We start from the raw sequence: 475,564 nt of genomic DNA on the forward strand, positions 1-475,564 counted from the left end.
AATAGAATAAAGTGGAGCTCTAGACAATTTTGTTATAGGATGGGTAAGAGTTGGAACCTGTGTCAGATTTTTATTGCTGTCTTTTTGTCCTATTGGAGAGATTGCTCCCTGATTTCTTGTCTTGATGATACAACAGGACATGGTAGGAAATCTTCCCAGCAAGGACCTAGACAGGTCAGCAGTCTTTCCCATGATTGTGGTTCCTACTGAACCAGACTGAGAGACCATTTAAAGGCTCAGGAACCCTTTGCAGGTGTTATGGTTTAATTAGCTGATTTGAGTGGGACACTTTGAGCCTAGAATATTGCACCTTTTCACAATATTCTCATTTTCTGAGATTGTGGATTTGGGGTTTTCATGAGCTGTAAGCCATAATCATCACAATTATGACAAATCACGGCTTGAACTATCTTGCTTTGCATGTAATGAGTCTATCTCATATATTATTTTCACCTTTTAAGTTGCATTACTGAAATAAATACACTTTTGCACAATATTCTAATTTTTCGAGTTTCACCTGTAAAATAAAATGGTTCCCCTTGAACAAAGGATGGCCTACTAGGCTTTTAAATAGGGTCTGACCATGTCCCTAACCACCCCCTTCTTTATATACCTACCATATTCCTCATTACATGAATTCCCTGCCCCACTTTTTTTCATCTTTTTCCCCCTTTCCATCTTCCCACTTTCTTTCTCCCCTTGATAATTCATTAAGCTGTGCAGCATAGTCAGGGCTGCTGTTAGAAACCATGGGACCCCATACAGTCAAACCCAACGGGCCCCCCAAAAAACACAATTTACTATGCTTCAGATATGAACACAGTAAGTAACTGGTACCAATCACTCATTGTGTTCATTCAGGAAAGAAAGAGGCTGGTAAATGTGACATATTTACTAAATCCTTCCCCCACTTCTCCATCCTGAATGAAAACATATGGTGCACAAGGAGGGTGATCGGTGAGGCGCGCGCGGGGGGAATTACTGGAACTGATCCCCTGTATGGCTCTCTTTCAGCTGCCTGCAGAGAGAGCGACATACAGGGGATTGCTTCCAGTAATTGCCCCTCCCACCAATGCCATTCACCCTCCCCACCCACATCCAATTCATCCTGGACTCCCCTGCTGGCCTGGGCCCTGTACAGGAAGACCGGTGATACCCCCTTATCCACGGCCCTCAGCACAGTGGCTAAGTGGTTTGCACTTCCACCTGACAGCTCTAGGGTTGTCAGTTCATATCCCAACCATGGAACTACCTGCATGGAGTTTGCACAATAAAATACATTACAAAAAAATCTGCGATTTTTACAACTGCCTGTAACTAACAGGGGCTAATAATTTGTCGTGCTGTATTGACTTTTTAAGTGTAAACCAGGCAAATTACTTGTTATGGGTATTGTCAGTGTTTCCATACTATGTTAACCACTTGCCAACCACGCTATAGCCGAAAGATGGACTTTCTCCCAGAATGCGCTCCCTGCGCGCCCGGCGCTGTCAGTGATCACTGTGTTCTATAGACACAGCTGATTACATGACAAGGTAAAAAGCCAATCACAGCGGCCTTTTACCATGTGATCAGCTGTGTCCAATGACACAGAAGATCACAAAGTAAATACAGTTGCCGGTGATCGGCATCACTTTCATCACTTTGCCAATAACTGGCAAATGTGACAGAGGATATCTGCACTAATAATCAGGGCACTGATTACACTGTTCAACAGGTAAAAAGTTTTGGGCATAAAATTAGCTAATCTTACATAATTTTGGGGTGCTGAAAACGAAAATGACCCTAAAAAATGTTGATTGGCTCTAGTTTCCATGATATATTCACCCATCTAATGACGTAAGCCATTCAAAATTATGATGCAACTTCAGCTGCATATTGCGCAATTGATACTGGTGACCAATAGAAAATTGCATGTATACTGAGATGATGCAATATTAGCCTTTAATTGCATCACTTCACTGCATAAAAGCTGCAGTATCTGTAGCTGATTGTAGTTCGACAGCGTCTTTACATTTCGTTTTATGCTTATATAGGCTACTCAGTAATGCCTCGAACTTGTGTGAATAAAGCAGATAATTTCTGCTATATCTGCGGTGAAATAACTTTTATCTCACAAAAAAGGAGGATAACAGGAATGATTAAGAAAGCCTACAACTTGTATTTTGGCTGCAAGATAGGAGACCAGGACAAGAGCTGGGCACCACATATATGCTGCAATTCTTGTGGGACGGCACTGGAGCAATGGTTGAATGGAAAAAAGGCATCTATGCCTTTCGCTGTGCCAATGATTTGGAGAGAGCCAACAGATCATGTTAGTAATTGTTACTTTTGTATGGTGCCTCCAATTGTAAAAGGGCTAAATAAGAAGAAAAAGTTATCTGTGCACTATCCAAATATTCCATCGGCAATACGTCCAGTTCCTCATGGAGAGGGGCTACCAATTCCTAAAGCACCAGAATCCTTCATGGTTGAGTCAAGTGAGGAAGAACCTGAAGCGTGTAGTCACGTGCAGTTGTAAGAGATAGCCCTTTCCTCGAATACAAGAGAAAAGCCAAGAGAAGCAAAACCGACACAAACTGAAGACAAAACTAGTGAGAATCCTAAGTATTAAAATGATTCAATTTAGCTTATGGCTATAATTTTTCTTGGTAATCCTATGCAATATATTATGCCATTTAGGCTTTGTTATGTAGTCAATATCACTTGCTTTATATTTGTGGAAAGACATCTATCTATATAATTATTGTGCATTATATAGTCATTACGCCTATAGTAGAAAACTTTCCGTTTACAGAAAAACTAGAGCCAATTGACAAATTTCATTGTTATATTTGAATTCAGAATGTGAAATTCATTAAGAAATGGATCCTTTTGTTTCCAAAACTGGCAAAAAATAAAAATTTGTTGAACAGTGTTATCAGTGCCCTCATTATCAATGCCGCCCATCAGTGCCATCAGTCATTGTCACTAGTCAGTGCTGTCCGTCAGTGCCACCTATCAGTGCCCATCAGTGCTGCATACCAGTGCAGCATCGTCAGTGCCTCCGCATCAGGGCCCAGCAGTGCCACCTCATCAGTGCAACCTATCAGTGCCGCCTTATTAGTGCTTTTTTGGTTTTGGAAAGAGTGCAGAAGCATTAGGGTCAAATTGCTCCCTGTCCTGGGGACAACCTGTTCATCAGACAGGAAGTGAGGGAAATTGACCAATAATAACACAGACAAAAATAGTGGTTTAGTGGTTAGCACTTCTGCCTTGCAGCATTGGCGGGGTCCTTGGTTCATATCCCTGCCAGAATATTATCTACATGGAGTTTGTATGTTCTCCTTGTGCTTGTGTGGGACTGGAGTGAATAAATAGTATGTAAAGTGTTTCCTGAATTGTTGGCATTATATAAATGCCTGTAATAAGTTAAAATACATTGTTAAGCAAATTAGCAGGTGTTATAACCCATGTCAGCTTTTTATTGTTGGCTGTTTCCATGTTGCAGATTTTTCCTCTCTTCCTCTTTAGTAAACGTTTGTCACAGTACAGCGAGTGAGGGAAGATTCCTCCAACTGTGCCCCAGATAACATTAAAACCTGACAAGGGTTCTAACCCTTAGAGTACTTCCCATGGTACTGATATTTGAACATTAGTATTTTTGTCTAAAATTTCTTGTGTTTATTTTGTGCGTATTTCCTTGGATATATGCACTTACACAAGTAAAATAAATTCTAGCTCCTAGAATGCACCTTTAACATCTTCAAATTAACATTTTATGCATGTAACTTCTGGAAGTAATACTGGGTCAAATAGATAACACACCACTGCAGCAGTACCATAGACAGGGGCATGTCTGTCCTAAAAATAGTGCTATTTACAGAACTTGAGCATTAGCAGCCTGTAGCACTTTTATAGCTACGTAGCAAATGTAGCCAAGTGCTGGTCTGCAGAAACAAAGAGAAGGAGACATTTCCCCCTTTACAATTAGTTTACTTTTACTTTCTACTGAGATACTGCTGTTATGCTGTGCCATTCTCCTCTAGGTAGCTTGGGAAGAGCTAAAGCCAAGCAAACCCATAGACTTATATGCAAAGTACTGAGAATCCTGGGAGATGTAGTTAGGGACAGCAGAATGATGGGGCCCAGAGACTCTTTGGACTACAGATCCCAATACACACTGTGCAGTAGGGGGTGTGGAAGAAGAACTTTTATTAAATTCCCTGAGAAAGTTCTTCCTCTTGGTGCCAAGTAGTGAAAAAGAGAGCACATCTGGCTGAATATTTACCTTCCATCAGGGATGCGAACCTGGGACTGGAAGTGAGGACACCCAGGAGCAGCCCAGGATAGCCTACATCACAGATCCTGCACCACTTACCCAGAGTGTCTGTAGCATCCACTCACCCTTTGCTTCCAACTTCTGATCAATAGAGGCTTTCAGGGAGAGACTGAGGGGGCCCTCCTCTACAGTGAGCATCAACAGTGAAGTCCTGGGCATTGGTGAGAGGACTAACCAACCCATTATTAACCCTGCTAGCAGAGACTGAGCCACTGAGAACAGGACTCCAAGTGTACCCAACCCATACTGAATCTATACCAGCCTCATACCACACTTTGACCAACTATACTGCACCCATACCAAACCAATACTGCAGGTGTACTGAATTGTCACTGCATTTGACCTCCATCTACACTGCACCTGTACCACACCTATACTGCGCCTTCACTGCATCTTTACTGCAACTATACTACTAAAACTGTCATTAAATGCACCACTGCTTCTTAAAGGGCCCCAACAATAGCCAGCAGGAAATCTACACAAAGGACTGCCTCTCCAGCAAAACCATCCTACACTTCCCTTTTGAACCCTTCTCCCCTTTCTTTAGTTTTTATGGGCAATGCACATCCAGTCGGTCTGTACATGTACAAGACAAAAAGGACCTGACAGGGATGTAAAACTGTGCTGCTCAGGGCAGGATTTGCTGAATCAAGTAGGTAAGTATTTCTCCAGGTGGGCTGCAGTCAAGGGGGTGCGATATGCCTTAAAGGACAACTTCCACCAAAGGCACAGATGTCCTTTAAGAAAATGATAAGAGTTTCCAAAATTCAGAGAAGCAGTCTGGTGAAAAGGCAGTGCCAAAGTTATATGTTAATGATTTTTCATTCATTGTCTTTTTTTCTTTAGTGGATAAGGTCCCCCTATCATTGTTAAGCAGCCATAAAATTCCACAGGTAAATCAGTAAAAAAAACGTAGTATTCTTACAGACTCTTATATACTGCAAACATCAAATGGTACTAATATTAATAATATTCTATGGAATTCTAATTAGATTTTTGTAAAATGATCTAATATTCAAACAGGACCTGTCTTGTACATTTTCTGTGTCCAGTTATGGGCCTGGTATATTTGATTTACCCATAGTTCTCATTTTTATTTGGCTGTTGTGCTGAGGAGTGTGTTCCACACACAGGGGCGGACTGACAATTCATGGGGCCCCTGGGCAATAGGGGATCATGGGGCCCCTGTGTCCTTGCCCAAACTCGAAAAAGCCTATGAAAAAAGGTACCAGGGGCATCTCATGGGGCCCCCTACTTACCCCGGGCCCTCGGGCAGTGCCCGAGTTTCCAAATGGTCAGTCCGCCCCTGTCCACACAGACAAAAATTTAGCATGGTGAATTTTCTTTCTTGAAGCTAAAACGTCTAGCCACAGTTTGCAAGTTAAGGCTTGAATGGTATCTGATTCCCTTCTATTGTACAGAAGTGATGAGGTTATAAGATAAAGAACAGCAGGCTTCTGGTTGTGTACTAGATGGGAGAATCAATACACTCCTGTGACATGAAACTGAAAAGGCAACAAATATAAGCTAACCCTCCTGAGCTGTCATCTCTGAGCAGGGAAGTGTTACCTTCCAGCAGTATGCATTCAATGAGATAAAATGAGCTGGTTTCCTTCCTTAGCACAGTCTTGCTGCTGTCAGTGGAATATAACACTTGTGTGATGTGTTGTGATGTGTTCAATTGTGTTGAACCGTCTAATATGTTTTTGACATCATCATCATCCAGCATCATTGTGAGAAATTACTCTGCCAATAGCATAACTATTTCTATGTATCTTTTCAAAATGATTTACAGGTTTTATTTACTTGCTTTATTGTATATTTTATGTTTATAAATTAAGAATATGGGAAAAAAAGCAATATATCATACAAACATGAAAATCAGCAGGGAAAACTTAACAACCCAGACCCACATGCAAAGCTATTACATACAGTACCTTTATCTGCCAAAGGATTTGTTGTTTTGTTCAGAGACTCTTGTGATTTACACACCAATTGAACTGAGTTTCATTCTAAAAATTATTTGAAAGGCAACTAAAAATAGACAGGACTTCTCTAAAAAGTAGCCCCGAGGGGGGTGGGGGGAATATTTTAAAATGCATAAAATAAAAGCCAATATAAAATAAACTGACATGTAAAAAATATTTATTTCATAAACTTCACCTATTTTGTAAAGTCCCCTGAGTAAGAAGTAGAAAGGTATATCTATCTCTATGTGCTTTTTATACTGCGACAAAGAAAATTAATTCGCGTATACTGAAAATGTAATTAGCCAACAGAGGTTCAATGTAGCCAGTTTGCCTAGAAAATAGGTAGACCAACATCTCTGTACTTCTGTCATAATATACTGTCAGGAAGATTACTCCTCTTCTTCCTAATTAAGCTTTCCTTTTCCTTGTTCAGCTCTACTGTTTCCTGCATCATCTTTCAGCTAATTGGATTTACTAAAGGCAAATAGACTGTTCACCTTTGCAAGGGATCTTAGTGAATGTGGTGAAAATTCACCTTGCAAAGAATACCCAATCACAAGCAAAGAAAAATAAAAAAACACTGTATTCTTGTTTGCTGGACTGCATTATGGAAGTCAACAGAGCTTCTGCTCATTTGCCAAGCTAAGAAAAAAATTCCCATGCAAAGTATAAATTACTGTACAAAGTGAACAGCCAATTTGCTCATAGTAAGTCAACCCCAATGATTGGTTATAATGGCATAGACTGTGAGCGCTGATATAGAAAGCTGTATTACCAAACCAGGAAAAAGTGTAATATGCCTGGCTAGGCACTATGACAGGGGTGTGTAAATCACAAGACGTAAACATGGGTAATAAGATTAAAATGCATGTCCAAAGTTAGAGAATTTAAAAATAAGAAGAAATCGGCATTTAAAAAAATATAAAAATGAAAGAACACTATCATTTTTTAAAAATGTATCTCCAGCCCTGCCCCACTGAGAGTGGAACAGAGGGTGCCGAGGGACAGGAGAAACATAAATGCCAGCAGACGTTGATAGGAGAACCAGCAACAGGAGATGTAGTCCAGCCGAGGTTAAAATGGCACTCCAATTCTGCTGTAGGCCCAGGACATGTGGCTTGTCAGAGCTTACAGCAGACTGGTGTCCAGAACACTCAGTGATGTGCAGAGCTGCAACAGCAGACAGCTGGGTAGGCACTCAAACAGGTCAGGAAACCAAGATCAGAGACAGAAGCGAGGTTACAGGATTACCCAGGGTCATCAACAGGCGGGCAGCGAGGTACCAGATCAAAAGTAGAGCCAAAGTCAGGAACAAGCCAGGTCAGGAACTGGTGGCTAGTCAAGAGCAGAATCAAGCCAGGTCAGTAACAAGGGAACACACTGGAAGAATGCAGGATACAGGGAACATCTGAAGACCAGTCAGCACTGACAGTGAGCACAAGCACCCTAAACAGCCCGTCTGGCACTAGAAACTTTGGGCATGCTCCCACGTGTGCACAAATTTCTGGACACATGCACGAGCCTATGCTTATTTAATAGTGATGTGCCTATGCTCATTTCTATGAGCAATGCTATGTGCACCAGTTGCCGTACTGGAATTCCCTTACAATGCCTCACCAGAATTCCTTGACAGACAGGTTGGAAAAGAGTAGAAAAAGTCCCCAAAAATTCTTCAGATATACTATTAGTAAAAAGGTCAGGTCTGAGCATGTAGGTCCATTACAATATAATTTATAGTTGTCATTGGGGAGAAAGAGAAGGCAAATGTATTACTGTAAAGTATTTCTTTGACTCTGTGTATACAAAGGAAAATGGGGGAGTTCAGGTCTATAATGGAGATAGTACTGACATAGCTCAAAAAGAATCCCAATGGCTCAAAATTTGACAATTGACTTTGACCCCTCTGTGTAGAAGAATAGGTTTTGCCAACTGTACATACAATATACCATGGTATCAGGGCCTGTGTTGCCTTTTAGCTTGACTGAGAAAATGTAAATAATAATAGAGAGATGGGATGCCACTGCTTGCCAAGGGAATATGAAGTGTCGCATACCAAGGGGTCAGAGGCAGAAATTCTAATTCGGATTATTCCAATGTGTATATAGCTTTTGCTTTATGTGTGTGTTAAACATTTCCACCACCCCAAAGCATGAACAATTGTATGAATGTCTACAGAACCTAATATAACCATGTATTACCAGAATTTAAGAGTGCACATTAGAGGATCAAAGAAGTCTAGCTGGGAATAGCAGTAGTGCCACCGAATCAGCAGAAATAAACTCAGTGGGGGTGACTTCATACTTCTGATCGAAGAAGAAAATACAGTCATTAAAGGAATAAACAGCCCTTCGAAACTCAGTTTCCCTGGTTGATTTTTTGCTGATTCACAGTGCTTCTTCCTCAGAATCAGACTATAATTAATTGTTTGTCAAACTTTTTCAACCTAGGCAAAGAACTGTGTTTAGTATGTGGTGGTGGCTTAAAGGGAACAGGCAACACAACTCCTTGCTTTTGGCATTTAGTTCATATAAAATTAATCAGCTGTTACAACATAAAGTCGTCCCCAAAATCACCATCAAGCAGTTATGCACTTATAGTAGGTGGCTATGATGCTCCTCCATAACGCCTGGTTCACACTAGCCTGCGGGCTGAATGCGGGTGCAGGAATCGTACCTGTTCCCACACCTACACCCACCCACAATGATGTATAAAGTGTAGTAACCTATCCCAACTAACTGGAGTTCATCCTTCAGTGATTTGACATTGGTAAACATATGTTGTACATCTTTGCATGCTGTTAAATATGCCTCAAGATGAAAAGGCAGACAAGGGTGCAGGATTGGGGTTAAAAACTGAACACATTTAAAAACATTAACTGATTTATTGGAATTAAAGTGGAACTTTACCCACAACAACTTGATAAATAATGATCTTTGGCAAGGAACATACACTCCACATTAATATTTATGTTACCAAAATGAGTATACATAGTTACATAGTTAGTCTGGCTAAAAAAAGACAAAAGTCTATCCAGTTCAACCATTAAAAAAAAAAAGAGTTATAATTCTACACCCACAATTGATTCAGCAAAGAATGATCCAATTTGTTCCTGCAGGGAAAAAAAATTCCTTCCTGATCCCCCAAGAGGCAATCGGATATTCCCTGGATCAACTTTACCTATACATGTTAGTATTATATTCTGTGTATCCAAGAAAGAATCCAGGCCTTTTTTAAAGCAATCCACTGAGCTGGCCAGAACCAACTCTTGAGAGAGTCCATTCCACATTTTCACAGCTCTCACTGTGAAGAAACCTTTCCATCTTTGGAGATTAAATTTATTTTCCTCCAAATGTAAAGAGTGCCCCCTTGTCCTCTGTGATGACCTCAGGGTGAATAACTCTACACTGACTTCACTATATAAACCACTGATGTATTTATACATGTTGATCATATCCCCCCTTAATCTCCTGTTCTCAAGAGAGAATAAATTCAGTTCCTCTAATCTTTCCTCATAACTGAGCTCCTCCATGCCTCGTATCAGTTTGGTTGCCCATCTCTGTACCTTCAGTATGTGCTGTAAATTGCCGCCACTATTGTCCCCGATTTTTCTTGCTGGAGGCTGCCATTTTGCTGAAGCCCAGAGTCTTTAGCAGCATTAAATCGTTAGGCAATCAGCAGATTGGCCTCTACAAATTCAGCACAGTGCCTAAAAATAGAGAGCAACTGAGCATGTGCAGAGAAGGGTAAGACAGTACGTCACTGGATTTTAAACAGCATAGACAGATCTTTTTAATGTATTACATATCTATACCTGCAAAATGGGGCAGCCTAAAGTGATCTAGCAGGGCTTCATTTTCTGACTAAAGTTTCACTTTAAAACAATAGCACACCTACAGTAAAAGTACCCTAAATCCAGCTGGAGTGACATATAGAGTCCTACTGTAAAGGCAGCCAAAGGTTCTGTGTAATACACAGAAAGCAGCTGGAAAGCCCTGGTATAGGCAATTCTGGACCCATTCTGTAAAGTGACAGGGAGCAGCATCAGCTGTGGCTCTGTATTCCCATGGAATGGATGCACATAAAGACAGGGTGGCAACATAACGTGTTTCAAATGAATCACCTTCTTTATCAAGCCTTCCCGTAGCTGGTAAATGGAGATATATATCTCTGTTTACCAGTTATGGGAAGGCTTGATAAAGAAGGTAATTCCTTTGAAACACATTGCCACCCTGTCTTTATGTCTTTATTATACAAGGGTCCTTGAAAACTGTGGAGCACCTCACTAGACTAGGGTTTGATCTCATAATGAGGGATAACAGCCAACAGACTAGACATTGTTGGTGAACTACTTAGCTCAGCACATCCACAACATAAGTTACAAATTCTAATGAAAATAAAGAACATTATTTGGTGAACCACACCTCAGCATATCCAAAGCAGATAAATAATGGGATTTGAAATTAATACAATGTTAACAGGGGCACAAAATGCACAGACACCACACTAATAAACTGAGAATTGATATAATGGATATACAGTATTAGTATGTAGACTGAGCTATAATCTTTATTAGGAGTAATACAGAATAATAAAAGGTAATGAATGACAATATATGGAAACATAAAATGGAAAAAGTAAGTATATTATGTTACATTATGATGCACTTTATGGCTAAGAAGCACGTTGGCGAATAATTGAATATCTAACAATTCTTATTAATAATAATAACCTATAAATAGGTGAGTACTGTATACTCTGTATACCACATGCAGTATACCAGAATCAGAGAGAGATTCAAGGATGTCAATGTTATGAAAAATATTTATATAACTGAAAGAAGAATTGATACATTTTAATACAAAATATTACATATTAACCACTTCAACTCCGAACACTTTTACCCCCTTCCTGTCCAGGCCAGTTTTCAGCTTTCAGTGCTGTCACACTTTGAATGACAATTGTGCGGGTAAGCAACACTCTACCCATATGAATTTGTTAGCATTTTTTTTGAGACAGATGAAACTTTATTTTGGTGGTATTTATTCACCACTGGGATTTTAACTTTTTTTTTGCTATATAAATGAAAAAGTCCAAACATTTTTTTAAAAAAAGTGTTTTTCTCATAAAAATTTGCAAATAAATAATCTTTCTTCATAAATCTTGGCCAAAATGTATTCAGCTATCTTTTTAGTAAAAAAAAAAATAACCCAAATTAGTTTATAACCAAAAATTATAATTTTTCCAAAAAATGTTTTACATTTTTATTTTTGTTTTTATATTATTATTTATGGGGGTTTTTAACATACCGTCACCCTAGCAATACAGTGTCACCATAGTGACACTGTACTACTTGTGGGGGTTGATGAAGATTGTTTTTCTTTTTTTGCACTGATTGCTTTTACACCCATAAAGGCTGTAAAAGCAATCATTTATCTTTCTCTCTGGCTGCATTCTTGCAGCCATTGAGAAATACTGAGAGAGCTGTGATTGGTCATAGCTTGTCACATGGTACAGGGCTGTTGTGAATAGCCTTGTACCATGTGACCTCTGTGATCATTCACAGATTTCACAAGTAGTAAGCAATGATGTCAGGAAGTGACATCTTGCTTACTACTATTTATGTGATCACTGATTGGCCAATCAGGGATCACATGAATTGGGACCTCACACAGAGGTCCCGTACAGCGATCGGTGCTGCGCGCTCCCAGGGAACGCACACAGACAGCGAATGCGGGGGCAGTTTATAAATGGCCACTCGCTACAGCACTGCTCCCGTCTGGCCGTTTATGTACATGGGCTGGACGGGAAGTGCTTAAGACATTGTGCGCTTGAGCAAAGAGTAGTAAAAAATGCCTACAAGATCTAAGTTCACTATTGTAATACCAGGGATCCAGTACCGTCTACAATACAATGTAGTATATGATCATGTAAGTACATGTGTGAGCATAACCTTTTAATCCAGACTATAGGGCTGATTTACTAAAACTGGAGAGTGCAAAATTTAGTGCAACTCTGCATAGAAACCAATCAGCTTCCAGGTTTTTTTAGTCAGAGCTTAAAGTGGTTGTAAAGTCTCAAGGTTTTTTTTTTTTTTCTTCCCATAATAAATTTTTATTTGGTTTTACAAATATAGTTACAAAAAAAAAAAAAATAGGACAGTGAAAAGCTACACAATATCACAGTATAGGTGCTGTGGTAAAGTTTAAAAAAGAGAAAAAAGGAAATATTGAATAATTCCTAACAATCTTACTATTTCCATGAAATAATCATTTTTAGAGTATCCAAGAAAAGGTTAAACACAATAATATCTTAGGTTGGTTACAGTTCTGAACCAGTCGGACCAGGCTTTCCAAGCTTTGTCAAATTTGGGAATTCTATCGTTTAGGTAAGCTAAAGATTTCTCATAGATGAAGTGTGGAGGCTCAAGGTTCTTTACCTTCATGCTTCTATTGGAGCCATTGGCTCCCGCTACTGTCAATCATAGCCAGTGAGCCAATGGAGAAAGGGGGGGTGAGCAGCGGGAGCCCCCATAGCAAGCTACTTGCTGTGGTGGCACCCAACAGGAGGGAGGAGCCAGGAGTGTTAGCAGGGGACCTGAGAAGAGGAGGATCTGGGCTGCTCTGTGCAAAACCACTGCACACAGAACATAAGTATGATGTGTTTGTTATTAAAAAAAATTAAGCCTTTAATATCACTTAATTGAACAAGCTGTGGTTAGAAGCTAATTGGCTACCATGCACTAGATTGTCCACTCTACAGTTAAATCAACCCCCCTTTTCCTCCAAAGATGTGCAATCTCTCCAACTGGGACACAGCTTGGGTGTGTATGTGAGGTTAAATTTAAAACCTCTGCAAGGTTTTCACTGCTATTTGAGCTTTCATGACTGCTATATCCCCTCTTCCTTCCCAATCTCTGAAAACTGGTGGGGAGTAGAGTTTCCTACTGATAATCACAAGGGATCCCTGCCAGGAGCCACTGTCAGTCAGGTTCTGTAGGGTTGGATATGGATCTGTTTTGGTGGTTAACATGGCCAGTAGCCAAGGGAAGTCCTTCACTGGGGAGGGAACTAGAAGGATTACCAGGTATTTAGAGTATACATAAATAAAAGCCTTCATTATTTCAACAATAGATGACAGAGAAAATCAGTGATAAAGTTTGGAATCTTAGATTTACATGCACTTTAATTGGGGGGTGGGGGGTTGTGTGATGTCAATCAAATTCTACCAGCTTAGTACAGCCAGATAGTGTTCAATGCATGTTTTAAAGAAAAATAAATTCACACATTTTTTCTGATGTTCTTGCATGAATAGATTTATACAAATGCAAATCACTGTTTTGGTGTGCCAACTGTTGATAACAAGCAGCAAAGAAGTTCATTTTGAGAATTCCTTCACAGGCCCATAATTACAAGAGCTTCTGATGTTCTAACAGTGTTTTAAACAATGCTAAGGCTTTAGCTGTCAGCCCATAAAATGTTGACAAAGTTATATGATTCAGAGCAGTGTTAAAATGTGCTTTAAATTGTTCCTGTCAAAAGAAAGTGATTGCTGGCAGAAAAATAGGACAGTCTTTCTTTTGTTCACTATTCAATCCCAAATTAACCAAACCTTAGCTAATACAGAAGGGATGAAGAAAAGGTTTTTTACCTCATTACAGCTCCAGAATATTTTACATCATTCATTATTTCATGAAGAGCCGTTATGCATTGTAAGCTTTTCATGCTGAGACTTATGAATGACTGCTTGTCATAACATCAGAAGTTAAAACATATAATAGCTTTTATTGAACATTTTTAAATGAGTCATAAAGTACTGTCAACGTGATACAATTTAATGGCTAACAATAAAAAATATCAGAGGCAAGATTTTGAATTGATCTGTTCTGCGTGTGATTTCTTTAACCTTTGCAATATTCTGACTTGTTCTTAAAGTGTAACTAAAGGCACAAATACTTGCCTTAGTTCCAGTGGTCCGATGACCACAAGGTCCCTGGTCCCAATTTGACAGCCCTGCAGGTGCGTGCCCCCAAATGCAGACAGTGTGCATATAGGGACATTCATCCACATGGTTGTCAAACTGGAACCAGTGGCTGTGTCTGTGCAGTCGCTGTACCCCAATAGATACAAAAGGGACTGCCTGCACCAAGATACACAGAACACCTGTGGATCCTGTGCAGGAGGCTCAGTGAATGAGGTCTAAGGCCCTACAGGTAATGGTCACATGATGACATCATCAAGTAGAAAACAGGCCACAAGCATTTAACCCTTGCAGTCCATGGGACCCAACTGCAAGGATAGTTTTTTTTTTATGGCAAAACTTGGAATTTAAAGCTTTCCCTCTTCTGCTTGCTCTCTGTCCATTATTCTCTGGCCTTGGTCAGCTTCTTCCTAAAAGAACAGAATTTTGGGGGGATGCGCTATTCTACCTACACATTTTACCCACTTAGGCCTAGAACATAACTTTTATTGGTAAAAGTAAATATATCCTTTATTTTTTTAGAAAAAAGAATTAGTTTATAGATTCACACACCAATGTGACTTTTTTACTAACAGGGAGAGCACAGAGTTCCTTCTAGAAAAAAGACTAAGCCTCAAGTAAACACAGTACTCTAACTACTGTATGCAGGGTAATATATCAAGCACACCCTCAAAATCAGGAAAGAATACAACTGTTTTGGTATCAGTGAGGTTAGTCTACCAAACCTGTAGTGGATTAAAAAGGACCACTGCTATTGTCTATTTGCTATGGACACCCTTCACAAATCCAGGTAGAAGTAAAGGTTCTGTCTGGAAATCAGTGACTTTTAGAGAGCTGCTATTGAAGTATTTCTTATCTAAGTCCACCTAACTTGTATTAGGTGTTAGATCTAATCACAATCTGCACTAGCATGAGACCTGAGGATTGTGGGATATATAGTTTCTTCAAAGGAAGTGTCAGTTCTTAGACTACAGACAGTGGTCACACACTGACCTGTGCAGTGCAATGCAGCAGGCAAAGCAACATTCCGGGGGATGCTGAGGTGGGTTGTGCCCCCCAAATTTCAGTGGCACCTCCCTAGGCTGCTTCAGATGCCATGCGAGACAAAGTGCTCCAACTCATCTCCATCCTGTAGATCACTTCACTGCAGACCTCTCCTGAGATTCAGGGGCCGGGGTGTTGCTAATGCTGAATTCCAAGACACTTGCCCCACATCTCTCAACTGTTTCCCCAGGTGCTGACACTGCCCACTAGCCATGCTTTCTTGCACAAGAGAGGCAGAGCAGAGAGTGTGCTGTGTGTTAACAAAAGCCAGTGCTGGTCACTGCCTAACAAAGCCATGTCAGCTGCTCTATTACATACATGATTCATTTTTTTTCATTCAACCAGTGGATGAAATAAAGGAAAATTAATTGATTCTCCATCTACACATTCTGGTACAATAATTTTTATTGGTGCACATGGAAATACAAAGCAACTGGTCACCCACACAGCTGAGATCACGACAAGAGTGCGTATCATAAAAACATGACTAATATCTCGTGCAAATGAACAATTTGTAATAGAAGATGTCAACTGAACAACCTTGCAGTGGGTAAGTCCAAAGACATACCATGGAGAGACGGAAAGGGCAAGGTGGTTAACCAATTTCCAAGGAAGAGAAAAGAAGAAAAATATTGGGAAGGAAAAAAAAGGAGAGTGGCAAGAAGGGAGGGGGGGGGGGGGGGGTAGTGGAGAGGGGGTAGAAGAATGGAGAATGGAAGGACCAGGTGGCAGGTTGGGTTCCTGCAGGCTTGGCTATAGCCAGGGGCACTGATCGACTTGTTGGCAGAATTTTAATCCACTTATGGCTGGTTTAGAAGGGAGAAAAGTTTAGAGCGTGCAGGGATGAGTTGTGGATAGGGGGTGCTGGGAACAGGAGGGAGAGGTGTGGATATGAGGGAAGGGGGACTGCTGAGAACTGTAGATGGGTTGGGGCTGGGTGTAGAGGTGAGAGCTGTGGATTGCAGGTGGTACTAGGTGCAGGGGTGAGATTTATGGATGAATAGGGGCTGGGTTCAGATGTGAGAGCTGTAGATGTTGGGGACAAAGGTGGGGCACACTAGGTTCAGAGGTGAGAGCTGTGGATGGAGGGGGGTGAGAGCTATGGGTGGGAGCTAGTTGCCAATGTAGAAGTGATGGAGTGGGGTGCAAAGGTGAGATCTGTGGACATGGGTATCAAAGATGGGGTAGGGGCAGATATGAGCTGAGGGGAGATGCAGAGTGGAGTTACAACAAGGGGAGCAGAAGTGAGTTGTGGATAGGTGGTGCAGAGGTGAGCTGTGGATGGGGCTGCAGAGTGTGGACAGGAATACAGAGGTGAGGTCTGCATAGAAATGCAAAGGTGAGCTGTGGCAGGGGACACGGAAGTGAGCTGTGGATGGGGAAGCAGATGTGAGGTATGATGGAGACACAGAGGTGCAGTGTGGATGGGGACTCAGAGGTGAGCTGTGGACAGAGACGCAGAGTTGAGGTATGGATAGGGACTCAGCTGTGAGCTGTGGACTGAAGACACAGATAATATCTGTAGATGGGGGGTGCAGAGGAGGGAAAAGGAAGGTTAATGCAAGGCTATATGTTACATAATCCTCACCACTCTGTATGCTCTAAGTTGAACAATATGTGCACAAATTACACTAAGTTATGCAGAGTTCCACAGTCAGAAGTATGTAATGTATGGCACAGTCTACGGAGTGCAATGGTCAGGAGTATATGGAATAGCTACAAAGGTGATTTGTGGACAGAGGGTGCAAAGGTGAACTGTAGACGGGAGATGAATGGGAGGTGCAGAAGTAAGCTGTGGACAGGGGATGTGAAGGTGAGCTATGGATGGGAATGCAGAGGTGAGCTGTGAACAGGGGGTGCAGAGGTAAGCTGGCGAGAGGGGACACGAAGGTGAATTGTGGACAGGATTGCAGATTTGAGCTGTGTGAATGAGGATGCAGAGGTTAGCAGTGCATGAGGACGCAAAGGTGTATTGTATAGTGCAGCATACAGGACAGTGGTTAGGAGAATGCAGCATACAACACAGCATACAGTTTGCAGCAGGATTATGCAATCAACAGCACACATTACAGGATCCTGACCATGTTGTGCTGTGCCGTGTGGTAAATGCTGTACCTTTTATTGTTTTCTTGTATGCTCATGGCCATTGCACTCTGAACCAGGGGTGGACTGACAACTCATGGGGCCCCCGGGCAATAGGGGATTATGGGGCCCCTGTGTCCTTGCCCAAACTCAAAAAAGCCTATGAAAAAGGTACCAGGGGCATCTCATGGGGCCCCCTACTGACCCCAGGCCCTCGGGCAGTGCCCAAGTTTCCAAATGGTCAGTCTGCCCCTGCTCTGAACTCTTGACTATACATTGCATCCCCCTAACCACTGCACTATTCACACTAGGCTGTATATGACTCTTCTGACCACATCTCTCTGTATATTATATACCCCTGACTGCTATAGTCTATTTGCTACATTGTACATACTGCTAGCCAAAGTGTTCATTATAAGGAATGTGTCTGAGAGACTCAAAGTGGCATATAAATTAAAGCATATTTTTATGGGTGTAAGGCATATGTGAGCTGTGCATTGATCGAGTAGGCTTAGGTTTTATTTAGGTATGTCCCTTTAAGTCTCTTCCACTGTCATCGCAGTGATTCCACAACATGCCACAACTACCATATTATTCTTGTGCTTCAAGTGCCCCAGGGTGCCCCAGGTCTTTCATAATCTTAGCAACGTCCCTGCTTGGGGGAACAATGCGGGCATCCATGACAGAATACTCAGAAGGAGGGATGCTTAGCTCCACATTGCACACAGAGTGGATGCTTCTAGAAACACTGACATCCATCAGAAAAGGAACGACAGAAAAATGAGGAGTGGTAACTTACATAGACCTGCTTTATCTGCAGTGTGGTGTGTAGTGCAGCAAAGTCTGTGCACTGCAGTGTGCACGTCTGCCTGAGTACTTCATTTGGCTAGCGTTACCTAGTTCATTGTCAAATTATATTAGCAGCTCATTAGGTTTTCCACTTCGGAAAGCAGGCCCCTTTTTTTTTTTTTTTACTGCACCCCCTGACCTGACAGGATAGATCCAAACCTAGTGGAAGGCCTCATGTAAAGATTTATTTGTACAGGTCAACAAGTGATATAATGAAACGACATGATTAATACACATCTTATGCAGGGAAAAACTACAACGTGCAAGTAGGAAGGTTTATGATGTCTTACTATGTTAACTTCTTGCCAACCGCAGATAGCCGAATGACAACTACACTGTGGCCGGCCAGTTCTGGGAGGGCGTCATATGACGTCCTCCCAGAACGCACGCACACAGCAATCTCCGTGATCGCTGTGTCCTATGGACACAGCTGATCACGTGATGTGGTAAAAGGCCAATCACAGTGGCCTTTTACCACGTGATCAGCCGTGTCCAATGACACGCTGATCACCGGCAAATGATCAGTGCCGATCCCTGCTCTGACAATTGCCGGTTCTCGGCTGCACTTTCCTCACGCTGTCAGAGCGAGAGGAAAGTACTGCTGAGAACCGGCAGTTGTCACAGCAGGGATTGGCACCGATCATCAGGGCACTGATGATCAGTGCCCTGATGACCGGTGCCCAGCAGTGCCATCCACCAGTTCCACCCACCTGTGCCCAGAAGTGCGCCCACCAGTGCCGCCCACCAGTGCCGAGCAGTGCCACCCACCAGTGCACCCAGCTGTGCCCAGCAGTGCCACCTACCTGTGCCCAGAAGTGCCACCTACCTGTGCCCAGCAGTGCCACCCACCTGTGCCCACCAGTGCCACCCACCTGTGCCTACCAGTGCCACCCACCAGTGCCCATCAATGCAGTGCTGCCAATCAGTTCCACCAGTCAGTGCCCAGCGGTTGTGCCAGTCAGTGCTCAGCAGTTGCGCCACCTATCAGTGCCGCCTATCCATGCCATCTCATTAGTGCTGCCTATCAGTGCCCATCAGTGCCGCCTATCAGTGCCCATCAGTGCTGCCTCATCAACGCACATCATTGAAGGAGAAAAATTACCTGTTTAAAAAATGTTATAATAGAAACAATGAAAATTATTTTTTTTTTAAATTTTTTTGCAATTTTTTGTTTATAGCGCAAAAAGTAAAGCACCCAGCAGCCATTAAGTACCACCAAAAGAAAGCTGTATTTGTGAGAAAAAATGATAAAAATTTCATATGGGTACAATCTTGCATGACCGCGCAATTGTCAATCAAAGTGCGACAGTGCTGAAAGCTGAAAATTGGCCTGGTAAAGAAGGGGGTATAAGTGCCCGGTAGGCAAGTAGTTAATAATCTAGGTATTTCCAAAATGTTTACTAAACTAAATATTTTAATTGTGGCATTCCCTCTCTTTTGAGAAATATCAAAATAATGTTTTCTTGAAATACCACAAAAGATTGCATCTATTCCAAAAACATCCAAAAAATTTATTTTCACTTTAACTCCCAATGAAAAAATGCACACACATATCCTCCAAGCTTGCATTGCTGTGGGCTGCTGTGCAAGACCTATCCCTGTTGCCTACTCGCAAACATTTTTTAACTAATAACCCTTTTCAGCAGTGGCAAGGAAATATATGATACTGTCTGAGCGTCAAAAACAGTGTGGCTATTATGCAAGCTCACAGACATTTATTTTCCATGGATACCTTTTCAGCATCTCTTGCCCTCTAACTCCAATTGTGTGGAAGGGTATATAAACCAGGCCCTGTCCTTATCCATAATTATCTTATTACATTTCATTTTAAACTTCCTATGTACGTCTTCCAAAGGAAAAAATAAAAAAATATATGGCAGTGTCTTTATTGTAAATTAGATGAAGGCTCCATGCACTCTAGTGTTTTTGTAAGCTCCATGAAGCTATTGTCAGCATATTTTTTTCTGCTCCTATAAGCAAAATAGTGTTATCCTATCCTATTTGTCAATGCACACTACTTTAGGCTATTAGCATTTTTTGTGGTTCGATGCACACTAGCATTTTTTTAACACTTAAAAAAGCTTGAAAAAAAAATGCTGGGCAAAAAACACTGGTAATAGTAGTGTTTGAATAATGTTTAGGAGTGTTAGCATTTTGTTTAAGTTTTTACAGTAAGCTTGAAAGAGCAGGGCCCTCGAACCCCTTGTGTATTGTTTTGCTACTGTATTGTCTCATGTACTGCCCCCCACTATAATGTACAGCGCTGAGCAAACCTTTTGGCACTATATAAATACTGTATAATAATAATACAGTACATGCAGAAAAAAAAGCTAGAAAAAAGCTATTAGGAGCGTTTTAATAGCATTTAGCAGCATTTAGGAGTGTTTAGCATTTTTTTCTGCTGGACAAACACACCAAAAAAACTCTACAGATCAAATCTTTTTCTACTCCTAGATGCTAATAGCCTAAAATAGAGTGAATGAACACTGAGAACACTATTTAGCTTCTAGGAGAAGAAAAACCGCTAATAACAGCTTCCAGGAGCTGAAAAAAATGCTAGCGTGCATGGAGCCTGTAGTTTTTTGGAGCATTTTTCCAGCAGAAAAAAAAACATAAACGCTCCTAAACACTGCTAAATGCTACTAAAAAGCTCCTAACAGCTTTTTTTCTAGCTTTTATTTCCCCCTCTACATGTACTGTAAAAATGCTAATAAAACGCTAAAGGCTCCTAAATGCTTCTGACTGCTACTAAAAAGCTACTAAGAAACACTATTACCAGTGTTTTTCCCAGCGTTTTTTGAGCTTACAAAAAGTACTAGTGTGCATGGAGCTGAAGAGTTTAGGACTGTTTGGCTACAGATCTGTAGAAAGAGAGTATAATTAGAATACTGACTATCAACACATATGTCAGTCTGGCTCTGCCTACACATATTTTTATTACTTATTTTAAACTCGCTTCTAATTCTGATTCACATCTAATTTAGGTAATTTCACCATCCAGCAATGCTTGTTTGTCAGCTTTCTTTGTCATTGACTGTTTAATTAGTATTTGTGTGTGGATACCTTAGCTTGTTGTACCCCATCAGCCCTTCCTCTTTTTTTATTCACTTTTCAATCAAAACTACCTACCCAACTATGACTGCTGTTGCCAGTGGGTATCAACCATCACATCTTAATTTAATTTACATTGCTACAACTTTGCTTTTTAACATGTATGTATTTATGTATCTGTTGCATTTCCTGAATGTTACTAAAGAGTTGCAGAGATAAATTGAATTCAAATACTTACCGTAATTTTCCTTTCCTGACGAGCTCCATGTCAGCACAGCTGGGTGAAGCCCCCACCTACCCCCTGCCTGATCAGGACGAAACTCAATCAATTTTTGACCCACCTTAGCCTAGACATTCTGTAACTTTTACTACTAAACTGAGTGGGATTTGTGCTGCCATGGAGCTCATCAGGAAAGGAAAATTATGGTAAGTATTTGAATTCAATTTTCTGTTTTCCTGATGGCTCCATGTGAGCACAGCTGGGATTTAACTAGCCACACATGGGAGGGTAATGCAAAAACAGTTTAATTTCACCTGCAAGCAGAGGCCAAGACACCCCTGCCAAAATCAGCAGTAGTCAAAGCTGCAGGTTCTATACAATAACGAGTCATGAAGGTATGAACAGAAGACCATGTAGCCGCTTTGCAGATTGTTTCCGGGAAACTCTGCCCACTGCTGCCCATGAGGCTGAAACCCCTATAGTGGAATGCGCTGTGACCCCCTCAGGCACAGGCAAGCCTCTCCCTCTGTAAGATAAAGAGATGGGTTTGACCAGGCAAGTAGCAATTACTCTACTAGAAGCTCTCGAGCCTTTCCGTACACCGTTAGGGATGGTGAAAGGATGCTCTGACTTCCTGAGCTCGGAAGTAGCGTCCACATAATCTCTGAATGAGCACCCGACATCCAATGGACTTCGGTCCTGGGAATTTTCTGAAAGGAGTATCGGGATTGTAATGTCTTGCAATATGTGAAACCTGGAGGCAACTTTGGGTATGAATCCTAGCATCAGTCTAAGCACAACCCTATCAGGAAAGAATGAAAAGAAAGGGTTTTTTAATCCCTAAGGCTGCCAGTTCCGAGACTCTTCTGTCTGATGTTATCACCACGAGAAGCACTGCTTTCAGAGTAAGATGCCATAGTGAAACAGGATGACTGAAGGTGTCTGATGAGAGGAAGTCCAACACCAGTGGCAAGTCCCATTTTGGGAAAATCATAGGCTTGGGTGGTCTTTGACGTTCAGCCTCAGCGTCCAACCATGAGAGTGATTCTGGACGGAAAGCCAGCCATTAGACCAGCTAGTAGAGGAGACGCCACCTGTCCTGATTGCAGGAGGAAGAAAAAGGAATGCCTAGGCTGAGGTGAGTCAAAAATGTATTGAGTTACAACCTGATCAGGCAGAGGGTGTGTGGGGCCTCACCCAGCTGTGCTGACATGGAGCCGTCAGGAAACAGATATTTTAACTAATGTTTATTTTTGGTTAACTCGAATCTTAAAGTGTATGTACAGCCCAGACTTTTTTTGCCTTAAATTTGCATAGTGTAGGGATATGTTAAACTCTCCTAAGTTTAATATTAATGTCTGTTTCTTTTTGGGGAGACTTCCTTTTATTTCCTGTCTCAGCTACCCCACACAGAGTCAGAAGAAAGCTTTCTAAATTGTAAGAAATTTTCCTTTACACAGTTGTCACTGAAACAAAACATCTCCATTAAGAAATATACCCTCACCTCTTGTTTTGATCTCTTATTACTTTCGATCTCATTTACCATCATAATGGTCACAATGACCAATAGAGACAGTGAATCTACCAAGAGTGGAGCACAGACATCAATAAAAACTTAAACTAAAATAAAAGTTCTGTTCTCACATATACTTTAACTCTCTTAACCTAAAATGCTGCCGCTATCTTCTGCAGTCTGGAGAGAAAGAGTTGGCAGATCATTGAAAAAAGAGTTGGCAAGTATGTCAGTAAATATTTACAAACGTTTCTCCTGCACCTAGTACTGCGATTTTAGGATGCAATACTCAATGAAAAGTCAAAACTTTAAAATATAACATGTAAAATTTAATTCAATTCAAAAAGTTATAAAAAGTACATAAAGGGATTAATGTACTGAATGCTAATGAATGGTTCACTCTGCAAGTGCAGTTACTAGCTCCAGAGCTAAGTAAATGAGGGAAAACTTGGCTGACTTTCATTGTTCAAGCATGTGCTAGGAGATCTTTTTTTTTAATTTTCCTTGCATGTGATTGGGTATTCTTTGCAAAGTGAAGCTTCATCTCATTTTGTAAACTCTGGATTAACTGCACTTACAAAACGTACAGTCTGTTTGTCTTTAGTAAATCCTCCCCATAATTAATGTATGTACAAATAATTTTCCAGCTGAATCCAAAATAACAGGATAAACCACATATATTGCTAATCAACCACCTCTATGTGCCAGTATTCTATGGTAAAGCATATATATTTATTTATATATAATGTGCCAACTCTAATTTGTTCATTGCATCCAGTTGATCCACTTCACAGTAAAATAGTAAACAGGAGGTGGTTGTAATTCTTAACATGTTTCTCTAAACTGACATCATTCTTAACATGTTTCTCTAAACTGACATCATTTGGATTATAAAGATTCATAAAGCCATAATTATTTTTTCAATCCAATATGCAAGACATAAAATAACTAAACCCATCAACACTTACAGTACATATAAGGATAACCAAATGTATCATAAATGTTGCTGCCCATTAGGCATACAGTTGTGCTCAAACATTTGCATACCCTTGGAGAATTGGTAATATACTGTACAGTACAGTACATAAGTGAGAAGGCAAAACACATTCCTTTATTTCTCAGGGGATCCATATTCAACTGTAGGTCATAACAGAATGCCACAATGATAAAACAAAACATGGCAACAAGTAAACAAATAAAATTACCCCTGTTCATAAGTCTGCATACCCTTACTTTTTAAATTGTGGATTGCTCTCTTTAGAAACAATGACAGTGTGCGGTCTTTTGTAATATTTTTCTATGAGGCCCCAAATTCTTGCAGGTTGTATAGTTACCCATTCGTCTTGGCAAAATGCCTCCAAGTTATGCAAAGTCTTTGGTCGTCATCCATGAACCACATGTTTGAAATCTCCCCAGAGTGGCTTGATGATATTAAGGTCAGAAGACTTCACCTATTTCTGGTGTAACCACTGGAGGGTCAGCTTGGCCTTGTCATTGTTCTCCTGGAAAGTCATTGTTCTCCTGGAAAGTCCAAGAGCATCCCATGTGCAGATTCCATGCAGAAGAATGCAATTTATCTGCCAGTATTTTCTGATAACATGCTGCATTCATCTTGTCATCAAGATTCTCCATGCCTTTACAGCTCACACACCGTCAAAACATCAGTGAGCCACCACCATGCTTCACAGTGGTGATGGTATTCTTGTCGCTATAGGCCTTGTTGACCCCCTTCAAAACATAGCACATATGGTTGTGACGATAAAGCTCTATTTTGGTCTCCTCAATCCAAATTAGTGTGCCACAAGCTGTGAGGCATGTCAAGGTATTGTTGGGCATACTATAACAAGGATTTTTTGTGGCATTGGTGCAGTAAAGGCTTCTTTCTGGCCATTCGGTCATACAGCTGATTTTGTTCAAGTATCGCTGTATTGTGCTCCTTGAAACAACCACACAGTCTTTTTTTCCAGCCTGTATTTTTCCTGAGGTTACCTATGAGTTTTTCTTTGTATCCTGAACAATTCTGGCAGTTGTGGCTGCAATCTTTCTTGTTCTACCTGACCTTGGCTTGGTATCAAGAGATCCCCAGATTTTCCACTTCCTAACCACTGATTGAACAGTACTCACCGGCATAGTCAAGGCTTTGGCTATCTTTTTATATCCTTTTCCATATTTATAAAGTTCCATTACCTTGTTACACAGGTCTTTTAACAATTATTTTCTCCTCTCCATGGTTCAGTATCTAGTCTGCTCAGTACATCCACGTGAGAGCTAACAAACTCATTGACTATACACAGACACTAATTTCAATTTAAAAAGCCACAGATGTGGGAAATAAACCTTTACTTGCCATTTGAACCTGCATGTATCTGTACCAAGGCCAAACATTCCAGGGTATGTAAACCTTTGATCAGGGGCATTCGGGTTATTTCTGTTATTATGATTTAAAAAGGAGCCAAACAACTGTGATAATAAATGGCTTCATATGATCACTATCTTTAACCGCTTCCTGTCCACCCTATAGCCGAAGTACTGCTACAGGGTGGTACGGGTGCACAAAATCATGTATATATACGTGATTTTGCAATTCCGGGTAGGGGGTGTGCGTGACCTACCCATGCCGCCATTTGTGGCCTCGGCTGTCAATCACCGGGTCCCTGCCAGTGATTACTCCCCAGCGCCTGGTGTTTGCCGAGCATCTCTGATGGGGGGGGAGAACTGTTTGTAAACAATACAGTTCTCCCCCCTGTCAGCTCCTGCACACTGCTTTGCATGGCTGTGCATAGCACAGCCATGCAAAGCAGTGTGCTTACAGTGAAGCACACACACAGGACACAATGTAAAATGGCACACAGCACACAGTTAACCCTTTGATCACCCCACATGTTAACCCTCCCTGCCCAGTGCCATTAGTACAGTGTCAGTGCTTTTTATTAGTACTGATAACTGTATTGGTCCCACTGGGGATGTCAGTGACACCAAGTCAGTTCCTCTTGCTGATCGCCGCCATTACTAGTAAAAATAAAAAAAATCCCAGTATAGTTAAGTTTGACATTTTTTTTTAATGAGTAGGGGACTATGTACTCCATACTCATTCACATGGGGGGGGGGGGGGGGCTGGGATCTGGGGATTCCTTGTTAAAGTGGGATTCCAGATTCCAATAAGCCCCCACCCACAAATCCCACAAGCACCACCCACGGTTGTGGGGAAGAGGCCCTTATCCCCATCAACATGGGGATAAGGTGCTTTGGTGGGGTGAGCCCCCCTTCCCCAAAGCACCCCTGCCATGCTGAAGGCAGGTGGCCTTGTATGATTCTGGAGGGGGGGGTGCTTGTTCGCCCCCCCCCATGGCTTGCATGCTTGAATGAAGTTCTGGTATGGATTTTGGGGGGGATCCCATGCCTTTTTTTTCTTTACATTTTGGAATAGGGTTCCCCTTAAAATCCATACCAGACCTAAGGGTCAGATATGGATTTTTTCAAGGGGACCATATGCCATTGAAAAAAAAAATTGTGTGGGGTTCCTGAAAGGCCTGATAAGGATTGGGGGGATCCCCATGCCTTTTTAAAAAAAGTCTTTTTTACCGCTTGCCTGCTGCTCTATTGCAGATGTACTACAACAGGGCAGCACGGCTGCGCAAAATCACGTATATGTACAAGATTTGCTATTCCGGGTAGAGGGTGTGTACTGCCCTGCCGACACTGCTATTGGCTGCTGGGGATGTCACACAATGTAAAACACCCACAGCATACTGTTAACCCTTTGATCATCCTAGATGTTAACCCCTCCTGTCCAGTGTCATTAGTACAGTGTCAGTGCTTTTTATTAGCATTGATCACTGTATTAGTGTCACTGGGGATGTCAGTGGCAGTTAGTGTTCCACCCAGTGTCAGAATAATCGCCACAATCCCGCAGTCCTGTTATAAGTCGCTGATCGCCGCCATTACTAGTATAAAAAAAAATCAAAATTCCAATATATATACCGCCATTTGTAAAATCTATAACTTTCACATAAACCAATTAATATACACTTATTGGGGTTTTTTTTTTTTTAGTAAAGACGTGTACCAGAATACATTTTGGCCTAAATTTATGAAGAAATGTCATTTTTTAAATTTTTTTTTATTGGATATGTTTTATAGCAAAAAGTAAAAAATATAGTTTTTTTTTCACAATTGTCTGTATTTTTTTGTTTATAGCGCAAAAAAATTAAAATGCAGAGATGATCAAATACCACAGAAAATAAGCTCTGTTTATGGAGAAAAAAATTACATAAATTTCATTTATGTACAGTGTTGTATGTCAGTTAAAGTAACGCATTGCTGTAGCGCAAAAAATGGCCTGGTCAGGAAAGGGGGGTAAATCCTCTGGAGGTAAAGTGGTTAATGCCGCCTCTTAATGCCGCCTCAGCAGTGTATTTGTGGTTTGGTGAGGATGATAAGGATCTGTGACATGCAGCTAATCCATCCTTGTGAGGGATATTACTATACAGGGATACTACTATACAGGGATACTACGTCTAGATCAGGGGTGGGCAAACTTTTTGACTTGAGGGCCGCAATGGGTTCATATATTGGACCCGGGGGCTGGACCAAGAGTAGATGAATGATGTGTATGTGTCATCCATAGTAAGTAGAGTAATATTCCCCCATAGTAAGCATAGTAATTAATCCCACATATAGTAATTCATCCCCCATAGTAATTCATCCCCCATAGTAATTCATACCCCATATAGTAATTCATCCCCCATATAGTAATTCATCCCCCATAGTAATTCATCCCCCATATAGTAATTCATCCCCCATAGTAATTCATCCCCCATATAGTAATTCATCCCCCATAGGAATTCATCCCCCATATAGTAATTCATCCCCCATAGTAATTCATCCCCCATAGTAATTAATCCCCCATATAGTAATTCATCCCCCATAGTAATTCATCCCCCATATAGTAATTCATTCCCCATATAGTAATTCATCCCCCTATAGTAATTCATCCCCCCTATAGTAATTCATTCCCCATATTAATTCATCCCCCATATTAATTCATCCCTCATATAGTATTTCATCCCCCACAGTACTATTCCCCCCCAAGTAGTAAGCCAAGTCCCCCGTGTCAATTCACTTACCTTTGCTCCGCGCGTTCCTCTCGCCGTGTTCCCGCGCCTTTCTGGTCTCCAGGGCGGACTGTGAGAGGAGCCTAGCTCCCCTCACGTTCGTCACGCTGCCCCGCCTACACACATCCTGACAGCCAATGTTTGCCTGCCCTGGCTGCGGGCCGGATTAAAAGGTCCGCCGGGCCGTATATGGCCCGCGGGCCATAGTTTGCCCATTGCTGGTCTAGATCCTTATCAACAACATCATAAACACAGCCTTGAGGACCCGAAGAGAAAATCTACTTCAGTACAAGGAGAAAAAAACAAACAACCGTGTACCTCTAGTAACCACATACAACCCAGCACTAGAAGGAATAAAAAATAATCAAAGATTTACAACCCATCATAACAGAGGATGGAACTCTGAAAGAAATATTCCAGCAACCTCCAATACTGGCTTTCAGACAACCCCCCAACCTCAGCAATAAACTAATCAGTAGGAAACTTCCTTCTGATTATGATGTCACAAATAATGGAAGCAAACCCTGCAATAAAAAACGTTGCAAACTGTGCAACCAAATCAATCCATCAAAAAGTGTCAGACACTCAAAAATCTTCAATATCTCTGGATCATAGAGCTGCACCTCTAGTAATGTTGTGTACCTTATCCAGTGCAGAAAATGTAGCAAAGGATCTTATGTTGGCGAAACAGGATAGAAGTTGCAAACAAGGATGAATTTGAGACATACCATCAAGGAATATAAAGATTACCATATTTTTCGCTTCATAAGACGCACCTGACCATAAGACGCACCTAGGTTTTAGAGGCAGAAAACAGGAAAAAAAATATTCTAAACCAATGGACTGCAGACATAGTACAGGAGATGACCAGAGACTGCGGACATAGCACAGGAGATGACCAGAGACTGCGGACATAGTACAGGAGATGACCAGAGACTGCGGACATAGTACAAGAGATGACCAGAGACTGCGGACAGCACAGGAGATGACCAGAGACTGCGGACAGTACAGGAGATGACCAGAGACTGAATTTGACAGGTACCCGCTCCTACTTCCGCAGAATTGTTCTTTAGTTAGTGTCCGCTCTGCGGTGGGACCTTACCTGTTCCTCTATCCAGCGCCGCGCTGTCTTCCCAGCTTCTGTAGTGTGGGCGCTCGGCTTGACAGCCGGGTGCCCAGTGCGCATGAGCGAGAAGCGCTGTGCTTTGTGATTGGTCCGGCGGCTTCAGGGACCTGCCATGTGTCCCAGGTGCCGCCTTACCATTCACAAAGCGCACCGCTTCTCACGCATGCGCACTGGGCACCCGGCTGACAAGCCGAGCGCCCACACTACAGAAGCCGGGAAGACAGCGCGGCGCTGGATAGAGGAACAGGTAAGGTCCCACTGCAGAGCTGATTGGCCGGCCCTGTATTCTGACACGGCGGCGGTGGAAATACTGGACCAGCCGCTCCATATTCGCTCCATAAGACGCACTGACATTTTCCCCCCTTTTTTGGGGGGAAAAAAGTGAGTCTTATGGAGCGAAAAATACAGTACTTTTGCACACCTGTGGGACACCATTTCGCACAACCAGACCACACTTTGGGAGACCTCAGTATTTTAGTTCTTAAAGGAAATTTCAAATCCATTCAGGAAAGAAAAACTTTTGAACTAAGAATGATAATTCTATTTGACACAAGAGATAACGGCCTGAATTTGGACATGGGATTCCTCAATCATTATCCAACAGTTTTATGACTATCACCTCAAGCATGACTGCCTCTGTGAGTGTTGTCTCCCCCCCCCCCCAGACTTTGCTTTTGTTGTGTCTTATCTCTGTTCTCCTTTTTTTTTTTTTCCATCCCCTACATCTCTTCTAACATTCTGCTAAACCTTTGTGTTCAGTACTGCTTGGACCTGAAGAAGGGGACATTCCCCGAAAGCTTGTCCTTACAATTGTATGTTAGTGCAAATAAAAAAAGTATCACGGACAGTATTCGTATGTATTGACCAAATTCATAAATCTGAATGAAATGAATTAACCACATCCTGACGCCCTATAGCAGATATACTGCTACAGGGCGACAGGGGTGCACAAAATCACGTATATTTATATTGATTTTTTATATTTGATTTTGCATTTCCAGGTAGAGGGCACGCGCGAGCCCTACCTGCGCCGCCATTCGCAGCCACAGCTGTCAATCACCAGGTCCTGGCCGGTGATTACCCGCCGGCGCCTGGAGATTACCGAGGATCTCCAACGGGGAGGAGGGCTGCTTTGTTTACTAACAGTCCTCCTCCCTGTCAGCTCAGCCACACTTCTCTGGATGGCTGTGCACAGCCCCCCAGTAAAACACTCCCAGCACACAGTTAACCCTTTGATCTCCCCTCATGTTAACCCCTTCCTGCCCAGTGCCATTAGTACAGTGTCAGTGCTTTTTTTTACACTGATCACTGTATTGGTGTCACTGGGGATGTCATTGACATCAAATCAGTTGCCCCCAGTGTCAGAATGCCCGCTGCAGTCCTGCTATAAGTCACTGATCAGCGACATTATTAGTAAGAAAAAAAAATTCAGTATATATTCCGCCAATTGTAAACACTATAACTTTCACATAAACCAATTAATTTACATGTATTGGGATTTTATTTAGCAAAGACATGTAGCAGAATACGCTTTGGCCTAAATTTATGACGAAATTAGAATGTAAAATTTTTTTTACTGGACATGTTTAATAGCAAAAAGTCAAAAATATTGTTTTTTTTCTCAAAATTGTTGGTCTTTTCATAGCGCAAAAAATAAAAACCACACAGGCGATCAAATACCACCGAAATAAAGTTCAATTCATGGAAAAAAAGGATGTAAATTTCAATTGGGTGCAGTGTTGCATGACCGCGCAATTGTCAGTTACAGTAACGCAGCACCGTAACGCAAAAAATAGCCTTGTCAGGAAGGAGGTAAATCCTCAGGAGGGCAAGTGGTTAAACAAATTCATTCTTTTTTTTTTGTTAGAACTTTTTTTCGGATTTGTTGCCATTTTTTTCTATGTCCATTCAGAAATTTTGATGCATTTGAATCTCCGAAAACCAAATTTTTATCTGAAAAACAAATCAAAATTAAATGAATCTCACAAGTCTTCACAATGGTGCCACGTTGAAACAGAGGTGTGTTCTCAGCGAATGCCCTTTCTCTTCTGTCCAAAGGGGCTGCAATTGGAGGGAGGAGAGCACAGAGTCCTTCCTCCAGTAGCTATCAGATCCCTGAGCCTTCTGGCAGGAGTGACATTGCAGTCACTGCTGTCAGTGAGGGACTGAAAAACAGAGCAGACAAAGCTCCTAGCGTGTCCTTCCACATATCAACACTGCCCTGGGACATGTGCCTCTTCTCCTCCCCCCTATCCTTGTCCTGGCTCTGAAAGTCAGTGGACGTAAATAGATAACTGCAGGTTCAATCGTATCAAAATATATTAGTACTGTACATGCTAGTGAGACATCATAGTTTTCTTTCGTGATTTACCATCATGTGTTTTTTCTGAATTGGAATATTATATTGTCTTCATTATTATTACTATTATTATTATTATTATGTAATATGCTTGTATTGTTCAACATCATGTATTTTTTTATGTACAGCTACCTGGTTATTTTCTCCACTGCCACCCTGATCCCTGGTGTGGATAAACTCATAGCAACACACAAGTGCTTAGTGAAATGTTAGTTTTGTTCTGTGTTAAAAAGAATGTTGCTTGCAGCATCTGTGGACATTGACGCAGAAGTGTTGCTCATTTGGGGCCAGTAGAGTGTTCAGTGCTGGAGTGTCCGGTGCTGGATATATAAGCCTGTGTGAAATTAGCCTAAGGTATACTACCTGGCTTCTGGTTCTTCATAATTAAACTATAAATGATGCAGAACTACATAATTCTGCATAATTTTTAGCAGTAGTTTAACATGTTGATTTTAATTGTGCTTGACTTGGGAAAAAAAAAGAAAAAGAAATGCTTTATGACAACAACATCTGGCATTCTGTTAGAACATTTGTTCCCAGGGTGCCATGAGAGAGGGCATAGCAGCTGTGAAATGAAGAGTAGAGGGGCTGTCAAGCATCAACCCCTGAGTCATTTATTTCTACTTCAAATCACATAAGGGCTCCCCTTCCTCCAGAATAGCACTCACAAATTTCTGTACCTGGCTACATTCCAGCTGTCATAAAAGTCTATGACCTACTTTCCCTGTGTATGTATATATATATATATATATAGTTACAACAAACACTGCATACAAATAATGTCTGGTTACAAATTCTGGTTCTATTAATAATGGTTTTGAAATGTTTTTCAGAAAAGTGGTGATGGAAATTATGGTAGTTATAAAAATACAGTGTAAATGCACTTTAAAAAACAAATAGACTTCAAGTTGCGTGTATACATATTCCACTCTAAAACAGCCAAAACATGATATCACATTTTTATAATACAGAACATTTATTAAATATGAACTATGGCTGCATTATGCAGCAGCTCCTGTGACTGTGATCAGTATAGCTCATCAGCACACTCCAAGTAAGCATGGGTTTGTGGCAGAGCCTGCACTACACTGTTTACTGTGCAGATATCAGAATGTAATATGGAGAGTGCACAAAAACTGAGGGCATGTCTGGTATGAGCCGATAATTTTGATGAAACTGATTTCCCACAAAAATTACAGATTTCTTTTTTTTTTTTTAACAAAAATTTCGACTTCGCATCCCTGCTTCATCTTGTAATTATGAATGGTTATACACTGCACTGAAACTGATAAACAACCCCCTCTGCTACTTAAGTGACCAGATCAATATCCCAGGAGTGTAATTAACTTGATGCTATACTCTGATTAAAAAGTATTCCCTTAAATTTTTTTGAGCAGTGTGTATGTAAACAAAAGCTACTAGGGATGAGTGAACTGTGCCTGGTTCAGTTCACAGGCGGTTTGTCAGAACACAACGGATGGTCTGTGAACATTTAGATTAGTCTATGGTAGGCAAAACTAGCTATTTTTCTGTTTTATTTACAAGGCCAGTAGGCAATTCATTGTTGAAAAATGGCATGGGCAACTTAAGGGTACATCCGGCTTTAGATAAAAAAAACACCTTCACTTAACAACCCTATTGGCAACCTTGGACCCAGTGCCAGGCCCATTCTCTAAACTGTTTAAATCTTACACATTGGTGAATGCCTGGCAGTAGACTCACCCAAAGACTCAAGACTATACATACTTCTCTCATCCTCATCAACCATGGTCCAGGATAGAGCATATGTTCTGTCCTTGCAATACTTTTCCATGTGTGTAACATGACTTGCAGCTAAACCCTCCTATTCTGCAATAAGCCAGACTGAATATAATCTTGAAGGTTATTAACAAAACAGGGTGGGGTGAAACTACTGGGAAAAACAAATGAGAAATACATGCAATCAACGTATGAAACATACAAAAATAATTAAATAATTTGGCCACAGAAGGCAATAAGTCAAAGGCATAACTAGAACCTTCAAGGCCCAGTGCAATAAACCATAAAGTGCCCCCCACCTCTGGTCCCAGGGCCTTTCCCTTTGAGTCCGGGGTCCTTCCCACTGATCCCAGGATCCTTTACTTTCATCGCGGTGCCCTTTATTACGGTCCCACAGCAGGACCCTTTCACATGTTCCAGCATCCCCTGGTGACAAGGAGGCCGCAGTGAGCAGTAAACAATGGGGGGGAGCAGTAAGCTATATACCATTGGGGGGAACAGTGAGCAGTATACAATGCAGGGGGGAAAGCAGTGAGCTATATACCATTGGGGGGAACAGTAAGCAGTATACAATGGGGGGGGGTAAAGCAGTGAGCTATATACCATTGGCGGGAACAGTGAGCAATAAACAGTGGGGGTGGAGGTGGGGCAGTAAACAGTATACAGTGGGGGAGCGGCAATAAGCAATACACAGTAGGGGAGAGCAATGAGCAGTATACAGTGGGGAGGGTAGTGAGCAGTAATATACATGGGGGGGGGCAGCAGTGAGCCGTATACAGTGGAGGGGGCAGCAGTGAGCAGTATACAGTGGGGTTGGGGCAACAGTGAGCAGTATACAGTGGAGGAGGGCAACAGTGAGAAGTATACAGTAGGGGAGGGGAGGCAATGAGCAGTATAAATTGGGGGGTCAGCAGTGAGTAGGTATACATGGGGGGGGGGGCAGCAGTGAGCAGTATACAGTGGGTGGGGAAGACCGTAGTGAGCCATATACAGTGGGTGTGGGGGGGCAGAAGTGAGCAGTATACAGTCAGTGTGGGGGCAGCAGTGAGCAGTATATAGTGGGTGTGGGGGGGCAGAAGTGAGCAGTATACAGTGGGTGTGTGGGGGGAGGGCAGCAGTGAGCAGCATGTAGTTTAGTAACCAGAATAGAAGCATTACTGAGAGGGGAATAGCTGCAGAAGTCACTCACCATATGGCTGGAGGTAAAGACTCCCTGGGTCCTCATCTATGTTCCTCCTCCCATCTTCTATCTCTTTTAACCCCATTGGCTACCTGTGCAGTCAGACGCTGGAGAAGCCGATGGCTGGGAGTGAGAGACAATATGGGATGCCTGCTACAAGAGGCTAAACATCGGGCACAGAAAGCTGCAGTGCACCTAGGGGAAAAAGCCAGAAGCAGTCTGAAGCTCCCTATGAGCGGCCCTAATCACTGAAGACAGAGGTGCTAGCAACATTTTTTGGAGGTGCTATAGCACTGTTGTTGACATAAACATAGAATCCTCTAGTCTCATTATAATCATGTAACCTAACACCACTTTGCTATCTGTGTAGAAATCAACATATTCAACCACTTGCCCCCCTTCCTGACCAGGCCTCTTTTTGCTCTTCGGTGCTGCACTAATTCAACTGGTAATTGCACGGTCATACAATGCTGTACCAAAACAAAGTTTATGTCCTTTTTTCACACAAATAGAGCTTTCTTTTGGTGGTAGTTGATCACCTGTGCGCTTTTTATTTTTTGTGCTTTAAACAAAAAAAGTTTGAAAAAAAACCCTGATATTTTTTACTTTTGGCTATAAAAAATATATAGTAAACTCAAAGTTAGTTGTACATTTAGGCCAAAATGTATTCTGCTACATGTTTTTGGTAAAAAAAAAAAACCCAATAAGTGTATATTGACTGCTTTGTGTGAAAGTTATAGCGTCTACAAACTATGATATAGATACTGCAATTTACTCCATTTTTTTCTATACAGAGCTGCACTAGTTTAACTGACAATTGTGCGATCATGCAATGCTGTACATAAATTAAATTTATGTCCATTTTTCACACAAATATAGCTTTCTTTCTGTGGTATTTGGTCACCTCTGCGCTTTTTATTTTTTTTGCTATAAACAAAAAAAGACTGAACATTTTGAAAAAAAACAATATTTTCTCATTTCTATCATAAAAAATATCCAAAAAACTCAAATTTCATCATAAATTTTGGCCAAAATGTATTCTGCTACATGTTTTTGTTAAACAAAATCCCAATAAGTGTATATTGATTGCTTTGTGTGAAAGTTATAGCATCTGTAAACTATGGTAATTGATAATTTAATTTACACAGCTTATACTTTATGACCGCCTAAATTACCCCTTTTCAGAAAGTAGACACCATAAGCTATCTGCTGAGAGGCATATTGAATCCATGGAGGATTTATTTTTATTCACCAAATTTTTGGAAAATGAAAAAAACATATATTTTTTTTTACACACAGTTGTCACTTAAATGATATATTGCTCAAACAAGCCATGGGTATATGTGGAATTACACCCCAAAATACATTCTGCTACTTCTATTGAGTATGGGGATACCACATGTGTGAGATTTTTTGGGAGCCTAGCCACATACAGGAGCCTAAAATCCAATGACCACTTTGAAAGCCTGAAGGTGCGTAACTTCCTCACTACCTATCACAGTTTTGGAGGCCCTGAAATGCCAGGATAGCACCAAACCCCCCAAATGACCCCTTTTTGGAAAGTAGACACCCCAAGAAATTTAAAAAGAGGCATGGTGAGTATTTTGCAGATCTAATTTTTTCTCATAAGGTTTTGAAATATTGTGGGAACTCGCTTCAAGTGGTAGAGCTCTTCTTGTTAAACACACAGCAACTCGCTTTCTTTTCAGGGCTTTTTTACCCACTTTTATTTAAGAAAGTTCAAGAAAACACAAATGCTTCCCACGCAGGGGTATCCACCATCAAACACAACAATATTCAGCCTCCTGGCTTGCACGCAGTTTTAAGTCTGCCTCCTGCAGACTCTTCCCAAAGTATGGCACTAGCACACAGCTAGTCCGGCTTCCACCTGACTCCACGGCAGAGACCTCCTGCCTGCCGGGGTGGAATCCTCCTGACTCCGTTTGCCGGGGTGGAGCCCAGAATCATGGCCTGGCCTCCACTAAAAGGCCTGCACACACCTGTGCAATCAGCACGCTGGCTGCTCCCAAAATATGGGCCCAGGATTGGAGATTTCATCCCTCCCAAATCTCTAAGAAATCTCCAGGCTACAGGTCCCAAAACAGGCTTTACAAACCAAAGAGGAAACTTATAAATCAGTTTCCTCTGCATTGTGAGAACTGCCTGGAGCCCCTCAACCTGTATAGTTGAGAATCCTGGGTCTCCATGATGATTTCCACCGTGGCAGGATACCGCACTGCCACATATCCCCCCCCTTTGTTTTGATCCCGTAGGGGGCAGAACACACAAGCTCAACCTCTTTAATTTGGCACCTCTGTGCCAGCTTTCACCTATATGAGCCCATTCCTGACTAACTTTGCTTTCTAAGGGAAACTTTCCTTCCTGTCTTATGAGACGACTTTCCCTGTGTTCTATTACATGGACTTGGGCCCTATAAAGACTCTGTGCCTTTTTACGGGTACGCTTCCAAAAGCGTTGCCTCTCTATTTTCCTTGGGGCCACCCAAGTCACCTTCCCATTAAGGAACTTCCAAAACTTGGTACATTTCTGAGGATGAGGTTGACGCCTGAGTTTTAGGTGTTGGATAACATTACAGCTACGCTGCACTCTCAACCGCCGGTTTCCCTTTACCTTTGAAGGGGTCACGCTTTTAAATACAAAAAGTGTGGGCTCTTTTATTGGGGTTACCTTAGTCCCTCTCTGCATTCTATGTACATGCATCTTCTTACTGACCAAACTTAACTCTGCTTGTTTCCCCCCGTACACTGCATGCTTCCTTTTGTCACTGACATTCTCAGACGACAGCAATGTCCTACTCTCCTTCTGAAGGACAGCCCAATTGCCTTGGTCTTCAGAGGTTTTTAGGTCAGGGGACCTCTTTAAATTATCCACTTCCTTAAAGTTTTCCCTCTGGGCAGATAAGCTATTTAAAGTTTCTCTTCCCAGAGTACCCTCCTGAACCTGTAGGGGGCCTAATTCAGCCGCAGCTTTTAGCTCAGCTGTGTCTACCACATTACCCACCACATCACATGTTTCAGGGTTATCAGCACGCATGTCCTCATGACCTTCAGGTGCATCATTAGGCTTATGGTCAGAAACATCCACACCTTTGTCAGAAGTCATTTCAATGTTTGGCAGGGCAGTGTCTGGAAACCAAGTGCACAGCGTGGAGTGGTTGTCTCCCATGGCAACGTCACTATCCACCAGCTCCACTGGCACATGAACCTCTTCCAGCAACTGTCCTGACACCCGACAGTCATAACATAATTCTACATTTGGTTTACTGACCCCAATCACTTGACGTGTGCCATCTGACACTTCCACCAACACTGGCTCATTTGGGATCACACTATTCATTCCCACACCATTGGATCCTTTGTGGTTTGTGGGCACGATCTCTGCTATGTGCTCAATCTCACTTGGCCCGTCTATATTGGGAGGGAGACCATCTGCAGCAACAGCAAGTGTGCCCTTGTCTATGAGCTGCTCTGCAGGCCCTCCATTTAGCACAGCAGAAGTCATGTCCACTCCACTGTTGGAAACAGAGGTCCCTTTCAACAAAGCCAACAGGTTTTCAGCCCATCTGTCCCAGTCTACTTTCTCTGCGCTCCAATCAGAGGTACTACGCAGTACCGCACCAACTGCCGGAGGAGACACAGGACAGAGTGGCTCAGCAGACACATCACATATATCACTTTTGTTCAACCAAAACTGTGGCACTAAATTTTTAACCTCAACAGGTTGCAATACCACACCCTCACCACCGTACTCTGATGGCGCTTCATTCACCTCAGGAACACTTCCATACATATTGTCAGCACTGACAGACTCAGTTAACCCATTATCACCATGAGCATTTTCAAAGATTTCAGTATTAGCATTTAAATCATCATTTGTGTCAAGTACTCTCTTGTCCAGAGCAGCAACATAGTTGTCCCAGGCAACCTCTGGCTCCAACACACAGAGCTCCCAGGAAGTTTCCATGGACACCTTTGCAGCCTTGGATACTGTTGCCAAGGGCAACAACATATCTTCAATCATATTCACATCAACACTGTTATCCTTAGTGAGCTGTGCTAGCCCATCACCAACCATAACCTTACATTTACCAACAGTAACACTTTTGTTGGCATGACCATCAGCATTCTCATTACCTATAGACATGACTGCAGCTCCATAGCTGACCTGGGAAATCCTCTGCTCCGTCACTGCGGGCTCCTGGGAGGTTTCCCTGGGCATCTCTGCAGCACCTATCACTAGGGAACACGGTGCCATGGCAGTTTTGGTCACCCCTAGGTTACCATCCCCAGCCTTCTGCTGGATTATAGCAGGCACCTGCAGAGTCCCCATGTCCTTTTCCATATTTAGTCCTGCTAATCGTTGGGCTGTTCCCTGTGCCTCCCCACTACTCAGGGTAGCACACAGCAGCCAGTCCATGTCCATCTGTATTGTGGAACTCCCTGAAGGACACACTCTCACTTCCTTGGACTCAGTCCCACAAACTGAAACAGTCTTACCATTTCCTGAAGCAGGTGTCATAGCCTTCACTTGAGTGCGTTGTCTCTCCTCTGTGGTGTCTCCACAGACTGACTTCCCCATGTGGTCACGGGGCAACACTGCAGCCATTCCGGACCAACTTACACCCCCTGCAGGTAACACCAGATCCCTGTTGCTAGGGGTAGCTGCCAACATTTTTAAAAATGAATCTGGGCTTGCAGATGAAGCCTTTTGCTCAGTAGCACCCTCATCAGTGGTATTCCATAATCTGGGGCAGGTAAAGATACCATGCCCAAACTGACCACATTCCAGGCAGGGTATGGTTCCACCGATAAGCTTCTTTGGATAAGGAACCACATCTCCCTTGTAACCCCTTCTCCTGGTTGGCAGGCTTTCTCCTGTTGCTATGGGAGATGGCACTCTCCCCGCTGAACTTTGTGGATTCCTCCAGATGCGCTGAACTCTCATCTCTGCGTTGCCACAATCCTCTGCAGACGACTCTTCTCTCACAGGGTCAGCAGGCCTGAAGTCACATGTGTTGCTATGGGCAACCACAATCTTCTGAAACTTTTGGGGAGCCGGCTGCTCCTTCCTGGAACTCCAAGCAGGCTTCCCAATTGCATACCCAGACCTTTGTCTGGTTGTGTCACCTTGCACTGGAAGCTGGGATAATGGGCACTTGGAGACAGTGTGCCACCATTCACTGCACCGCAAACAGCGCTCTTGCGGCAGTATCTTGGCCAAACTTCCAACTCTGCAGCCTTTTTCCAGCTTAGGACTCTGCACATTCATAGCTGGTCTCCTTTCACCAGTGTTGCCAGCGGCAACAACATGCACTTCCCACTTTGGCAAACACAGTTCATCCATGTATGGGGCTCGTTCTGGGGATAACAACCCCTCCAGCCACAGGGCTCCGTCTCTCATTTCTGCAAATCTTGCTTCTTTTCTTTGCTTTGACCGCCCCATCTTCACAGTCACTTCACAACACTTTTGCACAGTCCAGCATCAAGAAATGAAGCACTGTCTCTTTAAGGCAGGTTCTCCTCACCTGCACACACACCAAATTGTGCTGTCCATTGCACAGAAACACAGTTCATATAACTGATGAACTTACTTTTGCAGGGATCTCCAATTATGCCCGCATCCTCCACCATATGTGGGAACTCGCTTCAAGTGGTAGAGCTCTTCTTGTTAAACACACAGCAACTCGCTTTCTTTTCAGGGCTTTTTTACCCACTTTTATTTAAGAAAGTTCAAGAAAACACAAATGCTTCCCACGCAGGGGTATCCACCATCAAACACAACAATATTCAGCCTCCTGGCTTGCACGCAGTTTTAAGTCTGCCTCCTGCAGACTCTTCCCAAAGTATGGCACTAGCACACAGCTAGTCCGGCTTCCACCTGACTCCACGGCAGAGACCTCCTGCCTGCCGGGGTGGAATCCTCCTGACTCCGTTTGCCGGGGTGGAGCCCAGAATCATGGCCTGGCCTCCACTAAAAGGCCTGCACACACCTGTGCAATCAGCACGCTGGCTGCTCCCAAAATATGGGCCCAGGATTGGAGATTTCATCCCTCCCAAATCTCTAAGAAATCTCCAGGCTACAGGTCCCAAAACAGGCTTTACAAACCAAAGAGGAAACTTATAAATCAGTTTCCTCTGCATTGTGAGAACTGCCTGGAGCCCCTCAACCTGTATAGTTGAGAATCCTGGGTCTCCATGATGATTTCCACCGTGGCAGGATACCGCACTGCCACATATAAAAAGAGAAAAAATATGTTTTTGTTTTCTTTCTTCACTTTCCAAACACTTGTGGCAACAAACGAGATCTGCAAAACACTCACCATGCTTCTTATCAACTACCTTGGGTTGTCTACTTTCCAAAAAGGGGTAATTTTGGGGGGGGGGGGGGGTTGGCGCTATCCTGGCATGTCAGGGCCTCCGAAACTGTGATAGGTAGTCAGGAAGTGTAATAAGGAAATAAAGCCCTTTAAAAGCCTGAAGGTGCTTATTGGGGTCCTGTACTTGGCTAGACTGTCAAAAAGTCTCTCACATGTGGTACCCCCATACTCTGGAGAAGTAGCAGAATGTATTTTGGGGAGTAATTCCACATATACCCATGGCATGTGTGAGCAATAAATCATTTATGTGGTAATTTTGTGCAAAAAAATTATTTTTGTTTTTTGTCATTTTCCAAAAACTTGTTAAAAAAAAAATTCTTCCATTGACTCAACATGCCTCTCAGAAAATAGTTTAGGGGGTCTGCTTTCCAAAAATGATTTGTTTTGGGGGTTGGGGGCATTTTATGCCCAGCCATAGAAGGTTATGCCATACAACACTCACTCTTCTGACCACCTGAAGATCAAGATGTTTATGACACTTTTTGTTCACATGAAAATAAGTCAGTATTTTTTGCTAGGAAATAACTTTGAACCCCCAAACATTATATATTTATTAAATCAGACACCCTAGTGAATAAAATGGTGGGTGTTACAATTTTTTATCTCACATAGTACTCACGCAGCAATTTTTCAAACGAAACTTTTAAACAAAAAATACACTTTTTTTTACTTTAGATGCACAAAACATAATATATTGCTCAATTATTTGGTAAAATATAAAAGATGATTGTATGCCAAGTAAATAGATACCAAACATGCAAGTGTACAATCCAAACGCACACATTACTGCGTTAAAAATGGCTGTGTATATAAGTGGGTACTGCAGCGACCGTCGGCTGGAACCGAACAGAATCAGCAAGGAAAAATGTCACCAGCACACCGAGGATCACCAATATGGGTCCAAAAGTTTTAATGAACGATCACATAGTTACATCAAGGCAACATTTCGGAGTCTCGCAAGACCCCTTCATCAGGCATGTGACCAAACATGACATGCTTTAAAACTGCTCATGCCCCGTGCAATGGCAACAAACTGCATACATTTTCAATATCCATAGGCAACAATTTAAAAGCCTTTACAAGTTACCATTTTAGATTTACAGAGGAGGTCTAGTGCTAGAATTACTGCCCTAGATCTGCCATTCATGGCGATACCTCACATGCATGGTGCAACCGCTGTTTACATGCTGGCACAGGGTCAACACTCGCTGAGGGTGCTTTTTTTTGTAATAAGTTATTTTGATTTTTTTAATTATTTTTACACTGTCCCTTTCATTTTTGTTTGGGTCACTTTTAATGCTATCACAGGGAATGCAAATATCCCCTATAACTTCAGTGGGCATTGTCATATATTATTTTTGAGAAATCTGGGGTCTATCAGACTCTAGATATCTCCTCTGCCCTTACATTATCTAATGTCACCAAGATCGGTGTGATCAGATGCTTTCCCAATTTACAAATGGCGCTGTTTATATCCTGCAAAACTGAAGTGATGAAATGATTGTAGCTTCTAATTTCTTAGACTATAGAGATGATTGGCACCATTCCAGTATCCAATCAGCTCTATGGTCAGATGGCAGAAACACGGGCTGCATTCTCAGGTTCCCCCGATGGCACGGGACTTCCCGAGAAGGCCGTGGAAGGCAGCGGGGGCATTTTCTCCCGCTGCTTGTAAAAGCAATCCTGCAGCTAATTAGCCACTAGGATTGCTTTTACATGAAAGCCAATTGCGGGCTGAAAAAAAACACACAGGATGATGCCTGCAGCTGCAGGCATCATCCTGGTATAACCACTCAAAGTCCAGTGATGTAGCAGTACGTCGCTGGTCCTTATTGGGTGTATATGCTATGTTCTTTTTTTTTTATGTGGGCTGAATGAAAAAAAGAGAAGAAATCTCTGCCAGAAAAAGTGTGCGGTATACCCACCGTTAGAATATACCACCCTGCATCCACCCACTTTTAATTCTGCCAGTCCAGTGATGCACCAGTACGGCGTTGGTCCTTGTTCGGTGTATATGCTATGTTCTTTTTTTTTATGTGGGCTGAATGAAAAAAAGAGAAGAAATCTCTGCCAGAAAAAGTGTGGCATGCCCACCATTAGAATATACCACACTGCATCCACCCACTTCGAATGTGTAAAAAAAATGATAAAATATATATGCCGAAGCATAGAAGCCATCCACCCACTGACCACCCCAGGTCCCCATGCTTCGACATATATGCTCTTTTTTTAACTGTGGATGAAAAATCTCATCCAACAGCGCTGCCCACACTGACTTATGTATATTCTGAGAGCAAGACCCTGTTGCTGTTAGAATAAACAAGTTGGTGCTCTAGCTGAATGACATCCTCATTTCTCAAGCAGGCTTTTTCCCCCTTTCTAAGATGGGCATTTACAAGCTGCTAGGGGAAGCCCTGGTGATTAGGTCACATGTTGCCACATGTGCCAACTTCAAGAATGTATAAATGTCTAAATAGTGACACGGTTGAATAAAAATGTCCACGTATAAGTGGAAAAAGGATGACACTAAGTCCCAAACTATCTTGCTACTGCTCCCCATGTAGTCTGGGCATCCGGGGGGCTCCAAGTGACTATCTTTTCCCTCGTAAATCCGAAGCTTATATGTATAGCCTGTTGCCCTCTCACAGGTCTTATACATCTTGACCCCATATCTGGCACGCTTGCTGAAGAAATAGTTTGAATGGAAGACGGCCAGAAAAATTAATGAGGGACTCATCAACGCAGATGTTTTGCTGGGGAGTATAGACATCTGCAAATTTTAGGTTAAGGTGATTTATGAGGGGCTGAATTTTGTGGAGCTGATCAAATTCAGGGTCACCCCGAGGACGACAAAGTGTGTTGTCATTGAAATGCATAAAACGCATTATACTCTCATATCTATGCCTGGCCATGGTGGCAGAGAACACGGGCATATGATGAATCAGGTCTGTGGACCAATACAACTGCAATTCATTTTTTTTAGTAATGCCCATGTTGAGGGTTAGGCCTAAAAAAACGTTAAATTCGGAAATCGTAATGGGTTTCCACGTGAATGGTCTGGCAAGGTTTGAATTTGGGTTGGCGATAAACTGTTGTGTATATAAATTGCTTTGATCCACAATCAATACATACAGATCTTCCGTGAAAAACAGCTCCAAAAAATCTAGGGGAGTATTTAAATTTGCTGTTTCCACCTGAATTCCAGGTTGGGCAGTGAATGGGGGAAGTACGGGTGCTGCAGAATTTGTGGGCTGCCAATAGGGATTTGCAAGCACATCTGGAAGGATACTAGGGGCTCTAGGGGCCTGTTTGCGAATTCTTGGTGGCTACGGGACACTACTTGTGCTCACCACCACACCAGCTTGTAGTGCACTTATGAGACTCGCCACGGAGCACCTGGCTGTCAGGGACTGCTTGAACTGCTACAAAAAAATTTACCGGCAAGTGCTAACAGAGATCAGGCCTGATTCTGCGAACACTGCGGTTTTGTGTGCAATGTATCAAGTGACAGTGACGCGAATCACATATATATATATATATATATATATATATATATATACGTGATTTTGCGCACCCATGCTGCCCTGTAGCAGTATTATTACTATAGGGGGGCGCGGAAGCTGTTAAACATGTCCAGTAAAAAAAAAATTAAAAAATCAAATTTCATCATAAAGTTAGGTCAAAATGTATTCTGCGACATGTCTTTGCTAACAAAAATCCCAATACGTGTAAATTAATTGGTTTACATGAAAGTTATAGAGTTTACAAATGGTGGTATAGATACTGGAATTTTTTTTTCTTTATTATTACTAATAATGGCGGCGATCAGCGACTTATAGCAGGACTGCGGTGGACATTCTGACACTAGGGGGAACTGACTTGGTGTCACTGACATCCCCAGTGACACCAATACAGTGATCAATTTAAAAAAAGCACTGACACTGTACTAATGGCACTGGGCAGAAAGGGGTTAACAATGAGGGATGATCAAAGGGTTAACTGTGTGCTCGGAGTGTTTTACTGGGGGGCAGACACCCACACACACCGTGTGCTTCACTGTAAAGCACACTGCTCTTGATGGCTCTACTCAGCCATCCAGGGCAGTGTGCCGAACTGACAGGGAAGATGACTGTTGGTAAACAAAGCAGCCCTCCTCCCTGTCTGTGATCCTCGGCAATCACCAGGCACCGGTGGGTAATCAACGGCCGGGACCCGGTGATTGACACCTGGGGCTGCGATCGATGGTTCGGGTAGGGCACGCGTGTGCCTGGAGATGCAAAATCACGCATTTCTCTGTGAGTGAAAGGTTTTTCCTCTGTGCTTATTTGGAAGGTAAATGAATCCAATTTCAAGTTCCATAACAGACCAAAACTGCATTGTACAGGTAAAGAGTATGTTCCTAAATCTAAGTCTCTTAGATCATTACTGTGATCTTGGGAAGGGAAAGCTTCCATTACTTCCTTACTGTTGAAAGCAATCTTGTGAAGCCTGAGATTGGAGCAGGCTAACATTTGCTGTTCTCTTTTTAGAAGACTAATTGCAGACTCATTGGAAGGTAGAGATTTCAAACAGTCATCTACATAAATGTAATTTTCTAAGAATTGTCTAGCATCTGAGCCATACTCAAGCTCACCCTCCTGGGTGGAACATCTAAGTCCATAGATAGGAACTGCAGGAAAAGAGCTGTTGCCAAAGATGTGTACTTTCATGCGGTACTCAATGATGTCTTTGGAGAGGTCATTATTTCTAAACCTAAAAAATCTCAAGAAGTTTCTGTCTTTCCGTCTTACAAAGAAGCAATGGAACATCTTTTGGTTGTCATCTATGAAAGCAACAGAGTCTCTGTGTAAGCATAAGAGCACCTCCAGATGTTTGTTATTGAGGTCTGGACCTGTCAAAAGGACATAGTTTAGGGAGACATCCTCGCATTTGGCACTAGAGTCAACCACTACTCTGATCTGTTGTGGCTTCTGGGGCGGTATACTCCAAATATCTGCATGACCTTTCTCAAATATTTTCTCCATGAATGTAAAGAAGTGGTCTCTCATTTCTGGCTTTTTGTGGTCTGAAGGGAAGAGGTGCAACCCTCCTGTTTGTGCCATCTTTGACTAGCCCCTGCTCCATTATTTCCAAGAAGTGGTTTTCCTCAATAGACATTGCCATCTGATTGTCCTATTTTGTTCTTACAAAGAGAACCCTAGATGGTTTTGGTCACTGTTACAGGCAAGGTTTTCACTAGAGGGCCTATGAAGGGACAAGGTAAGTGGGCAGTGTATGGAATATCCTTTATGAGGAAATAGCTCTGACATAGCCGGAAAAGGGAGGGACATTCATTCTCTAATGTACTTGTAAGCATGCTGGTAACAAAGGTAGGTTTGTACATACAGTATTTCCTTGACAGGCATCTCCTATAATGACCCATCCTAGGTCTAACATTTGGGCATAGGGAGCATTGTGGGGACCTTTAAGTTAAGCTCTTGCTTTATAAACTCGTAAGATATCTCTCCCAAGGAGTAGGATTATCTGAGCCTGAGGCTCAAGTTCTGGTAAGTGCGCTATGCGTTTCGAGTGTGGGTGATGAACTGCTGCATCTTGTTTAGGAATTTTAGGTTTGTGCATTCAATAAGAGTTGGTAAGGACAGGCATGTTTGTCCATCAATAGACTTGACTAGATAGCCGGCTGCTCTCCTCCCCGCTGGCTCCGTTACCCTTGCACAAGTACTTAAGGAGTAGGGAATGTTGGAACCTTTAATGCTGAATATGTCAAAGAAGGTTGAGCTGGCAAAAGAGTTGTTACTTTGAACATCAAGAATTGCATAAAGCTTAAAGGCTTTGTTCCCCTGGCCTGCAGGTAAACTCTGACTAGACAGATTTTGGAGCAGGACCTTCCACCTATTATTCCTTTGCAGACCTTTTTGCATTGTGAATTGATCTCTGGTGTAGTTGTAGCAGTGTGTCCTTCCTCCTTGCGGTGCCTACTAGTGCTCTGAAGTCCATGGGGATCTGGGATGGTGGTTTTGATACATTTTTATCTTTCGTGTCACACTGTAATTCCAACACATTCGGATTATCATTCACCCGTGTTTTTGACTCACACAGTATCATCTTTTTGGATCCAGTTTTATCAGCTGAGGGGGTTCTGATCCATACTACTAATTATACTAAACCCACTAGTGGTAATTCATACCTTATTTATTCAAGTTGTCACCACCCGGCATGGAAAAACAACTTCCCTAGTGGCCAGTTTCAAAGATTAAGGAGGAATTGCTCCAAACCCTGTGATTATAAAGAACTGGGTATCCATCTGTCTAGCAAGTTCAAGTTCCTTGAAAAAAGTTACCCCTATTAATGATGCGTTTACTAGACATAGTAAAAGCATAGATACCACCAAAACACCAAAAACACGAGCCCATGACAAGCCAAATTGCTCCCAGTGCTCCAGGTCTCGATCCCATTTATGATGCACTGATGAATGTATCCTCCTGAGCCAGCCTGAGTCCCCCCCCCTTTCTCCAGACCTAGAGGACACCAACAGTCTCCTCAGCACTCCATACTCCATCCGACTCCCCTGTCAGCCTGACAGTCCACCACTCTATCAGGCATCCAAACTTGGGATTGGCTAGGTTCCCATAAACATGCAGATTAATTTTCCACCCCTTCCTGCTTCTAGAAGGTTCCATGGTCCTTCAGAGTTAGGAGGAGGCAAAAGAGCTACAACCTGCTAAGTCATCCAGCTGACCTGCAATGACCCGACCTCAATCATAGACTCAGACACAGTTACTTTGAGTCATACACAATGATTGTATCTGCAATACACTACACTATTCTAGTAGCACACTGGAGGGTACTACAGCTGCATTAAGCAGACGGATCAATAGGTATTATCTGAGCCTGGAGAATAGAGTCAAATGTATTAGATACATATCTGGCTTATCAGCTAAAGAGATGTCAGTTTATTTGGATTGGATGGTTTTACTACATCATATTATAAGAAATTTAGTGCTAACCTTACATCACATCTGACCAACTTTTTCAATCCTCTGTTAGAGGGTGGCAAATTCAATCAAAAACCAAATCAATTGTTCTCTATGTGCCCTGTTCACACCACAACACTAGTATCACATGCAGATTTTTTCTGCACAAGAATCTGCAACATGTATAAGGCCTTGTTTACACCATTCCTGCAAGAAAACTGATGTCTCTGCAAGTGAAATCTGAACATCAATTTCCATCAGATTTTCTTCAGATTCACTTACAGAGACATCAGTTTAATATCAGTTTATATTAGATTTCATGCAATGAAAAATGAATTTCAATGAGTTTTATACATGTTGCAGATTCCTGCACAGAAAAAATGTGCACTTGATACTAGTGTTTTGGTGTGAACAGAGCACATATAGAACAATTGATTTCATTGTGTCCTTGCAGAGCACATGCAGAAAAACTGACGTCTCTGCACTATGGTTTGAATGAGCCCTAAAACTCACTGAAGTGTGCATGAAAACTGATGTATCTGCAAGTGAAACCTTCATGTCAGTTTCCATCAGTTTTTCTGTACGTACGATGTGAATGAGGCCTAAGGGCTCGTTCATACCATACGAGCAGAAAAACTGATGGAAACTGATGTACACATTTCACTTGCAGAGACATCAGTTTCCCATCAGTTTATATTAGATTTAATGCAATGAAAAATGAATTTCAATGCTGTGAACAGAAAACATAGAGAACAACTGATTCATTGTGCCCTTGCAGAGTGCATGCAGAAAAAAATGACGTCTCTGCACCATGGTTTGAACAAGCCCTAAAACTCATTGAAGTGTGCTTGAAAACGAATGTCTCTGCAAGTGAAATCTGCGCGTCAGTTTCCATCAGTTTTTCTGTGCGCTTTTTATTTTTCATGCTATAAACAAAAAAAGTCCAAAATTTTTGAAGAAAAACGATATTTTTTACTTTCAGCTATAAAAAATATATTGTAAACTCAAAGTTAGTTATAAATTTAGGCCAAAATGTATTCTGCTACATGTTTTTGGTAAAAAAAATCCCAATAAGTGTATATTGATTTCTTAGTGTGAAAGTTATAGCGTCTACAAACTATGGTATAGATACTGCAATTTACGCCATTTTTTTTATATACAGCGCTGCGCTAGTTTAACGGACAATTGCGCGGTCATGCAAAACGGTACATAAATGAAATTTACATCCTTTTTTTTCACAAAAATTGAGCTTTCTTTCGGTGGTATTTGATCGCCTGTGCTGTTTTTATTTTTTGCGCTATAAAAAAAAAAAAGGCTGACAATTTTGAGAAAAAAAAACAATATTTTGGACTTTTTGCTATAAAACATGTCCAGTAAAAAAAATTTTAAAATCAAATTTCATCATAAATTTCTGCCAAAATGCATTCTGCGACATGTCTTTGCTAAAAAAAAACCCCAATATGTGTAAATTAATTGGTTTACATGAAAGTTATAGCGTTTAGAAATGACGGGAAAGATACTGGGATTTTATTTTTTTTTATACTAATAATGGCGGCAATCAGCGACTTATGACGGCGATCAGTGACTTATGGCGGCGATCAGTGGGACTGCGGCGGACATTCTGACACTGGGGGGGAACTGACTTGGGGTCACTGACATCCCCAGTGACACCAATACAGTGATCAGTGCAAAAAAAAAACCACTGACACTGTACTAATGGCACTGGGAAGGAAGGGGTTAACGTTTTATTTACTGAAAGGGTTAACTGTGAGGGGAGTGTTTTACTAGGGGGTGGGGGTGTGTACTGCAGGAGGACACGCTGATCGGGAGAGATAAACTCTTCTCTCCCAATCATCATTGTGTCAGGCAACTGACAGAAAGCAGGGCTACTGCAGCCCTGCTCTCTGTCAGTGATTGCCGATAATTGGCAATGTCTGTGACCCGGCGACTGACACCCGCGGCCCGGATCGGCGGTGCAGGTAGGGCGGCGGCACGCCTCTCGCGCGCCCCCTACCTGTTTTGCAAATGCACGTTTTAAAACGTGCTTTTGCCCAGCCGTGCCGAACTGCCACCGTATTTCTACTGTGACTGGTTGACAAGTGGTTAAAAGAAAAATAAAGGGCTGAACAAGACGCAAAACACTGTGAAAACGCATCAACAATGCATGTAGAAAACCGAACTTAGAAAAGCACTGCAAAACGGACAAAAAGCAACCTGCCTAGGTGTGAACGGAGCCTTCTGATCCTAGATTGCCGGGATCGCCGGTGCAGGTAGGGCGGCAGCGCGCCCCCTACCTGTTTTGCAAACGCACGTTTTAAAATGTGCTTTTGCCCAGCCGCGCTGACCTGCCACCGTATTTCTACAGTGGCTGGTCGGCAAGTGGTTAAAAGAAAAATAAAGGGCTGAACAAAATACAAAACACTGTGAAAACGCATCAACGCATGTAGAAAAACGAACTTAGAAAAGCACTGCAAAACGGACAAAAAGCAAGGTGCCTAGGTGTGAACGGAGCCTTCTGATCCTAGATTGCTGACTAGGTGATCCCTTCTATTATCACATTATCCCTTCTCTCTTCTATAGTGATCTTGACACCCAGCTGATAGGAGCACTGACAGCAGTACCACTGCTATCCGGCAAGGGGCAGTGTGAGCGCTGCCGGAAGTGTGTCCCACGCTGCGCTCCGTACTCCGGTGTGCACCGGCTTTTGGTCTTCCCCTGTGTGTGGTGTCCGTGTTGTGGTAGCATTGTAGAGCTGTGAGGAGACAGAGCACCGACATGTCTGTGGAAAAGGGAGAGCTGGATCTAAGCGGAGCCAAGCAGAACACAGGCGTGTGGCTGGTGAAGGTGAGGAAGGCCGCATACATCATTGGTGTACGAGGAGTGAAGTCTCATGTAGTGACTGCCACGCTTCCGGTTATCCTTCATTAGAGGGACAGCTCCTCATTAGGACACTTCTCCTCCTTCCTCCACAGCTGTCCTCTTTGTGTATGGGATTACTGTTCATCTAAAGCTTCACCATGAGCACATCTATCCAGTACTTGTTCACATAGCACCACCAGCTGCTGTAGTGCTGTACAGAGCATTAGATATCCATAGCACCATCCTTTGTTGTCTCTAACATTTTCCTAGACAGATGCCTACGTTTTTTTCAGCAAAACAGGACACATTCTGCGGCATAAGGGAACTAGGGATGTAGGTTTTGAGGATATGCTCCAAGTAGAGTGACAGACAAAACTTTTTTTTTTTATCAACCCCTTGGCGCCCGCGGCTCCTGGCCCTTTAAGGGTTTCAGAAGATGGGAGGCAGGGTTTTAGGGTCATGTGACCGCCGTGATTCGCGGTCACATGATCATGAAAGGTCCCGATCGAAAGAGGAGATTGGGACCTTTCTTTGAGTACCGGACGTGTGCTGGGCGCACACTCTCAGACTCTCAGCACATATGTTTTTTTTAATTGCGCACAAATGTGAGGCCACTCGGCGTCTAGGCCCAGACGGCGGGATGCTCCACATTTGTGTGCGGCCGGCGTGAAGAGGTTAAGGAAGGGTTATAAGGCTCATGTACACTGCAGCTGATAAACTCATGTTTAGGAGCTTCTCTGCGGTTTTTTTTTTCCAGCAGCCCCTGAACGCTCCCTAATGTCCAGAGCCCTTTTTCATCATAAAAAATGCATGCAAAGCACTTTGCCGGTACTCAAATGGACCCGGTACACTATACTTTGAGGTTTCGCATGAAAGCAAATATGTTAGACACTGCTGCAATAATTTCTGCACAGAAATGAGCTGGAACACATCCAAACGCCACAAAAAAAAAAAAAAAGCTAGTCTCAACAAATACTGCTCTCTCTGCTTCTGCTCTCTATTTCTCTCAAAATGTCTGAAAGTTAATTTTTTTTACTGTTTTTCAGTGCATTCTGGGCATTTTGGAAGGTCTCCTGAGGTTATCTTTAAAAAACACCTAAACGCAAACGTGGCTAAACTGTCGTTTTTTTAACCTATGTTTTCCAGCAGTTTCCATCCCTTAGAAGTGTTCCGTGTACATGGAGCCTAACCCTGTCAGTTTTTTTTCCAGTCTATGTCCCATTGGGGAGATTTACCTTCACTTCCTTCCCAATGTCCAAAACCAGAAGTGAGTGAAAACAAATGTCCCCGTTGGAAGATATCCCCTCTATTGCTGTGCAAAGATAGGTGGATGAGTCATTCAGCAGAATTACATGTTACTGTACACAGGTTTTGAGGTCAGATTGTAATCTGGTTGAGATTGGTTTGTGTACATTGCTTCATAGTTGCTATTAAGATGCTGCATACAAGTTCCTTTAACCACTTCCTGCCCGGCTGTTGTATATAAACGGCCAGACGGTGGCAGTGCAGGGGCTGGTGGCCATTTATAAATGGCCTCCCTGCCCTCTGCTTGTGCATGCTCCCTGGGAGCATGCAGCAATGAGATCCAGTGCCCGCTGTGTCCTCCGATTGTTGTATGTGACCTCTGTGCGAGGTCCCGATCATGTGATCACTGATTAGCCGATCAGTGATCACATGAATATTAGTAAGCAAGATGTCACTTCTGACAACATTGCTTACTACGTGTGAAATTTGTGAATGAGCACAGAGATCACATGGTACAAGGCTATTCACAACAACATTGTACTATGTGACAAGCCGTGACCAATCACAGCTCACACAGTATTTCTCAATGGCTGCAAGAATGCAGCCAGAGAGAAGGATAAATGATTGTTTTTACAGCCTTTATGGGTGTAAAAGCAATCGGTGTAAAAAAAAAAAAAAAAAAAAAAATTCTTCATAACCCCCACAAGTAGTACAGTGTTAGCATGTTGACACTGTACTGCTATGGTGACACATTTGTAAAATAAATAAATAAAAATGTAAAATATTTTTTAAAAGTTATAATTTTTGGTTATAAACTAATTTGGTTTTTTTTTTTTTTTTTACTAAAAAGAGAACGGAATAATTTTTGGCCAAGATTTATGAAGAAAGATTATTTATTTGCAAAATTTTATAAGACAAACACTTTTTTTCAAAATTTTTGGACTTTTTCATTTATATAGCAAAAAAAAAAAAAAAATCCCAGTGGTGAATAAATACCAGCAAAATAAAGCTTTATCTGTCTCAAAAAAATGCCAAAAAATTCATATGGGTACAGTGTTGCATGACTGCGTATTTGTCATTCAAAGTGTGATAGCGCTGAAAGCTGAAAATTGGCCTGGGCAGGAAGTGGGTAAAAGTGTCCAGACTTTAAGTGGTTAAAAATGCAACACAAATGTCTGTGTACACTTGCTGGGTGGAAGTGCCAGCAGTCTGTTGATACACTAAAGATAAAGTGTTACAATAGTCAAAATAGATGTAAACAGTAACAGGATGATGTTTAGTTTGCTAAAGCACTGTGTATTATTAATAATTGCTATTTTGTCCATAAAATACTGTTTAACCACTTCAATACTGGGCACTTATACCCCCTTCCTGCCCAGGCCAATTTTCAGCTTTCAGTGCTGTCGCACTTTGAATGATAATTGCGCGGTCATGCAACACTGTACCCATATGAAATTATTATTTTTTTCACACAAATAGAGCTTTCCTTTGGTGGTATTTAATCACTACTGAGTTTTTTTTATTTTTTGCTAAATAAAACAAAAAACACCTGAAACTTTTGAAAAAAACGCACTTTTTTTTCCCCACGAATAGATCTTTCTTTTGGTGGTATTTGATCACTTGTGCGTTTTTTATTTTTTGCATTATAAAAAAAAAGACAATTTTGAAAAAAAAAAACTATTTTTAGCTTTTTGCTATTAAACATGTCCAGTAAAAAAAAAAAAAAAATCTAATTTCATCATAAATTTAGGCCAAAATGTATTCTGCTACATGTCTTTGCTAAAAAAAAAACCCAATACATGTAAATTAATTGGTTTATGTGAAAGTTATAACATTTACAAATGGCAGTATATATACTTGGATTTTTTTTTTTTTTTACTAGTAATGGCGACTATCAGCGACTTATAACAGGACTGCGGTGGGCATTCTGATACTGGGGGGGAACTGACTTGGTGTCACTGAGATCCCCAGTGACACCAATACAGTGATCAGTAACAGTAATCAGTAAGGGTTAACTTTGTGCTGTTTTACCGTGTGCTGTGTGTGTGTGCATGCTTCATTGTATACACACTGCTTTGCATGGCTCTGCTATGCAAAGCCATGCATAGCAGTGTGCAGGAGCTGACAGGGGAGAGAACTGTATTATTTACTTACAGTTCTCTCCCTCCGTCGGTTAGGCTCCTTGATCACCAGGTGCCAGCGAGTAATCACCGGCTGGGACCCGGTCATTGACAGCCAAAGCCGTGGATAGCGGTTTAGGTAGGGCACGCGCGCCCCCTACCCGGTAATGCAAAATCACGTATATATACGTGGTTTTGCACACCCGTGTCGCCCTGTACCAGTATTACTTATATTGGACGGGCAGGAAGCGGATAAATTGTTCTTTATTTTTTAACTGCATCAGATGTACTTAATTGCTCTGAGGTAGCTTTCTCTCCTGATGGTGACCAGGGTGGACCATGAAATCACATTAACCAGGGCTTTTTTCAGCAGGAATGTGGGGGAACATAGTTCTGAATGTACGTAACGGCAAGGGATGCTGGGGTGTATTGATGCTGGCTGTCGGGGGATCTATTGTGGTTGTAGGGGATTTATTTCTGCATGGGGGTCTATTGTTGCTGCGGAAGTCTGTTGTGGGGGGGGGTCTATTGTTGCGGGATCTATCTTACTTTTTTTTCTTGTTATTACTAAAAAATAAAAATACTTAGCACCACAAAATGATACATGGTTATGTATTCTCAAAAAGGGGTGGTACTGTTAGATGGGCAGGGGGTAGAACCAAGGGATACTACTCGGAGGTGGGTAGGGGGTGGAGACAAGTGGTGACTCATAAAAGGGGAGTTCCTGCACCTACAATGGGGATCGAAAGTTTGGGCACCCCAGCTAAAAATTTGTATTAATGTGCATATAGAAGCCAAGGAAAGATGGAAAAATCTCCAAAAGGCATCAAATTACTGATTAGACATTCTTATAATATGTCAACAAAAGTTAGATTTTATTTCCATCATTTACACTTTCAAAATAACAGAAAACAAAAAAATGGTGTCTGCAAAAGTTTGGGCACCCTGCAGAATTTATAGCATGCACTGCCCCCTTTGCAAAGCTGAGACCTGCCAGTGTCATGGATTGTTCTCAATCATCGTCTGGGAAGACCAGGTGATGTCAATCTCAAAGGTTTTAACCACTTCCAGACCGGACACTTTTACCCCCTTCCTGACCAGGGCAATTTTCAGCTTTTAGCGCTATCACACTTTGAATGACAATTGCGCAGTCATGCAACACTGTACCCAAATGAATTTTTACCATTTTTTTGAGACAGATAAAGCTTTATTTTGGTGGTATTTATTCACCACTGGGATTTGTATTTTTTTTGCTATGTAAATGAAATGTCCAAAAATTTTGAAAAAAAGTTTTTTTTATAAAATTTTGCAAATAAATAATATTTCATCATAAATCTTAGCCAAAATGTATTCCGTTATCTTTTTAGTAAAAAAAAAAATCCAAATTAGTTTATAAGCAAAAATTATAATTTTTAAACTTTTTTTACATTTTTATTTATTTTTTTATATTATTATTTTTTATTTTTATTTTTTACATACTGTCACCCTAGCAGCACAGTGTCACCATGGTGACACTGTACTACTTGTGGGGGGTGATGAAGATTTTTTTTTTTTTTTTTTTTTTTACACTGATTGCTTTTACACCCATATAGGATGTAAAAGCAATCATTTCTCTTTCTCTCTGTGTGCATTCTTGCACTCATTGAGAAGTACTGAGTGAGCTGTGATTGGTCACAGCTTGTCACATGGTACATGTGACCTCTGTGATCATTCACAGATTTCACACTTAGTAAGCAATGATGTCACAAGTGACATCTTGCTTACTACTTTGCATGTGATCACTGATTGGCCAATCAGTGATCACATGATCGGGACCTCGTACAGAGGTCCCGTCCGACCGGTGTTTCACTGTGTCCGGAGGACACAGCGGGCACCGGATTGCGGTGCTGCGCGCTCCCAGGGAGCGCGCACAAGCAGGGTGCGGGGAGGCCGTTTATAGACGGCCACCCGACCCTGCAGTGCCACCGTCCGGCCGTTTATATACAACGGCCGGACGGGAGGTGGTTAAATGCCCAGACTCATCTGACCTTGTCCCAACAATCAGCACCATGGGTTCTTCTAAGCCAGGGGTGTCCAAACTTTTTTCAAAGAGGGCCAGATTGGATGAAGTGAACATGGTGGAGGGCCGAACATTTTTCCGAACATTCTTTGAACCATTACAATTAAATGCAAATAAATTATTTTATGCCAAGTTAATTGCAAACGACATACTTTTCATTTCATAACATTAAGATCAACTGACAGCTGAGTTTTCACAATGTATTGAAAATAAATTAAAAAAAAACTTACCTGCACTAATGTGAAGGGTGAAAAAGGTAGCTGGAGCTGAAGTCTCTGCTCGGCAGCCGGGAGGGGAAGAGAAACACACTTCACGCTGGAAGCCCGGCCCTGACGTCACCGCCCTCTGTCGCTCCCAGCGCGGCGCAGTCACGCATGCGCACTGCTCTCAAGCAGAAGACTGTCTGCCACAGAAGGGAGGGCCGTGCGACAGCCGCATTTACACAGACCAGGGAGAACACGCCGCAGTCAGGCATGCGCACTGCCCTCTGCTCTCAAGCAGAAGACTGTCTGCCATAGAAGGGAGGGCCATGGGAGGGCCACATTACACAGAGCAGGGAGGGCTGTTGGAGGGCCGTATTAAACCGACCCCCGGGCCGTAAATGGCCCGCGGGCCAGACTTTGGACATGCCTGTTCTAAGCAGTTGTCTAGAAAACTGAAACTGAAAATAGTTGACGCTCACAAAGCTGGAGAAGGCTATAAGAAGATAGCAAAGCATTTTCAGATGTCAATATCCTCTGTTTCGGAATGTAATTAAGAAATGGCAGTCATCAGGAACAGTGTAAGTTAAAGCAAGATCTGGAAGACCAAGAAAAATATCAGACAGAACAGCTCACAGGATTGTGAGAAAAACAATTCAAAACCCACGTTTGACTGCACGATCCCTCCAGAAAGATCTGGCAGACACTGGAGTTGTGGTACACTATTCCACTATAAAGAGATACTTGTACAAATATGGTCTTCATGGAAGAGTCATCAGAAGAAAACCTCTTCTACGTCCTCACCACAAAAATCATTGTTTGAACTTTGCAAATGAACATATAGACAAGCCTGATGCATTTTGGAAACAAGTTCTGTGGACCGATGAGGTTAAAATTGAACTTTTTGGCCGGAATGAGCAAAGGTACGTTTGGAGAAGAAGGGGCACAGAATTTAATGAAAAGAACCTCTGTCCAACTGTTAAGCATGGGGTTGGATCAATCATGCTTTGGGGTTGTGTTGCAGCCAGTGGCACAGGGAACATCTCACGAGTAGAAGGAAAAATGGATTCAATAAAATTTCAGCAAATTTTGGATGGTAACTTGATGCCATCTGTGAAAAAGCTGAAGTTAAAGAGAGGATGGCTTCTACAAATGGATAATGATCCTAAACACACCTCGAAATCCACGGGGGATTACATCAAGAGGCGTAAACTGAAGGTTTTGCCATGGCCTTCACAATCTCCTGACCTCAACATAATTGAAAATCTATGGATAGACCTTAAAAGAGCAGTGCGTGACAGACAGCCCAGAAATCTCAAAGAACTGGAAGACTTTTGTAAGGAAGAATGGGCAAAGATACCTCAAACAAGAATTGAAAGACTCTTGGCTGGCTACAAAAAGCGTTTACAAGCTGTGATACTTGCCAAAGGGGGCAGTACAAGATATTAACTCTGCAGGGTGGCCAAACTTTTGCAGATGCCATTTTTTTGTTTTCTGTTATTTTGAAAGTGTAAATGATGGAAATAAAATCTAACTTTTGTTGACATATTATAAGAATGTCTAATCTGTAACTTGATGCCTTTTGGAGATTTTTCCATCTTTCCTTGGCTTCTTTATGCACATTAATGCAAATTTTTAGCTGGGGTGCCCAAACGTTTGATCCCCACTGTATTTTATGATTAAAAAAAAGCCCTGACATTAACTAGTGATTGGGTCTAGGTCTACTTTGAGTTGTGATATGTTCACAGTGTACACTATTCTTTTAGCTTTATCTTTCGAGTGGAAAGGAAAGATTTGTCTGAACTTTAAACATGCAAGTGCAGTCAAGTATTTTTCACTATGCAATATCAGGAGCTGAGGTAACTGCAGTGTTTTAGTTAAGGGGAGTAGAGATAACAGGAAAATTCTAGAAGGTTATATTTTTTTTTACATATGTTGTTTAATTACTTCCCGCCCAACCTATAGTAAAATGACGGCCGGGAGAACCTCTCTTCCCTTCGGTAGGGCGTCATATGACGTCCTTCCCGGATCGCGCTCTGCACATGCCCACAGAGCCGTGCTGTGGTGAGATCTGTCACTGGCTGTGTACCTCGGACACGGCCGATGACAGATCTGTGTATTGGCCCCGTTGCCAGTACCATGTGACCAATCACAGCAGGTCACATGACAGTTGTAGACAATGGATGACTTCCTTTCATGCTAGCTGTGAATGGTCACAGTGATCGCATGCACAGGCTGGGCCAGTCACAGCCCATCTGTGTCATGTGATTAGCTGTGGTCAATCACAGCTAATCACAGCAAAAAAAGCTGAATGAATCGATTTCATTCGGCTAAATGCTTGCTTATAGTAAAGAAATTCTTTGCTATAAGCAATCAAATTGTGTAAAAAAAAAAAAAAATTGATCGCTTCCCCAAAGTAGTACAATGTTACTATGGTACCATTATACTACTTTGGTCATAGTGTATTATGAAAAAAAACCTTAAAAAAAGAAAAAAAAAGTAATAAAAAAATAAACAAAAATTGAAACTATCTTTTTTTTTTTTTTTTGTACTGTCAACACTCAGTGTCCCTGATCACCACCACACCGGTTATATGATGAAGCTGTACTGCACTGGTGACATTATGTAAAAAAAAAAAAATTATGAAAATCATTTTTTCATTTCTTCATTTTCTGAAAAATTATCACAAAAAAACTACAAATTAAAAAAACTCAGCCTGCCTCTTATGAAATACATTGGACTGTCTACTTTGCAAAAAGTTGTAATTTGGGGGATATCTGTACTGTTCTGACACTTTTGGGCCTTAAGAAATTAGATTGGCCGTCATTACTTCAGGATTGATCAATTTTCAGATATATCCCATAGTTTGTGAACTCTATAACTTTCCTACAGACTAAATAATAAACACTGATTTGGGTTAATTTCACCAAAGAAATGTAGCAGAATACATCTTGGCCTAAATTTATGAAGAACAATTATTTATTTGCAAACTTATATAACAGAAACAAAGAAATGTTTTTTTTTTTTTTTAATTTTCGGTCTTTTTTTTGTTAATTTAGCAAAAAATAAAAACCCCAGTGGTGATTGAATACCACCGAAAGAAAGCTCTAGTTGTGTGAAGAAAATGATAAAATTTTAGTTTGGGTACAATGTTGCGGGACCGTGAAGTGGTTAAAGAAGTTAGAGGGCATTAAAGCACAGATGGATAGACTGATATTTCTGAAGATGACCATAGGGAACTGAAATATAGAGCTAAATTTATTTATTATCCTCATTGGAATATTTTCACAATATCTCCCAGGACAGAAACATGAGAGATTATTGGCTGTTCCTTCTACAGGAAATACAAACTGAATAGTGAATAAAAAATTCCCTTGTCCCTCAATTTTTAATTTGTGTTTCCAACTGTACAGGAGTAGCAAATCATTTGTCACAGTACTTCCTGATCAGATGGGTCAGTGGTCCCCTTCTTGGTGCAGATCTGCCTTGCCTTTCTGCTTAGCCAGAGGGTAGACCCTTCTTGTGTATTCCAATTTCTTGCCTCTATCCTTTCTTGGGGGTCAACTCCAGAAGTCCCAAGGTTGTTTTTACCCTTTTCTTTCTCCCTCTGGGGACATGTGAATGCCCAAGCTATGGTGTTCTGGACAGCGTCTGAGAGTTTCTGTGCTCTTTCCTCTCCTTTGTAGATTACCGCCAGACTGTTGGAATGGAATGGTTCAGGACACAGTGTGAAGGGGGGGGGGGGGGGGGCGGGGGTCTTCGAGGCAGCAGTCTACAATATAGTATTGGTCTCCATCACATGCAGAGCTGGGCAGGAAAGCTGCTGTGACAGGTTCCTGTTCTGGTGCTCTGATCCTTCTCTGGCCCTCCTCTCTTGTCCATCCCACATGATGTCCTATACAAGTGCCTGAGATGGATGGGAAAGGATGGCTGGTGTCGATCAGTGCAGGAATCTTAGAAAGTTGCTTTCCTGAGTCACTCAGGGGGATAAGCATTTCAGACAGAGTGTAGGCTTGGTGGGGAGTGGACCAATTCATCACCTGCCTGTGATCGATGGGTATATCATGGCAGAAACCCTGCTTCAGATGGAGTGGAAGATTTGTTGCAAACAGTTTACACAAATCAACACATCCCACGCCTCCTCAGTTCTTTTCTCTACAAAACAGAATATACAGAAGATTGCAATAACAGCAGAGAAGAGTTTTTCAATTCCTACAATCGTTTAAAGATCATATTCTGTAAGAGCCTGAAATGAAAATCATAAACCTTAGGTTATTGCATGTAAGAAGGAATAGATTAAAGCTGCCTTATCATACGTCTCCAAGAGTCCAGATTTCTTTGTTGAGGATTATGGCAGCATTAAAGGAGAAGTACAGCAGTACGTCTCCTTTGGATCACAGGAGTGCAGTTTGTTCTGCACTCCTGTGACCTGTTTTCAGCTGACAGTGCGCTGATGTCACTTGGCTGGTCCTGGCTGGGGAAAGATCCTGCCTTCAAAGACGGGATCCACCCCAGAGTCTGGAGCGACACCTGGCTCAGCCTCTCGTTACCCCCCTTCACAAGCCTGCGCTCTAGTCAGCGCTGGGGGGCAGAGCAGACCGCTCTCTGCTCAGAGTGGCTGTAAGAACTGAGCAATCACTGGTCATGTGATTGCTGACTTCTCACCCTTAGAGCTGGCGGGGAACAGAAGCCGCATCGCACCGATGCTGCATCCATTTAGGTAAGTATGATGGGCAAAAAAAACATCCCACACTTCTCTTTTAAGGAATAGATGCACTGTGAAACTGACGCTACTTCTGAGAAGAGCTTGGGATGTCAGTGCTTCTGTCATGGCACCTGCCTTAGCAGCAGTCTGTGTAGCTAGAAACATAGATGTCTGGATGGACCATAAATCTCAACATCTTTCTTCAGCAGAGCTTCAGGTGCTTAAGCTGAGCAGGTTTTAAATTTCCTGTTTGTAGTTTTTAAAGCTATTGCTTATTTGGCTGATGCTACTGTAGAATCTTTCGAAGCCACTGCTAGATCAGCTGCACTGTTCTGCTAGAGAAGTTATTTGGCTTAAATCGTGAAATGGAGATATAACCAGTGGCAGCGGCACTTATTAAGTGTGGAAAATCTGACAGGGTGGTTGTACAGAAATTGTTCTACTTGCCCATTCAAGGTCCCTGCTGAACCAGCCAAAATTTCGATCCATGTATGGCTGGCAAAAAAAAAATAGTCAAAAACATGCAAAAATGCAAAAAGCACAGCAAAACAGACAAAATGCAAACTGCTTTGGTGTGAACCATGGCTGAAATGCACTGAAACCGCACACGTGTTGTGTTTTTGATGCATATTGCGCTTTTAATCTGCCCAGCAACAAGTTGGCCAAAAAAAAAACCAGTAAAAGACTGCATGACGCATCACAAAACGTGCATGCAAAAATGCAAACTGCATTGCTGTGAACCAGGCCTGAAATGCTTTGGAAGCGCATCAAAAATGCACACGTGTTTCAGTTTTGATACATTTATTTTTTTAATTACATAAAAAAATGCACCCTAAACATGATAAAATCTTAGCAAAATCTTGCTTTTTCTGCAGCCATTATCGACACGTTTTTTCCTATTGGCAAAATGCTGATAACAGTATTTTTGGACGATACATTTCGGTCACCGATATATCGGTACATCCCTAGTCTGAAGGAGTAAAGTGTAGTCAAACAGTGGCCAAAGGATGGTGATTGGTAAGAATGACAACAGAGTGTTTGTGTTTAGATTTTGCAGAGTATCATTGGCACTCTTAGTAAGGACAGTGTCAAAAGTGGTTGGGGCTGAAGAAAAACTGAGAGTTGTTAGAAACAAGGCCCAGGGATGCGTGTGTAACCAGTGTTCAATGTGGTACACAAAAAGACCCCGTGTGGGAACCTTGAATTACATGTTCAAGTAAAAGCATGATGGATATGTAGATAGATGGGGGCAGGTGCAGCGTAGCCTTTGTGATGGACAGAACTCTATCATAGTTCATAAAATGCAATGGTTATGAGTTATCCCACTTTCCCAAAAGGCACTGAGTGGAAATGGCAAAGCATTCTGCATGTGTCCATGCTGATGTGGTAAGGAAACGAAAGCGGTGCTCACTGTCGCCTGTCTTGACGTGAGTACTACCCAGGTCTGCATAAGTGGGAAGGGGTTCCATTACCTGCCTTACTCAATTCTTCTGTAAATAGCATCTGTGGCTTGTCCACCTGTGTGTGACGCAGAATGCAGGACACAGTATTGTGGAGAGAGATAAGGACTAATGCAGGCCATACATGGATCAAATTCTAAATGCATTTCCTTTAGAAAATTGTAACTAGGAATTTTCATTTGAATTTGTCACCATTAGAGAGACTGCAGCATCGAACAATTTTCGTGCGGCTACCAAATTTGAGTGATTTGGCATGTTGCAATTTTTTTGAAAAACGAACAACTTTCTAATCAGTTGTGTGAGAAACATAGTTAAAAAAGAAATGAGCATGAAAAGATTCCCAGCCACGAATATTCTTTTCTGTAAGAACATGAAACTGTAAGAAACTAGTAATACAAAACACACAAAATCTCCAGTTTTCGAAAGAACATTCGTTCAGAATTTGAACCGTGTATGGCCTGCCTAAGTGTGGTGTGAACATGTGCACATGTAATTAGGTTTAATGCAGAAAGTAAGGGGAGACCCACAAATGAAGCTACTGTGTAAGTACATGGTTAATTAGGTTGAATGAAGACATCAATTCAGCAAAAATACATTAAAATTCCTGCATCCTCAGGACTGTAAACCCACAGATGATTCAGAGTAGCAAGGGAAAAGCTGCTAAATAATGTAGTGTAGACATTGAAATGAGCTTCCAGAGAATGTAGTGTAGTCGGTGAGGAAAGTGCTGCCAGTGTGTATGTTGGAAGGGTGCTTTCTGATACTTTAGAGTAGACACTGGGGGGAGAGCTGATCATGTACTGTCAGCAGCTGGTTAGGGCTAAACACTCAGATCAGCGCTCTGCTCCAAGTAAAACTTTTTCTAGAGCATGGAAGGGTTAGAGCCTCTGTCGGGTTTTATTGTTTGTGTCCCTGTTGGATAGACTTTCACTTATTTCCTTTTGTAGTAACAGTGTCACAATGACAGCTGTTATGTCTCATGGGGCAAGAGCCATCTTTGGACATCTGGCAGGATTTTTGGACATCTGGCAGTCTTCCTGCCCTGTTGACACCTGTACCATTTCAGTTTTTGGCTTGGTGTCACTGGGAAATGAAATTAGGGGAAATGTCCCCAATGACTAGAGACCACAAATAAATGTCATAAGTGCAATTAGGGTTTGGTGTAAGTCCTACTTCATAACGGTGAAATTTACTAATTTTAGCTGGTTTGGATTGAGAAAACATCAATGTGTTCACACAGTTTCTTTGTGTTGTCTGTATACAGAATACCAGGACCACAATTTAAAACTAAACTCTAGGTGGTTAATGAATAAAAGGCACTTATACTTTACAAAGTGTTAAAGCAGGGCATGATATATTTGCTTTGTATCTAAGAGCCAGCTAAAAAAGATAGGAGCCTTTTTTTAACCACTTGCCTACTGGTTATTTTTACCCCTGTTCCTGACCAGGCCAGTTTTCAGATTTCACCGCTGTCACGTTGAATGACAATTGTGTGGTCATGTAACACTGTACCCATATGATTTTTTTTTTCACACAGAGCTTTCTTTTGGTTGTATTCACCACTGGGTTTTGTATTTTATAAATTAGTGATTTTTCTTCACTGATGAGTGGTGATGAGGCTGCACTGATAAGGCAGCATTGATGGGCACTTCTGGACACTGATATGCTACACTGATGGTTGCTGATAGGTGGCCGGACTAGCTGTCCAGGGTATAGAGGGTTCCCATGCTGCCCAGACCCAACTCAGAGCTGCAGTTGGAGCCTGTCTGGGGGGAACCGGGGGGTCCCCTGCAAGGCGGTGTCTCCCTGGACACCTCAGCCTGGACTGCACCCAATGATCCTGTAGGAGGAGCCCAAAGTGGGAGGCTCGAGGGCTGCACAGGGCACACTTTCTTCAAGGGGCTCTGCTTCTCCCCTGACCTGCCTCTACTACTACCCTACAGCCCCTCATCTCCCCTAAACCACCCTTCACAATCCTGACCTCACAGCGCTGCCCCTCCCCACCCCAGTCTCATACACACACATAGCACAGTGACACCTGCCAGTCGTCCAGCAATGACAGGACTGGTGTCTGTTCAGTGACACCTGTCAAAGTGCTGCCTGTGTATGCACTCTGACTAGGAGAGGGAAGGCTGACACTAGGAGGAGCGTTAGAGGGACAACCTCATCCTTGTGCTGCTTCTTTATTGTTCATTATTAGGCTGTGGGTGTATTTCTAACCAAATTGTGCTGACTCTGTCTGATGTGTTGGAACATAAGCTATTCTGCAAATGGATACCATACTGTTGGATAACTACTGGTAAATTACAAAAAACTATTTAGGTACTAGATAAAATACATGGTTAGGGTTGGGTATGTGTAACTATAATCACATATTGGTGCACCGAAATGAAAATTCTTAGACCGAAACTGAAAATTCAGGATGCAGTTGGACAAAAACCGAAATAGACAGTTTAAAAAAAAAAAATATATATATTTTTTATATATAATTGTATTGTATTTTGACTTTTTTATTAATATCATTTATTTAAATGAATATGAATTTATTTTCAGCACATTCTCCGCCAATAGGCTGCTTTCACACTGAGCAGTTTTTGCAGCGCTTTTGCTTTAAAAAAAAAAAAAAGCACAATAAAAATGCATCTCTTTAAATTCAATGTATGTCTTCACACTGGTCCATTGTGATTCCCTTGCGGTGATAACAATCATGCTTGCTGCATTTTTGGTGCATATTTGGCGAGCTGAAAAAAAACAAAAATGCACCTCGCCATTGAGGCCTGGTTCACATCAATGTGTTTTGCAGAAACGCACTACAGTCCATTTAATATGGTTTCCTATGGGACACGTTCACATCTATGATTTTTTGAGCTGCAGCTTTTCTGGAAAGGGGCCAGGGACTTCTTTAAATGCAAAATGTTGCGTTTTGTTTCAATAGATTTAAATGGAGACGCTACAGAAAAAGCATGTAGTGCATTTTGTGCAGTGTTTTCATGCATTTTGCATGTTTTTGATGCATTTTGCAAAATGCATAAAAATGCATCAAAAATGTGTGCAAAAACGCACTGTAAAACGGACAAAATGCAAACTGCATTGGTGTGAACCCGGCCTAAAATGCATTGAAAACGCATCAAAAGCTTGTTGCATTTTTTATGCGTTTTCCATTTTTAATCTGCCTAGCAACAAGTTATCTAAAAAAAAGGAACATTCAAAAATGCATTGAACGCAAAAAGCACTGCAAAACGGAAAAAAATGCAACCTGCATTGGTGTAAACCAGGCTTGAAATGCATTGAAAATGCATCAAAAATGCACACGTTGCGTTTTTGATGCATTTTTAATCTGTCCAGCAACAAGTTGGCAAAATAAAAAATGAAAAAGTGCATAAAAAATGCATCAAAAATGTACATGCAAAAACGCAAAACAGATAAAATGCAAACTGGTAAATTGGTAAACCAGGCTTGAAATGCATTGAAAACCCATAAAACACTAATACATTTCCACTGCCGATATTTCAGTGCATCCCTACTGAAATGCATTGAAAACGCAGCAAAAACACACAAAAATGTACGTGTTGCGTTTTCGATTTGCTGTGCATTTTTATTCTACCCAGCAACAAGTTGGCCAAAAGAAACCCCATTCAAACAACGCATCATAAAATGTATCAAAAACATGCATGCAAAAACGCAAAACTCAAACTGCTTTAGTGTGAGTCAGGCCTGAAATACATTGAAACCCCATAACAAACGCACACGTGTTGCGGTTTTCTTAGTCACATGACCTATGAAAAAAGCACCCTAAGCGTGGTAAAATCGAGATAAAATCATGCACTTTCGGTGGCCATTATCTGCACTTTTTTTTCTGCAAAATGCCAATAACATTATTTCCGGCTGATACATTTTGTCTGCCGATATTTTGGTGCATTGCTAGTATTCGGGAATATTTTTATGAACAAGGGAACCTAAATATGATGTGTTTAGTTCATTAAGGGCTGGTTTTACAAAATAGAAACGCAGTCCAGATGCGTTTCTACTGGCGCATGTTTTATGTGTTTTCGATGCTTTTTTTTTTTTTTGGGTCCAGTGCATTTTTGATGCATTTTACCACGTTTTAGTACAGTTCAGTACAGGAAAAATGCTCTGTTCTGCTCATAAAACATGTTCTGCTTTATTTATTTTTTGCGGAACTGGAACACGCTGTAACTGCAAGCTCTGGTGTGAACCATGCCATTGAAAACCAGGAAACCTACTTTGTGCATTTTGGATGCAGGAAAAAAAACACTGGGATGCATGTAGTGTGAACCAGCCCTAAATGGACATGCATTTATTATATAGTATTATTGTTTTTCCATATAATGATGGACATTTGTTTAATTAAAATGCAGTTTAACCATTTCAATACCGGGCACTTTTACCCCCTTCCTGCCCAGGCCATTTTTTAGGTTTCAGCGCTCTCACACTTTGACAATTGCGCGGTCATACAACACTGTACCCAAACTAATCTTTTATCATTTTCTTCACACAACTAGAGCTTTCTTTTGGTGGTATTTAATCACCACTGGTGTTTTAATTTTTTGCTGAATTAACAAAAAAAGACTGAACATTTTGAAATGTTATAAAACTTTGCAAATAAATATTTGTTCTTCATAAATTTAGGCCGAGATGTATTCTGCTACATGTCTTTGGTGAAAATAACCCAAATTAGGATGTATTATTTAGATTGTAGAAAAGTTATAGAGTTCACAAACTATGGTATAGATCTGAATATTGATCAATCCTGAAGTACTGACAGCCAATCTAATTTCTTGAGGTCCTAGAATGTCAGAACAGTACAGATATCCCCCAAATGACCCCTTTTTGCAATATAGACAGTCCGACGTACTTCATAAGAGGCATGGCGAGTTTTTTGAAGTTGTATTTTTTTTTCATTTTTTGGAAAATGAAAAAATTAAACAATTATTTTCACTATTTTTTTTTAACATACTGTCACCAGTGCAGTACAGCGTCATCATATAACTGGCATGGCGGTGGTCAGGGACACTGACCATAGTAACATTGCACTACTTTGGGGAAGTGATCAGTGGTTTTTTTGTTTTTGTTTACACAATTTGCTTATAGCAAAGAATAACTTTGCTATAAGCAAGCATTTACCTGAATGCATCGATTCATTCAGGGCTTTTTTTTTTTGTGCTTAGCTGTGATTTGGCCACGGCTAATCACATGACGCAGCTGGGCTGTGATTGGCCCAGCTTGTGCATGTGATCGCTGTGACCATTGACAGCTAGGCACACTAGTATACAATGGATGGCATGAATGAAGCCATCCATTGTATACAACTGTCATGTGACCTGCTGTGATTGGTCACAGCAGGTCACATGGTACCGGCAACGGGGCAGTTCTCAGATCTCTCATCAGCCATGTCCGAGGTACACGGCCGGTGACAGATCGCGCTGCTGTGTGGCTCTGCAGGCGTGCAAACTGCGCATGCCCAGGAGGATGCCATATGACGTCCACCCGGAACGCTGAGGGATTTTGCCCGCCACCATCTGGCCATAGGCTGGGCGGCTAATGGTTAAGTAAAACGGCATTTTAGGTAAGCTAGGGAATTGACTATATGATATTCCTTTTGGAGGTGTCAAGTGCTGAAATGTTCTGCTGGCGTCCAGTTTACCATTTGCAGATCTGTGATTGGAAATTGGCACTGAGCAGATAAACACTGAGATGCTTTGATGCTTTTCCCATTTATTCCACAAATGTTTCTTTTGAAATTCAAATAGAACAGACATCTATCAGCTGAAAGAGACAGATATGCAATGTCTAAATATAGAAATTTTAGACATTTACATTTTGAAAGAACAAACATTTGGGTCATCTGCATTTCTAAACACTGTCATCATTTTTTTGTTCACAAAGAAGCATCACAGAAAAGTTTTCTAGGGTATGTGGGTGTTTGTATTTTGGTTTTTTTAACTGCTTATTTAATGATATGGATGTGTTTTTCTTTCTGCAGCTTCCGAAGTACTTGGCACAGCAGTGGGCGAAGGCCTCAGGAAGGGGTGAAGTGGGAAAGCTTAGGATTGTCAAGTAAGCCTTTTTATTGCGCAATTGACGTTTGTTGGTGATGTCAAACCTTAGCTCTAAATATGGTTGAAGAGGAGTTTTGTGTTGCTATGGTGTACCTTTTGAGTGAATAATTCTATATTTATTTACGTTGGCTTTTTTTGAGGTTTAAAGCGGAACTACACTGCATCTGACCTCCACAAGCCAAAAACACTCTTTAATTAATTTATAAAATTAAAAAAACTAAGCCATCCATCTATGTCTCCATGGTTTATTTTACTGGGAAACCAGTTTGAAAAACACCCCCTAGCATTTCTAGCCGTGGCAGTCTCAAGCAAGGGAAGATAATTTGTTTAGAATTTACTTCCTCGAATCCATCTGCCCTTAGCTCAAGCATGTAGGCAGGAGGGTTTATTTAGCTTAGAAAACCCCCCCCTGCAGACTCCTGGAATGTATGGCATCAAACCAGGAAGTAGCTGAAGAAATGTAGAAAAAAAGTTTAAAACAAGTAATTATGATGTACTTTCCTATCTACTTACTAATGCTAGCCGAATAAAGATTAAAAATAGTCAGTGTATGAGAATGATGTTCTGCTTTAAATGACAAGGTCACCCGTTTATATGGAGAAAAACTGTAATTGTAAGATTAAATCGGTTCTTTTAACATTCTTTTACCATTATATCTTCTCCCTTGAAGTTGTTATAAAACAATTTTTGGTTGAAAAAAATGTCCAAGTTTGGCCTAAATGATCACAGTTCTTTTAAAATACCTTAGCCAGATAATATTAGCAACTTTTGTGATAATTTCTTAACCACAGGGACTCAAAATTGAGCTACTAGCCAGAACTTAAGAGTTGCTTGCCATCAGTTGCCCCACCCAACCTTTCCCCTCCCCCACCCCTAATTCCGTCATTAATACGCTCTAATAAATTATCTCATGAAATGGCACTGTTAAATGTTTTATGCAGAATAAAGGAAGGGAAGGAAATGAAGGGAGGGAGGAATGGAGAGAAGGAAAGAAGAAAAGGGAGGGAGGAATGGAGGGGAGATTGGAAGGGAGGGAGGAAAAAAGGGAGTGAAGGGAGGGGAGGAAGGAAAGAAGAGGAAGGTGTCACGATCGCGGCATCAGACCCCAGACCTACTCACCAAACTCGTGACCGAAGGGCTAACCGATCTACAACCGCGATGTGACGTGCGTAACAATGCCACACCCAGCTGCACCCTGCACAATGATTTTCCAGCTAATGGATACCGATCGATGTGCCAGCAGCCTGAATCGATTGTTACTGGATATGGGTAATTATGCAATTAACCCCTTCACACTGCCACCACCTCCTTTTCGATCAGAGAAAGAGGAAACTCGGCGCTCAGCTATAACACTATAATGGTTGTTATAATCGACTGCATAACCTGGTCATAATACAGGCCTGTTATACAGAGGGTTAAAACAAACAGTAGCGTCTCTTTAAAGGCAGGGATTCGTAAATTGCAATTAAGAGCTATAGAAACAGTTCAACACTTTCAGAAAGAGAGATTTATTACTAAAAGGTCAAACAGGTGCAATAAAAATATTTACAGAGAAGATGTAACTAAGATAGAGATGTGTATATATATATATATATATATATATATATATATATATATATATATATATATATATATAGAAAACAGCACAGCAGGGAGATAACAGGGAGAAGTTAAAGGGTTAAGATACTTGCCATTAAGCCTTGGATGGAAGCAGATCACGTTTCAGAGCAAAAGGCACAGGTCTCTCCAGGTGGTATATTGATGTTAATAATGGGAGATGTCTTCAAACTTACCACTCTTAGGCTTGACATCCTGCTTTAAAGTTTCCCAGCAGGGGGTGGTTCTGAAGTTAAAGACCAATCCCCTGTTTAGGGAGGGATCGTCGGCGGACCCCCTAAACTGGAACCCACATCTTTCATAATTCATATTCTGGTCCATAACTTTCCATCTGTACAATCGACAGTTCACAAGCGGGTATATTATTATGCAGACAAGTCTGGGGATTATTTAGATATGAATTATGAAATTATATATTGCACGGTTCACAAGTTCTATGTTTCGGCTTCCCTGATGGTCCGAGATAAGCGAGTGACCCATCAAACTGTTCGCCTGCTCATTGGCCATCTGACGAGGTGTCCAGTTTTTATGTAAGTCTCTCATATTCCAAGATATGAGACATAGGGGAAAAATTGATTTGAGAAGTGTTCATCTAATTCTTTCACCTACGCTGAGGTAGGTTTATTAGCTAAGAGTCCCTCTTCAACTCCTGGGAAGGCTCCGCTATCCCTTCACGAGGCGTGAAATTACGCAGGTACTTTGGCCAGTGAGACTCCAGCTCTCTTGGGAAAGCTGGTCCTATCTCTTCCTAGGTGAGAAAGGATACAGCTTTCACAGACAGCTCGGCACCTAGCTAGAAATGCCTTGGCAGACCAGTGACCCATAAACAGTACACACACACATCTGTCACTGTGCCTCTCAGGAACGGAGGGGGAAGGAGAATGAGAGAATAACATGCTACTCTTAACAAAATGGCAGACTGCGTCAGTCTCTGGCGCGCACGTTTGCGACAGAAGGGAGGAAGGAAGGAATGAAAGGGAGGGGAGGAAAGGAAGGGGAAGGGAGGAAAAGAAGGAAAGAAATGGAGGGAGGGAGAAAGGAAGAATGGAAGGGAGGGAGGAAAAAAAGGAAAGGAGTGAAGGGAGGGAGGGAGGAAAAAAAGGGAAGGAGTAAAGGAAGAGAGGGAAAAGAAGTAAAGGAGGGAGGGAAAGAAAGAAAGAGACTCACATGAATAGCTCCCGGCTCACATGCTCAGTCAGAAGCATCACAGAGCTTCCGGCTTCTTTGTGTACAATTTCCCACCCACACATCCTCTTCTGCGAAGCTGCACGGCACGTACTGGAGTGTGGGCACAGGGGAGGCAGAGCAAATCCTGCCTCCCTCCTATCCTATTGGTGCGGAGGATGGGGGTAGGGACTGGGCACTGAAGAGGACACGGGGGGGCAGAAAGAAACAAAACGATTAGGGATGATTGGTGCATCAGTGGGGACATTTACCAGCACTGATCTCCCTGTATGGCTTTCAATGAAGCAGCTGGAAGCCAATTCTCCTTTCTCTTTGAGGCTCTCAGCTACTTCATTAAAAGCCATACAGGCAGATCGGTGCCTGTAACTGTCCCCCCACTACTGCCCTTCCCACCCACCCCTACTCCCAGTGCTGCTCGACCCCACGTTATATCTGTTCACCCAATGCGGGTGGGCGAGTGGGAATTTTGAGGGCTGCCTTACCACTTTCTATTCTTTGCCAAACTTTGCTGTTACCATTTAGTCAGATCAGTTTACTGTATATGCTGCTTTGTTTACATTCAGCCTGTCTGCAGCATGTACTGTACTTTGTAAGGAACAAGATGTCAATAGAAAATAGGCGTGGCATCAAGGATCCCTCTAAATTATAATATTATGCAAGATTTATAGTTTCCAGGAGTTTGTGCAGTGATTTACAAAATAAGGAGATGGCACAGTTACAATACAATTCAGGACAAAAGTGTTAGGAAGGCTCTGCTCATTAGTGCATACCATCTAAATAGATTGGAAATGATAAAAAATATAACAACCATGTGGGGATGAACTGTTTGAGAAATGAAGATTGTTACTAGCTAGATGTGGGATAGGCTTTCCAGAAGAGATGAGTTTCCACGGATTGACCAAAGGCAGAAAGAATAGGAAGAGGCACTTAGTTTGGGTAGGGAATTCCAGAGTATGAGGGAGGCTCTGAAAAAGTCCTATGCAAGCATGGGAGATGTGGACAATGGTGATAGAATGCAGGAGGTCTTGGAAGGATTGAAGTGGATGGTTTGGCTGATATTTTGAGATGAAGTTTGAGAGTTGTGGATGGTGTAAGTTGTTAATGTTTTGAATTTTATATATTGGGCAATCCGAAGCCAGTGGGAAGACTGGCAGACACTGAGCAGCTAGTAAGGTAAGTCTGTCAGTTGCATTCATAACAGACTGAAGGGAGGATAGCCTGTGTAAAGGTAGGACAGTGACAAGGGAGTTGCATTAGTCAAGGCGAGAGATAACAAGAGAGAGAATTTTTATCTTGATAGTGTCTAAGGTTATAAAGGGATATATTAAAAAAAAAAAAAAAAAAATTTAGGGAGGTGAAGACAGCAAAATTTGAACAGTGGTTGGATGTGGGGCTGAAAGGAGAGAGCAGAGTCTAGGATTAAACATAGCATCCTGATACGAAGGGAACGAATGATAGTTGTGCTATTAATCTCACAGGAAAAGTTTGCGAAGAGCACAGGGTGGGGGTAGGAACTATCATGAACTCAGTTTTTGAAAGATTGGGGTTGTAGGAAGTGGTTTAAAGTGTTACTAAACCAACAACAGTAAAATCAGTCTGTTTTTGCAGTAAATCATGCTTGTTATCCTCACTGTGGAACCTAAGGGGTTAATCTTCTACAGTGTGTAAAAAGTCTGTTTGATCCTTTCTTCTCTGCCCCTCCTCTTGTTGAAATGGCCACCTGTTACAGACTGAATCCCTAGTCCCATACACATGCTCAGTTTGGTGTGTTGCTAGAGAGATTTTTTTTTTTGGGAGAGTGCATGTGATCAGCACAGAGCCAATTAGCACTGTCCAGACAGAGGGTCAGGGGTTTCACATCTTCCTAGAGCAGAAAGAAAACTCCTCCTACAAGCATTGCTGAAGTCACAAGACTGCTCTAACTGCTGATGAGAAAAGGTATTTAGTTTATATTTATTAAAATAATTGCATTTCCATGTTCAGTGTACTGTGGGAGAACAGATATAGTGAATGCAGGGTCCTGGGTTTAGTATAATTTTAATATCCATACTGATATGCCAGTTAGTGGAACATTGACTTAATATGGGTATGTGTCTATATGTGAGAACTGATGTCACTAGCATCCCTGTGTTTACTTTGTGGCACTATTTTCTAGTCCAGTCTGCTGAGGGTGCATCATTCATGGCATGACTTTCATGTTTGAAAATACTGTAGATGAGTTTGGAGAATGCCCAACTTGATCTCTAATATAGACTAGATGTATTCATATATATGTATAATTTTACATAATTGTGGATCTCATTGCTTCCCATTTGTGTTCATCAAGAATACCAGAGAAGAGGGCTTCTCTCTCAAAATATAACATTTATTTATGTCCTCCTGAGACTAGGCAATTAATTGGGGGGGGGGCACACCAGGTATCATCCAGTTTCCTTTGTGAGCAATCCCTACCAGACCTTTGGCTATTGGTAATGATTCACTCTTGGCCAATGTACACTTAGACCAAGCTAGGTTTACTCCACAAAGATAGGTTTCTGATCAGCCACAGAGTTTTATCAACAATGTGCTTCTTTATCTAGATTTATATAGAGTTAATGGATTCCCTATAAAATACCTGTTTATTTGCATAAAATACGAGTTTCATCCCCATCTTCCATAGTTACTCTTCCAAATTTACTTTAAACTTCATACAAATTGATTAGTATTGAGTTTGGTAGACTTATTAAAACAATACTTCTGTGTTAATTCTGTTTACAGACTGCAGCATATACACAAACTGACTACTTTATTAGGTACACCTTGCTAGTATTGGGTCGGACCCCCTTTTGCCTTCAGAACTGCCTTAATTCATCTTGGCATAGATTCAACAAGGTGTTGGAAACATTCCTCAGAGAGTTTGGTCCATATTGAGATGATCGCATCACGCAGTTGCTGCAGATTTGTCGGCTGCACATCCATGATGCAAATCTCCAGTTCTACCACAGCCCAAAGGTGCTCTATTGGATTGAGAACTGATGACTGTGGAGGCCATTGGGGTACAGTGAACTCATTGTCATGTTCAAGAAACCAGAGATGATTTGAGCTTTGTGACATGGTGCATTATCCTGATGGAAGTATCCATCAGAAGATGGGTACACTGTAGTCATAAAGGGATGGGCATGTTCAGCAACAATACTCATGTAGGCCATGGCTTTTAAACAATGCTCAATTGGTACTAAGGGGCCCAAAGTATATCAAGAAAATACCCCCCACACCATTATACCACCATCACCAGCTTGAACCGTTGATACAAGGCAGGATGGATCCATGCTTTCATCTTGTTTAGGTCAAATTCTGACCCTAACATCTTAATGTCGCAGCTGAAATTAAGACTCATCATACCAGGCAACATTTTTCCAATCTGCTATTGTCCAAATTAGCTGACTGGATATTTTTTTTTCGGACTATTCTCTGTAAACCCTAGAGATGGTTGTGCGTGAAAATCCCAATAGATCAGCAGCTTTTGAAATACTAAGACTAGCCCGTCTGGTACCAAAAACCATGGCACATTCAAAGTCACTTAAATCCCTTTTCTTCCTCATTCTGATGCTCAGTTTGAACTTCAGCAAGTCGTCTTCACCAAGTCTTGATTCTTAAATGCATTGAGTTGCTGCTATGTCATTGGCTGATTTGCAATTTGTGTTACCAAGCAATTGAACAGGTATAAAGTGGCCGGTGAGTGTACAGTATATGTCGTTTGTGTCCATTGTTCTACTTTAAAGTGATTTTGCACAGAGCAGCCCTGGTCCTCCTCTTCTTGGGTCCCTCTCCTGCGCTCCTGGCCTTTCCCCTCTGTTGAGTGCCCTCCTAACAAGCCATTTGCAATAGGGGCACCCATGCATGCTTGCTCCCAAGTCAGCTCTGCCCCCACTTTTTTCTCAATGGCTTGTGATTGTCCAATCAGGAAAGGGAGAGCTTAGAGAGCTGCTGCTCTCATGCACATCGATGCATCGAGATCAGGCTCAGGTAACAGTTTAGGAGGGCTGGGAAGGGGGGGAGAGAGGGGGGGAGCTGCATGCAAAAGGTATGCTACCTTAATGCATAGAAAGCATTAAGGTAAAAAAAAAATCTTTCTGCCTTTAGAACCACTTAAACACTTAAAGCTGAACTCTGGGATAAGCAATTATTGTCTAAATATGGGGATGGGTTTTGTAATTTGAATTTGGTGTGCTTGTGTATTTCTTTCAGATCTGTGCATCTTTCCTATGTGAAACTTAGCTTCTGTATAATAGCTTATAACAAAGACCAGTCACCCTGTCTGTCTCTCCTTCTGCAGGGTGACTGCTCTTGTCGTCACCTCATCCTGTAGTTTGTGCAGACAGCCTATAGTGGTGGGGTCTGCTGGGTCACTCTCCCAGTTCTGCACCCTGCACAGACTGCAGCACTGTGATGATGTCACTACTGCTTTTACAAGGTAATAACTGGGTTTGCAAAGGCATTTGGTTCACCCAAAGTAGATATGTATCCTGTGTTGCTAATGAGGAATACATTTAAAGGAAAGCCGTTTTTGTGCCTGGACTTCAGCTTAAAGTCAGCAGTGAAGTATGTCAGGCCCTTTTAGACTTGCAGTTTATAAATGCATACAACATGCCCTCGTGAACTCGGGTAGTTTGGCAATGCCTGACCTCTCAAAGTACTGTACATCTGTTCAGCCCCACTATTAATTTTTTTCTTCAGAATGGCCTTTTTCCATGTGGACTCCAAGAGTCTTGTGCATGCTGCCTGAGACCAGTGGATCTTCATTTGAAGGTTCCTTCTTGCAAGAGACCCCTATTGTGTTTTTTTTCCTTTGGTTTCTTTAGTTTTATGGAGTTGTATGAATACAATACCCTTTTATCAGGGCACATGCTGCTGTTGTTAATATTAAATAACCTAGCTTTTGTCCCAGGCCTTTAGAGGGGCAATTTTCAGTGGTGGAACAAAAGAACTTGGCAAAGATGGTAATCAAATACTCTGCTACCCAACAATCAGTGCATAATCTCTCAGCTGCTGAGATATTTTGTTATAATCAAACCGTGCATTTTTCTTCACTGTTTGGAACAGCAGTATAGCAATATTTCTACAATGACTGCATTGAAATACATCTGATTGAATCCACAGTGTGAGTTAGATGATTTCTCCCCAATACAAACAATTCTTTCTTAACTTTATAGCTATAGACTAAACGTTCTGTCTAAAGGAGTGGCAAAGAAAATCTCAAACACATCAGTCACTGAACCTAGTTGCACAGCACTTATTAGATGGTATGTGGTGCTATCCTTTTAGCATTTACTTTGTCCTTTACTTCAGAATAAGGGGAATGACCAGGTGTACTCCATGCATTGCAGTTGGTGAAGGTCTGAAGGTTTTTAAAATAAACTTTTTTCAGAAACTCAGTCACTCAAATCAGGTTGCCCAAATCCTCCTTAGAAGCATTCATAAATGTTCCTGTTTTTTCCCACATGAATTCATGGCAATCTGTTAAAAAAAATAAAAAATTATATATATATATATATATATATATATATATATATATATATTTTTTTTTTTAAAATACAATTTGTGATCAGCAGAGAAAAACTTCCAATATTAACTTTGCAATTACACAATAACGCCATAGGTTATTTATGGGGATTTATTTGTTCATTTTTGTCTATTTTGCCACTGAAAGTATTACTATTCATTGTTTTTTGTCTTTTATGTTTCAGATTGTATTTTTATAGGGGTTCTATATTTATCATTTGTTACTATTATCATCATTCATTATTACACATTTATATATGTTGTTTTGAGTGTTTTATAACACTGAGCACTTTTCTCACCATTTGTAGTTACTTGTCCCCTAGTGCTGGGATCACGTGTGTGTTTCACTTATTATTGACATATTGCATTTAGTTTTTCACTTTTGAGATCTGGATTATCCAGCACTGTTTTTTGCAGTTTTGGATCACAATAGGTCGGATATAGACCATTTATATATTCACAATTTTTTCACTTATCCCACTAGGGATTGGTTCACTATTTAGTTTTATATCTGTTTAATTTAATAGAGCGCTACACTATATTTGTTTGTATTTTTAGCTTTTCTCACTTTCAGGTAATAAGGTGCAGGTGTTAGCTTACTTTAGGTTACTAGTTCCTAATAGGTTTCCGAGCACAGAAGGTTCTTATTATTTACTGTTTGGAAAGCTACTTGTTGTATTTAGATAATAAAGAGTTAATGCGCTTGTTAGATCTACAGCCCAGTCTGTGGGGCTTTCCAGCAAAAGGCTGTCCTCCAGAATTCCATTCTTTCTTCCTGATCCTATAGTGTCCTATAGAGCCTTTTCTCAAAACTTTTGTTTTGCTGGAGGTGGTGTAAAGGAGTTTTACTAAATGATTGCCTTGATTTACATTATGTTGATATAAATGTCCTGTGCCTCTGCTAAACAATTTTGTTTCCTTTTGTGTGAAGAATGTTTTTTCTAATATCCTTTTTAATCTTCCTCTTTTTTTCAGTTTTTAACCTTTGTCGATCTTCTGTGATAGTTTTTTGCATTATTTGAATGGTTGTCCTTTAATATACTTATTTTAAATTGTACTGCTTTATTCTCAATAATGTACTATTTTCATTTCTTTTCTGCAGGAACCAAGGAAAAACAGAGGTAGGTTTCATTTGTATTGGAAAACCTATGTAATGGGACATACAGATTTGCAATGTGTAATTTTTCCATGATTTTCTAAGGCCTCATTCACACTAACAATGACATACATATAGTTATATGCATTTATATATATTTATATAAATGCATGTAATGATTTGAAATGGTATTAGGCCAGATTCACATCTGCATTTTGGCCCAGCAGCGTGTTCCTGCAAGAACCCCAGCAGGAGCCCCAGGCGAGTAGCTGCAAAAGGCAGCCCTATTGAACATATTGGGAGGCTGTTGGCTCCCGCAGCTAAATGCCGCTCACATGTAATCATTATGTGGCATTTACATGCGATTGGCCCTGCTGGCATTCTCGCAGGTAGGTTTTGTACAAAAACCCAAGTGTGCACGTTGCTTTATTCACACTGTAAGTTTACCTGCATTTAGGAGCCTTTAGTTTAGCTATGTTTAGAGACAATAGAATTCTCTGCACTCAGGTGCAGAATAGATGTTCAGAATGCATGTAAATACAAGTACATTTAAACGCAGAAGCACTTGATCTTGGAAGCATTATTTATATACAGTATCTCACAGAAGTGAGTACACCCCTCACATTTTTGTAAATATTTTATTCTATCTTGTCATGTGACAGCAATGAAGAAATGACATTTTGCTACAATGTAAAGTAGTGAGTGTACAGCATGTATAACAGTGTAAACTTGCTGTCCCCTCAAAATAACTCACCACACAGCCATTAATGTCTAAACTGCTGGCAACAAAAGTGAGTACACCCCTAAGTAAAAATGGCCAAATTGGGCCCAATTAGCCATTTTCCCTCCCCGGGGTCATGTGACTTGTTAGTGTTACAGTGTCTCAGGTGTGAATGGGGAGCAGGTGTGTTAAATTTGGTGTTATCGCTCTCACTCGCTCATACTGGTCATTGAAAGTTCAACATGGCACCTCATAGCAAAGCACTCTCTGAGGATCTGAAAAAAAGAATTGTTGCTCTACATAAAGATGGCCTGGGCTTTAAGAAGATTGCCAAGACCCTGAAACTGAGCTGCAGCACGGTGGCCTAGACCAGGGCTTAAAATTTCGAGTCTAGACCTACTAGCCAGTTACAAACCTTACTCTCCACCAGTTACCACAGCCAACCTTGCCCAGGCCCGCCTCCAACCCCGCCCCCCAGCCCTGTCCCCAACCACGCCCCCTTAAAGCTTATGAAATTAAATTTTTCTTTAAAATAAAAGAGTCCAAAATATAAAAAACTGCAATTATAACATAACTTTATTATGTCAATTTAAACATAACGGCAATAGCTTAATAGCAATATGGTGCAATCAAAATATCAAGTTTTACAGCTTTAAACCTGTAGTAAACATTTTTCATTGATGATAATTTAATGATTACACAGGGAGAGCCACATTCTCATTATATACAGAGCACAGAGCCCAATGATTACACAGGGAGAGCCGTATCCTCCTGATGTACAGGATATATCAGCACTGCAGCACACGTGATTGGCTTCTTGTGCTGCTTCTCCTTCTCCCAGTCTGGACTCTGCTGTACAGGGGCTGATACCAGGTTAAATTATAGGTACATACTGTGCTTGCATGTAAAAAGAAAAATACATTAAATGATGAATTAATCAATACAGAGCTGTATTAATATGTATTTGTTTTTATCTTTCTAATTCAGCTTTTATTTATTTACTGAATACCCCTTTGAAGGGACTGACTCTAATTTGCTGCTTCTTTTTTTTTTTTTTTTTTCAAGGGACATTTGTACCTTTTTATATAAGCTTAATATTACTATTGCCACCGTTAATCTCCTATTCTCATAATGGATCTTCTCAGCAGAGGAGAGCGGACCTCTCCTGCACCTGTCCCCTCAGCGGCGCTGCCAGTGTAATGGCGGTGCCGAAGAAGAAGTCGGAAACCAGAACTCTGCTTCACAATGAGGCTTGGGGCGCAGGTGGAGCCGCTTCATCTGTGCTCTCCACACAAGGATTTCCCCTCGCATTTGGCGAGCGGCTTTTTCAAGCCCTGGCCTAGACCATTCAGTGGTTTATCAGGACAGGTTCCACTCAGAACAGGGATCGCCATGGTCGACCAAAGAAGTTGAGTGCATGTGCTCAGCGTGATATCCAGAGGTTGTCTTTGGGAAATAGACGTATGAGCGCTACCAGCATTTCTGCAGAGGTTGAAGGGGTGGGGGGTCAGCCTGTCAGTGCTCAGACCATACGCCGCACACTGCATCAAATTGGTCTGCATGGCAGTCGTCCCAGAAGAAATCCTCTTCTAAAAATGATGCACAAGAAAGCTCGCAAACAGTTTGCTAAAGACAAGCAGACTAAGGACATGGATTACTGGAACCATGTCCTGTAGTCTGATGAGGCCAGGATAAACTTATTTGGTTCAGATGGTGTCAAGCATGTGTGGCGGCAACCAGGTGAGGAGTATACAGACAAGTGTGTCTTGCCTACAGTCAAGCATGGTGGTGGGAGTGTCATGGTCTGGGTCTGCATGAGTGCTGCTGGCACTAGGGAGCTACAGTTCATTGATGGAGCCATGAATACCAACATGTACTGTGACATACTGAAAGCAGAGCATGATCCCCTCCCTTCGGAGACTGGCCCGCAGGGCAGTATTCCAAAATAACAACCCCAAACACACCTCCAAGACTACCACCGCCTTGCTAAAGAAGCTGAGGGTAAAGGTGATGGACTGACTAAGCATGTCTCCAGACCTAAACCCTATTGAGCATCTGTGGGGCATCCTCAAATGCAAGGTGGAGGAGCACAAGGTCTCTAACATCCACCAGCTCCGTGATGTCATCATGGAGGACTGGAAGAGGACTCCAGTGGCAACCTGTGAAGCTCTGGTGAACTCCATGCCAAAGAGGGTTAAGGCAGTGCTGGAAAATAATGGTTGCCACACAAAATATTGACACTTTGGGCCCAGTTTGGACATTTTCACTTAGGGGTGTACTCACTGTTGTTGCCAGCGATTTAGACATTAATGACTGTGTTGAGTTATTTTGAGGGAACAGCAAATTTACACTGTTATACAAGCTGTACACTCACTACTGTACATTGTAGCAAAGTGTCATTTCTTCAGTGTTGTCACATAAAAAGATATCATAAAATATTTACAAAAATGAGGGGTGTACTCACGTCTGTGAGATACTGTATGTGTATATATATTTATATTATACTTAAATTAGAAGTATATAAAGATTGAAATGATAGTGTGAAATGCAAATATTTTTTGCTCAGTTTATTTTTATGGTATTGCAGGTGTCTTTTACCCTCAATGAAGAGCTTGCCAGCCTTCAGGATATAGGAGGCAAACCAGCACCATCCTTTGTTAGTGCACCAAGGGACCATCCTTTTCAGTTACAGAGCGTAGGGGGGCAGACATTGACAGTATTTACTGAGAGCTTAACAGGTAAAATTACAAATTCCATTCTCTTTAGTACTAGATTGTGTGTTCCTATACCCAAATGTGTTTTTGCTCTGGGTTACATTAGAACATGGCTGAAATTTGTCAATGATAATTGATTATGCCTTTGTCTTGGAGCTAGGTTGTGCGAGTCCTTTCCCAGGAGGCATCACTGTAGCCTCTTAAATGTTGAAAGGTCAAAGTAGAACTATGGTCTCTCATTAGAAAAAAAAAAAAGGCTACAACAGCTAATTATATGTATTTGTGTGTTTAAAGTTTTCTTTCAGTCCTCTTGCAAAGTAAAAAAAATGTATCCTGATGATCCCGCAAGTGAAGTTCATCTAAATCCGCTTTGCACCAATAGAATGAAAACATGTTGCAGATGGCTTGGCTGTCAGCCTTGTCACTGCTGATTGACAAGCCTGTACCTTGTCAACCAGCACCTTTCCTCACATAGTCCAGCCTATTTGTTTGGACTGTCAATGCTGCATGTGTTGCTGAATCCTCCCCACGGTGTCTGGGAGGGGAGCATGTGAAATACTACTTAGTTTTGCTGCTAAGCTTGTTGCTCAAAAGAAGCTCCTGCTTCTTTTTCAGTGACAAGCTTTGCGCAATCAATCGTGTGGCGAAACCATGCGGCACCTGCATCCCTCTTCCAATGCGGCGCCTGGGACACATGCTATTTCCTCTCACCAAATGCGAGCAAGCAAGTGGAAATTTTTAACCCTGGTGTAGTGTATAAACATGTGCAAAATCATGTAACGTGCTTGTGGTGCCATTCCTTGTTAATTGCAACTGTACCAAGCAAGAACTGAGGTTTTACATGCAGCAAATGCTCTGGTAAAAAAAACAAAGAAAAAAAACAAGCTAAGCTTGATGCTAAAAAAAGATAATGTTTTGTTTTTTTTTTGTGCATTTGGCTCATGTAAGACAATTCAGCGAAATAAATAATCTGCCCACCAAGAGTATTAGTGCACATAAGGGACTGTTGCAAATTGTTGACTTTAATATTCAGTTGGAGGTTTGGGCACATATGTTTTTATTTTTTTTTAGGCTTTAATTAGGAATAAAGTGCTTTAAAAAAGTTCATATTTTTTGTTTTTACATAATGAAACTGTAGTATTAAAGCAAGAATCCTTCCAAAAACAAAAGGTTCAAATTGAATAGGCCGTGAAAAGTTAAAATAACAAGCTCGATTTTGCTGCAGTATTCACCTTTTTATTCCAGAGATGTCCTCAGTCTGACCAGCATCATTCAATCCACTTCCTTTAAGCCCAGGTTATCCTGGTCCCAACCCTAACCTGTGACGGGAAAGTGAAAGAGAAAAGCATCTTAGTGATGCTCTTGTCTCTCTGCTCTCTCCTCCTATCAGTATGTTTCTTGTCAGAACATGACCTCATTGGCTCATTGTGTTGCTTCTTTCTACCACAATCCAGCCCTGCTCTACAGAGACTGTAAGAGGTTGATGCCAGGTCCCAGTCAGGTCCCTTCACAGCTTGTATTTAACAAAATACATTTACTGGTGTACTAATGATTACAGACCTACCTCATTTTTTTTTGTCTGCCTGGATTTTAGTTTTAAAGGTAATATATAGTGGTTTAGTATATATTTACTTTTATTATGGTCATGACTAAAAAAAGTAAACCGTCAATAATTTGCTCATGATATCACCTTCAGTAAGTGTGTGTGTTAAGAAAATGTGCATTTACTATTTTTTGTTTTCAAAGCCTGGAAAGCATTGCACCATTAATGCAGATCACTGGTGCCATGCAGGACTCCTGCAGACTGTCACTGAAATCTGTCTGCCCATACCTCAGATGTGCAGGCAGTTTCACACTGACAGAAAGATCCAGTGAACTACCACAGCGCTCAACAGTGCTATGGTAGTTCATTCAGTACTACAAGCCACCAGCTGCAAAGGATGTTGGGACTTGTAGTTTCTTGTTCACAGAACAAATGTCGTAGTCTGGTGGACCCCCGCAGGCCCACATTTTTTTTTTAATTGTGACAGCTAGTGGGAGAAGATGATCTTCGTTAGCTGTCACAATGGGGGAATGGGGGCGGGGGGAGGTCCTACAGTAACATGTTAAATGTTACACCCTGAATATGGATGTAGCATGTAACATTTTATGAAAGGTGAATGTGTCCATTAAACATAAGTTATGTTTTTTTTACCCTTTTTAACCCTTGTTGATTCATACTTCTCCCCTCATATTTTTTGTTTTATTTAATTAACATCATCTTGTAGCACATACATTTTGTGTTATATTTATAAAGCAGTGAATCTGACATTTGCCAAACATGCACTGCAGGTGAATCTGCCTTGTGTATATTCTTTAAATGACAGTGAGGTGACATTCATTGCTTTATAAATATGCTGCTTAGTGTTATAAATTGGATAAATCAATGTTTTTATTTTATTATCACTGTTCGAAACTGGATATTTTTTTTTTAAATTCTGCCTATAGAATATTTAGAGTGTAAAATGATTAATGAAAGACAGTACCACAAAAAGAAGGTATTGTCCCAGAAAATCATGTATATCTTTACTTTTGGTTTAATTCCTTCATGACTAAGGTAAAAACAAACCTTAAAGCTTAAATACAATTTTACATCTTTCACTGGTGTTAGTATAACTGTACAAATCATCACAACTACTTAGTTTATCCAGGTAGATTTTATACTTTGTTTTTTTTTTCCAGGACAGAATGGGCTTTTGTTTGGTAGTAAATGATATTGGCCATTTCCTGAATAGTAAAAAGCTTTTTTTTTTTTTATTTTTATTTTGACCTACCTAAACACATTTACACTAACATTTGCCATGACACTAAATATAAAACCTTAGTTTTTTCTTTTCTCCGCTAAAACTGACCCTAACCTCGCACTAACTGACACTGACACTAATTGACACCAACTGACACTTTAGCAGGATGTACATGGATTTAAATTTTGCCAATTCAGCAGGGACCAGACTAATTTTGATCCATATATGGGCTGGCTGCTTTGTACACAAGTCGATCTATCAATCAACTTGTTTTTTCCCCCGAACGATTGGTACAGCAGGCTATAGCCGGCAACAATGATCATTGTATTCTGATGGTGGGGAAGGCTTCATATATTTCATTCAGAACAGAAAATAGAATACATACAGTTGTGTTCAAAATAATAGCAGTCAGACATCACTAACCTGATCAATCACTGTTTTTGGTAGAAATGATATTTCTACATGGCAAATAATTTACTAGCAGGTGTAGTAGAGTAATAGAAATCCAACAGACCCAACAGTCATGACATGCATGCTGCTGATTCTGTGTAATTGAATCACTAATTGAAAGGGGCATGTTCAAAATAATAGCAGTGTGGCGTTCTATTAGTGAGGTCATTCATTCTTTGAAAAACAGGTGGCAATTATTGCCCTTATTTAAGGAAGGAAGGCAGCAAATGTTGTACATGCTGGTTACAGTGCATTTCTCTCTGAAATTCTGAGGAAAATGGGTCGTTCCAGACATTGTTCAGAAGAACAGCGTACCTTGATTAAAAAGTTAATTGGAGAGGAGAAAACATATAAAGAAGTGCAGAAAATGATAGGCTGCTCAGCTACAATGATCGCAAATGCTTTAAAATAGCAACCAAAACCTTAAAGACGTGGAAGAAAGCGAAAAACTACCATTCGAATGGATAGAAGAATAGCCAAAATGGCAAGGACTCAGCCAACAAACAGCTCCAGGAAGATCAAAGAAGGTCTAAAGTTACCTGTGAGTACTGTTACAATTAGAAGACGCCTATGTGAAGCCAAGCTATCTGCAAGAAGCCCCCGCAAGGTCCCACTGTTGGGAAAAAAAAAAAGAAATGTGCTGAAGAGGTTACAATTTGTCAAAGAGCACATTGACTGGCCTAAAGAGAAATGGCGCAACATTTTGTGGACTGATGAAAGTAAGATTGTTCTTTTTGGGTCTAGTGGCCGGAGACAGTTTGTCAGACGACCCCCAAACACTGAATTCAAGCCACAGTACACTGTGAAGACAGTGAAGCATGGTTGTGCAAGCATCATGATATGGGGATGTTTCTCATACTACAGTGTTGGGCCTATTTATCGCATACCAGGGATCATGGATCAGTTTGAATACATCAGAATACTTGAAGAGGTCATGCTGCCTTATGCTGAAGAGGAAATGCCCTTGAAATGGGTGTTCCAACAAGACAAACGACCCCAAACGCACCAGTAAACGTGCAACATCTTGGTTCCAGACCAACAAGATTGACGTTATGGAGTGGCCCGCCCAATCCCCGGATCTTAATCCAATAGAAAACTTGTGGGGTGACATCAAAAATGCAGTTTCTGAGGCAAAACCAAGAAATAGAGAAGAACTATGGAATGTAGTCCAATCATCCTGGGCTGGAATACCTGTTCACAGGTGCCAGAAGTTGGTTGACTCCATGCAACACAGATGTACAGCAGTTCTCAGAAACAGTGCTTATACAACTAAATATTAAGTGATTCAAAGGAAAGCAAAATCTTCAAACATTTTTCAGTTTATATAGTGAATGTTTGAGTTTGTAAAGAAGAATACAAACACTGCTATTTCTTTGAACAGTCTAATTATCACTTTTCTTCAATTTTTTTAGAGGAACAACACAAATTTGATATATTTTTCTTCATGTTTTGATTTGGAATAGAATGTGTAGTGTTCCCAATGCATGTGTGTGTATGGTAATAAAAGCTATTAGAAGGATTTTGAGCTTTATTCACTTTTTTCAATGCACTGCTATTATTTTGAACACAACTGTATATCAAATGTTTAAACTGATGGCAGCAACACATCTGAAAAATGCTGAGACAGGGCCATGTTTACCTTGGTGTAGCATCCCCTCTTCTTTTAGCAACACTCTGTAAGTGTCTGGGAACTGAGGAGACCAGTTGCTGGAGTTTTTGGAGAGGAATGTTCTCCCATTATTGCCTGTGTATATGCTACTTTAAAACCTGGATATATCCTTCTGCATTGATCCAGATGCGCAAGCTGCCCATTCCATACACACTAATGTCCCCCAATACCATCATAGTTGTAGGTGAGAACAAAGGACGTCCGATCAGCTGCACTCCAAACAATCCACTTTATTGAACCAACATAAAACCAAACCAGACAGTGGAAATAGAATGGGGGACTGGCAGGTAAATGCATTTCACGCTAAAGAGAGCGCTTATTCATTAACTCCATCTTAGTTGTAGGCTTTTGAACTGAGCATTGGTTGGAAACTGGAAGGTCCCACTCTCCTTTAGTCTGGAGTACACCGTACTCAAAAAATTTTTGAAATTTCAATTCTAATTACACTGTTCAACAAATTTTTTATTTTTTGCCAGTTTTGGAAACAAAAGGATCCATTTCTTAATGAATTTCACATTCTGAGTTCAAATATAACAATGAAATTTGTCAATTGGCTCTAGTTTTTCTGTAAACGGAAAGTTTTCTACTATAGGCGTAATGACTACATAATGCACAATAATTATATAGATAGATGTCTTTCCACAAATATAAAGCAAGTGATATTGACTACATAACAAAGCCTAAATGGCATAATATATTGCATAGGATTACCAAGAAAAATTATAGTCATAAGCTAAGTTGAATCATTTTAATACTTAGGATTCTCACTAGTTTTGTCTTCAGTTTGTGTTGGTTTTGCTTCTCTTGGCTTTTCTCTTGTATTCGAGGAAAGGGTTATCTCTTACAACTGCACGTGACTACACGCTTCAGGTTCTTCCTCACTTGACTCAACCACGAAGGATTCTGGTGCTTTAGGAATTGGTAGCCCCTCTCCATGAGGAACTGGACGTATTGCCGATGGAATATTTGGATAGTGCACAGATAACGTTTTCTTCTTATTTAGCCCTTTTACAATTGGAGGCACCATACAAAAGTAACAATTACTAACATGATCTGTTGGCTCTCTCCAAATCATTGGCACAGCGAAAGGCATAGCTGCCTTTTTTCCATTCAACCATTGATCCAGTGCCGTCCCACAAGAATTGCAGCATATATGTGGTGCCCAGCTCATGTCCTGGTCTCCTATCTTGCAGCCAAAATACAAATTGTAGGCTTTCTTAATCATTCCTGTTATCCTCCTTTTTTGTGAGATAAAAGTTATTTCACCACAGATATAGCAGAAATTATCTGCTTTATTCACACAAGTTCGAGGCATTACTGAGTAGCCTATATAAGCATAAAACGAAATGTAAAGACGCTGTCGAACTACAATCAGCTACAGATACTGCAGCTTTTATGCAGTGAAGTGATGCAATTAAAGGCTAATATTGCATCATCTCGGTATACATGCAATTTTCTATTGGTCACCAGTATCAATTGCGCAATATGCAGCTGAAGTTGCATCATAATTTTGAATGGCTTACGTCATTAGATGGGTGAATATATCATGGAAACTAGAGCCAATCAACATTTTTTAGGGTCATTTTCGTTTTCAGCACCCCAAAATTATGTAAGATTAGCTAATTTTATGCCCAAAACTTTTTACCTGTTGAACAGTGTAGCTGCAAAATGTTCTTCCATGTTAGTACCACTTACTTTGCCAGCTTTTTGTTGCCCTGTCCTAGCTTTTTAGAGATGTGTTGCTGCCATCAGTTTAAAAAATTACCTTTTTTTTTTTTTTTTTTTTCTTTAAATGCGTCCATGTGTCAGTTCAAACATTTAATGTTTTCTGTGTTCTATTGTGAATAAAATATGGGTTTATGAGATTTGCCAGTCATTGCATTCTTTTTTTATGTAGATCTTACATAGGATCCCAACTTTTTGGAATTGGGGTTTTATAATGCAGCTTACCAATCGTTGGATGTGGTGGCTGCATCACTTTTCTTTTTTAGGTTTTCTACTGGTGATCTGTAACAACATACCTCCTGTATTACAGTGCCCCCACAGTGGATGAATGAGCATACATATTATTGAGTCAGTAGACCCCCAAGAACTAAAAATTGCATTGATCCACAGGGGTATGGGAACTCAAGTTGTTAAAAATTCTTCATATTTACTAGTGACTCTATACTTAAATGCATTTTACATTTACCTACACATACAGATACTTTTTTCTTCGAAGTAGCAATTTTGTAAAATAATTGTTTGATTGCTTGCTACATAATACATCTGCATTGTAATTTCTGTTCTTTGTTGTTCAATGTAAAATAATTTTTATCAGAAAACAAGCTAAATGGTCTCCTGTGTTTGTGTGTAGAAAATGTTTTCTTTATAATGAGAAACATTCTTTTATGATTTATTTTGTAAAGCTTGGATGCTGTGGGCAATTTTTCTAATATAATAACCCAGCACCCTCATGTTCGTTACAGAATGCTCTCTTTTCATAGCTAACAGTAAGCAACTACTGCCTGGGTGATCTATGTTTTAAATAAGGTTCTTTTTGCCTGAAGGTTGTTATTGAGCCATGTTTTGTCCAAAAACTGTTGCATGCCTTTTATGTGTAGAAAACAAATGTGGAATGTTTTCTGATCCTTATTTTACATGAGATTTCAATGACCACTTTACCACAATGGCTCCTGGCTTTTGTCATTTTATCTGCAGAATTTATCCAAGTTGGCATGCCTTTAGATGTTGTTGTAGATTAGTTTTACCAGCCATTAATATCGATAAAACATCTGTGAGGCTTTGTGGTTTTATATTTGGAGTTATACTCAAATTATACTTTTTGAAAATCTAGTCTGCTGATAATACATAGCAGATAGGCTGTGTGGGTAGTTCACATCATAAATAATAATGGGCTAAATTAAAAAAAAAATATTCCACGTTTTTCAAAAATGTTTTTGCCATTCATCAAAACATGCTTGTAAAAAAGGCATGCGTTATTTCATTGAAATTTGTGGTGTTTATCTCATGAAACCAATTGGTATTTTATCGTATGACGACATATCCAATTGGATGAATACAGTGGAGAGGAATTAGAACACCTGTCAGAGAGGATGAATCTCTCTAACAGGGGCACAGACAGCAATAAAAACTATTTCTACTGTTTCTTCTTATCACTGAAAGTGAAAGGTAAAGAAAATCCCACATTTTGAGATGGGATACTTATGGGGGGAAATCTCTCCAATGGGACACAGATGGTAAAAAAAAAAAAAGAAAAACTAATCTGGGTTCTAACTCTCCATTACTCTATCCAAAATGGGGAAAAAAAATGTTTTCCTGCCCAGACCAATTGTCAGCTTTCAGCGTTCTCATACTTTGAATGAGCTTTGCGCAGACATGCATTACTGTACCCAAACTAAATTTTTATAATTTTTTTTAGACAAATAGAACTTTCTTTTGGTGGTATTTACTCACCACTGGGGTTTTTATTTTTTGCTAAACAAATAAAAAAAAGACCAAACATTTTGAAAAAAAAGTTTTTCTTCGTTTCTGTTACAAAGTTTTGTAAATAAGCAATTTTTCTCCTGCACTGATAAGCTGCACTGATGAGGAGTCACTGATGGGCGGCACTTGAGGGTAGGCACTGATGGGCACTGTTAGGCAGCACTGTTGGGTGACACTGTTGGGCACTGATTCAACTGATGGGCACTGATTGTTAGCACACATGGGCACTGATGGGACTACACTGATCACCAGGACACTGATGATCAGTGTAGATGCCCCCCCTGCCAAATGCAGCTTACTGGATCTCCTCTCCTCACACGCTGTCAGCGTGAGGAGAGGACTGCTGATAACTGGCATTTCCTATTTACCCTGTGGGAACAGTTTGGGATGGCCCCTTTCTGTTCCAACATGACTGCACACCAGTGCACAGAGCAAGGTCCATAAAGTCAAGACATGGATGAGGGAGCTTGGGGTGGAGGAACTTGGCTGGCCTGCACAGAGTCCTGACCTCAACCCGATAAGAACACCTTTGAGATGCATTAGAGCGGAGACTGCGAGCCAGGCCTTCTCGTCCGACATCAGTGCCTGTCCTCGAAATGCGCTTCTGGAAGAATAGTAAAGCATTTCCATAAACACACTCCTAAACCTTGTGGAGAGCCTTCCCAGAAGAGTTGAAGCTGTTATAGCTGCAAAGGGTGGACCAACTCAGTATTGAACACTAGGGACCAAGACTGGGATGCCATTAAAGTTCATGTATGTGTTCATGTATGTGTATGTGTTCATGTATGTATGAGGAAACTTCAAAACTACTCAAGAAAGGAACACTTTTGAACGAAGAATAATAATTCTTTTTGACATAAAAGATAGCAGCCTAATTAAGGATTTCACTTTTGTAGATCAGTTGTACGACCACTCTCTTCTCTGTGACTCTCTCCTCAAGTCCATAGCCCCCCTTCCCTGCCTTATCTCATTAACTATCCAAGTTTAATTACGTGTGTGTTCCATCAGAGATTGTCTTGTAAACATTCTGCTAAAAGTTTGTGTATTAGTTCAGCTTTGACCTTGAAGGGGGCACACCCCAAAAACTTTTCATGAAAATTTGGATGATCATGCAAATCAAAAAAAAAAAAAGTATCAATAGTGACAATACTCAGTTGACTTTGATAATGTTCGCATAACAACCTGTAGGGAGCGTTAAAGTCATCTAGAAACCTCTCACCAGCATTAATTTATCTAGTAACATTGTTTGATTTTTTTTATTACCTTATAAGTTAAAAATATGGTTTACCAAATGGTCTGATCGCCTGTGCTTTTTTTATTTTTTTGCGCTATTAAAAAAAAAAAGACCGATTCTGAGGAAAAAAACAATATTTTTGACTTTTTGCTATTAAACATGTCCAGTATAAAAATTTAAAAAATCAAATTTTGTCATAAATTTAAACCAAAATGTATTCTGCTCCATGTCTTTGTTAAAAAAAAATCCCAATACGTGTAAATTAATTGGTTTACGTGAAAGTTATAGCGTTTACAAATGGCGGTATAGATACTGGAATTTTTTTTTAAATACTAATAATGGCGGTGATCAGCGACTTATAGTGAGACTGCGGCGGGCATTCTGACACTGGGTGGAACTGACTTGATGTCACTGACATCCCCAGTGACACCAATACAGTGCTAAACAAAAGCACTGACACTGTAGTAATGGCGCTCGGAAGGAAGGGGTTAACATGAGGGGCAATCAAAGGGTTAATTGTGTGATGGGAGTGTTTTACTAGGGGTAGGGGGTTGTGTTCTTCACTGTAAGCACACCGCTCTGGATGGCTCCGCTTAGCACACCTAGAGCAGTGTGCCCAAACCGACAGGGAGGAGGACGACTGTTGGTAAACAAAGCAGCCCTCTTCCCTGTCGGTAATCACCGGTAATCACCGGCAGGGACCTGGTGATTGACACCCGCGAATGGCGGCACGTGCACCCCTACTCGGCAATGCTGTTTATATACGTGATTTTGTTCACAGGGACCCCCCTGTAGCAGTATATCTGCTATAGGGCGGTCCTTAAGCGGTTAATTGATAACTTTGTATACAAACAATATCGTTTTTGTTTTCTTTTTTGGTATTTTTTTTCTTATATTGCAAAAAAAAACAAACATCAGTGATAAAATACCACCAAAAGAAAGCTCTAACCATCTAAAAAAAAAATTATAAAATTTTATTTGGGTACAGTGTAGCATGAGTAATTGTCATTCAAAAAGAGACAACAATGAAAGCTGGCCTGGGCAGGAAGGGGGTGAATGTGTCTGGTCTTGAGGTGGTTAAAGTAACACAAAATCTGGAGTTGAGCTTTTACACATTAAGGACAAAAAAAAAAAGATGAAAAATTCCTACTCCCCAGTGCATTCAGTTTACAACGTTAAATGCTGCTTGCTTCTGCTCTCCCAGAGCTGCTTCCCTAAATATCTAGTCTTCAAAGAAATGATTTAACGGTGTTAACACAAAACCTGGAGTTCTACTTAAAGTTTAAAATAAAAAAAATACTGAGGGTTTATAATCATTACTTTAAGTTCGGCTTTAAATTCTTGTCTCCTTTTAATGTATGTATAGGGTATTTTCAATTGAAGAGATCTTGCATATAGAAACAGGCAGCCTTTAGTGAGTTGCTAAGTGATTTGTATAGTTGTAAATTGGACCCAACAGATGCTCTGAGATTTTAATTGTTAATCTAGCGTATTAATAAAGTTATATCTGTGCAATAAAACATTAACTTACATTAGACTAGGTGCGGGAGTATATGAATCAGTGATGCTGGAATAGGTTATTCTGCTAAATTCTATTTCCTTTGGATACTATCTGATTAAAATACTACCCATGCATATTCCTGTCTTTTTTAATCCATTGCATAAGAGCCAACATATTTTTATGCATAGTTGAGTCACTGTTATAAAACATAATTTGTTTATCACCTAAAGCGTGCATGCTATACTGCAAAACTGAGCAAAACTCTGAAGTAAGCAATGAACGTAAAACTGAGTAACTGCTTGTACAAGCAGCAAATCTTGAATGTTGCAAGTCTAGTTGAATGTGACAAACTACAAGTAGCTGAGATGATTTACTGTAAAATGGCAATTTAAGTTTTACATTTTTATTATGTTAAACACATTTGATTTTATTTCTCTTTATGAGAATAAATGGAATAAATTGAACACGTCCTTTTTTAATCTAAAAGGATTTGACATGTTTTCCAGACTATAAAGAACTTGACCAGATTCCTTGTCAGGTTGCAACACTTTTAGGGATCTTTACTGACCACAGGTCTGTATGTGAGGGAGAAAGCTATTTTAAAGAGCACCAGACTTTAGACATTAGAATGTTTACATTCTAATGGGGTGATGGAGGGGGGGGGGGTTGTCGGCACAAATCTACAGAATGAAGCAAGGAAATGCTTTTCTGAATTTCCTTAGGGACAGATTTCCAGCAAGTAAAATTTCCAGCAAGTAAAACCGTGAGCAGCACAGTGGTAACCTTCTTCTTCCTCCTCCTCTTCTTCCTCCTCCTCTTCTTCTTCCTCCTCCTCTTCTTCCTCCTCCTTCTTCCTCCTCTTCTTCTTCCTCCTCTTTTTCCTCTTTTCTAATCTGGCCAATCCGTGATCACATGATCGGGACCTCGCGCAGAGGTCCCGTACGACGATCGGTGTTTCACTGTGTCCCAGGGAGTGTGCACAGTCCAAAATGGCGGACGGCGTTTATGAACGGCAACCCGCCCCTGGACTGCCACCATCCGGCCGTTTATATACGGCGGCCGGACGGCAAGTGGTTAAAGGAGAAGTATGGTCAAAGCTATTTTGACTATACTTCTGTGGATCTCAGCACTTCTTTCTGCACTCCTGTAACCCTTTTTCAGCTGACAGTGGGCAAAAACCTGCTGTTTGCTGACGTTCTCTGTTGGCTGATTTCATTCACGCATTCCAGGCTCAGGAAAGCTCCAGATTTTACCGCTGCGATCTTTTCAGATGCCTGGAACGGCAGCTGACTTAACCTTTCAGCGAGCTGCTGAGATCCTGAACCAGCTGTTCCCGGACCCTCTACAGCCCGGAACGCTAGAGGGGCAGAGCAGAGAGCTGGTGACTGACAGTCACCAGCTCTCTGCCCACTGAAGGCTGATAAGTGAGTGATCAGTGGTCTTTGATCGCTCAGTTCTCAGTCTTAGAAGTGGTTGGGGACAGATAGAGCATCCACCTAGGTGAGTATATTTTTTTGCAACCCTATACTATTAAATTTTCTATAAGGCACAGGAAGTGCTCAGCTGTTTTTTTAGGAGGAAGTTATCATGAAGCATTTTCAACATTTTCCCTATAAGATACCAAATAAATGTTTTGAATTCATATTAAATTTAAGACAGTGTAAATATATGAAGACCATAGTTGACTTACAGGTTCACTTTATCCCTTTGCTGCAAAGCCATTTTTGAAATTTTGCTCACACATGGTAAAATTAGCATTTGGTACATGAAGACGCACACAAAACCCCAAAACATTATTTTCTTTCTGAAACCATGGGGGGGAATTTATTGAAACTAAAGCAGTCAGAATCTGGAACAGTTGTGTATGGCTACCAATCAGCTTCAATCTTCAAATTGAACTTCATCCTAAATGGGAAAATCTGCTTTGTGGAAAATGATAGAAGCTGATGGGCTGTCATTAAGAACTGTTCCAGATTATGACTAATCCAGTTTTGATAAATTTCCCACATAAAATTAAAGTGGTGGTAAACTCCCGACCAAAAATATTATCTATTTCAGCTTACCAGTCATTAGATATGGTGGCTGCATTCATTTTGTTTTTAAGTTTTCTTTTTCCCCTTTGCTTTCACCTGGAGGTCTGCAACATTTTTTTTTCTTTTTGGGATAAAGGTTTTACATAAATAATAATTACAAAAAAGCTGATCATTGTAAGCACCCCTGTCAGTGATAAATGGTTGGTCTCATTCCTGTAACTTCTACACTTGCAATAGAGCTTGTACTTTGGAAAATCAACAGACTTTACTGGCTGTATCACCAGGTGAAAATAAGGGAAAGAGAGACTAAAAAAAGAAAATTAATGCAGCCATCACATCTAAAAATCCGTAAGCTACAATATATAAAATGTTTTTTCTTTTGGGTTTAATATAACGTTCGTGTCAGTTGCTATTGCATGTGTCACATGCGTGGCAAAATCTAATATGTGCTGAGCAAGTGGTGTTGGTGTACAGGTGTCCGCCATAGGTGAGAATTTGGTTTTGTATATTAACTTTTATTAAATTTTAAGTTTTTTCACATAAATTAGATCCCCCAGTGCCTCCTTAGTACTTTGCATCAACAAAAAGTACACACTGTACAGCTTCAGCAGTTGGGATCTTACTGGTATGAACCTGGAAATGCTTAGATATGTATCAAAGTGTTTTAAGAAAAGCGCCACACCCCAAATCTCCAAAGCAGCAAATTCCCAACTCAAAAAATCACAAATTAATTTTTTGCTTAAACAAATAAATAAAAGGAATGCGCTAAATAAATAATACAAAATAAATGTGAAAATTATAAAAAGTAAAAAATTATGAAAAAAAGTGTCCATAAATAATGTTCAAAAAGTCTTCAAATAATGTCCACACTGTGTCGAGACCACCACCAAAACGTTTCTTTGAATCACTCACCAGAGCTCAAAGCTGAACAAATAATTAGACTAACAACACACACTTTTTGCTCTGGGCAATATATAGCAATCCAATTCTTAGATGCAATGCTGTGTGAATAAACGAATCCTCCTCAGATAAAAAGCCACCATTCCAGGATATAGGTAATTTCTAGGAATAAGCCTCATGTTTCTTTCATATAAAGTCAGGTGTATATGTTTCCAGGTTCTTGCTCATTCTCAGTTGGGAGGTTGAGAAGTGGAGGTTCCTTGTCTCCCATCCTTGATCCTAAATGACTGCATGCACATCTTGGGCCGTTATGAGACCGAGGTGAACCCAGGGCATGTGGCAAGAAGGGGGGGGGTGTAGGACATGCTTTCCCCCAGGTAGAATAAGGCTATGTGATAAGGCTGCTCTGTTAGAAAGTCCAAAGTCAGCACCTTGGCTAACATCTTGACATTGCTGAATCTGTACTGTGTTAAAGGACATCTAAACCCAAGAGCACAATGTTACATTGCTAAATGCCAGTCCTTAGATGTCCTTGGATGTGACGGCTACATTAATTTTCCTTTTTAAAGTAGTTTTTTTTTTTTTTGGCAAGTACAGAAGTATTCCAGTGTGTCTGTAATGTCATGTGCACAGAGCTGATATCTCAAGCAATAACCTCTTTCTGAGCCATCTTTAGTAAACCACAAAACTCCTTACTATGTAAAAAAAGAGCGGGCGGTGTTCTGTAGTTTTAACAAACTTCCTGTCCTAAGGTGGCAGTGCTTGCTCCTCCATAGATTTAATACAGTTTATGAGCAGTGTCACCCTAGGACAGTTAGTTTGTTACTGGCCAGGGTCATTAGGTAAAAGCCTGGAAAGAGGAAACTAATGCACTCACTACATCTAAGAACTGATCAGCTGCAATATATTACAATTTTGTTTTTGGGTTTAGAAACATGTATATGTTGAGTTCATTGAGCCTTGTTTGTGGGAAAAGTTCAGTTCTGTCAATGCATTATGCAGACAGTCAAAATAAAAAGAAATTCAGTTGGACTCTTAAGTTTTCAGATTTGTTCATTCAAGTACAATTCACACCACAAAAGCACACTCCAGATGCATTCCGGATGCATTTTTGCTTACAGTTCACACCACACTCTTTTATAGTATGTGTTTGATGTATTTTGCTGTGTTTCAGTACAGTTCTGTACAGAAAAAAAAATGTTGCTTGTTCTAATTTTTTTTTTTCTGCACTGGAAACTGACTGCACTAGTGTGAACTAGGGCCATTTGAATACATGGAAAACACTGCATGCATTTTTAATGCAAAAAAAAAAAAAAATGCACTGGACTGCATCTGGTGTGAACCAGCTGCAAAGCCAAACTTTTTTTTTTTCCTAATTTCTATAGAGTGAGGAAGGAAGTTGTTTTTATTTGAGATCTGTGTCCCCCCTGACTAGATTTCCTCTTGCTTCCCGTCAAGACAAGAAGACAGAAAAGCTGTTGTTAGGCTTTAAGAAGGCTGCATACAAAGGTTCGGTGAGAGCGAGTCTGAATACAAACGGCATTGTGTGCTCTTCTTAGAAACTGTGTGTGTGTATATATATGTATATATATATATATAATTTTTTTTTTTTTTTGCTCATAGGTATAGCAAGAAATTGATTAAATATGTTGTATAAATCTCCTTATTTCCACCATTCTTACCTGTAAAGAAACGTCTGTGACTGCTTTCATAGATTAAATGATTGACAGGTAAATCAGAGTTTGGATTATCAAACCCATTGAACCTAGGTGACTGCTTTGTCTGCCATAAGGTTATTTTTGCACTGGCAAACTATTCCTTACAGATAAAGAAAAAATACAAGAGAGATTATAGTCTCTAAACCATCTTTTTTTTTTTTAAGATGTAATGTGCTTTTTTTCCCAGCTTCTTTTTTGTGCATGTTAAGATGAAATTTGAATATACATGCATTTGTCTTGGCTAATATAATTCTTGTAAGATTGCCTGAACAGACTTGTTAATGTAAATACCTCAATTCTTAACACCTTTCATTTTTTTTCTTTGTGCAATAATTTTGTTAAATCACAAGTTAAAATTGGAATTCAAATGTGGAATGTAAGTTTTATTGCAATGTCTGTCTGCTAACCTTTTTAAAAGCTTTGCTGTTAATTTAAAATAACTTTTCTGTAGATTTTCTATACTCAAATGCTTTTAACTGTAGCCAAAAGGAACGATCTTTTTTTTTCAGTTTTCTAACTTAGAAATTATAGTTGGAATCTGATTGGCTTTTATGAGTAACACTATTTTTTTCTCAAAAACGTCTTCCAGGACAGCCCCTTGAGACGTTGAGCTCTTCCCTCCAGGACAGCAAACATGTAAGCCCAGAACCTTTAAAAGGTGGATCTCCAGGCCTCCCTCTTCAGTATTTGTGTCTCCTCTGGAAGGATAGGTTTCACTTTTAGGAACCTGTATAGGAGCCCTAGGCTCAAGGGTGGTGTTGGTGGCTCCTGTCTAGGTAAGTACCTCCTCCTTGCCTGACGCAAACCCTCCATTTCAGAGAGGAGTGGGGCTGTGCTCCTGTTGCCTTCCAGTCCTCTCAGAAGAGGAGGACCACCGAGGATGTCCAGCACCACCGCCAGTAGGGACTGGCAGAATCCTCATCCTAACCGCCAGGCGGGCGGCCACGACTTCCGCAAGGGGCAGCGGCTGCATTCCAAGCTGGTTACCCGGAAGTGACGTCATCGGTGTGCGCTGGGAGACACATCGTTCTGGTCTCCACGGACGGCGCAGGCAGCATTGCTCGGGCGGCTGGTGCAGGGTGAAGAGACCCAGCAGAGGCTGTGGCTACCACACCATAAGGAACATAATGGACGGTGCCGACTCCTCTCAGGTAGGCTTGGGCACTTGCTGGCTCCTTCTTGCTGACTCCTGGGTGGGGTCTTTTTCTCCCAGTCTCTGAGTATCAGGTGACAGTGGGGCAAACTTCTGGTTTCTCCCCCAGCACAGTGGTGTTTGGAATGGGAAGACCGGGCTGATTGTATTCTGAATTGTGTTTCTGCTTATTGTAGGTTAAAGCCCAGGACAAGACAGTTTCTGTTATGTGTTCCCTCCAGTGAGGCTGATCCCAGCAGTCCTGCAAAAATTTTTGTCGGAAGGGACAAACCTCATTCTGGTGGCCCGTTTTGGCCGAAGAGGCCATTGTTCTCTCTGCTGTGGAGTCTTGCCTCGGTTCCTCCATTCCCTCTCCTAGAGAGGGAGGATTTGGTCTCTCAGGGATAAGTGCTGCACCCTCAGGTAAAAACTTTGAAGTAGATGGCGTGTCTACTGAAGAACAACTCCTGAAAGCTCAGGGGTTTTCGGACAGGGTAGTGATGACTTTGGTGAGCTGCCAGTAACCTATTTATACTAAGCTATTTATACTAAGGTCTGGAAAAAATTAAACTCTTGGTTATCGGATAAGGGTTGGAGCCCTCCGGATATCCTGGGGGTATTAGATTTCTTCCAGGATAGGGCAGATCAGGGCCTTTCAGCTACTTTAACCATTTGCTGCCCGTGCTATGGCCGAATGGCGGCCGGCAAATGTCATCAGCGTTCCGGGTGGACGCTATATGGCGTCCTCCCGCACATGCGCAGATTGCGCTCCTGCAGAGCTGCGCAGCGGCGCGATCTGTCACCGTTACCGGTACCGTTGCCGGTACCATATGACCTGCTGTTACCAATCACAGCAGGTCACATGACCGTTGTATACAATGGATGGCTTCATTCATGCCATCCATTGTATACTAGTGTCTAGCTGTGAATGGTCACAGCTAATCACATGCACATGTCATGTGATTAGCTGTGGCCAAATCACAGTTAAGCACAAAAAAAAAACAAAAAACCCCTGAATGAATCGATGTCATTCAGGTAAATGCTTGCTTATAGCAGAGTAATTCTTTGCTATAAGCAAATTAAGAAAAAAAAAAAAAATACTGATCACTTCCCCAAAGTAGTACAATGTTACTATGGTAACATTGTACTACTTTGGTCATAGTGAAATATGAAAAAAAAAATCTTAAAAAAAGAAAAAATTTAATAAAAAATAATAAAAAAAAATTATATTTTTTTTTCATACTGTCACCAGTCAGTGTCCCTGATCACTGCCATGCCAGTTATATGATGACGCTGTACTGTACTGGTGACAATATGTAAAAAAAAAAAATAGTGAAACTGATTTTTTTCATTTTTTCATTTTCCGAAAAAATATGACCAAAAAAATACAACTTCAAAAAACTCACCATGCCTCTTATGAAGTACGTCGGACTGTCTACTTTGCAAAAAGGGGTCATTTGGGGGATATCTGTACTGTTCTGACATTCTTGGACCTCAAGAAATTAGATTGGCTGTCAGTATTTCAGGATTGATCAATATTCAGATCTATACCATAGTTTGTGAACTCTATAACTTTCCTACAAACTAAAAAATACATCCTAATATGGGTTATTCTCACCAAAGACATGTAGCAGAATACATCTTGGCCTAAATTTATGAAGAACAATTATTTATTTGCAAACTTATATAACAGAAACAAAGAACGTGTGTTTGTTTTCAAAATTTTAGGTCTTTTTTTGTTAATTTAGCAAAAAATTAAAACCCCAGCGGTGATTAAATACCACCAAAACAAAGCTCTAGTTGTGTGAAGAAAATGATAAAATTTTAGTTTGGGTACAATGTTGTATGACAGCGCAATTGTCATTCAAAGTGTCAGAGCGCTGAAAACTGGCCTGGGCAGGAAGGTGTAAAATTGCCCGGTATTGAATTGGTTAAAGGTGCAGGCCTCGGCCCTTAGGGATCCCTTTTGTAGTGCATTTTTTCAGGGCCTTTTACAAGTCCAGGCCGGTGGTGGTGAGGTCCTGTCCAGTTTGGGATTTGTCTTTAGGTCTTAAAGCTTTGGTCCTTTGTCCCTTTGAACCTTGGGAGAAGTCTTCAATAAAGTTTTTAACTCTGTATTTTTGGTAGCAATCACATTAGCTCGTAAGGTTAGTGAATTGCAGGCGCTTTCCATTACGGAGCTGTTTTTGTCAGTTTTTGAGGATAGGTTTCTTCTCAAAATGGATCCTGGGTTTCTTCCCAAAGTTTCCTCCTCCTTTCACAGGTCCCAAGACATAAATTTGCCGACCTTCTGTTCTGCTCCCGCAAGCAAGGAGGAAGAAAGATTAGTTTGTTAGATGTTGGAAGGAGCCTTTTGGCCTATCTTAGTAGGTCCAGAGAACTCAGAAAATCAGGTTCTCTTTTTGTTCTTTTCACGGGAGCGTGTAAGGGTTTCAGTGCATCCAAATCCACCATAGCTAGATGGATTAGAATGGCTATTGCCTTGCCAGAACAGATTTGTAAGGCAGCCACTTGGTCCAGTCTTTCTACCCTCGAGAAACATTATCGCCTGCATTTTTTTTCTAGTGAGGATCAGGCGTTTTGGGTGCAAAGTCCTCCAGGCAGTAGTCTAGCCCTAGTGGGTAAATTTTTGTTGTTTTTTTTTTATAATTCTTTTTATTAATTTTATTTTAACATAACATTAACCAGAACAGCCGGTAAAACAAGATTACAAAAAATTCCCCCCCCTTCCCGACAATAGTTCAGTACCTTCAATTAAACAGAGTCAAAGTGCAGGGAAGGTGCCTCAACCATTCAAAATATAAATTTCTCATCGAACATACCTGGAGAACCGCAAGCAGGGTAACTATAAACAATCAATGTATCTAAGCTAATTTCAAGATACCAAGAACCAACATAGTAGCAAGCCCATCATTAAACCCCTCTTAAATATTCATATATACAAGAGTAGAGGAGGCAGAAACCCAACAATGCCAGACCTTGTTGAACTTTTTTGGTGAACCTCTGCTCAAGAAGGTCGCTTTATATAATGGTAACATCTTAGTAATCAAGGACTTATAATACGAGATAGTGGGAGCTGCAGGTCTCTTCCAATGGAGCAAGAGAGCCTTAGGAGCATAGAACGGGCTCACTGAGAGGAGGGTTCGTTGTGCGTGCATAGGCGCCAACTCCACCAATCTAAGAAGGCACACCAATATAGTTTGCGAAATTTGCAATGTTGTGACATCGACCAGAGACCGAACCACCCCACTCTAAAAATCTTGAATCTTCGGACAGGACCAAAAAATATGATCAAAGTCTGCCAAGGAAGACGTACAACGCCAGAAATCCACTGAAGCTGAGGCATATATACATACCAGCCTAGCAGGCGTGTAGTATATCCTATGGACCAGTTTAAATTGGATGAGTCAATCCCTGGCCAACACCAAGTTGCGGAAGGGACAGTCCCACATGTCAACCCAGTCATCTCCCTGCAAATCTGGGACCACAGCGATCCATTGCGCCCGACATTTTTCTAAAGACTTATTTCTGGTAACAAAAAGCTCTTTATATACTACAGATAAGGTTTTCTTAAGAGTATCAGAGCTAAGCAACTGCTCCAGCTCTGAGGATCTGGCAACTAGAGTCGTACCCCCAAACTGCCCTACGAAAGCATGATGGAGTTGAAGATATCTAGAAAAAAAAAAAATACCAGTTGGATAGGTGAAACCTGATTTTACGTTTGTTAAAGGAAAGAAGCCCATTGTTCTCCAGTATATCTTTCAACTGCCTAATTCCCTTAGTAGCCCAAACTGCAGTATCAAGAATAGTGTTGAAATGCGGCTGGTGGGTATTAAACCATTGCGGGGAGGCAGGGGAGTATCCGATCCCATCTGGTTGAATAAGATGATTAACCCTGTGCCACGCTCACAAGGTGACCTCCATGGAGCCTGTAATGGGGGCAGAAACCTGGGAACCCCTGAAAAGCAAATTGTGTTGCCCCTCATACAAGCCCATTAATGCTGCCTCCAGAACAGTAGCAGCATCTTCCTTGTCTCTCAGAAGCCGACGACGGGCAAATACCATCTGACTAGCCAGAAAATATTTATATAAATCGGGTAATGCAAGGCCACCCTGTCCCAGCAGGTCATGGAGTGCCCGGATCCCCAACCGTGGATGGGAGGAAGATTATAGGAATGTACTAAAAAGACCTTCAATTTTCCTGAAATAGGAGCGGGGGATCCAAACTGGGGTGTTGCGTAGAAGATAAAGAAAAATAGGCAAAATTTTAATTTTAAGCAGATTGACCCTGCCAATCAACAATAGGGGCAGATGTTTTCAAGCCTCTAGCCTCCTCCTCACTGTTGTAACTAAGGGCAGCAGATTAATTTAAAAAAAAAATCAGTCACCTTTGAAGATATACAGTTGCAAGAAAAAGTATGTGAACCCCTTGGGATTATGTGGAGTTTTGCATGAATTGGGCATAAAATGTGCTCTGAACGTCATCTAAGTCACAACAATAGAAGAACACAGTCTGCTGAACATAATACTACACAAACATTAGATGTTGCCATGGTTTAATTGCACATAACATGTAAACATTCACAGTGCAGGGAGGAAAAAGTATGTGAACCTTTGGACTTAATAACTGGTTGACCCTCCTTTGGCAGCAATAACCTCAACCAAACGTTTCCTGTAGTTGCAGATCAGACCTGCACAACGATCTGGAGTCATTTTGGACCACTCCTCTTCACAAAACTGTTTCAGTGTAGCAATATTCTTGGGATGTCTGGTGTGAATCGCTCTCTTAAGGTCATGCCACAGCATTTCAATCGGGTTGAGGTCAGGACTCTGACTGGGCCACTCCAGAAGGCGTATTCTGTGCTGTTGCAGCCATTGTTTTGTTGAATTACTTGTATGCTTTGGGTCATTGTCCTGTTGCATCACCCATCCTCAGCGGAGCTTCAGTTGGCAGACAGATGGTCGTACATTTTCCTGCAAAATGTCTTGATAAACTCTGGAATTCATTTTCCCATCAATGACAACAATCCGTCCAGGCCCTGAGGCAGCAAAGCAGCCCCAAACCATGATGCTCCCTCCGCCATGTTTCACAGTGGGGTTGAGGTTTTGATGTTGGTGTGCTGTGCCTTTTTTTCTCCACACATAGTGTTGTGTGTTCTTCCCAAACACCTCAATCTTGGTTTCATCTGTCCACAGTATATTTTGCCAGTAGTGCTGTGGAACATCCAGGTACTCTTTTGCAAACTTCAAACGTGCTGCAATATTCTTTTTGGACAGCAATGGCTTCCTCCGTGGTGTCCTCCCATGTACTCCATTCTTGTTTAATGTTTTCCTTATTGTAGATGTGTCAACAAAAATGTTAGCATGTGCCAGAGATTTCTGTAGGTGACACTCTGGGATTCTTCTTTACCTCATGCAGCATTGTGCGCTCTGCTGTTGCAGTCATTTTTACAGGAGGACCACGCCTAAGGAGAGTAGCAACAGTGCTAAACTTTCTCCATTTGTAGACAGTCTGTCTTACCGTGGACACATGAACATCAAGGCTTTTGGAGATACTTTTGTAACCCTTTCCAGCTTCATGCAAGTCAACAATTCTTGATGGTAGGTCTTCTGAGAGCTCTTTTCTGCGAGGCATGGTTCACATCAGACAGTGCTTCTTGAAACCAGTAAACCCAAAACAGGTGAGTGTTTTTTAAGGGCAGGACAGCTGTCAGCAACACATCCAATATCATCACACTGATTGGAGTCAAGGTTGGCTCACTCCTGGCTCCAATTAGCTCTGGGAGAAGTCATTAAGCTAGGGCCTCACATACTTTTTCCTCCCTGCACTGTGAATGTTTACATGTTATGTGCAATTAAACCATGGCAACATCTAATGTTTGTGTATTATTATGTTCAGCAGACTGTGTTCTTCTATTGTTGTGACTTAGATGACGTTCAGAGCACATTTTATGCCCAATTCATGCAAAACTCCACATAATCCCAAGGGGTTCACATACTTTTTCTTGCAACTGTAAGTATTCCCAAATAAGTCCTCTTAGACACCCAAGAAATAGGAATCTGAGGATCCATCCAAACACGAGCAGCATCATCTAAGGGCAGCACACTGGACTTTACCCAATTGACTTTAAGACCTGAGTATGTGCTATAAGCATTCAAGATCCAGAATGCAGCTCGCAGAGATGGCCCTGGGTCCTTTAAAAAAGAGTAGGAGATCATCCGCATATAATGCCGTACACTCCCGAATACTCCCCACTTCTAGTGCATTCACCTCAGGAGACGTCCATAGGGCAATAACTATTGGTTCCATAATCAGTGCAAAAAGGGATGGGGACAGCAGACATCCCTGCCTAGTACCCCTATTCACAGGGAAAAAAGGTGAAGTCCCATTACCAATCTTAAGTGCAGGCGTGGAGTGACTGTATAACAGGGAAATCCATGTGAGGAATTTGGTCTCAAAACCCATGCGGCGCAGGACAGAATGCATATAATGCCAATTCACAGAGTTGAAGGCCTTCTCCATATCCAATGACACCACTACCCGTGTACCACCATTAGCATGGTCAATCTGCAAATGTGTAAACAACCTTCTCAGATTAGTGTCTGTGGATTTAGTAGGAATAAATCCAGTTTGATCTACATCCACTAAATCAGTGATGACCCGGAAGAGCCTCTTAGCTAATATCTTAGTCAATATTTTAAGGTCCATATTGAGTAACGCAATCGGTCTATAAGAGTAGCATTCCATAGGGTCCTTACCCAGTTCGGGCAAGAGGACCACATGGGCTTCAGACATGGAAGCAGGTAAAATAGAGTTATCCTGACAGTAGTGCAACCAAGGTTCTATCTGCCCAATAAACTGTCTGTACCATTCAGCCGGGAACCCTTCAGGGCCCTGCAATTAATGAGGTGTGAAGAATTTGATCGCCAATTCAATTTCTTCCACTGTAATGTCCCTATCCAGGAGTTTGGCTGTAGCCACCTCCAAGGTAGGGATAGGCATATCTTTCAGAAAGGCCTCCAGCGCTTCATCATCATAGGCCGAGATGGGGGCATATAACGTACTATAGTAGTTAACAAACGTATCTAAAATTATCGCAGGATCAGTTGTCAATTCACCACTCAGTGTTCTAATACAAGGGATATTTGTCTGGATAATCTGCTCTGCCATCAACATGGCCAAAAGCTTGCATTTTTATCATCCTGCTCAAAAAGTGTTCGCCTTCTTGGACCAGGATGTTTGAGTAAGTTCAGGCAGATGGAGAGCTAATAGGCATCTGACCTCCAGTAATTTCTTAAATGTGACAGGAGAAGGATCCGAAGCGTGCGCTAGTTCACACGCTTGTTCCTCCTCTTGTAGCCATCGCAAAGTGGAATTATAATCCTGTCTAGCTGTCTTAATGGCTGAGATATACTGCCCCCGTACACAAGTCTTAAAAGCATCCCACACCACAGGGAGTGTTGTTGAGGAAAGATTATCCACCCAGCAGTTATCAAGCACAGGAGCTACCTGGGAGGACACCATCTCCACATCCAACCACTCCAGACTCAACCTCCATGCACCTCCCCCGAATCCGCAAGGGAAAGCCCAGGACCACCGAGTAAAATAAAAGGAGAACTGTACATGATGAAATATACATATGGCACTGCAAAGAAAAAAAAAACGTCCCTGTACCATAAAAAAAGAACAAACAACTGGCCCATAGACAACGAGCCCACGCAGCTTATACCCAAGAACCTGGAAAACCACTAGAAGAGGTGTGGCTTCACCTAGTTAAGTTCACGTAGTCTAACTCCGTGTGACAGCCTGAGCTCCAGCCTCAGTATATATGGCATGGTCAGGTATCCAGGGACAAGGAGAGAGAAAACCGGGAAATATCCCCCTCTTCTTCCAACATCTTTCCCTCAGTGCAGGAGCAAGAGTCCAACCAGACAAAGTGCAAGTAATGTAGGCCCATCCCAAATGCAGGGAATGGAACAGGTGTGGGCCACACCGCAGCAAATGCCCCAGCGGAGCGTATGTCAGGAACAAAAGGTTAGTGCTCACTCAGATGGTATCAAGCCACACACTGGCCTTCAGGGCAGTATCAGAATTTCACCCCTCCACGATGTGATACTCGGAGCCTGCTAGGATAAAGCATACTGTAGGAAATATTTTTTTCTCTTAAATGTCGTTGGACATCATAAAGGATCTGTGCATTTTTTGAGTTTCCACAGAGAAATCTGGAAACAGAATCACTCTAGTATTCTCAAAAGACAATTCTGATCACCAAAAATGGATGAGGAGGTGTTACAGCTGGTTGATTGCCGTAGGCACCCTGTGAGCTCGCTTAACCACATAAGTAGGAGGGAGATCAGGGATATTGAGTAGCTGTTTGAAAAATGATTCTGCAAAAGTAGCTGAATTAGAACCCTCTACTCCTTCGGGTAGGGCCACCACCCTGACATTGTTGTGCCTCTGCCTGTTTTCAGCATCTTCCACCTTACTAGACAGGGCAGCAACTTGGGATTGCAGAGAGATAAGTTGAGCAGTATGTTCGTGCAGTGTGTCCTCCGCCGAGCCAATTAAATCCTCTGTCTCAGTGAGTCTCCCCCTAATTTTGTTAAGATCATGGTGGCTCAGTGTGCACTCAGTAGCTAGGTGTTCTATTCTGAGCACTAGCGTCGCTTTACATCCCTCTGTGGCATCAAGGATCGGCTTAGTGATCAATTCAGACCCTTTGTTCATCGCCTCAGGAGAAGTGGGAGTCAATGCCGAGAGAGGGGGGGGCCGCAGGCTGCGGAGAGGAGTCCGCATTCTCCATCTGTCGCGATCCCTGTGCAGCCTTGAGGGAGGCAGTAAGATGGTGCCGACCAAACATGTGACCAGCCTCTGGAGCTGCCGCGACAGCTTCGGGTCCTTGGGAGTCCGTCCCCTACCCTTGGATGCCATGGAGAGTATCTCCAGGTGGTCCTGACAAGCAGAGGGGTCTGGCTGTGGCTGTAAAACACTCTAACCTGCACACCAGGATAAAAAAGATGGATGGTCTTGGAGCTCTAAGCCTGCACGCCCTTCCCAGCTCACATCCTGGCCACACCCCCTAGTGGATAAGTTCTTGATTATCGTCTCTGGACTGTCCTGGAAGACGTTTTTGAGAAAACCAGAGTTAGACTTACTGGTAACTCATTTTCTTTAAGTCTTCCAGGTCAGCCAGGATTTCCCACCCTAGTATTGTACGGTAATGTATGTTCATAAATGGTTATGTATTTTAGTGCCTTCCTGTGGTTCTTGGGAAAACTGAAGAGGGAGGCCTGGAGGTCTGCCTGTTAAGGTTCTGGGCTTATGTGTTTCCTGTCCCGGTGGGGGAAGCTCAGTGTCTCAAAGGGTTGTCCTGGAAGACTTATAGTAAATGAGTTACTGGTGAATCTAACTTTTTTTTTTTTGGTGCAGTGGGCTTGTTAGCACTCTACTGCCATGCAGATCAGTTAAAGTAGGGCTTGCTTCAAAATGCAAAGTCTGCTTATCCTTTACACCCCACCACCCCACATTTAAAAATGCAAGGTAAACAAATAAAAAGTACCCTGGCTTTCACCTGCAATTGCTAGCCTTCTAGTGGGATCTTGGAAAAGATAAGCATCCCAAATATCACTAGAAAATATAATCTCATAATGTGTGTGATTGTTTTTTTTTTATGTTTAACTCTGTGTTTTTTAAATTGGTAGGTGGTACTCTAAAGGATAAGAAAGGTCTGCTTTATTAAAATCTAATGGTCCATAGTCCACTTTTACTGAAATTTTAATATCTGAGGTTTATGTCATTTGTTTCTGTTGTATCCTAAAATCTTTTAAACAGACACTGCATTTTCATTTCTTCATTTATTAATACCTTTAGAAGTTACACTTGCTGGAAATAGCACCAAAAAGTAAAAAAAACTACATTAGAACACATACTGTAGATATAAACTGTATCTTATAAACCTTTAGTGAAGGATGATTCCTTTATCCTGTTTGCATTGCATGCTGGGCTTCATAAGCACCTCATGTGGACTTGTTGCAGATGTGAAATGTAGATGGCTTATCTTTGTTAGGAGAAAGAGGAATTGGGATGTATCATTCCTGTGGCCTTTTCAAATATGGTGGTAAATGTATATATTCACTTTCATTATTTAATATTTACCTGGATAAAGTGAGATTAATGACATTATTCTAAAATTGTGTTTAGTCATTGCCCACCACTGCGCTACTCCCTGCTGTCAAGCATAGAATTTGAACTGCAAGTATGTATAGTAACATTTAGGAAGCATCCATAGATCACACTGCTGCTGAAAGTGCATACCTTTTTTTTTCAGCTTGTACATTCATTGTATTGCATTAGGGCTAAATTACACAGGTAGTTTTTTTTTTTTTTTACTAATGCCCCACTGATTCTTTAATGATATCAGCTTATTTCACCTGTTTTAATGAGATGCAAATAAGGTAATAGCCAAAAAATTCCATGTAATTAAAATGGTCCCTTTTAGTACCATTAGAGTGTGCTTACCTCAAACATGTTAACAAAGTTTAGGGCTTTGGAGCGAGCAGGCACGAGTGCTCCCATATTAAGTAGCTTGCAATGGGGGAGGATCCTGGAGCAAGGGAACCGAGAAGAGGAAGATCAGGGCTTTTCAGTGCAAAACCACTGCACAGAACAGGTAAGTATACCTTTTAACAGTTGATCCTTTGCAATCACTTTAAAGCAGAACTTTTATATTTTCCCATGCAGCGGGGCTTTACCCACACTGCATGGGAAAACTGCTTGTTTTGTCTAGGGTTCAGGGAAGAGCTATACTTAACATATCCTGGTGTTCTTAGCGTCTTCACGCCTGGAGCCGGTTGATAGATGTGGTGATGTCAGGAGCAGTTCATTCACAAGACCTCTAGCGTGCAGGAGGGGGGGCAGAAGTGGCAGGGACTAGTCTTGCGCTCCGAGGATTGGCGGATTCAGTAAGTATATCTTTATCACCCTAGACAAAAACGAGCAGTTAGCCCATGCAAACATTTTTACCCAGATTTCTGCTTTAAAGTGATCCTAAATGCTTAATTATTTTGTCTTTTTTTCTCTTAGATTGTAAGCTCCCAGGATCAGGCCCTCCTAATCCTTTTGTATTGAACTGTATTGTTGCTGTATTGTCTCCCGTTATATTGTAAAGCGTTGAGCAAACTGTTGGTGCTATATAAATCCTGTATAATATAACTAGAAAATCTACAATTTCTGGGGAAATTGTGTGAAGTGTTCTTGCCTCCACCAGTAATCTACAACTGCAGTGGGCGGAGTAGCTTTTGTCACTCTGCTGGCTGCTCACACACCTGGGTTCCTATGGCAGCTCACTCTACAGCAAGGGCAGAGGAGCGGTTAAAAACAAACTACTCCAAATTGCTCACTTCACTGGCAGTTGCCATCTTCAAACGGTTGTAGTTTTAAAACTTTAAAACCGAAGAGCTTTATATTGTGAGAATCACAAGACCCAGACCTACATTTTGGTGCATAGTATGTCTCTGAAATATTAAAAATGAAAGCACAGTCGCAGTTTAGAAATTGCCCTTCAAATTTCAGGTGTCTAGAGTGGAGTTTCAATGAATGTCAATGGGCGGCGTGAGTTGCAAACAAATGGTCATATTGTGAAAACTATCAGGACTATGGCTTAGTCGTGGACATTTTTAGTGGCAGCAGGGATAGCTGAACATTTTGATATAAGATTTGTGTAGGTGGGCTTGAAAATGAGGGAGTGATGGCAGTTTAGAAATCATGTCCTGATTTTCCATCTCACACTCCAGCTTTTGTCAGCTCCCACTCTAGTTTTGAACATTGCGCCATTCATTCCTATGGGACCATTTTCACCACAAAAATGGCGATATTTCGTAAACCATTTGGCGAAACGTTCCACAAAGTAATCGCACACCAATCGGGAACAATCCGCACATTTCGGTATATTACTTGTCTATGTAGTGTAAAAACTGTGGGAGGAGTTAGGGTGCTAAATTTGGCTATAATAAGTGGTCTTGCCATGCAAGAACACTTAACAAACATGTCTATACTTACCTGCTGTGTGCAGAGGTTTTGCACAGAGCAGCAGATACTCCTCTTCTTGGGTCCCCCGCCGACGCTCCTGGCCCCCTTCTCCTGTCGCGTGCCTCCACAGCAAGCAGGTTGCCTATGGGAGGCACCCGATGCTCTATGTATCCATTCACACATGGAACCACGGCTTGGCCCCACCCCATCTCTTCTCATTGGCTCACTGTCTGTGATTGACAATGGGAGCCAATGGCTCCCGCTTCTGTCTCAGCCAATGAAGAGAGGCAGTCCTGGGATAGCTGAGAATCCAGTGCACATCGCTGGATCTAGAGGGGGCTTATTAGTGAGAGGTAAGTATTAGGGGGGCTGGGGGGGGGGTATGCTGCACAAAGAGTTTTTTACCTTCATGCATAGAATGCATGAAAGTAAAAAAACATGACCCTCTAGAACCACTTTAACGAGTAATTTGTATTCTTTTGTGCCCTTTATATCTGCCCTCGAGTTCAGCTTTAACAGAAAAACAGATTAGTAGACAGTTTTTTAAAACTTCAGTTCAGTGCTGTGAATATCCTCATCCATTGATCAGTGTCCTGCTGTTAGCCTAAGGTGGGGTCATGTGTTATGCCCCGTACACACTATAAGAAAATCGGACGAACGATCGTCCAATTATTATTATTATTATTATTATTATTATACAGTATTTATAAAGCGCCAATGGTTCGCTCAGCGCTGTACATTACAGAGGGGAACAGAACATGTGACAGAACAATACCAATACAATGCAAAACATGAGGGGATCACGGGCCCTGCTCTTTCGAGCTTACAATCTAGGAGGGAGGGGATGGTGGCACAGGAGGAGATAGCTGTGGGGGATGGAGTGGTAGGAAGAGTGGAGGAGGTTGGCAAGTTAGCAGGGGGCGGGGTAGGCTTCTCTGAAGAGATGGGTTTTCAGGGTGCGCCTAAAGGAGAGGAGAGTAGGTGATAATCTGATGGGTTGGGGCAGGGAGTTCCAGAGGATGGGTGACACCCTGGAGAAGTCCTGGAGGCGGGCATGGGAGGAGGAGACCAGGGAACTAGAGAGAAGGAGGTCTTGTGAGGAGCGGAGTGTGCGTGCTGGACGGTACTTGGATATTAGGTCAGTGATGTAGTTCGGGGCAGTATGGTGGACAGCTTTGTACGTCAGCGTTAGGATTTTGAATTCGATCCGTTGCGCAATCTGAAGCCAGTGGAGGGATTGGCAGAGGGGGGTGGTGGAAACGGAGCGGTTGGAAAGGTGAATGAGTCTGGCAGCCGTATTCAGGATGGACTGAAGCGGGGATAGCCAGCGGCGAGGCAGGCCAGTGAGGAGGGAGTTGCAGTAGTCGAGTCGTGATATGATGAGGGAGTGGATGAGCTGTTTAGTGGTTTCTGGAGTTAGGAATGTGCGGATTTTGGCGATGTTGCGGAGGTGGAGTCTGCACGAGTTTGTTAAAGAGTGGACTTGGGGCTGGAAGGATAGGTTGGAGTCCAAAATGACACCAAGTATTCTGGCCTGCGGGGCGGGTTTGATGGTGGCGTTGTTGGACATGATGGAGAAGTCAATGGGGGGTGGTGTCCGGGCTGGAGGGAAGACAAGAAACTCGGTTTTGGAGAGGTTCAGTTTAAGGAAGTGGAGCGACATCCAGTCTATGTCGCTCAACAGGTGTGTGATTCGGGCGGAGACCGAGGGGGTGAGGTGGGGGGTTGAGAGATAGATTTGTGTGTCGTCGGCATAGAGGTGGTAGTTGAAGCCGTGAGAGTGTATGAGTTGGCCAAGGGAGGAGGTGTAGATGGAGAAGAGAAGGGGCCCGAGGACAGAGCCTTGAGGGACCCCAACAGAGAGGGGGAGTGAGAGGGAGGTGGTGGCATTATAGGTAATGCTGAAAGAGCGTTGTGACAGGTAGGATGAGAGCCAGGAGAGAGCAGAATCTCTGAGGCCGAGGGAGTGTAGTTTTTTGAGGAGGAGGGGGTGGTCGACTGTGTCAAAGGCCGCAGAGAGGTCAAGGAGTAGGAGCACTGAATAGTGGCCATTAGCTTTGGCGGTTAGCAGGTCGTTGGAGAGTTTGAGTAAGGCAGTTTCGGTGGAGTGTAGGGGACGGAAGCCGGACTGTAGGGGATCGAGGAGGTTGTTGTCGTTGAGGTGAGAGCATAGGCGGGCGTAGACTAGGCGCTCGAGGAGTTTAGATGTAAATGGGAGCAGGGAGATGGGTCTGAGGTTGTTCGGGTCATTGGGGTCCAGGGAGGGCTTTTTAAGTGTGGGGGTGATGTGTGCATGTTTCAGAGGGGAAGGGAAAGTGTCGGAGGAGAGGGAGAGATTGAAGATGTGGGTGAGGGAGCGTAGGATGGAGGGGGAGGGAGGTTGTAGGAGTTGTGAGGGGATAGGGTCGAGGGGGCAGGTGGTGAGGCGGGCATCAGAGATTATCATCGATTGTACACAGCTGGTCGAAAGCGATGTGCTTTTATGCATGAGAAAAATATTGTGCGATAAAGGTATTGCGTACGAACGTCATAGCGTAGCTGTGGAAGTGATGTAATGCACGTGTGACCCTGTAGCTACACCTTTCGGTGCCATATTTGTTATCCCCCATCAACGGATCTTTCGTGACAAATTTTTGAAATAGTCATGGATGCTGTATCCGAATGTTCTGAAAATACTGTAGTTGCCATTATGGGTTTTGGAATTCTGGTTTTATTTTTACAACAACATGCAAACACACATTCATTGTGATGCAGTGGCATATGTAATGTTTGTTTTTTGGGGGTGGGTTGAAGACAACTGTTTACGGACAGTAATGGCTGTAATGCTTATGAATATTCTTTGATTATTTTCTTCAGGTTCTTCCGGGTCTTAAGCAGCTTCCGATTATGCGCGTCTTTTGTATCCAATTCTTCTCGTACGAAAACAGTACATATTAAACGAAAATCGTTCGTTCTGTTCCTGATCGTCAAAAATTTAGATGTTTGCACCATCGTTAATTGTCTTTCGTAAGATCGCAGTCGGCCGTCAGAAAATTGCACGATTGCTCGTCGGACGAATACGGTCGTTCGATTTTCTTATAGTGTGTATGGGGCACTAGACTCCAGGAATTTGAAAAATTGTGAATATCCCATTCTAATTAATCTGTTCCTTCTCTCGTAGCTTTTTTCAAGTACAATTTTCAGTTTAAGTAATTTGTTGGGAAACCTGTACTTGAGACACATGTGGAAATTGCCATGTTTAACCTTTTTCTATAAATGCTAGTTTTCTAGCAGCCTCTGTCTACAGTACTTTGATGGTCTCTGACCTGGACGAGTGTCAGAGCAAAGGTCAGACAATCTGATCAGCATTCTTTTTCAGGGCAATGAAACAGAAAACAATAAAGCCATTGGATTAGCATGAGTGTCAGGCAGCTCACATTTTCAAGCAATGGCAGCCTCCCGTTTTTTTTAAGAACAGGGTTCCATTAAGGGGATTGTCAGATTTGCAGACATGATTCATCTATTCTTCTGTTCTGACCACTGATTTTGGTCATAGTATATTTGCTTAGGTTTGCCAGGCAATTAACTAAATGGAGAAGGGAACAGACATCTCTGACCCTCTCTCACCCCAAAAACCAAAGTTTCTAGACAAGACTTTGCTTGAGGAAGAAGGGGACATACCCCGAAATCTTGTCCTCAAAATTGTATGTTAGTGCAAATAAAAAAAGTATCACGGACAGTACTCAATTGTTTCTGTAGACAAGACTTTGTAACCGGTCTCAACACTTTATCTTCTTATAGTTTATGCTCTTTAAGCCTTTTCTTGTCAAAATGTTAACAGCTCTGTAGTTTTTTTATTTAGCATTTGCTAATATAAAACATCTTCGCAAAGCTTTATTTATACTTCTGCGTAGATTTCACATGAGCAAAAACATGGTAATCCAGAATGTATAGTTAACAGCACTATTCTAAATGTTTTATTATTTGTTCTGTTGCACTCAGAGGTGGACTTGGCTTTTTTGTCATGCATTGTTACTTCAGAATTCAAGGCCTCATAATGAATGGTTTTGTTTGACATTTCAATATGTGCTACACTTCTTTTCCATTGTCTAGGACTGGTATTGTTTGCACTTCTGACTTTAAAAATTTTAAAGCATACAAGAAAGTTCCCCATAATTACAAAACATTCACGTAGTGTCAAATAAAATTGGTTAGAGGTCCGTTTTGTTTCTGTATTTCCTGTGTTTATAATATAAATATGTTAAGATTATAAAATACCAAGAATAAAAAATGTATCAGAGGACAAGTGTTTTTTTTTCTAGTTTGTGAATGATGAAGGGTTAGAACCTGTCTCTAGTTTTAGTTGCAGTCTGTCACTGCTAGGAAAATTCACCCTTTTTGTCCTAGTGGCCGCTTCTACCTGGTCTAAAAGTGAGGAATAATCCAGAATTTCCAGTTAATGCTAGAACAGGAATAGAGGGGACATTTTTCTGTTTAAAAATCTCCTTTAAAGTGTATTTCCACTTTTGCAGCCTATTTCGGATAGCATCTACTTATTTTTGTTGCGTGTTTCCTTTCGCACAGCATATCTTAAAAAAAAAAAAAGTTTAAAAATTGCAGCTTATCATTTTTAGATGCTGCATTTTGGACCCTGCAGCAAGGCAAATTTCCTACTAGTTTTTCTTTGAGGGGGCTGGGCGGCTGTGTTTGCCATAATTAACACGATCTGCACTGTGCAGTTCTAAAAAGCAACTATGGCATAGCACATAAGATCAGTGTGTCAGAATTCATTCAGAAACTGTTAGGTTGCCACTTACAATTGGGAAGGAATCAGAAGGGGTTCAGTACATGCCTGAGCACTCCAAAGCTGCAAGTAAAATTTAAATAGCCAGGGGGTTTGCTTAAAAAAAAAAAAAGACTGGTGGGCAGAGATCTGCTCGCATGGGAGGAAATCCCCTCACCATTCTACCTCGAAGGATTGTTTCTCAGCTGCACCAGTTCACAGCATGGATATGACTGGCTGTTGGCTACTACTTCCATTTCGTGCAGCACCAACACATCTCTCCCTGCTGGTCTTTATTAGCGACGCCCTCCCCCCCCCCCCAGTTTTTTTTTTAACTCTGCTTGCAGCTTTGGAGAACTAAGGTCTTACACATGGACTTGATGGATTGAACTCCTGATTCCCTCCTTCTTGTAAGTGGCAATATGACACTTTATGAATTAATTTTCACAATTCAATCTTATGCGCTAGACTAAAGCTGCTTTCATTGACTGTAACATAATGGACTTTTTCCGGTCCCCTGTCTGACCTTCAGCTGCACAATCAGTTTTGTGGTCTTATACCCCACATGCACTTATACAGATATTTCCTGAAGAGCCATTATTTTTACCGTTTTAGTTGTATATATGTACTGTGCAGGCAGATCATCATGATCAATTTTAACTAGATTTGAGCTCTCTATGTCCTAAGAAAAGGTTAATGGTTTAACCCGAGTGTACACCCCCCCTATCCGACCAGGGGAAATGCTGGACACAATGACACTGCCATTAGGGAATACTGTTTTATTGAAGGGGATTACTTGGTCAGCAACAATGTTTAGGTTGGTGGTTAATGTCAGTTAACATCCACATGAATGGCAGGGCCCAAGGTTTTCCAGTAGAACATTGCCCAAAGCATCACACTGTTCCCACTGGCTTATTTCCTCCCGTGGTACATCCTGGTGCCATTTCTTCCCCTGGTAGGTGACATATGCTGCCATTCACAAGATTTAAAAGAAAACGTAATTCATCACACCAGGTCACCTTTTCCATTGCTCCATGGTCCAGTACTGATGCTTATGTGCCCATTGTAGGCACATTTGGGTGTGGAATCTGGTCAGAATAGGCACTGTGATCGGTCTGCGGCTACACAGCCCCATACACAACAAACTGTGATGCCCATTTTTTCTGCTTTTAACAAATCTACTGCAGTCATCACTTTTACAAGACCAGGGTCTTGGGGTATGGTCTCCACGCATGCTCTCCAGAATCTTGAGTATTATAATTTGGTTTGGCTTGTGTGGTCTCCCAGTAAGCTGTCCACCAACTCACTCAGGGGCGATGGGTTGCTGCCTGTGGCTAAGGACCAGAGGGTCTATATCCCAAGGGAACAGAACCATGCGTGGTTGTACCTGCTTAGGGAAACTGTGCTGTGTTTCTCTGCAAGTCGGCAGCCATGCTTCTGGCAGAACGTTGGTATCAATGTCTAAGGGCATCGCTGGGGTGGAGGAATGACATAATTTCCAGTCCATGCGGGGCCAATTGTCACTTCTGGTGGAAAATGAAGTCGACGGCAGCCATTTTACTTTTGAACACTAGCCAGCTACAGAAGAATGGAGGTGCTCTTCCCATAGGAAGGTGTACAGATCCATGCAGCTTCATGGAGCCACAAGTGGGACACAGAGGATTGGGCAGGGTACCAATACTCCCTGAAGCTATTTAGGCAAAGCAAGCCAGGTGCAGCAGGAGGCCGGAAGTGGCCATGATGGGGCCAGATCTGTCAGAGCTGGGGAAGGGCAGCAGTAAGGTAGGGGCTAGTATGGCCAGCATGTTTTTGCTCTGGTGCTGCTTTGTTACCCGACTTTCTGGTGTGGTGTGTGGTAGCCTTAGGATGGTGGGACTCAGGTGCACACTTCTGGCTGGTCACTCTGCAAGGGGATCCTGTCTATCTTACTCTGGGATGGTATTGCCTGCAGTTGCATCATGGTTGCTAGAAACATATTCTCTCTTTTTTTTCTCTCCAGACGGAGGCCCAGGGAGAAAGAGGGGACTTTTGAGGCAAAAAAGAAATGCGTTTCTTGCAAAAGAAAGTTGTCCAGCTCCTGGACTATTCTGTCAGGAATGTATTGACAAACTAGTGAAAAGAGAATCAGGTTCTTTATTTAAGGATTTCATGCAGTGTATCCAAGAGGAGATGACCAGCACTTTTCATTCCTTCAGGAACCAGTTGCTGGAATCCGTTAACAGTGATAGACTTCCTGCCACTTCTAGTACCAGTGCTCACTCAGTCTCAGTTAGTAAGAAGATGATGGAGGAACAAGGGTCTGTGATAAATTAGAGGAAGAGTCCACTACTGCATCAGATTCAGAAGAAGGGAAAATTTATGAGAAAGTGCCTAAATCACAAAGATTTTTGTTTTCGAGAGATGAGCTCCTGAAAGCAATCCTGATACGCTGGAGTTTGAGGAAGAGCAACATGATTTGTCGCTCCATGACTAACTTTATGTGAGGTTACAGAAAAAATACCTGCATACCTTCCTGGTTCATTCTATGCTACACCATAAAGAGGGAATGGTAAGACCCAGAAAGGAAGGCATTTATACCAAATAACCTAATAAGGAGATTTCCATTCAAGAAGGAAGATGCTTCCCTGTGGGGAAGCTGTCCTAAACTGGACGCCCCTTTATCTAAAATCTTTAAAAGGACAGACCTTTCCTTTGAAAAAAGGTGGAGCTCTCTAAGATCCTATGGACTGAAAAGCGGAAACCTTTCTGAAACACACCTTGGAGGCTAGTGCCATAAATTTCAAACCAACCATAGCAGCGACATGCATCACCCGCACTCTAGACATCTGATTGGGCCAACTTTGTACACATCTGGAACAAGGCACTCCCATGGATAAAATTCTTCAGTGGCTTCCAGTTTTTGCGAAAGAGGTGACATTCATTGCAGATGCATCCACAGAGGCCTTTAAATTCACAGCAAGAGCTACCACACTCCTTAACTAAGCGTGATATGGTTAAAGGCGTGGCAAGGAGACCTGGTCTCAAAGGAAGGGAAAAAGGAGGATTGCTTTTTAAGCCCAACAAAGACAAAGAAAAGTCTCATTCCCAGTAACTCGAGCTGCCATGTGGGGGGAAGATAGGGGGCCTTACTTTTGCAGTGGCAAAAGTCACCCAAAACCTCTTCATATTGCACATTATAAGAAACCGCTACAGAATAGAATTTACAGATCTCCCTCTGTGAAGAATCTTTGCTACAACTCTTATCCAAGACCAAGTAAAAGCGGAAGTGTACTAAACCTTGCTAGAAGAATTGCAATCTAAGGGAGCTGGAGGCCATGGGAAAAGCTCTCCTCATGTTTCAGGAAAAAATCAAGGGAATAGAAGTCCAAGTTTTGTTTGACAATATCACTGCGGTAGCTTATTTAAACAGGCAAGGTGGGACAAAGTTGCACAAGCTCATGAAGGTGGCAGAACAGTTACTGAGTTTGGTGGAGAAGAGCCGCTGTTTGTTAATGGTAATACACCTAAAAGGGTGCCTGAACCAGTTGACAGTCTAAGCCTCAGGGAACTAGTGCAGACGGAATGGTGCCTGAGCCCGGTTGTCTTCACACAGATTTGTGCAAAATGGTGGACACTGGAAATGGACCTTTTTGCCAGCAGGAACAATGTGAAGCAAATCTTTACTTTTTGATTTAGGAAGACCCTCAGAGCCTAGGCAAGAATTACCTATCAGCCCTGGAAGTGGGAACGTCTTTATGCATTTTCACCTTTTTGTCTGATATCTTGGGTAATTCAAAAGCTTTAGAGCACAAGAGCAAAGATAATCCTGATCACACCTTTTTGGCTGAAGAGAGCGTGGGTCTCAGCCTTGCTCAGACGGTGTGCAGCTGACCCCTGGATTATACCAGCATGTCAGGAACCCTTGTTTCAAGGAAAAGTATACCGCCCACAAGTATAGAAATTAGCCCTAGTAGCGTGGATTTTGAAAAAGACCAATTAATCAAAGAGAAAGTAATTATTATTATTATAATAATACAGCATTTATATAGCGCCAACAGTTTGCGCAACGCTTTACAATATAAGGGAGACAGTACAATTACAATACATTTCAGGAATAAATACAATCCTAAATAGCTGTAAATGTTCTGAAAATGCTATCTACAAGATTTGGAAAAAGTTCTCCCACTGGAAGCAGAAAAATGAAATGACAGATGTCCAAATAGTTAACAGGATTCTGGAGTTTCTCCAGGCGGGTGCAGACAAGAGGCAAGAGGCTGTCGGTTAACACTTTGAAAGTCCAGGTGGCAACCCTGTCAAATTTTTGGGAACTAAAACTAGCAGAGGATCCTCTGCAAAAGAGGTCTTTAGGGGCTGTTTCAAGATGAAAAATTCTAATTTAGAGCAAATTCCCCTCTTGGGATTTAAGAACAGTTCTCAGGAGTTTTCTTAAAGAGCCCTTCAAACCTTTTAGAGGAATGCTCACTAAAATATCTTACTTTTTTTTAAGATGGTTCTTTTAGTTGCATTGGTTTTCACTAGAAGGATCAGCGAACTACTTGTGCTCGAGAACACTATTTCAATATTCTCATGGACAAAATTATCTTAACTTTGGATCCTGCATTTCTTTCAAAAGTGTCTATGAACTTTCTCAGAACAGAGGAAATAGTTATCTCCTACTTTTGTGGAAATTCAGGGAGTATAGCAAAATTAATGTCAGGAGATGCCTTATAACTTACATTGAGCGAATGAAGGTGTTGAGAATTTTATTCAGCCTATTCGTTCTGTTCAAGGGACCGAGATAAGCACTCAAGGCAACAAAACAGTGCAGTTCCCTCCCGATTTTGAACAATGTGTAGGTTAAGTTGTAATCTATGGAGTGCTTTGGTGTACATTTATGCTGTACTGTTGTATGTTCATTTCTAGGCCTTCAGTTATAATTCAAATTTTTATTCTAGCCTGGGGCCTATGTTTTTTTTTGTTTGTTTTTTAAATAACAGAAGAGGATCATGTGTTTTCTGGAGGGATATGCTTCTCTCATGTCAGCTGTCCTGAAAGATTCCTTGAAATTAAGAGGTAATAACAGTGTTTTTCCACTTTTAACCTGTCAGTGGTGATAGTTATGGCTAATCGGTGCATATATAGTTTGACTTTAACACATTTGTTATTGTTAACACTATGTACACAGTAATTATGAAATTAATTATGAAAATGTTTAATTCCTTTATTAATAGGAATAATTAAATATTCATTTGTACTTAATAGATGGGTGAGAAAAGGGGACTGTGATAATCTAGCTTTTTAAACGTAGAATATAAATTTGCCACTTAAGATTTTTGTTAGGCTTTTTGTGATCACATTTTTAGATTACTGGTTTTATAATGGGAATTGGCATGTTTTAAAACTGCTTCCTTCTCCCCCTGCTGATTGTCTTGAAAAAGAAATGGTAAATAGTCTCCTCTTGCTGTGAGGAGGATGTCTGCTAAGCAGCAGAGAATTGAAGCCTTCTAAACACAGATGACTATGTAGCATTGATTGCTAAAGTGCCCATTTTCATTTACTAAAATACTGTAGGCTGTCAAAAAATAAGTTTATTATTTCCCATTGTAAAAAACAACATGGTCCTTGCTTACTAGTCCACATTTTGAGGGGAAGAGGTTTATTTAGAGATGGATTAATGATATTGCTTGTACATAGGACATATTGTGGTGAATTGTTCTTGAACGACAGAAAATAAGCTAAAATAAGAAAGGGAGAAGCATTTGACTTGAGTCAACATTGGGAACAGGAGTTTTCTGATTCAGTGATCTGGAATAGGTATGCATTAAAGGAAATTCAGACAAGTCATAATTCCTTATCCTGTATACTTGTTCTGGGTCAGTGACTGAAAGGTTTAAAGCCAGAATGTAAATAGTAAAGTATTAGCTTGCGTTTAATCAACAAACTCCCCAGCCTTTCTCTCTGGGTTTTGGGGAACATAGGTAAGGACATACAGGATGGGGTTGAAGGTGGCATAGATGACTGTACTGAAGGGGAGGGATTTTTTTTTTAATTGAATGTGACCTTGTAATTTAAAGTAGACCTAAACGCAAAATGTTAAAATTTACTTTGTTATAGGGAACATCTAGAACTGACAATTGTACCTAAGCAGTATCCTGAAAAATCAATTTTAGTCTTCATATATTCCTGAAAAATAGTGCGCTTTTTGGCATGTGACTGAGTTTGCAGTGTGAGAGCCACTGTTTGCTTACATTTTTCACAAAGTTCGGTGTGAGATTTAGAGTTGTCACTTTTGTGCTGCTTGTTCTACCTGAGGGCCTGCACTGCATGCATCTCCCTGTTTCTGCTTCAATAATTATTTAGATCTCAATGTTTCCACATATTTTGCTGATTCTCAAATATTACCTCACCAGTCATGGGTGGGGGGCAGTTCTGAGATGGCCAACTCCACGAAAAGGCACTGTGCAGAACAAGGCATGGTTAGGTCAGTCCTGGGGAAAGGCTTAGTAAGATGCTGGAAGCCTACAGACAATACTGTAGTCTTTTGCATTCTGCTTGCCTCTTTTGGGCACATCTTCCACAGTTTAGGTCCTCTTTAACAGCACGCAAGTAGCATTTTCAGAGAGGTTTATGACCACATCCCTGATGCTTCTGGCAAGATAGATTTCTTTTAAAGGAGAAGTGCGGGATATCAAAACAAACATACTCGCTTGGTCAAATGCTGCAGCTGTCCCCCACTGGCTCTAAGATGGAGAACTGAGTAACCACTGATCGCTCAGTTCTAGGTCTCCGCTGAGAAGAGAGTGGTGACTGTCAATTTCCAGCTCTCTGCTCTTCCCCTCCAGCGCTTCCTGGAGTGCCAGGTTGTTGAGGGGGTTGGAGCAGCTGGCTAAGGCTCTCAGCAGTGCGGTGACAGGCTGAGCCAACTGCTGGTCAGGCATTTGGGTGGATCCTGACATTGACAGGATCCTTGCGGAGTCTGGACTGGCTCTGTGACCTCAACTGAATCTGGATCACAAGAGAGCAGAATTAAGTGCACTTTTGTGACCCAAAAGAGAAGTATGGCCAGAATAGCTTAGACCTTCTCCTTTAAAGGAAACATACTAAGAAATATGGGGAGGTTACGATTGTTACCCTCTCATAATTAAAATGCCAAGTACCAAATTGTCATGTTGAAACAATGGTTGAAGTATTTGAAGTCATTCGCAATCAATAGTAACTTAATTATTACTGTGTTAGTTACTTCTAAATTATCGAAGTAATTAGATCATTAGTCCATCAGTGATGATCCTGGCCGTGGTGGTTCCCAGCCCACAGCAGTCATTCCTATGAACATTCAGCAAGTGGAACGCCTAATCACACATATCCTGTCATGAAATTGCACGAGACGAATCTTTCTGTGAGAACAATGAACACAACGATGACGCAGTGAAGCAGGCTGTCCTAGGATGGTTCAGGCGTATTGACAAATCTTTCTATGCCAAAGCTTACCAGGCATTAGTTAACCCCTTGGTTCCACTGCCTCCTGGCCCTTTATAAGTTTCAGAAGCTGGGAGGCGGGGTTTAGAGTCATGTGACCACCGGGACACGACGTCACGGCGGTCACATGATCGGGAAAGGTCCGATCGAAAGAGGAGATCGTTACCTTTCCGTGAGTACCGGACATGTGTGCTGAGAGCGCGCGCCCTGCACGCTCCTCGAAAGAGGAGTTTGGGATCTTTCTGTGAGTACCGGACATATGTGCTGGGAGCGGGCAGGGCGCGTGCTCTCAGCACATATGTCTTTTTTAATAGAACGCAAATGTGCGGCTGCTCGGCGTCTAGGCCCAGACGCCAGGAGGCTGCACATTTGCGTTCGTCCGGCGCCAAGAGGTTAAACACTGGGATAAAAGTTTAAATGTAGCAGAGGAGTATGTTGAAAAATAAATGCATTGAAAATTTGTTCTTTTATTATATAAACTCAAACTCCAGTTTGACTTGAACGCCCCTCATAGTAAGAAACATTGCACCCTAGCCACCTGTTTAAACATGCACCACTATTTATAAGCGTCCCATGGAAATGTAACCTTAAAATTTTCCAGCCAAAAACTTTGCTGTCTGGAGATGGTCGCTTTGAGCCTGTACCTGCTTTACCTTTGACTGGAGGGAGAGAGCAGTAAAGTTTTGAGCTGCGCTGCTTTTGTGGAATCTATCAACATGAAGAATAATAGTATATTTTTGCAACAGGTTGCATATAGCATACGTTTAACTGTTTTCCAGACTGTTAGGAAAGGCAGTGAGCCAGTTGTAGCAGCAATGAGAATATATCTCTGACCATTGTTCCATTCCTCTTTGTCGCTAGATTTAACAGTATGATTTTGAAACCATGGTCATGAAAGTCGGGTCTCTGACTCAGTCAATCCTGCCCTCTTGAAGGCCAGAAAATCAACTTATTGAAAGGTTTATCATCACACCTGGAATGCCTCCTTCAATTGGTGCAAGTCGAGGAACTTTGAAAGTTCTCCAAGGGGCGTATTCTGTCCTCTCTCCAGTCTAATCTCAGCCTTTGCAGACCTTTGGCCTCTCACTCCCTAGTTAAAGTGGAACTTTAGAAAAAATAAAATTTGCGAACAGGCAGGATTTTTAATGCAGAAAGACATACTATGTCTCTTCTGCAATAAAGTTTCTTACCTGCCTGTCCATTCTGTACACTGAGCCTCTTTGGCCTGGCCAATGAAGACCACTAAAGATCGTGAAACAGAAGCAGACTGGCTGAAGACTACAGAAGCCAGTGTGGAACATCGGGGCACTGCAGTGCTGGGATAAAGGTGAGTATAGTTCTGCTTTAAGGCCTTTGGTTCATAATGTCTAACCCATATCTCCTGATCACCTTCTTTATGCTCTCTTGTTTTGTTTTTGTCTTGTTGGCTCTTCAGAAACTGTCTTTTGAACCTAAAAAGGATATTGCCTTGTTTTACCTCAATTGCAAGGTTGCCTTTTTCGTTGCTATCACCTCTGCATGGAAGGTGGCATTTCCCTGTAAAGAACCTTTCCTAATGTTACACAAGGACAAGGTTGTGTTGAGGCCAAAAGCCTTCTTCCTCCCTAAGGTAGTCTTCCTTTCACTTCAACTAGAATATGGTCCTTCTTTCCTTGTGTCCTGCTCTGAAACATTCCAGGAAAATTTCTTTCCACGGTCTTGAAGTGGTATGTGATATAAGTCTCTTCCTCTCAGCTACTGCATATTGGATTCCGCCTTTGCAATAATTAGAAATATTTGGTTCATCTTGAAATGAAAAATATGACAAAGAACACCAGGACTTTCGAGCAGTTAGAAGCCTGTATCAGGCACAAATGAGACAGCATTCATCTCCCAGAACTCCCATCAGCTGGTCTCTGTTCCAAGACATTTACAGAGTAGTGTTAAACGAAGTGGGAATGTTACACAGTAGTAAACTGTCCCAGCTTTTTTGAGATGTGTTGCTGCCATCAATTTCAAAGTTACCTTATTTTCTTTTCTGAAAATGGTAAATTTTCTCAGTTTAAACATTTGATGTTTTTCCTGCTTTTTACTATGAATAAACTATAGGTTTATGAGATTTGCAAATCATTGCTTTCTGTTTTTATGTAGATTTTACACAGTGTCCCAACCTTTTTGGAATTAGGGTTGTACAACCCTAGGGTTCCTGCAAAGGCCTTTCTGCTTCTCCACCAACCATTGCTAGGTGGTTCTGACAAGTTATCATTCAAGGATAGGACTGCTTCCTTCTCTGTTAAGGTGCACACTACAAGATCTGTTAGTTCTTCATGGGCTTTTAAACACAAGGCATATATTTCTCAGAATTGCCATCTGGGCTTTTGTCCTTTGCCAAGTTCTGTCAAGTAGATGTTCAGGCCTTTTCTGATGCCATATTTCAGCATAAGGTTCTAAAAGCTGCACTCTGGCTCTGTAAACCTTTTTCGATCCACTGTTTTGTGGGCCTGTTCCTTTTTTCCAAAACCTCAGTTGGACTGCTTTTGGACTTCACAGTGGTATTTGCTTAAAATCTTGTGACCCATACCATCTGACTAAGAAAATTGGAGTATTGACTTGTCAGTAAAATCTGTTTCTTGGAGTACAGTACAAGACACAGGTCCCTTCCCTTTGTTCTTATCCCCAGAACAGTGCTAATAAAAGGGAAATCTTCCAGCGGCTAAACTATTTCTGGTTACAACCAGGGATTCCCTCACTTTGGAGGGATTTTCTATTGCTTCCTGTTGTGGCTATAGGATAGGAAGTGAAGGGAAATTCCCCACCCCCCCCATTTCTCTTACACTTTCAAATATAATGGGTAAGCATGACAAATAAACGGGGAATCTCCCTAATGGGGACACAGACCGCAAAAATGTATGTCTTTTGTAGTCCTAAATTTCATGTACCACAGTGATAAAAAGGGTGGAACTTCACTGTAGCTAGAAGTTGAGCAAAATCTTGGAAAAGTATCGACATATTGGATGATATTAGTTGTAGTTGTGACCCCAAAGTAGGAAATTCCTGAGCAAGGGTCTATGTGGCTAAATCACCAGGTATTATTTTAATAAATGCTTCAGGTTTAAAAATATTTAAACAACTTTTAAAATTGCATTAATGCGTATATGTGAATTATTTTTGGCCTTTTTTTTTGTAAGAGAAAGTGAAACATCATATTATTTAATGAAGAAGACAAATTGGCTTTATGTGCAAAATACAGCTAAAATCGTGGCTTTATTACATGATTAAAGAAATGGTGTAGTACAATCCTCCCTTCTTTATGGGTAATGTCTTATGACATAAAAAGTGCAATCTTTCAATAGAATTTGTTTGTCCTCTTGTAACAATTAAAAAGTGGCTGTATATATAAATACAGTGATGAATTGCATTATTATAATATTCAGAATGGACCTGACAAATGTGAGAATGCATACATGCCCAAAGGCATGAGGTCTGTTTGTTATTTTTGTTCCAGCATATTCAGGTTTGTTCTGTGTGCACTTCAGTTTATAAACACCCATACAATTGTTTAACAGATTTCTAGAAAAGGAATAGCGACATGACTCTAAGTATGTGGATAAAACTGCAGAACAGTTGTGGTTGCTGCTTCTGAACTATTCCTCATAATCCTCTCGGGAAAATGCGTACAGCCATAGTATAGACTTTCAGATCTGTTGCCACCTAGGCCAAAAGCAACTGGCAATCTGCTGCAAAATGTGTGTTCCTTTTCTTTATAGTAAATCTATTTGCACAAAGTATAAACAGGCTAGTGTTCTACTCTGTCCTCTTTTTCCATAATGGTGCTTTAGATTGCCTTTCACATTCCTTCTATGTAGGCATCAAAACTTGACTAAAATCAGTTACTTTAGCGTGGCTTCACACTGAGTTGCTGCACATGGCTAAAGTACAACGTACCCTTTAGTTTTCAGAAAATGCACCAAAACCAAGGGAAATAATAGCAGTCTATAACAAAGCGCAGCATAGTCCATAGCAAACTGGATACATTGTTCTGCACCTGCACTGCACACAAAGTGCAGCGGGGCAGTGTGACGCCTCCCTTATGTGATGGCCAGTCAATACTGCTATCTGATGGCAGTTGGACTGTTCCTGCACATCCAACCACCCTGTAGAGTTAGGGGCATCTGTATGATAAACATTTCCTGACATAAAACACAATAACCTTATCCGTTGATAGTCGGCATTATCCTGTGCCCATAGGTCCTGCTTTGTTGAGATTCACAGCTTCTGTATTTTTAGTAAGTAAAGTAAAGGCACACAATTCTACAACTGTGGCCATCTTGGCAATCTACTGTAACTTTGCTGCATTTAAATAGGAATTCCAGGTATGGCATTGTTTACATAGTTACATTAGTCCAGCATAAACTAATGTAACTATGCATGTGCCATATCTCCAGAAGCTGGAAATCACTACAGTAGAAACCACTACTCCAGTGATCTCCACTACTTCAGGGTCCCATACCGAGCAGCTTGCCTTGCTGTATTCTGAACACAGAATCTTGGCTGCTCTATACAGGTGTGCTGTTCAGAGAATGCTTTTTCTTTTCTTTTCCAATTAATGCAAAGCATGCTCTGATTGGATGAGGTTGAGAGCATGACATCACCGCCCTGCCTCTCCACCTCATCCAGTCAGAGAACGCTTTGCATTAATTGCTGCAGTCACTGTTTGGGTATTCTGATGGATAGGTTAGAACCTGCCAAGAGCAATAAAAACCCGGCAGAGAGTGTAATTCCCAACCAGAAAAAAAAACAAGTTTTGCTAGGAATGCGCCTTTAGCCCATATGTTGTATGCTGCTTCATATCAATGAATAGATTATTAATTATCACTTGATTTATGACTTTCTCTGTGCTTCATCTCATGTCATTTGTGTGTTTCTTTTCTGCAGGTCAATCTGATGATAAATCTGAAAATAGGACAGCTGGTAAGTGTCTTATTAACCCTCTCTAAACATGCGCAGCTCAAACTGACAATATTAAGAAACCGTGCATATTCTAATGATGTCTTCAGTGATGGTTGCTTGTCATAGTTATAAAACAGATGTTCTGATTTGAGATCTTGGAATTAAAGAAGCAGGTTTTTCTACCTGAGAAGGCAAGTGTAGGCTTACAGGGGTTACATTACTCTTCGTTTAGGTTTACTTTAACCTAACCCTCTCTTGTGATAGAGAAATACTGGGACTGATATTACCAAGTACTTTCTTGAGATGCCTGTTATGTTCTTTTTTTGTATGTTGAAGGCCGTTCATTTTGCATTCAGCTCACCACAATGGACTTTGCATTCACATCTGTACATTGAGGTGCATGAAGGGGTGGGTTTATTGCGTCATACTTTTAACTGTGAGTCTGGTTGAGATTCTATCCTTTTTTTTTTTTTTTTTTTTTTTTTTTTTTTTTTTTAAGATTTGCAGTTGATTGATAAAGTTTAGTTGTGTTTGCTCACCCCCTTCATGACCACAGGTATATACCCAGACCGGTTTTAGCAGTGCAAGTATGCATTGGTCGGTATGATAATAACGATAACAAATTTGTCTGCCTACATTTATTGCACGTATTTGTTTTTTTGTTTGTTTTTTAAAGGACATAAAAGGCTTTTATTTTTTATTGACAGCTAGAGCTGGGAGAAGTTTGTTTACTATCAGACCACATGATCACCATGTCTACACTGCCATGGTGATTATGTGATCTGAAACCACACTGATTGGTTCCTGATTGAAAGTGGGTAACAGATGTCAGTGACAGCCTGGCCTGATAAGTTTTGTCATATGTTCATTTTGAATGATCTAGATTTGTAAAAGATTTACTTTAAAACACTGTAACTATATAGCAGGTTCTTTCTGGGTGAGCTGTGTAGCCTGGCAATTTAATTGGAAGAATACTTTATCAGGCTTTATGAACAGGTAATGGCTGGAAGAAATGCATTAATGTCTTTTTATTTTATTATGAACATAGCCCTTATAAAAGTGTATTTACTACTGTAATACTACAGAAAAACATTGTTTGTTTTTGTATGGTTCTTTTATTTAATGTACCTTTTAGGTATTGTGTGCATGTTGTTTGCTTCTTTTCTGGTTTGTATAGCCATAAAACTATATAAAAAAGCTATATGTATTTTCGCTATATGCAGACTGAGGTTCTTTTTAGGCATTTTTTTTTTCAAGTTTAGAAGGTTGATTTAATTTACATCCTGACAAAACTTCCTAGTCACAGGTGTCTTGTCTTTTTATCATTTGTAGCCAACATTGGGGTTTTATTGCCTGGCCTCATATTTAGCATCTTGCCCACTGAACAAACCAACTCGCTAAAGCAGCACATGGATATGCATGCACTAATAATGTTTTTAGGTGCTTAGCTTACAATACAGAAATTGGGAGAACTGTAGATCTGTTATTTAAAGGATTAAAAAGGGTACTGACAATAATAGTGCCGTCTACAAAAAGTAATATAAACATTTGACTTGTTATGGTAAACCGAATGTGTTAAATTTTCCCTTTTAATACATTAAAGTCCTACATTTGCAAGGATGGCCCTCAAAATATATTTCAATCTTTCCTGTGCTTTCATTATTCTCCTTAGCAGAAAATAGATTACAGGCTGCGCGCCTAAGACCTCATTCACATGGGCGTTTATTTTCTCTTTTGGTAAAATCCCTTTCGGTTTCCTATGCTGTTTACAGCCGACAATACAAGTGAAGGGCTGTATGTGGCCGTACTTGTGTAAACGCTGATTGATTCTGGATCAGCACTGATTCTGGATCAGCATACGGCCTATTTTCTCAACCATACAAGATAGATAGATAATACTTTGTCATTGCAAATTACAATGAAATTCGGTAAAAAAATAAACTCCACGCATATTTGAAATGTATAACAACCTCAACATACACAAGTGAACATTACGCGCCCCCCATATAAAACCCTAAAAAGAACCCCTACCACAACAACAAGTCAAGTCACCTTGAGCTAGATAATATTACTCAGAATTGGTATTTAGGGCCTTGATAGCTCTTGGAAAGAAACTTTCCTTGAATCGGTCTGTCCTTACCTTTTATATTTCTGAACCTCCTGCCAGATGGCAGTATTTGAAAAAGATAGTTTCCAGAGTGGGACAGGTCACTTACTATTTTGCCTGCCCTGCTGACACAACAGGACTTGTAAATTAAATTTTAAGAAACTAACCTGCAGCCCACGACTTTCTGTGCAGCTTTTATTGTTTTCTGAAGGGCAAACTTCTCTGCCAGTGTACAGTTGGAATACTAAAGAGTGGCGCATTTGGAGAAATACACCATACACACATGCACAGGTAAACGCCGATGCAGAAGCAATTGGTGCAGATTCGAGTGTGGCCACTTACAGCCATTCACTTGTATTGGCGGCTGTATGTGCCAACTGTGGCTCCCTAGGTGCAGGAAAGAGATGGAGATTCTATGCTTGAGGACAAAGGGGCTAATAAATGTCTGTGTGCATGAGGCTTCACTTGCAGATGAAAGCAGGCTCATTACAACTTTATTTTTTCTAGGCTGTTTTCTTCTCATCTGAGCCACTTATCTAAACCTTCTTCAAAAAAATATTGATGCTCAGGGGAAAAAAAAATAATCCAACATAAATTGAAATGTTGTTGTGTCTGTATACGTTTTTAGAAAAATAAATTCATTCTTGCATAGGAGGAGTTTTGGCATTTTGGCAATGTTAGTTAAACCCTTGCTTTCCAACAGTTATGAGCTGTTTTAGTTATGGCATGTGTTCCTTACTTACCTTTGTATATTAACCACTTGCCCTTCTGAAGATTTATCCCCCTTCCTGACCAGGCTTTTTTTTGCGTTATACCGCTTCGCCATGTAACGCGCGGTCATGTAACCCAAATTTAATTTATGTCTTTTTTTTTCCCCACGAATTGAGCTTTCGGTGGTATTTGATTGCCTGTGCGGTTTTTATTTTTTGCACTATAAAAAAAGACAATTTTGAGGAAAAAAACAATATTTTTGACTTTTTGCTATTAAACATGTACGGTAAAAAAATTTAAAAAGTCAAATTTCATCATAAATTTAGGCCAAAATGTATTCTGCTACATGTCTTTGCTAAAAAAAAAAAATCCCACTACGTGTAAATTATTTGGTTTACGTGAAAGTTATAGCGTTTACAAATGGCGGTATAGATACTGGAATTTTAATTTTTATTACTAGCAATGGCGGCGATTAGTGACTTATAGCGGAAGTGCGGGACTGTGGCGGACATTCTGACAGTGGGGGGAACTGACTTGTCACTGACATCCCCAGTGACACCAATCCAGTGATCAGTGCTAAAACAAAGCACTGACACTGTACTAATGGCATTTGGCAGGGTGGGGTTAACATGAGGGGCGATCAAAGGGTTAACTGGGTGCAGGGAGTGTTTTACTGGAGGGCGGTGTCTGTGTGCTTCGCTGTAAGCACACTTCTCTGGATGGCTGTGCTGTGCACAGCCATCTAGAGCAGTTTGCCCAAGATGACAAGGAGGAGCACTGTTAACAAATAAAACAGTCCTCCTCCCTGTCGGAGATACTCGGTAATCACCGGGTGCAGGCGGGTAGTCACCGGCTGGGACAGCGAATGGCGGTGCAGGAAGTGCTCGCTTGCACCCCCTACCCTGAAATGCAAAATCACGTATATATACGTGATTTTGTGCACCCCTGCCGCCCTGTAGCAGTATATCTGCTATAGGGCGGTGGGAAAGCGGTTAAATACTCTAAAATAACACTTATTTTAATACAGGATTGAGAGCACCTAAAGAAAACTCTAAACCAAACTTTATAACTACAGAACTTTTTAGATATGCAAATAGAACTATTTAGATATGCAAATAGAACTGGTTAGATATGTTAATAAAACCTATTCATTTTGTTTCAGCTTGGACATACAGTGGGGCAAAAAAGTATTTAGTCAGCCACCAATTGTGCAAGTTCTCCCACTTAAAAAGATGAGAGAGGCCTGTAATTTGCATTATAGGTAGACCTCAACTATGTGAGACAAAATGAGAAAAAAAATCCGGACAATCACATTGGATGATTTGGAAAGAATTTATTTGCAAATTATGGTGGAAAATAAGTATTTGGTCAATATCAAAAATCTCAATACTTTGTTATGTATCCTTTGTTGGCAATGACAGAGGTCAAACATTTCCTGTAAGTCTTCACAAGGTTGGCACACACTGTTGCTGGTATGTTGGCCCATTCCTCCATGCAGATCTCCCCTAGAGCAGTGATGTTTTGGGGCTGTCGCTGGGCAACACGGACTTTCAACTCCCTCCAAAGGTTTTCTATGGGGTTGAGATCTGGAGACTGGCTAGGCCACTCCAGGACCTTGAAATGCTTCTTACGAAGCCACTCCTTCGTTGCCCGGGCGGTATGTTTGGGATCATTGTCATGTTGGAAGACCCAGCCACGTTTCATCTTCAATGCCCTTGCTGATGAAAGGAGGTTTGCACTCACAATCTCACGATACATGGCCCCATTCATTGTGTCCTGTACATGGATCAGCCGTCCTGGTCCCCAAAGCATGATGTTGCCACCCCCATGCTTCACAGTAGGTATGGTGTTCTTTGGATGCAACTCGGCATTCTCTCTCCTCCAAACACGACGAGTTGTGTTTCTACCAAACAGTTCTATTTTGGTTTCATCTGACCATATGACATTCTCCCAATCCTCTTCTGGATCATCCAAATGCTCTCTAGGAAACTTCAGACGGACCCGGACATGTACTGGCTTAAGCAGGGGGACACGTCTGGCACTGCAGGATCTAAGTCCCTGGGGGCGTAGTGTGTTACTGATGGTAGCCTTTGTTACGTTGGTCCCAGCTCTCTGCAGGTCATTCACTAGGTCCCCCCGTGTGGTCCTGGGATATTTGCTCACCGTTCTTGTGATCATTTTGACCGCACAGGGTGAGATCTTGCGTGGAGCCCCAGATCGAGAGAGATTATCAGTGGTCTTGTATGTCTTCCATTTTCTAATTATTGCTCCCACAGTTGATTTGTTCACAGCAAGCTGCTTGCCTATTGCAGATTCAGTCTTCCCAGCCTGGTGCAGGTCTACAATTTTGTTTTTGGTGTCCTTCGACAGCTCTTTGATCGTCACTATAGTGGAGTTTGGAGTGTGACTGTTTGAGGTTGTGGACAGGTGTCTTTTATACTGATAACAAGTTCAAACAGGTGCCATTGATACAGGTAATGAGTGCAGGACAGAGGAGCCTCTTAAAGAAGAAGGTACAGGTCTGTGAGAGCCAGAAATCATGCTTGTTTGTAGGTGACCAAATACTTATTTTCCACCATAATTCGCAAATAAATTCTTTCCAAATCAGCCAATGTGACTGTCTGGATTTTTTTTTCTCATTTTGTCTCTCATAGTTGAGGTCTACCTATGATGCCAATTACAGGCCTCTCTCATCTTTTTTAAGTGGGAGAACTTGCACAATTGTGCAGTAGATTGCCCCAAAGCCGCCTTGGATGCTTGGCGTGCAAGAGGAACAGGTAGGTTGGGGATATCCTTTTCGCCTCAGGGAGAAACCTGGAATTGTGAGCTGGGTTATCCAAGAGAGGTGTTTAAAAGAATGAGAAAAGAAAAGATCCAATTGGGAGGGAAGAGGAAAACAGTGCAGCCAGTGGAGTGAAGGCCTGCTTTAAAGTGAATCTAAAATCTTTTTTTTTAATAGAGTAGGGAAGGGTTAGAATTCTTATCGGATTTTACTGATATTCAAGGCTCAGTTAGATATTTCCCCTCTTCTTCTGTTCTGGGGATACCTTTTACAAGATCGTGAGACAGTGAGTAAAGGGAAATCCCAAGGGTCCCAACCACGATGTGCTACCTGCATGGAGTGTGCATGTGCTTCTTGTGTCTATGTGGGTTTCCTCCCACACTCCAAAGACCATGCTGGTAGGTTTTTTTTTTAAATCCAAACAACTTTTATTGTCAAGATAATAAAGAAAATGGAGCAGTACTTACAGAATCCACAATGACATTACTGCATCAACAGGATTACGCATAAATAGAACAATGTGGATCCGCAGATACCGCAGTGGACAGAATAACAGAAATAGTAATCAAACAAAACAGAGACCACAAGGATCCAAAGCCTTCTTGGCAATACCTTGCTTTTTCCTTTTTACCTTTTATTCCTTCCCGTCCAGATGTAAACATAAATGGGGGGAAAGGAACAAAGCCCAAAACAGGCCTTCAAAAAATAAAAAAAAAAACATCATCATCATCTGGTTCACCTGAGACATCTCATCAGAGAAAATGGGAGCTGCACATGATCTCCCCTAAAGGGAGAAGTGGAGCCACACACCTGATATAGAATGTCACACCTGCAAAAGTCGGTCCGCTATTAATTGAGGACGGGCGAGCCCAGGTGTATCCAGCCAATGCTGCCATACCTGCTGGAACTTACAATAAGCATTGCGATGTTGGTACGTGAGTTTTTCCCACATGAGTAACGAATTAACAAACATGCTGGTAGGTAAATTGGCTTCTGTTCAGATTGGCCGTAGAATGTGCATGTGAGATAGATAATGGATGCCTTAAAATGATTCTAAACTTTCAGGTTTTTTTTTTAAATAGCAAACATGTCATACTTACCTGCTCTGTGCAGTGGTTTTGCACAGAGCAGCCCTGATCCTCCTTTTCTCGGGTCCCCCTCTGGTGCTTCTGGCCCTTCTGGCCACTCCTCCACCATAGCAAGCTGCTTGTTATGGGTCCACTCGTGCGATGGCCCATTCCCGAGCTGATTCTGTGTGTTGATAAGCTAGAGGGCAGGGACTAATATGAAAATACTATCTATATGCAATACATTTTAGAATTGCTGGTGCTGTTGTCTAATCTTTATAATATTCTGGAGCTGCCATATTGGAAATTGTTCATACTACATAGTAGGAGGTTACATCCTGATTTTAGCTTCCCCACACTGCCTATAACGTGTTGCAAGAAAATATGTGCATCCAGGGCTGGATCTCATTTTATATAGTCGGGTTCTTAAGATATTTTGGCTGCCTTGCTTTGGTCCTGGCTGTTCTATTTTGTTTACAGAACATTCAGAGACAAAACAGTCAAACTCCCTACTCCAGAACATAATACATGTACCCTTTTATGCATTTTGTGAAGAGACACCATAGCCTTCGCTGTTAGCATGCACATTTTTCAGGCAAAATCATAACTTGTGTGAGCACAGCAAGCTTCAAATTAAAATTGTGAATTTAACAATATATTCTCTTTTGCCTTGCTTTTGCTATCTTGTGCTGGCCAATGGCATGTTAGTTACATGGTTATTGCCTGAACTCAATTAAGAAAATGCCATAAAGTGGTGACATTTTTCTGACGTTGAGAGAGAGAGAGAGAGAGAAACACCTTTTATTCACAGCTAATTGGGTAACCTGGTATTAAGTTTGAGTTCAGCGGTTTGTTGTGTAATGATCCACTTTTTCTTACTAGACTGTCACTATACTTTGTCAGAGTAAGTTTAAAGAAACCTAACCTTGAGTCCCTCAAAAACATCCACACAGGTAGAGAATGTGTCTGAAACACTTTTGCACTGCCATGCATTTGGGCAAATATGATTGGTACTGGTAAAACATGCACATTTCCTTTTTTTTTTTATTGTTTTTCTCTGTAATTGGAGCCCAGAAAGCTAATTTTAAGTGATACTATACATTTAGTCTGATTCACACTATGCCATTTTCCTGGCAGCTCATGCGTTTGAATAGGCTGCTGTACCTACAGAAAATGCAGGGAGAAGGTCCCTGCACCTTTTTCACCAAATCACATCCACAGGTAAATGGCATAGTGCTATATGGTACCCAGTATGTGAAAACGCACTGTGGCTTCCAGTGTGTGAGGGTGCTATTAAGAATAAATGGCACTGTTGCACGTCTGTCATCAGTAGTGCGTTTTTGATGCAGGTGCAGGAAATGTTGCAGTTACATGTATTCATTCACCCACATATAATATGAACCTTGCCTTATGGCGTTCCTATGGCAAAGTAATCTTTATTTAGTATTGAATAGAGCAGGGAAGGGTTAGAATCCCTGCCAGATTTTACTGCTGTCTAGGGCTCTGTTGGAGAGATTTCTCATTACTACCCTGAGTACAACTTTTTTCCCCAGACAGGAAGTGAGAAGAACTCTCCAACAATACAGACTGAAGAAAAATGTTTTTTTTTTATTTTTAGGTTCAGTGGGGTGATGCTAGATCTGCTGTTAGCTTTTTATTGTCTGTTCCCTGTGGCAGATTTCCCTCACTTCCTGTTAGTAAAAGGTTGTCCCTAAAACAGAAAGTGAGTGAAAATCTCTGTCCCAGATAGCCATAAAACCTGAGAGGGGTTCTAACCCTTTCCTACTCTATCCAGAACAATAACAGAAAGGTTTTTGACTACAGATACACTTTGATTAAAGTATTTGTAGTAGCACTTTCCCTAAACAGATGTGCATATAGTGACTTTCTCATTGCATCCTTGCATAACAATGGCTGTGTCTGCTTATTGGCTTTTGAGGAACTGGATAATGCAGTATAATATACAAGCCTGCTTTCCACTTCAGGAAGGGACAATGACATGTTGGTGTTAAGGGAGGTCCAGGCAGTTCTATACTGACAAATTATAATTCTAAATGTATGAGCTACCAGTTATATGGTACATATGGTAGATTATTGGTTTTATCTGTTCCACGGGTTTGTTGTAAAGAAATAGCCGGTGAAGCGTTGTTTTTTTTTCTTCGCGTAGTAAACTACTACAACTTGTAACAGTAAAAAAAAAAAGTGTCGTTCTGCTTCAGAGTAGAGAGCTGGGAAAAAAAGCCACCTAATAAGACACAGGCACAGGCACATGTACAGAAAGCAGCTCAAGAGATTTTGAGTATACAGTAAAAGCCCCGGTTCACACCAGTACAACTTGTCATGCAATTTCAAACCGCATGACAAGTCGCACCCTAATTTACGCAGTGAAACTGTTCAAATTGATGTGACTCCAACTCTGTCGGAGTCGCACTGATTTTGAAAGTAGTTCCTGCACAACTTTTACAATTGCAGGTGAGACATGCATAGACATCTGTGCATGAAGTTGCACAGATTTCTACCACCTTTAAAGTCAAATCCAGTATGAACTCAGGCTAAGGCCTCATGCATACTGATCATTAATGCTGCTTTTAGGGGTATCTGGCTTTTTTTTTTTCTGCCGATAAATGCCCCTTCGTAATAGCCCATGTGTCCATGCATGCATAGGCATTTAGAGGCAGGAAAAAACTCCACTGCCAGCTGTCACGGATCCACAGTCGCCGCCACCAACATGCGACAATCGCAGAACCGCGACTAACAGTAATATGTCACGCCCACGGCGTCAGACCCCAGACCTTCTCACCAAACTCGTGACCGAAGGACCGGCCGATCTAAAACCGCGGTGTGACGCGTGTAACAAGGCCCCACCCAGCTGCACCTGCACAGCGATTGTCCAGCTAATGGGCTACAATCGGTGCCTGCAGCCTGAATGCGCTTGTTACCGGGTCAGGTTAATTATGCCACTAACCCTTCACACTGCCACCACCGTCTTGAAATGTACAGAGAAGACAGACTCTGTCAGAAATACACTATAATGATTGAAAAGTCACCTGTCCAATATGGTCAATTGGGCAGGGAGTAAACAAACACAGTAGCGTCTCTTCAAAAGGCAGGAATTCGTGAATTGCAGGTAAGCGCTTAAAAACAGTTTAACACTTTCAGAAAGAAAGATTTATTACTAAAAGAGTCAAACAGGTGCAATAAAATATTTACAAAGAGATGGCACAAATATATATATATATATATGTATATAAAGACACAGCAGAGATGTAATAGGGAGGAAATTGCAGGGTTAAGTTACTTGCCTTAGCCTGGGTTTGCAGATCCAAGTTGCAGAGCAGGATGATTCTTTATCTCCTTTTGTTACGATGTTAACTGGGAGACCTCTCTACAAAGAACTAGCTTTCAGGCTTGCAGCCTGTTCTTTTTTAAAAATCCCTCTGAAAGGGGGGTGGCCTTGAGTCTGCCCAATACAATATGTTGGGTAGAATGTCAGTGGACTCTCAGTTAAAACTAACAGCTTCATACCCCATGATATGAAACACACAGTTGATCTGAGGAATGTTCAATTAACTTTCAAGTCTTCTCAAAACGTAGGTGAGAAAGGTTACATTTTCCCCAGAATGCTGGCACCAAACCAGGGATGCCTAACCTGGTTGACCCACACCATCTGTCAGGAGATAATGTTTGCCTCTCAGGAAGGGAGGGGGATAGGGAATGAGGGCTGAGGAATAGAAAAAAGGGGAACTCCGCGTCCAACTCTGATAAGCAAGTTTGCTACACCAGTGTGTCCAGGAACAGCAGCGTTTTGCCAGAAAAAAAACCGCTTGATATGTGTAAACACATCTAAATGCGTGTTAACAATAGGCACATCAAGCACTTGATCGTTAATTCATTTCAGTGGCCAAAATACATTTTGCCAATGAAATGAATTAACACACACATCAAGCACTTTTTTCTGCTAAAATGCTTTCAAGAGAAAAGGCGTTTTTTTAAATTCTTTTTTAATTAAAATTTTTGTAGCTAGGATGAAAGGTGTTTAGGAGAGCTGGACAAACATTCTGTGTGCCTAATTGACAGGACAAACAGGAGCAAATAAGAGAAGTTAATGTTTATGGTGTACAATACATAAACTTTAAATATAACCTTCCTTAATTGTACATATTCTGCTTCCCTTTCCAGTTCAAGTTTGAGACATTTTCAGTTTTGGAGATGTTGTGGACTGTTACCTTCAACCCATGTGGTATCACTGGTGTCGGATGATAAACCACTAAGGAACACAGCCCTGTCATGCAGGGAGAAGGAAGAGAATCCTTAGCTTGTATAAGCTTCACGTTGTGATGGTTCATTCCTGGTAGTCAGAGTAGCGGTGGAACTAGAAGCAAAGTATGACAGCTGGGTGGCAGGTAAAGGCTGAGTTATCTAAAATGAAATAATTCAAATTAATGTAGCTCAAAATAACAGGTGATAATGTTCATACAGCTTGTTCTTTTTGTAACGATGCCCCAGCATGAAACTCCTAGGCTTGACAGATTGTTGCAGAGGAAGACCACAGTGCTCTGTGTGAGAGCAATGATCCCTACAGAGAACCGACACTCTACTAAGTCAGTACTTCAGCTGTCCACTCAGTGAAGACCATGTTTCATGTTGGTGCAGTGTTTTGTTTTGTTTAACAGCAGAAGTGGGAATTTATAAACCCTTTATATTAACTGCCCAAGCTAATTCTGACACTTCTCAATTACATGTAAAAATCTGCTTTTTTTTTTTTCTAGAAAATTACTTAGAACCCCAAAACATGTATATTTTCTAAAAGCAGAGGCCTTGGAGAAAAATATGGTGGTGTCGCAATTTTTTATGTTACACGATCTTTACACAGTGGTTTATCAAATGCAACTTTTCAGGAAAAAATATGCTTTATGACTTTCAGTGCACACAAACTCAATTTAATACCCAGTTTTGGTAAAATGCTAAAGATGATGTTACACCGAGTAAATAGATACCTAACATGTAATGTTTTAAACTTCTGCACGCCTTGAAATGGTGACAAACTACAGTGTAGGACCTACATGTGCACATGATCAAGGGGTGACGGGGCACTTTAATTTTTGTTTTAAATATTTTATTCAAAAGTATTTTTTTACAGTCGTTTTAATTTTTTTAAAATCAACCTTATTGCTTTTACAACGGATGAACAACATCCCTTGTGATAGCGTGAGCAGTGACAGGAACTATTTACTGAGAGATCAGTTGTCTGATAAACCCCCAATCTCTCCTCTGCCCTCAAAAGAATATGATCAAACTAAGATTGGCTTGATCAGATGCTTTACAAACTGGTAATGGCTTGTAAGCTCCAACAAGCAGGGCTCTCTGTTTCTTACTGTAGTAAATTGTATTGTAATTGGCGCTATATAAATCCTGTATAATCAACAACAAACCGAAAACGGTAGTGACAAAATCTTTGTTGCTTCTGGTTTCATACACCAAAGAGTCCCTCCTTCATCTCTATGGTAAGATGACCAGAATGCCCACATCGATTCAGGGTGTCCCCCTTCTGATCGGCTTAGATTCTTCTACTTTCCTCAATATATCTCCGGATATAACAGTGGTTTGGAAGCAAGCTGCGCATGCTCAGTTTGGTGTGTATTGCTAGAGATTTTTTTTTTCCTTAGGAGAGTGTGCTTGTGATCAGCACAGGACCAATGAGTGTTGTCCAGACAGAGGGTCAGGGGTCTTGCAGCCTGATGTGGGAGAATGAAAACTACTCCTACAAGCTTTAACCAGTGCCCTGCTGGACACTGATAAATGTCACAAGACTGCTCTAACTGCTGATGAGAAAAGGTATTCAGCAGTTTATATTTACTAAACTAATTGCATTTCCATGTTCTGTGTAGTGTGTGAAACCAGATATAGTGAATGCAGGGTCCTGGGTTTAGTAACACTTTAAAGAGCTATGCTGACTCAAAAAAAAAAAAAAAAAATTATTCCAGGATCAAAGCCACAGCCTTGATACTGGCAGAAGCACTGAAACCTGAGGATGTATGGATATGTGCTATTGCGGTAAGTTGTTAAATAAAATTCATAGTCCCTGATTCATTAAGCTACATCATTTAAAACGGAGCTCCACCCAAAAAGGGAATTTCTGTGTTAAGTACTGGTCTCGCTCTTCTTGTGAGGAATTGGCACCTTTGAGAATGGGAACCCAATTTTGACAGGTACCCTCTCCCACTTCCGCTGCGACTGCCTAGGTGATCAGAAGCAGAAGTTGTCTTCCCCTCCTCCCTCCCCATAGTCTCTCTGGTACACGTGACAGGTCCCAGAAGGCAACAGGACCATTCACAAGGCGCAGCGTTGCTTCTGCATGCACAGTGGGCACCTGGCTGTGAAGCCACAAGCTGTCACAGCCGGGTGCCCACACTTAAGATGCCGGCGCTGGGGAGCAAGGATGGCCAGTGAGACCAGCTGCGGTGAGTACACCACTGGATCATGGGACAGGTGAGTGGCTGTTTTTTAAAAGTCAGCAGCTACAGCTTTTGTAGTTGCTGACATTTATTTTTTTTTTAGCTTTGATTGAAGCTACGCTAAGAAGTGCTAAATAGTAATTACAGCATGCTAAGGTTACATACATATTCCTTTGGCTGAGATGCCATTTAATTTGTTCTCATAGGGTTTTGGTTAGTTGCAAATAACATTTCTAAACTCATTCTGGATGCATTCCAGATATGTTTTTGCTCATAGTTCACACCACTCTACGTTCCGGTGCAGTTTTGATGCAGTTTGCTATGTTCCAGTACACTTCTGTGCAGAAAAAATGCAGCATCTTCTCCTTTTTTTTTCCGCACCTGGAACTGACTGCACTGGTGTGAACTAGGGCCATTAGACTACATGGAAAACACTGTGCATGCATTTTTGATGCAGAAAAAAAGCGCACTGGATTGCATCTAATGAGAACTAGCAATGTTTTATGATGTACCCCTTCATCTTTTGTCCTGCAATAGGAGGTGAGAGTAAATCTCTCCCAAGTCAGAGGAAATCCCCTCTTAGATTGTTGTCTCCAGACCAAGTGTTCTCATTGGAAGATTAAGGCTAGCCATACACTGATAGATTTTTTTTCATTAACCTAACAGATTTCTCCATCTGCGCTGTATAGCGCATCTGTGATGCTTGCTGTTGTTTTAACCTTTCCTTACTCAATTCGTAACGAAAAAAAAAACAAAAAACGTTTTGACTTGACTCTGTTTTGCACAGCTGAATTGATAGTTTGACCTTCAGTATTTATATTCTGCCCTTTGGGAGGCTTGTAACCAGGGTGGATTTGATTTAAATCAAACTCATTTAAATCACTAGTCAGTAAGGCTTGATTTAAATCATAGTTTTCTACATAGACTAATTCTTGCTGGTATAACTTTAATATGCACGTATATGAAGATTTTTAGAATAACAACTTTTCATATTAGTTTTTTATCCCTGGTTTAATAGGTTAATAATTCATATTTGGACAACTTTTCTGTTGTACTTAGGAAGGAGAAAAATAATCATTACCTTAATAATAACAATTTAAATAGATTTATTCATCTGAAACAATAACATTCTAGCATATGTTATTTGCTTAAACATCCATGTTTGTTAACTAATTTGGCTAAACAAAATATATATATTTTAAGAAACTTAGACTGTCAGCTACTTCCTCCTCGCACTTAGTTTCACTTTCTTCTTGTGCAGATCTATTCCACTCCAAACAATCAGAAAAATATTGTTTCTATTCTATTCACTGAACGTCTTGAAACTTAGCACTGAAGGGGTTGATTCTGTATTCATAGGTTTGTAGAAGTTAGGATTAAGGTCTTTTTCTTAACTCTGTTCATGTTATAACATTTTTGCTGTGAAGAAGAGGCATGTGATCTCCGCTGGAGTCAAATTCAGTTTTGAGAACTGCAAAAGTAAACCATGCATCTGTGATAATATCTTGTAGGCAGAGGAACTGCCCAATAATCTTACAAAAACCTCTGGAAGAGCATGACATTGTGAATGGATTAATGGAATTTATTTTCCAAAAAAATTAAACATATACAGCCTTATTCTACATAATTAAAAAACTAATCTTTATTTCATGATGGAATAACCTTTGGATGGTAATATATTTTCCTCAAAAATAATTTTATTCAAAACAATCCGATTTAAATAAAAAAAAATCCGATTTAAATAAAAAAAAATCCGTTTTTTTTTTTTTTTTTTTTTTTTTTTTTTAAAATCATTGATTTTTATCCACCCTGCTTGTAACATACATTTTTTGGTACACTTAAATATACTTGTTAGGAGCTTGTCTTTGTAGTTGCTCTTGCCTTTAAATAGAGTTGCCAGCTTTATGTACTCATTTAGTCTGCTTTCACACTGATCAGTTTTTTTTCTGTTTTTGCCTTAAAAAAGCGAAAAACAATGCATGACCATTAAATCCTATGGAACTCTTCACACTGGTCAGTTGTGGGTCCATTGTGTTTTTCAAAGTCTTGGTTGTTGCATTTTGGTGCATAGTTGGGGCGGTAACAAAATGCACCAAAAACGCATCTCCCTATTGAAATTAATGGAAAACGTGGCAAATATGCACGCAGTTACGTTTTTGGTGCATTTTTTGAGTCACATGTCCTTTTTTTTTCGCAGGTGCAAAACACACCAGAAATGTGGTAAAAACGTGGTAAAAAACACAGCAAAGTACAAATGCGGTTTTACCACGTTTTTGGAATGGAGCAGTGTGAAGGTAGCCTTAGGATCCATTCACACCAGATGAGGTGGGACTGCGTTGGACGGATATTACAGCACAGTCCCATCACTAGACGAGCCAAAATGCCTTCTCTCCTATATGCCTGGTTGACTCCACCACATTGCGGTGGTGCGTGTTGAAGAAAAGTATGGCTAGCAATACTGTTTTTCAGCACAGTGTGAGGCAATCCAGCACTTCGCACCACACGGCAGCCAATAGAACTTAATGAAATATCACTGTGTGACATTTCAGTAAAGTTTGCTTAATAAAAAAAACAAAAAAACAGTGCGATGCTTGTCAATTGGCTCATCAGCACTGTAGTTTTTCAGCTGGATTGCACCGCACACTGCTTTGTAATGCAGAGCCTGTTGTGAATGGACCCTTAGTTTGGAATAATTAAGTTACCTTAGTGCCTTAGTGAAGTGTTTGAATTCAGTTATAACAAGGATACCTGCTGGTTCATGCAGTGTGGTTGTTGATATAGCAAAGCCAAGCTATTACGAAGAACTCCACAAACAGAATAGCAAAATTAAATGTATCGCTGGCAACATGACTAAAAATATTCTTGTATAATATTTGGCCTGTGTTTAAATAGGTCACACTTCTGTAAGAAGGAAAAAATATTCTACACAGTTGAATAACACCATGCATAGCAGACTTGTGGGATGGTAACAAATAACCAAGAATACATTTGTCTAAGGAAATCTCCACATACAGGCAAAAGAAGAGAGAACCCGGTGTTGGGGTTGTTTGAATCCCTAATTTATCAGGTGAATACTGTATGTTGCTTTTTTTTTTGTCTTTAAATAAAACACGTGAAACCTGTTTTAGTGACTTCTTCTTAAAAAGGCTCTCTCCGTCTTCAATATTTTAATTTACTAGTCCAGAACAAGTGTGCTGCAATTTAATATGGAACCCCTTGTTGTGGGTCATTGGCTCTGAATGTATTAAAATAGACTTTAGTGTGGCAAAGGATTTGTGTGCTTTCCATTATTATTATTATTATACAGTATTTATATAGCGCCAGAAAGGTTTGCTCAGCGCTGTACATTATAGTGGGGGACAGAACATGAGACAATACAGTAACAAAACAATACACGAGGGGTTCGAGGGCCCTGCTCTTCCGAAGCTTACAATCTAGGAGGGAGGGAGGGGATAGTGGTACAGGAGGAAGTGGCTGTGGGGGATGCAGTGGTAGGAGGAGTGGAGGAGATTGGCTGTTAGGTGAGAGTGGGGTAGGCTTCCCTGAAGAGATGGGTTTTCAGGGTGCGCCTAAAGGTGAGGAGGGTAGGTGACAGTCTGATGGATTGGGGTAGTGAGTTCCAGAGGATGGGGGAAGTCCTGGAGAAGTCCTGCAGTCGGACGTGGGAGGTGGAGACCAGGGAGCTAGAAAGTAGGAGGTCTTGTGAGGAGCGAAGAGTACAGGTTGGGTGATATTTGGGTATCAGGTCGGTGAGGTAGTTTGGGGCAGCGTCGTGAATGGCTTTGTATGTCAGTGTTAGTAGTTTGATTTTAATGCGTTGGGCAATCGGGAGCCAGTGGAGGGAATGACAGAGGGGGGTGGCTGTAGAGGAGCAGTTGGTAAGGTGGATGAGTCTGGCCGCTGAGTTCAGGATAGACTGAATTGGGGGTTAGTCTGTGATGAGGTAGGCCGGTGAAAAGGGAGTTGCAGTAGTCCAGACGTGAGATAATAAGGGAGTGAACGAGTAGTTTAGTAGTGTCTGGGGTTAGGAACGAACGTATTTTGCAGATGTTGCGGAGGTGGAGCCTGCATGAGTTTGCCAACAATTGGACATGGGGTTTGATGGACAGGTTTGAGTCTACTCTTAACCAGACAAACGCATTGACTCCTGCTGTTCTTCTTTGGGTAACTGCATTTATCTGCTACCTCCACTCTTAACCAGACAAACGCATTGACTCCTGCTGTTCTTCTTTGGGTAACTGCATTTATCTGCTACCTCCACTCTTAACCAGACAAACGCATTGACTCCTGCTGTTCTTCTTTGGGTAACTGCATTTATCTGCTACCTCCACTCTTAACCAGACAAACGCATTGACTCCTGCTGTTCTTCTTTGGGTAACTGCATTTATCTGCTACCTCCACTCTTAACCAGACAAACGCATTGACTCCTGCTGTTCTTCTTTGGGTAACTGCATTTATCTGCTACCTCCACTCTTAACCAGACAAACGCATTGACTCCTGCTGTTCTTCTTTGGGTAACTGCATTTATCTGCTACCTCCACTCTTAACCAGACAAACGCATTGACTCCTGCTGTTCTTCTTTGGGTAACTGCATTTATCTGCTACCTCCACTCTTAACCAGACAAACGCATTGACTCCTGCTGTTCTTCTTTGGGTAACTGCATTTATCTGCTACCTCCACTCTTAACCAGACAAACGCATTGACTCCTGCTGTTCTTCTTTGGGTAACTGCATTTATCTGCTACCTCCACTCTTAACCAGACAAACGCATTGACTCCTGCTGTTCTTCTTTGGGTAACTGCATTTATCTGCTACCTCCACTCTTAACCAGACAAACGCATTGACTCCTGCTGTTCTTCTTTGGGTAACTGCATTTATCTGCTACCTCCACTCTTAACCAGACAAACGCATTGACTCCTGCTGTTCTTCTTTGGGTAACTGCATTTATCTGCTACCTCCACTCTTAACCAGACAAACGCATTGACTCCTGCTGTTCTTCTTTGGGTAACTGCATTTATCTGCTACCTCCACTCTTAACCAGACAAACGCATTGACTCCTGCTGTTCTTCTTTGGGTAACTGCATTTATCTGCTACCTCCACTCTTAACCAGACAAACGCATTGACTCCTGCTGTTCTTCTTTGGGTAACTGCATTTATCTGCTACCTCCACTCTTAACCAGACAAACGCATTGACTCCTGCTGTTCTTCTTTGGGTAACTGCATTTATCTGCTACCTCCACTCTTAACCAGACAAACGCATTGACTCCTGCTGTTCTTCTTTGGGTAACTGCATTTATCTGCTACCTCCACTCTTAACCAGACAAACGCATTGACTCCTGCTGTTCTTCTTTGGGTAACTGCATTTATCTGCTACCTCCACTCTTAACCAGACAAACGCATTGACTCCTGCTGTTCTTCTTTGGGTAACTGCATTTATCTGCTACCTCCACTCTTAACCAGACAAACGCATTGACTCCTGTTAAATTCTCACCAAATGTTGTAATTATATCTGTGTATCTGTTGACTTGTCCTCACCTCTAGGCGCACTCAGGTTTATGACTGTGGCCTGGTTCCTAAGAATCATCCCCCCTATTCATGTGAGCCTTATCAGCTTCTAATTGGGGCGGAGTTGAATGCTCATTTGAGCATCTCCCTATAAATTTAGTTCAGCTCATGGGGGAGATCTCTGATGGGGGGCACAGTCTCTGATGGGGGTGCTGCTTATGATGGAGTGCGGCTTTGAATGAGTGCAGAGCAGTTAAACACAGCAGTTGAACTAAAGCAGGAGAACTTAAGCAGCAGGAAGACACAACAACAGCAAGAAACTCTACTGCATGCTGGACAGACTGCAAGGAAACACCCTGGGAAACATCTCTTACACACCTGAGTCCCACTCCGTGTACCTTTATATAATACACCCCTCTTCTGCTCTTCATATTACTATCCTCTGTTCACAAATCTCATTTCTTTACCCCTCTGCTCCACCCCAAAACTTGTACATCTCCCCCTCATTGCTATCATCTCCCTACTATTGCTTTCATCACCTCCCCAAAATGCCTCTTCCACTCCTCCTTCTCATTTTCCTCTCCTCTGTTCCCAAAATCCATTCACTATATCCCTCTGCTCCTCCCAAACATTTGTATATTGTGCCCTCACTGCTTCCCTCACCCATTTATGGCACCCACCACCTCCTCCTATTACTCCACTCTCCCACTGACCCCAACACCTCCACTAGTAGTTTCTCACGCTCCTGCACATCCCGCTCCCATGCCACCTTTCTCACCCTTCTCCTCCTCATAACCGCGGGGGACATCTCCCCGAATCCTGGCCCTCCACCACCTCCCTCACCCGCACAAAACCCTCCCACCTCCACGTCCTGCCACAACTCCCGCAACTTAGTATCTGTCCCCCTGCTCCCTAAAATCTCCCCCCCGTTTTCATGTGCACTCCTGAACGCCCGATCGGTGTGCAACAAGCTTACCGCCATCCACGACCTCTTTGTTTCCCGCTCCCTCAACCTCCTGGCGATTACGGAAACCTGGATCCAGCCCACTGACTCTACCTCCCCTGCTGCACTCTCCTACGGCGGTCTCACCTGGACCCACTCACCCAGGCCCAACGGTCGTAAAGGTGGTGGGGTTGGCCTGCTCCTATCACCGCTGAGCACCTTCCGAGTCCTCCCAAACCCCCCCTCCCTATCCTTCTCCTCCTTCGAGGCCCACTGCGTCCGACTATTCTCCCCAACCCCCCTGAAGATTGCTGTGATATACCGGCCTCCTGGATCCATACCCCGCTTCCTGGAAGACTTCTCCTCCTGGCTACCCTTCTTCCTCTCCTCTGAGCTACCCACTATCATCCTTGGGGATTTCAACATCCCTGTCAACCTCGACAACCCGGACACAGCCCGTCTCCTCCACTTAACCTCCTCCTTTGCACTTGCACAGTGCATACAATCCACCACCCACTCCGACGGTAATATCCTTGATCTTGTCTTCTCCAACCGCTGCGCTCCCCACAACCTCACTAACACCCCCTTCCCTCTCTCTGACCACAACTTGATCACCTTCTCTATCTCCTCATCCTCCAACACCTACCCCTCCAAATGTCACACTACTACCAGCCGTAACCTCCGCAACCTTAACCCTGCCTCCCTCCACTCCGCAGTTGATCAACTCCATGACAGCATCCTCCCCCTGTCCTGCCCCGACTTGGCTATGACCGCCTACAACAATGCGCTGTCAACAGCCCTTGACTCACTAGCGCCTTTAACCACACGCAACATCAGACCCCGACCGCTCCAGCCCTGGCAGACTGATCACACCAAAACCCTCAAACGACACAGTCGTGCCCTGGAGCGACTATGGCGCAAAACCAAATCCCAACAAGCCTTCACCCGATACAAATCTGCCTTCCACACCTACACCTCCTTCCTCCATACTGCCAAACAAGCCTACTTCCTGACCCTCATCAAGGCCCTCTCCTCCAATCCTCGCCGACTCTTCTCCACCTTCAACTCTCTACTCTCGCCACCCCCACCTCCACCCAGCACCTCACTCACTGCCCTTGAGATTGCCAATCACTTCAAAAACAAGATTGACACAATTCGCAAGGACATTGCCGCAACTCGCACGCCTTCTCAACCCGTCTCCTCTCACACAGCTACCCCCTCATCCCCCCTCCCCCTCGACATAACCCACAGGGACTTCGTCGCTGCTCAAACTCCCTCCAACCCCCTTCCCCCTCACTCAGCTACCCCCTCTACACCCCTCTCCCACGGCCCCACCACTGCTCTGACCTCCTCTCCCACCCCACCCTACATTCCTCATACTGAAGCTCCCCCAACACTCCGCACCTTTGACCTTACTACCATCGAAGAAGTCTCCAAGATCCTCTCTGATGCCCGCCTCACCACCTGCCCCCTTGACCCTATCCCCACACAACTCCTACAACCTCCCTCCCCCTCCATCCTACGCTCCCTCACCCACATCTTCAATCTCTCCCTCTCCTCCGGCACTTTCCCTTCCCCTCTGAAACATGCACACATCACCCCCATACTTAAAAAGCCCTCCCTGGACCCCAATGACCCGAACAACCTCAGACCCATCTCCCTGCTCCCATTTACATCTAAACTCCTCGAGCGCCTAGTCTACGCCCGCCTATGCTCTCACCTCAACGACAACAACCTCCTCGATCCCCTACAGTCCGGCTTCCGTCCCCTACACTCCACCGAAACTGCCTTACTCAAACTCTCCAACGACCTGCTAACCGCCAAAGCTAATGGCCACTATTCAGTGCTCCTACTCCTTGACCTCTCTGCGGCCTTTGACACAGTCGACCACCCCCTCCTCCTCAAAAAACTACACTCCCTCGGCCTCAGCGATTCTGCTCTCTCCTGGCTCTCATCCTACCTGTCACAACGCTCTTTCAGCGTTACCTATAATGCCACCACCTCCCTCTCACTCCCCCTCTCTGTTGGGGTCCCCCAAGGCTCTGTCCTCGGGCCCCTTCTCTTCTCCATCTACACCTCCTCCCTTGGCCAACTCATACACTCTCACGGCTTCAACTACCACCTCTATGCCGACGACACACAAATCTATCTCTCAACCCCCCACCTCACCCCCTCGGTCTCCGCCCGAATCACACACCTGTTGAGCGACATATCAGACTGGATGTCGCTCCACTTCCTTAAACTGAACCTCTCCAAAACCGAGTTTCTTGTCTTCCCTCCAGCCCGGACACCACCCCCCATTGACTTCTCCATCATGTCCAACAACGCCACCATCAAACCCGCCCCGCAGGCCAGAGTACTTGGTGTCATTTTGGACTCCAACCTATCCTTCCAGCCCCAAGTCCACTCTTTAACAAACTCATGCAGACTCCACCTCCGCAACATCGCCAAAATCCGCACGTTCCTAACTCCAGAAACCACTAAACAGCTCATCCACTCCCTCATCATATCGCGACTCGACTACTGCAACTCCCTCCTCACTGGCCTGCCTCGCCGCTGGCTATCCCCGCTTCAGTCCATCCTGAATACGGCTGCCAGACTCATTCACCTTTCCAACCGCTCCGTCTCCGCCACCCCCCTCTGCCAATCCCTCCACTGGCTTCCGATTGCGCAACGGATCAAATTCAAAATCCTAACACTGACGTACAAAGCTGTCCACCATACTGCCCCGAACTACATCACTGACCTAATATCCAAGTACCGCCCAGCACGCACACTCCGCTCCTCACAAGACCTCCTTCTCTCTAGTTCCCTGGTCTCCTCCTCCCATGCCCGCCTCCAGGACTTCTCCAGGGTGTCACCCATCCTCTGGAACTCCCTGCCCCAACCCATCAGATTATCACCTACTCTCCTCTCCTTTAGGCGCACCCTGAAAACCCATCTCTTCAGGGAAGCCTACCCCGCCCCCTGCTAACTTGCCGACCTCCTCCACTCTTCCTACCACTCCATCCCCCACAGCTATCTCCTCCTGTGCCACCATCCCCTCCCTCCTAGATTGTAAGCTTGAAAGAGCAGGGCCCTCGATCCCCTCATGTTTTGCATTGTATTGGTATTGTTCTGTCACATGTTCTGTCCCCCTTTGTAATGTACAGCGCTGAGCGAACTATTGGCGCTTTATAAATACTGAATAATAATAATAATAATATAGTGACACCTAGGACTTTGGTTTGCGGGGTGGGACTGATGGTGGCATTGTTGGTCGTGATGGAGGGGGTGGGGGGGGGTGGGCTGGTGGGAAGATTAGGAGCTCGGTTTTGGAAAGGTTCAATTTGAGGAAATGGAGCAACATCCAGTCAGATATGTCGTTCAGCAGGTGGGTGATATGGGTGGAGACTGAAGGGGTGAGGTGAGGGGTGGAGAGGTAAATTTGCGTGTCATCGGCGTAGAGGTGATAGCTGAAGCTGTGGGAGTGTATCAGTTTGCCGAGGGAGGAGATGGAAAAGAGAAGGGGCCCGAGGACAGAGCCTTGGGGGACCCCAACAGAGAGGGGGAGGTGGTAGCGTTATAGGTAATGCTGAAGGAGCGTTGGGATAGGTAGGAGGAGAGCCAGGAGAGAGCGAAGTCTCTGATGCCGAGGGAGTGTAGTTTATTAAGGAGGAGGGGGTGGTCAACTGTGTCGAAGGCCGCGGAGAGGTCGAGTAGTAAAAGGACTGAATAGTGGCCATTAGCTTTGGCGGTTAGCAGGTCAGTAGTGATTTTGAGTAGGGCGGTTTTGGTGGAGTGTAGGGGACGGAAGCCAGACTGTAGTGGATCAAGGAGGTTGTTGTCAGTGAGGTGGGCGCTTAGGCGATTGTAGACTAAGCACTCAAGGAGCTTGGAAGTAAATGGCAGTAGGGAGATGGGTCTGGTCTAAGGTTGCTCAGGTCGGTGGGGTCCAGGGAGGGTTTTTTGAATATGGGGGTGATGTCGCGTGCTTTAGGGGGGGAGGGGAATGCGCCAGTAGAGAGGGAGAGATTGAAGATGTGGGTGAGGGAGCGTAGGATGGAGGAGGAGGGTGCCCGGAGTTGTGTGGGGACAGGGTCAAGGGGGCAAGTGGTGAGGTGGGTTTCTGAGAAGACCATGGTGACCTCCTCAGTAGTGGCAAGGCTGAAGGAGCGGAGTGTTGGGGAGGTATGTAAGTATGCACAGCATAGTAGACTTACCTATATGAGTGTGCACTCCTTCCTGTCTCTGCTGTTATCTTCTCCTCCATTTCTTCCAGCCAAGCCTTTTCTCTGTTTGTCCACTGATGATGCAATTCCTATGCACCTGCATGGAGTTGCATCATTGTAGCATCCTAGAGTATGCTGGGGGTGTACTACACTGCACATACACAAACACAAAATGCTAAAAGAAAAGTGAGAATTTTTTTTCTTTTTTTCTTTGTAGAAGAAACATGCAGTATCTTCTGCCTTCTTCTTTTTTTTTTTTTTTATTTTATTATTAGGGCTTAGTTCTTTAAAGCCAATGCATCAGCAGAGCCGAAGCAAGGAGAGGCGACAATGTCATTTTATGTATTTGTTTCTCAAATCTCTCATGCTAGCAGGGCTTACAAATTAACTGTTGAGTAGGAAAGCCATGACTGCAATTGAAACTTTTGAGTGTCTGGAAGGTTGGAAGGTTAAGCAGTGGCAAGAGCTATTGTTGCCATGAATCTGTTTTAAAAAGCAAACAAGGAACTTTGGTACTTTGACTGATGTTCTTGGCAGACTAGTTTAAAAAGTAAAACAATAAAATTCAAGTGCATTAGCTGTATATCACTGTATTAGTTGCCTTGGTAACCATCATCTGTAATACTGCTTACATAATGTGAAGAAAGGCTCAGGTTTTTTTGTGATTTAAAGGATAACTAAAGGAAAAGCTTTTTAGTTTTGGACAGAATAGAGAGGACCTAGAACACCTGTCATGATTTTTTTTATTTAATTGGTGTCTGTGTCCTCATTTGGGGGACTCACCCTCTCCTTTTGTGCTGTTTACAATTACCACCAAACGTGAAAGTGAAAGAAAATCCTAAATTATGGGTTGTCCCCAAAACAGGATAGTAGTAGTTCCTGTGAAATTGGTGACACACAGAGATTCCCTCACTTTGGAGGGATTATCCTTTCACTTCCTGTTTTGGCTATGGGACAGGAAGTGAAGGGAAATCTCCCCAATGGGACACACACCATGCCACGCCAAATATAAAAAGAAAATGACAAGGATTATAACCTTCTCTTAGTCAGTCCGACTTGAGAATGAAAATTATGCCTTTAGTTCTACCTTAAGCCACCAAAAAGCAGGTAGTCTGACAGCCATTTTGTACTTATGTTTGTTTCGATTATTTACTTTGTCACTTTGAGGGTCAAATATTTTATTATGATATTTTTCCATATTCTGTAGATGAGCACCCTCTTTTGTAAGATATCAGCATTTTCCTCTTATCAGTTTAAAAAAAAAAAGTAATGCTAATGTTCCTAAAATGTCACTATTTTTTTCACTCTGAAGCAAATAAAAGAGCTTATGCATTGCAGACTCGATTGTATAATAATCATTATGATTATGGTTTATCATATTATCTCTTAAGGACACAAAGTAAAAAAAAAAAGCTCACAATATTGTAATGGTTATGGCTCATCAATCCTATAGGTGAGCCATCACTTTTCAAAAACAGCACATCTGTGCAGGGCTCTATCCATGTGGACGTATCATTCATTCACAGCAGTCTGCGGCCAACGGCTTGTAGTTCTCCATGAATTGCAAGGGCCCTGAGGAGTGCTCTCATAGTTGGAGACTCGCTCCAGATCTTTGTCTGCTCATATGGAAGTACAGGCAGGGATGCTGGAGGCAGTGTCTTCAAGAGCCTGACATTGTCCCCACTATCTACTGATCATGGGTGCAGTGCTCTGAAGGCTCATTAGAAAAAAAAAACGGAGCTCGGAGAAAGTCTGGATCAGCAAGACTGGCAGATCATGACCCAGGCATTGTCTAAATGTTCAAGGAATGTTATTTTAGAAAATGCCTATAAGGTCCTTTTATAGATGGTATTACAGGCCTGCCCGTCTAGCTCGTTTTATTCCTGCATACCCCCTGACTTGCTTTCGGGGTTGCCAACAAATAGGCACCATGGCCCATATTTGGTGGTCTTGCCCTAAGGTTTGCAGATTATGGATTAGGGTCTATGCCCTTCTTCGCACTGTTTCACACAAACATTAAGCGCAATCCATATGAGGAGCTATTATTTAAACCATTATTGGGTCTGCTTCGTCCTGAGCGGCAGCTGGCATCACATCTATTCATGGCTACCAAATTAACGATCACGAGGGCTTGGAAGACCCCCCCTCCTCAGCTTTAAAGCAGTCAAAAATCGGATGAATTTTATAATGGTTAATAAGAAACTGACGGCTATGCTGTTAGACACTCACACAAAGTTTCTGAAGATCTGGTGCCCCTGGCTTGATATAGCCCAACTGTCTAGGTTTGACCAGTCCCTTTTGTGGATATAAGATATATAAGTGGATTTTTTTTTTTCTTCCGTCGCGATCCCCTGGAGCCCTTTCTTTGTCTTTTGTCTTTTCTTTCTTTTATTCCTCCTTTTCTCTTCTCTGTTCTGCCACATTTCATGATATACACGGTGATTGTGACTTTTTTCTCTAAGAACACTACCAGCAATATTGTGTCTACCTGTCCGTCTTCCTTGGGAGTCCTGTACACGGAATACCAATGTACACTCAGTGAGACTGTGTTTTTTTTTTTTTTTTTACTCTTGCCCTATGTTTGTAGACTTTGTGATAATCTTGGCTCTATGTTTACTAATTCATTGGTTTCAAATTACCGTATTTTTCGCTCCATAAGACGCACTTTTTTTCCCCCAAAAAAGGGGGGAAAACGTCAGTGCGTCTTATGGAGCGAATATAAAGCGGCCGGTCTGGTTTTTTTTCCGCCACCATGTCAGAATACCGGGCCGGCCGCTCAGCTGTTCTCTCCTGCAAGGCCTTACCTGTTCCTCGCTCCAGCGCTGCACAGTCTTCCCGCGCTGGCTTCTCTGACAGCTGGGTGCCCAGTGCGCATGCGCTGCGCTTTGTGAATGGTCCAGTGTTTTCTGGGACACATGACAGGTCCCAGGAGGCGCCGGGCCATTCACAAAGTGCAGAGCTTCTCGCGCATGCGCAGTGGGCACCCGGCTGTCACAGAAGCCGGTGCGGTTAGAAGAGGGAAAGACAATGCCGTGGGAGTGGGTACCTGTCAAATTCAGGTACCCGCTCCCCCTCCCTCCCCAAAGGTCAGCAGTCTCTGGTCATCCCCTGCACTGTCTGCAGTCTCTAGTCATCCCCTATACTGTCTGCAGTCTCTGGTTATTCCCTGCACTGTCTGCAGTCTCTGGTCATCTGTACTGTGTCCCTGGTATTATCTACCAGATAAACCAGAAGTTATATATAAAAAGGCCATGGCTTTGAGACATCGATTAGCACCAAATGTCATCAACCCCCCAGAGAAGATCTCTTTTGCACCAAATATTAAAGGATTCTTTCCTTGCAATAAGTGCGTCATATGCACAACTAACAATGTACGAAAACATAAACAATATTCTTTCACCTCATGTACTACAGGAAGAACATACAACATAGATAAATGTATAACATGCTATAGTAAAAACGTAGTATACCTCCTCGAATGTTCATGCAAACTCCAGTACGTGGGACGTACTACTAGACGTTTACGCGATAGATTGAGAGAACACATTAATAATATTAAAAAGGGATATAAGGATCACTCCTTGTCCTACCACTTCAAACGGTAACATAATAATGATCCATCATCCTTACAATTTGTTGGAGTAGATGTAGTACAACCCCATTGGAGGGGGGTCAATAAACTGCGGGTAGTCTCACAACTCGAAACACGCTGGATACATGAGCTCCAGACCCTGCATCCAAAAGGCCATAACATAGATATAGATTTAAATTGTTTCATTAATAACAGTTAATATCTTTGGGCCATATATATCAGTCGCAATCTTAAGAGAATAGAATGGGAAATAAGATGGCGCTATCTCTATCATCTCCCCATTCTATTCATTTTACTCTATTTTATGTTATCTATAATATTCTATTGCTACTCATTGACACCAGTTAAATAAAGTATATTTAGATGGAACTTTATATGCGCTGTTTATATATGTTTGTAAATATTTATAAATGTCTATAATTTCAATTGTATCTGTATCTTGATTATAACCTTGTTATGGATATTTTCGAGTGTATCTTATGTCATGATAAGCCTTACACATATTTCTCTATGGAATAGTTTATATGCTATTGCCATATATATATTTTTATATTTTATATTTTATTATATTTGGAACCAATTTGCATTATGATTAGGCTGATTGAGAAAGATTTTATTATATAATTTTAAATCCATTTCGTTTATCTTATACTACCAAAAAAACTACACACTGAGCAGCTCCTTAGTTTTAAATATAGACAAAGGACGATGCGTGCTCTCATTATGCTAATTCGATAATGAGTGCCGGGCGGTTAGATATACTGTAGCTGTCACAGTGTGTATTCACAATAGTCCAACGGAAAATGGCGCCCGTACAAGTGTCCGGACGTCTATGCATAAAACTTCCAAAACATGGCGCCTCCTTAATGCGCATGCGCCTAGCATATAAATTGGCGTCACACGGCTCGGCGTTATTGGCAAATCCCCCCAGACGGCGTGCGTGTGCACGAAACGCGTAGGAGGAGTGGAGCATCGTGGAGCTCCGGCGGCCATCTTTAACATTGGACGGTTAGTCCATGAATTTTCTCGCATACTGCTGTTTTTATTATCTTCGTTTTACCTGGAATAAATTACTTAACTACTATACTATGGAGATGTCTCTGTTTTGACTCCCCTGTGGAGTATCAATTCACAGTCACTCATCTCACTGCTGGGGAAGGAACGTATACAATCATTAAGGAGCAGTCCACAGGCCACCATCCAAGGGATCACCCTGATGTCCCAACAGTAATATCCAGGAGCACTGGAGGGAGGCTATCGCATTGCAGACCTTACCTTGACCAGCTGATGAACCCAAGGGAAATTTATATTTATAAACGCCCATTAAACTGTGCGTTCTGGTGAGTGTGCATTTCTTCAGCACTATACCGCACAGCACCTTATTATCAGGAGGATATGAATAGATGAGAGCACTTGAAGTCACCTTGATATCACCACATGAACTGTTTCATTTATTTATTTATTTATTCATTTACAGTATTTCTCTTTTTAGCGCTGCATCTTCTGATTTATACTGGTATTTTCCCTGTACTATGTCCACAGTCTCTGGTCATCTCCTGTAATATGTCCGCAATCTCTGGTCATCTCCTGTACTGTGTCCGCAGTCTCTGATCATCTCCTGTACTGTGTCCGCAGTCTCTGGTCATCTCCTGTAGTATGTCCGCAGTCTCTGGTCATCTCCTGTAGTATGTCCGCAGTCTCTGGTCATCTCCTGTAGTGTGTCCGCAGTCTCTGGTCATCTCCTGTACTGTGTCCGCAGTCTCTGGTCATCCCCTGTAGTATGTCTGCAGTCTCTGGTCACCCCCTGTAGTATGTCCGCAGTCTCTGGTCATCTCCTGTAGTATGTCCGCAGTCTCTGGTCATCTCCTGTAGTGTGTCCGCAGTCTCTGGTCATCTCCTGTACTGTGTCTGCAGTCTCTGGTCATCTCCTGTACTGTGTCCGCAGTCTCTGGTCATCTCCTGTACTGTGTCCGCAGTCTCTGGTCATCTCCTGTACTGTGTCCGCAGTCTCTGGTCATCTCCTGTACTGTGTCCGCAGTCTCTAGTCATTCCCTGTACTGTTTCCGCAGTCTCTGGTCATTCCCTGTACTGTGTCCGCAGTCTCTGGTCATCTCCTGTACTGTGTCCGCAGTCTCTGGTCATCTCCTGTACTGTGTCCGCAGTCTCTGGTCATTCCCTGTACTATGTCTGCAGTCCATTGGTTCAGAATATTTTTTTTTCTTGTTTTTCGCCTCTAAAACCTAGGTGCGTCTTATGGTCAGGTGCGTCTTATGGAGCGAAAAATACAGTACCTGCCGTTTTTTCAGATTAACATGTTTTATTTTACCTCCTCATGTACTGCGCTTGTGTACTCAGCTTGTATCCTTATTTCCACTTCAGTGCATTCATGGTACTATTCATCAAAAAACTTATATGTCTCATTTTTGTTGGTCAGTGATCTTGTTTATGAATGTTTTTCTGATGTTGTCTTTTCTAGAATAAAATCCATTGTAAAAGAAAAAAAAAACAGTAAATGCACATTTACTGTAAAAATGTTAATTTTTTATTTTATAATTAAAGGTGAACTTTTTTAAACTAATGTTTTGATACCATTTTCAAAATAATCTAATTGCTTTCCATCTTCTCAAATACTTTCTTTTCTTCAATTCTGTCAAATATCCAGTAAAAAAAAAGGTAAATATAGCCATGTGGTCAAGCATGTCTGTGTGCACATGACCTCCTTGGTCATGTCAGAATTAGATTCAGTCAGAGTTTGATTGATTCTGACATTTCCAACCACTATTTTAGCTTTGTGGCCATCATTGGGCTCTAACATTGTACACAACTGGACTGCTACTTATGATGAAATAATTAACTGTCAAGCTGCATTTGTAATGTTGCTTGTAAAAATGCCATCATTGTAATCCTTTCTTTTATGAACATCTTCCATCATAATTTCATTTGCCTTGCTGATTTAAATTCTTCATTACTGTCTGTGGACACACTCAAATCATTTCACATCATCTTCAGACCTTATTTTATGGCACTTTAATTGATAGGAATACATTATCACTTCCCAAATGCAGAATCATTATTGCACCATTTCTGAAATAAATTCCTTTACAGTTTATCCTACCTGCCCAAGAGACTTAATTGGAAAGCATAATTTAGTCCTGCTTTATCATTTTAACCACTTGAGCTCCAGAGGATTTACCCCCCTTAATGACCAGGCCTCTTTTTGCTACTCGGCGCTGCACTAATTCAACTGATAATTGCGCGGTCATGCAATTCTGCACCCAAACGAAATTTACGTCCTTTTTTTTCACACAAATAGAGCTTTCTTTCGGTGTAATTTGATCACCTGTGTGCTTTTTATTTTTCATGCTATAAACAAAAAAAGGCCAAAAATTTGGAAGAAAAACAATATTTTTTACTTTCAGCTATAAAAAATATATAGTAAACTCAAAGTTGGTTATAAATTTAGGCCAAAATGTATTCTGCTACATGTTTTTGGTAAAACAAATCCCAATAAGTGTATATTGATTGCTTTGTGTGGAAGTTATAGCGTCTACAAACTATGGTATAAGTACTGCAATTTACGCCATTTTTCTGCTATACAGCGCTGCTCTAGTTTAATGGACAATTGCGCGGTCGTGCAATGAAATTTACATCCTTTTTTTCCCCCACAAATTGAGCTTTCTTTCGGTGGTATTTGATCGCCTGTGAGGTTTTTATTTTTTGCGCTATAAAAAAAAGGCTGACAATTTTGAGGGAAAAAAAAACAATATTTTGGACTTTTTGCTATAAAACATGTCCAGTAAAAAAAAAATGCAAAAATCAAATTTAGTCACAAATTTCTGCCAAAAGGCATTCTGTGACATGTCTTTGCTAAAAAAAAAAAAAAAAACAATACGTGTAAATTAATTGGTTTACGTGAAAGTTATAGCGTTTACAAATGGCGGGAAAGATACTGGGATTTTTAGGTTTTTTTTTATACTAATTATGGCGGCGATCAGCGAATAATGGCGGTGATCAGGGACTTATGGCAGCGACCAGGGACTTATGGCAGGACTGCGGCGGACATTCTGACATTGGGGGGTACTGACTTGGGGTCACTGACATCCCAAAAAACACGAATAGAGTGATCAGTGCAAAAAAAAAAACACTGACACTGTACTAATGGCAATGGGGAGGAAGGGGTTAACTTTATTTTGCAGGGAAGGGTTATAGGAGTGAGGGGAGTGTTTTACTAGGGGGCGGGGGTGTGTACTGGACAGGACAAGGCTGATCGAGAAAGAGAAACTGTTCTTTCTCGATCAGCTCATCCTCGAGCTACCAGGGAAGTGACAGACAGCACAGCTACTGCAGCTGTGCTGTCTGTCACTGTTTGCCGCCGATCGCTGGGAAACAGCCGCTAAGGATCGGCGGGACAGATAGGGCGGCGGTGCGCCTCGCGCGCCCCCCCCCCTATTTGTTTACAAAACACACGTTTTAAAACGTGGTTTTGCCTGCGAGTGCCGCCCTGCCGCCGTATATCTACAGTGGCTGGGCGGCAAGTGGTTAATTACTTTCATTAATAAACTGAATAATGAAGCCATTTTATTTATTCATTAGATCTATATATTCCTAAAAAGTAGCATGTTTCATATCTATTGATCTCCGCCCATGCTTTGTATACTGTATATTATAGTTTCACTATTCAGCTTGCATCTGTTGAGTCAACAGTGCTACTCTGTAGTCTCAAAATTTGGTTCTCATCTGCTTTTCTGTATGGGAGTTGCCCCATGGGCCTTTTGTAGTTATGGTAATAGTGAGTTCTCTTTCATAAGTTTATCATCTAACAGCTCTCTATTACATGAATAAGGCAAGTTATTGTGATCAGTTGGTTTACTTCAATTTAAGTCAGGGGTTTAGTGGTGCCAGACTGTGGCCAGTGGGTGTAGAAAATGCCAGTTGTCGGTGGGTGTAATCAATGTCTCAGGCTTGGTGGTCAGTGAGATTTCAAAATGTGCTAGTTTGTTGGTCTGTGTGAGTTTAAAAAAACACTGTGGCCAGTGCAGAAAGGAATAATGCCCCAACATTGGTGTCACTGGAGGGTCTAGTTCCCCATCATTGCTAGCAGAGGTTGGAATGGTGCTTCATGCTTCATTGTTGTCAACACCTTCAGCAGATTGTGGGTACAGTGCCTGGATCCTGCAGACTTTCAGTTGTCTGCCTGTACCTCCGATACAGGCAGGCAGTTACTGAATGGCAGGAAGAAGCAATGAACTATGAGTGCACTCACCAGTGCCCTTGCAGCTCTTTGAGAACTACCAGCAGTCTGCCCCAATGGAAGATGATACTTGTAGTCTATTCATTCACAGGAAACTGTGGATGAATGACGTGGATGATGGTGGGAGGTGGGTGTGTAGGAGCATGTTACACCCTAAATATTGGTGTAACATGCTCCTAAAGGTAAACTTATCCTTTAAGCAGTGTTCTTGAAGTACCATTTGACTCCCTTTGGAGAATGTAAAAAAAAAAAGACATCATAATGGTAAAGCTGTAACACTATTTGATAAACTCTGCATAGCAGATGTTTAAATAACAACTAGCGTTCCTGTTATGGACTGTATTTAAGTCCTCATGCACACTGGATGTTTTTACAGCTGCTGTTTTTGGCTTTTGATGTTTTTTTCTACAGCTAGTAAATCCCCCAGCATGTTATCCTATGTGTCCATGCATACATAGACTGTAATCAACGTTTTTTGGCTGTAAGAATGCTCTAATGCTGAAAAACGCGGTAAAACACCACAAACCAACATTTTTAGACTTTTTTTGGGGGGGTAAAAAAATGCTAACGCGGGGAAACGCCACTAAACGCTAATGCAAAAAAGCTGAAAAAAAAAATCTTGTTTTTAACATGACTTTACACAGCTAACATTACCAGCGGTATCAAAATCCCAGTGTGCATGGAGACTAACGTTTCTAAATTGGGGTTGATTAGTGTGTTAAAATAACACATCCTATGCATTGATAAAAATATTTTTTCTGGAAATCTGACATATCTGACTTTCATATTCTAACCAAAACTACATTCTCCCACCGTTCTGTGCTCCTTCACTGCTGGGATTGACTGTGTTGGCAACCCAGGGAAGCAGTAATGTTACCCCACTGCCCATGTGACAGAGTTTGATATTAGCAATTGCCTGCTCGGTCTCAGCAATGTCCGTTATAACTGAAAGATCCTGGTTTTCTCGCCGGTTTCAGAGGTGCTAGAAACTGTGAGTGAGTGCAAATAATGTTGATGTGGGGGCTGGGGGCCCTTTCCAGAAACACTATCACTTGGTCCTGGTTCAGCAACATAAACATGCATACAGAAGGAGAGAGCGAAGAATTGACCTTATCAAGATTCTGCTGCTCCTTCATTGTCCAATCAGCAGGTTCCAGAGTGGGGCCCTGGACCTTTTTATGCTTACCTGCTTTGGAGGTCTCTAGGGTCATGCTGTAGTGTCTGGTTAAATCATAAGGTTGGCTAAACAACAACAACAACAAAAAAATTCTTCAAAATCAATATATAAACCGTATATTCACCGTGCAAATGAGACGAGAAAAAAAAAATCTAACACCTGAAAAAATACATAAATCACTCATGCAGCTGCCCTAATAGTGAATAATGCAATAATCGCCTCAAACCAATGATAAATAAAAGCAGCGCAAAAATGTTTTATTTATATATATATATATATATATATATATATATATAAAACACTAGCAGAGTGAAAAAATGATACAAAATATAGCACTGTAAATATACACAAATATTTGACATAAGTCCATCAACAGATCATCAATCAATCATCAATTGATGATCTGTACTACGCTGACACTCGCCATAAGCGCTATTGCCTATCAGGTTTGGATGGGCCACGATATCTGGTGAGTGTTACTGAATTGGGGGAGGTTTTCCTTTGGAGCACGTGGTGATATCTGAGTGCACTTTACTCAATCAATTATCGTTATGTTATTCACATGGTGATTTTGGACTTTGCACATCATCACAATTTTCATTTTTCAGTTGATGGACTTGTGTCAAATAATTTAAATATTTGTGTATATTTACAGTATTATATTTTGTGTCATATTTTCACTCTGCTAGTGTTTCTATATATATATAAATATATATATATATATATATATATATATAAATTGTTTTGTGCTGCTTGTATTCATCATTGGTTCATGAGGTGATTATTGTAAAAAAAAATTAGCAAGTAAAATAGTTCATATGCAAAAACACTCAAAATCTGTCATGTTGTAAGGGCGTCTCCTGTGCACAGCCTTCTTAAGATCACCCCACAGATTTTCGATCGAATTCAGGTCTGGGCTCTGGCTGGGCCACTCAAACACTTTCATCTTCTTCTGGTGAGGCCATTCCTTTGTTGATTTGGATGTATGCTTTGGGTCGTTGGCATGGTGAAAGATGAAGTTCCTCTTCGTGTTCAGTTTTATAGCAGAAGCCTGAAGGTTTTGTGCCAATATTGACTGCTATTTGGAACTGTTCATAATTCCCTCTACCTTGACTAAGGCCCCAGTTCCAGATGAAGAAAAACAGCCCCAAAGCATGATGCTGCCACCACCATGCTTCACTTGCCACTCTACCCCATAGCCAAGACATGAAGAATACGGGAGATTGTTGTCACATGTACCACACAGCCAGCACTTGCCAGATATTCCTGCAACTCCTTTAATGTTGCTGTAGGCCTTTTGGCAGCCTCCCAGACCAGTTTTCTTCTCATCTTTTCATCGGTTTTGGAGGGACGTCCAGTTCTTGGTAATGTCACTGTTGCACCATAATTTCTCCACTTGATAATGACTGTCTTCACTGTGTTCCATGGTATATCTAATGCCTTGGAAATTCTTTTGTACCCTTCTCCTGACTGATACTTTCTAACAGTGAGATCCCTCTGATGCTTTGGAAGCTCTCTGCGGACCATGGCTTTTGCTGTAGAATTCGACTAAGCAAATGTCAGTTAAGACCTACTAGAACAGCTGAAATTTGGGGTTAATCAGAGGCACTTTAAATGATGGCAGGTGTGTACTGACTCCTATTTAACATGATTTTCAATGTGATTGTTGAATTCTGAACACAGCCACATCCCCAGTTATAAGAGGGTGTGCACACTTACGCAACCACATTATTTTTATGAATATTTGAAATATCTTGCGAGCCAGAAAGCAGACAAAAACTCCTTATTTATACACTTTAAAGTAGGATCGCAAACCTCTAGCACATAACTACCAATGTGGCAAAACGCGGAATAAAAATATAGTGTTGCGCTCCAATAATTAAGAATGATGTGTGTAATTGATCATAAATTCTAATACTCATATACTTAGAATCAATTCAGATAAACCATGTGTATAAATCAAACAAATATCAAATAATAATAATAATAATAATAATATAAAAAATGAAAAATATAAAAATAAAAATAAAAAAAGTGAAAATAATGTCCCAAAAAGTGACTTTGTGCTGAAAAATCTTCAATCTATAATGATCATAAATCGGTGACTGCTTGTGAATCCTCCCTCAAGTGAAGATGTGCGCTCACCTCATATGAAGCCTGCAATTAGGCTATATAAGCTTGCGGTTCTCCTCCTTTGGAACCTGCTTGTTTAGAACTCCTGCTTTAAGATATCCTTGGTATACGACATATGCTATGGGGTGAACCTCCTCTCCAGAGGGTGCAATTCCTTTATATATTCATCTCCTTGCAGTTCTCCACATACAAAAAAGATCTCGACATGGTGCTTTATCTTTTATAAAGATTGACTTTATTTGCTTAGGGTATGGCACTCACATGTAATGTGTACGGATAGTGGTAGCACAAATACGATCCAAAAATACCGCTGACTGTCGGAGCTGTGTACCCGTGGTCCGGCAAACGAACTGACTTCCTCCGAGTGACGTTACAGTCCCACCCCTACGCGTTACGCCACTGGTCACGTGGCTTCATCAGGGGGATTTGATCACTTTTTGGGACATTATTTTCACTTTTTTTATTTTTATTTTTATATTTTTCATTTTTTATATGATTATTATTATTATTATTTGATATTTGTTTGATTTATACACATGGTTTATCTGAATTGATTCTAAGTATATGAGTATTAGAATTTATGATCAATTACACACATCATTCTTAATTATTGTGTTCTTTATAATAGAGATTTAGTGATTTAAATAATAATATATTGATTGGAGGTTTGGGAGCGCAACACTATATTTTTATTCCACATTATTTTTATATTGTTGTGTTTACTCTCCCCCCCCCCCCCAAAAAAAAAAGATTTTAGTTGGTTTTTCAATTGACTTGTAGCTTATAGGTCAAAATAAATAAGTTCTGAAAAGATTTATCTTTTTCTTTTTTTTACAATACAGAAACCTGATATTTTAACAGGGGTGTGTAGACTTTTTATATCCACTGATTCAATGTGTATGTATGTATGTATGTATCTATCTATCTATCTATCTATATATATATATATATATATATATATATATATATCGATGTGCTTACCAGTTTGCCTTTATTTCATCGTTAACATTATATTTGGTTTTACATGTCTGCTGGACATTTCACCTTTGCTTGCTTAATGCTAGAGCTTTGGTTGGGATAGCTTGTAGAATGTAAATTATCTCTTATTGATTGTCTGCTTCTATAAATCTTCTACATTTATGTGGATAAAATATGGTTTCTGTAGCACTTAAATATGTGCTTTTTTTCGTTAGTTTTAATAAATGATGGTGCTTAACTTTTAATAATGTTCTGTAAGCCTTACACAAACAATAAGATATTGGCTTTTAGTATTAACCACTTTAGCACCGCGCTATAGCTGATTTTCGCCTACAGCCTGGCTCTCCAGTTCTGGGAGGATATCTCTGGACGTCCTCCCACATGTGGGCACAGTGAGTATAGTACAGTATTTACACTGATCAATGCAGCCCCATCAGTACCCATCATTGCACATCAGTGCGGCCTCATCAGCTCACATCAGTGAGAAGGCAAACACGTATTTGCAAAATTTATAACAGAAATAAACAAAAACACTTTTGTTCAAAATTCCGATTTTTTTTTTTTTTTTTTAATATTTTAATATATTTTTAAAAATAAAAACCTCAGTGGTTAATAAATACCACCAAAAGAAAGATCTATCTCTCTAACAAAAAACAAAAAAGTTAATTTGGGTAGTGTTGCATGATTGAGTAATTGTCAATCAAATCTGAAAGTTGGCCTTGGCAGGAAGGGGGTAAAAGTATCTGGTAAAAATCCACCACCAAATGAAATGAATAAACTCATTTCATTTGGTGGTGGATTTTATCACGGTGTTATTGGTTGAACACAATATTTTCAGCATTCAAAAGTTTTTTTCTATGGTGTTTTGGACTTGACACTGAATATATGGACACTATGGTTTTTGTGGATTAATTATTATTTTTCACTCATATAATTTTCTACCTATAGATTTATTTGTTATTGAATTAGCGCATTCCTATTTTTCTATATATTTGCACACATACCTTCTGTGGTTTATGTTTGCAGCTTTAATTGGGTTTATTTGGCGCTTTTCTTTATTTGTACATTAACATATGTAGGAGGATTTGTTTTATCTCTGTGTGTCACCTGAAGCTGTAATGGATGGCCTCACCACCAAATAGTGAAGCAAAGGAGACAGGTAGGGCGAGGCCAGATTACTGACTGAGTGGATCCAAATGTACATATTAGAGCATCCTGGTGCTACGTTAGGCCAGCATCCTGGAGGTGCCTTCCATTCGATGATAGTACTGTCTCTTTTCAGTCTTGGGTATGCCAAGTAAATTATTGCTCTTCGTGTATTGAAACGTGTGTTCTTCCATACGGTACTAATTTTCTGCAATATGTTTTGTTGCCTGGTGATATTTTTTGCTGCCTGTTTACCACACTTCTCATGCTGACCTATTTACATTCTTAATTTCATTATTAGATTCCACCCACATTCTACAATCTTCATGCATGTCTACAATGGCAAGATTAATAGTAATATTACAAAACTTTCTCGAAAGTAATGTTTTCTTTATTTTTAATGAACTAGATGTTTGTTGGATGGTCATCATTAGAGAGTGTAATAAAGAAGCTTTGCTAAAAGGCAAAATCCCAAAAGGCTGGCCAAATCCCAGTGGATTGGTACTCATTACAAATTATATCTGGTGCCTGAATTATTTTTGGAGTCCTTTCTATTATCACAGGAATGTAAGCTCTTTGCTGGATAGTAGACTTGAATGATTGGCTTCAGATTTGTACAATAATGTATCTAGTAACCTGTATTTTGTATTTATTATCAAAAATCAAAGTGAAAAAATGATGCAGCAGGCTAGTCCATTTTGCTAAAATTTCATAGCAGCAACTCAAAATGGTACTCAGTAGTTTGTATGGCCCCCACGTGCTTGTATACATGCCTGACAACGTCAGGTCATGCTCCTAATGAGAAAATGGATGATTTCCTGGAGTATTTCTTCCCAGATCTGGACAAGGGCATCACTGAGCTCCTGGACAGTCTGAGGTGCAACCTGGTTGTGCATTGGATGGACCGAAACATGATATCCCAGAGGTGTTCTTTTGGATTTAGGTCAGGTGAGCATGGGGGCCATTCAATGGTATCAATTTTTTCATCCTCCAGGAACTGCCTGCATACTCTTGCCACATGAGGCCGGGCATTGTCGTGCACCAGGAGGAACACAGGACCCACTGCACCAGCGTAGGGTCTGACAATGGGTCCAAGGATTTCATCCCAATATCTAATGGCAGTCAGGGTGCCATTGTCTAGCCTGTAGAGCCCTGTGCGTCCCTCCATGGATATGCCTCACCAAACCATCACTGACCCAGCACCAAAACGGTCATGCTAAACAATGTTACAGGCACCATAACGTTCTCCGCGGCTTTTCCAGACCCTTTCACATGTGTTCAGGGTAAACCTGCTCTCATCTGTAAAAAGCACAGGGCACCAGTGGCAGACCTGTAAATTCTGGTGCTCAATGGCAAATGCCAATTGAGCTCTATGGTGCCAGGCAGTGAGCACAGAACCCACTAGAGGACATCGGCCCTCAGGCCACCCTAATGAAATCTGTTTCTGATTGTCTGGTCAGAGACATTTAAACCAGTGGCCTGCTGGAGATCATTTTTTAGGGCTCTGGCAGTGCTTATCCTGTTCCTCCTTGCACATAGTAGCAGAATACTGGTCCTGCTGAAGGGTCAATGACCTTCTGTCCAGCTCTCCTAGAGTAACTGCCTGTCTCCTGGAATCTCCTCCGTGCTCTTGAGAATGTGCTGGGAGACACAGCAAACCTTATGGCAACAGCATGTGTTGATGTGCCATCCTGGAGCAGTTGGACTGCCTGCGCAACCTCTGTAGGGTCCAGGTATCGCCTCATGCTACCAGTAGTGACACTGATTCTAGCCAAATGCAAAACTAGTGACAAACGGTCAGAAAAGATGAGTATGGGAAAAATGTCAGTGGCTTCCACTTGTAAAACCATTCCTGTTTTGGGGGTCGTCTCATTGTTGCCCATCTAGTGCACCTGTTAATTTCATTTAGAGCAAAGCAGCTGAAACTGATTAACAACCTCCTCTGCTACTTAATTGACCAGATCAATATCCCAGGAGTTTAATTGACTTGATGCTATATTCTGAATAAAAAGTGTTCCTTTAATGTGTGTGTGTCAAAAAATTAAAGGAACACTTTTTAATCAGAGTATGGCATTAAGTCAATTAAACTCCTGGGATATTGATCTGGTCAGTTAAGTAGCAGAGGGGGTTTTTAATCAGAGAGAGACGTCAATTTACGCAGCACTTCACATATATATTGTACATTCACATCAGTTCCTGCCCTTAAGGATCTTACAATCTAAGGTCTCTAACTCGTATTCCCATACATACTAGGGCCAATTTGGACAGAATCCAGTTAACCTACCAGCATGTCTTTTATTGATGAGAAGTATTGCTTGTTGAGCACCTTCCCTAGATATACTGGAAGTAATGTATGTGTGAAAAGGAAACCTGTAGAGGTTGCCATAGCAACACTAATACTTTTTTTGCCCCCTCACCATGTTACAGAGGGAAAGATTGAAGCTTGATCAGTTGCTATGGGCCACTGCCCCATTTCTCCAATGCTTGAAGGCAGCCCCATTATGTCATTTATGTTTTCCAACCTGTGAAGCTTTAACAAGCTTCGTGATATGTACGTAGTAATGTTAGGCATCTGTTATTTCAGTGCCATGACAACACTTTGTCTATGTTTGTCTGGAGAAAAAGAATAAGAAGTTGTTTCTTGATGTGTAGCATAAACAGTTGTTTTTCTACCAGCTTTGGTATGGATGTAATGACCTGGTTTAAAGGGGTCAGCTGTTCCCCTGTGCAGCAAGGTCTTTTCTTTACAAGAAGAGAGGTTTTAATGATTTTTCACTGCTTGGATGTTAGAAATATCTCTTTACTTGAAAGGCCTGCTTTTATTGTAGAAAGCGTTGGGTGGGCATTTGCAGCTGAGGATATCCATATCAATCTAGATTGCCTTTGGAAGTCACCCAGCAGCAAGACTTAAATCCTGCAGACAGACATTAAGTTGTGTTTAAATGTTCCCTTTCGCTTGTCTAAAACCCAGCGATTTGAATGTGAAATGTAGTATCTACCTGTTTGGAATATTAAACTATTTGATTCTCAGTATGTGAATTGCATTTTGAGAAAATACTTACTGAGAAGCAGTATTGGTAATTAAGGATCGCTTTTCTGTTTCCTAACTTTCTAAGAAAAGCAGACACTAGCTTGTCACTAACCTGAAACAAGCATGGAGATAATGATTTATCTTTTTTTTTTTTTTTTTTTAATGTCTATACTGGTTCTGGGTGAAAGGCTCAAAGATTTAGGGTTATATCTAAAAAGCAGCAGTATGGCCACACATTTATAGAGTGCAGTTATATGTACATTGTGCTCCACTTGCTTAGGGAGTCTGAAGCTGGTGGAGCGCAGCAGAAATTAATGGCCCTTTCCGACGCCTTAAGCAGAGCTCCATGGAGCAATGTAGGTTAAACACTGTGGCCTGCTATTTATTAATGGGCTATAAAATACAGGCTGCAAGTTTGTGTATACCACATTAGCAGAAACTAATGGAAAGCACATGGCAATATTCACTCTCAATTATAAATGAACCCCTTAATGCCATTGGGCCAGTGTAACAGCAAAGCAGGAAGGTTTTTTCAGAAGACATGACACTTCCCATGGCAAGTTTTAAAGTGAAACAAATTTCTGTTTGTTTTAGCTGCTTGTTTTGCTTTTGGCTTCTATATTGTTTTCAGTATTAATTTGCCATAGAGTTAAATTGGCCAAAGTTGGGATAAATCTGAAATTTCATGCTCTGTTGCACAGGTCTTTATTCAGTAACTAGCAGACTGTAGTGAAGGAAAGACTTATTTTGGGTATGCCTTACACAAGGTTAATACCAATTACACTGGATATCTCACAGACTGTTCACTGAGTGTGAAGGTGAAGTTCAGGTTCTCTCAGAGGAAAGTGTTTACAAACCAAAGGCTCACAAGATGCTCTTTAACTTTTGTTTCCCATCTTCCCATATCCTAAAGTGCAACATGCTTAGAATAATGTGCCCTGTTCAAGGTACCATGGCAGATCAGGTCCAACCGGAAAGTATGCAAATACATTTTCTACTAAAATAGCCTTTCTATCAACTAATGCCTCATTCATATGGGTCTACTTAAGCATTCATCCTTGTGAGTTTTTGTTTGTTTGTTTTGCTTGCATAGGGAGGCACAAGTATACTGTGTTTCCCTGTGCAGGCAGTCCCATTGATGTCAATTGGGACGCAGTGGCTGCACAGATACAGTCACTTCTGCCAGTTTGACAGCCGCGTGAAGTACGGGTGCGTGTCCCTGAACGCAGACAGTGTGCTTTTAGAGGCACGTACCTGCATGGCTATCATATTGGGAGCAACAACTGTCGGTGCAGCTGCTGCATCTCACTTGATGTGAATGGGTCTGCCTTTGCATCCTGCATGGGTAAACACAGCCCTCACATGGGTGTATACTTAAGTACGCCTGTGTGAATGAGGCCTAAATTTTCCCTGCACGAAGCAGGCTGCTTTCTGCTCCTGGTATAGTCTATCTAGGTCAAACTGTACATTTAGTATTTTAATACTTCTTAGCATTTTTTTTTTTTAACTTTGTAGCTGTGACACCAATCTTTTGATCAATTCAGCAGTCAGTATTGTCTGTATTATGGACGTAAACATACCCAGTTTTTATCCCCTTGATACTTTGTTTTTGACTGGCAAAGTCCAGAGAAATGGCCAATTTAATGCTGTACTGATGGAGTCTCCTACGCTGCTTCCCACTGTGGTAGAAGGCCCGTCTCAATACCCTTCTTACTGAATGTTTACCGCATAAATGTCCTATTCTGTGATGAGACGTAAGGTCCTGTTTTGAAGATGGTTGTTTTTGTAGTATGACCCTTGCAGTTATAATTCTGTGATGGATGTTTTGGAAAATATGTAAAAAACCTTTTTCTTCTGGAAAATAAAGAATGTATAAAAAAAAGCATACCCAGTTACCATAGAGCTTAAATCGTATCTAAATCCCCAGACACAATATTGACATTTTGCAGCTTATCAGTCCTTTAGATTTTGTAGATGTAGTATTTTTCTTTTTTATGCATTGCCCTTTGTTACCTACTGGTTGTGACAGTGACACGCTTCCTGCCCTAGGGTTACAATACTCATACTGTATCTATGGAGGAGCAGTGCTGTTACGCTAGAACAGGAATTGTGCTATGACTACAAAACAGGCCCCCCCACCTCTTTTTCATAACATGGTGGGTGTTATGTATCTCACACAGAGATAGCTGGGATTATTGGTGACTGATAACAGTGCAGCAGAGGGAAAGAGCACAGCAATTTTTCAGCTTGCTGGGTTTTTGGCTAGAATGGGTATTTTTGGCAATTTTTGAACAGACTTAAAATACTTTCAATTGTATATTTTACAGACCAAAATGGAGCAAATAAGAGAGGTTTATTGTTAAGAGTTAGATAGAAAACAGCCATAAGTGAAATATGGGTCCTAGCATTGCGGAATTATTTCCCCCTAAATTCTAGTGCCCTGACTGCAATGCTGACCCTTTTTATATATGTGTTCTTTGAGTCACTGACCTGGAAAAGGGTATGCAGAAAAGAACTGCTAACATTCAGTTTATCCTAATTTGTGCGCTTTTCACTGCATCAGGGTTAGGATGGCATCAAATTGCATTTTTAGATGAAATTTACCAGTGAAAACGCCTCTTTTTTTTTTTTCTTGACAGGTTTGCATTAGAGGAACATTCCTATATACAGAAAAATCCTGTTTTTGACCCTTTGTACCTAGAAAGCCACCATTTTACTTTGCAGCCTGATGTAGTTCATTAAGCTATTGTCTTTTGTAGTGATTTGTTAGAATGGCAGTGAACTCTTACATATGCCCAGTTAAGTGACTAGCCTAAGATGTATCTGTTTAATTGCAGTCTTCTCTTCTCTAAATCCGTTCAAAGTGCAGAATGTATGAAGCTTGACTGAGCTTTCAGAAAATAGGGGGCAGAGATCTGAAATTACACACTGAAGATCTCAATGAAAAGAGCTCTGAGAGATGATTGGAGGGAAGTGACACTCATCTCCCTTCACACAGCATACAGGAACAGATCTGAGGCTGTCAATCACAGGCTATGGGTCCTCCTGTGCTGGAGGTCCTTCCCTTTGTCACCTTTTTTCTCTTGGTTTCAGGAAAACTTGTCAGAAGTGACTCGTGCAGATGGCAGAGGAACAAGGTAGCAGACAGAAATTACACTTAGTGCTCTGGTTTGGATCAAATACACACTATAGGGCAATATGCTTTGTTCATATTTCATGTCTGAGGTTTACAACCACTTTGTCTCCAAATAGCTTCATTTTGTACTTTGGATATTTTGTATATGTCTGAGTTTGTCTTGACATGCTTTAAACATAAAGTTCTAAATGCTTCTGGAAAGGAAAAATGCAATGTACACCTGTTATGCTCTAGTACATGGTAGACATGACTGATACTAATTTATTGGTTGCTATTGGTACTATTTGCTCTATTTTAATTTTATCAATCACCCCCGAATAGTGCAAATATAGTTTCTCAAGAAAAGTGGTTTTGTTAATTTTCAATTAAGTGCTTTTTCTTTCTATCCTGCTGAAAAATGAACAGCTGTGTAATTAGAGTGGCTCTTAGCTATCCAACTTTTATTTGTTAGTGGATCTGAAGGTAGATGGCTTAAAGTAGTATTAAACCATCAGCATTTTATAGATTAGTACACTGCTCAAAAAAATTAAAGGAACACTTTGAAAACACATCATATCATGCTGGATATCTATACTGATGTGGACTGGGTAATGTGTTAGGAACGTAAGGATGCCCCACCGTTTGATGGAAATGAAAATTATCAACTTACAGAGGACTGAATTCAAAGACACCCCAAAAATCAGAGTGAAAAATGATGCAGCAGGCTAGTCCATTTTGCTGACATTCATTGCAGCAACTCAAAATGGTACTCAGTAGTTTGTATGGCCTCCAGGTGCTTGTATGCATGCTAAAAAATTGGGGCATGCTTCTAATGAGACGACAGATGGTGTCCTGGGGTATTTCCTCCCAAATCTGGACCAGGGCATCACTGAGCTCCTAGACAGTCTGAGGTGCAACCTGGTGGTGTTGGATGGACCGAAACATGATATCCCAGAAGTGTTTTATGGATTTAGGTCAGGCAAGTGTGGGGGCCATTCAATGGTATCAATTCCTTCATCCTCCAGGAACTGCCTGCATACTCTAGCCAAATGAGGTCAGGCATTTTCGTGCACCAGGAGGAACCCAGGACCCATTGTGCCAGCGTAGGGTCTGACAACGAGTCCAAGGATTTCATTCAGATACCTAATGGCAGTCAGAGTGCCATTGTCTAGCCTGTAGAGGTCTATGCGTCCCTCCATGGATGCCTCCCCAGACCATCACTGACCCACCACCAAAACAGTCATGCTGATTGATTATCGGCAGCATAACATTCTCCACGGCTTCTCCAGACCCTTCCACATCTGTCACGTGCTTAGGGTGAACCTGCTTTCATCTGTGAAAAGCACAGTGGCAGACCTGCCAGTTCTGGTGTTCAATGGCAAATGCCAATTGAGCTCTATGGTGCCGGGCTGTGAGCACAGTGCCCACTAGAGGACGTTGGGCTCTCAGGCCACCCTCATAAAGTTTGTTTCTGATTGTTTGGTCAGAGACATCCACACCAGTGGCCTGCTGGAGGTCATTTTGTAGGGCTCTGGCAGTGCTCATCCTGTTCCTCCTTGCGCAAAGGAACAGATACCAGTCCTGCTGAAGGGTAAAGGACCTTTTACGGCCCTGTCCAGCTCTCCTAAAGTAACGATCTGTCTCCTGGAATCTCCTACATGCTCTTGAGATTGTGCTGGAAGAAACAGCAAACCTGGCAATGGCATGTATTGATGTGCCATCCTGGAGAAGTTGGAGTGCCTGCGCAACCTCTGTAGGGTCCAGGTATCGCCTCATGCTACCAGTAGTGACACTGACCCTAGCCAAATGAAAAACTAGTGAAAAATAGAAAAGATGAGTAGGGAAAAAAATGTCAGTGGCCTCCACCTGTAAAACCATTCCTGTTTTGGGGGTTGTCTCATCGTTTCCTATCTAGTGCACCTGTTGTTCATTTCATTAACAGCAAAGCATCTGAAACTGATTATCAACCCCCTCTGCTACTTAACTGACCAGATCAATATCCCAGGAAGTTAAACTGACTTGATGCTATACTCTGATTAAAAAGTGTTCCTTTAATTTTTTTGAGCAGTGTACATTGAGCACAATAAAATAAACATTCCCCAGTACACTATTTGGTGAGATTTTTACCCCAGCACTGGCAGTTTACAACAGTGTGATTGACCCCTGCTCTCTTAATGCTGTTTCCCTGAACTTCCAGTATTCAACAATGGACAGTGCAGTCTGGAGTCAGTCAGTCAGCTACGAGGAACAAGGGAGATCCTTGCCTAGGCTGTGGGGCTGTGTGTGTTTTTTGTTGATGCACACATTGAAGGGAGACACAGCTCTAGTCACCACATGCAAGGGTGGTTCCATAGGATGCTGTAAGAGAAAAGAGCCACCCTAAAACAGAAACCTTGGTCAGTTCTTTCACCAAAGGGCTGAAGATTTACTATTGCTTTAAGCAAGCGTCCTATTCCTTTTAACCAGGGTAATCGTTTTACCCATAAGATAATGTTCATACATTCAAATTCTCTTCTAAATATAATTTACTGATTTTCTTGTTTCCTTCATACTAGCTTTACTGCTGCCTGGGAAGCCAATGATCTATGTACAAATGCCCCACATAAAAAAGACAGATATGAATCAATACTGTGTTTGGAAGTTCATTGCTACAATTTATTTGCATTTTAATTCCACTTGAGAACTTGTTACATAGTGCTTTTGGCACATCAGCCCAGCTCAATCCTCCCCAATTGCTTTGACTCATTACCATGGAAGCGTGTCGACCTTATTTTGATGTCTTTTAGTTTAGTTTAGATCTCGGGTTAGTTGGCTGACATTTGTGTTTGATGGTGTCTCCATCACTTATCCAGAACAAGGTCTGTTGAAAAGGTCCTGTACCCAGTGCAAGTCTTCAAGTCCAATGGTATCTTTCAGATAAGTGCGTACATCAGTACATAATCCCTTTATCATTGAAAGACAAACATGAATTAAATGTCAAACCTGACAGATATAAGTAACTTCCTTCATGTTTTATTACACAGTTCTCCACATTCTCAGGGTTGTATGCAGTTAACCTTTCATTTTGACTGATGATTTACAAATCCCATTTGCCATGTTTGTCTAGCTTGTGCTTGTAGTGCTCAGATAATGCTAATAGTAATACATATTTACCATTAAATACAGTATAATTGGTACAATAAAGTGCTTTTCTGAGACAACATATCCTTTTTCACAGCTGTATGTAAACTTATTGACCCTTTAGCATAGCCTTTCTAAAGCTTTTTAACATAAAGGAACCCTTGAAATAACTTTTAAAGTCTTAGGTAGCCCCTGATTAGAATTGTTATTTGCTACCAATGGCACTTTAGTATGAACAGCAAGGTTTGGATATATACAGTAATAATTATAAATAAAATAATAGTGGCCTTATATTGGTGGTCAGCAAAGTGGTCCATGAAGTTAGTGGTCAGCGAGGAAGGTCCCTCTTAGATTGGTGAAGGAGGGCCCCGTTACAGTGCTGGCCAAATGCCACCCTTACAGCTTAAATTTGCTGATTGTTCAAGGAAACCCTAGCTACCTCTGTATGAAGCCTAGAATTCCATGGAACTCTGATTGTCAGAGACTGCCTTAGTATGCGGCTAAAACATTCATTTAGGATCTTTTATCCTGCATTTTATTGATTATGAGTTGTCTTGTAATTAGATGATATAAAGCTGCCTATAGGGTCAGTTAACCCAAAACTGGTATTTTATAAACTGGATATTATTTTACTAGTGGACTCCAGCAGCTATATCTCTCTGCTGGGTTTTCCTTGCTTTTTAAAACTTGTCTGCTGCAATACAATGAATCTTAACTTCTTCAGATACTTTTGCTACAATGTAAACATAAATTCAAATGCACCTAGGAATTTTAAAGTGTTGGTAAAATTAGTCTGTATATGCAGTAAAGCATGCTTGTCATACTCACTGTAAGGGGCTAATCCTCCACATTGTGTAAAATGTGGAGGATTAGCTCTCTTCTCTGATCCTCCCCCTTCTTCCACAGTCCCTAGTTCATCTGCTGATAGTAGAGAGCCCTAGGAGGTACTCTGCACATGCTCAGTTTGGTTGTATTGCTAGAGAGTGTTTTTTTTTTTTTTGGAGGGTGCATGTGATAGGCACAGGGTCAGTCAGCACTGTCCAGACAAAGGATCAAGGGTCATGCAGCCTCATAGGACAGTCAGAGGAGAATGAAAATTCCTCATTCAAGCTTTAACTAGTGCTCGACCAGACACTGATAGAAGTAACAAGACTGCTATATACTGCTGATGAGAAAAGGTATTTACCAGTTTATATTTACTAAAATAATTTTATTTCCGTGTTTTGTGTACTGTGGAAGACCACATATAGTGAATGCAAGGTCCTGGGTTTAGTAACCCTTTTAATTCCTGAAAGTTCAATGAAATTGATATGTGATTTAGCTAGTTGTCTTTCAGGAAGCTCAAATATCAACTTTAGGGGAGTAAACTTTTATAAACAAAATGCTTATTCTTCTACACATTATCCAAGCTATTTTACATTGATTATTACAATATTGCACAGTCTCTAAGCAGTAAATCAGAGCCATAGAAAATATAAAGCAACTAAGGTGTTGGACTAAAGAATACCTTACACCCTAATGATGGTACTAGTGATATAGGACCATAGGTTAGGGAATGGGAATGCAATTGTTTTCTTGATACTTTCCTTTCCATGTTAATTTACAATAATATTTAGGGTGTGCATAAGTGAGTGTTGGATTCTGATAGGCAGAGTATAGCTGCCTTCACCGGCAATAAATTCTGCAACCACTGCAAGCCAATATTAATCTCTGTGGTGGCCTCAGATATTTATACACAGCACTGAAGATACTGTATAAGCAAGACGCACTATACCATTTGTGCTCACTGCACAGAATCAAAACACTTGCTCTGGGGGGAAAAAATATCCATATAATCAGGGCCTGACAGATTTGTTGTAAATCTAGGAAGCAGTGCCAAAAGGTAATAGTTGGGCAAAATGTTTGTGTAGCACCTCACTTGGTAAACAGCGGAGTAAATGTGACTTGCTAGGTGTTATGGCTTATACCAAAGTGTATGGCCTAATGAGTGAGCATAGCACTTTTGACAACTTTGCCATGGTCACTTCCTGCATGTAGTGGTGGTTATTTTTATTATACAGTATTTATATAGCGCCAGAAAGGTTAGCTCAGCGCTGTACATTATAGTGGGGGACAATACAGTAACAAAACAATACATGAGGGGTTTGAGGGCCCTGCTCTTTCGAGGTTATTATAGCAGACAGGTCCTGGATACAGTAATGTTAATGTGGTGATCATTTTCGGACACTGGTGATGTTTAGAATAGGAATACATATAGGAGTTGCCATTCTTAAATGTCAGGCTTTCATGCTTAACTCTACCTTCACTACTGACCTGAATCAATGATGCAGGCTGGGAGTTTGTACAATTCAGACTTGACTACATGATGCTAGTTGTAGATCTGTGCCGCTGAGTAGATAGGATAAGAACAGGCCTTTAACCATCAGTGGCAGTTTGTTCTCTGTAATGTGGTGGCCACAACCTGGATGCAACTGTGAATCTGTATGTGGAACAATATTGGCTATTTTCCAATGTAATCAATCATACCTCTGGTACTTCTACAGAATTGGGTGGTTTTAATTTTTGTTTTTAAGCTTGGGTTTGGAGTTTTGAATGAATTGCTATGTGCATGGTTTAGTAAACATTTAGCACAGTTTCATTGTTCTTTTTTGCTAGAAGAAGCAGTCTTGTGATTCTTGAACCGTGTTTTTCAGCCTTTTTTCAGTCAAGACACCCTTAAAAACTATGCACAACCTCAAGGCACCCTATTCTAAAATGTAAAAAAACCTAAACAAATAGTTTTACATAACGCAGCAGCATCAACACATGTAGGACACCCAATGTTAGAGGTTATTTAGCCTTCCAAAGCAAATACACCTTTGCACACTGGTACTGACTAGTATTCCAGTGTTTCTCTTCTCCCTTAGTTTCTCTCCTTCAATCAGCTAATGTGCTCTCAGTGCTGACAGAGAGGGACAGGATGCTGTGCAGGCGTCTGACACCTTCCTTGTTATGTTACTGGTGGCTGGAAGATTGTAATAGTGCACAATGAAAATCTGTGGATTTGTGTAACTAAATGGCAGTCTTGATCCACCCGCTGTCTTGTATACAGTTTTGGGGCATCTGTTAGACATGATGCCAAGGTACTGCTAAAGAAACCTGAAGGCACCCGGGTCGGAAAAGGCTGTACTAGAAATTGAATGCCATTTATTGAACTAACAGAGCAAGAGAATAAAGTGCAGAAAGAGTGCATGTTTAGTTGTCATGCCTCAATCTTGTGGGAACTGCTGCTTTTAGCCACCTTATTGCTATAAGTAAACCTTGCTCCATGTGCTTTAGATTTGTTTCATTTCATTATTGTGATTTCTTGCCTCACAGCATAGGATGATTTGAGGCTGCTCTGCCTTCACAGACAGAGTTGGTGTGATTTTTTTCACTTCGTAAAGCGGCAAACCGTGTAACTGAGAAATGAATTTCTGCGGGTTCTGTGTTTTCCTAACTGTATAGTGTAATATTTTACTTGCCCTCAGAGCAGTGTATCTGATAGATATAAGATTGCTAATTAAAGCTGATGACAATTAGATTTTATTGAAAAATCACCAGTGGTAGGATCGGTAAAAAGTCTTCCTGTGTGTCGCTATGGAAGCACTCCCTCTATAACCACACACTGCAAGATGTTGCTCTGTTGCTATCCAGATGATGCTAAATCTCACCAGCCATAGGAGTGTTATCTTGCTGCCTCAGCTATACAGGAAGCAAGCCAATACTAACAAACAGGCAGCCTTTTTAACTATCCTGCTGCTTCTAATTTTGACATATGGTCTGCAATGGGATCGCTAGTGGCAACATTGCTGTGTTTCATCAGTTTACCTGGCAGCTTATGAGAAATTTGTTGTGTACTCTATGATCAGATAATGTAATATGCAGAGTATAGCGTTGTACCATCTGACACAGTTTAATGATTTCCTGGACTCATTTATTCAGTGCATATTATTCTCACATGTGTTCTTTGTTTAGGTACCTGCCTTACATGTGTCTGCTTTAACCACTTGCCCTCCTGAGGATTTACCCTTCCTGGCCAGGCCATTTTTTGCGTTACTGCGCTACGTTACTTTATCTGACAATTGCGCAGTTATGCAACGCTGCGCCCAAATGAAATTTGCGTCCTTTTTTTCCCACTAATTGAGCTTTCTTTCTGTGGTATTTTATTGCCTGTGAGGGTTTTATTTTTTGCTCTATAGAAAAAAAAGTCTGACAATTTTGAGAAAACAAACAAACAATATTTTTGACTTTTTGCTAATAAACGTCCAGTAAAAAAATTAAAAAAAAAATCGAATTTCATGATAAATTTAGATCAAAATGTATTCAGCTACATATCTTTGGTAAAAAAAAATTCCAATACGTGTAAATGAATTGGTTTACGTTAAAGTTATAGTCTTTACAAATGGCGGTATAGATACTGGAATTTTTTTTATTAATTTATTTATTTTTTACTAATGTGATCAGAGACTTGTGTCAGGACTGCGGCGGGCATTCTGACACTGGGGGGAACTGACTTGGTGTCATGACATCCCTAGTGACACCAACACAGTGATCAGTGCTAAAAAAAAAAAGCACTGACGCTGTACTTATGGCACTGGGGAGGAAGAGGTTAACATGAGGGGCGATCAAAGGGTTAATTGTGTGCAGGGATTGTGTTACTGGTGGGCGGTGTGTTGGTGCTTCACTGTAAGCACACTGCTCTGGATGGTTGTGCTGTGCACAGCCATCCAGAGCAGTGTGCCCGAGCCAACAGGGACGAGGACTATTAGTAAAGAAAGCAGCCCTCTTCCCCGTCGGAAATCCTTGGTAATGACCAGGCACCGGTGGGTAACCACTGGCTGGGACCCGGTGATTGACAGTCGCGGCCCCTACCCAGAGATACAAAATAACATATATATATATATATATATATATATACGTGATTTTTGCGCACCTTTGATGCCCTGTAGCAGTATATCTACTATAGGGTGGCGGAAATGTGGTTAATTAAGACTTGTGTTCTCTTCAGTCTACGTATTAAAGTGAAAGGCAAGTCATAACCTAACTAAGCTTAAATCTACTCCTACCCCCATTCTATGTCTGTTCTAGCTACCTTGTAAAAGGAAAAATGCCTGTACTTACCTATTCTGAAGTCTCTCTGGTCCGGTCATATGATCTCTCCAGTGCCAACTTCAGTGTAGAGGAGAGATCGCTGACAATGGCTGAAGAGCCTATGCGATGACATCACCCATAGATTTACTATGGGGCATCTGTTGTCGGTTTTCCCTCCTGTACACTAAAGGAAGTACAGGCACCTTTCCTTTTACAGGGTAGCTAGAAAAGACTTAGAATGGGACTGGGAGTAGATTTAAGTTTAGGTTTTCACTTTCCCTCCACTTTAAGGTAATGTGTCTGCAGTTTTACAAAATTCTGTCAGCAAGGATAAAGTATGTTTGGTTTTACACTTTAACTTCCATATGATTTATCCTCCATGCAGGGCTGATCATGCTAAAGAAATGTATCTTTGTCACCTGTAATTCTTATAAAGACTGCATCACATTATTCATAAAGTGCTGGTGAAAACCTGTGCTTTGCCCATGAAGTGGAAACCACAGGTTCACTTTTGTAGTGGCCTTATCAGCAGCACATATTCACTTTTTTATAGCTCTCTTGCCAGTAATGAAGAATATTATCTGCTACTTCTAGATATTGCGGAGCATGTGATTCACGGTCCTTCTCCTGTGAGACAGTACTTTTGCTGGGCAATTGATTGCTGTAACACCTGGGAAAGGACAGTGTCAATAGTCCTATGTCAGTTTGCAACTTTGAGGTTTTACAGGTTTCCTCTTTGCTTCTGACAGCTGAACAGAGTTGTGGGGATACAAAGGGAACATATGCTGTACAGTCTGTCAGCCTGCAATTAAAGGGGAGCTGCATGGGCAAAGTAAAGGTTCACATTAAAGTATTTCTGCCATGCTGTACAAGTGCCTAAACTAGCCCAGTTAAAACAGGCTTCATCAGATGCTTGCATATTCCTCTGTGGAGCCTTAAAAGCACCCCAGAGGCCCTAAAACCTAGGGAAGTGTAATATGAAAATGCTAACCTTTCCTTGTAGTGTAAAAGCTTTTGCACTCCTCTGACTCTACCATCTCTAGTGAGGAAGCACTTCATAGTGATGGCTCAGTAGGAAGCTGCAGGAAAGCATAACTTACACAGTAAACTAATATACATGACAAATAACTACATTTCTTTACAAATATAGCAACGTTTACATATACACAGTTCCAGAGGTTGTGCGTTTACTTTATGCATTTTGTGTTTTTTGATGGGCTATAGCTATGTAAAGGTTGTTGAATTATCTTTTTTGACCAATACTTGTTGTAATGGGGAATCCGGAGTCCCCCCAAATGGCACACAAGGTGAATCCTAGACTACTCTGGACAGAAAATTTTAGTACTTTTACTTTAAATACACTAAATGGTTAAAATTATGTGGACACCACTCAAATGATTGAGTTCAGATTGACAAGTCCAAGTCAGACATTGTTTGGTGTGGAGGAGCTCAAATTATTGGGGTAAACATCAGTTCCTGAACTCATAAATGCTTTTATTCGGCTGAATGAGCACATACTCCACAATCTAATATCCTTAAGATTATCTCTCTGCTTGAAAGCCCATGCATTTAATTATATGTTTTGCGGAAAAAATTGGGCATGTCCTTGTTACACTATACCACCCATATTTTCCTTTGGGATTCTGACCCTTTATCTCAGTTAAAAGCTGATATTCACTGCATGTGTTATATGTATGACTTCCTAACTTGCTTCTTTAAACATAAAACGGGGGTTAATAGAAATGAATGCTATGTGTATGAATGTAAAATCTGGTTAATATTACATAACCCTCAATAAGTATACAACAGTCCTGTATGAGAGATGGCTCTCTAGCAGTTACAAATCTGCAATAGCCTCAGGTGATGTGCCACATTGGGACTCTACAGTTTCTCCAGAGCTGTGTGGTGCAATGTCTGTCTTAACAGTAACAGCTGATAACATATACTACCTGTGGAATTACTAATCTGTATTCTAAGCAATCATAATTCAGTTGTCTCTTCTACATACAATATTTCATGCTAAAACCTGCTGTTTTTTTTACCTTAAGTAACCTTTTGCTGGCTACATTTAAATATACAGTGGAGTAGTTACAGTCCAAGTCCCAGAAAAAATCATGCACAGAAAAATAATTTCTACAAATTCTCTAAAAAAACAAAAAAAAAATGCATATTAACAATGGCATATTTTGAAAAAGAAAAGCATTTGAAAGCAATCATATGTCAAATACATGTTCATTATCCGATTTGTCAAACACATGTGGCATTAAATAATACTACTAATTGTAGCTGGGAGGGAAGAATGATGGTTTCGACCAAATCCTGTTTATTGTGCTGAAGCTGAAAAGCTTGATATCCAGAAACAGAGACACTCTGAATGTATCTCAGCCAGAAAAAAAGAAATGTGTACAGCTCTCACTCAGATAAGTACACAAAACATTTCAGCAACACTGTCTGGGTGAATGACAGGAGGGAAGGACAGATAATTTAACACTTATCTGTACAGTGGCCATGTTCTTTGCAACCCGAGTCTATGACTCGCGCATAAGGAAGATATATCAGTGCTGGAAGAGAAAATCAGGAGATCTTGGTTTTTAGGTAAAACATACATACCCTGATAGCTTTTATTTTGATTGACAGCAGGTCTCCGTTTGCTAGATAGTTACGCTTTGTCTAGCCAGACTGCTGCTGCCGTTTAATGAAGCTTGGCTGCACACTAAACTCCCTTTGTTTAGCGATAAGAGCATTTACTTGATAAAATGAAGGGCATCACTTTGCACAATTGACCCTTTAGAGCAGTCTAGGCTTGTCAGCAGTCTGAAGCCACATTTGAGTGCCATCATAATGGCTTCAAACTTGAGGGTTTCTAAGGTGCAGACAAAGGTGTTGTCTTCCTTGAGCACCAGCCGTGTCCCGTTTTCTGACTTGATGAAATATTTAAACTGTATAACATTAGAGGAAATGCAGAACTCTTCAGGAAACCCATCCAGCCTACTTTTTGAAACAAGGATAATACGAGCTTTGATTTTGGATATGAAGTCAGGGGCATTGCAGAAAATACGCAGCCCTTGAGACCGGTCGTGATTATCTGTTATTTCAAGGAAAGTGGTCTCCCTGGCTGCCTGCTGTTCCTTCTCCCACCTGGATTTCACAGCTTCATTCAGTGCTTTCAGCTTGAAGAAGTCTGCCTCCTGTGCCAGAAGCTGGTTTTCTTGGAAGCCTTCAGGTAACAAGAGTTCCCCATTCCGGAGAAAGTTTAGCACATGCCTAAACAGTAGCCCATCCCTGTCTATGAAGTAGTGTCCATCTGCGTCAATGGGGCAGAAAATTTTTCTGTTCACAACTCCCTCAAGGTAAGAGTCTGGGTACTTGGACAAGGTCTGCTTTTGTGTGATATAAAGATATCCACCAACATTAAGTGTGACAAGAGCCGTCTTGCAATTTAAGCTCTGCTCTCCGTCCTCTGCATTGTGGCATTTGTCATCACACTCCTTCTCCCGTCTGTTGGTTCTGCGCTCCATCCTGAGCAACAGTGTGTTGCAAGAGCAAGCTGGCCTTGCTCTTGTTTGGTTTCAAAGCAAAATAATAAAGAGTCGTATTCGGTTCTGCCACGATGATGGAATGAAAATGCTGCCAGCATTGCATGAGCTGTCAGCTCTCTTTTGCAGTAGGTGGCGTATGAGCTATGCAAACAGCAAGATACCAGTAATACAGCTTGGAAAAGGAGCATTTGCATTTAACTGTGTAAGGGAAACATGCTCAGTGTGGACTCTTGCTTCCCTTGTGCAAAATTGTCCTCCCCCCCACTGTTTTTTTTTTTTTTTTTTTAAAGAAAACGTAACAAGTTATTGATAGAAATGTGTAAGGCTGTCCCATAGATACCAAAGTATTTTGATCAGTGGAAGGCAGCTTCCCTTTAGCCATTCCATCATTTACTGGCAAAGCATTGAGGCTATGTTGGAACTTGTAATCCTGCAGTAACTGTAAAGCTACAGGTAACTTGCCTTGGTTTAAAGCGTGGCATACTAACAAGTATTTGACCTATGTGTGGTAGTAATTTTGTGTTTGCACAGTGACACATGTCTATTGTTTACAGTAGCTGAAAAGACTCAAGTTGTAGACTGTGGGCATGTATGTGCGAAAGCTGAGAAGGGCTGCAAAAGGTCAATATGAGCGAAGAACATTTTTTTGGCTTCTTAGATGTTCTTGAAGGACAACATATCCTATGTATTTTTGCACAACATTCTTTAGTAACAAGTTTTTTAAATCCTGTAATTTGAGTTTACAGTTTATAAGAGGCAAAACTGTTTTGCTTCTCCTGCAGTACTGGCCTTTTTAAAGTAATCTGTCATTGATAACCTCTCTAACAACGGTAGTTGCTTGGCTTTAATAGTTTTGTGTCAGTACACTGGAACAAGTATGCAAATCTTAAAACAGAAGTAATCTTCCACTGGACACTTGTACCTACAGCTAAATGTATAATAAAGCTTACCTTGTAGGTACAAGGAATATCTCCTAAACATGCACTATTTAAGAGATATTCACTGTCCTTGCAGCCGATGACGCATGCGCTTTGAAGGAACGGCATCCCCATGCCGTTCCTTCACAGCTCTGTGGCGCAGCCGAGACTCCCACACATGTGCAGGAGCGACGCCATCATGGCTTGGCCAACCAAGTGGCCAGAGTCCACGAACCCGGAAGGAAGACCGGGTGAAGATGGAAGCCCTGTCAGCGGTGACAGTGTGCTGCTGGAGGACTTCGTTCTAAGGTAAGTCTTTCATAATGTGATAGTATTCGACTCATACTAGTACATTATGACATTATTTTGCAGGGGAAATTTTTTTTTTTTTTTAAGTTTTGATTTTGCTCAGACTTTCCCTGCAGCTTACTGGTTCTAGATTAGTGAAAGTCAAAGTATGGAAGCCAGAGACAGCCAAATAATTAGCATTTTTGTGCGAAGAGCTTAGCAGTGGTAACATCAGTACATGTGTTATTTAAAAGGTTCTGGGGTTGCAAAATGAAAGTGTATGTGAACCCTTACTTTGCAAAATGGCCTATTCAGTTTAAAATAGAAACGCAAGGAAAAACGTGTGTGTATACACACTACTGTGCAAAAGTTTTAGGTGAGTGTGAAAAAATGCTGTAAATGAAGATTTTTTTTCAGAAATAGAAGTGTTAATAGTTTAATTTTATCAATGAACAAAATGGAAAGTAAATAAACAGAAGAGAAATCTAAATCAAATTAATATTTGGTGTGACCACCTTTTGCCTTCAAAACAGCATCCATTTTTCTAGGTACACTTGCACACAGTTTTTAAAGGAACTCAGCAGGTAGGTTATTCAGACATCTTGGAGAACTAACCTACGGATCTTCTGTGGACATAGGCTCCCTCAAATCCTTCAGTCTTTTCATGTAATCCCAGACAGACTTGATGTTAAGATCAGGGCTTTGTGGGGGCCAAACCATCAGGGCCTGGACTCCTTGTTTTCTAGGCTGAAGATCGTTCTTAAAGACATTGACTGTATGTCCTGTTGCAACATAAATTGGGAGCCAATCACAGGCCTCCCTGATGGTATGGCATGATGGATATATGTCTGGCTGTTTTTCTCAGCATTGAAAACGCAATTAATACAGACCAAATTTACAACTCAGTTTGCAGAAATACACTCCCAAACTTGCAAAGAACCTCCGCAATGCTTCACTGTTGTCTACAGACACTCATTGTACCGCTCTCAGCATTTCAGCAAACAAACTGCCTCCTGATACAGCCAACTGTTTAGAATTTTGACTCATTGTTCCAGAATACTTGCTGATATTTTTCTGCACCCCAGTTCCTATGCATAGTTGAGTTGCTTAGCTTTGTTTGCACATTGGAGGTTTGACTTTTTGGTCACAATTCTTCCATGAAGACCACTTCTGGCCAGACAATAAATGAGTGTGCTGCTGGTCATCTTTCGATGTCGCAGGAAAGTAAGCTTGATGTGTCTTTCATCAGACTCGTGAAGTTTCTTTGGCCAACCACTGTGTCTGTGGTCCTCAGTGCTGCCCATTGCTTTGAGGTTTTTGAAAAGAGCTTTAACAGCGCATCATTAAACCCCAGTCTGCTTTGAAATCTTTGCTTGGGACAGACCTTGCTGATGCAGTATAACTACCTTGTGTCTTGTTGCTGTGCTCAATCTTGCCATGGTGTATGACCTGTGACGTGAAACTGTTTCCACAACCTCACCTTAGTAGCAGAGTATGGCTGTTCCTCGCCCAGTTTTAAGCCTTCTACACAGCTTTTTCTGTTTTAGCTAATGACTGTGTTTCAGCTTACATATAAAATTGATGACCATTAGCACCTCCTTAGTATAATTGGTTAATCATACACCTGACTCTAATCCTTCAAAATGTATTTGTTAATCATACACCTGACTCTAATCCTACAAAATTTATTGATTTGTGTAAGTGTGCAAATGTAAGAAATGATGCTGGTTTAAAGCTGAAGGATAGTCACACCAACTATTGATTTGATTTAGATTTTTCTTCTATTAGCTCACTTTGCATTTTGTAAATTGCTAAAATAGTTAAATGATATACTTTTGAAAGCATTCTTACTTTCCAGCATTTTTTCACACATGCCTAAAACGTTTGCACAGTACTGTGTGTGTGTGTGTGTGTGTGTATACAGTGGGTATAGAAAAGAATCACCCCCTTTAAACTAATCACATTTTGTTGCTTTGCAAGCTGCAATGAAGGACACAGTTTTTGTTTTATCCAGCTGTATTTACTTAGTGCAATTTATAACATCCAAGTGAAAGATATAACACCAACATGTCAGAAAAAAAAAACAAAATCACTGAGTTGGAAAACAAACATCACCCCTCTCCTAAAAATGACTTTTAAATTCAATCAGGTGCAGCTAATCACCTTCTCTATGGCACACAAGCCATTTGACTTTCAACTGGGATCAGCTGTAGTCATTGTGATTAACGGAGCATGAACAGTTTCCTGGAGCATTTCAGTCCCTGGTAGTGCAACTGGAGCAAGCAATCAACTATGGGTGGCAAGGCACTGTCAGAAGATCTCTGGGATAAAATTGTGGACAGGCACAAGTCAAGGGATGGATAAAAAAACAAAACAAAATCAAAGGCTTTATGAATGCCCATAAGCACTCTGAAATTTATAATGAGTGGAAGGTATTTAGTGAAACAAAGACCCTCCCTGGATCAGGACGTCACTCGAAACTGAATGAAAGAGCCAGGAGGAAACTGGTCAGAGAGGCCTACGGCAACTCTGAAGTGGTTGCAGGAATGTATGACATAGAGTGGTCATTGTGTGCATGTGACAATATCAAAATGTGGCTTGTATGGGAAGGTTGCAAGAAAAAAGCCACTCCTCCTACATGCAGTCACGACTGAGCTTTGCCAAAACGCACCTTGAAGATTCTGAGGCCACATGGAAAAAGGTTTTATTGTCAGATGAGAATGTAATTATTTGGCCTCAACACAAAACAATATGTCTGGCGGAAATCCAGGGATTGGAGCACTTGTCAGGACAGGAGGTAAAATGGATGGGGCAAAACTGCCAAATTCTTGAGGAAAATTTGCTGCCCTCTGCCAGCCAGTGTATGTTCTCTCTCTCGTGCTCTGAAGGTACGGCATGTCTGTGCCGTTCCTTCAGAGCTGTGCGCCATAAAAAGTGCACGTGGGTGTGACGTTATCATGGCTCAGCCATTCAAGCTGCGGGAAGAAGGACCTGGTGCAGGTGGAAGCCCTGTCATCGCTGCTGGTGGACTTTGTTTTAAGGTATGTTTCACATAATGTGCTAGTATACATACACTTTGAATATAATTCTGCAGGGCTTTACTGTCTGAATCCTGTTTATAGCCTGTAAAAAATATAGATATATTAGTGTTCCTGTAAAAAAAAAAAAGTGCTAATATTAGGTGTCTTAATCTTTGTTCTCTTTGAATCACCCATAAGCTCCTGAATTTGTCAAAAGCATTTAAGTAATTACAAATATGGAAACTATCATGCAACAGTAAGCATTTCCTAGAAATATCCTTGCCCTTTCAGACCTTGGACACTTTCTTGATACTACTGTTAGGGGCGTCAGGCTTTTTTTTTTCTTTTATATGCCTCTAAATCTCCCCTGCATGTTGTCCTATGTGTCCATGCACACACAGGCTTTTTGCAGTGTATTGTGGTAGGAGAGTTTAGTGGTAGAAGAAAAAACATTGCCAGGGTGTCCTGGGGCAGCGGCATTATGGTTAAAAAAAAAAAGCTTGATGCACTTAAACGCATGTAAATGCACCTAAGCATTAGGCGCATTTTGCACTTGAGCATTAATTTGTTTCAATGGCCAGAATAAGTTAGTTCTGGTCAATGAAATTAACGCCTAAGTGCTTGACGATTGTAAATGTGCCTAAACACTTGGAAAAGTGTTAGACATTTTTACAAGTGTCAGGCTTTTTTTCCAGCAAAAACACTGCTGGCTCTAAAGAGTTAACAAAAAAAAGTCCTGTGTGCATTATGAGGCCTTAACATTGGTTAAGAAGCAGTAAAACAATCATGACGCTCACATGTGAAGGTTAGGTTGGTATTACAAGCAATAATATCTACCACCATCCTCTCCAGTGGCAATGTACAAAGTACTTTATGTAACAAAGGAGGGCAGTATAGGGTATACTAACCACAACATAACAGTCTAGTAAGTTTAGTTGTTTAGGAAAGTAGAATAACAGCAAGTAGCAGTAGGAGAGGATCCCGTGTGAGTTTACAGTCTAGAACAGTGGTTCTTAACCTTTTTGGAGGTACTGAACCCCACCAGTTTCATATGCGCATTCACCGAACCCTTCTTAATTGGAAAAATAAAATATGATTTTTAAAATTCAAAACATAGGTATATATTTATACATAGGTGCACAAAATGAACAAAACCATTAAGAACAAAGAACAAAACCATTAAAACATGATTTTCACACAAAAACAAAATAATGAATATTTACCGCAAATCAGTGTGACTTCTGCTGTTGTCTTTCAGAGGCCAGTTCAGAAATGCGCGGCATTACCTTGGCAAGTGCCACTCTCATGTCACTTTCGCAACAAAGTCTGTTCCTTTTCTTCGTCTTTATGTCCAGCATCCTCAAAAAGGATTGCTCGCAAAGATATGTTGTAACAAACGGTATGAAAATTCATCCCCCATAGTAATTCATCCCCCATATAGTAATTCATCCCCCATAGTAATTCATCCCCCATATAGTAATTCATCCCCCATATAGTAATTCATCCCCCATATAGTAATTCATCCCCCATAGTAATTCATCCCCCCATATAGTAATTCATCCCCCATATAGTAATTCATCCCCCATATAGTACTACATCCCCCATATAATAATTCATCCCCCATATAGTAATTCATCCCCCATATAGTAATTCATCCCCCATAGTAATACATCCCCCATATAGTAATTCATCCCCCATATAGTAATACATCCCCCATATAATAATTCATCCCCCATATAGTAATTCATCCCCCCTATAGTAATTCATTCCCCATATTCATCCCCCATATTAATTCATCCCCCATATTAAGTCCCCAAGTCCCCCGTGTCAATTCACTTACCTTTGCTCTGCGTGTTCCTCTCGCTGTATTCCCGCGCCGTTCCGGTCTTCAGGGCGGACTGTGAGAGGAGCCTAGCTCCTCTCACGGTCGTCACGCTGCCCCGCCTACACACATCCTGACAGCCAATCACTGGCTATCAGGATGTGAGTGGCAGCGAGACTGGCCAATCATTGCATTTGAGTCCCTGCCGCCCGAGAGGAGGGAGGGGAGCGGGCGCCCGGCACACGAGCCGCGGCTTGCCGACCACTGGGCTAAGCGATGTTGCGTGACCACCTGCAGCCAATGATGGACAAGCGGGGCATGTCATCACAAATCATATGAGTCGGGTGTGGGTCACCTCCGCCGAACCCCCGAGACTGACTCACCGAACCCCTGGGGTTCGATTGAACCCAGGTTAAGAACCACTGGTCTAGAAGGATAGTGGGTAGAATTAAGTGGGAGGAATTATGCTTCTTGTCCCCTAGAGCCAATATTTTTAGACCCTTCTATGTAAGTTCTCTTTGCCATAAGACATCCAAAGGGGGGTACATACAGTATGTGCACAATGGGAATGCATCATCCTGTGTCAATTGTATGAATATTGTAATGCTGTTTTTGTGCATGCAGGCCATTTTCATAAATATGGTCAAATATGCTCAACTGAACTAGGAAATTGTAAATAAACAAGGTTCAAGACAACTTACTTTAAAAACAAAACATAAAAATCAAGTGTGCAGGCGTAGGGCCTGCAGGCAGAATACAGTTAAGAGAAATAAGAGTTGTGTTGCTGGCTGCTCTTCTGGCTACTTTGACATTAATTTTGTAAATCTCTTAAAAAAAACAAAAAAAACAACAACTTTATATTTAAAACATTTATTATAGTAAATGCTCAAAATTACATCCTTGGACTTTGCAACACTTGCACATATGCTGAATATTAGAACGCTGAACATTTCTTAGTGTAGCAGAACTATTGTTGCATGAAGAGATGATTTCTTTCTTTAGTGCAACAATTGTTCTGGGCTTATTCCGACAGACTGCTGACATAAGATAATGCCAGAGAAAAAATAAAAAATTGAGTGGTATTAGGCCTGGAGACCTAGGAGGACTCCTGTCATTCACCTGTTTGAAAAAGTTTCATTTAGATTTCTCACAACTATATATCCAATGCAGGAAATATAGCAAAGGATCTTATGTTGGCGAAACAGGACAGAAGTTGCAAACAAGGATGAATTTGCACAGACATACCATCAAGGAACATAAAGAAGATGACTTTTGCACACCTGTGGGACATAATTTTGCACAACCAGACCAAACTATGGAAGACCTCAATATTTTAGTTCTTAAAGGAAATTTCAAATCTATTCAGGAAAGGAAAACCTTTGAACTAAGAATGATAATTCTATTTGACACGAGATAAGGGCCTTAATTTGGACATGGGATTCCTCACTCATTATCCAACAGTTTTATGACTCCCTCTGTGAGTGTCCCCCCCAGCTTTGCTTTTGCTGTGTCTTATCTCTAGTCTAATCCTAGTCTTTTAAACATTTCTGTGTACATCTTGTGTTTCTTTCTGTTTTTTTTTTTCCTCCCCCTTTCAACATCTCTCCTAACATTCTGCTAAAACTTTGTAGTAGTATTGCCTGGACCTTGAAGAAGGGGACATACCCCGAAAGCTTGTCCTCAAACTTGTATGTTAGTGCAAATAAAAAAAGTATCACGTCAGTATTCAATTGTTTCTGTCACAACAATAGCAAAGAGAGGTGGAGCACCATATTGCTGAAGCCACATTTTATGACCCAAATATTCCCACCTATACCACAATTCCTCGATCAGTTTAAAATATGGCATACTCACATATATACTAGTAAGAACAGCAATAATTAGCTTCAATCACTTATATCATTTAGTCAATTCAGTGCAGCTGTGTTACCATAGACCAACCCTTTTCAACCAGTGTACCTTCAGGTTTCTTCAGTGGTGCCTTGGCAAAATGCATTCAGATTGCCCAAAAATTGTATACAAGCCAGTGGGTGGGTGAAGGCTGCCTTTTAGTTACACAAAGCCACAAGTTTTCGTTGTACACCACAACCTTCTAGCTGCTGGCATCGTAACAACCAGTTATGCTGTTGGTTGATAAGAAGGATGTTGGGTGCCTGCACAGCATCCTTGTTTGCCCCTCTCCAGCAGCACTGGGGTCACATTAGCTTAATGATAGAGAAGATAAATACTGGAATACTAGTCAGTACCAGTGTGCAATTGTGTGTTTGTTTTGTAAGAATAAATCACCTCTAAGGTTGATGTCCTATGTTTGTGGATGTTGCTTCATTCTGTAAAACTATTTAGTTTTTTACATTTTAGAATGGAGTGCATTGACTGAAAAAGGTTATGAAACACTGCCATAGACTATAAAATCAAAATCTTTGTAAAGGAAGAGATCTACCACTACTTTGGTGATCCCTGCTCTTAGGTTTATAAGCATCAAAACACACACACACACACACACAAAAAAAAAAAAAATATATATATATATACACAAACACGTAGTAGTCCTGTTATAAAAATAAATCTAAATCAACATCATGATTGCAACCAAATGGATGCAGTGTATTTGATTTGTGAATCCAGAAGACTACTCACCTTTTAGAAAGCAATTTCCTTCCCTTTCACCTTCTATTTTAATCTTAAAGTGATTCTAAAGGCTTGTTTTTTTTTCTTTTAAGAAAAATAACAAACATGTCTATACTTACCTGCTGTGTGCAGTGGTTTTACACAGAGCAGTCTGCATCCTCCTCGTCTCGAGTCCCTTGCAGGCTCTCCTGGCCCCTGCCTCCTGTCAGATGCCCTCACAGCAAGCAGCTTGCTATGGGGAACCCACTGCTCCGTGTGTCCATTCACACACGGAGGCGCAGCATGACCCTGCCCCCTCTGTCTTCTCATTGGCTCAGTGGCTGTGATTGACGGCAGTGGGAGCCAGTGGCTCGTTTCTGTCTCAGCCAATGAGAAGAGGGAGTCCTGAGATAGTCGAGACTCCAGTGCACATTGCTGGATCGAGAGGAGGCATAGGTGAGTATTAGGGGGCTGGGGGGATTGCTGCACACAGAAGGTATTTTACCTTTATGCATAGAATGCATGAAGGTAAAAAACCTTTAGCCTTTAGAACCGCTTTAAGCTGGCAATACATGAATCATTTTTTTTATTCAACCAGCGGTTTGAACGGAAAAATATGATCTGATTCTCCTATTCACACATTCAAGGTGGGTGGGGGAATCATTCCCCCTGTGCTATTGTGTTCTGATGGCAAGAAGAGTCCTGCCATCAGAACACAAGGTACAAGCTTATCTTTCTCAGGTCATAATTACTTCATGTTCACCTGTTCACCTTTCATGCCCCGTGGGTTGCACCTTATCTTTTGCATTAAATGTATCTCATGCTTTGCTGAGCACCCATGCTGATTTTCTCTTGGATATGTGTGATTTACAGTATATCAACTCTCCTGGATATGTGTGATATACAATATGCCAACAGTATTTTTCAATTCCCAGAAGAATTTAGGCCATCTTGGATACCAAAAGCAGTCCAACACCGTATTAGATAATCATTTCATTCTTTTATTTGGCGTTTCCATCATTTTGCCCTATCTATCTATCTATCTATCTATCTATCTATCGTTGGACAGAATTATGAAAACACCAGGTAGAAGACGAAAGTGTTACCTAATATGGTGTTGGGCTGCTTTTGGCGTTTTAAGATGGCCTGAGTTCTGGGAATTGACAAATATAAGTCTTAGATGGTGGATAATGGAATCTGATACCGCTCTTTATACAAAAATCGTTCCAGTTCTTGCAGAGATGCCGGAGGTGGAAAGCCAGCCTGAGCCTTGTTCTCCAAAATTGACCAAAGTGGCTCTGTGATATTGAGGTCCGGCGACTGTGGCACCCAGGGAAGGTGCGAGACTTCATCTACATGCTCGTCAACCCACTATTTGACAACACCAGCAGTGTGAATCGTAGCTTTATCTTGGTAAATGCTCTGTCTGCTGGTGCTGTCTCCAGGAAACAATGTCTGCACATGCCCAGTCAAAATTTCTACATAGTCTCTGGCAGTGACTCTACCTTTCAAGTTGAAGATGGTCCTGCAGAGTACCACAATATGGTTGCCCAAACCATTATTTCACAACCACCATGCTTTACCGCTGGCACAAGACAGTCCTGGTCATAAGTTTAGGAGGCTATTCTCCACATGTAAACACATCCGGTGGTTGGGAACAGTGTGAAGCTCCATTCATTGGACCATATTACAGTCTTCTATTGATCGATAGTCCATGATTCATGGGTGTTGCACCATTCTCTCCTCTTCTGAGCATTAATATCGGTCACTAGTGGTTTGGCAATTGCAGCTCACCCATGAATGTTTTGCTTATGGAGTTTCCTCTGCACAGTTTTTGTGGACATGGGCATTGGAAGACTGAGATTGAGCTCTGCAGTCACTTTTTCAGCAGGAGTTTTCTTCTGGGTTAAAATCCTGCTCAATGTCCTCTTGTCTTTTTCAGTCAGTTGACTATGTCAAACGCACTTATGCTTGTCAGACGACGGTTTCCTGGAAACTGTATATGCCGTCATAATGTTTGATACCGTACCTCGTGACACGGCAAATAAATTGGCAACTTCAGTCACAGAGGCACGTGTAATGATTGCGCTCAATAGGGATATGGAAGCTGTAGGTGACAGCCATCTTGTTAAGGTCTCAGCCATTTTGTTTTTATGAGCAGTGATCATATTCCCTCCCTCCTCCTGCAAACTATGGAATTTGTAGCTATAACCTTTTAACAAACTTCAAAAGAGCCTCATCTCAGTGGCTAAATGGTTAGCACTTCCGCCTGGCAGTACTAGGGTCGTCGGTTCGAGTCCCAGCCATAGCACCACCTGCCTGGAGTTTGCATGTTCTCCCTGTGCCTGTGTGGGTTTCCTCCCACACTCCAAAGACATGCTGGTAGGTTAATTGGCTCCTGTCTAAATTGGCCCTAGTAGTATATGTATGAATGTAAGTTAGGGACCTTAGATTGTACGGCCCTTGAGGGTTAGGGACTGATGTGAATGCACAAAATATATATATATATATATATATATATATATATATATATATATATATATATATATATATATATATATATATATATATATATATATATATGTGTGTGTGTGTGTGTGTAACGCGCTGCGTAAATGGACGGCGCTATATAAGTACCTGAAATAAATAAATAAATCTCCAATAACCCCTGGTTCACATATATGCGGCTGTGCGGGCATGAGAGCCCATTCATTTGAATGGACTTCCATGCCCGTGACACACAGGGAAGAAGTCCCTGCACTTTTTCTGAAAACGCAGCCCACCTGTGAACCTTGCATTTTCCAGTGCAGGCGGCATGTCATTAGAACTAAAGGCACCTGCCCGCGGGTCCGTATTACTCTGTGCGGGTGGTGAACCAGGGCTAATACACACTCCAGAGTCCAGGCCTGGATGCCAGCTGTGAACAGCTAATTAGTCTTGCCAGGATGCCTGTTTCCAGAAACTATGAAAAAAACTTCTCTCTGCCCTATCGTAAAACCATAATAACTCAGTCAAGCCTGTCACACATGACCTATAAGGCCATTAAAGCTCTAGGGATGTATAGCATGCCATAAAATGTCTATTCCACAACTTTTCAAACCATACACAATTCCTAAAATCCAACAGAAACAGGACACATTAATATTAGGTATATATTTGAGGGAATTTCATACTGTAAATCAAGGTCATACAGGACTACGTTAGCACATACAAAAGGGGAGAAAGCAATCTCCTGCCTCATGGGTGACAAATTCCTCCAAGGTACGCAGTGTTTGGTATCCCTGGATACAAAATAGAATTGTGAATAATAATCTGCCAGTTTCTAGAATACAACTTGCACATGCTGGAAGATATTAATATTAGTATAAAACTACATTTGAGACTTCCTTTAAAATGGATGATTGGTCAGAGGGTCTCTGTCCACACCCCTTTGATATCACAGAAAAGGGGATTACCGGACCTGTTAAGGTAGCTTTTGTTTTAACATCAACCAAGGAACACCCAAGAGAGCCACGGCAACATTTTTGCTTGGAAAATTGGACTCTGCTAAAACCAAGGATTTTGAAAGTATTCTGCCTTCTTAACTCATTTCTTTTATTTCTCTGTTCCATTATTGTTCTCTTTATTTCTTTGTAACATCTTGTCTGTAAATATTTTAATTGCACCATTTGACCTTTTCATTAATAAACCCTATTTTGAAAAGTGTTAAAACTATTTCTAAGGCATTAATGCAAACTAAAGAATCCTGGTCTCTTGGAAGAGTGCTACTGTATATAATAATCCTCTGAATATACCTGTTTGTGGTGACAGTGTGTGTTACAGGTGTTTATTCACATTTAAGGGTTAATAAGCCCAAAGCTTATCTGGTGGCAGTTTGGAGTTTGAACGGTTAATTGCTAGTTAACCTAACCCAGTGACAATAACCCTCAGGCTGCTGGCACCTAGATTGTGGCCCCGCAAGCTGGAAAATCTCTGTTCCGGGTGCAGCTGAGGGTGACAATGTTACGCAACTGACAGCATGGTGTGAGATTGCCTGGTCCTTTGTCACCAGTTGGTGAGAAGGGTAGAGCACCGCATTAATCACAGCATGTGCTAAGCAGACACCAACAATTTGCCCTCTTTGAAACTCTGATGTGACTCTGTATTACTAGCAGCGTACACAGTGAATGGTGAAAGTGAGGCTTCCCACCTGTTAGCTAGGTGTCTCATCAAACAGCAGAAGCAAAGTTTGTTATATCGCTTCTGCCTTCAAATCTAACCATTGCCAATTTCACATCCGCAAATCATGTAGTGTGATCGTATTTTTTTGTCCAACCCCTGTAAAGGAAAAAAAAAATAATATATATATATATATATATTTATTGGGACACCTGCCTTTTTACACACACATGAACTTTAATGGTATCCCAGTTTTAGTACCTAAAGTTCAATATTGAGTTGGACCACCCTTTGCTAACAGCTTCAACTCTTCTGGGAAAGCTGTCCACAAGGTTTAAGAGTGTCTATGGTGCATTTGTGAGGTCAGGCACTGATGTCAGATGAGAAGGCCTGGCTCACAGGTCCGCTCTAATTCATCCCAAAGGTGTTCTATCAGTTCAGGACTCTGTGCAGGCCAGTCAAGTTCCTCCACCCTAAACTCGCTCATCCATGTCTTTATGGACCTTGCTTTGTGCACTGGTGTGCAGTCATGTTGGAACAGGAAGGGGCCATCCCCAAACTCTTCCCACAATGTGGGGAGCATGAAATTGTCCAAAATGCCTTGGTATGCTAACGCCTTAGGAGTTCCCTTCACTGGAACTAAGGGGCCAAGCCCAACCCCTGAAAACCAACCTTACGCCATAATCCTCCCTCTCTACTCACTGTTGTTGTGTTAATCTGAAGGCCACATGAAGTTTGGAAGTCTTTAACTCTGCAGAAAGTCGGCAATTTCTGTGCACTGTGCACTTTAGTATGCACTGACCCCGCTCTGTCATTTTACGTGGCCTACCAATTTGTTGCCGAGTTGCGGTTTTTCCCAATTACTTCCATTATGTTCTAATACCTCTAACAGTTGACCGTGGAATATTTAGTAGCAAGGAAATTTCACGAATGGACTTATTTCACACGTGTATAATATATAGTGTATATATTATACAGTATTTATGTATAAACATACACAAACACATTATTTGTTCAATGAGTAAACCCTTAATACATGACAATTTCCAGAGCAATGAGATATAGCTGAAAAGACAGAACACAAGTAGCTCCTTTTCAGACATTGATGTCTCTCAAATACTGTCTGAGCCTGGCTTCACGTCTCTGTAATGTGTTAACGCAAGCATGCTACTTTAACGCAGTCATTTTAAATGTCAGTTTATCCCAGTATCATGAAACTGCATCTGGTGGTTTTTTATATTTAGTTTTGTATGTTGAGGGCTGTTGCAGCACGCTGCATGAATGGTGCTTTGTGCAGGTTTGTTGGGGTGTCCTTCAAAATAAATGGCACCAACGCATGTATGGTGTGTGAATGCACGTTTTACCACCTGTCAGTGTGTCCTTACTCTGCAGTTGTTTCACTCTAGCTGCCAGTAATATTCTTATTACAAACCATTTTTTTATAGTACACAAACTCTTTTATAATGCCTGATCGGTTTTATTTAAAGGGATATAGACAAAACTTTGTAATTCTTTTTGTAATTCTTTTTAACTATTTCTGTTGAAGAAATAGGTGGTTTACTTTAGGTTTTAACCAATTAAAAATAATAATAATAATAATAAAAAAAAAAAAAAAAAAAACCCCAGTTACTCGAGGGGCTGTCTTAAAGTTATCCTTCCCTCTAATATGTAAAATGTAGGTGACTCGCATGATAAGAATTATCAGAAGATTTTGTGTTTGATGTTGCTCATGTATTCCTTAGTGGAAGATAAAAGCTTATGCTTAGTGGTAGTTTTGCGTTAAATCATTTTCTTTTGGCAACATTAAATCTTTTGACACCCATAATTTTGTTAAACTTATCAGTTAGGACTATAAATCCACGCACACTCCGCTCCTCACAAGACCTCCTTCTCTCTAGTTCCCTGTTCTCCCCCTCCCATGCCCGCCTCCAGGAATTCTCCAGGGTGTCACCCATTCTCTGGAACTCCCTGCCCCAACCCATCAGATTATCACCTACTCTCCTCTCCTTTAGGCGCACCCTGAAAACCCATCTCTTCAGGGAAGCCTACCCCACCCCCTGCTAACTTGCCGACCTCCTCCACTCTTCCTACCACTCCATCCCCCACAGCTATCTCCTCCTGTACCACTATCCCCTCCCTCCTAGATTGTAAGCTCGAAAGAGCAGGGCCCTCGATCCCCTCATGTTTTGCAATGTATTGGTATTGTTCTGTCACATGTTCTGTCCCCCTTTGTAATGTACAGCGCTGAGCGAACTATTGGCACTTTATAAATACTGTATAATAATAATTATTTTTTTTATTTTTGCTCAGATACAAAATCAAACCTATGTAGCCAGTTTGAAGCTAATTCTCATTAAATGTAACTAAAAAGGGAAGTTTAATGTCTCACAGACAAGTTCAATAGCTGTTGCCATGGCAGCCAGCAACATCTTAGTGCTCAGTCACTGACAGTCCTTCCTTTTGTGCACCCCCAGTCTATTTGTCCAGGTTATTTCATTTTGATTCCAGGCTGCCGGGTGAAACCCTGGAATTACACAGAATCTCAGCATTCATTTAGTATGCAGTAGTGAGTTTCATTATATGTGAAAAAATGAGATTAAAATACCATGTCAGAACTCGTTTGTTATTGATTGCAGGATTAACCATATTAGTGTTTAGTGGATTCACTTCAAGCAGTTGAGAATAGAAGACATTATGCTGTTTGTGATCTGATTTAAGGCCGATTTAAAATTGCTACTAGGAACCACTGATAGCAGCTGCATCAGAGAATAAGTGGAAATATTGCCCATATCAACCAGTCATATTTGTTACAGGTCTGATTTATGAAACTGAAAAGGGGGGAGGGGGAAATGTGCTGGCCCGACTAGCCACTTGTTCCAGATATAATATGCAGGTTAGCAAATGAAACAAGTAACTTTAGTTGCTATGGACAGCTGCAATATTTCCTCGGTTTGCCCTCTTTGGATTACAGATTTATTGATGGTCACTTCAGTGTGCAGAAATGAAAATCAAAACCTTTTCCTTTTTTGTTAATACCCTTTTTTTTTTATATATATATTTTGCTAATTGTATCCTGTATGTCATAAATATGTAGTTAGGATTAGTGCAAAAGTAAAACTGGAATGGAATAAGTAAATTAGTGTATGCATTATTATTGCTGATTAGTATATGCTGATATATTACATAATAATACAAGTCAGCGGCCAAGAGGGAACTGCCTTAGAATATCAGTTTGCTTTGATTTTTTTTGTCAAAAAAAATAATGCATTAATCATTGATAGCAGCTGCATCAGAGGATAAGTGGAAATATTGCCCATATCAACCAGTCATATTTGTTACAGGTCTGATTTATGAAACTGAAAAGGAGGGAAAATGTGCTGGTCCAACTAGCCACTTGGTCCCCATATAATATGCAGGTTAGCAAATGAAACAAGTAACTTTTGTTGCTATGGACTGGACAGCTGCAATATTTCCTTGGTTTTTAAACATGCCTTCTTTTGGTTTACAGATTTATTGGTGGTCACTTCAGTGTGCAGAAATGAAAATCAAAACCTTATTTTTTTTTTTTTAATACACTTTTTTTTTGTTTATATATAATGCTAATTGTATCTTCTACATCATAAATATGTAGTTAGGATTAGTGCAATGGTAAAACTGGAATAGAATAGGTCAATTAGTGTATGCATTTTCAGCACAGCTGTGACTGCTGATTAGTATATGCTGATCATATATTACATAATACAAGTCAGCGGCCTAGGAAGAACTGCCTTAGAATATCAGTTTGCTTTGCTTTGATTTTTTTGTAAAAAAAATGCATTAAATGTATGTCAATCTTATTTTGTATATGAAAATCAGGTTTGTAAATTTACTGGTCACCAAATTTACATGTTTCCAACAACCATTCTCTCCCAAGTTGATTATTTTACCATTTCTATCTGCTTGTGTTGATTATTTCTCACCTCCTTGCTTGTGATGTATGTGTGCCAGTGGCTGTGAACTGTTATGTCAGAAGGCTTCACAATTATTATCCTCTCCTTATAATTGTGTACTTGTCTGTAGTTGTCAGTTTAGTTTAGGTTTGTAACTAAAAGTTGAACTGCACACAGCATATTAATTAAAGGGAAAATACAATTCTGATTGTCATGGACTTGCATTATCATTGTGTTGTAAAAGCAATGGTGGATTTGTATGTTCCTTCACTCTCATATTTAGTGGCATGTCAAAGTTTAATTTACTTTGTAAATAACCAAAAAAAGTTTTAAACATGCTTTCCGTTGAAATTAATGGTGGTAGTTAATGTAAAGATAAGACCAATTTTTCTCAGCTAAACGGCTTTGCCTAGAATACTAGAATTTTCCCTCAGGAAAGCATTTATGACCAGCAGGAAAACATCTGTAAGTTTTCCTTTTTATGGGAGTAGTTAATCTGTCACTTAGGAATTTATCAGATGTTATTCATATGTAGTATTTCATTGTCACTGTTTAGTTTTATAGTTAAATAGCCGATTAACATAAACAAAAGCAAAACAGGGCGCACTCTCTTCGTGCATTACTGTGGTGAAACACAAATTTATTTAAAAGCATTTGATGTATACTCACAAACCAAAAAGGAATAAAAACAGAGAAGAAAAGTCCATAATATCAGTCCAAAGTGACGATAGACCCTTGATGGGGTAAGCTAACGCGTTTCGGGAGACACTCCCTTTTTCAGAGCTCTGAAGAAGGGCGTGCATCTCTGGAAACCCGTTAGCTTACCCCACAGCAGAAGAACACCAGTCAAAAAGTAACGGCACCAACTGCACAGTCCTAGCCAGGGGCGGACTGACCATTTGGAAACTCGGGCGCTGCCCGAGGGACTGAGGTCAGTAGGGGGCCCCATGAGATGCCCCTGGTACCTTTTTCATAGGCTTTTTTGAGTTTGGGCAAGGACACAGGGGCCCCATGATCCCCTCTTGCCCGGGGGCCCCATGAGTTGTCAGTCCGCCCCTGGTCCTAGCTGTTATAAACCCCCTCTCTGCTATAGGCAAACTAGTTTTTTCTGCATAATGTTTAAGGGGTAAGGACTTAGTTCCCTGCTAGTACCTGTGGCTCCATAGTTTTCTTTTCAACCTTTTTCTCTATATAAATATTTAGTAAATAGCCCTGATAGGCTGGATAATCTAGATCATCATCTCGATCCAGTAGTCCACATGTGGTGATCGCTGTGGCTGCCATCAGTCTACAGTGTGTTCAGGGGCTATTTTCCTGGACCCATGGTGGTACATGGCAGCCGGACTGGGAATCGAATGGCAGCAATATTCTCTCTCCTAGTGTTATTTCTTGTGATATAGAGGCAGATCCCTTGGTCTCAGGACTGGCAGGCACACTCTTCCATGTGGTCTCTCCTAGGGTGGCTTACAGCAGTGCATCTAGCAGTCAAGTGTTTGTGTGTTAGTGAGTCCATTCTGGGGTACTTCTCTCTGTCTGCTGCAGTCAACCTGGGGATGGTCATTCCGCCCCCATGGTGCCTTGCCTGGCTGGGATTTCACATTCCTCAGTGTCTTCCATCCCTTTATACGCCCTCTCGGCCAGCCTTGAGTAGTTTGTCTCCCGGGTGGAGGTTGTGTTCAGGCATAAGGGAAACAAGAAGCATCACCCACCATCTCTCTTCTCTTCTGATGTTTCTGAGCCCAAGTTGGGCTCTGTTGCCACAGGCTCTGAAGGACAAGGTCAACGATTCCTTGGATAGTGAGGATGTATTCTCTGCTTCTATTGCCGTGCATGAAAAGGTGCCGGTGGCCACACTGATTACCTCTGTGCAAAAGACATTTAAAATTGATGACCCTCTCATGGTTCTGAAATGTTTTTCGGTACGTTACATTTTTGAAGATGCCAATCTGATAAAGTGGACCTTTCCTCCTGTGTTGGTTCCCCCCATCTCTAGGTTGAACAAAGCGGCCATGATACTGGTAGAGGAGTATCCTTCCTTTTTAAAGGATAAGTTCACTTTTGGGAACATGTTTTTAGGGTGTCAGCTCAGTGAACTACCATGGCACTGTGGAGCACAGTGGTAGTTCTTTGATTCTTTCTGTTAGTATATCTGCTTGCTCGTACATCCCGTACGGGCAAGCAGATATACTGACAGGTCTGCAGGAGACCTGCATGGCATCAGTGCTTTACAGGCTCCTGCAACAAAAAATATAAAATGCTAATTTTTTTAACCTGGAGAAAAATATGCATTTATTACTTTTTTTCTAAAGGTGAGCTTATCCTTTAAGGATCCTGCGGACCATAAGGCAAAATCTGTCGCCTGCACTATGTTTACCATTGCAGATGTGGTACTGTGGCCTGTGTTGGCCATAGACCTGGAGGGAATCACTCAGCTTTCTGCTCATGGGAGTACAAAAAAGTGGAAATTCGGGTTAGATAAGTTTGGAAATCGCCCGAGTGCATCTAGTTCTGGGCCATTGCTTCCAAGTGTTAAAAGTCAGAGAAGCAAAGTAGTCTGTGTTCCTTAGATACCAGTGGTAGTTGCTGTATTTGTTTCACTACTAGTTTCCTTTAAGGGCTTCAACAGCTGGCACATTGTCAGATGTGTCCAAAAGGTTGCTGAAGCTTATGCTCTTTAGAGAAGTATTTACAATCAAATATTAAACTAAGCTTATGTGCTAAAAATTATGGTCATCATCTGGGGCAGAGGTATTTATTTTGTGCATTAATGTATTAGTATCAGTTTAGGATACAATAACTTGGCAATTGCTGTTATATTAAATGGTTTCCTATAGTTTTATATTGATTTGGCCCTAAAATTATTGCTTTGACCCTTAGATTGTTCTAACAATGTTAACCTTCCTGTATGTTGTTTTAGAACAAAAGGCAAACTTGTTTTTTTTTTTTAGCTGAATTCCAGGTATAGATTTTATAGCATAATTACTTTGATCTAGCTTGTAATTATGCATTTGCCATTCATGTGAGATCCTTTGGAAGCTTGAAAGGAAGTAGTCTCCACTCTTAGGCTAAGTTCACACTAGCTTTGTTAGCAGGCGTTAGACAGGTGTTTCGGAAGCGTTTTTAACACTCCTCAAATTCTTATGAAAATATTACACATGGCTGCACACAGTGCTGTTCACACTGAAGCATTAGCGTTGCAGCAAAATTGACGCCTCATGTCCAGTCAGGAGGGGTTGAAGCCTCCCATTCAAGTCTATGATGACGCTCCTCAAAGACCTAGCAGGCGTTTGCGAGGTGGTTGCGGAGCATTAATACCATCAAACTTCATTATAGGTTTTTGTGGTGCATTTTTAACGCTTGGCAAACGCCTTAAAAACGCGCATAGGGCTTTTGTGGAGCATTTGAGGAGCGTTAAAAACTCTTCCCTAACGCATGTCAAACGCTATAGGGGTGTTTGGCAAGAGTTAGAAATTAGTCAAGTGTGAACGAGCCCTTACAATGATCACTGCTGTTTTCAGGGTCCCATGCCAAGCAGATTTACCAATGTAACTATGCTTTAAAATCCACACTTGCAATTTAGGTTTTAGGCCTGGTTCACACTATTGCGGGTTTGCAGCCCGTGTCTGCATGGGCACGGCAGTCCATTCATTTGAATGGGCTACTGTGATTGCATTTCACGCTGGAAAAAGGTTCTTCCAGCCAACACAGCGGCCAAGAAATTCATGGGAAAATCAGTTCCCGCATTTGTTGCGATTCCCACACCTCAACCACCTCAATAGTGTGAACCAGGCCTAAGATTAGGACAAAGTGGGCTCTTTGGATAAGTGGAAAAGGGTTATAATATCATTTGGGTTTATAATCCCCTATCTGTTTTTATTGTCTCAGATGCTGTTGGAGATTTAGATCCACTTCTTGTCTGGTAAAACATTGTCACCAGGACAGAAAGTGCATTTACATCTTTCTGACCTGAAAAACAAAAATGCATCAGTGATCTGCCCCCTGCCCATTTTATCCCAAAAAAAATACTGTTTTGATTGGACAATGATGCACAGTGTTTTGAAATATTCAGCACCTCCTTTCCCAGTAAAATTAAGTTTAACCAAACTTCGGAAATCTGACAGTGTTATACAATCAGAACAAGTGATGTCAGAAACGAAACTTGGTATCTTGGAAAATGTATGGTTCGTAGAAATGTCATGGAAGTTTAAAAAAAAAAAAAAAAAAAATGAATAATTCACACATAGAAAAGAAAATTAACTGTTAATATACAAATATATCAATGAATAAATTGCATATTAAGTAGAGATTGCCTGCTTAATGGATTTTATAGATGTAATGAATTGGTAATTTGGTAGTAAAAAAAATAGGACAGTGCTGAGGAAAGGATAGGTTTATTCTCTGTTAAGAGCTGGTCCAAATTCATTATGTTTTTTCTAAATTTAGCTGCCAATATTAAGTTCAAGTTTAAGGTAAACCCTAATTGGATGATAATTTTCTATAGCACTGTGTATCATAAGCAGTTTCTTTTTCATAAAATACTGTTTTCATTTTCTTTTCTGTTTTCATTTTTCCAGTGATGGGCCTTGCCTGCACAATGTTGGCATTGCCACTTGTAGTCCCAAACAGTAACATAGTTGACATGGTGACAACCCAGGGGCACAATTGGAAATGTTTGCCATCATATACCTTAAAATTAAAAGTGAAAAGGATCTTCGTTGCTGGATCATCGGGTATTTTGACGAATGCTGCATTTTTATTTTTAATCACATCAACATGTTGGAGGTTCTAGTGACAAAATAATAAAATATAAGTTTGAAAAGTAGTATGCATAATAAAATGTACTGAAACTGTTCAAGAACAAATTAACTAAATGGCTTACATTAGATAGGGCTGAGGTGAATGTAGTATGTAATATCTCTTGCAACCTTGTTGCATTCTGTGCAGCTCTCTTGGTCTTTGCTTCCCAAAGTTTTCTCTGCTTGTAAGTTGCAGATTTCTCATGTACTCCTGTGGATTAGACACAAAGACTTGTTTATTGAGGCAATGCAAAGAGCAATGATGTGCAAAATGAGTAAACTAGACCACCAACCAATCAAATTTCCCGTTGTATTAGTTTAAAGAAGTCACAGTAATGGAAGATGACTGCTGAATTTTTGCTAATGAGTTTCTGCATCATGAGGTGCAGTACTGTACTTTTAAGGAAGGGATTTTAGTGACAACTTTTGAGGGTGGATTGAGAAAAGACTGCTGATCTAGTTGGAGACTGAGTGTGCCCATTTGGGAGACTTGGTAGAATGGTTAAAAAAAAACAAAAACATACATTTGTGTAGGAAATAAAGGAGGATGATTCAAATAGGTTCTCATCAAGTCTGCCAGGGAAAACTTGGCAAATACAGTGTACAGGGCAGGGGGAGATCAGGTACATAAAAGTGCTCTTACCATCCCTTAGAATCAAAAACATTTAACCCTTGAAGTGCAGGGCAGCCTCACTACAAGTTAGAACGTTTAGTTTACACTGTTTTTCATAGAGTTCAGCTGTAAAGTGGTATTAAACCCAAAAGCAAACATTTTGGTATATTGCAGCTTACCAGTTCTTAGCTGTGATGGCTGCATTCATTTTCTATTTTAGGCTTTATTTATTTTACCTGGTGATCTGGCCAATAAGTCTGTTATTTTTCAACAGAACAGGGTGTTCTGTAAATGTATCAGTTAATAGTGTTGAGACAAAACATTTACCACAGACAGGGGTGCCTTCAATGAGAAGCTTTTATATTGCCGGGCAGTACTAGGGTCGTTGGTTTGAATCCCAACCACGGCACCACCTGCCTGGAGTTTGCATGTTCTCCCTGTGCCTGCGTGGGTTTCCTCCCACACTCCAAAGACATGCTGGCAGGTTAATTGGATTCTGTTTAAATTAGCCTTAGTATATATGAATGCAAATTAGGGACCTCTAGGTAGTACGCCCCTTGAGGGTTAGGGACTGATGTGAATGCACAATATATATGTGTGTGTGTGTGTATACAGAGCTGCGTAAATTGACAATGCTATATTGTTTTGCCTCAAAACAAAGTGTTTTTAACACTACTACAATCGCTCACTAATACACGGATTAGGCTTAATAAATATTAAAGCAAAACATGATTTATTGAATAGGTTCTGTTAGTATAATAACATAAGAATTGTCAGAATTGCAAATCATATTTAGATCATATTATAGCAAGAATAAAGCATCAATACATCACCGGATATTGTAGCATCACCCGTTGCCCAACGATTGGGGGACTCTCAGCAATCAGCAAAGGGGAAATCCGGGAAATCACCGCAAGGCACGTCTGCCGCGTCTTCAATGAGTCCCAAATTCCCCTAGAATCCCCCGTCTTTTATATACATAATTTGCAGTGTCCTTGTTTACTGCCATGCGCAGTAGACTCTATTTGTGTAACTATTGTGACTATGAACCTTGACTTGTTAGACTATATATCTTATAACTATAAATCCTTGACTGATTGCAACTGCACATCTGGTAACTATGAATCATAGATCTAGCCTTGATAGATCTTAATGTCCTTGTCTTATTATTCTAAACTCTAGTTACCCCTCCACTGATATATCCTACTAAAATTATGGCAATTGAGTGTCAATCATCCTTCACACATACATTCTATACACCCATGTCACATATGTATCACATATATAAGTACCTGAAATAAATTCATGTAAAAATCCCAAAAGAAAAAAAAAACTGTTGCTGTAACTGCTTGTGTAACTGTAGTGCGAGCTGGAGTTTGGCTTCAATTTGTTGGGGTATCTAAATCTGCTAGTCCATCGAAAACTCCCCTCAGATTAACAATACTGCTGTCTTCTGTTCCCTACTTGCTTCTTCATATGGAGTGGGGGCTCTCTAATACAGGAGGTGTGTTACTGGCCAGATCACAGGTGATAACAGAAGGAAAAAGCCTAAAAAAAACTAATGCAGCCACATCTAATAATTGATAAGATGCAATATATTACATTTTTGATTTTTGCTTTTGTACCACATTATGGATTTATAGACTACGTTGATATACCCTGTTTCTCGAAGTTGTTTAGAGAAGAATTCTTTGACTATAGGGTTACATTAAGCCAGAATAAAGTTTCCTTTACTATACTGTAGTGTTTCATTTATAAATAACATAAACATTTAAATGATATTAAAGGCAATTAAAAAAAAAAAAAGAATTACCATGTTATACTTATCTGCTCTGTGCAATGGTTTTGCACAGAGCAGCTCCTAACCACCTCTTACTGGGTTCCCCCGGCGGCACTCATGGCCCCTCCCTCCTTCCAAGTGCCCCCAAAGCAAGCAGCTTGCCGTGGCGGTACTCAAACAGGCTCACTCCCGAGCTGCTCCTCTGCGTGTCCATTCACACACAGAAACGAGGCTCTGCCCTGTCCCCCCTCTCCCTCTGTTGGCTCACTGGCTGTGATTGACAGCAGCGGGAGCCAATGACTTCCACTGCTGTTTCAGTCAATGAAGGGGGAGAGTCCTCAGGGAGCTCTCATGCACAACGCTGGATCGTGATGGGGCTCAGGTAAGTGCTGGGTGGGCTGTTGCACACAGAAGGTTTTTACCTTCATGCATAGAATGCATTAGGTAAAAAACATTGAACCTTTACAACCACTTTAACCGCCTCCCGCCTGCCATATAGTACAATGACAGGCGCAAGACGGTTCTCTCGTTCTGGGAGGACGTCATATGACATCCTCCCATTCTTACCGCGTATGCGCGGCTCTGGGAGTGCGCAGTGCGGCGATCAGTGGTGTGCTGTGTCCCTCGGACACAGTGGATCACCGATCCATGGAAAGAGCCGAAGATGTCAGCTCGGTCATGTGATCAACTGTGTCCAGTCACAGCTGATCACATGTAAACAGGGAAATGCTGGTTATCGGCATTTCTCTCCTCACGAGCTGTATTGCTGACAGTTTGAGAGGAGAGGAGAGACGGTAATCGGCATGCCTCGGAGGGGACATGTACACTGATCATTAGGGGACTGATGATCAGTGTGCCCTGATGATCAGTGCAGCCCCAGCAGTGCCAGCTGTCAGTGTCCATCAGTGCCATGTTTCAGTGCTCATCCATCCCACCTGCCAGTGCCACATCATTGCCACATTTCAATGCCTAACAGTGCACATCAATGCCACATATCCGTGCCCATCTGAGCTGCCTTTCAGTGTCACCTGTCAGTGCCACCTATCAGTGCCCGTCAGTGCTGCCTATCAGTATCACCTAACAGTGCCAGTCGGTGCCACCTGTCAGTGCCACCTATTAGTGCCATATATGAGTGCTGCCTTTCAGTGCCCATCAGTGATGCCTTTCAGTGCCCATCAGTGCCTCCTCATCAGTGCCACCTGTCAGTGCAGCCTATCGGTGCCCATCACTACAGCCTCATTAGCGCACATCAGTGAAGGAGAAAAATCACTTATTTACAAACTTTTACAACAAAAACTAAGAAAAAAACATTTTTTTTTCAAAATGTTCAGTGGTTTTTAGTTTGTTTAAGAAAAAATAAAAAGCCCAGAGGTGATTAAATACCACCAAAATAAAGCTCTGTCACAAATAAAATGATAAAAATTTCATATGGGTACAGTGTTGCATGACTGCGCAATTGTCATTCAAAGTGTGACAGCGCATAAAGCTGGAAATTGGCCTGGGCAGGAAGGGGCTATAAGTGCCCGGTAGGCTAGTGGTTAAACAAAGTTAGTTATTTGTTTTTCCTATGTGTTGAACGCTGCTTTTTTGTTGACAACTCATACATATTAAAGGGGATTTTCAGTTCTTCATTTTAGTGCCTAAAATGCAATTGCCTTTGCAGTGTTTAATCCCATTATAGGCATTCAATTCTAAGGTGGATATCAGAACTTTAACAGGCATCAAGGACAGACTGTGCTTAGTGATGCATCAAGAAACAGTATTAGTCAGTGTAGATACTCAGATTTATATATACTAGAGAAAAATAAAACATCTACAAAAGTAGAGAACTAGCTTATGTTATCCAGTTGTTTTAATTTCCTAGAAAATAAAGTAAAAACAAGTTTGGTCACTGTAACAAAGTGTTAAACTTTACAAGCACACTACATCATTCAATTTGATCATAGTTTAACACGTATTGTTTAGTTTTGACAATTTGCCCATTTATGAATCTAACCGACCAGGGGCGGACTGACAACTCATGGGGCCCCCGGGCAATAGGGGATCATGGGGCCCGTGTGTCCTTGTCCAAACTCAAAAAAGCCTATGAAAAAGGTACCAGGGGCACCTCATGGGGCCCCCTACTGACCCAGGGCCCTCGGGCAGTGCCTGAGTTTCCAAATGGTCAGTCCGCCCCTGTAACCGACAGTGTTTGACCTGCTAAAATTGATGGGGCTTTATTCTTCCATTTCTTCAGTCTTGTGTGTGGGAAGGAAAGAATGGAATCTGGATCACTTAATTCTAATGATGGAGGCTACATCTAAGGCAACATGGTAATTATAGACTTTCTGGACCTTCAGTTGGCCTTTCATAAGTGTAATCCTCCCCAGCAGAGCCTGTACCTGTTCCATCCTGTAAGGCCTAAAGTGTATTTCCACTTTTAGAATCAAAACCCACTATTTTGTTTTCCCATTCAAACAGCATAGTTAAAAATGTTTGTTTTTTTATTCTTACCTTTTAAGGCCTCATTCCTGTAAACCACTTGCGCTTCACAAGATTTTACCTTCTTCATGACCAGGCCATTTTTTGCTATTCAGTACTGCTGTATTTTAATTGGCAATTGTGCAGTCATGCAGTACTGTACGCAAATTAAATTTTTATCATTTTTTCGCACAAATAGAGCTTTTTGGGTGGTATTTGATCACCATTGTTTTTTTTTGTTTTGTTTTTTTCTGTTATCTAAACAAAAAGAGACTGAAAATATGGAAAACATAAATGAAATAAATTTCTACTGTCTGTTTTAAAACATATCCAATAAAATCAAAATTCATCAAAAATGTAGCCCAAAATTTATTCTGCTACATGTGTCTGTTAAAAAAAAAAAATAAAAAAATCCAACAAGTGTATATTATTATTTGGTTTGCATGAAAGTTTAGCGACTACAAACTGTAGTATATGTATTTGAAAATTGATCAGTTCTGATGTACTGACAGCTTCTCATTTCTTGTGACCCTAAAATGCCCGGACAGTATAAAATCTCTCTCCCCCCCCCCCCCCTTCGAATTATCCCTGTTTGGAATGTAAGGTAAGAGGCATGGTGAGTTTTTTGAAGTTGTAATTTAATTTTTTGTCACAATTTTTTGAAGAAATTGAATAAAAACTTTTTTTTGCATTTTCTTTTAACATACTGTCACCAGCGCAGTACCGCGTCTTAATATGACTGGCGTGGCTGTGATCAATGACACTGACTGGTGACAGTATGTATTGGAAAAAAAATTAAAGCGTTATTTTATTCAATTTCTGTAAACATTTTTTATTTATTTTTTTTAAACTTGTTTTTTTCCATTTTTTTTTTTTATTTTTTTCTGTACTTTCATCAGAGTAGTTCAGTGTCACCATGGTAACCACTTTTAACCACTTTGCTGATATTTAGGGGAAAGGCACGCAGCGTGCCTCTGATCCAGAGCAGGAAAAATTACATAGATGTACTGCGGCTGGTTGGCAAATGGTTAAAGAAACAAAGTCAGTAGTATGAGAGACTGAGTTTACCTAAGGTACTACTACACTGATCTGATCCTGTTCCAGAAAGGGATCACTCTGGGGGGTGTTTGTACCATCCTGGCATTTTAGGGCCTCAAATATGTGTTAGGCAATCATAACATTTTTTATGTCAAAAGTTTGGGTCCTTTTATATAGTGAAAAAGAACTGTAGTTATTAAATACCACCTATAAAGTTCCAGTTGTCTCAAAAATTAACATGATAATTAAAGGATCCATTTGGGTACACTTTTTTGCATGACCATTTAATTGTCAATTTATCTGAGCATTGAAAAAGAGCGCCTGGAAAGGAAGGGGGTATAACATGCTGGTTTTAAGGTGGTTAACCACTTGAGTACAGGACTGCAATTACCCTTCAATACAAAGTCATTTTTTTTAGTTTTCAGTGCTGTGATAGTCTGACTTAAGTCTGTCATGCAACACTGTGTCCAAATCAATTCTATATCATTTATTTGAGACCAAAAGGAAAAACATCAATATCCTTTACTTTCTGTTAAAAATTCAAATGCCAGAATAGTAAAAAAACCCCCAAAATAATCCAGTTTGTGTATAATTTTAGCCACAAAATGAAAAGTCATGCTGGTATTGAGAGGGTTAAACACTGAGATTGAGGATGGTGCACTAGATACATTATTAAGTCAAACACAGGGGAAGTTGGCAGTGAAAGGGTTGAAGTACTGGTCACATGCAAAGGCAGAATGGAGATGAAGGGGTTAATGTCCAGATGTGCAGGCGAGACAGGCTTTTATTGCAAAAGAGACATGCACTGTCACTACAGCAATAAAATGCCCTTACCTGCCTGCTCACCATCGCTTCCGACACTCTAAACTGAGCTTCACATGAACAGCTCAGCTCACAGTGCCGAGGCTGGTCTCTAAGTGCTGGGATGATGGCCTCCTGATCATACGTAGGAGTGACTTCATCCCCAACTGACCAATGAAGAGTACCAAAGACCTGCACTGAGAAGAGGATGCCGGCGCAGGACTGTTGAACAGATAAGTATGGAGACTTTAGTTCCGCTTTAAGCATTTACAATCAACAATTTTTTTCCTTTTTGGGTAAAAGGTTTTGCATAAATGAATAAAAGCTAATCATTGTAAGCACCTTGTCAGTGGTAAATTGTTTGTCTCAACCCTCTAACTGCCACTTTTGCTGGACAGCTTGGTCTGTTAAGGTTATAGCTAGATCACCACATAACAAAGAAAAAAGCCTTAAAAAAAAAAAAAAAAGGAAACCTCATTATTTAAAATTTTTGGTTTAACTTTGCTTTAATCTTTTGTTTGGAAATACAGTGTTTAAATCTAAAAAATAGGGAGGTTTTTCAGCTCTCATAGAGTACCCGAACTGATGATATAGATTAAAAATTAAAAACCGCAACACCCCAAATTCAAAATATGTGTCTAACTATGTGTAAAATGTGCTGCTTTTACTAGCTGATCTCTCAGATCTCTCCCTTGGTTCAGAGCTATGTATTGTTTACCAACACAGAGCTCTGGGCTTTGATTGCGCACAGATGATCAGCAGGTCCCGGTCGTGAATTATTGGCCAGGACTTGCTGATGGGCTCCCGCTGTGTGCAGTGTGGGAATAAACATACATTTCAAAAAGCTTTTCTTTTGTTAGCACAGTAAAAATGTGGAACTCCCTCCCCCAAAAAGTGGTACTAGCTGAGAATGTTGATGGACCTGTGTCTTTTTTAAACCTTATTTATTATGTGACATATTGTAATGAATGATTTTACATTTTGACCATAGGTACACTTTAAATCAGATTTAACTAGTCCTAATGTCTAATATTCTGCTCCTGCAGAACTGTGATTTTCTTTCTTCCTCTCTCACGCTCTCTCTCGTAAAAGATTATCTCGCTTTTATGCAAGCTTTTTAGAGCATGATATTTAAATACAGCTTTCCCCTTTTTTGATATGATGGCAGTATCAGAGCATTGTGTTTGTGCTGTGAGTTAGCAAAACAGGAGACTCGTCCTTTACGCTGTTCAAAGTCTTCTTATTTTTAAAAACAGCATAAAACAGTAACTTCATTCTGCATCTCTGTTCATAAAATGTTAATGGGATTCTTTAATGGTAAGATTCAGAATGCTGAATTGTATTTGTGAATATAGCAGTGTTAATCTCTCAGGTGGCTGAATCTTTTCACACTGTATTAAAGAGATTGTTTTCATTACAAATACTTAATTTATTCTTGGATGCATTTAATGTTGTCTTAAAAACACAAGAGTTAAAGAGATCGGACACATACTGGACAATCTTTTATAATACTTGGGTAGGAACGCTGTTGACTGGATACTACATATAAAAGATTGGCATTCCTACAGGGTTTTATAAGCTGTTGCAATGATTAAAGCATCTGTTGCCTTAAATTAGAAAACTAATAAGAATTTCACTGCAATAGAAGATTAATATACTCGCCTGTTTCACTGACCGTCCTGGGAGTCTTTGTTCTTTTGAAGAGCATCAGCCACCTGCAGAATCTTCACCTCCTTCATTTAGTGCATGGAAGGGGATGCAAGCATTTAACACTTATATCAGTAAATGTTGCGCTCCCAACTACCAAGATAAAATTTATAATGAGTGACTACAATCAAAAACTAATTAATCAGAATAAATATTGACAGATAATTAAATGCAAATTGCGTGATCGTGATTTAAAAAAGAAGAATCAAAATAATAGTCCCATTATTCAAATAATAGTCCAATAATAGTGATGAAGTGATCAAAAACATCAAATAGTGACTTTACGTGAATCCTTCAATCAATTAAGATGTACTCTCACCTCCTTCTATGTCTAATAAACAGACTTGATACACTTTTGGTTCACATATCATGTCTATAGGAAGTACCCTACATCCATCCTACACTGCAGCAATTTTGGCAGGTTCCAGGATATGTGAACCAAAAGTGTATCAAGCCTATTTAATAGGCATAGAAGGAGGTGAACGTACATTATTGATTGAAGGATTCACGTAAAGTCACTATTTGATGTTTTTGATCACTTCATCACTATTATTGGACTATTATTTGAATAATGGGACTATTATTTTGATTCTTCTTTTTTAAATCACGATCACACAATTTGTACTTAATTATCTGTCAATATTTATTCTGATTAATTAGTTTTTGATTGTAGTCACTCATATATTTTTCTTGGTAGTTGGGAGCGCAACATTTACTGATATATGGATTAATTGCACAGTTGGAGTATGTGTTAAATGTTAGCGATCCATAGAAGCTTATTGTTTTTGGCTCGCAAGTTATATACACTTATTTTTCTAAGCATTTAACACTCCTACCACTCTTTTATTGTGGGATATTTGCTGTGTTTGCTGTGCTTCTTGGGCAGATCTCCTTCACTATTTTGTCTGACTGACACTTGTTAGAAATAGTTGAAGTGAGTTCTTCCTGACTAGGACTGCTAATAACATAGGATCTAACCCCTACATATTCAGTCTAAATGCATTGCTTCTGTGGTGTAGTCCATGTTGTCTGGGCAGGATGCATGACCCGAGATCCCACTTCCGTCTTAATGGATGCCTCAGTCCATAGTCATTTAGACCGACAGTGGATATAAAAAGTCTACACACCCCTGTAAAAATGCTAGTTTTTTTGAGATGTTAATAAATCAGACAAGATAAATTACTTATGAAATTTTACAATACTGTGGTTGCATAAATATGCACACCCTTAAAGGATATTGGTCTAAATTTTTTATATCTCAAAAACATGGTAGCTTCACAGGGGTGTGTAGACATTTTAGATCCACTGTATTATCAATGGCCTTTTGCTGTTGCTTTGCATACACAGCTCAACAGAGTCCACATCCCCCCTGGGTTCTCACCAAGATGTTTGCCCTGGTTTTATGTCTGCTTTGTACTCAGGGTATTCATGTTGTGGGCTACCTGGATGGTTTCCTGTTAGCCAACATCTCACAGACAATGCAGACTCTGCAGTACTTCCATTGAAACTCATTTCACAGATTGGAGTATGATGCTATACACATCAGATGCAGAATATTTGCTTTGTTACTGTTTGAGGGCCTTAGAGGCTGTGTCATACTATTGCAACTCAACAGTATGGCTGCAAGGGCAAACAGACCTTGTCTTTGGACTACCCAGTGTCTGACCCCCAAGGCAAGACTCTCCCTAGTGTGGCATTGTGGATTCTAACCCCAGTGCTGGGGTCAAGAAGGCCCTTTCCTATAAAGACATGGAAAGTTCTCATGATGGATGCCAGCTTGTCAGACTGGGCACAGGCCTGGATGCCCTCTCAGTGCAGGGGAATTGGTCATCCCATCAACATTCTAGAGTTCCTGGAGATTCAGTTGTCTATTCAACACTGGATCCCTCATTTTTAAGGGCACCTGATGAGAGTCCAGTTAGAGAATGCCATGCTTGTGGTCTGCATCAACTATAAAGGAGGCACCAGAAGCCATGTCTCACAAAAGGAGTCGGTTATTTTGGTATCAAGATTTAACAACATGCTACAAAGGTTGCTAGGTACAGGAATCTTGGGCATTTGTACTGGGCGCTTTGGTGACCCCTTGGGATCAGTTGCAACTATAAACTTGTTCAAAAGTTGTAGTGCTGGTCATGCTCTTTCATGTAGACGGGATCTTGTCCATCTATCCCCGATCTGTTTGGACTGAACGTAGGAGAGGCATCTCTGGTCTAATAGACCCTTGATGTCTCAAAAACAGTACCTCTCACCAGCACATTACTATTACATATGGGGCCCCGTTGTGATATAAGTAAACTCGAGTAAAAAAAAAAAAAAAGTAAAAAATTACAGAAAATTTAGAGCAACCCCCATCTATGATGCATGCATATACACACACACACACACACATATATATATACATACACATATACAGCCCGTAGGATGTGTTCCATATGCCAATTCCTCTTCTGTTAATGAAAATCTTAATTTTCTTGGACCAACTCCACCCTTCACCCAACCTCTGCTGACTTAGTCTTCCCATGCGGCAGGGGTTAATAAAACTAAGGGGTTGTCACGGGTTCTTGTCAAGAGAAGCTTGACTATGACTGCTCTCTGCCCAACTTCTCCATTCATAGAAGGCATACTACTGCAGGATGGAGGAAGATTTTCAATAACAGCAGTGGATTCAGCACAAGGGGCACATCCTACAGTCTGTACATTATGTCCCTTGTGTTAATTTTTCTTTGTGATTTTTGATGTGCTTAGGCTTTAATTTTTGAAGGCGAAGAAAGATAAACTTTTTAACAGAAGAAACACTTCTACAGAGCCATGCAAACTGCTTTTGCAGTTTTATAATGTAATCTGCTTTCTCTGATTTTATTATTTCTAATCTATTTCCTCTGTCAGTATGGTTACAGTACTGGCTAATCCTATAATTCAGAAACTTTTCCACCAGAAATCAGTGAAGAGATCTGCAATAACATATTGCTGTTCTTTAACAAATGGACTATGTCTAAATTTTGAAATATTTATTTCTTTGACCAGATTAACAGTGTTATGTTTAAGTGTTCAAAATAAAGTCTCTGCTGTGATTTAACACCTAAAATATCTTATTCAAGTCTGTATATTCTGATATGCTTACAGTGTCCATGTTAACTAATACATCTTTGAAATTTCCCTGGGAATCTTACTAAATTGTCTACTTTGCTGATAATATATTTATTATTTCAGACTTAAAGGATAAGTTCACCTTTTGGACAAAAATAATAAATGCACATTTTTTTGCAGGTAAAAAAAATGTGCATTTATTGTTTTTGTCCAAAGGAGCCTGGAAAACATTGCACCAGCGATCACTAGATCGCTGATGCCATGCATGTCTCCTGCAGACCTGTCAGAATATCTATTTGCCATATGGAATGTACAAGCAAGCAGGTAGTCTGACAGGAAACTTCAGTGAACTACCATGGTGCTCTACAGCGCTGTGGTAGTTAATTGAAAACTACAAGCCCACAGCCGCTGAGGTTGTCATGACTTGCAGTTCATTCATTCACAGAAGTCCATTTTCAAATCTGACAGTACGGGGAGACTTCTCCCCGATAGTACGGGGAGACACCAACAATGGGGCCCAATGACACCAATGATGGGACACAATTCCTCTCACTGTCACCAACGATGGGGCAGTTCCTCCCACTGTCACCAACGATGGGGCCCAATTCATCCCACTGACACCAATATTGGAGCAATGGTTTTTCCCAACTGACGTTGGGACCTTTTCCACTCCCAATGGCCACAGTATGGCCCTTCTAAAGTCTGAAGGACAGTAAACTTGCCCTTTGTTTAGATAGTTTGGAGATGCATGTCTTAGAGTATCTGCATTCTAGATGAAAAGCAGACACATTTGGACAGCTGCATCGTCAGTCTAGGGAGAGGGTAGTGTTACACTAGCAGATTTAGAATGACTTGACTAACAAATTGAAGGTGAACGCCAGCTAACAGTTTATAAACAGCCATAGCAAATAAGTTATTTTTTTCCCCCCTTTTGGGGTAAAGGTTTTGCACAAATAAGCTTACCATTGTTGTAGCAATTGTGCATACAGAGATGGACGCGGTCACGCGTTTTGCTAAGGATCCTCCATCTTGTATCTCTCTCTCTCTCCCCTCCACATCCCCCTCCCTCTCTGTTGAGTGACACGTGGTCCCTGGATGCTGAGTTCAAAAAGGCATCAAGGCCCAGTGGGAGAGTTCATAGCTATAAACCCCAATTAGCCTGGCCCCCATATGTCTACGAAACTCTGCTTGGAAAAGGATTGGAAAACCATAAACCAGTCCCTCGCTGAGCTTCAAAGACATTCCAGATAAGCCATAAAGCAGACATCACATTCAAAATCCACTTTCCCCTATGATTACATATCTTGGAATATGAAAGACTTACATAAAAACCAGGCATGTATTCAGACCGGTCACTTTAATGCAAGTCGTCTGATATATTACACCCCCTAGCTGACACAAACAGGAGAGCAGAAAATGATATCTCCTTAACCGTCCCAGCAGGTATGTCATATTTCATATCTAGACGTTCCGCAGATGATTCTGCGTATTAATCTTCCCGTGGATAGAATGTTACATGTACCTAGGAAAAGTTATTGACCATAGTATAATTTGGGAGGGATTTGGTCATAGCCTGAGCGCCCTGCCTACACCACCCCTCCCCAAATGAGGCGATTGGTTCTCTGCTTTAAGGAGACACCCTGCTGAGTTCCTAGAAAAAGGCTGTTGTGCTTGAAGCTTAGCTGAATTGAGCTAAGTTGAAGATTCTCCCTTTTAACATCGGAACTAACTTTGGGAGATAAGGCACCCTTTTGGCTCAGGAAACTTGATCTGCTTAAACCAGGACTTTTGGCAAGTACTTTATCTCTCTAAATTCTTTTCTGTTCTTTTCTGTTATCTCTTTGCTGTGTTATTGCTCTCTGTATATTTATATATATATATTGGCTACATCTTTTTCTGTAAATGTTTTTATTGCACCCTTTTGACCTTTTAGTAATAAAACTTACTTTCTGAAAGTGTTGAACTGTTTCTAAAGCTCTTCAATGCAAACTAAGAACCCCTGTCTCTGAAGAGCGCTACTGTGTGTTTTAAAACGTCTACATACATTTGTCTGCGGTGTGTATACAAACGATTATTCAAACATCATAGTGTTATTGCTGATATTGCCTCTAAAGAGTTGTTACGCATGTGACAGCATGGTTTTAGATTGGCTAGTCCTTCGGTCACGAGTCTGGTGAGAAGGGCTGGGGTCTGACGCCGCGATCGTCACAATTGTAACTACCCCTGCCAGTATTAAATGGTTTGTCTCATCCCTTTAACTGCTATGTTGGACAGCTTGGTCTTAAAGGAAGTTGAAAAGTGACAGATTTACTGGCTGCATAAGCAGGTGAAAATAAAGGAAGAAAGCCTAAAAAAAAGAAAACAAATGCCACCACAAAATCTAAGAGTTGGTAAGCTGCAATTTAATACATTTTTGTTTTGGGGTTTAATCTGCTTTAAGGTGGATATAATTAAGCATGTGTCCCATTTGGCCTTATATGGCGGTTAGCAATTGGCTTGAAATTCCTCGGGCTGAGTCTGGCAGTTCTCAAGCCCAGTATTGTTACTACATTAATGACACAGTTCAAAAGGTGTTATTTTCAGATTGCCTTTTACTGATGATCACATTGATAGTGATTTTATTAATTTCTTTTTTATTTTGTCTTCTGTAAAATATGTGGTGATAATTCCTACAATTTTATTGACTACCTAGTACCTGGTTTTTCCGAATTCTAAACATTTTCATTGTCGTAGAGTTATGAAGAACAAAGAGTCTGGCCATACCGCCACACTTTTCATTTCTTGGAGCATTTCTAATGGTACAACTTAAGGTACCCAAACAATGAGGATTCTGGATTATTCTATTAAAGCAAACTTGCGTATCGAAAATTGACATAAACATATGCTGTTTGTAATCTGCTCCTAAAAGCCTCCTGATGTTTCCGAGTGGTTTCTGGAAATGTTGCATCCCACAATGCAATGCAAGTGGTCTGGCAACCAGTTTAGATGGGAGTGTGCTTATATGTCCATTTTTTAGCTTTCTGCAAAAAAAAAAAAAAAAAAACTGACATGCAACTGTTCTGGGTTCTCAAATCACACCCGGAGGCACTTTTAAGATTGTAACTGCCCTTGCAGTCATGTTATGGTGCCTGCTAAGAATTCTTACCAATTCATAGATATGATAGCTGCATTAGTTTCCTATTTTAGTCTTTTTTGTTTTCAGGTGATCTGACCATAGCTGCATTAGTTTCCGATTTTAATCTTTTTTGTTTTCAGGTGATCTGGCCATTGATTGTTGTTTTTCAAAGGAAAAACACTCTAGCAGTTACAGGGATGTGACAGACCATCTAACATTTGCAGGGGTGCTTAAGATTATCAGATTTTATTTAGTTATGTAAAATCTTTATTCTTTTTTTTCACTTTGTATCTTTATTAGATTTTAGGCAATATAGGATGGTTACATTGACTGGTACAATGAATGAACAGTAGTAGCATAAAGTCTTTATTCTAAAAGGGAAAAACTGCTGTAAATGATTTATAAATATTAGCTAGAGTTCAGCTTTAATTTTTTTACTGCATTTAAAATCTTCTACTCTTAAAGAGCAATCAAATGAAGTCACAAATAACTTTTCTTGGCAGCTGAATTATCAATGACCCTTTGTGTGGGAGGTAGAACATGACTTTCCATCCTGTTCGTCATGGTTATCACAGGGGTGTTAAGGCAAGTTCAGCAACACAATACTTATCTCTGGCCTAAGTTTTGGGTGTCTTGTGCCATTTACTTTGTCTTCCAAGATCCAGAAGTTCGGAAGGAGTGTGAAACAATGAAATCATTCCCAATGGCTTTGTATGGCCAAACACGAAACATTTCTGGCCATCTTCTCTGTTTGTAAATGGGCCGCTTCTGATTTTCAGCGGATTCATTCCACAACCAGTATATACTTTCACTGGAAGGGAATTCAGGTTTAAATGTAAAAGATTGAACAGATCAAGGCAACATACAACCAAATTATTCTACTGAAGTGTTAAACACGCAAGAGTGTTCATGATGTTTTTGTCTATGATTGAAAGCTGATTAAAAGTGATTGAATGGCCTGAAAACCATTTTGTGCATGGCCAACGTTACCCTCTTTGCTATTTTTATCAGTAGGAAAGAAATATAAATGGAGCTTGAACTTTACAGTGCCGTTTTAGTGCTTCATCCCATTGAGTTTGAGATGGTTGCATAATTGCAATGGGAAGTTTCCGATGTACAACAATTTGATTTGTTCAATTGCTTTTCTTTTCATGAATGGGTATTGTTTTAAATTGAAGGAGTGTGGTTTTCTAGTGACATGGGAAGATTTTCAGATGCGTTTTGAAGCAGATCCAATTTGAGACTTTAAAATAATAAGAAATGCAAGTTATGGTTTTGCAGATAATTTCTGTTGACCTTTTGGCTTAACTGTGATCTTTGCTTTACTGTATTTGCCCTGCTTGTTTTGCTTTTTGAGACATGATCTTGACCTGCTTTTTTATTATTCCCCCTGTAGACAAACTTGCTATGGAAGGTATAGTGGTGCAGCGTGCCGAATGCAGGCCAGCAGCCAGTGAACACTACATGCAGATGAAGAGGTAAGCCATGGCTTCTTACAGGTGTTTGTGATAATTAAAGCAAACCTGTTGGTATAGTAACCATTGAAAAAAAGCCATACATGTAAAAAAAACTTGCTTTTCCTGCTGCCAATGCCATTCGGATCCGGAGATATATTCTGCTGAAATCTACTTGGAAATCAACATTTCTTGAAGTATCAATCTCCCTGGCCCCCACAGCTCTGCTGCCTTGACCTCCTTGTCACTGCAGCATACATGTTTAATGTTTATTTGTAAAATAAAGATTGTGTGTGTGTATGTTTGTGTATACACACACACAGTGCCCAGCATAAATGAGTACACCTCAACAGATTTGTCAGAAAACCTTTACTTTTCTTTCAGAATCAACATTTTATATGGGACACTATACTACAAAATACTCTAACAAATCTGGCTTGCAATCAATGGCCAGCATTTGTGGATTTGCACATAGAAAAATTAATTCAAGACCATGTTGCAAAAATTAACACCCCAATGAAAGTCTAAGGCTGGCTATACATTATACAATTTTCTTGTACAATTTACCTTTAGATTTACCAAATTAAACCTAAAGAACTCTTTCAATTGTATCCAATTTTGCAAGCCCTTGCACTAAATAGTTCAAGGTAAATCTAAATGAAATTGTACAGAAAATTGTATAATGTATGGCCAGCCTTAGGAGCAAAGCTAACTTAGATTTTAGAAAACAAAATCCTAATTAGCAAGAATTCAACTACAGGTGAGTCTAGTGATTCATTAAACAGAAGTCCAGCAGACCGTTGATTTATAAAAGGGCATTCCTTAAAGAAAACCCCTTCCCATTTCATGCTTTCAGCAATGGCACCATATAGAAGAGAAATGTCACAAGGCCTGAGAGAGAAAATATTTTTGGCTACAAGGTGAAGGCTAGAAGAAGGTCAGCAAAGCTTTACTTATCCGTCAGAATACTGTAGCAATAGTGAAACAAAGATGGAATTGCAACCATCTCACAGAGACGTCCAGGCCATCCACAGAGGTTAACACCTTGACAGGAGCGTCTACTGACGAGAATAGTTGAAGAAAATCTCCATTTAAGTCTACTACAGTTAGCTAAAGAAGTAAAAAGCCAAACTGGGGTGATTGTGTCCCATGACACAATACAGCGTACACTGCAGAGGAATGGCATACATGAGTGTCTTCCACGAAGGAAGCCTCTCCTAAAGCCCATGCACAAAAAAGCCCGCCTAGAATCTTCCAGGGCCCATGGTGAAAGAGAAGAAGACTACTGGGACTTTGTACTGGAGTGATGAGACCAAGAATGAGATGAGAAAGATGAGACCAAATGTTTTTGGAACTGATGGCTTCAAAACTGTATGGCGTAGCAAAGGGGAGGAGTACAAAGAAAAATGCATGGTTCCTGCAGTGAAACATGGTGGTGGCAGTGTCCTTCTGTGGGGCTGCATGAGTGCTGCTGGTGTTGGGGAGCTGCATTTCATTGATGATATCATGAATTCACAGATGTACTGATGTACTGTTGAAAGAGGAGATGGTACTATCTTTCTGTGCCCCTGGTCGTTGTCGTTGTGCACTTTTCCAACACGACAATGATCCAAAACACACTTCCAAGGCCACTGTTGCATTTCTGAAAAAGAACAGGGTGAAAGTGATTCAGTGGCCAAGTATCTCTTCTGATTTGAACCCAATCGAACACCTATGGGGAATTCTGAAGAGACAAGCTGACCATCACTCTCCATCCAGACTCTAAAAGATGTCGTTCTTGAAGAATGGAAAAAGATAGATGTTGCAATATGTTGCCAACTTGTGCATTCCATGCCTAGACTTGGTACTGTCCTTACAAATCATGGCGGTCATACAAAATACTAGATGTAGTAGTTTTTGTTGTGGGATGCATTCATTTTTGCGTAAACTAATTTGAGTAAAACTGAAGATTTTGTAATCTAAGTGATAATATTAACCTTACTTTCATGTAATGAGCTAAACAAATGTTCTATAAAACTCTTGTCAGAATGTTGGAAATTGGTCTTGTGTTCATTGAGATATTGATAAAAATCTTACTTTTCAAAAGGGGCATACTTATTTATGCTGAGGTAGGTGTGTGTGTTCAAATTTGTGCATTGCTAGAGCAAAATACCGTTGATTTCCACAATGCACAGAAGACATGCATCCCTTTTGCAGGCACAGTGGTGCTATTAATTCTTACTGGCACCCCAATGCACTTTGCTAATGCATGTGCCCAAATGCATGGTACCAAAGTAGTGCACTGCGGTGTGATTAAAAAAAAAACAAAAACAAAACATTATTTCAGATATATGTTTAATAAAATGATTACATGCATAGTTAAAGCAACTCTGTAAGGGGGTGGGAAATATTTTAACAGCAGTACCCTGTGAAAGGAAAACGTTCATACCTTCCTCTCCAGCACATAGTGTGTGCAATCTTCACTCTATTGAAGGGTTCCAGGTGCCACTACTATCTGATCTGTTAGATAGCATGACCTCACTGGTCACCATGTTCCTCTCGCCAACCCTTATGTCACTACTGTGTCTTGTAAAGACCTAAAAGTCAGCAGGAGGAACTGCAGTGGCCTATGGGGGACATTCTATGCTACACACCCATAAGTATCAGGCAGTAGCAGCCCTTGCTCTTCAAGAGAATGAAGATTTTACTCATCACCCACTGGAGAGGTAAGCATAAATCGTCTTTTTTTGCGAGGTATTGTTGGAACATTTTCCACTCTGACAGAGTGGCCTTGAATGCACATAGCACCAAGTACCTTATTTTTTCATGATCTCTACCTTTATTTCCTTCTACAATAGCACTTAGGCAGTGATTGCGGACACTTTGCTCTTCTGCATTTTCTGTGTGCTAACAGTGAATCAGTTGACAGGAAGCAAGAGCAGAGCAATAACAACCTTAGTGCTCCTGCAGCTTTATAACCAAGCTGTGTAGCTAGTGCAATGGAAGTTGCGATTTTACTACATTATCTATCTGGGTTGCAAGTAAAACCATATTAATGTATGTATTGCCACAATATCATTATTTGTTTGACTGAAGTTTAGAGTAAATGTGGAGGAGCTCATAAAATTAATGTATGAGCATTGCCATATACCCCACTCAGCAAGCTGTTGCAGAGCATATCTGAAGCTGAAAGAAAAGCACAATCCTCATGGAGGCTTTCCATGTTTTGCTTTGTTAAAGCTATGCTGTCAGGCATAGTATCTGGAAGGGGTGAGCATAGACAAAATACTTTTAGATTCTGGTGTTTTGGCATGCACTGTTCAGCCCTGCTGTCAGCAGTTGTAAAATTCTGTGAGAGGCCAAAAGCTGGTGTGGTTGGGAGGTGCACCAAGTGGTATTAACATTTAGGGCAGTATGCACCGAGGGAGAAATGCCCAGAATACAGGCCTGTGCCTTGCACCGAATCAAAATTTTGGTATCTTATTCACTGGGGCTAAATGCATAGTGTGCATGAGGCCTTTAGGGTATCCAGTATTACAGTAGAAATGATCTTCTCTTAAAGTGGTCGTAAACTTTTTTAAAAATTGCTGACAGACAGGATATTTATGACAGAAGAGACCCTATTGGTCTCTTCCATCATAAATGCTTCCTGCTGCCTGTAAGCCTTCATCTACCCTGAGACATGAATGCACAGCTCAGTGAACATTTATGGGCCCGATCTGTGCCGCTGTGTTGTGACTGCCATGCGCATATGCTAGATTCACATCATAGCTACATTGCTGTTCAAGCGGCCAAAGGCACCGATCCCTGAAGGGACGAAGATGCAAGTGTCCGGGACCCGCCAGATCGATCACTTTTTTAAGGCACTGTATATGTAAATAAATATTTATTTGATCAGCCATAACTGTATGATAACCTACCTAATTTGGAGTAGGTCCCCCTTTTGCTGACAAAACAGCCCTAACTCCTCGAGGCATGGACGCCAGTAGACCTCTGAAGGTATGCTGTGGTATTTGGCACCAAGCCATCAGTAGCATATTCTTAAAGTCCTATAACTTATTTTTTCAGCACACCTCAAAGATGCTCAGTATATTGAGATCTGGAGAATTTGGACTCCAAGTCAACACCTCAAACTCCTTGTTGTGTTCTTAAACCATTCTTGAACCATTTTTGCAGTGTGGTAGGGCGTAATAACTACTGCCATCAGGTAATATCGTTTCCATGAAAGGGTGCATTTGGTCAGCAATAATGTTTAGGTAGGCTGTACAAATCAAATTAACACCCACATGTATGACAGGACCTAGGGTTTCCCAGCAGAACAATACCCAAAGCATTACACTGCCTTCATTGGCTTGCCTTCTTCCCATACTGCATCTTGTGTCATCTCTTTCCCAGGTAAGTGAGACACATACACCCGGTCCATCCACATGATGTCAAAGAAAACATGATTCATCAGACCAGGCTACCTCCTTCCATTGCTCTGTGTTCCATTTCTAATGCTCATTGTAGGCACTTTTTGCCTACAAAACTATTTTTCCTAGCATTCTGTTTTCTAGTATACCCCACAGAAAACAGAAAAAAGGAGGGGGAGTGAAAAAACATAAGGTTGCTTGTTTTGTTTTGTTTGTTTTTAAGTGATATAACCTCTAAATAATTTTCCTTAATAAACTCTTTAGCTAAATGTGTGTTTCTTTCCCCTTTTATAATGCGTAATCTCAAATTCTAGCACACAGCCTGCTTGTGGTCCTCTCCAAATGCTGAATTTGGCCTTGAGCATGCTAACATGTATGCACAAAGTGTTGCCCTTTAATATCATTTTTGTCATAAATCTTTTCCCTGTACTACATAACTACACCTCTTTTCTATTACCCACATGTTTACAATATGGATACCTCCTTTTTTTTTTATAACCAGCTAAATTCAGTTTGAGATCTCCTTGTCTTTTCAGTGGCTGAATCAGACACTGTGAAATGTGCTGGTTCCATCACTCTTCTGATAGACTTTTGTCATTGAAGAGGTTCTTGCATCTTGTCTATTAAAATGTACAATATAAGATCTTGGTTCTAGAAAAGTTAATCATAATTTATTTACTTTGCATTAAATAGTTATAATAAATGTATTCATAAAAAGTGTAAACATCTCTGGCATGCTCTGGGATGTGGATTTCTCTTGGACCATAAGGCCAGGTTCTCATTTGTCTTGGTGCATTGAATGCATTAGTGTAAAAAAAAAAACCGTTAGGTTTTTAGAACCACTATAAGGCAACTGGTACATTTTGAATTGGCTGCTGATGCACTTTACTCTTATTTGGGAACACAATTCACAGACGTGTGTTGTAGTTTGTTGTGGTGCGCTGCAGTACAAATGCGTGACTTTAGTGCATGGGTTCTATTCATAATATCATAATAAATGCGTATTACCATGTTTTACCATGAACCCTGCCTAAAGCTTCTATTATGTGTTTGCAAGCTCTATGTTTTAAAGCTTTTCGTTAAATGTCTTTGTGTATTAGCTTAGCACCCCGCCACTGACCCTTAACGTATGATTGGAGAGAAGTAATCTTTTGATCTTAAAACAGATATTGTTGAAGGTCTAACGTTTGGCAGTAGTTTTTTTTCCAAATTTTTAGGGTCCAGTTTCTAACTGAGGATATGCTCCTCTATTTTTTCTCTTTTATTCTGGGACAGAAGAGTACTTTGTTGATCATTCTGCATTTATTTTTCATCTTTTTTTTTTTTTTTTTTTTTTTTTAAGTGGAACTAAAGGCAATACGTATTTTTCATTTTGGATAGGGAAGGTTATTATCCCTGTCAGTTTTTTTTTTTTCCCTGCCATCTGTGCCTCAATGGGAAGATATCACTTCCTGTCCTATAGCCAAATCAGGCAGTGAGAGGGAATCCCTCCAAAGTGAGGGAATCCCTTCACCAGAGTCACCAAAACTAGTTATAATCCAAAGAAAACTAAAGAACAGGTACCCTGCTTCCCACAAATCAACAAAATATAAGCATCTGTTTTTTGTGCATGTATATCTATTGTAACCATGTATAAGTTTTGTGTGTATTCACTGTCCATTTTTGTTAGGATATTAAATATAAAACATATCATTTGTTCCTTTTGAATAAAGTACGCTTTAATTCAAAGAGGCAAAGTGAGCCTGTTATTGTATATGTCTGCACTAAGGCCCCATTCACACTTGTGAATGGGATGTGGGTGATTACATGTGCTATCCCGAGCGGTGGTTCCTGGCAATTTAGTTAGCGGAGGGAGTCTCATTAAAAATAATTAGGAGGGTGACAGCTCCTGCAGCTGATTGCTGCCACTCGCATGTAATTGTTCAAGTAGCAGTTAAGTGCGGATAACCAGCCGTGGACGCAGAGAGTCTGAATTCAGGGCCGATTGTTCGAAGGCAATCGCTGGTTGAGCGATTACATTCGAGCAGCCGTGATTAGCTGCAGGAGCTGTCAGCTTCCCATTGCTTTTAATGGGGATTCCTCTGGTAGCTAATTGCCAGAAACACACACTGGGGTTTCTGCATGTAACCACATTTGCAAATGTGAATGGGACCTAAAACAGTGGGTAAGGTGACTAGCAATGTTTTAACAGCTAGAGAAAGCAGCATACATGTTTGGAAGAACCTGTGTACAACCCTGATGGAAAGCAAAGTTTTCTGAATAGAATTGTCAGGATATAGAGTTCTCCCAAGCCTATCACATTTCGGAAGCAGGCAGTGTGTGTGTTTTGTATTTTTCCTATACCTAGTTCAAACATATTCATATTTTTGGTTATTTTTTAATTTGCCATCCTGCTTGCCATACAAGATACATTTCTGCATTTTTAAGATACCGGAATGCTTCTTCAGGGTTATAGAGCTAAAGTTATTTCATGGTTTTATCATTTTCCTTTAAAGCTAAGGTGTGGGCAGAAACATTATTGGGAGCATTAGCAAGGGTTCAATAAGGTAATGATGCTGAAACTGACAGTTGGGTTGGAGCACAACAGTCACAATTTTGAACCTTAAGGATGACTTGCTTCAGAGTAGCTATAAATACAGAGGTCTGTGAGGTATCATTTTAAAGCTCAATATCCACTTTTTAATATTTAAAGTGGCTGTAAACCTCAGACATGAAATATAAGCAATCCCTCTATAGTGTGTACTTGTCTCAATCCAGAGAACTAGGAGTCATTTCTGTCTGCTGTTTCGTTCTTCTGCTATCAGCATGAATCACTTCTGACAGTTTTTTCTGACACCAAGAGAAAAAAGGTGACGGGAGGGACCTTCAGTAGATTGACAGCCTCAGCTCTGTTGCTGTGAGCTGTGTGTGTTGTTGGGGGGGAGGGTTGTCTTTTCCCTTGAATCAGCTCTCAGAGCTCTCCTCACTGAGCTCTGCAGAGTATAATTCTAGTTCTCTGCTCCCTTTTTTATGAACTTTCAGACAAGCTTTATAAATTCTGGACTTTGGATGTAGAGAAGAGAATACTGTAGATAAACAGTGACAACCTATGTAGGATAATTGTTTTCATCTCTGTGTATCACCTGAGGCCAGTCACTTAGCTGGATAAGGGTTTACAACCACTTTAAATGTACATAGCCTGGCCGCAGTAGATCTTTAAAAATTTAAAAAGCAAAATGATACTGCAGACCCAGACAACTGGAGCAATTGCATTATTGAGGATGACATCACTCAGCCTTCTTGCAGGATGGTTAATATTTTCTGGACCATTTTCTGGACTTTTAAAGCCAACCAGTAACTATGTCTCTATGATTTTGCTATCTCTATTTCTATTTAAAGTCTTTATCTGGCGAGGCAGCATTGCAGTGCGTGAGCACAGTAATGCAAAATCGTTTTGAAGTATTGCTAATAAATCTCCAGAGATTTCTTTTTCTAACAAGTTCTGCAGAAAGTGGGAAAGTCTGTTTTGCAGGACCTGGAAACACAAACTTCAGTTTTTGCTGCATAACTGTCTTGAGATCTAAAAAATATTCATAGAGCTGAAAGTGGATTTGTGTTTGACAGAACAATTTATTCATAACAAGATGTTTATTGTTCCCTCAAAAGCATCTTTTTTTCTTTAACTTCTTCAGCCCCAGCCACTGCATGAAAACGTTTGCAGGGCGGCATGGCTGCGCAAAACCACGTTTTAAAACGTGGTTTTGCAAAACAGGGGGCGCGTGTGAGGCGCGCGCCCATCCTACCTGTCCCGCGGGTGTCAGCAGCGGGTCTCAGCTGCCGGGTCACGGCCGGTCATTACCAGCCGTTTCCCCGTGATTAGCGGTGATCGCTGACAGAGAGCAGGGCTGCATTGTTTACACACAGCCCTGCTCTCTGTCAGTTGCCTGTCAGCTCCTGACAAGCTGAAGAGGGAGAGAAGAGTTTCTCTCTCCCGATCAGCCTGTCCCCGTCCAGCACACACCCCCGCCCCCTAGTAAAACACTCCCCTCACAAAGTTAACCCTAAAAAATGTTAACCCCTTCTTCCCCAGTGCCATTAGTAGTGTCAGTGGGTTTTTTTTTCACTGATCACTGTATTGGTGTCACTGGGGATGTCAGTGACCCCAAGTCAGTTCCCCCCCAGTGTCAAAATGTCTGCCACAGTCCTGCCATTAGTCGCTGATCGCCGCCATATGTCGCTGATCGCCGCCATTATTAGTATAAAAAAATTTTAAAATCCCAGTATCTTTCCCGCCATTTGTAAACGCTATAACTTTCATGTAAACCAATTAATTTACACGTATTGGGATTTTTTTTAGCAGAGACATGTCGCAGAATGCATTTTGGATGAAATTTGTGACAAAATTAGATTTTTTTAAAAAAATTTTTACTGGACATGTTTTATAGCAAAAAGTCCAAAATATTATTTTTTTTCCTCAAAATTGTCAGGCTTTTTTTTTATAGCGCAAAAAATTAAAAACGCACAGGCGATCAAATACCACCGAAAGAAAGCTCAATTTGTGGGAAAAAAAGGATGTAAATTTAATTTGGATGCAGTGTTGCATGACCACGCAATTGTCAGTTAAAGTAAGGCAGCGCCGTAACACAAACCTCTTCTGTAACCGCTTCCTGATATATATATAAGTGGTTTTCACACCCCTCAGATTGCCAGGAGCACGCTCATGTACAATAAACCTCCATTGCTAGTATAGTGTCTGAACGGGTCAATATCTTTGATCAGGTCAGCACTATACCAGCGTTCACATTAGTATAGCGTCCCCAAAAATGCAGCGTTAGCGGGATCAGCCCCGACACCTGCCAACACCTGCGTTTAGCCCCTACGCTTACCCCCCCCTTCTCCCCCAGCAAGTGCAGTGTCAGTAGGTCACTGTCACTTGATTCATTGCACACAAAACCGCAGTGTTCGCAGAATCAGGCCTGATCTCTGTTAGCACTTGCCTGTAAATTTTGATGACTCTCATATGCAGCAGAGTGCCAGTACTAGTGCCGCTCTACCTTTTGGTGAACTGGCGAGTACCAGCGGTCTAGTACATCCTGGTCTTTCACATACCTCATTGATTTTTGGAGCTGTTTTTCACGGAATATCTGTATGCATTGATTGTGGATCAAAGCAGTTTATATGCACAACAATTTGTTGCTGCCAACCCAAATTCAAACCTTTGCCAGACCATTCGCATGGAAACTCATTACGGTTTTCAAATTTACATTTTTTTGGGACTTAACCCTCAACATGGGCATTACTAAAAGAAATGAAATGCGGTTGTATTGGTCCGCAGACCCGATTCATCATATGCCGTGTTTTCTGCTGCCATGGCCAGGCATAGATATGAGAGTATAATGTGTTTTATGCATTTCAGCGACAATACACTCTGTCATCCTCGGGGTAACCCTGAATTTGACCGGCTCCACAAAATTCAGCCCCTTGCAAATCACCGTAACCTAAAATTTGCAGATGTCTATACTCCCCAGCAAAACATCTGCGTTGAGGAGTCCCTTATTAATTTTTCTGGCCGCCTTGCATTCAAACAATTTCTCCCCAGCAAGCGTGCCAGATATGGGGTCAAGATGTAGAAGACCTGTGAGAGGACAACAGGCTATACTTATAAGTTTCGGATTTACGAGGGAAAAGATAGTCACGTGGAGCCCCCGGATGCCCAGACTACATGGGGAGCAGTGGCAAGATAGTTTGGGACTTGGTATCATCATTTCTCCATATGGGGTACCACTTATACGTGGACAATTTTTATTCAAGCGTGCCACTATTTAGACATTTATTCAATCTTGGAACTGGCATTTGTGGCAAACTGTGACCTAATGCGTGCCCACCATTAGAAGTGGGTGGATGCAGGGCGGTATATTCTAATGGTGGACATACCACATAATTTTTCTGGCAGAGCTTTCTTCTCATTTTTTCATTCAGTCCACTGGCTGCATACAAAAAAAAAAAAAGAACATAGCATATATAACCAACAAGGACCAGTGATGTACAGGTACATCACTGGATTTGAATGGTTATACCAGGATGATGCCTACAGCTGCAGGCATCATCCTGGTATCGTTTTTTTCAGCCGGTGAACGGCTTTCATGTAAAAGCAATCCTAGTGGCTAATTAGCTGCAAGATTGCTTTTACAAGCAGTGGGAGATGATGTCCCCCTCCCCCGCTGCCTTCCACGGCCTTCTCGGGCAGTCCCGTGCCATCAGGGGAACCTGAGAATGCAGCCGGTGTTTCTGCCAGCTGACCATAGAGCTGATTGGAGACCAGAATGGTGCCAATCGTCTCTATAGTCTAAGAATTCGGAAGCTACAAGCATTTCATCACTTCAGTTTCGCAGGATATAAACAGCGCCATTTGTAAATTGGGAAAGCATCTGATCACACCGATTATGGTTTGATTAGATAATGTAAGGGCAGAGGAGATATCTAGAGTCTGATAGACCCCAAAAATTGTTTTTGAAAAATCGCTGCGTGAGTACTATGTGCCATAAAAAATTGTAGTACCCACCATTTTATTCACTACGGTGTCTGCTTTAAAAAAATATATAATGTTTGGGGGTTTAAATAAATTTCCTAGCAAAAAATACTGATTTTTTTCAAGTGAACAAAAAGGCTTGGTCTTCAGGTGGTTAGAAGAGTGAATGATGTGTGGCATAAACTTCTAATGCTGGGCATAAAACGCCCCCACCCCCCAAAATTACCCCTTTTTGGAAAGTAGTCACCCCGAACTATTTGCTGAGAGGAATGTTGAATCAATAGAAGAATTTATTTTTTTACCACAAGTTTTTGGAAAATACTTGTGGCAAATATATATATATTTTTTTTGTACACAAAATTGTCACTTAAATGATTTACTGCTCACACATGCCATGGTTATATGTGGAATTACTCCCCAAAATACATTTTGCTACTTCTCCCGAGTATGGGGGTACCACATGTGAGAGACTTTTTGGCAGTCTAGCCAAGTACAGGACCCCAAAATCCAATAAGCACCTTCAGGCTTTTAAAGGGCTTTATTTCCTCATTTACACTTCCAGACTACCTATCACAGTTTCGGAGGCCCTGAAATGCCAGGATAGCACCTAACCCCCTCCAAATTACCCCTTTTTGGAAAGTAGACGCCCCAAGGAATTTGATAAAAAGCACGGTAAGTATTTTGCAGATCTCATTTGTTGCCACAAGTTTTTGGAAAATGAAGAAAAAAAACAAAAACATATTTTCTCTATTTTTTTTATATTTCAAAACCTTGCGAGAAAAAATGAGATCTACAAAATACTCACCATGCCTCTTTTTAAATTCCTTTGGGTGTCTACGTTCCAGAAAGGGGTCATTTGGGGGGGGGTTTGGGGCTATCCTGGCATGTCAGGGCCTTCGAAACTGTGATAGGTAGTGAGGAAGTGTAATGAGGAAGTTACGCACCTTCAGGCTTTCAAAGTGGCCATTGGATTTCAGGCTCCTGTATGTGGCTAGGTTCCCAAAAAGTCTCACACATGTGGTATCCCCATACTCAGTAGAAGTAGCAGAATGTATTTTGGGGTGTAATTCCACATATACCCATGGCTTGTGAGAGAAATAAATCATTTAAATGACAACTTCGTGTAAGAAAAAAAAAAAGTTTTTGTCATTTTCCAGAAACTTGTGGAAAAAAAATAAATCTTCCATGGACTCAATATGCCTCTCAGCAGGTAGCTTAGGGTGTCTAATTTCCGAAAAGGGGTTATTTGATGGGCAGTCAGAAAGTAACAGCTATGTAAATTCCATTATCTATACCATAGTTTGTAGATGCTATAACTTTCACAAAAAGCAATCAATATACACTTATTGGGATTTTTTTAACCAAAAACATGTAGCAGAATACATTTTGGCCTAAATTTATGACAAAATTTTAGTTTTTTTAGCTATTTTTTATGACCAATAGAATGCTCTATTTGTGTTAAAAAAAGGACATAAATTTCATTTATGTACCGTATTGCATGACCGCGCAATTGTCCATTAAACTAGCGCAGCGCTGTATAGCAAAAAAATGTCGTAAATTGCAGTATCTATACCATAGTTTGTAGATGCTATAACTTTCACACAAAGCAATCAATATACACTTATTGGGATTTATTTTACCAAAAACATGTAGCAGAATACATTTTGACCTAAATTTATAACTAACTTTGAGTTTACTATATATTTTTTTTTAGCTGAAAGTAAAAAATATTGTTTTTCTTCAAAATATTTGGTCTTTTTTTGTTTATAGCGTGAAAAATAAAAAGCGCACAGGTGATCAAATACCACCAAAATAAAGCTCTATTTGTGTGAAAAAAAGGACGTAAATTTCATTTAGGTGCAGCATTGCATGACCGCACAATTATCAGATGAATTAGTGCAGCACCGAGTAGCAAAAAGAGGCCTGGTCATTAAGGGGTATCGTATGTACTCTCCAGCGCCTCAGGATATGCACAGCCAAAAGGGAAGCCAAGGGTACCAGGACAGCGACAACCAAAGGAAATGCTCCAGGGGTGCAGCCCTCCTCAGACGGGGAAATCAGCTACTGGATAGAGAGAAAACAGGTGGCGCACACACCTAGTGCATTATCCAAGGTTTATTGTAGGAGTGAAAGAATAATAAAAACATACTCACAGACGAAGCATGTATCTAAAAAGCATAGAAAAATGACAATGGCCACAACGGCAGGCAAGGTGTTCTCACTGTCAGTGTGGTCAAATGGCTGACGCGTTTCGGGGACGAATCCCTTTCCTCAGAGCTGATGACCAACCTCTGATGCTGATGTATGATGAATGGAAAGTAAGAGCCTTGCTGTTGATGCATTGGTCATCAGCTCTGAGGAAAGGGATTTGTCCCCGAAACGCGTCAGCAATTTGACCGCACTGACAGTGAGAACACCTTGCCTGCCGTTGTGGTCATTGTCATTTTTCTATGCTTTTTAGATACATGCTTCGTCTGTGAGTATGTTTTATATTATTCTTTCACTCCTACAATAAACCTTGGATAATGCACTAGGTGTGTGCGCCACCTGTTTTCTCTCTATCTGGTCATTAAGGGGGGTAAATGCTCAGGAGCTCAAGTGGTTAAATTTGAAATTACAAGCAAAAAGTTTAGTTGGCTGAATACTTGCTCAGTCGGTAATAAAAGAATGTTTTTTCATATAAATCTAGTTGTGTTAGTTGTGCAGTGTATTGTTTTAAAATGTAAAAAGGTCAACAATAACAACTAGTACCGTATTTTCCGGCGTATAAGACGACTGGGCGTATAAGACGACCCCCCTACTTTTCCTGTTAAAATATAGGCTTTGGGCTATACTCGCCGTATAAGACTACCCCCCTCTACCAACCAATCACGGCAAGCGATGTACCAGTATTTTCTGTGCACACTGCATACAAAGCCTGCTTGGATTGGGTGGGTCAGCTCTCCCTGCCTGCCCAGCCCTCCCTGTCTCCAAGATGGTCTGAGAACTGCCACAGTTATTAATATATAATAATTAATGTTAATTACCGTATTTCCTGCAAGGTACTGCCTAGCTGACGCTTCTGCACATGTCTTCGGCAGCAGTAGACGATCGCTGATCACCATTCCTCACAGAACTGCATGAGACGTCGGATGCAGCCGTTCAGTGCTCGATTGAGCTTGACTGAAACTGTGATATGCAGAGAAGGGATACACATCGGGTAGCGGCAAGAAGACGCTTCTGCACATGTCACAGTTTCAGTCAAGCTCAATCGAGCACTGAACGGCTGCATCCGACGTCTCATGCAGTTCTGCGAGGAATGGTGATCAGCGATCGTCTACTGCTGCCGAAGACATGCGCAGAAGCGTCAGCTCGGAAGTACAGGTAAGGTTTCAGCACAACACCCGGCGTATAAGACGACCCCCGACTTTGTAGAAGATTTCCAGGGGTTAAAAAGTCGTCTTATACGCCGGAAAATACGGTACTTGATGCGTTTTGTGTTGGAAAATGTTACGATTGCTTCTGAAATCTCTCATAGAACTAATTTTGTACTGCAATCCTTATACAGTATTAAGACAGGCCATAGATTATGCAATTTCTCCTTCCTGCAGGCACAACCAATCGCTTTCTTCCCCCATCAACACAGTCAGTGATGATGGTGAAATCCCTCCCGCGGAGCTACTGCGTTCTCTCAAGGAGCCTGCATGATGGATCAAATCTCAGCCAGTCCCTGCTGAACTAGCCAAGATTTTATCCATCTATGGGCCGCCTTAAGAGCTATCCCAGTCACTTTAAATGACAAATCTAGATAATGAAGGAACAACAGCTCACTGATAAGGTAATCTGATTTCTTCTCCAATCAGCAGGCTCCATTTGTTAGACTGTGTAATGTAGTACAGCTTGATTTCTGTGCAGGGCTGTTCCTTTGTCAACCATTATGAATGCTGATGTGCAGGGAATATCCAGAAAACTAGTACGAAGACTGGAGTACCATTTAAAATACATTCAAGTATGTCTGAAAAAATACACATACACCAACATCTCTATTACTTACAATTACAACATTACAGCACTGTTGTAACATTTGCTAGGTTTAAAAAAAAAACTATAAAAAGCAGGAACTACTAAAGAGGGTTTATACTCTCCTGTGCCACTGCTTCTGTGTGTTTTTCATTTTGTTTTGGAGCTACAGCCACCTAAAGGATCCTCATGGTTGACACTTTCTGGAGTATTTGATGCCTGTGTTCTCATGCTGTGTGATACAGACTTCTAAATGACTGCTGTGTCCTGTAGTGATAGGCTGGTGAAAGGGACGATGACGCAGCAGGGAACCAGGCATCCCACACACTTGAAGGTGTGTTGAATATGCAGCAGTTGCTGTACTGAGAAGATCAGAGGAACAGGCAGTGAGGCGGGTAAATATAAACTCTCTCCTTTTGGAAATCCTGCATTTTTAATACTGGACTCAGTAATTGCAAAAACAACTATGGGTTTATAGATTCAAACCTCTGAATGTTTGCAAAAAGGCTGGCTGTAGTTTTTATGCCAAACCACTGCTATTCACATCCACCAGCCTAGGAAATAAAGCCCGTTGCACTTCTCTTACTGTTAGGGTCATCCGTGCACTGTCACGGTGTAGATGCTGGGGACACCAAACATGGACATCAGTATCCATCCCTTGAGAATAGCAGGGATATCAGCAGTCAGTTCAGATCACTGATGTCTATATGAATGCCTTCCTTGTGGAGTGAAAGACGCATGGCTGTAGAAGCCAAGCAGTGGTTTCCCCTGGCACTTGTACAATTACATTGTGGCCATCTAATCACTGATTGATCCATATATAGAAATCATATAGAAGGTTATAGTTTTTCTTTTCTTTGCTAGGGAACCATGTAAATTGTAACAGTGTGAGAAAAGAATTTAAAGTGGATATAATGGCAGAAGGTGTTTTTGTTTTTTTGTTTTGTTTTTTTAAACCTTAATGCATTCTCTGCACCAAACAAAAAAAAAAAACATGCACAGGATCCCTTGCAGACCCCCTTAATACTTACCTGAGCCCAATCTCGAGCCAGTGCTTTAACTGAGAGCAGCATCTCTGTCTGCTCTCCTTCGCTCTTTCTCTCTGTTCACTGGGCATGGAGGCAGCGGTGGGAGGCTTTGGCTCCTGTCAATCACAGCCCGTGAGGAGAGAGTGGGGGCCAGGGCCAAGCCGAACTTTGTATGCCTATGGACAAACACAGGATGTCTTGGGATCGATTGAGATCTGGAGAAGTTGGAGGCCATGTCAACACCTCAAGCTCATTTTGTTCCTTAAACCATTCCTGAACCATTTTTTGCGCTGTGGAATTATCCCACTGAAAGAAGCCACTGAGCCCATTCTTGAGCCAGTGCTTTGCCTGAGAGCAGAAGCTCTCTCTGTTCACTGGACATGGAGGCAGCACTGGGAGGCATTGGCTCCTGCTTCTGTCATTCACAGCCCGTGAGGAGAGAGTGGGAGCTGAGCCGTGCTGTGTGTGCGCCTATGGATAAACACAGTGTGGCTTGGAATCGAGTCTTCGCTAATGCACCCACAGCAAGTGGCTTACTATATATATAGAAAGATACACACACACAATGATCAGCCGTAACTTTATGACCTAATGTTGAGTAGGTCCTCCTTTTTGCCACCAAAACAGCCCTGACCCATTAGGGCATGGATTCCACTAGACTTGTACAGTTATGCTGTGGTATCTAGCACCAGGCCTTCAGTAGCAGATCCTTTAAAGTGTAAGTAAAGTAATTTTTAAAAGGTTGATGACAAGAAGGGTATTTATGGTCTCTTCTGCCATAAATGCATCCTCCTACTTGTCAGCTGTCATGTTCACTGAGCCGCGCATGCGCAGCTCAGTGAGCATTTATGGCCCCGATCCGTGCCAGAGCAAATGTGACTCCCATGCGCATTCTCAGGACTGATGTCATTGTAGCCTGGCCTATCGCAAGGCGGAAGGCACGAGACCCGGAAGAAAGATCGCATAAAGATGGAAGTGCCTGAGGGTCTCCAAATCAATCCCACCTCAGCACTGGAGGGCACCGTTTGACAGGTAAGTCTGCTAAAATGTTTTAATATGCCATGCATTCTAGCACATTATGGCATAACCCACCTAGGGGCCCTAAAAAGAAAATTTTACAGTGGAGTTTGCTAGCGCTTTAACTCCTGTAAGTTGCGAAGTGGGGCCTCCATGGATCGGACTTGATTTTTCCAGCACATCTCTAATATGCTCAATTGGCTTCCAATTTCTCCAGATCTTAGTCCAAGTCAACACCTCTTTGTGTTTCTCAAACCATTCTTGAACCATTTTTGCAGTGCGGAATTATCCCACTGAAAGAGGCCACTGCTATCAAGGAATACCTTTTCCATTAAGGGGTTTACTTGGTCAGCAACAATGTTTAGGTAGGTGGTATGTGTCAAACTAACAGCCACATAAATGGCAGGACCCAAGGTTTCCCAGCAGAACATTGCACAAAGCATTACACTGCTTCTGCTGGCTTGCCTTCTTCCCATAGTGCATCCTGTTGCCATCTCTTACCCAGGTAAGCGATGCACATGCACCCAGTCATCCACATGATGTAAACGAAAACAGGATTCATCAGACCAGGCCACCTTCCATTGCTCTGTGGTCCAGTTCTGATTCTCATGTGCCCATTGTAGTCCATTTTGGCTGTGGGCGCTGGTCAGCATGGGTCTAACCACTATAACTTGGCCCTTTTTCAGAGTTTCTCTTATACTTACGCATGCCCATGTTTTCTGCTTTAAACACATCAACTTCAGGGACAACATTTTCACTTCCTGCCTAATATATCCGCCAACTTTCAGATGCCGTTTTAACAAGATAATCAATGTTATTCATTTTACCTGTCAGTCGTAATAATGTTATGGCTGATTGGGGTATATATATGTATATCCACAATATATACAGTACATGACATGTAATTCTTTTTAGAATTTTGTTAAAATATTTACAGGATTTTTTTTCTTGTCTTAAAATAAATTGGTTAAAATTGAAAATACTTTCGATTGACCCTATTCTAGGTTCAGCGTAAGATAGGACTCTTCAGTGGATAACGCAGATCAAATATTTGGGTATACAGATGTCTGGTAATGTGGCTGATATTGTATGCCTCTAAAGTCTTGCTAAATCCAAATTTGAAATCTGGAAGTCATTACCCTTATCACTAGCAAGATCAGTCTAATTAGGATGAAATTACTCACCCTGTTCCTCTCTTCTTCTATGTACTAGAAATGCCCCTGTCAAGGTCCATTCTTTGGAACAGTAAGCCTTCCAAACGTCCCTTGATCACCCCTTCCCCAGTGCAATTTCTCCCACAAAATATACACCAAAAAGGATTTATGCCCAGGTATTAAGTAGTCAAGTACAATGTGATATCAACCGCACAATGGGATCAATCGGACCAAAGCTATAACCCCAAGGGAGAGAGCAATAGGAGTAATCTTTTAAGCCACACCAGAGATAGTTTCCAACTGAGCCAAAGGTCAGACCAGAACCACCTCATGGAAGGACAGAGGTATCTGAGACCCAACTATGCCAAATATTTTCAAATTTCTTAGGACAGCCTCTATTCAAATAGGTAGCTTTATACAGAGGCAAAGCTTTATTAAATAAAGTATTCCAAAAAGTAAGACAGGGGGCCTCTGTCTTTTTCCAATGCAATAAAATTGCCTTGCAAGCACAGGATAAGGTTATCGTAAGAAAATTTCTCTGTGCCCTAAGATTCACCAACTCCTCTACCAATTCAAGTAGACACACAGAGATGGTCATTGGTATCTGAAGAGTGGTAAGGTTTTCAAGGGTTCGGACCACCCCTTGCCAGAAATCTGGTATAAGTATGCATCTCCAGAAAATATGGTAAAAAAAAGTACCTACAAAGCTAACAGGCCACCAAATCAGCTATAACGTATAGCCAGTCTGGCAGGGGTGTTAAGAATGCTATGTAGAATTTGCACTGTTGCACTGTTTAATTGGGCAACTATGTGGCAAATAAGGTTTAATGCTGCTAAATGTAAGGTTATGCACTTGGGGGCTAAAATGCATCAAACATACTGGGGGGGGGTACAACTGGGGGAATCCATGGTGGAGAAGGATCTGGGAGTTCTGGTAGATCACAAGCTTAATAATTGCGGTTTCTAAAGCAAGCGAGAAAAATCCTCTCTTGTATTAAAAGAGGTATAGACTCCTCCAGAGAGAGAGAGATATAATTTTACCCCTGTACAAATCATTAGTAATGCCTCATCTGGAATATGCAGTTCAGTTTTGGGCACCAATTCACAAAAAGAACATTGGGGAACTGGAGAAAGTGCAGAGAAGGGCAACCAAACTGATAAGAGGCATCAAGGAGCTCCGCTATGAGGAAAGATTTCAGGATCTTTATCCTCTCTTGAGAAGAGGAGATTAAGGGGGGATATGATCAACATGTATAAATACATCAGTGGTTCGTATAGTGAACTCGGTGTAGAGTTATTCACCCTGAGGTCATCAGAGGACAAGGGGCACTCCTTATGTCTGGAGGAAAGGAATTTGAATCTCCAAACATGGAAGGGTTTCTTCACAGCGAGAGCTGTGAAAATGTGGAATAGACTCCCTCAAGAGTTGGTTGTGGCCAGCTCAGTGGATTGCTTTAAAAAAGGCCTGGATTCTTTTTTGGATACACAGAATATAAGTGGATACTAACATTTATAGGTAAAGTTGATCCAGGGAATATCTGATTTGCTTCTTGGGGAATGGGGAAGGAATCTTTTCCCCTGCAGGAGCAAATTGGATCATGCTTTGCTGGGGTTTTTTTTTGCTTTCCTCTGGATTAACTGTGGGTGTAGGATTATAACTTTTTTTTTTCTTTAATGGTTGAACTCGGTGGACATTTGTCTTTTTTCAGCCAGACTGTGTAATTTTGTATTTAATTAGGTGGTTCCTGTCCAACGCCAGGCAGCGAAAGGGGTAATCCCATATGTCATCGCTCTGGAAATTAGGTACCACTGGCATCCACCAATCCCTACACTTTTCAAGGAGCTTAGGCTTGACTATCAAAAGGCTCCTTTGTAAACCCCAGACATTTGTTTTTTTTTTTTAAGCAGGTCTGACCACAACAACCTCTCTAGATCAGAGGATTGAGTTTGTAGGAGGTTCGTACCAAATTGGGATATGAAGGCATGGCGTAATGAAAGTATCAAATAAGGTACTTATTGGGGAGTTGAAACTTAGATTTCAGTTAATCAAATGTAAGCAACCTGCTCGCCCCTATAATATCTTTAATTTGCTTGATCCCCCTATTGGCCCACACTATAGGATCAGGGATTGTACCAAAAGGTGGCAGACGGGTTATACCACAGTGGAGTAGAGGGTGAGCACCCCAACGCCTCCGGCTGCATGATGCACTGGACCTTATCCCACGCTCGGAGAGTGAACTTTATGGAGCCTGTCAGGGGGACACATCCCTGGGGACCCCTGGACAGCAGATGATGTACAGTCAGGTCCATAAATATTGGGACATCGACACAATTCTAACATTTGTGGCTCTATACACCACCACAATGGATTTGAAATGAAACAAACAAGATGTGCTTTAACTGCAGACTGTCAGCTTTAATTTGAGGGTATTTACATCCAAATCAGGTGAACGGTGTAGGAATTACAACAGTTCGCATATGTGCCTCCTACTTGTTAAGGGACCAAAAGTAATGGGACAATTGGCTTCTCAGCCGTTCCATGGCCAGGTGTGTGTTATTTTCTCATTATCCTAATTACAGTGAGCAGATACAAGGTCCAGAGTTCATTTCAAGTGTGCTATTTGCATTTGGAATCTGTTGCTGTCAACTCTCAAGATGAGATCCAAAGAGCTGTCACTATCAGTGAAGCAAGCCATCATTAGGCTGAAAAAACAAAACAAACCCATCAGAGAGATAGCAAAAACATTAGGCGTGGCCAAAACAACTGTTTGGAACATTCTTAAAAAGAAGGAACGCATCGGTGAGCTCAGCAACACCAAAAGACCCGGAAGACCACAAAAAACAACTGTGGTGGATGACCGAAGAATTCTTTCCCTGGTGAAGAAAACACCCTTCACAACAGTTGGCCAGATCAAGAACACTCTCCAGGAGGTAGGTGTATGTGTGTCAAAGTCAATAATCAAGAGAAGACTTCACCAGAGTGAATACAGAAGGTTCACCACAAGATGTAAACCATTGGTGAGCCTCAAAAACAGGAAGGCCAGATTAGAGTTTGCCAAACGACATCTAAAAAAGCCTTCAAAGTTCTGGAACAACATCCTATGGACAGATGAGACCAAGATCAACTTGTACCAGAGTGATGGGAAGAGAGAGTATGGAGAAGGAAAGGAACTGCTCATGATCCTAAGCATACCACCTCATCAGTGAAGCATGGTGGTGGTAGTGTCATGGCGTGGGCATGTATGGCTGCCAATGGAACTGGTTCTCTTCTATTTATTGATGATGTGACTGCTGACAAAAGCAGCAGGATGAATTCTGAAGTGTTTCGGGCAATATTATCTGCTCATATTCAGCCAAATGCTTCAGAACTCATTGGACGCCGCTTCACAGTGCAGATGGACAATGACCCAAAGCATACTGCAAAAGCAACCAAAGAGTTTTTTAAGGGAAAGAAGTGGAATATTATGCAATGGCCAAGTCAATCACCTGACCTGAATCCGATTGAGCATGCATTTCACTTGCTGAAGACAAAACTGAAGGGAAAATGCCCCAAGAACAAGCAGGAACTGAAGACAGTTGCAGTAGAGGCCTGGCAGAGCATCACCAGGGATGAAACCCAGCGTCTGGTGATGTCTATGCGTTCCAGACTTCAGGCTGTAATTGACTGCAAAGGATTTGCAACCAAGTATTAAAAAGTGAAAGTTTGATTTATGATTATTATTCTGTCCCATTACTTTTGGTTCCTTAATAAGTGGGAGGCACATATGCAAACTGTTGTACTTCCTACACCGTTCACCTGATTTGGATGTAAATACCCTCAAATTAAAGCTGACAGTCTGCAGTTAAAGCACATCTTGTTCGTTTCATTTCAAATCCATTGTGGTGGTGTATAGAGCGAAAAATGTTAGAATTGTGTCGATGTCCCAATATTTATGGACCTGACTGTATGTCTTCGTAGAAGCCCACTAGGGCTGCCTCGAGTAGTGTAGCTGCATCTCTATCTTCTTTCACCAGCCAACAGTGTGCGAAAACCATTTGGCCAGCTAAAAAATATTTGTGTAGATCTGGTAAAGCAAGGCGACCCTGGCCTAATGGCTCCTGAAATGCCCGCAGCCCTATCCTAGGATGGAATGAAGGAAAAAAGAACTAAAGAGGCCTTCTAGTTTCCTTTAAAAAAAAAAAAAAGTGTGGGACCTACACTGGAGAGTTATGCAGGAATTAAAGTGTAACAGGTAAGGTATTCATTTTTGAGTAAATTGTTCCTACCAAGTAGCGATAAAGGTAGATGTCGCCACGCCTCCAATGTTCTTTAAAGGCAGGAACTAAGGGCTGGAAATTTAATGCCATATATTCAGTCACTTTAGCTGAGACTACAATTCCAAGATACTTAATGTGAGAGACACATAGAAAAGGAATGGCAGGAGCGATATGGGCTCGAGCCCCCTCATCTATCGGTAGGACACTAGATTTCTCCCAATTGACTCCGAGGCCTGAAAATGTGGCAAAAGTATTCAAAGTCTTTAAGGTCGCTTGCAGAGAAGGCTCTGGGTCTTGCAGACTAAGGAGGAGATCATCTGCATATAGGGCTGCACAATAACAAATTTCCCCCGCCAATTGGGCTCCCACCTTAGAGTCCATAGGGCAATGGATATAAGCTCCATCATGAGTGCAAAAAAGGGTGAGAGTGGACACCCCTGTTGGGTTCCACAACCTACTACAAAAAAGGGAGAGACCCCATTTCCTATCCTAAGAGCTGCTTTAGGAAAATTGTATAACAATATCCAGGCCATGAATCTAGGACCAAAACCCATATGAGAAAGCACCGAGGCCATATAGTGCCAGTCGAAGGCTTTCTCCATAGCTAACCACCCATGTCCCTTGAATGGCATGTACAATCTGTAGAAGGGCAAATAGTCTCCACAGATTAGTGTCAGTGGAGACCTTCCAAGTTTAGTAACTATTCTGAAACAACCTCTTCTATCTGGAGTGCTGACCCTTCCAAATGTCTGCCAATATTTCCTAGCAGCCCAACTTTCACGTGTCCACTATCGGCTTGTTTGTAGTCAAGACAATACCTTGGCAGTGCTAGTAGCTGTTGCTCTGGGTTTGTATAAAACCCTGCAATCTTTTTTGTATAGGGACTGCTGCGCTTCATATCTTACTCGTGCCATGAGAACTACATTTAGAGCATGGGATAGGACTCCCATTATGGAATATTCCTAGTCTTCCCCATCTAGTGTAAATCCCAGAGCCAGTTATATGGGCGTCAAGGGGCATTTTGGGAGACTTGTTTGTACATAATAAACGTCTTTTGTTCACTGCAGTGAAAGATCAGTATTCACTCCCAGATTGGTATTTGTTTTGTTATATTCAACTTCATCGTGATTGTAGTTCTCAGTTTGACTTGACAAGAACCAGCTTGTCTACTACTAGACCTGAGTCCCTTTTGTGATGTTTACATAAATCTGATTCAAATATTTGTAAGGCATCACAATACAAGATCACAAGATGTTGCAAATTTAGATGATGACTATTGGGATGACCTCTGGAACTTTACATTCCAACAGCTGTTTTCAGCCAGAGATAGACTATAGAATTGAAAACTGCACATTGGGGCTATCTCACACCAGCAAGATTAGGAAAGATATTCACTAATTACTCAAGTGTATGCTGGAGATGCTCCTCCACATCTGTGGATTTCATTCATATTTTTGGTCCTGTGGTACATTTGCCATATACTGGTCTACGCATCTGAAATATATTTCTAAGTTGACCAACATTATGGTTCCTTTGGATCCAGGGGCCTGTAGTTTGGGCCTGGTGGAACCTCTGGCTGTTAGAGAAGGGACCAGGACACTAATTGGCCTACTGCTATTTCCAGAAAACCAATTGTGCTTCATTGGAAAGCCCAAGATCCCCCCTCTGTTTGGATAAATAGATATCACTGATTAATTCTGTTTTTTCACTATATAAAACTGCATATAACAGCAAAGGATGTTTAACCAAACTTTGGTCTCCATTGTTGAAAACCTCAGACATGGCCATCTTAAGATACTGCCTTGCGAATCTTACTGTTCCCTTTCTTTTGATTAAATAATTACTTAGACAACTTCTGTTGTTGTTTGTTCCCATCTCAATCTAAAACTTTCTGCACTTTGTGATTATTTGGGGTCCCGCTTAGAACATCCCATGCTATTAGGTGAACTTGTATCTGCCCTTAGTGTAACCTGATGCGTACATCGCAGCGGAAGTGGGAGCGGGTACCTTTCAAATTCAGGTACCCGCTCCCCAAAGGTGCCAATCCTTAATAGGGAGCGGGGGACAAAGGCTTAAAGCAAAACTTCCCCTTTTGGGTGGAACTCCGCTTTAAGGATTTTATTTAAGTCTAATACTAAGCAGTTCTAGTAGAGGTCTCTTACATCGAGAGAAGTGCCCAAAGAGGAGTAACCAAGTAGCTAAGAAGAGTTTTTATTTTTATATTCTGCTTTATTTGTACTTCACTTTTCAGAGACTTGTTAAAGAATACATACAATCCAAACTTTTTTCTGTTTTTGTTTTGGATAGTGTGTGGAGGTATTGAAGATGAGATAAACCTTCAATGATATTTTCATGAAAGATCTGTTTTAACCCCTTAACTGCCAGGGCAATTCTGAATCTTCTCACATACATCTAAATATTTATCTGCAGTTTTGTTTGCATTATTGGGCTAGAAAATTACTTCGAACCCTAACCACCATATATTTTTGAATGCAGTGATTAAAATGGTGATTTTTGCAATTTGTTGTCTCATAATATTTGCACAGTAATTTTTAAAATGCAAATTTTCAGGAAAATACACCTTAATGAAATTTAGTGCACACAAACACAATATAATACCCTTTTTCCATTTAAACGATGTTACTCTGAGTAAATTGATACCTATCATGCCAGGCTTTAAACTTCTTACTTAAATGTTATAGTCCTTTCTGTGTTTCTTCCAGATCTGTATGGTACTCTTGCATGAAGAACTCTGCAGTTTGCTTTTGTGCAGGAATGTTTTGTAATAAAGAATGGTCACTGCTGCTTTCTCTACCTGTGCAAGGTGCTGGTCTTATTTCTGCCCTCCTGTAGTAGTGGATAGTTTTGCTGGGTCCCTTCCGCAACTCAGCTATTGGCACAGGCATGAAGTCACCATTATTTTTACAAAGTGATATCTATGTTTCCAAGGTATTTAGTGTACACAGAGTATATTTATATCCTCTGTGGCTATGAAGGAATATATTGTATTTAAATGAAAGTTTTTATGTGTCCAAAGCCGAGTTTAAAATGACTAAGGTTTTAGCATGGTCTGCCTAACTTACCTATGTTGCTAAAATTGAATGCTGGGGGCTATAGGGCACAAAATAGTACTTCCTGTGTACTCCTTGCTCAAAGGAAACAGTTAGTGATGATGTAAACTTGACTTGAAGTTAAGTTGGGCAAACAATGGCAAAATCCTAGTTTGTGGAAAAAGGTATAGCATTTATAATGCTGACTTAATAAATGAGATGAGCTTGTAACAATATCAACTTTTAAAATAAAGGAGCAGTTTTTCTTTAACCATTTCACTGCCACCAGTTTTAAGGCCTGTGTCAGCGGCAGCAGTGGCATTTAGGTATGCTTAATGCTGCAACATTCCTTCAGCCAACTGTCAATCTTCTTGTGGAAATCACTTCTGTAGGTGCAGCAAAATACCATCCTCCCCACTTCCATGTGTCCCAGTCTCTGCTATCCAGGATATCCATAGTGGGCAGAGTGGAGCCTGCCCATAAAATTCACCTAATGCATCTTCCTGTAATGGTGTTGCACCAAAGCTGCCCCTGAATTCAGAGCAGAGCTTCTATTCTCATTTAGTCTGTGCCTTGCACCAAAGTGGGAAGACAGAAGTGTGTTGCAGGATGCATGGCTATCACCATTGTCACTGCTGATCCACAAAACTGTAGCTTGGCAATCCCTAGTCCTACTACCTACTGCTTTTCTGTTTCAAAAGCACTGCCTCTGTTAGACTCATTCCCAATCCCCCCCCTATAGTCAGCCAGAGTGTCTGAGAGGGGGACATGTGAGACACAAATGAATTTGGCTCAATCAGGGAAGGTGAAAGGACTGCCTTAAGCATGCAGTACAGGGCACAGACTGGATATTATTAGACCACAGGTTATAGGCTGGTACCTTCAAGGAATTGGTCACTGGCAAAGCTTTGCTGGGTTCACCTCTATAACTGTACCCCGCTCCGTGAACGCTAAGTTTTTTGCTACTGTTCTGAAGGATCTCTTTTTTCTTATGCAGAAATTATGTTTTTCATTAGTTTATTATTTTACTTTAGATTCTCCAATGAACTCCTTACTGTCTTCTAATCTAAGAATAGCAACCTTGTTATAACCTTGGAAGCTATACCTGGACTCCATGCTGTGGGAACACAGTGTTGCTTCGATCGTGCTTGGGCACTCACCTTGGTACTTTGTGCAACAAGTGTAGTTACCCACAAGGTGCTCTACGGGAATGGGCTGACATCTTCAGTCTAACTCACATCTTTAATGTCCTATGTCAGAAATGGGGAACGCCACATGTGAGCATCCTTGCCTCCATGTACAACAAGAAGGTATCCCTGTTTGTAACCACGACCAAGGATTCTCTAGCACTGGCACTGAAGACCCCGTTCTAGTTCATATATACCTTTTCTCCAGTGTGAATTCTGCCTTGAATGCTCTGCAAAATAAGCAAGAGAAGAAACTGGTGACTATTACTGCACTAAAATGGCACAGAATAGCCTAGCACACAAACATACTCAAATGTGTAGGAGACAATCCCAGACCTTCTATCACAGGGCCCCTGGTCCATCCTGGTTCTCAGTCACTAGCTTTGATGGCATAGCTGTTGAAACACAAAACAGGTATGTCTCTTAGTCTATCATTTCTACATTGCTCAAAGCCAGAAAAGTCACCTTTACTGTCGCACCTGGAAATCCTTGCCTGGTGTGAACTTGACCAGAATTTGGCCTTAAGTAATCTTAAGATGCATGTTTCCTCGTTGTCTATTTTGTTCCAGAAATGTTCGGCTTCTTTTTCCCTTGTATAAACCTTTATTTAACGTGTTTCTCAGAATTTCCCTTACAACACTTTGTGCTTCCTTGGGATTTTAATTTTGTTCTCTCTGCCCTGCAGAAACCACCCTTTGAATCCATCAGGAAACTGTTTGGATGATCTTTCCTGCAAAGTGGCCTTCTTATTGACTATCACATCTATGAAACATATCTGCAAACTGGCAGCTCACATGTAAGGAGAAATTTCTGATCCTTCACAAAGACAAGTTGTCTTGGCCCAAGACCTGTTTGTCTAAGGTGGTATCCAAATTCAATTTAATAAAGACATTAAAGACACTTAATTAAGACATTTAATTAAGACAATAGAGATACTTTACTTCTTCCTTCTTTGTGCACTGATGCTAAGCATGCTAAACAGATTGATCACTGTTGTCTGGGTGTTGTCACAGTGGTCAAAGTGTATCTAAAAGCCAAAGTTTCTATAAAAAAGATGGATTCTCTTTGTCCTGTCATCAGGTACTTGCAAAGGACTTCCTGCTTCAAAATCCACTCTTTCCCTGTGAATAAGACAACTCATTTCAAGTAACCACTCTCTAAAGGATAAGGCACCTCCATCACTCTTATGTACTTACTCCACCAGGTCAGTCAGTGTTTCCTGTGTGTTCTGACATCAAGCCAGTGTTGTCCAGCTTTGTAAGACCACCACCTGGTCTTCAGTTAATACCTTCTCCAAGTTCTACCAGGTGGACGTCCAAGCTTTCAGCCGCAAGAGTCTTGAACACCACTCAATGTTGGGTTTTTGTTGACCCTTGTTATTGTTGGGTCTGTTGGCAAAGTTCAGTTTGTTGTTGCTCAGTTTTGTTATTTATTGCTTTGAGACGTCCCATGGTCTCTAAATATTTTTCCTGTGTCCTATATTGTACAATTACAGTAAGAGGAAGTTTGAGTCGCCTGTAAATTCCAAATCTTGGACTACAGTACAGGACACACTCCCCTCTGTTCCTGTGTTACTCTGCATTGCTTGCTAAAATACTAAGCACTCATGGCATGGGGTAGAGTTATAGGGGTACAACCTGGATAGGAGGGGGGTTGTCCAGCAAAGCTTTGCCCGTGTCCAGTCACCTAAAGGTACCAACCTAAAACACAATCAATGAATATTCAGCCTGTCTTCTGTACTGTACTCCAAGATATGGAATTTACTGGCAAGTTAAAATTCCAATTTCTTTTGTTAATTTTGAGGCTTGTGCTTTATATAGTAACTGGATTTGGCACTTAGACTTTCATAAAAGAGCATTTAGTTGTATTTATAGTTTGCTTAAGGTTTCTGTACTGTTTTGGGAGTTCTCCTGTCCTTACAGGTGTGAACTTTGAAGCAGCGCCTGGCAGGGAGGGCACTGGAATAAGTCAGGGGAGAAATTGTCCTATATTGCATTCCTATGACACTGGCACCAACTAAGGGTCCTGTTACATGGGCTTTCTGATCAGGTCTGCCTGTCAGTTTTTCAGACAGACCTGATCAGAAACTCGTAAGTCTATGGGCAGGCAGATGTAAATAGAAGTCTAGAAAAAGATTGAAAAGAACTGTGTTCTTTTCTGTTTTTTCAGGACCTAAACATGGCTGATAGCAGGTAGCTTGCTGTAAATAGATGTAAGTCCATTTTCATTTGGCTTCCCATAGATTGAGCATTGGTTTGCAAAGGTACAGTGTCAAAATGTAGAAAATTTTGAATCTGTCCTGTTCTGCTCCTATTCAGCAAGGAATCTGTTTACAGATCCCCTGCTTAACGAACCAGATACAGAAATCGTGCAAGGACCCTAAGGCAGGGATGGGCATCTGTGGCCCTCCAACTGTTGCAGAACTACAAGTCCCACCATTCTTATGCCTCTGGGAGTCATGATTTAAACTGTCAGTCTTGCAGTGCCTCATGGGACATGTACTTCAACAGCAGCTGGAGGGCCGCAGTTGCCCACCCCTGCCCTAAGGCTATGGGTCCACGCCATGAGATAAAAATGCACCTTAGTAATATTTATGTATGCATAAAAGTGTCTATATGTTTACACAACTTCTTGGTAATTCCTAATATTAATATAACAACATTTATGTTGGGCCTAACTTTTTACATATAGTGAACCTGGGTGTAAAACTCGGCTGGACATCAAGAAAATAAAATATCATTTTGCAGTTCACATGTTGAGAGAAAACCAATTCTTCAGTAAATTGACCTTTGCTTTTTTTGAATAAGCTAGGGTCTAAGCTGTTTTAGTGTGGTGCTAACAATTTTAGTTTTGGATTGTAAACTTTAGATCTTTAATTTAAAAATATAGATTAGCCAAGATGCATGCATTTCACTGAGTGCTAAATGTTGCCCTGACATTCAGCTCTCATATACTTGAGATTTCTTGTCAGTTGGAAATTGAGTCTTTAAATGCAATTTGAATAACAATCCAACCAGGTAGCTCAACTGTAAAACTGTTTTTGTTAGTTTGCTCATTATTTCTAAAGATGTTGATAGAATTAAACTTGCCAATTAGTAACATATGTCCTAGATCTAAAACATTTGAATTGTTGCCCATGGTGAGTAATTACTAATTTAGCTTCAGACATCTGGGGTAATCAAGAAGATCATGTGTGGACAGACAGTAGAGTCAGATCAAAGCACATTAACTGAGCTATTGATTTTTGGCTAGGTTGCATAGAATTCTGGGCCAGCACGGACATCGATATATGCCTTATAAGTAGGTCTGCTTAACGTGGGGCTTTCCACTGAAAGACAGCATGTAGTGTGTCCGCTTTTTTTTAGATTTTCTGTCTTCTAGCCATTGCTGCATTAGCCTGTGGGTGTTTGGTTAAAAGACATAACTAAAAACAGTTTGTTTCAAGAAATGTCACAATGGCTAAATGGTTAGCACTACTGCCAGGCAGTACTAGGGTTGTCGGTTCAAATCCCAACCATGGCTCCACCTGCCTAGACTTTGCATGTTCTCCCTGTGCCTGCATGGGTTTCCTCCGGGTACTCCTGTTTCCTCCCACACTCCAAAGACATGCTGGTAGGTTAATTGGATCCTGTCTAAATTGGCCCTAGTACGTGTATGTATGAATGGGAGTTAGGGACCTTAGATTGTACACCCCTTAAGGGCAGGGACTGATGTGAATGTACAATATAAATGTAAAGTGCTGCGTAAATTGACGGCACTTTATAAGTATCTGTAATAAATAGATAAATAAAATAATAAATAAATGTCATGGAGGGTGTTAAAATCTGTGGGATAATATATTAGCTTTTCTCATGCTGTGACTTAATTCCTCTTAAATGTGCTTTCCTCTGCACTCTTTATCTGCTTCTGGATTAGGACATTGCTGTCTTTGAAATGTGTGGTTTTTGGGAGTGATACAATGTAGTTTAATATCTGTTATAAATACAGAGCATATGAGAAGTTAAAAAGTGATACTGAATTCAATAAAGCAATGGAAATTGACAATTAGTCAAACAATTTAGCAGTTTTGAAACTTTTTGCTCATAGTACGTATTATTAAGGAGATAGTGTTCAGAATGCAATCATGAGTCAGGAGAAGAACATATCTCTGCTACATCAAAACAAATTGGTCTTGAATGTTTCCTGAATTCCAATCTCTGTACAAAATGTGTCTCCTTTGCTTTCAGTTCTCACCTTCATCACCCCTAAAAATGTGCCAGAATTCAAAAAGTGAAGATTGGTTATCTTATAGGGAATATACTGTATAGAACTTTGAAATCTGCTTGAGTGGCATCTTGAAAGACTTACCTTTTGTCACAAATTCCTCCTAAAAATTGTGCACTTTCTGATATGAGTGTATCAAGACACTCCTGTGCCTACAACCTCATTGTTGTAGATCTGTAGTTAGAGAGCTAAGTCACTGCGGTCACTGACTGCTAGTCTAAGGTGATTTGGATTGAGTTTTGGTGATGTACTGTACTGCTCACTGTTGGAGGCTCTGGCATAAGGAAGACCACACAGAAACACAGTGCAGAACACGGCATTGTAAGTAATGGGGAAAGATTAGCTGCATGGAGACATTATTGATGACTAGTTGTTTGTCCTATTATTGTTTTTATGGGGACAGCTTCCAGAATTCAGCTCCTCCTCAAAGCAAATATGTGATGAGAGGAATAGATAGGCTTCCATTGTTGGCCTCCTAAAAATTCTAGTTGTCTGGCTTCATGTGACACCCTAATAAGTAAGCCAACCAGAAGTATCAAAAGTCTTTATAAATTTTCAGGTCATTCAAACTTTACTGCTAACGCTGTAATAGTTACAGCTGGACAGTAAGAGAGGCTATACACAAGCTCAGTAGCAGCTGTGAACTTTACAGCTGATTTTTCCTTTTACAGTGATGAACACTGGGGAAAAAGAGGGAAGATTCACACATAGTAGGGCCACCTTGACAGCAAGTATCAAGGAGAATGAGCAGGACAGGTATGTAAGAGAACACTGTGCTGGTCAGCATAAGGAAGAAAAGCAGAGCAGACATACACCTATCAGTCATATCTTTATGACCAGTGACCGGTTAAGTGAATAAAATTGGCTTGATCTGATAAATCACATTTTATTTTACATTTTGTAGATGGCCAGGTTTACATGAATTGCTTGCTTGGGGAAGAGATGGCACCAGTATGCACTGTGGGAAGAAGGCATGGCAGTGTGATTCTTTGGACAGTGTTCTGCTGGGAAAACCATAGGTTTTGCCAATAATGTTACTTGACACGTACCACCTACCTAAACATTTTTTCTGACCAATTACATGTCTTCATGGAGACGGTATTCCCTGATGGCAATGGTCTTTTTCAGCAGGATAATACATTCTGCTACATTACAAAAATGGTTCAAGGAAAACAACAAGTTTGAGGTGTTGACGTGGCCTCCAAAATCTCCGGATCTCAATCCAATCGAGCATGTGTGGAATGTTTTGGAACAACAAGTCCAATCCATACAAAATAATAAAGTCTCAATTCAGGTGAGTCTTGCGAGCTGTGCATACTCCTTTAAATTACACACTGTGAAATGCAGCCCTACCACCAGTGTCACTGTGGCCTGCTCACCTTCATAATATGACCTCTACAAGGAAATGAGGTCTAACATGCTTCTTTCCCCACAGGGATGAAATACTGCTCAGTCATCCAGATTGAGTTGTTTTTAGGTCTTCCAAAGCAAGAATTTTTCTCCATAATATGCATCGCCATATATGCATCCATACGAAAGCGAAAAAACTCTCATAGTGTTCTCTGCTTTATTTAACAATAATAAGGATTAAAAACACAAGCAGAGTAGTTAAATCACATGGTAAACAGAGCCAATATCTGTGAACCAAATGGATGGCACCAATTGCAAAGTTCACAACTGCTCTCATAGATCCTGAGCACCCATTAGCATGATGGTGTTGTTAAAATCGCAGATCCAACTCCTTTACATGTACAGTGGGGATCGAAAGTTTGGGCACCCCAGCTAAAAATTTGTATTAATGTGCACAAAGAAGCCAAGGAAAGATGGAAAAATCTCCAAAAGGCATCAAATTACAGATTAGACATTCTTATAATATGTCAACAAAAGTTAGATTTTATTTCCATCATTTACACTTTCAAAATAACAGAAAACAAAAAAATGGCGTCTGCAAAAGTTTGGGCACCCTGCAGAGTTAATATCTTGTACTGCCCCCTTTGGCAAGTATCACAGCTTGTAAACACTTTTTGTAGCCAGCCAAGAGTCTTTCAATTCTTGTTTGAGGTATCTTTGCCCATTCTTCCTTACAAAAGTCTTCCAGTTCTTTGAGATTTCTGGGCTGTCTGTCACGCACTGCTCTTTTAAGGTCTATCCATAGATTTTCAATTATGTTGAGGTCAGGAGATTGTGAAGGCCATGGCAAAACCTTCAGTTTATGCCTCTTGATGTAATCCCCCGTGGATTTCGAGGTGTGTTTAGGATCATTATCCATTTGTAGAAGCCATCCTCTCTTTAACTTCAGCTTTTTCACAGATGGCATCAAGTTACCATCCAAAATTTGCTGAAATTTTATGGAATCCATTTTTCCTTCTACTCGTGAGATGTTCCCTGTGCCACTGGCTGCAACACAACCCCAAAGCATGATTGATCCAACCCCATGCTTAACAGTTGGACAGAGGTTCTTTTCATTAAATTCTGTGCCCCTTCTTCTCCAAACGTACCTTTGCTCATTCCGGCCAAAAAGTTCAATTTTAACCTCATCGGTCCACAGAACTTGTTTCCAAAATGCATCAGGCTTGTCTATATGTTCATTTGCAAAGTTCAAACGATGATTTTTGTGGTGAGGACGTAGAAGAGGTTTTCTTCTGATGACTCTTCCATGAAGACCATATTTGTACAAGTATCTCTTTATAGTGGAATAGTGTACCACAACTCCAGTGTCTGCCAGATCTTTCTGGAGGGATCGTGCAGTCAAACGTGGGTTTTGAATTGTTTTTCTCACAATCCTGCGAGCTGTTCCGTCTGATATTTTTCTTGGTCTTCCAGATCTTGCTTTAACTTCCACTGTTCCTGATGACTGCCATTTCTTAATTACATTCCAAACCGAGGATATTGACATCTGAAAACGCTTTGCTATCTTCTAATAGCCTTCTCCAGCTTTGTGAGCGTCAACTATTTTCAGTTTCAGTTTTCTAGACAACTGCTTAGAAGAACCCATGGTGCTGATTGTTGGGGCAAGGTCAGATGAGTCTGGGCATTTAAAACCTTTGAGCTTGACATCACCTGGTCTTCCCAGACAATGATTGAGAACAATCCATGACACTGGCAGGTCTCAGCTTTGCAAAGGGGGCAGTGCATGCTATAAATTCTGCAGGGTGCCCAAACTTTTGCAGACACCATTTTTTTGTTTTCTGTTATTTTGAAAGTGTAAATGATGGAAATAAAATCTAACTTTTGTTGACATATTATAAGAATGTCTAATCTGTAATTTGATGCCTTTTGGAGATTTTTCCATCTTTTCTTGGCTTCTTTATGCACATTAATACAAATTTTTAGCTGGGGTGCCCAAACTTTCGATCCCCACTGTAACACCCTGCAGATGGACTTCTTCATAGTGGACCTAGTAAGTGCTGAAGAGCCATAGGCTGTTTTAGAGTTTTATTTTCTACTGACAAAACATATCATACATGTGTTGTTTGTGTAACTATGGGAAAATCTTGGCATTATTTCCCTCCAAAGTTAAACTATAGGTTAAGTGTCATATTTTGTATTTATAGAATGGTTTAACGTATTCCTTATTAGTACATGTCAATAGGACAGATGGAGAAAAATTTTAGGTTATGTCAGGCCAAAATGAGTTAAAGGAGAAATATAGCCAAAGCTATTTTGGCTGTACTTCTCCTGTAGGTCACAGGAGTGCAGTTTGATCTGCACTCCTGTGACCTGCTAAAGCCCATCGTTGGCTGATGTCACAGAGCTGGTCCATATTCTGAAAACATCCCGACCATATAGTCGGGATCCACCCAGAAGCCTGGACTGGCAGCTGGCTCAGCCTGTCAGCGATCTGCCAAGAACCTGAGCCAGCCCCTCACAGCTCTGCACTCCAGTGAGCACTGGAGGGTCAGCGCATTGCGCTGGAGACTGACTGACAGTCATGGCTTTCTGCTCAGAGCAGAGTGGGAGAACTGAGCGATCAGCGGTGTTTGGTCGCTTAGTTTTCACTGCAGAGCCGATGGGGTGACAGATGCCACATTGGATTGATGCTGCATTCACCTAGGTGAGTATAAAAGTCCATACTTTTTGACAATAATATTGTTTTTTTTTAGCAGAGTGTCATAATGTCCACAAACAATGGAGCTGGTGCTAAGGGGCAGGGCTTTGTTGCCAGGAATTATTTAAGCAGGAATGGGGAAGTAGAGCTAAGGTTACTATTGGACCAGGATCAGTGGAGGTGAGACTGATATTCGATGTGGTGCACTGAAAAATGTCATCCATTAACATATTTGCACTGGAGGCTGGGTGCTGAAAAGTTAATGCACATGTACTGGGCACTGAAGTGTTCTCACTCCTGCACAAGGGGCTACAGTCACACAAACTGCTTCCATTTTGTTTATTTAAACACAGAAGACATTTTCTGGGAAGTGCTATGAGCAATGGTACCAGTTGATATAGAACTTATCTCAGACACTTTTTATTAATTCCACCCTGTGTGTCTGGGCAATATGCGAAATGCCTATGGGGAGGACATGGATAGTGATCAGTATACAATTTGTGTGGCGGGAGTGTGAGTTTCAGAATGAGGAGTCTTTGGCAGGGAATTATGTGCTGGAGGAAGGATACAGAGGAAAGATCAATGTATGCGATATGGTGGAATATCAAAGACTAATTTGTGTGCTAGGGGTGGTATCTTACTTGAGGAAAACCAATGTGTGCAGTAGAGATATGCTTCTTTGAGCTGAATTCAAGACGGCAAGCACAATCCCTCATCTTACAAAGAGTCAGGCCCATTTCATGTAAGTAGGTAATATACTTTTAAGAACGGAATCATTCTGTGTTTTAATATAAAGAACACAGGCAGTCCCCGAGTTACAAACCTCTAACTTACATACGTCTCATACTTAAGAATGGAGGTAGCAAGACATCACGCTCGTTCTGGAAACCACCCAGCCCACCTTGCTGCTCATCGCATCCTGCCACCCACTGTCTGATGAACCTGTCAGCAATCCCACATCACTGCATGGTCAGTTACCCTTCCCTATGCTATCCAAAACTTAAAAAGAATTTTTCAGCCAGAGTTGCACTTAAAAAAAAAATGTACCTGTTCCAACTTATTAACAAATCCGACTTAAGAACAAACCTTCAGAATCTATCATGTTTGTAACCCAGGGACTGCCTGTAATGCCATACTAGCTGCATTGCCAAAAACACAAAAGGAAGAAATAATGCCCTGTTACCTGTGGAGGCATGTTACAAAGGACATAAATAGCTCTACTACTGTTACTAGAGGTGCCTTATCGAAGACAACGCATGGACACATTTTTACCTGAGGTGCTTGGTTGCAAAAGACAAAACCACTGGTTTACTTGGAAGTTTCTTCATACCCACTTATAGAGAGTGTGACACCAGAAAAGTATAGAACAGCTGAAAACCTCTTGTTTATTAATCCGTTCAGTAAAATGGCAGTGGGGGAAATTGAGTCACTTACAGAAATATATGATGGAATATGTGGAATATTTTTGGCACACTTGTATGATTGGGAAGAGAAATCTACTTCTGAGTTAATCCAGAACTAATGCTTCTTGTCAGTGATGGGGCATGCTGTTCTTTTATATTAAGAAAATTGCAGGGTGTCAGAACTCCCATTATAGTTTTTGTTTAGCTAGGTAAATCATCTCTGTGTAATCAATTTGTCAAAAAGAAGATAGTCATGTTCAGAGAGGTTTTTCTAAAAGTGGTCGGCTAACGTTAGTGCCTCCTAGTTGTCTTTTCTTCATACCCATGCTCTCTTGATCAGATCAAGTTGACACATGTCACCAAGAAATTGTGGAATAAGTCATGCAGTCTTTCTCATTTTTTATTCCAAAGCAGCAGTTGATGAAATGGCCTTTTAATGAAACCATTCATTATGCATCATTTTTTATTGTCACTGTTATAGGACAGGAGTATTTATTAGCGCATGCCAAATTCTGTACCTGTTTGCTGTATAACTTCCCAAAAAAAAAAAAAAATATTTGTGTAGGCAGCTGATATATATTTACAGTGCCAGTATGAAGTGTTTTTTGGAAATGTTCTTGTTTTATTATAGTATTCAGAGTGCATTTGGGTTTGTTTTGATCAACAGAATATAATTTTTTCCATTAGTCCTTTTTTTTTTTTTCAAAGATTAACAGTTGTTAGAGAAAATACATTTACTATACATATGAAGTAAATAAAACTGTGTTACTAGAGCTTTTCTGGTTTGCTAATTTGAGTGTTATGTTTAACCCCTTGATGCCGACGTAACACAAATACGCGGCCTCACAGAACTGGGCTTTTTTCCGTGGGGCTGCATATTTGCGTACCTGTTTTTCTGCTGGGAGCGCGCCGCACAGTGTGCTCGCAGCACAAAGACCACTGTATTCTAACGATCGGGACCTGGGACTCCTGATTCCAGGTCACATGATCGCTGTGATAGCCTGTGATTTTCTATCACAGTGATCAGTCACTGTACAGCCCAGCCGCCTTGTGTTTTTTGTTTTTTTTTCTCTCTCTATGAATGGAGCAGAGACATACATTGTATCTTTCGAACTCCTGGCATAGAGGGGGAAAAAATGTTTGAAAAAAAAAAAGATAAATAAAAGAACAAATAAAGAAAAAAAGAAAAAATACCTAGATCAAGGTTTGATCTAGTTCAGTGTTTGGGTCAAGGTCAGGGTCAAAAGTCAAGCTTAAAAGGTCAGGATTTTAAAAAAAATTTAGTGTCAGTGTGTTTTAGGTAAAAAAAAACAAAATGTGTACTATAGTTTTGGGCTGCACTAAGAGTACAAACAACAAATAACATGCACATATATGGTATTGCTGCAATCGTCAAGAGCTGTAATGTTTATTTTGGGTTGTTCTTTGATGGTAGGTTATGGTAGTAACAAGAAACACACAGCTAAATAAAAAAAATTATTTTTTTTACTATTTTGGACCAGTTTTCCTTTTGATAATAAAAAAAAATCAGGAGATATCCATTACCATTTACCACCAAATGAAAGCCCACTTTGTCCTGGAAAAAAAAACAAGGTATACCGTATTTCGCGCTCCATAAGACACACCTGACCATAAGACGCACCTAGGTTTTAGAGGCGGAAGTTGTTGTGATGATATGTACAGTTTTACTAACACATGTCAACGTTGCAAAATTGTGCTTAGGCATTTAGATTTGTTTTACCCTTAGGAGTGAAGGGGTTAAGGTATCACTCCATACATCAATGAGATAAGACAAAGCCAGCTTAAAATGACATCACAAAAGGAAATTATTAAGTACAGTGGGGATCGAAAGTTTGGGCACCCCAGCTAAAAATTTGTATTTATGTGCATAAAGAAGCCAAGGAAAGATGGAAAAATCTCCAAAAGGCATCAAATTACAGATTAGACATTCTTATAATATGTCAACAAAAGTTAGATTTTATTTCCATCATTTACACTTTCAAAATAACAGAAAACAAAAAAATGGCGTCTGCAAAAGTTTGGGCCTGCAGAATTTATAGCATGCACTGCCCCCTTTGCCAAGCTGAGACCTGCCAGTGTCATGGATTGTTCTCAATCATCATCTGGGAAGACCAGGTGATGTCAATTTCAAAGGTTTTAAATGCCCAGACTCATCTGACCTTGCCCCAACAATCAGCACCATGGGTTCTTCTAAGCAGTTGTCTAGAAAACTGAAACTGAAAATAGTTGACGCTCACAAAGCTGGAGAAGGCTATTAGAAGATAGCAAAGCGTTTTCAGATGTCAATATCCTCTGTTCGGAATGTAATTAAGAAATGGCAGTCATCAGGAACAGTGGAAGTTAAAGCAAGATCTGGAAGACCAAGAAAAATATCAGACGGAACAGCTCGCATTGATTGGCTTTGAGAACATTTGGTCAATCAATAGGGAGTTAAATATCATCTCAAGGTTCATTTCTACATTAGTTCTCGATGGTTGGTACAACTAGATGCCATAAATACTGACTTAAAGACACAAAGTCATTGCCTGGGGGTATAGGAAGAGTTGAGATCTGTCTTTCATTTTAAATAAAGGTGTTTTTGTGAACACTTCTTTGTCTTGAAAAATGTTATAAAATAGAGTAATCCCCTTAGCCTTTGGTTTAGGCAAATTGTAGAATTGCTACACAAAATTGGACACTCTTGCTATAGAGACTAGGCAAAGGCAGCTGTTGCACGGGTGCATCACCTGTTTCCACTTTATTGGAGAGTGATAAAATTAAGCTAATATTAAATAAAAGTTGCACGACATCTCACCTACAGGCTGTCAAAAGACATCTGGGAGACTCTGAAGGTATCTGGAAGAAGGTTCTATATGGTATAATCCAAGCGCTGCACATCATAAATGCACCATCCTCAATGTGAAGTATGGTGGTGATAGCATGCCTCTCTATCAATCCATCTTCATTTTAACACAAAAGCCAGGACAGTTTTTTTTTTTTTTTCTTTTTTCATAGGTTTTTTTTTTTTCCATAGTTCATGCCTCTTTTTATGCACAGATATACTGGACCATCTGTGGCTTTTAGGTTTTACAAAAACAGATAAGGGTCTTTCTCTGTTTTGTCATGTTTTCCAGAAGCTGTCTATTTTATCTCACACATCCAATTTTTTTCAGTGAAGAAAGGGTCTTCTAGGCTACATTCATGTATTGACTAAAAAAACACTTTTTTTGTTTTTTTTTGAACTGGTAACATGTAATATATGGTATTCATGTTTCTTCTTGTCCAAGCAGTGGCATCTTAATATGTCTAGAACAGCCTTTCTCAACCTTTTTAACCCCGAAAAAACCTTGGTAAAAAATAAGGTCTTGTGGAACCCCGGAAATCATTTTCACATATGCAGCACAACTAGTATAACTAATATAGGAACAACTAAGTTTATACTGTGTTTTTAATGAGAAACTAACTTTTTCTGCTGCACAAACATTTAATTGGCAAAATTACATTGACATAGGTTTTCAAATACTCTGTACTGCCATGCGGATAATGTCAGTACTAAATAAATACAGGTGGTAAATAATAGAGATCTCAGGCCCCATATATTTACAGTATGTGATAATTTGATATTTTGTGGGGTTTGTGATTACTATATAATGAAACGGAGAGGTCTGCACCCATTATCCATTGTACACACTTACTGTACCTATAAGTCCCAGCACAAGTTTAAAAGGGTAGATAGGAGAGCAGGATGATAATAATAATGCAACTGTGAGGATTCCTCTATGGGGGTTTACTGGACAACAAGTAAACAGAAGTACTTCTGTTAATGTTTTTGTTATTACTATCATCCCAATGGGAGTAATTCTGGTTACCTGCTGTTCAGTAACCTCACGCTACTGTTATTAATGTCATGCAGCTTTCCTTTCCATCCTCTTAAGTCCTGTGCTCAGAGTGATAAATAAGAGTGTTCACAGGACATATAATGGGTGCAAGGCTCCGCTTTTCATTCTATACTAATCACAAACCCTCCATTTCTCACTTCAGAGGAGCACTGACCTGCACCACAGCCACCATACTTTAAGCTCATGCGGATTCCGCATTGTAAGTTCCAGATTGCCCAAATATAGAAGTAAACGGGATGCATTGCAGTGCAAGAAGCATGATAATTAGATAAGAGAGCAAAGTGAAAGTGAGAGATGATCTCATCAGTGTGGTGATTTTGCTTTCACTGTCCAGGGTGCCGGTGGGAACCTAGTAATTAAAGTTACTGTTGAACTCCTGGCATGATCTTAATTGCATACCAGCTTGGATAAATGTAAGTATGTATGACAGACCGCCGGGCACTCCGCTTGAGTGCCTCCACCAGAGAACTGCTTCCTCACCGCTGGAACACAGGAACAAGGTGTTATAGCTGGGCATTGCACCCAAAAACTAGACTACACTAGCTTAGGCGCAAGGTTAAGCTAGGCTGATCTGCAGTCCCCTCCAAAAGCCCCTGTCCCGGTCTGGTCTAGTACAGTGTTCATATCTCATACCTGAGGGATCACTGTGGAAGCTGACAATTATCCCAGGTTCACACTAGAGGTCACATGTGAATCGCAAAGGAACCACACTGCATTCCTGTGCAATTCACATGCGATTCTGTATAGTCCAATTTGAAATCACTCTTTTTGAATGGCTGAAATCGCATCTTTGCCAAAAAAGTACAGGCTCTTTTTTTTTTTTTTTTTTAGCTGCACTGGAACTGGAATGCATGGCTGTTTATACCAATGTGATCCGGTTCCGGCAACCGCACTGTGTTTGCGACCTTCTTTTGGGGTGTTAACTTTAACCTGACTCCTGCAGCAGATCACAGAACACAATGCGTTTGCGAAACAGTGCAGAAAACGCAAGGGATTGCTGCATTTCCCATAACGCATATGTGCAGGAGTAGCTGGCGATAAGACAGTAATCGCCATTATCTTCCAGGTCCTGTCCAAGGTGGAGAGGAGGGGCAATGATGTCACGATCTCCACCACTTTCAAACAGAGAATGCCTGTGATGATGCTGTGTTGCAGAGCTATAGATGGACAGAAATACAAATATTTTTAGCATGTAAAACAGCTCTCATAAATATATTTCATCTGTGTATTTAGCTGATTGCCTTGATTTCAGCAATATTTTTTTATGGTGTATTGAAAACCGGGTGATGTCTTGGCTTCTGTATCCAATAAACATGAAGGCCATGGGGGCAGACATTTCATGAAAAATTTGTTCCTTTATGTCACAAAAAAAAGAACAATCAGCTCTTGGCTTTGCATATTATGTTGTAACAGAAATGTTCTGTGCCCAGTAGATAATTTTACTAAACCCACAACAGTAAAATCAGTCTGTATATGCAGTAAAGCATGCTTGTTATACTCACTGTGGAACCTAAGGGGTTAATCCTCTGCATTGTGTAAAAAGGCTGTTTGATCCTGTCTTCTCTGATCCTCTCCTTCTACTACTGTCCTCAATCCATCTGCTGATAGTACAGAGCTCTAGGAGTCACTCTGCACATGCTCAGCTTAGTGTATATGGCCAGAGATTTTTTTTCTCTTTGGGAGGGTGCATGTGATCAGCACAGGGTCAAAGCATTGTCCAGACAGAGTGTCAAGGGTAATGCAGCCTCATAGGACAGTCAGAACAGAATGAAAACTCCTCCTACAAGCTTTAGCCAGTACTCAGCTGGACACTAAGGCTACGTTCACACTAGCCTTGTGTGCAGGCGGCAGAGAGGCGTTTGGGAAGCGTTTTTACCGCTTCCCAAACGCCTCTGCCAATTCTGCACATTACAGCACATGGTGCTGTTCTAACAGGAGCGTTTGCGTCGCGTTGCGTCAAAACAGACGCCTCTGGTCGAGTCAGGAGGCTTTGAAGCCTCCTATTCTCGTCTATGGTGCTGCTCCGCAAACGCCCGGCCGGCGTTTGCGGTGCGGTTGCGACGCGGTTGCGGGGCGTTTGCGGAGCGGTAACACCACTCAAATGCATTATAGGCGTTTGTGGGGCGTTATTAACGCTTGGCAAACGCCTAGCAACCGCCGCTAAACCGCGCATGCGGCGTTTGCGGAGCGTTTGCCGAGCGTTAAAAACGCTCCGCAAACACCGGACCAACGCTTGCCAAACGCTATAGGGGCGTTTGGCAAGCGTTGGCAAAACAGCCTAGTGTGAACGAGCCCTTATAGAAGTCACAAGACTGCTATATACTGCTGAAGAAAAAAGGGTATTTCGCAGTTTATATTTACTAAAATAGTTGCATTTCCATGTTGTGTGTATGTTAGGAGACCAGATATAGTGAATGCAAGGTCCTGGGTTTAGTAACACTTTAAATATAGAAGTGCACGCAATCAGGTGGTTAATGCCTACCCAGCATGATCTATCATAGCAAGCAATCCTTGACATATTTTTTATAAGGTGACTTTCCACAGAAAACATGAAACTTTTAATAATTATTTATAACCTTTTCCTTTATTTTCTCACTTGATTTGTGAGCAGCTCCAATAGAAAATACATTTAGAAAGTCAATAGAATATAACACTTTAAATTCTTAAAAACAATTAAAAAAAAAAACTGTATGTTAGTAAAATCAGCTTTTATTTCCACCCACAACATATTTGTATTTTTCAGTGATGTACACTTTGTAATTTTTTTCAGTCTCTTTATCTACTAATTTTCTCACAAAGCACTTTCTTTTGAGAGATAGCCAGTGTGCTTTCACCTGCATTGAATTAAACCACTAGAGCTAATGGATGTTTGAGTAAACTGCTCAACAGCTTTATGTTCTTTCAAATGTACATTTTGCTGTGAAATTAAAATTTATCTTTTCCCAAAGTTAGTCTTAAGATGTTAGTGTGACTCATTGAAAAAGTGTTTTTCATACTGTTGTAGCTGCATGAAGCTTGGATTATTTAGAAATAGTTGCCTATAACTATTTCATTCATTTGCGACACAAGTGTTCCATTTAATAAATCCTTTTGCTACTTTTGTTTTACTGTCACTCACATTCCATTTAAGGCTTTTATTGAAATCAGACGTAAACTTGCAAGCTTCTTTATTTCCTAATTAAAACTTAAATACAGTCCATGCAAATGTAGAAGCAGTTGACAAAAAGAACAATATAGAACCTTTTAAAATTTCACACATAATTACCAGTACTAAAAATTATACTGTCGAATTGCAGATTGTACACTCCACACCCAGTGTTCATATCCACAATAGGGATCAACCAATCTCCAGCCATAGGTTCAAACCATTCAGATTATCAGTGTGTAGAGATATCGATGTACAGGAAAATTGATGCATACAGACCACAATCCATCACCACTCAGTGAATACTCATCAGATAGTAGGACCTTACTGCATTATAAAGTCAATATACATTTAAAACCACAGAGAGTAGATATGGGGCTCCAGTGTTTTTGAACCCTCCACTGCCTCCAAGAAGCAAATGATGCCGATCTCATTTAAAGAAAATAAAAAGCACTCCACTGGAGTTATATAGTTAGCATAATTTATTAAAATCATACCTAAAATATAGAAGAATAAAACTGACAGTAAACGTTTGCCCCTAGTATCAGTACACTAACTTCTTCCGGTATATTTCATCCTATGGGATGTACTCAGGGGCTAGCTGCACTGACTCACATCTCATTTAAAAAACCCTGGGCCCACATCTCCTCATGCAGCCATTTTGAATAGGTAGAAGCGGCAGTCACCAGTCAGTGCCACAATACATAAACAGATTTTAAAAAAAAAAAACCCAGGTTTTCATTCCTCTTATACCGTGTGATGTTTAAAACTCACACACTCACACTCAGGTGTTCCAATCACCTCCATGGCCACAGGTGTATAAAACCAAGTACCTAGGCATGCAGACTGCTTCTACAAACATTTGTGAAATGAGTCACTCTCAGGAGCTCATGAATTCAAGCGTGGTACCGTGCTTTTAATTTCCTTGCTACTAAATATTACACGGTCAGTTGTTAGTGGTATTCTAACAAAGTGGAAGCAGCTGGGAACAACAGCAACTCAGCCATGAAATGGTAGGCCATGCAAAATGACAGAGCGGGGTCAGTGCATGCTAAAGCACAGTGTGCAGAAGTCAATAGCTAAAGACCTTCAAACTTCGTGTGGCCTTCAGATTAACACAAGAGAGAGCTTCATGGAATGGGTTTCCATGGCCAAGCAGCTGCATCCAATGCTTACATAACAAAGTACAATGCAAAGCGTCAGATGCAGTGGTGTAAAGCACGCCTCCACTGGACTCTAGAACAGTGGAGACGTGTTCTCTGGAGTGACAAATCATGTTTCTGTGTCTGGCAGTCTGGTGAACATGTCTGGGTTTGGCGGTTGCCAGAAAAACGGTACTTGCCTGACTGTATTGTATTGCCAAAAAGTTCAATTTTGGTCTCATCTGACCAGAGCACCTTCTTGTTTGCTTTGTCCACATGTTTGCTTTGTCCCCCACATGGCTTCTTGCAAACTGGAATTATAATGGCTTTCTTCTCACCACTCTTCCATAAAGGCCAGATTTGTGGAATGCACGACTAATAGTTGTCCTGTGGACAGATTCTCCCACATGAGCTGTGGATCTCTATAGATCCTCCAGGGTTAGCATGGGCCCCTTGGCTGCTTGTTTAATTAATGCTCTCCTTGCCGGCCTGTCAGGTGGACAGTCATGTTTTGGTAGGTTTGCAGTTGTGCCATGCTCTTTCCATTTTCGGATGATGAATTGAGCAGTGCTCCGTGAGATGTTCAAAGCTTGGGATATTTTTTTTATAACCTAACCCTGTCTTAAACATTTCCACAGCTTTATCCCTGACTGGTCTGGTATGTTCCTTGGTTTTCATGATTCTGTTTGTTCACTAATGTTCTAATAAACCTCTGAGGGCTTCACAGAACAACTGTATTTATACTGAGATTAAATTACACACAGGTGGACTCTTTTTACTAATTAGGTGACTTCTGAAGGCAATTGGTTCCACTGGAGTTTAGTTAGGGGTATCAAAGTAAAGAGGGCTGAATACAATTGCACGCCACACTTTTCAGATATTTGTCAAAAATTTTGAAAACTGTTTATCGTTTTCCTATCACTTCACAATTATTTACCACTCTGTGTCGGTCTATCACATAAAATCAAAATAAAATATATTTACGTTTTTGGTTGTAACGTGACAAAATGTGGAAAATTTCAAAGGGTATGAATACTTTTTCAAGGCAGTGTGTGTGTGTGTATATTTATATATATATATATATATATATATATATATATATATATATATATATAAATAATATAAATAAAAAAAAGAAAGAAAAAGAGGGAAACAAAAGATTTTATATATCTATAGACACACACACACACACACATACATACATACACACATATATATGTGTGTGTGTGTGTGTCTATAGATATATAAGTTCTTTTTTTTTCCCCCTCCTTTTTCTTTCTTTTTTTTTTTTTTTAACATATGTAAAAACATATGATTACTTGTGTTTAAAAGATAAAGTCTGCATGATAGGTTCTTCCCAAAAATCATGTTTGCTGTATCATACATGATTAAAAATTACCCCAAATATATGAAATATATAGAGAAACATACAAAGAAATGCACACTAGAATCCACTCAAATATATGTGAAAGCCACATAAGCCATAAATTAATCCTGTATTATTTTTGTACAATGTTATAGCTCTACGTTTACTCATTCAGGAGAAGCCTTGTATGTTAATCAATGAGTACAAGGCTTCCATTGATTGGCCAAAATGGAGAGACAGGCAGATGACCTCACGATTTCCACCTTGGCCAATCTAAGAGAGCTTTATTTCCACTGGTAAAAATACAACTCGTTCCAACTCTGCTTAGATCCAGCAGCAGACAGGAAGTCGACCATATTGCTGTTGAACACAGCGCCACTTGCTGCATTTAGATGATGCTACAACAGTATAGTACAGTGCTCACAGGGGCTGCATCAATTAGTAGTGGAAATTGTTTGTGTGGGTCAGCTTTTTAAAGTCACAGTAAATGTGATATTCTACTTTAAAAAAAAGACTGCTGTTTAGACAACAGATACTTGTCCTTATGACTGTTTAATCCAAAGTTTCAGTCAGACAAACTGAGCCTCAAAACAAGCTGCCATTGTGTTTTTTTTCTTTAGCTAGCCCATAGTGTTTTAGGAATATTTTGCCATGTATTAAATGTTTATTTATAAAACAGGTATTGCAGTGTATATACAGTGGATATAAAAAGTCTACACACCCCTGTGAAAATGTCAGGTGATATAAAAAAAAAGAGACAGTTAAATCATTTGAGACGTTTTTCCACCTTTAACGTGACCTATAAACTGTATAACGCAATTGAAAAACAGACTGAAATCTTTTAGGGGAGAAGTAAACATAAAAAACTAAAATAATGTGGTTGCATAAGTGTGTACACCCTCTTATAACTTGGGATGTAGCTGTGTTCAGAATTAAGCAATCGCATTCAAAATCATGTTAAGAGTCAGTACACACTTGCCATGATTTAAAGTGCCTCTTATTAACCCCAAATTTCAGCTGTTCTAGTAGGTCTTTCCTGACATTTGCTTAGTCACATCCTACAGCAAAAGCCATGGTCCGCAAAGAGCGTCCAAAGCATCAGAGGGATCTCATTGTTAAAAGGTATCAGTTAGGAGAAGGGTGCAAAAGAATTTCCAAGGCATTAGATATACCATGGAACACAGTGAAGACAGACATCAAGTGGAGAAAATATGGTGCAACAGTGACATTACCAAGAACTGGACATTCCTCCAAAATTGATGAAAAGATGAGAAGAAAACTGGTCTGGGAGGCTGCCAAGAGGCCTACAGCAACATTAAAGGAGCTGCAGGAATATCTGGCAAGTACTTGCTGTGTGGTATATGTGACAACAATCTCTCATATTCTTCATATATCTGGGCTATGGGGTAGAGTGGCAAGACGGAAGCCTTTTCTTACGAAGAAAAACATCCAAGCCCTGCTAAATTTAGCAAAAACACATCTGAAGTCTCCCAAAAGCGTGTGGGAAAATGTGTTATGGTCTGATGAAACCAAGGTTGAACTTTTTGGCTGTAATTCCAAAAGATATGTTTGGCACAAAAACAACCCTGCATATCACCAAAAGAAAACCATACCCTCAGTGAAGCATGGTGGTGGCAGCATCATGCTTTGGGGCTGTTTTTCTTCAGCTGGAACTGGGGCCTTAGTCAAGGTAGAGGGAATTATGAACAGTTCCAAATAGCAGTCAATATTGGCACAAAACCTTCAGGCTTCTGCAAGAAAACTGAACATGAAGAGGACCTTCATCTTTCAGCATGACAACGACCCAAAGCATACATCAAAATCAACAAAGGAATGGCTTCACCAGAAGAAGATTAAAGTTTTGGAATGGCCCAGCCAGAGCCCAGACCTGAATCCGATCGAAAATCTGTGAGGTGATCTGAAGAGGGCTGTGCACAGGAGGTGCCCTCACAATCTGACAGATTTGGAGTGTTTCTGCAAGGAAGAGTGGGCAAATATTGCCATATCAAGATGTGCCACGCTGATAGACTCATACCCAAAAAGACCGAGTGCTGAAATCAAATTCCAAGGTGCTTCAACACCCTATGCAGCCATATTATTTTCGTTGAGTTGTACAGTTTATAGGTTACATTAAAGGTGGAAAAAGTTCTGAAATGATTTAGCTTTGTCTAATTTTTTTTTTCATCACAGAAACCCGACATTTTAACAGGGGTGGGTAAACTTTTTATATCCACTGTATATGAAAAAAGGTATACAGGTACAGACTATCCTCCAGGCACATGCTAACTTACAGCCACAAACATCCCTTCCCCGCTGAAAGCTTTTAACTTCTCTTTTTCCTGAAAAGTGATATGTTTCTCCTGCCTGTGACATCACAGGGCTCCACAAAATCTTTGTTCATTTTTTGCAGTACCACTTACTGTATGTCAAGAGTTGTTTGCTTATTCAAAAGCTGTAGGATAGCTCTTGGGATAGGAAGATGTACTGTAGGCAGTGACAGAGTAGCAGAGAAATCCCCTGTCATCATACACACTCACTTGCCAGTAGTATCTCTCATGCCTTTTCCACACTCCACGTGAAAACAACAGACACACTAGATAGTAGCTGAATGCCAGGAATAAACTAGAACTGCACCTGGAAAAAAAGATGTCGGGTAGTATTTGTATGACAAAAGGGACCCTATTGGTCTTTTCTGTCATAAGCTCTTCTCCAAGGCCTGTTAGCTTTAATGTACACTCATGGGAGTGATGTCACCGTGGGCTTGCCAATTAAGTTCTGAATAGTCTGAACCTTGAAGGAAGGCCAAGAGAAGATGGATGTGCTCATGATCAGTGGAAATATTGACGAGTACTGACAGCACAGCACTGGTGAGGATTGTTTGACAGGTAAGTTTGTCATAATGTGGTAATCTGCAGTGCATGCCAGTACTATGAGTAACAGCTTTTGAGGGCACATTCTTAATAAAAAAAAAAGAAATTGCAGAGTCTAATTACACTTTAGGTCCCTCTCCTGTTCTTGGGCTATTCACAGTTTTTTTGAACAGCTTAAACCCATCAATTTAACCATTTCCCAAACGGTTACATTCTGGGCATGTAAATGATAACTTTCACAGTGCTCGCAACCGAACTGTCAAACCATCAAAGGGCTGGTATCATAAGTGTTCACATGTGCATCACCATGGAAACTACAGAATAAACAGAGGTTAAGATGGCATCTTCTTTGGCTGTAAAGGATAGGAGAATTTAATTCCACTTAACTACCCCATCTATATGAAGGTTTACCCTGAGCTGCAGATAAAAATTCCTTAAGCCACTTTACTCAGATACAGCATGTCAAACTTCTGGGTGAAGTGACAGGAGGAATTTCTGTGTAGCCTCAGCTAACCCTTGAAACATAGAAGCTGTGCAACATACTGTGAACAGCCCCAGCCCAGGAGAGAGACTAATCTTGCCTTTACTATACAGTATGTAAATAAATGTGAGCAGATCTAGTGCACAATGCTGTGTAATAGCAGTCAGGTAATCTGAGCTCATTACAGCAACAAATTGCAAAACATTTCTTCCCTTGAACTGGATCTCCCACCTGTGCTTTAAAGTTAGTGTTATTGAAGTTGTGCTAAACATTATGGTTGAACTGGATGGACTTTTGTCTTTTTTTCAGCCAGACTATGTAAACACACACTGCTTAATTTACATTATCCCTTCTCTTTCTTTTTGTGAATGATGACACTGTAATTATATTATTAAACGAAAAAAAAAAAATCCTAAGTACCTTTTTTCCTAATCGACGTAGAGCTGTCACAAGACCCAGCTCTTTTCCAGCCTGTCTGCAGGGAAACATAAGCAGGAGGAGCTTCCAATCCTCTGCTGCTGGTCACATATTTAAATAAAAAAAAAAAAAAGCCTTTCGGATACAGAGTAAAGATAAATAACTATTAGCAATAAACTGTTTCATATTGTCATGCAAATATATATATTTGAAATCAAATCTTTATTATTTTTGGCAATAACACGGTGTGGGCGGATTTCTACCAGTCATAGGCAGTGTCACTGCCCTCCAGCCTGTGTCTTAGAATAAGAGGGAGGTGAAGTCTCTATCAATCAAGATGTAATATCCCACCCCCATTGTTTTCAGCTGGTTAGCGGGCATAAAGGAGGAGGGAGAGAGTGGTCTGTTATTTACCACTGTGTATACGCCCACATGTGTGATTTCATAGTCACATGGGCTGCTTAGATGTTATAGGGAGGAAATGCTCAACTTAGAAACTTACTGAAAAATTAACATGTGCAGTAGCTGTCTACACTGCTCTGTAAAATCCCCAGCTGCATTGGGTACATGATTCTAAGGGAAAGATAGTGAACAGCAAGATCAAACAGGTTTTTGCAGAATACAGAAAAAGAATCCCATAGTGAATGAGTGAGTATGAACAGCATGTAATACAGAATTTATTGATAGCTTTTTATGATGTGGGTTTAATGGCACTCCAAAGCTTAGATATGGTTTTTACTGCATAGTTACACTGGACCAATGTAAGCATGCACATCTCACACCTGACCAATCCCTATCCCTATCTAAGCTGCAAATCTCTGTAGTAGTCACCTTTACTACAGTGGAGTGTTCTGCCCCCAAGTGGCTGCTCTTACATAGTAACCACAGGGGGTCATACTCTGTACTCGCTGTACTCTTCTCAGCCATCTTTATTAAATCAGACACAGCACACTGCAGTCTTTCCTATGTGGAGCTGCAGTTTGTGTTCAGTTCAGTGAAATTGGATGAGGAGGCTTGATGTCATCAGAGTGTTGATGTTTGCTTTTCCAGAAACATGAAGTCCAGACATCAGGGGATTAAGTGATCCCTAAGTGTGTGCTCCCTGACTGGAAGTTCAGGGAAGTGCTTTGAATGAGCAACAGCTGTGGGCGTAGCTCTAAAAAAAGGTAAATACCTTTTTTTTTTTGGAAGCAATTTTAATTAAAAAATAAAACAGATTGTGCAGCCTAAACTGTGTTTCTAAAGGGAAATAACTTTTATTGAGGTGGGTTTATTACTATTTTAATGTCAATGTTCCCTATATAATTTTGACTGCCTGGATTCTAAAGCATAGTAAATCTTTTCCAAAGAGGAAAATGTTGCTGAGAAAGCAGCAGCTGCCTGGTAAGCGCTGCTTGTGCCATCAGGGATTTGCATACATATAAAAAAAAAAAAAAACGTGAGGCGTTTGTAAGCAGAGCTGGTCCTAAGTAGCAGTATTTGCTTTATAATAGAATAAAAATCCTGCGCTTGGTAATTTGCAAATAAAATTAGCAGCTGACAATATATAGGCAAAAAAAAACAAAAAACAATTAGTGTAGCGCTTGTGATTAACAAATAAAGAGTAATAATGTCCAAATCACCACAAGAAAAGGATAACGGTGAAACAATATAACACATAAAATAAAGTCTCTAAAAAAAATATTCTTCTGATCCAGTAATAATGGTGCCGAGTGAAACTAAAACAAGAAAAAGAGAATCCTTCATCTTTCACTCAATCATTTTGGCCTCTTACCGGAAAGCTTGACCCCCCCCGAAGGGACTGGTCAAACAAAGCAGATATCAAGCCCAACAGATAAGTCCAGGATTCCGAGAAGGATCTCCCCAGATACCAGGGTGAATTAGGAACTTCTCACTGAACAATGTGGTCTAGGATGGAAAATACCTCTCCATATAGTGAACACCACCTGGAAAAAAGTATAACCGCTCATAGTGTAGTAATTGAACAAAAGATGTAATTTATTTAAGTAATGCACTTACAACAGCATGAGTAGAAATCTGCTGATATGAATAGTGTTTCAAACCAACAACATGGCCACGGTCCATGGCGATGCACGGTGACATCACACGTCATAGCTATATGTTTAGCTAGTCCTAAATTATTTTTTAGGCGCTAGTATTTATTTTTTTCTAGCCTTTGAAAAGTGTGCCCTTACTACTGTGGGTAATACACGAATCACATATTTTATATTTTTTTAAATGACTATTGAATTTAGTGCTTATAGGGGATTGCTTACATGTAACAAGATACTGTGTGTGGGTATACGTGTGTATATGTATGTGTATATATATATATATATATATATATATACCGTATTTTTCGATCCATAATACGCACCTAACCATAAGACGCGCCTAGGTTTTAGAGGAGAAAAACAAGAAAAAAAATATTCTGAACCAATGGACTGCAGACATAGTTTAGGAAGTGACCAGACACTGCAGACACAGTACAGGAGATGACCAGAGACTGCAGACCGTATAAGAGATGACCAAAGACAGCGGACACAGTACAGGAGAAGGACCAGAGACTGCAGACATAGTACAGGAGATGACCAGAGACTGGGGACGTAGTACAGGAGATGACCAGAGACTGCGGACACAGTACAGGAGATGACCAAAGACTGCGGACACAGTACAGGAGATGACCAGAGACTGCGGACACAGTATAGGAGATGACCAGAGACTGCGGACACAGTATAGGAGATGACCAGAGACTGCGGACACAGTACAGGAGATAGACCAGAGACTGCGGACATAGTACAGGAGATGACCAGAGACTGGGGACATAGTACAGGAGATGACCAGAGACTGCTGACATAGTACAGGAGACGACCAGAGATTGCGGACATAGTACAGGAGATGACCAGAGACTGGGGACATAGTACAGGAGATGACCAGAGACTGCGGACACCGTACAGGGGATGACCAGAGACTGCGGACACCGTACAGGGGATGACCAGAGACTGCGGACACCGTACAGGGGATGACCAGAGACTGCGGACACAGTACAGGGGATGACCAGAGACTGCGGACAGTACAGGTGATGACCAGAGACTGCGGACACAGTACAGGAGATGGACCAGAGACTGCGGACACAGTACAGGAGATGGACCAGAGACTGCGGACACAGTACAGGAGATGGACCAGAGACTGCGGACACAGTACAGGAGATGGACCAGAGACTGCGGACACAGTACAGGAGATGGACCAGAGACTGCGGACACAGTACAGGAGATGACCAGAGACTGCGGACACAGTACAGGAGATGGATCAGAGACTGCGAACACAGTACAGGAGATGACCAGAGACTGGGGACATAGTACAGGAGATGACCAGAGACTGCTGACATAGTACAGGAGACGACCAGAGATTGCGGACACAGTACAGGAGATGACCAGAGACTGGGGACATAGTACAGGAGATGACCAGAGACTGCGGACACCGTACAGGGGATGACCAGAGACTGCGGACACAGTACAGGGGATGACCAGAGACTGCGGACAGTACAGGTGATGACCAGAGACTGCGGACACAGTACAGGAGATGGACCAGAGACTGCGGACACAGTACAGGAGATGGACCAGAGACTGCGGACACAGTACAGGAGATGGACCAGAGACTGCGGACACAGTACAGGAGATGGACCAGAGACTGCGGACACAGTACAGGAGATGGACCAGAGACTGCGGACACAGTACAGGAGATGACCAGAGACTGCGGACACAGTACAGGAGATGGATCAGAGACTGCGGACACAGTACAGGAGATGGATCAGAGACTGCGGACACAGTACAGGAGATGACCAGAGACTGCGGACACAGTACAGGGGATGACCAGAGACTGCGGACACAGTACAGGGGATGACCAGAGACTGCGGACACAGTACAGGGGATGACCAGAGACTGCGGACACAGTACAGGGGATGACCAGAGACTGCGGACACAGTACAGGGGATGACCAGAGACTGCGGACACAGTACAGGGGATGACCAGAGACTGCGGACACAGTACAGGGGATGACCAGAGACTGCGGACACAGTACAGGGGATGACCAGAGACTGCGGACACAGTACAGGGGATGACCAGAGACTGCGGACACAGTACAGGGGATGACCAGAGACTGCGGACAGTACAGGGGATGACCAGAGACTGCGGACAGGACAGGGGATGACCAGAGACTGCGGACAGGACAGGGGATGACCAGAGACTGCTGACAGGACAGGGGATGACCAGAGACTGCTGACAGGACAGGGGATGACCAGAGACTGCGGACAGTACAGGAGATGACCAGAGACTGCGGGCAGTACAGGAGATGACCAGAGACTGCGGACAGTACAGATGACCAGAGACTGCAGACAGTACAGGGCATGACCAGACACTGCGGACCTTTAGGGAGGGAGGGGGAGCACGTACCTGAATTTGACAGGTACCCGCTCCTACTTCCGCGGAGTTCTCCTCCCTATACTGTGGGCACCCAACTTTGACAGCCGGGTGCCCACTTTGCATGCGCAAGAAGCGCTGCGCTTTGTGAGTGGCCCGGCGTCTTTTGGGACCTGTCATGTGTCCCAGAAGACACCAGGCCATTCACAAAGCGCAGCGCTTCTCGCGCATGCGCAGTGGGCACCCGGCTGTCACAGATGCCAGGGCGGGAAGAATCCGGCGCGGGAAGACTGCAGCGCTGGACCGAGAAACAGATGAGTTCCTGCTGCAGAGAACAGCTGAGCGGCCGGCCCGGTATTCTGACATGGTGGTGGCGGAAATACCGGACCGGCCGCTTTATATTTGCTCCATAAGACGCACTGCCATTTCCCCCCCTTTTTTGGGGGGGGAAAAGTGCGTCTTATGGAGCGGAAAATACGGTGTGTGTGTGTGTATATATATATATATATATATATATATATATATATATATATATATAGATAGATATATTTATATATATATAGATATATATATAGATATAGATATATATATAGATATATATATAGATATATATATATAGATATATATATATATATACACACACACACAGTGAGGAACAGAAGTATTTGAACACCCTGCGATTTTGTAAGTTCTCCTACTTAGAAATCATGGAGGGGTCTGAAATTCACATTATAGGTGCATTCCCACTCTGAGAGACAGAATTAAAAAAAAATTCAGGAAATCACATTGTATAATTTTTAAAGAATGTATTTGTCTTGCAGTGCTGAACATAAGTATTTGAACACCTGAGAAAATCAGTGTTAATATTTGGTACAGAAGCCTTTGTTTGCAATTACAGAGGTCAAACGTTTCCTGTAGTTCTTGACCAGGTTTGCACACACTGCAACAGGGATTTTGGCCCACTGCTCCACACAGATCTCCTCTAGATCTGTCAGGTTTCGGGGCTGTCGCTGAGCAACACGGAGTTTCAGCTCCCTCCAAAGATGTTCTATTGGATTTAGGTCTGGAGACTGGCTAGGCCACTCCAGAACCTTGATATGCTTCTTACGGAGCCACTCCTTGGTTATCATGGATGTGTGCTTCGGGTCGTTTTCATGTTGGAAGACCCAGCCACGACCCATCTTCAATGCTCTGACTGAGGGAAGGAGGTTGTTGCTCAAAATCTCACAATAAATAGCCCCATTCATCCTCTCCTTAATAAAGTGCAGTCGTCCTGTCCCCTTCACAGAAAAGCACCCCCAAGGCATGATGTTACCACCCCCATGCTTCACAGTAGGGATGGTGTTCTTGGGCTGCAACTCATCCTTCTTTTTCCTCCAAACACGACGAGTGAAGTTTAGACCAAAAAGTTCTACTTTGGTCTCATCTGACCACATGACTTTCTCCCATGCCTCCTGTGGATCATTCAGATGGTCATTGGCAAACTTCAGACGGGCCTGGACATGTGATGACTTGAGCAGGGGAACCTTCCGTGCAATGCATGATTTGAAAAAATGACGGCGTTGTGTTCTACCGACAGTGACCTTTGAAACTGTGGTCCCAGCTCTCTTCATGTGATTGACCAGATCCTCCCTTGTAGTTCTGGGCTGATTCCTCACCTTTCTTATCATCAGTGATACCCCACGAGGTGAGATCTTGCATGGAGCCCCAGTCCGAGAGAGACTGACAGTCGTCTTTAGCCTCTTCCATTTTCTAACAATTGCTCCAACATTTGATCTATTTTCACCAAGCTGCTTGGTAATTGCCCCGTAGCCCTTTCCAGCCTTGTGGAGGTCCACAATTTTGTCTCTGGTGTCTTTTGACAGCTCTTTGGTCTTGCCCATGGTAGTAGTTGGCGTCTGACTGTGGGGTAGACAGGTGTCTTTAAAGAGCTCAGACAGGTGCTACTAAGTTAGATCAATGAGTGGAGTAGAGGTGGACTTTTTAAAGGCACAGTAACAGGTCTTTGAGAGCCAGAATTCTTGCTGTTTCTTAGGTGTTCAAATACTTATGTTCAGCAGTGCAAGACAAATAAATTCTTTAAAAATCATACAATGTGATTTCCTGAATTTTTTTTTTAAATTCTGTCTCTGAGTGGGAATGCACCTACAACATGAATTTCAGGCCCCTCCATGATTGGAGGTGGGTGGGAGAACTTGCAAAATCGCAGGGTGTTCAAATACTTCTGTTCCTCACTGTATAGATATATTCGCTTGGCAAAGCTTTGACTAAAAAAACCTGGAAGCTGATTGGTTTCTATGCAAAGCTGCACCAGATTTTGCACTCTCCAGCTTTGATAAATCAACCCCTTTGTATTTACATTCCTTCTTCCTTTTCATTTTGCCTTCCTACCTACCTTTCTCCCTCCCTGGGGCGAATCAAGTTAAAGCATACCTAGCACTAAAAATGCAAGACCTGCTTATTTACTAAGGGCCCCCTCCCCTGTGTCAAATAATAGTACTAAAATGTAAAAAAAAATTGTAGTTCTAACTTGTTTGTAAACTTACTTTACTTTTGTCTTTTGCCTATGGTGCCTATGCCTACAACACAAGAAGATGACTCTTCACTGTGCTGAATTGTCATCTCCTACAATACGGAAGTTGAGAATAAGATATTTATTTATATCAGGTACTTGTATAGCACTGTCAATTTACACAGCGCTTTTACATATATATATTGTACATTCACATCAGCCCCTAACCCTCAAGGGGCGTACTATCTATGGTCCCTAACTTACATTCATACATACACATACTAGGGCCAATTTAGACAGGATCCAAATAACCTACCAGCATGTCTTTGGAATGTGGGAGGAAATAGGAGTACTCGGAGGAAACCCATGCAGGCACAGGGAGAACATTCAAACTCCAAGTAGGTGGAGCCGTGGTTGCTCGCAGGAGGTTGGACACTAGCATCAAAAGCTGTTAGATATAATCTCTCCCACTCCCTTCAGGCTCCAGTTTTTTGCTAGTGTCTAAAGCTGTTTGACTCTGTTGCATGGTCACTTGCTTTAACGCCATTGCGTTATTGAAGTCCTGGTCCTAAAATGTAAGGGCCTATTTGATTCTGTTTATTATACTCCTAAGATTTAGGCAATACTTCTTTCCCAAGTTTTACCGTCACACCAGGAAGGCATACTTTGCACTGTGCTAGACAAGAAATTTCCATCCCAGAAATGTGTCCCATGTGTGGGACACATCCTGGCATTTCTCTTGTCTACTCTCGAACAGCATTTGGCATTCTCAAAATGAGATTCCTTCAACTGTTTGGACGTGGCACAAGATGCTCAGGTTTCTCTCAGCTACGGCTTTCCCCCAAGAGACTGACTCCTTTTTGGTCATTCACCAGGGTCCCCACAAGGGCAACCTACCTTTCACTTCACTCTTGCTAGGTGAATTAGGCAGATCATCATTCAAAAAAAGGGGATTTGTGAAAAGAAATTCACAGAGAAAGCGGCTACATTATGAACAGAACGTGACACTCAGAAAAATTTCCAAAAATTATGCTTTATTACACATATATAAATATGACATATGGGCGTTCGCCCTGGTTTACCATCACCTCAGTATGAGACAATACACACAGACCTAAAACCATATAAAATGACACCAAGACCGGTCTAAATGCATGTGCAACAGAAAAAATGACTGCAGGAGTCTAATGTCCCTGTAGCACAGACACATAGGTTTGTTCTCTTCTTGACGCCTATTGTGCTTGCTGCATTGTATACATGTGATACTTTTCCATAGTACAATTTTTGGATTCCCTGATTGGGATTCACCATAATGGTATTGTTCTACATATAATATTCAACATTATGGTATGCCTATGGTATAATTTTTGGATACACCTCTATTGGGAAGTGTTCACCTATGTGTCTGTGCTACAGGGACATTAGACTCCTGCAGTCATTTTTTCTGTTGCACATGCATTTAGACCGGTCTTGGTGTCATTTTATATGGTTTTAGGTCTGTGTGTATTGTCTCATACTGAGGTGATGGTAAACCAGGGCGAACGCCCATATGTCATATTTATATATGTGTAATAAAGCATAATTTTTGGAAATTTTTCTGAGTGTCACGTTCTGTTCATAATGTAGCCGCTTTCTCTGTGAATTTCTTTTCACAAATCCCCTTTTTTTGAATGCCTCTTTTGGCTACTGAATGGAGACCAAATATTGGGTGACATGATAATTCATTTGACAACCTCTTAATAACTATCTTTAATACACAGATCATCATTCAAGCCTATATACATAAGGACTAAGGTTCTACCTTTTCCTGTCAAGGCACACTTCACTTGATTAGTGAGTTTACCTTGGGCTTTTCAGCATCTATTTCTCAAATTTGCAAGGCTGCCACCTGGTTTCTTGTTCACGAACTTCTACCAGGATGATGATTCAGACTTCCTGATGACAGCTTTGTACATATGGTCTTTCAGACAACTCTTTGAGCTGCAAATGACCCCAGTTGTACACGTTTTCCTAGGGCTTGCTAGTTTTTTGTTTGCTGTGTTTGCCCATCTCTCATTTGGACTGCGTTTGGACATTCCTCTTGAATTTATCCTGTCTCCAAGTGAATAATAATAATGAGTCACAAGTCCCACCCCTTTGTCTTTGATACACTCCCAATACTGCTTTTTAACAAAATTGGAGCTTGATGAATGTGCGAGGGGTTATATCTGGCTGACCTACAGCTTATTTGTGTTCAGTCTCCTTTGGGCAGCAATTTAACCCTCTTGTCTCAGAATTATTTTTCTGTTCTCTAATGAAATTCAAGAAAAGGATCTTACAGTAAGTTGAAAAAAATCCTGTTTTACCTCTCAAGTGACATCTCAAAGTGCTCATACTCATGGGCATTTATTTTTGCAGTGCTCAAGGTTGTGTGTAATGTGTGAGATACTTTTAGATCTGAAAGAACTAGAATCAAACACCGACAGAGAGAATTGGCTTTCTAGAGCAGTGTTTCTCAACTTTTTTCAGTTAAAGCACCCTTTCAAATACTCAAGGTACCCTATTCTAAAATGTTAAAAAAAAGTAAACTAATAGTTTTACAAATTGCAGCAGCATCCACACATGTAGGACACCCGATTTTAGAGGCGATTTATGCTTACAAAGCAAGTACACCTTAGCACAGTAATACTGACTAGTATTCCTGCATTTCTCCTCTCCCTCAGTTTCTGTCCCTCACTCCACTAACATGACTCCTCCAGTGCTGACAGAGAGGCAGGGGAGGGGTAACGAGGATGCAGACACCCAATCTCCTTCCTATCAACCAGTGACATCATTGGTTGTTAGGATGGCAATGGTTGGCCCACATGGTGCTCAAAGTTTTAATGCTGTACAATAAAAACCTGTGGCTTGACACTGGCTGGTTTGTTGGCAATTTGGGGCAATTTTATAGGCATCTTATCCAAGCATCTCTGGAAAACTCTGTAGGCACTCTAGTTGAAAAACGCTGTTCTAGAGGACACCAGGTATCTGGCAAGTGCTAAGAACCTGGGCATCAAATGCTGCAAAAAAAGAAAAAGGAAGCTCATGAGTCTGGACACATCTGTGAGGCACTCTTTAAGGGCCTAAGTGAGAACAGCAGTTTGATTGTCCTGTGTGCTGCAAGCACATGTTATTTTAACCCTTCTTACAGCACATAGCAGTAAAGAAGTATAGTCATAAGGAGTGAGAGTTCAGTTTGGTTTTAAATTCCATGTAAAACTAAATATCTACCTAAAATGTCCACCTTAGACTACCCTGTCACACTGCAGTTTTACGCAAAATGAAAAGTATTGTCACAATTACAGAAAGATAAAAAAAATAATGGATCTAGTATCAGGATCAACAGGTAATACATTTTACAAAGCAAGGGTGATGTGTTACTGCAAATGATGCTCATCATATGTCATTTGTTGTTTTGCCCTTAGTTCAGCTTTAAAGTGGTTCCAAAGCCTAATGGTTCTTTTTTACATTCATGCATTTTATGCATGAAGGTAAAAACCTTTAGTGTGCTGCTCCCCCCTCAGTCCCTCCCCTATGCTCATCTGAGCCTGATTCCAATTCAGCGATGTGCACAAGAGCAGAAGCTATCCAGGGTCTCTTCCTCCTCATTGGCTGAGACACAGCAGCAGGAGCCATTGGCTCCCACTGCTGTCAATCACAGCCATTGAGGAGGGGGCAGAGATTGTCTGATAGACACACAGGCGGCTGAGCACGCAAGAGTGTACGCAAAGCAAGCATATATAGTGTATATTTATTTTGTCTTTTTGTTTTTTAGTTTTATTATTTTGAATGTTCCAAAATATTTCACCTTGTAACAAACCATCTTTATTCCACTTTAGCATGACTATAATTATAAAGAGTGTGTTGATTAGAATGCCAAATGTGAAATCCATTATTCTAAACGCAAGTTAATTTGTCTCTATTAATTTACCTTTATTGTATTCTATGCTTACCTGCATTCTTATGAAGAGCTCTGTGCAAATACAGACCGCCTACCATTAGCAGCCACAAATTAATAGATAACATTTATTTCCTTGACAGTCTTTCGCCTTTATTTCTCTCACTGTGAATTTCAGCTCACAAGCTTATTTATGTGCATGTTTATTCGATAAATCTTTATTTTGATTTTTCTTTTCATGAAGCATATTGCCTGCTCCTCTGTTTTCCCCACTATTTTATGCATCCTTTTTTGTATGGGTTATGGTTTCCTGCCGAGTGCAGATTTGATCCTCCAGCTATAATGACTACATCCCATTTTTCGATCAAGTAGCAGTTAATGATAGTAGCAATGTCCAGCTGCTTCTCATAAATCGTTTATATGCGCTTTCTGAAGGACATATTACATTAAAAGAATTATGCCATAAGATAAAGCCTACTGAAAGTCATGCAAGAGGTTTTCAAGATCACAAGTTTGACTGTATTAATGGTACAGTTATGGTATACTGATATTGTGCTCTAGGGGGCACCTTGTAGAACACAAATATAAACTTAGCTAATGAATCCAATATAATGGTATGCAACAGAACCACCAGTTCATGTTTGCTCTTAGGCTGCAACCTGTTTTGGCCAGGCTTTGCCTCTTTTATATCACAGTGTTTTGTTGCTGTAGTCTCCTCTCTGTGCAGAGCTGTACTATGCAGTACATAAAATAGTATATTTAAATTTAAATTGACTTGCTTTGCTTGTGTGAGAAGTAACTGATAAATTTAACCATTTCCTCACTCATGTCATATACTATTTCTGGATCAGTAAATCTAACCCTATTTTTTTTCCCCTATTCTATAATTATTATTTATTTGTGTAGTTGAAAATTGTCTTCCTGACTACATAACGCCGAAATGCTGTAATTGCTTTTCACAATCAATGCCCCTGCTACACTGTAATATGCTTGGCATACTATATGCCCCAGACTACTCTGTAATATGTTTTATGCAGTTTGTAGTAATCCAAAAGGCCTAGAACATAAGCCTGCAGGGATGGGCAGCACAGTGGCTGAATGGTTAGCACTTCCGCCTGGCAGTACTAGGGTCGTTGGTTCAAATCCCAGCCACAGCACCTCCTACCTGGAGTTTGCATGTTCTCCCTGTGCCTGCATGGGGTTCCTCCGGGTACTCTAGTTTCCTCCCACACTCCAAAGACATGCTGGTAGGTTAATTGGATCCTGTCTAAATTGGCCCTTGTATATGAATGTGAGTTAGGGACCTTAGATTGTACGCCCCTTGAGGGTTAGGGACTGATGTGAATGTACAATATATATGTAAAAGCGCTGTGTAAATTGATAGCGCTATATAAGTACCTGAAATAAATGTCTTTTAAGATCTTTGTAAGTTGAGAGATATTAACAGTTGAAATGCTGCACAAATTGGCTTTTTAACGTAAAGGGTTGCCAAAATAGGTTTGTTTGGATGGGGGGAGCATTGTTTAATGATCCACTGTATTGTACGTCAGATTGTACAAAACTAGCCATTTAGGAAATAGTTAAAACAAAAAAATGTGGAACATAGTACAATTAAAGTGTCACTAAACCCACAACAATAACAGTCTGTATATGCAGTAAAGTATGCTTGTTATACTCACAGTGCAACCTAAGGGGTTAATCCTCTGCATTGTGTAAAAAGGCAGTTTGATCCTGTCTTCTCTTATCCTCCCCTTCTTCCACAGTCCCCAATCCATCTGCAGATAGTACACAGCCCTAGAAGGCACTCTACACATGCTCAGTTTGGTGTGTATTGCTAGAGTGTGTTTTTGTTTTTTTCTTGGGAGGGTGCATGTGATCGGCACAGGGCCAATCAGCACTGCCTAGACAGAGATTCAGGGGTCCTGCAGCCACATAGGGCAGTCAGAGAAGAATGAAAACGTGCCTTTAACCAGTGCTCGGCCAGACACTGATAGAAGTTACAAGACTGCCATATACTGCTAAGAAAAGGTATTTAGCCGTTTATATTTACTAAAATAATTGCATTTCCATGTTCTGTGTACTGTGGGAGACCAGAAATAGTGAATGCGGCGTCCTGCTTACATACATAGTCCAACATAAATTGTGAGAAAAAAAACTGCTTCCATGCAACAAGATAACAAACGTATCCACTACCACATTAGGTCATGCGTCACTTACCAGTGGTTGAGACCCCTTAACTATAGGAGGTCAAATGCGCTTGCCTCTCGTCACAAGGTAAAGTATGGTGTATAATGGATTACCAAAAGAAAGACTCACTGCATCTCAGAATGCCTCCAGGACATCAATATGATTCACAGGATGAAGTGTGGTGTATTATTATTATTATTATACAGTATTTATAAAGCGCCAATGTAATAGAGTCCCCAAAGAATACTCTGCTCCTCAAAATGGCTTCAAACCATCAATATAAATCATGGCTCATTGTGGAACAATGACTAACCACACAGAGCAAAATACCATATCAAATACAAGCCAAGTTTATTCAGCAAACCATATACTCAAAAAGGTGTGTAATGAAACCTCATATACCTTCTATCATGCCACTTATTGAGCATGTGTGGATGCTGTCAGATTGTATGCCCCATCCTACATGGTTCGTTATAACTGACATCAGGGGACCCAGCACCTCCATTGAGGTTTTTTAATTTATTTCAGGTACTTATATAGCGCCATCAATTAATGACCCACTGTAGTTACGTTTATTACATGTTTTGAAATCTGCAGCTTTAAAAGGTTATTGTAACCAATATTTACCCCAGGAAGTATGTGTTGTCTAACTCGGGTCTAGCTTTGTTCAGTATATAATGGCTGTTGGTGTGGGGGGGTGATCAGTAGTAGTAACACAGGGCCATACTCGGCAGTGTCGAAAAAAAAAACTGTTCCTCTGATCACACCACTTAGAATTTCCTTTTATTTATAGTCTTGGGAGAATTGAAGTGAATCTGGCTGCTATGGTAGATTACAAAAATCTCACAGACATGTTATAAGGTCAGCAAGGAAAGGTTGACATCTGTGAATTGGCAGGAGATACCAAATCTTTTCTGTATGCATGATGGAGGAGGAAAGCATGTTCCTGCAGTCTGTTGTTGTTTGTGAGCATTATTGCTTTTTTTCTCTTTGGAAGTGGCATATAATAATAAATCAACTGTGTTTTTGTCTTCAAGAATACTTCTTGTAAGAAACAAGTTATCATTTTGAAAAGATTTATTGTATGTTAATGCATATACAGTATTTGGCTGATATTACCGAAGCTTATAACATCATTTATTGAGGTAATGTGACCACAGCTTAGAACAGCTTTTCCTGTACTGTTTAAATGACTATGAACTCTCCTTTTGAAAATCTTAGTTTCTTGGATATTTAGCCGATTCTCTTGCCTTATTACTTTGAGTTACTGCGATGTCCAGAATTACAAAACTAATAAAAGCCTATCCACAAAAGACTCAACAGATAATGACTTGAAATGGGTTGTATTCAATTATTTGTGTTTTTCCATTTATATTAATTTCAAGTAAATGTAAATTCACTTACTAAAATCTCACAAAGGCTTTCACATGTTAGTATTTTAAAAGTCCTTTTCAATATGTTAAATCTGCAGCTTTCAATATAAAATTAACTGATGAGCCTGCTATGAAGGTCCTTGCTCAGGTACTTTCTGTTATAGGGTGACACTTTTCTGTCTCTGTCTCCCATTTGTGCTCTTGCATTGCCACCTGCAACCCTGGCTTTCACTTAAGAATATAAGTGGTCATTTGTACGCACATTACACATGCATTGTTATTTTGTTGTCACTATCAGGAAACCTGCCCTGAAAAAGCCATTGCCAATGTGCATGTATGAAGGAAATGCTTGCTAACAGACTGGATCAGCAGCACTAAAATGCAATAGCATGAAAAAGTGAGAACAGTGTAACAAGGTGTGACAATTTAATTCCTGGAATGAACTGTAAAAAATATATATCAAACACCTCTGTGCTCTTCAAAAGATCAGCTGAAATGTGAAGACGACATTCTTTCTTATCTTCTTGTCAAGTTTTACAAACATCTTTCTCATTCCCAAATCCTCCTTTAGAATCTGCTACACTTGGCCCCTGTTCATGTTCAATTCTTCTGCCATCATTTGCACACTTAATCTATGATCTGAGTGTACAATGAGTGTACAAGTCACATGAATTGCTTATGACCTCATCCAAAAACAGTACAATGTCAAATGCCATGTTGAAATTCACTACCCAATGTTATATCTATACAAGTGAAATCCACAAGAGGGCTGGAGTTCAAGGGCATTACATCCCACCTACTATAAACAGTTTAACAATACCAAAAATAAGGGATTTTTAAGGTGCCACAGTCAAATAAATCTAAACCAATGTATATTAAAATACAAGCTTATTGACATCACAATAAAAGCAGCAATGTATTGCAAAAATTAAAAACACAAAATACAAATCCAGGTATCCATATGTGTCATGATTTTTTTTTTTTTATTCTCTCAACATGTTTTGCCATTCATGGCTTCTTTAGGAGATTTACAGGAAATTTTAATACTGAAGGATACCACTATAAGGATAGAAAATACATAAATGTGAATGCGTGTAAATTCACAATGGTATGAGTGTCATAATATTTGTTATACCCAATGCTCTAATTCACTCGAAAAGGAGAAGGTACAGATGTATCTTGGAGACACAAAAGGGCCAAGGGACACTCCAGAAAGTTTGATGGTAATCAATAATAATGCGTGAATACAATGAAATGAAATCACAGAGATTGGGTTTGTAATTGAAACAAAGAGGCATAATACATCGAAACACACTATAACAGCAGCGTACAGACTATAGCAGGTGGATTAACGGAAAACCCCCAAAACAGTTAACCGCTTACATACCGGGCACTTTTACCCCCCTTCCTGCCCAGGCCATTTTTCAGGTTTCAGCGCTCTCACACTTTGAATGACAATTGCGCAATCATACAACATTGTACCCAAACTAAAATGTTATCATTTTCTTCACACAACTAGAGCTTTCTTTTGGTGATATTTAATCACCGCTGAGGTTTTTATTTTTTGCTAAATTAACAAAAAAAGACAAATTTTGAAAAAACCCACGTTTTTCTTTGATTCTGTTATAAAAGTTTGCAAATAAATATTTGTTCTTCATAAATTTAGGCCAAACTGTATTCTACTACATGTCTTTGGTGAAAATAACCCAAATTAGGATGTATTATTTAGTCTGTAGGAAAGTTATAGAGTTCACAAACTATGGGATATATCTGAAAATTGATCAATCCTGAAGTACTGATGGCCAATCTAATTTCTTGAGGTCTAAGAATGTCAGAACAGTACAGATATCCCCCAAATGACCCCTTTTTGCAAAGTAGACAGTCCGACGTATTTCATAAGAGGCATGGCGAGTTTTTTGAAGTTGTAATTTTTTTGTCATCATTTTTCAGAATTTAAAAAAATGATTTTCATTTCTTTTTTTTTTTTTTTACATATTGTCACCAGTGCAGTACAGTGTCATCATATAACTGGCATGGTGGTGATCAGGGACACTGACTGGTGACAGTACGAAAAAAAAAATTGATAATTTTTTTAAACTTTTTTTATTACATTTTTTTTCTCTTTTTTTAATTTTTTTTTTCATATTTCACTATGACCAAAGTAGTATAATGTTACCATAGTAACATTGTACTACTTTGGAGAAGTGACCAATATTTATTTTTTTTTTACACAATTTGCTTATAGCAAAGAATTTCTTTGCTATAAGCAAGCATTTACCTGAATGAAATCGATTCATTCAGGGTTTTTTTTGTGCTTAGCTGTGATTTGGCCACAGCTAATCACATGACACAGCTGGTCTCTGATTGGCCTAGCTTGTGCATGTGATCTCTGTGACCATTCACAGCTAGACACACTTGTATACAATGGATGGCATGAAAGGAAGCCATCCATTGTATACAACTGTCATGTGACCTGCTGTGATTGGTCACAGCAGGTCACATGGTACTGGCAATGGGGCCGGTACACAGAGCTGTCATTGGCCGTGTCCGAGGTACACGGCCAGTGACAGATCGCGCTGCTGTGCGGCCCTGCGGGCATCCACCTGGAGGGACGAGCTGTTAAACACACGTTTCTGGAGTTTGTAGCCATCGATCCCAAATCGCTCTCTCCACATTTGCATCCATCTTTTGCGGTTTTGGCTGCCCACTGAGTCAACAGGGACATCTTCCCACCCCTCCTTAAACCGCCTATGCTGATTTCTTCATGGAATGTTCACCACAAGCCCATTGTAACAGAACTAAAGTTTCACTCACGCTTTTGCCAATTTTCACACAAAATTTGATGTGAAAATTTTTCCACCAACAGCACAACATACAAGTGTTATTTCTACTACTCCACAAAGAGTCAACTGGTCTCCAACTCGGACGAGTGCAAGTTAGAACATGCCAGAACACGCTCGAGTGCTAACGGCTGTGTGACTCGCCACCACAGTGCTACACTGTGGGCATTCCAGGAATTAAATGTATACCTCGTATCGAAAAAATAGCAATTGCCTATCATACACAGTACTTTAGCAAGCTAAAGTTCATTCTGTTAGGATGTACATTTCTTAAAAATAAATTTGCTGTGGTTGTGTAGTGATAGTGTTTTCACTTTGACATGATAATCTATTTCTCATCATTGATGTAAAAAATCTACTGTGATTTAATGTTCTATGACAATAAAACATGAAACTTCCAAGGGGGTGAATACTTTTTATAGGAACTGAAACCACTCAAACATCCAGAGGTAATATCATTTTTAGTGATCTATTAATAATGCAGCTGTGCTTTTGAGTATGCTTTTTCCCAAAGTAGCTGACATACACTCTAATTCACAGAGTCACATAATAGGAATACCCAATAGCAGCTCATTATCTACTTGCTCATTTTTAGATGACATTTCAAATTATGATTAATCTGAAGAATTAGTTTGTGATTTTTGTGAGCTGACAAAATGTTTTCTTTTAGACGACAAATTGAAGAATCTTCAAAACCAAAGAGACAATCACAGCAAATTGAGAAAGCTATAACAACTAATTACAAACCAGTGTCCAATCATCAGAATAATGTAAGTAACGCTTTCTGTATCTCATTTCTAAGGAAATAATGCCATCTCTTTAGATTAGTATTGGGGTGTGTGTTTTTTCCTTTTGCTTCTTGCATATCAGTTTATCTGGACTTTTGGGTATTATACATGTGAAGACATTGTTGATAGTAATGCTGGTGGTGTATCTTCCCCAGCTATTATTTTCTTATCATGTTTAGTACATGTTGTGCAAACGTTCCATAGACTTTAGCACTTGGTGCTGAAAAAGTATTGTTTTTTTACTACAATCATATTCCAGCCTGCTGATCAATTTTACCTGTGGTGCTGTCAGGGCAGGGCTGTGGAACGGACAGGTAGGCCTAGTGGCAGGGTAAGGCACTGGCTGACGACAACCACCACCAACAGACCGAAGTCCCTCAGGGCGCGGAGTCTAAGTCCCAGGCTGCCCTTCACCAGGGTCCCTGATGGTGGGGATGGACTTGACGCAGCCAGGAACCAGGTCTCGGCCCCCGAGACACCCCGGCTGCGGTAATGGCCGCCGCCAATGGCGTGTAGCTGGTGAGAATGACAATAGCGTAGCCAGGCAAGCCGAGTCGACAACAACAGGACAAAACAGTACAGAACAGTAGACAGAGAATCACAGGTCACGGGCCGGGTTCAGCAAGCAACGGAAGGTCAGATCGAAGGAAAACACAGAGAATGGTCTTAGTCACAAGCCGAGTCAGAATACCAGAAGTGTCACGAGCATATACACAGAGCTGTAGCAAGACAAAGACACAAGACACAAGTGCAAAGAGCATGTGCGGATCACAGGCTTATATGTACTCAGCCACTCCCCTCTGGGGGATGGACCTCAGAGACCTGAAGGCATAAAAGCTTCCCACCATGCTCAGCAGAAATCCAAGATGGATGCCAGCACATGGAGTAACATAACCTCTGGGAAAAGGTAGGACCTTGACAGGTGCTTTGTGATGAGGAGGTTCCGGCTCATACACTTGACAGTCTATGCCAATACACTAAAGAGTGTGAGCCTTTCATCAGTTTTCTGCTACTTCACAGATAAATTCAAACAAGAATATCTTGTACAATATTAAAGTTCACCTTTTTTTAATCCTTTGTTACAAAATGACTATTGATATGTGTAAGGGGATAAACCCGCACCATACTGTTCAACTAACTTATTTCCAAGTTCCTCCACAGCCCATAAAGCTGAGCTGTAAATTACTGAGATAGACAGTGTGAAAAGCATAGTAAGCACTGAGGTTAGGTCTAAATGGTGATCGTGAGAGGTAGTCCCTCCTTCTCAATAATTGCTGCTAAGGCTGTAAAATCTTGTGCCATCATCTCTTTAACCTAACAACAAGCCTGTAAAGGGATCAAGCTTCGTATTTGTGATTGCTGACAAAAAAAAAACTTTTCTGTGCTATTTATTAGAGACCTCTGTTCCCTGCTTTAAAGATAATGTGAGTGTGCTTTTTGATGACAATAATAGATTTCGACAGTACAGATAGTCACATATTGCCCCAGAGGCTGCAAAAACTGCCTCATGTTTGCCTTAAAATTAGTTTATACAGAATGAGCATAATGAGATCAGACAGACAGTGGCCTCAATACACTGGAGTGTGTTCCAGCAGCTCCAGGACTTTTCTGAAGTTAACAATGAGCTCTGTGGCTGCGTGGTTAATGGCTTCACTTGGTACCACAGTGCTTAAAGGATCTATCACTTATATAATGATATTTTGGCATGAGAAACTAGACTAAGATTTCTTCAAAGATTGCATAGGCTTAAGTAAAACTCGGTGTTCACATGGTATCCAGTCAATTGTATGTTAATATTAAATGCTGCATTAGATAAGACGTGTGTTGAAAAAAACACAACAATCGTGTATTCCCTAGCTGTTGGCAGATGGCATCCTTTATAATATGCTGTGCTTTATAGAGTGCACAAACCATTTATGTCAGTCCTTAGAGCTTGCAGTCTAATATCCTTGTTATAATCATACATACACTACCGTTATGTTTTGGTTTGTGGGAGGAAATGTATGGAAACAGCTGGAAAACATGTAAAGTTCATATACTGTAGGTGTGCTTTGTGGTGGAGAAATCAACCTAGGGAGTTATTGCTGCAAGGATATAGTATTAACTACTTGATCTTTAACCTTATTTTCAGATTGATATCTGCTTTCTATATCATAATTAGATTTGGTAATTTTAGATTTAAAAATTTGGATGGACAAATAACTTATCGAAACCCAAGAGCAAAAAAAGTATATATTGCAGCTTACAGTCCTTAGATGTGGCTATATTTGTTTTAATTTTTCAGGCTAAATCATTTTCAGCAATTAGAGAAAATACCTGCTGATCTTGCCAGAAATGCAGCTTCTTGTGAGCTGAACTTAAAGCACCAATAATGCAATGTTCCTAGCAAACTGTCTTCTGGAAGCTATTTATCTTCCTACCCCCGTGTAATGTAAATGGAGAGGAAGACCTGTCCTAGAATGAAAACTATGGCTCCCTAAAGTAAATTGGCGGTGTCAGCGTAGCCACTCTAGAACAGGTCATGCGTTATTTGCAGGGTTACCATAATAAAGCCTGAAAAAGAAATACTAAGCAGCCATCACATTGAAGAACTGCTGTGCTAACGTATATTACTTTTCTTTAAGTCCCTTTTGTTTACTAGCATAATTGTAATTGGCTTTAACAGTAGGGTAATTCACAATTGGATATAATAGGGTAGTAACTAACATTCAGGAGTATTAGAAGATCTGTATCAATGGGGCCAATTCACTAAAGCTTATCATATGTGTTGTGCTGGTAATGTAACTGCATATCGCATGCGATACTGAAAATGTCAATGTCAAAATACTCTGTAAATACCACATCAAAAGGTGTTAAAATCAATTCACAGAAGGAAATAATTACATGCGATAATTAAGTAGTGGTCCACGCTTGCAATAAGCATGCAATAAGTAAGGCAAATGTCAGACCCAGTTTAGGGGGTCCAGAATTGGTTTAAAAAAATAGGTTTCAAAGTGCAAGCTAGACCAGGTGGCAACTAGGTTTCACTCAGGAGTTGTCTCTGGAGGCTGGCAGACTGCATAGCACAGACGATGGAGTCCTTTGAATGCAATCTTCTGGAATTTAAAGTAATGCAGAAGAGGAGCAGATCAAGAGTGGTAATTTTAAAGGAAAGATGCTTTAAGGAGCACACATTGCTAAATACTCGGTTTCCATGTAATTACATCCAAACATATTAACTTTCCAGAATCTCAGGAGTGGATTCAAATTAAAACATATTTTTTTTTTGGATTGCCGGAATCCCAAATGTGCTTGGTGCAATTGACTGTATACACGGTACTTTTTTGCACCATCTTTTAAGGAGCATATCTACTGCAACAGGAAAGGTTACCACTCATTTAATCCAACTGGTATGTGATACCAATCTGATTCAGAAATGTAGTCGCTGGATTTCTGGGATGTGTGCATGATGCCTCACATATTGCACCAATCCAAACTTTCAAACCCAACAAATAACAGGAGGTTGGCTGCTGGGTAAAACACCTGTTATTTTGATGTGTTTCTATGCTTACAGTGAGGAACAGAAGTATTTGAACACCCTGTGATTTTGCAAGTTCTCCCACTTAGAAATCATGGAGGGGTCTGAAATTCACATTGTAGGTGCATTCCCACTCTGAGAGACAGAATTAAAAAAAAAATTCAGGAAATCACATTGTATGATTTTTAAAGAATTAATTGACTGCACTGACAGTTGGAACACCTTGCTTGCCGTTGTGGCCATCGTCATTATGCAAATGCTTTTTAGATACATGCTTCGTCTGTGAGTATGTTTTTACTTTTCATACCTTTGAATAAACCTTGGATAATGCACTAGGTGTGTGCGCCACCTGTTTATTCTCTATGTACTGGCTGATCTCCCTGTCTGAGGAGGGCTGCACCCCTGAAGCATTTCCTTTGGTTGTCGCTTTCCTGGTTCCCTTGGCTTCCCTTTTGGCTGTCATTTCCTGAGGCGCTGGAGAGTACATACGATATCCGGTTAGACTGACTCCTTTATTTTACATAAAAGTAAGATAAAAACGAGTTCAGTGTATATGTAAAGTTTGCATTTAACTGATTCCCAGCTGCCCTATAGCAGATATACTGCTACAGGGCAGCATGGGTGCGCAAAACCACGTGTATATATACACGTGAATTTGCATTTCCGGGTAGGGGGCGCGCGCACGCGGCTGCCAATCACCAGGTCCCGGCCAGTGATTTCCGAGGATCTCTGGAGAGGAAAGCTGTTTTGTTTACAGTTCTCCTCCCTGTCAGCTCGGGCATGTTGCTTTGGATGGCTGTGCCATCCAAAGCGCTGTGCTTACAGTGAAGCACATAGACACCGCCCCCCAGTAAAACACTCCATGCACACAGTTAACCCTTTGATCGCGCCTCATGTTAACCCCTGCCCAGTGCCATTAGTACAGTGTCAGTGGTTTTTTTTTTTTTTTTTTTAGCACTGATCACTGTATTGGTGTCACTGGGGATGTCAGTGACACCAAGTCAGTTCCTACCAGTGTCAGAATGCCCGCCGCAGTCCCGCTATAAGTCGCTAGTATATTTACCACCATTTGTAAACGCTGTAACTTTCACATAACCAATTAATTTACATGTATTAGGATTTTTTTTTTTTTTTTTTTTTAAGCAAAGACGTAGCAGAATACATTTTGGCCTAAATTTATGACGAAATTAGATTTTTTACATTTTTTTACCTGGACATGTCTAATATCAAAATGTCAAAAATTTGGGGGTTTTTTTTCTCAAAATTGTCTTTTTATTTTTTTTTTATAGAGCAAAAAATAAAAATAGTACAGGTGATCAAATACCACCGAAAGCTTAATTCTTGGGGGAAAAAAAGGACTTAAATTTAATTTTAGCGTTTCTTGACCACACAATTGTCAGCTATATAACGCAGCACTGTAACACAAAAATTGCCTGGTCAGGAAGGGGGGTAAATCCCCAGGAGGGTAAGTGTTTTGGAATTGAATTTCAACATTTCTGATCTCTGTACCACTGGGTTACTGAACAATTTTTACCTGCAAAATGTTTTGCCAATTTAATTTCCTTCTGACTGAGCATAACTTAAATATCAACATACCGTATCTCACAGTACTTTCCTCACATTTTTTGTAAATTTTTTATTATACCTTTTCATGTGACAACACTGAAGAAATGACACTTTGCTACAATGTAAAGTAGTGAGTGTACAGCTTGTATAACAGTGTAAATTTGCTGTCCCCTCAAAATAACTCAACACAAAGCCATTAATGTCTAAACAGCTGGCAACAAAAGTGAGTACACTCCTAAGTGAAAATGCCCAAAAATTAGCCATTTTCCCTCCCCGGTGTCATGTGACTCGTTAGTGTTACAAGTTCTCAGGTGTGAATGGGGAGCAGGTGTGTTAAATTTGGTGTTGTCGCTCTCACTCTCTCATATTGGTCACTGGAAGTTCAACATGGCACCTCATGGCAAAGAACTCTCTAAGGATCTGAAAAAAAGAATTGTTGCTCTTCATAAAGATGGCCTAGGCTATAAGAAGGTTTCCAAGACCCTGAAACTGAGCTGCAGCACGGTGGCCAAGACCATACAGTGGTTTAACAGGACAGCTTCCACTTAGAATAGGCCTCGCCATGGTCTACCAAAGAAGTTGAGGGCACGTGCTCAGCGTCATATCCAGAGGTTGTCTTTGGGAAATAGATGTATGAGTGCTGCCAGCATTGCTGCAGAGGTTGAAGGGGTGGGGGGTAGCCTGTCAGTGCTCAGACAATACGCCACACACTGTATCAAATTAGTCTGCATGGCTGTCGTCCCAGAAGGAAGCCTCTTCTAAAGATGATGCACAAGAAAGCTCGCAAATAGTTTGCTGAAGACAAGCAGACTAAGGACATGGATTACTGGAACCATGTCCTGTGGTCTGATGACACCAACATAAGCTTATTTGGTTCAGATGGTGTCAAGCGTGTGTGGCGGCAACCAGGTGAAGAGTACAAAGACAAGTGTGTCTTTCCTACAGTCATGCATGGTGGTGGGAGTGTCATGGTCTGGGGCTGCATGAGTGCTGGGGAGCTACAGTTCATTGAGTGAACCATGAATGCCAACATGTACTGTGACATAATGAAGCAGCGCATGATCCCCTCCCTTCGAAGACTGCCGCAGGGCAGTATTCCAACATAATGTCCCCAAACACACCTCTAAGATGACCACTGCCTTGCTAAAGAAGCTGAGGGTAAAGGTGATGGACTGGCCAAGCATGTCTCCAGACCTAAACCCTATTGAGCATCTGTGGGACATTCTCAAACAGAAGGTGGAGGAGCGCAAGGTCTCTAACATCCACCAGCTCCGTGATGTCGTCATGGAGGAGTGGAAGAGGAATCCAGTGGCATCCTGTGAAGCTCTGGTGAACTCCATGCCGAGGAGGGTTAAGGCAGTGCTGGAAAATAATGGTGGCCACACAAAATAACACTTTGGGCCCAGTTTGGACATTTTCACTTAGGGGTGTACTCACTTTTGTTGCCTGTGGTTTAGACATTAATGACTGTGTTGAGTTATTTTGAGGGGACAGCAAATTTACACTGTTATACAAGCTGTACACTCACTGCTTTACATTGTGGCAAAGTGTCATTTCTTCAGTGTTGTCACATGAAAAGATAGAATAAAATATTTACAAAAATGCGAGGGGTGTACTCACTTCTGTGAGATACTGTAGCTGGGTACCACATAACTGTTCAAAGAAGTATTGCAAGTATTGTTGGTCACCGTCCAGCAGTGTGGAAATGAGGTGAATAACTGGGTTTGTAAGGTAGAGGATTCTGTAGCAATGTGTACATCTGTAGCTATGTCTGCTGGGCTGTAGAGGTGACATTGTGCAGCATGTTTTAAAACATTCCTTTTGCTGCAGATTAGCCTTCCCCTGATTTGATCTTTGCTTTGATAGAGAATTTCACTCCAGCTGTCTAATGAAGGTTTGCCAAGACTGAAAAAAATCTATGTTGTTGCAAATTAAAGATAAAAAATTGTGAAATAGCTATGGATTAATTTTGTGACAGTTATTGCTGCTCAAGATAAAGTGCACGTTAAAGAAGCCTGTCCTGACAGAAACATACAGAGGTGAATGGCTTCAGTATTTTGAGTTGCTGACTGACCCAAATAAGTATGCAAAAGGAAAACCTAACTCTGCTGCAATATCCTGATCTGAACTTGTTCTGGGCCAGTGAAACAAAGTATTGGATCCAGAAGGTTGGCATTCTGCAAGCCAAAAAATTCCTTTTGTTTCTTTCGGAGGCTAGCAGCGACAATCATAATCTTTTCTTGGCAGTACCTTGCTTACAGTCAGATTAGAGAGAGGCATGTAGAATTGGTGTTGCTGCTCGAATCAGAGGGTTAGAGGCCACTTGAGGTCTGGGGTTTATTGCCCTGTCTGCTACTCAGGGCCGGTGCTAGACTATTTTGCACCCTAGGCAGGACCAGCTACTTGCACCCCCCCCCCCAAAAAAAAAAAATCTGAGGGACATAGCCAACCTCAGCACCCCCCTAAATTCAGCCATCATGGAGAGTAGGGAAACCAGCGGCTGTGGTAGCGCCCTAGGCAGTATTGCGCCCTTGATGGCTGCCTAGTGGTAGTACCGGCCCTGCTGCTACTGTACCTCACACATGAACTCCCATCATCCGAGTAACAAGTAAAGATAGAGGAGTAAGACTGAAATAATTAGCTTTCTGCATAAACCTAATCGTTAAAGGCTCGCTTTCAACCCCATGTGAACCATTTACACAAAAAGATCAGTTTTGGGGCTTTCCTACTCTGTAACAAAATAAATCATACTCCGGTATTCTTGTACACAGTAGACCTATTAAACTGGTAGATTTTAGATGATTTTACATTTTTTGCAGGTTAAAATATCTGTAAAGTCACAACAAATAAAATTACAATTTCAAACCTTATACTTACACGAATCAGGTTGTGACGTATCTATTTCTAAAAGAGCAAGGAAAATACCTTTTTTTCTTGCTTTTTATTGGTGGTCACATGATCAGCTTTAGTTCTCTTCCCAGATTTATATTGTAAAAAAATGGCCAGTAATAATTGAACCTGACAGATAAATGTACAGTATAACCAGATTTATTTTTGGAAGTGGTATGTGATAAGTTAAATGTGTACCAGCTGCTCAGCATGACTTCGGGCAGGAGCTGCTGTTAGTCTGTGAAAGGTTGGCTGGAGGCATGGTTGCAGTAATATAATTTGGGACTACAGGCATGTTACAGGTGTGCTATATCTCCCATGTAGGAAGGAAAGATGCAAACTTACCATTCATCAGCTATCGGCTCACATCCTGTACGAGAGGGTCACACTTGGCAGGAATCAATGACAGTTTTCAATGTGGAAAACTGCCATATTCCTTCTTTTACCAGATACAGAGCCATGCAAGGTTATTTTTCACTCTGAAATAGAAACTAGAGCAGGTGGTATAGATAGACCTATTTCAGCTTAGGTAATGCAGTGCACACCACTTGATAGTTTCCTGAAGCATTACAACATTGCAGGAAGCTTAGTTAATTTCCCTGATTAGGAGGAAAAACCGGATGCAGTTGTAAGCTGGAAAAAGAAATCATATTTCTTTTTGCTAGAATAATATGTTTGAATTTTGGGTACACTTGTCATTATGCAGTTTCTAAGGGAATGTGTGCACAGTTGGTCGCCATTTCGCAGCACAGGCATTTGCCTTATAGTAAATATGCTTTAGTTTAATCATAGTACTTGGCCATTGCTCATTAATATTTATTCTTATTTTGTGTGAAAGGGATGTGTGAAGGTTAATTTGTAAATCCCATAAGATTACAGCAGCATGTGGAAATTCTAATGAAGATTGACTGTAGTCATTTAAAACCATCATTCCCCTTTTCTGTTTCTTTCGGTTACTAAATTAATTTTTATAGATAAAAATCTTCTTATGTTAAAACTCCTGCCATTCAAACTACTGACTGTCAGGTTTGTTTTTTAAAGTCACATTCACTACTTAAATTTAAGCCTAGTACACACGGGCTGCATTAGCCGGTTCAATAGAAACTGGCCAACATGTGGCCTGTGTAGGGCAACTAGTCCAAGAGAAGCCGGCCCTTTGGCTGGCTTCTGTCAAAGGAGCATGACAGAAAAAGGTCTGCCGATTGGCTCCCAATCAGCACTCTCAACCAATGGCATAAGGCCCATTCACACTGTTGCGGTAATGTGATATAAAATGCTCTGTAATGCCCCCCCTTCCCCAGTGCATTGTTACATTTGTGGGCAACTCACTGTTTGCAGCACACTACAATGAGAATGCCATGCAATGTGGTGTGCTGCAGTGAAAAAAAAAAGATACTATATTTTTTGTGTGGTATATCACGCTGCCAACTGTGGGAAGCCAATATGGGACAGATGTATTTAATTTTCATTACAATCTAATGCAATTGAAAAATCATTTAAAATAAGTTTAAGCCCTGGCTCACACTGAATGTGGCTTTGAATTTGGTCTACTTCACTTGAAGTAGCCTGATTTCAAAGCCGCTGGTCAGTGCTATTTCATGTGCAGCTTGCCTGACATCTGTGTGACTTCATGCACACATGTCTATGCAAGTTGCACATAAAATTGTCAAAAATAGTGCTGCACTGCTAAGTCTGAGTCACACTGATTTGAATGGTTCCATAGGCACAAAAACAGTGCGACTTGTCTCGCTCTTTAGCTCATTGAACCCATATCATTAAAACCTGGCAGTACATGCTGTCTTACGTGCTGTTCATACTCAGTCACTGTATTCTGTAAAAAGTGGTTGATCCTGCTGTTCACTGTCCCTCCCTCCTTGTCTCTGTCCACACTGCAGCCTGAGATGGTGTAAACCAGCTGTTGCCACATCTACTAAGCAAGCTTCAGTTTCAGTTCCCTTCTAAGCTGTTCATTTCCAACTTTTTATTTTCTGTGCAACCCACATGACTATAGTCACATGTGGGTGTATACACTCCAGATAAATGAAAGTCCACTCCTAACCTCCTCCTCCTCCCTTCCCACTAAACACAATGGGAGCAAGATATTACATGCACAGACTAATGGAGGCTTTACCTACTTGTAATTTAAGCCCATACAAAAAATAGACACAGCCTGGAGGAATGTGAAACAGGCTGCGATTGGCAGAATCTTTCTCTAGATAGCCCAAACTGTGTTTTTGCACAAAAATAATAAACATTTGAGTTCAAATACATATTTGCACGACAATTTAAAACCTTTATTTTATATGAATTATGTATTTTCCTTTGTATATTGAAGACTGTTTTATTGGGTTTTTTTTTTTTTTGAACATGTGACCAGCAGCAGAGAACTAGAAGCTCCTCCCGCTGCTGTTTTCTTGCAGAAAGGCTGGTCACATGACAGCTGTATATCAATTGCGAAAAAAGGTACTTTGGTGTTGTAAATTTTTTAAAAAGAATTCAAATAAATACAGTGCCATAATCCACACACATAAAGTGAAGGAATAATGTAAATTAAAGTGTGTCCAAAGGAAACAAACACCAGCGTTCTAATCTCTATGCTCCACATGTAAAACGGTATCTGTCACTTGGTGAGGTGCAGCCCTCTAAAGATAGGGGAGTCTTGATACTAGCAAATGAAAAACACAAAAGGGCGCACTCTCTTTGTGCGAACATGAAGCCAAATGGGTCAGTGTCACATGACTGGAGTCCTGTGATGATGGTTCCCGGAGGGAAAAAGCTGATGCATTTCAGGAGTTGAACTCCCAAAGCTAAGATGGTAGAGAATGCCCATGCCCCATATATAGGGAGAATAACTCATTGAAATCGTCACCACACCAATTCCATGGAAAATGGCCCCACCGCCGGGTCCTAAAGCTATTTTCTGGTGTGTGTCACTTCCATAAAATAAATAAAATAAAATAAATGGTGCTTGTACAAAGATGTGTGCAAACAGTGATTTCTATGCCGCAAGCATTAATTATATGAAAGACTTACTGTATGTGGTATGATGTCCCTTAAAAGGAGAAGAGGTGTAGATGACTGAGCAACCTCATAGAATCCGGAGTGTGTGGAGACATGTGCAGCATGGAGCGCACACTGTGATGGCACTGGACGTAGCTCCGTTAACTGCGCATGCTTACCACTGGGAATAGTGCAGAGCGCATGCACCATCTCAAACGCACCCACAGGAAGTGCATCATCTGTAGGGCGGAAGTGCACCATGAAAATGGGCAAAGGAAGCATATCACAGCTTCCAAACAGAAGGAAGGGAATGTTCAGTGGCCAGAGACAAATAAATAGTAATGATACTGAAAATGTAATTTATACAGATAGGATGTAAAAAGGATGTTGGTAAAAGAAAACGTGTATAATGAATGGTGATGGTGGAGGGGGTGAAGAGAAGTCCCAAGTATGTGTGGCATGGGCTGACCACATGAAAATCTGTATATAAAATGTGTACATTAAAACAGAGAAAGGGAATCGGAAGAACAATAACAACAATGCTGGATAACAAGTACATAACTAGGTGTAAAAAATAGGTGCATATATAAATAGTAATATCTCTAAACTGTTAGATAACAATGAAGATAAAATAAAATTGGATAAAAATTTAATTATTTTTAAAAAGTCATACACTTATTATGACCGAATGAGGAATACAGAGAATGCTAAGGGAAAGTGGATGAAATGAAAATGTAATTTATCAGACCAAAATGGGCTGGACAAAAATGTAATGGGGATTCGCACTGATGCCATAATTCACAAATGTTTGTCCTTCAAAAAAGTAAAAGATAGCTATGGTGAATACAATACAGCAGAGTAAATTATATATAAACAGTAAGATAGTCTTCCAGTTTCAACCACAGCCTAAGGCCTGGTTCACACCTATGCAGTTTGCTTTTGGTCTAGATTTTACGGTGCGGTTTTGCACGTTTTTGATGTGTTTTTCATGTCTTTTTTTGTCCAGTTTGCTGTTGGGCAGATTAAAAGTAAATGCAAAAATGCATCAAAAATGTGTCAAATGCACTACATGCTTTTCTGCAGTGTATCCGTTGTAGTCTATTGAACCAATAACGTCCCGGAACTTTTCCAAAATTTCAGCAAAAAAATAATTTTTTGGCGGTTTTTTTTATACTGTTTGTGTCCTGTTGAGGATATATTACTTTGCCTCCTGTTCCAGTGACACAACAGGCAGTAAGAAGAAATCTCTACAAAGTGAAGGGATTATCCTTTTTAGATGGATGTTACTGGAACGGGTGTCCCCATTGAAAGAGAAAATTTAGGCTTTAGACCCACTTTAGTATAACCATTTGCCTTGCCTTTGTTTTCCCCATGATCGGTATCGGCTAGTTACTGGCGAGAATACAGCATGCTTAGTCATTTTCCTTTTCTGTGTTTTCTGTGTTTTCATTGTTCACTGATAAGTGCCCTTGAACAGTAAAGTCATATTCTCTATCAGTCATAGTCTCTTCTGGTGACATGTACACTCTCCTGTTTTTTATCCTCATAAACAGAGGAAAACAAAAATCCAGCTATATTTTAACATGAACTCCATGCAGATCTAAATGATACAGATGAATGTAGCTCTATTTTCTAATAGTAAAAGTACCTGAATTTGACTTGGTATTGGCCCTTTGCAGTCCCTGTACAGGGAGGACTGTGGGAATGTGCAGGAGGAGGCTGAGCTGTAGGGTGGAAAGCCCTGTGAACTAAGTCACGGAGGATGCCGGGTGGTCACGTGACAGACAGCGGGGAAGCCTAGGGAGGAGAGAGATGCCGGCCGCCATAGGGGAGTGCACGTGGACCTCATCTCTCCTCTCTCCCTGTCCCCCTCACCCCCATTGAATGATTATAACTCGGGACTACAATGGAAGCTGGAGCCTGTGAAGGAGATAAAGAAGTAAATGCTTTTCGGGGTATTACATGCCAGATAGACTGCTGAATTGGAGGGGCCCTCTTTTGCAACCCCCCTGCCGAGGAGATCGACAGAAGCCACCCCCACCCCCCAGATGTGGAGAAGGGAAAGCCTAAAGGATGTGTGAGAGTGGCAGAAGAAACAGAATGTAATATATGTTATGTGTTAAAAAGGAAAATGAAGTAAATATGGAATGTTAAAGGAGTGGGGGTTGCATACAGGGGTCACGACAAAGACTATAGAGGGTCTTATATTTTTATATTCAAACAAATAAAGAACGTTTGCTCCTACAGGGGGCCCACGAGGGAGAGAGGGGGAAAGAAGGAGAAGATCTATATAAAAAAGAGGAGATTATTAAACCTACTGGATATTTGAAATATAGTAAAATGAAGAACAAAAGGTAGTGGGTAAAAAAACCCCATATCAATTTCAATTAAGAAATATATCCCCGGGCAGGATAAACAGGCCCCTGAAAGGCAAAGTGGAATCTGTGAAAAAAGTGTGATAGAGAACAGTAGTGGTGGGAGCCCCAGAAGATTCCTGGGAATGTCCAATATTAGTCGAAACTTTGAAGAAGCAGATACAGAAAAGATAAATGCTTTGGATAACTTGGAAGATCAAGATTCATATTTACCGACTAAAATAGAAATAGCAGAAATGTTTAAAGGTCTGGAAATATCTATAAAAAAAGAGATGTGAAAGCTACACAAAGATTTGGGGCATGTTCTTTCTAGAGTGGAGGAGATGGAAGAAAAAACAAACAAACAGGCTCAAGAGATACAGGCCTTAGAAAATAAAATGGTGGAAATGAAAAAGGAACAAAGAAATCTGCTTTATAAATATGGCCTTTATGGAAGAGTGGCAAGAAGAAAGTCAATGTTGAAAGAAATCCATAAGAAATCCTGTTTGTAGTTTGCAAGAAGCCATGTAGGGGACACAATACATGTGAAAGAAGGTGCTCTGGTCAGATGAGACTAAAATTTAACTTTTTGACCTAAAAGCAAAACTCTGCAAAAAGCAAACTAATACTGCACATCACCCTGAACACACCATCCCCACCCTGAAGCATGGTGGCACCCATGTTGTGGGGATGCTTTTCTTCAGCAGGGACAGGGAAGCTGGTCAGAGTTGATGGGAAGATGGATGGAGCCAAATACAGGGCAATCTTAGAAGAAAACCTGGTAGAGTCTGCAGAAGACTTGAGACTGGGGTGTAGGTTCACCTTCCAGCAGAACAACCACCTTAAACATACAGCCAGAGCTTCAATGGAATGGTTTAGATCAAAGAATATTCATGTGTTAGAATGGCCCAGTCAAAGTCCAGACCTAAATCCATTTGAGAATCTGTGGCAAGACTTGAAAATTGCTGTTCACAGACGCTCTCCATCCAATCTGATAGAGCTTGAGCTATTTTGCAAAGAATGGGCAAACATTTCACTCTTTAGATGTGCACAGCTGGTTGAGACCTCCCCAAAAAGAATTGCAGCTGTAATTGCAGCGAAAGGTGGTTCTACAAAGTATTGACTCGGGGACTGAATACAAATGCACGCCACACTTTTTTCAGATATTTATTTGTAAAAAAAAAAATGTGAAAACCATTTATCATTTTCTTCCATTTCACAGTTATGTGCCACTTTGTGTTGGTCTATCACATAAAACCCCAATAAAATACATTTACGTTTTTGGTTGTAACATGACAAAATGTGGAAAATTTCAAGGGGGATGAATACTTTTTAAAGGCACTGTATGTCATCTGTATATTTAGCTGTTTGCCTAGAGTTCCTTTAAAAGTAAATTACATTCTTAATTTGCACCCTTGTGTTTGTCTACCAGTTTCTTGACCTACTGTGATTACATCCACCATGTGTTGGACAAAACTGTACTTCTCTACTTTATTCATAAATATGAACATAATGCTTCTAACTTTTTTTGATGACTTCATCATCTTATGCAGCTAATCAATAACCAAATAAAAAATGGTTATTTAAAAATGAAAAATTGTAAAGGGGTAATAAAACCTTTGTCATGTTGCTGACCTTTAAAAACATAATAATTAGAGATGAGCGAATTATTCAAAAATTCGATTCGGCTGATTCGCCGAATTTGCGGGAGAAATTCGATTCGATGCGAATTTATTCGCCGCAAATTTAACTTATTAAAAGGGTTTCTAGGCTTCAGAGAGCCTTTATATTAGTGCAGAACACTGTACCTTTAATTTAAATGCCCTTGGAGTCTGCTGGGGAAGAGAAATAATACTGTCAGTCAGTATGACATGCAGATGAGTGCCGTCGATCTTAGAATCACCGCACACTTCACTCATTTGGGCAGTCACGGGGCACGACGAAGAAGAAAAAGAAGAAGAAGAATGAAAAGAAGAAGAAGAAGAATGAAAAGAAGAAGAAGAAGAATGAAAAGAAGAAGAATGAAAAGAAGAAGAAGAATGAAAAGAAGAATGAAAAGAATGAAAAGGAGAAGAATGAAAAGGAGAAGAATGAAAAGGAGAAGAATGAAAAGGAGAAGAATGAAAAGGAGAAGAATGAAAAGGAGAAGAATGAAAAGGAGAAGAATGAAAAGGAGAAGAATGAAAAGGAGAAGAATGAAAAGGAGAATGAGAAGAATGAAAAGGAGAAGAATGAAAAGAAGGAGAAGAATGAAAAGAAGGAGAAGAATGAAAAGAAGAAGAATGAGAAGAAGAAGAATGAGAAGAAGAAGAATGAGAAGAAGAAGAATGAAAAGAAGAAGAAGAAGAATGAAAAGAAGAAGAAGAAGAATGAGAAGAAGAAGAATGAAAAGAAGAAGAAGAAGAATGAAAAGAAGAAGAAGAAGAATGAAAAGAAGAAGAAGGATGAAAAGAAGAAGGATGAAAAGAAGAAGAAAAAGGATGAAAAGAAGAAGAAGAAGAAGAATGCGAAGAATGAAAAGAAGAATGAAAAGAAGAAGAAGAAGAAGAAGAATGAAAAGAAGAAGAAGAAGAATGAAAAGAAGAAGAAGAAGAATGAAAAGAAGAAGAAGAAGAAGAAGAATGAAAAGAAGAAGAAGAAGAAGAAGAATGAAAAGAAGAAGAAGAAGAAGAAGAATGAAAAGAAGAAGAATGAAAAGAAGAATGAGAAGAAGAAGAATGAAAAGAAGAAGAAGAAGAAGAATGAAAAGAAGAAGAAGAAGAATGAAAAGAAGAAGAATGAAAAGAAGAAGAATGAGAAGAAGAATGAGAAGAAGAAGAATGAGAAGAAGAAGAATGAAAAGAAGAATGAAAAGAAGAAGAATGAAAAGAAGAAGAATGAAAAGAAGAAGAATGAAAAGAAGAATGAAAAGAAGAAGAAGAAGAAGAAGAAGAAGAAGAAGAAGAAGAAGAATGAAAAGAAGAAGAATGAAAAGAAGAAGAAGAATGAAAAGAAGAAGAATGAGAAGAATGAAAAGAAGAATGAGAAGAATGAAAATGAGAAGAATGAAAAGAAGAATGAGAAGAATGAGAAGAATGAGAAGAATGAAAAGAAGAAGAAGAAGAAGAATGAGAAGAATGAGAAGAATGAAAAGAAGAAGAAGAAGAAGAATGAGAAGAATGAAAATAAGAAGAAGAATGAAAAGAAGAAGAATAAAAAGAAGAAGAAGAAGAATGAAAAGAAGAAGAAGAAGAAGAAGAAGAATGAAAAGAAGAAGAAGAAGAAGAAGAAGAATGAAAAGAAGAAGAAGAAGAAGAAGAAGAATGAAAAGAAGAAGAAGAAGAATGAAAAGAAGAATGAAAAGAAGAATGAAAAGAAGAAGAAGAAGAATGAAAAGAAGAATGAAAAGAAGAATGAAAAGAAGAAGAAGAAGAATGAAAAGAAGAATGAAAAGAAGAAGGAAAAGAAGAAGAAGAAGGAAAAGAAGAAGAAGAATGAAAAGAAGAAGAAGAAGAATGAAAAGAAGAAGAAGAAGAATGAAAAGAAGAAGAAGAAGAATGAAAAGAAGAAGAAGAAGAAGAATGAAAAGAAGAAGAAGCAGAATGAAAAGAAGAAGAATGAAAAGAAGAAGAATGAAAAGAAGAAGAATGAAAAGAAGAAGAATGAGAAGAAGAAGAATGAGAAGAAGAAGAATGAGAAGAAGAAGAATGAGAAGAAGAAGAATGAGAAGAAGAAGAATGAGAAGAAGAAGAATGAAAAGAAGAAGAATGAAAAGAAGAAGAATGAAAAGAAGAAGAATGAAAAGAAGAAGAATGAAAAGAAGAAGAATGAAAAGAAGAAGAATGAAAAGAAGAAGAATGAAAAGAAGAAGAATGAAAAGAAGAAGAATGAAAAGAAGAAGAATGAAAAGAAGAAGAATGAAAAGAAGAAGAATGAAAAGAAGAAGAATGAAAAGAAGAAGAATGAAAAGAAGAAGAATGAAAAGAAGAAGAATGAAAAGAAGAAGAATGAAAAGAAGAAGAATGAAAAGAAGAAGAAGAATGAAAAGAAGAAGAAGAATGAAAAGAAGAAGAAGAATGAAAAGAAGAAGAAGAATGAAAAGAAGAAGAAGAATGAAAAGAAGAAGAAGAATGAAAAGAAGAAGAAGAATGAAAAGAAGAAGAATGAAAAGAAGAAGAATGAAAAGAAGAAGAATGAAAAGAAGAAGAATGAAAAGAAGAAGAATGAAAAGAAGAAGAATGAAAAGAAGAAGAATGAAAAGAAGAAGAAGAATGAGAAGAAGAAGAATGAGAAGAAGAATGAAAAGAAGAAGAAGAAGAAGAAGAATGAAAAGAAGAAGAATGAAAAGAAGAAGAATGAAAAGAAGAATGAGAAGAAGAATGAAAAGAAGAATGAAAAGAAGAAGAAGAAGAAGAATGAAAAGAAGAAGAAGAAGAAGAAGAAGAAGAATGAAAAGAAGAAGAATGAAAAGAAGAAGAAGAATGAAAAGAAGAAGAATGAGAAGAATGAAAAGAAGAATGAGAAGAATGAGAAGAATGAAAATGAGAAGAATGAAAAGAAGAATGAGAAGAATGAGAAGAATGAGAAGAATGAGAAGAATGAGAAGAATGAAAATAAGAAGAAGAATGAAAAGAAGAAGAAGAAGAAGAAGAAGAAGAAGAATGAAAAGAAGAAGAAGAAGAAGAAGAATGAAAAGAAGAAGAAGAAGAATGAAAAGAAGAAGAAGAAGAAGAAGAAGAATGAAAAGAAGAAGAAGAAGAAGAAGAAGAATGAAAAGAAGAAGAAGAAGAATGAAAAGAAGAAGAAGAAGAATGAAAAGAAGAATGAAAAGAAGAAGAAGAAGAATGAAAAGAAGAATGAAAAGAAGAATGAAAAGAAGAATGAAAAGAAGAAGGAAAAGAAGAAGAAGAAGGAAAAGAAGAAGAAGAAGAATGAAAAGAAGAAGAAGAAGAATGAAAAGAAGAAGAAGAAGAAGAATGAAAAGAAGAAGAAGAAGAATGAAAAGAAGAAGAATTCCAGTACAGCAAAAAGTGTATCTGCAGAGAGCTCCGCTATTTCTGACAGTTCTCTGACAGTTCCTTCACATTTACAGCGGTTGAAACATTGTATCTATTTATTTCCGAATAAAAACATCTGTATCCTAAATGGAAACAAATAGATACAATGTTTCAACCGCTGTAAATGAACTGTCAAAACTGTCAGAGAACTGTCAGAAATAGCAGAGCTCTCTGCAGTGACACTTTTGCCGGCTGATCGGGGAAAATTCGATTCGTGCATCCAAAGTTTGCTAAAATTCGGATTCGATGCGAATCGAATTTTTCCTAATATTCAAAACGAATTCCACTTCGCCAAGTTCGATTCGCTCATCTCTAATAATAATAATAATAATTAAAAAAATATATGTGTGTGTGTATGTGTGTATATATATATATATATATATATATATATATATATATATAAAATATCTCCCTATACATTTCTTTTATTGACTTAAAAAAACATATAGTTTGCTTTACTTGAGCCTGATAAGCCTGTGTATTAACTGTCATCCTCCTCCGACTTAGAAATAACAATGTGAAATTCATTATTCATTCTTTAAGCTGTTTTCTAAACTACCAAAAAAAGAAGCAGAGGAAGAGACAATTGAATAGAGAAAAGTCTAGAGCTGAAGAACATAATGTACAGTTCGAGTATGCAAGATAATATGAAATCTTATTTTCTTCTGAAGCTGTTTGGAAGTGTGCCATGAGAGCATAGAAAACATTTAGAAGGAGCTAATATTTAATGCATTTATTCTCATGAGGTCATTCTGTCCACATAATACAGTACAAATTCAATTAAGATTTGTGAGGAAAAATAAGCTTTACATATTTTTATGGTTTTTGTTAAAAATAATGTAGGCTTTTAGGTTTTTTTTTTTACATTTTTATTACAGACCAGGCTAAAACATCACAAGTGCAGTCCACTTGCGCATTTCTGCCCGCAAAGGGCCTTAATGATGCTATGATTAAGGCCTTTAGGGCAGAAACATGTAAGCGGACTACACTTATGTTTTACACTGGTTTGCAATAAAGTGTTCCATACAGTTCCATAGTTGAGTGCCGGCTTCTTTTACAAGATATATGTAAGGCTTATGGGAGTCCCAGCTGCAGCATCGATCCTCCTCACATATCCAGTAAACACCTGGGTTGAGTGTGGTGAATTCCATTTGATGTTTTACGTTTTGGTTACAGTTGATGAGAGAACACTTAACAGGTTCCATTACTTTCATTATTCAATCTTCCAACTACTGCAAATTGATCCTGTGTAGGGGTACGTCGGTGTTGGGATTTCCACACTAACCAATTTGTTCCTTGCACTACATGTCCCTGGTAGAGCCAGCAGACCAGTGATATTGAGTAAAAAGCTTTAATTTACTTAAATGGCATTGTACCAAATAATTTTGGTCATCTTGATAAAGAAGTCCATATTCTTAACCTCCCTGGCGGTATTCTCGAGTGTAGCTCGGGGTAAAGTTTCAGTACCACAAGCGGTAACCCCGAGCTACACTCGGGCTTACCATGCGGCGCTGCTCCGGGATCCCTCCAGCACTTACCTTGTCTTGCGCTCCCGCGATGTCCCTCCTGCAGTGTCCCCGGCAATGTAATTCGGCGGATGCCGGCATCTGTCATCTGTGTTCCGTCCCCTGCGAGCGTCGGGATGGAACGGCGGGAAATTTGAAAATGACAAAAAGTGACATTCACTAAAATCACATAGTAAAACATTACTGTATCAAAGCATTTCACATACATTTTGTCCTGAGTGCTTTGTCCTGTGCCCTGCCTGCATTTTTACTGTTCTTTCTGCCTGGAAACTGAGAAACGTCCATGTCGTCCAAAAAGTGTCCCTTTTAGGTCAAAAGCGGTTTTAGACCAGCTAGAGAACAGCGATAGTAAATTGGAACCACTTGCAGAATTGAGTGATAATGATTCGTGGGGAAATTCGTCATCAGACACTGAAAACGATTTTGTGACTTTGCTCAGTGATGTGCGAACTTGGCGCTATATTTCAAATTTCAGTGTTTTTGGTTTGATTATATTATTGAATTAAATGTATTATTATATTATTTTTTATGATTATTTATTAAATTATAATTTATGATTTCGCGTTTCAAATTTTAACATACCCGGGATGTTTACTAGACTCTTGCTCGGACAGATTTCAGTGAGTTATTCCTAAAAATTAAAGGCCTACAATATAAAACACCAAATTTCCATGCAAAATAATGGTACCGCTTTCAGCACCAAAAATCTGAAATAATCATACCGCCAGGGAGGTTAATATTGCTGTTGTGCTGGCTTCATCTTAATGCTTGGAATTTGGTACCTCCTCTACCGTACACCCACACTTTATTTTAATGGCCATGGTGTTTGTGGACTTTACTAGTGTGTGCCACTTGTAGTCAGCACTAGGCTGACCATCTTCCCCCACAAGGCAGTTCAATGCGAAAATCCCTTCTCAGTGTCACATATACCACTAGGGCTACGTTCCCCACCTTTTTTTTTTATAATGTTTTTATAGAGTGGTTCGTTACTATCATCGGTAGAGTTTTGTTTTGAATCAGATGTTCTTTAAAATCCCTAGAAACTTTTGTGACAGTACTTTATTTAAACTACGTGTCATTGTTGGTTAAAAGTGAATCGTGCCTAATTACAGCCATATTTCTAGAATATGCATAAGCGTGATTTTGTCTGAGATGAGGTTTTTGTTCCCTTCTACGAGCTAAAAGGTTTCCGTTTTTCTTCTCACTATTTTTCTTTTCAATAGTGGAAATGGATCCATGTGAAAGGTAGACATGGGTAAATAACCTTTCACTGTACATATTTATTACTAGCTAGCAGGACCGGTGCTAGACTATTTTGCGCCCTAAGCAAGACCAACGACTTGCGCCCCCCCTTTCCAAAAAAAAAAAATATTTTTAAAAACAGTAGAAAATATTAAATTAACAAAACGTGAAACTGCTAAAATTCTTTTAAATTGCAAAAATTAGTGCCATAAGATGCCACCAGCACCACTATTAACCACTTGCCCTCCTGACGATTTACCCCCCCTTCCTGACCAGGCCATTTTTTATGTTACGTCACTGCGTTACTGTAACTTGACAATTGTGCAGTCAAGCAACGCTGCACCCAAATTAAATTTATGTCCTTTTTTTCCCCCCACTAATTGAGCTTTCTTTCTGTGGTATTTGATCACCTGTGCAGTTTTTATTTTTTGCTCTATAAAAAAAAACACGACAATTTTGAGAAAAAAACTATATTTTTGACTTTTTGCTATTAAACATGTCCAGTAAAAGAAATTTTAAAAATCAAATTTCGTAATAAATTTAAGCCAAAATGTATTCTGCTACATGACCTTGCTAAAAAAGTAAACTAGTAATGGTGGTGATCAGCGACTCATAGTGGGACTGCAGCGGGCATTCATGACACTGTGGGGAAACTGACTTGATGTCACTGACATCCCCAGTGACACCAATACAGTGATCAGTGCTAATAAAAAGCACTGACACTGTACTAATGGCACTGGGCAGGAAGGGGTTAACATCTGGGACGATCAAAGGGATAAATGTGTGAGATGTGTGTTTTACTGTGGGTCTGTGTGTTTGTGCTTCACTGTAAGCACACTGCTTTGCATGGCTGTGCACAGCCATGCAAAGCAGTGTGCAGGAACGGACAGGGGATAGAACTGTGTTGTTTACAAATAGTTCCCTCCCCCCATCGGAGATGCCCGGCAATCACTGGGCACAGGCGAGTAATCACCGGCCAGGACCTGGTGATTGACAGCTGCGGCCGCAAATGGCAGCTCGGATAGGGTGCTCACTCCCTACCCGGAAATGCAAAATCACGTGTGTGTGATTCTGTGCACCCGTGCCGCCCTGTAGCAGTACTTCTGTTATAGGGCGGACAGGAAGCAGTTAAAGACAAGAATTAGTGTCACAAATGGACTGTATCTGTGGCTGGCAGTAGCAGGGTAACAGTCGCAGTGAGTGGAGGATGATGGATCCACACTCGGACAGATCCCAGGCTGGAATTCTCCAGGCAATGGGGGGAGGTAAAACGCTGTGGCAGCCCAGTCCACACACACAGAGAGAACACGTAAGCTGAGCAATCCCACACAGTGACAGATCCGATACAACACACCACCATCAACACTGTCACAGATCATCAGACACTAGAAGAGCAGGCTGTGGGATCGTGATGATGTCATCACTCACTGACACGTTGCACGTTGATGGATGGCTGGACGGTCAGCTGGGTCACACTCACACAGACACGAGACAGAGTCAGACATTACCTTCCTCCGCAGGTGCAGCTCCGCCTCTGTTGATGAATGGGAAGAGACGGGCTTGAACTCCACAGTGATCAGCAGCTGCCAGCCAGCTTGCAGTAAGGGAAGAGTCTGAGAGGAAGGCTGCTACACTGGCCCCAGACACCCGGCATCTTCCTCTGTCCTTTCTTCCTCCCCTCTGCTGCCCTTAGCCTCAGCTGAAGGATCATTCATGATGTGGCAGCATCTCAAACAGAGAAAGTGATGGCCTGTGCTGTGCCCAGGCTCCCCTAGGTGGCAGTGCACCCTAGGCGGCTGCCTAGTTGGAAGTCCTGCTAGCTAGCTTTTTGTTTTCGCAACAAATTGATCAACAAATAAGAACTTTTGATCCAGAGACCAGGGCACATTTATTGAAAATTAAATGTTGCAATAATCCAAAATTTGTATTATTGCAACATTTATTTTTCAATGAAGTATATTTTGTTTATAAATCTGCAATTAACTCTGCAGTGGAATTATACCTTGGAGGGTCAATGCGGCCTGGTCTCTGTTTTCAACAGTTCTTTTTTGTTGGTCAGTTTGTTGTGTAAGCTTTATTAACCAGTGAGCCATGCTAATACTGTGTAGCAAGTGGGTACCTGAGAGGGGGTCTTTGTACCCTTTGTATTGTGTTAGCCCTTACATTTACATTTTTGTTTTGCATGAAGGACTGTTTGCATTTAGTGGTTTTAACAATTCCTTTTCTGACATATTATATTGTAAAGTGCTGTGCAAACTGTTGGCGCTATATAAATCCTGTATAATAATATACTGTATGTCTTTCCAGAGACATAACTTTCATTTTAAAGTGTAGCTGCAGAGCCTTGTGTGCAGAGATGTATTGAAAATGAATGCCTCATGCTCTCTCCTACCGTGAAGGTACTGCCATTTCTGTGTTGACATCAGGTACTATAGAAAGACATTATAAAGCACTGAGTGGCCAAATATAAAGGGAATAGAAATGCTTCCCTTGCAGGATAGATTAGTCTGTGAAAGTCTGATGCAGACAGAAGAAAGAATGTCCTGAATATCAATGAAAATATAACTACAATCAGGTTCATAAATATTGGGACATCGACACAATTCTAACATTTTTGGCTCTATACACAACCACAATGGATTTGAAATGAAACGAACAAGATGTGCTTCAACTGCAGACTGTCAGCTTTAATTTGAGGGTATTTACATCCAAATCAGGTGAACGGTGTAGGAATTACAACAGTTTGCATATGTGCCTCCCACTTGTTAAGGGACCAAAAGTAATGGGACAATTGGCTTTTCAGCTGTTCCATGGCCAGGTGTGTGTTATTCCCTCATTATCCCAATTACAATGAGCAGATAAAAGGTCCAGAGTTAATTTCAAGTGTGCTATTTGCATTTGGAATCTGTTGCTGTCAACTCTCAAAATGAGATCCAAAGAGCTGTCACTATCAGTGAAGCAAGCCATCATTAGGCTGAAAAAACAAACCCATCAGAGAGATAGCAAAAACATTAGGTGTGGCCAAAACTGTTTGGAACATTCTTAAAAAGAAGGAATGCACCGGTGAGCTCAGCAACACCAAAAGACCCGGAAGACCACGGAAAACAACTGTGGTGGATGACCGAAGAATTCTTTCCCTGGTGAAGAAAATACCCTTCACAACAGTTGGCCAGATCAAGAACACTCTCCAGGAGGTAGGTGTATGTGTGTCAAAGTCAACAATCAAGAGAAGACTTCACCAGAATGAATACAGAGGGTTCATCACAAGATGTAAACCATTGGTGAGCCTCAAAAACAGGAAGGCCAGATTAGAGTTTGCCAAACGACATCTAAAAGCCTTCACAGTTCTGAAACAACATACTATGGACAGATGAGACCAAGATCAACTTGTACCAGAGTGATGGGAAGAGAAGAGTATGGAGAAGGAAAGGAACTGCTCATGATCCTAAGCATACCACCTCATCAGTGAAGAATGGTGGTGGTAGTGTCATGGCGTGGGCATGTATGGCTGCCAATGGAACTCATTGGGCGCCGCTTCACAGTGCAGATGGACAATGACCCAAAGCATACTGCAAAAGCAACCAAAGAGTTTTTTTAAGGGAAAGAAGTGGAATGTTATGCAATGGCCAAGTCAATCACCTGACCTGAATCCGATTGAGCATGCATTTCACTTGCTGAAGACAAAACTGAAGGGAAAATGCCCCAAGAACAAGCAGGAACTGAAGACAGTTGCAGTAGAGGCCTGGCAGAGCATCACCAGGGATGAAACCCAGCGTCTGGTGATGTCTATGCGTTCCAGACTTCAGGCTGTAATTGACTGCAAAGGATTTGCAACCAAGTATTAAAAAGTGAAAGTTTGATTTATGATTATTATTCTGTCCCATTACTTTTGGTCCCTTAACAGTGGGAGGCACATATGCAAACTATTGTAATTCCTACACCGTTCACCTGATTTGGATGTAAATATCCTCAAATTAAAGCTGACAGTCTGCAGTTAAAGCACATCTTGTTCGTTTCATTTCAAATCCATTGTGGTGGTGTATAGAGCCAAAAATGTTAGAATTGTGTAGATGTCCCAATATTTATGGACCGGACTGTATATAGAATGGAGTATATTGTATATTTTGACAGTGCTGCTACCTATGTTCTTTGGGGATCAAATGAGTTTTGGTTGGAATCCTTTTTTAAGTAATGCATGCCATGCTTGTTACTTAAAGTAGAACAGTATCTGAGTACCACAAATTGAAAACATCATTTAATTCTTTTGTAATATTCAAAGCAAATTCACCCATCCATCCATGTCTCAAAGCTTTTCTAACAGAGGCCAGATGATTCATGTAGTACAGGGGTGTCCAAACTTTTTTCAAAGAGGGCCAGATTGGATGAAGTGAACATGGTGGAGGGCCGAACATTTTTCCAAACATTCTTTGAACCATTACAATTAAATGCAAATAAATTATTTTATGCCAAATTACCGTATTTTTTCGCCGTATAAGACGCACCTGACCATAAGACACACCTAGGTTTTAGAGGCAGAAAACAGGAGAAAAAAAAAATTCTGAACTAATGGACTGCAGACACAGTACAGGAGATGACCAGAGACTGCGGACAGCACAGGGATGACCAGAGACTGCGGACAGCACAGGGATGACCAGAGACTGCGGACAGCACAGGGATGACCAGAGACTGCGGACAGCACAGGGATGACCAGAGACTGCGGACAGTACAGATGACTGCTGACCTTTGGGGAGCGGGTACCTGAATTTGACAGGTACCCGCTCTTACTTCCGCAGAGTTTTTGTTTGATCTTACCTGTTCCTCGATCCAGCCGCGCGCTGTCTTCCCGGCTTCTGTAATGGCGCTCGGCATGACAGCCGGGTGCCCAGTGCGCATGAGCGAGAAGCACTTGCGCTTTGTGATTGGTTCGGCGGCTTCTGGGATCTGTCATGTGTCCCAGGTACCGCCTTACCATTCACAAAAAGCACCGCTTCTTGCGCATGCGCACTTGGCACCCGGCTGTCATGCCCAGCGCCCACACTACAGAAGCCGGGAAGACAGCGCGCCGCTGGATAGAGGAACAGGTAAGGTCCCGCTGCAGAGCTGAGCGGCCGGCCCGGTATTCTGACACGGCCGCGGTGGAAATACCGGACCGGCCGCTCCATATTCGCTCCATAAGACACACTGACATGGAGGGCCGTATTAAACCGACCCTCGGGCCGTAAATGGCCCGCGGGCCGGACTTTGGACATGCCTGATGTAGTATTTACAGGTGAAACTCAAAAAATTAGAATATCGTGCAAAAGTTCATTTATTTCAGTAATGCAACTTAAAAGGTGAAACTAATATATGAGATAGACTCATTACATGCAAAGCAAGATAGTTCGAGCCATGATTTGTCATAATTGTGATGATTATGGCTTACAGCTCATGAAAACCCCAAATCCACAATCTCAGAAAATTAGAATATTGTGAAAAGGTGCAATATTCTAGGCTCAAAGTGTCCCAGTCTAATCAGCTAATTAAGGCATAACACCTGCAAAGGGTTCCTGAGCCTTTAAATGGTCTCTCAGTCTGGTTCAGTAGGAATCACAATCATGGGAAAGACTGCTGACCTGACAGTTGTGCAGAAAACCATCATTGACACCCTCCATAAGGAGGGAAAGCCTCAAAAGATAATTGCAAAAGAAGTTGGATGTTCCAAAAGTGCTGTATCAAAGCACATTAATAGAAAGTTATGTGGAAGGGAAAAGTGTGGAAGAAAAAGGAGCACAAGCAGCAGGGATGACTGCAGCCTGGAGAGGATAGTCAGGAAAAGGCTATTCAAAAGTGTTGGGGACTTTCACAAGGTGTGGACTGATGCTGGAGTCAGTGCATCAAGAGCCACCACACACAGACGGATCCTGGACATGGGCTTCAAATGTTGTATTCCTCTTGTCAAGCCGCTCCTGAACAACAAACAACGTCAGAAGCGTCTTACCTGGGCTAAAGGAAAACAGACCTGGTCTGTTGCTCAGTGGTCCAAAGTCCTCTTTTCTGGTGAGAGCAACTTTTGCATTTCATTTGGAAACCAAGGACCCAGAGTATGGAGGAAGAATGGAGAGGCACCCACTGCAAGATGCTTGAAGTCCAGTGTGAAGTCTGTGTTGATTTGGGGAGCCATGTCATCTGCTGGTGTTGGTCCTCTGTGCTTCATTAAGTCCAGGGTCAACAAAGCCGTCTACCAGGAGATTTTGGAGCACTTCATGCTTCCTTCCGCAGACGAGCTTTATGGGGATGCTGACTTAATTTTCCAGCAGGACTTGGCACCTGCCCACACTTCCAAAAGCACCAAAACCTGGTTCAACGACCATGGGATTACTATGCTTGATTGGCCAGCAAACTCGACTGACCTGAACCTCATAGAGAATCTATGGGGCATTGCCAAGAGAAAGATGAGAGACATGAGACCGAACAATACAGAAGAGCTGAAGGCCGCTATTGAAGCATCCTGGTCTTCCATAACACCTCAGCAGTGCCACATGCTGATAGCTTCCATGCCATGCCGCATTGAGGCAGCAATTGCTACAAAAGGGGCCCAAACCAAGTACTGAGTACATATGCATGCTTATACTTTTCAGAAGTTTGATATTGTTCTATGTGCAATCCTTGTTTTATTGATTGCATGTAATATTCTAATTTTCTGAGATTGTGGATTTGGTGTTTTTATGAGCTGTAAGCCATAATCATCACAATTATGACAAATCACGGCTTAAACTATCTTGCTTTGCATGTAATGAGTCCATCTCATATATTAGTTTCACCTTTTAAGTTGCATTACTGAAATAAATGAACTTTTGCACAATATTCGAATTTTTTGAGTTTCACTTGTACTTCCTGGAATCCATCTGCCTGTAGGTCAAACATGAACGCAGGAGCATGTGCTTAGCTGACAAAGTCCAACCCGCAGATAAAAGGAGAAAATGTAAAAAAAAAAAAAAAGACTAAAACAAGTAAATAAAAATACCATTTATCTATGTACCAATGCTAGCAGTATAAGAATTACAAATAGTTATAGTATATGTAAACCCTCACCTTGTAAAATAACCCATTAACTTAAAAATAGAAATGAAAGGCAGAATATTTGTGAATACATGTAAAAAAAACAATTATAAATACATTTTCTTTATCGTACATCACGGGAAACAGAGCAGGCTATTTATGACTATGTGGGTTATATGCCACCTATAGGTGAATGGATACTGGCCGACCAATCAGAGAGGAAGTCCTCCCCACCTACACAGGAAGTACTTCAGTTTTTTCACCAGAGTCTGTAAGATGGACGGTCATCAAAGTGCTGCATGTGCTTTAGGAGCATACCTGAAGGTCCAGAACGGTTCCATCAGAGAATCAGGGGCTGTAATCGGATGCATTCCTGTGCAAATCACATCCAATTTGTGTGCGGTGCGATTGGAGCCATACATTATGTATGGCTCTATTCGCACCACACCTTCACCTAAAACATGCAGGACCCTTTTTTTTTTGGTCCGCGCTAGAATCAAATCGCATGGGTGTTCACATCTATGCGATCTGATTCTGCACATCGCACCGAGTTTTGTGGACCACTTTCGGGGTGTTGTTAACTTAACATACACACCCACAGCGATTGAACGGGGTGCAATTCTGATGCGGTGCGGAATTCGCAAAGAAAACGCTGCAAATTCCGCACCACATCAGTGTGAACCAGGGCTGAAGGAGTATTGGGCTGCAGTTTTCATCTCCATTCACTAGAGGTTATGGGTCCGCTCTCTATAGCCTACACTGGTGCAGTGGAGGCAGGAAGTAGATGGACAGCCATTCTACCTTGTTTTTGTAGTCCCATGTGGCTAGCAGTTTGTGAGGCTCCTGAAAGGTAGCAGAAACACAGAGCAATCTATGGCTGGATGATGGTGTGAGAGTATTTCCTTTGGGGGAGTTGCATGACCACACGGGACATGATTATACACTGTATTAGCCTGCATAATCCTGGTTGGCTTGTACAAAATTTTTTTTATATATCTCTGCAGGGGTATCAGTGCACTTAAAGGAGTTGTCTCCAGAGTATCTTGCATTTGACATGCAGGAGCTTACATTTTAGCTGCACTAATGCAGCATGGAGGCTGCATTCAGGCTGTATTTGATACATATGTATTTGCCTAGCCTGGAACCAAGTGCATTTAGTTTTGACACAGTTCTTTGAAACAATACGCTTATAGAAAGTGGAACAGTGGCAGTATTGTATTACATTATTGCATGCATACTTGCATAGTTTTTGTGAACTGTATATTGAATAAACTGCATGTGTACATGCATTCATGCGTGCTTAATGCATAGGCCGCATTTGTACGTGCATACTTGATGCATAGGCCTCATTCATACATATGTTCTTGATGCATGGGCCGCATTCATGCATGGCTGATGCTTAGGCTGCATCTTTACATGCATAACTGATGCTTAGGTCTTATCCATATGTGCGTGCATGGGTGCCTGATGCCTGGGCCGCCTGCGTGCCTGATGCCTGGGCCGCCTGCGTGCCTGCCTATCTGATGCCTGGGCCGCCTGCGTGCCTGATGCCTGGGCCGCCTGCGTGCCTGCCTATCTGATGCCTGGGCCGCCTGCGTGCCTGCCTATATGATGCCTGGGACGCATGCGTACGTGCCTACCTGATGCCTGGGCCGCATGCGTACGTGCCTACCTGATGCCTGGGACGCATGCGTGCCTGCCTATCTGATGCCTGGGCCGCATGCGTGCCTGCCTATCTGATGCCTGGGCCACATGCGTACGTGCCTACCTGATGCCTGGGCCGCTTGTGTACCTGATGCTTAGGCTGCATCTGTGCATACGTGCCTGATGCTTAGGCTGCATGTATACTTAAATGCATACGAACATAGACTTCATATCTACACTTGCATGAGCTGCATAAATTGCATACTTACATGCATACTTGTGTGAACTGGGTACTGGTATAATTTGCATACTTACAGTGCCTTGAAAAAGTATTTATACCCGTTGAAATTTCCCACATTTTGTCATGTTAGAACCAAGAACATAAATGTATTTTATTGGGATTTTTAATGTGATAGACCAACACAAAGTGTCACATAATTGTGAAGTGGAAGAAAAATAATAAATGGTTTTCAACATTTTTTACAAATATCTGAAAAGTGTTGCGTGCATTTGTATTCAGGCCCCCTGAGTCAATACTTTGTAGAACCACCTTTCGCTGCAATTACAGCTGCAAGTCTTTTTGGGTATGTCTCTACTAGCTTTTCACATCCAGAGAGTGAAATGTTTGCCCATTCTTCTTTGCAAAATACCTCAAGTTCTGTCAGATTAGATGCAGAGCGTCTGTGTGTGTTTTGCCACAGATTCTCAATTAGATTTAGGTCTGGACTTTGGGCCATTCTAACACATGAATATGCTTTGATGTAAACCATTCCATTATAGCTCTGGCTGTATGTTTAGGGTTGTTGTCCTGCTGGAAGGTGAACCTCCGTCCAGTTTCAAGTCTTTTGCAGACTCTAACAGGTTTTCTTCTAAGATTGCCCTGTATTTGGCTCCATCCATCTTCCAATCAACTCTGACCAGCTTCCCTGTCCCTGCTGAAGAAAGGCATCCCCACAACATGATGCTTCCACCACCATGTTTCATGGTGGGGATAGCGTGTTCAAGGTGCAGTATTATTTTTCTGTCACACATAGCATTTAGCTTTTAGGCCAAAAAGTTAAATTTTGGTCTCATCTGACCAGAGCACCTTGTTCCACATAATTCCTGTGTCCCCCACATGGCTTATCGCAATCTACAAATGGGACTTCTTATGGCTTTCTTTCAACGATGGCTTTCTTCTTGCTACTCTTCCATAAAGGCCAGATTTGTAGAGTACACGACTAATAGTTGTCCTGTGGACAGATTCTCCCACCTGAGTTGAGGATCTCTGCAGCTCCTCCAGAGTTACCATTGGGCCTCTTGGCTGCTTCTCTGAATAATGCTTTCCTTGCTCGGCCTGTCAGTTTAGGTGGTCAGCCATGTCTTAGTAGGTTTGCAGTTGTGCCATACTCTTTCTGTTTTTGGATGATGGATTGAACAGTGCTCCGTGAGCTGTTCAAAGCTTGGGACATTTTTTCATACCCTAACTCTGCTTTAGACTTCTCCGCACCTTTATCCCTGACCTATCTGGTGTGTTCCTTGGCCTTTATTATGCTGTTTGTTCACTAATGTTCTCTAACAAACCTCTGAGGGCTTCACAGAACAACTGTATTTATACTGAGATTAAATTACACACAGGTGGACTCTATTAATTAGGTGACTTCTGAAGACAATTGGTTCCAATAGATTTTAGTTAGTGGTATCAGAGTAAAGGGGGCTGAATACAAATGCACGCCACACTTTTCAGATATATATTTGTTAAAAATTTTGAAAATCATTTATCATTTTCCTTCCACTTCACAATTATGTGCCACTTTGTGTTGGTCTATCACATAAAATTCCAATAAAACACATTTACATTTTTTGTTGTATCATGCCAAACTGTGGAAAATATCAAGGGGTATGAATACTTTTGCAAGGTACTGTACATGCCTATGTGCCTGCATAGCTGCAGGCTTGCTTGCCTGTATAACTGTATCACAAAACTATAGACTAAGATGGCTGTGGACATATATCCCTTGCGGGACTGCATAGTGAGGTGACAATATAGTTGCTGCCTTTTTTTTCTTAAAAGGTCCCAAAAGAGGTAGCCAGCAGAGAGGCAGATACACCGCCCTCGGGTCCAGTGGTAGGGGTAATCTGGTGGTCGCATTTCACGATAAACCAGTGGTGTCAGGGGTATCTGGGCCACTGTGTTTGTCTTGTATTGCAACTGTTCCTGGTGGCAGAGAGAGTCTACGGCCGCATTACCCTGTATGCGCCTGATCTCATCTGAACTCAGAATCTAATCAGGGTCAAACCCTGGTTACTACATGGAGGGTAGACTGCCTGAGTATACCAGGTGTTGTAAGCTTTTCCCCTCCAGACTCTGAGACGGCTGTGTTTTGAGAAGTATCTCGGGCAGAGGATGCTAGGGCAGTCTCTGAGGTGATTTGAGACACTTCATGGGTTCCCAGGCCCTAAACCAAACGGGTGTGAGGTCTGTCTTGGATCTCAAGGCACTAGACTTAAGTCTAGACATCCTTCTGTTTCAGATGGGATCAGTTCAATTAGAGGTGGCTTCTCTGCAAGAGTTAGAGTTCGGGTTCTCCATAGTTCTTAATGATTCATATCTTCCTGTGAAAATTTGTTAGGCTCATCAGGGGTTCTGTGATTGCAATAGAGAATCGCCATTTTATTGTTTTGGGGCACTGCCCTTTGGACTAGCCACAGCCCTCCGAGTGTTTGCAAAGCTCCTAACCCTGTTGCTGGGCTTACTGAGGACACAGGGTGGTGTCAGTCTCATAGTACCTTATGGTTCCTTTGCTCAGGGAGCAGTTGATTTCAAGTTTAAAGCGAAATGTAAGAAGCAATAGGTATCCTTCAGTACACCTCTGCATGAGGAAATAATATCTACATTGAAGCGGTTTGCTTTGTGCGGTTCCACTCCAGGTCTTTTGTATTGGAACATTCTATATGTCTCCAAAGGACTTTGTCCCTCGGGTATTGCAGAGTCTGAATTGGTGGTTGTTCGGTATCTGGAGAAGGGGTAATTTTCCTTCCAGTAATATGGAAGACAGCAACCATTGATGCCAGTGTCCCTGGTTGATGGGCTGATTTAAAGGTGGCTACAGTTCAGGGGACTTTTTTCTCCACAGGAGGGAACACTGCCCATCAATGTTTGGAACTTCAGGCAATACGCCTTGCACTGGATTATTGGATGAACCCATTGCACAGGTTGTGATCAAGGTTCAGTCCGACAATGCCATGGCAGTGGCGTATATCAACCACCAATGCAGCACCAGGAGTCATGCGTTTCAGGAAAAGGTGAACCACATTCTGTCTGGGGAAAAACAGCATGTGCTCTCTGTCAGCAGTACCTATTCCAGGTATAGAAAACTGGCAGGAGGTTTTTTCCCCAAGAGGACAGCGGCTGATACTGGGAGAATGGTCCCTGCATCTGGAGACATTCTTGGCAATCTGCCAGCGTTGGGGAACTCTGGATGCGTATCTACTGACTTCCAGGTTCTACAACAGGTTATACAGGTTGTGTCCATGTCGAGAGTCCCAGTGGCAATAGGGGTGGATGCACAGGTAACACCTTAGGGTCCAACAAGGGAGGATGTCACCAGCACACCGAGGATCACCATTATGGGTTCAAACGTTTTAATGAACGATTACATAGTTACAGCAAGGCAACGTTTGGGAGTCTCGCAGGCATGTGGCAAATTCTGACAGAAACTGGAGAACTATTTAAGAAAACAATCAACCGATCAAAGTGAAGTAAAATGAGCCTGGCCCCACCCCATAATGTCATGTCCCCTCCAAAAATGCATTAAAATCAATGTAAACAAACATTATAAACTGCTAAAATAAATTAACCATAAAACAAGAATTAGATGTGCATAAACTGCATTCCCGGGGATATAAACATTGTGGTCACATGTGTATCATAGTACTCCCCGGATTGTAATAAAGTGTCAGCTGAAAGCAGCGTTGTATTATGGAAACAACGATCAGCAGCATATATGTCCCTGACAGAAGATTAAGGGCTCATGTACACGGGACATTTGGAAAACTCTTCTGAACAATGGAAACTGACTGCTGGAAAACATAGGTTAAAAAACGTCTGTTTAGCCACGTTTGCATACTGCATTTATGCACATTTGCGTTTAGAAGCGTTTTTTTAAGATAACCTCAGGAGACCTTTCAAAATGCCCAGAATGCACTGAAAAACATAAAAAAATTAACTATTTCAGACATTTTGAGAGAAATAGAGAAAGCAGAAGCAGACAGAGCAGTATGTGTTGAGATGACCTGTCTTTTCTAGTTGTATTCACTATAGATCCCATCATGAGCATAATGCGGCACGTTCTACCAATTTTTCCTTCACGCAAAACCTGGAATTGACTGTGCTGGTGTACCGGGTCCGTTTTGAATACATGGAAAACGCTTTGCATGCATTTTTGATGATGAAAAAAGGTTCTGGATATGGAACAGTGAAAAAACGCTTCTAAACGCAAACGCTTATAAACGCGGTTAGCCACATTTACATGCGTTTTCAAGCATTTGGCGTTTGAAACGCTGATAAAATCTACTCCTGAGCGCAAGTTTGGTGTGTTAAAAAAACCGACTGTAGATGACATAGTGTACATGGACACATAGGAAAACATTAGGGAGTACAGGGGCTGCTAAAAAAAAATGCAGAAAAGCTCCTGAACGTGAGTTTAACAGCTGCAGTGTACATGAGCCCAAAAGCTGTTGCCCAGAGATGTGGGGGGGGGGGGGGTGTCTCCTATTGTCAAGTGAGCTGCAATGAGGACACACCTACAGTGGTCATTTTGGTGCAGTGGCCCACAGTGTCAAGGCAACGCATGTCACCTGCATGCACCATGCGAGTTTACTACTAACGCATGCGCTCAATGTTATTCCTGCACCAGCCGCTGTTATCATGGAAACCCATGACGTTGGCGCCGGGCAGGACGAAGTGGAGGCAGGTCGCCGGTGTCATGGAAACACATGACGCCCGTGCCACACAAGCCAATGGGTACGCAGGGTTGCAGAGATGAGCTCTGAAGAAGAAAAGAACAGAAAGGAAGCAGATTGAGGGCCAGTTCACACCACATGCCTTTCAGTTACTTTTCATCTGCATCCAAAATGCTGAGAAAATAGGCTACATGGTTGTCAATGTCATAGTCCACATCAGTGCTTGCAGTTCCAGTGTGCTCCAGCCGCAGGTAAAAAGCAGAACACGCTGCATCTCCTCTGCATAGAACTGCACTGGAACGCGGCAAAACGCATCAAAAACATACCGAAACATACATGTCCCCATCTAAATTGAAGAAAAAAAGAGGGGAGAAAAATGACCTGGAATGCATCAAAAACGCACTAGATTATGCCAATTTTGGCTTAGGCCTGATTCACACAGTTGCATTGTGATATGTTTGTTACTAAACCATACTGCAACACACGTTATGCACACCACAAAGCATGGTAACACTCTACCATGTGTTCTGATGTACTCTGTTTTTAAAAATATTGCATGCACTTTTCTTGGTACATTTGGAAGCTCATTCAGATACCTTAATGAGCAGCATAACAGGTGTGTGTCGGTGCATAGCAGAAATGTAAGCAGTAGACAGTAAAGTCCTAAAAGCTAACTTTGATTACATTAGTAAATTAAGAAAATTATCAATTTAAAAAAAAAAAAAGTCTCACTACCGAATTTGCCATTTACTCCAAATGCGCTAGTTACTTATTACCTATGTAGCTGCTCTCTTACCAACACGCCCAGAAATGTTGATTTTTCTGTAGAATTACTGTACAGATATCTCTGCTATTTCGGGGGAGCATTGCTGAGCAGGCAGGGTTCCCATAAGTACTGTCAGCACAGATTTCCCACATTCCTTTAGTTTAAGGAGTACCACATGATGACAGGGTCTCTATAATTATACTAGGATTTATAGTATGTGCTAGTAATAGTTTTGAGGTTTGTTTCTCCTTCTGTGATACATATTTAGAACTGTTTGGATGGCATATTTTCTCTTTAGATCAATAGGAATACAATTAAGCTGTACAAGTTAGTCTAAATGTTTTACTTTGATTAATAGAGTTGTCTCTCTAAATTGTCTGGCTGCTGTAGTATTAGTTCTAAAAGCTGCGCTGGCATGGACATTGGTGGGAGATTAACTTTACTCAACCTGACAATTGTCTAATAACTTTTAGTAGCCTGACTTGCAGTACTATTTAAGCAGAATGTTATTTGTAAGCTTGCACTGCAAATTAGATGTGAAGCACCTTCTGTGACTGCTTGCAACAAATTGATGTATACTTTGAATCTGATTAACACAAAGTAACGTTGCATGGAGCATTTTAGAGTGCTCACAAATGTATTCATCATTCAACAAGATCACTGTATGAAGCACTGGTACAATTATATGCCCGATACCAATATTCTGTCATCTTTCTTCGTAAAAGCATTTTTCTGAGAAACTATTATTTACTTACATCATCACATTGTGATTTAAAGTGTTTCTTCTAGTAGGCATTTTGCTGCAGTTATATTTTCATACTTGAAGTCTTGCTCATCTGATGTTCCCTTTGCTTCTGGCTACGAGGCAGTGGTTGCCAGTTTCTACAATTATCGGCTGTATTTGTTTTATCCGGGCCATCTGCTCTGTAATTTAATAATAACAGTGCCGCTGAGCAATGCAAATATCCTGTAGATTAGTATGAAAGGTAAATTTACAATAAACAGCGTGGTCTGCTGCGCTTACATCTTAAATGATGCATTGGTTAATATGTTTCACTTCATTTTTTTCAAACAGGCATATCATATAAACATAAACATTGCTTCCATGCAGCAGCATATCACGGATAAATGTCTATTTCAATTTTGGATGGGGTATGACGGGGTTCAGTGTCCACCAGATGTTTACATCTTTGCATTATGTGGGGTACTTAAATCCTCTCACCCTTCTAGTATCCAGGTCAATAATTTGTGGCAGCATGGAAAAGCATTAGAACCCCTGCAAGGTTTTTTTGGCATTTGTGTGCTCCCTAGGGAGGTTTAATCTTACTACTTGTCTACTTTCACAAGGATAGGAACTAGAATAAGGAAGAGTAACAACATAACCTACACTAGTTAGAGACAGAACACAGCATCTAAAGTGTTCTCTTGCAAATCATGTTTACTGTTAGGGCTCAGTCTACCGTATTTCTATTATTGGGTGAATGTTGTCCTTGGAGGTTAGCTTAATATGTGAGTAGCCCCCCCCCCAGTCTTAACTGATACTAATTTAATGTTTAATATTTAGACTTCTAGTGGAAATATCCATTGGCCATGAAGAATACAGTGCCTTGAAAAAGTATTCATACCCCTTGAAATTTTCCACATTTTGTCATGTTACAATCAAAAACATAAATGTATTTTATTGGGATTTTATGTAATGGACAAACACAAAGTGGCACATAATTGTGAAGTGGAAGGAAAATGATAAACGGTTTTCAAATTTTTTTGCAAATAAATATCTGAAATGTGTGGCGTTCCTTTGTATTCAGTCCCCCTGAGTCAATACTTTGTAGAACCACCTTTCACTGCAATTACAGCTGCAAGTCTTTTTGGGATGTCTCTACCAACTTTGCTCTCTAGAGAGTGAAATTTTTGTCCATTCTTCTTTGCAAAATACCTCAAGCTCTGTCAGATTGGATGGAGAGCATCTCTGAACAGCAATTTTCAAGTCTTGCTACAGATTCTCAATTGGATTCAGGTCTGGACTTTGACTGGGCCATTCTAACACATGAATATGCTTTGATCTAAATCATTTCATTGTAGCTCTGGCTGTATGTTTAGCTGTGTTGTCCTGCTGGAAGGTGAACCTCTGCCCCAGTCTCAAGTCTCTTGCAAACTCTACCAGGTTTTCTTGTAAGATTGCCCTGTATTTGGCTCCATCCATCTTCCCATCAACTCTGATCAGCTTCCCTGTCCCGGCTGAAGAAAAGCATCCCCACAATATGATGCTGCCACCACCATGTTTCACAGTGGGGATGGTGTGTTCAGGGTGTTGTGCAGTGTTATTTTTCTGCCACACGTAGCGTTTTGCTTTTAAGCCAAAAAGTTCAATTTTGGTCTCATCTGACCAGAGCACCTTCTTCCACATTTGCTGTGTCCCCCACATGGCTTCCTGCAAACTTCAAATGGGACTTGTTATGGGCCTCTTAGCTGCTTTTCTGATTAATGCTTTCCTTGCCCTGCCTGTCAGTTTAGATGGACGGCCATTTCTTAATAGGTTTGCAGTTGTGCCATACTCTTTCCATTTTCAGATGATGGATTGAACAGTGCAGAGAGTTTTTATTCTCCTGTAGGATTATGCATAACCCCTGACCTCTGTCTGGAGTGTGCTGATTGGCCCTGTGCTGATCACATGCACTCTCCCAAGAAATAAAAAAAAAACTGTGCATGTGTAGCTTGCCCCAGAGCCTCTGTTCTATCAGGAGATATTTAGTAGACACTGGAAGAAGGGGAGGATCAGAGAAGTCAGAATCAAACATCATTTTTACACAGAGGATTCACCCCTTCAGTTCCACAGTGAGTATACCAAGCATGCTTTACTGCATATCCAGACTGATTTTACTGTTGTGGGTTTAGAGACACTTTTAAACTTCAACTTTATTCCTGACCTGTCTGGTGTGTTCCTTGGCCTTCATTATGCTGTTTGTTCACTATTGTTCTCTAACAAACCTGAGGGCTTCACAGAACAGCTTTATTTATTCTGGGATTAAATTACACACAGGTGGACTCTATTTACTAATTAAGTGACTTCTGAAGGCAATTGGTTCCACTAGATTTTAGTTAGGGGTATCAGAGTAAGGGGCTGAATACAAGTGCACTCCACACTTTTTTCACATATTTGTCAACAATTGTAAAAATCATTTATCATTTTCCTTCCACTTGACAATTATGTACCACTTTGTGTTGGTCTATCACATAAAATCCCAATAAAATAAATTTATGATTTTGGTTGTAACATGACAAAATGTTAAAAATTTTAAGGGGTATGAATATTTTTTCAAGGCACTTTTCATAACAGTAGGTGGTGATGGCAAGATGGCAGGCACCTAAGTCCATTTGGGTGGACTTAGCTTAAAAATAAATCTAATATGAGTTCAAGGCTCTGTGGATGGTAAATGGTTGGTACCACTAGAAGAAACTATTATTTTGGATGTATATCAGCTAGATGTACAGTTAGGAACAGACGTATTTTGAACACCCTGCGATTTTGCAAGTTCTCCCACTTAGAAATCATGGAGGGGTCTGAAATTCACATTGTAGGTGCATTCCCACTCTGAAAGACAGAATTTAAAAAAAAATTCAGGAAATCACATTGTATGATTTTTAAAGAATTTATTTGTCTTGCACTGCTGAACATAAGTATTTGAACACCTAAGAAACAGCAAGAATTCTGGCTCTCAAAGACCTGTTACTGTGCCTTTAAAAAGTCCACCTCTACTCCACTCATTAATCTAACTTAGCACCTGTCTGAGCTCTTTAAAGACACCTGTCCACCCCACAGTCAGACGCCAACTACTACCATGGGCAAGACTAAAGAGCTGTCAAAAGACACCAGAGACAAAATTGTGGACCTCCACAAGGCTGGAAAGGCCTACGGGGCAATTGCCAAGCAGCTTGGTGAAAATAGGTCAACTATTGGAGCAATTGTTAGAAAATGGAAGAGGCTAAAGACGACTGTCAGTCTCCCTCGGACTGGGGCTCCATGCAAGATCTCACCTCGTGGGGTATCACTGATGGTAAGAAAGGTGAGGAATAAGACCAGAACTACAAGGGAGGAGCTGGTCAATGACATGAAGAGAGCTGGAACCACAGTTTGAAAGGTCACTCTTGGTAGAACACTACGCTGTCATGGGTTCAAATCATGCATTGCACGGAAGGTTCCCCTGCTCAAGTCATCACATGTCCAGGCCCGTTTGAAGTTTGCCAATGACCATCTGGATGATCCAGAGGAGGCATTGGAGAAAGTCATGTGGTCAGATGAGACCAAAGTAGAACTTTTTAGTCTAAACTTCACTCGTGTTTGGAGGAAAAAGGATGCGTTGCATCCCAAGAACACCATCCCTACTGTGAAGCATGGGGGTGGTAACATCATGCTGTGGGGGTGCTTTTCTGCGAAGAGGACAGGACGACTGCTCTGTATTAAGGAGAGGATGAATGGGGCCATTTATTGTGAGATTTTGAGCAACAACCTGCTTCCCTCAGTCAGAGCATTGAAGATGGGTCGTGGCTGGGTCTTCCAACATGACAACGACCTGAAGCACACAGCCGGGATAACCAAGGAGTGGCTCCATAAGAAGCATATCAAGGTTCTGGAGTGGCCTAGCCAGTCTGCAGACCTAAATCCAATAGAACATCTTTGGAGGGAGCTGAAACTCCGTTTTGCTCAGCGACAGCCCTGAAACCTGACAGATCTAGAGGAGATCTGTGTGGAGGAGTGGGCCAAAATCCCTGTTGCAGTGTGTGCAAACCTGGTCAAGAACTACAGGAAACGTTTGATCTCTGTAATTGCAAACAAAGGCTTCTGTACCAAATATTAACACTGATTTTCTCAGGTGTTCAAATACTTATGTTTAGCAGTGCAACACAAATAAATTCTTTAAAAATCATACAATGTGATTTCCTGAATTTTTTTTTTAATTCTGTCTTTCAGAGTGGGAATGCACCTACAATGTGAATTTCAGACCCCTCCATGGTTTCTAAGTGGGAGAACTTGCAAAATCGCAGGATGTTCAAATACTTCTGTTCCTCACTGTATATACAGTCTTTTATAGCAATCCTTCTTGCATTAAAGCGGAGCTCCACCCAAAAGAGGAAGTTTCACCTTAAGTCTTTGTCCCCCACTCCCCATTAATGATTGGCACCTTTGGGGAGCGAGGGGGGAGTGGGTACCCGAATTTGACAGGTACTTGCTCCTACTTTCGCTGCGATCTCTTAAGGGGATCAGAAGCGCAAGTTGTCCTCCCCCCTCCCTCCCCGTAGTCTTCTTGGGCACATGACAGGACCCAGAAGACTACGGGCTATTCACAAAGCGCATCGCTTCTCCCGCATGCGCAGTGGGCACCCTGCTGTGAAGTTGCAAGCTGTCGCAGCTGGGTGCCCACACTGAAGATGCCGGCACCAGGGAGAGAAGACGGCTGGTGAAACCAGCGGTGGTGAGGACACCGCTGGACTGAGAAGTAGGTAAGTGGTTGTATTTTAAAAGTCAGCAGCTACAGTTTTTGTAGCTGCTGACTTTTCGTTTTTTTTTTTTTTGTTTTTTTTTTTTTACAGTTGGATCTCTGCTTTATTGAGCAATTTCACAAATACCCATCTCTTTTAGGAACCTACAATTTGTAAATGCCCTCTGTGCCTAGTGTTCTGTCAGTACAGTGTCAGCAATAAGCTGGATCCTTCTGTAAGGCTGTTCAATGCCGAGCATTCTCTTGCCTGGTTTTCAAACTAATTATATGAATACACGTGGGAAAAATTGTATTCATTTTAATAGACAATGTCCTTATCCCACATTGTCTGAGCCACATCTCTTGAGTTACATAGCTTTCAGCAAATTCAATTCAAACCTAACTTTATGAGCCAAAATGTCAAAACAGTAATCATGTTTAATTACAGATATTTTCACAGTATAACAAACATTCGATTTAATAAAGAGTTTAGAGGAATTTATGAGAAAGCAATAAATATCAGAGGACAAATGGCAATACATTAAAATGACAGTTTTGGCTGCACTTACTCTCCCCGTAATTTGTTATATTTAAAAATGCATTTTAAGTATTTTAAGCTATGTTATGGGTTAACACACCACAGTTCATTAATCGTAGAAGACGGTGTTAAAAAGTGTACATTTTTAAAGCAGAGGTGTCATTGAGGTTTTAATAAATTCTGAATTATTGGACCAAGCAACTGCTGCTTGTCATTATTTTAGATCTACATGGACAGTTTGTACTCCCACTCGCCACTGCAGCTATGACACAGACATTGGAGTAGCTGGGTGAGTGGAGACTAGTTGGGATTCAGAGACACTAGTTTCCCATCTGATCCACTCCCCTTGTGGTAGACAGCTTGCTATTGTCTATAGAACCCACCCACTGTCTTTGGCTAATCACAAGAAGAGCACACTCCTGATTGGGATCTAGGTCCTCAGCTTTTCCCATTAGACTCCACACCACTTTTACAGCGTCCTTGACAACCAGTTACAGGTGGGGAGGGGGTGGTAGCTGAAAACATGCTGTTCTGCTGCACAAAATACAGAGACAAACACTCTGCCCATCTCTGTACGCCAAGTCTAAGTTGGTCTTAAAGCGGTATTAAACCCGAAATCAAAAATGTAATATATTGCAGCTTACCAATCATTAGATGTGTCAGCTCTATTTGTTTTCCCTCTGTGTTTTTACCTGGTGATCTTGCCAGTAACACACCTCCTGTATTAGAGTGCCCCCTCTCTGGATAAAGGAGCACAGGAGCACCTTTGAACAGCAGTCTTGTTAATGTGGGAAGCGTAGTGTTAGATGTACTCATCGATTTAGATACACTAACAAACTGAAGCCAAACTCCAGCTCACGCTTTCAGTGAGGAACAGAAGTATTTGAACACCCTGCGATTTTGCAAGTTCTGCCACTTAGAAATCATGGAGGGGTCTGAAATTCACATTGTAGGTGCATTCCCACTCCGAGAGACAGAATTTAAAAAAAAATTCAGGAAATCACATTGTATGATTTTTAAAGAATTAATTTGTCTTGCACTGCTGAACATAAGTATTTGAACACCTGAGAAAATCAGTGTTAATATTTGGTACAGAAGCCTTTGTTTGCAATTACAGAGGTCAAACGTTTCCTGTAGTTCTTGACCAGGTTTGCACACACTGCAACAGGGATTTTGGCCCACTCCTCCTCACAGATCTCCTCTAGATCTGTCAAATTTTGGGCCTGTCGCTGAGCAACACGGAGTTTCAGCTCCCTCCAAAGATGTTCTATTGGATTTAGGTCTGGAGACTGGCTAGGCCACTCCAGAACCTTGATATATGTCTTACGGAGCCACTCCTTGGCTATCCTGGCTGTGTGCTTCGGGTCGTTGTTATGTTGGAAGACCCAGCCAAGGTCCATCTTCATTGCTCTGACTGAGTGAAGGAGATTGTTGCTCAAAATCTCACAATACATGGCCCCATTCATCCTCTCCTTAATACAGTGCAGTCGTCCTGTCCCCTTCGCAGAAAAGCACCCCCAAAGCATGATGTTACCACCCCCATGCTTCACAGTAGGGATGGTGTTCTTGGGATGCAACTCATCCTTCTTTTTCCTCCAAACACGACGAGTGAAGGTTAGACCAAAAAGTTCTACTATGGTCTCATCTGACCACATGACTTTCTCCCATGCCTCCTCTGGATCATCCAGATGGTCATTGGCAAATTTCAGACGGGCCTGGACATGTGATGACTTGAGCAGGGGAACCTTCCGTGCAATGCATGATTTGAACCCATGACGGCGTAGTGTTCTACCGACAGTGACCTTTGAAAATGTGGTCCCAGCTCTCTTCATGTCATTGACCAGCTCCTCCCTTGTAGTTCTGGGCTGATTCCTCACCTTTCTTATCATCAGTGATACCCCACGAGGTGAGATCTTGCATGGAGCCCCAGTCCGAGGGAGACTGACAGTCGTCTTTAGCCTCTTCCATTTTCTAACAATTGCTCCAACAGTTGATCTATTTTCACCAAGCTGCTTGGCAATTGCCCCGTAGCCCTTGTGGAGGTCCACAATTTTGTCTCTGGTGTCTTTTGACAGCTCTTGCCCATGGTAGTAGTTGGTGTCTGATTGACTGTGGGGTGGACAGGTGTCTTTAAAGAGCTCAGACAGGTGCTACTAAGTTAGATTACTGAGTGGAGTAGAGGTGGACTTTTTAAATGCACAGTAACAGGTCTTTGAACAACTAAGAAACAGCAAGAATTCTGGCTCTCAAATACTTATGTTCAGCAGTGCAAGACAAATAAATTCTTTAAAAATCATACAATGTGGTTTCCTGAATTTTTTTTTAAATTCTGTCTCTCAGAGTGGGAATGCACCTACAATGTGAATTTCAGACCCATCCATGATTTCTAAGTGGGAGAACTTGCAAAATCGCAGGGTGTTCAAATACTTCTGTTCCTCACTGTATAAGCAGTAAACACAATTGTTTTTTTTTTCTTTTGTGGTAAAGGTTTTACATAAATAAAAGCTGATCATTGTAAGCATCCTTGTCAGTGGTAAATAGTGTGTTTTATTCCTCTAACTGCTGCATCTGCAAGAGAGCTTGTTGTTTTGAAAACCAACAGGCTTACTGGCTGGATCACCAGGTAAAAATATGGGAAAGAAATCCTACAAAAGAAAACAAATGAAGCCACCATTGGTAAGCTGCAAGATAATGTTTGCATTGAGGTTTAATATCACTTTAATTAGATCCAGTTTTATTATCTACAAATTGAAGTTAATTCTTTTTGAATTTGGTGCAACAATAGTGGCACTTTGTAAGAACTACCTGAATCTGATGCATATGTCAGTAAAGCTGCAGAATTTAAACCATTTTAACGGAAGCATACTAACAGAAAAGTGTCAGTAAAGTTTTATGAAAATCCGCTCTAGTAATGGTTTTACCATGTTGAATAGATATGTAAATCACAAGACTGGCTGTGCAGAGCTACAACACATTTGGCAAGTAAAACAGTAAACAAATGCTTATATAAAGTGCACATATGGCTTTTTAATTTCTGCTTTAAAGACTGATCACCATTAAAGTTTCTTGTCACTTATATTAAAATGGCATTAATTGGACACCCTTGTTGGACTCAGAGTCAGTTGACTTGGATGGAAATGTTTGTGTTTTTTTTGTTTTTGATTTTTGTGTTTTGAGAATGTTAGTTTCTTGATTGGTGTGCTGATGCTTAGTCTTTGATTTTACTGTTGTGGGTTTAGTAACACTTTAGTCTGTATATGCAGTAAAGCATGCTTGTTATACTCACTGTGGAACCTAAGGGGTTAATCCTCTGCATTGTATAAAAAGTCTGTTTGGTCCTGTTTTCTCTGCCCCTCCTCTTCTTCCACTGTCCACCTGATAAGACAGACTGAACCCATAGTCACATGCACTTGCTCAGTTAGTTGTGTATTGCTTATTTTTTTCTTGGGAGAGTGCATGTGATCAGCACAGGGCCAATCAGCACTGTCCAGACAGAGGGTCAGGGGTTTTGCATTCTCCTAGAGCAGAAATAAAACTCCTACAAGCTTTAACCAGTGTTCTGCTGAAGTGAAAGACTGCTCTAACTGCTGATGAGAAAAGATATATAGCAGTTTATATTTACTAAAATAATTGCATTTCCATGTTGTGTGTACTGTGGAGACCAGATATAGTGAATGCAGGGTCCTGGTTTTAGTAAGTCTTTAAAGTGGTTCTAAAGACAGAACATTTTTTACCTTAATGCATTCCTTGTATTATGGGAAAAATGTTCCAGTGGAATTATCGTCCCCCTGTGCCTTAGAAAACAACTCAGTTTGGTAAAACATTGAAAGAGCGTTCATTGCTTATTTTTCTTGCTTTCTCGCCTTTTCTGTTTTTCTTTTCTGCCTTGTAGCCACTTCATCCTTTCATTTTTTCATTGGCTATCCTATATACTTCACTTGCTGGTCATGTTATCCTAAAATAGGGGTGTCTAACCCGCAACCTCAGAGAGTTTAGGATGCTGCCCGGGCCCATCTGGAGGGATGCTGTGCAAGCAAGCACAGCAGCTACGCCACCGACACAGATATGCTTGGCTTATGCACGGCTGTATGGACTCCAGAAATGCCATGCAGACATAGCAGCCGCGGCAGCCTACATTGACCAGGCAGGCAAATGCACGTCCGGAGGGATGCCATGTTTGCAATAGCATCGGCAGAGGGGAATACAGGTGCGCTAGGTAAGTAAAGGCTGCATGGTTGGATCTAGGGGAGTGCCCCTGCCCACAACCCCCCCCCCCCCCAACCTCCCCACACAACACGTACATAGGCTTCATTCTCACTGGTAGTTAGGGCTGGTGCAAATTGTAGCCACAGTTCCTCCTGCACCTCTCAGCTGGTAGGTGCGGCTGCTAGCCCCGTTCATTATAATAGCCGTTTTCCAGCAGCTGCACCTATTCGCTGTTCTCTACACAGCCAACAATTACCTGCGGTGATCACTGCTAGGCACATCAGCTATCCTTATTGTTAGTATATTTTTATGTGCGGCCCAAGACTATTTCTCTTCTTATAATGTGTCCTAGGAAGGTCAAAAAGTTGGACTTCCCTGTCATTCCCTGTCATTCCCTTCCCTAGACATAAAGTTCTGTTTAATCAGAATTCTGTTCTCTAACGGTCTTCCTTATAAGTTACCTTAACTTGAATACTTATGAAATGTGATATTGTCATAACGTGACTTTTTTCATGCTCTGTTGCCTGCCATGTATCTTACACTGGTCTGACAACTATATTTCTGATATTATGCATTTATTTATAATTACCGTATGTAATGTGTATGGCAATATTTGTATATGTCTGTCTATTTTCTATTAACTTGTATTGAACTCTTGTCTGTAAAATTTATATATCTTCCTGTATATACAGATTGATTATGAGAAGAAGAAAAAAGATGATGGCAAACGTGCCCGTGCGGACAAGCAGCAGGTTCTCGATATGCTGTTCTCTGCTTTTGAGAAGCATCAGTATTACAACCTTAAAGATCTAGTGGATATTACAAAACAGCCTGTGGTGAGTACCTGATAATGTATGAAGTCTAGAGAATACATTAACTGATATCTTGTAGTAAACTTTCCATGGTGGTATGATCACTTTCCTTTGTTGCTTTAGACCTATTTTAACAAAGAATATATACTGTAGTGTGCATTTCTAAAATATATACAAACACACACTACCATGCAAACATGCTTAGGCACTAGACTAGTTCTATTATTTTGCTGAACACAAAATCCTAGATTTCACTGAAACGGGAAAGTATAGTGGGAGGACTTTATTAAGACTGGGGAAGACAGAATTTGGTGCAGCTGTGTAAACCAGCCCACTTCTATCTTCAGCTTGTTCAGTTGAAAATGAAAGATAGGAGCTGATTCTATGCACAGCTGTTCAAGATAATGTCTGCTTCAGTTTTAACCACTACAGTTCCGGAAAGTTTTACTCCCTTCATGACCAGGGTATTTTTTTGCTATTTTGCACTGCAGTATTTTAACTAGCAATTGTGCGGTCATGCAACACTGTACCCAAGTGAAATTTATATTTTTTCACACAAATAATGCTTTCTTGTGGAGGTATTTTATCACCACTGACTTTTTTTATATAAACAAAAAAGACTGACATTTTTGAAAAACAAAAAACAATATTTTCTACTTTCTGTTACAAAACATATCCAATTAAAACATTTTAACATCAAATTGCTTCATAAATTTAGACCAAAATTTATTCTGCTACATGTGTTATCCCAATAAGTGTATATTAATTATATTGTGTCTACAAACTATGGTATATATTTGAAAATTGTTAAGTCCTGGTGTACTGACGGCCTCTCATTTCTTAAAGCCCTAAAATGCCAAGACCGTAAAAATACACCGCAAATGACCCCTTTTTGGAAAGTAGACAGTCTGAGGTATTTAGTAAAAGGCATTGTTTTTTTAAACTCAAATTTTTTTTTTACTCCGCATCATAGCTGCAGTGGTGGGGGGCCGGGGGGTGGAGCTTAACTGAACCGAGTAATTTTTTTTTTTTTACTCCACATCATAGCTGCAGTGGCAGGGGGTGGAGCTTAACTGCATTGAGTATATACTGTCAACAGTGCAGTACAATGTCATCCTATGGCTGCTGTGGTGATGATCAGGTATACTGACTGATGACAGTATGTGAAAAAAAAATGGTATATATAAAGATAGTTGCTTGCTAAATTCTTAATACATCATGTACACATGTCTGTGCAAAATTATCAACTTGAAATAAAATAAAAGTCCACCAGAGTGTATAACCCAACACCACACTATGATGTAAGTCTTTCACTGGATGCAGGATCAATCCAAGCTCCCAGACTCTATACCACTTGTGTTCATAAAAAAGTGCACACTCACCAGAGGATTTTGAGCCCTTTTCACAGGTAGGTCAAACAGCGTATGATCTCCCAAAGGTGCTTTTGGTCAAGGAGTAAGTTTCAGATCCTTCTTCTAATGATCAGCTTATTATAGCACACTCACATTGTGAAGTGCCTATAGTGCTGGCACCTGTGTATACAGACTATGTTAAATGTTAATCACCGCCCGTCTGGTTTCAGTTCGTACATGTAGGGTTCTATGTTTGAAAAGCTGGTCTGCTGAGCTGCTCTGTAGAAAAAACAATATATATGTATTGGTTTTTCCTTTTATGGAGAATGCCTGTTTGGTAAAGATTTGGATAAATATGTCTAAAACATGTCTGGCAGGAAGAGTTCCCTTTATCCACTTTAAAGGAAGGGCAAGGATCTGGCTTAAAGGGGCTCTTCTGACCCGGTAGGCAGTGCCTCATCATCCAGGCAGTCCTTTCGGCACCCACAGGCAATTGGGTTCAGGAGGAAAACACAGAGCCAGGGGCAGGAGAAGCCCTAGTCCACTCAGTCATCTAAATCAGAGTCCAAGTTCTCTTCACTGTGAAGGGACACCCCCACTTGTGCAGATAGGGGGCAGGCTGTTTTAACCGTAAATCAGCAAAAGAAAGCTTCCTTGTTTTAGGCTGTTTTTGGACTGGCCACAGCTCCTCGGTATTCACAAAAGTCTTATCCCCAATACTGGGCTTGTTGAGGACTCGGAGTATCTATCCCGGGGTATCTGGACAACCTGTTGCTCAGGGATCGGTCGGTGATGCCTTTAGGGCAGAACATGACTCTTGTGATTTGTACACTGGAATGGCTCGGCTGGGTGTTCAATCTAGAGAAATCAGCTTTGATGCCAGTCTAGAATATCTGGGTCTAATCATGGACACTGTTCAGGTGAGAGTGTTTTTGTTGCTAGAAAATTAGCCTTTCTCTGAGAAATCTAGGTTCAATCCACCTTTGCATGAGGCTGCTGGGGAAGATGGTTACCACATTCGAGTCTGTTCCCCACACACAGTTTCATTCCAGACCGTTACAAAGTCATGTCAGCATGGAACAGGAGAGATCAGTGTCTGGATTGCTGTGTGTCCTTCGCTCCCATTGTGTGGCAGGCATTGAACTGGTGAATAGTTCCTCAAAACCTGGAGAGGGGAAAGTTGTTACTTCCAGTAGTTTGAAGGGTTGTGACTGCCAATTCCAGTCTGTCAGGATGGGGAGCCATTCTAGGATCTTCTTGAGTACAGGGGGCATGGTCTACACAGGAAGTAATTTTGGCCATGCACTATTTAGAGCTTCGGGCTGTTCGGTTTCCACTGGATCACTGGACGGTCCAGTTGCAGGGAATTGAAGTCAGAGTGCAGGCGGACAATGCCATGGTGGTGGCATATATCAATCAGCAAGGCGGCACCAGGAGTCTGGCTGCCCAAGAGGAGGTGGATCATATTCTGACTTGACATTTTACAGATGTGGATCTCCTTGTGCTATATTCAATGCAAAGCTAGATAGGTTTGAATACAGGAGAAGGGATCCACATGGAATAGGGGTGGACACCCTAGTACCACCTTAGGACCATTTTTCTCTGATTTATGCCTTCCCACCAGTTCAGCTGCTTCCACGTCTGTTACACGTTATCCAGGAGGAATTAATGCCTGTAATCTTGCTGGCTCCAGCCTGGCCCAGAAGAACATGCTACACTGACATAGTGAATCTGGCAGTGGATAGTTCTTGGGCACTTCTGGCCTATCCATACCTTCTGTCTCAGGGACCAATATTGCACCATGCTTCACAAACGCTGGGTTTGATAGCCTGGTTATTAAGTGCTGAAGGATCAAAGGGTCTCGGTTGCAGTCATCTCTACTTTACTAAAGGCCAGGGAACATTCGTCCAGAAGGATTTATTATCGGCCTTGGAAGTCCTGTGTGTCCTGGTGTGAAACCAGGAAATTTCATCCCCAAAAATATATGATTGGGCATGTTTTGGCTTTCTTCCAAGTGGGGATGGAAATTAAGTTGGCTTTAAGTACCATTTAAAGTCCAGATATTGGCTCTGGCAGTTTTTTCTTCCAGATATCAATCACTTTTCATTAATTGATTCATACATTTGTTCGAGGTGTAACCTATACGTTTCCACTTTTTAAGTCTCCCACGTCTCCTTGGGAATCCCGATTATCTCCCCAGAGCAGAACAGTAGCACTATGGTAAGACAGCACTGCTCTGGTCAAAGTATGTAAAAAAAAATTGAAAATAATGAATGACAAAGCTGCATAGCTCTGTGACCGTATATGAAAAAAAATTGTAAAAAAAAAAAGTTATTTAATTTTTCCATTTTTCAAAAAATTGTGACAAAAAACTACAACTTCAAAAAAGCTCACCGTGTCTCTTACTAAATATCTTGGACTGTCCACTTTCCAAAATGGGGTCCTTTGGGGGTATTCATCCACTTAGACTAAACATACACGGATTTGGGTTAGTGTGTACTACTGAAATGTAGCAGAATACATTTTGGCCTAAATGTATGAAGAGAAATTAGTTTATGTTCCCAGATACACAGCGCACCACCGATCTCTGTGTGCCCCCAGGGGCAGGCATGCACAGTTAGAGTGGGAGGACATCATATGACGTCCTCCCAAAAAGAGAGAGCCACTGCCCACCCATCATTTCCTTATATGGCAGGCGGTTAAAGAATGGGAAATGGCTAGAAGTGCTCAGTTTTTATTGCAGTCAGTATCCAAGTTCCAAAAACAATGGGACTTGACAGGAATTATAACCCTTCATTAGGCCTCTTGCAAACTGTACTGATGTTTGAGCATCAGCATTTCTGGACGTAATTTCAGACGTTTGTTTTGTGTGTATTTGAGTGCATGCACATTTACATGTGCAATACACCCCTATGCGAAATCCAATAGCCTTTATGCTCATATGCACATATTTATGCAAAACACTGATCAGGAACGCAGATTTTTCTATATTATTTTTTTTTACTCAAGTACTCAAGAATACACAGTGCTTGTTTTTACGCCTGTTTGTACAGGCACATTGTAAATAATCTGCATTTTAGATCAGTAAAAAAAAACTCTTTCGAGCTTCAGTGTGCAAGAGCATATGAAAGAATAAAATAAACCGGGACTCACACGGCAGCGGACTAAATTGAAAAATTAATCAAAAAAGAGGAAAAGAAGGGGTACAAAAATATAAACCATACATGGATAATGGTGACCCCAATATCTAAGGCCGACTCACATAGATACACATATGTGGTGTCCTCGGGACCTAAGTGATACTATTGGACAAAAACCAAGGGTAAAGAACCCATGGTTTAAGAGGTCCAAATGAGGACAAACTGCGGCTTCTAAATAGAAAATTACAAAACATTTATTGCAGTACAAAATACGGATATAAACCAAAATTTTGCAAAACAAGCTAAAGTAGAAATACCTCACCGTTACCAAAAGAGACAGTGAAGAGAAGAATGACATGACCATCCAAGGTGACGCAAAGCAACACAATGTGATTACATTAAAGGGGGGAGGGGGTAATTCTTTTTGATATCTGCTGTACAACTGTTGAGTAAATGAGTGATAGGTGAAGTGAACAGTGATCTTCAACAAAATGAATTAAATAAATGTTAATTCCACCCCAAAGATCTCAATGTTTAGGTATGCCCTTTAAATTATACAGTCAGCTGGGTATGTCTGTCTACATCCCTGTGTGCCAAATATGGTGAGTTCTATTCAGGAACCCAAAATACAAAGACTTTTATCTCTGCTCATATTATACAAAAGATAAAGACAGCAGCAACAATGTGATAATACAAGTGACTATAAGTTAATTACTCTTCCTTCTCTAGAACACTTTCTGTTTGTGGTTGTGTGTGGGGTACATTGATTAAACTGTGACTTAATTTCCAAGCCACTCAGTTATGCACCTGAAGGGCTGTGTGACAACATCCTATTTTTAAGTGGCACGTTTTTATTTTAAATGTCAGGTACAATGCAGAGGCAGTGCATGGAGAGTACAGATGCCTGCTGTTGTGTTTTTTTTTGTTTGTTTTTTAACTCTGAATCACAGATTTCCTGTGAATATTCAAATTAGAGTTTTCTGTTCTAAGGCTAGAAATGAATCCATTTGTTGCCTTTTTTATGCTAGTATATTATTATTTTATCTGTTTTCATTAGCATTTAACCACTTGCCTACAGGGCACTTATACCCTCTTCCTGTCCAGACCAATTTTCAGCTTTCAGCGCTGTCGTACTTTGAATGACAATTGCGCGGTCATGCAACACTGTACCCATATGATATTTTTATACTTTTTTTGAGACAGAGCTTTCTTTTGGTGGTATTTAATCACCTCTGGGTTTTTTATTTTTTTGTTAAACAAACCAAAAACAATTGAAAATTTTGAAGAAAAAAGTTTTTTCTTAGTTTTTGCTATAAAATTTTGTAAATAAGTGATTTTTCTCCTTCACTCATGTGCGCTAATGAGGCTGCACTGATGGGCACTGATAGGCTGCACTGATGGGCATTGATAGGTGGCACTGGTAGGTGGCACTGATGGGCATTGACAGGCATCACTGATGGGCATTGACAGGCATCACTGATGGGCACTGAAAGGCAGCACTCATATATGGCACTGATTGGTGTCACTGACTTGTACTTATTGGTGGCACTGATAGGCGGCACTGACTGGCATTGATAGGTGGCACTGACTGGCACTGATAGGTGCCACTGAAAGGCAGCTCAGCTGGGCACTGATATGTGGCATTGATGTGCACTGGTAGGCACTGATATGTGGCATTGATAAGGCACTGATGGGCACTGGCAGGTGGCATTGATGAGCACTGACAGCTGACATTGATGAGCACTGACAGCTGACATTGATGAGCACTGACAGCTGACATTGATGAGCACTGACAGCTGGCATTGATGAGCACTGACAGCTGGCATTGATGAGCACTGACAGCTGGCATTGATGGACACTGACTGGTGGCACTGCTGGTGCTACATTGATCATCAGGGCACACTGATCATCATTTTTTTTTCTTTTTAATTTCTACATTTTCCAAAAAAATTTAACAAAAAATTACAACCTCCAAAGAAACTCACCATGCCTCTTACTAAACACCTTGGACTGTCTGTTTTCCAAAAATGGGTAATTTGGGGGGTATTTGCACTATCCTGGCGTTTTCGGGCCACAAGAGATTAGATTGGCCGGTACATTAGGACTGATCGATTGTCAGATATACAGTGGATATAAAAAGTCTACACACCCCTGTTAAAATGTCAGGTTTCTGTGATGTAAAAAAAATTAGACAAAGATGGATAATTTCAGAATGTTTTCCACCTTTAATGTAACCTATAAATTGTACAACTCAGTTGAGCAACAAACTGAAATCTTTTAAGTGGATGGAAGTAAAAATTAAAAAACAAAAATACTATAGCTGCATAAGTGTGCACACCCTTAAACGAATACTTTGTTGAAGCACCTTTTGATTTGATTCCAGCACTCAGTCTTTTTGGGTATGAGTCTATCAGCATGCAACATCTTAACTTGGCAATATTTGCCCACTCTTACTTGCAAAAACACTCCAAATCTGTCTGATTGTGAGGGCATCTCCTGTGCACAGCCCTCTTCAGATCACCTCACAGATTACCTCACAGATTTTCGATCGGATTCAGGTCTGGGCTCTGGCTGGGCAATTCCAAAACGTTAATCTTCTTCTGGTGAAGCCATTCCTTTGTTGATTTGAATGTATGCTCTGAGTCGTTGTCATGCTGAAAGATGAAGGTCCTCTTCAGGTTCTGCTTTCTAGCAGAAGCCTAAATGTTTTGAGCCCGTATTGACTGGTATTTGGAACTGTTCATAATTCCCTCTACCTTGACTAAGGCCACAGTTCCAGCTGAAGAAAAACAGCCCCAAAGCATGATGCTGCCACCACCACCATGCTTCATTGTGGGTATGGTGTTCTTTTGGTGATGTGCAGTGTTGTCTTTGCGCCAAACATATCTTTTGGAATTATGGCCAGAAAATTCAACCTTGGTTTCATCAGACCATAACACATTTTCCCACATGCTTTTGGTAAACTTCAGATGTGTTTTTGCAAAATGTAGCAGGGCTTGGATGTTTTTCTTCATAAGAAAAGGCTTCTGTCTTGCCACTCTACCCCATAGCCCAGACATATGAAGAATACAGGAGATTGCTGTCACATGTACCACGCAGCCAGTACTTGCCAGATATTCCTGCAGCTCCTTTAATGTTGCTGTAGGCCTCTTGGCAGCCTCCCAGACCAGTTTTCTTCTTGTCTTTTCATCAATTTTGGAGGGACGTCCAGTTCTTGGTAATGTCACTATTGTGCCATATTTTCTCCAGTTGATAGTGGCTGTCTTCACTGTGTTCCATGGTATATCTAATGCCTTGGAAATTCTTTTGTACCCTTCTCCTAACTGATACCTTTTAACAATGAGATCCCTTTGATGCTTTGGAAGCTCTTTGCGGACTGTGGCTTTTGTTATAGGATGTGACTAAGCAAATGTCAGGAAAGGCCTACTAGAACAGCTGAACTTTATTTGGGGTTAATCAAAGGCACTTTAAATGATGGCAGGTGTGTATAGACTCCTATTTAACATGAATTTGAATGTGATTGCTTAATTCTGAACACAGCTACATCCCCAGTTATAAGAGGGTGTGCACACTTATGCAACCACATTATTTTAGTTTTTTATGTTTACTCCCCCCAAAGATTTCCGTTTGTTTTTCTATTGAGTTGTACAGTTATAGGTCACATTAAAGGTGGAAAAAGTTCTGAAAAGATTTATCTTTGTCTCATTTTTTTACATCACAGAAACCTGACATTTTAACGGGCGTGTAGACTTTTTATATCCACTGTATATACTGTATATGAACTCTATAACTTTACTACAGACTAAATAATATACACTCATTTGGGGTATTTTCTCCAAAGAATTGTAGCAGAATACATTTTGACCTAAATTGATGAAAACATTTTATTTATTTGCAAAATTTTATAACAGAAACAGAAAAACACAGGTTTGGTTTTTTTTCAAAATTTCAAGGTTTTCTTGTTTAGCGAAAAATAAAAAAACTCAGTGGTGATTAAATACCACCAAAAAAAAAAGCTCTATTTGTGTGAAAAAAAATGATAAAACATTTTTTATGTGTACACTGTTGCATGACCACATAATTGTCATTCAAAGTGTGACAACACTGAAATCTGAAAATTGGCCTGGACAGGAAGGGGGTAAAAGTGCCCTGTATTGAAGTGGTTAAAATATCATTCTATTTACTTTCTGGACACACCTCGCATTTGGTTTCTTTTTCATTTGAGAAAGAGAAAGGAATCTTATCCCTAAAAATGCTGCTTTTGTGAATGGACTTTCATTAGAGCAATTTACATTACAGCTTAGTAGAGTCTCCAGAAAAGTATGCTAATGTTTTAAGTTGGTATATTAATACCTCCTGAGCCATTAGAATGTGTAATAATCATATGTATTCCAATCTTGTTACATATTTGATAGTACATTAAAATCCAGATACAGATGGTCTCTTTAAATATTTCTTCCTAATTTGATTTACCAGCAATTCTCTTTGATCCTGGCATTTTCCTCTCTCATATATAAACATGTGCTTGGCATACATTACTTACTGCCATTTGATTTGTATTCAGCTTACAGAGCTCCTTGTTTTCTTCTGCTGCAGATGCTCACAAATGCTGGATTTGATGGCTCTAGGGACTTGCCATCAAAATTCCCCAATGTGTTTTCTCTGCCTGTTATGTAATGCAATGTGTCTGATCCCAATAGCAAAGGAATACATTTCACTTTTTATGGATTTTCATTTAAAACTGCCATTGCAGAGACATCCAAACAAGAACCTATACAAGCAATTTTAAATTTAAAGATAACATTTAGCATGTAGGTTGACCTTTTTGAATTTGTTTGCAAATTTACAATATGCTTGCCTTGGAAGTATATCTTTTACTTATGGAGCAAACCTCAAATTAACATGTCTTTTGTTTGTTTGCCTACAAGTTATTGTTTGATTCTTATTTCCTCTTTCTGATTTTGAAATTAGATAGCCCACAGTTTGTAAATTTGTGTTATGAGCCTTGGCATTACATATGGACAGGATACTGTTGCAGGACCTTTTGTTCAGCTTTGAAAAAGTTCCCCTGATGAAATCATCCTAATAAACAGGATAACACAAGTTAGCTGATTGATCTCAGTATGGGTTGCCATGCTCAGTATAAGCTTGGCTTAATTTGACCTGTGCTATCAAGAGTTGCCAAAAGCAGTAAACCTGGTGCCATAATTGGTGGAAATTCTTGAAACAATAAGAAAAAAAAAGTTATCAGTCCAGAAATGGCTGCAAAGTCATGTAGAAGGCTTTGGGACTCCACCAGACCACAGTGAGTACCATGATCTCCAAGTGACAAGTTGTTGGACTTGTCCTCTCGGGAGTAATCAGCCTACCAAAAATTCTCCAGATAGACAACAATTATGTGTAAAGTCGCCAAAGGATTCTACAATATGAAAACCAATCATAATTTTTTCTTTTTTTTAAAGATGTACATTTTTGCAATTTTTTTTCCCGAAACGCAGTTCTGGATTCGCAGTGGTGATGTAGCACTGGCCACACAGATGTTCCCTGGAAAGGCATTTCACCACTCTCTTCCTTGAAAACCTTGTTTGAAAGCTGCAAGATTTTGCTAAAAATCGCATGATTACTAGGAAACTTATTTCCCCAGAGGTGATGTGTCACGTAATGTAAGGGCTAAGGGGCTGTTCATTTGTAATGTGTGAATTAATGAAATCCTGTGAGATTTCTTTAAGTCATTCGTATTTATTTTTATGCCTCCTGCTCACATTACATACACAACGTAGACACGCATGCGCACACACACACAAAAATAAGATTACTGCTCATGCCAAGATTTTATGCATACATCATTAGAGGGTTGGTAAAGGGAACCCAGAAAAATAAGCCATCTGCAATTGGCAATCTTTAAAATGGCAACACTGGAGCAGGAGGGCAAGAGAAGAGGGAAATGGGACACAGCAAATGAAATACAGGACAATGGTGTATGTAAGTTGACAATTTGGACTGTTCGATTTGAATGCTGTTGCCATATTTATAATGGAAAAGGGGGGCCTTTAATTAGGAGCTTGTTGCCCAATGCAATCCAATCGCATAGACAAGTAATTTGCCTTATGTTAAGTTCATACAAATAAAGCCGCATAGGTGTACATTGGAAAAAAAAAAAAAAGGACATGTTGAATTTTTGCGTAACACTAAAATTCATCGCAACACGGAGTGCATCTGATAGTGTAAACGAGCCCTCCGTGTCATTCAGTTAGGTTTTACATACTTAAAACATCAATTCTTGACAAAGCTAGTTTTCTTATTTTTTTATGCAATGGAGAAGGAATTGAAATTTTATTTTTTTCTGTCAGATTTTTAAATGCTATCTGGGTCCCTATAAAGGAGATTTCTGAAACCTGCCAGCTGGATAGTAAGTGAGAGAAAAAAATCTATTTCAAGGGTACATAGGCATCAATAACATATGACAGAGGTGCTAGTATTATTCCCTCACTGTACTAGGATATTAGTTTTTAATATTTGCTTGTGTTCCTGTAGAAGGTATTTCCCCTCACTTCCTATTTTGAAAACAAACAAGAAGAAATCTAACTGGAGATATAGCAATTAATAGTGGACAGATTATACCCTTTCTATCATTAATCCAAAACTGACAGCATAATATGTGAGTGCAATGACAAGTTTAAAGTAAAACTGACCATATATATATGGATTTCCTTTGTTTAGCTTGCAGGCTGAAAAACAGGAATTGAACAGATTTTTCCATCCACACTAATGGCACAGATAGATGAATCCCCCCTGCCAGGGTATTGTATTCTGAACAAAGTTCCACTTGAAGTAGAGGAAGTCTTTTGAATCCCTTGTATACTTCACTGGCCTTGCATACTAGTTTTTTTTCATTCAGCCTCCAGGCTTAACAAAAGAAATCTAAAGCTGGCCATTCGTGGATTAAAATTTTGATCCATGTATTCCCGTTCATGAGAAGTCGATCACCTTTTAATGAACTGGCTTCTCTGTGTATTTTTGCTCGTTCAGCACATGCAGCCAATGTGCTGATCAGTGTATTCGGATGGTGGGGGAGTCCTGCTGTCAGAATATGATGACACAGCGGGGGAGGGGATTTCTTCCATCAGAAGTTGTTAGCAGTATATCTGATCAAAAAATCAGAGGTGTGAGCCTGAGGAGACTTCCGTTTTAGGAGTATGGCCTTGCACGTATAAAAAAAGTAGCAATCCAAGTAAAGTTCTCATGGCTCAAGAAACCGTCAGGAGATGGACTAATCCCAAAAGATAAACATCAATAGTTGACAGCACAGAGATATTGGTAGTGGAATATATACTGCTAACAACTTCTGAATGACAGGGCAAATCCAGAAGACATGTAGGAATGTAGCCAGGTCTTCCGGACAACACCAGCATTTAGAGGGGAGCATTGGAAATATCCTATGCAACCTCTGGAGGGTGAAATAAACTCTATACAGGATTTTGAATTGTATCAGACGATTGTGGGTAGAGACCAATTGTTGCACTGAATATTCCATATTTCTTCCCGGTCTTCCGAATCGAGTTCTGGCACCTCCCAACACCAGGAACACAGCAGCCTGTCAAGGCCTTCGTGAACTGAAGATCGTAGGGCCTCATATATAGAAGAGAGAGGTTTGGTAAGGGAGGTGTTTCTCAATAGGGATTCAAATCCTGTTTCTACAAATCGAAGGAGTTGACCATGAAACTGTTGTTGAAAGGCATGGCGCAATTGGAGGTACCGGAACAGATAGGAATGAGGGAGGGCATACTGAGCATTCAAGGAGTGAAAATTTCTAAGATTAGCTCCATCACAAATCTGCTGTAAATACCTAATTCCCTTGGAAGCCCAAATTGTAGGCCCCGGGAAAAGGAAAAACTCTGGTAGGGAGGGATTCAATCATAGAGGTGTGCGCGGGGACCAGATATGGGTTGACTGGGGGAACTGCAGGCACCAGGCTTTAATGTGCACCCTCATAGACAATGTAATGGAGAAGGGGGCTGAAGCCCCTCTGTATAGCAGGTTTGGCAGCGCTTCATAAGAACCCAAAAAGGCTGCTTCCAGAACCACAGCAGCATTAGTCTCATCTGCCCTTACCAAATTGTGAGCATGAGAGAGTAATGCTGCAATATACAGTGGGGATCGAAAGTTTGGGCACCCCAGCTAAAAATTTGTATTAATGTGCATAAAGAAGCCAAGGAAAGATGGAAAAATCTCCAAAAGGCATCAAATTACAGATTAGACATTCTTATAATGTCAACAAAAGTTAGATTTTATTTCCATCATTTACACTTTCAAAATAACAGAAAACAAAAAAATGGCGTCTGCAAAAGTTTGGGCACCCTGCAGAATTTATAGCATGCACTGCCCCCTTTGCCAAGCTGAGACCTGCCTGTGTCATGGATTGTTCTCAATCATCGTCTGGGAAGACCAGGTGATGTCAATCTCAAAGGTTTTAAATGCCCAGACTCATCTGACCTTACCCCAACAATCAGCACCATGGGTTCTTCTAAGCAGTTGTCTAGAAAACTGAAACTGAAAATAGTTGACGCTAAAAAGCTGGAGAAGGCTATAAGAAGATAGCAAAGCGTTTTCAGATGTCAATATCCTCTGTTCGAAATGTAATTAAGAAATGGCAGTCATCAGGAACAGTGGAAGTTAAAGCAAGATCTGGAAGACCAAGAAAAATATCAGACAGAACAGCTCGCAGGATTGTGAGAAAAACAATTCACAACCCACGTTTGACTGCACGATCCCTCCAGAAAGATCTGGCAGACACTGGAGTTGTGGTACACTATTCCACTATAAAGAGATACTTGTATAAATATGGTCTTCATGGAAGAGTCATCAGAAGAAAACCTCTTCTACGTCCTCACCACAAAAATCATCGTTTGAACTTTGCAAATGAACATATAGACAAGCCTGATGCATTTTGGAAACAAGTTCTGTGGACTGATGAGGTTAAAATTGAACTTTTTGGCCGGAATGAGCAAAGGTACGTTTGGAGAAGAAGGGGCACAGAATTTAATGAAAAGAACCTCTGTCCAACTGTTAAGCATGGGGTTGGATCAATCATGCTTTGGGGTTGTATTGCAGCCAGTGGCACAGGGAACATGTCACGAGTAGAAGGAAAAATGGATTCAATAAAATTTCAGCAAATTTTGGATGGTAACTTGATGCCATCTGTGAAAAAGCTGAAGTTAAAGAGAGGATGGCTTCTACAAATGGATAATGATCCTAAACACACCTCGAAATCCACGGGGGATTACATCAAGAGGCGTAAACTGAAGGTTTTGCCATGGCCTTCACAATCTCCTGACCTCAACATAATTGAAAATCTATGGATAGACCTTAAAAGAGCAGTGCGTGACAGACAGCCCAGAAATCTCAAAGAACTGGAAGACTTTTGTAAGGAAGAATGGGCAAAGACACCTCAAACAAGAATTGAAAGACTCTTGGCTGGCTACAAAAAGCGTTTACAAGCTGTGATACTTGCCAAAGGGGGCAGTACAAGATAATAACTCTGCAGGGTGCCCAAACTTTTGCAGATGCCATTTTTTTGTTTTCTGTTATTTTGAAAGTGTAAATGATGGAAATAAAATCTAACTTTTGTTGACATATTATAAGAATGTCTAATTTGTAATTTGATGCCATTTGGAGATTTTTCCATCTTTCCTTGGCTTCTTTATGCACATTAATACAAATTTTTAGCTAGGGTGCCCAAACTTTCAATCCCCACTGTAGTAGGCATATAAATCTGGACAAGCCATCCCCCTTGGGTCCTGGGTCTCTGCAGTACTGTTAATTTAAATCTAGACTGCCGTGAGCCCCACAGGAAAGAAACCATCACAGAGTATATTCAACAGGGAGGGGAGAAATTTCATTTTTATAAGATTGATTTTACCTACTAGTGAAAGAGGGAGGTTGGCCCATGCGAACATGCATTGCTTCACTTTCAGCAATAGGGGTAGGAGATAAAGCGTACAGAATTCTGAGGCATTTGAAGAGACCATTACTCCCAAGTATTTCACTGCTGAGGTCCATTGCAAGGGGATGTCGGGATCAGCTACTGCTGTAGCTTCTGCATCCATTGGTAAGATCTGAGACTTATCCCAACTGACTTTCAAACCTGAGAGTGGGGAAAAGGTGGAAATCAAGTTCAGGGCCTCCTTAAGGGATGGGCCCAGATCATGAAGAAACTGGACTAGGTCATCAGCAGATAGTGCCACTGTTTCAGTGATAGGGCCCACCTGTATTCCTCTAATACTGGAGGTCTGGCGTATAGCCTGTGCCAAGGGTTCCCTTACCAGTGTAAATTGGCCAGGGGAGAGTGGGCACCCTTGTCTCGTCCCCCTACCTATAGGAAAGGACTCGGAGAGGTCGCACCCCCGCCCCCAGTTTTATTTGCACCAATCGTGTATTATGCAGAATGTTTATCCAGGTACAAAAATACACTCCTACTCCCATCACCTCTAGTACTGAAGACATGTAGGTCCAGTGAACAGAGTCAAATGCTTTTTCAGCATCCAACATTACCAAGATATGTAAGGATGACTGTCAGGAATGGACTTTCCAGTAATGGTGGGACCCACCTGCCTTGTGGGCTGCAGTACCAAGGCTGGCCAGTGAGTGCTCCCGGCAATCAGAGACTCAACCCTGCAGCCAGCCTAACACCTGAAGTTGATCATGCAGGTGTATTTAAGTGATGGCCAGACCTGCAGTCTCTGCCTTGGTGTGTGTGTTTTTCCTGGGCCCTGTATCTTGTTCCTGCGTTCCTGTTCCTGTCTCTGTCTGATTCGTTGCTGACCCTGCCTGATTCCGGACTTCTGCTGACTTCTCCTGTTTCTTCCCTGGCTTGTGACCCCGACCATTCTCTGCCTGACCCCCTGTTCCTACCTGCCCGATTGTTATTGACCCGGCCTGCCTGACGACGCTTGCATTGTATATATTGTTATCTGTGGGTGGTTTGGTTCGTTTGCACTGTGTTATGTTTTAGTATTGCACTGCGTTTATGTTTGTATTGTTAGTCTTTAATAAATTGTCTTATTGTTTATAACATATCTGAAGCCTGCGTTTCCCTGCGTCAGTCACATACCTCTGGTCACACCCCGGAGCCCTGACATTACACCAAGGCCAATCCTGACCAGAAGTGGCTGCACAGGGAAGCCATCTTGGCTTATTGCTGGGAAGGATGGATATTGATGAGGTTGTGTATTTATCTCTGCTAGTGTTTGATGACAGGGAGTATGCTTATCAAACTCTGAAGGAGTATCCCAGGGATGAACTGCTAGAATGTATACGGATCGCTCATGTTCTAGTAGATCAGGGCACAGAATTCTCTGAGGTGCAGCCATTGATTCAGGTTTGTGCTGAGTTGGTTTCATCTGGTACCCCCAAATGCAGGGATGAATTTTTGCCCCCATTTAGTGCAGACCAGGTAGAGTCCCTGGTATGGTTATTGGAGGATGATGTGGATTACTTTCTGGAGCGTTATTCTGCATGTTCACAACAGGTACTAAGAGATTGTATAAACGCAGTGCAGTCATTGACCAGACAGGCTTTGTTCAACCCATACTGCAGACATGGTCAGACTTGTTGCACCCAGCCTCAGTCAGCTTGCAAAAACCCAGTCCTGCTTCAAATCTATTTCTTCAAAGCTCTATTCCTGCATTTCCAACAGCTCCTCCTGCCCTGCTATCTACCGCATGTCAGTACCCTGTTCCCACTCGCTGCACCTATCCTGCCTTTAACCCTGTAAAGAAGCCCTCTGTAGCAACTGCTCCCTCCTCTGTTCCATCTTCCAGCTCTTCTCTGTCCTCAGCTGCTCCATTCGTTTGCAGACCTGCGTTTACTTGCAGTGCCCCAGTAGTTAAAACCAGAAAAAAGTGGAAATTCTTTCCAACCAGTACCATCCTGCCAGTATCCAAACCGGTGAGCCTGCCGTCTGAGAACCTGCCTTTCGTGGTTCAGCCTGGTGCCTCGGCACCCGCACTTCAGCCTGATGTCTGTACCCAGCCTGATGTCTGTACCCAGCCTGATGTCTGTACCCAGCCTGATGTCTGTACCCAGCCTGATGTCTGTACCCAGCCTGATGTCTGTACCCAGCCTGATGTCTGTACCCAGCCTGATGAACTGACCCAGCCTGATGAACTGACCCAGCCTGATGTCTGTACCCAGCCTGATGTCTGTACCCAGCCTGATGTCTGTACCCAGCCTGATGTCTGTACCCAGCCTGATGTCTGTACCCAGCCTGATGAACTGATCCAGCCTGATGATCCTATCACGCCTGATGACCCCGTGCCCGCTGTCGATACAGATGATCCGGTACCTGATGACCCAGTGCCTGCTGTCATGCCTGGTGACCCGATGCCCGCTGTCGAGCCAGACGATTCAGCGCCAGATGACCCGGTGCCCGCTGTCGTGCCAATTGACTCAGAGTCCACTGTTGTGCCTGGTGACTCGGTGCCCACTGCCTTGCCAGATGACGTGGTGCCTGCTGGCGAGCCAAATGACCTGATGCCTGGTGACCCAGTGCCCGCTGTCATACCTGGTGACCCGATGCCTGCTGTCAAGCCAGACAATCCCATGCCTGATGACCCAGTGCCCGTTGTCATGCCTGGTGACCCGATGCCCGCTGTCGGGCCAGACGATCCAATGTCTGACCCAGTGCCCGCGATCATGCCAGTTGACTCAGAGCCCACTGTCGTGCCTGGTGACTCGGTGCCCACTGCCTTGCCAGATGACGCGGTGCCCACTGGCGAGCCAAATGACCTGATGCCTGGTGACCCGATGCCCGTTGTCGTGCCTGGGGGCCCGGTGCCTGCCACTCCGCCTGGGGGCCTGATGCCTGTCGCCCCGCCTAGGGGCCCGATGCCTGTCGCCCCGCCTGGGGGCCCGGCACCTGTCGCTCTGCCTGGGGGAGCGGCGCCCGCCGCTCCGCCTGGGGGCCCGAGACCTGGCGCTCGGCCTGGGGGTCCGGCGCCCGCCGCTCCGCCTGGGGGCCCGAGACCTGCCGCTCCGCCTGGGGGTCGGGCGCCCGCCGCTCCGCCTGGGCGCCCGAGACCTGTCGCTCCGCCTGGGGGCCCGAGACCTGTCGCTCCGCCTGGGGGTCCGGCGCCCGCCGCTCCGCCTGGGGGCCCGAGACCTGTCGTTCCGCCTGGGGGTCCGGCGCCCGCCGCTCCGCCTGGGGGCCCGAGACCTGTCGCTCCGCCTGGGGGTCCGGCGCCCGCCGCTCCGCCTGGGGGCCCGAGACCTGTCGCTCCGCCTGGGGGTCCGGCGCCCGCCGCTCCGCCTGGGGGCCCGAGACCTGTCGTTCCGCCTGGGGGTCCGGCGCCCTCCGCTCCGCCTGGGGGCCCGAGACCTGTCGTTCCGCCTGGGGGTCCGGCGCCCGCCGCTCCGCCTGGGGGCCCGAGACCTGTCGCTCCGCCTGGGGGTCCGGCGCCCGCCGCTCCGCCTGGGGGCCCGAGACCTGTCGCTCCGCCTGGGGGTCCGGCGCCCGCCACCCCGCCTGGGGGCCCGATGCCTGTCGCCCCGCCTGAAGGCCCGATGCCTGCCGCTCCGCCCGGTGCCTGCCGCTCCGCTCGGTGATCCGGTGTCCAGCCCGATGTGCCTCTGCCCGGAGTCCAGCCCGATGTGCCTCTGCCCGGAGTCCAGCCCGATGTGCCTCTGCCCGGAGTCCAGCCCGATGTGCCTCTGCCCGGAGTCCAGCCCGATGTGCCTCTGCCCGGAGTCCAGCCCGATGTGCCTCTGCCCGGAGTCCAGCCCGATGTGCCTCTGCCCGGAGTCCAGCCCGATGTGCCTCTGCCCGGAGTCCAGCCCGATGTGCCTCTGCCCGGAGTCCAGCCCGATGTGCCTCTGCCCGGAGTCCAGCCCGATGTGCCTCTGCCCGGAGTCCAGCCCGATGTGCCTCTGCCCGGAGTCCAGCCCGATGTGCCTCTGCCCGGAGTCCAGCCCGATGTGCCTCTGCCCGGAGTCCAGCCCGATGTGCCTCTGCCCGGAGTCCAGCCCGATGTGCCTCTGCCCGGAGTCCAGCCCGATGTGCCTCTGCCCGGAGTCCAGCCCGATGTGCCTCTGCCCGGAGTCCAGCCCGATGTGCCTCTGCCCGGAGTCCAGCCCGATGTGCCTCTGCCCGGAGTCCAGCCCGATGTGCCGCTGCCCGGAGTCCAGCCCGATGTGCCGCTGCGCCGCTGCCCGGAGTCCTGCTGCCCGGAGTCCAGCCCGGTGTGCCGCCGCCCGGAGTCCTGCCCGATGTGCCTCCGCCTGGAGTCCAGCCCGATGTGCCGCTGCCCGGAGTCCTGCCCGGTGTGCCTCTGCCCGCAGTCCAGCTGCCCGGAGTCCAGCCCGGTGTGCCGCTGCCCGGAGTCCAGCCCGATGTGCCGCCGCCCGGAGTCCTGCCCGATGTGCCAGTCTTTGATATCCCGCCAGTTACCAGACCCTGGCGGTGGAACATTTTGCCCAGCTAGGACTGTTTGGAGCGTCCTGAGGCCGCTCCTTGAGGGGGGGGTACTGTCAGGAATGGACTTTCCAGTAATGGTGGGACCCACCTGCCTTGTGGGCTGCAGTACCAAGGCTGGCCAGTGGGTGCTCCCGGCAATCAGAGACTCAACCCTGCAGCCAGCCTAACACCTGAAGTTGATCATGCAGGTGTATTTAAGTGATGGTCAGACCTGCAGTCTCTGCCTTGGTGTGTGTGTGTTTTTCCTGGGCCCTGTATCTTGTTCCTGCATTCCTGTTCCTGTCTCTGTCTGATTCGTTGCTGACCCTGCCTGATTCCGGACCTCTGCTGACTTCTCCTGTTTCATCCCTGGCTTGTGACCCCGACCATTCTCTGCCTGACCCCCTGTTCCTACCTGCCCGATTGTTATTGACCCGGCCTGCCTGACGACGCTTGCATTGTATATATTGTTATCTGTGGGTGGTTTTGTTTGGTTCGTTTGCACTGTGTTATGTTTTAGTATTGCACTGCGTTTGTTTGTATTGTTAGTCTTTAATAAATTGTCTTATTGTTTATAACATATCTGAAGCCTGCGTTTCCCTGCGTCAGTCACATACCTCTGGTCACACCCCGGAGCCCTGACAATGACTCTGTTAAAGGGAGTTGAATATGTGTTAAAACTCTGCGCAAATTAATATTTGTTGATTTCCCTGGAACAAACCCATTCTGGTCAATACTAATTAGCGAAGGGAGGAGTTTCATTAATCTCATCGCAAAGACCTTTGTCAGAATTTAGAGGTCATAATTCAAAAGTGATGTGGGTCTGTAGGAGGCACAGAACAGGGGATCTTTGCCAGGCTTCGGTATCAGCACGATATGCACTTGGTACATTGAGGGTGGAAGAGCCTGCTGCGCATAACTTTCTTTAAAAAAGCCACAGAGTTATAGGACTACGTCTTTGACATAGGAATCGCCTTGTAACCTGTCAGGTCCAGGCGTTTTATTGGGAGGGAAGAAGTGGATAGCAGATTCTATTTCAGAAACAGAAATTTCTTTGTCAAGAGCTCTTACCACCTCCTCCATTAAGGTCAATAGAGAGAGGCACCGCAGAGTATACAATAAAGTTGAAGATGTCGGTGTGGGGATAAGATGATCGAGAGATTGGAAATAGAAATGGAATTCTTGCAATGTATTGGAGGGCTCTGAAAGGAGATCTCCAGTGGAAGACCTCAGTTGAGGTATTGCAGTTTGTTGGTGAGAATCTGCCACCAGAATAGCTAGTAGTCTACTGTTTTTGGCACCCAACTCGAACAGTCTTCCAGATTGGGTGGCAGCCTTGGAATGGGTAAGAGAGGTGAAATGGAGCTCCAAATCCCTATGGGCCTGTGCCAGTTTAACGTGGTTGTTTCAGTAGGAGAACTTGCAAGATCTGAGGCTGCTGCAGATTCGCATTGCTCCAATGTAGTGATACGTGCAGGAAACTCCTCCCTTGCTGTCTTTATGGCAGAGATGTACTGACCTCATGTATATGCTTTGAACATTCCACCTCTCCCCTTACGGTGTGGGATACATCAATTCACCTCCCAAAACTGGGCCAAGGAGTCAGACAGTAACTGTTGGACTTTCCCATTGCGGAGCCATTTGGAATCCAGCCACCAACATCCCAGATTCCTCCTTCCTTCTAAATCTCCTAAATCTAGGGTGAGTTCCAAGGGAGAGTGATCCGAGATGCCCGCAGTCAAGTAGGTGACTTTACCCACCAACCCCAATAAGGGAGAGGAGCCAAACGCCAGGTCTATCCGGAAGGCAGATTTATGAGAAGCTGAAAAACATGAATAATAACGATCTTGTGGATGTTTAAATCTCCACAGCTCCATAAGACCAAACAACTGAGCCCAAACGTCCAGGTCAGGGCCAGAGGCCCTCTGAGGGTTAGAGGAATCCAAAGGCACATTAAGAACTGTAATAAAATCTCCAACAAACAACCTCTGAAACCTGTAAGGGTGCCAATTTATCCTGTACTGCATATAACACCCCAGGAGAAAAGGGAGGGGGTATATATCCATTGACAAAAGCATATGTGACATTTCTAATTCCCAAAATTAAAATAATAAATCTGCCTCCAGGATCAATGCACACATGGAGGAATTTACTTCAGAGTATGGTGACCTCCCTTGCATAGCTAGAGTATGTGGAATGAAAAGCCTGCTGCACTCAAGCTCTACGGAGAGATAATATCTTGTTACCCAAGAGATTGGTTTCCTGTAGAAAAAGGACATGCATTTTATGGGAATTAAGGAACTTGAACATTAGGGACCGTTTGAATTTATTATTCAATCCCCATACATTCCATAAGACTAATTTGAGTTCAATAGTGGGATGTGGGTTGGGATAGAGCATAAGAGAATAATACTAAGTGGGCTTGGTTGCATATGGGAAACAGAGGCGTACAAGTCCTAGCTGAATTTCTAAGCCAGTGACGAGAGTCGCCACCCCCTCCAACTGAAGACAGGTACATCAAACCGTGACATTCTAGAATCATGATAAATGGGCGGTTGCAAAATTCAGTGAACATTGTAAACTCCCTACTGACCAATAAACCCAAACAAAACAGTCTGGCCAGCTTAATACCCGTAACAGAACTAGAAGTGCTTCTCTTCAAAGATCACTCCAGACGTCTCCAAAGGCAAAGGTCCTTCACTTCCTCAGGGTAGAGCAGGACTGAAGGGCTAGGGCCTTATAACATAGGTTAACTGAATGAAGGATGTAAGCACATAGTAAGCAGATGTGCTCTAAAGGGGATCCCAAGCCATCCTAAAACATTAGGGCAGCACTGTAGGACAGAGAGTCGATGGCTCCAAACAGCTTCCTCCCACATCCCGAGGTCATTGCCAGAGGTACTCACATTGAGAGGCCACAATGGGAGGGCAACATGGGAGACTAGTAATCAGGTCTCTCGACAGTATAAAGGATCCAGAAAATTTGAGCAAGTCATTCAATAGAAACAGCCAGGTGTCAACTTCAGTAGGTGAATCATAGAAGCAGACTGACCCCTCACATTCCACATGGAGACAGCTGGGGTAAAGCATGCTGTATTTAATATTTTTGTCACGCAGACACTGTAGAACATCATTAAATGTCTTCCTCTTCCTTTGTAGCTTGGCTGAAAAGTTCCAGAATAGAAGGATAGATGAGTTACCAAATTGTAATGTGGAGTGCCTCCTAGCTTTAGGAAGGATGGTGTCCCTATCCCGGTAATTGAGGAAACGGACCAGGAAGAAACAAAGACTACTCCCTGGGATGGCGCGCCCCTTGGGCACCTGGTGCGCCCGCTCCACAACATAGGTCAACGAGATTGCCAGAGGGGCCAGCAGATCCGTGAAAGATTCTGCAAACTTGGCCGGCCGGTCTGTGGCAGGCGCAGCACCCTTTGGTGCCTAGTGCGCTGTGGCATTAGAAAAATTATGCAATTGCTGTTTCTTTGTTTGATTAGACTGATTTTACTCTGTAATTCCTCCAATGCCGCTCTATGGATGCAGTAGGTTTAAAGAGCACACCGAATACTTTAGTTAACTTCTTTAATAACTTCAATCTTCTTCATATAACACTGCTTACACAATGGCTTGTTTCTTTCATATTACAATGTTTTAATTCGTATTACATTGGGTTGATTCAATAGCTTATGTCGATAGATTCATTAGATTCGTTCGCTTATGTTATTAGATTAATTCGTTAAATTCGATTATGATTACTGTACAGTGACTTGATTCGTAAATTCGATTCGATTCGGTGGAACTACAAGTAAAACACACACAACAGTTTCAACACACAGATCCACCTGCACTGCCAAACAATAGAGGAACACACAAGTGCATTAAATACCTATTTGGCCTTCTCTGCCTCCATAAAGCTTTTCTGATTGGAACTGTCTGTTTCCTCTTCTGTCTGGTGAGCATGTGTCTCTAGAAAATCCTAGCAGGGAGTTTTACACAGGCATATTTGTGAAACTGGCTGGGATTGGTTAAGGCTCTGTACAGTATGAGGCTGTCTGTGATTGGCTCATCTTTAACTAACTCTTAAAGGCACATTTTCCTTTTCTGCTTCTGCTAACACAATGAATATATAAATGTCATATAACAATCAAAGACATAAATTACAGCAATGATTTTGCTTTTGGCTTTAACATATGTACATATACACTGTACTGAGGTTATTGGCAGGTTTGGTATACACATATATGTGAACCATATTAACAACCTAGGACTGGTCTTAGCTGGCCAGCTACACTCCCACCAAAATTACCTATAATTCTATGTTCTCAGTAATAGGATTTGAACATGAATTCGAGGAATTTTCCATCAGTTTCTCAACTCTCAAGTGTCTGTGTTACTCTCAAGCAGAACAACTAACTTTTGTATTGGACGTTCCAACTTGAGTGGAGTTGTGAGACGTTTTCCCTTTTTGTCCAGTTTTGAGTCTCCCATTTGTAACAAAACTCTTCTTACTAGTCCTTCTTTGTCCTTTCGAGCTTCTAGGACTTTGGCCAATTTCCATTGACTTCTAGGTAAGTCGTCTTCCTTTACTAACACTATGTCATCAACATGAACATTTCTTCTAGGCGTTTGCCATTTACTTCTTAGTATGAGATGAGCTAAGTACTCCTTGCTCCATCTATTCCAAAACTGCTCTGATAGATATTGAACTCTTCGCCATCTTTTCCTTGCGTATAAATCCTCTTTGGTGAAGTTGCCAGGTGGTGGCTGTATGTAATCAGACTTAAGGTGAAGTAGATGGTTGGGAGTTAGAGGTTCCAAACTTGTTGGGTCGTTGATGTTGTTGACTGTAAGTGGACGACTGTTAACAATAGACATTACTTCATAGAATAGTGTCCTAAGTGAAGCATCATCTAATCTTCCGGCGTTCTTTTTCAAAACTGAACTTAGTATGTTTCTTATAGTTCTGATTTGCCTCTCCCAGACTCCGCCTGTATGGCTTGCATGTGGAGCATTCATGTGAAAATCACACTGTTTCTCTAACAAGTACTCAGTTACTTTCTCTTTATCAATCTCTTTTAGAGCCTTGTTCAATTCATTCTTTGCTCCAACAAAATTAGATCCTTGGTTAGATCTAAGTTCTCTGACAGTACCTCTAATGGCTATGAAACATCTTAAGGCGTTGATAAAGGCGTCGGTTGACATATCTTCCAACATTTCCAGGTGAATTGCTCTGGAGCTTAGACATGTAAATATCAGACCATATCTCTTGTACTCCTTGCGGTTTTGTTTGGTGATAAATGGGCCGAAGCAATCCATTCCGCTATAAAGAAATGGTGGTGATGGGTTTACACGATCAGCTGGTAGATCAGCCATTCTTTGTTCTTCTGTAGGTCTACGTGTCTTTCTACAGATTACACATTTACTTATGTACTTCGCTATAACTTTGCTTCCTTTCACTATCCAGTAACCACCTTCTCTCAAACAGCTTTGAGTAAAACTTCTTCCTTGATGCAAGGATTTGTTGTGGTAGTGATTGATAATTATCATAATTGAATTAATCAATCTTGTGAAGGTAGAATTTTTGGGTAGAATTGCTGGATGCTTAACTCTGTTAGGTAGCGATGCATTTTCCAGCCTCCCTCCCACCTTCAGTATACCATCCTGCAGAATAAGATTAAGCTTGTACAATGGGTGGTTGTTTGGAAGTCTCTTAGGTTCTTGACTAAGTCTCTTCAATTCTTCACTGTAGAATCTTTGCTGAATGAGTCTTATAACCGTTTCTTCAGCTTTCCTCTACATTCAACGATTCTTTCTTTCTGATTCCTTTTGCTAAGCATTGAATTCGAGCTACAATGTTTATGACTGTATTCCACTTTGAACATCTGGCTAGTCGTTCAAGTATGTCATCTTGACACTTGGCAGCAGTGCTCAATGTTTGAACTACCTTTACTTCTGGATCACCCATAGACAGTTCTGTATAACCTTCACTGGGTATGATTTCCCTTTCCCAAAGGAACTCTGGACCGGTGAACCAGTTAGAATTCTTCAATTCTGTTACATTTAGGCCTCTTGAAGCATGATCTGCCGGGTTTTGCTTCGTGTCAACATAGTGCCAATGTTCTGGATTTTTTTAACTCTGTTCGAGCTTCATTGTTTATGTAACCTAGGACAACTTGTGAGTCTGTCAAAATGCTCTTCATCTATTTTCAATTCCAATTCTTCTCTCAGAAACTGACTTACTGATGCTGAAACGACGGCTGCCGTTAGTTCGAGTCTTGGTATTGTCTGAATATTGTTGGGTGCTACTCTGGCCTTTCCCATAACTAGGGCACAGTGTATCTTTTCTTCTCCTATTACTCTGATGTAGGAGCACTGACCATAACCATGACTACTGGCATCTGAAAAGTGATGAAGTTCTATTTTCTTGTACTTTCCGAAATCAGGAGGTACAAAACATCTGGGTATCTGAATTTCTTTCAAATTTTGCAAGTCTCTTATCCAGCTCTCCCACCTTGGCCTCAAGCCTGCAGGTATGGGTTCGTCCCATCCCAACTTCTGTCTGCATAATTCTTGCAGTATTTCTTTTGCTCTGAGGATTACTGGTGATAGGAATCCCAACGGATCATATATTGAGGCTACTGTGGAAAGAATGGTACGTCTAGTTGGAACTTTCTCTTCCATGGATATTTCAAAGAAAAAATTGTCGTTTTCTACATTCCATCCCAATCCGAGTACATTCTGAACTGGAAGAGGATCATAGTTAAGATTCACATTCTTCATTGTTGATGCACGTTCGGAGTCACTGATAGATTCTAGTACCTCTCTGTCGCTTGAGATGAATTTGTGAAGACGCAGGTTTGCCTTTGCGCATAACTCTTGGCTCTCTCTCACCAATTGTATTGCCGATTCTGAGGATTCTAGGCTTATAAGACCATCATCTACATAAAAGTTTTTCTTCAAATAATTTGCTGCTGATGGACAATCCTTTTCATTCTGATTGGCCAGATACTTCATACCATAATTAGCACAACCTGGGGATGATGCTGCTCCAAACAAGTGTACTTTCATCCTGTATTCTGCTGGCTCTGTATCTTCGTCTTCCCACCATAGGAACCTCAGGAAGTTTCTATCTTCTTCCTTCACATGAAATTGGTGGAACATCTTTTCAATGTCGCACATGACTGCTATGGGATACTTTCTGAATCTACAGAGTACTCCAGGTACAGTGTTTGTAAGATCTGGTCCCTTAAGTAGATGATCGTTCAATGCAACATCATTGTACCTTGCTGAGCAATCAAAAACTACTCTGATCTTATCCGGTTTCTTTGGGTGATAGACACCTTGATGTGGGATGTGCCACACTTCTCCATTTTTAGGCTGACCATCAACTTTCTCTGCGTGCCCTTCTTTGAGGATTTCTTTCATGAATTTCAAATAATCGTCTTTCAGTTTGGGATCTCTTCCCATCCTTTTCTTTAAGCTTTTCAATCTTGCCAGGGCAAGATCTCTGTTATTTGGCAGATGAGGTCGTTCTCTAAAAGGTAGGGGCATTTCAAGATAACCTTGTTGATTTTGCTGAATATTATCTTCTAGAACTTGTACAAACTTTATGTCCTCTTGGGAGACACTCTTTTCATTACAACTTACGTCTGCAAAGTCGGATTCTAGGATTTTGAGTACTTTCGCTGGACTTACAGTTGGTAACTCTTGGACAGATATTCTATGACACAATCCTGTCACCTGTCCTGAATCTGCAATCTGTCGTTTTCCTCCAACAACACCCCATCCTAGATCAGTTTGGACTGCGTAGGGTTCACCCTTTCCTCCTGCGATTATCTTTCGTGGCACCAACGCCTCGGGACAGTCGTAGCCTATCAACAGTCCAACACCAAATTCCTTCAGCGGGGACATTTCATGAGATATGACAGATAGGTGTTCCCATTTGTTGGCTGTTTCACAGGTAGGTATGCGATCTCGATCCAGAGGTATGTCGTCTTTTGTATAAGCTGGAGGTAGATCTAATATGCAGTTTGAGTGGAGTCCTCTAACTCTCAGTCCTTTGACTCTTTGACTGTTCACCAATGTGTCTCTTCCCGTCATTGTGGTGAGTTTGAGTTTCACTGGTTCTGTGGCCACTTGTAATTTCTTGCAGATTTCTTGATCAATGAAGGTGACGTCACTCTGGGCATCCAGTAGCGCATAGGCGTATACCTTCTTGTTCTTCCTTTTAGGATTTGAAATACAGACTGGTACAACCATTGATGTGCCATTGATTTCTCTTTCTCTCACTCTGCAAGAGAATACTGTTGCTTTATTTTCTTCCTCAGTGTCCTTGGGCATTAAGGATTTCTCTTTCTTTGGACGTTCTTCATGTAGTGGTGTAGGATGACGTCCTTTACAAACACTGCAAGTGGCCTTTTTCTTGCATTCTTTAGTAATATGGCCTTTTCTTAAACATCCAAAACACAGCTGATTATCAAACACAAACTTCTTCTTTTCGTCTGGAGACCTTTCCTTCAATCTTTGGCACTTATGTATGGAGTGATTCTCTTCACAGAACATACACTTGAAGGTAGTCTGAAGACTTGTCAGTTCTGACTCTTTACTGATCCCAGTAATGACATTGAACTTGCTCTCATGGGCATCTGGACCTTTAGTAGCTGTGTTGGTTGCAAAGCTAGTTGCTCTTGAGCGTCTTATCTCTCTTGTAGGCCTTTCTTCTAAGGGTTTTAAGACATAAGATGCTGTTACTGGATTACACGCTATTCGTGCTTCCTCATTGACAAATTCAGAGAACTCTTTAAAACTTGGGAAGTTTTTGCCTTGATCTAACTGTTTAGTCACATAGCGATTCCATCCAGAAGCCACTTGTTCTGGTAGCTTGGCTAGCATCCTGTGGTTTTCTAGATAGTCATTCAATACTTCTAGTCCTTGAACATGTGGGATAGCATTGCTGCATGCTTGCAGGAAGTCGCCATACTCTTGGAGCTTGAAGTGTTCTTTAGGACCTATTTTAGGCCAGTTTATCAACTTCTCTCTGAAAGCTCTTTGTACTAAGAAGGGATGACCATATCTTGCATTTAATTTTTCCCAAGCTTGCTTGTAGGCTTCTAAATCTTTCCTATAGAAGTTACCTTCAAGAACCTTTTTTGCTTCTCCGCTAGTATACCGCTGGAGGTAGAATAACTTGTCCACTGGACGGGAGCAATTATGTTCAATGATCATTTCAAAACTTGCCTTCCATTCTATAAACTTCAGTACGTCTCCAGAGAATATAGTAGGTTCTGGAACAGGAAGTCTAGTGAGAAATATTCTCTGAGGTTTCGCCGGGTCAACAGTTGTAACATCCTCGTGACCACTGCCATGACATATGGGAGTTGAATTATCTGGTTCTCTTTTTCCACTTTGTTCTGAATCAGGTGAGTCTCTCTTCTTTTCTCTCTGAGCAGGGATGAAAGGACTATGACTTATTTCTTCACTACATGCTGGAGATTTCCTTCCATTTTCTTGGGTGTAAGGAAGAACGTAGAAGTCAGCTTCTCCACTTAGCACTGATTTGGATCTATGACTACCCTGATTCGTATCCTCTTCGTGCACTCTGAGTCTGGCTTCTATAATCTTAACTTCCTTCTGCCTTTCCAGACTTTCCATTTTATGGCGCTGAGCTTCCAGTTCGGCTTCCATTTTATGGCGCTGGGCTTCTATTTTATGGCGCTGAGCCTCCATTTCGGCTATCCGTAGACGCTGAGCCTCAATGGCAGATTCCATCTCAACTTCTGCTCTTTTGGCGGCGAGTTGTTCAGCTAATTCCTTTCTTTTGGCTGATGTACTTGAGAACTCTGTTATGTGGCTGGCACTTCTGCTAGTGATGGAAGTCAGACTTGAGATTGTGGTTCCTCCTAAGGACCTAGCATAGTCTTTCATGAAGAGCTCATTCATTCCCTTTCGTGCCTTGACTTCATCATAATTTTCTGCAGATGATAGTTCTCTCATAAGCTTCACCAAATCCCTAGTGACTGCGGTACATGTATCCATGTTCCTTACAATATCCTGGGAGGGTGTCAAGGACGACCGCAAGTTGACATATGCTGTCATAAGCTCTGACTCAGAATCTTCTACCGTCTCTATTATTTCACTCAAATTCTCCTTTATGCTTTCTTGTTTTAGCTTTCTGCGAATGTCTTTGATGTATGCTTTCCACCTCTCATATATTCGGACAAACTTTTTTCCTTTCAGTGCTGCCTCTTGCTCCAAATTTTCTAGCACCTTTTGGGTCGGTTTTCTGTCCCGTGATGAACGTCTTAGTTCACCTGTTTCAGCTATATTTGTTTGGGGCGAGACTACCGTTTCATTGCACCTTTCAGATTCAGACGGGTTCTCTTGCTCTTCACCTTCTACCATATCTATCATTGCATCCGCTAACAGTGGGGTGGCAATGCTAGGCTCAGCCATTTCTGAATGCTATAACAATTAATTTGAATAATAAGGACCTGTCACTTTAAATGCAATACTAACAAATGCAAGAATAAATGACTTTCACTTTACATGTAATAGCACCAAAACACATAGGCAATAAATTACTTTCACTTTAAATACTTCAGAGTCATATACTATAAATGTCTCTCTTTTATTAAAAGTCTGTATTCTCTTGAGCACAAAAATGTCTCTTGCAGAAACCTATGTGCATAAGTGAGTAATAAAGGAAAGCTCTGACCTTAATTGGAAAGCAGGATACCGTGATCTGAAGGTTGCAGAAACAAATGTCAGTCTTAAAGGAGACTTTTCTTGAAGCGGTGACTTGCGATGCTCTGCGGTGACTTGCGATGCTCTGCGGTGACTTTGCGATGCTCTGCGGTGACTTGCGATGCTCTGCGGTGACTTTGCGATGCTCTGCGGTAACTTTGTGATGCTCTGCGGTGACTTTGCTATGCTCTGCAGTAACTTGCAATGCTCTGCGATGACTTGCGATGCTCTGCGTGAACTCTCTGGATGCAACACGTGGGCTCTTGATGGATAGCGGTGCGGGCACTCTAGCTCTGGACTCTGGCCCTCCCCCCATGCATCTCTTTCTCTCTCTAGGGGTGCAGGAGGTTTGGCGCTCTTTCTCTGACTGTCTTGCCTTTGTCGTTATGCCACTTTAAGAGTCGTCTGCAGTCTGACTAATGCGCACGTGCTATGGCCTGTACTGTTGTTCCGCTGAGGTGTCTCCGCGTGGCGGTATATGCTGGCGCTCTGTTTCTCTAGTGTACTCTTTACTGTGCAAGTTGAGGAGCGCTGTTGCTTGACCTCTGAGGGTAATAGTTCCACTGTGGCAGGCGCAGCACCCTTTGGTGCCTAGTGCGCTGTGGCATTAGAAAAATTATGCAATTGCTGTTTCTTTGTTTGATTAGACTGACTTTACTCTGTAATTCCTCCAATGCCGCTCTATGGATGCAGTAGGTTTAAAGAGCACACCGAATACTTTAGTTAACTTCTTTAATAACTTCAATCTTCTTCATATAACACTGCTTACAATGGCTTGTTTCTTTCATATTACAATGGTTTAATTCGTATTACATTGGGTTGATTCAATAGCTTATGTCGATAGATTCATTAGATTCGTTGGCTTATGTTGTTAGATTAATTCGTTAAATTCGATTATGATTACTGTACAGTGACTTGATTCGTAAATTCGATTCGATTTGGTGGAACTACAAGTAAAACACACACAACAGTTTCAACACACAGATCCACCTGCACTGCCAAACAATAGAGGAACACACAAGTGCATTAAATACCTATTTGGCCTTCTCTGCCTCCATAAAGCTTTTCTGATTGGAACTGTCTGTTTCCTCTTCTGTCTGGTGAGCATGTGTCTCTAGAAAATCCTAGCAGGGAGTTTTACACAGGCATAGATGTGAAACTGGCTGGGATTGGTTAAGGCTCTGTACAGTATGAGGCTGTCTGTGATTGGCTCATCTTTAACTAACTCTTAAAGGCATATTTTCGTTTTCTGCTTCTGCTAACACAATGAATATATAAATGTCATATAACAATCGAAGACATAAATTACAGCAATGATTTTGCTTTTGGCTTTAACATATGTACATATACACTGTACTGAGGTTATTGGCAGGTTTGGTATACACATATATGTGAACCATATTAACAACCTAGGACTGGTCTTAGCTGGCCAGCTGCACGGTCTCCTTTCGCGCCTTCTGGGAATCCCAGATGTTATTGCTGTGCAGGCTATTTTTGACATTGTCGGACTTGGCCACCACGACAGACACTGAGCATTGTAAATCTGCAATAGAGGTGGAATGACTAGCAGTGAGATCTTCTGCTCTCTGAGATCCGGGAGTCCGTTTCTGTGAGTCAACCCCTGATCTTATCTAAATCTGAGCAGATGAGGTTATACTCCTCTGTGAGTCAATCAATGCGCTCCAGGAGGGAAGATTTGCTGTGCTCTACAGCAGCCAGGATCACTGCTGTGCCATTTTGAGGCTGTGGAACAGGAGCTGGAGCCGAAGCAGATGAAGCGTCCCTAGGATCCATATAAATTTTTGCCAGCAATGCCTGGAGCCACTTAACCAAGATGGTGTCCAGCCTCGTGGTCGGGGCTGGGGATGGCTGTGAGGTAGTAGCTTGTTTGGCAGAACTGCTCTTTGAGGGCATCTGAAATAAGAGCGGAGAGAGGAGATAAAGACAGGATAAACGGTGGTGCTCACAAACCCGGTAAAGCTCGGATGTCCACAGATTAGGTTAGGATGACTTGAGCTGCTCTCAGACACGCCCACTGCGGTTCACATCCGGTCCCGCTCCCCCAACTTACCATCCTTAACAGATTCTTCCATCAAGCTGCTGTTCCGCCAACAATTTTCCACCCAGCTTCTTTAATTTTTCTTTTGAGGGACGTTGGGTGGTAGAGTGTCAACAGAGACACCCACAAGAGGGAAATTTGACTGGTTTATCAGGAACCCAGTTGAAACACACTCCATGTATGACTGGCTTTGTGGCCAGAGTTGTAAACATGATTGCTCCTTATCTTCATGTTAATGTCTGTCAGAATCCTCACCTGGCCACTTCTGAAGCGACTGTCTGATAATCTGATTGTTCGTAAACAGCTTTTGTCTGAAATTATTTGAAGGGACAAGCACAAAAATGTTTCTCAGATGATACCAGATCGTACAATTTTCATCTGAAAATACAAAACAAATACATTACATCACTTCCGAATTTTCTGTGTTGTACAAGAATTTTCAAAACTTTCGTAACCTTTTCACTTTCGATATGAGACTAGTATGCAAAAAAACCCCCCCAAAAAACGGACAATAATTTGTCCAATATTCTCATGTGTGCGGGGCTTTAAGCTGGCCATAGTGGCCATATATTGTTACATTTTTTTTTTCTTTCTTTAGTCAGGCTGAATGAAAAATTAAAAAAAAAGATTCTTCCATCCACACATGTGGTTAGCCCACTGCCATTAGAATACACTGATCATTGGCTGCAGCTGCTTATTGAAGACAATTTCTAACATGTCTCTTTGACAGAAGTTGATCAAATGATTGATTTCTGTCAAGTAGGGCCTGCCACTCACTGATCGAAATTTTGTCCAGCCCCTGCTAAACCAGCCGGATTTTGATCACTGTGTGGCCAGTGTTGGTCTTGTATGTTCAAAATCTCCAGTGCTTTGTGTAGCTCATATTTCACATAGTCTTAGCAGAGAAGTGTGTATTTTCTTTGTGCTTCTCTATAAACATATTCTGGAGTGTTTGTATCTGGCATTAGATAACAGCACTTCATCCTTGAAATATTTTTAGCCATGAAACATTTTGTGTTTAGTGTAATTATGGTAAGAGGTGTGCATGAAATCCTTTCTTTTTGTGGTGTGTGAAGCAGAGTTTACAGCTCCTCAGAGTGTCAGCATTACCCATTTTTTGCTTCATTTTTATATGATGCGTACACTGCTTAAAGTTCACTTGTATTAAATCTGACACTTCTAAATATAGCTCTGGTTGCTCTCACAGCTCTGTTTGACCATAGCAAAGGTAATAATGCTGGGAACAATTGTAGCTGTGAAATTTGATTAAAGGATAAGTTCACCTTTTGACAAAAAAATTGTGACGAACTATGAGCGCAGAGAGAGTGCACACGAAGGCAGATCACACGAAACATAACGGACAGGTGGGTATTGGGGAACTCAGGGTACAGGTAATAGAAAAACTAGCTCACAGAACAACGCAGTTCACAGCAATGAAGAATGATCCTCGGGGAGCCCTATGGGGCAACAGAGGGCAGATTGTCCACAGGACAAACCGGGCAGAGCATGGGCACAGCAGGGAGGTAAGTCCTTAGCTTAGGCAGGGCACAGGGGGTTAAGTCCTGGAGCGAAGGTCGCGGGCAGAATAGGGTTAAGTCCAGCACACAGGGCAAAGGGTTCGGGGCAGAATAGGGTTAATCCAACACACAAGGCAGCGTCCAGGTGTGTAAAAGTTAATCCAGCACACAGGAAAAGTATTTGGGCAGCAAAGGGTTAATTCAGCACGACAGGGGAAGATCGTCACAGGCAGACCGCCTACCAGAAGAGGTCCAGCACACAAGGGTTTTGGGCTTCTGGGACAGATGGCTGTGGGGTCTGGCCGAAGCTCAGGACCACACACAGCTCACAGGGCATTGGGTATAGTAGTGAGCAAGGGGACTCACACTGTCCCTGGGTCCTGTGCTGTCTTTTAACGCCTCAGTGGAGTGTGTGCACATTGCCGACCCCGCACAAGGAACGCGTGGCCTTTGTCTCCAGCGGGCAGAGCCGAGTGAGGGAAAGCGGGGCCGCACTGTGCCCGTGAAGACAGGAGGGGGCACGTGGTGGCAGTAGAGAGGCCTGCGCGTGGTGAATACACATGTAGGTACAGCAGGGGGCCAACTGCCCAGAGCTCGGCCGAGAGGAGGAACAGGACAAGGCCACAGCAGAGGGGTTTGAGGAGGCCTGGGTAGTAGCAGCCAGACGGGAGGGGGGACTGTGCCTGTGACAATAATGCACATTTTTTGCTGGTAAAAAAATGTGCATGTGTTATTTTTGTTACAGGAGCCTGTAAAGCATTGCGTCAGAGATCAGAAGATCTCTGGTGCCATGCAGGTCTCTTGCAGACCTGTCAGTATATCTGCTTGCTTATATGGGATGTACAGATGAGCAGATATACTGAGAGGAAGAATTAATGAACTACCACGGCGCTCCACAGTGCTGTGATAGTTCATTGAGAACTACAAGCCGACAGCCGCTAAGGACTTGTAATTCAGAAGTCTGTGAATGAATGATGATGCCATGTGGGTGGAGCCCCGCACGGCTGTTTTTTAAAAATTGACAGCTTGTAAGGGGAACGTCTCTTTGTGTTGCTGTCACAGGAAGGGGGGAGGATTGGGCAGCGGCTATAGCAGTGGGAACATGTTACATGTTCCACCCTAAAACTGGGTGGAACATGTAACATGTTCCCAAACATGAACTTATCCTTTAAATTAGTGTTTCTCTGGTTTATTACCTGTGTACTCCTTTAAAGAAAATCAGGTGATACCCCTGTTATGAGTCTCTTTGTCCTAAGTACTCCATGAAGTATGTATATCTGTATATTACAGATTTGTTTTTAAAGATTGCTTATTAGATATGCTCGAAAACTGTCATTAAGCAGTTAACAGCCTGGAGTATTGAGTAAAGCTGCACTCCAGCCTTACCTTCTCTTCCATAATGAAACTGCTTTTCCCGATTTCACTGCAGTGTGTGCTTCCACATTGTGCATTAGAAGCTGCAGAAACTCATACAGAGCCTGCCTCGTTTTCTGACTGGAAAAACGCCAGCATAATCTAGCCATTTCCTCGCCAGCCTTTCTAATCCTGGCCTGCCTCTTTCATTTAAATTGAATTATTTCTATAAATCACTTATTACTTCAGAGTTCCAAAAACATGGGGAGCTGTGATCTTTAGTTTCAAACAACTTTTTTGTTGTCCCTTAGAGCCAATTTTAAGGAATAGATTTATTGAGCCAGTATCTTCTGGCTACTTTTTCCCTTTTTTCCTAAACCCCTTTTGTATTTAGTGTCAGTATTTTGAATGTTTCAGACAAAAAGCAACCAGTAAGCTGCTAATGATACTCAGCAAAAATGCATTTGTTTAACCTAATAAATGTACCTTAATTTTCTGTAATCCTCTGCGTCCAGACTCATGGTGCAGCAGTGATTACAGTGCAGGAGTTTGGGTTAAAGTGGTGGAAGGTCAGGTTTTTATTGCTTTCTGTTTTTTTTGGTGGTCCTGATGCTTTTCCATTCTTTAAACTGAAAAAACATAGAAATCTTAAGATAATTTTTTAGCATCAAGTAAAATTAATTAGTGATAGTTTCCAGCATCCATTCTAAACCTCCCTCTCATGCTCTCAAATCCTAAAGAGTGTAGTGCTGGAACAAGGGCGGACTGACCATTCGAGCACTCGGGCACTGCTCGAGGGCCCGGGGTCAGTAGGGGGTCCCATAAAATGCCCCTGGTACCTTTTTATAGGCTTTTTTGGGTGTGGTTTGAGTGTGGGCAAGAACACAGGGGCCCCATGATCCCCAATTGCCCAGCGGCCCCATGAGTTGTCAGTCCGCCCCTGTGCCGGAACCAATGAAACCTCAGCATACATTTTTGCATTTTTTAATTAAGGGCCACTAAGAAGATGAAGATACTGACAGCATTAGGGATTTTGCTACAAGCACAGCCAAACATGAATACCAGGATGAAAAAATCGCACCCATTCAACTGGGATCCCTGAATAAATGTAAAGTGTTCATGTTTAACCAGTTTTCCTTCAACTTGTTCCACAGTCATTTACAAGATGTGACAGGCAGAATTGTTAAACTGGAATACTCTTACAAGAAATCCCTTCACCTAGTTGAGTATTCTGCACTAGTTTGCATCAGAAATACAGCAAAAGGCTGAGCATTGTGTTCACCTAGTCATCACAGTTTCACTCACCACCGCCACCCATGTCTGTCAATAATGGCCTTCTCAGCACATCAGAGCTATGAATCATTTCTGTAGATTGTCCTTCTCATTTATTAGTATGACTCATGAAGGTATGGAGGAGGATACTGTACAAACGAGTATTCAATTTCTATTTAAGAATTTCATATTTAAATCCATTTGTTTGAAGTCTGTATACAGTGCCTTGAAAAAGTATTCATACAGCTTGAAATTTTCCACATTTTGTCATGTTACAACCAAAAACGTACATGTATTTTATTGGTATGTTATGTGATATACCAACACAAAGTGGCACATAGTTGTGAAGCTGAAGGAAAATGATAAATGGTTTTCAAATTTTTTTTACAAAGAAATATGTGAAAAGTGTGGCGTGCATTTGTATTCCGCCCCCTGAGTCAATACTTTGTAGAACTAACCTTTGCTGCAATTACAGCCGCAAGTCTTTTTGGGTATGTCTCTACCAACTTTGCACATCTAGAGAGTAAAATTTTTGTCCATTCAAAATAGCTCAAGCTCTGTCAGATTGGATGGAGGGCGTCTGTGAACAGCAATTTTCAAGTCTTGCCACAGATTCTCAATTGGATTTAGGTCTGGACTTTGACTGGGCCTTTCTAATACATGAATATACTTTGATCTAAACCATTCCATTTAGGGGTGCACCGAAATTTCAGTGACCGAAACGTTTCGGCCAAGAACACCCCTATCGGCCGTTGGCCGATATGAAAGAAAGCATTGATACAGGTGCTGACAAAACCCCGCCCCTTTGCCGCTGCCGCCCCTCGCCACCGGCTGCCACTCGGTAGTTCTCAGCCTTACATGAGAAACCATCAAACGATCCTCGCGCTGGGCATAGAGATTAGTGAAGGAAAGATGGCCTCCACTCATCTCTATGCCCTTGGAGGACCGGAGGGATGTCACTTTCGGTTACAATGCCTTGTACACAAGGCCTTTTTTTTTTTTTTTTTTAATTTTAAAGCACTAGATCAATGCTTTTTTTGATCTAATGCTTTACATTGTAGAGGAGAGATGTGGGGTCTTATTGACCCCATATCTCTCCATAAAGATGACCTGTCACAAATTTTTTCTATCACAAGGGATGCATGCATTCCTTGTGATAGGAATAAAAGTGATTAAGAAATTTTTTAAAGGGACAGTACAAAAAAAATGTAATTAATTTTTTAATAAAAGTTTAAAGTGCCCCTTTCCCTCCTGTGCTTGCACGTAGTGGTGAATGCATACATATTTACTAGACCTCCTCTGTAACGTTACACTGCTAACCTGTAGAAATTTTAAAAGCATCACCCATGGAGATTTTTAAGTACCACAGTTTGACGCCATTCCATGAGCGTGCAGAATTTTATTGCTTGACATGTTGGGTATCTATTTACTTGCTGTAACATCCTCTTTCATATTTAAAAAAAATTGGGGTATAAATTTTTTTTTTGTTTTGCTTTTTTTATTCAGCGTGTATTTTGTTTCCAAAAAATATATATTCATTTTTTAAAACTGCGCATTTCGATTTTGGATTTTGACCAAGTGCATTTTGAATTTTCGGTTTTGGCACCAGAATTTTCATTTTGGTACACTACTTATTCCATTGTATCTCTGGCTGTATGTTTAGGGTCCTTGTTCTGCTGGAAGGTGAACCACCACAGTCTCAAGTCTTTTGCAGACTCTTAACAGGTTTTCTTCTAAGATTGCACAGTATTTGGCTCCATCCATCTTCCCATCAATTCTGACCAGCTTCCCTGTCCCTGCTGAAGAAAAGCATCCCTACAACATGATGCTGCCACCACATTTCACGGTGGGGATGGTGTGTTCAGGGTGATGTGCAGTGTTAGTTTTCTGCCACACATAGCATTTTGCTTTTACTCCAAAAAGTTAAATTTTGGTCTCATCTGACCAGAGCACATTCTCCCATATGTTTGCTGTGTCCCCCACATGACTTCTCGCAAAATGCAAACAGAACTTGTGTGTGTGTGTGTATGTGTATATATATATATATATATATATATTTATATTTAGACTTGCATGTGTTCTCCTTTCACTTTAATTTTTCGTGTTTCATGATCGCATATTTGTTTCTTACATCAAATGATGTGTATTAGTGTTGCTGCCAAGTTTTGATGACACACATGCTCCTCCTCCTGACCGGAGATGGCCCTGCCCAGATGGGAGGGCCTACATTCAGTCCCAAGGTATATATGGTGGAGGGCACTCATTTGTGCTGTTAGCTCTGATGAAGAAGGGTCCCCCTTCGAAACGCGTTAACCTCACTTTGAGAGTCTACCCTCATGATGTGACTCACACTGGCTCTACACTTCAGTTTCCTTTGAGGATCTGTTTATGCTTGTTATACTTCCTTGTTTGTGAGTATATATCAGTGATGGCGAACCTTTTTGAGCCCGAGTGCCCAAACTGCAACCCAAAACCAACTTATTTCTTTCAAAGTGCCAACACTGCAATGAAACCTGAATATCGAGCTTTTGGTTTAGAAAAAACAACTCGTACAGTAGTGCAAACTAATTAACAGTACAGGGATGACCAGAGACTGCGGACACAGTACAGGGATGACCAGAGACTGCGGACACAGTACAGGGATGACCAGAGACTGCGGACACAGTACAGGGATGACCAGAGACTGCGGACACAGTACAGGGATGACCAGAACTGCGGACAGTACAGGGATGACCAGAGACTGCGGACACAGTACAGGGATGACCAGAGACTGCGGACACAGTACAGGGATGACCAGAGACTGCGGACACAGTACAGGGATGACCAGAGACTGCGGACACAGTACAGGGATGACCAGAGACTGCGGACACAGTACAGGGATGACCAGAGACTGCGGACACAGTACAGGGATGACCAGAGACTGCGGACACAGTACAGGGATGACCAGAGACTGCGGACACAGTACAGGGATGACCAGAGACTGCGGACACAGTACAGGGATGACCAGAGACTGCGGACACAGTACAGGAGATGACCAGAGGCTGCGGACACAGTACAGGAGATGACCAGAGACTGCGGACACAGTACAGGGATGACCAGAGACTGCGGACACAGTACAGGGATGACCAGAGACTGCGGACACAGTACAGGGATGACCAGAGACTGCGGACACAGTACAGGGATGACCAGAGACTGCGGACACAGCACAGGGATGACCAGAGACTGGGGACACAGCACAGGGATGACCAGAGACTGGGGACACAGCACAGGAGATGACCAGAGACTGGGGACACAGCACAGGAGATGACCAGAGACTGGGGACACAGCACAGGGATGACCAGAGACTGGGGACACAGCACAGGGATGACCAGAGACTGGGGACACAGCACAGGGATGACCAGAGACTGGGGACACAGCACAGGGATGACCAGAGACTGGGGACACAGCACAGGAGATGACCAGAGACTGGGGACACAGCACAGGGATGACCAGAGACTGGGGACACAGCACAGGGATGACCAGAGACTGGGGACACAGCACAGGGATGACCAGAGACTGGGGACACAGCACAGGGATGACCAGAGACTGGGGACACAGCACAGGGATGACCAGAGACTGGGGACACAGCACAGGGATGACCAGAGACTGGGGACACAGCACAGGGATGACCAGAGACTGGGGACACAGCACAGGGATGACCAGAGACTGGGGACACAGCACAGGGATGACCAGAGACTGGGGACACAGCACAGGGATGACCAGAGACTGGGGACACAGCACAGGGATGACCAGAGACTGGGGACACAGCACAGGGATGACCAGAGACTGGGGACACAGCACAGGGATGACCAGAGACTGGGGACACAGCACAGGGATGACCAGAGACTGGGGACACAGCACAGGGATGACCAGAGACTGGGGACACAGCACAGGGATGACCAGAGACTGGGGACACAGCACAGGGATGACTGCTGACCTTTGGGGAGGGAGGGGGAGCGGGTACCTGAATTTGACAGGTACCCGCTCTTACTTCCGCAGAGTTTTTTTTTTTTATCTTACCTGTTCCTCGATCAGCCGCGCGCTGTCTTCCCGGCTTCTGTAGTGTGGGCGCTCGTCGGACAGCCGGATGCCCAGTGCGCATGCGCGAGAAGCGCTGCGCTTTGTGATTGGTCCGGCGGCTTCTGGGATCTGTCATGTGTCCCAGGTACCGCCTTACCATTCACAAGGAGCACTGCTTCTTGTGCATGCGCACTTGGGACCCGGCTGTCACGCACACTACAGCCGGGAAGACAGCGCGCCGCTGGATTCTCCTGGCGTGCCCACAGATAAGGCTCGGCGTGCCAGCTGTGGCACGCGTGCCACGGGTTCGCCACCACTGGTATATATATTTTTTATTTAACAAAATCATAGTTTACAGAGGTAATATGCAAGGTTGGTGCGTTCTTTCTTTTTGCTTCACTTCACAGTTTTAGTCGGGCTTCCCCAGCCTTGTTTTAGTGCTGCACAACCTTCCATGCATTTGTGGTACTGTTTCAAGGAATCCTTCCACCTTTCCACCCTTGTTTTGAGTCCTTGAGCGCAGGAGGTTTTGATTCTGTTTCAACTGGAGGTTTGCAGTTGTGTCATACTCTTTCTGTTTTCAAATGATGGATTGAACAGTGCTCCATGAGATGTTTGAAGCTTGGGATATTTTTTCTATAAACTAATCCTGCTTTAAACTTATCCACAACTTTATCCTTGACCTGTCTAGTGTGTTCCTTGGCCTTCATGATGCTGTTTGTTCACTAATGTTCTCTTATAAACCTCCGAGGGCTTCACAGAACAGCTGTATTTATACTGAGATTAAATTACACACAGGTGAACTCTATTTACTAATTAGGTGACTTCTGAAGGCAATTGGCTACACTAGATTTTAGTTAGGGGTATCAAATAAAGGGGGCTGAATACAAATGCACGCCACACTTTCCAGATATATATTTGTAAAAAATGTTGAAAACCATTCATCATTTTCCTTCCACCTCACAATTATGTGCCACTTTGTGTTGGTCTATCACATAAAATACATTTACGTTTTTTGTTGTAACATGACAAAATATGGAAAATTTCAAGGAGTATGAATATTCTTTCAAGGCACTATATCTGTACCTTACATCAACCTGGCCATTTTTCTCAGAATGGAACTTGGGGGAGTATGGGCTGACTATTGCATTCTTGCGCAAAAGCCTTCATTTAACCAAGACATCCACTTTTCAAAGGCTTTGCTACAAAACATCCCTGTGCTGACTTTTTTATATATTTAATTCTATATTGATAAACGTTATGGTTTGTTTCACCTTTGTGGATCATTATTCTCTGCTGCTTTTTTTCCCAATAAAATCATATTTTTTAAAAAAATGTTGCTAAGTTACCAATTTGCATTCTGAAAAGCAAGGAACTTGACAACACTGAAGTTAAAACCCAACCCCAGACTCTCTGCCTCAGCCTGAGAATGGACAGTGAAGCAGCAGCAATAGACTGTGAGGTTATCTCTCGCTCTATCTTCTCATCCTGTCAGCATGTTCCTTGTTAACACGTGACACAAAATAGTATAAAGTCTGCACTCCTCGATCACTTAATGCCCTTTGTATTGATCCAGCCCAATAGGCACATCTGAAATATTAACAATAAACGTGATCTAGAAACAGTACAGAGTACTTTAAAATAACTTCAAATCACCTTCTTTATTTTCACTCCACATATTCACACTACCTTTCAGGTTACAAAGAACCCTTTCTCATACAATTCTGTTCCTGCAGCCGTAAAGAGAGTTCTTTGTGACCTGAAATATTGTATGATTACATAAAATGTTCTTGGTGTAGCATTGCTTGAAGATGGAGCTGCTGAAATAAATAAGGTGAGTTTGAAGAAATTATTTTGCAGTTCTTTGTGACTTCAAGTAAAATCCAGGCTGTTACACTAGTTGCATTTAAAGTGAAACTCCAGGCACATTTTTATAATGTGTTAAGTAAAAAAAACTAGTCAGGTGTACTAAATGAGCATATCACTGCTCTGTACAATAAATGATATAATTTCCTTTACTCTGAGTACTATGGCTAGCACTGCACTGCTGACCTGCAGTGGCTATGAGAGCTGCAGCTCTCATACATGGAAACCCTCCTGTCATTTAGCCACCCCCTCCCCTTGGTTATTAACAGAAAACCATTTTTTTTTTTTTTAACGCTTCAGTGTCAGAGTTTTCCCTGTCAGAACTGCCCGTCATTTGACAGAAAGGTTTGGGAGGCTGCTGCAAGTTTGTGCACATCTGGGTTCCTACACTTCATATCTGGAGCAGTTTGCAAATCCCAGTGACAGAATCAACCATAGTCACTGAACCAGTTGCTGCAGTACAATGCAGACACAGTCAAGAGCATAGTTAAAGCGGAAAGATAGTTAAACAAATGTTTTATTGCACTCAGTTCCCACTTGCCAGCAATGAAATGTGCTGGTGGCTGCTAATTTTAGTAAAAACCTCAGTCCTCAGGCACCCGATACCCCTGCAGCAGTGATTAATCAGTGCAGTGAGGGTCAATATCTGCTACTGTAAAAAGGCACTTGTCAAAAGTGCCAACTGTGCCCGCACTTTTTGCACTTTGTGCTCCATTCATAGCACCTGTACTATAGGTACTAGGTATAAACCTCTGAGAGAATACATAGGGGGATTCAGTAACGCGTTTGTAGCACATTTCTGACAGTATGGTCCCTTTAAATATCCTGTGCCTATTTTATGAAAGCCTTGCAACAGTTTACCAGAGTTCCAACACATGAAACAAACTCAATAAGAGTTAAGACCAACTCTTAAGTTGTACAGAGACATGCCAGTGCTCAGATGTGGGGCATGTTTGTGCAAAAAAGCTGTCATGAATGGCGAACGGGTGTCATGGACACCAGCTGGTGCCGGCAGCTTAGCAAACAATGATGTGGCTGGGAGATTTCCTAGCTGACAGCTGAAAGTAAACAGAGTGGCCAGGGAATGTTGGCTAACATCATTGCCCAGCAATGGCAAAGGCCATATTTGGTCAGTGGCGAGAATCTCTCAGCCAGCTGCTCAATGAGGTCTAGTCTCTGGGTTTCCCATCAGGACCACCTCCCTTATGATCGACTTGGAATCCGCCCACTGCCATCCGCAAGGGAGGTGGTCCAGATGGAGAACTAGTCTCTCAGCATCCCCATCAGGTGTCACCTACACAAAAGCTTAGCTCCTCAGCCACTGAACCTATCTGCATTACAAGCAGTCGCTAGGCAGGGAGCAACACTGAACTAGCATTTCTAAGCTGCATTAAGAACAACATTTTTGGTATAGACACTTTGGCCCTCAACATGCCTTCTGCACCAAATGCATGTACCTGTTTCCAACAGTTGCATGTATCTGCTGAAGAAATGTACCTTTTTTCATGCAGATGCATGACTGAATTCTAAAGAGTATCTAAGACCTGGTTCACATATATGCAAACTGAATGCAGTTTGAACCACATGCAATTCGCATGATATGTGAACCAGCAGCCTTTTCTATGTAGCTGGTTCACATACTGTATGGGTGGGCCAACCTCAGTGCGATTTGTAAAAAGAGTCCTGTTCCATTTTAAGTCTGGTTCAGGTTCAATTTCCAATGTCATACACTTTAACAATATGCATTGGAATCGCACCTGAACAAGTTTTACTCGACTCTTTTATAAATTGCACTGCAAACCGGCCTAGCACATATGTGAATCCAGGCTAAGAGTGTCTATGACACTCTAAGAATTCCAGGGACAGTGTCTGCAGAAGTGCAGTAGCCTGTTCAGTACCTTTGTGACAATGACTATCACATTTTACAAACTGCTTCTTTTTCCATATTTTAAAACAGGAGTATGCGAAGCGTAGGCTGTGGCCCACCAAAACATCGATGTAAATAAGCTACACTTCTGTTGCCAAGTCCCATGTAATGCTCTTACAGATTATGTTAGAGGAAGTTTAGTATTTTTTGACTCATATTCCCAAATTTATAGAAAACTGTGTAACAGACCAGCCACTTTAAAATAAAAATATGAAGATAAAGATGATTCCATGACACACACCTTTGTTATCTTAAATAAACACTGCCTGTTGATTGCTAATACAGCTGAAGGTCCCATATTTTCTATAAAAAGAGGAAATTAGCAGTGGGGATTATGTGGAGGGAATTAGGCATTTAGGAATATCTCCAAAAAACAGAATAGGTTTAAAACGTTCCTAAAATATTTCATTGCTTTACTGAGGTAGATATAGCAATATTGGCGTCATTTTTCTTAACTGGTTATTTGCTGCCATCTGCTGGGAGAAGTGGTGATAGGGCAAAATTAGCTCATTTTATTCTTGTAGAAATGTTTATATCGAATATGAAAAAAATGGCATAATGCAGAGAAAAGGGTATTCGATAAATACATGCTGTCACTGGGCTTATGTTTTTTTACATTTTCAAGGAAAGTTGATGTTTGGTGAGTTAGAATTTATTGAATAGCAGATTTTGCTGTAAATAAGATCCTATTGAATAGCAGGTTTTGCTGTAAATATGATCCTTTTGTCAAACAGATGTAATATTTGTAGTACAAGGTTCATGGGTGCGCTAGTGTTTGCTGACCTTTGGAAAAGCTAATATCCACCAAGGATGTGATCTTCCGCAAACTGACCCTGGAGCCCAAAGAAGCAAACATCTACTATTTTAATCAACAGTCTCCGTCTACTGGGATCCTTTCATAACTGACACTGGAGTGAATGAAAACTCCAAGGCTGATCATATACAGGCGATTTTGCTGCTGGCAGAAAATCTGTAAATGGCAGGATCACTGCCTGTGTGTCCCTATATTCGCTCCCTATGTAGCCACATCATTGAGATGTCACTCTGTCACTGACCTGAACACTTCTGAATCCCTATCCCTATCGATAGGAGTGACATCTTGTTTCCTCAGCTACAGAAGGAATGATTCTAAAGGGATAAACAGGCAGTCTCTTATTGATCTTGCCACTGCTGATTTTGACAGACATGTCATGGCATGATCGCTAGTGGCAGTGTCGCCCACCTATGTGCCATTTTTTTAAGCTTTGGATAGATTGGAGAAGAATTCAACCCCTGTTGGGTTTTTACTGCTGTCTGAGGCTCCATTAGAGAAATTCCCCCTCATTGTCACAGTAATGATTTCCCCAGACAGGAAATGAGGGTAAATCTGCAATAGGAACATGGACAGTAATAGACATCTGACAGGGGTTTTAGCCCTCCCTTACTCCTTTAAAAAAAAAAATTACAAATAAAATAATTCTGTCTGTGTTTGAATTTCCTGTCTGGTGAACCTGTATTCACTGTGGTAGCATCTGAGAGAAATCTCTTTAAACTGAGCTCTAATCAGCAATAAAACTTCACAGGTTCTAATCCTTCCCCCATTTTATCCAAAACTTAAAACATTTTGGTTAGATATACAATATAAGCGCTACGTATGTCAAGAAATTGAGTTCACCTCCCTCTACTGCTCATATGACTTGACTGGTACACCCTAGGTTGGGCAGCATACAGATTGTCCTCCAGAGCTTCATCATGTAACTCCTAATCCTTAGATTGGGGGGCATATCCTGTTTGTTCACTAGAGCTCCACGACCTGACTGCTACTTCTTAGATTGGAGAGCACACCCTATTTTTCTGCCAGAGCTCAATGACCTCACTGCTACTTCTTAAGTTAAAGTAGAACTATAAGCAAACCTTTTTTACTTTATTTTGGATAGAGTAAGGGAGTGTTATAACCCCTGTCAGTTTATAATTTTTTCCATCTTTGTCCCATTGGAGAGATGTAACTTTACTTCCTGTTTCATGGCCAAAACAGGAAGTGAGAGAAAATCACTGAAAATTAATAGAATTCCTTGGGGACCCCCAGGTCACCAGTACTAGTATACCCATTGGAAGATTTCCTTTCTATTACCTTTCTGGGGAAAATCCAAAATTTGGGGTTTCTTTTACTTCCAGTCAATGATAATGGTAAACCGGACAAAGAGAGGGTGAATCTCCGGAATGGGGACACAGACTGCAATAATAACCTAATTGGTGGTCTAATCCATCTCCACCCCATCCAAAACAAAAAAAGGTTTGCCTTTAGTTAGACGTTAAGAAGCCTGTCTCCCCAGACCATTATGCATATACAATGACAATCCAATATATTAGGCTAGTATTCTATAGTGAGAATTGCCTGTAGGTATTCACTATATCTGCATCTTTTGATGTAGAGCAGGGTACTTAAGTGGCCAATCTAAAAGGTCTGAGCACTGTTGTATGAAGTGGGAGGAGGATCATGTGTAAGCTTCATCCTAGACAGACTTGTATCTTACACTGGATTCCTCTGTGGCTCATGCAGGTAAAGAAGGGTTAGGCAACAGCTGAGGGAGCTGTTGCAAACTTGTTACTTTGCCCTGCAAGGTTTAGAGTCTTTTTATTAAAGAAAACAAAAGTTTTCCCATGCAGCTACATAAATGGAAAACCTGTGGTTCTGCGTTGTTGCTGGCATGAAAACTTCAGGGCTGATTGAACTGGCTCCCAGGCTAGCACCAAACCGATCCTTAAACCCATGTGTGGCCAGAGGAGCCAATCTCAAACATTAAGTAGAATGACGGAAATACAATTGAAATGCCTTTATAAAACTGCCTGGGAGGTAAGTGGTTAATTTATGCATAGGTTATGGTATTTTGGTTTTAATGGAAAACATTAGGAATTTTACTTTGCAAAAATGAATACGGTGATTCTGACACTTTTCAATGTATGTGTATATATATACATAATCAATTGGATAACACATTCAGATATGCTTTTTTATGTATTGACTACAAATGTAAAAATGACAACATGCTTTTTTTTTTTTTTGTCTTCCCCCCCCTTCCAGATGTACCTGAAAGAAATATTGAGAGACATCGGTGCTTACAATGTTAAAGGGACTCACAAGAACACATGGGAACTAAGGCCCGAATATAGGCATTACCAAGGGGAGGAGAAGAATGACTAAAAGACAGAGGAACACAGGTCACAACCTACCTGTATTTGCATCTTCATCAGCATAGCTAAATGGGGATGTAAGGAAGACTGTTTGATGTTTTTGTTTTTTGAAAACAAAGTTCCCCACAGTTTGTTATAAAGTAATGCAATGGACATATTTTTATATTGGGGCAGGACATTTTCCCCAGCAATAAAAGTTGTTTTATTCATTAGAAAGAGTTGTGAGTTTTTCCTTCTCCCTAGCAGCATTGTACTTATGTGAGGTGCTTGATTAAAAAGGGCTGTGTTCATGTGAACGATCACTAGTGAGGACTTCACTGCAAAACACATCTCCCTCATTACAAATTGCATCGCTAGCCCCTGCGTGGGCAGACCTACTGCTTGTTTATTACTTGTTAAAACAAAAATAAAAGTCATTGAAATAGAAAACACTTCTCCCTTCACAATACAGACAGCATGATTATCTCAAGGTTAAGGCAAGCTTCTTATATGTTCTTATATCCAGGTGTCTGGCTTCTTTGAAAAAATGCAGCAAGTTCCCTCAATCAGATTCTCCCTTTTACCCTCCCAAAGGTAGAACAAAAAGGAGAGTTTATTCCGTGTATTTTTCTTTTTGATTTTCAGTGTCCTGTATAACTGCCATTTGTTAAAGCTGAAGTGTAGCTAAAAAATTCCATACAGCTTTAGTCACATCACCAAAAGTGATACTAAAGACTCCATTTGTTTTCTCCTAAAATAAACATAATATACTTATCTGCTTTGATATTGCACAGAGCAGTCCCTTACCTCATCTTCTGGAGTACCCCACCAGTGTTCTGGGCTCCTCCTTTCTGTCTTGTGCTCCCATAGCAAGCTGTGCACTTGGGGGGGCACATGTGTGAGCAGGAGCTTCTTTGGGCGACAAGCTTTGTGCGATGCGGTCACTATGATTATCGCACGGCAGTTGCGACAAAACCACACCGTAGAAAGCAGGACATTATGAAAAAAACGGTTAACTGTTCAGGACCGCAAAAGAAAAGAATTAATTTCCAGAGGGGGAATTATAAGTTCCACTGGGCTTGGAAGTGTCTGAAGAGAGGAATTGATATCGATCTGGAGAGAGGGATTGATATCAGTCTACCAAACCATTTGGATGCTGCATTAGAGCCTGGGGATTAAGCACTGTTGACCTTCCTTTTCACTTCAAGTGGTTATAGAGTTGTGGGTGCATTAGAGGACACATGAGGTGAAGCATTGGTGATAAGGAAGAAGAGCTAAACAACATGAGTGTTATTACATGTCAACTAATCTTTAAAGTATAACTAAAGTCAAAACTTTTTTTTTTAGTTTTGGATAGAGTGCAGAGGGTTTTTATTGCTGTCTGTGTATCCAATAGGGACATTCACCCTGCCTAGGTGTCCTGTTTACTATTATCATTGAAAGTGGAAGAAAATCCCAAATGTTGGGTTGTCCACAGAAGATTAAGATCTTCCAATGGGGACACGAGTTCTTGTGACCTGGCCAGCCCCAAGAAATTTCCTTTATTTGCAGGAATTTCCTCTACCCAATGGGACACAGATGGCAAAAAAATTATATACATACACTGACTTTTATTTTTGTTTATCCCTGCCTTTCTCCATCCAAAATGTTTTGCCTATAGTTTCACTTTAATTTTGAATTTCCTCCCGATTTTGGATCTAAAGTTCATAATACTTTTTTCTATTGTCGTGTGTATGTCGACAAGCATAACATACAACAGCATTTAAACCCTTTCTCACCTGTAAGGAAAGTTTGTAAAGGAGGTTTCTTTCTTGTTCATAATTTTTATTAAGCAGATAGTATATTATGACAGGAAATATGCAGCTGGTAATTAACAGGACTTTTGTACTCACCGTATAATCCCTTACTGTGAGTTAATTGATGGACGCAGTGACTCTTCTCTTAATATCCAGAACAGATCGGGTTTTATAGTGCCACCTACTATGGGCTGTCCTCTCTCGCATAAAACTACTTCACTGCATAGGTTACCAGTTAGTAAAAAAAGAGGTGTCAGAAGTAAAAACTTCTGCCGTGTCCGTCAATGAACTCATAGAAAGGGATTTTATGGTGAGTACAAAATCCCCTTTTTCTCTTTCGTTCACTGACGCACACAACAACGCTTCTCTTGATATCCAACAGATAGGGATGCCCCAAAGAAGTGCCAAAAAATGAGGGGTGGGAAAACCATCAAAAGAAGCAACCAGGCAACACACCAGCCCCAGAATTGTCTCGAAGGGGCTCATGAAAACCTCAAACAGAAGCCTGTAAATAGAGTCCTCAGTATAGTCCCCCATCCTATATAGAATCTTCACTATAGACTGCCCCCACCCTCCATCCCATATAGAGTCCTCAGTATAGACATTCCCCCTTATCTGATATAGAGCCTTAAGTATAGGCAGCCCCCCCATCCCATATAGAGTCCTAAATACAGATTACACCCCCCTCCCCCTCACATTCTATATAAAGTTCTCATTACATACAGTCCTCTCCATCCAATATAGAGTCAGTACAGACAGTTCCCTGAGTATACAGCGTTGTAGAGTTCTCCCCTCCATAAACTCACCATACGGAGTGGGAGGTCTCAATGAATATAAGTCCAGCTGTCAGCTCTGTCATATGAGCAGAGAGCGGAGGAGACTTCCTCTCACTGTGAGTTGCAGCTATTGGAGTGAAGCAGCGGCTATGGACTCAGCTGACATTTCTTTATTTGACTTGTACAGCATTGCAGTGGGAAACATAGCAGTGGAGTGCCATGTAATTAAAAAAAAAAAAAAAAAAGTCAGCCAAGTGCACACCAACCTTCGTATGCCACTGTAGTCTACCATCTGTAGACTACCAATTGCCTTGCCCCCTCATGTAATGGAGGTGAATATTTGTAGCCCATATGAGGAGAGCAGCCTAGGGTGACAACCATGGGCTGCTGTCCTTATATGGTCTACAAATATATACAGTGGAGGAGTGACATAGCCGCCTGGGGACAGGTAGTGTGTTATTTGCAAGAAATAAAGGAATAGAAGCTTGAAAAAAAGAAAATAAATTCAGCCACCACACCTAAGGACTACTAGTAAGCTCATATATAATACATTTCTGGTTTTGGGTTTAGATACACTTTAACTGCAGGTGGAACCATATATCTGTGTTATGTAGTGGCAAGGCATGGGGACATCATCTGCTCCTCCTGTAAGTATCGAAAGCCAGTTTTCAAGGGAAGTATTTTTACATTTTTCCAAACAGGATTTTTTTGTAACATTTTTTGTACTTTTTTTATACAGGTGGTGACGGGCTGTCATTTAGCTGAACATTCCATTTTCATAAAAGGTCCCCTTTCCTTTAAAGCAAGCCTTTCTTTAGATGGTGGCTACTTTTTTCCAAATATTAGTTTCCTGGCTGCTGTGCTGGCAATCTACCATCAATACTTTGATGCATTGACCTAGAACAAGCATGCTAATTTGGAATTCTGTCGTGATCTAGCTCAGTGACAGTATTAAAGCCAAAGAGAAAAATAAGAATACTTGTGAGATTAAGCTGGGTACACATGGAAGGAAATTTTGCCAGTTGAGAAGGAACTTGATGAATTTCAATCTGTGTGTAGCCCTCTATGTTTCACAGAAGCTGATTGTTAGGTTAGCTTCTGCTAAACGGACCTGCTGGAAAACCTTTTTCAAACAAGGGCTTGCAGCTGATCGGCTGTAGCACTACTTAGTGTATTCTGATGTCCCTGCTGTCAGAATACCAAGTCCTGGTGGGAGGGAATTTCTGCGTCCACTTTGCTTGTGTCTACTATGTACCCAGCTTAACAATGTGTATCAGTGTTTCCAACCTCCTGCAGTATTTGTTTTACTGACAAGACATGAAAAAAAATGTACTGACGGGCCACATTTTTACTGACAACCTGAAAATTTACACTAAAAACTAACACAATATTTAACCGCTTCCATACAGGGCACTTTTACCCCATTCCTGCCTGGGCCATTTTTCAGGTTTCAGCGCTCTCACACTTTGACAATTGCGCGGTCATACAACACTGTACCTAAACTAAATTTTTATCATTTTCTTCACACAACTAGAGCTTTCTTTTGGTGGTATTTAATCAACACTGGGGTTTTTATTTGTTGCTAAATTAACAAAAAAAGACCGTTTTTATTTGTTTCTGTTATAAAAGTTTGCAAATAAATAATTGTTCTTCATAAATTTAGGCCGAGATGTATTCTACTACATGTCTTTGGTGAAAATAACCCAAAGTAGGATGTATTATTTAGTCTGTAGGAAAGTTATAGAGTTCACAAACTGAATATTGATCAATCCTGAAGTACTGACGGCCAATCTAATTTCTTGAGGGCCAAGAATGTCAGAACAGTACAGATATCCCCCAAATTACCCCTTTTTGCGAAGTAGACAATCCAACGTATTTCATAAAAGGCATGGTGAGTTTTTTGAAGTTGTAATTTTTTTGTCATAATTTTTCGGAAAATGAAAGTTATTTTCACAATTTTTTTTTTACATACTGTCACCAGTGCAGTACAGCGTCATCATATAACTGGCATGGCAGTGATCAGGGACACGGACTGGTGACAGTATGAAAAAAAAAATTATAATTGTTTTTAGTTTAAATTTTTTATTAAATTTTTTTTGAGTTTTTTTTCATATTTCACTATGACCAAATTAGTACAATGTTACCATAGTAACGTTGTACTACTTTGGGGAAGTGATAAGTATTTTTTTTTTTTTTTTACACAATTTGCTTATAGCAAAGAATTACTTTGCTATAAGCAAGCATTTACCTGAATGACATCGATTGGCCAGGGCTAATCACATGACACAGCTGGGCTGTGATTGGCCTAGCTTGTGCATGTGATCGCTGTGACCATTCACAGCTAGACACACTTGTATACAATGGATTTTATGAAAGGAAGCCATCCATTGTATACAACTTTCATGTGACCTGCTGTGATTGGTCACAGATTGTGCGGCTCTGCGGACATGCAAACTGCACATGCCTGAAAGGATGCCATATGATGTCCAAACGGAGGGACGAGGGGTTTTGCAGGCCGCCATCTGGCTATAGGACGGGCGGGAACCTGTTAAACAGTATAAACACAATATGGAAACACTGGCAATACCCATAACAATTAATTTGACTGGTTTACAGTTATAAAAGTCAATACAGCATGACAAATTATCAGCCCTTGATATTTACAGACAGTTTAAAAATCATAGATTTTTACAAACTTCATAAATTTACTGACAGTTGTCAACACTGGTGTGTATAGTTATGGAATTTCTGTTCTTGCACAGACCATATTCATTTCTCAGTGACTTGGTTGGTATGCTTCATAAATGCTGAAAAAAGGATTATAATCAAGGCTATTCATAAAATATGTTCAGTGGGAGTTTTCAACAGGCAGAACAACGAAGGTCTTGTTTGTATGCATGTGTGCTGCTTCATCTCTCCCCCATATTAGAACAAAATGTGGAAATGGAGGGCTGGAAAGGACAGCTTGTAAACTGTACTTTCCCTGCACTGACAAGTGAATTATGCATATGAGTGTGGCAGAAAACAATAAAAAGCATCATTCTCCCCTTTTCCCATCTCTGAAGTTTTATGTTATCTTTGTGTACAGTGCATCCTTCAGTGTATAGAAAATGAAGGCTCTCAATCTCTCAACTTGACACAGAGGCAGAATATGTGAACAATCCCAACTGCCTGCTATACACAGGCAACTGACATGATAAAGTATCTGGTCATCCTTCTAATACTCCTCATGTTTATATCCACTGCATGATTTCTCTACAAATTCAGTTTGCTTTGATCCATGTACATGTCCACTGCTAACGCAATGAAATGTCTGAATATCACTCATCATATGTTCTGTTTATGTGGACCAAATGTTAAAAATATAATGTGCTTTTAAACTCTTGTAATAAATATTCCTAAATGCGTCTGATTTCTGTTATCATTTTTGCCTGTTGTGTAAAGAATTGTTCTGGCTTTATTTTTTAATAAAATTCTTAGTTTTTTTTATTATATCACACAGCAGACAATCATCTCATATTTTTAAAATGTACACATAGAAGGTAAGCAATGATTTTCCAGACTTGTCCTGCAGGAGACCTCTCTGTGCCTACTGTATTCACGTATAACTGTCTTTTCAGGAATGGTACAGAATGCTCTTTGTATCATTATTTGTGAGCCTCAGTGAGTTCTTTTAGCTACACCGTATATGCACTATAAGACAGAACAGTAATTGTACTGAAACTGTACCTTCACCTCGCCTAAATTCTGCTCCACCTCTCTATTACAGGTCTATCAGTATGCTAGGTAAATATGTATAACTTGATCTTCTTACAGAAAGTTACATGGTTTTGCATAGCACAATATACAATGCAATAAGCACGCATACTATGTTTCAAGTCATAAAGTTGTCTGACTTATAACCGCAAAATTTTCAAATTGTTCAATTCACAAAAATACATATCTCAATTGTGTTTTATGCAGTTGTTGTGAAATGTTCATTTAAAGTGTATGTATAGGCAAGATTGAGTAGGAAAGGATTAGAACCCTTGTGAAATTTAGTGCTGTGTGTCTGCTTTGGCGATTCAGGCTCTTACTGTCACCAGAAAAAGGGGTGTGAAGAAATGTTCCTTTGGGGAGACCTTTTCCAGTAACAAATTCCCCTCAGTTTTTTGTCCTGTTGGGTCTCTGGGACAGGAAGTGAAAAGCAATTGCCACAAAACATAGATATGAAATAAATTGCTAGGGATTTTTTTTTATCCTTCCTTACTCTATATAAAACTAACAAACATTTTTACTACTGAAAACCCTTATCATGAATCTCTTTGGAATGGCTTCTTTTTCTGCTTAGGGCTCATGTACACGGGACGTTTGGAAAACACTTCTGAACGATGGAAACTGACTGCTGGAAAACGTAGGTTAAAAAACGTCTGTTTAGCCACGTTTGCATACTGCATTTCTGTGCATTTGTGTTTAGAAATGTTTTTTAAAGATAACCTCAGGAGACCTTCCAAAATGCCCAGAATGCACTGAAAAACAGTAAATAAATTAACTATTTCAGCATTTTGAGAGAAATAGAGCAGAAGCAGAGAGAGCAGTATGTGTTAGGATGACCTGTCTTTTCTAGTTGTATTCACTATAGATCCCATCATGAGCATAATGCGGCACGTTCTACCATTTTTTTTCTTTCACGTGAAACCTGGAACTGACTGCACTGGTGTACTAGGTCCATTTGAATACATGGAAAACGCTTTGCATGCATTTCTGATGATGCAAAAAGGCTCTGGACAGCATCTGGATATAGAACAGTTAAAAACCTCTTCTAAACGCGGTTAGCCGCGTTTTTAGCGCTGATAAAATCTCCTGGACGCAAGTTTGGTGCGTTCAAAAAAATGACTGTAAACTCAACTGCCTGTAAATGACATAGTGTAGATGGACACATAGGAAAACATAAGGGAGAGTTCAGGGGCTGCTAAAAAAAACACAGAAAAGCTCCTGAACGTGAGTTTATCAGCTGCAGTGTACATGAGCACTTAGAGAGAAACTTACTGCTAATATCAGCAAGAAGAACTATTTTTCCGTTTCAATTGTTTTTATTAATTTTCAGAAAAGTATTAGAAAATTACAAGATACAAACCAAATGTAATATCATTGCATACATCCATCTTGTCAGTGAGGAGTAGCCGGGAGAACTAAAGGAGAGGCACCCCAGAATTGCTACAGGAGCGCTTCGCGAAATGTATGCCTGGCAGCAAGTGATAGGGCAAATGTATATAACTGTCTCCCTTGACATTAAGCTTGTTGGTAATCCAAATAGAAATACAAAACAAACAAACATGTAACATGCTAAAGAAATAAAGTAGTATGGTGGGAGCAACTGATCATGGAATAAGGGTCAAGAGGAGTAAACCACGACTACCGACGGTAGATATGCCTAAAGTGGAGATATTCATCTGTCAAAAAGGAGTACCAATAAAACTACACAATATGCAGGGTTATTGACAAGGGAAGAAAAAGAAGTATTTTTAAGAGAAAAAAATCCATAGCATTACTTTGTCAATTGATGTTACATACAGAGTACCACAAACCGTAATAAGGTGTCATGCATGCGGTAACTGTCTTTGTTGTGTGCAATATAGCTTTAGGAGCCAGTTCACAGTACCACTCTGTGATAACGCAGGTTATTATGAACACATTGGTGCTTTGCACTTCCATTCAGTTTGAATGGCACCCCAATCCACCTGCAGAGCACAACTTTGTGATAAGGTACTGTAACACACGATGTGTATTCTGGTGCCTTGCAAAACAATAAGGCAGGGCCTATTTTTCCATGCATCGAGGTCCAAAATGCCTAACGTAACATTGCTCAACGCCCAAACAAGGATAAATGATCCTTTAAAGCACAGGGCTTTGGAGGTGTGGAGGCAGATTTTTGCAGGGATGGGAGGGAAAGTGGTGGATGCAAAGGTCAGAACCCAGGAGGAGGGGTGGAAATGAGAGATTGCACTCTGTATTTAGCACACCCCTGAACTCTGCACGTACCGCACTCCTGGACTCTGCATGTAGAGCACCCCTAAATCCTGCACTCTGTGCACAGGGCAGCCTGGAACCCTGCGCTCTGTACATAGCACTTTGCTGAACCTTGCACTCTCATAAAGAGTAGATACAGATACAACTGGCCCTTTGAGAGCAACCATACAGCTGATGTGGCCTCCAATGAATGAGGTTTGACATCCCTGCATGTATCAACGCAGAAAAAATAAACTACCAACATGCATATTTTCCCATTTTTATCCCTTTAAACCAATGCAAGTTATAACTGATCAGTGGTCAAGTCCTCCGACAGGTCTTAAAACCCAACTCTAGGCAGAAAAAAATTCTCTCTTGCAGTGGGGCCACGCCCGCAGTGCAAGGGTTTAGTGCTCTTTTTGTCTAGGGGAGAAGAGAAGCCCTTATACTTACCCGAACCAAACTCCCAGCAAACGGTGCTCCCTCATGATCCAGTGGTGGCCTGTTCGTGGAGTCCTCACGTCCAGAGCAGGGCTAAGGATGCTGCTCTGGGCTTGATGACGTCAGAATTCAAGACCGCTAGATGCAGGGGCGAAGTATTTTATTGTTTCTAAAAAGGGCAGTAGGCCTAATAACAATGGGCTTTTCTGCTTAAACACACTATAGAATAAAAATATTGAGGTGCCAGAAATATAGCATGCACCTACCTTCCTCTTTGACATAACAGCATATTTTGAGCTCTGAATTTTTTAGCATGTGTTGTCAGCCCTGCCTGCTTAATTTCTTATGGCAAACAGACAACCTTATCTCATTAAGCCCCACCCCTCAGATCTCCATAACCCCTCCTTGTGCACAGGAAGATATTAGCTCACCAAATTTCTTGCAAAATGAACATGTATATTTTGCACTTATCAAACATATTATCATTTTAATGGTATATTTAAAAGACCAAAAGGGATCACTGGTGTTTTGCTGGGAGCATTTGCTTTTTCCCCCTGTGCTCCTTGTGAAAATATGCTTTGCTTGGACATCTCCTGCCCTGTATGTTATATACATAAATGTAGTTGGATGTTGAAAAAACATGCCTGACTTTTAGTCCATAATGCCCATGTATGATTTCTCAAACTGAGGAATTCTTAAAACTTTACCACATATTGTGGCATGTCTCATTTAATCTGCACATTTTTCCAGAGGAATGTGTGGTGCATGGACCAACCCCAGGGAGGTGAGGTCACTTGGCTAGCAGTGGGATGTCCAAAACTGAGGGGTGGGCAATACAATAACAACCCTTAACAGAACTTTCTGCAGCCCAAATTAATCAAACCAAAAACTGGTAAATTTATACATTTCCCTGATGGTAAGAAAAGTCCCACAACCTGATGTGGTCAACAGAAAATTAGGGCATGGAAACTCCATGACTAAAGAGATTGTCTAGCCGAACAAGGAATCTTGCTACGCAAAACTTACCAGGGATAGTTCATTATCAACATAACCGCTCACAAAGAGTGTGAAGTGACTCCTGAAATTGCATGAACTCAAGAGTTTGATCCCATGAAGTCAATGTGATAGGGTATGGTGCATGGGGGGGGGGCATCACTACAAGGCTAGGGAGGAAATGGATGTCCTTAGCCCCAGATAGGTACCATCAGATGGAATTCTAATACACAAAAGGAATCACTGGGGTCCTCCTGAAGGATCCTGTTGGACCTGCTTTTTCCCTGAGCAGAAGCCATGGATCCAGGAAAGCTCCTGGCCACCCTCCCAATTCAGGAAAGCATCAACAGGCATGGAATGAGGGACAGGAATTTTAGTACATCTAGAAGCATTTGCCTGATTGAGGACAGAATAAGGGAAGACATCTGAAAGGCCTTCATCAAGGAGCTGCAGATTAATTTAAAAAGGAGGATGTATCCCCCAGGTGGACAGGTTTCACACAGTCATCAAGACATACTCTGTTGCTGGCAAAAAATTCCTGCCATAGGGATTAGACAACCTCCCTTGTCAAAGGAAAGATTCCTATTTCTGCCCAGTTGTGAAGGCATTGCAACATCTAGATGGTCTGAACCAGGAAACTTGTCCATGGTAGAATTCCCAGACATGGAAGAAATTATCTGTCCTGAAGAGCCAAATGGTAGCACTGAGCATGGGCGTTCTCCAATTTCCGAATATGGGGAGAAAAAAAACATGACAGTCGCCTGAAGTACTATACCAAGGACTACCTAGTCCATAAAGACAGACCTGTTGACCTACTTGGAACCCAGACCCTTGACAACTGTAGGGGAATTCCAGTACGGTGACTGGCACATACATATGCACATAGAGTCGCTCATAGTAATAAGCAAAGGTGCATCGCTAATAGAAATGAGCATAGGTTCGCGCATTCGCACCAGAATGCATGCACATGTGAGCGTGCCAAGTTTCTGCTGCCAGACGGGCTATTTAGGGGATGCTCTTGCTCACTTACAGTGCTGAATGGTCTTCAGCATTTCCTTTGTCCTGAATGTATCCTGTATGTGATTTCTGTTGATGATCCAGTTTGTTACTGACCCCTGATCCTGGATTCCGCCTGTATCTCTGCTCACCTGTTCCTGACCAAGCTTGGCTTCATACTACTTCTGAGTGTCTACTTCAGCTGTCCTTCATAACTGCTCCAGTCATCACAGTTTGTTCCTGCCTAAAGCTTGCTGAGAGCTTCAACAAGCTACACTTCCATCACCTGCAGTACATGCGGAGTGCCCCTTTAGCCTTGGCTGGTCCAGCATGCATCACATCTGCCTAATGCATCACATCTGCCACATCACAGGGCCTAATGTTCTGTCTTACTTCTCAAGCCTGCATCTCCTGCTGCAAGTTCTGCTATCAACACCTGCTCCCGCTTGTGTTCCACCTGTTCTTTGGCGCCATCTGTTTCACCTTCATTTGAGTCTGGGCTGGAGATACAAGAGAGGCCTACCTCGTCAATTCAGTCTCCTACCAGGTACGTGATAACAACACAAAAAGGAGCTGAAGTAGGACAGGAAAAAGTAACAGAAGGGAAGGTGGCCTTAAAGGAGTCTCCCTATACCTGACTCTACCACAAGGGAGGAGAAGGGGTTAACATCCTGCCTGATAACAAGGGATCTGAGGGTCCACAGAATGTGGACTTTTTTAGCAGGAGCTTAAGCTGGTGGTGAAAACACCATCTCCTGGTGAGCCCAGTTGGCATACATCACTTCTTGTAAGTCAGGGTGCACTGGAAAAACCTTTGGAAATTTTTGGCAGCTGCCAAGACCCAAAACCAGTGACTTTTGGGAAGAGGATTCTGGCAGTGGTAACCTATGGATAGTGCATACCACATTCGCCAGGAAGCCCACTGTGGTCTTGAGACCCTGAGAACCTACCTGAGTGGATTTGTTGAGAGGAGACTCCTGATCCTTAAAGTGTTACTAAACCCGCAACAGTAAAATCAGTCTGTATATACAGTAAAGCATGCTTGTTATACTCATTGTGGAACTTAAGGGGTTAATCCTCTGCATTGTGTAAAAGCGCTGTTTGATCCTGACTTCTCTGATCCTTCCCTTCTCCCAGTGTCGCCCTCTTATCTCCTAATAAGACATATTGTGTGGAGACACGCTGCACATACTCAGTTTGGTGTGTATTGCTAAAGAGGTTTTTGTTTTTTTATATTAGGAGAGTGCACGTGATCAGCACAGGGCCAATTAGAGGTCAGGGGTTCTGCATCCTCCTAGAACAGAATGAAAACTCCTCCTACAGGCTTTAACCAGTGCTCTTTTGGATACTGATCACAAGACTGCTTTAAATGCTGATGTGAAAAGGTATTTAGCAGTTTATATTTACTAAAATAAGTGCACTTCCATGTTGTGTGTACTGTGGGAGACCAGATATACTGAATGAAGGGTCCTGGGTTTAACACTTTAACAGCTTCCACCTTTTCTACATCCTAAGGAATTTCCTTCGATATCTCCTGTAAAAGGGGAGGAGGGGAAGGAGAGCACTCAGGTTTGTGTCCCAGTCTTTCCGAGGCAGTGAAAACCCCTGAGAGCCGATTACACAGTCCAAATATGGCTGCAGAAAATCCTCCCTTGAAGCAAAGGAAGAGGATTGTGCTCTGGAAACTGTGCAATTAGCCAATATGTGCAGGGATTCAGATTTAAAATGATCCTTTGGGAAGCCAATGCAGGGCAAACTGTGTACGGGGATGAGGGGTTTGGGGGCCCAACCCATTGTCCTCCTCCTCCCACCTCTCTACCTGTATGAAGCTACAGCTTGCTGAGGCCTGTGACCCCCAGAGTGGAATGGTCATGTAGCTGAAAGGAGTGTCAGCCTAAGCCAAACATCTCTGTGGCTCTCACCATTCCAGCTTCACCCATTATAGAGGGATCACTGCCCTGGACCTGTAGAGTACTCTGCCAGTGAAGTAACCACATATATTGTACATTGGAGATTGCAGCCTACAGGATCCAGTGCCAACCAGCAGACATTATAGGCTGTCCCCTAGTCTTGAGCATGGAATCAGGGTACAGTCTGTCTTGACCTGCTAGCCATAGCAAGGGATCTGGATAAGGCCCACCTCTGCCCCATCAAGGGTTTAAGAAACAGGCCAGTAGTAATGGGAACAGAGCTCAGCAACTGCTTGTCAGAGAAACCCAGGGAAGCTTGTTCATCACCTTCAAACACTAGCACAAAACTGAGGTTTATGTCTGGGTGGGGATAAATGCCTTTTTTGGCCAGTGTTCATCCACCAAATGACTTTTTTACTTACCTGTAAATTCTTTACCTTGGAGTTGAGAACAGGACACAGTGCTTATATTTAGAGATGAGCGAATCGAACCAGGCGAAGTGGAATTCGATACGAATTTCAGGAAAAATTCGATTCGCGTCGAATCCGAATATTTGCCTACTTCGGGTGCGCGAATCGGATTTTTCCCGATCAGCCGGCAAAAGTGTCCCTGCAGAGAGCTCCGCTATTTCTGACAGTTCTCTGACAGTTCCTTCACATGTACAGCGGTTGAAACATTGTATCTATTTGTTTCCATTTAGGATACAGATGTTTTTATTCGGAAACAGATGTTTCAACCGCTGTACATGTGAAGGAGCTGTCAGAGAACTGTCAGAAATAGAGGAACTCTGCAGATACACTTTTTGCCGGTTTGGAATTATTCTTATTTTCATCCTACTTCTTCTTCTTCTTCTTCCTCTTCATCCTCATCCTCTTCTTCTTCTGAGGATGAGGATGAAGAAGAAGAAGAAGTAGGATGAAAATAAGAATAATTCCAAGCCGGCAAAAAGTGTATCTGCAGAGCTCCTCTATTCTGCAGATACACTTAGAGGAGCTCTGCAGATACACTTTTTGCCGGCTTGGAATTAATCTTATTTTCATCCTACTTCTTCTTCTTCATCCTCATCCTCAGAAGAAGAAGAGGATGAGGATGAAGAAGAAGAAGAAGAAGAAGTAGGATGAAAATAAGAATAATTCCAAGCCGGCAAAAAGTGTATCTGCAAAGCTCCTCTAAGTGTATCTGCAGAATAGAGGAGCTCTGCAGATACACTTTTTGCCGGCTTGGAATTATTCTTATTTTCATCCTACTTCTTCTTCTTCTTCCTCTTCATCCTCATCCTCTTCTTCTTCTTCTGAGGATGAGGATGAAGAAGAAGAAGAAGTAGGATGAAAATAAGAATAATTCCAAGCCGGCAAAAAGTGTATCTGCAGAGCTCCTCTATTCTGCAGATACACTTAGAGGAGCTCTGCAGATACACTTTTTGCCGGCTTGGAATTATTCTTATTTTCATCCTACTTCTTCTTCTTCTTCTTCATCCTCATCCTCAGAAGAAGAAGAAGAGGATGAGGATGAAGAAGAAGAAGAAGAAGAAGAAGTAGGATGAAAATAAGAATAATTCCAAGCCGGCAAAAAGTGTATCTGCAGAGCTCCGCTAAGTGTATCTGCAGAGCTCCGCTATTTCTGACAGTTCTGGGACATTCACTCCATACAGCGGTTGAAACATTGTATCTATTTGTTTCCATTTATGGAAACAAATAGATACAATGTTTCAACCGCTGTATGGAGTGAATGTTGTTGAAACCGCTGTATGGAGTGAATGTCACAGAACTGTCAGAAATAGGCTATTTCTGACAGTTCTGTGACATTCACTCCATACAGCGGTTTCAACCGCTGTATGGAGTGAATGTCACAGAACTGTCAGAAATAGGCTATTTCTGACAGTTCTGTGACATTCACTCCATACAGCGGTTGAAACATTGTATCTATTTGTTTCCATAAATGGAACCATTTATGGAAACAAATAGATACAATGTTTCAACCGCTGTATGGAGGAAATGTCACAGAACTGTCAGAAATAGCGGAGCTCTGCAGATACACTTAGCGGAGCTCTGCAGATACACTTTTTGCCGGCTTGGAATTCTTCTTATTTTCATCCTACTTCTTCTTCTTCTTCTTCATCCTCATCCTCAGAAGAAGAAGAAGAGGATGAGGATGAAGAAGAAGTAGGATGAAAATAAGAAGAATTCCAAGCTGGCAAAAAGTGTATCTGCAGAGCTCCGCTAAGTGTATCTGCAGAGCTCCGCTAAGAAATAGCGGAGCTCTGTAGATACACTTTTTGCCGGCTTGGAATTCTCCTTCTTCTCATCTTTCTTCTTCTTCTCATCCTTCTTCTTCTTCTCATCCTTCTTCTTCTTCTCATCCTTCTTCTTCTTCTCATCCTTCTTCTTCTTCTCATCCTTCTCCTTCTTCTGATCCTTCTCCTTCTTCTCATCCTTCTTCTTCTTCTCATCCTTCTCCTTCTTCTCATCCTTCTTCTCATCCTTCTCCTTCTTCTCATCCTTCTTCTCATCCTTCTCCTTCTTCTCATCCTTCTTCTCATCCTTCTTCTCATCCTTCTCCTTCTTCTCATCCTTCTCCTTCTTCTCATCCTTCTCCTTCTCCTTCTTCTCATCCTTCTCCTTCTTCTCATCCTTCTCCTTCTTCTCATCCTTCTCCTTCTCCTTCTTCTCATCCTTCTCCTTCTCCTTCTTCTCATCCTTCTCCTCCTTCTCATCCTTCTCCTTCTTCTCATCCTTCTCCTTCTTCTCATCCTTCTTCTCATCCTTCTCCTTCTTCTCATCCTTCTTCTCATCCTTCTCCTTCTTCTCATCCTTCTTCTCATCCTTCTCCTTCTTCTCATCCTTCTTCTCATCCTTCTCCTTCTTCTCATCCTTCTTCTCATCCTTCTCCTTCTTCTCCTTCTTCTCATCCTTCTCCTTCTTCTCATCCTTCTTCTCATCCTTCTCCTTCTTCTCATCCTTCTCCTTCTTCTCATCCTTCTCCTTCTTCTCATCCTTCTCCTTCTCCTTCTTCTCCTTCTCCTTCTTCTCATCCTTCTCCTTCTCCTTATTCTCATCCTTCTCCTTCTCCTTATTCTCATCCTTCTCCTTCTCATCCTTCTCCTTCTCCTTCTTCTCATCCTTCTCCTTCTCCATCTTCTCATCCTTCTCCTTCTTCTCATCCTTCTCCTTCTCCTTCTTCTCATCCTTCTCCTTCTTCTCATCCTTCTCCTTCTCCATCTTCTCATCCTTCTCCTTCTCCTTCTTCTCATCCTTCTCCTTCTCCTTCTTCTCATCCTTCTCCTTCTTCTCATCCTTCTCCTTCTCCTTCTTCTCATCCTTCTCCTTCTCCTTCTTCTCATCCTTCTCCTTCTCCTTCTTCTCATCCTTCTCCTTCTCCTTCTCCTTTCTCATCTCCAAGGGCATTTAAATTAAAGGTACAGTGTTCTGCACTAATTTAAAGGCTCTCTGAAGCCTAGAAACCCTTTTTATAAGTTAACTTCGTAGCGAATAAATTCGCATCGAATCGAATTTCGGCGAATCGGCCGAATCGAATTTTTGAATAATTCGCTCATCTCTACTTATATTCATAGACCATAAATTATTTGCAGTCTACTTTCAGGTGACTGGACACTGGTATAAACTTTGTTGGGGCTGCCTCTAGGCTTACTGTATATAACCCTGCCCACTTAGTGAGACTCCAATTTTTTAGGCAAGCAATAAGTAATGACCACAGAAGAAAGGGTTGGGGGTCCTGTACTGTACTCCAAGATAAGGAATTTACAGGTAAGTTAAAGTTCCCTTTAATTGTACAGTATAGGAAAGAGGACTTGTATTCAGAGACCATGGGATACTGTATCACTAAGCAATTGCCTGAGGGGTGGCCAAAAGTAGAGCAAAACTGCCAATGGGCCCAGAAGAAAACAAGCATTTTTTGGCTGAAGCTCGCATCAGCTGAGGACTGGACATCCACTTAATATAACTTAGAGAACATGTGAACAGAGGGAAAAAGTGGTGGCCTTGCTAATCTGGGAAGCAGATGCTTGATGCTCACAAACTCAAGAGACACCAACAGGCCTAGTGGAATTACTAGTATAAGCCCTAGAAATGAGTTGTCTGATCCACCTGGTAAAGGTGCAGTGAGAGGCAGGATGTCCCTTCAGCCTCATTCACACATTTACCGATCCAAACACCCCAAGGACCGTCTTCACCCACATGAGATGTATAGGTGTTCCATGCATCCAATTGCAGGTAGTCCCATTTATGGCCACTGGAACACAGTGGCTTGTCCCAATTGGACAGGTGTGCAGGTGCTTGTCTTCAAATGCATACTGTCTGCATTCGGGGCCATGCACCCACACCTGTCAAACTGGGACAAGCAGATGTGCTCCTTCTAAGAAAGGGCTGCAGCTCAGAAACATGCCAGCCATGAAAAAGGCAAACTAACATGTGAGATCTTCCAAGGTGATATTTGTAATTGGCTCAGTGGAGTCTCTAGTGTACTGAGAGCAGCAGGTTCAAGGTGACAAAGGAGGGCAAATTGGGGGATTTATGTGGGCATACCTTGCAAAGAGGTCCTGATTAGGGACTGTGGAGCAAGTGATGATGGATAGGGTAAAGACCAGTCCTTTAAAGGTGCTCAAGGCCAGGTGCAGGTCAAAACCAAATTGAACAAAAGCAAAAGAGTATTCTCTGGGACTCAGATATCATTCCCCAAACCAGGAAAAGAAGGGCTTCCACATGCAATTGTAGATCTTGTGGGAGGTACGGCAGATTTTCTCTTTCTAAGCAGGGTGGGTATGATCTGATGTGTTTCACTGGATTTGGAGTCACCGGTTCTATTGTATAAACAAATCTCTTTCTCTCTATTTTCACTTTTCCCTTCGTTCATTTTTAGTTCAGTCTGCTTAGGCGTACTTTTGACTCCATTTAAGCTTCTGCCATCTCACCCAGATATGTCTGTTTCATCTACTATGTCTTTCATTATACATATCCCCACCCCCCTCCATTCTTTCTATAGAAGTATATTTGTTTAATTGAATACGTTTAATTTTAGGTTTAATGGTATACTGTTTCTTACATGTTGACCATTTTTTCCTTCTATTTTTAATAGCTTTGACCATCTTCTCGAACTGCTGACTCCTGACCTTCAGCTTCAGGACACAGCATACCAGAAGGCAGTGTCGCCTACTGAACCTCTCATAGTAACTTGATGGCAGCCTTTTTCAACCAGGGTGCCCAGGCACCCTGGGATGCCTTGAGGTTTCTTTAGGGTGCCATGGCAAAATGTGTAAAAATTGCCCAAAATTTGTACAGTATACAAGCCAGTGGATAGAACAAGTCTTCCTTTTAGTTACACAAAGCCAGAGGTTTTCGTTGTGTACCATCAGAACCTTCTAGCCGCCGGCATCCTAACAACTAATTACATCATCAGTTGATAAGGAGGATGTTAGTTGGCTGCACAACATCCTTGTTTGACCCTCCGCTGCCCCTCTCCATCAGTGCTGGGGTCTCATTAGCTAAGTGATGGAGAAAAACTGAGGGAGAAGAGAAACACTGTAACACTAGTCAATACCAGTTTGCAAAAGTGCCTTTGTGTGGATGTTGCTACAGTATATAAAACTATTAGAATAGTTTTTTACATTTTTGAATGGGGTGCCTCTAGACTGTCCATAATCTTAGAGGGTGCCTCAAGACTGTCCATAATCTTAGAGGGTGCCTCTAGATTGTCCATAATCTTAGAGGGTGCCTCAAGACTGTCCATAGTCTTAGAGGGTGCCTTGACTGAAAATAGATTGAGAAATACTGCTCTATGGTAAGCTAATACAATGTAAGTAGTTTGTTGCATGTTGTGCTGCCACCAGCCATACACTGATTTCTCTTGTTCAGCACCGTGGGCTGAACCTGAGAAATCAATTTTCTCGTTCATGCTAAACAGCCTATATGGAACAATTTCCACCAACAGCCATTATTTTCCGACAGTTATACACTTGTTGCTGTCTGAATTGACAAATAGATGAAATTGGCTGAAATTTATGGTGTTTGGACAAGCAGAAATAAACTTAAGTAATAAAAAACTGGAACCATACCAGGTCTCTTCCGCAATAAGCTTGCAGTGTGAATGCACACTGAGCTGCATATGTGTAATTCAGCGTGGATTTCCATCACACTAGACTGTGCTGTGATGAGAGATTCCTTTGTGCATGCTTGGGATGACATAATTCCCTGACCAGTCAATCAAAAAGCCAAAAACCCAGCACCTGGAAGTAGCCTGTGATAAGATGACAACGGACAGGGACAGATTTAATTGCTACATCACTGGAATAAGGAGGTATTTCTGGGAGTTTAGTTATGCTTCTGGGCACAACCAATTCAATAGACCATACCTGTGACGCGAGTCACTTTGGGTGGAGGCCCATAGAATCCAGCTCACTTTGGAGAATATCCCCATATCCCTCTTATGTGTAAGTCACCTTGTGCCTGTTAGAGGTACAGGGTGATCTGTCCTAATATTGGGGTGGGGGGTTGTTGATGGTTTAATGCCATGTGGCTGCATCTCATTGTTCTATTGTGTGTCTTGCTTGGGAGCAAACTATTTTGGGATGCATTTGTTTATGTATATTAGCTTAGTGGGGGGGGGGGTGTCTCCAGCAGCCCACCCTCCTGATGGGGCTGTCTGTTGGTGTGTAGTTTGAATACCTGTGTGTCTCTTGTTGCTAAGTGTAGATTGCCCCACCCTGTGTCATTATGCAGGGAGGGGGGATTGTCCCGAGTGTATAAAAAGCCAGTTCTAGTTTCATATAAAGAGTTCCATGTTCAGACAGACTAGTGTCGTCTAGTCTTGTTTGGTCGGCTGTGGTGTCTGTGGTCGGTGTTCGGATGGGGAAGCGGTATTATAACGGAAGTACCTAAATGCAGACTGGGTCGGTTCCATTACAATACCCTTCTCCCTCTCCTGGTTAATCACAAAGCTAAAAGCGCTTGATTTTTGAATGGCCAGGAGGAGTGGGAGGCAGAGATGCAACCATACCTGTAGTACTGAGGTGTATTTAGACAAACAGTTCTTACATCCAGCCGTGTATGGAAATACAGCAGAAGCTGTGATTCCACCCACTTGGAAAAAACAAGACTGACCTGAAGAAGGGGTAAATAACCATAGATACCTGCAAGCAATATGTAAACATAAATTAAATTGAGAAAGATGACATAATTAATGCAAACCGTAAGCATTTATTGTACCAATTGTTTTTTTTCAATAATGCAAGAATAAAATTGCCATGAAAATTTGAAAGAGTGAAAAGGTCAACAGGTACATTAAATAAGTTCAAAAGGCAACAAGCACACTGAACATGTCAAAAAGGCATTTGGCACTAACCAAAAATATGTTACAGAACTACAAAGGATGGAGAGTCTGATCTGCTATGATCTTCTCCAGAATGTTCAGCATAGTTCCCACTCTATAGTTTGTTCTTTTTGATACTGCAATGATGGTGGAGGAGGAGGAATGTAGGTGGATGATGGCCCTTGGGTAGGTGAACTTATAACGTAGTATAACCACTTGCCCTCCCGAAGATTTACCCCCTCTTCATGACCAGGCCATTTTTTGCAATATGGCGCTGCATTACTTTAACTGACAATTGCGCGGTCATAGAGCACAGTACATAAATGAAATTTATTACATTTTTCCCCACAAATAGAGCTTTCTTTCGCTGCTATTTGATCACCTCTGCGGGTTTTACTTTATGTGCTGTAAACAAAAAAAGACCAACAATTTTGAAAAAAAGACTATATTTTTGACTTTTTGCTATAAAATATTTCCAATTTAAAAAAATTAAATTTGTTCATAAATTTAGGACACACTGTATTCTGCTACGCCTTTGGTAAAAAAAATCCCAATGAGTGTATATCAATTGGTTTACATGAAAGTTATAGCGTCTACAAATAGCAATGTATGTACTGGACTTTTTATTCATTTTTTTCTTTGTAATCAGCGACTTATTGCACGACTGCGGCAGGCATTCTGACACTGGGTGGGAACTAACTGCCACCGAAATCTCCAGTGACGCTAATACAGTGATCAGTGCTAATAAAAAGCACTGATCACTGTACTAATGACACTGGGCAGGAAGGGGTTAACATTTGGGGCAACCCAAGGGTTAACGGTGTACTAGGTGATGTGCTGCTATTTCTTCTTTTCAGAGAGATAGAAAGCAGCATGTCCCCGCTGACAGGAGATATCTGTGTTGTTTACACTGGCAGATCTCTCCCGTCAGCTGCTCTGTTGATCACCAGTCCTGGCCATGAATCATTGGGCGGGACCCGGTGATTGACATCTTCGGGAGCCAATAATAGCGCAGGTAGGGCAGTGCGAGTGCGCCCCCTACCCGGAGTTGCAAGATCATGTATATATGCGGCCGCCCTGTAGCAGTATATCTGCTATGGGTGGTCTTTAAATGGATAAAGAGCCCTGGTGAGAGGATAGGGCTGTTGGAATGAGGCGTTTGCTGGTATTGTTTAGAAGGTATTGCTATTGGTGGTGGGGGCGCTGGCATGCTGGCCTGTCTGCACCTTGTTGGAGCATTAGGGTATGAGGCCAAGCATGTTATATCTTATTGACACCATGCTCTCCTCTGGATCCTTTTCAAGCAGGGACACAAAGTGAATTATTTTAGTAACATTTTTCACCCTTCTCTAGCTTTTCTCCTCCATGAGGCTAAATTTTATGGCCTCTACCAGCTTATCTCCTATTGTGTTTGCACTTTTGGGTAGAAGGGCGAAGGATTAGTCGTCTTGCTACAGTTAGGGGTTTTAAGGACCGTCTTGATATAGATGGTAACGCCTCCTCGAGTGGCATCTGCCTCATAGCATGCAAAGGCACTTCTTCCTGTACATGTGCTTAGCATATTTCTTCTGTGGTGCTGCAAGTTGTTCCTCCTCATCATTGTCATTGTGGTCAAAATTTCCTTCAGTTCTGTTACAAATGACAATTAGAAACTATATCAAAAAGACATTATTTAGTTCCTGTCTAGGCACACTTACTGACAAAGCTCCATAACTGGCCTTAGGAAGTCCATTTGACCAGAATGGACATAGATGTTTCCGTTCCTTTGTTCATGCTTTTGTGGTTGTAGTTCTCTTATCATATACACTTATCTATCATGTTTTTAATGTTGTTACTGAAAAAAAATTGAATTTAAAAAAATTGTACAGGTTTCTTGCTGCTGGTCATTCATACGCATCCATGTATTTTGAATTGCACTTGGGTAAATCTACCATATATTATATCATACATAATAGTGTATTTATATTTTTGTATATGTTGACCAGTTCTCACCTCTAGCTGCACCTGTTTTATGACTGTAGTCTGTTTCTGGTCTGTGCTTGAGAAACATCCCCCACTATTCATGTGATTCTTATCAGTTTCTAATTGGGCAGAGAAGAGTGCTCATTTGACCATCTCCCTATAAATGTAGACCAGCTTATGGGGGGAGATCACTGATGGGGGGGGAACAGTCACTGATGCGGTGCTGCTTTTGCATGAGTGCTGCGTTGATGGAGTGCGAAGAAGCAGTTAAACACAGCAGTTGAACTAAACTCTACTGCATGCTGGACAGACTGCAAGCAAACACCCTGGGAAACATCTCTTACAAGTCTGAGTCCCACTCCGTGTACCTTTTAATATGTTCCCTCTACTCCTCCTTTTCATATTACTTTCCTGCATTCCAAAATCTCACTTCTTTACCCCTCTGCTCCACCCCAAAACTTGTACATCTCACCCTCACTGCTACCATCTCCCTACTACTGCTCTCATCACCTCCTGCTGACCTAAACACCAGGACTGGAAGGCATGTGTGCTCGTGTACATCCTGCTCGCATGTTACTTTCCTCACCCTTCTTCTTCTCCTAACCTCTGGGGATACCTCCCCAAACCCTGGTCCTCCACTCCATTTAATATCGGTCCCCGTGCTCCCAAAAACCACCCTCCCTTTTTCATGTGCGCTCTGGAATGTCCGCTCTGTCTGTAATAAGCTCACCTCTGTCCATGACCTTTTTGTTTCCTGCTCCCTTAACCTGCTAGCAATTACAGAAACCTGGCTCCAAGCACCAGATTCTGCTTCCCCCGCAGCACTTTCCTATGGAGGCCTCATCTGGACTCACTCACCCAGACCCAGTGGTCGGAAAGGTGGTGGGGTTGGTTTGCTTCTATCCCCACTGAGCACCTTTCAAGTCCTCCCTAACCCTCCCTCTCTATCCTCTTCTTTCGAGACTCACTGCATCCAGCTGTTTTCTCCCATTTCTCTGAGGATTGCAGTGATCTATCGGCCTCCTGGACCCGTGTCCCGCTTTCTTGATGATTTCTCCACCTGGCTACCCTACTTTCTCTCCTCTGAAGTACCCACTATCATTCTCGGAGATTTTAACATCCCTATTAACCACTTGACCTCCAGAGGATTTACCCCCTTTAATGACCAGGCCTCTTTTTGCTACTCGGCGCTGCACTAATTCAACTGATAATTGCGCGGTCATGCAATTCTGCACCCTAACGAAATGTACGTCCTTTTTTCACACAAATAGAGCTTTCTTTCGGTGGTATTTGATCACCTGTGCGCTTTTTATTTTTCACGCTATAAACAAAAAAAGGCCAAACATTTTGAAGAAAAACAATATTTTTTACATTCAGCTATAAAAAATATATAGTAAACTCAAAGTTAGTTATAAATTTAGGCCAAAATGTATTCTGCTACATGTTTTTGGTGAAAAAAATCCCAATAAGTGTATATTGATTGCTTTGTGTAAAGTTATAGCGTCTACAAACTATGGTATAGATACTGCAATTTACGCCATTTTTTTGCTATACAGCGCTGCGCTAGTTTAACGGACAATTGTAAATGAAATTTACATCCTTTTTTTCCCACAAATTGAGCTTTCTTTCGGTGGTATTTGATCGCCTGTGCGGTTTTTATTTTTTGCGCTATAAAAAAAAAGGCTGACAATTTTGAGGAAAAAAAACAATATTTTGGACTTTCTGCTAAAAAAACATGTCCAGTTAAAAAAAAATGTAAAAATCAAATTTCATCATAAATTTCTGCCAAAATGCATTCTGCGACATGTCTTTGCTAAAAAAAAAAACCCAATACGTGTAAATTAATTGGTTTACGTGAAAGTTATAGCGTTTACAAATGGCGGGAAAGATACTCGGATTTTTATTTTTTTTTTATACCAATAATGGCGGCGATCAGCGACTTATGGCGGCGATCAGTGACTTATGGCGGCGATCAGTGACTTATGGCAGGACTGTGGCGGACATTCTGACATTGGGGGGTACTGACTTGGGGTCACTGACATCCCCAGTGACACCAATACAGTGATCAGTGCAAAAAAAAAAAACACTGACAATGGCACTGGGGAGGAAGGGGTTAAGTTTATTATTCAGGGAAAGGGTTAACTGTGTGAGGGGAGTGTTTTACTAGGGGGCGGGGGAAGTACTGCAGGGAGCACAGCTGATCGGGAGAGAGAAACTCTTCTGTCCCGATCAGCGTGTCCTGGAGCTGTCAGGGAACTGACAGAAAGCACAACTACTGCAGCTGTGCTCTCTGTCAGCGATTCACCGGGACATAGCCGGTAATGACCGGCTGTGACCCGGCGACTGATATCCGCGGCTGTGATCAGCGGGACAGGTAGGGCGGCGTCGCGCCTCGCGTGTGCCCCCTACCTGTTTTAAAAACACACGTTTTACAGTGTGGTTTTGCCCAGCCGTGCCGCCCTGCCGCCGTATTTCTACAGTGGCTGGGCGGCATGTGGTTAATGTCAACAACCCGGCTACATCCCAACTCTTCTACATAACCTCATCTTTTGCATTAGCATAGTGTATACAGTCCTCCACTCTGATGGGAATACATTAGACTTTGTTTTCTCCCATCTTTGCACTCCCTACAACCTCACAAACACCCCCTTTCCTCTCTCTGATCACAATCTCATCACCTTCACGGTCTCCTCGTCTTCAAACACCTATCCCTCCAAGCGGCAAACAATTACCCGCAGAAACCTTCACAACTTGAACCCTGCTCCCTTCCACTCTGCAACTGACCAACTCTATGACAGAATCTCTCCCCTGTCCTGCCCTGGCCACTGCTGTCTATAACAGTTCGCTTTCATCCGCATTAGACTCGCTTGCTCCTCTAACATCACGAAGCATCAGGCCCCGACCGTTACAACCTTGGCAGACTGACCACACCAGAAATCTTAAAGGACATAGTCGTGCGCTGGAGCGATTGTGGCGTAAAACCGAATCCCACCAAGCATTCACCCGATATAAATCTGCTTTCTTAACATACAATTCCTACCTTCATGCTGTCAAACAAGCCTACTTTGTCACTCTTATTAATACCGTCTCATCCAGTCCTCGTCGTCTCTTCTCTACTTTTAACTCTCTACTTTCTCCACCTCCACCCAGTACCTCACTCACTGCTCACGAGATTGCAAATCATTTCAAAAACAAGATTGACGCAATTCGTAGGGGCATCGCCACTGCACAGACATCCATCTCAATTAGCATACCTTATACTAAACCTCCCTCAACACTTTCCTCTTTTGACCTTGCTACTACCGAAGAGGTCACTAAGGTTTTCTCAGAAGCCCGTCTCACTACCTACCCCCTGAATCCTGTCCCCTCACAACTACTACGGTCACCCTCTTCTTTCGTCCTATGCTCCCTCACTCACATCTTCAATCTTTCCCTATCTACTGGTGCCTTCCCCTCCCCTCTAAAGCATGCGCACATCACTCCCATACTTAAAAAGCCCTCCCTGGACCCCACCAACCTGAACAACTTAACCACTTGCCTACCAGGCACTTATACCCCCTTATTTACCAGGCCAATTTTCAGCTTTCAGCGCTGCCGCATTTTGATTGACAATTGCGCGGTCATGCAACATTGTACCCATATGAAATTTTGATCATTTTTTTCTCACAAATAGAGCTTTCTTTTGGTGGTATTTAATCGCCACTGGGCGCTTTACTTTTTGCGCTATAAATAAAAAATTGCCAAAAATTTGAAAAAAAAAAAAAAAGTTTCTTTGTTTCTATTATAAATTTTTCAAACAGGTAATTTTTCTCCTTCACTGATGTGCGTTGATGAGGCAGCACTGATGGGCACTGATAGGCGGCACTGATAGGCAGCACTAAAGGGCACTGATAGGCAGTACTAATGAGGTGGCACGGATAGGCGGCACTGATAGACAGCACTAATGAGGTGTCACGGATAGGAGGCACTGATAGGTGACACTGATGATGGGTACTGATAGACGGCACTGACTGGCATCACTGCTGGGCACTGACTGGTGGCACTGACTGGCACAACCGCTGGGCACTGACTGGCGGCACTGACTGGCAGCACTGCTGGGCTGCACTGGTGGGTGGCACTGGTGGGTGGGCACAGGTGGGTGGCACTGGTGGGCACAGGTTGGTGGCACTTCTGGGCACAGGTGTGTGACATTGCAGAGTGGCACAGGTGGGTGCACTGCTGGGCACAGGTGGGCGGAGCTAGTGGGCGCACTGCTGGGCACAGGTGGCACTGCTGGGCACCGATCATCAGGGCACTGATCATCAGTGCCCTGATGATCGGTGCCGATCCCCGCTGTGACAACTGCCGGTTCTCGGCAGTACTTTCCTCACGATCTGACAGCGTGAGGAAAGTGCAGCCGAGAACCGGCACTTGCATTTCCCTCTGATCAGCGTGTCATTGGACACCGCTGATCAGGTGGTAAAAGGCCACTGTGATTGGCCTTTTACCACATCACGTGATCAGCTGTGTCCGTAGGACACAGCGATCACGGAGATCGCCGGGTGCGCGCCCCCTGGGGCGCGCAGGAGAGCGCGTTCTGAGGGGACGTCGTATGATGTCCACTCAGAACTGGCCGGCCGCAGTGCAGCCGTCATTCGGCTATCTGCGGTCGGCAACAAGTTAAGACCCATCTCCTGCTGCCATTTACCTCTAAACTCCTAGAACGCTTAGTCTACAATCGCCTGAGCTCCCACCTGACCGACAACAACCTTTTTGACCCTTTACAGTCTGGCTTTCGCTCTCTACACTCCACTGAAACTGCCCTACTTAATTAGTGAGTTTATCTACTAACTGCTAAAACCAATGGCCACTACTCCGTACTGTTACTACTTGACCTCTCCGCGGCTTTTGATATGGTTGACCATCCCTTCCTCCTCAAAAAACTCCACTCTCTTGGCCTCAGAGACTCTGCTCTCTCCTGGTTCTCCTCCTACCTATCGCAGCGCTCCTTCAGTGTTACCTATAACGCTGCCTCCTCCTCTTCATTCCCTCTTTCTGTAGGGGTCCCTCAAGGTTCTGTCCTTGGACCCCTTCTCTTCTCCATCTACACCTCCTCCCTTGGTCACTTGAGAAACTCCCACGGCTTTAAGTACCATCCCTATGCTGATGACACACAAATCTATCTTTCTACCCCTCACCTCACCCTTTCAGTCTCCACTCGCATTACTAACCTACTAAGTGACATATTGGCATGGATGTCACTCCACTTCCTCAAACTCAATCTTTTCAAAACTGAGCTCTTAGTATTCCCTCCAGCCCGTGCCCCCTCCCCTGACTTCTCCATCAAGATCAATAACACAATCATCAGTCCCTCCCCTCATGCCAGGGTACTAGGTGTAATCCTAGACTCCCATCTGTCCTTTCAGCACCAAATCCAATCAGTCCAAATCGTGTAGACTTCACCTCTGCAACATCTCGAGATACGACCGTTCCTAACCTCGGAAACCACTAAGCAACTTATTCACTCCCTTATATCTTGCCTTGACTATTGTAACTCCCTCATCGCAGGCTATCCCCTCTTCAGCCTATCATGAATGCTGCTGCCAGACTCATCCACCATTACTAACCGTTCTGTATCTGCCACCTATCTCTGCCAATCCCTCCACTGGCTTCCCATTGCCCAACGGATACAATTCAAAACACTAACAATAACGTATAAAGCCATTTATAACTCTGCCCCAAATTACATCACCAATCTTGTCTCTAAATATCACCCAAACCGTACTCTCCACTCCTTGCAAGACCTCCTACTCTCTAGATCCCTTGTCTCCTCCTCTCATACTCGTCTCAAGGACTTCTCCAGAGCTTCCCCCACCCTCTGGAACTCTCTACCCCAATTTATCAGACTATTGCCTACTCTGCTCACTTTTGGGCGATCTCTGAAAACCTATCTCTTCAGGGAAGCCTATCCTGCCCTCAGCTAATACTGAAATTGTCTACTCTTCCAACCAGTCCATCCCCCACAGTTACTACTTTCTGTACCACTAGCCCCTCCCTCCTAGATTGTAAGATCCAAGGAGCATGGCCCTCGAAACCCTCTTGTATTGAACTGTATTGTCTCCCTTTATATTGTAAAGCGCTGAGCAAACTGTTCGCGCTATATAAATCCTGTATAATAATAATATAAATACAGTCAACATGTAAGGCAAACTGGTTGCAGAAAATGGTGATGCCTACTCCTACCAAGAGAAGGTGGAAATAAATTGATGATGTGTTTAGCAGAGATGTACAGTTTATTTATTTCAGGTACTTATATAGCGCCGTCAATTTACGCAGCGCTTTACATATATATTGTACATTCACATCTGTTCCTAACCCTCAAGGGGTGTACAATCTAAGGTCCCTAACTCACATTCATATACAAGGGCCAATTTAGACAGGATCTAATTAACCTACCAGCATGTCTTTGGAGTGTAGGAGGAAACCGGAGTACCCAGAGGAAACCCACGCAGGCACAGGGAGAACATGCAAACTCCAGGCAGGAGGTGCTGTGGCTGGAATTCGAACAAACAACCCTAGCACTGCCAGGCGGAAGTACTAACCATTTAGCCACTGTGCTGCCAGTATATTTCCTATTTGTCTGGGAGCAATCGATGGAAAGCACATCAGAGTAGCAATGGCACCAAACAGCAAAAGCAAATAATGTAAAGGAAGGACGATCCGGACAGCTGCACACCAATGATCCAATTTATTGGAGATAAAAGACCAAAGACCAAAATGGAAACCAAAAAGGTAAAAATGTTTCGCACTAAAGCCAGTGCATATTCATAGTTCAGTTTAAAAGAAGTACAGTATTTCTCTTTCTGATGCTAATGGCAGTTGTTGATATAGGTTACTGCTTCACCTTTATTTTTTTAGATCAGCAATATTATTTATTAATGTTTAAGGTATACATAGTACAGAATGTAGTACCAAATATAACACATTACAAAAGAATCAGCCATGAACAAAAAGAACAAAAGTAATAAAAGAAAATTTCCAGTGTTATCAGTTGTCCAATGAACAAAGTGCAACAAGATTGTGGTATTATTATGCGGTAAAGACACATGCGGAACCCCACAGACAGAGCAGTAGATGTTCCCCTCCAACAGTGGACCAGTGGAAAATACAGCAGATAGATCTTCCTACATGATAATCGAGGTGAACAGCACAACAGGTAGAGCACATCATGAGGATAATTACTACAGCCTATGCATTATCAAATCCAATGGGGCAAAATCCGGAGTGACCAATCATGCTTCCCAGAGTTTCTCAAATTTACCTGAGCACCTACAATGTTGGTAAATTAAATGTTCGTATCATAAGATGGTTCTAATATTCTGCAATACAGCAATTGGGGCATAAATATCATTTTTATAAAGTTCACTCTACCTGCCAAAGACAACCAGAACTTAGACCGTTTCTTCACCTTGTCTTTAAAGCGAGTCAACAACGAGGATAGATTTAATTAACAGTAGTCTAGTAAATTGGAACTAATGAACATACCCAGGTATTTAAAGGAGGATGTTATTATAACTGGACACAAAAGTAGACATTGCTGTGTCTGTGACCCCATCAAGTGGCAGCAGGGCCAACTTAGACCAGGTAATTATTAGCTCAGAATATTTTCCAAATTGAGAGATTATATGCATGGCTGTTCCTAAGGATGAGCCTGTATCGCCAAGCAAAAGCAATATGTTGTCTGCATGTAACAATATTTTCTCATGGATGTTACCATATCGAAAACCCACCACCTCACTAGCCCAGATTTGCGCCACTAGAGGTTCAATGGCCAATGCAAACAATAGTGGAAAGAGGGGGCATCCCTGTCGGGTAACCCTAGCTAGTTGAAATGTTAGGGAAGTTGCTCTGCCTTGTCCGATAGCTGCACAGGGAGAATGATATAAAAGCTTTATCCAGGTTATAAAATGCTCACCGAATCCATACTTTTCTAGAATCCTCCACAAATCGTCCCATTCTATACTATCAAACACCCAAGTTGCATCAAGCGACAACAGTGCTCTGAAACTCATGTTGTCAGCCGGCGTTTGCATATCAATAAATAATCTACGTAAATTGACAGTAGTTGTCTGTGGAATAAAACCTACCTGATCAGGGTTTACTATTGTGGTGTTGATTTTCTTTAAGTGCTAATACTTTGGCTAAGATCTTCACATTCGACTGTAACAAAGAGATAGGTGTATAGGAATTGGGATCAGTGGCCACCTTGTCTTGCTTTAACAGAAGTAACACTGTGGCCCTGGTCATGGAGGCTGGTAAAGTACGTCTGTCATAGGCTGCTTGAAGCACCGCTAATAGTCGTGGCAACATGGAATCAGCATATATCTTATAGACCTCCATGGGGCGGCCAACTTCCCCCAGAGCTTTATTATTGGGGAACAGACTGGTCGCCTTCGAAAGCTCCTCTATTGTAATAGGTTTTGATGAGTAGAGGTCTGTAAAATGGTGAACTAGCTTTACCAATCTACCCATTGAGAAAATCAATGACCCAATTGGTTGTACTGAGTCAGAATTAATTTGGCTAACAAGCGGCCAGTCTGTTCATCTTCCTCATAGAATGTTTGTTTAACAAAGAAACGCCTCCTCTCTGCCTGCGAACTGGTCAGGCAAAGAAGCACCTCCTGCATGGATTACCATGCCTGTTTGTTAGATTCAGTTGGGTTATCTATATACGTACACTCCAATAGTTGTGCCTGCTGGGTAACCTGGGCCTCATGCATTCTCGTCTTAGTTTTAAATCGCAGATATTTCAGACACAAATACTCCCCTAAGGAATGCCTTAAAATGTATCCCAAGTGAGTAAAGTGTCGACTTGAAGATCATTACGATGGAAGAAATCATCGATCTGTTGCACTACTGTGTCATGGGAAGGGATCAAATTCAACCAAAAAGCATTTAGTTTCCACAGAGCCCAAGGGAGAGACAACCCGTAATCGTTTTAATTAGAGAAACTGCTAATGAATTTCCAACACAAAAATCTATGCGTGAAAGCGTGCTATGGGTTTTGGAGAAGCAGAACTGATGGGAAGTGGGTACCGCATACGCCAGCAATCCACCCAATCTACCTCAGACAGGAAACGACCAAGGGCAGTCCCTCTAGCCCAGTAACCTGCTGCAACCTATCTTATCTAAAGTGGGATCCAGATACCCATTAAAGTCACCCAGCATAAACAATGGCATATTAGGCTTGTCAAGCAAAAACTCTACCAATTGTCTCAAGATATTAGTTGAAGAGGGTGGAGGTATATACACAACTGCTAAAACACAGATAACAGAGTATAGCTTACACAACAGGAATACATATCTGTCCTCGGGATCAGTTTCACACACCAGCTCCTGGTAAGGTATGGATTTATGCATCAATACACACACCCCACGTGAATAGGCGGTGTGTGTGGAGTGATACACACCCCGCCCAGGAAACCTGTGCCATAGACAGAGTGTTCCTGGTGAGATGAGTCTCCTGTAGGCCACAGATATCAGGCTGATGTTTACGTAGTACTGTAAATATCATCTTTTTCAGTGCATCATTGAGGCCTCTAATGTTCCATGAGATCACAGGAATGGCTTCCATAAATCGAGTAGAGGTAGTAATGTTAGGATACCGCTAGGAAAGTAGAAGCTCAATATCAAAGGCTCCACTGCCCCCTTTAAACAGTCAGAAAGACTATGCTATATATTGCAGGGCACCGTACCACACTGCTCACAAAAAAACAAGGTAGTTAGGATGGCCAACAATGGAAAAAAGGTTTGAAGGTTCATTCTGAACAGTGGCATAACGGTGCCTAACAAAACAAATCCACAAAACATTTGGTAAACTGAGTGTTCACTTACCCACTTGGCCAGATTGCCAACACCCAGGTGCGAATGGATTGAATCACATATTGTTAACTGCCATTCAAACACTAGTGCGATTATTCAAATCTTACAACAAATGTGAGTAGAGCTCGGTATTGCGTCAGTCTACATTGAGGAATGAACAAGGCATATCAGGCATTCCAGCCTATCAAAGAAGGCATGGCGGCAAGAGTCAATCATCCAGATTGCGTGGAAAACGTCGCTGTTGAGCTTCTTGCACATCTACCCAATCCGAGGCTGCGGCAGTAGAATCAAAAAAATGTGACTGATTATTGGCAATGATTTTCAGGTGAGCAGGGTACAGCATCACGTCAGTTGCAGTGTTCAGAGGTGACCTTTAACCTAAAAAATGTAGCTCTCTTACGCTGCGCCTCCACTAAGAAGGTAAAAGGAAGCTTTAGCCCCATTGAATTGAATGTTGGCGCACTCCTTAGCTAGTCGTAGCATTTTCTATCTTTGTAATTGAGATGTGCCAAAACAGGTCACGACGGTTGTCCAGCAGGCAAGGGGCGAGAAGAGGTATGATATGTCCGTTCTACTGCAAACAGAGTAAAAGCTTCTTTGCCAAAAATCTCTATTAGCCAGGTTACGATGAATTGTGTGGGGTTTCTTCCCTCAGTACGTTCTGGAAGGCCTACAATACGTACATTATGTTGCAGACAGTTTTCAAGATCATCCATTCTAACATTGTTAGTCTTAGCCAACTGTGCCGTAGAGTGAGTATCAGAGACCAATGGGGAAGTTTATCCTCTAGGTCACTTATGTGACTCTCCATAGCTGTGGTCTTTTCTCATCTCTTAAGCCGCCCACTTGCTCTTTCACCGAGTGTACCGATGCAGTACAGTGCCACACATCCTTAAGGATGTCCACTAAAGTTGGCTGCTCTTGCTCAGTGTGATCAGTGTCCCTTTCTGTACACTGCTCAGCCTGTATGTCCTCCTCCTCTCCCAAAGGCTGCAGCTGTAGGGGAATAGCAGGCCGCATAGGGGGGAAAGGGTGGGGGCTTATTGTCTAGGGACCCTGTGATCTTCGGAGTGTAATAAAGCATGTGCCGGGAGCACTTCCCCCCGCCACAGGGCGGCTTGTCTTACCAGACTTTTCAGCAGCCTCCTTCATCTTGTCGCTTCCTCCTCTATCAACACGTTGCGGCTGTGGGAGTAGCGGTGCCATGTTGGAGGTCCGTGCCGGCCAATTCTTCCCAGTTTTCAGGGGTTATCATTAAAGGAAAAAGCTCACCCCAAGTATGTAGAAGTGTCCCAGGTCAGGATCACTGCAGAAGCCACAAAAATCTCTCTGGTACAGGATCGGTGAGAAGATCAGAAGCAGCTCTGTGAAGCACAGCCGCTTACATGCCCTGCTTGGCCATGCCCCCGCTTCACCTTTATTAATGCTGGATCCTCAAATTTGGTCAGCGATTAAGAGCCAACAAAATATTCCACAGGACAGACCTTGGCCTGGAAACACAAGAGCCAAGGTATTGTATTTCTGGATGTTGAAGCCTTTGGCATAGGTGAACATTTGATGCCTTATTTGCAAAAGGGACCAAGCCAAGTTAAAGAATATGTAAACTCAACATTCCATACTCATGGTATAAAAGTCTGACGTACCATGTACTTAAATGAAAAAGTATCCCGTTCCCTTTGTAGTGCTTCATGTGAAATGCCTGGTGTTCCCGCCAGTCCCCGCTTTTCTTTTAAAAACTTACCACACTAGACATGAGAGCAGAGTGTGTTCTGTCCTCCAATGATCAGACTTCTGCTCACACACCCTTCCCTGCACAGCCATTCACTGAGTTCAGTGTGCTGCAGTTTCAGCTTCCCCAGCTTAAACCGCTTCCTCAGTTTTTGGAGGAATGTGGAAGGGAGGTTCTTCTGTGGGTAAGGCTGCCTCAAATCCTTGTCTTCATGTAATCCCAGACAGAATCCACAATGTTGAGATCAGGGCTCTGTGGGAGGCCAAATCATCACTTCCAGGACTTTTTTTTTTTTTTCCTACACTGAAGATTGTTCTTAAAGTGGAGCTCCAGTCCCCAGAATAATTTTTTTTTCTAAAAGCAGACTCCGGATTTCCTTTCCATTAGCATTATCAATTGGATAAAGTTATTAGTAATAGCCTTGTAATTACTTTCAAGTAAGTTAAACTTTACCTGGATCTTGAAAGCAGGCAGGTGCCATGATGGCTGTGGGCATCTGAAGCCCGCAGGTCTACTTCCTGGAATTGGTGCTGCTGGCTATTCCAGTACTGACACACTGCAAATCCAGCTAACAGACCAGCGCAGTCCGCAGCACACACACGTCTTCCACACACACAGGACTCCAGTAAAATGGCACCAAACCGCTCCCATTCGCATAATTTCCGGTTTCGAAGTACCACAATATTAAGGCACTAAGAACCCAAAAGGACTCCTGGAATACAGGACACAACATCCCTGAAGACCTTCCAATCTGCCTAGGCGGCCGGGACCAGAACTGCAGTCCTAAAAAATGGATTTAAAAAAGGTTTTTATAATACAAAAAAAAACTCCAAATGGTGCTTTACAACGCAGGTACAATGTAGAGATGCACTTTAAAACATTGGTGGAACTCCGCTTTAATGACATTGGCTGTATCTGCCTGTATTTCTCAGCATTGATCCTAACCAAATCTCCAACTCCACTTGCGTAAATACCATCCCAAACTTGCAAGAAACCTCCACCATGCTATACTGTTACCTGCAGACACACATTGTACTGCTCTCCAGCCCTTTGGCAAACAAACTGCTTCCTGCTACAGATAAATATTTCAAATTTTAACTCATCAGACCAAAGCACCTGCTGCCATATTTCTGCACCCCAGGTCCTATGTTTCCCTACATATTTGAGCCTAGTGCCTACAGTGGAGGTATGGCTCCAAACTACTACAGGCCATACACAAGTCAAATTCCAAACACATTTTCTTTTAAACAACGTGACAAAGAATTTTCATTCAAAGTGTGCATCATTAGTGGGCCGCAGCATCGGCCAATTTTCATGTGGCTTTGAATTTGAGTAATGGGACATGCTGGAAATTTTTGGAAAAAATTTCTAACACAATTATGGGAGAACGAAGTGAGAAATATAACCGAAAAAGTGAAATTGACGGTTTGGTTGCTTGCATTTCAAAATCAATGGTGACACCATCAGTTTACAAAACAAGCAAAATTTCTAATTTTTGAAAGAAAATTTGTTGAGAATTCAACCCATGTATGAACTGCATTATCTTAGAAAACATTTTACTGAAAAGGTAGTTGATACTTTGAATATACTTCCAGCAGGTGGTAGGAAGTCCGTAAATAGTAAATGGCTTCAAACATGGTTGGGACAACCACAAATCTATACACAGAAAAAAAAATTAAACATTGTACACAAATTAATTTTATATAACTTTTTTCACACAAATATAAAGCGAGCTTTCGGTGGTAGTTGATCACCACTGGGTTTATCTTTGTGGTAAACAAGAAAAAAAAAACAAAAAAAAAAAAACCCCCAGACTATGAAGCCAGAGAATGTCGATTCATTTTGCAAGACAATCTGTAAACTAGCTTTGGCCCAGAGATTATGTTTCAGGATCATGTTCAGATATGGTCTCTTTGTATGATAGAGTTTTACCTTGCATTTTTGGATGGCATGACAAAATAGCGTTCAGTGATTTTCAAAGTATTCTACAGCCCATGCAACAATGCCTCACAGAATTTCGCATTTTTAATGCAGTATTGTCTCAGGACCCAAAGATGACAGCCATCCAATATTTAACTTCAGCCTTGTCTTATGCAGATTTCTCCAGATTTACAAAAACTGGAATGATTGTGAATTTTAATTAGCACCCAAACATTTTTGGAATTGGGTTGTAATATAGTACTTTAATAATGCAGCAAAAGCTGCAACTACACCTTTGCACACTGCTACTGACTAGTATTCCTGTTTTTAACCCCCCCCCCCTCAGCTGATGTGACCCCGTGCTGACAGAGGGGCAGGGGAGAAAAAAAAAAGCTGTACAGGTGCCCAACATCTGCTTTATGATAACTGATAGTTAGGCCTCCTGTGGCTTTTTATAACTAAAAGGCAAGGTTCACCCACTCACAGCCTTGTATGCAATTTAGACATTTTGCAGACACTTGTGTAAACTGCATATAAACCTCTGCCTTAAATAAATCTCAAGTATGTATGAAAAAAAAACTTAACTGCAGAAATTAAATAAAATCATACACACATTGCAGATGCTGGTTCAGGGAAATTATAGTGGGAATATATATTTGAGGCCATGTTTTTATATAACAAAAGTTGGTAAACCCAGAGGTATTTTCACAGCCCATGTGAAAAATTGGGCTTTTGATGGTCAACTCTGGACAATTGATGGTTGATGTAAAGGAGAAGAGCTTTTGATAGTACAGATACCCTACTTACATGGGATGGAGAAGAGCTAGTGGAGTAAACACATCTGGAGATTGTAGACATCACATCCAAAATCTCATCATCAAGGTCACTCTAGTGAGTGAGCAATTTAACAGAGACTCAGTGTTTGTTACCCTCTAAGTGGAGAATTTGGCAGTTTTAGACCTCATGCACACTGAAGCTCAAACAATTACTCCCCTGCTGGAGTTCTCAAAACAGAAGCCACTTTTTTTACTCTCCCAGTACTGAAGCAAGTTCTATTGCAACTTGCCAATTCTTAGATGTGGCAACATTACTTTAGGCTCGGTTAAAGCAGAGCTACATCCAAAAAGGGGGGACATTCTGCTTTAACTGTCCTATAGCAGAACAATTGTTACAGGGCTGCACAAAAAAACACCACGTTTTGTATTTCTGTGTAGGGGCATGCACGCCCTACACACCTCCATTGGCTGCTACAGCTGTCCCAGCCAGAGATTCCCCACCAGCACTAACAGGGAGAGGTCTGCATGTAAACAATGCAAATCTCTCCCATCAGTTCCAGCAAGCTTTGTATGGCTCTGCATAGCAGAGCCATATAAAGTAGTATGCTTACAGTTAACCCTTTGATAGCCCCAGATGTTAACCCATTCCTACCTAGTGCCATTAGCACTGATCATTGGGTGTGACAGTATGCCCGCTAAAGTCCTGCTGTAGTTTGCTGATCGCCACCATTACCAGTATAAAAAAATTCCAATATATACACCATTTATAGAGGCTCTCATGTAAATCAATTTACATGTAGTGATTTATTTTCTCAGCAAAGACATGTAGAACACATTTTGGCCTAAAATTGAATTATTGGATGTTTAATAGTAAAGTTTTTGGGAAGAATATAAAATTGTCTTGTTTAGTAAATAGTGTTCCTGCCAATAAGTGTTTTTCCAACAGAAAGCTATTCTGCAGGTGTATCAGTTAGGCTGAGACAATCCATTTACCACAGACAGGGATTCCAATGTGTGACACCTATGAAGTGTTAAGCTGCAATATATTACTTGTTATAAGTTTAACCACTTTAAGGCACTAGCAGTGGAGTAGATTCTGTTTCATAGCCACACTGCTTCTGAAATTTAGGCTTTAGAGATGTGTTAAAAGTGTATAGTAAACCCATATTAACAGGCCATACTTACCTGCTCTGTGCATTGGTTTTATGCAGCCCAGAACCACTTCTAGGTCCCCAGCTGCTGCTCCTGGCACCTCCCTCCTGCCAAGTGCCTGCTTCCAAGCCATGGTCTGTGTCCATTGATGCAGAGTACAGTACAGCCCTGCCCCACCTTCTCACTGGCTGCTACTGAGAGCTCATGGCTCCTGCTGCTGTCTGAGCCTATGAGGAGGGAGCAAGCATAGAGACCCTGCTTGCATTCATAGCATCAGATCAAGATCAGGCAAGTACACAGGGGCTGGGAGCTACACTCAGTTTTTACCCTAAGGCTGGCCATACATTATACAATTATCTGCAGATTTTTGGTTTAGATTTACCAAAAACCAATAGGAGGACAAACCTAAACAACACTTTCAGTTGTATCCAATTAGGCAGGCCCTTGCACTACATAGTTGAAGGTAAATCTAAAGGAAATTGGGCAGAAAATCTGCAGATAATTGTATAATGTATGGCCAGCCTAATTGATTAGGACGAAAACCCTTCAGTGCAGAGAACCACTAAGCATTGCCAAACATGGCATTTCATATTAGCAAAACTGACGACCTCCTGGAGGGCACGATCACACCCCTTCAAATTGTAAAATGGAAATTCAGACCAAAAAACACTGGCCAGAGTTCATATTACACAGCTTCCCTGAAAAGTCTCCAATGACTTTCACAATTGGACAGTAACAGGGGATACAGTTTATTTAAGTTGCATTTACCCTAAAAACACAAAACCCAAAAACACACCCGTGGAGTCTTCCCAATAAAAATATAGCTGTTTTCGTATCACATAATGTTGATTTTATTTTCATAGGCTGTAGGCACTTCAGAGTGATAATGATTTGGCTTCTTGAGTGCCGTACAGCTACAGCATTCAGCAGCTAGATGAGGAAGCCTGAGGTTAGTTGCAATCCATTCCTAGAACTGTAGCAGACCAGTCCACTTGTGTGCAAACTAGTGGCAACAGGCACAGTTGTAGTTTGACATGCAAATAGGAAGGAATGCACAAAGCATTAACTAGAGTGGAGTATGATCATTTTATTTGGACTAAATGACAAAAAAAAGTTTAAAATAGGTCTCCACTCCAATAATTTAGGGTGGAAATAAATGAAGCTTGATAAGTCCAGTTTGAGTTGGTCAAGACTTTAATCCTGGTGTGGTATGAATGGAGATCAGCAGCAGTTGGTTGCATCAAACAGTCCAAGTTACTACAAAAGAGAAAACAAAGTTGTTAGGAATTACAGCAGCTCCCAAGTTTGGAACTCAAATTTCATAGACATTTGTAAAGTGTAGTGTACTCCTCTATTCAATCTGCTCAAGCTACTGAGTCTGCCAGACAGAAAGCGCAAGGAGGTTTCTATAGCATCTCAGTGCAAACCATAGGGCAATAGAATGCAGCTTATGGTCTATCAATAGATGCATGATTTTATCCTTCAGAAAAGCCAGTGGCCTTTGTCAAGTGCCTGTAAGCAACTAAGCTTATCCTATGTTAAAGGAAGCGGTAATATGAATACAAGCCTCTAAGCATCTGCCAATAGACTGAGCACAGGTTCTTAGACTGCATAGGGCTAATAGCCCAAGTTATAAAATGGTCTATTGAACTGCTTCATTCAAAAGCCAAACACTAGGCACAATGCTCCTTCCCTTTCAAAGCGTTAACTGATTGTTTAAGCGGACCTTAACATTTGGATATTCACCTGGCTTAGCAGGGACTGACCAAAATGCCAATGTGTGGCTGCCACCAATGCGCAGAACAGATTTGGGAAGGGTTAAATGGTCTGTTATTTATGTGCACAAGTGGCATATACCAGAGCTTTGATACAGATCATATATCCTGGTGACAATACTGCCTACCCTTTTGAAAACAAGCTTAGAGTGACCTTTTCTGAAAGTTTCTCAAACTCCATTTAGTAAGACACCCAGAGCTGATTTCAGCCACCTCAAATACATACACATTAACAAAATGAAAGAATGTCCAGGAAAACTCACCCCCCACATACACACAAAAAATCCAACTCCTGACATTGGAAGTCAATTTCATTCACACTGGTAATCAGTTGCCTCTTAGAAAAGTGGCGAGTGAAATACATTACAGCATATTATTCCCTATATTTGGTGGCTGCATTATTTCTCTTTTCACCTGGTGATCAGGCCAGTGTCACCTCCTGAGTTAAAGGGCCTACACTCTGGATGAAGGAGCACAGAGACCTTAGGACAGCAGCAGTCTGTCTTTCTGTGGGAGGGTGGGATGGATGACCGACTTCAGTTTGTGTCTAAAGTGCTAACTGGAAGAATCCAGCTGATTTAGATACGGTTACAACAACCTCCCCCCTTTTGGAGAAAGCTTTACATTGGTGCTTACAATGGTCAGCATTTGTCAGTGAAAGGTATGTCTCAACTATTACATCTGCATCACAGCTTGTACTGTTGAAACAGACTTCCTGGCAGGATCACCAGGTGAAATAAAAAGAAAGCTCAAAACACTAATGTAGCCTTCACATCCCTTAGCTGGCCTCACAGGGGGATCAACTGAATCCTGTTGAAAAAGGCTGCGCTAGGCCTTCACCTCTTGACGAACACTCCCACAAACCCTTTCCAGTAAGGCTGGCTCACACTGCTTTGGGCAGTAGCAAAGTCATCTTTGCCAAGAGCCCAGCTAAAATGCTTCTCTGTTCCAAACAAAACAGTGAGCATCTGCATTTGAATATCATCCCAGTGTAAGCATTGCTGCTGGAAAGCTGCACACCAGACAGCTCTAAGTGAAGTGTAAGCCACACTGCTGGCCAAAAACCATTTATGAACACCTATTTTAGGTTAGAGCAAGACATTAAACTGCATAAATTTTGGTTGAAAGTAAAGCATAGAAGTTTGACAAATATCATGGTTTGATTTTCTTGAGTGCAAAATTTAGATTACATTGTTAAAAGTAGCCACTCACTGACAGTTTGGCCTGCAGTATAGGATCCAAACAAATTGCTTAGCCGGTTCCCAGCAGCTGTATGCAGCTTCTATGGGTGAGCTTTACCACCAAGAGGGCCACATAGATGCATCCCAAAAGTAAATATTGCTGTGCTGAGCGCGCACACACTGTGCTCCCAGCAGTTACTGGCAAAGACCAGAAAGCCCCTGATGTCTACCTTTGATTGGGTACTTGCTGATCATGTGACTGCTGTGAGCCATTTACAGCAGTTAACTGGAAAGCTTGCCCCCCAGCATTTAGAAAGCGCTAAAAAAGGGCCAGAAGGTGGTGGCAGGAAAGGGTTAAGAGGGTGTTAAGTGTTTCAACACTGCTCTTATACAAAGCTTTTAAGTAATCAAAGTTGGGACACCTGTAGAAACTGTCAGCAAACCAAGTCTTAAAGCAGAGTGCCAATTAAAAAACCCTCACCACACAACTGTACTGGAACACATAAAAACAGACTGGAACAGAGTGGTGTAAACTGGTACTAAATGTTAAAAAAAAAACTTCCACTGCAGAACAGTTAACACAGTATTTTCCTGAAAAAGGTCTATACCGGAAGTGTATATTCCTAATCTCTGGCAGTATACCACATCTTTGCACCATTTAGTGTTATTCACTGGTATTTGAGCTGTTAAAATTTCAACAAGTCCCATTTTTCAACAGTTTACAGTCACCTTCCTGGCCAGGTTTCATCCATATTCAGGGTGCAACACTCAGGTTAATTTACTAAAAAAAATTAATTTAAAACCTGGAGTGGAAAATCTTGAGCAGCTCCGCATAAAAACCAGTTTTATTTTTTCCCCAAAGCTTAATTGAACAAACCGACATTAGAAGCGGATTGCAAAATCTGCTGCAGATGTGTATGGTAGCCACTCCAGCTTTAGTAAATAAAGCTCTCAATGTCCCCCATCCTCTGGCCTGAAAAGTTCTCCCTGCACACACCCATTTTGTTTTGCATTCAGTACAACTATGTAGCACTTTCCACAAAGCCTCATCCCAGGGATCTGTGAATGGAAAGACTACAAGTCCCATCTGCAACCACAGCAGAGGCATTTGTATCCAAATTGAGCACAAGTGTGGAGACATCACAATGTTAACTTTCCACCTGTAACAGTGTTCATCCCCTCTACAGTACATGACCAGCAGACTCCTGTGTGCACACAAAAAAAAAAAAAAAAAGCCTATGTCTGTATCCTTCGCTGCCACTAGAACATCCATGGCAGCACACCTCTGTAAAGAACTCCTGGCTGCAAGTGAAGGCATGTGTAATCAAGCCCTTAGCCAAGTGACTCCACTCTTAATCCTCTACTTTCCCTCTGAACAATCCCAACAACAGTTTCATAAAATAATCACTTTACAGTGAAGCATGCAACATAAAACTTATCAACTTACACATTTTTCAATTTCCAAGCCATCTAAGAAGAAGGTCATGAAGGGTGTTATACCATCCTCACGGTAATCCAAAAAGCCCACCATACCATCTGGGTCCATTGACTCTCCTGTGAAAAACTGAAGAGCAGCCAAGTCAGCATTTTGATAAAACAGCCCAATACATAGCCTAAACGTTGATATCAGTCTGTTCACACACCTGCAAGTCCTTGAAGTTTGCAAGAAGTGATTTGATTTTTTCTGCTGCTCCAGTCATAAAAAGCTGCACCCTTTCAGGATTATTCTTTTCAAGATGACATTTAATTCTATAGCAGAAAAAAAAAAAAAACCACACCATACTTAATACTGTTTAATAGGAAGACATCATCCAAAAGAGGTGACTTACAATAGTCATCATTGTCACTACCAAAGTTTAAACAGATTAAAAAAACAGCAGTCAAGTTGTTAGATGTACTTCAGCACTTTTTGTGTTTTTCTTTTCTAATTCTTAGGCTGATCAGCATGTTTTTCTAGCATGCCTGTTCTACAGAAGTTGAATGTTCATCTGACTCCTGTAGGACAAGCTGCTGTACACATGGGCTGAATGTCAGCCAGTTTGTTGAACCAGACAATTTGGCCCATGTTTACCAGGCTTAAAAATTGGTAAGCTGCGGTAAGAGTTCTTTTGGGTTTAATATTGCTTTAAAAATGGTGAGTGCATTGGTTTCCTTTTAGGCTTTTATTTTCACCTGGCGATCTGGCCTTCAGGCAATGAGAAACTAAGCCTTTTAGACAGCAGCACTGTCAATAAGAGGGTAGTGTAACTTTCACATGTACGATACCACTTTTCTCCATTGCTCACCTTAAATATGGAAGCCACACAGTACAAGCAAACATTCTGCAAAGGTTTAAGGCTCTGAGGGCCATGACTGCCTAAAGCAGCTTCACTGTCATTTCGGTGACGAGATTGCTTCTCATGGTCTTAAGATTTCTATAACCCCAAAACATTGATGTCCACAATCTGAATGATACACTTACGCTTTCATATAGTCCTTAATATATCGTTTGAATGCTTCCTTTGAAAAGCTAGTTTCCTGAAGTTTGTGATTCATCACAATATCAACTCCTGATACTGTCACACCGTCAGCTCCTTCATCCAGGCACTCAGCAGATGCATTTCCACCAATAAGAGCATCATCAATGTCACCTTCTCTTCGTGTGACAGTCTGGGGAGAAAAAAAAAAAAAAGGTTACCTCAATATAGTCTGGAACACGTCACTACATTACTACAAAAGTAAAATTGATACTGCCAGTGACACTCTTGCCAATACACCTTAGGCTGGGTTCACATGTACAGGACTAATTCAGACACTTTCCCACATCCAAAACGCACTGCTGTTGGCAGATGTGCATGTGTGCCATTAACTCTTAATGACACTACACACTGGAGACAGCAACTAGTTTCCTATACTGGGAAATGAAGAGCAATATACAGAGTACTTGCAACTGCAATTTTAGAAATACATTTCTAGCAGGTACAGAAGTCCAAATAGGCAGTCAGTGCCTAAATCTGGCCACAAAAAAATAAAAAATAAAAAAAACTAATAGTGTGAACGCAGCCTTATATGACCTGGAAACTGCTCCAGTCAGCATAGTCACACCGAGAAGTCCTTGTACATGTATGTGGCCTAGAAATCGGGTAGCATGGTATGCTCAATTGACTGTTCCAGTTTATTTAAGTGGAGCTACACTGCACCTGAGCAAAACAGAGCATAATTTAATTTGTATTCAAAGCACACTCCCATACATCTGCCTCCAAGCTTTATTTTGCTGAGAAATCACCATGAAAAACGCCCGTTAGCATTTCTGACTGGCCATCTTGAAAAAGGGCAGATGATTCATGTAGCATTTACTTCCTGGGCTCCACCTGGCCTTAGCTCAGGCATGCAAGTGGGAGAGTGCTTAGCTGAGAAAACCCCTCCTCCCCTACTAAAGGCATCTGGGATGTATGACATCATTTGCCTAGGCCTGGAAAATAGGAAGTACCTGAAGGAATTTAAAACAAGTTTAAGGAAATATGATGTACTTTCCTATCCATTTACTAAAGCCAGTAGCATAAAGATAAAAAAAAAAAAAATGTTTAGAGCATGAAGTTCTGCTTTAAGCCTCTTACAGAGCCAGGCCCCTTCTCAGAACACTCACCTTTCCATCAACTTCAATACACAGCCCGTTGCAGATTTCTTTTGTTGGGTAGATGTCAGAGAACATTTCATCTCCTAAAATAAACACCACATATCTTGTAATGACTGTTCAAGGTTAGCATAACACCTTTGCAAAGCTTTTGTTTATGTATCCATCTTGGGTAAAATACAGGATGACTAGCCCCTGACAGTTTGCCACATGTGGATATTTTGTCATTGTGGATATTTCCCCTTACACTTCCTGCCCATAGCCAACAGAAAGTGAGAAAATCCCTTGTCACCAGAATGAGTGTTCCCATTGGGAAATTTCCCATTTATTACTCTTCTGGTGTCATTCTGGGATTTTTTTTTCCTTTGAGGGGGGATGTGGGGGAGGGGGGGTTAGTTCCTCCCCCAAAGTTGCAGGTTTTTCATCAAACCACATTAGCGATGAAGTCTTCCAATGGGGACAATAGATCTGGTGACAAGGGATTTCATCACTTCCCATCCTATAGCCAAAACAGGAAGTAAGGAAATGTCTCTGAAGTGCGAGAATCTAAGGGTATCAGCAATGGGACAAAGATGGGGAAAAATGGAAAGAGCAATATGTACAGTGCATCACACCACCCCCACATAACAATCACCAGCAGACATGCATTATTCAAAGTATAGCCACCCGCCTACTGGTACGAAATGGTCTCAAGCAAAACACTAAGACACAAGTGCCCCTCTACTCAGCAGACTGATCTAATAAAAAAGGAGCCACCAGAAAGCCTCTTTAACCCACAACATTTAAAAAAGGTTCTAATGCTGAAGTTCTTTTTACCTGGTTATATGTGCTGACCCCCCCCCCAATCGTGATCCAGTGATGTGCATGGGAGCCAGTGGCTCTCTCCCTCATAGGCTCAGGACAGGATTGGCTCCTGCTGCCGTTATCAACTGCCAGTGAGGAAAAGCTGCGAGGACAAGTCATGCACTCTACATCTATGGATACACAGCAAACTTGGGAACAGACAGCAGACTGCTATAGTGGGTGCTTGGCAGGGGTTGGGAAGCTAGGAGGGCCGAAAGGGGACCCCAGAAGAGGGTTGAAGCTGGTGTGTGCAAAACCATTACACAGAACAGGAAAGTATAACATTCTCAAGTTTGATCAGTATTCTTTTGAACACAAGTACCATTACTGTGGGGAAACATTCTATTCTGCTGCTTGTTTTGTTTACTGCAACATTAAAAATTACATTTTTGGTACAAAGCATGTTTACAAAAGAGTTTCCATTTTGCACACATTTCCATTTTCTCATAAAGCATCAGAAATGTAAAGTTATAACCAATTTAAAATAAAACTAACCCTAAACCACTTATTTTAAACAGCAAACCCTTAAAGAGACTGATGTATAACAGGGCTTTATGAATATACTATGAATCTAGGAGCCAGCTAAGTTAGTAGGCAGGTTTTTACTGTAGTGTGTTGTCAGTGCCTGGGGCAAGGCAACTTTTGGGTGACTAGCTTCATGCGATGCCATTTGCCACACAATTACAGCAAAACCTCACCATATTTTAAGTGCCATTGAAAATAATGGAACCCATGCCTGCATTTTGTGATCACAGCGATTCTGCCGCAACTCCAAAATGCCCAGGTGTGAATGGAGCCGCCCTGGTTCATACATTGAAGAGTCCTGTGCAAGTAGAGGCAAGTGTATACAGAAGATTGCTGCTGACAAGTTTTTGCATTAAAGTCAACAGGATACAATTTTGAGCTGAAATCAATGGGACAGTGAACTCAGGCACAAATTTCACAGGATCCTAGTAATCATAAGAAAATTTGCATCTACTATTGATGTTCTTTGATTACTCTGCATTGGATCCAAAATGCCACTTTTTTGCAGACATCTTTTTCTAATATGCAATTTCCAGTTACCATGGCATCCTGGCAACTAATTTGTCAAGCCCTGCTTTAGAATATATTTTCCAATAAACTTAAAATTTTAACTGGGAAAAGTGGAAACTTTAATAGTGCTTATACATAGTAATTTACCAAAATTAATGGGTTACGTAGCAAAATAAAGGTTAAAGAACATGCCTGGGTTGGGTTAAGAGTTAACTCGTAACCATTCTTGCGTTAGCTGCAGCGCTCAGATTGCTGTGTCAGGAAACTGCGGCAATCGGACAGCTTGTGTGGACAAATATATATAAACTGGTGTACATATTTGTCCACTTTAGTATCCATTAGGTATATGGTTGGGTACTAGCAGCCCCCCTGTTCTATGACATTGCTCATTTAGTAGCACAGGAGGCTCATACTGTAAGAGCTTGTGTGTTACTTGTTTATAAAATGTTGATCACAGATCGTCTGTCATAGTAATCATTCAATGAAGGAAGACTTCTGATTGGCTCCCAGTTGTAGGAGTGGGAGCCAATCTAGTCACCAGGCCATGCACAGTAGGGAGCAGGGAAGCTACAAGCAGTCTCCTGGACATACAGAGGAGGAGAGTTTATGGACGCTGAAGGCAGGCAACTGGTCATAGCTCACCTGCCTATGCAGGTTGTAGAAAAGCAAAGTGCAGCTCCAACCAAAGATGAATGCCCTTTCTATTGGTGTAGGCCATGAAGCCTGACTGGAAACCTCTCAGGACTAGTCATACCCACTCCTTCACAGGGGTGAGCACTTCCTGATCACATGCCCACTGCCCTGATGCAGCAAGTCTGAGCTCAGTGTTCACACACATTCCTATGAAGGAACATGAACAGAAGGGCTTCTCTGAGCATCCTGGGAGTTCTCTAGCCAGGCTTCACATAAGCTGCGGCTTGTTTCTACACTCAGGTGCCTCCTAGCTTTGTGCAGTAAAGGTGAACTATCCCTGTAAAGTCAGGTGCTGCTCGCAGCCCCCATGGCAGGCCTGATATACAGAAGCTAGGAAATGTGGAGCGGCCCTCGTGTGATAGGAATAGGGAACCCTTTCCACTACCTACAAATACACAGCCAGCCCCACACACCGGAAGTAGTGCACGCTCTGCCAGGCCTGCAGTAGACATGCCGACATCCTGCAGGCTCAGGCCTTGTCCCTGAATGCCATCCTGTGGGGAAGTCCCGCCCGCTGGTTTGCCAGCACCGCCTCCCGAGACTGCTAACTTGTAGGGGCGGTCCCTTCACTCTTTACGCCAGGGCTCCGGTATCCTGATCACGTGGTACAGCAGCACGCCGCCCTGCCTCAACTTACACACCGGAGTTCAGTAAACTAAGACTAGTTGCTACGTCATCAGAAAGTTCTCCACGGTCCCGCCTCCCCCGTTCCTAATCTGCCTGGTGACGCCCCTCCCCCCACCCGGCAGCCGCAGCTTCCCGCCCAGGATGACGCACAAAAAGCAGTCGGCTGCGTGCAGTTTTCCGCCCGACACGCGGCGGATCCAGGCCGGACCAATAAAAATGTGACCACCATGCGGCTGAACCGCACTAACTCCCTATAGGGCCCTGTGTGTGGGCGTCAAAGAACACAGCATCGTCTATGCGGACACAACGCAACATGCGCCCCCCCCGGCAGATGGAATATTCTAGCAACGAAAGGTGTGCGGGATGGGCCGCGCGCCTTCTATAGCTCGAGCCCCCACAACAGCTGCCCATACAGTAACCTAGCCAATAGCGGTGGCCAGCACCTATCGGAGATCGTTCACTTACCGCAGAGGACACACTTGTAGATGCGCATGGTGCCTGTGAATAGGGAGTCGGCGGCCCGGAGAGGCGTAAAGGAGCTTCAGCTCCGGCTAAGGGTGGGGAGTGAAAAGGAACGAGTCAGCGCCTCGCTTGCTTCATATAGGGGCGGCGCGGCCCCATGACGCTGTGTGGGCATGCGCAGTGAGAAGCCCTGAGGCCCGCCTGTTGGAGTGAGGGACGCAGCGTGCTCTCCTGGCTCCGCCCGATTGCGCTATACACTGGAACTAGTCATCCGCCTGGAGCGCCATCTAGTGGACAGATTGGAGGTAGCCCTTTTTTTTTAAGTTCTTTGTGCTGGTTCACACTAGTGTTGCTCTCTGAAGAGCGATCCCTGTTCAAGTCTCTCTTTAGAGAGTATTTGACAGGTGGGGAGGATGTTTTTTGCCTCCTCACTGCATGCTTGAACCCCAAACTAAAGCAACACAAATCCATGTATACATGACTGCAGAGTGGGTTCAATATTGAGTTGGCCCACCCTTTGGGAATGGGACTTGCCACTGGTGTTGGATTTCCTCTCATCAGACACCTTTAGTCATCCTGTTTCACTATGGCATCTTACTCTGAAAGCAGTGCTTCTCGTGGTGATAACATCTGCCAGAAGAGTCTCAGAATTGGCAGCCTTAGGGTTTAAAGAACCTTTTCTGTTGTTCTTTCCTGATAGGGTCGTGCTTAGACCGATGCTAGAATTCATACCCAAAGTTGCCTCTATGTTTACATGACAGAAGACATTACACTCCTGATGCTCCTTTCAGAAAATTCCCAGGACCCAAGTCCTTTGGATGTCGGGCGCTCATTGAGAGATTATGTGGACGCTACGTCCGAGCTCAAGAAGTCAGAGCATCCTTTCACCAACCCTAATGGTGTACGGAAAGGCTCGAGGGCTTCTAGTAGAGTAATTGCTACTTGGTTGGTCAAGACCATCTCTTTACCTTACAGAGGGAGAGGCTTGCCTGTGCCTGAGGGGGTCACAGCGCATTCCACTATAGGGGTTTCAACCTCATGGGCAGCAGTGGGCCAAGTTTCCCTGGAAACAATCTGCAAAGCGGCTACATGGTCTTCTGTTCATACCTTCATGACTTGTTATTATATAGAACCTGCGGCTTTGACTACTGCTGATTTTGGCAGGAGTATCTTAGCCTTTGCTTCCAGGCGAAATTACATTGTTTTTGCATTACCCTCCCATGTGTGGCTAGTTAAATCCCAGCTGTGCTGACATGGAGCCGTCAGGAAAACGGAAAATTGAATTCAAATACTTATTGTAATTTTCCTTTCCTGACAAGCTCCATGGCAGCACAAATCCCACCCAGTTTAGTAGTACAAGTTACAGAATGCCTAGGCTAAGGTGGATCAAAAATGTATTGAGTTATGTCCTGATCACGCAGGGGGTAGGCAGGGGCCTCACCCAGCTGTGCTGACATGGAGCTCGTCAGGAAAGACAAATTACGGTAAGTATTGGAATTAAATTTTCCGTTTTCCTTACCTTAATGCATTAAGGTAAAAACCTTCTGCCTTTAGAACCACTTTAACTACAGTACGTGTTGTCAGTCACCTCATTTATAGCAATATCAGTAGCAGAGAGATTTAACTGCCAGTGTAGCCCTAGGTTAGGGGTTCTTTCAGACAAATAATACTTAGCAGCCCTACACAGGCCTCCTGATTGAAAATAAAACACCACCACCCTCCGGGCTACTAAAATAACTGAGTAGGACTGCTGAGGCTTCCCCTGCTATTTCTATTCTTTGGCAGAGACCTTCTACATAAGCACCTGTCTACCGATACACCTTACCAGAAGACAGGTAATGCAAGCTTGACTCATAACGCTGTCCTTGGAAGAGCAGTTTTTGCACTATTTTCATCTCTGATTTGGAGCATTGGTTATAAGAGCCTGGAGTGATTATTGGGTCTGAGTCAAGCTTGCATTACCTGTCTTCTGGTAAGGTATATCGGTTGACAGGTGCTTTAATAATTAAACCACGGAGGATATTGACCACTTTTTGAGGTTTGGCGTGGCACCAGTTCACATCACAGGAATAATAGCTGACCTTGTAGGGGCAGCAGTGTCCTGGAGCACTGTATATGATTGACTTAGCCTACACTACCTGTTGATTCAGTAAGGTACATGGATTGACAGGAGACACACCGGATTGATTGCACTTTATCATTTTTCATAGTGTGGTGTGACACATACTCACTGTATAGTCACTATTTAGAGTGTGGCGTGGCACATACTCACTGTGTATGAGGAGTGTGGAGTATTAAGTATTGCTTATTAATTTTGGTTAGGGAAAGTATTTATGAATGAATCACAGGGACATGGATTATAATGAACACGCACCTATTATACTTACATTTAAGGATAATGCACTATGTTAAGTTTATTTGTTTCGAGGTATTTTGAATAGAAGAGGACGAATTGGTTTGCTGTACACAAAGTTTTCAAGGAGCACCAAGTACTGGGGACTATATGAAGATCTAAATAAGGCGCATGGACCTCTAATAATAACCAACATATTGAACATTGATTTATATTCACAGGGACTGAAACTGTTATATGTAGGGTGACCGGATACTGTGTATATTATTGCTGACTTCCAGGGTGGATGGATATAATAGACAGTCATAGGGGCTCTTTGTGTAGGGGGGTGTGGTTTAATACACTTATTTATGGCCATACCTGTGCCGTCAGTTCTGTTATATAGTGCTGGAGAAGCTCAGAAGTCTTTTTTTACAGTATGTTTACACTAGAAGTGACGTACCGTCACAGCACTTCCTGTTAGTACAGAGGCCCGGACAGAGGTTAAAGAAGACCTAAATTAAAAAAGTGAATTTTTCCATATTATTGGGATCATCTAGAAATGTTAATTGTGCCTAAGCAGTACTCTGTAAAATCTACCTTTTGCCTTGATTCTTCTTGCAGCATCCCTTACCCCTAAGCAATGGAAGACCCCCAGGACTAGCCCCTCACCTCAGGGCTGAGTCTGTGGGGTCCTTCAAGTGCCACTACCAACACAGTGACATTTTTTCTTTTACCGACACCACCATTGCAGGGATCTTTTTACTGTAAGTGACAACACGGACGTAGGGGCAAAAGGGTAAGCTTTCCTTCCAGTGACATCATCCCACTTGGGGGGGGGGATGGATGGTTTGCCACTTTTGCCTTGGACACTAGATGACCTGGTCCCAGCATTGACCATTGGTGATCATTCTCATCGTAGTTCGTGACAGTTGCTTTACCAATTAATGTGAATGTAATTTTACTGTCATTAGTTTCTTTGCTGTTATATAGATCTTAAAGTGCTTCTAATGACAAATGGTTTATTACCTTAATGCATTTTATGCATTAAAGTGGTTCTAAAGGCAATGTATGCATGAAGGTAAAAACCTGATCTTGGTCCAGCGACATGCACAGGAGCCTCAGCTTTTCCGGATCTCTCCCTGCTCATTGGCTGAAACACAGCAGCGGGAGCCATTGGCTCCTGCTGCTGTCAATCACAGCCTGTGAGGAGAAAGCGGGACCAAGTCCTGCTCTACTGTGTCTTATGGAGGCTTGGGGACGAGCATGTACCAGTGCCCCCATAGCAAACGGCTTGCTATGGGGGCACTGCTCAGGGGGAGGAGCCAGAATCACAGGCGGGGGACCCGAGAAGAGGAGCATCGGGGCTGCTCTGTGCAAAACCACAGAACAGGTAAGTATGACATGTTTGTTATTTTAAAAAGAAAAAAGGCTTTACTATCACTTTAACGTAAAAAAAAACTTCTGGATGCAGCTCCCCCTCAGTCATCCTTATAATTACCTGAACCCCATCTGTGCATGAGAGCTGCAGCTCTCCTGGGTCTTTCTCACCTCATTGGCTCACACAGCAGTGGGATCTGTCAATCACAGTCAGTATACCAATAAGAAGAGAACGGGCGGGGAACAGCTTCGCTCTGTGTGTGAATGGACAATGTCCATTCACAGGAGCGTGGCTTGGGAGCAAGCCTGCTCAAGTGCCCCAATAGCAAGACGTTTGCAATTGGGGGCACTCAAGAAGGGGGAAGGGGCAGAAGCATCAGCTGAAGGAAGAGAAACGGGGCTGCTCTGTGCAAAACCATCGCCAAAGCAGGTAAGTATGACATGTTTGTTTTTGTTTTTTTCAAATTCCAACCTTTAGAATCACTTTAAGGGCCCATTCACGCCACAAAAACTTTATCCAGATCTGTTCCAGATGTGTTTCTGCATGTACATTTTTAATCTGTTTTTGATGCATCCTGGTGTGTGTTTGTTGCATTTTGTATGTGTTTATGTTTGCATTCCAGATTTTTTTTTCTACTGTACTGGGGTGCAGGGCATGATTGATGCATTTGTTATCTATTTTACCGCGTTCCAGTACAGTTCTGTGCAGGAAAAATGCTACATGTTGTACACCCTGGAACTGACTGCACTGGTGTAAGCTATGCCATTGGAACCCATATAACTTACTTTCCATGTGTTTTTGATGCAGGAAAAAAAAGCACTGCACTGCATGTGGTGTGAACAGACCCTGAATCTTGTTCACTGAGTACAAAATTGTAGAAATCAGACAGGAGATTTGTACGATTGTGTTATAAATACAATGCAAACTATCACTCTTTTTGTGTTAAGTCGTTGCATTAGAAATAAAGACAAGGTTTATTTATTTATTTATTTCACGTACTTATATCGCCATCAATTTACGCAGTGCTTTACATACATATATTGTGCATTCACATCAGTCCCTAACCCTCAAGGGGTGTACAATCTAAAGTCCCTAACTCACATTCATACATACACATACTAGGGACAATTTAGACAGGAGCCAATAAACCTACCAGCATGTCTTTGGAGTGTGGGAGGAAATCGGAGTACCCAGAGGAAACCCACGCAGGCACAGGGAGAACATGAAAACTCCAGGCAGGTGGTGCTGTGGTTGACATTTGAACCAACGACCCCAGTACTGCCAGGCCGAAGTGCTAACCATTTAGCCACTGTGCTGCCCAAGGTTGTTGAATAAAGACTGTAGTTATGTCGTATTGAAAAATTTGACAGGTTGGCAAGTCCCATTTTGCCCCTGAGCCGCACTTTATAAAACACATGCCACACTACCTAGCATAATCAGTGTTGTAGGGGAAAAAGAATAATTAGCTGGAAAGTGTAGAGCAATGCAAATGCTGGCCCGAGGATATAAAGGTAACCAGTAGATGCAATGAGGGTGTTCCAGGAGAAGCGCCACACATCCCATGGCTTAATAACGGCTTAATCATGAGCTATGTTAACTAGGCCAGTGGGACACCTTTCTGGAAGCAGAAGAGAGAGCAAAGGCAAAAACCCAGTATACCTGAGTGTGTGACTCTCTGCATTTCCTCCTATATGACTATGTTGGTGATTTGCAATTGGCCACTAAGGTGCTCAGTGCCACCCAGGGGCGGACTGACAACTGATGGGGCCCCCAGGCAATAGGGGATCATGGGGCCCCTGTGTCCTTGCCCAAACTCAAAAAAGCCTATGAAAAAGGTAGCAGGGGCATCTCATGGGGCCCCCTACTGACCCCGGGACCTCGGGCAGTGCCCGAGTTTCCAAATGGTCAGTCCGCCCCTGGTGCCACCACATAGTGGGTAGGAAAAGAGTCCACGGCCCTTAGGTAATTTGTAAATTAGTGTGTACAGAGGGCTTATCCTTCTTGTTCCTGTGGGAAAGGAAAGGCAAGTAAGTGCAGCTGGTTGAGCCACCTTTAAAAGTACTTGTTGATTTACCATGGGTGGGCCTCATGTACACTGGACATTTGTAATGATGCTAGTAAGGACATTTGGCATTTTTTCTGTTAATAAATGACCCTGCATGTTAGCCTATGTGTCCGTGCACACATAGGTGCTTAACCACTTCAATACCGGGCACTTTTACCCCCTTCCTGCCCAGGCCAATTTTCAGCTTTCAGTGTGGTGTCGCACTTTGAATGACAATTGCGCAGTCATGCAACACTGTACCCATAAAAAAAAATTATAATTTTTTTTCACACAAATAGAGCTCTCTTTTGGTGGTATTTAATCACCACTGAGTGTTTTATTTTTTGCTAAATAAACAAAAAAAACCTGAAACTTTTGAAAAAAAACTCCTTTTTCTTCGTTTTTGTTATAAAAGTTTGCAAATAAATAAAATTTCTTCATAAATTTAGGTCAAAATGTATTTAGCTACATTTGGTTAAAATACCCCAAATTAGTGTATATTATTTAGTCTGTAGGAAAGTTATAGAGTCCACAAGCCAAGGAATATATATCTGACAATCGATCAATGAACTACCCCCCAAATCACCCATTTTTGGAAAATAGACAGTCCAAGGTATTTAGTAAGAGGCATGGTGAGTTTTTTGGAGGTTGTAATTTTTTGTTACAGTTTTTTGGAAAATGTAGAAATTAAAAAATTAAAAAACTCACAACTTTGTTTTTTTTGTCACTAGTCCAGTACAGCATGATTATATAACTGGTGTGGCGGTGATCAGAGACACTGACTGGTGACAGTATGTAAAAAAAATTAAAATAATAATTACATTTTTTTTTATTTTCAAAATGTTCTATTATTTTTTATTACATAATTTTTTTAATTTTTTTTACAATTTTTTTTCAGCACACTGTGACCAAAGCAATACAATGTTACCATAGTAACATTGAACTACTGTGAGCAAGTGATCAGGATTTTTTTTTTTCAGATTATGATTGCTAATACCAATGTTTTTCATTGATATTTGCAATCATTGTTACTGAATGAAACTGATTGATTCACTCTTTTGCTGTGATTAGCTGTGACTGTGCAAAACTCATCACATGATACAGATGGGCTGTGATTGGCCCTGTCTGTATGACAAGAAGCCATCCTTTGTATACAATCGATATGTGATCTGCTGTGATTGGTCACAGCGGTCATGTGACACTGGCAACGGGCCGGAGTAGTGATATGTCATTGGCTGTGTCCCGTGGACACAGCTGGTGACAGATCGCGCCGCTGCACGGCCTGCGGCTACGTGAACGGCTGCTTTTGACAGGACATCATATAACATCTAGTCACAACGGCAAGTGTCCTGCCTGCCCTATAGCAGATTGGAAGGTGTTAAAGGCAGAAAAAACCCCCCACTGCCAGGCACCCAGGAGCAGAAAAAAAATGTTTGACACATGTACACTCTAGGCGCGTTTAGCGATTGAGAGTTAATTTCATTTAGTCAGCAGAGTCAACTATTATTCTGGCCAATTAAATGAATTAGCATGTCATGCCTAAATGTGCCTAAATGCATTACATGCATTTACAAGCGTTAAACATTTTTTCTACCAAAACACTGCTGCCAAGAAGAAAGGTGGCTAAGAAAGGTGGCCCAATATCCAGTGTGCATGAGGCGTAAAGGTGAACTTCAGCAAATAAAAAAATGCCACCATGTTCAGTTCCCCCTCCACATCAGCAGACTGTTGATCTTCCCATACCTACCTATGCCCTAATTGGAAGTAAAATCTATCAGGATCCACTAATGCTGTTCAGGAGACACTGTAATGTGCTTAAGTGATTGGCAATAAAATAACAGCTGTGTATTTTTATACTTTAGATACAAAAGTACAACAATCCTAGAAGATTGTATTCACATTTTGTTGTTGGGAAAATGTCAAGGTTTGGCAAAAGGGATGGGGAAGTGAATCCACCGAATTCATTCTGAGGCTTGCACCTTAAAGTTGAACTATACTTACCTTGGCTCCAGTGATGTGATTTCCGGAGCTTCCTGTCAGCTGCTGGCATCTTTGTGTGGCCAGCTTCTGGGTATCAAACTCCGGCCGTTTTTATTGGTGTATTTTTACAGTGAGCTGCACGTGCATGGCTCACTGTACAGGGGCTGAAAGGCAGATACGTAATTAATGCAGAAGAGACAAAGCATGGCAAATCCTGCGTACTGGCCCATTTCTATATCATATCTTAAGTTCCACATGGATTGAAATTCAGTCGGTTTAGCAGGGAATTTTGATCCATGTATGGGCAGGCTGGTTGTACAGAAGTCGATCTACCAAATAACTTCTGTACAACTGCCTTGTCAGAGTTTTCTGATGGCAGCACTGATTAGTGTATACTAAGGGTGGGGAAGGCCCCCCCCCCCACTGTCAGAATACAATACCTCAGTGAATTCCCCCATGGAGTGTGTGGATGGGGGAATTGAGTCATATTTTTTTTGTTCAACCCACTTGTTGAATGAAAAAAAAAAGACTAATATATGGGCTGCCTTAGGTTGGCCATACAGGAAGCATTTTATTTTGTTCAAAAAAATCATCTTATTCCTTCATTCACACATTTGAGGTGGATGGGGGAATTAGATGAGGGAATTACTCCTGTAATGCTATTGTATTCTGTAGGTGGGGAGCCTTATAGCTGGCAGCAGTGATTGTTCAGGAAAAACCTGACAGGCTGCTTGTAAACAAGTCAATCCATAGATCAACTTGTGTAGAACCAGCTAGCCCATACATGGATCGAAATTCAGCCAGTCCCTGCCAAACCAGACAAATTCTGATCCATGATTGGCTGACTTTAGTCCTCTTCTCTCTTTGTTTACATGCTTGTTCCATTCCATTCCATTCCCTCCCTTTCCTTTTTTCCTTCCTTCCTTCCCTCATTCATTCATTCCTTTAAATGACCTTTTCTCCTTTTACTTCTTTTTGTTCTAATGTCCCCCACCCCGTTCTCAACCTACCCCTCCTCTATTTTCCTATCTCCTACTTGATCATTCTCTCTGTATGTTCTTTTACAGCTTCAGAACTGTTCAGGGACTATCACAGGAAGAACTTTAGACAATGGCTGAAGAATCTTCATTGTCAGATCCCTTTCCTGGAAATGAAAGTAGACTAAAGTCTTTACCTCTACACAAAGAGTTTAAATTAAAAAAAAACACACACATATATATATTGAGTTGGCCCACCCTTTTCAGCTATAACAGCTTCAACACGTCTGGGAAGGCTGTCCACAAGGTTTAGGAGTGTGTCTATGGGAATGTTTGACCATTCTTCCAGAAGCGCATTTCTCAGGTCAGGCACTGATGTCGGACGAGAAGGCCTGGCTCACAGTCTCTGTTCTAGTTCATCCCAAAGGTGTTCTATCGAGCTGAGGTCAGGACTCTCTGCAGGCCAGTCAAGTTACTCCACCCCAAACTTGCTCATCCATGTCTTTATGGATCTTGCTTTGTGCACTGGTTTCTCAGTCATGTGGGAACAGTAAGGGGCCATCCCGAAACTGTTCCCACAAAGTTGGGAGCATAAAATTGTTCATAATGTCTTGGTATGCTGACACCTTAAAAGTTCCCTTCACTGGAACTAAGGGGCCAAGCCCAACCCCTGAAAAACAACCCCACACCATACTTTACACTTGGTACAATGCAGTCAAGCAAGTACCGTTCTCCTGGCAACTGCCAAACCCAGACATGTCCATCGGATTGCCAGACAGAGAAGCATGATTTGTCACTCCAGAGAACACGTCTCCACTGCTCTAGAGTCCAGTGATGGCATGCTTTACACCACTGCATCTGGCGCTTTCCATTGCACTTGGTGGTGTAAGGCTTGGATGCCGCTGCTTGGCCATGGAAACCCATTCCATGAAGTTCTCTACACACTGTTGTTGTGCTAATTTGAAGGCCACACTAAGTTTGTAGGTCTTTAGCTATTGACTCTGCAGACAGTTGGCAACTTCTGCACACTGTGCTCTTCAGCATGCACTGACCCCGCTCTGTCATTTTACGTGGCCTACCACTTCTTGGCTGAGTTGATGTTGTTCCCAGTTATTATTATTATACAGAATTTATATATCAACAACAGTTTGCGCAGCGCTTTACAAAACAAAGGTAGACATTACAGTTACAATACAGTTTTGTACAAAAGGAAACAGAGGGCCCTGCTCGTTAGAGCTTACAATCTAGCTTCCACTTTGTTAAAATACCACTAACAGTTGACCGTAGAATATTTAGTAGTAAGGTAATATCACGGTTGGACTTATTTCACAGGTGACAACCTATCACGGTACCACACTTGATTTCACTGAGCTCCTGAGAGCGACCCATTCTTTCACAAATGTTTGTAGAAGCAGTCTGCAAGCCTAGGTGCTTGATTTTATACACCTGTGACCATGGAGGTGATTGGAACACTTGAGTCCAATAATTTGGATGGGTGTCCCTATACGTTTGTCAATATAGTGTGTGTGTATATATATATATATATATATATATATATATATATATATTCCATACATTGCCAGACATGAAGTTATCACATCAATCACAATGCAAATTTAAAGGGTAAGTTCACCTTTTCAAGAAAAATGAAAAGGTCAACTAACGCCAACTATCCTGGCCACCCTTCTGGACCCTGCTGCACTGAATGGCCGTGAAACCCTGTACTGCTGGTGTAGCGGTCCTTACACTGCAATTCACAGTTCTGGAATGAGTATCCATCATAGTGCTTGCAATGTCAAGCGCTCAATGGTTAGCATGGTCGTGCTGAACAAGGAGCGCTTGCCATTGAAAGCACTATGATGGATACTCACTTTGGAGCTGTATATTGCCTTGTACAGTGTGTGGACCACTACACCGTCAACACAGGGCATCACAGCTACTATGTGCATGGGGGTCTGGAGGGTTTGAACTTTATCATGAGAACTTTTCGTCATAGTTGAGACCTGTTCAGCTATAGTTTGAGATAGAATAGCCATACCCAACAGTCTAAATTCAACTTTCTTTTTTAAAAGTTGCTTTTAATTCATCTTAATAAAACAACATACAGTTAAGGGGTAAAAAAAACAGGTTTTCCAAAGACACATATCAAGGAAGCATAAGCCACCTAAACAAATCCAGATAACATTTCCCTTACCATTGTGTTGGCCCATGTCAGGTTGGGACCATGGGGCTTGGAAAGGGAACTTTGGTATTTGAAACTCCCAGAAGTGTGGAATGCTGAAGATTCCAACTATTCAATTCAATTACAAGGAAATTTGTTTAGACAACAGAAGAGAGGAACTGGACACCCAATGCTCCCAGAAGTGTGTTGATGCTGTTTTGGCAAGCTCATCCCTTTAAAGTGTATTTCCACGTTTGCAGTCAAATTTAAGAAAGCCCCACTATGTTTTTTATGTGTTCCCATTCACACAGCATACCTAAAAATATTTGAACAAATATTTCTTATCTTTCAAGTTGTCTTTTTGAAACAGATTTATATAGTACATATAAAGGACTGCAAACTATTCTATTTGTTTTACCATGCAGGTTAGTGTGAACCTTGGTTAAATGTGGTGGCTGCATTTGTTTTCTTTTTTAGGATTTTTTTTTTCCTTTATTTTCACCTGGTTATGCAGGTTAGGGTATTGTAGGGTGTCTTCACTCCACTGGAAACAATGGAGACACCTTTGGACAGCAGCATTGTCAATCTGGGGAGAGGGCAGGGGCGGACTGACAACTCATGGGGCCCCCGGGCAATAGGGGATCATAGGGCCCCTGTGTCCTTGCCCAAACTCAAAAAAGCCTATGAAAAAGGTACCAGGGGCATCTCATGGGGCCCCCTACTGACCCCGGGCCCTCGGGCAGTGCCCGAGTTTCCAAATGGTCAGTCCGCCCCTGGGAGAGGGTACTGTAGATGCTCTGGCCTTGACTAACAAATTAAAGTGATACTAAACAGAGAAGTGTTAATTGCCATAACTCATTCACATAAGATATATATATCATTACATTGTATTCTGTTTTTGTTTTTTTAAATCCTCTAAGTACCTTATTCCTGCAGCGCTGTTGTGTGGTCACATGATCTTTCCCTGTTCTTTGGCATCTGCAGAGAAAGATAACTCAGAGGAGCTTCTATTACTACAGTTCGAGTCTGTATCTGGCCAGCCCTGATTGGTGCTGTACCAATCACGTGACAAAAAAAAATGCTTCAGAAGAGCAATTCAATGAAATATAAATATAAAAAAACAGTTTTACAGCTTCCAATAAATCTTTATTGAACATCAAATGTGGATTTTTGTGTGCATTATTATGGTGTAGGTGGAGTCAAAGATTATTTACACTGGCATTTATTTTCTTCAGATTGCATCTGCATTCAAGCGTCTTTTTTTCACTTTTTAGGTATTAGCAATCACTTTTGATATGTTTAATACTGATTTATATTAAACCTATTATTTTTTGTACATTTCTTAGTGAATGTAATCAGCGTACTATACCCTGCCCCCATAGTGTTTAGCAATGGGAGTACATGGAGGAAGGAAGGAGGGGTGTGACATTTACCACTGTGTACACACCCACATGTGTGACTCTTTAGTCATATGGACTGCACAGATAAGAAAAAGGAGAAAATGAAGAGTTTAAAAGGGAACTGAAACTGGAGCATTATCAGTAGAGGTCAACAGCTGGTCTACACAATCTCAGACTCCAATGGGGACACAGGGAAGATGGGAGAGACAGCGGAAGGCAGGATCAATTAGGTGTATTTCACTCCACACAAAATGAATGCTTTAGTAGTGGCATTGTGAGTATGCACACTCTTATGTAACATGTAATGAGAGTTTTTCACAGCCTGAGTTTAATGACACTTTAAAATAACAAGTCTGCCTGAAGTAAGGAAGTGGGTGGAGTCTGTAGACAAAAGCAGACTGTCTATTGGCTATGGAACTGCCCACAGCCTGCTGTCAATCGCAGGGGGAGTGGAGCTGATGGGGAACTAGGGTCTCTCAGGCTCCGCCCATCCAGCTACAAAACTCACTGCCTACTGCATTGTCTTTGTGAGGTCTGTGAGGGAGCTCAGGTGCACTGAAGATGCAGCATCCATACGCAATTCTTGGTTCTAAAGGCTCAAGGTTTTTTACCTTCATGCATTCTATGCATGAAGGTAAAAAAAGCCTTCTGGGTGCAGCAGCCCCCCCAACACTTACCTGAGCCCCATTCCAATCCAGCGGTATCTATGAGAGCCTTGGTTCTCCAGGGACTCTCACTCCTGATTGGCTGAGGCAGCAGCGGGAGCCATTGGCAAGTGCTAATCACAGTCAGTGAGCCAATCAGGAGAGGGAGGGGGTGGAGCCGAGCAGTGGCTCTATGTGTGAATGGGTATGCAGAGCCGCGGCTCAGGAGCGTGCCTGCTCGGGTGCCCCCATAGCCAGCTGCTTGCTATGGGGGCACCAGACAGAAGGAAGGGACCAGGAGTGCTGGCAGGGGCAAAACCACTACACACAGCAGGTAAGTATAAACATGTTTGTATTGAAAAAAAACAAACAAGCCTTTAATATCACTTTAACCACTTGCCAACTGCGCTATAGCCCGAATGATGGCTACAGCGTGGTTGTCCAGTTCTGGGAGAGCATCATATGACGTCCTCCTGCGAGCCCCCAGGGGTGCGCACCCAGTGATCTCCATGATTGCTGTGTCCTACGGACACAGCTGATCATGTGATGTGGTAAAAGACCAATCACAGTGGCCTTTTACCACATGATCAGCTGTGTCCAAAGACACAGCAGATCACCGGGTAAATGCAGTTGCCGGTTATCGGCTGTCACAGCCTAAGGAAAGTACTGCTGTTAACCGGCAATTGTTGGAGGCGGATCGGCACTGATGATCAGTGCCCTGCAGTGCCACCCACCTGTGCCCAGCAGTGCCGCCCACAAGTGCCAAGCTGTGCCACCCACCTGTGCCCATCAGTGCCATCCACCAGTGTCACCCACCAGTGCCCATCAGTGCCACCCACTTGTGCTCAGCAGTGCCCCCCATCAGTGCCACTTATCAGTGCTGCCCAGCAGTAGCACCCAGCAGTGCCGCCAGTCAGTGCCCATCAATGCTGCCTATCTGTGCTGCCTATAAGTGCCCATCAGTGCCGCCTATCAATACCCATCAGTACTGCTATCAGTGCCCATCAGTGCTGCCCATCAATCTAGCCTCAATAACGCACATCAGTGAAGGAGAAAAATTACCTGTTTGCAAAATGTTATAATAGAAACAAAGAAAAACTTTTTTTTTTTTGTTTATAGCACAAAAAATAAAACACCCATCGTAAATACAACTAAAAGAAATCTCTTTGTGTGAAAAAAAAATTATAAAAATTTCATATGGGTACAATGTTGCATGACCACGCAATTGTCACTCGACCTGCGACAGGGCTGAAAGCTGGAAATTGCCTGGGCAGGAGGGGGTATAAGTGCCCTGTAGGAAAGTTGATAAAGTGTATTTATTTTAAATTGTGTTTGAAAAAACTGCTGAGCAAATACCGTTTGACATAAAAAACTGCATTTTATTCTCTAGGGCCTCTGTTTAAAAATATATAATGTCTGGGGGTTCTCAGTAATTTTCTAGCAAAAAAATCATTTTTCCATGTAGGAGAGGAATGTCAGAACAGGCTTGGGGCTGAATTGGTTCTGTTATGTCCATCATAGATACAACTGCCTGCCCTTCCCTTTGCTGGAGGTATTCAGCAGATACACGAACAATGACTACACATAATAGAACATGGAAGCCATCAGTTGTCCTGCAGCCAAGGACAAATATTGACACTGACCTGCCCTCTGTAAGGACTTTCCGGAGCTCTTGACTATTGAGCCCCCCCTTAATGTGAGCTCCGCCTACACTCGGCACAGTGACTACGCTCACCCCCCGCCCATAAATAAAGGTATCCCCGCCTATTGGCACGATCATTCTCCCTTCACGTGCTTTCTACGGCGGATAACCCGTCCGTCTACCAATCGGATCAAGCTGTGACCGGCATGGGGGCGGAGCGAGGCGAGCTTTAGGTAGCTTTGTGGCTCGCGATAGGGTGGGAGTTGCCAGGGTAGGACTGGGTGGAACCAGTAAGATTGTGGGTGGGGAAGGCGGTGGGCGGAGACACGTCTTCAGGGCCCTTCAGTGCTAATCGGAAGCGTCTTCATTCCAGCGCTGGCAGCGCCGTGTCCAGGCCTCAGGTACCTGTGGTGTGTGTGCATAGGAGGAATGTGTGGGGGAGGGGAGTTGGGATGGCCGGTTTCTTGTCTTTCTGATTCTTGTCTCTTCTATCCCGGTGTGCTGATCATAGTGGGGCACGTGGTGGGGGAGACCCTTCATTGTGTGTGACTCATGACAGCTGGACTGACATTCCATTCTGTACATAGTGTCCATGTGTCCTTATTAGAACGCATTCTGACCCCGCCTTCCTCCAGGGACACGCCTCCAGCAGATGTCCCCTCAGTACATGGACTCCCCCTGGGGAGTCACCAGTGTCCTCTGTCAGTGCTGGCCATGAGGCTGGCCTCCCATTCTGGTTATAGTAGGTGAACAGCCAGCCACTAAAATCCCACATCAGCTTTAATCCCTTCTTGTCATCTCAGAAGATGACTTCATTAATGTAACACCTGCCAGAAAGGTCAAGTCTTCCTATGGGGCAGGGGCGGACTGACCTTTTGGAATCTCAGGCACTGCCCGAGGGCCCGGGGTCAGTAGGGGGCCCCATTAGATGCCCCTGGTACCTTTTTCATAGGCTTTTCTGAGTTAGGGCAAGGAAACGGGGGCCCCGTGATCCCCTATTGCCTGGGGGCCCCATGAGTTGTCAGTCCGCCCCTGTTATGGGGTGACAACTGTCTCCTAATCTTACCCCTGTGTTGTCACCCTGTCACATGCTCCCCTGGCATGGATTAGTCCCAGGATGTTACTATCAGTGAAGCCAGCACAGAGCAATGATGTGCAGCTGGTGGAGTGAGTGTGAATAGACAGGAAGTGGCGGCAAGAGGCTGGAGGAGAGCAGAGGTCATGCTTTCATCATTTGCTGCATTTTGTTTTAAAAATAACAAATGCCTTAGTATTTAAGGTTTAATGTTGATAAATGTAAGGTTATGCACTTGGGGGCTAAGAATATGCATGCATCATACATACTAGGGGGAGTACAACTGGGGGAATCAATGGTGAAGGATCTGGGGGTTCTGGTAGATCACAAGTTTAATAATGGCATGCAATGCTAAGCTGTGGTTTCTAAAGCGAGCAAAATCCTCTCTTGTATTAAGAGGTATAGACTCCAGAGAGAGAGAGAGATCATATTACCCCTGTACAAATCATTAGTAAGACATCATCTGGGAATATGAAGTTCAGTTTTGGGCACCAATTCACAAAAAGAACATTGGGGAACTGGAGAAAGTACAGAGAAGGGCAACTAAACTGATAAGAGGCATGGAGGAGACCAGCTATGAGGAAAGATTAGAGGAACTGAATTTATTCTCTCTTGAGAAGAGGAGATTAAGGGGGGATATGATCAACATGTATAAATACATCAGTGGTTCATATAGTGAACTCGGTGTAGCGCTATTCACCCTGAGGTCATCGCAGAGCACAAGGGGGGACTCTTTACTCACTCTGGAGGAAAAGAAATTTAATCTCCAAACATGGAAAGGTTTCTTCACAGTGAGAGTTGTGAAAATGTGGAATAGACTCCCTCAAGAGTTGGTTCTGGCCAGCTCAGTGGATTGCTTTAAAAAAGGCCTGGATTATTTCTTGGATACACAGAATATAACTGGATACTAACATTTATAGGTAAAGTTGATCCAGGGAATATCCGATTGCCTCTTAGGGGATCAGGAAGGAATTTTTCCCCCTGCAGGAGCAAATTGGATCATGCTTTGCTGGGTTTCTTTGCCTTCCTCTGGATCAACTGTCGGTGTAGGATTATAACTTTTTTTTTTTTTTATGGTTGAACTGGATGGACTTTTGTCATTTTTCAGCCAGACTAACTATGTGTTGCTCAGTTAGGAGTTTTAGGGTTTTTTTTGTGATACTAACAGTTACTTTTTTTTTTTTGTTTGTAAAGATATTATCTTTACCTGTTTGGTGCAGCCATATTACACAGTGCAGTCCTTAAACTTCCTCTTTGGTGGTCTCCCCTCCTCCTTCCTGCAAGGAGCCCCCTTAGCAAGCTGTCGTTGTGTGCTAGGGTGACACCCATGTGTTTGCATGCTCCCAATTTGGGCTGTGTGTGACCATAGACGCACGCAGTGCCAGTAAGCCTCCCCTCCTCACAGGAGTTCAACTGACAGCAGAAGGAGCCTATGACTGCCACTGCTCTGTGTCCCCTGTGAGACCAGGAAGAAAGGAGAGCAGTGCTGCAGCTGGGCCAGTGCTGGATCAGTCGGAGGGGTCAGGTAAGTGTAGGGATGGGGGGGGGATAATGTAGGATAAGTAGTGAGAAGCCTTTCACTGTAATGCAGAAAATGCATTAAGATTTTTTTTTTTTATTCTTACCACAGAGCTTGACAGATCACAGGTCACCATGGCAACATAGAAATTGTCTGGGTTCACACACTGCCTCCCATATACTTTGGGGGACGGTGAGAACTCCTCCCAATCACAATCCTATATGAACACTTATCTCCGCATGCCTCTCTACCAGGGGCAGACTGATCATTTGGAAACTCAGGCACTGCCCTGGGTCAGTAGGGGGCCCCATGCGATGCCCCTGGTACCTTTTTCATAGGCTTTTTTGAGTTAGGGCAAGGACACAGGGGCCCCATGATCCCCTATTGCCCGGGGGCCCCATGAGTTGTCAGTCCGCCCCTGCTCTCTACTCTGTCACTTGCCAGTCTGGAATGCACCGTTACAGACTCGCACACGACCCTTTTCATAATGGCACTCAGACCGCAATGCATGTGGATCGCGTCTGTGTGAACTACCTCAGTAGGAACACAAAATATCTAGCCTGTCATGTGAATCTGTGAGTTTCAAAACAAATCCAGAATCGCATATGTGAACAGGGCAGCTCCATTCACACCTGGGTGTTTTGTGATCGCAGCAGAATCGCTGTGATCGCAAAATGCATTTTCAGGTGCTATAATTTTTAATGATGCCTAAAACGTGGTTTTGCCTTGATTGTCACAAGACAAATTTCATCACGTGAAATCCCGGGGGCTGAAAACCCACGCTACACAAAATAAAAAGCTGGCCCCTAATTTTTTAGCTGGATTCAAAGCAAGTTTGCCAAGCCCTGTCTTACCGTTGTACTTCATTTTACAACTTTCAGTGCTGCTGGCTCCTGCTTTCTCAGTACTTCCCTGAATGTCTGGGCTTCATAGGAAAGAGCGAACACTTAACAGTGAAGTCTCCAGCCAGTCTGTTAGCTTGAAGGAGGAGCTGGGAAGTGCTTGCCATCCTAGTGTATGGGGCTGAGGCTGTGTGCTTCTATTGATGCACAGTGTAGGAAGACACAGCTCTAGTTCCTGCATGCAAGGGTGGATTCATTGGATGCTACAAGAGAAAGGAGCGACTATGAAATGGGAAACCTTGGGCTGTGGTCATGGCACCAGCTTGGCAAAGATTGAGCCCTGGTTCACACTGATGCGGTGCGGAATTCGCAGCATTTTCAGTGCAAATTCCACATCAGAATCACACCCAGTTCATGTGAACCACTGCGGGTGTGTATGTTAAATTAACACCCCGAAAGCCATCCGCAAAACACTGTGCGATATGCAGAATCGGATCGCATAGGTGTGAATACCCATGCGAAAAAAGGGTCCTGCACGTTTCTGGTGCGGTGTGATTGGAGCCATACAAAATGTATAGCTCCAATTGTACCGCACACAAATCGCAGAGGAATGTGGTGCGAATCGCATGTGATATACCGCACTGCATATATGTGAACCCAGGCTCAGAGATAAAGAAGCTGCATACTCAGTAAAGCAAGGTATAAGTGTGTGTGTTGTTTTGGTTTTTTGCTGTTTTGTTTGTTTTTTGCCAGGTGAAGGGGGGAGATCCCCATATTGACACAAATGATGTGGATGCAAGGATCTCTCCTACTGTTCTGTTGTATTCTGACCGTGGGGGCCACCCCAGACTTAACCTAGACTTACATGTGCACAAAGATGTTGCAGACATTAAGGAGAGTCAAGTGATGCCCAGCTCGTTTCATTGTAGTTTTTATATATTGGAGAAGACCTTTCTTGCAGTGTTCTTTACATGTATTTGTTAATACAGTGTCATCAGTTTTTAAATGTTTCTCGCCATCTGTTACTTGCTTCTGTAAATGTGTTAAATGAGGCAAGACTGTAACTGTAATAAAACCCTGCACTTTCAGTTTAAAACACCATGTACTGCTTAAAACAAATAAATCAGAGGTTTCCTGCTTGTGGTTTTTTTTTTTTTTTTTTTTTTTATCTCCAGTGTAATACTACCTAACAGGACATTCTGTTCTCCTCACCCATAATAAGGGTTTAACTCATTCCGGTGTTTTGATTCTTGAGTTCTCCCTTCCCTGATGATAGGCTTTAAGGGCTTATGCATACTAGTGTCATTGTGTACAGTGAGGGGAGGTGCAATGCGATGTTACAACTGTTTTGTGTGTTTTTTGTTTTTTTTTTTAATAAACTTTTTTAGAAGTATCGCACTTCATTCGTTCAAGACTGCAGTGACATACGTTGGCGCAGACATGCTACATTTTTATTCCACGCACATTATGGTGTGAATATGGCAGACATTTTTTTTATTTAATTTTTTTTTTGTCCTTTGCTTTGAACCTTTTATTCTGTGCAGCTCAACAGATTTGGTGTGAACAAGCCCATACTAAACAAGTGCTCATTTGTCAATTTTGTAATGTCTCATGGGAAATGTAGTTCCACAACAGCTAGAGAGCCGCAGGTTGCCTACCCCTGGTAGGGGACTGCAATAAATAATTTTACTTGTCTGATCCTAGTAGCTGGCATTTTTCTCTTTTCCCCTACGCTGTGACAGTGGACTGTCCTTTGACGTTCTCACAGCTAGTGCAGCGTTATGCACTCTAAATTGTATAAACAATGACCAGAGAACTTTGGGATTTTTGAGGTGCATAACAAAACTCAATAAAAAATTAATTCATTTTTAAAAGCAATTACAATGGCTTCACGATCACATGCAGCTTGATTGTTTTAGCGCTATGTGGATGTATGATCCCAACATGTTTCGCCTATCCTGGGCTTCTTCAGGGATAAAGTATCTGCTAACCGTTCCTTTTTATTTGGCTGCCAGTAATCTTCTTTGAAAGAAGATGTGGATGTTTGGCTAGAATGTGAACTCTAACATCTTCTTTTCAAGATTATCGGTAGCTGAATAAAAGGGATTGTTAGTGGATACTTTAACCCCTGAAGAAGCCCAGGATGAGCGAAACACGTTGGAATCGTACATCCACATACCGTCAAAACAGTCAAGCTGCATGTCATCGTGGACTTTTTCACTGGCGTTTCTTTATCTGCACATTATCTTTTCAATTTTTGTTCCACTATGGATCACTTAGTGGATCAGCTCACTTTATGAGCTGTGAAAGAATGGCTTGTTGTATTCACTGAACTGCACCGGTGGCATTCATTAGTCACTTAAAAGTTTTGTATTAGTCATTTTGTACATTGTTTATTTCATCCATTTTTGGGATAAGACAGGGAGTAGTGTAGTGTTGGGGTAGCACTGCACCAATTCACATTATATTTTGCACATTATCCATTTGGTGAAACCATTGTAATTGCTTTTTAAAATTAATGAATTTTTAATGACATTAATAAAATATTGACTTTTAATTAATTGAGTTTTGTTATGCACCTTTTAAAAATCCCAAAGTTTTCTGGTCATTGTTTATGTATACGGGGATGTGGTACAACCACTCGTCATAACCTATTATGGCTCTAAATTGTACTTTTATGTCAGAGGACCTGCAAATGCCATAGGTAGAAGAGAATGCAGGGACTGGTCTGTCAGCGTGGAGGGAGCCTGCAGGAGCAGAGGATCAGGTAAGCCCTGGTTCACACTGTGCGGGCTGGTTGCAGGTGCGGGAATTGCATCTGTTCCTGCACCGGCAACCAAGTTGTGCTGTTCTTATGAGACATGCGAGGTTGCCATTCACTCTGAATAGCACCCTCATGCATCTCGGCCTGCAGTGTGTTTGCGATGGTGGGAACCGCAGGGAAATCGCATTGTCAAAAAGATCCTGCGGCTGCTTTTTTTTTCACAGAAAATGTATGCATGGCAGCCCATTAAAATGAAGTGTGACTTAAGTGGCCTTTCTTGGTTCCCTAGGAATACTAGTTTCTAAACATTGCAGTGCAGGGGCAGCCCCACTGCAAGGAAAGTGTTTTTTTTTTTTTTTTTTTTTTTGTGTTTTTCCCGGAGTTCAGCTTTAAGAGATAGAGATGTATGTATATATAAATAAAAAAAAATATGGCTTTGCTTAAGAGAATAATATTTGAGGAGTGCCTTGGGTGGACTTTAAAGCTGGTACTTTATGCTGCAAATCCACACTGTGGTGTGAAGTGTAGCAGAGAATTATTAGTTCTTGTGCCTGGACTGAGTTCATTGGGTTCAGAGCTCCGCATTTAGCCAGCAATGTGTGTTCTCCTATTTCACTCTGTATATACTGTATTGAGTGTTTTTTATTGCTTATGCTCATTCACACCATATCTCATGATCTACATTGATGAAGCCAGGCTCAATGCAAGAGCACATAGAAAACCATTGTTACATTGCAAAAAATGCAGCATGTCTGCATTGCACTACACCACATGTAATGACACATTGTATTACCCTTACATAATGCACACATTCTGGAGTTTAGGGATGAGCTTAGCTATGTCTGGATACTGGTCTGAACCTGCCTGGGCTATCCCCAGGGATGTTGAATTCATATCGCCCGGAACATTTAGTTCCGGGCGCCCAGCAGGTAGTTTAATTTTTATTTATGTTTTACCTTTAGCTCACCTGTCAGGTGGAAGCATGCCGCCGATTGCTGCCACACTGCCAGCCTCCGCGTGAACCTTTCACCCCCCCCCCCACTGCCATCACCTAGAGGGGAGGGAGGAGAGCGGGCATGTCCGCTCCCCCTTCCCTTCTTGTTCTGACCTGGAAATGACGTTATGATGTCACTTCCGGGTCCACGTTGAAAGATTTCCCTGCCATTGAGGCCGGTAAAGAATGTAATGCTGTGCAATGTGCCCTGCATTATGTTCAGTGGAGACATTGGGGGTTTTTTAGACCTTGGTTGTCTCAATAAAGAGAACCTGTCACCAAAAATATCACATGGGGGAAAAAAAATTTTAATTGTAAAAAAAATAAGTTACACCCAAGCACATAACATTCCCCCACTCCCAGCTCTTGACGATTGCAGTGATACCATTTATGTGTGTGTTTGTTGTTTTGCTCCCGTAGTACAGCCCAGAAACAATAGTGCGCATTTTGTTTTTGTCCCTCCCCCCCTTTTTTTTTTTTTTTTTTTTTTTTTTTAAATCTTGACCTTTGACCGACACAATAACCCTGGCATGGCACTGAACTAGATTAAACCTTGATCTAAGTATTTTTTTTTCTTTATTTTTTTAATATTTTGTTTCTTTTTGTTTTTTTTTTCTTCTTTCTAGGCCAGGAGTTAAAGAGATAGTGTATCTCTCTCTTCTCCATTCATAGAGAGACCAAAAAAAACACAAAGGGGCTGGGCTGCAGTGACTGATCACTGTGATAGCCAATCAGAGGCTATCACAGTGATCATGTGACCCGGAATCAGGAGTCCTGGGTCCCGATCGTTAGAACAGGACCCGGGGCTCTCAGTGACACTGCGGTCTTTGTGCTGGGAGTTCGCAGTGTAGCATGCTCCCAGCCCAAAGACAGGTACGCAAATATGCGGCCCCACGTAAAAAAAGCCCAGTTCCGTGAAGCCGTATATTTGTGTGACGTCGTTTCAAGGGGTTAAACTTATGCAAAAACGTCTGACAGCGAAAAGGGATAAGCCGGACACTCCCCTTTCCTAACGAACAGCCAATTGGTGCTCATTACACTGCAAGGTCTCTCCCCTCCCTGCTAGTCCCTGGGGGCGGGGCTAGAGGCAGGGAGGAGGAGAATATAAACCGCATAATGTTAAAATTATTACACGTTTAAGTTGCCATAAAGCCCCTTTTGTTTTTAAAAGCCCCAAGGCCTTCCTAAAATCACCTCAGATTTAGATACAGTTTTGGTTAAAATGTATTTATTTTTTTTTCATAAGGACAAGTAGATTGGGGCCCTGATTTAGTCCCTGGACAAGTAGTTTTTTTTCAAAAATTTCCACACCTCTGTATCTCACGAGGAAGATGTCACTATGGACTGCCAATCATAAGCAGGTAAGGCGTTACCAGCCTGCAGCCACATGGGGCATGACTTGGCTGCTTATGATTGGTGGTCCAGTGACAACCTTTCTGGTGGGATGGCTCAGGTAGATTCAGATTTGAGCACACCTGATCTCTTCCTTGCTGTTAATGAGCCCTTTAGGTTTCTCAGCCAAAAACTTTCACTTTGTCACTTAATTGTGTCACATCCTGCTGTTATCAGGCCACAAACTAATGCCTAGTACACACAATCAGAAAATCAGAACCCCACTTTCAAAGTGTTCGTCTGATAATCTGATCGTTCGTACTCCGCTTTCAATCGCCAATCATGACAGTTCATGTGAAAATATCCGAAGGGACAAACCCGAAAACTTTTCTCATCCGATAATAGAACAAACGATTTTTGTTTAATCAGTACAGCATTTGTTTGAAAAAAAATCGAGCGACCAAGACGGCGCATGCTCCGAAATGAATACATTACAGTACTAGGGTCGCCGGTTCAAATCCCAACCATGGCACCACCTGCCTGGAGTTTGCATGTTCTCCCTGTGCCCGCGTGGGTTTCCTCCGGGTACTCTGGTTTCCTCCCACACTCCAAAGACATGCAGGTAGATTAATTGGCTCCTGTCTAAATTGGCCCTAATATGTGCATGTATAAATCTAAGTTAGGGACCTTAGATTGTACACCCCTTGAGGGTTAGGGACTGATGTGAATGTAATATATGTGTATATATATATGTATATGTGTGTGTAAAGCGCTGCGTAAATTGATGGCGCTATATAAGTACCTGATATAAATAAATCACTTCCAACGTTGAATTCTGTCTGAGTATTTTTGGTGGCTTTAGTAACCTATTGGTTTTTATATGAGACTACCATGCAAATAAAATGTCTGATCGTTTGATTATTCTCATGTGTATGAGGCTTTGTTTTACAGCCAAAAACATTCACCTTTATTTTATTTTTTTTTGTCCCACACCCTGCTGTTATCAGGCCACAAACTAAAATATAACCTAAAGCAGGCATTAAAAGTTCTTGTTTCTTCCAATATACTGCACCCTTGTAATTAACAACATATCTGTCCACTAGAACAAGCTTGCTGCTGTTAAATCTTGGAGAACAGGACATTCCATCTGGATCCTGGGCACATTTCATGCTGTGACCTTGCTGGAGGATGGTGACATTCCCCTTTTATGTCTGCGTGCTTTGCATCAGCTGATGCAGCGTGAGTTATTGCATCTTGCTGTACATTCAGCACACTCACTCCTCATGGAGACTAGGCTTCAATTCCCTGGTACTTCCTGGCATTTGATGTCCTGCTTCACTACCTTTTATTCTCCTCCAAATGAGAACCCTCTCTGGCATCAAGGGCTAATCGTGCGATTTCCTTCTCTAGTGCATTTAAACTGCTTGTACAAAAAGTTGAACCGCTTGTTAATTTGTAACTAGTGAGAGAACTGAAGTTTATTGAAAGTTCATTCTTCAAAGAAGTGCGCAGACTTGTCAGCCAGCAAAGTCACCTAACTGAAAAGGGAGTGTTTTAACACGCGGCCCTGGCTGAACATAGCTCTACTGTAGGTCTACAGCTGGCTGTGCACTGATCGATTTTTGGTCAGTTCAGTAGGGGCCAGCTGAATTCCCATCAATGTGTGGCTGTCCCTGCTCCTACAGTAATATATCATTTGATCATAGTTCTGATAAAGGGCATGTCGGAAAAATGTTTCTTGTTCAGTGGAAATTTTTCTTTGTTCAGCAGTTGTAGCCAATCGGCTGCAGTTGCTGATCAGTGTATTCTGACAGCAGTGGGTGCCACTGTCAGCATACAATGTCTGGTGAGGGGAAGGTCAGTTCTTCTATCGACTCTGTTTTAATGGATGGATGAATCTGGTAGTGTGTGTTGTGTGTGGGGTTTTTTTTTTTGTTTTTTCATTCAGCACACTGACTAACTTATGCCTGGCTCACACCTAGGGTTTTTTTTTTTTTTTTACAGAAACGCACTACAGTCCATTTAACATGATTTGCTATGAAACACGTTCACATCTATGCATTTTGCAGCCGCTGCATTTTTTGAAAGGGTCAGGGACATTTTTAAACTCAACAGAGTGTTTTTGGTTCAATAGACTTCAATGGACACAGTGTTTTTGATGCGTTGTTTGCTTTTGGTGTTTTTTTCTTTTTTGTTTTTTTTGCCAAAAGGTAAGCATTGAATTTGATGCAAATTCGGATGGGTGTGACTGATGCATATTATTTTTTTTTTTATTTTTTTTTTTTATTATGATTATTTCTAATTGGAAAGTATGACAGTTCTGTCCATATAGTGCGACTTTACACTCTCAGGCACTCAAGTAGTGTGTGTGTGTGTGTATTCTCCATATTGTACACCATGCAAAATTTTGTTGGCACCAGGGGAGCTGAACATGGCTTGCTATACAAGTGAATGGATATATGTGGCCATGCACTTTTACCCATGCATGCATGTCTGACATATTCTCAGAATGTGAAAATTCCACATTTAGAAGATCTCTTTGACATGCAACCATGGGTAACACAGATGTAAAAGAAGTTTACTAGAGCATGGTGGCACACAGCCATTCACTTGTTTGGAAGGCTGTAGACGGCACATGTGTGGTTCCTTGGGTGCCAGAAAGCATCGGGAAATCACATGAGGTATATGATTTGTCTATAGTCCCGTGTACATGAACCCTGAAACAGCTTCTTTAGGTAGTTTGTAATTTAGTATGTACTTAGGGGCAGTCCTATTTGTACATTAGGTATCCTGCTTGGTAGTATACAGTGATTGTGCTTTTACTGGTTCTCTTGCTGCTTCTGTGAGATCTTCTCTTTGCTGTGGTTGATCAGAGATGCTGTAAAATGCAGCCAGTCACTGAAGAGTCTACAGGTCTGCATATGTAACATATTACTGAAAACTGGCATAATAAGCACCTAAAAGTTGCAATAGGTTATTTTGAAACAAACGTTTTAATCATTGTTTCCAGTGAGATGTTGCTACAGTTTTCCACTAATAGGGTTCTCTGCACACATTTTTTCCAACATTGCTTACATGTAAAGTACCTGTTTTACGAGGCCTGGATTATTCTCTAGGTCAGTGATGGCGAACCTTTTAGAGACCGAGTACCCAAACTGCAACCCAAAACCCACTTATTTTTTGCAAAGTGCCAACACTGCAATTAAACCTGAATACTTAGGTTTTAGTTTAGAAAAAACAACCCATACATGAACATCTTTTGTCTTAAAAGAAAAAAACAATAGTGGCTTCCACTGAGCACCGGCACGAGGGGGTCAAAGTTCCACTGAGCACCGGCACATGACGTGCATTCTGTACTGAAGGTGCCAAAACTGCGTTCCCGTGTTCCCGCTGGGAAAAAAAAACCCTGATTGGCCATAATGTGATATTTGCCTGATTTCAATCCACTTCTGTATGAGTTACAAATGTCAGACCTGGAGAGAGAATGGCCTAAAAACATGTTTGTGCCCCCATTTGCACAGGCTGAATAGCTCTCAATGTTTTATAAATATACACCTGTGTTGTCTCTCATTGTAATGCTAGAGCCTTCATGGTTCACACCTTTTTAATGCAAGGGACTGTTTACTGTTGCTTGTGTGTTTTTGTTTTGGTTTGTTTGTTTTTGTTTATTTTAGTAACAAGTACCCTACATGCACACAATTGCACAAGGGTGATCTCTGGTGAGAATCCGATTCTGGCCAGTGGTACCATGCCCTGCCTGCATACTGTGTGTGAACACATCATGGACAAGTGTCAGATTTTTATTCTGTACAAAACAATGGCTGGCACCGCTTCTGCTGTCCAGATAAGTAGTTATGTGCAAGGAAAGCCTTCGATTGACCTTGGGCACAGATGGTCCATCCAGAGTCGGCATTTTCTGCAGTTCCGGCTGCACACAAACTGACTGCAGCTGATTGGCCTGTTTATATGTGCCTATAGCACAGCGTGTTGCTGCGTCCAAAGACTGTTTAGGATTCTTTCACACTGATGCATTTTTGATGCGTTTCCATTGACTTACAATGGAAGTTGCCTTTTTGGTGTGCTTTTGAAAAACTGCACCAAAGAGAGAGCATGCAGGAATTTTCAAAAGTGCAGCTCACCTGCAGTGTGAACAGTTGCATAAGAATTTGTGAGGTATAATTTTCATGCACTTTTGTCATCCTGGAAAATTGTGGCAAAAGTGCACCATTGTGAAAGGGGCCTTGGCCTCCTCTGAATGCAGCAAACTATCCGCTCCTGCCAACCTGCAAGTGTAGCTTTCATTTTTCCCAAACCATTTAGAAAATGTAATGGCTGCTTGTCTGCGATCCAGTTGACAAAGTCTCACACTTTTTTTTTTTTTTTTTTTTTTTTTTTTTTTTATTAATCCCTCCCATGATAACTGTGTGACTGTGCTTGTAGATCTGCTAATCATCCCTACACTACCTGAGAAAAACCTGTTTTATTACTTTCTCTATCCAATGATCCGGAGCAATGTACAAAAAAACCATGGCGTGGTTTAACAGGAAAGCTGCAATTACACAAAAATGATTCTGGTCTCTGGAAAATGAGCCCGACTGTCAAATTCCAGAAAACAAGCATGTACTTCCTTACTGTCCTGTAAAGCCTGAATAGTACATTGTTGGAGATAGTGGGGCCTGATGCACACTATTAGCTGTATAAAGTTGTGTTAAAAACACAAGTTTTTCTATGTTTTTTGCATTGGCGTTTTAGCCTCGTTTTTTCCATGTCAGCTTGTTTTGTTTTTTGTTTTGTTTTTTTTTGTTTTTTTACACACACAAAAAAAATTTAGCTCAAAAACTCCGGTTTTCCATGTTTTACCAGCATTTAGAACGTTTTTACAGCTAAAAAAAACTCCTCTTGAAAACTAGTTTTGGAGATTTTGTTTCAAGGCAGAAAATGCCCACGGCCACAAACCGCTCATGGGGTGTTTACTGGCTGTAGAAAAAGTACACCAGAAGCCAAAGACAGCAGCTGTAAAATTCCCCAGTGTGTATGAGGGCTAAAACTTGCATGCTCTGGCTGTCTTATTTTTTTTTTTCCTCCTCTGAGCTCCCTCTTAAGACCTTATTCGCATGGGCGTATTTAAGCATATACCCGTAGGAGGGCCATTTTTTCCCTGTGCAGGATGCACAGGTGTTCATACATCTGTGTGCAGGCAGTCACCATCATGTCAGTTGGGGCGCAGCAGCTGCATGGACACAGCCACTGCTCCCAATTTGACATCTGTGTGGGTGCTGGTGCATATCCCCAAATGCACACTATTTATGTTCAGAAACACACACAAATGTAAAATTGCAGCTGTTGCATCCAAATTAGCATCAATGGGACTGTCTGAACAGTGATGCATGAAGACCTGTGCATTCAAAGAATGGCAGGTGTACACTTGAACTCTGGGATAGGCTCCAAAAATCACCCTTTAGTGGGCTTAGAACTACAGAAGAGATGTGCTAAGACCAGCGGCTGGAGGAATAGGAGGCATAGCAGCCACTGGTCTTATGAACAGGAAACCCCTGGGATTTAACGGTTTCATTTTAAAATTTATCAGGCTACTTTAGATAAACTGAGTGAACCAGAAGATGGATGATATATTCAGTGAAGGCAGGAAATCTGCTACCTGGACATGTAAAGACATTTTTTTTTTTTTTGCCCAAAGTTCTGCTTTAAGTACGGCCAATTGAATGAGGCCTAATACTGACCCCAGACCACACCGCCCAACTCCAGATATGTCTGTGGAGACGCCAGGGGACAATATTAGGAGGAAGCTCAGAGGAGAAATCTAAAAACGGCAAAAGGGCCTGTGAGCCGCTGCTATTAGCGGCTAATTTAGCAAAGGAAAAAAATGACTTTGGCTTACTCCCTCTTTGTTGGTATAAGTTTCTACTTTGGAGGAGCCGTGATTTGTGGAGTGTATAAACAGTTAAATGTCAGCTGTATCACACAAATCCTAATTTGCATAAGAAGGAATTCTAATAGAGGCATTCTACTTGATTTGTCTGGAACAGAATGTTCCAAAGTGTTTTGCCCTCTCCACATGCTTATGTAGTGTTGCCGGAAATACTGAGCTCATGTTTCTTAGCAGGTCACCAGAAGTATGTGTCGTCTATAGGATGCCAGTGTAAGCACTGATACAGGACTATGGAGTTAATTACATAGCTTGGTTGTCTTTGTATTGTATCTATGGCAATGGCTCTTGACAGGAAATCTTCATGTCCATCCTTTTTCCAAGGACACACTGGAGTCCATGTTTATTGTATAGAACAGCCATTGAGCATTGCAATGACAGTCCCTATCCTGGGACTGCCCCCTCTAATGTGTTTTACCCATTCGGGTCTATTGAGTGGAGGAGGGGCCAGGGCAGGGACTGGCAGTGCTCATGGTGTTTCTTTACAGTAAAGGTGAACTCTAAGGACCTTATCGGTGTGCAGTGATCTTTTATCCGTGCATAATGTTACAACCACATTTAGGGTTTAGTATGCTTTCACGATTACCTCCTTTCCGGTGCACGGGGGTTCTTTTCTCGTGGCAGCTGATGGGTTTGCATCTTGTGTGATGATTATCCAACTTGTAGCTCATTAACATTTGATCCATATATGGGCAGGTTGGTTCTAGTGAAGTCGATCTATGTACCAACTTCAGTACAACCAGCCTGTTGGGTTTTTTCATATGATTACTACCATTGGTGGCAGTAATCATTGTGCTTTAACAGTAGGGAAACCTCCTGCTGTCAGAGTACAATAGCGCAGTGGGAGGGATTCTCCCATCAACTCTGTGTTGTGGAAATCCGATATTTATTTTTTTTTTTTTATATACCGTATTTTTCGCTCCATAAGACGCACCTAGGTTTTAGAGGCAGAAAACAAGATAAAAAAATATTCTGAACCAATGGACTGCGGACGCAGTACAGGAGATGACCAGAGACTGCGGACACAGTACAGGGGATGACCAGAGACTGCGGACACGGTACAGGGGATGACCAGAGACTGCGGACACGGTGCAGGGGGTGACCAGAGACTGCGGACACGGTGCAGGGGGTGACCAGAGACTGCGGACACGGTGCAGGGGGTGACCAGGAGAGTGCGGACACGGTGCAGGGGGTGACCAGGAGAGTGCGGACACGGTGCAGGGGGTGACCAGGAGAGTGCGGACACGGTGCAGGGGGTGACCAGGAGAGTGCGGACACGGTGCAGGGGGTGACCAGGAGAGTGCGGACACGGTGCAGGGGGTGACCAGGAGAGTGCGGACACGGTGCAGGGGGTGACCAGGAGAGTGCGGACACGGTGCAGGGGGTGACCAGGAGAGTGCGGACACGGTGCAGGGGGTGACCAGGAGAGTGCGGACACGGTGCAGGGGGTGACTGCTGACCTTTGGGGAGGGAGGGGGAGCGGGTACCTGAATTTGACAGGTACCCGCTCCCACTTCCGCGGAGTTGTCCTCCCTTTAGTGTGGGCTCTCGGCCTGACAGCCGGGTGCCCAGTGCGCATGCACGAGAAGCGCTGCGCTTTGTGATTGGTCTGCCATTTTCTGGGACCTGTCATGTGTCCCAGAAGATGCCGTATCATTCACAAAGTGCAGCGCTACTCGCACATGCGCACTGGGCACCCGGCTGTCAAGCCGAGAGCCCACACTAAAGAAGCGCGGGAAGACTGCGCAGCGATGGACCGAGGAACAGGTAAGGTCCTGCTGTAGAGCTGAGCGGCCGGCCCGGTATTCTGACATGGCGGCGGTGGAAATACCGGACCGGCTGCTCCATATTCGCTCCATAAGACGCACTGACATTTTCCCCCCTTTTTTGAGGGGGAAAAAAGTGCGTCTTATGGAGCGAAAAATATGGTATATACATTTACCCCCCCCCCCCCCATCCTTCAACCTGTGACATTAAATCTTTTGTTTGTGTTGTGTTTTTTTGTGTTTTTTTTTTTTTTTTTTTTTTTTTTTTTTTTTCTTTTTAAATAACAAAACTGTCTTTACTTGCCTGCTCTGTGCAGTGGTTTTTGCGCATGTGGAGTTTATGACTGACCACTTTCTTCCCTGGTACAGAAGGAAGAACTATGCTTTCCGTAATAAAATCATCTTCATGCATGACAATGCACCATCTCATGCTGCAAAGAATACCTCTGCATCAATGGCTGCTATGGGGATAAAAGGAGAGAAAGTCATGGTGTGGCCTCCATCCTCCCCTGACCTCAATCCTATTGAGAACCTTTGGAGCATCCTCAACCAAAAGATCTATGAGGGTGGGAGGCAGTTTACATCCAAACAGCAGCTCTGGGAGGCTATTCTGACATCTTGCAAACAAATTCAAGCAGAAACTGTCCAAAAACTCACAAGTTCAATGGATGCAAGACTTGTGAAGCTGCTATCAAATAACTGGTCCTATGTTACAATGTAACGTGACCTGTTAAAATGTTTAAAAACTTAAAATGTTGTTAAAAGTTTGAAATAGCTTTTGATTTCAGTAAATATGCTGCAAACACAACAAATGACAATTTTCAGTTCTTTACAAGGTGTTTTGAAACTTACTGTGCGTAGTAATTTGGAACAGTGCATTGTAAGGTTTTTTTTTTTTTTTTTTTTTGTTTTTGTTTTTGTTTTTGTTTTTTTTTTATGTTTTAAAAAAATCCTGTTCTCATTAGGAGGTTTGTTCAATAAAAAGTGAATTGTACTCTTAATAGTTGATAACATGAGAATTATGCTGACTGTTATTTACATCAATTATTTAGGTAAATGAGAAAAATATCATTTGCATAATAATTTGGTATGTGCATTTTGAAGTTTAAGACGTAGTAGTTTGCTGGCAGTACCATTTTAAGGCTTCATGTACACGAGCAGCTCCTAAACCTGGAGTTTAGGAGGTTTGGCAAAAAAATGCCAAAAGCTCCTAAACTCAGCTCCATAAAAGCATGTACACATAGGCTTTTAGCAGAGTTTAGGAGCTGCCGCGTTTAGGTGAGGTTAAATTTCCCTCTCCTGAATGCGGAAGAATCGCGTTCAGGATAGGAATGTTCTGACCACTAACTGCGGGAAAACACAGAATTGCGGTAACCGCAGTTTGCAGCGATTTGCATTTTTCCCCCAGCCGGCGGTCAGGGTAGGCTTGTGTACATGGAGCCTAAGAGAATCTGTGCAGAAATATTGGAGCTTTGACTTGTGCAACACAGCCTTGTGATGATGCTTTTTCTCCTGGTATGAGGGCATGTCACAATGTTGCATATTTAAGTGGAACCCAGGCAATCTGCTGCAGACAAGTGGAATGTACATGTAGGAACTTCTTTATCCTAGGTTCACACCTAAGCGTTTTTTCCACAGCATTTTTCAGAAATGCACTACAGTCCATTTAACATGATTTACTATGAGACACGTTCACATCTCTGCATTTTGTACCCGGTGCATTTTTTGTAACGTGCCGGACTTTTTTGAACGCATACAGTTGTGTTTTTGGTTCTATAGACTTCAATGGAAGCGCTGGGGAAATTCATGTAGTGCATTTTTGCTTCGTTTTTTGATGAGTTTTTTGCGTTTTTTAAATCTGCCAAGCAACAAGAAAAAAAAAGCAAAAATGGGGCAAGAGATGCAGGTGCAAAACGCAATGCAGAAACGGGTCAAATGCAAAGTGCATAGGTGTTAACCTAGCCTAAATCTTATTTTCATCCTGTGAGTAATGGACCATTCTAAATCATTCACATGATGTTTTGTTTAGTTTGCCAGATTTATTCTTTTACTTTTCTTTCTTTTTTTTTTTTTTTTTTTTTTTTCTTGGTCTATTTGCAGCCTTGTTCTTCATGTAATGTCTTGATCATGAGCTGGAATAATAATCTTCTAAATGTTACAGGCAAAATAGAAACTCCAGACGTGAACATGTCTGCTTTAAACTGGAAGCCATTTATATATGGAGGATTAGCATCAATTACGGCTGAATGTGGTAAGTTGTGAGTGTTTACTAGAAGGCAGAACTATAGTCCATTAGATTAATTCCTCTGTTGAAAGCTGGAGGGAGCTTTTATTAAAGTAGGACAAGCTGAAAAGGATGGCCTAAATTAACGTGGACAGGATTCTTCAACTGCTGGTTTAAAAATGTAAATCTGAAGTATTCATATGTTGTATTTCATATTTACTTATTAATAAAAAATTTTTTTTATATATATTATACTTTTTTTTTTTTTTTTTTTTTTAATACACACACACCTTGATGGTGCTTGAGCTCGCAGGGAGCTCACACTTTCAGCCCTGGAAGAGCCTGCTTGTTACATTTTGTGGGTTCTGCTTTGCTCAGTACTTGCAGGGGAGGGGGTAAACTAAAGGTTCAGTTTTAAACTTGCCTTATACTTGCTCATGTTCATAATTTCAGCCGTGAGCTGTACTGGCTGGAGTTGCACACAAAAGCCCTGAAGCCTCTGTTTTTCCACATGTTTGTTTGCTAAAGAACACCTTTTCATTAGTAACATATGTACTGTGGTAAAGTTCAGAATGCTGAAGCTGGAAGAACTATCAAAAGAAATTGTTTGTTATATTATTTTACTTGCCTAAAGTAAAATTACCTTGAAAGAATATATGGCTTTTGAATGATTACCAATATCCGGCCACAGTACGGAACAGTCCACAGTACCGAAAAACTTCCTGTAATTAGTTGCACCCCAAGGTACACATAAATGCAAACTAATATATACACTAATCCTAACCCACAGAAATGGAAAACGGAGGAAAAAATTTTTTTTTTCCTACATAGCGTAACATAGAGCATCCATATTAGGTCATTGGATACCTGGAAAAAAGACAAAGTATCCTGCCATGCATATCCCCAAACCCCCCCTTTCTGTTAGGTGAGACTTCAGTTTTTTTGACAGTGTCTGTAAATCCACAAAGCAGATTGCCATTCTTGTACTCTCTTGATCATCTTCTATCTCAAGGCGTGGTCAATACCTTTCCAGAGGATGAAAAGTTTTGCAGTTTCTACTCAAATCTTTTCAAGGTTCTAAAACCAAATGGAGATGTTCATTCTGTCTTGGATCTCCAGAGACTCAACAAATTATCTACGAGTGCAAAAGTTCCACATAGAATCGTGTAGTCTGCGGTGACCTGTCTCCAACAGGGAGTCTCCTGACAGTGGATTTCAAAGATACTTTCCTACATGTTCTGCAGTTGCAGGGGAGGATTACCTCTTTCAGTTCGTAAGCCAGTTGTTCTTTTGCTTAAGTGAACTATTTTTAAAGGCAGTTGTGTCACTAGCAGCCATGCTGACCAGGTGCCTCGCTTTTCTGGAAAAATCATACAATCTGTAATTCTTGACATTGGTATACTCCATCAGAAAGATATTTTTAGCTTGTTGACTTCTTTTCCTTTAAGTAACTGACCAAGATATCTGGCATAGTCCAGGCTCCTGACCAGTACTGGAAGGTGCTTTTGTCCAAGTCTTGGGAACAGTGTTGTCTCCTAGGCAAATCGTTCATCTGCAGCAATGTGGAATTGTGCCAATGCTAGAGGTAGCACTGTTTTAAAGGATCGGAGAATTGGTCTCTATCAGTAAATGTGAACCTTATTAGTCATGTTACAGAATCCATTGTCAAAGTCAAAAGCCCTTATTTACTGACTTTTTTTTGGTTTCCCTAGGCACTTTTCCTATAGACTTAACAAAAACACGGCTGCAGGTGCAAGGACAAGCAAATGATGCAAAATACAAAGAAATCCGCTACCGAGGAATGCTCCATGCACTTGTCAGAATAGGTCAAGAGGAGGGATTTAAAGCGCTGTACTCTGGGTAAGTAACACACTTTCATATTTACTGTATGTATTTTGGCTGAACTATGACTCTTTGGGGGAGATTAACTAAAAATGGAGAGTGCAAAATCTAGTGCAGTTGTGCATGGTAGCCAATCAGCTTCCAACCTCAGCTTGTTCAATTCAGCTTTGGCAATAAAATCTGGAAGCTGATTGTTTTTTATGCACAGCTGCACCAATTGGTGCGCTCTCCAGTTTTAGTAAATCAACCCCTAAAGAGAAGGGAGTATATACAAATTTGAAAGGGAATGTATAGTTGGCCTACAGTGACCCAGAGTATTGCTGCAAGAGGGCCAGGATGAAAGCCAATTAACTTGCATTTTTAGAAGGCAAGATCTGCAATGGTAGCTTCAATACTTCTTACATGACACATTTCCTTAAAACTATTACTCTAGGCAGGTGTAAAAGACATACATTTAACGTAATACTTAGTACATCATTAAATGCAAGAAGTAAAAATACAATTTGCCCTGGTATCAGTCTTTTGCAGTCCCTGTACAGCAGGGCTGGAGTGTGAGAGGGAGTAGCAGCCCAAGGAACCAGTCAGATCCTCCTAGGTTGCAGGTGAGTATAGTATTAAAAGTTGGTTATGTTGGGGTTTTTTTATTCTTTCTTTTAATGGTCTATTCTTCCCCCTTCTTCTTCCTCCTCCTTCTTCCTCCTCCTTCTTCCTTCTTCTTCCTTCTTCTTCCTTCTTCTTCTTCCTTCTTCTTCTTCCTTCTTCTTCTTCCTTCTTCTTCTTCCTTCTTCTTCTTCCTTCTTCTTCTTCTTCCTTCTTCTTCTTCCTTCTTCTTCTTCCTTCTTCTTCTTCTTCCTTCTTCTTCTTCCTTCTTCTTCTTCTTCCTTCTTCTTCCTCCTCCTTTTTTTTTTTTTTTTTTTTTTTTTTTTTTTAATTTCTGTAATATAAATACCATAGTTAAGAAGAAATGTATTTGTGTTCATAACACTTTTTTTGTTTGTGAGTAGCCAGATGGGTGACTGTTATTAGAAGTTCTTTTTCTCTGAGATTACCTCCTGTGTATACTGATTACAAAATAGTCTGCAATGTACAAACACCAGACTGAACCTTCACCTAAATCCACGTGCTTGTCTATTGAGATCTTACAATACAGTTCAATTTGGAAATTAATTCTGCAACGCTAGCAGTACAGTTAATAAACTAACTTACCCATTTTCCCTCATTTTGTCCTAAAGCTCAACTCCCAGGTATCTAAAATTCCCCCCCTTGGGATGGGTCTTGGAGGTGTGTAAAAGTAAATTGTATTTACTTACCCTGTCCTTCATGCTGCTAGACCAGTTCCTGAAGTCTTTGTCCCTACACTCAGGTGGTCTAAGGCGTGCCATTCGCTGGGATAGCAGCGGGTCTGGTAAATAAAATGTTCTTACTCTCTCTCCTAGACCTAAATGAGCAGTTATCCCCTGCAGTGCGGGCTCAGGTTCCACTGCAGAGGAAATTTTTTCATTTTTTCTGGAGTCGGGCTTTAACCTACTGACACAATCTAAATCACTTGCTTTGGGGGCACTATGTGTGTTCATAGACCCACACAGCATGGCTTGGCCCCGCCCCCTGCTCCCTCCTTTCTGTATTTGACTGATGGCTGCAGTAGGAGCCATTGGCTCCTGCTGCTGAGTCTATGAGAAGCAAGGGGGGGGGGGGGGGAAGCTGCTGCGGAAGGGCATAGCAATGGAACAAGATCGGATTCCGCTAAGTCTTTTAAAGTGTTACTAAACCCATGACCCTGCATTCACTATATCTGGTCTCCCACAGTACAATGTCAAGTTTTCATAACTGACTTTTTTTTTTTTTTTCTTTCTACATAGGATTGCACCAGCAATGCTTCGCCAAGCGTCATATGGTACAATTAAAATCGGCACTTATCAGAGCCTGAAAAGAGTGTTTGTTGATCGCCCTGAAGGTGTGTATAAAGTTTGATCTGTCAAGTAGCTCCTTGAGTCATTTTATTGTAAGATACTAGGCATGCTACATAAGAACTCAAATACTTGAGAAAAATATTTGTTGGTGTTTTCCACAAGTAAGTAAGAGAAAAGTAATAAAATGGTAAATCTTAAGTCTTTTTTTTTTAAATTTTAAGGCCTTTGATTAATGCCTTTATCACTTAGGCCTTAGATATGATTCTATACTATAGACAAAGTGAAAGTAAAGTGATGCTGTATGGAGGACCTCATGGGATGTCTGGATGCGCAAGGTCTGAGGAGCTCCTCATACACATGTGCAAGAACTTGAACGCTGAAAAACATAGAAGCAAGCACTTTATGGAGATGCTGTCCAATCTCAATCTTATTGTAATCTTATCTTTCTTTGCATAGCTTGTGTAGTGTGTTTTTTGTGTAGTGTGGTCCATCACGACCAACAACGCCACCATCAGCCCCACCCTGCAAGCCAAAGTACTAGGTGTCATTCTAGACTCCAACCTGTCTTTCCAGCCCCAGATCCAATCGCTGACAAATTCATGCAGACTCCACCTCCTAAACATCTCCAAAATACGCACGTTCCTAACTCCTGAAACCACTAAGCAACTCATTCACTCCCTTATCATATCACGACTTGACTACTGCAACTCCCTCGCCGGCCTACCCCAACACAGGCTATCCCTGCTTCAGTCTATCCTGAATTCTGCAACCAGACTCCTCCACCTCACCAACCGCTCCGTATCCGCCTCCCCCCTCTGCCAATCCCTCCACTGGCTTCTGATTGCCCAACGCATAGAATTCAAAATATTAACATTGACGTACAAAGCTATCCATAACACTGCCCCAAACTAAATCACTGACCTGATATCCATCTACCACCCAAAACGCACTCTTCGCTCCTCACAAGACCTCCTACTCTCCAGTTCCCTGGTCTCCTCCTCCCATGCCCGTCTCCAGGGCTTCCCCCATCCTCTTGAACTCACTACCCCAATCCGTCAAACTGTCATCTTCCCTCCTCACCTTTAGGCGCACCCTGAAAACCCATCTCTTCAGAGAAGCCTACCCAGCCCTCACCTAATTGCTGATCTCCTCCGCTCTTCCAACCACTCCATCCCCCACAGCTATCTCCTCCTGTACCACTCTCCCCTCCCTCCTAGATTGTAAGCTCCAAGGAGCAGGACCCTCGAACCCCTTGTGTATCGCATTGTATTGTTACTGTATTGTCTCATGTACTGTCTCCCATTATAATGTACATCATTGAGCAAACTTTTGGCGCTATATAAATACTGTATAATATAAAGATTGCCATCACCTGCATCTTGTACATTAAAAAACTGTACATACATAAAGATGATGGAGGTTCCTAAGGCTGAAGTCCTCAATCTCCTCCAAGAAGGGCACTAAAATTTAATTGTATGTTGCTGATCTGAGTTTTGAATGATGTGCGCTTGCGTTCTGTAATATTTCATTCCCTTGCCTAACAGCAGCACCTGATACATTTAATATGCTTAGGAATGTAACGCAAAATGCTGGGGGACTAGCTACGATTTCCACATTGTACTGCGCATATAAAGTCATTTCTTTTTTAGCTAGTGAAATAAAACCATTTGTTCTAATATTCAGGCATACTGAGACACTGTTAAGAATTCATGTTTAAACATACATGTTCAATAATTTTGCTAAATTAACATTTTTTTTTTTCATTTTTTTTTCAACCCATAGATGAGACGTTGGTTCTTAATGTTTTTTGTGGCGTTTTGTCTGGAGTGGTTTCCTCATGTATTGCCAACCCTACAGATGTTTTAAAGGTAATATTTCATCTTAGAAGTTCTCAAGTTCTATGTGCACTCTAAGTCCTCATGCACACAGGCAGAAATGCCAATGTGAGGGGTCTCTGATAAAAGCTGTAGGTTATCCAATGTTCATAAGCACACTGTGTCGTTTTTTACCAGCGTATTTTAGATCGGCATTCAGCAGTGGAATAAAAAAAAAAACAAATCCCAATTCTGTCTTCAGAGAGGAGTTTTTCAATGTATTTTATGTGGTCATGTGCGTAGATGGGTGCATGTGCACGCAAAATCATTGTAGTGGCTAAAATAAACAAATACTCTAGCCCAGTGGTGGGCAACCTTTTTTTTCAACTGAGCCAAATCTCGCCAAAACCACGATTGAAATTTATTTTGAGAGCCACATTTTTTAAACTGAAAATACATCCCCCATATAGTAATTCATCCCCCCTATAGTAATTCATTCCCCATATTGTGTCAATTCACTTACCTTTGCTCTGCGCGTTCCTCTCGCCGTGTTCCCGCGCCGTTCCGGTCTTCAGGGCGGACTGTGAGTGGAGAGGAGTTCGTCACGCTGCCCCACCTACATCCTGGCTGCCCCGCCTACATCCTGACAGCCAATGTTTGCCACGCTCCGCGGGCCGGATTAAAAGGTCCGACGGGCCGTAGTTTGCCCATTGCTGGGCTAGCTGCAGAGTCCTGACTTTTGGGGCGGCCGCCCGAGAGGAGGGAGGGGAGCGGGCGCCCGGCACACAGAAGAGCCGCATTAAAGTTTGTAAAGAGCCACATGTGGCTCGCGAGCCGCGGCTTGCCGACCACAGGTCTAGCCAATAGAATGAGTTTATGCCCCTGCGCATTTAAACACCTGACATCACAGGCTTTTTTTTTTCCTGCCAACTTCTGGTAGTATATTTGGAACATTTATTCATATGCCCTGTGCATGTAGCCTTAAAAATAAATGTGCTTGGCATGGGCTTTTATTATTGGACACAATTATAATCTATTCTAATTTCTTATTTTTCTTTAACCAAAAGCAATGGACTGCTCATTGCAGTTAGGTGTCTTTTTGGAAGTGAACAAAAGCCACTTGCTATATGCAAATGTAGTAATCGGTGGGGCTGGTTGCAGTTTTACAAATGAAATAATGTACATGTAACTAAAGTATGTATCTATAAGTCAGATTATTGGAACTGTAAAATGTATTGGTATGCAGAAAGAGTATATGATTAAAGACAGTCAGTAGCTTGATGTCGTCATTTGGATTTTTAAGCACATGAATTTTGAAGTATGAAGCACACTTGAACACTTTCCACCTCCCACAATGCAGCGTGTCACTCTGGAGCAGCCCATCATGAGGCCCAAGTACTGTCTTGTGGGTGCAGTGGAGTATGCCTAGTCTTATGCTGAGCATATGCTGTCTTTCAGAAAATGGGTATCCACAAAATGTTTTAGCGTGCTTTAGTGCACACCATGAAGTTAGGACCGAGCTTCTGAGTGTCCTTGGCGTGTGTGTGTGTGTGTGTGTGTGTGTGTGTGTGTGTGTGTGTGTGTATACATACATACACGTGTGTGTATGTATTTAGTGTCCAGGCTATTTTTTTTTTTTTTTAACAGTTTATTCACTTGACAGGAGTAAACTCGTATGGCTGGTGAGTGCCTTGTGTTCTCTCTAGTTTTTTTCTTTGTTGACCCCATATTTATACAGAAAGCACAAGCAGTCATTCTTTTTTAAATATTGTTTTTGTTTTTTCTCCTTGTTACACCTTTTTTGTGGTTTGTAGCCCACATCTGTGCAATAAATCTGCCTGGATATACAGGTGGCACAGGTACTTAAACACATGGTGAATGGCTCTGCCTACAATCCTAAAATGTTGGTTATTATTAATATTTTGGCAGTGATGACATGTAAATACCTCTTCTGTTTTTGAAGGAAATATTTTTTCTTTCTGACAATGCTAGTTGTCTGGTTGCCATATTGGAGTTAACATATTGAGTTACTGACCTAAAACGTATACAGATCAAGAATTGTTATTTCACTCTGGCTTCATCTTTAATGACTTGTGGTACTGAAGCCTGAGACAGCCAAGTATGTAGACTTTTTAGATGTTAAAGCCGGCTCTAGCAAGAAATTGGGGAAAAAAAACTATAAAATGTATAGTTCATGAAAGAACTATACCCGCCTTCTATCCAGTTCTGTGGTGTCCTGGAGCTGCCCACCAGCCACCGTCATCCTTGGCTGGATCAACTTCCGGGTACCGATCTTCAGGCTTAGCCAAAATGACATAGTTATTTAGCCAATCAAGCAGTTAAAGAAATTTTAATGCAGCAGAGACATACTATGTCTCTTCTGCATTAAAAATTCTGCCTCTTTGCCAATAGTTTGCCAATAGTTTTTTCCCATTTTAAAATTCCACTTTAACCACTTGCCTACCGGGCACTTTTACCCCCTTCCTGCCAAGGCCATTTTTCGGCTTTCAGCACTGTCACACTTTGACAATTGCGCGGTCATGCAACACTACCCATAAGAAATTTTTATCATTTTTTCACACAAATAGAGCTTTCTTTTGGTGGTATTTCATCGCCGCTGGGTGTTTTTTATTTTTTGCGCTATAACTAAAAAAAAAAAATTTTTTGTTTTTCTTTTGTTTCTATTAACATTTTGCAAACCAGTCATTTTTCTTCTTCACTGATGTGTTGATTGGGTGGCACTGCTGGGCACTGATCATCCGTGCCCTGATGATTGGTGCCAATCCGTCCTCTGACAATTGCTGGTTATCGGCAGTACTTTTCTCACACTGTGACAACGTGAGTAAAGTACAGCCGATAACCAGCAACTGTATTTACCAGTGATCTGATGTGTCATTGGACACAGCTGATTAGATGGTAAAAGGCCAATGTGATTGGCCTTTTACCACATAACGTGATCAGCTGTGGCTGTGCATCCCCTGAGGGCGTGCTCTGAGAGAACGTCATATGATGCCCTCCCAGGACTGGAAAACCGCGCTGTAGCCATCATTTGGCTATAGTGCTGTTGACAAATGGTTAGACTTTAAATTACTTTTGCTGCAATACCTTCAATGCAATGTTTTTCTCCACAATGCTGCTTTTTTTTTGCCACTAGATGTCCTAAGTGCTCTAAGTTCTATGTTAAATGACACCCAGTATCATTAAACCCAATTTCCTCCAAGCCTAGGCTGTCATGGACCTGCTCCCAGTGTGTGGCTGGACAAGGAAGCAGAAACAACAAAGTGACTCTCATTTCATCTATTTATTTTTTGTGGTGTATCATGTATACAGAGCTGCATTAATTTGTGGACTTCACTGAAATGTCTTTTTGGACCCCTTTTGTCTCGCTTCACCATAAGCTTGCTAGACATCCTGATATGATTGATTTAGACCATATCTGTTATAAACCAGTAGACTTTGTTTCCACAGGTGCATAAGGCCCTATTCAGATATTGTGTTACGGGAAGGCGCACTCCCCCTTGCAATTTTAAAAGTGCAATTTTACACTTGTTTCCACATATCGCCCAAAGGGCAGCCCATTCACTTCACTGGGCTACCCTATGCATTTTTGTCGCTCAGAAGAAGCTCCCCCACCTTTTTTGGGCAACGAGCTTAGCAAAATTTTTATATGCTCATTTTGCCACACAACTTTCATGACAGAATTGCAACACCTTTGGGGTGCCAATAAAAATAATGACACACAAATGCGCATCATGCGTTTTTTGCCACAATTTGGAATCACGGGCAGAATTGTGGCAATTCTGCCTGCAATTTCAAATTTGCCTAATGTAAAGGAGGCTGCTCTGCAGCGCCATTCACTGTAAAATGCATCCCAAAGAATGCAGTCTGCACAACACACAGCTGCCCTATTTTTGTGTGTGTTCAGCCCATTTTGAGATGGCTGCTTTAAAACCATGCACAACATTACATTAATGCACATTCATGCGCACATGCATGGATGGGTCCTAAAGGAATGATTTGCATGCCTCTGCACTGTATCCTAAACTTAAAAACAATTATAATTGATTTATAGGCTTGTTTTGTAAATACCGTCTTGTGGTGCTATATTAAAAGCTGTATCTTTAAATAAGGCAATTCATGAAAGCCATTATGTTGAAAAATTGTAGACAAGTTGCTGTCACAAGACTGTCTGTCTTTTTAAAGGGTTGATTGCACTGGATAAATCAGAACAGACATTGCTGTATTTACTTTGCACTTGGCATGTGACAAATGTGTGGAGTGGGAGTGATGAGGACATTTTTCACAATACAGGCCCTGAGCACGAGCTGCTGTGACGTGCCATGCATTTCATGTTTGTATACTGTTAGAATCAGGGCAGAGTTCAGGGAGCCCCAGGTAGGAGCACAGTGGACAGAATATGTGCATTTCATACAAACATACAGTAGGTTGCTTCAGCTGGCCGTATTCCTATAATAGTGTGAGGACTTGGCAATCTGCCTGAAATGGGAGAACATGAGTTTATGTACTCTTAAAATAACTGACATATTGACTATTCTACTTAACCTATACACGATGTACTGTTCCCGGCTCCTGGTACTTGCAATAAAAAAAAAAAATATTTTGGGATCTATATTTGTTCTCTTGTCTGATAGCTGATTGCATTTGAAAATACAAATTGTCTTTTACAGCATGTAACGTGTTTTGGCTATTAATAAATCTGTACTAGCTCCGCTATTGAGCTGGACTATAAATAGTGGAACACTTCATGCTACAGAAACCTTAAGCTGCTTGGACGCGCTTGGGGAAAAAAAAATCAATGAAAGTTTTTGTAAATCTGACTGGTAGCTATATGCTGTGTGAGCCAGTCCCTCATCTTTTGAATTTTGTTTTCCTTTTTTGTTTTTGGTTTTTTTTGGGAAAAAAAAAAAATCTTGCTGGGGTTCTGTATCATAAACTCCTATTCCCATGGTTTCAAGTGACCAACATAATAAGTTTGGCAAGTGCACAACAGGAGCTTCATAATTAAAAGGAGCCGGTCACAGGAATAAATGTGGTGTAGTCCATTAACCTCCTCCTTTCTGGGAATACTGTTTCTTGATTACCATGCTTTCATACTTCAGTAGTTTGCAAAAGGTGCTGTACTTTCAGCATCAGGTAGTGCCTAGTAGATCAAGAAAATTAGCTAATTTTAGATTTTATTTTTTTAACATATTGAAATTCTATATTAACAAAGTTTACCGTTTTATGTATATAGATGTGGACTAATGCATGTTAATATGAATGTTTTAACTGCATATATTTAGGGCCAATTAATACAGGTCTGCTTTGTTGAAGTGCATATTGTTACACTCATAGTGAAGTGTTTTGCAGCTTTATGGGCATTGTAGTATGGCTATTTTATTTAGGCTCGGTTTACACTAGCCAACTCCAAGTTGCAAGATTCAGTGCCGCTTTGGAGAGACTTTAAAACAACTTTTACACTCTCCTGGCATCAAAGTTGTGTGACCGTCAGATCAAAGTAGTGCGGGAACCTTTTCTGAAGTTGCAGCGACTTCAGTAGTGTCAATTGGGAGGGCTCTCATAGAGACACATGGCATTTCACATGTCCTGCGACTTTCGGTCTCACAAGTCAGATCTTAAGTCACAGGAGTGTGATCCAAGCCTTAGGCCACAGATCCTAATGAAAATATTTATTGAAGCTTGTTGAAAGCCTGCTAGCAGTTTGCTTAAAGTGGCAATCAATAGTGGCAATCTGGGTTCAACAGTTACAAACTGAAGCTGAATGGTACATTAAAAGTTTTTTTTTTCAACAAAGCTTGCAGAAAGTCCTGTAAATAATTTGCCAAAGCTTGCTGTTCACAAGCTGAAGCATGTGTGAAACAGGCCTTAGGCTGGTACACCACTATTCAGTATTCCTTTTATTTTTGCAATTTTACATTAAGTATAAAACAATAGAAATCAATGCATTGAAGAATTAAAAGGGGCAATTCTCGCACCAGATACTTGCATGTTGTGCATGGAAACCACAGTCCTGTTCATGCATCACCATGTATAAAATGTATTTAACTGCAATGCACAGATGTGAATCTGGTTTAAGTGTTCCGATTTATAAATGTACCTTACTCGTTTTGCTTTTCTTGCCACAGATAAGAATGCAGGCCCAAGGCAGCACAATTCAAGGAGGAATGATTGGGAACTTTATCAGCATTTACCAGCAGGAAGGGACCAGAGGACTGTGGAAGGTGACATATATTTGTCAGCAATTGATGGTAGTTGACCTAGCTTTTTGTTGTTAAGATGAGTGAGTAATCTGTTGTGTCATTTTCCAGGGAGTGTCGCTCACTGCACAGAGAGCAGCTATAGTAGTAGGTGTGGAGTTACCAGTGTATGACATCACCAAGAAACATCTCATCATGTCCGGGCTTATGGGAGACACTGTCTATACACACTTTCTGTAAGTGTACAGGATCTGTTGGGTATTGTGAGTTGTTATATAAATTTTATTTGAGAAGACCCTGCATGCAGTGCTGTGTGTGGTGGTGGGAAAAAAAATGTCCCCACACATGTGGTTCTGCTAACATAGTACCTGTATGCAAAATAAAATTGTTGCCATGCGTGAAAGATGTATCAACCACTGACACATTGAGATGGCTTCTTTGACCTAACATCACTTCTGGCTTATTCGGAAATACATGGCGCAAAAAAAAAAAAAAAAGTATGTAATCATACTGATCTTGTTGTGATTGAAGGGATTTAGGGTCTTATTGATCCCAGATCCCTACATAAACATACCTGTCACAGACCTATTGCTGTGTCACAAGGGATGTTTTACATTCTATGTGACAG

The 475,564-nt window shown here is 41.6% G+C and overlaps 4 protein-coding genes, 1 long non-coding RNA gene and 1 other non-coding gene across 6 annotated transcripts in view; 2 read left to right on the forward strand and 4 right to left on the reverse strand.

Annotated features, from left to right (window-relative positions):
- The first annotated feature begins 50,598 nt into the window (after nt 1–50,598).
- On the forward strand, nt 50,599–382,519 carry GTF2F2 (general transcription factor IIF subunit 2). The gene is made up of 9 exons (XM_089678738.1): nt 50,599–50,779; nt 68,588–68,661; nt 78,109–78,127; nt 81,411–81,561; nt 127,603–127,638; nt 221,128–221,209; nt 288,727–288,826; nt 335,280–335,423; nt 382,194–382,519. Exons 1-9 carry the CDS (start codon nt 50,711–50,713, stop codon nt 382,311–382,313), a joined length of 795 nt encoding a protein of 264 aa, XP_089534864.1. The 5' UTR covers nt 50,599–50,710; the 3' UTR covers nt 382,314–382,519.
- KCTD4 (potassium channel tetramerization domain containing 4) lies at nt 174,452–183,748 on the reverse strand. Its single transcript, XM_089678749.1, has one exon. The coding sequence runs from the start codon at nt 183,570–183,572 to the stop codon at nt 182,799–182,801; it is 774 nt and encodes a 257-aa protein (XP_089534875.1). The 5' UTR covers nt 183,573–183,748; the 3' UTR covers nt 174,452–182,798.
- A 38,450-nt stretch (nt 382,520–420,969) lies between the features above and the next one.
- Nucleotides 420,970–430,292, reverse strand: TPT1 (tumor protein, translationally-controlled 1). The gene is made up of 6 exons (XM_089678761.1): nt 430,135–430,292; nt 426,484–426,557; nt 425,320–425,507; nt 424,502–424,607; nt 424,306–424,422; nt 420,970–421,159 (listed from the first exon to the last, which is right to left on the reverse strand). Exons 1-6 carry the CDS (start codon nt 430,160–430,162, stop codon nt 421,157–421,159), a joined length of 516 nt encoding a protein of 171 aa, XP_089534887.1. The 5' UTR covers nt 430,163–430,292; the 3' UTR covers nt 420,970–421,156.
- LOC149473228 (small nucleolar RNA SNORA31) lies at nt 421,242–421,373 on the reverse strand. The gene has a single exon (XR_016313384.1). It is a non-coding gene; the product is annotated as a small nucleolar RNA SNORA31 (small nucleolar RNA).
- A 10,692-nt stretch (nt 430,293–440,984) lies between the features above and the next one.
- LOC149473229 (uncharacterized) lies at nt 440,985–444,760 on the reverse strand. The gene is made up of 3 exons (XR_016313324.1): nt 444,694–444,760; nt 441,930–441,984; nt 440,985–441,135 (listed from the first exon to the last, which is right to left on the reverse strand). It is a non-coding gene; the product is annotated as an uncharacterized LOC149473229 (long non-coding RNA).
- A 251-nt stretch (nt 444,761–445,011) lies between these two features.
- SLC25A30 (solute carrier family 25 member 30) overlaps nt 445,012–475,564 on the forward strand; it is a 43,307-nt gene continuing 12,754 nt past the window's right edge. The window contains exons 1-7 of the mRNA XM_089678779.1: nt 445,012–445,093; nt 463,090–463,179; nt 464,865–465,012; nt 466,854–466,948; nt 468,687–468,772; nt 474,865–474,960; nt 475,048–475,172. Coding sequence (XP_089534905.1) covers nt 463,116–463,179; nt 464,865–465,012; nt 466,854–466,948; nt 468,687–468,772; nt 474,865–474,960; nt 475,048–475,172 — 614 coding nt within the window. The 5' untranslated portion in view covers nt 445,012–445,093; nt 463,090–463,115. The remainder of the gene's footprint in view (nt 445,094–463,089; nt 463,180–464,864; nt 465,013–466,853; nt 466,949–468,686; nt 468,773–474,864; nt 474,961–475,047; nt 475,173–475,564) is intronic.

Source organism: Staurois parvus, unplaced genomic scaffold (assembly GCF_062004578.1).
Source record: "Staurois parvus isolate SC_StPar_1 unplaced genomic scaffold, SC_StPar_1.0 ptg000017l, whole genome shotgun sequence".
Classification (NCBI taxonomy): domain Eukaryota; kingdom Metazoa; phylum Chordata; class Amphibia; order Anura; family Ranidae; genus Staurois; species Staurois parvus.

What these genes read in the sequence shown, in the direction of transcription:
- GTF2F2 (XM_089678738.1), top strand. Translation starts at nt 50,711, where the DNA reads ATGTCTGTGGAAAAGGGAGAGCTGGATCTAAGCGGAGCCAAGCAGAAC. An exon ending in ATTTACTGAGAGCTTAACAG is followed by an intron (nt 81,562 to 127,602) that starts GTAAAATTACAA and finishes TCTTTTCTGCAG; the next exon opens with GTCAATCTGATGATAAATCT. An exon ending in CACTACATGCAGATGAAGAG is followed by an intron (nt 221,210 to 288,726) that starts GTAAGCCATGGC and finishes GTTTTCTTTTAG; the next exon opens with ACGACAAATTGAAGAATCTT.
- KCTD4 (XM_089678749.1), bottom strand. Translation starts at nt 183,572, where the DNA reads ATGGAGCGCAGAACCAACAGACGGGAGAAGGAGTGTGATGACAAATGC.
- TPT1 (XM_089678761.1), bottom strand. Translation starts at nt 430,162, where the DNA reads ATGCGCATCTACAAGTGTGTCCTCTGCG. An exon ending in CTACAAGTGTGTCCTCTGCG is followed by an intron (nt 426,558 to 430,134) that starts GTAAGTGAACGA and finishes TGTTTATTTTAG; the next exon opens with GAGATGAAATGTTCTCTGAC. An exon ending in GTATTGAAGTTGATGGAAAG is followed by an intron (nt 425,508 to 426,483) that starts GTGAGTGTTCTG and finishes TTTTCTCCCCAG; the next exon opens with ACTGTCACACGAAGAGAAGG.